This window comes from Papilio machaon, chromosome 26 (genome assembly GCF_912999745.1).
Source record: "Papilio machaon chromosome 26, ilPapMach1.1, whole genome shotgun sequence".
Classification (NCBI taxonomy): domain Eukaryota; kingdom Metazoa; phylum Arthropoda; class Insecta; order Lepidoptera; family Papilionidae; genus Papilio; species Papilio machaon.
The window spans coordinates 3,241,444-3,818,159 of record NC_060011.1 but is presented as its reverse complement, the minus strand read 5'-3'; the positions used below and the strand labels follow the sequence as shown (position 1 = coordinate 3,818,159).

Below are 576,716 nucleotides of genomic sequence, written 5' to 3'. Positions count from 1 at the left end.
CAGTGACAAATTTTTTGGCAATGAACAAAAAGTTTGTGCTTCTTTCAACCAAGACTTTAACCATTTTTATACGTTACAATATTTATTTAATATATTAGAGAATTTCTTCTGCAGAGCACATGACGGAGATCAAAAGAAATTAATAAATTATATCGTTAGAGCGGGCAGTTCGTTCCACAACCGCGGCGGCTACCAGGCGAGGATAAATAAGGTGATGTAACATTCTGATGAGAGATAGATAATTAAATTATATTTTTGTACGAGTATTCCAGCAGTGAAAACTCTAATTAGACACATATGACAAGTAATGACAATATTGAAGAAGTATTACTGAAAAAAAAAATTTCACAAAAATTCAAAAGTAGAATTTAACTAATATTTTTTGTCAGGCGTTTTAGTTGTGAAGTAATATTTAACTTATACATTTTTATAAGGCGTTCTTCCCATCCAACTACGTGCCGGGCAATGCTGACTTCGACTTTTCTCTAGCGCGTTTGGACCGACCGATGCCTATCGGGAGGAATATCGCGGTCCTCAATCTTCCCTCCAGAGACTACCAGATCAAAACTGATGACATCCTTATTGTTACCGGCTGGGGAAGTACTGATGTAAGTATTTTGTAATTTAAATATTTAAAATCCTTCAAGTGAACATCCTTCCACTATTGCAAATAAGCATGTTAGTCTTTGAATTTATTCTATACCGTTGCACAAACTTTTTGTATGAGTACTGATCTCTTCGGGTAAAGTGCAGGGAGAATTAAACGTTTTAACTAATAAAGTAAAAATCTTGTTCGTGGGACACCAACTACATCATTATCGCTAGCAATTCTTGCCGCTCAACTGCTATTTCTATCAACAATGTACTCGAAATCGAATGTTATAAAAACAGAAGTTTAGTGTAAAAGGGTCTTAGTTTTATTTACGGATTGCAGCAATCAGGTTATGGCAACATCCCAGATAGGCTTCGGTTCGTCCCTGTGCCGGTGATGGCTGCTGACGAGTGCCAGCATGCCTACCGGTTCTATATCACACCACGGATGGTCTGCGCAGGGTACGCCACTGGGGGCAAGGATGCTTGTAATGTAAGACATATAATAACATAGCTTTTACTCAATGGGACATATTTGTCTCGACGGCGGTTAACGTGAACGTTATGAAGAGTTGGTACGTGTTTTAGACGGAAAATAATAAAGCAAATATTCTTAAAATTAATGGGAGAGGATGCCAAGCTGGGTTGGTTAGAGTGAACCATATCCTATCTTGGAAAATGCTCGCTAATTGCGGAGTTGCAGAAACAATAGCCCCCTACTAATACTAGTAAATATCACGATGAAGGGAAACTTGTCTGTGTCAATATAAGACAGTAAATCAATAAATCTTACTAATATTATAAATACGAATGTGTGGATTGATGGATGGATGGCTGCATGGATCTCGCTGTTTGGCATATATGTGGAAAGTAGCCTGGAAGAACACATAGACTAATTTTTTTTTTTTTAAATTCCGCCCGGACGGAGTAGCAGCTAGTATAATAACCAAACGTTCTCTATTCCAGCACGATTCCGGTGGCCCAGCAGTACGTGACGGTATATTACTAGGCATTGTCTCCTTCGGTGGTAGGAAATGCGGTGACCCTCAATCTCCGGGCGTGTACAGTCGCGTCTCCGAGATAACATCATGGGTGGAGTCAACAATCACCGCGAACGAAGCTAGCACCGTGCCCGAACTCGTGCCAAAGATATTGAAAGCAAGGCAGCGGGAGAAAGAACTACAGAAGTAAGTTCCCTTTGATCATTTTCAATATAAGACTTTTGAAAAGTAACACGTCGTGTAACCATTTTAAATAACGTCTACGCTTATGCCAGGATATGGTTCACGACAATATTTGAATGGAGGGATTCGAAGTCATGACCGTTTGAGCGTATTTTCACATCTGCATCCTTAGGGTTCCGTCATATTGACCGGAGCGGAAATCAGAGCAGATTTTTATCGCAAAATAAGCTTTAAGCATTGAGCTTTATACGATTTTTAAAGACTTTTTTTTACACTTGCTCTGGATAAAAAAGACGTGCGAATTAAAATTACTTTCAATCGTATAGTTATTTAATTAAAAACTGCTCTGCTTTCCCTGCTCTGTGTGAACAGACCCTTAGCCGTTAGACTATTAGGTTCAAACTTAAATTTAAAAATGCAGATTTTAATAAATACAGATTTCATTTCTAACAGGTTCAAAGCTCAAGTTGAAGACAAAAAGAATAAAATTAAGAACTGGTTACGCGAGACTCTCAGCTCTCCCACTTTTCTGGAGTTAGCTAAGAGAAAGCTAAAAGAAGCTGGTTTCAATCTTAGAAGACGGTACAGAAGAAATTATAACGATGACATAAATGACGATAGTTTTTTGGATGACAGTTTAATGGACGATATTAACTTAACCAATCAAATCAACGAAAGAATACTAGGAGATGGTGAGGAAAATGAGGCAGAAGCATTGCTTAGAATGATGGCTCTGCAAGAAATTATGGATGAAAACAAAGACAATGATTTTGGGTATAGAAATTCAACCAGGAAAACTCGTGCGAGGGATCTTGTAGCATATGTCACTTGAATATGTTTCAAATGTAATAAAACGTATAGTTACTTAAAAGATTAAATTAGTTTTTTAAACACACATAACAATATTTTATTGATGATGTTACGCGGGTTGTACAATAAATTTTAGACTAAGTAATAGAAAATAAAAAAAACATATTTTATTTTCCTCGTTTTTGTCCTCGGCGCACCATGATTTTGTCCTCCAAAGTGATCTCCAGTCATAAAATAAAAATTATTTAATGTTAATAATTTTTATTGACAATTAAAAGACACAATTAAATTAAAAAAAAATTAAAGAACACAAAAACGTTTTAATCCCTTTTTTCTATTTTTTGTTGACAGCGACATCTATTGTGATAAAGCGAAAGCTGCGAGTGATTTGTTTTGCTACTTACCGCTAGGTGTCGCCGCAGGTCAATATTAACTAAAAAATCTTAAAATTCATATTACTGTTATACATTATCATAAATTATATGTATCCGTAGAATAAACAAATTTGTATAAAATTCTAAAAGCTTAAAAATAAATTAGCTATGTACATCAAAATGCAGAAGAAGGAAAGTGAAATTTTTGTAACATTATTTAAATTTATTCAATTACGACATCTGTGTTAAAGGTTTTTTATTTATGTAGTAAAACATATCAACGCATAGCATTGTGATTAGTGCATTTTATTATAGAATAGCTGACGTCTGCGACTCCGTCCGCACGGAATTAAAAAACGTAATAAGTAGCCTATGTGTTCTTCCAGACTATGTTCTACATCTGTAAAAAATTCCATCAAGATCCGTTGAGCTGTTCCGGACATACCTTCAAACAAACATCCATCCATCCATCCATCCAACATTAGTAAGATAAATCAGTGCCACAAAAGACATTATCTTTTTCTCATTTACTCCTTCACTATCAAGTCCTAAACTTTAATAACTAAGTAGTTCGCGTTATTTATAACGTCTTAATACATAAATTAACAAAATATAGGAGAAAACCTTTTTGGTCAAAACAAATATAATAAATAAATAATATTATGGACAAAGTCGCGCCTTGTTTAGTTTCCTCGGCACCACACATAGATGTCGCTGCTCACCATAAAATCTGATCTCCGATTAAAATCTTTTGAGCAAATATTTAATCACATTTTTATCTCATCAACGTTTGCAATGCAAATAATGCTTATCAATGCACGTCCAGGAAAAAATAAACGAAGAGATCATCGCACGATAGCAAACTGCAACGACTGATAAAAATGCATATAACGAGGTCAACAGACTGCATTTTTAATAAAATGAAACTGAATACTAGAGAATAAAGTTGTAAAGTTCTCAGCACTCCTACTGTTATAAATTGGCAATTTTTTTTAAGTGGTCAAAATATTTCAACAAATAAAGGGAACTAGATTTTTTTTTTCTAAGACTAAAAGTATTGTTTGCCTTTATATAGAAATTGAATTTAAAATGTTATATATATACACTAGTTGTCGCTCACGACTACGTCCGAGCGGATTTAAAAAAAAAATAATAAGTAGCCCATGTGCTCTTTCAGACTATGTTCTATCTGTGCCAAATTTCATCAAGATCCGTTGAGCCGTTCCGGAGATACCTTCAAACATCTATCCATTCATCTTAACTTTCGCATTTATAATATTAGTAAGATGTAAACTTTTTAAGTGGTTAGAGATAGCAGCAATTTAGATTATAAGGAGTAACTATTCTATTGTAATGGTCAAACACAGACCGAGCTGAAAGAAATTGCTCGACCAATCCAAGGGCCACAAAGGCACTAAATCTAAGGAAGAAGATAATTTTGCATTTCAATCGATTTATAATTACTGTCTATATTATAATTAATAAAATTGATGTGTCTGTTTGCAACTTAAAAAAAACATAGTCCGCGAATATGACCTATCATCGTTGCTATAAAGTTTTTTTTAAATTTTTGTCTGTCTGTGTCCGCAAGTTTGCGTATGATCATTTGCCCTCTTCTCAAAAAAAACATAAATAATCAGACTTAAATGTCTAGCAATACCTTTTAGTCATACATGTAAAAAATTATCAGTCATACGGTCCTAGACCTCGTAGTGTTGACACACCTGGGGTGTTCCCTAAGAGGCCACTGGTTTCCATATCGTACAACGACTATCAACTATCTGTTTTATTTTTATAATTCTGCGTAAATTACTTTGTTCATTCATGATATAATATCTCATGATGTACTTGAAATGGAAGAAGAAAATTAAAATTGGTCCTTCGAGTCATGATATTTTCACTTTTAATTTTTTTTTTTTTTTGTATTTGAATGCTTTTATATCTATAGGATATTTTAAAGGCAATTTCTTGAGTGAGTTTAGATGGATGGATAGATGTTTGTTTGAAGGTATCTCTGGAACTGCTAAACGGATCTTGATGAAATTTGGCACAGATGTAGAACATAGTCTGGAAGAAAACATAGGCTATTTACTACTTATAACTTTTTTTTTATGCCGCGCGGATGGAGTCGTAGGCGACAACTAGTGTCTACACTAATTCAAAACCAAATTAATTGGGTCGCGATGACATAAAATAGTCGGGAAGTAGATAGAGGTGGTTCGATTCTTCTCATTTTGCACGGCTTGCGTAAACCGGTGGTCAGGTCTTGCGCTAATAGATACAGGATGTTGCGATTAGCATAAATCTTATTTAACATTTAACAGCTAGCTAAGTGTAATTATTCGGAGATGTGCAAAAAGTGAACATTTATAATACATAATGTACAATATATAAATTTAAGAATATTGCATGTTAAAGTGATTCAAGTAATAAGTACTCTCAATTTTAAACTCTGGATTCTATAATGAATTGAAAAAAGTACATGTAACACCTGAAAAAGTTATAAATGTACAACATTCCATAATATAAATAAAGGATAAAGAATAATTTCATTTAAAACTATAATTCGTTTAGAGTCGGATATAATTAATTCGGAACATCCTGTATAATCAACGTTCCGGTCCAGTTGTCCAAGTTGCCTGACAATTGTGGTCACTTATGTAACACCCTGTAGCAACTATTTCTATTCAGTCACCATCGCTTACCTACTGTATTACGTGTCGCTTTCGTTCGACCGAACTCATTGTACGAGATTCGATTTCTTTGTCACGGTCATTTATAATTAATACTAAATTATTATTTTGAAATGAAATGAAATGGAAATTATTTCAGACATCTATAAATATAAAAGAAAATCGTGTTAGTTACACTATTTATAACTCAAGATCGGTCGAACTGATTTAGCTGAAAATTGATGGAGAGGTAGCTTAGAACTAGGAGACGGACATAGGAACTTTTTTATCTTGTGGGCATTTTTTTATTCCGCGCGGACGGAGTCGCGGGTAAAAGCTAGTTTAAAATAAAAGAAATTTTCTTAATAGTATAAGTTTTTTTTTTTAATATTACAGACTTTTATGACTAGATGTTTGTTAATTGACTATATTTTATTTGGTTAAATTAAGTAATTGCTCTACCAATCCAATAATAAAAAAATGTAAGTAATTTTTACAAATAAAATTCATCACTCCCTATTGACAATGTGAGGTAGGCGCACCAGTTTTCGTCATCCATATCGATGTATGGTCCATCAATTCAGTCACACATTTCTTGATCATGTCACCTTTAACAAAATCCATCTATCCCTTCTGAGTCTTACCCGTGTACCCCGACATTCATATTGAAAGTATAACAACTAAAGTTATCAAATAATTCATCTTATTTATACATCTCTCTAATACAGAGTGTAATTTTCAAAACGGATTTAAAATAGATTAAACAGAATTTGTTGTCGACGAAAACCTTATTTTAGCCAACTTCAAAAAGAAGGCGGTTATCAATTCGACTGTTTTTCTATGTGTGTTACTGCGAATCTCCGCCCCTGGTGGTCCGATTTTGATAAAAATTATTTGAATCGAAAGGAAGTGCTTGCAGATGGGTCCCATTTTTTTTAAATAACTAGAAGACTGGTAGATTTTGAATTTATTATACATAAAAATGAGTTATAAAATCTTAGAATTGAACATACGACCCATGTAGAGTTGCAGAATAAGCAAAATACCTCAACAGGCCACAATGACCAATGCTAACTTCACAGAACGATTGTCTTGCGAAATAATACAATCGACTTTTATATTTTGTTTCTTTGTAAATTAGTCACTTGACCACCCATGAGTACCTTTTTTAATTACTAATAATCAGGTGTTCTTTAGTTCTGTGACAATCTATATATATAAAAGAAAGTCGTGTTAGTCACACTATTTATAACTCAAGATCGGTCGAACTTTAGCTGAAAATTGATGGGGAGGTAGCTGAGAACTAGGAGACGGACATAGGAACTTTTTTATCTTGTGTGCATTTTTTTTATTCCGCGCGGACGTAGTCGTAAGTAAAAGCTAGTTTAATTAAAAAAATGGTAGACTTATTATTTTAATTCCAATCGTAGTTAAATACCAGTGAGAAGCTAACATAATATACTTTTCGGTTTTCATTCTTTCATAGCCATTTTCCCCAACCATACCTTACATTTAAGGGTAATCATCATTTAAGGGTTCCCTAGTAAGAATTTCATTTCACTTCATTTTAGGTTTCATCGAAGTTCGCAATCTTACTTGGGATTTAAAGAGACTCTTAACCAAAGAGAATATTTTTAAGTCTGGTTGGTGAAAACGGGCATCAAATATTTTAACTTATATTCAAAGGTCAATTAACATTTTACATTGAAAAACATATTTATATTTTCATTTATAAACGTTTCCTGTGTAAATAAATCTAGTCTGACATTAATATTCTAGAATATGTATGTACTTTGCGCCAGCGCGGCGTTAGAGCGAGTTTCCCGCGCAAAGGGAACGCGGTGGGAAAGGAGGGGGAAGGGAGGCTGTGCGGGGGACGCGGAGGCTGCGCAGGCGTCGGTCGCCGACCCGCCGTCCTTGCACGTGCGTCTGTACAGTCGGACGAAATGTTGACACTTGCATTTATTTTCAATTGACCATATCGTGAATTAATAATTTGACTTTTATTTCAAAAATGCTCTAAGAATATACGAATGCTTTCGCTACTTCGTTGATGTACAATACGACACAAAGCTTAGGAATTAAATTATTTATGTAATTAACTCATATCAAGTATTTTTGCTAACGTTCTCGTCGTATCGTATGTATTATTCTCACTTCTCATAAATGAAGAGGAGCACTATAACATCATTTATTGGAATATATTATCAAATTTATTTACTTATTAAAATTATGCACTGATATACATAATTTCTTGCGCCTGTACGCTCTCGTACGTCGACCTATAGTTGACACTCGCCTATGCAGTTTTCGGTAATCAGATGCCACCAAACCGACAACTTAGTCGGCATTATTCCGTTCTATTTACATTAAATAAAACGAATTACATAACGGCCTTGAGTTTTCTATTTTAAGCACAATTGTGACTAACGACAAAATAATCTTATTTGTTGACAGCTCTATTTGCAAATGTAAGTATTTTACAAAATAAGTAACATCAGACAGAGTTTTTTCAAATAGTAGGGCTGCCAATTTAAATATTAAGTCAACTTCCTATGTAAACAATACTACAATTTTTCATTTCCACAGTATCAAATGTTGAAATTATATACATATTAATAAAATAATAAAAAATAGAATCTTATTATCTCATTAATATTATAAATGCGAATGTTAGATGGACGGATGGATGGATGGATGAATAGATGGATGTTTGTTTGAAAGTATCTCTGGAACGGCTCAACGGATCTTGATAAAATTTGGCAAAGATGTAGAACATAGTCTGGCAGAATACATAGGCTATTTATAATTTTTTTTTTTATTAATGCCGCGCGAACAGAGTCGCTGTTGACAGCTAGTTAAATATTAATAAACAATTGAAGTGAATTCTTCATAAAGGACAACATAAAACATCATTACTTAGGAACTAAAATGTCAATTGTATGACTAATACAGTTCGATAATGTTTAAGTTAAATGTGAAGCAAACTAGTTAACAACATTATTGTTAGCTTAAACATCCTGTTTTATAACAAAGCTATTACGATAAGCTACAACTAAAACTTGTAGGTATACTTAAGTACAATCTTACTTAGAAATGCGAATTTTTAGATGGATGGACGGATGAAAGGAAATAAAAGGGATGACAATTACCATTTTTGTATGAATCCGTGAAACCCACAGCAAGACCTACATTTTTCAATAAGGTTGCCATAAAAATAGAAAACGAAACTTCATAATTGTAGCAAATGTCGTACCTAACTTACATCTAGTAATAATATGAAAAATTCTAATAATGCAGCATTGCCTTGCCTAGAAAAAAGTAAATAATATCTACCCTTACACCTAAACAGTTGCAAGCCTATCCCAAACGTTTGAAGACATTTTTTCCGTATGTCGCACAAGTCGGACATCGTAAAATGTCGCTTTCTTGTACCTCCGTATAAAAAATCTACAAGCCAAGGAAGGCTTGTACTGATAGTTCCCAAATGCATTCGAGATTCCGACGGGACGTGGCCCCAAAATCTTATCGTGCCCGAAAGTTCACTGCACGATGCGTCCGTCCTGTTTTATTTTCCCAAAAGAAATGGCCTAAAGGCATTGCACTCCCCCCCTAGGAAAGGAGGGGGAGGGATGCGCAAGCGCTGGAGAATTCCACTGTCGCTTTCCGAGCTTTCTTCCGCATCTAGCAGCCTTGGAGATTCGGGACAGGAGATGCATGGAGTTGACTTTGTTGAAATTTATTGGTATATTAAAAAAAAGGTTAGTTTTTATTATGCCTTGTGTCAAGATATTATTGAAGAGTAGTTAAAAGAGATTTTGTGACTTGAAGAAATGACTAGATTGTATTAGTTAATTCATGAATTTACTGATATTGAAAGAAGTGAAGAGTTCACCATAAGAAAGAGAGAGCTATATAAAAACAGCACTGGATAACAGTAGTGTAGTAGTGTAGGTTACAGTAGTGAAATCACAAAGATGACAGAACTAATTTCTTGAAATATTTTAATTTCTTTGTTTGTTTTAAAATAATATTTAACATCGCTGTTACTTTTTCTTACTCGTTTTTTCCTTAAAATTTTGTAGTCTACAAATCCTCTCTATGCCTGTCTATGTTCGTGATAGGAGTGAACGAACGAAATGGGCGAGATGGTTTTTGACTAATACTTTCACCGGGGTGAAGGGCCTGTGCTCAGGCCCTTGGCCCTGCCCAGGCCGATGCACTTATCTGCAGCCGTGCTGACACCTGGTGTCAAAGACCGGCCCAACATGAGTTTTGTGTATCGTAGGATAAAGGAAAACCGGGTAAGTACAATACAGGTTTAGTCATACTACTCTTTCGTTATTTTAGTGAAGTTAATTTAAAATAGACTACTTGTATATCTATATATATATATAAAAGAAAGTTGTGTTAGTTACACCATTTATAACTCAAGAATAGCTGAATCGATTTGACTGAAAATTGGTGAGCAGGTAGCTTAGATCCAGGAAACGGACATAGGATAATTTTTACCCCGTTTTCTATTTTTTTTTATTCCGCGCGGACGGAGTCGCAGGTAAAAGCTAGTAACTTAATATTCTAAGAATTTAACAATTATAAATATCGATTTAGTACTCAGAGTTTAAAATCGAATAAGAAATTAGTTTTCTGGGTAAACTGGACGGGGATCCCGAAAAGTGGAGATTTTATTGGAGGCGTAAGACACACTTTGTGTCCCTGCATCACTCTAGTTTAACTTAACTTTTACAGTTTTTTTCCCACCAAAGAAACCTACTCGTAATATAAAATGTAAACTGTATACAATCTTTTTTAGATAGATAATTTCTGCCTTCCACTTCTGAAACTACACAAACTCGATGTCAGTTTTTCAAAGAGAGCAAGGGATGCCAATATTTTTTCACAATTATTTGACAAAAACAATACAATGATATAAAGATTAAGTTAGAGGGCAATACAAGGTCATAAGTCAAGGGCAATAAGCGGGTCACTTTGGCAAAGAAACGCTTAATAAAGCACGTACGATTTAGCAAAATATCGTTCACTTCGACATACATCAAGGCTTCCAAGAAGGTTAATAAACTTTAATTAGTATACACTAATATTATAAAAAGGTAATGTTTGTAATTTTATTAATTGTGTATCGTGTATTTTGTGCATAAATACAATAACTACTGGACCAATTTCATGAATTCTTACACCTTTCAAATTCTATATTATCTTTGAATAATATAGGCTGTATTCGTCATTTTTTCCGACTTACAAATTGGATATTTAAACTAACGGTATAAGTGTAGACTTATAAATGACTGTACTTTAATTATGATTTATCTATTACTAGCTTTTACCCGCGACTCCGTCCGCGCGGAATAAAAAAAAATGCATACGAGATAAAAAAGTTCCTATGTACGTCTCCTAGTTCTAAGCCCATCAATTTTCAGCTAAATCAGTTCGACCTATCTTGAGTTATAAATAGTGTAACTAACACGACTTTCTTTTATATATATAGATTTTTAAACTGTAACTCTATCATGTTAATAAAGAAATAAGTAAATCTTACTAATATTATAGACCTGCTGGAGCTACTCGATGGACTGGCTGGAGAAGGCACAGGACAGGCGAATCTGGCGATCTCTTGTATCGGAAGCCAAGACCCACTTTGGGTCTTTGCGCCAGCGGAGTAAGTAAGTAGTTACTAATATTATAAAAAAAACGAATTTCAAACAAAATGTACTCAAAAGTAACCTAATAAAACCAATTTCAAACAAAATGCACTCAAAAGTAACATAAAAAAACAATTTTAAACAAAATGCATTCAAAAGTACCATAAAAAACAATCTCAAACAAAATGCACTAAAAAGAAACAAAATAATGACATGAAAACTTCTTTCTTTCTTTCTTCTCTCTTTCAAAAACCCTCTAAACTCTAAAGAAAGTTCTCTTCTTTCTTGTAACATGTCTATATTGTATAATTATTGTTATTTCGCAGTCGGTGTCGGCCGAAGTAAATAGGTGACATTTTATATTTGAGATGTATGAGACATACTTACGTTTATGTCCCTACTTAGGCCGAAACCGACTCCAAAATAACAATAATTATACAATATAGACATGTTACAAGAAAGAAGAGAACTTTCTTTAGAGTTTAGAGGGTTTTTGAAAGAGAGAAGAAAGAAAGAAAGAAGTTTTCATGTCATTATTTTGTTTCTTTTTAGTGCATTTTGTTTGAGATTGTTTTTTATGGTACTTTTGAATGCATTTTGTTTAAAATTGTTTTTTTATGTTACTTTTGAGTGCATTTTGTTTGAAATTGGTTTTATTAGGTTACTTTTGAGTACATTTTGTTTGAAATTCGTTTTTTTAGGTTACTTTTGAGTGCATTTTGTTTGAGATTGTTTTTTTTTTGAAGTCGGCTATTTTTTTTTCTTAAAATTTTTGTTTTATTTCAAAATTTTTAGTGAATTTAAAGTTCAATTACAAATTTCGTTAATACGTATAAAGACATAAATAAGACAAATCAAGAAAAGGACTTTCCTATTTGATATGTTTGTAATTCAATTCAAAAACTAATTTAGATTGCAGCAGATAACCACTTATCCTTTAAACAATGAAATAATTATCAAAATCGGTATACAAATTGAAAATTAACGAACTAATACATCGTAGCGTGCCTATAATTTTGTCCAGCCGCGCGCCGCAGTAGCATTTTTCGAATGCGCGTAGTTTTTAATTACTTAATATCTCCCAAACTATTGATCAGAATTACATAGTTTAAAGGCTAATGTAATCTGCATTTAATACTCTAGCCATCAAACATATTAATTTGGATAAGGATTCATATCGAATATAATATAATAGCGCCGTAAGCTTACGACGCTGTTTTTCGTGTGCATTTTAATCGAAGTTTGTTCACAATAACATGGTTTTTGTGAGACATCCATAGATGATAGATATATGCCACCGAAGACTGTTATTTAGCAAATTTAAGGATCTATAATTACTCCATACATCATTTTTATGTAAGTCATATAGTTTGACCTACGTAAGCCCAGAAAGCAAAATTGTGCTTTTCGTGTAGCATTTTTCGTTTCCGCGTAATTTTATTCTTACGATATCTCCTAAACTATTAGACAGAATGATATAGTTTCAATTGCAAATATAATCTACATTAAATTCTCTTGATAATGAACATGTTTATTTACATAAGGGTTAATACTGAACTCGAATAATAGCGTCGGAAATAGGGCATGAATTTAATTGATGTTTCTGAAGAAAAAAAATGGTTATTGTGAGAAAACTATAAAAGATAGATATATGCTATCGCTGACTTTTATTTAGCACATTTAAAGAGCTACAATTCGCCATACATCATTTTTATGTAGGTCCTATAGTTTAGCCTACGTAAGCGCTGAAAGAAAAAATGTCCCTAATTTTCGCAACAAATTTTGAAGCTATATTCAAAATCTACTAGTCTTCTAGTTATTTAAAAAAAAAAACAAAAAAATGGGACCCACCTGCAAGCACTTCCTTTCGATTAAAATATTTTTCATCAAAATCGGACCACCAGGGGCGGAGTTTCGCGGTAACACACATAAAAAAAAAAAAAAATACAGTCGAATTGATAACCTCCTTCTTTTTGAAGTCGGCTAAAAAGCGAAAGTATGGATGGATAGATAGATGGATGGATGTTTGTTAGAAGGTATCTCATTAACGACTCAACGGAACTTGTTGAAATTTGGCACAGATGCAGAACAACTGAAAAAAACATAGCCTACTTGATAAGTTTTTAATTTCTAATACATAAACAAATAGGTATATAGAACTTCGAAAAGTACATATATGTATTTACGTCCGAAGCCGGGACGAACCGTTAGTTAGGTACCGAGTCACAAAGTTTATTTAAAGTCCTCTGTCTGTCTGTCTATCCTTAGGGAAATAATGAAATGGTATCAAAATGGATCTGGGAAGTCTATGCTAACGACCGATCGGAATACATTTAAATACATTAGCATATGTATACGACCTCTTATTTGATACCTAAAAGATGATTTGAGCAACAACACAATATTACAGGTTTTTTTATGTTAAAAGTAATTCTTTGGGTGCCTTATAGATGAAATCAATATTCGATCCTTGAGATTTGAGGACGTCGCCAGCCGATGATCTACGCTAGGTCTAGGGAGAGGTTAGTAGTTTTTTTTTTGCTTTGCTTCATCAAGATATTGTCCAATTTTTTTAAATGAAAAACTGACAAGTAGTTTTTGAGTTATCTATGTGGATAGGGATTATTTCATTTTAGTATTTAGAAGTGGTTTACATATCTATTTACCATTTCTATTCTTTAAGAGGACGGTAGCTACCCTAGCTTTTCTTGGCGACGCCTATGTTGATATTGATCCGAAAAATGTTGAAATTATTTTGTATGAAATATCAAATGTTATATAAAAACTAGCTGTCGCCCGCGACTCCGTCCGCGCGCAGTTAAAAAATGGGGGGGGGGGTTATGAAAAATAGATGTTGGCCGATTCTCAGACCTACTGAATATGCTCACAAAATTTAATGAGAATCGGTCAAGCCGTTTCGGAGGAGTACGGGAACGAAAACTGTGACACGAGAATTTTATATATTAGATTATTTATCTACTTACCTATATACTATATCTTTTATGAGATCTCAATAGCTATTATTGCAAGTAATCTTTAGACGATCACACGATCCTAGGGTGACATAGGCTATATTAATAGATTTTTTCTTAATTCCGCACGGCCGAAGTTGCAGGGAACTGCTAATCTTTAATTAATTTCGTTTTAATTTAAAAGGGATTCAATGGAATAATCCATGTCATGGCATTTACAATACAAAAGGTTTAGAAAGGATGTAAACTACCCACCAAATATGACGTACGTTGATACTTTGGTATACATCGGGTCATCAAAACGCCCAAATCCGCGTTTACATTCTATGCTGCTAGTGCGCAGGTTTACCCCTCCCCCGCGCCGCTGAGGCGAAGCAACGCTCATACTTTCACTTTTCATTGTAGGGCAAACTGTTAACTGTAACACTGTCACTATTTATCACTTATATACACTAGAAATAAAGCTTTATAGTTTTAAGGATAAGGTACAGTTTAGGTTGTTTCTTTTGTAATGTATAGAACCTTGTCACAGTAACCGTTTGTTGTTCGAAATGTAGTAACTCAGAATTTAGAGTTTATTTAATTTACGATTTGTGTCCAAAGAAATAAGGTTGTGTTTCCTTTGTTTGTTGTTTGTAGTTAGTTTATTGTGGTATATGTTGGGAGGCTTTGGCTGTTCCGCTAAAAGAGATTCGGAGCCTTACGGACTCACGTTCGTAGGAGTTATGAAATCGAATTGACACGAACCTTTGTACGGCGATTGTTTTTATTTTTAAACTAGTGAACGCACGCTGCTTCGTTTCATAAACCTACTTTCGTTTATATTTTATGTAATATAGGCTTTTGTTATGCACGAACGACTTTTATGACATTTGAATAAGTTCTATTTAAAAAGATGCAAAAAAAATAAACTGTTTATGACAAAACGAGCTGTCGCCCGCGACTCCGTCCGCGGAGAATTAAATTAAAACGTAATAACATAGCCTATGTGTTCGTACAGACTATGTTCTATATCTGCGCCATAAAATCCGTTGCGCCGTTCCGGAGATACCTTCAAACAAACATCCATCTATCCATCCATCCATCCTTACATCCGTCCATTTAAACATTCGTATTTATAATATACGAAATGTCGTCCACGACTCTTCCGCGTGGAATCAAATAAATACGTAATAACGTAGCCTATGTGTTCTTACAAACTATGTTCTACATGGGTGCCAAATTTCATCAAGATCCGATGAGCCGTTCTGGAGATACTTTCAAACAAACATCCATCCATTTATCCACCCATCTAAACCTTCGCATTTATGATATTAGTAAGAAGTAAGATCCATGTTAATATGGTTTTCGCGCTGCGTTTGATTTAATGTACTTTTGACAATAGACTGATAAAGTTATCCGACTCCGTGGGCATGAAATAAAACTATAATCAAACAAGGATATCTAGTCCAATGTAAGAGGCGCTGCTATCGCGATTAGTTTTCACGCAAAATATATAAAACCTAAACGGGCATAGGCAAAATGTCGTAAAAGATAAAAAATATGATGTGACAACTACAGTACGAAAAGGACCTACTGACACGTTTTCGATATTGTCAGCTCACTAGGAGCTATAATAATTTAGTATAACTTATGCCCATCTAGTCAGATATCCTTGTCAGTCCATATATAAATTATGATAGCACACTAGCGCCCCTCTGTCAATATCGAAAAGTGTCACAAGATCCTTGTCGTACTTTATATGTCATATCATTTCGTAATCATGTCATGTTTTTCTAGATAGATTTTCAACAATATTTTTCACCTTTTGACATTGAAATAAATCTCTTTAAAAACATAAATATAAAATAAAAAAAAATTACTTGCAGTTTAAACCCACAGTAATAGGATACAGTTAGCAAACCTTATTAGTTTTTTTTCTTAATTTTACTATTGTATTTATTGCGTAGTATTTTGCAATAGAGACATAGTTTCGCGAGATGAGTCGTATATTTGAGAGTGAAAATGGTGTCGCGTCTTAATTTGGTGGTTTCAATAAAAATACACAAGTTCCACTTATAGACTGAGTCAGAAGAAAACCGTTAGTGGCCGTCTGTCACACCGATGTCGGAGTATTTGATACAATACAAAGAAATAATATTAGAATTTTTAAAGAGTAATGTAAGATATTTATGAATTCATAAACAGATTTTTATGTTCAGACAGAAGTACTAAAAAGAAATTCCTTCGGTTACCCATATGGTCCAAATCTGACAAATTAAAAAAAAGAATATGAAAAAATACGATATGATTCGGTTTAGTATTCTATTATATACATAATACAAATACTTACATTAATATAACTTTATAAGAAACAATTGAAATTAAGTTCCAAATATAATTATTCGTACATTTACAAACAATTAAACAAGTATTGTTACTAATAAAATTATTTTCCGTTACGTTACGGTGTGAGTAGCAGCATTTAGTTATTCGCGGACATCGCCGATACCGGATTCAGGATACGTCCTCCCTTTTGCTTTTGCTTTCGTTTGCTCACTTTCTTACAAACAAATATTATTCGTAATACAAGCCTTTTTTTAAAACAAGGAAACGGTCACGTAAACATCAACATATAAAATTTAAAATTTGTTTGTTTTTACAATTTCACGTCTATAATGTAACTATTCTAATTATCATAAAATAATATTGTATTTTATGTGGTAAAAAAGGTCACCAAAACGGGAGCGATTCCGCGGAAAATTAGTTGCCCATGTTTGGTGTCCAATAATACAATAAATTTCGGAAGTTCCAAATTTAATAGTTACTTGTGTTTCCCAGTAAAAGAAAAAAAAAGTCGAACAGATCTATTACGTGTAAATATGATACAATGAGACCTTTAAAAAGCATAATCGAAAATTAATTCGGCATACAATTAATCTAAGTTACGTATAGCCTCCAAGTATAAAAACAAACGCTTAAGATCTGCAAATCGGCAAGATGCAAAAACTGTCGGAACTATAGTCAGACGAATTTATCCGGCCAGTCGAAAGAGATTCTATATAAAGATACATTTGACAAGAATCTTGCGACAATTTTTTGATATTAAAAGGGGGATGTTTATGAGCTATAGACCAAAAAACTTATTTAATCTGTGGGCATAAGTGACACTAAATTACAATAGCTTGCATACGTCCTCATTAATGTCAATTTGTTTTAAAATGTTTGTTTTTCCCATTGGGCCGAGTGATCGTTGGGCCGATCGGCCCATCATTCACATAGATTTTTTTATCCTTTAGGCTGATTGATCCTTGGAACCACCCCATAATCCTTGTTGGTCTGTAGCTGTTTTGTCACGTCTTTTCATCAGTGTAATTTTTAGGCCTAAATAAGGTCTGATAGAACTAAACGACACAGCAGCGTCTCTCTCACCGGGCCAGATATGTTTGTCGAACTATTCGTCGGTGTAAAGTTAGCGAACATTCTCTAGTGCCCTAACATAAAAACCCAAAAATGGGGGTTGCCAGACAATTGTGTTGTGTAAGACCACGCCAAATGTCGGTCAGCGGGTTGCATAAGAGAGAAAGGTTGCATAAGATAGAGCCAGCTTAGAGCGAGACGAGATGACTCCGTTGCGACATAACATAGATTAAATGAATTATGGACACGACAAACAACTACGATAATAAAAGTAAAATATTTTTGTCTTTAAATTAAGACTTGATTAAGAATAACAATAGGGAAGGAAAACATCAGTATGTAAACTCCAACTTGAATAATTTTGAAAGATGTGTTTAAGTCAACCAAGCCACACTGGGCCAGCGTGATTAGTCACCCAACTGAAGGTAGGCTCCGAGCCCTTCGATGGGGATATACGAGATGATCTTAATTATTTCACAATTTCGTAAAATTTCCATCACACATCCCATCAACTTTATCATATTTTATATTTAATATTTTTTTAAATTCAATAACATTTAATTTCTATATTAAATTTAATATAAAATGCGTGAGAGTCAAATACACGTGAGCGATAGAAGTTTTACTTGGACGTGCGTTATCTACAGCTACGCAATACGTTATGGATCTGAAGAAATTATTTAAAGTAAAAGTGATACGCCATGAAAGTTATGAAAGTATTTCTTAAGGAAATTATAGGACTTGCTCAGAGCCTTTAAGTGTTCAATAATTCCCTTAGTACAGTTGAAGTGACTGTCTCAAGTGACCGCCAACTTACTCTTGAAACTAAACTACTTGAAAAAAGACAGATAAGACCAACGGTTCCATTATTTTACAATACTGTCACTGGATTGCAAAATTTTGGAAAATAACTCCTCAATATTTATTAAGTACCTACTGCCTTGTCTACTTTATATAATCTTTGGTACCGTAAGAGGGGAGGAATGTAGGTTATAGTCTTTGTCCCTCCCCCCACTTTTGCCGTCATTTCCCACCACCAATATTGAACTTGTTTATACCAGATATTGTAAGCGATTCTACAGCGAATATACTATGCACAGCGACTTTAAATTGACACTAAGGGCCAAACTTAGCGTCGATTTAGTTTGAGAAATGAATACTAAGAATTGCTTGTGATGAGTTGCTTAAAAATTTGAAACCTAGATGGCAAGCATAGCTTAAAGTAGCTGGAAGATTCTTTACTAAATGCTTTCGGCGACATGATATTCAGAAAAAAATGAAAGTTACCATAATCCTTTACGAGCTATATGGAAGTAGATAGGAATCGCTTTTTTGGAAAACTCGATTATAAAAACTTGGTAATAAGAAAAATACAATTACTTAAAACAAAAAACTGACAGAAGTCGAAAGGAGTGAAAAAATTCGGATTGAATAACACCTCACTCGTCAAAAACGGTTCATTTTAGGTTCAAGTTAATCTCAAAGTTACAAAAGAACTTACAAAACCTTTCAATTAAAAGTTTTCGTGTAGAATTGATTCGAAGTTCGAACTTAAATGTAAAGTTACTTAAACTTATTTAACTTACCTACAAACTCGTTATCTAATAGGGAAATGCAAAATTAATAGATTAATTTATACATAAATATGACAAATCGTAGTTGATAATTTTGCATTGTTGATAATTTTGATGGCATCGCCCGATTGTAACGGGATCAATGTGTTAGACTGAACCACTGTCGTGTGTTAATGGCCTTAAAATTGTTCACCGCAGGAATTAATAAACTCTTAGATAACTACCATAACTACTATAACTTAAGTTTTGAATTGAAATTAAAAAAATCAATGGATATTTTCATTAAAAAGTAGTGATTTATCTTTAAACGATTTCAAAACTACACATCTTCAAATAAGCGTGCTATGGATATTACGAAATGAAAATTGTTTTTCCTTGATAGGGCGCAATTGCATTAGTCCATAATTTGGTCGAAATACAGCATACGGGGAGTTCCCTATACGGGCTAACGACTAGTAAAAATGATAGGTCGATGTAAATCAGGAGTCGTGCGGGGACTCAGTTGACGATAACGCGCGGTGAGGACTATCGCCCAACGCATTCGGGTCCTAAGCACTATTGAAAACGGTTGCAATGGCGTTGATGAACAAGAAATCTCTTGTACCATGCATGTTATATAGGTATAATGACCGAGTTATCGACTAATTAAACTGCGCCCTAAAGCTTATTTGCAAACGTTACTACAAAATATTAAGAAAATTCTACATAATAAATTTTGCCCAAGAAAAAAAAACTCCTCGCTTCGTGGTCGACTTTTTTTTATAATACCAGACTTAATACAATACTAGGACTGCATAGCGGGCACGGCAGTACGGACGGTGGACACTTGGCCGCGGTGAAATTCGTCGCAGCACCGGGCGTCCTTCGCGCCACCGCTTTCCACAGCACCGCCTAACGTTTATGCTCGCCTGGTACCCTGTTAGGTAATGCATACCGTGAATAATTTTTGCGTTTATTCTAGTTTAGTTAATTTAACTTGTTGGTTTGATAGCTCACATTTCATCTTTTCCATTATAAAGTAATTTCAGCAAGATTTCCAAGATTCCTTGAAATCTTGGTATTCTTTTTAAGAGGCCAATTCTATATAATGTGTGGCCATTATGCTAGGCAGGACAACAGTATAAGCAATAGAAGTGACGATGCTCTTTTAAAGTTTTTTTAGCCTTTTACTCTGCTTTGATTTTTAAGGATTCACCAAAGACTAAGGAAGGAATACCTCTATTTTATATTTTATTGACTTTTAAAAAAATATCGTTCCTGTACTTTCTGTATCGCTTGGGAGATAAAAACATATCGCTCTGTATTAATAATATCAGAAGAATCATATTCCGACTTTGGCTTTTTATTTAAAAATAAAAACAGTGGGATAAAATAGCCAGTACTTTTAACAACCTGTCACAAGGAAGTTACGTCAAGTTTTTTGACAATGAAAAGGCAATTTTCCCGCCGCGCGGTGACCTGAGGTGCAAGGGGGGAGTCCGGGTGAACGCTCCCAGCGCGATAGCATCCCAGCGATGCGCCGGCGCCGGGCATTTATTGCTGTGCTAAGGGCCTTAGTATTTTTTTTAATTTTGTCACATGTGGCCAGTTAAACAATCCGACTGTTTAAATAGGAAGCGATGAACAATCACATTAATTTATTTTTATGATATTAATTTGAGTCACATTTTTTTTTTTTAATGAAACTGTTTGTTTTTTATATTTAATGATTTAAAATCTCAGTGTAATTATTTGGCTTGATATTTGTTTTCGACTTTATTTTTACATCATTAAACACTTTTCTTTTTTACACCACAAACTGATTAGAAATAAATGCTACTTATTTTGAGTTGTTTATTTTTTTTTCGGCCTGTCATTTTTATGATCGTGTTTACAAAGAACGTCTTAAAATGGTATTATTTTATGCAATTCTTGTTACGCGTGACTGAAGTTAATTGCTATTGAAATTAGTGTGGCTTTGCAACCTTTCGGTATTTGGTAAAATTTCGTAAAGGTTTGAAAGTATAATTTTGCAGAATACAATAATAATTTTCAGTTAATTTCAAAGTGTTACAACACGGATTTTTTTATTTATTTAAGTAAGATCTAAGTGTAAGAAAAGGTTAAATTACTTATTAGATGTTTTTTATAAAAAAAATATATTCCTAGGATTTCTATGCTAGATCTGTACAGCAATAAAGGGCCGGCCCTCCAACACGTGTCCCTCCTATCTCTGTGACCCACTTACACACACGAAGCCAACAAATGCACTAGTATGCGTAGCCTGTCGTTACACCTTTCATGTTGCATTCACATACATCAGTAATCTGTATGTGTGCGTCATTTTTGGAGTAAATAACGTCAATGTGTGCTTGTGATGAATAATAGACGATCTATAAGGATGTGGTCGTAATTGTGTGTGTTTTGTTAGTTTCCTTATGTTTTGATGTGTGTGTGCTTGACGTGTATGAATAGTTTGTAGGGCTTGTGTGAGTTGTGTGTGACTTTTTTATGACACTCAGTCGTGGGCGCGACAGTTTAAAAAAGTTTATTTGCGTGTTTACGTTTTTTTTGTTCATAGTTTTTCTTTCGTGGACATTTTTCTATAGACTGAGCATTCTTCTTTGCTTTTAAGCTGTCTGCAAATCGTGTTCTAATTGTGGATATTGTTAAAAGCGACCAGCGAATTGTTAAATTTTTGATGTTATTTTATTTTCACTTATAACTCCAGTGGCCTCTAAATAATGTCATCACTTTTATGCTATTTTAAGTTGATGTAGCGATATATTACTAGTACTTATCGATATTGTCAGCGGAGAATTAAAAAAAGTTACCTATAATATTCCTGCGCATATTAGCTACCTTCACGTCAAATTGGCTCAGTCGTTTCAGAGTTCACTCGGAACAAACGCGAACTTTCAGACAGATAGACAGACAGACAGACAAACGTTTTTCGTTATAATAAGTAAAGCACATAAATCATGTTCAATTTTTTTTTTTCAATATTACATACACACTTATTATCGGATGAAAAATTAATATACTTGGGAAAAGAAAAAAAAAAAACAAATAAAAAACAAAATCACATAACCAATAGCCATAAAAATATATTGAATAATTTCAATACATGCGAACTGGCAGTAAACAAAACCAGCGCGAGGCAGCAAACTGGCAGTAAACAAAATCAACGATAATATGATTTATGATAAATTTTTATCGGTGACATTTGAATTAGGAATCAATTATTTGCCATAGAAGCTGAATCTCACTGGAATAAACTTTAGAGAAGGTATATGAAGCCCTTGTATTCCTAATTAACTAACTTCAAAAAAATCTTTTTAAATTAAATAAAGATAATAAGTTGAAATTTGTAATTTCTTTTCTGTAGACCGTGAAACATATTCATCAATTATTACTACTACCTTTAATTGACAGTTTTCTGATACATACACATAGAGTATCTACAATTAGAAAGGAAGGAAGATCCAAGGAAATATAGGACATGCCTACGGAAGTGAATTCAAATATGATGACTGATAGAAGTACGAGTATATAGAAGAGTTTGAATTAATAGAGTAACATGGAATATAAACAAGCGACAACCCGATTTCGCTAAAATAGCCAAGCGACCGTTGCCTACCTTAAATAGATATATTGCGTACAGAAAAATCCCCGCCCCCTTCCTCGTCAAGTCCTTTAGCATACTTTCTTAATAAGAGGCACACTCTGGTACACTCATCAGATAAAACCCACTGGACAATTTGTCTTCTTTGTGGTCGGGGTATTGCACCGGTAGAGCAGGTTATTCGTGGAGCAAATAATGCTGATTGGGCTCTACCCCTGTTAGAGTAAGGAAAAGGGTAAAGTGATAACAAATCACGATTTAGAAGGTTTTTTTTTTTCATAAAAACAAAATGTAGGTAGGGTTAAATGTTTGGCATAAGCGATGCAGTATCTCTGGCAGGAATGCCGACGGTTATTTTTAACTGGCTCAGTTAAATGGGACGACGCGCGGTTAGCGGGAAATGGTCGAATTAAATAACTGAAGTATTAAACTTAATAGTTGATGAAAATATACCCCGATATTGTTACAATTGTAGAATAATGTACAGAATGATTACAGAAGTATCTATTTTCCTGGACTCTTCTCTGTACTGATATTTTCCCCTATTGTCTTTTCTACCTTTAAACATCTATATAATTAGCTACTCCACAATTTCATAAAATCGTTGGTTTCTGATACAAAAACCTCTGTACAAAACTTATCGTCGTCCCTGTCATTATCTTTGACAAAAGAGACATAACAATATGTTTTAAACGGGTATTTTGGTATGAGAAACTTAGAGTAAGTCTTTTACAACTCAACTCCGATGATTAACTCTCAAATTGAAAGGAATATATCGGAATTTGTTTTAAAGTTTTTATAATTAAAATCTGATATTCAACAGCCATTAAACTTGATAAAAAAAATTAAAACGTAATAAGATGCTATCATACGAAATATATAAAATTGTTAAAAAGAAATCATACACATTTCACATAACTTTATTACTTAAATGTACAGATACTTATGCACTAACATTTCTTTAACCAATTGTAACCAACCATTCACACGTCTAAATATTGGTAAAAAAAACTTGAGAGGTGTCAAGGGACACCCGGATGGAACGAAGTTCCTTTCGATTAATTAGTGAAGGAACCAATGTTTATTCTATCAATAAAAAACTTAAGTCTTCACAAGAAGTACATTTTATTTCTATGAATTTTCGTTATATATTGTCACGTCGTTGCCATGGTGAAGTAGCGCTCATTCGTCGTTAACATACTTACTATAGCAAAAAGTGTCGTGACAACTTTTCGTAAGATTTTTTTCCGTCTAGTCCCCTTTCACAACGCGCGATAAGCAACTTCGTTCCAAAAGAATTCCAATCATTTGGATTAACTCCTAGGACCTTGACAGTAAAATAATAGGTTCGATATCCTAAAAATACCAAGAAATCAGAACTTATATGATCTAAGATTGATCCAACAGAGAAAACCCGTACGATCTAAGCAAAGGAATCGATAAAATTAAAATTAAACTAGCCATAACTGTGCGTTACGTACGGCCGGCCCGGTTACTACGTCCGCATGAAATAGGGCTGGCGCAAGGAGAAATTATGAAAATAAAATTCAAACGCACTTTCAATGTTTGGACTAAATGTGAGAAGCCCTAAGTAAGTTGTCTGATTATAACGACTTCTGAACACATAGAGAAGACAAAAGTGTTTTTAATAAAAAATCAACAGGACTTTAATCGAAAAAATACATATCTAGCTTTGTTTTAAAAGGAATAGGCAAGGTTTGATTGCGTAATGGAGACATAATAAGTAGATTATAGAGTGTCATAGATTATTGAACAAGTGCATAATTATATGAGCTACGGATTATTGAAAGGGTAAACAGGATTGATAAAGTCTAATCCTTACTAATCCTTACTAATATTATAAATGCGAAAGTAACTCTGTCTGTCTGTCTGTCTCGCTTTCACGCCAAAACTACTGAACCGATTTAAATGAAATTTGGTACACAGATAGTCTAGAGCCCGAGGAAGGACATAGGACTATATTTTAACGAGAAAAAGGGGTTGTAAGGGATTGAAAGTGGGGTGAAAGTTTATATGGAATTATCGTCGTTTTTGCAGTTAGAAGCTTGAAACTTATTTTTAAGGTAGCTAATTTGATATAAATAAATATTAAATAATTATTTGTAAAAATTTTACCCCCAAGGGTGCTAAATAACAATAGGGGATGAAATTTTGTTTGGGAAAATTTGAGACATTTGGCGCCGTCCTGGCCCACCTCTCTCTATGTTCTTCTACATCCATACATTAAATCATAGCACGTCGGTTAAGTAAAATAATTAGCCTAAAAAAAAGTCTATGCGAAGACAGAATTTCACGCGGACGAAGTCGCGGGCACAGCTAGTAGTACATAAATTAATTTTTATTCATCTAAGAGTACGTATCATCTCTCTTCCTATGAAAAAGATCGTTTATAAATTGGCCTTTACTTAGTTGCAATATTTTTTACTGCATCTATTACTTTGGTTACTTTTATGAAACAGCTTTGGTATGGAATCATTTTAAATTTAATAAACACGTCTCTCCCCGAATTCCTCGAACGAACGTATTAATCAGCGTTACCTTATTTTTAAACATAACATTTTATTCATTGCTGCATCGCATCCCTGTTCGGCTTTGCAAGTGCACTGTTTATTTATATCGGCCTAATTTCTAAAGTGGGATGCATTTGTGGGGCAGCCCTGCGCGTCCCTCGCGCGATGTACTTCTTACAACTTATGTATTCCTGGTAAAATTATGCAATACAAGTTTATACTTAACACGTGTTGTTTTGGTTAATTTTTACTATATTGCATAATTACCTAACAATAAATAATTAATTAATATTTCACTAGGCGGTTTCTGAGATGAAAATCCCCGTCAAAGATGACAAGTATGACGGTACGTTTTACACAGAGTTTTGGTCTCTGTAACCAACGGTTATAGTAATGCTAGTTTGGATCAACGTTTTGTTACTACATATCTCTAGAACGGTTGAACGAATCTGGATGTATGTTTGGAACACAAAGAGATTACAGTCCGGAATAAGGAATAGGCTATTTTTAGTTTTTTTTTTTATACTACGCAACCGAAAGCAACAGCTAGCGATAAATAACACTCGAAAAATGTAGAGGTCCTTACTGTCTTGATGCTTGTCATGCACTATTTTTTTCAACGTTTGACATCGTCAACAAACTACTGAATTAATATCGGTAGCCTTCTAATACAATTTATATTCAAAAATAGAAATATGCTATAATTGAATAATTTAATAAAACATTTTTATTGTTTGAAATCTTTCCTCGTTCAATCACGCACTTTTGTTTATTTCTTGCACATATTTCTTCTAGTATAATACTAGAATCCTTAACTACGACAGATAGTTTTTAGTCTTAGTCGACCTTACATAAGTGGGATGTAGGGAGATGATATCATAATTTTATTAAAATATTGTATTAATAAATATACTATAATTCATTTCTGAATCAGCATAGAATTAACAAGACGACTTTGAGCGTTGCGTGTCGATTGAAAGGGAAAAAAACTTGCAATATTCCATTGTTTCTATCTTCTAAATAATTATCAATGGCAAGGCTGATGTCTGCTTCCTGAATTATCGCTTCCCGATACATTTAAACTGTTTATAATTTTCTTATCCTAATAATATAACAGTTTATAGAAGGGTTCGTATGTCGACTATTATTTTATATTAATCTGTGATTGTGTAATCTGTGTTCTTAAGTAAGAACTGTCAAAACCGGACATAGATTAAAACTACTTGTACCGAGCGGTCATACGGCCGCGAGAGCAACGGATAGGTCGGTTTGCTATAAGTTCGTTTTTTTCCAGAGTAACGCTTGTTACAAAGTGTTGAAAAGTTTAAAAAACTTACTTAATAAATATATTTGGAATTATTAGAATTTGAATTAATAAAATATCGCGCCAATCCGTAGGAAACAGATTGTTCTTAAAGTAAATAATAGTGACAAAAATTGAAATTAACCAAAGATTGAATCATTATAGAGCGGACATTAGCAACATTTCCTTACAAATACTTTAGTCAAAGCAAGCAGTGGCAAACACCACTTCACATACCTCCCGCATCAAACTAGTCCTGTTACCTAGTGGTAATAAGTCGTGTAGTAAAATTTGGTTGTCCCGTAAATTGTTACCTACAATTTGGAAGTATAAATGTTTTTCATTAACTCCATACTAAAAAAAAAAATTTGCATAATTTTTCACATAGGTGTATATAAGCATTATATAAAATGTAACACGAGCCATGTATCACAAAGTATGTATCCGCATGTCCTACATAGATTAAAAAAAAATTTCATTGTTTATCTTCACCTTGTTTTTTATGTAAATTAATTCTGCGGAGACGTATTTTTATGAAAATCATCAATAATTACTGCTCTATTACAAGGTTTTATAGCAAATTATACGTAGAATAGCTATGAATCTTCTAGTGATGGAAATATTTTATAAGTGTGATAAAATTAATTAAAGGAACGAGTAGACAGAATAATTTTTGTCTTTGACGCGTGCAGCAAATGCGTCTTATTGAGATTCTTTAAGAATTGTCTGCAATGACAATTGAATTTTCCTTCATTTTTACACGACAATATACGAATATTTCATATGTCGTGTCTAATGTTTTCATACTCTTTGAAATTTGATTTTTGATTTGTAAACGATTTTTGTAAAAATAAACGCAACAAAATTTTACATGCTAACATGACAAAATTCCATCAAAATCAACTGCGGATTTGCTGACAGCCAGACAGACAACAATTTAAAAAAAAATGGTTTTACGTTATCAATAATGTCATTATGTGTATTAAATATGTTTTTTTTGTCCATAATACACATAAAAACATTAATGATATTAATACTAGTTGTCGCACAAAACTTTCCCGCGCGGCATTAAAAAAAATCTTTATAAGTAGCCTATGTGTTCTTTCAGACTATGTTCTACAACCGTATCTAATTTCATTGTGATTCTTCAAACAAACATCTAAACATTCGCATTTATAATATTAGTAAGATGTATTAATAAGACCCGTCTGCCAATGTTGGTTGATTGGTTTTTGTTGGATCAAATATTTGTAAAGATATAATATAGAGTAAGAATAAGATGAGTAAAAGGTATATTCAAAAATATATTGTCTTCACCCTCTTTAAAAAAATAAACCAATACTTTTTCATACTTATTTCGATAGCCCGAAAGAGATTCTACGGATTGATTTGTTAAACCTATTTACATATTAATATTTGGCCATTTTTGGACTCTTTTTAGTAAATACCACTATTATTTTGTTCATATGAACAATATTTTATTAAATAAATTACCTTTAGTATCACCTGGTGCTCGTATAGATCGTATGTCTAGACCTGTAACATTTAAAACACCTATAAAATAATTGAATTTATTGGTGTGGTTATGTTTTTCGTATCTAGAAATAGCAACTGAATAGAAAATGTTAGGACTAATAATCTTCTGTTTGTAATTTAACTAGTTATTCAAGAATGTTTATCTTTTTAAGGTAACATATCCTTATGTTTAGAGCATCGATGGGTTAAAGCGTTAAGCATTTGATTTGCAATCAGCAGGTTCTGGATTCGAATCCGCCATGTACCAATGTAATTTTCGATTAACATACGACGATTTTACAGTGAAGTAAAACATCGTGATGCAACCTGCACATATCTGTGAAGTTGTCAATGTATCACAAGCTTGTTTTCATCCAAGAAAAACACATTGATACATGGTGGGTTCGAACCCAGGACCAGAACATTACAAGTCAAGTGCTTAACCCTGAGCCACCGACGTTCTCATTAACTATGTAAGTTTTCTTGTTTTTTAGTTTTTATAAGATACTAGCTTTTTCCCGCGACTCCGTCCGCGCGGAATAAAAAATAGAAAACGGGGTAAAAATTATCCTATGTCCTTTTCCTGGTTCTAAGCTACCTGCCCACCAATTTTCAGTAAAATCGATTCAGCCGTTCTTGAGTTATAAATGGTGTAACTAACAACTTTCTTTTATATATATAAGATAGATTTATCGTCATAGATATTAAAATTACACTAAGGGAGAAAAGCAACAGTTGTTTGCGTTCCTTTAAATTGAAAGTCCTTTTTAAAATTGTAATGTGAAGGCAAACTCTCGATCAGCATATAGCACGTTCAAGCGACTAATCGTATACCTACAGAAGATTTTCGCTGTACGCGTTTGTAACTTGCACAGTTTTAACTGATCAGTTTTATCTAATGAGATTTTCATTACATCATCAGTTCTGTTCTGTTCTCAAGTTTGCCTAAACATGTCAATTTTAACTGATCACTTCAATTGTTCATACAATACTTTCAGTTAAAATTGAACGTATGTAGCCGGCTTTATACGTACACGTGTACATTACATATGACAGGTGCGCGATGGCATAATGTTTAATAATTAACATAAAATAATTATTAGATTTTAAGCAAGAAATCGTGGTGTTATTCGCCTAATTATTAATATATGTATTAGGTAACAAAACATATGTATTTCGGGAGCTATTAGAAAACTATGACATGTAACTTTATTATCATCAGCTGTTGTACTAAAAATGTAATGCAATAAAAAAAAAGATTATGAGTGTCGTATTCAGAATATATTATAATTTGTTCCGGCGTTTTCAATAGAAAATATTACTAATAAATGCGAATGTTTAGATGAATGGATGGATGTTTGTTTGAAGGCATCTCTGAAACGGCTCAACGGATCTTGATGAAATTAGGCACAGATGTAGAACATAGCCTGGAAGAACACATAGGCTACTTAGTAAGTTTTTTTTTAATTCCGCGCGGACGGAGTCGCGGGTGATAGCTAGTAGTAATATAAATCTACTTATATTGAGTTAGTATTTAATAATTATATTTTATGCTCGATAATTGAATAATAGTAACGATTATATCCTACATTTTAAAAATTAATATTATATATTAAAAATTCTGAATCAAATGATTTTATATCGGAAATAAATGAACAGGGAAACTGAAATTGGAGTCTTCCGAAGATTTTGATACTGTATAACTTGACTACATGTCTACTTGAAGTAAATTCCTTTCTACGTAGTAAAAAAAACTTAATACTTATAATGATTCAAAAAGCCTGTACAGCCTCACAATGTTATTGAAATCTGGATCCGCAAACAATTTCAAATTACTTGTCTCTGCGTACAGAGATTCCGAGAATATCTTTTCATTTTAAACAAGAAATAGTTTTGTAGTTTGATTTTTTATTTCAACTCAATCAAGAATAGAAAATGCCTATAAACTAATGGGGGGATGAGGAAATTAATGGAGATACATTAAAAAAAAGCATGAAATATAGTTCATAGACAAGTGGAGAGGAACTGCGGACTGTCGTCGCTGCAGGTATATATGTGTATGTACATAGCAGCACCGGTGAAGAAATTTAATTATAGTGAAATGATAGGAAGAGGACTCTAGTACCGGAGAAAGACTAGGGGGCCAAGCACGAATATTTGTGAGAACGTTGTCGTAACTAATCGAGAAACTTTGTATTAGAATTTACCCAGTTTTTACCGGGCGTAAAATACACCAACAGATCTCATACAAATTTATAATATATATTGTAATGGGAAAACTATAAATTATGTTATGTGTTTTTATTTAACAAACGAGAGATGTAGTGTATGTTACTATGGTGACAGCACTGTTATCTGTAAAGCCAATTCAATCCGAGCCACCGACGGAAGTAGACGTCAACAGCATACAGAGAGATAATGATATATTTTATACAGGTATTTTGGTCTCAGAAACCACAGATTAATAAGGTTACACTGGGCAACTTAAATATTCGTAATCTGACGACTTTGTCTCTTAGCGGCTTACGCAATACAATGTTATAGTGGTTCGCGTCGCCAACGTTTTGTTCTTCAGTCGCTAAAGTAAGTCGGTCGCGACTTGTCAAGTTCATCGCACAAAATGTCTCTGCGATTTTCAAGATGGCGGTGCAAATCTATGACGTTAACATGCAGTCGGTATGTACTTACCGAATAGACGACTTTCGTATACCGTTCAATGTATTGTGCACAGAGCCCGCACTACGCGATAATCGCGACAAGTATACATTAGTTTGGAAGATTTATACATTGCCTTGTGTACAAAGGGGTTAAGGATAGAAGTTAGATAGACTAGCTTTTGTTTTTCTTTAAAGATTGTTGCAGACAAAGGTTGAGCAGTTGGTGGTATGACTCAGTTTAGACTTGGCAACACTGATCAACTGTGCAGGTCGAGAATCTCGCCCCCGTGCACTAAATATTCGAGGGCAGACATTGTAATTACAATCTATAAACACTTTCTAGCACAGCTGTTACATTCAAATAATCTAGTAAAAATCGATTAAAGTTGCAGGAGGGTCCTGTTTTTTTCCGGGTATGTAATGTGATTATTAGGCCTTAACTTGGTGGCTTAACCTAATTTTAAAAGTTAGGTACCATTATCAATAGAGGGAAAAGTAGAGGATGACCGAATGGACTATGGATGGAATGTATGGAACAGGATATTTGTAAGAAGAGAGTGAATGCAGATATGATGGCTGATAGAGATATATTGATGACGATGATTAACTTGTGTTTTTGGAACGAAGTTCCTTATCGCGCGTTGTGAAAGGGGGCTAGACGGAAAAAATTCTTACGAAAAGTTGTCACGACACTTTTTGCTATAGTAAGTATGTTAACGACGAATGAGCGCTACTTCACCATGGCAACGACGTGACAATATACAACGAAAATTCATAGAAATAAAATGTACTTCTTGTGAAGATTTAAGTTTTTTATTCATAGAATAAACATTGGTTCCTTCACTAATTAATCGAAAGGAACTTCGTTCCATCCGGGTGTCCCTTGACGCCTCTCAAGTTCTTTTCTCACTATCTCAGGGTTTTTCAACTGAGTTTTTTTCTTATATTGCTAGAATTTAGCTCTTTTTAAACGTTGATACCAAAAGTTACTTAATAAATAAATGGACAGGCGTAAAAACAAAGAACAATTTTCTATATTAAATAGGTATTTATTAAATTTAATTGCACCTACAAACATTAATTGATTAGCGCTTTTCCGTAGACATTCTCAATTATTTTCAGTATATTAGGCCTCTTTAAGTTCCAAAGAAGTAGACATTTAAGCAAAAATATACATACAAAAAAAACATAATTTTTCAAACATTATTAGGGTTTTATTAGACACGTCTTTGGCTCGGGACAAAACAAAATAACAGAAATAAGCATTTCTAGCACCATCTGGACAAAAAAAGAAACAAACATAAATATTATATTAATTAAACAAAAAATATAACAATAATAAAATAACCTCCTTCTTTTTGAAGTCGGCTAAAAATGCTATGAAATAAGGAAAATAGTGAAACTTTGTTTCTTAATGGCCCTTTACACTAGCGTTACGAAAATCGCAGCGATTTTGTAATATCGGTACAACTCGTGCAAAATAACATGAGGCCCTGCAAGAACATAACTGATTGCTCACATCTCTTTTTCTCTCGTTTCTTCACGTTCGTAGACACGTGGGTAGAACAGTGAAGTACATTGTTTGAACACAACTTGGCAAGCGACTAAATAGTACTGTGGGCCTAGCACTACTGCACTTTCAATAGCAGTACTGCACTTTCAGCTGTTCTATACTGTATACGCGAACGAAGTGTGCCGTGACGTCATGAAGCTTAGGTCTCATGTTAACTTGCACAAACAGCAATAAGAGAAATGTATATTTAAGTAGTAAAAAACATTGTAAAAGTGATATCTTATTAAAATAACTTTTTTTTACATATAAAAGCATGTAAACGGGACGGAGTTGAGCGTTTAAAATAGTTTTAAGGATTTCTACATACCAATAAATTTGACTTTATTACCATCAAGAAACATTTTGCAGTAGAGTGTACTTGCATGAAACTGTTATATGGATCTACTTTCCCAAGATAAAGCCAAATATTTATACAAAAAAATATAACCATCCCTTGCATTCTCTTCGAAAAAAACATAGATAACAATATCTATTCATAGATTTTTGGAACGAAGTTCCTTATCGCGCGTTGTGAAAGGGGGCTAGACGGAAAAAATTCTTACGAAAATTTGTCACGACACTTTTTGCTATAGTAAGTATGTTAACGACGAATGAGCGCTACTTCACCATGGCAACGACGTGACAATATATAACGAAAATTCATAGAAATAAAATGTACTTCTTGTGAAGACTTAAGTTTTTTATTCATAGAATAAACATTGGTTCCTTCACTAATTAATCGAAAGGAACTTCGTTCCATCCGGGTGTCCCTTGACACCTTTAAAGTTTTTTTTATTGGTATGTAGAAATCACTATATAGGATTTATATGGTAACTATATGTTTCGGAACCCGTTTTCTTATGGTTATTGTAAACCTTTAAACATTAAACATACTCTTATGTTATTTCTATTAATAGGAAAAAAAAAACTGCTATTGATATGACTTTGTTAATTTCTTAATAACCTCTTTCCGGACTGAATGATAAGTGTCAAAATAAAAAAATTCTTTTTGACTTATTTGTCACACATTAAAAAAAATAACACCATATTGTCTATTAGTTACCAATTTCGTTCCCAATTTATCCCATCAATTTATATCAAGCTGCTGTAGTAATTGTCATATAAATCTTATTTAAAATGTTCAAAAAAAAATACATTTTTTCTTTTTTTTTAGCAATTGTACTTCCGTATAGTAGAGCACAAAAAACCTGATTATATCTTAGACATTTATTAACTTACATAAATATTGTTAATTATACAAAAAAAGAAAAATCTAACAAGAATCATAAAGGTACATTTAAGGAATAAACATTTTAGAATTCAACAAAAAAAAATAATCATTATTATTTCATAATAATATCCCATAGCTGTTACTAATCGCTTAGCGTAAAACCCTTAATATATACACACATTTTTAAATTACAGGAAAAAAAAGAAACAAAAAAAAATTAAAAACAGAAAAGGTACGCAAAAAATATTTTCAATAAACCCATTTTCCAATCTTCTATAAACAAAATAATAACAACCTTTCGTAAATATAAAAAAAATGTAATTCAAAATATTTTTCCTTTACTTTTTCTGATTAAAATTTTTTTTAGAAAATTAAAAAAAAAGAAAGATTAAGTAGAAAATGAAAGCCAATTTATAAACTTATAATTAAACGAACCAAAATTATATACAACCAATTTACATCATATTACATTAAAAAAAACTTACATCTATTATATATTATACAATACAACAATACCTTAGTCGTTTTAAGAAGTATTAAAAATATTTTTATTTAATTTTCATCGAATATTGTTAAAAAATTTAACATTTTTATTGTCTCAGTAAATGTCAGTCAAAATATTGTTATATACTCTGTATGTAATTTTTCCTCAAAAAATGAGCATCAATGTAATTTTTAAAGCACTCTCGAACATTTTGTATACGCACCATGCTTTTAGACTAAAAAAATCAGTCAAACATTTTTGTAATATGGACTTACAAATAAAAAAAAATGTAGTTGGCTGGCAGTGATAAAATTAGGTGAAAATAAAAACTAATTCAGTTCTTTACGCCATGTTTTTTTTTTAGTAAACTGTTGCATTTGATTAAGAACTTTTCTAAGGAATAAACTGTGGACATAAGTAAGTCAATACGTATGTATATTTTATTATTCAAATATCTCTTGAACAATAAATTCGGCCACCACTTTTGAGATCACATCATTGTGGCATAAATTCATGTTCAAGATTGACATCTATCGAAAAAATATAACCTAAAAATATCCATGTATATTTGTATAAAAGTAAACGGTATAAATCACAAAGTAATTTCGCTAACTAGGCTTATTTAAAGGCGTCAATTAATTAAGTCTAATGCACGATATCACACGGAGTTCATTCACCAATAACTTGTTTTCTCGATCTGTAACAAAAGAAAAAAAAACATTAAAAATTGAATCGTATATATTGAACATGTAATTATCATTTTTTAACTTTAATAATGGTTTTAACGCGGTTTTCAAAGACTAAATCTCTGTTTAAGACATCGTTGTTTTGTCATGGATAATGACAGGGATGACGATATGTTTTTACAGAGATTTCGGTCTCAGAAACCCACGATTACAAAGATAGAAGACATCAAAAAAATTACGCTATACGTTTATTACGACATCATGCACATTTTATAAATAATTAATATGTGTGTATTCTCAGATTAGAATTTTAAATAGCCTCAAGACGACCTTTTTTCCAAACTATCACGTGATTGAAACATCGATTGGCATCGATTTTCGAATCGATGTTCGAATATAATCAACATCGATGTATCGACATTCTCCGATCTATTACATGAGTGCGTTACATCAGAATCAGAGAAACGAGGTTTCCATGTTTCGTATGTTTGGTCAAGGCCGCATCATAACTGTTAATTTATAACTGTTCTACTTCTGTTTACGTTCCATTCTACGTGTTAGATAACAAATAGAATAGATGATCATCTAATGTGAAGAATTAATTACAAAAAATGTGTGTCTCCTCGTGTGATAATGGATTCAATTTGACATTTTCGAGGAGAATAGTAACTATAGGTATAAGGTGCTGAAACACTATAAAAAATTGAAAAACAATGTTTTTATGCAAGAGTTTAACTGCAAAAAGCTACGTAACTTAAAGTTTTAAGTTAAGACTTAAACGAAAAAAGACGTTATCTAATATGTAAAATTCTCGTGTCACAGTTTTCGTCACCGTACTCCTCCGAAACTGCTTGACCGATTCTCATGAAATTTTGTAAGCATATTCAGTAGGTCTGAGAATCGGTGAACATCTATTTTTAATTTTTTTTTCTTTTTTTTTTAACTGCGCGCGGACGGAGTCGCGGGCGACAGCTAGTATTTTATAGAATTAACATTATAGTTAGTTTTCTTAAGCTGAATTTTTTTTTACGTAGGCTCCATCAATGGCTCCATTTCCGGTTGCACAAAAATTTATAGTCAACTGAGTGCAAGCCCGCATAAAGTTGCCAGTATTAAACCTGAAGACAGGTGGTGTTATTATTTAAATACCGCAATTTCAATAGCTCCCAACGAGGCAAAAATGTCGGTCCGAGGAACTATGTCAGTACACTTAAGACAAGTTACGTCAGACCCGCGGAAGCCCGACGACCGACTTTCACAGACCAACATTACATAACACCGAATTCGTGTTACATAACAGTTCCACAGACCTAATGTCCCACTGAGGGTGTTACGTCACATTATTTTTTTTATAATAATTTTTGGCGGGTAAAATTGAATGTTGGTAGAAAGTGGAACGTGTGAAATGGCAACATTGGAGTTAATCGGGCCGCGTTCGCACGCCGCCTTCGATTGCGTTTTTTTAATTATGTTGCAATAATCTGGGATTTTTATTTCGGAGACAGGATGTGTTTTGAACGGATGTACAAATCCGGTTAAGTTTAAAAGGAAAGTGATTCAATCGTCATTACTTATGCAATGGTAATAAACGGTAGGATATGGTAGGATTAAGATTCGATCATAAAAGCTCACATTTAGAAGTACACATTTGATAGCAATAAGTTTTTATAATTGATAATTAAGATTACTGGCCAATGACACATTGTCATATGTTTTAATTAAAAAAAAAACTTAAAAAAACCGTAGGATTTCGTAGTTCGCCTCTATAGAGCTGTTATTACACAGTTAACCGAACTTTTAACCAACTTTGAACTTGCAAAAAGTTATTAAAGGTTAAAGAATCGCAATTTTTAAACAAACCTTCCAAGTAGGTACAAATTAAAAGATAAAGTACCTCATTGAATTGTTACATTAAGATTTGTAACTTTGTTAAATAACTCGGCATTGTTAACTTTTTTCTACCCTTGATTAACGAACGATGATTTCGTAATATTAGGTACTCATATCAAGGTCTATCCTTTTTTTAGGCGTCTTTGGATTGGTTTTGGCTAATTGATCTTTAATTATACCTGGATTGGAAGCTTTTCATCATCAACGCCCTGGACAATCGCAACAACATGTGTAACAGAAGTGTTTAACTAGTTGTGACTAGCTTAAAAAGTCGTACGTTTCTTTCTAAAAGGACCCTAACTTATGTCGGGTTGGAAACATGTTCCATAATGTTACAAAAAATATAAAAAAACCAGCGTAATTACATAGTGAATATAAAATAAAACGTTCAAAACAAACTTGCATTCATCGAAAACAATCAGATAACAAACATGAAGAGTTACAATTAACTTTAATAGACGCTACACACACATACAAACATACCCACACATAAACATCACAAGTCAAACGGGTGTAGTCATAAAAAAATCACAGAGTAAGGGTCAATGCACCCTGGAGCACCCGAAACGCATGGCAATGCACTCAGCCATAGCTTAGAAGTACGCCGGGAAATGGTTTGATAACGACACTACTTTGGTACAATCCACTCTCTATGATCCGCATTACACCATCTAATAAAATAATTACAATATAAAATTGTTTTTTTTTTTACTATTGACTTAACTATGAATATGATGAATTGGTAAGGCAATAACGACAGATTTACAGCTAAATTTAAACTAGATTAGAACAGTTTTTTTTAAATACAGGGTGAGTAAAGTAAGATGTTTTACATTAGTTAATTATAATAGGGAAGTTTAAAATATAGGTAGGCACGCTTGAAAATTGAAAATGAATTGTTTAAACAAAATAAAATTAAACATACTTGCATAACCATTAAAACTTATACATAATAAAAATGTTTCATCTAAAAAATAAAAAATAAATAAAAAGAAAACCTAACCTAAAAATTACAATTTCATCTTTCAAAAACAAATGCATTGCATAGATAAAAAAAAAATTTTCATCGTGTCATTCCGTGATGCTACCAATGCAAGTGCGGTGACGTAACAGAGTCCTAAATTTGGGCCAGATTAAAAAAAATAGCCACACCCACATACGACGCACACACGCGAACAGTGAAAGTGCGCCGGCGAACGCAGCTAGCGTTGTTTGTCATTCAACATCCGCTCAGCGTGACGTGCGGACGTGTCTTTACTCATGTATGATATGAATTACACATGCTTACACGTTTTTTCATCACAAAAGTCAATCAAATTGAAATCAAAGTACGCGTGGTGGAATTCAACTTATCTATAGGGAATTACTGAAAGTATAAAAATGTTCACTCATTTCCAACTTTATTTTGAAAACGAAGGAACACTGCAATCAAAGCTTTTTGCAATGACGTTTACCGGATCAAAAAGCGAACTTATTAAAAAATAAAAAAAACAGCCTGTACGTTTTTATCGTCAATTGTTAGATTGAAAAAATATTTCTACAAATTATGGCCAATTAGATGAAAGACTAAAAAAATCAAAAACTTGGGAATAGATCGAGAGTTACTGTCTGCATCTGAATTCGCCAATTGGTCTCTAAGGGAAGCCCTTAGTGTATATTTTTTAGATGACCAATTACCGACTGAGTGCAGCAGTTAGTTGACTAACGAGTACGTGAGATTAAAATATACATATATAGATAAATTATATTGAAGTGTCTGTATATATTTTTAATTTTTTTTTATATTTCCTATTAATTATGTTTACTTACTTGACTTAATGACTTGATACCCCTTAGTCGTTCATTAGCAATAAAACCAATTTCCTACCCGCAAGTACGCGTTTGTTCGGGATAATCTCCGAAACTTGTGGACCGATTTTGACGGCACTTTTAACGAAAAGTAGTTTATGGAAGCGGGAGTAACATAGGCATTTTTTTTAATTTCATGCGGGCGAAGTTGAGATTAACAGGTAGTTATAGAATAAAAATTTACTCATGATATGTGTGGTTGTTCCAGCGTTGGTAGAATATTATAATTATTCTAACTAAATTATATTTAATATAATTATTGTACTTAATACAAAGTCTAATACTTGTTTTTTACATTTTATTTGTTGCGTGTAATGAAAACAAGATAAACGGAAAAATGTCGCACTTATAGATAAAAAAACATACAGAAGATAAAAATTATGAATCACGTTTCAGTGGGATTTTCACTGTATCTCGTATCATCCATTAAAAAAAATATTGCATTCAGCATCTCAGAGACAATGTTTAGATGGAAATATAAATGTTTGTACAAGTGGAAACGCAAGCTTACTTCAAAAAAATACATAATTAAAACACAATTGTTAATTTAATTTAATACAAATTTTTAATTCGAAAATAAAATAATTATACTAATAATTTTGTATGGATGTTTGTTACTACATATCTGCAAAACGGCTTAACGAATATCCATGAAATTTGACTCAGATGTAGAAAATGGAAGAATTCTTAGGCTACTTAGGTACTAAGGTTTTTTAATACCGCGTGGACAAAGTCACGGGCAAAAATTAAGAATAATCCAAAATATGTAGTGATTTCAACGCTTTATAGGCAAGAACTCGGCTTGAACACCCCGAATGGAAGACTATCGTCTGAACACTGGTCTATAGCTTAAACTATAAATAAAACCTTAATCTAGGATTGTAATACAAGTATCACCTACACGTGGGTTGTCAAAATTATCATTTAACTCGGCTTAATCACCTTATAAATATTTATACATGTGACTCATAAATCTTAATAATATTTGAATAGTTAATACTATTAATAGTGCAACATTCAAGTGAGCATTGCACTATTAATAACGTTTAGACTCCGACCTAACAATATTTCGATTTACACAGGCACAGTGGGAAAAAAAAATCATTGAGTCAATTGATGTGTAGGTCGATCAGCCCAATGGGAAACACCCGAAAACGTATGCACTCACGTCCGTAACCACGCGTGATATACAGAGATCAAAAACATTTGGCGCGTGATACATTTCATGTCTTCTTAGAGTAACTTGTCATATAAATATATGTCACAGTACTCGGATACAATCGTCTCAATATCCATCGCGTATCAGATACGTTTGTTTGTTTGTCCGTCCGATAAGGAAGTGTGTCAGCGGTGTCAATGTATGACCTAAAAATACTATGGCTGTGATAATGGATAGGGAGACAACTGTGACATTTTTATAGTTGTTATGTTGTCGATATTCTATAGAAGTAGTCTACTCTAGCTAGCTAATCTTGGATCCATTAATATCTTACTAATTTTATAAATACGAATGTTTAGATGGATGGCTGGATGTTTGTTGGAAGGTATCTCCAAAAAGGCTCAACGGATCTCGTTTAAATTTGGCATTGATGTTGAACATATTCGGGAAGAACACATAGGCTACTAGTTAAGATTTTGATCTCGCGCGGACGGAGTCAACGGCGACAGCTAGTGTCGAAATAAAATCATATTTCGTATACATGATGTATTTGACACAGTCTGTCCGCAAATTTGCGTTTGTTCCGGGTAGTGTCAACTGCAGGGCCAATTTCGACGGGACTTTGAAGAGTAGGTAGCTGCTGCAAGCAAGCATTTTATAGGCTAAGGCTAAGATACCCGACTGACTTAATTCCAAATCATGTAATAACATTTCGGTAAACAAAATAGAAAGACACACATTTCTAAATTTGTCAAGACTTGCAGTCTACATATAAACCCATCCGCGAAATTACACTAAAAATCACACACAAATAATAATTAAATCTTTCTTTATATTCTTTAATATGTAATTGTTTATGGTGAAGGGTTTGAATTGGAGGACTTAATTAATTGAATAGTGTCTTTGGTGTAACCTTTCCCTAAAATAATACAATAAGGGCAGCCGCACATGTACAATCTCAAGCATTCAGTAGTAGTTGCAGAATCATCAAACGGGCAATATCAGTTAACATCACTGTAAATAGACTGCAGTTTGCACGTCGACTAGCTGACAGCGGACAGCTGTTTGAAGCTATCTGTGTACAGCAATCCTAAAGTATATAGAAGCTTGCTTTATAAACAGTATGCTGACATCTATGTCCACGTGCCTACACCCTGTCTCACGAAACGTGCCCCTAAAACTCAGTTCAAACTACAAACTTCGCAAACTTTAACAACGCTTGTACAAAGTTTAAGAAGCAATCATTCGAAAAGAATCTCTAGGAACGTGAATTTATTTCCACGCTTTTGTTATTTCGAAATGGCGGCGGATTTTTTCCCCTGCGTTAAACCCCTTTTTAATACGTACAATATTATAGATATACAAATAACGTTGGTTAAGACTTGACTAGCCAATTTTGGTTTCTCTTATACGTCAAATAAAATCATAAATTTTTTTTCCGAGATAAAAACCAAGTGCAACCTTTAGATACGAAAGAGATATGGATTTTAGTTTTTATACCGAATCCACTATTTTATTATAAGAAAAGGCTTGGAAAGGAAAATATCCTTTTTTCTTAAGATGAGGGAATAAACATGCTGCGGGTACTAAGAGGTGATCATGGACATCTGTGAAAATTAGCGTTGTCCCCTCCTCTGTCCATTAAAGATAGAGAACGCATCTGCAAATATAACTATAACATCTAGAACTTATTGCAGATCACTTCGCTATTTTGGCGAAATCATTTGGCCATCTGCTCTTTTTCTCCTTTTATTATTAAAAAAAAACTTGTGACTTTTAAGTTAGTTAAAAAAGGTCTTCAGTTTCTATTATTAATATTAATATACCTCGGTCCGATATTATTTTTTTAAACTAAGCTGATTGTGTGTCATATTTAATATTATTAAAAGAAATTATGTAATACAAACGAAGTCATGAGTAATTGCGTACAGTGAAAAAATTTGACCTTTAACGTAAAACATTAACCAATAGAAACTTCTAGAGAAATGTGAGGGAAAAGCTTAAAAACTTAGCAAGAAGTCACGTTGTACAGGGCGCGGGATGTCACGTGGACCATGACGGGGTCTCATAACGCAATCTGTTTACTTTATAGGGTGATTAGAATAATGATCTAATTAGACAAATTCGCATTCACCCTGTATCAAATACGGTCTTTTATCTATTTCTAATTGAAAATAAAGCGAACAAATTTTTGATATATTGCGCGCGGGATAAAAAAAAACTTAATGCCTATGTGTTCTTCCAAACTATATACTACATCTATGCCAAATTTCAGCAAAAGTTTAAATGGATGGATGAATCAAGGTTACTCCAGAACCGGCTCAACGGATCTCGCTGAAATTTGGCACAAATGTAGAAAATAGTCTGGAAGAACACATAGGTTACTTTTAAAGTTTTTTATAAACCCGCGCGGACCGAGTCGCGAGCGACAGCTAATTTCAAATAAGTATGTGCCATTCTAAGTTTGCAAGAGTTTTAACAAAAAAGTATTTACTCAAATGTCATTTATTTATTCTATTAACATTAACAAAATATCTACTTAACTAAATAGTAACATAAAATATTTTTGCTTTGATATGTATGACGTCACAGTACATCGCAGAGTGCACATAATTATTCGAAACGTATTGTACGCTTTGACACGGATTATGATACGAATAAATGTATTATATACCAAAGTTCAAATCTACCCACTAGTATCTAGTATTCCACTTGAACGTGGGCGTGAGATTTGTTACAACTCCCTCTTTCTATATAATACTAATTTATAATCAGTTAAAAGATAAAGTCATAACTTGGAAGTGTATTTATTTATTATATTATATATTCTAAATTATTTTATGTGAACTTTGTGTTAAATTAAAGCTTCTTAATTCGCTGCTAGATTAAAATTGTGACTCAATTCTAAGAGTCACGTAGAGGCATTTTCGTTACCCGAAAGAGACGAACGATTAGCATTGCTGTTTCGAAACAGAGACGCTCGATATAAAATGGTTTTATTTATATGTTTCTCTCATTAACTATATTGTTAACCTTAAATAATAGATATTTTATCTGTAATTTCGTACTGCAATTGTTTACAATTTTGTGGTACTTTTTCTTTGCCAGTATTATTTGTAAGACAACTAATGCACTCTTCTACACGCACATTTATTAAGTAAATTAACTTACAATTTATTTTTATAATCTGTAATTAATAACACTTAATAATACCTTTTTCACCTCTAATACAAATTAAGTCTTTATTACGACGTAACAAAGACTATTAATATAAATAAATAATTACAACTAACTACTAGAAACATTTTATATCAGTCTTCCTGTAATTTTATCGCCCAACTGCCGTTATTTATTAGCACACAATTTAATTTAAAATCACTATCAAATAAACTCATTTGGGTTGAAGCTTGTTAGGGGATTGAGAGCATCAAATCAGGTGTCAAGTAATAATAATTAATTTCTTAAAGTTTATGAATTTATGTTATAAAGAGATATGAAAATTTAAATTAAAGATTAAACAGTACGTACATTTTGCTGCGTGTGATACCGAGGTCTTATAGACTAGTGATGGGCGTTGATTCAACGAAGTAGTTGAATAAACCGTTGATAACCTTTCCATGTTTCAACCTTTGACCGTTTGTCATTAAACTAGTTGAAGTCGTATTTTCTCCGCCAGTCTTCGGGTTTTGAATATAGAAAGTATAATTAACTAGTTGTTTGTCAAATAGTTTTTCGACTTGTTAAGAAAAGCAATATAAACGTTACGTTTCGTTGACGCAGAAACGGACAACCCATCCCTGTTATAGACACAATTACTTAGAACGATAGTCTGCAACGTTATTAGTATAGTAAATTTCAGTTATGTTGGCGGCTTTTAATTTCGCGAATCACAGCGCATAACACAAATTTAGACGTAACGAAATGCGGGACTAGGGGACTGCGCAGTGCACCGAAGTCCTTGGGCCGCCAAGATTTTTAAATAGAACTATACACTAGTTTAATTTAAGTTAATATTACAAAAGGATTTTTTTATGTTTTTTATTCAAAGCATAACGTAAAGTTTGAGACCATTTCGAACTGTTACATCTAAATTGCGGTACCCTTGATTCATTGAATGTCACAATCAGAAACTTTAATTGCTCACTAAGGAAGACCCCTCAATAAGAAGTCTTACTAAGGGTCTCAGTGAATACTCAACAACTCTGAATGAAATAATTAGGGTCTTTTTGAGTTATGTCAAATAATTTCGTTAATAATGTAAGCTAAACGTCTTTTAATTTTCAAGTTATTGATTTTAGGTGAAACAGTGGAGGTCCCGTATGTGAGCTATAAGGAGGTTAAAAAGGTCTCGCAGCCTACCTTAATATGATGTTACACAAGACCCGGCACCGATTTCCCCGGACGTTACAAAAACTTTCCAACACGGCCGCTTGCTCCTGCGCCTTTGGGGACCGCGTTATACAATTATACGCTATTAATTTATAATAATAATTTATATTCATTTTTTATTTAATAATTTTCATAATTATTATTTAGCAGTATTATAATGGTAATCAACTAAGGATAATGTAATGAGACATTTGGTATTGTTTCCGCAACTCATTAAAAAAAAACAGTCTGATTAATACTAGTTCTACTGATAATTAAGTACATGTTTAAATTAATTAATATTATTATTAATTATTAACTAACATAGCGATGACACGATATTAAATCTAATGACATACTTATGTGATTCATTATTAAATACGACTAAAAATCATTCTTAATAAATATTTCATCAAAGTATACTACCATTGCATTTAACTATAAATTTCAATAATTGCTTTTCCTTTACCGTGATCAATTTCATGGAAAATAATATTTAAACACAATTTGGAATTTAATTTATGAATTTAAAATTAAGAAGGACAATTTTAACAACGATTCGTACACTACTTGACAATGTTATTTGTACCACACAAGTGAACGACAGTCGATTGTCACAGACATGTCGATTTGTTGACACACATAGTGATTGCGACACGCCACTCGGCAGCGCTTACAACTTGCCAGATGAGTTTCTTGTGCACGTAATAGACGCAGTTATTTACTTATTAGTTTGGTTAATAATGATCACATACAATATATGTAGTCTGAATGAAATGGCTTGATTTTAATCGAATATCATAAATAAATTAAAAAAAAGTATTACCACCTTAACAAGTATAAAAGCTTTTTATGGATTTATTTTGTGCAATTGAATGCGAAATATATTAATATTGTTAGACTGTTCAATATAGTAAGTCCGTAAAGTTCCAACAAATTTTACTGTTACTATATTCGGCAAGGTTGCCAGCATCCCGCATAATGCCGTCCAAAAACACAAAAGGCATATTAACGAAAAAAAGTGAAAGTGTGTTGGTGGCTCGCTCACACACACGTGCGTATACGCATGGGCCACGCACACATCCGGACAACGATTTGGTCTGATTCATCGACTTGCGGATTTTGTGTCCCTAATACATAATCTTTATGTTTAGATTTATTTGACTGCCAAACTCCTAGGACTATACTCTTACTTATATTATAAATGCGAAAGTTGGGATGTGTATTACCACAAAACGGATCTGGATGACGGAACAGCGTGTAAGTTACTAATGTTTCTACTTCATGCAGACGAAGTTCTGGGGGACAGCTAGTTACAAAGGTTCAAAACCATACCTATTAAGTAAAAAGAAATAAAAAAGGTAACTTTTTACTGATAAATTGTCAACCTTTTAACAGCTATAATATAGCTTATGACTAAATTAGGCCCCTTTTCCTATTTAAATGCCTGTCTTGTTTTATGTGTAGCTCTTAAACTAACGCGTAGTATAAGAGCTAAGCCTTGTCATCTGTAAACTGAGACAATGTAAGTTTTTTTGTTTTAAATTCAAATACAGAGACGAAACTATTTTCTTATTTATGTTACACTTTCCGAAGCGTTATTCCTTAAAACTTTCTCTTCAAACATTTTATCTTAGGAGACGATGCTTTCAAGGTTGACTATTACGTAGATAAAAAACTTTAAAGCATTTTAAAAAGTTTACTTTAACAAGATGTCATTTTGTATCGTTAAAAATGTAACCTTTGAATGAAGGCTTGGTAGTCGATAATTTATTTTTAAAAGCTTCAATGTCATTAACCCTTTTAGTGGCAGTATGAATTTTAGACACATGTTTAGAAATACTAAAAGTACCTTTAACAGATGCTATGAGATTATGCATTAGTGTTAGCTAAGACTATTGAATTTTATATTTTTATTAATGACTTTTAGTGAATTGATTTTGCTTCTTCAGTATTTTTTTAAATCCGTAAGATATTTTTTTTTCTATTTAATTATCTTTAATAACAATGTTATTAAATTAATATTACAAATAAGGATTTCGTTTAAAAATAAATAATAATAAAATTATTTAAACATTTCTACGATTTTGTAATTATGACGAAATAAAAAATTTCACCATTGTTCTATAAACACGTCAAAGGTAAAATAGTTAAAATCAACAAGTTGGACTCTCGGAAACCGGTAACTAGGGCAAGCGAGGCGAAAATTTTAACATCGATACGCAAATTTAGAACTAATTCAGCAAAATTTAAAGGTGATTTTAGCATAGCAATTTTATCATCCGAAAATGAAAGTTATATAGCAACATTTTGCACAAACGAATTTGAATACCGAATTCTCGATTCTTTTTTTTTTGCATATAACCTACAATATTCATACTTATCTGATAGCCCTTTAAATTTTTAATCTTACTAAAATTATAAATGTGATTGTTGTGGATGTATGGATAGATGGATGTTTGTTAGAAGGTATCTCCACAACTGTTCAACACATACCGATGAAATCTGTTACAGATTTAGAACATAGTCTGAAAGAAAATATAGGCTTAATAAATGTTAATACGCCGCGGAAGGAGTCGAGGGTCACAGCTAGCACATTGAATATATTTTAAATGAGATTTATACATAATACATAATATTATGGGTACCTTATCTTACGGTACCTTTTTTCAAAGGGGAAAGCTTTGGCATACTCAGGCCCCGGGGGAACGCGGTAGTGATGTGGGATTCTCTCTGTGATGCCTACTAAACTCTTCTATTCCTCCAACGTATGGTGGCGAGGATGCGGGTATGTTTGCGCTTCCGTAAGCGAATATTAATTAGTAACCCATTTAATATTATTCACACAAGACTCTCTTACCACTATTATACAAACATTATAGTACTATATTTATTAATAATTATTATATTAAATAATGTATTTGTACATAAAATGTAGTGTAATTAAATCAGCGTCGAACCGCAAGGTCGTATGTATTGAACAATTTCATTCATAAAATTCTATAAATGGCGCCTGAATTTATGTACTTCAAATGATAAGCGTTTGTATGTAACAATATTATCATGTACATATATATAATGTACATTATCAACAGACGGTCAAGGGTACAGCGCATCCTAACATATATACCATAGTTCATTATATATAATAAGTTTTCAATTGTATTTATATACTTATTTGTGACCACACTTAAATTGTTAATATTGTAACTAAGCAGTGAAACTTTCTCTCACTAAAACTACACTCATTTTTTATTATTTACTAGCTTTTACCCGCGACTCCGTCCGCGCGGAAAAAAAAGAAAACGGGGTAAAAATTATCCTATATCCTTTTCCTGGTTCTAAGCTACCTGCCCACCAATTTTCAGTCAAATCGATTCAGCCGTTCTTGAGTTATAAATAGTGTAACTAACACGACTTTCTTTTATATATATAGATAGATTAACAATTGCCTGTGACTTTGTCCGCGTCTTTAGTAATAACTACAGCTTATGCCTTCCAGAGATAGTGTTGCGTCAGTGAAAAAATTCTACAAATCGGTTCACTAGTTTCATAGCCTATTTAATGCAAATTAATAAACGATCAAACATCCTTTCCTTTTATAATACCGACATAGGATAAAGGATGTTCTTTGAGTGAGAAAAATTAATCTTGGGATATTTTCAGCAGTGGTAACATTATTATATTTTGAGAAAGGTCTACGTCTAGCAATGGAGCTGATAAAATGAAGGACTGCTAGAATAAAAAAATAGGAATTTAATAATGTTAATATTTCTACCTACAAGTGCACGACAGGGTGCGACTTGTACGTATTCCAAATAACTAGAATTGAGGTAGAATATTTTTCCTTCCAGAAGTCTGAGAATAAGAATACTAAAGACCAAATTAATTGCTTTTAATTTTTTTTTAAGTTTTAAAAAGTCATATTAAACCTTTCTCCAAGTTAGTATAAATGTGTGGCCTAATATTTATTGCGTCGCTTTCACTGTTCATTTAATAGTTCACCTCTAAGACAACGGGTTAAAGTTCACATTAACTTCATTAAAATAAGGTCACATATAAAAGACAACGTGACTCCAAGCGCATCAACACTATTATTGATTTGGTGCTTATTCTAACGTGATAAAGACTAAAATGGATTGAATTGAATATATTTCAGCAACATGGATATGTGGATAATTTTATTGATGACCTTTCCTAAGTTTACTTTTCTTTAATTTTCACTAAGAGTGCATATTTAAACGCCCTACGGTCGCGAAATATCAAACATATGCTTCAATATGCCAGCCAGTGTTCACATAGCAATCGCCCGTGCGGTTTAAGGCTTTTCATACACGTAAATCTTCAAAACTAATATTGTATAGTTACATCGCGACATCGCTGAGATGCGCGCGCTTCGAGCACACAACTCTGAATTACCGAAGCGAGTCGTCTATTGGGTCAGTAGTGGCATAGTGACTACGAAAATTGCTCCGCGACTATTAAAATCGCTGCTAAGTTTCTCACGACGCGACGATCTTTACAAATAAGTTGCAATCGACTGGCTTAAGCGATGGTAGAAATGTCGACGACGGTGTGTACGAACCACTATGACATTGTATTGCGTAAGTCGGTTAGTTACTAAAATCGCCAAAGATTTACGTTGATTGTGTATTTAGGACCTAAGTAGCTCGCCTGCGGCCGCGCGGCCGCTGGTTATGAAAGGATATTAACTTAGGCTACATTTTTCATCACCGATACCTACCTATAAATCTAGTTTATAAAATATAATCCTTTAGAAAACATCAATAGAAAAAATATGATTACTGGGTATAAAAATCCTGATTTGTATAAAAAACACATTAAAATAGAAAGCCGGACGCATATATCGGTTTTTAGCGTTCTTAATGAATTCTAGTTCATTTTTTATTAAAAATACGAACAAATTTACATTAAATATTTAATTAAGATGTAATAAATCTATAATTTTTTCTCCGAAAAACATAACAATATATCTTAATCCAAAGTTTTGAAGGCTAATTTGAATTTCATGGTTAATTTAAAAAACTTTTCAAATAAGAAGGATATATAAAGTTAATCTTAAAGGAAATGTCGATTATGTATTACGTAATTGCTTTTGATCAGGTAAACTGATTTTATCTTGAATACGTAACTATTGGAAAAGTTTATACTTGTATGCACGTGGTTTAAACAATATAGTTAATATATGTTTAAAATAAATTCAACTTAATAACAACCTACAACATTGCCTCCTACGCAAATAGTCGTAACACAAAAAAAAAAATGCGATTTATTTTAAAGTAACGTAAATGACATAAAACTTCCAATATGTGTCTAATAAAAAAACCACGCTTAATCCAGATATTGAAATATTGATTTTACGAATATAAAGATCTTGTTTGATAAAGTTCAAAAAGCTGAAAAAAATGAGTTACGGTCTTATGCGCAGGAGCCGTTTCTAAAAACAAATGTAACACGTGATTTTCATCCACGTGAGCTGAAGAAAAATATTTATTATATGCACTACGTAACTTCACGCATGTTTATATTTTATAGGGTAGATTGTTAGTCGATTAGATTTACGTAATATATCAAGAAATAAAGACGCTTTATCCAATTTTATAATACCTTAAATGTTATCAGTTAACATTTGGTGCAGTAAAATAATGTTTTGTTAAATACAAAACAGTGACAGATACTGACCCAGATCATTTTAGCTGATGTTTTATTTTTAGACATAAAATTAATAACCTAGTATTTATTTGTATGTAATGTATTTAAAACTCAACTTTTAAAAATATACATAATTTGTGTATATTACATACTATTAAATGAAATAGTTAATACAAAAGCGTATTTGGGATATAAAGCGTAGATATATTTCATAGGATACATAAGTTATCAAAGTATTTTCTTATTTAATGATTTATATATAATATATAATAAATATTTGTTTACTTGAATGAATTGAGCTTTATTATATAACATCACAGGTTTACTGTAATGTATATAATAAATGTTTATATATTAAAGTTATTATAGTTAAAAATAGATTAAAAATTTCACTGTCACAAACAAGTTGCTTTTGCGTTGATTCGTTGTAATTTTTCAATATTAATAATTTTAGTATTTTAAATATTAAGTTTTTAAAGTTTAGTTAGTTTAGTTTAGTACAATTTTATTAATTTTATTTTTTATGTTCAGAAAATGGATTTTACTTTTTATATTGCCTTCACTTTAAATGAAAAAAATATATATTAATAATTTGTTTCATGGTATTTTTAGAAGCAGTTTAATAGTAAAACTGAAAAATTACCCGGCAAAGTTTTAGAACTTGAAAATCGACTTGCGTTCAAACAAACGTAGCCAGAGCACGACGATCAAGTAATAAACAAATTGCATAATATGTCATAAAAACAAAAACCTTTGAGCACACGTTATTTACGACTTTCCATAACACACGCACACATGCACACCGCACGCACACACAGACAATGCAACGCACACACTCACCTATGGTCAGAGCGAGTGATCCGGCCCGTGAGGAGCTCCCAGCTGCAGCATGGACCGGCACAGCTCCGTAATCTCCGGGTGGTTCAGATTGATTAGGTGCACATACATCTGCTTGTGGAGGCTCAGCTCTCCGGACACCGCCTCGAGCCTCTTTAGCAAAGCCTCTTTTTCCCTCAATAAAGTTTTTACCTTTTCCTCCACTTCCCTCGAACGTACTTTGGCTTTTTCGCGGGACTTCCTCACTGCTATATTATTGCGCTCCCTCCTTCTCCTGTACTCATCTGTGCCTTTGTCGATAACTTTCCCTGATGATCGTCGAGGTGGTGCTGGTTTGTGCTTCAACAGGGGAGGTAGCAGAGGCGCTCCCAGAGGAGGTAACGGCGTGAAACCACCCCCGTAAGGCCCACTCACGCCGACCGGCGGCTGAGGGTTATACTGTCCCGTGTACTGTGCACAGGTCACTGATCTTCTGAAGTCGTGAGGCTCTGGGGGTTCCTCTTTGATCGGTGGTGCCTGTTCGTGCGAGTTGGACTGCACCGGCGCCGCGTATGATGCACCGGAATGTACCGGCTGCGGCATGTATGCGAGTGTGGTCCTGGCGAAGGGTCTCTGCTGGGGCGAGCGCCCTCCAGGAAGTATCTCCTGGAAGAGCGCCATTGTCTCCTCACCGCGGAACTGGTCCTCGATGAGGTGCTGCAGGTCGAGGCTGATCTCCTGGCCATTGAGCTCGTCGAGGTCCGGGGGCGGGAAGGGTGTTCTCTTATCTTCTGCAGCCTTCTTAAGGTCCGGCTGGGGCGGCGGAGGCGGTGCCGCCGCCGCGTCGTACATCTGCGGGGACTCCATACCGCCCGGGCCGATCGCAGGCCCTGCGGCGCCGGCCCGGTTCTCCACTGCGCACTGGTAGGACGTCACAATGCACATGCACGACACTCGCGTGGCGCGTGCGAACGCGTCGGAGTTTGAACGCAGACTGATGTTGCGCTCGCGTCGAGCAAGGTTGCCGGAAGGAAGCGCTGAAGTCGCGCTGAAAGTTCGCGGTAAAAGTTTTTTTTTTATTATAAAGGCCCGCACACACCGACGGACGCGGCGTGGCCGGTCCTAATGGAGCCGATACGATAACCTATTAGCGTATTGCTACATTCATTAGACGTTTATGAGAAGTTAATTTGTTGATTCTCATTTGTATAATAAATTTAAATTTCTTTGAACTTTGAATAATTTTATTTCTATGAATGCTTTCGTGAATTTATGTTATAAGTAGAAATTAAGTTGTATATTAAATTTTTTTTAAGACGTTGTTACTTTAAAATTATATTGTAAAAAAAATTATGAAATTATAATATTTAAGAATACATTTTCTTCTTCTTCTTCTTGAGGTGCGTCTCCGAATTTGTTATAGAAATGTTATTTTTTTGTTTCGTAAAAATTTATAACATTTATCGTATTTTTTATTTACAATATGTAAATTATTTAATTGTGTATAGAACAGAGACACGAATATAAGTTTTGAAAAACGTTATTGTCTTTTCAGAAACATGACCTTGTTTAGTTGTCACACAGTTTTATCCCGTTTTGTATATAAGTCGTAAGGTCATGGTCATTGAAACTAGTTTTTCTCATAAATTTCATGCATATTTTATGAATTTATATTTAACTTTAAACTGCTATTGTTTTGTAAACACAATTTAAGATTATCGGCGATTGGTAGTTATGTAATCAGTTTTTTTTATAGTTGAAGGTGACAAACGACACCTAAATTCACTAAATATGATCAAAAGTTACTCAGAAAATTTGTACAAATTACAACTTACTGTTATTTACCTAAATCAATACCTTACTAACAACATCTTACAAAACGAGTGTAGGAAAGTTCTTGTTCTTCACCGAAGTGTTATATTCAAGCTTTTTGGTTTTTAAATTAATTAATTAATTGTCCATTTAAATTAACACTTTTAAAACAGAGTCAATAAAGTAAAAGAATCGATAAAAATCGATTTCTCAAAACATAAACACTAAACACGATAAGAAGATATCTAGACACCGAGAGAACATTATCGTCACGGACTATTCGTAATCGTTATCCGCTGCGTTACAAATAATCGATATCTCGCTGATAGGCGAGTCGATTACGAGCATACGTGTCGTTGATGACAGTACGTGGACAATCACCTTAGTGATGAAAGGATCATGGGGCAATCACACGATTAGAAGGAGATAGAACATAAAACATTACACGTAACTGTGACGTAGTTACTAACATAAAGATGCATACAACTTTGTTTACTAAATGATAGACTAGCTCTAGTTGTGTACTTTGTTAAATTATAATCTCATTGACCAAAGCCGTCAGATTGTAAACTAAACAAATCAATGGCAAATTTATTTCTTTACAACGTTATCAGTTAATTCCAATAACAAAATACTTATATTAAAACGCATTATAATCTATGTTTTTTTTTCAAAGAAAATATGAGTGATCACCTTTTTTAAATAAAATCTTGCGACAGTGAAAACCCTAATTAATGGAAACATATACACAGTTCTTTTGTCATAGTTCAAAAGATAAAAAAAGTAAAATCATGGAAGTCGCCGGAGTGGGGGGTCTGCGCAAAAACATCAAATAAAGCATATAAACTAAGTACTTCGAAATACTAAAATCGTCGCAAGTCCTATATCCACATAGATAACTTAAAACGTACTTGTCAGTTATCTATTTCCTAGCTTATAAGCATTACGTTTGTAATAAATAAAAAATAATTTCCTACCTCCCCCACCCCCTACATACATCATAAAACATTTAAATATCTTTCTTAAATATTCCTTTTTACAACAAGTATTGTTAAATCTTTTGATAATACTGCTACTGATAATCGTCATAATTAATAGTAAAATTTAACCTACGATGCATAATTTTGAAGTCTCAGCGCTAATGCAATGCGGTCAACAAAACCTGCTAAGTAAATGTAATTCAACATATCGTATATCACAAAACAAACGAACACTGTTCAACGGTGCGTGATAATTGCTAAGTCGCTTCAAACTTGCACCACGTGCTCAAAACATAAATGCTAATAAGTGGCCACCTTATTTGTTTTAAATAGTGACCGCTGCCTATAGAAATCTGCAACAGGTGGAAAGGTTATATGAACAAAGAAGAGGACGTAGCGAAAAAAACATGATTTTCCTTCCTATTCTCTCCTCTGTGTATTGTAGCCTTGTCACCCCTAATTTAAAATACACTCGAGCCCGTCGGTTGGTTATACCGATAACATGTTTTAGTCAAATCTTAGGACTAGCTTCTTCGAGATATGATTAATACGTCATGTGGAATAGTGGATCTATCGCGTATCAAACTTAACAAGACAAACATTTCAAAGAAATTTTAGATTTTTGTCTTAAACTAAACATAAGTTGAATTTCAGTAGGGACTTTTCTTTTTAAGCTGTCGCCAGCGAATCCGCCCACGCGGAATTATAAAAAAAATAACAAGTAGCCTATGTTTTTTTCGGACTAAGCTCTACCTCTATACCGAATTTGATCGAGATCCGTGCAGCCGATCTGGAGATACCTTCAAACATCCATTCATTCATTCATCGAAACATTCGCATTTATAATATTAGTAAGAGTAAGATTATTAGTTTATTTATGTAGTAGACAATAATATGTATTAATACAAGTATGTATTTCAGCCGTGGAAACTTGCAGTAAGACAAGTAGTATCAAACAATGTTCATCTGTATATCCTAGGCGTGGAACCCTAGCGCCTTACAGTGTAGAGTGGGGAGTCGGGCGGTGAGCGGCTAGGTTCTGACGCAACGACGCCACCAATATACTACTACTGTACAATATTGGCTGTTGAAATAAAAATTGTCAAGATTTATGTGCATTGTGTGTAAACGAAGTTTATTTAATTTATAATGTTTTTGTTTATATTTAAACAAAGAGTGCCGTAGACAATTTTTTAATTAATTTTAATTATAATTTATTACGACTAGATCTTCGTAATCTCAACAGCCAATAATAGTCGAGTCATTGTCTCAGTGAGTTGGTAAGTAGGGTAGCGACAGCAGAAAGTGGTTGCGGCCGGTGACGCAACCGCGCCGGTAACCCACTCAGCGACAGCGACGGTAAGCGATGGTCACTCGCACTCGCATTATGGTAACCTCTCAACATCGAGTGGTGTTGCTTATTACTTACCTCGTAGTATTGGTGGTTACCATCATAGTAGTGACAAAATGTGACTTAGTCTAAATAAACTCTAGTTTAGGACTAAAATCAACTAACTAAAATACTCAGTAATTAGTAGTAGATGACATGTACTAAATATAAGCGACTATTTATCTAAGTTACTATTATATGACTTTGAAATAAAGTATACATTAAATTGTTTCGTTAAATTTTGGCATAAATCTTTGCATCTCATAAACAGAATTTTAACTCATCTCCGCTGTATTTTAATTTATTAAAATTATGACATAGTTATTAAAGTAATATTTTAAACATAAAAGTGGTTTTAAGCGTAACAAAAAAGAAAATTGACTTGAGGTTAACGTGCATTCATCCACACCTCGTTCACCGTGCATCGACACCGTCCAGCTGCTGTGCCGCCGCGCCGGTTAGGCGAGGAATTGTCGAGTCTGCGTGAACCTTTAATGTTCGCATAATATATGTTGTATGCAATCTAAACGTACGTATACTTGACCGAGTTAGACAAATGAGGTGTCATTTGATGATACATAATGATCTAAAGGGGAGACATTATGCAATAAAAAATGCAATATTATATATTCTAATATTTTTTGCCATTTAGCTTAGGCGCTTAACTAAGCTCAAAGGCTCATATATTTTGGCTCAAGGCAAGCAATGGATCATCTTCAGCGAGCTCTTTTCCCCACAGAAGGTTGGTAAAGTACTATTTATATATATCTCTATTATCTTTCATATCTGAATAAATTTTTCCCTTACGGATATCCTCCATCATACAATACGTTTATACTTTCTTCGGTCTTCTATCTATCTATCCGTTGCTATCCACATTCAATACTTTCTTGTTTATGTTAATAAGAAGTGAAGATTAGTGTAAAATTGTCAAAAATTTTCATTAATCCATACTAATATAATGAAGCGTAAACACACACTTCTTTATAACTCAGGATCGTAGCAATCGCGGGTATATTTTAGAATAATTCCTTTTGTAACAAAAAGCCTTACATTTTCCCGCCATAAACTTAGGGAGTGAGTGAATTGAAAAAAAAAGTAACAATAATTCCCAGCCAATGGTGAAGGTCTTCGAGGTAATTTGAGTATTTTGAATTTAAAAATTTGCAGTTGAAAGTTTTACGCAATTTAAAAAATTAAACAAAGTTATTCTGTGTAACAAAAATGAATAGCTACATGCGGATGAAGCCGCACTTCACCTTTTGTTCTAAACACAAAAAGTTATACTCAATGCTGGACGGAATAGAAGAAGAATAAATTAAAGACAAAATAAAAACTAGGAGGAATGGCAACGTGTCAAAAGGTACGGGCGTATCGTCCGTCGGTACCAGGGCGTCAGCGCCACAGGCGGTTACGCAATCGAGCGCGGCCCGCGAGCGAGCCCACTCTCACTTTCGCGAGCGGGAGGCCGCAGCGAGCTTTGTATTGATAAATATCATCCGTAACATTATGAGCGCCTGGTACTGGGATATCAGGATAACAGGAACACAAAAAAACGTTTTTAAAGCTAAAAACTTGGACTCTTGATGTTTTATGCCTAAGTTTTTAATTAAGAAAAATCTTTATAAAATAATACAGTAAACTCTCATTACTCGCGGTTCCGGTTACACTTCTCGGGAATAAAAATTGCGTCCAATTCTCTCATCCACGGCAAAATATTTGACTATTCGCGGTATAGGAATAATCTTACTGTAATAAAAAATAAGCTATCCTTGTTTAATAGATTTTACCTTAGTGCTAGGACTACTAAACTACATAAAGTACTCAACTCAGAAACCTATGGTTAAATGATAAAATGCCATATTGACTTATACAAAAGAAGCATTTTCGGAAAAAATAAAAAAATAAAACGTTTTGCCTATAAATCTTACTTTATGTACGATGCAGGAATTAAAGATATATCATAGAAATAGTTTACAAGAATGTGTATTCAAATGGGTACAATCACACACAAATTTTATATCGTATGCAATCGAAATAGTGTTACCAGAAATATAAAAATCATGAGACATTTTTTTTAACAAACAGTTGCTACAAAAATTCTATGCAAAACGTAATCTCTTACGTTTATGTGGTATTTGATTGGTTGTATTACTTTGGATGTAAGTTTGAAAATTTCATGAATTTATTTATCTAAAGGGCTTTTTATCTAAAGGGCCAATTATCCCTATAAAATGTTGACTTTTTATTTTATTTTTTGATATCGGCGGAAAGACAGGAGATGTGAGACTTGTGTGAGACTTGACTCACTAAAACCCGCTCAGTGGTCATCTTCTAGTGTAACTGGTGAGAGTCTTGGGATCTCAAAAGGAACGCAGCGGGGCGTAATACGATTTCATATTGAATGATAGAAAATCTTACTAATATCATAAATGCGAAAGTTAGAGTTAAAAGGTATCTTCAGAACGACTCTAAGGATCTTGATGAAGGATCTTGATTGCTAGCAGCCTATGTGCCAAAGCACATGGGCTGCTAGCAATCGGACGTAGCCGCGGGCGATAGATAGTCTTTTATAATTGTAAATTTCTGGCTAACCTAAGCGGTCGACTGTAGCGAAAGTGTGTCAGGCCCACGCGGTGCCGAGGTAGGGATGAGGTATTTCCAACGTGAAATGGTATGGAAATATCAGCCGCTAACTAGCCGCCTTTATTCGTATATTTTGTTACAATTTAATCGTGAAATTTTTATGTATTTTCCCGCGATTTTTATTATATAAAGATCATGCGATAAACAAAACTAGTAAATAAATTCCATTGCAGTGATATATGTAATTACACATTTTTTGTACCTTGTTTTTTCAAATAGAATGTGGGGGATAAAAATATCTGTTAATGTAAGAGTAACACACACATCAAGCAAGAATATCTAGCCCGATGAGAAACGCGGCTTTGATTGTGGTGAACACTTTTTAGCATCTGTCTCATAGAAATTCTACTTCATATGTGGGCGTGTCAAACAAGAATTGTTACCTAGTGGTAACAAGTCATTTAGTTTCTGTTGTTTACTGATATTATGAGAAAATTTATACATCATACATCATAAATTTATACGATATATAATAAAAATTGCGCCTTGTGCTTATAAGATGGACAATGTAGTCTAGATTGCGGAATATTACTAGACCTAGGGGACCCAATAGGAGTCACATAATATTGTTGAATTTAAACCTATACATTGTTATATTAGTTTCTTCAAAGAATGAAATAAATGAAAGCATGTTTTTGTACAAGTTTTTCAATGTAAACTAATTAAAACTTGCATTGACCATGAAATTAATATTACATTACGAAGTATGTCGTTCTTTGGCTGACGATTTCTATTAGTTAACCTAAATGTTGTGGAAAAGTCTAAAATCGTAATAGATCAGTGGTCAGACAGTATAATTTGCATACAATAAACGCAACCTGTTAGATTAGTTGGCCAACAGGCATACTGACCCCCGGCCTGTATTGTGAACGTCCTTGGTACGAATAGGCACAACGACCCCCTAACACTGTTGTAGAAATGAACTGGAAGTATTAGTCATTGTTGTTTATAGTCAATTGAAACCTTATATATTAGAATGTTCAATTTCATACACAGACATTAAGCTATAATTTAAATTGAAGCAAGAATTGAAGAAAAATTTAAATTTTTTGACTGCTTCAACAAGGCAAAAAGGAAACCCTTTCTATTAACAATGATATAAAGGTTAAAAACTATTAAATTGTTTAAAATTTCGTGAGACATAATTATTAATTAATTAAGAAACGGCTTAACTCACCTGTGATCGTCCAGTGATGGCACCAGACGTCACCGGACGATCACACGTGAGTTAAGCCGTTTCTTAATTAATTAGTTAAAAACTATATCTATAATACAGTAGTTAAGTCACCTTACGCACAAATAGATAATAGAAAAATCTGGATTATTTTGTTATCTATTTTAATAGAATTATCAAACGCGCACCTCCGCACACTAGCGCACTGTGACCTAAAATTGTAACTAAAAAGATGCAAACAATCTTTTTTAAGTTTTGATACCAGGGCCGGAATATAACAACGCTCCAATTACGAATTATGTAACTATAAAAGTGTTTTTGTTTTTGTTCAAAATGTTCACTTTTATTTTAATATATAAACAACGTTCATACGTAACCGATTACAGGACAGTATCTTTATTACTAAATGTTGTAATGAAACTTCAGGCACATTTCTTTATAAATAAAGAAAAAGTCGTATTATTTTCGAAAAATCACTTGCCGGCGACATTTAAATTCTGCAGAGTAAGTTACTCAAAAGTCCGTTAGAATTAAAACAATTGCCTTTTAGATCATCATAAGTTCTCCTTCAATCTTACTAATATTATAAATGCGAATGTTTGGATGGATGGATGGATAATTGTTTGAAGATACATATCTACAGAACGGCTCTACGTATCTCGATGAAATTTTGCATAGATGTAGATCATAGTCTGAAAGAACACATAGGCTACTTATGCTTTTTTCGTTTAATTCCGACAGCTACTTAACTATAATTATAATCGTCACGTCAAGTTATTCCAAATAATAATAAGACATCTCTTTCACACAATTTCGTACGGACTCAACTATAAAATCGTTGCTTATTTGCTAGTTGTTAAAAAAAATCAATACATTTTACTTTCTTCTTTATCGATATTAATTCGTTTGTTAAGGCGGCCCTGTTTTTTTCTATTAGTAGCTGGGCTCGTCCTATTTTAGGGATTGCAACATAGGGCTCCACACAAACAGTATACACACATGCACACCCGCGGTCCGTCTGTGTGCGTAGATAATGGGCAGACGATGCACACGATTTTGTGTGTTATATCATTATTTGTTGATTCAAGTTTTTTATAGGATAAACGGCATGCTAATAACAAATTAAATAATAGCATACTCACAAGCTAAAAGCTCTTATCATCTTTCAACCAAATCAACACTTAAGATCAGGTAGGGTCGTGGTTCAGCGCTAGTTTATTCCTTGTAAGTTTTTTTTATTATTTCAACAAAATGTCTAGTTATTCAGGGATACATACTATCATAACTTTATAGATAGACATACTAACATAACTTTGCATGTAATAAAGTTCATACAAAGATTTTACTTGACCACCGAAAATTAACTATTTAAAAATCTACTCTGTGGTTTGGCGAATGATTGACATAGTCCGACACTGTCGGACATCTGACCAAAATTTAGTAACTGCTGCACTTTGGAACTCAGATTACCTGTAACTTATATTAATACGTTCTTATCTTAATAAGTTAAGCGAAAACTTCGTGCCCCTTATTAAGGAAATTGCGCGAACGCTAAATATAAAATACACAGTTAAAATTAATGTGAAGAAAACTGTGATTTTTTTTATTTTCATAAGGTGGCAAATGAGCAAGCAGCCACTTGAATACGCCGAAATAGCAATTGGATATGGGTTGCCTAGCATTAAACGACGGAGGACATACAGAAAATCCTGTCTCCGTCAAATGCACTTCCTCTTCTCATCCTTTCCCTATAAGGAAAGGGTAGGAAGGAAAAGGGACTACTCATAGATGTGGAACAGAGTCTGGAAGAACACATAGCCTACTTATAAAGCTACTTTTTTTTTTAATTCCGCGCGGACGGAGTCACCGGCGACGGCTAGTATATATATAAACGTGTGTGGTCGTTTAATAAATAATTAATAATAACCGTGTGAAAATAAGGTTAAATATCATTGTTGTTTCTTTATATGTCTACATTTAATTAATCCGCTATAAATATCAAATGGCATGAATAATTTAAAAGTTTATTTTTTTTCTTGTTATAGTTTGTTTTGTTACATTACTAGCGTGTTTTAGCTCTAGCGTGCTAAGATTTCTTCCAGACTCTGTCCCACATTTGTGGCAAATATCATCAAGTTCTTTTAAGCCAGTGTTTCCCAACCTTTTTGGATCCATGTCCCATTTTTCAGGATGAACATGACTATTGCCCCCTTATAAATTTTGTTTAGAAATAACTTTCTCTCGAGGCCTAAATTTAAAATGTTAGAGAAATAATTAATAAATACTACTTTTGGCTGACTAAATCAATTTCATATAAAATTTTTAAACACGAAAACTCATATAAAGCACTGTGATGTAGCCTTAAGTTTTTAAATCTCCGAATTGACCCCCTCTAAATCCAAATGTCCCCCAGGTGGGGCGTACGCCCCTCCTTGGGAAACACTGCCTTAAGCTGTTCCGGAGATACCCTATAACAAACATCCATCCATTCATCTGAACTTTCACAATTTCCTATAATTTAGTAAGATGTACTCATCCATATATTTCTATCAGCGGTCATATCTAAATTCACTCCGTTCATACAACACACACACACACACACACACACACACACACAACTCTAGCAGGTACTTTTAATATAAAAATCTGCAATACTTAAAAAGTAACTGGGAGCAATTCACCATCGTTTTCTAAGACCAAAAATCTGGGGATTTAGGTCTTAGAAACCCTAGTCATTCTAAATCTACACTAAGTAGCTGCCTTAGTTGTTACTTAATGTCTCTGAGTGCGATAATTATAGCTGTTGATCTGCTAATTTCTATTCCCATTAATTTATATAATATATAAATTACACAGGTCGCCCGCACGGCTGCATTACTTGAATATCTTGCATTTTATACTGCCCTGGTACATGTTACGTAACTATTACGGATGACGTGTCGTTTTTAATTTGTGATGGACATTCATGGTCCTTGAAAATCATGTTCTTTATAACACTGACAAGCTTATCCTAGAATTCCACTGTACTGACGGCCCTGACGGATGACCTTAAGCGAGAAACTCAGAGAGAAACCTCTATAAACAAGTCGCAATATGGCTGTCCCTTCGACTCTCGCTTATCCAGGTTTGACTGTACACATCTTTCACTCGCTTTTATAAAACAAAGACTACGTAATATAGTGCGTCTAAGGATGATGAGTTTAACCTTTTGATAGTTTATGAATCATTTAGATTTTTGATATTTGTTCTCATGGAATTTGGTTTTATATTCGTAATTTATCCTTAAAAACTACATAAATAAATAATAATAATAATAACTGCTTTATTGTAACACTCACATACACAATTATGTGGAAGCCTTGGTTCCTGAACTAGGGCAAAGCCCTGTGTTTCAGGAGCCAATAAAAAAAATAAATAAAACACTAAACCATAAATTGATGTATTGACAAACAAAAATAAACTTATTTCATGTTTTGTTTAGGTAATTGTGCGATACATAGCAAAATAAATGTAATAAATTCAAAAAATAATGAAATATCTAAATTTAAGTACTTATTTAATTAATTTTATTACAAGACCGATGCTTGATAGTTCGTAGTTGTTCTTTACGCACGTAACTATGACAAACATCCATTAATTACAACATTAATCCTCATTCAAAATTATTTCGTTACTTCATAGGCGTCAGTTGTCAAACTCTCAAACTCATCCTTAAATAGACACACTATAGTAAAAAATTATAATTTTACACAATAAATAAATTTTAATAAACAAATTTTACTTTTATTACTTCCAGCGCCATCTACTGGGTAGTAGGTGAATCACTCTTCAGTTATGATTTTTAAATAACTAAAATTTTTGACACATTATTTTGTGATGAACGAAAAGGGATGAAAAGTTATTTATTTATATCTTGTAAAATAAAAACTTAAATTAGTTTTTATTTTACAAGATACAAATAAATTTGCAAAGCTGAAAACTATTAATCCAAATTTTATGGAAACATAATTGAACAGCGTCATCTAGTAGTAAAAAGCTTCTCTGGAATTTTAGTTTCCTGAAAATGCCGCTAGATGTCAGTTTCAAGGTCATCCGTAAAAAGTAAATTGAAAAAAACAAGTAAATCGAAAAAATCTTTATTTAAGCTTAACAGATGAGAGATTCTTCAAAAATAAGTGCAAAAGAAATGTTTCCGCCCGGGATCGAACCGGGGACCTTCTGCGTGTTAGGCAGATGTGATAACCGCTACACCACGGAAACCGCTTGAAAACGAATCCAATTAATATAATAAAAACTTACTGAACATTGATTTATCAAACATATTTCTCAAAATTCACGTTAGCTTAAATTGAAGAAGTACTATCACATAAGTAGCGATACAAGAAAAAAAGCTTAGAGGCAGTGTTGCGTCCAGTGCGAACGCGCCTCTCTCTCGCGCCATGCATGCGGCGTTGCCCGCGCGTAACACAGTTTTGATCAACAGACATTTACCTGTGATACAGATATACATACATTATTTAAATACGTTGTCCTTTTCTTTCATTATTATTCAAGTTTTATTCGTTTTAAAAAACTTTCGTTTCCCATGTTCAAACATATTAATATTAAAGTCTGCTGTGATGATGATGTAATCCCGGCCGATATCGGCCACGGCGACTGTCTTCAGCTCCGGTTTTGACGTTGGTGTGCTCGCATGTGGCTTATGTAGCCAATTTTTTTTGCGAAAATCCTCGCACATTGCGGACATGAGAGCACACCGTTCACGTAATTATAGCTGATAGCCTGCTGTACACAACATCTTTAGACAGTAGGTAGCTTCAAGCGTTAGAACAAGTTGCCAGCGTCAGTTTTTCCGTCCACGTGCGACTTCACGAGTAAAATAAATAGGCACTAAACTAGCGTATGGCAGCCCTTACATAATTTGTATTGACATACTAACCTGGGCGTTCGGCAAACGAGTCCGGCATAAGAAATATAACTTGAGTATTTTTCAATGTCGTAAAAAACTTTTCAGTTTTAAAGCTAATTATAAATATCAGCAAGAAATGTTTGAACGTCCATATTAATCCGATGAGAACGTTAGACCAAAAATTGTTTGGATACTGTAAACAATTAGTGTAAAACCATAAAAAAAAAACTTAGCGTATGTCAACCCTTTTATCGCACTCTGACCATAGACAGTATCAGAAATCATAATTATTGAAATATAAATTTCCGTAGGAGTATCGGTGGCTTAAGCACTTGACTTGTAATTTGCAGGTCCTTGGTTCGAATCCCGCCATGTACCAATGTGTTTTTCGATTTTCGATTTCTCATTTCAAAACATACTCTTTTATAACCACGTCGAGTTCTTTATAAATCTGAGCATTATCATACTTATTACATCTTATTTATACTAAAAAAAAATCCCGTAGGAATTTTATCGATGAAATTCAACTTAATGGTACTTGTGTAGTTTTAATTAATATTTACCATTAATAAAACTTCAACGTGCAATAAAATGTTGAAAAGATCTGCACTCATATAAAAGATAGTCTGAAAAGAATAAAGATAAAAGACAGTTTAGATTTTTTTGTCCTTTTACAGTTAATAAATTTTGTCCGCTAGACGTGGGCGGAAGACGAACGGGCATTGTGGTAATCGATGCGGGAGGCCTACTTACATATTTATTTAAAACATTAAAAAAATATTTTAATATATTCCTCCCAAGTAGAGTTGGCGATAGGCAGGCGGCCGGACATAAAAAATTTAGCCAAAACTTTAAGGTTTGTAAAACCTAGTGCGGTGAAACCACGTGAGTGGGATAATGCCAGGGAGATGATGATGCGGGAAGCGTACTTTCAGAAATCGACGAATCTAGAATGATGATAAAAATATAGAATAGATAAAAATTGTAATTTACTATGTAAGTGCTTGGGAGAAAGATGCGTCAGTGATACAGAAATTCAGAAGCAGGTTAGCGTAGTACCTATAGACATATGCGGAGAGATAATGAAATTGAATGGCTACAAAGGTTCAGAAAAAACAAAGGAAGTAATGATGGATTGAATTAAAAAGGATACGTGCACGGCAGTGAATTCAGAGACGACTACGAAATGTATGGAAGAGCACTACATACTGTGCCAATGCCAAAGAAAAGTAAATGCTATAGTCATCCTTACCGGAATTTTAGCCATTTCTTCATACAAACGTGCAGCATTCGTTATATCTAAGTAAGTCTTGCCCAACGTGTTCCAATGTGGTCTCAAATGCAATGTAGCTGTGCTGACTCTATCATTAGTTATTTCGTCTACATGTTTTAACTCAGACATCCAGGTCAGTGTAACGTCAGTCAATAATTGAATAACACGAATCAAATAAATTATGTTAGAGTCACAAAGAATAAGAGCTATATAATATAAACAGAGTATTATAGTTAGGTTATTTTCGTACAAATGTGTTACAATCATGAAAATATAAGAAAAATTAAGTACAATCACATAAATCCAGTTGCCGATGAAAAATGACTTAAAATCTATCTTTACGAATTTAAAGGAATTCTGTATCTTTTGTATTGTTAAAATGAAATTAACATTTATATCACTTTGAATAGAATTAACTATGAAATTAATAATGAACGAACCAATGGAAATCATATAAATAATTATAAATAAATATAATAATACACCCTCATAGTATCTTAAATCATTATGAAAAACAAGACAAATAATGAATATTAAAATGTAACAAAATGCACAACAAGATGAGAGACATTTTGTTTTCCGATTGTTAGGAGTTATAAAATTTTCACTTAAACAATATTTTGGTGAATAAGCAATGAAATGCGTCAAATTTAAAGGATATAGAAACTTCTGGAAATCAGTTACAATGAAATTATTTAGAAGATATTCATTCATTTCGAGAATATTGAGAAGATTTCTTTTTTTGAATTAAGTTTGAATGATTGTTTTTAACTTTGTCAAATTTCACGTTCAAGCGTTCGTGTAATTTCCTTAAAAATGTAGTACAAAGTTTACGCTTCACGTATTAATATACAATGATGAAGAACATGCAATTTCATGCACTTACGTTGATGTTATTCCTCATAGGTATTAATTTTAGAAAATAATATTCAAACATTAAAATTGTCCAAATTTTGATTAACATCCGTTTCTTCTGCTATATTATTAAATGCAATTTCCGATGATAAATCTAAAACATCGTTACATTTTATACAGTGAACATAATTAGGTTGTTTAATTTAGTATTTTATATCTTGATTTAGCTTGTAATTACAGTTATAATTTTAATTATATATTTCTAACATTACCTCGTGTGTTGTAATTTAGTTAAAAGCATTTGTCCGCGACTATTTCAACGTTGAAATACAAAAAAAGAAAACAAGTTTTTATTTCGTGATGGAAAATTAAGAAACAAAAGGTCAGTGTGGTATGGACGTATGGAGAAAAGATTATCATATAAATAAGAAAGCAATAAGATTGAATGGCTACAAAGATAGAGGAAGACGGTAGACAATATGCGTAAGAAGGCAGTCAATACAGATATTGCAGCAGATACAGATGTATCGAAGTGTAGAACTGTACCGACCCTTTGTAGGGAAAAAGGATGTTGTGACATGTTATCGATCATATTTTTTTATTATTTCATCAAGGTTTTTATACAGAAAGTAATTTACTAAAGTAATTAAATTGAAAACTATCCAATACTCATTATTTATTTTTTATTGTACCAGCTAGAGGTTTTTTTTTATTACATTGTCTTGTGTCATGGCTACCACTTCGGACGTTCTCTTATTTCCATCGAATTCTCAAAATCAGTTTTCGAGGACATTTATTTTAGACAATTGCCTTGATGATGATTTACAAAAGTTTCTTTATCCGTTGAATTTAATTGAAAATGCTCTTTTCTTGTCAAAATATTCAATTCGTGATAATTTTATAACGTCGAATAACTCGTACGCTAGATGTTATTCTTATTTTAGCACTATTTTTATTATTTTCATTTATATTCTTATTATTTGTTTAGATAAAGGCATAAGAACACATACTCCCGATGTACTGGCTTTAGAAATCAGCAATTATGTTGTTATAATTATTGGAAGATTTGTATATAATTTTACCAACAATGGCTTTAGCGATTCTCATGTCAATTTGATTATTTCCATTCAAAGAATACAAAGAACTTTGAAAATAAAATACAAGAATTTAACATTATACAATTGGGTATATTTCTTTGTTATTTTTTCATTTTATATTATTTTTTTTATTACACAAACGTATGCAAAACGAGGTACACCTTATATATTTTTTTATTATGTAATTTTGTTAATTGAGGATTTCAATGCTTTATATTTGATTCGTACAAATAAATTATTGCTCGAGTACACAATTTTATTTGAATCCAAACTAAAAACCGTCAAGAATTTTGACATGAATCCAATAAGTAATGGCAGGTTAAGAGAAGAATCTCTAGATACTTTGTTCAAAGTATTCCTAGAGATGTCCAAAGCAACGGGCACCCACAAACATCTTTCTGAAATTCCGGTAAGAGTTGCCAACGGTGTAGGCTGATGTAAACCTAAGGCTAGTGGTTTAAACCAATGTAAGGTTTACGGCCAGCGGTGTAAACTGATAACTTGATAAAATTTTAAAAGACAAAAATACTTATTTTTAAAATTCTAAAACAATAACTGTGTGATGTATTTATTTGTTATTGACTATCACTATACGTGTTTAATTTTTGTTTCAGACATTTTATAGGTCGATACACACGGCAATATATACTTTGACATGTGTGGAATTGATAATCAGGGTAAGTAATAACAGATAAACATGCATTCGTTAATTTGATATGAATAATCAGTTAATAAATAATGATTTTATTTTAATTAGTTTTATAGCACACCGAATAACATGTTTTGGTTTCTATTACCTTTTTGGATACTAAGGAATGTCTGTCAAGTCGGAACGACATGTTACACCTCGGAATACCTGAAACTGATGATAAAAAACATACAAGCTACCATCCTTGATAATATAACGACCGAAGACAATTCAGGTGAGTAAAGTACTCAACGGTAAGATTTTTCTTTGTAGAAAACGAAGTAAAGGAGCAAGCAGTCAACAAGTTAGGAGTCGTAGACTCCTGTAACAATCCGTTGCACGAATGGGCTTGCTCGATCGGTTTGATACCAAGATCACACAGAATACAGGTGTCAAGTGCAAGTAATACCGCGTTTCGTTCGATGATTGTGTGTGTTGGAGGCCTAGTTTTATTTCCTTTCCTTTTTCATCCTTTTCGTTTAAAGAAATAATGGGAAGGGGAAGTGGATTTGATGAGTAAGGTAAAACGCACCTATTAGAAATGCGGATGTTGATGGATAGGGCCACTTCGCTATTTGGGTGAATTTAGGTGGTAACTTGCTCGTTTGCCACCTTATACTATTAAAAAAGCAACACCTGCAACTGTCAAAAGTTACGTCAGATGTCTACATATTTTTTAATCTGTCATCGCGGTAGAACACTTTTGTACATTAATAGTGGGCGCCCACGTTCATAGGTACTTGATTGAGATTGAGCAAGTTAATCGACCATTTCCATATAGTCTTTCATCACTAAGGGGTTAAACTTTAGATTACGTACCGTCAAGTTGGCAGTTGCAACTTTTATAGCGAATAGAGTTATATCTAAGGACTTACTAGCCAAAGTTAAAAGTTTATTTAAGTAGCGTACAGTGCATACACGACTTAAGGCTGTATAAAAGAAAGCCTTTGATCACTTATTAAAAAAAAACTGTCAAAGGTACGTCAAAATTAGTGGAAAATGAAACCTAAAATAAGAATTTTATTTATTCAATAACTAAAAATCTGCGAGGTTCCGCAACTTTTAACTTTGGCTAGTAAGTCCTTAGATATAAGGCTTTTGGCCATAGAAGTTGCAACCACCAACTCGACTCTACGTAATCTAAAGTTTAGCCTACTAAGGTACAGTTTAAGTTATTAACCAAACGACTTGGTTGTGGCATAGTTAGCAAAACAAAATAAATTATAACAAAAAAATTTAAACCAACAACAATTACAATAACAATGTAAATAGAATAGATATACTCTTATTACGGAGTGATTTAATGTTAAACATTCCCTCAGTGTAGATTTCTATACTAAATCTTCATCAAGCTCTCCTCTATTCCTTTACGACCATTAAACAACGCTAAGTGTGGCAAGAAGTGTTCTTACTAATAATGTTTGTATTTCTTCACAGATATTTATTCGAAGTATGAAAGTCTACTAAAAGAGTGCTCATTCACTTACGAGAAGATGACGACCAGTCTTGTACTGTCAGTGGATGCTAAGTTACCTCTCACATTGCTCTCTGTCTGTGTGACATACACTGTGGTTCTGCTGCAATTCGCGTTTCAATAGTCTATCGTCATATCTGTTTATTCAAAGATAACCTCTTTTTTCTATATTTTCACCCGACTAACTCAGTTGGGTAATGTTTTTCGCGCGTGATTTTTTTTTGTATGTGGTGTTTTACGAATTAAAGTTCCATTTCGACGATTGCCTGTACTTTATATAGTTGATCTAATTTTAACGAGTGAGGTGTCAATCGATTCGTCTTCTTCCCTGGAGTGTCATAGTGCAGTCGGTTTGGATTTTGGCACTTGAAATTCATATTGTTAATATTTGAACACATAATTTATTAAATTCATGATTTGAAAAAGCTTATTATTTTACACCCGCAATTCAAGTCAAGTTATCTTAGTTATTTATCTTTCCAACTAGGCTATACTTGTGCTATTGTATGGTTTAAGACAATAACAGACCAGGGTAGAAGCTATTAAAAATAATAAAAAAGTGAAAAAAAATAATAGTAGAATGAAACCCATTAGAAAAGGAGAGGGATATTATAAACATTAAAGGAAAAATAATTTACGGGCGATCTGAGGTCGGGAAGGGGTTGGGGGTAGCTTTCAAGGGTAAAAAACGGTTTATCTCGATTTCCGGCAAAACTAAAAGTCCTATGGAAAGAAGTCAAATGGCAATGTTGTAGCTAATAAAAATATCTAAAACTTTTGTATTTTGACGTTTTTCACATAACTTCAAAATTTATGTGAAAAATTAGAAAAACCAAGTTTTTGGTTTTTTATTTTTATCTTTTACAAATAAAATTTTTTTTACGAAATTTGGTGAAAAATTACCTTTTTTTGTCCCGAATACGCTGTAATTTATTTGATTCGAAATATTTATTTTTTCACCTTATATTGAATTTATATCGAAAAAGCACCCTAATTTTGAATCGAAAATTCACCCGTCAAAATATCAGCTTTTTTCAAAAAGTTGGTATGCTTTCTGTTCGTTGAAATCTCTACTTTTCGATGGTGAAAAAAAAAATATATATATATATTATACCATAGTAAATCTTCACGGAAAATGCAAAAAATCGAAAATACTCTAATTCAATTTTTTTTTTAATTATTATATACAATTTTGAGCTGTTTATAAAAAACATTGAAAAAAAAATTGCAAATCAAAATATACTACTATAATCAACAAATAAATAAGTTAATGCGATTCTGGCGCTGCGGATGTCCATGGGCGACGGATCAAATAACTTTAGGCGGTCCGTTGCTCGTATGCCCCCTTCTCCTATAAAAAAAAAAATAATAAAATTAACATTTAATAAGATATCTACAATATTTGGAGAAAGTTGTTGAATTTTCTTTAAATTATATGCGTAGATGCCTATTTATAACTATTTTAAGATAACATATACCTTCCTACGACCTACCTACACCGGACCTAGTGACCTACGAAAAAGTTTAGCCCATCACAAGGTATTTCATAGAGAAATGTGGAAGGGGCTAGGCGGGTCTGGGTCTTACTACATACATACCTACTATTTCGTTGCAGCGGTAACAACCGTTAGCCTAGCCAGTATTCGAAATACAGTATAGTATACAACATCGTTTATAAAAATACACGTGCACGCTGAGTTTCTTTAAGACAATTGTGACAAGTTTACAGATTTTTTTTTTTAATAACTAACTTTTGGCCGATTTTCATAAATATTTTATACATTTCAAATATATTTTTATAAACGATATTGTATACTGTACTGTATTTCGAATACGAACGGGGTGCAATTGTGAGCACACTCCCTCGACGTGGTAGCGGAACGTGCGATTACTTAGGAAGTCTCGTATTATGCATACGAGACGGTCGGGTACTCCGTACTCATATATGTAGCTCGTATATAAGCCCGTTGTGCCATTCTTTATCGAACGCTTTCGCTACGTCGAGGAAGATAGCTCCGGTGCTAAGGCCACTTTGGCGTCTGATAAGTATGTGCTCCGTGATGCGGTGCACTTGATTGGTGTATGAATGTTTGGCGCGAAAGCCAAACTGTTCTGCAATAAGCATGCCTTTTGTGTCCATAAAGGTGCGAAGGCGTGCTAATATTATTAATCTTTAATAAATCTTCCCAAAGGTTTTGAGAAGGCTTATGTTAGGCTAGGCTATATGTAGTCTGGTTAAGCAAGGAGGATGTGTGCCTACTACGTGTAGCCCTAGTGTGTCCGAGAGTTTCTGTATAAGTTATAATAGCAATAAGAGTTAATAAATAATAAAGCTACCCGTGGGCTCTAAAGGGCCAAGCGTGGACCAACTTTGACTAGGGCAATACCCATGGCCAATGATGGAGGTCCCTTCCGAATTACGCGGTTCCCTGAAGGGGAAACGCAGGCGAACGGGGCCTGACTAGCTTCGTTATCACCGTTAGGTATCCGCTAGCCTTTTTCAAAATTGCGGTGTTAAGATATTGCTCCGCGCAGTGAAAACTGCACTTCACAATTTCTTTCACGCAGTTCCCGTAGTCGGAAACAGTGACGTCGCTATCCCAAGAAACCAGATGGCAGAGCAAAAAATAGTTCCCGAACGGAACAATAAACCTTACGACGTTTTACCTCGAAACTAGGATTAGCGCTTACCAGAAGGCGGGCGCAATTAAAATTGCGCCGATACAATCGGCTCGCGAGCAAAGGACGGCGGCACCTTTTGTGGCGCGCGCAGGTGCGGATTGCTCAACGAAAATTCGGGCGGAGCGACAGATGTGCGGCGAGCAGACACGTCCGTTCACCTCAGCAGCAGTCTGTAGCGGAGTGTAGCAAAGTCCAATTACCGACTATAAATTTCAGGCTAAGCGATTGACGGGATTTGAACCCATCATCACGAGATCGGATGTTCAACATAATTCAACAGCGTTATCTAGCGGTAAAAAGCTTCTGTGTAATTTTGATTTTCTGAAAATGCCGCAAGATGTCAGTTTTAAGAGCATCCGTAAAAAAGTAAACTTAAAAAAAAACAAGTAAATCGAAAAATCTTTATTTAAGCTTAACAGATGAGATATTCTTCAAAATTAAGTGCAAAAGAAATGTTTCCGCCCGGGATCGAACCGGGGACCTTCTGCGTGTTAGGCAGATGTGATAACCGCTACACCACGGAAACCGCTTGAAAACGAACCCAATTAATATAATAAAAACTTACTATACATTGATTTATTAAACATATTACTCAAAATTCACGTTAGCTTAAATTGAAGGAGTACTATCACATAAGTAGCGATACAAGAAAAAAAGCTTAGAGGCAGTGTTGCGTCCAGTGCGAACGCGCCTCTCTCTCGCGCCATGCATGCGGCGTTGCCCGCGCGTAACACAGTTTTGATCAACAGACATTTACCTGTGATACAAATATACATACATTATTTACATTATTTAAATACGTTGTCCTTTTCTTTCATTATTATTCGTTTTAAAAAACATTCGTCTCCCATGTTCCAACATATTAATATTAAAGTCTGCTGTACACAATATCTTTAGACAGTAGGTAGCTTCAAGCGTTGGAACAAGTTGCCAGCGTCAGTTTTTCCGTCAATGTACGACTTTTCGAGTAAAATAAATAGGCACTAAACTAGCGTATGGCAGCCCTTACATAATTTGTATTGACATACTAACCTGGGCGTTCGGCAAACGAGTCCGGCATAAGAAATATAACTTGAGTATTTTTCAATGTCGTAAAAAACTTTTCAGTTTTAAAGCTAATTATAAATATCAGCAAGAAATGTTTGAACGTCCATATTAATCCGATGAGAACGTTAGACCAAAAATCTTTTGGATACTGTAAACAATTAGTGTATAGTCAAAAAAAAAAAAACTTAGTGTATGTCAACCCTTTAATCGCATTCTGACAACAGACAGTATCAGAAATCATGATTATTGAAATGTGAATTTTCGTAGGCTTCTGAATTTCCGTAGGAGTGTCGGTAGCTTAAGGGTTAATGACTTGACTTGTAATTTGCAGGTCCTGGGCTCGAATCCCGCCATGTACTGTAATGTTATGTATAACGACACTCTTTTATAACCACATTGACGTCCATAATACCAATCACCAACGGTTAAAGGGTTAAAATAATTATACTACAAAAAAGTAGGAATTTTGACTATGAAATTCAACTTAACGGTACTTATTAAACTTTAATTAATATTTACCATTAATATAATTTCAACGTGCGATAAAATGTTGAAAAGAACTGCACTCACATAAAAGATAACCTGAAAAGAAATGAGATAATAGCTTGAGTTGACTTAGTCCTGTTACAGTTTATAGATGCTGCCCGCTGGATGAGGGCGCTGAACATGACTGGGCATTACATGGCAAACGATGCGGGAGGCCTACTTAAATATTCATTTTTTAAATTTATTTAAAACATAAACTTTAATTTAATACGAGTATATTCCTCCCAAGTAGAGGTGGCGATAAGCAGGCGGCCGACCGTAAAAATTTAAGCCAAAATTTTAAGGTTTATAAAATCTAGTGCACAGAACACGTAAAAAGACACGTGAGTGGGATAAGGGCAGGATGATGATGCGGGAGGCTTACATTCAGCAGTTGTTGTTGTGTTAGCGACTTTAGACTCATGATGTCGATAAAAAACAGATAAAAAATATATTTTATTATTTTAGTGCTTGGGCGAAAGATGCGCTAATGATAGTGAAATTCAGAAGCAAAATCCTAGCGTAATATAGACATATGCGGAGAGATAATGATATTGGATGGCTACAAAGGTCGAGAAAAACTGAAGTAATGATGGATTGAATGAAAAAGGATATACGCAAGGAAGTAAATTCCGATACGACGACTGACAGAGATGTATGGAAGAGCATTACATACTGTGCCAACCCTGCGAAGCGGATAGGGCAGGAAGAAGATACGAGATCAAATTGTTATTACAAAAAAGTAAATGCTATAGTCATCCTTACCGGAATTTTAGCCATTGCTTCATACAAACGTGCAGCATTCGTTATATCTAAGTAAGTCTTGCCCAACGTGTTCCAATGTGGTCTCAAGTGCAATGTAGCTGTGCTGACTCTATCATTAGTTATTTCGTCAACATGTTTTAACTCAGACATCCAGGTCAGTGTAATGTCAGTCAATAATTGAATCATACGAATCAAATAAATGATGTTAGCGTCACAAAGAATAAGAGCTATATAATATAAACAGAGTGTAATAGTTAGATTATTTTCATACAAATGTGTTACAATCATGAAAATATAAGAAAAATTAAGTGCAATCACATAAATCCAGTTGCCGATGAAAAATGATTTAAAATCTATCTTTACGAATTTAAAGGAATTCTGTATCTTTTGTATTGTTAAAATGAAATTAACATTCATGTCACTTTGAATAGAATTAACTATGAAATTAATAATGAACGAACCAATGGAAATCACATTAATAATTATCAATAAATATAATAATAACCCCTCTTTGTTTCTTAAATCACTATTAAAAACAAGACAAATAATGAATATTAAAATGTAACAAAATGCACAACAAAATGAGAGACATTTTGTTTTCCGATTGTTAGGAGTTATAAAATTTTCACTTAAACAATATTTAGGTGAATAAGCAATGAAATGCGTCAAGTTTAAAGGATATAGAAACTTCCGGAAATCAGATACAATGAAATTATTTAGAAGATATTCATTCATTTCTAGAATATTGAGAAGATTTCTTTTTTTTTTTGAATTAAGTTTGAATGATTGTTTTGAACTTTGTCAAAATTTCACGTTCAAGCGTTCGTGTAATTTCCTTAAAAATGTAGTACAAAGTTTACGCTTTACGTATTAATATACAATGATGAAGAACATGCAATTTCATGCACTTACGTTGATGTTATTCCTCATAGGTATTAATTTTAGAAAATAATATTCAAACAGTAAAATTGTCCAAATTTTGATTAACATCCGTTTCTTCTGCTATATTATTAAATGCAATTTCAGATGATAAATCTAAAACATCGTTACATTTTATACTGTGAACATATTAGGTTGTTTTACTTAGTACTAGCTTTTACCCGCGACTCCGTCCGCGCGGAATAAAAAATAGAAAACGGGGTAAAAATTATCCTATGTCCGTTTCCTGGTTCTAAGCTACCTGCCCACCAATTTTCAGTCAAATTGATTCAGTCTTTCTTCAGTTATAAATAGTGTAACTAACACGACTTTCTTTTATATATATAGACTAGCTTTTACCCACGACTTCGTCCGCGCGGAATTAAAAAAAAATGCACACAAGATAAAACACTTCCTATGTCCGTCTCCTAGTTCTAAGCTACCTCCCCATCAATTTTCAGCTAAATCAGTTCGACCAATCTTGAGTTATAAATGGTGTAACTAACACAACTTTCTTTTATATATATAGATTTTATATCTTGATTTAGCTTGTAATTACAGGTATAATTTTAATTATATATTTCTAACATTACCTCGTGTGTTGTAATTTAGTTAAAAGCATTTGTCCGCGACTATTTCAACGTTGAAATACAAAAAAAGAAAACAAGTTTTTATTTCGTGATGGAAAATTAAGAAACAAAAGGTTAGCATGGTATGGACGTATGGAGAAATGATTATCATATAAACAAGAAAGTAATAATATTGAATGGCTACAAAGATAGAGTAACACGGTAGACAATATGCGTAAGAAGGCAGTCAATACAGATATTGCAGCAGATAGAGATGTATCGAAGTGTAGAACTCTACCGACCCTTTGTAGGGAAAAAGGATGTTGTGACATGTTATCGATCATATTTTTTTATTGTTTCATCAAGGTTTTTTATAGAAAAAGTAATTCACTAAAGTAATTAAATTGAAAACTATCCAATACTCATTATTTATTTTATTGTATCAGTCAGAGGTTTTTTTTTTATTACATTGTCTTGTGTCATGGCTACCACTTCGGACGTTCTCTTATTTCCATCGAATTCTCAAAATCAGTTTTCGAGGACATTTATTTTAGACAATTGCCTTGATGATGATTTACAAAAGTTTCTTTATCCGTTGAATTTAATTGAAAATGCTCTTTTCTTGTCAAAATATTCAATTCGTGATAATTTTATAACGTCGAATAACTCGTACGCTAGATGTTATTCTTATTTTAGCACTATTTTTATTATTTTCATTTATATTCTTATTATTTGTTTAGATAAAGGCATAAGAACACATACTCCCGATGTACTGGCTTTAGAAATCAGCAATTATGTTGTTATAATTATTGGAAGATTTGTATATAATTTTACCAACAATGGCTTTAGCGATTCTCATGTCAATTTGATTATTTCCATTCAAAGAATACAAAGAACTTTGAAAATAAAATACAAGAATTTAACTTTATACAATTGGGTATATTTCTTTGTTATTTTTTCATTTTATATTATTTTTTTTATTACACAAACGTATGCAAAACGAGGTACACCTTATATATTTTTTTATTATGTAATTTTATTAATTGATGATTTCAATGCTTTATATTTGATTCGTACAAATAAATTATTGCTCGAGTACACAATTTTATTTGAATCCAAACTAAAAACCGTCAAGAATTTTGACATGAATCCAATAAGTAATGGCAGGTTAAGAGAAGAATCTCTAGATACTATGTTCAAAGTATTCCTAGAGATGTCCAAAGCAACGGGCACCCACAAACATCTTTCTGAAATTCCGGTAAGAATTGCCAACGGTTTAGGTTGATGTAAACCTAAGGCCAGTGGTTTAAACCAATGTAAGGTTTACGGCCAGCGGTGTAAACTGATAACTTGATAAAAATTTAAAAGACAAAAATACTTATTTTTAAAATTCTAAAACAACAACTGTGTAATGTATTTATTTGTTATTGACTTTCACTATACGCTATTTAAAATTTTTTTAGACATTTTATAGGTCGATACACACGGCAATATATACTTTGACATGTGTGGAATTCATAATCAGCGTAAGTAATAACAGATAAACATACATTCGTTAATTTGATATGAATAATTAGTTAATAAATAATGATTTTATTTTAATTAGTTTTATAGCACACCGAAGAACATGTTTTGGTTTATATTTACTTTTTGGATACTAAAGAATGTCTGTCAAGTCGGAACGACATGTTACACCTCGGAATACCTGAAACTGATGATAAAAAACATACAAGCTACCGTCCTTGATAATATAACGACCGAAGACAATTCAGGTGAGTAAAGTACTCAACGGTAAGATTTTTCTTTGTAGAAAACGAAGTAAAGGAGCAAGCAGTCAACAAGTTAAGAGTCGTAGACTCCAGTAACAATCCGTTGCACGAATGGGCTTGCTCGATCGGTTTGATACCAAGATCAAACAGAATACAGGTGTCAAGTGCAAGTAATACCGCGTTTCGTTCGATGATTGTGTGTGTCGGAGGCCTAGTTTTAGTCCCTTTTCTTTTTCATCCTTTTCGTTTAAGGAAATAATGGGAAGGGGAAGTGGATTTGATGAGTAAGGTAAAATGCACCTGGAAATGCGGATGTTGATGGGTAGGGCCACTTCGCTATTTGGGTGAATTTAGGTGGTATCTTGCTCGTTTGCCACCTTATACTATTAAAAAAACAACACCTGCAACTGTCAAAAGTTACGTCAGATGTCTACATATTTTTTAATCTGTCGTCGCGGTTGAACACTTTTGTACATTAATAGTGGGAGCCCACGTTCATAGATACTTGATTGAGATTGAGCAAGTTAATCGACCATTTCCATATAGTCTTTAATTGATCACTAAGGGGTTAAACTTTAGATTACGTACCGTCAAGTTGGCAGTTGCAACTTTTATGGCGAATAGAGTTATATCTAAGGACTTACTAGCCAAAGTTTAAAGTTGCGGAATCTCGCAGATTTTTAGTTATTGAATAAATAAAATTCTTATTTTAGGTTACATTTTCCACTACTTTTGACGTAACTTTGTCAGTTTTATTTAATAAAAAATTGGAAAGGCTTTATCTCATACAGTCTCACGTCATGTATTTTACTGAAGAAAATTGAAAAAATACTCTATTTAATTCGATTTTACATTTAAGTTATAAAGATTTAATTTTAAGATTTAAACACTCTAGGGGTAGGGCAGAAAGTACCACTTGGAGTCGGGGTTGACTGATTCGGATCTGTGACTCAAATCCAACCTTACAATCCAAATTTACAAAGAACTTAATTTACAGAAAGCATCTGAAAAACTGTTGATGGATAATGCCAAACAGTATGTCACTATATCACTAGTATACTACTTCGTAGTTTTTCGTTCCGTGTCTTCAAAATTATGAAATAATTAAACAATATACATGGCAGATTAATATTATTTTTAATTGATTTAAGATAACATTTCGCAATAAACACTAAAACAAATAATATATTTGGTTTAAATAACTTTATTCGAATTAAATATAGTATTTTTTTTTAAATTAAGTAGCATACAGTGCATACACGACTTAAGGCTGTATAAAATAAAGCCTTTGACCACTTATTGAAAAAAATTGTCAAAGGTTCGTCAAAATTAGTGAAAAATGTAACCTAAAACAAGAAATTTATTTATTTTATTCAATAACTAAAAATCTGCGAGGTTCCGCAACTTTTAACTTTGGCCGGTGAGTCCTTAGATATAAGTCTATTGGCCATAGAAGTTGCAACCACCAACTCGACTCTACGTAATCTAAAGTTTAGCCCACTAAGGTACAGTTTAAGTAAATAACCAAACGACTTATTTGTGGCATAGTTGGCAAAACAAAATACATTATAACAAAAAAATTTAAACCATCAATGATTACAATAACAATGTAAATAGAATAGATATACTCTTATTACGGAGTGATTTAATGTTTACTCAAACTTTCCCTCAGTGTAGATTTCTATACTAAATATTCATCAAGCTCTCCTCTATTCCTTAACGACCATTAAACAACGCTAAGTGTGGCAAGAAGTGTTCTTACTAATGATGTTTGTATTTCTTCACAGATATTTATTCGAAGTATGAAAGTCTACTAAAAGAGTGCTCATTCACTTACGAGAAGATGACGACCAGTCTTGTACTGTCAGTGGATGCTAAGTTACCTCTCACATTGCTCTCTGTCTGTGTGACATACACTGTGGTTCTGCTGCAATTCGCGTTTCAATAGTCTATCGTCATATCTGTTTATTCAAAGATAACCTCTTTTTTATTTTCATCCGACTAACTCAGTTGGGTAATGTTTTTCGCACGTGATTTTTTGCATGTGGTGTTTAACAATTAAAGTTCCATTGAGACGATTGCCTGCACCTTATACAGCTGATCCAATTTTAACGAGTGAGGTGTCAATCGATTCGTCTTCTTCCCTGGAGTGTCATAGTGCAGTCGGTTTGGATTTTGGCAGTTGAAATTCATATTGTTAATATTTGAACACATAATTTATTAAATTCATGATTTGAAAAAGTTTATTATTTTACACCCGCAATTCAATTCAAGTTATCTTAGTTCTTTATCTTTCCAACTAGGCTATACTTGTGCTATTGTATGGTTTACGACAATAAGCGATTGTCGGGATTCGAAACCATCACCACGTGATCGGATGTTCACTCCCTTAACCATTAGGCTAATGCATGATACAGCACCATAAAGCACATATAGAAAAATCCGAAGCCCTGTATGGGTTCCTACTGACTAAAGTACTTACATAAAAACTAGCTGTAGCCCGTGGCTTCGTCCTTGTAATAAGTAGCCTATGTGATCTTTCAGACTACATTCTAAATTTCAGCGAGATCCATGCAGCCGTTCTAGAGATACACACTTTCTAATAAGCATCCATCCTTCTATGTATACATAAAAACATTCGTATTTATTATATTAGAATGATATACGAGGGTGGATTGAAAAGTACTCGGCCTAACCAAGAAAATAAACACATACTAAATCAGTTATATTTTTATTTTTCTACATAATCACCATCAAGTTCAATACACTTTTGCCACCTCCCCTACCAAGCATTTAGACCGTTGAAAAAAAATGATTCTTCCTTAGAGTCAAAATATGCGTCTACAGCTGCTTTGACCTCGTCGTTTGTCGAAAATCTTTGACCTCCCAAGTGGTTTTTTAGGTTAGGGAACAGAAAGAAGTCTGATGGTGTCAGATCAGGTGAATACGGCGGATGCGGTAACAGTTCAAAGCCACAGTTGTGAATTTCAGCCATTGACTGTACTGACGTGTGAACACGGGCGTTATCTTGATGAAACAGGACTTTTCTTCTGAGCATTCCTCGACGTTTTTCTTTTATTTCCTTTCGTAAACGACGTAGTAAGGTGCAGTAGTAATCAGAGTTTATAGTCTGACCCCTTTCAAGATAATCAATCATAATCACACCTTTCGAGTCCCAGAATACTGAAGCCATCACCTTATTTGCCGACAAAATCGACTTAGCCTTTTTAGGGGGTGGTGAACCAGGTCTTCTCCACTGTTTTGTTTCCGATGTACAGTAATGAACCCATGTTTCGTCCATAGTAACAAAACGATTCAAAAAATCATCTGCATCGGCTTCAAATAACTCTAAACAGTCGCGTGAAATAGTAAATCGCGTCCTTTTTTGTTCAACTGAAAGCAGTCGCGGAACCCACCTCGCAGACACGTTGTGGATACCCAACTCGTTGACAATGATGTTTTGAGTTCGTTCATAAGAGATGCCTATAATCTCGGCTATCTCTCTAATTTTTTATCTGCGGTCTCCCATTATTAAATCAAGTACTTTTTTAATATTTCGTCAGTAGTTGACGTCGAAGGCCTTCCAGAGCGGGGTTCATCTTTCACACTCTCTCTACCACGCTTAAATTCTGCTATCCATTTTTTGATGGATGAATATGACAGAGCACAATCGCCTAATGTACTGACCATGTCATAATGGATGGCTTTTGATGATAGCCCCTTCTTATGGAGGTACTTAATGACGGCACGCTGCTCGATTTGCTCCATTCGCGGAAATTATGTCCGATTACTTTGTTAATAAATTTATAAAATCACAACTAATTATCGCACACGTTTCAAACTTCACACAATGAACTAGTCTGAACTGAACTAAATAATGTGGGTAGATTTGATTTTTAGAATTGAATGGATCTGTGATAGGCCGAGTATTTTTCAATCCACCCTCTTAAGTAAGATATGAATGAAAAAAAACAAAGACGAACGTGTCTCAAAACATGTGTCGAGGCAGTGTAATTTCACGGTTACAATTATTTTCAATGTTGGCGATGTAATTATTCTAATGGAACCATTAATATTTATTCCTACATACATACTTATTACTCGTTATCAATTGTCTAATAGATGAATAATTACTACCTAATAACGTCACGTGCGTTTTAAGAAATACAACTGATTAAATCTATCTTATATATATAAAAGAAAGTTGTGTTAGTTACACCATTTATAACTCAAGAACGGCTGAATCGATTTGACTGAAAATTGGTGGGCAGTTAGCTTAGAACCAGGAAACGGACATAGGATAATTTTTACCCCGTTTTCTATTTTTTATTCCGCGCGGACGGAGTCGCGGGTAAAAGCTAGTTTATAATAAAAAAACTTCATCTTAATCGTACTAAAGTCTTTAAAGGGAAAAAGGATGTTGTGACATGTTATCGATCATATTTTTTATTATTTCATCAAGGTTTTTTACACAAAAAGTAATTTACTAAAGTAATTAAATTGAAAACAATCCAATACTCATTATTTATTTTATTGTATCAGTCAGAGGTTTTTTTTTTATTATATTGTCTTGTGTCATGGCTACCACTTCGGACGTTCTCTTATTTCCATCGAATTCTCAAAATCAGTTTTCGAGGACATTTATTTTAGACAATTGCCTTGATGATGATTTACAAAAGTTTCTTTATCCGTTGAATTTAGTTGAAAATGTTCTTTTCTTGTCAAAATATTCAATTCGTGATAATTTTATAACTTCGAATAACTGTTACGCTAGATTTTATTCTTATTTTAGCACTATTTTTATTATTTTCATTTATATTCTTGTTATTTGTTTGGATAAAGGAACAGGAACACTTCCCCCCGATGTATTGGCTTTGGGAATCAGCAATAGTGTTGTTATAATTATTGGAAGATTTGTATATAATTTTACCAACAGTGGCTTTAGCGATTCTCATGTCAATTTGATTATTTCCATTCAAAGAATACAAAGAACTTTGAAAATAAAATACAAGAATTTAACTTTATACAATTGGGTATATTTCTTTGTTATTTTTTCATTTTATATTATTTTGTTTATTATAAAAATGTATGCGGAACGAGGTACACCTTACATATTTTTTTATTATGTAATTTTGCTAATTGAGGATTTCAATGCGTTATATTTGATTCGTACAAATAAATTATTGCTCGAGTACACAATTTTATTTAAATCCAAACTAAAAACCGTCAAGAATTTCGACATGAATCCAATAAGTAATGGCAGGTTAAGAGAAGAATCTCTAGATACTATGTTCAAAGTATTCCTAGAGATGTCCAAAGCAACGAGCACCTACAAACATCTTTCTGAAATTCCGGTAAGAATTGCCAACGGTGTAGGCTGATGTAAACCTGTGGCCAGTGGTGTAAACCAATGTAAGGTTTACGGCCAGCGGTGTAAACTGATAACCAGAGCTGGGCATTAACTCGTTAATACGTTAATCGTTAATTAACAAAGTTAACATTTTGCTTAACGGATTAACTTTTAAGTTAACTTCAAAAAGTGTTAACGCTTTTGTAAACTTCCGTTAAACTCAACTTCCGTTAATAAAAGTCCGTTAATCATTAAATTAGAAATTTAGAGACGTGCTGTCATTTTGTTTAAATTACGTGCCACGCCACGCTCGTAAGTTCAGCTATGTCGGGCGACTGTCAGCGACTCGAATGGTGAACGAACGAGTTGATAATTGATATATGTGAAGTTCGCGTGCAAGTGTGATGCATCAACTGTATTAAAACACTTTTTAGTCGTGCTTTTTCTTTAGCTTTTCCAAACTCGTCCGTTCTCTTTCCCAACTGTCAAAATAATGTCTATTAAAAAGAAAAAACTAACCACAAAGTTTTTACAAAAAAAAAATCATTGAAGTTTCTATGATTCATGCAAATATTTCTAAAATGAAGCTCCTAATTTGTTACAATATCAGATTTAATGATTTGATTCAATGAATTAGGTTAGGTTTCATTTTATTTAATCTCATGAAATTTAATTTTCATTTCATATTAATAAAAATAATCTACTGAAGACTTGGCCGTTTGGGCATAGTTCCCTTTGCCTTCCCAGAATGGGTGAAGAAAACAAAAAAATCTCTGTTTGTATTCTTTTACGGTTGGCGCCATTTTTCCAACATTTTAGTTAGTTGAGTTTATTGTGTTTTTATTATTCTATTAAATTGTTTCATTTTTCGCAACTATATCAAAAATAGTTGTCTAGTACACTTGCGGAACTGTCATTACAACTTGTTCCAACTGTGAACCCTCACCTTCGGCTGCGCCTCGGCTCGGGTAGACATTTGTCGGAACTCTTTGCAATGACAGGCTTTCTGCACTCGTAATGAAATATACTATAATGCATTCATACTTGTCTCTAATACTAATGTGTTAAGCCGCATTCACATTTGTCTGACGTGTTGTGTCGTGATGCGTCAGAAAGGTATCGGTCTCATACAATTAATATGGTTGCGTGCACACTTCTCTGACGCAGTGTGTTGTGATGGCTTGTGTCGTGTCGCGTCAGTAGCGATCCCGGTCCGCGTCAGTTGGGTGAGGTGCGGGGGACGGCGCAGCGACACGACACAGCGGGTCGGACTAGTGTGCACGCGCACGTGTTGTGTTGTGACGCGTCAGAAGTTAGACATTCTAAAATACTGATGAAATTTTTCAGCATCACTCTCAAGCTCTTTAACGAGACAATGAAACTCGCCTTTAGTCTCTCTTTTTGTATTTACTGGATGTATCCAATATCTTCTTCTCTTTCTTTGTTTTATTAGAAGTGTTGCCAGTGCCAATAACTGCATATCTTCTTCATAATCTGAATCTGAATCGTATGATTCATGAAAAAACATTGCGAATGTGTAAACTCTCTGAGAGCTATAACGGAACTGATTAAAAATGCGTCATAACGCGTCACATAGATGTGAACAGTAGCCATCACGACAGAAAGCATCACGACACAACACGTCAGACAAATGTGAACGCGGCTTTATAGAATGTATAGTCAAATTACTATTTTAAACAAGTGTCGCCACAATAAGTGTGAAATTAGTATGTACAATTTTGGTAAGGTTAACTGTTAACGATTAACTTTAACTTGCGTTAAATTTTCGAGAATTTAACGATTAACGAAGTTAATTTTTTAATTAACGAATTAACGATTAACGAAGTTAACTTTTCGATTAACTGTGCCCACCTATGCTGATAACCTGATAAAATTTTAAAAGACAAAAACAAAAATACTTATTTTTAAAATTCTAAAACAATAACTGTGTAATGTATTTATTTGTTATTGACTTTCACTATACGCTATTTAATTTTTGTTTCAGACATTTTATAGGTCGATACACACGGCAATATATACTTTGACATATGTGGAATTGATTATTAGCGTAAGTAATAACAGATAAACATACATTAGTTAATTTGATATGAAAAATCATTTGATAAACAATTTTTTTATTTTAATTAGTTTCGTAGCACACCGAATAACATGTTTTGGCTTTTATTTATTTTTTGGATAATAAAGAATGTCTGTCAAGTCGGAACGACATGTTACACCTCGGAATACCTGAAACTGATGATAAAAAACATACAAGCTACCGTCCTTGATAATATAACGACCGAAGACAATTCAGGTGAGTAAAGTACTCAACGGTAAGATTTTTTCAAGTACCTACAACGTACGTCCAGTAACAATAACATCTGTTGCACAAATGGGCTGGCTCGACTGGTTTGATACCAAGATCACACACGATACAGGTGTCAAGTGGAAGAAATACCGTCTTTCTTTCGATGATTGTGTTTGCCGGAGGCCTAGTTTTAGTCCCTCTCATTTTTCAAGGAAATTTTTTTAAGGAAATAATGGGTTAAACTTTAGATTACGTACCGTCAAGTCGACGGTTGCAACTTTAATGGCGAACAAAGTTATATCTAAGGACTTACTAGCCAAAGTTAAAAGTTGCGGTCACTCGTTGATTTTTAGTTATTAAATAAATAAAATCGTATTTTAGGTTAGATTTTCCACTACTTTTAACGTAAATTTGACAGTTTTATTAAAAAAATGGGCAAAGGCTTCATCTCATATAGTCTCACGTCATGTATTTTGAAACAACCATATGAAATGGGCAGAATTTGGTTCCCTAACAAGAGAAATTTGCAACGTCTCCGGCGCTACGGGATGAGCACTCCCTCCGCCTTAGCGTACCAAGGCGCCTGCTCACCCTCCGCGCCTCCGGCTTTCCATAAACACTCTAGGGGTAGGGTAGAAAGTATCACGTGGAGTCGGGGTTGACTGATTCGGTCCTGTGATCTGTGTTTTGTGTTTCGTTTCTTCCAAATTATTTAAAAATTAAACAATATAAATGCAACATGTTTGTTATTTGAAATTTATTTAAGATAACATTTTGTAATGAACACTAAAATAAGTAGTATGTTTGGTTTAAAAAAGTATAATCGAATTAAATAGAGTATTTATTACATTTACTGAAGTAAAATACATGACGTGAGACTAAGATAAAGCCTTTGGCCATTTAAAAAAAAACTGTCAAAGTTACATCAAAAGTAGTAGAAAATCTAACCTAAAATACGATTTCATTTATTCAATATCTAAAAATCTTCGAGTTTCCGCAACTTTTAACTTTGGCTAGCAAGTCCTTAGATATAACTCTGTTCTGATATAACGGTTTGGCCAAATAATGGAAAGGAGAAGTGAATTTGATAAGTAAGGTAAAACACACCTGGAAATGCGAATGTTGATTGGGTAGGGCCACTTCGCTATTTGGGTGAATTTAGGTGGTAACTTGCTCGTTTACCACCGTATTCTATTAAAAAAGCAAAACCTGCAACTGTCAACAGTTACGTCTGATGTCTACATATTTTTTAATCTGTCGTCGCGGTAGAACACTTTTGTACATTAATAGTGGGCGCCCACGTTCATAGTTACTTGATTGAGATTTAAAGCAAGTTAATCGACCATTTCCATATAGTCTTTAATTGATCACTAAAGTACAGTTTAAGTAAATTTCAAACGACTTGGTTGTGGCATAGTTGGCAAAAATGAATGATAACAAAAAAATTTGAACCAACAATAATTACAATAACAATGTAAATATACTCTTATTACGGAGTGATTTAATGTTTACTCAAACTTTCCCTCAGTGTAGATTTCTATACTAAATCTTCATCAAGCTCTCCTCTATTCCTTAAAGACCATTTAACAACGCTAAGTGTGGCAAGAAGTGTTCTTAATAATGATGTTTGTATTTCTTCACAGATATTTATTCGAAGTATGAAAGTCTACTAAAAGAGTGCTCATTCACTTACGAGAAGATGACGACCAGTCTTGTACTGTCAGTGGATGCTAAGTTACCTCTCACATTGCTCTCTGTCTGTGTGACATACACTGTGGTTCTGCTGCAATTCGCGTTTCATTAGTCTATATTCACCTCTATTTATTGAAAGATAAAAGGGTTGATAATTACCTCTTTTTTCTATATTTTCACCCGACTAACTCAGTTGGGTAATGTTTTTCGCGTGTGATTTTTTGCATGTGTTGTTTTACGAATTAAAGTTCCTTTTCGACGATTGCCTGTACTTTATATAGTTGATCCAATTTTAACGAGTGAGGTGTCAATCGATTCGTCTACTTCCCTGGAGTGTCATAGTGCAGTCGGTTTGGATTTTGGCAGTTGAAATTAATATCGTTAATATTTCAACACATAATTTATTAAATTCATGATTTGAAAAAGCTTATTATTTAACACCCGCAATTCAATTCAAGTTATCTTAGTTATTTATCTTTCCAACTAGGCTATACTTGTGCTATTGTATGGTTTACGACAATAAGCGATTGTCGGGATTCGAAACCATCACCACGTGATCGGATGTTCACTCCCTTAACCATTAGGCTAATGCATGATACAGCACCATAAAGCACATATAGAAAAATCCGAAGCCCTGTATGGGTTCCTACTGACTAAAGTACTTACATAAAAACTAGCTGTAGCCAGTGGCTTCGTCCCTGTAATAAGTAGCCTATGTGATGCCTATGTGATGCCAGCCGTTATAGAGATACACACTTTCTAAGAAGCATCTATCCTTCTATGTATACATAATAGTATTCGCATTTATTATATTAGAATGATATAAGTAAGATATGATCCCCTTCATTCTCGTTGAAAAAAACAAAGACGAACGTGTCTCAAAACATGTGTCGAGGCAGTGTAATTTCACGGTTGCAATTAATTTCAATGTTGGCCATGTAATTATTCTAATGGAACCAATAATATTTATTCCTACATACCTACTTATTATTCCTTATCAATTGTCTAATAGATGAATAATTACTACCTAACAACGTCACGTGCGTTTTAAGAAATAAAACTGATTAAATTTTATAATAAAAAAATGTATCAGAATATGAAAATATTCAGGTTTCAAAAAAGCTAGTTAAATATAATTTTCCTCAAAAGTAATTCAAATACTAGTTATAGAGCTGACATAGGAGCAGTTTTCCTTTAAATATATTAAGAACAATCGTACTTAAGTCTTTACTTGAAACGGATAAGAGGGAATTATAACATCTGAAAACATATTTCATTGCAGACAAGAATGTGTTTGGCATATTATGTATTTTTATATTTATACAGATGTATTTACTAAAGTCTGTGTTTGAATATAGTAAAATATTACCAGCTGGCGCATTCGACTTCCAATTTCAATTTTTAAGTAACTGTGTGCTGAAGGTAAACCAATTCTCCACACAAACACTCTCCAATTTAGACCTTTAGGTTATAAATTTGATGAAATCCTTTCTTAGTTCTTGGCAATGAAATATGTATGTGCAAAATTTCGAAACCCCTGAGTCCTGCCCAATTGTGGGATTCGGCCAAGTAAAGTGGGCTGTATGTAGAAGAATAGCTCTATTCTTCCAGACTATGAGAACATATAATTATTATGGCTAATTATTGTTTTTTTAATTCCGAGCGGGCGGAGTACCGGGCGACAGCTAGTAATATTATAAATGTGAAAGTTTAGATGGATGGATGGATTGATGTTTGTTTGAAGGTATCTCCGGAACGGCTCAGCGGATCTTGATGAAATTTGGCACAGATGTATAACATAGTCTGGAAGAACACATAGGCTATTTTTTAATAATTTTTTAGTTCCGAGCGGACAGAGTCGCGGCCGACAGCTAGGATTTTCTTCTACGATTCTTTACTTAGACACTTCATTACAATGGCTTCTTAAAATGAAAGATGGATATAGTTATTCTACTTATAATAAGGAACTGTATACATGATTTGTTCAATCAGAAGTCTCGTATGTCTAAGTACATATTTTCCTGAGTGGAAGAATTGATCTTCGACATTAACTTAAATTAATTAATACCACGCGTCGCCTTCCGAAAATGTATTTTTCATTAAAATTGTAGATATTAAATTATTAGTAAATTGTTTTAAATACGATGTCCTTTTCTTTCATTATTATTCAAGTTTTATTCGTTTTTATTCCGGACTATCAAAAAATTTGTCGAATTGTTTCGTCCGTTTAAAAATAGTCGTACCGTTCTGTATGAATGCAATTGCGTCAGGAATTCCGCGTCGTCTTCCGTAGATTAATCGACGACAAATTATCTTCAATTGAAAGTCAGAACCGGCATAACTGACCATTGGATTTTATATTATGCAAATAAAAGTCGTATTCATTCTGTCGCTTTTTGAAATAGTAAAAAAATCTAGAATAAAAGACCAAACTCGTGTAGTGCGGTGCGTTAGTGGAAACAGGGGCTAGTTGTCATATTTTACGAGTTACTGCATTTTATAATCACGTGTACTAAAACGTGACAATGACGTCGTAGTTAGCATAGACATCCAATTAGTTGTGCCCATAAATAAAATAATTGAAAAAAAAAAACAAATAGGTACTTACTAATTCTTAGAAGGTTTTAACTTGGATTAGGTTAAAAAACCGTAGTATTAAGGATATAAAACCGTGCTTTTATGAATGTAAAAGAGGCTAGAGAGATGTCAAAGGACCGTGCCAAATAGACGACTGTAATCTCTACCTACCCTGGTCTTGTTCATGAGTTATGTTGTATCTGTGACAAGCTATGGAAACAAAAGCGACAATCGTTGCATACTCGAAGACTTTAATAGTATATAATTAATTATGACTTTGAACTGTAACCTTAAAGATATCCTAGCGTAGAGGGTCGGCGGTCACTAAAGTGGGACAATTGCTGTCAGCGGAACGAATGGTCATAAATTATGTGTCTGATCTTTGTAGACCTACTAGACAAAGGAAATTCGATGGCTGACCAATGTTCTTCTATAGAATAAAATTTATTTTATACAATTATCATAAAAAAATTGAAAATAATTTGCATATTTTCGTGTGTTTTAATTAAAAGCGCTCAGGAAAATACTAAGTACAGTCAAAATCTGTTATAACGACATCGAAGGGACTACTCATATTGAGTCGTAAAAACCGATAGTTGTAACAACCGGTGACAGGTATTAATAGGAAAGATATGTATATAACATTCAGCCAGGACCTTTGATTTTGGTCAATTTAACCGGTATGTTGTTCTAAACGATGTCGCCATAAACGGTTTTGACTGTACTCGAAATAAGAAGTTTTTAATACTTCAGAATCTAAGTAAATGAGATACTAATAATAATGTATCCTATAATTCTGTTATATTTTTAAATATAAATAAAAAGAAACAATAAGTAGCCTATGTGTTCTTCCAGACTATGTTCTATATCCGTGCCAAATTTCATCCAGATCCGATGAGCCGTTCTGGAGATATCTTGTAACAAACATTAGTAAGAAGACAAGCTTTAGTACGAGTAACTACGAAAAACTTTACTAGTTTTTAGCCAACTTCAAAAAGAAGGAGGATATCAATTCGACTGTTTATTTTTATTTTTTTAGTTATAATTTTATAGTTATAATGCTTTATATAATATATTAAGGTTAAATACGTTTGTTAACCCTTTATATTAATTTCTTATTCCAAGGTACTCGATGTCGCGTAGTAAAAGGTTGTTGTCAGTCTTTAATGGTATTTGCATACATTAATTCAGTCTGAATGTCGCAGTGGTAGTTGTTGGAGCAACTGTCGACCACATTTCGCAATTAATCTGATCACAGTTCGGACTCCGTAGAGACGCGATTTATTTTTTATTTCATTTAATAAATGCCAAATTATTTTAGGCCAGTGAATTTTATTTTAAAGAAATGCCAAATTATTTTCAACCAGTGAATTGTATTTAATTGTGTTTTAAATAATTCTAAAACTATTTTCAACCAGTGATAAAACTCATTAAAAATAGATGTACTACGGAAATGTTAGATTTGTATCAATTTAAACATATTGTAAATTGTTCGAGAAACACAACATGACATCTTGGACTAAAGAACTGGATGAAGCAGCTGTATTGGCAACAAGCAAAGGAACTTGGCATATTTTTCTGTTTTACCTTCTTTGTAGTTTGGCAGCTATACCAACTTCATTTTTAGTCTTCTCTCAGGTATGTTATAAAAATAATGCTCATATATTCGAAAAGGTATATTTATACAAACTTTATAGTCTGTTTTCCTGAAATTACTTTGTTTTATTATGTACTTAATGACCCTTATTTAGACGTTTAGATATTTTTGTGCGCATATAGAAAAAAATTAAGAAAGACAACAGAAAATTAAGGATAAGATAGGACTTGTATAAGAACATATTGTTAGTTATTTCTGGTTTTTTTCTTCATAAATCTATACTAATGATGTCAAAATATTTTTGTACTGACTGACGTTTCTGTTAAAAATGGACAGAAATAATTTCGTCGAACAAAATTATTAAATAAAATGAAATAGCAAATAACTATGGACGCTTAAAGTTACAGATTGATTTGCATATTTATCTCACTTCAAATAGGTCGAGTAGTCTATTTACGTCCGAGGACTTCGTGATTTATTATAAGTAAAAACAGCATAACGTTATTCAAATTGTATTCCTTTTATAAACAACACTACAATGTTGGTGACATGTGTTATTTATGAATGATATGTGCTATATTTATCAATAACTAGCTGTCGCCCGCGACTCCGTCCGCGCGCAGTTAAAAAAAAATGAAAAATAGATGTTGGCCGATTCTCAGACCTACTGAATATGCTCACAAAATTTCATGAGAATCGGTCAATCCATTTCGGAGGAGTACGGGAACGAAAACTGTGACACGAGAATTGTATATATTAGATAATTGTAGATTTTAAATGCCATATGATCGAAAAATTGCAGAGCAATGGTTTAACCTTATTAAAACTTTTGTGGCATAACACTAAAGAGTTAAGAATTCAAAAAAGTGATTAGCAATTTTTTATAAATTCTTTATTGCAGTTACAATTTTTAAAGTAAATTTAAAACACTTTGTTCTAACGCAAATATAATTATCAACATTAACAATATATTGGGAAGTATAGGAATTGAACTATACTAAATAAAGGTCAGCATTTATTAGACCGCTACTGCAAAATAACAAACAATTACATGCACACATTCATAAGTTAATTAATACATCCATTCGTAAAATAATCTCTTCTCCCATAGTCATTAAATGAATTTTATTTTGAATAAGAATTTCGTTATGAAATGTTTATATTACAGGTGTTTACCAATGCCACACCGGAACATTGGTGTGCTCCACCCCCAGTGCTCGAAGGTCTGTCGCTACCTGATACATTGCTTAGAGACCTGACAGTACCTAAAGATAATGGGGTCTTTGAATCATGTTCAAGCTACACATTAGACACGAAAACTTTGCTCGAAGCATTAAATGATTACGTCGATGAAAGGTAAGTCATTGACATAAACAAGAAATGGGGATAAGCTTGGTTTTATTTGATCAGAATATTGGATAATAAAGAAAATAAATCTTGTTGGCGTTAATATACATTTGTATATCTAAGCATCTTTATAGCATTTCTTAGGAAAAAATTATAAACCAAATTGATTAAAACTAAAAATATCAAAATAACACTACTGGAATACTGGAATTGTAAAAATCTTAGTAACATTATTAATGCGAAAATTTAGATGGATGGATGGACTATGGATGTTTGTTAGAAAGTATCTCCGCAACGGGTCAACGGATCTTGATCAAATTTGGCACAGATGAGGAACATAGTCTGGAAGAACACATCGGCTACTTATTAAGTTTATTTTTAATATTCTACGCGGACGATATTGCGGGCGACAACTAGTAACATTGTGTATTAGAGTCTGGACAAAACTTAACACATTGTTTTTTTGAATGTTTTCAGAACGGGTATACTACAAAAGGATGGTGTCCTTCAGACGATAAAAACTCATCATCTAATACCTGCGACTGGAATCGAGGAACGTGAGAAACAAGTAAGATTATAAATTATTAAAATCAAAAGAAAACTATAGTTACATACCTAAATAAATTTAAATTACAGATCGCAAGAGTGACAGAAGCAGTAACATTTATAAGAAACAAGACGACTAAATGCAATACTGGATGGCGATTCAGTACCGATCAATATCCGAGGACTCTTGTTACGGAGGTCGGTTAATAAACTTACTGGTTCCATAATGTATTTAGTTACGGTTAAGACTCACGTAAATAAATTAACTTAGATATGATTTGACATGGAGAAAATTGGATTTGTAGATTAAAACTCGAGATCATTTTCAGAAGAGTTTCATTCAGTTTGCTCTTTGTTTAGACTTCGATTACAATTATAGTCTTATAAACGATTTTAATAATATGCTTCTTTGCCTACTTACAGTATTCTTTGGTGTGTGAAAAAGAATGGCTAGCGCGAATTAGTTATACACTTTTTTGGGTCGGATCAATATTCGGTAATCTTCTCTTCGGCTGGATGTCTGACAGGTGTTTGAAAATATTAATTCCTTTTCTGTCAAGTCACGTATCATCACCGAAAAAATTAAAAACTTAAGTAAAAACCTATGTTATGTTTTCAGATATGGGAGGCGGACGACAATTTTGCTGATGATCTGTCTTGAAGTGCCGTTAGCAATAGCAACAGCGTTCCCTGATTCGTACACAACTTACATATTCCTCCGCATTATCGGTGGTCTATTTTTCCCGGCGTTATATCAACAACCCTTTATATTGGCTTTAGAATTGATGCCACCTACTCGAAGACCAAATGTAGGTATGTACAGTTTACATAGGTAAGTACGTAGCATGACAATTACGAAAGAGCACTGACTGAAAGTAACAACATCATCATCATCATCTCCTTGACCTTGTCCCACGTACCTAGGGTCGGTGCACCAGGTTTCCGTCCTGCAAAAGAATCTGTCTTCCTGTTTGTTGATCCTCTCTTATAAATTTGAAACTCTTTCCAGGAATCGTTGTGGGAATGCTCTTCGCTGGAGGAATCAGTTTATTGGCGGTTATCGCTTACGTGGTCCGAGATTGGTTTCACCTAACCTTAGCAACAAGTGTACCCTTCGTTCTGTGTTTTGGGTAAGACAAAAAAAAAACCTTTGCAATTGAAAATAATCCTATAAATAGTTACTAAGAATTTGCAGGAGCCAATGTATTTGCGGCTTTCATTATTTATCCTATACTGACAAAATAAAAGAGACAATTAGAAACCAAAACATTCTGATGTCAATAGTTACTACTGGTTGATACCAGAGTCGCCGCGATGGCTTGTCGGTAAAGGTCGCATTATCGAAGCCGAAGAAGTACTCAGAACGCTAGCTAGGAAAAACGGAATCAATTTGTCTGAAGGATTTCTTTTCAATATACATGTAAGTAATATAGTATAGTATATATAGTATGGTTACAGGGGTGTAATGGTTCAAACTTGAATAGAATTAATCACCATTTAATTAATTTGCATAAGATTTTTTTTTATTTTAGAGGAAGCTTGTAAACGAAGATATCCGAGAAGAAAGCACCAAAACCATTGCTATCAATAAAAATAAGGTTGAAATACCAGAAATTGTTGAAAATGAAAATGTTAATTGTAAAATAAATAACATGCTAATTTTTAATCCTGATGTTACAATAGTATCTAAAAATAAGATGATAAACTACAGAAATGCAGTAACAAAAGACTCAAAAGAAATTAATATAGCTGAAGAAAGTACAGATCTTTTAGAAGAACTGCAATCTCTAAATTTGCAACCAAAAACGAAAACGGAAACTACAACCCAAAATACAACAAGAATATTTATCAATAATGGAATCGATGAGGCCGACAATAAAATTATGAATGATCCCTCAAACGAGAATTACGAGGCATCTCTCTTAGACATATTCAGATATCCAAATATAAGAAAGAAATTTCTACTTTCAACATTTGATTGGTTGTCGTTAGGAGTAATTTACAATAGTTTAAGTTATAACACATCCAACTTAGGAGTCAATGACCATTTGGCATTCTTTATTGGTTAGTCATTTCAATACACAAGCAGAGGTTATAAAGCCTACCATATCGTCCCTTAACTATAAAAAACTTGAGAGGTGTCAAGGGACACCCGGATGGAACGAAGTTCCTTTCAATTAATTAGTGAAGGAACCAATGTTTATTCTATGCATAAAAAACTTAAGTCTTCACAAGAAGTACATTTTAGTTCTATGAATTTTCGTTATATATTGTCACGTCGTTGCCATGGTGATATAGCAAAAAGTGTCGTGACAACTTTTCGTAAGAATTTTTTCCGTCTAGCCCCCTTTCACAACGCGCGATAAGGAACTTCGTTCCAATTATTTTACGCCTATTGAAATGGTAATCTTTTTTGTCATTATAATTGTGATTTTAGGTGGAGTAGTGGAGATCCCTTCTTACATAGTGGGTTGGCACTGCATGGAACGTTATGGTCGTCGATGGGTGCTCTGCATATTTATGTTTATAGGTGGACTGGCTTGCTTAAGTTGTGCGCTAGTTCCTGATGGTAAGTAATTTGAAGAAATTTTTAAAATTTTAATATAATGCTTTAGTATAATTTAATTGAAAATCGTGTAAAATACGAGCTTTGGATAATTTCCATAACTGAAACCAGTCTTCGAATTTTTAAAACTATAGTGTAACTGTATACTTGTGATTAAGAAGAGAGTGACCGATTAAAATGATCCGGTGGCCAAAAACTTAATTTGCCCACACCACAGAGTAGGATAAGGACAGAGAAATCGTGATGATTTATTTCTATGTATATTTTTAAGTATGGTCTTATTTTAGATATGCCATGGGTCACTGTTGCCCTGGCATTGTCAGGAAGATTATTCGTAGCGGCAGCTTTTGCGGTATTCTATGTTATGATAGGAGAATTACTACCAACGGTGCTAAGAGCTCAAGCTATTGGATTGGCATCATTTATTACCGGCTTAGGTCTTTTAGCCTGCCCTTACATTGTACATTTGGTAAGTTACTGCTTAAAAATGTGTATTTTACATAATATAAACATTCTACCACGAATCATCAGAATATTTTTTTTATTAAGAATTACACCATCTAGTGGCTTTGTATTGACATATTTTCTGACAGAACTAAACGCGACAGCAGCGCCTCTCTCATCGACTCAAATATCGTTTAAAAAATATCTAATCTACGATTGCAACGTACTGTATGCTAAACAGCATGACGGATTTTAAAGAGTTTAGTGTAATTCGATTTGTATCTTGCATATGCATTATTTTATTCACATCATGATATTTTCATTACAGGCTGTTTATGGTCGTAAGCTACCGCTGTTTTTGATGGGCTTGCTAAGTATTTCAGCTGGAGTGATACCACTGTTCCTGCCTGAAACGCTCAATCAACCGCTACCACAAACATTAAAAGATGGAGAAGTGTTTGGTAGAAATACTAAAATATTCAGTTGTGCAGCTTCTAGATATTGACTTTGATCTAGATAATGAAAATAGTTTTTTGTACATCTTTATTTTTTAATAAACACACAACAAAATGAGCCTATTTGAACTATTTTTATTTCATATCATTTTCTCACCTTGTTAGATAACTTTATCGTGTAAATAAAACAAACAACTTATCCTTAATAACTGAAAACTACGAGTTACAATTAAAAAACATGTTAGATGTAATTCAGGATTTTCCCGAGAACTTTAATGTAAGGTTGGTTACTGATAATGGAAAACATTAAAAAATTGGAGTATCAGATTTTTTTGTGCAAACTATGGCATTCTCGGAACATCCCATAAAATTTTCATGGCAATCTGTTCAGTGACAAACATAAAATCATATTTTATTTATAGAGACTCATGAGTACTTCCGTATGGCCTTGCAAGAGCCGGCTTTACGACTGTATCTCTTATCAATATCTGAAATGCATAATATCGTGCTGTCAACGACCGATATTATTTTACGCCTTCGGATCAAGGTCCACGATCTTTATACTTAAACCCTTCGTACACAAGGAAACGTAAATTTTCGAAACTAATCCTTACTAATATTACAAATGCGAAAGTAACTCTGTGTTGAAAATACTCCTTGGTTAGTTTCTGGTATTTTTTTTTTGTAATCAAATATTCTGGCAAAAATGTTCTTTTGTTAATTCATATATAGTAATTCAAAATATAAAGTCTACAAATTAGAACAATATTTTTATTTCACCGAAATCTAATATTTTACAATACTCTGTCTGTCTATCTGTCTCGCTTTCACGCCAAAACTATGGAACCGATTTAAATGAAATTTGGTACACAGATAGTCTAGAGCTTTAGCCTATTAATTTGATATAAATAAATATGACATTCAAAGTTTGTAAAAGTTTTACTCTCAAAGGTGCAAAATAACAGTATTGAAACAGAATAACAGTAAAAGTTTATATGGCAATATAGTTTAATATGTTTTGTTGTAATATTTGATAATTTTAAGTCATTTGACTTAGCCTAAATCATTAAAAATGCTAATTAGCCTAAGTCATTAAAAATGCTATCCGAAGATAGTATTTCACGCGGACGAAGTCGCGGATTTAGCTAGTATTATAATATACTTTCATCCCAATTATCGCGTAGCCAGCGTTCCGTACACACAACAATGGAATCGTCGACGCCAGACGTCAAATCGGTCAGAATTGCCATAACCTAACCGTAATCAGTAAACCCGACTAACTGAGTCTCTAATTATATAAACAATAAATAGATGAAATAGCGCTATCCATAGTCTGCGTTTAAAAAAAAATTAAACTAAACAAACCCTAATGTTTGATGTAACACTTTCTTATCTTAGGATACACTCGGCAAGTCGAAAAATAGATTAAGAAACGAAAAAAAAAGTTATTGCATCACCATTTCAACACAACGTTATCTACGTTTTTTGAAGTAATTTTTTTTTTTAGGGGTATTGGAGAATAATAGAAAATTTGTAAAACAACTAAACGCGCACACAGAGTCAGAATTTTCATGATAATGATTATCGCAGAATAATTACAAATAAATTATTTATAATATTTTTTTTTTACATTAAAATTATCACATTAGTTTTGTGCAATTGTTTGTAAATATGAGATTCAATAATATTAATCACAATTGGCTTTTGTTACAAATAAAGACACAGTAGCTGTTTATCGCAACTTCGTCTGCGTAGAATTTATAAATTGACAAACTTTAGAACAAACCAACCAACTTTCACTCTTTAAGAAATGAATTTAGTAAAATTCTTTCTTAGCAGCAGTAGTAGTAACAGAAATCTCTGTGCAAAATTTCAAGTCTAGGCCCATTAGCTTGGCTATTCGTTAAGATATCAGTCACTCAGTCACTCAGCACACACTTTAATAGATATAGAAGATATGCACATAGATTTCCTTTCTTATAAAATAAAATAAAATAATTTTAAGTTGTTAATTTTTACGATAGTTAATAATAATAATTAATTGCTACCTTACAAAGTTTATCACGTAATTCACGAAATGTTAATATACTAATTGATATAATCACATTAATAATAATAAAAACTTTTTTCAAATAATAACGAAAGAAAACCCAAACCATGAAATACATACATGAACAAAATTATTTACAGAATAGGACAAAGAGATGGGTAAACTTATCTTACTCTGTTAATACTACCTTATGCAGACACAAGTGCCACTAAATTACAACAGCTCACTAGAACCCACAAACCCCCCCCCCCTTAAAAATGTTTATTGAGTTTGATTCGTAATATCTCTCTTCAGAGTGTCACAGGAGCGCAGTTAGTCGAGTTTTTTTTTTAAAGCCTGATCAAAATTATAAAAACCCTACATCCTGAGGGCGCCACAATCTCTATTAATATTGCAACACTTTACATCAACATCAATACATCAAACGAACTAATGTAATTTAAAATCCGCTATTTTCAACAAATCCTACGATAATTTCCTAAAACGTAATTATCGGCGGGCACAAACATTTATTTTTCAGCACTGTTATCATACCATCATAAATTACACCACGATTACAACAAAATAAATTGACAAAGTAATGTCTTATTGATTATTGTTGCCATTACAAGAAATAAGTTCCGTAGGTTTTCCGCAAAATGGTAAACTACTAAAGTTATGACCAAGGATTCCAATTTTCATGACTGTTTTTCTTTCTACGTATACCTGATACTTGCAAATACTACAACTATATATTTTTAAATGATATATCAGTGACAATGCTATTAAATAGTAAATAATAGTATAGTTAAGTCGTGAGTTATAAAAAAAAACAACTGTAAAGTACAATCTTCAATCAATGTTTATATCAATGTTGTTGTTTGATATTAATGTTTTCACTGCCTAGATTTCCTTAAAGCATCTTTAGGTATTGCTATGCTCTTTCATTAATAAAAAAATAGTATAATGTTTTTGTACATTATGTCATTTAGCAGTGAAAACCGATACTAAAAGGGGAACTAAGTAAATTATTACAACGCTGAACATAACATCGGTGATTCCAAAGGAGATGGGACACAAGTCAGTACCATCAAAATTCATAATAGACAGTTAAAACAGTAATTTCGATGGAGGAAACTGCGCTTTGAACGCAGACGTTTTTTATACTTCTGCGTTTCGTTGGCTTAGCTGCTTAAATTTAAATTAGTTCTTTTTTTTAATTAATTTAAATTGCAGTAAGGTAAATCGAAACATTCTCAACGTATTAAATGTTATTTAAACAAACGAAGGAGTTGAAGCAAAATATTGAGCATAAATAAAACATTTTTTATTTAACATTTTCCAGACACTAAAGTTACATTACTCTGTTCCAGAAAAACCTGAACATTGTAAATACACATTTTTATGCAAAACTGGAAATTAAAAGAAAATAATAAACTGTCAAAATCTATTTTATTATATTAAGTTAAACAAAATTACGAGTATGAAAATTGTCGCAATTGAAAATTGAATATTTCATATAAGAGAAAAAATAATTGTATAATTCAATACTTAGCATTAAGAAAATAATACACATTGAAACATATAATTTTCATTACATTTTTATAATAATCTAGAGTCAACTTTCTGTAGTGCGTCAACAATTTTGTTGTATGAAAAACATGAAAAATTAAAACAATAAGCCTACTCTTTGGTTTGGAATAATATAAGGAAAATTGTAGTATTTAGTTCAAAGGCAATTTATCTTCTGAATCTTCCTATATCCTAAAGAAGAGTATTAAATTTTCTAGGTATTTTTACTATACTTGACGAAGGTTCCTATCAACTAAAAAATAAATGTTGAATAAAATATACGTAACACTTATAAGTATAATTTAAATTGAATTTATAATAAAATTAGCAACGGTTTACATTTACTCTATAAAAATTTAAATTGATGTTTTTTTCTACTATCAACTTAAGATTCAGACCAACTATAGCGATGTGTTTGATTCAATTAACGTAAAATTCGACTGAAGTGGAATTTGTATAAATGCAATGTATTTATAGTCTTTACATTTGTCAAACATGATGAAAGTGAAGAAAATATACACAATACTTTAGAAAAAAATTAAACAGAAAGTTTCTTTTAACTCCAGTGTGTCTAAGCCTTATAAAGAGATAAATATACATTCAAAGTAAAGGCACAATTTTTATCATAAGTTACCACGTTCCGTTACACACAAGTACCCTATATCGTAGTTATATATTATTATTCCGTTTTTAATTTTTGTAAAATTGTGAACTAAATTGAAATGAAAAATAAATTCGTTTTCAATGAGGGCAATCAAATCAATCAGATAATATGCGCTATTTTTAGTAAGTATTTTTTAAATTTATTTGCCATTAATAAATAATTAGAACCAATTAAAAATATGATGAGTGACATAAATTGCTTGATCGATTTTGGCAAGTATTCTAGAGGTTTACTAAAGGGTACTACACCCCTTTTGTAAACCTCTAGAACACAGGTGGAATTATTGTTTTTTTATACGACTGACAATATATTTTTGGCGGGTTGGTATGTATGGTAATTTGTGACCTCATGTAGCCTAAAAAACTGAAGTGATTTTGATGAATCAGTTGTCGTTTGATTCGTGTTACTTGTTTGTCGTAGTTGCTATAGACCAGGGATTCCCAAAGGGGTCGATATCGAACTTAAAGCATTGATAATTATCAATCTGTCTTCTTCTATTGACCTAAGTCAGAATTAAATATAATAATAATAACAATAATTGATCTTAAAAGTAGATAATTTGGCCATGGGGTCTGTGGAAACTGTTCATTTTTGAAAAGGGGGTCACTTGTTCAAAATAGTTTGGGGATCCCTGCTATAGACTATAGAAGAACAGTTGGGCTAACGTTTTCTTTTAATTAACTGTTTGTTATGCCGATAGTCAACATTCCGGCGATTTCATACGGCACTACCATTGGTTGGATGTCGCCAAATACGCTACTGTTACAATCAAAGGATTCGCCCACTGAAGTTCCTCTCACAGATATTGAGGTAACTATTATTTTACTACATAAATTGAATGTTCCCAAACTGAAAAGATCTGTCTATTTACGTTTAATAATGAGAGAGATGGGGTATTGTTGTACAGCTGTTGCGACAGTTGAAGGCCGTTAGCTGAATTTGTAACTCACATATTAAATTTAAATTTAAATGCCGCTTAATATATTTAAAGTAAAATGATTAGATAGAACACATATATTTACAATTTAAATTAATGTCTTAATTAAAATGTATATTTGTTAATTGTTTCACTCGTATTTATACAATGTATAAATTAAAATTAATAAATTAAGTATACATATCGTTAACAAATTAACATTGATAAACGGTAAATGTATGTAGCAGCTAGAAGTTCATCAATCCCATTTAAAACAATGAGTGTAAATAAAATAATTAATAACATATTTTGTAATAAATTTATATCATAATATTTAATAGCCGATCGTAAATAATATGACATAAAAAAGAACACAAGTGCACAATAAATTGTAACATTTATTCAAATCAACAATAACTGGTGCGTTTTGAGAGGGCTTTGGGTCGTTAGACTGAAACTTTGCATAGAGATTCCTGTTACTTCGAAGGCGTCCACTAAGAAAGGTTTTGCGAAATTCGTTTCCCAAGGGTCCAAAAGGGGGGCCCAAAGTTTGTATGGAGTAACGTTATTCCTTCGGCTGAATTTCATGAAAATTTAGATAAATATTTTTCTGCACAAATAATTAACTACATCGGCTTTTTCTTTTTTTTTCTTTTAAGGTCTAAAAATGGGGTTTGTAAGTTCATATTACAAATATTTTTCATAGCGTAGATACGGAGTGTAGAAACTTGATAATTTGCATATGGGTTTACATCACTCCGTAGTTGAGCGGTATAAAAGATCTTTCTTTTTAAATTGACCTCTAAAGGTCAACAAAGGGGAGGTAAAAATTTTTAAACGCGCGAAAACGTGGACGAAGTCGCCAGTCACAATTACTTCAAAGTTGAGATGAACGCATTTCAGCACAAATAAATAAACAAGTCTCGCAGGTTTTATCTCAGTTTTGACCAGTAAAGGTCCCAAAATGGGGGTATAACTTCTTAATCTACAAATATTTTTAATAGCACATATAGAAAGCCTAGAGACATGAAATTTTGCATATGGTTTTCTATTCCGTTAATAAATCTGAGACATATGTCCGTTTGTTTCTGGTAGGTGATGATGGCAGTCATGAATTTTTAAAACACTTCCTACTATCACTTGTATCAATAGTTTGATTACTTGTATAGAAATGAAATTTGTTCGAACTTTGTATTTTGCCATCAGCAAACATGCGTTAACAAAGAGTTATTCTCTGCGCAATGTTATAACATTAACGAAGAGTTATAAATAAATATTTGATCTGTGTAAACTGTGAATGTAGAATTATATAACTGGTAAAAATTTTAGTTTTCAGGCTTTTATTCGTATTTTTTTTATTTAATAATTTAATAATTACGATGAGGTTAAATCTATATATATAAAAGAAAGTTGTGTTAGTTACACTATTTATAACTCAAGAACGGCTGAATCGATTTGACTGAAAATTGGTGAGCAGGTAGCTTAGAACCAGGAATAGGACATAGGATAATTTCTACCCCGTTTTCTTTTCTTTTTCTTTTTTTTTTTATTCCGCGCGGACGGAGTCGCGGGTAAAAGCTAGTTTATTATAATTATGGTGCCAACTAATGAATTATGTTACCTGTCGCCCGCGACTCCGTCCGCGCGAAATAGAAAAAAATGTGTTCTTCCAGACTACGATCTACATCTAAGCCAAATCTCATCGAGATCCGTTGAGCCGTTTTGGAGATACCTTCATACCTCCATCCATAAATACATTCGCATTTATAATATTAGTACGATTACTAAGCACAGAATGTTAAGAGATATGAGTTAATGCGACGGTTTGTATCTTTGTTTTACGTATCTCTTAGAGATCTGTGAAATTTGGCATAGATGTAGAATTTAGTCTGGAAGAATGCATAGACTAGGTTGTTTTTTTTTTAATTCCGCGAGGACGTAGTTGCAGCAAATATGACAATAGAACATAACAATTTAATATTTTCAACTGCCAAGATAACAGTTATACCAATGTTTTCTAATTCAATATTTTAAATTGCTCATTTGAAAAGCGGCATTGTCTTCCGCGGATACCTATGCGGGTATACAGAGTTTAAAATCCTTATAACACCACTTCATGTTACTTCGAACTCCTTAATTCGGCGATCAATTGGCGAGCAAAACCGATGGTCCGCCAACGAAGTCGTGAGCCAACAGTCTTTTGCTAGTTCTAAGCTACCTCCCCATCAATTTTCAGCTAAATCAGTTAACACGACTTTCTTTTATATATATAGACTAGCTTTTACCCGTGACTCCGTCCGCGCGGAATAAAAAAAAAAAAAAGAAAACGGGGTAAAAATTATCCTATGTCCTATTCCTGGTTCTAAGCTACCTGCCCACCAATTTTCAGTCAAATCGATTCAGCCGTTCTTGAGTTATAAATGGTGTAACTAACACAACTTTCTTTTATATAATAGAAGAAGATATAGAATAGATAGATTAAGCAGTAATTATTGGTACATTTTATTTTCTTGTATCTGGAAACTACAAAGTACATCGTTTTTGTTTGCAGTTTTGTTGTTTTATCTAGCATATGTTTTCTATAACACGAGTACATAGCGGATATTCTAAACTATGTTTGTTTTCTTTTTTTATTACTGTTTGAAAGAAGTAAACTTTTATCATTTTCAGATATCATGGATGGCGTCTCTTCCTTATTTATTATGTGTCCCAGCAAACTATTTGGTGGCGTACATCGGCGATAGATATGGAAGAAAATTATCCATCATTTTTATGTCTACGATGTGCGCGGTAAGTTAAATTAACTTATTTACTTGTAACCGTAAATTTCGACTTCCCTAGAACATGTATAAGAAAACTATTGTTATCTCTGTTTTTTTTTCAAAGAAAATGAACGAGATAGCAATATTTTAGTTAGCAGAAAGCAAGTTTTGAACATTTCCTTAATAGAGTTAACAAGTAGAACTCAGTGGTAGAATTCTACAAACTAAACCATCATCCTACCTTCCTGTTATCATCCTACGCATGTGGGGTCAGTACACCAGGGTTTTTTCCAGATCGATCTGTTCCGTCATTTCTAAATCATATTACCTTTCATGCATTTCCCTAAGCCTTTCCTCCATCGGTGTACTGTCTAGAAACAGGCGAAATATAAATGTTTAATAAACGTGGAAATATTTCATGTTTCTAAATTTAGTGCGGATTTTAGCGTTGCGTTGCTGTCTGCATTATCTATTGAATGAAGTGCCTGACAATAGTATATCTTGTTACTTTTAATATCTAAGAAACAATATAGGCAAAATAAAAGTCCTTGAAAAGAAAATTATCACTGACAACGCATAAGATGACTGAATTCCGTATAATATTATCCTTATATTTCGATAGGCATAAAAGCGATTGTGAATTTGAATATTACAGTATAAATCTATTAGGTTTTAGTTGTGTGATAATTTCGAATTCTGATTAATTTTTCATCGACTAAAAATATCAACAACCAAGAGGTTCGTTTTTAAATAAAGAGAAAAACGAAGTGGCTGCTCCTTTAAATCTCCAGAGCACACCAAAAACAGAAGCACTCATAAACCGGCGCGAAATTATCTATTAGAGTCTAGTATGTCTCTTGTTTTGAGTATCGTCTTTGTGCGTGTTTTCTTTTTTTTTGTACACCTATATCCTATCAAATACAATATTTATATGTATGTAAATATGGTTAGTAATAACAGAAGGAATAACATTTGCCTTACATAATTACCAAATAGAGGTGTATGGAAAGTAATACATGAATTTACAACACAACCCTCCGTAGGGACAAAGGCAGGTTTATACATATTGCATAATATTTGCCTTAAGGGGAATATACACTAGAGCATTTTCTCAAGCATTTCTATTTAATGTAACGTTTTAACGAATGATATGATGCAGGTAAAAGCATAGCTTTCGAAGCACGTCTGGTTCGTGAACACAACAACATATAATAGAGCGGCTCGTTGTTTTGTTACAAGTAAATGCTCTAATCTATACCCACCTTTAAGTAAATGTAAATTGATTTACAGGCGTGTTGGATTCTCAAACTCTCCTCATACAACATCTGGGCGTTCCTAGTAGCTCGATGTTTTGCGGGTATCGCAATGGCCGCTAGTTGCGTCAACTGTCCAGTTTACACGAAGGAAGTTTGTGATAGTAACATCAGAGGCGCTCTGGGATGCATGGTGAAGTTATTTTTAAAATAATTACTATGTCACTGCCCGATCGTGAATACCGTCTTTTTGTAATTTTCGAAGGAAAACCTAAACTGTAAACTTTCAGTAAATTACATATCGTATTCCTTAACAAAGTGGCGTGTTCTAGAAAGCTAATAACGAACATTTTATAAGATGTACTTTATTCCGTTTTTCTGTAAGTTTTAGAAATATAACGTAATTTTTTTCTGATTAACCAGAGCTCAATGCAGTTATATATATTGTAATAGAAATGTTGTCAAAATTATAATAATCACTAATTAATACTTAGATGGTAAATAACTTACCAATATCATTGTTTTCGTTACTCCGCTGGCGCAGCGATCCAAAGTAAAGCTTGGCGACACAAGAAATCTCCATAGGTGCCTGTCTTGTATCATAGTCTGCCAATCGTCTTGAACATCTTGCACGTCTAAATCCACAACGTCTCTTCAGCGTTATCCAAGATACCCTCTCCTGAACATTTTCTTTTTATTTTTCTTTTTAGTTGGCGTTATTCTTCACGACAGGTAGTCTGTTTGCGTACATCATCGGAGATATTTTCAGCTACCGCACAGTTCTCTGGATATGTTTGTCTTTGCCTCTGTTCCATTTGATCACATTCACATTGATGCCCGAATCACCATCGTATTTGGTGAAAATTGGTAAAGAAGAGGTACGTATTGTTGAACGAGTTTAATATTGTTATAGCTTGATACTTAATTATAAGTAAAAGTTAACACATTGATTACTTCAAACATTAACTTAACTGTACCGATCCTTCATAGGGATAAAGGAAGGTTGCAATGATGATGAAATTATATTTGTTAAAAAAATTAAACTTTCTTATAGGAGGCAGCCAAAGCATTATCTTGGTTAAGACGAAGAGGCAAAAATCACTACACAATTCAAAACGAACTTGAATCTATAAAGAAAGAACAGAAGAACGACATCGACGGAGACAAATTCCTATTAAAAGCAATTCGTAAGTTTATTTCAGTTTTTACAAATCGCTATAATAAAATACAGTCGAACTTGGACAGAGAGTTCTAGTTACCGTATTATTTTTCGTGCTGATGATTTCTCCCTAACCAAAGTTTCTCGCTTTTGGAGAAACCGTACAATGATTCTCGCTTGTACTTGTTTAATCAGTTCTCGTTTATCCTGGTTCGACTTTACTAATCTAAAAAACTTTTAATTTTAAACTTCAATATTACAAAAATCACAATGTTTTTTTCCACTTTTAGTAAGTAGGTACAAAAATAAAAAATCCTTGGGTTATCCTTGGTGTTATATTTAAAAGCGTGCAACTTTTCTTGCTATTCTTTTCAAAGTGTGTGACAAAAATGATACAAACACTTACCAATTTATTGACTTCTCTAATTATGTTGACTCTAAACCTTTGGATTTCAATTACACCAACACTTTACAATCACTAACACTAATCAACCACTATGTTACACTTTATTTTCAACATTACACCTTTAACAAGAGAATTTGTATACTATTTTAAACTAAAACACACGTATTTTACAAATACTAACGCAGTTTAACACTAAATTACGCTTTTTAATAACTTTAAAACTATTTTAACAAAAGTTAAGTATTCCATTTTAATTGCAACTGTCAAACTTTATTTTTTTTTTTATTTTAAGAGTTGATGTCATTCTCGCCTGCCAGTCCATCATTCTGCCAGTAGCATTAAATATAATTAACACAATAATTAAAACAATAAAAAATATAGTATCTAAATTATGAATTTATATAATAATAATAAATTTAATTATTTTTCAGTGAAGGATAAGATCTTATTCAAGGCGTTTCAAATAGCGTTAATGGCAGCATTGGCTAGAGAAGTATGTGGCGCTGTCCCCGTTTTGAACTTTGCTGGTGGGATATTCTCTATGGCATCAGAGGGCACTGGCTTGATACTGTCGCCTAATCAACAGGCGATGATGCTGGGCGTCGTTCAGTTGACGGGTTCGTTACTTGCTTCAAGTGTCGTCGAAAAAGTTGGACGGAAGGTAATAAAAAATGAATTTTTAGGTGACAATTTACAGTCTTGTGGAAAATGCTATACAGTCAAAAAACCTTTAGAATCTCCCATTTAGGAGTCAAATGGTACAAAAATTAATATACAATGTTTAACTTCTTTCAGGTCTTAATGGCTGGCACTTGCCTGATCTCTGGTCTGAGTATGTTCGGCTTGGCGTCCTGGTTCCTAGCCAGAGACTATTCCTACTTCGCACCCGCCTGGATCCCGGTCTTCACTCTGTGCTTGTGCATATTATGTGATGCATCCGGGCTTCAACCTATTTCCGTAGTCATTACTGGAGAGATATTTTCATTCAAGGTGAAATCATCACTAAGTTGTTTAACTTATTCGTCGATAGATTCGGATTTTCCCAAACAAATGATCACAGGTGGGCACAGTTAATCGAAAAGTTAACTTCGTTAAACGTTAATTCGTTAATTAAAAAATTAACTTCGTTAATCGTTAAAGCGTTAAATTTTCGAAAATTTAACGCAAGTTAAAGTTAATCGTTAACAGTTAACCATACCAAAATTATACATACTAATTTCACACTTTTTGAAGCGACACTTCTTTAAAATAGTAATTTCACTATACATTCTATAACATTTATTCGATCTTTTCACACTTGATTATTTTGATTGCAATTGAACCTATAGTCAGTTAGTGGTATTTTTATCTCGAGTATTAGACAAACGTATGAATGCAGTATAATATTGGTAAAGGTAAGTTAAAGAAAAAGCACGAGTAAAAAAGTGTTTTTATTATAGTTGCTCAAAAAGTGGTGTCACGTAGAGCGTTTGGGATGTAGGCTATAACATACTTGTGCTTTTTCTCTACCTTTTCGGAAATGGTGCGTTCTCTTTCCCAATTGTCAAAATCTATATATATATATATATATATATATATATATATATATATATATAAAAGAAAGTCGTGTTAGTTACACTATTTATAACTCAAGATCGGTCGAACTGATTTAGCTGAAAATTGATGGGGAGGTAGCCTAGACCTAGGAGACGGACATAGGAACTTTTTCATTTTGTGTGCATTTTTTTTATCCCGCGCGGACGGAGTAACGGGTAAAAGCTACTAATGTCTATTAAAAAGAAAAAAACAACCACGAAGTTTTTACAAAAAAAATCATAGAATCTCATTAAATTTCATTTTCATTTCATATCAATAAAAAAAATCTACTGAATACTTGGCGGTATGGCCATAGTTCCCTTTGCCTACGGCGCCATTTAAAAAAAAATTGTTAGTTGAGGTTATTGTGTTTTTATTATTCTATTAAATTGCTTAATTTTTTCGCAACTGTAAAAAAATAGTTGTTCAGTACACGTGCGGAAAGCCTGTAATTGCAACTTGTTCCTACTGACAACCCTCACCTCCGGCTGCGCCTCGGCTCGGTTAGACAATTGTTGGAACTCTTTGCAATGACAGGCTTTCCGCACTCGTAATGAAATTACTATTTCGAACCTCCTTTTGATTTTGTTCCGTTGTTCACGTCTTTCCCGGACGCTCTGATGCATCACACTTCCACGCGAACTTGACATATATCAATTATCAACTCGTTTGTTCATCATTCGAGTCGCCGACAGTCGCCCAACATAGCTGAACTTACGAGGGTAGCGTGGCGCGTAATTAAAACAAAATAACAGCACGTCTCCAAGTTTCTAATTTAACGATTAACGGACTAAATTAACGGAAGTTGAGTTTAACGGAAGTTAACAAAAGCGTTAACACTTTTTGAAGTTAACTTAAAAGTTAATCCGTTAAGCAAAATGTTAACTTCGTTAATTAACGATTAACGGATTAACGAGTTAATGCCCAGCTTTGCAAATGATTATTTATTTAATAATAAGTATATTTCAATATTATGTTACGTCTAAATCGGAGTTAACCGAAAAACTTCGACACTGTTATTATGCAGTTGACACTGTGTAATCTGTCAAAATTAAACTTGTAAGATTATTAGACGTAACATCGTAAGAGTAGGGCGGAACGTGGATAAGAATTGCGCAGAACCAGATATAAGTGTTATGATAAAGGCATGCATTTCAAGCAGTATTGAATGTTGATACAATAAAGATTAAGAAAACTAATTATTTCCTTTATTTTTCAGTATCGAGGATCAGTCTTAGCTACAACAATGGCAATAGCATCTTTAGCAGACTTCCTTCAGTTATTATACTTCAAACCAATGGCAAGCTCTATTGGTGTACACTATGCATTTTATTTCTTCAGTTTTATGTGCATCAGTAGTGCATTGTACACCATCATCGTCGTACCAGAAACTAAGGGACGAGATCTTGAAGCTATCTACGACGACTTGAGGGGGAAGAAGAGAAAAGAGAAGAATAAAGACATTGCTACAATAAGTAATGGAGTTTGAACTCAGAATAATTATTTATATAGCGATATTTAAGTAAAAATAAAAGAATCTGTCATCACAATAATCACATTTCTTACATTTAGTAGTTATTAGCCACACGTAGAAGTTTTGTCAATGGCTCCCACTCCTAACACCGCCTTCGTCTGCTCAGTACCGTCAGTTAACGCGTGACATCATGAGGCCATCGACTAAGCTCCTGTTTACTAGTATAGCAAAGTAATTGTAGAAAACATTTGCTCAAAGAGTTTAATATTTTTCAGGGTTAAATGTCAATAGTATGTAAGCAACATGTCACTTTCAAAATTTGTATTAATCTAATATATAAAATTCTCGTGTCACAGTTTTCGTCACCGTACTCCTCCGAAACGGCTTGACCGATTCTCATGAAATTTTGTGAGCATATTCAGTAGGTCTGAGAATCGGACAACATCTATTTTTATTTTATTTTTTTAACTGCGCGCGGACGGAGTCGCTGGCGACAGCTAGTATAATATACATATTGCAGTCTCTATTTTGTCAAAGAAAATTAAAAGGATAACATTATGAAACATATGCGTCACTGCTGTTCAGTTTAATTTCTGTCTCGCTTTTAACTCAGTAGATGTAAATTTAATTGTAAGCTACTATAAATAATTTCCATTTTACTTATCTAATCGAAATATCTGAAAAAAAATGCTATGTGATAATAAAAAACCTTCAAAGTACATAAATTTAGCTTTATTTATTGTGCACTGTTGCAAATATCATTAAGTGGATATATTTTAAACAAATTGATGGCAAATTTAAAAGTGATTGTTAATTGTTCACTTACTCTAAGTGCTTCTACCATCACTACATATTCTCGATTTAAACTCACGGAACCTTTTTTCTAACCGTTTAAAAACTGCTAACTGCATCTAACTGCAACTGCTACTTGATATCTCGATAGAAACTCACTAGAAATAGTCGCAACGAAATTGATTATAGTAAGGGTCAAATTGAATAAGTCTATAATAGGGGTCTATAAAGAATGTTGTGCCATTTTACGCTATATCAATGTAAGAACTATGTTGGACAAAGAGTTCGTGTCTATTTTTGCGCTGATGCATTTTATCAGTACATGTCTCTTTATTCGAAAGTATAATTTGTATAAAAATCAAGTAACGTCCAGTTCTAAGCGAGGAATATTATTTGCTGTGATTGGGATTATAATTGTTTTTTCCTTATTAATTTTAACATTAAACAATTTACCGATTGTTTTCAATGCAACAACTTATTATACGTATATATTTATTTATGTGCAATACGCTGTCGGTTGTAGTGTGATTATTTTATTAAATTTGTACCATAGTATTTCGCATACAAAATTATTAATAACATTGCAAAAGATAGAACGATATTTACCAGATCGACGTGCTATCAAAAGAATCAAAATAATTGTTTGGATTTCATGTTTCTCAGTTATTTTGTCGCATGGAATTTTTATAACCTTAGAATCGATATTGGATCCAATCCAAACGAAGGAGAAATGTTGTTTTACTATTTTAACACTTATTTTAGACTTCGAATTGTTTTATTCAACAATTGTGGTACATTTAATGGCGTGTAAGATGAAACAATGGACTCAACTTATAAATAAAAATAACAAACAATCATCGAACAGAAATAGAATTTCGGAACATAATTTGAAAATGATGTACAAGACATACAAATATTTATTACATGCTTTAACTCTTGTAAAGAAGTCAACACAATGGACGGTAACTATCAGCGTTTTCTCTGATGAGTGTTTGTGCAGAAGGTGATTTTAGTCCCCTTTCCCTTTCAACTCTTTTCTTTTGAAAAAAAAATGAGAAAGGAAAGTGGATTTGACCTAAGAGGGCTCCCATAGGGGGGGACATATTATCTTCTATCTGTGCGTTCTTTCGCTGTTTCAAAGTAGGCAAAGAATCTGCAATTGCGGATTTCTATGGCCAGCGATCGCTCCGCTATTTCGGCTCATTCAATTGGCCAATTGCTCGGTTGATACCTTATGATATAAAAAAAACAAATGTATCGCCTAAGAAAGACATCTGTTCAATCAAAATACAGTTGATTCGCGGAACATAGATAACGATTCCTCATTTTACTTAGAAACAGATGTAAAATACATTTTAATTATAGAAAAGGTATATAAATGATTTATTTATTTAATTACAGATTTTATTACATTTTGTGACATCGTTTACGCAGTCAATGGCTTTCGTTGGAGTGTTGATGCTATGTACTGGGAACGAAGTTGTAAGTGTCTATTAACGGTGGTTTCCACTGCGGTGAAACATACGGAAACATACGAAAGAAAGGGCAATATGATTCCGAATAAGTCGACCAGTGAAAACCTACCGGGATTGTTCAATTATTATAATATATAAGCTGCTTCAAGTAGAACTTGATAATACTTCAGTACTTAGTTTCTACTGAAAATTACATTATTAAAATAAAAGTTATTTATTGCCATAAAGAATAAAGACATTACACATGGACAATAAATATACCTACTTAGTACAAAAGTTTGGCAAAATGTAGCCAAGTCAGAGTCAGACTAAGGCAATTCTAAGCTGGTTTTCAGGCGACTCCTTTTAATATCAAAATCCAATATTTATTTAAAGTTTGGACACAACATAAAATGTTACAAATAATTTTACAATTGAAATGCGGTGAAGTACTGATTATTTTAACTCTAAAAGAGTTCTCTTACAGCTGAGCATATAGAGAGAAGATGTTCACCGTAAAATATGCTTTTAAAGACGTAATTTATTAAAAAAAATTACTTCCAGATGAATGCCATGCCTATAACTAACCGTATATTGGGTATTGCCACGTTCGTGATGAAGTCATTAACAATGGAAACTATTTATTGTATGGTATGCGAGAACTTTTACCGCCAGACAAATTCAGCTAAAGTGGCCGTTATACTATTTGGAAGTCAACAAGAATATAGTAGGTACCCGTCATCAAAGTTGTCTAGTAGGACCGTTTTAATCTAGACCGTTGGGTCAGCCAATGGACGTATTACTTTTAAACACCTCATTCACAAATTAGCCCAATATGGTTAAAACTGTCCTATGGACTAGATCAATTTTTGGCTACAATATTATTTAGAAAGGTACGCACAGGCATCCGGTCTTTGGGGCCAACCAATGAAAGTAATAATTTAGGAGGCGCCAGACTCATATTGGAGACCAGCCCAATATGGCGGTGGTAAAAACAGCCCGGAAGTATTCTATCTATAGTAATTCGAGTTAGTCTGAAATCCCTTAAATTCCTGTTCTCACTCTTCATTTTTTACCATACAATGTTATCTAACTGCTAACATTAAAATTATTTTTATAGCCAGTGCTAAAAGGTTCGCGAAAAGCGTACAAAGATTAAACAGCTTGCAATACCAGAAGTTGACAGGTTGCGGTGTGTTCGTGGTCGATGCGAAGTTGCCGTTACACTTGAGTGCTTTGATATTAAACCATACTGTGGTTTTGCTGCAGTTTGCTCTCAGCAAGATGCGCGAAACTGAAAATGACTGAAGTACTTAAATAAGACATTAAATGATGTTTTCATAGATACAAATTTTCTCAATACAATACATTATAAACTATCGCACTCAGAGTTAATAAATCCTAAGAAATCCTAGTATTGTAGAAAGTCTTTTACCAAAACTAAAGGTGACCGCTTAACGCATCTGAGTTGAGCATTAAGTACTGAAAATGAATTGGCACACGACTTCGTGACAATTAAAATAACGAATGATATGATGGGGATGGAATGGGAATGATATGATAATGATAGGGATAGGTGGATAATAATAATTAAAATGTATACGGATATTGATTAATTATGTAATCTTCAAAATCCTGTAAATAAAGAATTTAAAAAAAGAACAATATATTCACCAAAATTGATATATTAGTACTTGTAATAATAGTAGAAAGAAAGGTATCAAAGTACACCGGCAGTAAGGCTTCCGCGGTAAGGATACTGCAAATCACCAGCGCAGCATACCTACCTCGTCAAGTCTACGACGAGGTAGGTATGCTAACCGGTTGAATGCTGTAAAAAATATAACATGCTGCAGATAATTGAACAGCTTCTTTTTTTGTTGTGTTTATTATTGTCAGACAGTTCGAACTATACGTACGATTCCAGCTGTTGCGAGGCACAAGACAATTTTTCTGTAACTGGGATACCACGAACGGAGGCGAATGTATATACTCATGTGTGCGCGTAATTTATTTTCATACTTCTAACTTACCAAGTAAAATATTTCTAACAGTAACCTGAATGTGGCAAATAAATACCACTGGTTATGAATTTCTTAATATTTTCTAATCTCTATGTTTTTACGAAAGGAACAAAACTAAGTAGGCAATGAATAAATTGCTTGAGAAGTTCTGTTATATATAGGTTCATCAAGTAGATGATACGACCAATAAAAAACTAGAAAGGCTTAACGCTGAACCAATACAAAGACAGTCACAGATTTATTACTTTTTATTTGATTTCATAAACGAATTCATTTGAATACAATTTTGATTCTTTTGACAAAATAAATGATATTAAAAAAATTAAAACAATCTTCCGCAACCACATCCAAGTCCGTTATAACCTAAACCTGAGTTGTAAACATTTGCGTATGTGATACCATCAGCAAATCCTAGTCCAGTGGTACCGACTACATCTTCGTTGAGAATGCGGACGTCACCAGACCCACAACCGTATGCCACTGCACCTGCACCTGCTGACGGTACCGCGCCTTCCAAGTACGTAGTACCCAAGAACGGCAGCTCACCAATCACAGCAAGAATACCTGCATACTCATTCTCCGAAACCACAGAAACCCCATTTGGTGGTACCGCAGAATAGCTTCTAATAGCAAAACCGCCGCCATCAGCAGCTGACACGATAGCCTCGTAGTCACTACCTAATACCCCGCAAGGTCTGGACACGGGTAGTGGATATTCATTGTAAGTTAGGCCATTACCGCAGCTGCCGATGTTATAAGAGTTACGGAGGTGGCAAGCACCAAACACATTCTGAAATTACAAACTAAATCGTTAATTGTAACATCATAAAAGACACTCCGCTGAAGAATAAAATCGTATGAACAATGACACAAATGAACACATACAAATCTCCATAATCACATACATACCGGTAAAATTCTTGGAAAATATTAGAATACAGAAAGAAATAAGAACTACTAATTAAGAATACTTAAAATACCTGAATTGTTACTGCAAGTGTGCATGACAGAAGAACGAAGTAAGCGGCCATTTTGGTATATTGTTTTCGAGATGTGATCCCGGAATGGCAATAACAATTTTCTAATAAGCTTTTATAGTCAAACAAATTACAAAATAATATCGCATTTTGCTAATATTTCGTCAAAATAAACGTGTTGATAACAATTTTAGTATTAACTGTTATAATAGCAATAATTTATCGTAACACCTTTTGTTGTTCCTTTATAATGTAACAACTATTCCTTTGAAACATCAAATACGATCATATTTTTAAATAATTTTTAAACGTAGGTTTTCAATGGCATAATAACTACAGTTATAATTAAAAATATCCACGAGAATTGAAATTAAAAAGATGATGTCTTACGTAATGGGGTGAGAAACGCCTTGATTGTGGTCAATTTTATACTTTAAATTTTAACCACCAAAAATATTGCTTCTTTCTCTGCAATCGTTAATTGTAAAATTTTAACGTAGGTACTAATTTTTTTCTTTTCCTTTGCAATAAAACTCTTACAAAATCATAAGTCGTCGCAAACATGAAAGATTTTGCAATATTTTGCATACGATAGTAAACTCTGTAGGTATATAAGCGAATGCAAATCAAGAAATGACATTGACATTCGAATCTATTGAAAACAAACATGTCTTCACTTACCTTCTTCCTCGTGATCGTGGGCTTCCACGCAGTGGTACAGGTAGAGATTTTTTTTTAATTTTACTGAAGCAGTACGAATTCTTCTTAAATCCATATTGCCTCGGAATAGACACTACTTTTTTTTTATTTGTATTGCATTTTTCAGACCACATTCGGACAATGTCTCGGTAGTTATCCATTGAATGGATTTGTTAATTACGAGAGTGGTTGTGGTCGTCATGGCTTCGGATCTACCCTCGGCTATGGTTTGCCTGGTGGGGAAGCCATCGGAGCGTATGGTGGAGAAGGTATTGGTGATTTGGATGTTGCCGGTGAGCTAGCGGTAGCGGGTACTACGGCTGTTGCTGGGCAAGTGCCGATACTAGGCGCCGTGCAATTCGGAGGTAAAGTACCAGCCGCAGGCACGGTTACCATTGCCGGTAGGTGTGGTTGTGATTGCAATGGTACTCCAATGTTTTAAAAAATTTCATAATAAACATTTGAACTCATAATTACCTAGTTTTATTTTAAGTGTCGAATTGTGTTATTATGCCCTTCCCAGGATGGAACGTAGAAAGTACAAAATTGATAAGGGCGACTTCGCAGACTAGTTTAGAAATCGTTATCAAAATATATGCATTAGAAATTCAGTTAGAAATAATTCTGCCCGCAATTTTTTTCGTAACTAATCGCGATTTGAGATAGTCACGTATTTTTAAATACAGTTGTTAAACAAGTGCAAATTAATAATTTCATAATGTTGCCGTGAATATTTCAAAATGGTAGTAAACGGCTTTGAGTTGTCAGAGATCAATAAGCAAATTAAATAATTAAGCTTTCTAACAGTTTTTATCTACAAAAAATCCTATGCACTTAAAGTAGATCAGATATTCTGCTCATTTACTTTTACATTCTCATAAATAAATAAATAACATTCCTACATTTATGAAGAGAAATTAATGTACTCTGTGAATGTAGGATTTTGACTGTCAAATGTCAATGTCAAGTTGATAAATTTTAGAGTTGTCAGTCATTTCAATTCGGTGATGGTGGGCAGTAAATTCATGTTATTTGAATGCAGTGTTTAATTTCTGTATTTTACCAATATCTAGACAATTTTACTACCCGTTTTTTAAAAAAAAATACGGTATACTAATTTATAAACATGTTAAAAGCTGTGATATTAATTGGGGGACCGCAAAAAGGTATTTGTTTAACTTGCCAACGTCACCGGCTTTTGTTATCGTACCTTGTGTAAAACATTAAAATTATCATATTTCATTATGAATTTAACCAGTAAAATTCGCCAAGTATTTTGACATATTAAACATTTACAAAGATTAATCTAAAACATGAATATAAGTTATAAAAGTCGCCAATTGACTTTGTAAATTCCCGCGTAATCCTGGGTCAAGCGGAAGAAATCAAAATTGTCGTGTTTTGAAATTTAAAAGACGAATTAATGCTTAGAAATACAACCTCGTGTCATAAATTTTTTTAAAAACAACAAGTCACACAAACAAACTTATTTGCCTTAAACATGGACAGTTAAAATCAAGCGTTATTTTAAAACCTTGAATCCCTTACTGGAAGTCTAAAGACCACAGTAACTGGAAGTTGTAACTTTAGGTTTCCTCTGCCAAAACATTCATACAAAAACAAAACAGGTCTCTATAGTTCTCTACAAAAATGAGATAATAATTTGTCACTAATTTTATTTTACATTTAGGTACACGTTTCCGCCCCCTATCCTTGGATACACCTAAACCGCTATTTCCTATAGCTGGTCTTCCGTTAATACAACATCATATAGCAGCATGTGTTAAGCTAGAAGAATGCAAGGAGATATTGATCATTGGTTCCTACACTGCAACACTTATGACACAATTTGTGACTGATATGCAGAAAGAATATCATGTAATTATTAGGTAAGATGGATTGTTATTTATAATTTTAATGAAATGTTGCAAATAATGGAACTGTAATGCTAGTTAAGTGCCACTCACCATGCTAGGGTAGGTATGAATTATGTGGTCATACATAACCCTTTTAACCCTTACCCCAGAGAGCTTTAGAAATCTCACAATGGGCGCTGGTAGATCTAAAACTGGTTTTGTTAACTGCCAAATTTCTATTACAATCAAAGATTTATTTTCAATTTAAGGAAATCATCTATTTTTATATCCACTTATTATTTATTACATTATTATTTAATACTAGCTGTCGCCCGCGACTCCGTCCGCGCGCAGTTAAAAAATGGGGGGGGGGGTTATGAAAAATAGATGTTGGCCGATTCTCAAACCTACTCAATATGCTCACAAAATTTCATGAGAATCGGTCAAGCCGTTTCGGAGGAGTACGGGAACGAAAACTGTGACACGAGAATTTTATATATTAGATACATACTGATTATATATTTTGCAGGTATTTACAAGAATTCACTGCATTAGGTACTGGTGGTGGTCTTTATCACTTCAGAGACCAAGTGAGGGCAGGTAATCCGAGTGCCTTTTTCTTGCTCAATGGTGATGTTTGTGCTGATTTTCCTTTGAAGGAATTATGGACCTTCCATGAAGAGAGACCTAATGCTTTGGTAAGTACCAAACATATTAGGAGTTTCGTTATTCAAATATTACTATTTGCTGTTGTCATATTTATTAAACTAAATGAGTCAATGTAAAAATACTAGTTTAATATATCCAATACATCGGTATTTGCTCCATACATTTTCAAAGCTGGTTAGTATATACTATAAACAATTTTATTTTTATCAGTTGCCCATAATTTGAGCTGTGTGGAATTAAAAAAAATCTAGTAATAAATATAGCCAATATCACCCAGGCATAGTGTAAGCTTCCATACAGTGAAAGAATTTTTCTAATCGAATCAGTAGTTCTTAGCGTAAACAATGTAAAAAATCATTACTTTAGATATTAATTTGTAAATCAGTAATAACTTTATTATCAAGGCAGACATATCCAGGTCTTTTAACAATTTCTTATCTAACCTACCTAAATGTTTTTGTCTAGGAAATAGATAATATTTGTTAATTCTGGTAAAGAAATCCATATTCATAAATTAATATTTCAGGTAACAATAATGGGTACGGAAGCAACTCGTCAACAATCCATTCACTATGGATGTATGGTGAGCGAGGCATCTACAAAAGCTGTTACACATTATGTAGAGAAACCTAATACATATGTATCAACATTGATAAACTGTGGTGTGTATGTTTGTTCATTGCAAGTCTTCCATACAATGGCAGAAGCATTCCAGAAGAAACAAGATGGATATTACAGGTAATATTTGTTTGCAAATTTACTTTTGAATTTGAACCTCGTCAAACTAAATTATCTAAATGGTATGGTTGTAATCTATATATATAAAAGAAAGTCGTGTTAGTTACACCATTTATAACTCAAGATCAGTCGAACTGATTTAGCTGAAAATTGATGGGGAGGTAGCTTAGAACTAGGAGACGGACATAGGAACTTTTATTTTTACTTATCTTTTTATCTAGGGTGCATTTTTTTATTCCGCGCGGTCGGAGTCGCGGGTAAAAGCTAGTTCATTATAAATGTGAAAATTAAACACTGTTTAATATAAAAAAAATAATGATTTTAAAATCGATTATTAAATTTATTAATTCTACTAAGAATTGTTTTTAATTATTATGCATATATCTTATCTTACTTCTTACTAATATTATAAATACGAATGTTCGGATGGATGGATAGATGTTTGTTTGATGGTATCTCTGGAACGGCTCAATGGATCTTAATGATATTTAGCATAGATATAGAGCATAGTCTGGAAGAACACATAGGCTACTAATAAAGTTTTTTTTAATTTTGCCCTAACGGAGTCGCGTGCGACAACTAGTGAGTAATGAATTTCACTAATTATATTGCATTTGCCATAGTGCGTGTGGACAAAATGGTTCTCATCCTGGTTATATGTCATGGGAGCAAGATGTCTTGGCACCACTCGCGGGAACAAACAAACTATTTGCTATGCAGGTATGTGAAAATTATATTATTTTTGTTACGAAATTAACTAAAGTTGGTCTAATAAGTTAGCCATTTCATAATAACTAACAGTAACTTAATTTAAAAAATACTTAATTTTTAGACTATGTATTCTTCCAGACTATATTTTATGACAAATTTCGTCTAGATCTGTTGAGCCTTTACAGAGATACCTTTTAACAATCCATCCATTCATTCTTTTAAAAATATCTGGTTTTTGTTACTTAATGTTTGTGTTGTACATATATCACACCCGTATAGATACTGTAATCTTTCATAATAATGTTGTTAGTACTTCGATATGTAATATTGTTACTTGATTCATACAAATTATATATTTTTTTTATTACAAAAAACAACATCTACAGACACTTGGTCTGTACACTTTTTTTGCACATATTCTTTAGATAACACCAAGCTCATTATACTTCCCCACTGAGGGGCTCCGAGTCTACCCCAAGTTAGGGATGGCTGGCCAAGTGCAGGTTGACTTTACACATATCATTGAATTTTCTTCTCAGATATGTGCAGATTGCATAATGATGTTTTCCTTGATCGTAAGAACGTCGGATAAATGTACATATGTAAATCGAAAATCGAAAAACACATTGGTATATGGGGGGATTCGAACCCAGAACCTGCAGATTGCAAGTCAAGTGCTTAACTTCTGAGCCACCGACGCTCTTATTCTTTATGCTAAAAGTTAATAGTGATTTTTACATGTAATATTACTTATTTGCAATTTGTTTTCATTTTTTCTCATTTTTTTATTTTTTATTTTTATTTTCAAAAACCTGCGATCATGGAGGTAGAAGCCTCCTATGAATAAATTTATACCTATCTTTGTGATTTAGCAAACATAACACCTTCAATGCCAATTTGCCTGACAAATTATAGCAACAAATCATAGTAGCATTTAATGTGTTAACTATAAATTCCAGGTAAACAACTGGTGGTCACAAGTGAAGACAGCAGGTTCAACAATATACGCGAACAGACATTATCTAGAATTGAACAGATACAAGCAGACGGAGCCACCCTGTCAGATAGTACCGGATGTCTTCCTACATCCTACTGCTGTTGTGGATAGCACCGCTGTGGTGAGTGGGGTCTGATATATGAGGGGCTTAACAAATAAGGGGCTTTTACCGCAACTTTGTAATGTTCTATTATTTTCAAAATACTAATATTTGTTTCTGTTAAATTAGTTGTGTTGTTAGTCTAGCTACTAAAATATTATTTTTCACATATGTAGTTTAAAAACTTCTCTTCTTGTTTTTTATGTTTTTTTTTTTTTGTTTACGATTTTTGTGTCTTTTTTTATCATAATTGTAACGATTTGTGTATTATTTAATACTAACTTTTGCCTACGATTCCGTCTCCGCGGAATTAAAAAGAAACTTTATATGTAGCCTATGTGTTCTTCCAGACTATACCTTCAAACAAACATCCATCCATACGAACATTGACATTTATAATATTAGTAAAATGGCCAATTTAGTTTATTTTTTTAATTTCCAGATCGGACCAAATGTATCAATAGGTGCGGGTGTGACTGTGAAGGCTGGAGTTAGAATAAAGGAGTCTATAATTCTGAACAACGCTACTATAAAGGAACATGCACTAGTTATGTATTCTATTGGTAAGTGTTACTTAAACTGGTTAAAATTAACTCCCACTAACCCTTAAATAGGGTTACCAGGTCTATAAATCTAATAGCCGGACAGACCAGTCAGTTTGGTCGGACATTTATATAGAAAGGCTGGACACCCTACATTATTAAGGATTTTAAATCAGTATTAATAGGTACCTGAATACCGTTTATTTTGACCGAACACAACCAAAAATTCTACCTATGTCTGGCTTTTTCTGGAATCTTGGCAACGCTACCCTTGAAGTATAGAGTAAGAAGGGTAGGGTAGAAGAGTAAGAGTAAGAAGACTCATTAGGTCGATCAACTAATTAATCGGAATTCTTAGGATCAATCGGAAAGAAAAAAAAAATCCGTTAAGTCTATTATTCATTTCATTAAATCGTTAATTTTGATGAAAATACTTAATACAAAACATAATGGTGTCATATTGTTTTATGTATAACTAGTTGTTGCACGCGACTCTGTCCGCGTGGAACAAAAAACATAATAAGTAGTCTAATGTGTTATTTATGATTATGTTCTACAACTGTGCCAAATATATTATAATATTTGTCCTCTTTTCCTTCCCATGCTTTTCTTTGTAGGAAAGAATAGGAAGGGGAAGTGGATTTGGCCGAAGAGGGGACGCATAGAAAGGAGAAATATCCTCTTTCTGTGCGTCTCCTTCTCTGTTAATTAAAGGTAGGCAACGCATCTGCATTTGCGGATGTCTGTGGGCAACGGTCGCCTTGCTATTGCGGCGAATCCAGGTAGCCGTTTGCTCGTTTGCCACCTTATGATATAAAAAAAAAAATTCATCAAGATCCGTTGAGCCGGAGATACCTTGAAACAAACAACATCCATCCATCCATACATTCCCATTTATATCAGTAATTACTTATTATCAGTTGGTCAAGATGCGTCAGTGGGTGAATGGTCTCGTGTTGAAGGCACACCTTCAGACCCGGACCCAAACAAGCCCTTTGCTAAAATGGACAACCGGCCTTTATTCAATACAGACGGACGTCTCAACCCATCAATTACTATATTAGGTAAGTCTTTATAAATACTAACACCTATCTACATTTAACACTGAAAAAAAAAAAACTAGTCGATTAAAAAAAAATCAAAATTGATCTAATATTTTAAGATAAAGATTATTACAAAGAAATATTTATTTAATTTCTGGTTTAATAAGTAGAAATTTGTAAATTACTGAAACTAATAAAAACTATTGAATAATCTATTCATATTAATAAAAATGGAATGTATGTATGTATGTAATATCCAAAATAATAGATAAACAAAAATTATAACAGAAGAGGGCAAACGAGCAAAGTTTGAAATATCTCATAATATCCGGATTTAAAAATATCTTTTTAAGTGATATTTGCATTATGTTAAGTAGAAACGATCCAACCAACATTATACTACTTTTGAATAAATCTATATATATATAAAAGAAAGTCGTGTTAGTTACACTATTTATAACTCAAGAACGGCTGAATCGATTTGACTGAAAATTGGTGGGCAGGTAGCTTAGAACTAGGAGACGGACATGGGAACTTTTTTTATCTTGTGTGCATTTTTTTTTATTCCGCGCGGACGGAGTCGCGGGTAAAAGCTAGTGTTTAAAATTTAAAAGTGATTTAGTAGAGTGTCGTAGAGTTTTTGCTGTATGTTATGAGACCTGCTTAGATCTTTTGTGCATATATAAAATTCGATAAGTATATAATTACTATATAATATTAGCTTTTACCCGCGACTCCGTCCGCGCGGAATAAAAAATAGAAAACGGGGTAAAAAATATCCTATGTCCGTTTCCTGGTTCTAAGCTTCCTGCCCACCAATTTTCAGTCAAATCGATTCAGCCGTTATAAAGTTGTTGAGTTATAAATAGTATAACTAACACGACTTTCTTTTATATATATAGATAGATATAATTCGATTTTCGATAAAATGTTGATTGGGTCCTTTTTATTTAATAGGGTCCATTTGGATATATGATAAATATTTTTAATTATATTTCCAAAGGTGCGGGTGTTGTTGTTCCCGGTGAGACTATACTTCTTAACTCTATAGTCCTTCCGCACAAACTTCTCACCAGAAGCTTCAAGCATGAAATTATTTTATAATCATTTTTTTATAGTACAACATAGCAAATGATTTACCTAAAATCTCTAAAATAGACGTGATTGCTGCCTATAAATGAATTTAACAGGCAAATCCGTAGCACTGACTATGTTAAGTGACTTAAGGGAAGAAGGTTTTCTTATCCCTCTCTATAATGTCTATCTTCTTTAGAGATGTTTTACTTCTTTTTCTAATTATGGGAAAGGAAACGAAATAGTGGGTGTTAGTACTGTAAAATATTTATATTTAATTTTGTAAGCATAATTTTTTTTAAACATTATATTAATCGGAAAGATTTTTTTAATTGTGAATTTAATAAGGTTTTTTTTTGTGAAGTATAAAATTAAATCGTGTAATTTCTTTATACTAATATCAGTAGGGTTAATATGAATGTTTACGATAATCAGCCTCGTATCGTTGTCGACATAATTTGTGCTCTGAATTACACCAAAAGTGTCATACTAATTTTGACATAGTTAACTTTAAATTTAACTATACCAGTGATTGTCAAACTTATTTCTTTCACCGCCCCCTTTGAAAATCAATTATATTTCAGAGCGCTCCTAATTTTTATTCAGTCCTAAAACTTAAAAACCACAATTTCATTGCTTTAATTAATTTCAATGCCCCCCATTTTTTGGACCCCTTATCGCCCCCTCCTAGGTTTCAAACGCCTCCAAGGGGGCGTTATCGCCCACTTTGGGAAACACTGATCTATATCAACATAATATTCACCATCGATCTTTAATTTAAAATAACTAAAATATTACCTAGACGTAACTTTTTTTTTAATTAGAGATATAAAAAGTCCCTAATAAATTGAACATTCAGGCACTTTTAAAAGAAACTGAGTAACCATTGTGTTTGTAGGTTATATTTTCAAAATAACTTAAAAAAAAAACAATATTTTCTAGTATATGATAAATTAAAACTGGTTGTGACGTAGGTTAAGTATATTGTAAATATGAACACAATTATGTACATAAATAGAATTTAAAACTTAGAATTATGTAAAAATAAAGTAAATATAATTTTTTTATTGTACCAAAGTTTGCACAAAATTTTTTTGCCTTTTTTATTTTATATGACAAATGTAATTAAATAAAGTATATATATGTATAATAATAATAATTATTATTTTTTACTCTGATAGAAATGACCCGTCCCTTTTTCCCTAATGTCATCAAAGTGATAACTTCAAAAGATTTCTATATAAGAAAAAAAAAAAACAGAATAATCGACAACTTCTTTTGAAAGTTGGTTCGTAAAAAATTAGGATTATGAATATAAATAAAAGTGGGATTATATAATATAATACTTTTATTGTCCTTTAGACATAACTTAAATCTAATAATACCATTTAATTAATTAGTAATAATTCGTCGTAATTATCACATGGACCTGTCGAATCAGACAAGTAAAATTTGACATCTAAATAAAGTCACACTAGAACTTTTTTATAATTTAATTTTATTTATTTAATTAACTAAATCAATAAAGTATTAATATTAAATCGTTTGAGTGCATGTCAATTTGTCCCTTTATAAATTTCTCGGACTATTTGTGCTTGCAATGAAGTACATAATGTCTTAATTAATTCAAAATTATCACAGTATGTCAAATAATTCGGGTAATTTAAAAAAATATTTTACTAGTGAGGTATCGTAATTCTCTAAAAACGATAAAATTATTTTTTATTTAATACTGTAAATATAAATTAAAATACATTAATAAAATCTATAATTTATTAAGTATCTTCGTGTTAAGGCACAGTCAATCTAAATTTAAAAAAAAGTCAATTAATTTAAAGTCTGCTAGTTTGCTTTCCTGCTTCCGGGTCTTTCCTCTTCTTCTTCTTTCTTTCTAGAATAGCGTAGATCTCCTCTATGGTTCTATCTTTTGTCTCTGGTACATAGAGAACTGTGTAGAATGTACCAAGGAAGCAGACCATAGAAAACATGATGAACACCCAATGGATGCCGAGCAATTTTAGAAGAGGGTCATACGCCTTGGTTTGTAGGAAGTCACTAAGAGCATCCACACTACTAACGAATGACGTCACCATTCCACGGTGCTGGAAACGAAAGAAAAGCAATTTAAAATTAATAAACTTAGTTTTTTTCAAGATATACAAAAAACACATTATGTACTCTGTGAACTGTAGTTATAGCAACGACTTCCGTCAAATTTCAACACACAAAATTCAAAACTAAGTATTTTTTTTTTCACTTCTGGATGCATTTGGGCTCCGGAGCTCTTTTTTTAATCCCGACACAGTCAATAAGGAATACATTCTTTATTTATATTAAAAAATTGCGAGAATGACGTATACTATAAATAAAAAGTTTGACAGATGTCAGGAGAATTGACGCTGGCGCCACCTACTTAAAGCTTTCGTCTTTCGTAACAGAACTTATTAATCAATACATAGGTGATTTGAGTACAACAAAAATATAGAAATTCTGTCTGTAAAAATCCATCAAGCCAAGATTTTCCTCTATCCTTACTCAAATAATAATTGTTACCTGGAAAGAGAACAGCTCAGATGTGATGACGTATGGCACTGGCTGGTAGCCGGCCGCGTCCGCGAAGATGCAGAGACACATCGCTAGCACCGGCAACCAGCCCGGCAGCCACACCGACAATGACGTCACGTAGAACCAAGCGCCAAGCGCCAGCATTGACAGACCAGTCATGAATGATGTACTTGCTAGCAGCCACTGGAAAAGTTCGTGATCTTATGCCTTGTTTATAACATACCAGTACAGTAGACTGGCATGGCCTGTATGGGCTCACTGGCACCAATTAGTGTTTACATTATGCCATGTATGCCAGTGCAGATTTGAAGCGCTACTGTCCTACTGGAATAATCGAAAGCTGAGGACAGTTTGGAGACAGAGCGAAATAGCTATAGCGCTCTCTTATATCGGAGGCCAATACTCACTTTGGATCACTCTGCCAGAGGATTAAATGAGGCCTAGACCAAAAACAGACAGAACTATGTCTGGTTACATTGTAAAACTATCTAAAAACTATACATAAAATCTATGATGTAGTAAGATTAGAATTTTATTGGGTAACATTGAATCTTTCTGTTTTACGAAACAAATGTCATCCGACTCGAAGGATCAATAGAAAGGATACATACCTTCCTTCCAGTTTTCTCCACAATACAGCTAGCTACGATCGATCCCAGTAGCTGTATAACGCCTACTACGATAGTCTGTTTGTTGGGGCTAAGTTTTAAACTGATAGATTCCGAAGCCTGTTCAAAAATGGACCCCGCGTACATTAACACTACTAGGTACCCGCACGTCTCTTGCGACAGCATCACGTTGAGTGAGATCCGGAATGCTTTGAATGTCGTCTTATTTTGCACTGGAAAAAAACATACACTACTCATTATTGGAATTGAGAAGGGCATACTACTTTTAAAATGTTATATTGGCTAGAAATTTAAATAACCCCATGAATTAATTAGGAATAGTAATGAACGAAAGTTATCAGGAAATTAAACTGTTTCGAGAGAGAGGCGATAGCACAGGATGTGTTTCTGATGTTCTTGAATAGTCTATACTTACTAAATTATACATTAAACACACCTTTTAGCTTGAATATCATAACACTTAAAAAATAATTATGCATTCTGTAGAAAGATATAAATATTTTCAGATATTTTCGCGGCTCTTAACTTTTTGTGAGTCGCGAAAATACGATGCGCACAACACGATGTAAAGTATATCCGGGAGGTGGGCCTTGAGCCGCCAAGATATTTGAAAATACATTCGTAAAATATCTCTCAAAAGACCACTGCAGTGGTTATTAATAAATATTATCGTCCCTTACATTATCTATTAAAAAACAAAGATAAAAATATGTACCAAAATCCACAGTTACTTACTCTGAGTTGATTTAAAGTTATGCCTACAGTCTCATTTATCTCTGAGTGTCAGTTAATAGTATCTCGGTCGTTTGAGCCTTGCTTTGCATTAAACCGATTATTAGCGGTCTGTTCTCATGAGAACTGCAGTTAGTTACAATGTTGCAATGGCCAATTGAATTAATTATCAAGGACAAACAAATATTAATGTGACGTATAAATAAATAAACTAAGGCAAGAATTTAAACAATTCAATCTATGTATCTCATATGTTCTCCTCATTGTACTTTTATAATTTGATTTATTTTCAACTAGCTGTCGCTAGCACGCGATTCCGTCCGAACGTAATTAATAAAAAATCTTAATAAGTAGGCTCTGTGTTTTTCCAGACTATGTTATGTGTGACAAATTTCATCAAGATCCGTTCAGCCGTTCTAGAGATACCTTCTTATAAACATTCATCCATCCATACATACATCTAAACATTCACATTTATATGTAATATTAGTAAGATTGAAATGAGACAGTCGTGCTTTTCTAGTTTAGCAGTTTTTAGCATTTTTCATGTGTACCACAATTTCCGTCATACGTCACTCAGTAAAAAATAACCATTAGATTCATTAGAAAACAAACTATTGATCAGATTTTAAAAATTCTTTTGTCATTAGACAGGTACATTATCTATACTGAATGACGTAAATTATATTTATTAATATTTTTTTTACTGCGGAACGAATTCACTGGCATAAGTCAATAATTCATAATTGAATCTTCAGAATCAATTTATTGTTACTTAAGCAGATTTAACTTATTAATTCTTCGCTAAGTGGTTCCCTTGAACCAATCGACTTGGGTGTATATTACATATCTTCAAACAGTAGAGTAGGTTTTGGTATAATTGATGATAATACGAAGGCGCTTTTCGCGAATTTTCGTGCTAAGCCCACAGAGCTATGCCATAATAAAAATAAATTACCTAAACTCTTCCAACTGGCTTTCTTCATAGATTTAGCAACCTCTTCTTCTCTCTCCAACTGTTGTACTGCTTCTTCTAAATTCTTATCTTCTACGCTCGTATTTCTTAACCATGCTAAAGCGGCTCTTGCTTCCTATAGAAATAATTACAGTTATCACCAAGTAAACAAGGGCATGTCTCTAAACTTTAAATAAATAAGCTAAACTAAAAATACTGATGTAAGCTATTACTAAATATATATTATTATATATACCTTTCAGTATAGTATTTGGATCGTTAGAATTTAAATAATTGTTAACTTTTGGAATAAACTCGAATGTATCAACTTTCTCTCGAAAATAAATCTAGATATAAACCAAGTCAGTTCACATTATGTTAGCCAATATTTGTTACCTGGTAGTATTAAGTAATAAGAAATGAGGGGGAAAAACCGTATACGATTTTACAATCAAAATCGTGTTCAATGAAATTGCTTCAAGGAATATGGTTATTATATCTTCAAGGATACAAAAAGACTCGCGGACTTTGCCTCATGTTATTTTTTATTCTCACAAACATTCTTATAACATACTGGAGGTTTTTTTTTTTTAATAAATCAAATTCCTATTTGAATTTAAATTATTATTTTTTATTATTTGACAGTTACATTCTTAGGGACGGTAATATGCCATTTAAAACGTTAAATGCCATCAACTCGATCTCCAAGTTAAAGTACGAAAATTGTACATAAAAATCTTAATGGTATGTGAACACGTCACATCACACTTCAGCGACTTTAAAAACAAAACAAAAACTGTACTTAAAGGGTAATAAATTGCTGAGAGCGAAAGTTACTAAACTCACCTTAAATTTTCCCTGTTTAACAAGGAACACCGGCGTTTCTGGCATAGCGAAGAAAGCTATCATATGGATCACCGGCACTGCTGTACAGAGCCACATAACTGCAGTGAAGGACAGCACATCCCCCGCCACGTAGACCACAAGGTAGCCCAGGTTCTGTGACAGGATGAAGAGAGACCCCAACGCACCTCGCACGTTGTCTGACGCTATCTGCATAAATTACACCTACGGTTACTATCCAAAAGAAACGATATATTGTAGAGTACACACTAAGCTTATCCTCTAAAGAGAAGGAAGATGATGACTTATATTTCAGAAGAGTCTCTTAACACTTTCCATAGGGATTTTTATCGCGTGAAAATGAACTCGCCAAGTAGTTACATTTAATGTATTAATACCACTCATACTACTAGTTACATAAATGAAGGTAAAAGCTAACTTTACTGACCAAATGAAAGTGAGAGTGAATCACATTTTATTGGACTTGAAAAGCTTGGAAAAGAAATGTGCTTTTTGTGGCATGATGTTCTATTCGTACTTACCTCTTTCAAATATAGCGGTGTGACGACGTAACAGCCGGCACACGCCAGTCCCGCGACAGCGCGCGACGCTATCAGAGCCCACGGCCGCAGTGAGATTAAGGTTATAACCCAACTAATCTAACGGAAACAAATATTTATAAGAATAATTATGGAAGAATAACTTATTAGAATTAACTACCTTTTATTATAATATAGACAGGTCAAGTTAGGCCCTTCTTACAAAAAAATAACGTAAATCTTCGAAACTCGGTGAGTATAGTCGATAAGCGACTACACAATTTAACGTCATAGAGGTTTGTACAAAGCGCGCGTTGCCGAAATTTCTATCTGTTATCGCCAAAGACAGTCGCTCGGAACCTGTTTGTTAATATCGTCGTGATAGTTGTTGCAATTTTCAAGATGGCGAAGTTAATCTATACAATTGACATGTAGTTGCCAAATAGACGACGCGCGTCGACGATTCAACGTTGTGTATACTGAGTGCGCGTAACACGATTCACGCGACGCAACCCTACAATATTAGTCTACTATTTACGTTGCCTTATGTATGAAGGGCTTTACACTTACAGCCAAAAAGATTTGAACTAAACACCACAATCGGGATCTGGATCTTTCAAATACACTCATATACACATACAGTTTAACATTAATGATCTAACATTTCCAAATACAAATTAAATTCGTTTTAAAAACACTCCGTGTCTTTAAGTGGCCATTCAGCCAGCCCCCTTAGTGTAGTATTGTATGAAAAATCTGCAAAAGACTACTTATGAACTTATTTTATTAAATAGTACTATAAGCGGTACACTTATCGTGGCAGTTATAGACCAAAGGTATGTCATCCGGTGGGCATAAATCAAACTAAATTATGACAGCTCACAAACTAAATAACGACAAAAAAGAAACACAAGATTTCTGTGCGTAATTAGTTTTCATATATTGGACAGAACTAACCGCTATAGCAACGCCTCTTACCAGCCAAGGTAACTTTGTCGTACTAAAGTATATTAATAGTAATTTTAATAACTGGAATAATTTATTTATCACAAATGAACGTAACCGCAAGGTTAACGTCCTTATGTAAACCAGTCTCAAATCGAATATAACCGGACGATAGGTGCACGTTCTTAGAAGTTGGGGGACTTTTTATAACACACCAGGTGTGATGGCATTGCAAATAAAAAAAATCTTTTGATTGTTTGATTTTCTAAGAAGGTTTAAGATGATAAAAACTTGAACTAGACCCAAGTTTATTTACGAGTATCTTAGTGAATAAATAAAGAAAAATGTTCAGTTGGTAAATAAATAATTTTAAAGTTATTCCCGCACCAAGAGAGGTAGTTAGCTAAGAAAAAAAAGTTCTATTTATAAGGTTTGAAATTACTCCAACGCTGATTTTCAACACATCGTTTGACATTACAATGGTATTATTCAATGAAATACAATCACTTAAAATGTTACAATCATTTGTAATCTTAACCTTAACCCCTTGTGTTAAGAATCAAATTCCTTTTATGCAAGTTTGTATATAACAACATAGTAAACTTTATATAGTCCGACATACTTATCTGGCCTGGCAGGCAAAATTGCAACTTGAATACACAATCGTCCTCAACTTCAAAACAGTGCAACAAGATCCTTGTAAGACTGTAACTTGTCTTGTGCGTAATTTTCTGTCTCAAAAAGTTTTTCGTTTTTAGAATCGCGATAACATCTCTCACAGAGCCAGATTAGTTTGTCTGACTATAGTTGATAATTATCAGCCGTTAGAATTACTAGTAACGGTTGGTTACAACCGCAAATGATTTGTATCAAGTTTAATTATTACAAATGGTCGTTACAAGCGAATTGAAATCTAAACTCTTATGGAATTGAGTGTAATTTACATTAATAACTTTTGTATAAATAATATTGATTGCTCTCATTTATACAAGTACCTGAAATTCAAACGTGATACTATCAAAGCTTCTCTGTATTACTAAGCCGTGAAATGAGTGGTATTTCACGGCTTTGTAAGATTTGTACTGACACAAGTTTTTTTTAAAAATGAAGGAAAGAGATGCATTGATAGTAAAAACCCAACAGTAACGATGAATATATAGAGGAAAGATTTGATTCTTTATTTGCATTGAATAGGCTACAAAACTATTGAACTGATTTGAATAATTCTTTCACCTCGAAGCTACACTATTCCCGGGTATACGGACATGGGCTATATTTATTACTAGATTTGTTTTTTAAATACGCGAGACCGGAGTTGCGGGCAACTGCTAGTGTATAATAAAAAGGTGAGAAGGCAAATATTAATTTGTGGGTTATATAAGTATTGTTTGTTGATGTAAATAAACCAATTTCTTAACAAAAAGCTCTCAACACACTTTCAGTATAAACTGTTTTAACTGAAGTTTGTAGCGAGCTTAACTTTAAAAAAAGCTGATTTAAGAGTTATCCATAACCGATATCTATACATAGTATTAATTAACTAATTGACTTGATTAATTAAATAATTAATTAAATGATTATTTAATAAGATTGAATAAAACTTACCACAAGCATAAGTGAGGTCAGCAATGTCGTCAACTTTCTACCCCATCTATCAGCGAGATCCCCCACTAGAAAGCCACAAAAGATCGGCGGGAAGAATGTAATAGAAGCCATCCAGGATATAGTTTCATCTGTAATGGGCTCCGGTGCGGGGCCGCCAGGGTCCTGAAGGATTGGTGTCATTGGAGACTGCCATCCCATCAGCATGCCGAAGTTTAACACCGGTATAGTCACTAGAACAAAATAAAATCTTACTAATATTATAAATGCGAATGTTTAAATGGATGGGTGGATGTTTGTTTGAAGCTATCTTCGGAACGGATTCATGGATCTTGATGAAGTTTGGCATTGATGTAGAACATAGTCTGGAAGAACACATAGGCTACTTTTTAAAGTTTTCAATCAACTAGTACATAATAAATACCGGAAGCCTAATTTTAGTCCTCTTTCCCTTCCCGCCCTTTTCTTATTAGGAAACGATGGGAAGGGGAAGTGGATTTGGCGGAAGAGGGGACGCGAAGGAGAAATATCCTCTTTTTGTGCGTCCCCTTCTCCGTTGATTAAAGGTAGGCAACGCGTCTGCATTTGCGGATGTCTATGGGCAACGGTCGCCTCGCTACTGTGGCGAATCCAGGTGGCTGTTTGCTTGTTTGCCACCTTATGATATAAAAAATAATTCAACAGACAATTACTAAGATACTCAATATATAACGTTGCTACAAAGGTAATTTTGTTAAAGTCACAATTTTAATTACCAGACGGTCTTCCTTGTATACCTCATCCTGTATTAATTATACTATCCGGAGTATGACATTCAATAAAGAAAATATTGACAGAGTTTTAAGATAAAATATTATATGAACCTTTTCAATGCAATGAATGTTACATAATTATAAATATTTATTATAATAGAACTTGACGTGTCACGTGTATAATGACCAAGTTCCTGGTCACATAAAAAAATAATTGTCCTCAAATGTCCATAATTTAATAAATGTCTTGTTGGAATATAAGAAATATGATAGTTATTTTCCGTTAAATTCTAATTAATCTTTCATGTTATGCTAAATATGATAATGTGTCATTTATGTTGAATCTTGGAACTATTTAACATTACTTGTGGTTTTACCTATACATATTAATAAAATTGGAGTGTCTGTATCGAAAAGAAAATCTGTTATTATTTTTTGTCTGTCTGTATGTCTTTTCGCATAGCTGCGTTTACTCTGGATAATCTCCGTAACGGCTGCACTGATTTTGACGGGAATTGAACGAGAAGGTAGTTTATGCACACGGACATATTATGCACTTTGTTTTTAAATTCCGTGCTGACGAGGTCGCGGGCGACTGCTAGTCATAAATAAATGCATTTTTGCGCGGGGAAAAAAACTATAAAATTTGTAATGTAATAATCTCTTAATGTAAAAGGTTTTTTTTATTTGATAAACCACTGTTATTAATTTTGATTGACTTTAAATCATCACCGTAGATTCATCACTGAACACTTCTACTGAAAAAATAATATTAAAAATGTTAATGTCACTCATCTTACTGATCATTCGGCCAAATAGGAATATTTTTTTATATGGATTTAATCAGCCCAATGGGAAAAATTCTCTTTAAGCCGGTCAGTAGGTGGAAACAATCTTTTATTATTTGTAACTAGCTTTTACCCGCGACTCCGTCCGCGCGGAATAAAAAATAGAATACGGGGTAAAAATTATCCTATGTCCTTTTCCTGGTTCTAAGCTACTTGCCCACCAATTTTCAGTCAAATCGATTCAGCCGTTCTTGAGTTATAAATAGTGTAACTAACACGACTTTCTTTTATATATTTAGATTAAATCAATACCGAATCAACATTACAATTACTGACACTGACATTTCGACAGACGTGTCAAGTTGATGAGACGTGACATTTCTATCAGAAACTGTGGAGTTAAAATTCTATGTCATTTAAAGTAAATGTATGTCAGTTAAACCTTGTCTATACCAGACATAACCGGTAATTGTCACAAAGATACAAGATATTAAAGTTCAGTCGTAATTATCGTATCAGGAAACTGTTTTTTTTTTTACTATTATTATACATATTTTATACTATATTATCTCTGTTTGATAATGAGTTTTAGCTAATTATAACTAAGAGTCATTTCGTGGATTTGAATAAATAGGTCGAGTCACTATAATGTTACAAAACTAACATTTTTAGCATATTATTTGTTAGCCGACTTCAAAAAGAAGGAGGTTATCAATTCGACTGTATTTTTTTTATGTGTGTTACTGCGAATCTCCGCCCCTGGTGGTCCGATTTTGATAAAAATTATTTTAATCGAAAGGAAGTGCTTGCAGATGAGTCCCATTTTTTTTTTTAATAACTAGAAGACTAGTAGACTTTTATATAATCTACTCGACTATATTTTTTGTTGTTCAGACATGTTTACTTACTAAATTACTTGGTACTCCACGAAATTTTTCTTTATTCTATATGTATTTAATAATAATACGACGTTAACAGTATAGCATTTGTAAAACTTTCCAGTAAGTACATCGACAAACTTGTTTACACTGGACCCTTTTCACTTTGCCCAGAATAACTGCAAAGGGGAAACCCGTTTCGAGAAACATCTCAACGTGTGAGTCACCAACTTGTTTTATATTTTCATTAGGGTCAAGACTCTAATGAGATAGGGATGTAATTTATGTATATATTAGATTTTGCCCGCGACTTCGTCTGCGCGGAACCTAAAAAAAGCTTTTAAATATCCTATATGTTCTTCCAGACTCTGTTCTACATCTATACCAATTTTCAGCGGATCCGTGCAGCCTTTCTGGAGATATCTTCTAACAAACATCCATCCATATATATACATTCGTCCAAACATTTGCATTTATATATAGAAGGCATTAATTATTTGTGGTTTTGCGAGAACACTACAAAGTTTCCTTAAAAGTTTTGTCCACGCATAAACAAGTGTGTCATAGCTAATTTAAAAAACAAACAAAGCAAGAAATCCGACTTTGTGTGTAAAATATTACTTCTGATCATTTTATCTTACTTTATCTTTACTGTAAAAAATGCGAAAATTTAGATGGTTGGATGGATGTTTGCTACTAGTTATATCCAGAACGGATAAACGGATCTCAATGAAAATTGGTACAGATATAGTACAGACATAGTCTGGAGAACACATACCTTATCTCGAAAAAAAATATATATATATGTATATATATGTATATGTAAAAGAAACCAATAAGCTCGTAACAATATGACACTTCGGGAATTGGGATTAGCCATAAGACAAACCCAAATCATAATTTAATGAATATATAGGTATATATATACTTGACTTTATTATTTCAAGGACTATTGGACGATGACACAAACAGTCAAAAATACATCTAAAATTTATTATTCCAGTCTGCCTTCGATTTAAAAAAGTAAAATCAGCTGGTATAAAACTTGTTCGTAAAGGAATAAACAAGTGACAATAGCCGTACTCGACACATGTTTAAAAACATTTGAAATCGGAACGCGACAGAAAACAATGGAATCATTTGAATTTTTTTACGACTCCGTGAAACGAAACGTAAAGAATGTATTTCGATTTAAAGAAGAGAAAATATGAGATTGTGTTGTAAACAACACGAAGGTTACTTAAAAGAAACGCCCTATGGCCTAAGATACTCCTGCAAAGAAGACGAAACGAATAAAACCTCACTCTTTAAAATGTATTTTTGTTAGTGCGAAAATCGAGACTTTCTTATCATTTGAGCGAAAAAAAAACATAACTAACCCATTAAAGCCATGAAGAACTGGTTCGCGAGTCCGCCATGTTTGATTCTGTCGAGCCATCGCAAAGGCAAGACGGCGAGCATCGCTGCCGACTCCGTCTCAGCCTGTATGACCACCTCTATTACTGGCTGGATCAGCGGCGCATCGTATCCACTGTGTGTTGTACCTGAGGACACAGAATATAGATTAAAAATAAACTATTACTTCTATTTCACACTCGGCTCTAAGAGCCGTTCGCTTTTGTAGGGTGGTACAAATAAACTCTGGTTAAGAAAGTTGAAGCAGTTTATTGTACCGTATGCACTATTCCGCCTGATTGTATGGTCATGGATACGATAGTTTTTACTACATGCGTTCCCAATACGTGCGTTTGTAAACGCCTAATGTGTACTATGGGTAATGTCTAACGACCGTAATACATCGATTTGCTCGGGTCTAGCTGTCTATTGCGAGATAGATAGAACACCGGACCAGGTGACAAAAGATTTTGAAGTGTTGTAACAATAAACTAAAAATCTAAAAAAAAAACTTATGTTAAACTAGCTTAAATAATTAGAAACTTATGGAACTGATTAATATTTGTAATATTTAAATTGCACTAAAATGTTACGGCCATATAATATCTCCAAAATTAGAAAATGACACAGTAAGTATTCAACGTTTGGTCCCAGTGCATTCCTCTGGAGATCCCGAAACTCAGCTGCACTTGAGAATGACACTGAATGAATTGAAGTGAGTCAAGTTTATGCAATATTAAAACAACACATATTAAGTTCCTCTAGTATGGCAACTGTTCATGAGTAGAACCACTCAACGTTATGAGATATACTAGAATTATTCTGCAAAAGTGATTCACAAGGTGAAGATAAATTATAGCAAAATGTGAAATGTGAACATCGAAACTAGAAACATATTGAAAGACTACGAGGAAGTAACATTGAGAATTTCTGTTGTAGAATAATGCTCGTTTTATTTTTTATTTATTTTTTTCATTTGCAAAACGTGATGTCCATTAATATCACGATTATCTACTGATTGTGACGCAAAATACCAAAAACTGGTTCCTTGACTTTTGGCATATCCGTGTAATAAATATATGAAACCAATCAAACAGTGGGCCTAGCACGAATATTTGTGACAATCACCTTCTCATCGACAACGTTGATTATTTCAAAATTAGTATGTGATTTTGGTAGAATTTATATCCCTTAGAGGCCTTAATACTTTCGTCGGTGACGATACTATGGCGATTGCAAGTGGTGCCAGGCCCACAGAACCATGTGTTTAAGACATCTATTAATTTTTGACAACTCTTTTCCAAGCTTTTAAAGTACTATTCTCTATGTTTGTCTTTTTGCTTTTTTATTTGCTTATAAACTTTATTTATATCAAACCTGGTTCCGTATACTTAAGGTGAATAACAGCCTGCGATGTAGTATATATTAGTACTTGGTATAGATTTCTTTACCATTAGGTTTGATTATTTATGTCATATGCTGACTGACAAGTCTTGAATAGAAAGTAGAAGCAAAAGTTGAACACAGCCGTTTCTTGACGAATAATGATGACCTTTGTAATTGACTGACAGACTATGGAATTCGAAAACTGGTCTTTTGGTGAGCAAACCTTTCGATGTTTTGAATTTAATAAATAGTACATATTACTGCCTATTTCTGTTCAAAAACTTGTCTTACTATAAAAGTGCGAAGGTCTAAATTCGTACTAATTTATTTAGAACTAGCAGTTGTCCGCTACTTCGTCCGCCCGATAATTTTATCCTCAACAGTAAAATAATTTTTCAAATCGGTTCAGTAGCTTCAGAGCCTATGCAAACAAACAGTAGTATTATAGTATAGATATATCAAACGTTAAAGAGGTCACTTGTTGTTCTCGTTTTAAAATTGTTATGACTACATGAGAGTCCACACCAAAAACACGTGTTCAAAAATATAAGACATTTACATGTTAAATCGTAAGGGTTACGTTTGGGTCAATTATATTCAGATCTGCTTAGTACAGATACGTAATGGAATACGAGATTACGTACCATCAGACGAAAAGTAATACGATGATCATACAGATATAACCTCTTTATCGGATGAATCTATTTGTGTAGTTTGGAGGACATTATGCAACATTTGAATGCTTTTTTTAGACGACTTCAAAAAGAAGGAGGTTATCAATTCGACTGAATTTTTTTTTTATTATGTACTAAGTTGTAGTACTTACTACAGTACTTGATCAATCTTCCTCATACCTAACTACTTGGCATTATCGTTTACATTTTACCTTGAAGCTTTCAACATTTAAGTTACTCGATGATTCTTTGTTGCTGCTCTTTTTTTGCTTCAATTAAGTATTTTACGAATAATATGTTGTAAGTATTGCTTTTGATAAGATTACGTCATGAAAACGGTAAACGAAAGAACATCCGTGGAACATATTCAGAAAGGCTTAAATCTAGCAGTTGAATTATATTAAACCAAGTATTGCTATAAGGATGAGTGTAAGGAGATCTGCAGGAGCTCTTAGCCTTGGATTGGACCGAGTCATCGCGGTACCGCAAAAGGTCTCAGAGACTTATTATCGGAAGCCCACTTTGGATCGATATGCCACTAGTTAATTCTAGTTGATAGTGACTAATGTTACAAGGTACAAATTTTATAGCGACCAGTGGTTATCTGCAATCGCTCCCCTCCATCTTTCTACGTCCCTCTCTGTCTCAAAGTTAAACGCCATTAAGTTTTTTCCGTCGAATTCATTGGGAAATAGAAATTAACATCTAAACAATTTTTACCTTTACAAGGCTGTAATCACAGACTTATTAAAAACAGACATGTATCGACAATTTAAACACTTTCGATAGACCATCACTTGACCACTTTCCATCGAATTTGATTCGTACTCATCAACTCGCTACACTTATCCCACTCACGTGGGGTTGCTGTACAAGGTTTTATGAACCTTGTATTTTTGGCTTAATTTTTACGGTCGGTTGCCTGCCAGTTAACATTTATATAGTACCTACTATACATTTATAATCTTACTAATAATAATATTATAAATGCGAATGTTTGGATGAATGTATGTTTGAAGGTATCTCCAGACTGACTCAACGGATCTCGATGAAATTTGGCATAGATGTAGATCATAGTCTGGAAGAACACATAGGCTTATTTATGTTTTTTCCTTTTAATTCCGCGCGAACGGAGTCGCGGGCGACAGCTGGTGATGATATAATATAGCAAATGGGTATGATTGTCAGTTCATCATTCGTGCTTCAGCTTCCTCGTGACAGATCGGAGTGATAATCATGAGACAAATAAATGTCTCCATATAACAATAGGCATATAAAATCGTTTAAACTTCATTACAATCGACGTATAAACACGATAACTAGTAGTATTTGATGACGTAATCGCTTGCAAAATGTACACTCATTGACTAAAGTTTTTTTTGGAACGAAGTTCCTTATCGCGTGTTGTGAAAGGGGGCTAGACGGAAAAAATTCTTACGAAAAGTTGTCACGACACTTTTTGCTAGTAACCATGGCAACGACGTGACAATATATAACGAAAATTCATAGGAACATCGTTCCATCCGGCTGTCCCTTGACACCTCTCAAGTTTTTTTATTAATATTCTTATCAAATTTTCTTGTATACATAACAATCCTGCTTGGAATATAATTAATCAAAGGTATTCTTCTATGCTATATATCAATAAATAATGACACATCTGTACCAACATTATAAAGAGGAAAGATTTAATTGTTTGTGACATAGACTATATTTATTAGAATTTAATTCCGCGGACGAAGTCACGGGTAACTGCTGTATCGAATATAGATACATATTTATATATGTAAACCGATTCATATTAAAACAGATCATGTCATGAATTATTTATGTCGGTTGTGAACGTCATTATGTAACATTAATGCGTATAATAGGTAACTAATTAATCAAACACCATTCGTATATAATTTTGCTATGACGTAAGTTCACTGATTAAACTATTAAACCTACTTTTTAATTTACCACTGGTTCTCATTTTCATAGTTCTAATATACGTATTCGTTTTGTAACCTTATCTATTACTAGCTTTTACCCGCGACTCCGTCCACGAATAAAAAATAGAAAACGGGGTAAAAATTATCCTATGTCCGTTTCCTGGTTCTAAGCTACCTGCCCACTAGTGATGCAACGGAAGTGTCTTAGCGGAACCAGAAACGGAAACAGATGTCAAAAATAAATTTTAGCAGAAACGGAAACAGAAGCGGATGCGGAAACAGAAGTGTAAATAATATGAAAAAAGAAACATATTTACAATTTTTAAAAGTTGCGGAAACAGAAGCAGAAACGGATGTTGAAAAGCGCGCGGAACTTCCGCACTTGCGGAAACGGAACAGACATCCGTTGCATCACTACTGCCCACCAATTTTCAGTTAAATCGATTCAGCCGTTCTTGAGTTATAAATAGTGTAACTAACACGACTTTCTTTTATATATATAGAAGATTTCTATTGTCATAGATCAGACAATTACAAGTACATTTTTGCTTAGCATGACTTATTAATATAGGTAATAATCGCCAATAAAATGCTCTTTCATTTAGTCATAATATATACATTTTCTTAAATGTTAATTTATTTTTCATATATCGAGTGTTTCATATTTTAAGAGTGCCTTCAAGATTTCTCAATAATTTAATCATTTGTCCTATAAAACAATGAAATTGCATTTATCATATTCTGACCTATGGCCACAGATTCTGTAGTCTGCAAAGATTACTAATTTGTTAAGGTAGTGACACACCTCTGTCGTTTCACATTATTCTGTTTTTATGGTCTTAAACGAGTTAATTTCTTTCTTCCATCAAATCCTTTTTCCAAGAAGATTACTACTTCACCTGTGTCTTACAAGATTGTATTGAAGAAATCGCGAAATCCTCTTGTTCACATTTAGGGTTTTTTGTTTAGTTATGGTCACTTGATTGTACCTTGATGTGAACAATAGTGATTATCTATCTGTCTATCTATCTATCTCTCTATCTGTATCTATCTATCTGTTTTGTTGCCTACATCACACGCTCGGCAGTTTACGCAAATATGTTAGTTGGTCAGGAAGTGTATTTTAAAACCAATAATAATTTAAGATTCTTAGCAACATACTATTTATAAAATTATATTCTTTGTCGTACTGTAACACAATCCGGGAAGTGTTGTTAATCTATTTCAGGGACGACAGACATTTTTACATTTACGTGCCAACAAAAAAAAAACACTTTTTCATGTAGAATTAACAAGCCTATTAAAATAACTATAGGTACTCGATTTTCAAAGCCAGACTAACCCATAATTGTAAAAAAATAACGTAACGACCGAAACAATTATGTCAATAATGTATTTATAATCTCCGATTATTTATTTGCACCTAGTAACGTGTAAAGATTGCTTATATTGCCTTGAACTCCCCTGCAGTGTAACTTGTATGAATATATGTTGCCATCCCTTTCATTCTTTTACAAATAAACAGAGACGACAAGAAATTTTCGTCTCTGTTTATTAGTAAAAATGCCAGTGCAACAGCGAAACACACAGTTACGACATTTATGTTGTTCCTATTCTACGTCACAAACATGTTTCGTAACGTCAGATGTTCAGAAGTTAACTTCATTCAGTCACGAACTGTCCAAGGTAATTGTACACTATCTCGTTTTAAAATAGTTTCATATCGAATAAATACATTTAAAAATAAAACATGAATAAACATCATAATAAAAAGTAATTTAGAATTCAAAAAATACAAAATCTATACTAAAAAGTGTTATTATAACTTTTAAAATGTACCTTTTTTAGCAAACATTTCTTTGTTGAGTAAGTATGCACTTATTATTCACGCTTCTCTCCGCTTAATAAATACTAAACGTTATGTTCTATAAAATAACGTTATTTGAATTAAAACGCAGATGTGTTGCTTAAAACTTTTAATCACAAAGTTTACACGTAACCTACAATCGGGCGACACTATTCGGGGCACGTGTGCGGAATGAACGATGAATGACTGAGTCATCGGTCATCCAAAATGGCGGCGAACAATGACGCTCTACCATACGGTCAAGGAAACTTACCAAGTATTGCCGAAATTTTACGTCACTAATAACATTGACAACATGCGTGATATTGTATTTATAAAACTATACGAATGTTTTTATTTTGTTAAACATTTTTAAAAAACAATATTAATTTTACACAACATGTTTTTTGTACTCTGTGTAAGTCTGGTTAGTTATTTTTTTATTATAATATTATTATGTAAAACATATTAAAATTAATTTATTTTATCTGTATACTTTTATAGATAAATTATATCAATAATATTGACACTGACTTTTTGTCCACCTTTTATACTTGTTATATTAAGATATTATAGAAATTATTACCCAATTTCGTAGTACGCCACCCATTTCCTCGTATTACTGTATGCATATTGCATACGATCATCCAAGATACACGAAAACAAAACCCCACTATACCACAAACCACAACACTCAGAAAATTAGTCAAATACGGTCAAATTTAGTATTTGTGTTTTTTCACTATAAAATATCGAGTTATCGTTCTTAAATAAAAATTACGAAATATTTATTTAAGTATTTCGAATTTTTATTTGGTCTTGTTATAATGTTATTGTTATTTAATATTATTTCAAATAACTTCCCGTATTATATGTTCCAAATAATAAAAATAATTTGTATTTTATTTTAGTTAAAATTGAAAAATACAGGAATATTTTGCCGAACGAGTATTCCGCGCCGCAAAACTTTGTACATTTTGTTTAGATAAAATTTATGTCAAACTTTCACTCGTTCGCCCAAACTTGTTTTATTCTAGTGTCAACGACCTTGCAGATAACGGTTGCATTTTTTCTCCCAATATTGACAGACTTGGGTTTAATTCCAACCATTTTTGATATAGAGAAGTTATACATGTTACGTTCATTGAATTTTTATATCCTCGACGTTTCGAACTATAAAAAGATGTTCAATTATTAACTGACATTATAATATTACATAACTAGCTGTCGCCCGCAACTCCTTCCACGCCGAATTAAAAAATAACTTAATTAGTAGCCTATGCGTCCTTTCAGACTTTGTTCTACATCCATGCCAAATTTCATCCAGGTCCGTTGAGAACAAACAAACATCCATCCATCCATCCATCCATCTAAACTTTCGCATTTGTAATATTAGTAACATTGCTTTTGTTTTGATTTTAGCAGTGGAGAGATCTGCTCGGATTAAAACTTCCATTTAAGAAGAAATATAGAAATATATACAAAGCTTTGTAAATAGTTAAATTCGTTTTATAAAAGTACCTATGTTTCTTCTTAAATGGAAGTTTTAATCCGAGCAGATCTCTCCACTGCTAAAATCAAAACAAAAGCAATCTTACTAAAAAACAAACAAAATTAGAGTAGGCATCTTTTTTTTAAACTGGTTTAACAAAGACATACCAAATATAAACTACCAGAACTTGAATAAGACCGGTATCATATCTATAGTATTATTGGAAAGAGGAAAGATTTAACTATTTGCATTGAATAGGCTCCGAATCTACTGAACTGAATCTATGAAAAACTGTTTCACTATTTGGAAGTTGCACTATCCCTTGATGACATAGGCTATATGTATTACAAGATATTTATTTAATTCCACGCAGACAACGTCGTGGACAACTGTTAGTTAATATTTAAAATAATAATATGTCAAACCCAATCACTATACGACAAACTACAAGGTTACGGTTACTATAGATAAAAAATATCTCAAGCTATCGTAACACAGATCGTTTATAATGGTACCGAGAAAATCTAAAGGAATTTATAATATTAACCCTGATAACATGTCGCTCCATAAACGAGATAAACTTGGCAGCCGCTACCGCATAGCGTTGTAAAGGAGGGCTTCCACAGACGGACGTGATCAACAAATACAGCATCGCATCGCTAACAAAAATAATAATTTAAAGTTATAATACCATACTTACTATGACGGCTTGCAATTTTAACCATCGACGAAAAGAGTAATATCTATTATGAGATTAGACCCATAGGACGATGAGAGTTACATCTTAATATGTAACTGTTTTCGTAGGCGTCGGTGTAGAACATAATTTTAGGTAACGTTGGGACACATTCATCCACACGCAGTGAACCCGTCTGGATTAAAGTTTAATAAAAAAAAACTACGTTATATTCGTATTGATTTTCAATAACAGGTCATGCAACTTTTTACGTACCGTCACGAATTTAATTTATAGTTATCGTTATCGACCGCGACTCTGTCCGCGTGGCATTAAAAAAAACTTTATAAGTAGCCTATGTGTTCTTCCAGACTATGTTCTAAAATCGTGCTATATTTCATCAAGATCCGTTATGTCGTTCTGGATCAACATCCATTTAAACATTCGCATTTATAATATTAGTAAGATTAATATATTTCATTACGAGTGCGGAAATCCTGTCATTGCAAAGAGTTCCGACAAATGTGTGGGTTGACAGTCGGAACAAGTTGCAATGACGGTTCCGCACGTGTACTGAACAACTATTTATAATACTGTTGCGAAAAAAGAATATAAGCATTTTTTTTTGTTTTCTTCACCCATTCTGGGTAGGCAAAGGGAACTATGCCCATACAGCCAAGTCTTCAGTGGAATTTTGTTATTGATATGAAATAAAAATTAAATTTAATGAAATGAAATTAAACCTAACCTAACTCATTGAATCAAATCATTAAATCTGATATTGAAACAAATTAGTAGCTTCTTTTTAAAAATATTTGCATGAATCATAAAAACTTCTATGATTTTTTTTGTAAAAACTTCGTGGTTGATTTTTTTTTTCTTTTTAATAGACATTATTTTGACAGTTGGGAAAGAGAACGCATGTGTTCGGAAAAGGTAAAGAAAAAGCACGAGTATGTAATAGCCCACTTCCCGAACGCTATACGTCCCTGCAATACGCCACTTTTTGAGCAACTGTATTAAAAATATCATTTACAAGGTTACAAACGCTTGTCTACATTTTACTACGTGATTTATTTAGCTAATGCTGTCTTTCTCTGTATTTATGCACATCTCGGAATTCTTCTCTTTGATTTGTATATCAACACTAGCTGTCGCCCGCGGCTTCGTGCGCACGGAATTAAAAAAAATACCTTAATAAGTAGCCTATGTGCTCTTCCAGACTATGTTCTACATCTGTGTCAAATTTCATCAAGATCCATTGAGCCGTTCCGGAGATACCTTCAAACAAACATCCATCCATCCATCTAAACATTCGTATTTATAATATTAGTAAGATTAGTAAGATATTAGTAAGATAAGAACATATAAAAGCTAACTCCTACATAAACACTCTGGTGACAGTGTGTCTGTCTGTCACTAAGATACACATTCAAACATGTCAGTGATCTACTCTTTACAAAAATAAATATTAGTACACACTATAATAATAAAAAACAAATAACGCTTACACTTTGCATACGATAAACAAAGAAGAATGAAGACGTTTATACTGTTTTTATTGTACCGTAGATTTTCACTGATAAAACAATTGTACAAAACATATTACCATCTCTTTCTTTTTGTCAGAAAACAACAGAGATGTTAAGTTGTGTTTTGCAAATGTCTGGACAGTGTAATCCCACGTTTAGATAAAGAAAGTCACGGTAGTTCAGTATATGATCTTTTATAAATATGTCAATGCGAACTATTTAAGTTCGACGCCCACTGCCAACGTTTGATAATTCATATTTACTAAGCCCGCCTTCACACGGGCACTTTTTTACGCCATGTAAAACGCTATGTTGGCGGCTCTCAAGCGTCGCATTTTAAAAGCGGTATGCACAGATACATTGGAAATATCTTTGTTCAATTGGAATGTGTCGTAAAAAAAGCGCCAGTGTGAATGACCATAAACCATGTAGTGGCGTGAAGTGGTAGAGGATACGTGCCCCCGTGTATCCCAAAGAGGTTTTAAAGTTTTTGGGGCGGATGCTGAGACTTCAAGTCTCTCTAAAACTGTTAACTAATTTTGTGTGTTAACTAGAGGGATTCTCTCATATAGTCTTGTGTGCCCTTGTTCAAAACATTCTGGTTTTGCTAGTGGTGCTTATGTCGACGGTACTAAACTCAGTGATCTATACATACATATTAATAAAATTTTAGTGTTTATTTGTAATAATAAAACAAACGTATTTCGTACACATGATGTCATGATGCATACGCAATGGCGTCTGTCTGCCTGTCTGAATGTCCTTGGCCCTTGGTCCTTCGGCCTTGCCTGTCCGCAAGGCCGAATTTGTTCCGTTTAATCTCCGGATCGGTTCAACCGAGTTTGACAGGAGTCGGACTGGAAGGTAGCTGATGCACGCAGGCATATTATATACGATACTTTTTCGCGTCAAGTCGCGGGCGACCGCTAGTATTTGAGTACAATCATACATGTTAATTATAATATAGAAAATAGTTATCTCTGATCATCTCGTTGAATCGAGAAACGTTATCAAAGCATTTCTTATTGCATATAAAATAATTATTATCACATCTTTAAGGTATCAAGGTTTAACGCAACATTCACTGAATAATGAAATCAGTCAAATTGTTACTAAACGTTGTAACTCAATTGGAAAACACTTTATCGCAGTTTTACAAGTAGTCGGGTTATAAATTTTCAATCGATAAGAACCGTAGTTTATACATGACTAGCTTTTACCCGCGACTCCGTCCGCGCGGAATAAAAAAAATGAAAACGGGGTAAAAATTATCCTATGTCCGTTTCCTGGTTCTAAGCTACCTGCCCACCAATTTTCAGTCAAATCGATTCAGCCGTTCTTGAGTTATAAATAGTGTAACTAACATGACTTTCTTTTATATATATACTAGCTTTTACCCGCGACTCCGTCCGCGCAGAATAAAAAATAGAAAACGGGGTAAAAATTATCCTATGTCCGTCTCCTAGTTCTAAGCTACCTCCCCATCAATTTTCAGCTAAATCAGTTCGACCGATCTTGAGTTATAAATAGTGTAACTAACACCACCTTCTTTTATATATATAGATAATATATAGATTTTTATTAATTTATACCATTATTTTAATGTACAATGTCAAAGGAAATACCCGTTGATTTCCACTGCCGAGAAAGATTCAAATAAAATTCAATCATTTTCAGAGAGATAATATTATGATATGTTAAGAATTTTTTAGAATTAATCTTTGTTTAGTTCTGTATCAGCTCATGACAGAAGCTCATGAATACATGACAAAAGCTCAAGTACTCATGACAGACGGCGTTACATGACCTATCTCTTTACGTTCGTCTTTCTCATATGAACAGATCACAACTGCAATAATTTAAAGAGATTAAAATTAACTACAATATAGTAATAAAAAAGAAATAGTACTGCATTAGGAAAAGTTTAGTGACTCTGATAGATTGCAAGCATATACTTACACTTACAAAACACTAAGATAAGTACATTAAGGTGCTATGAAATAATGAACATTGGTAATTTATTAAAAATCTCCACATCAATAAATATAAAATTAGGACCTCGTATAATATTTTATATACATCTATATGATTTCAAATTAAATTATGCATTTTTGTATAGCTTACGTATTTTGATTTCTAACATTAAAACAATAATTTATTCAGAATGGTCAGAATAACAAATGAAGTAACGGAAAAAAACACCTTGTTAAAAAAAAATTGAATTGTTGTGCAATCGATACTCGGATATATTATTTGAATAAATAAAAATTTCCAGAAGTAAAAATTAAAACCCAAGTTTAAGGTAATCAATTTATTATTTCCATTTTTTTTTTTGGGTAAAATATCGCAAATCCCCTTTAAAACCAGGGCGTAAAAATATACATTTAAAAATATACTTACAGCAATAAAATATGAACCTGGATTTATTTTCCAAATAACTTTGAATAATTTAAAAATTAATAAATATAATTATTTTATTACTTTTCTTAATTAAATAAAAACACGGAACAATTTCACAATGTCACTGGCCACTAAGAGTACTTATGTACAAAAAGAAATTTAACGAAAAGTACTCACAGATTAATTATATGAAACAGGAATGTCACCCCGAGTTTCACAGAATGTAATAAAATGAACAACACTGGCTGCAAATAGTATCTAACTTTAAAAAATTTCAAATCGTTTTACCAAAAAGGTTTTATTTCACTAAGATAAACGACGTTTGTTCGAAATTCAAATTTTAAGATAGGAACAAGATGTGCGCGCGCTTCGGTTCGTATCCGTCCATTCACTAAAGCATTAAGCTGTCTCAGACAGGCGTGGTGACAATTAAAGTGGTGTCATATACTTAAACAGATGTAGGAATAACATTGATACGTAATTCAAAATATTAATTGAAGTGCATTTTGTGTGGTTAAACACGAAGTCCCAAAGTTTTGAAGTTCTCTGACAATTTTTTTTGAAGGTAAGTTTTTTTTTATTTACGTAGTGAACATATATAAGAGAGAATATTGGCGTAAATATGAGAATCATTATTGGTAATATTTTTAACCCAATAAAACAAATATGAAGCTAAAATAAAAAAGAGAGTTTAGTTATTTTAAATCTAAGGTTGATGTCTCAGTAAAGAAAGCAGGTGTTACGAACATAAATACAGGAAGGACCCTTTTACAGGTAGCAAATACTTTTGTACAAAAAACTTACATACCTATGTTAAGTCAAATTATATTTTACTTACCTCTTGTATAAGTTTAGTATTATTTTAACAGTAACGTTTTAATCCAACAATAATGATAGTCAGACTCGATTTTATGGTCTACAATTTCCTTTGAGCATTAACGCGATAGTCCTAAGGTAAATCGATGGACACTTTGCTACCAGTAAAACGTCTAAGTGTTTCCTGTTGGGCCGATTGATCGAATTAATCTACGTATTTGACTTTTTTTACAGAAATTTTAAGATTGTCTTTATTTTGTTTTAATTAATTTATTACACCGTGTTTACATCAGGACAGTAGCGCTGGCATAGACTATATGTGCTCGCTGGCGCCAGTTAGTGTTTACATAATGCCAGTTGTATATCAGCGCTGATTTCTACTGCTGAGCGCTACTGTACTAGCATTCGCGTAATGTAAACCAGGAATTAAGTCAAAGTTTCTGTTTTTGACATGTTTTTCTTTTTAATGTTGTTTTAACATACAGAGAAATGAAATAAAAAAAATAAATAAATCCTAAAATAGGTCGTTTAAATATTGAAGAGGTCTATTTACTGATGATTCAAGGTTGTTTCGTCTTTTAACCGTCGGAACTTTTTAGATAGATAAAGTTAAGCTAAAGAACAAAAAAGATAAGATAAAAAGGATTTAATGTCAATCAAATATTCGTTATAACATGTCATTTTAAACATCGTCAGTTTGTAATGCGACACTAAGGATTTTAGACTGAGATAATTTAAATACGTGTTTCGTAAATTTTCTATGATATATGCTCTAGTTCTAACGAAATTGTAGTTCGCTGGTATCAGATAAATAAAACAATAAATCATCAGCTCACTATACATCCCCACTGAGGGGCTCGAAGCCTACCCCAAGTTAGGGATGACTAGGCCATAGTCAACGCTGGCCAAGTGCGGTTTGGTTGACTTCACAAATATCATTGAATTTCTTCTCAGATATGTGCAGCATCATGATGTTTTCCTTCACCGTAAGAACGTCGGATAAATGTACATATGTAAATCGATAATCGAAAAACACATTGGTACATGGCAGGATTCGAACCCGGGACCTGCAGATTGCAAGTCAAGTGCTTAACCCCTGAGCCACCGACGCTCTTATAAAACAATAAAACAATAAATAAAGTTCAATTAATAATTTATTATGTAATTATATTTACATTTAATTTAATAAATCAAAAGTTAAAAACATTTTTGTATATCATTAAAGAAAATGTACAAGTATGAAATGTTTGAATTATTTTCTTTCTTGGAAAAATTTCCAAAAGTATCCTTAAAATTGATAAAATACAATTTCCTTTGTAAACATACAGACTAATAAACATAGACTAAGAAATGAAAGAGGGGACGGAATGAATAACGCCTTCTGAGAGGCGCTTAAAACCTAAGTCACTTGTGTGTTATTTTTTAAGCAATGTATTTTTTAATAACTTATTGAGTTGTTCTCAAAATTCTAAAGACATTAAATTGTAAGAAATCTTTATCATAGAATAGAAATTTGTTATTAAAATTATCATAACGTATGTAACATATGTCAACGAAAATAACCATTTAGTATAGATCATTACTCGAAAAAAATTACACACAAGTCACTTTATCTTATACTAAAATTAATCAAATATCTTATTTATCTAATACAATATTGAATACAAAATATGACATACATTAAAATTAATTCAAACATTCATTTAATCCATTTATTTGTATAAAATTCTATCTTTATTTCTTAGCCTAAGTTATTAAGCAACTTGACTTATACAAGTTTTGTTCCGCTTTATAGTGAGTTTCCACAGCCGGTAACACATATATCAAAATATTCTTATTTTTTACACAATATATCTGTTACACGGATAAAATGTTTTTATAATTATTTTAACTATCTGTGCAGTTCATTTAAAGTTTCTCAGAGTTCGAAGTAAGGGACGGGATGCAACCTCAAAATAAATCGGTGCCGACACATTGAATGTGGACCGTTTGTATTTAAAAATGTTTTTGTACATGTTCTACGGCAGTGCAAACTCAAGGTGACATTTATTCATGCTTAGCTTACTCAAATATCTTTCAATAATAAACAAGCTATTAAAAATTGTATATTCCATTCAATTCCAAATTCAAAATTAATTTACCATAGACAAAATTTTGATCACAAAATCTCGGAGAATTAAAAAGAAAATCCGGTAAACCTTTTTGCTCAAATTACTATTATTAGCTATATTTATTTTACTGCATCACTTAATTTTATCTGTTTTCACAAAATAACTGAAAGTGCGTAATTAAATATATTTTATAATCCTATAATGAATTCTAAATAGTTATCTATACAGGAGTACTAATATTATTCAAAAACAACTCTACAATATTTATTTAAATATGACACTTGAGAACTCTCATATTATACACTTTATTACTCGTATATTGTAAAGTCAACAAAGTTAAAATAATTATTTTACAATTTATTTCTACTGCTGAAATATCTAACGTTATCGTTAATACACGTTAATTTTGACTCGCATAGTGAATAAAATATTGTTTAAACCTTAACAATTATGACTATATTTAAAATATACATTACAAAACTGAAAAGCCTCCTAGTACGAAAAGTACATTAAAATCAACCTTTTAAATGCATTTTAAAGTGCTTCATAACAAATGCTTTTCAAATCGACATAATCTCATTTAACTATGTACTAAAATTATACAAACTAGGGACCTGATTTAGAAGCATCGTCTTCGTTCTCCTTCTTTTTCCTTCTGGATAGCTTCGCGTATATTTCATCAACAGTCTTGTTTCTCGTTTCGGGGAAGAATATAACAGTGTAGAAGGAAGCAGCGAAGCAAACTATAGCAAAAAATAATAGTGTCCAATGAATACCGATCAATTCGCTGAGATTCTTGAACCATTTCATTTGTACGAAGTTGCTTAGTTTAGCGCATATGTTGGCGAATGAAGACACCGTTCCTCGTAACTGGAAAATTAATAAATTTCTTTAGATATTCTTTTGTAAATTGGTAAATACTAGACTAATTTACTAAGTACTCTTATTTAAAATACGAGACCATGAACATGTTTTTCTCAGAGCTCCTACTGAAATTAAATAGCAAACATTTTTATTCGATCAAGCCACTAGATTGCCAATATTATTTAAAAATAAATGAATTAAAAGCTATTTGGTTGCAATAAAATAAAGAGATTTATTCACCTGGAATGTAAAGAGATCGGTGATGATAATGTAGGATATCGGCTGGAAGCCGGCTGCATCAGCGAAGATGCAGACGCACATGGCGAGCACTGGCAGCCAGCCTGGTAGCCAGGTGCCCTCCGCGGTGACGTAGAACCACGCGGACAGGGTCAGCATTCCCACTCCCATAGCTAGTGATGTTGTAATCAGGAGTAACTGAAAAAAAAAAAACATTTATACAACTCGATTTTATCATGTTTATTTTTTAACACCGACTCCGAGTGCGTTACACAACTCAATAATGTTTAAATTGTTTGGATTTGACAGTTCTATAGCTATATAGTCGAACAAGGATATCTGGCCCGGTGAGAGATGCGCTGCTATCGCGGGTAGAAACAATAACCTTCTTCTTTTCGAAGTCGGCTAAAAACAGGGTTCTGATAGAATATAAATATGTATGTATATACATAAATATGTATGGGTCTACAAAGTAGCATAAAAAAAGAAACATAACATGACAGCTCCAGCAAGAAAATGATGAATCTTGTGACATTTCTTTGACATTGCCAGAAGAGCTCTAGTGAGCTGTCATAATTTAGTTAGTCTTACACACAGCGGCTCAGATGTCCTTTTTACTCTATAGTTATAGATGCATAATTATTAGCAACGTGAAACAATTTCGTACCTTCCTCCCAGTCTTCTCCACAATACAAGTGGCCACTATAGATCCCAGTAGCTGCACAACACCTATCATAATAATCTGCTTGTTGGGGCTGAGCTTTAGGCTGATGTAGTCAGCCGCGCGCTCAAACACAAAGCCCGCGTAGATGAGCACGATCAAGTAGCCGTCAAATTGCTGCGTTATCTTGATCACCAAAGTTATTATGAACGCTTTGAATGTCGGTTTGTCCTTCACTGGAATTTACAAATGTTTTTTTATATTTGATACTGACTGTTTGTGATAAAGAGGTTGTGTCAGTGAAAAATGACACGTTTCGTTACATGAAAAAGAAGATACTTATAAAATAATTGTAGTAAGAGAGAGCGGCTCTGCATATGCTAACGTTTTCTGTGCTATTTAACATTGTTTTTAAAGATATGTCCTTATTTTTAATAAACTCTTTAATACACGATTTAATACACCAAGTATTAAATCGTCCTCTATCATTAAGGATTTTGTCAATTTTATTTTGTACTGCAAAAACTAACACGTCATTTAAAATTACTTTGATTGTTAATAATCTTGAAGATTTTAATATACTTACGTATAATTCCCCATACAGATTTGGTATCAGACTGCGTCCGTTTTTCAGCTTTCACTATACTTTCTACTTCTTCCTCCACTTTACGATCTAACGTGGATACACCTCGAAGCCAAGCCAACACGGTTTTGGCTTCCTGAAAAAAAAATCTAAATTAATTGCATCGACCAGTTGCTCGAGTTCTCTCTTCTATGAAAAATACTGGGTAGTTAATATTTACGGTCAAACGGATAATAGTTATGTTTTCGTCAAATTATCTGCCATTTAGTGTTATTACCATAATCGCAATATTACTAGCAATTTCGAAAAATTATTATAATTATAGAAAGATTAAATCAAATTATTTTAAGTGAGAAATTATAATTTAACCGATTACATCACAAGTACTACTGCAGCTTGAAATGTTTGATTTCCTGTGTCAATTACACGTTTATTACTTATTTATTTAATGGTAGACTTATTCATATATCAATAGAATCAGCAATTAAAAAACAAGGATGATTGTCAAGCAAACTGTTTCATTTAATGTTCTTTAGCAATAATCAAAAGATTCTTATTATCTTAGCAAAACTTCTAAGATAAAACATTGCCGCGATTAATGTAACAGGTACAACAGAGATTAATTAACTTTGACATAACAGTTTTAAATCAAAATCTAAATGTATTTGTGTTTATTGCCAATATAAAATTGACTAAATTTTCAACTGTTATACACACATGTTATTATCAAGGAAGCAGTTCTCACATCGACTTTTCCCTGTTTGACGAGGAATTCCGGTGTCTCCGGCATGAGCAGGAATATGAAGAACACGACGGTAGGAACTAGGAGACCCATCCAGAGTAACGTGGTCGGCTCCAGTAAGTCAGCGGCGATATAGCTCACCAAGTAGCCAATGTTTCTGAAAAAAATGATGTCAAAATTTTAGATTCATGGTATTTTCACTAGATGGCGTTATTCTCAATTTAACATAATTTTATCCTGAGTATCTGTTAAAATGTTAAATCAATCATCAATCAAATCAATCAATCAAATCTGACTCCGAGACAACGTTTATTGAAGACCTTATTAGGAATTGCTAGACTTATCTAATAAATTCCTAGTATTGCATTGATACATCACTAGAGACGTTAATTGTAAATCATACCACGTAATGTTGTCAAGACTGTTCATTGACTCTCTGTCATCGTTATGGTATCCATAAAAAATGCCGGACAATAATTATATAATATATTAATTTTATTCCTATCTAATGCGATTTTATCCGTATAAAAATGTTATATTTGTCTTTTTTAATTGCAGTAATTGTTATTAGTACCCTATGTAACCGAAATTTGAAAAAAGGTAAGCAATTGTGCAGTTCTAAATAAAAAAAATAAATAATATTTTACGCCCGCCGTTAAAAAGTTACGCTGTTGGTGTCGCTATTTTTGTAAAAATAGCCCACAATTCCTGAATTGCTTGGACACCTTACTAATCACAACAATTTAGTTCAAGGACATGAAATGGCAAAAATTCTCAAACGTCAAAAGACCTGTATCGAAACATATTGTCGTACACTTCATTTGCGTTGTAGAAAATGAAGCTCAAACAAAAACGTGTTTAACCCTGATCTTCCAAAAACAAGTTTACTTATTTAAAATTTAATTATTGCTAATTAAAACAATTTGCAGATAAAAAAGGTTATGCTAATCTTTTATTACTCGTTTAATTATAATGCGTCATATATATATTAATTTGATCATTGCCTCGTTACAATGTGATGTTGTAAATCGATGGCTCCTACGAATAAGGGCGAATGTGCAAACTGACAACTTTTCTCTCAAAGTTATAGGAAAAAATGCCATATAGGTCCTTTTACATTAGCAAAAAAAGACCTTTACACCTGTAAATGTGTATTTGTGTTTAGTGTGTGTTGTTAACTAGACTAAGACGTAGCTTTTAATATAAAAAAGTAAAAAAAAAATACTTTGGTCCTTAAATACAGCCGAATTGATAACATCCTTTTTTAAGTCGGCTAAAAACTAGGTAGGATGTTACGCAAAAATGACAATGTCAAGGACATTGAAGACCGGAAGGCATTCGGGAAGGTTTAAGTTCAGTACTGGACTGACACAAGCTCAATAGACACGAGAAGACTAGACAAACCTAATCTACAACCACTTGGTAACAAGTCTAGTTTGAAACACCTTCATGTGAAGTGACGTATGTTTAGTACTGACGTTTTTGAGGAAAATATTTGCTTCACTCTATAACCGACTGATTTAAATATTTTTGTAATATGTATTCGTGGTGTAAGTTGCCAAATTAATCGGTCACGGTTTAGTCGCATCATGTCGCGTCGCAAAGCGTCGCTTGTTTAGGACAATGACTATAGTATTTCCCAGGTCGAGCCGTCCTTTTTACACATTTCGTAATAATAAGAAAAATATCTTCTAGAATTCCATGGAACATGTTCACCTTTTTCTGTTGTTTTCGAAAAATACTACGTTTTTATTGTTATGGTTTTTGTAGCATTAAAACAAATTGACTAACCTTTGGGATTTCCCGGATTTCGTATAAAATCTGGGTTTTGCCGAAAGCAATGCGTTTTGTATCTTTTTCTTAACTTAACGGTAAAGAACCGGTCCAAAGCGGGCCATACGAATCAATATTGCATTAAGTTGTCATTAATTTAATTTTGACACTAGATATAATTTTAGCACATATAGTCAAACAAGAATATCTGAACCGGTGAGAGAGGCGCTGCTATCGCGGTTGGTTCTGTCAGAATATATATAAAACCTACATAGACACAAAAAATGACATAAAAGAAAAAAATACCTGACAGCAACAGTACAAAGAGGATCTTGTACATTTTTTGATGTTGACAGTGGGGCGCTATTGAGCTGTCATAATTTAGTTTAACTTATGCCCACCAGTACAGATAGCCTTGTCTTTCATTATTTTTTTAGAATACTTCCAGTTGTATTTCAAACTAAAAAAAAAAACCGAGGACTTTTCAAGAAAAGAGAGTCTACATTTCGATAGAAAAAATATTCAGACAGAAAAATAAATGTTTAAACGATTTCTCATACATTGTGTTATCTTCTTGTACTTTCCTATTCTATGTTGGGATCTGGTTTTCAATCTCCAAATCAATCATTCGTCAACTCCCTTCTTATAAAATCATGTCACTTTTCACGTAATCCATTCATCTTTTTTTAAACCTTTCATATTTATATACGTGCATATGAATATAACAAGATTATTGTTGTTTTATTCTAACATTGTTGATGTATTTACTTCCGCAGCATCTTTATGAGAGAATTACGAATACAAATTGCATTACCTTGAATATTTTATTACAGTCCTAATAATGTTAATAACATCTTTATGTTATTAACATTATTATAAACAACGGTTGTTTCCAACAATAGAGATGTTTCGAATCGAGTCATATTTTTAGTCATGATACGATGTTAAAGAAAGATTGACTTATCGTTCTTTTATTTTTAAATATACGAGTTAATATGTGGTTTGTATTTAATTGAGGTAGCAATCAACGAATCAGTAATTAACATCGAATTCTTACAATAATAACCGTGGGTTTCTGTGACCTAAATATCTGTATAAAACATATCGTCATCGCTGTCATTATCTTTGACAAAATAGTGATAACAAAATGTTTTAAACGAGAATTTGGTCTTAGAAACCCACGGTTAGCGCTGTTAATCTGTATTGAAAATGCAAACCTTGATTTTGGTTGAACCAACCAATCAAACGTAGTAAAAAAACTTTCAACCAATCACCAATTTTAGCGATCTCAGCGGCCGCTTGCTTGTTTGCCTTCTACTATGATAAGTAAAAAATAACCATACCTGTTTAAAATGAGCAGTGAACCGAGAGCTCCTCTTAGATCTATATCGCTGATCTCCTTTAAGTAGATAGGCAGGACTATATAGCAGGCTGAGCACGGTATACCGGCTATACCACGGGCCAGTATCACTGCCCATGGCTCCAGGCTCAGCAGCTTTATTTGCCAATACGCCTGTTGAAAAAAAAACATTATCTTAATCATCCTAATATTATAAATGCGAATGTATGGATGGATGGATGTATGTTAGAAGCTATCTGCATAACACAAAACAAGCAAAAAACAAAGTGGCCGCGGGACATCCCCACCCCTGTCCAATCTACCTACACTTCTGAATCAAACCTTATTAAAAAGGGTGGGAAGTTTAATCAAAATAAAAAATAAGAAACAAGGAATTCACGAAGAATTTCTTAGAACGTCATGGAAATTCCGGGCTAATAAAAAATAGTCCGGATATAAATGCCATCAGTTACGATAGGCATTTAAGCTAAAGCGTCGAAACAGATAAAAAAGACTGTAAAAACAATAACAATGGCCGCAAATAATAAGTGACGGAATTTGTTTATTTTTTAGTACGACACTGACATTCTTTATTTAAATAATTGATCGATTTATAAGATTTGTTTTTTTAACGTTCATTCATGCCAGTTGTAGGAAATTGTGGTTTCCTTTTTGACAAGTGAATACACTATCCGTCTTTTTTATCTGCATTAAAAAGGTTAATAGTCCAATGACTTGTGTTTAGAATCAAATGCTATTTACTGTGTAATTTATGATTCTAAAACTAATGTCTTGTATTTATGTCTTAGGCAGTAACCTTTATATAATTTAAGATAAAAGAAAGTTCTAACATACTCGTAATATGTGCCAAATCGCTTTTCATACCTTAGTTAGTAGGTTGCAGATAAATTAAATATCTTGCTTGAGGACATATAATTATAATTGCCAAAAATACACAAAATTTGATTCACAATAGCATGTTTCACTAGATGCATTTAAAAGTTTAGTTTTTTTTTTTTATCTGGCGTGGAATATACCATATATGAATTAATTATTTTCCGTAATATGACGTGTTAACTTAATCGGCATTAACCAAGGTCTAGAGCTAGTGTTAAAGTAGATTGAAGCGTTTATTTGTATACAAATGTATGTTTAAGTGGTTCTAATTATTTCTATTTCTGTATTATTTATATATTTAATAACTGATTTAAAGTTTTATTGCAAAAAAAAATATATCGTCAAATATATCGAGAGACAAATCTTGATGCATGTGTGACGTCGTTTTATCGAAAAGCTATAAAATAACAGATTTTGCAATATTTATTTACTTCCGTTTACATATTTGCATAATTTTTGTAACAAATAAGTTTTTGAATGCCAAAACCTTGATGACTAACTTCCTTGTTTAAAAAATGTTTTTTTTAAATCTCATTTGAGAATACTATACTACACTATACCTTATAGTTAATAAAAAGTTTTGTTTAATCAATTCGATTTTTTTATACCAAACTGTGGCAAAGGAGCAAACTGTGTACCTGAATTCGCTAAAATAGCGAGGCGACTGTTGCCTATAGACATCCGCAAATACAGATGCGTTGTCTACCTTCAATCAATGTAGAAGGGGACGCACAGAAGTAGGATAATTCCTCTCTTTCACCAAATTCACTTCCCCTTACCATCCTTTCCTAATAAGAAAAGGGTGTGAAGGGGAAAAGGACTAAAATTAGGCCTCCTAAATATTCAATTGTAAATGTTTTATGAATGAAATACATGTTACCAATGAACCTTGATTACTGCAAGTTCATTATCCACGCCAATTATATAGCCCGGTTGTACGCATAATGAAACGGTCAACTCATCGTAAAACCGCTACCTTTGCTGCTATTTATAGTTTCTAAGTTACTTAAAGATATGCTAAACATACTATTTATGGAACTATAAAGCTATAAAATACTGCATTCGATTACATCTTACGTTACTTATCGTTTAGATGGTGGGATGGATGGATATTTGTTACAAGGTATCTCTATGAAATTTGGTATAGATGTAGAACACAGTCTGGAAGAACACATAGCTAATTAAGTTGTTTTTTTTTTCATTTTGACAGCTACTGCTAAATAAATGTCACATTCACCCCATAAGTAATCACACTGAAAAGTTTCATATTTTAACGCGTTAATCTCAGAAATTACTTATCGAATCTTTATAATCCTTTTTGTATGAAACAGTAGAATTTTTAAAGAATGTTATTGGCTATTTAACATCAAGTTAAGCCCCTTTGGAGCTTTCTAAAATGATGAAAACAATCTTTGAATGATAAATATATAATAGTTATGAGATATATTTACGAAGAACACGAAATCAAAATAGGTAACCTAAATATGACTGAATTCACTGAAGTAAATGCGACAAATCCGTGAGGTATTTATCTATACTCATAATAATAACTATAAAGAAGTGTTGATTGAATAGGCTCTAAAACTACTGAACTGATTCGAAAAAATGCTTCACTTTTGGGAAGCAGATATAGGCTATATTTATTCCTTGATATTTTTAATAACGCGTAGAGAGATCGCGGGTAACAGCTAGTATTAAAACTAGTAACTAGTAGTAAAAACACGTATATTGAGTGTATTCGTAGTGCGTCTGCGCATTACACTTGTGTTACAATCTTTTTCTCTTTATTATCAAGTAATACCGGTTACCTAAGATAAACATGTAAAAACAAGCTGTACTTTGACTTCTACTTATTTGTTTATCATTTATTATTACTATATACTATGTTATTTACTTTTTTTTTCGAGAGGGAAATCTTCAAAAGACAAGCCTTCTGGGGAAAAGGCTGGGTTATGTGAGGCTTGACTCACTAAAACCTCCTCGGTGGCCATCTTCAAGTGCTAGTTAGAGCCCCGGGATCTCCAAAGGAACGCACCGTGACTAAAAAATGTGGAACGCTTCACAATTTTGTGTGTCATCCTTGCGCAGGGGCCATGCTAATCTTCTCTGTATCGTTCCAATTTTAGTATATGTACTGCCGAAGCAAGTACTTTAGGAGATAGCCTTTTTACAGAAATAGGCAAACAAAGGCTGATTGATGGTGATGATTATGATGATTATGATGATGAATAACTTATTACTAAACACAAAAACATACTTACAATAAGTGACAACGTAGTGATGAGTGTCATGATTTTCCGACCGTACCGATCTGTCAGATAGCCCATAGGCGCACCGAATATGATAGCAGTAATATACGTGACTGACGTCACCCAGGATATATCAGAGCTGCTGAACGGCTCCGGAGACGGACCCTCGGGCGACTGCAGCACGGATATCATTGGTGATAACCAGCCCTGCACCATACCGAAGCTCAGCAGTGGTATTGTTACTGGAAAGAAACAAACATGTGCTTAGCTTGTGTTTAATTTAAATTACCAATCATGAAATCCGACTTTTGACTTTCACGTAATAAGAGTCGAATGACGTCACATTTCATCAGGCGGTCACAATGGAACAGAATAACTATAGGTACGGTACAGTCAGAGCCTTTCGCAGTGTTAACTTACAGAAAAATTGCCTTGTTCTTTGCAACGAGACAAACTTCGCCCCCTTATTAAAAATGACCAATTAGGTAACATTGACTCGCGTAAATTACCGAATCTTACTAATATTACAAATGCGAATGTTTAGATGGATGGATGGATGTTTGTTTGAAGGTATCTCCGGAATGACTCAACGGATCTTGATGAAATTTGACACAGATGTAGAACATAGTCTGGAAGAACAGAGAGTCTACTTATTACTATTTTTATTTTCAATTCCGCGTGGACGGAGTCGCGGGCAACAGCTAGTAATTGTATAAGACAATAAGAAGTGTACCACTGACAGACTGTACAGAGACATTTAAGTGTTGTGTTATTCAAGCGACTGTCGTTTTTAAAGTGAAATACCGCCATATTCCCCGGTAGTACCTGATAAATGTAACCTGTAATTGGTTACAGTAGCATCCTTAAAACTAGTTATAATCTGTTTATACTTTATTATTGAAGATTTCTCACACAACATAAAGGTTGACAATCGTTAAAACAAACGAAAATATAATAAAATCGTTGAAACTCTTTTTCTAACCTAAAATTTTTAAATCAGACATCACATGATGCTTAAAATAGTTTCACAATGCGGTTTTAAAATTAACTTTACGTGAATCATAATATAGATATGACTCGGTTAATGTATTTAATAATAAATTTTATTAACTTTATTGTACTTAATGAGAAAAACAATAAAATGTTTTTCGTCGACGATAACTTTGAGGTATTTTTAACATTTCAATAGAATAAAACTACTCTCACGGACTTTGTCAGTTTTAAATCAAGGAAGAAGCCTAATGGCTAATTGATTTACGTATAATAAGATTCAAAATTAACGGGTGCATGACAGCGCAGTGTTATGTGGACCTTTTTTTAAAAAAAAAAGTTAAGCCATTACGGAAATACTTTCAAACAAACATCCATCCATTCCAAAATTCGCATATATAATATTAGTAAGGATACGAAAATAAGATGGATGTACGTGAAAAAAGTTTAAGTTATAAGTTTAAGAAATATTTACATGATTGTAATTGTTATGGAATTTGATTCCAGTAAAGGAAAACATGATGCAAACTGCACATGTATGAAAAGAAATTTAAAGATATATATGAAGTCAACCAACCCGCACTTGGCTAGCGTGGTTGACTATCGCCTAGTCACCTAACTGAGAGTAGGCTCCGAGCCCCTCAGTGGGAACGTATAGCGAGTTGATGATGATCAGTAGTCTTCCTACATGTCTTGTCAGCTTCGGTGGGGCGGACATGTGACGCGTATGACGGAGGAAAGAACAGCTAAGCGCATCTTTTACTCAGAACTTGAGGAAGGCAAGCGGAAGCATGGCGGACAACTCCTCAGGTACAAAGATGTGCTGAAGCGACACATGAAGCAGTGCGACATCAATCCTTCGCTGTGGGAGCAGCAGGCTGCCAGACGGCCGGAGTGGAGAGCGCTAGTTAAACATAGCGTCAAACAATTTGAAAACCGGCGGCTCCTTGAGCTAGATGCCAGACGCGACGAGCTGAAAGCCCGACCACCTGCGGCTATCAGCTATAATTACGTGAACGGTGTGCTCTCATGTCCGCAATGTGCGAGGATTTTCGCAAACAAAATTGGCTACATAAGCCACATGCGAGCACACCAACGTCAAAACCGGAGCTGAAGACAGTCGCCGTGGCCGATATCGGCCGGGATTACATCATCATCATCATCATCATCATCATCACATGTCTTGTTTACCTGAGTACTGAACATAAACAACCTTGACCAATCAATACATGGGAATTAAAAAACAGATTGTTTTTTTATAGCACAGTTATTGAATCATACTCGAACCGGTACACAATTTGCATTAAAAAATAAACAAACATAACCTTTCATAGCATCGCTATTAATACTCTAGTATTGAAGTTGTACGTTGTTTATAATTAAACTAGCTGTCGTCCGAGACACCGTCCGCGCGGATTTAAAAAAAAAACGTAATAAGTAGCCTGTGTATTCTTCCAGACTATGTTCTACATCTGTGCCAAATTTCATCAAGGTCCATCTAAATTTTCGCATTATTATATTAGTAAAATTTGCTTCAAATTAAATCGATTTAGTAATAGCGATGTCAAAGAAAGATGATCTAAAATTTAGAGAGCTGTTTGTTTCATTTTTGCACTCCCTATAATTTTTTAAAAAAAAATGTTCCCATCGACTTTGAGGGTAGATTATTGAGTTCGTTTAGAAAAATGTCTATTCCATAGTTTTATTGTCCTAAAGTTGCTAAAACATTTATGTGCCTTTATTTTATCTTTAAATGTCATATAAGATGGCCTTCAGAACACGTAAATAAACAAATTAACTATGTTTTGTTTATTTTTTTAATAAAAAATAACTTTTAAGAATCTGAGGCAAACGAACCCATTACTGGCAACACGCAAGTGACTATTAGGACTTATGCAGACTATAAACAGAATTTCAGAACAGTTTTAGCAATAACGTGTGAATACTAATCTATTAAACACGAATAGAATTATTCAACACGGACTTGTGTGAAGAAGAAAGCGTCTTAATGATACGAAGAAATCATTGTTTGCCTATGGTAAAAATTATATATACAACTTACTAGCTGTCGCACACGACTCTAAAAGATTAACTAGTAGCCCATTTGTTCTTCCAGACTATGTTCTATATTTTTATTTTTATTTTTTATATGAGAAGGGGGCAAACGAGCGGCGCGAACACCGAAGTGATCATCGACGCCCATGGACATCCGCAACACTAGGAGAATTGCAGATGCGTTGCCGGCCTTTAAGAAAGATATATGCTCGCTTCTTGAAGGACCCTAAGTCGTAGTGGTTTGGAAATACCGCCGAGGACAGACCATTCCACAACGCGGCCGTGCGTGGCAAGAAATTTCGCGAGAACCGCACTGTTGTAGAATGCCAGCCATCCAGATGGTATGGATGGTACCTGGCGGTCTTTCGATGTATATCTGTGACATTCATCGAAATCCGTTAAGTCGTTCTGGAGATAACTTATGACAGCCATCTAAATGTTTTCATTTATAATTTTAGTAACACAGACACTAGAAAATTTCGTATTCCTTTCAAATCTGGTTTACCGGTAAAAAATTGAAATGTTTTAAAATTATTATTAGTGTAACTACGCCTTAATGTGTACCAAATATTTAATATAAATCACTCTCCATATGATACATGTGTTTACGGTTTTTTTTATCATAAGTAAGACAAAGAAAGTTATGAGAACCCGTTTTCGATTCTTTAACAAATTATCTAGAGACGCAAATCCTAAATACGACTTTCACCTAAATAGTTATGCCAACAGCATGTAAATATTGTTGAATGGCGAAAGAGGCGCCATTCCACCTCTTACCAATCTAAATTTATTCGCCTATCAAATACTGTTACAGTTGTAGCCGGTTAAAATGCGATTTTTATGTGTATTATAGACTAAAAACGTCGAATTTAAAACGTCCTTGAGAATTTTTTTGGCATATTAATTAAATTTTAGAAACAAACATGTTAGTCAATCATAATATGAGATGTGTTTAAAGGATGACGGAATTTTGTTACAATTTATTTACCGCGGGTTTCTAAGACGAAAATCTCCGTTTAAAAGATATTGTTATAACTGTTATTTCAAAGATAATGACAGGGATGACTGTTGAGTGAAGAATGATGTATCCCATCTCTTTGGTAGACAAGGAGTTTGCGTTCTGCCAAAGAGGTGGCATACTGGCAACCAAGACCTTTGCCTTTTTATATTAGAAAAAGATAGGTAAAAAAAATATTAAAAAAATGGCGCGGGAAGTTACCAACGTTATGTAGTAATTACTAGAGTTTTATTTTATCTTAATGTAAAAATGTATATGGTGTTAGTATAAGTATTTCACAGCGAATAAAAGACATTATTGGCTGACGTACTGATGTTTTCAATTTATACAATGACAATATGTTTTAGTCACTCAATTTTTCAGTATACAGAGATATCACGAACATACAAGTAGTTAACAGAATAGTTTTGTTGTTGTTAATATTATGTCAAATTTAACTAACCTAATCTTAATAGTGCAGGGAAAATGTATACTAAACTAGCTTTTGCTCGCAACTTCAAAAGAAAGACACAGGGGTAGACAGCAATCTTCCCCTGCGTTAAATTTCTCTCTGATCCGTTTAGCCGTTTTGGAGTAACCTGCTAACATAAATCCATCTGTACATCCAAACTTTCGCATTTATAATACTAGTAAGAAGTAGTATTAGTAGGATTATACCAAAGCATTAGTTACCATGGTTAAGACATGGTCAAAAATACAAAACTTAATTTTACAAAATTTCCAATACCTTTACATATTTGTAACCTATCTTTTTTCATATTTAAGATTTACGCATGCATGTGAGAATATCTTCAATAATCGACGTGAGAATTTGATGTAGGGTTAACGCACCAGTTTTCGTTCACCAGATCGCTCTATCTTTCGTAATTTCAGTCATCACTACCTTAATAATGTTACCTTTCTCGCAGTCCTAGCTTTCCTAGGCATAGGATAAGTGTATTACCCTACTTATAAAGGTGCATTTATATTGAGATAAATAAAGAACATTAAAATTACAATCCTTAACCATATTAAAATATGTACAAAGATTTATAAGATATAAATGCATTGTTATTTTAATTTGTACATGAAAATAAATGATAAGAATATACGTGTGTCGTGACAGGAAAATATCATTTTAACGATTTCAAATGATTGTGTACGTTTCAATAATTACATTATAATAATATTTATAATTTATTTGTGATTGTGGGAAATTGATTTCGCGGTTCTTCATTATTTATAGTCCATTATGGTTCTATAACAATAAAATAAATAAACATGTGTAGTTTTTAGTTTTTACTGTGATAAAAGGTGGCAAACGAGCAAACGGTCAACTAGATTCGCCGAAATAGCTAGGCGACCGTTGCCCATAGTAATCCGCAAATGCAGATGCATTGCCTACCTTTAATCAACGAATAAGGGGATGCATCAAAAGAGGATATTTTCCCTTTCTATGCGTCCCCTCTTCTGCCAAATCCACTTCCCTTTCCCATCCTTTCCTAATAAGAAAAGAGTGGGACAGGGAAAAGGACTAAAATTAGGCTTCCGGCACCACACTCATCAGACGAAACGCAGAATTACTTCCACTTCACGCCTGTCTTCTGTGTGGTTGTGGTATTTCACCGGTCGACCCGGCCTTACAACGTCCTTAAAACGAACTGACTTCGAATCATTTAAAATAAAATAAAAAAAATAAAATAAAATAAAATAACTTTTATTTCGGACCAGTTACATCCATAAAGTGTTAGTAGAAAATAAAAATAAAAACAACAGATCCTACAACTATGTTAGTAAAATAAAACAGTTCATATTTAAATTATTTTGTTACTAGGTTATTGTTCGAAAATTTTTAAAATTTAACCGTTGAAAAAATATGCGTCATCACTTTCACTATGAACAAAAAAGCCTCTGTTTTTATCTCTGTTATTTCGGCAATAGAATCCTGTATAAATAACCCAAACTCTAGCTCTAACTGTATTATTTTGGGTAAGCTATTTTTAAAACAAAAACTGTATTACTACAAAAATTTGATATTATTGACGTCAACGTTCACCATAAATATGTATTCACACAATACTTTCGGTTTAAACACTTCATTATTTATTGGTTAAGATCGAATTTCGCAAACCTGCGCATAATCCCCGCCGGGCGCTAGTGTCGCGATATAAAAGGATTGACGTATGTTTAATCTAAAATGTATTTGAGTCTAAGTCAGGGATCCCCAAACTATTTTTGAGAAACGACCACTTTTATTATTATTATTTTTTTTCATTCTGACTTAGGTCAATAGAAGAAGACAGAGTGAGAATTAGCAATGCTTTAAGTACCACTTTGGGAAACCCTGGTCTAAGTTTTTTATGGTAAGGCCCAAAAGTTTTAGCATTTTGATGCATACAAGACATTTAATCGATTTACACTTAAGTAGTGTAATATCTTCTGCAAATGCCACTCCAACCAAGTCTAAGTACTGTTGTTTACGGCGAAGGTATTAACTTTAGGGTAGCGTAACTATTTAATTGACGCGCAATAACAATTATTTAAGAGTCCTCGAAATGCGCATAAAATAATTTTAATAATATGCACCACACAACTTATAGAAGGTTTTTGAGAAAAAATCCCTGTTTAAAACACATCGTCAACTCATCATCTTTGACAAAACAGAGATAACAATTTGTTTTATATAAGTATTTTGGTTTCAGAAACCAACGATTAGTTACGTGTTAATGGTAAATACCAGCTTTTCTTTATAAGGTAAAGACACGTACCTTGAAAAGTTTTTAAATTTGGTATTTTTTTATTATTATTCTCAGGGTCATAATCGACATTTTTAATCATAGTTAATAATTATAATTTCTTTGTCGTATATTAAATGTTACATATTTTAAAAAAAAATTAAAAATGACGAATGTGTTCATTATTTAGGATTAATGTCAGTAGAGATTAGAAAATGGATTGCAGTAACCTTTCTCCGTATCTATAAAAAGTAATAACAATCTTTTAACAATACGTTACGAGAGTTCAATGAATAAGTTGCAGTATATGCTAATGCACAAACCGTGCCAAAGCCAAAAATAAAGAAGAAGAAGTTGCAGTATATAAAAACCTTATTATCCGTGTTTATGTACGTATATGTAATCGCCATAGGAAATATTTTAATATGTTTGAATTTTGAACTTTGATATTTAAAAAAAATGAAACAAAAATTATTACGTACGCTAATATTTATTCGTAGGCAAAAAATTATACAAACGCATCGTAATATCATGCATATTAATAATGAAATAGACTAACTGCTTTTTTAATATAATTAACCTCGAAATTAATTAGTACATTTTTACATAAATTTGATTGTAAACAACAATTTTTGTCGCAATTTTTTTTTGCAATTAATTTTAAAGCTATAAGCTAAGCTCTTAAATGTTTATATTCAATTCAATTATTTATAAATATTAAAATAAAAAGAAAACATTACTACGTATTTCATCATTATTTTAATTGTAAACAATTTTAATTTTTTTTTTTCCTATTTAAGTGTAGGTAGTCAAAAAAAGTTCACGAAATGGTTATAACAATGTGTAATGTAATGTAATGTAATCTTTGCATTTATTTTATTTCTTCCATTAATATTATGTATTATTTTATTAAATTTTTATTGTAATAAACATAAAAAATTGATAAATCGATATAAAAACTTACTTATCGTCGCAAATAAATATTGATTAATTCTCGTTCCATTTTGCCACATTAGTTTTGATAATATAAAATTCATTTCACTATTTTTACAACTTTGTATCACTGTTGTAACTCTATTCATCCGGACACTTTGGTGTCTTCAATCGGACTGGTCGTCGCAATGAACGGAACGGTCGCATCTTAAAATCATACGCTCGTTAAATGTGCGTTCAATTTTTTTTTTGTACTAAATCACTATTGTTCTCAAACGTGGAAGTAAACGCACAAAAAATCTTTATTGTATAGTCACTACTAAGTTATTTTAAAGTTTAAATTAAATGTTAATATTTACTTTGTAATCGAGATGTAACTTTTTATTATTTATTTATCAGCTGTTAACGTGACGTGTAGCATTTTAAATCGTTACAAAGGAAATGGGGACTAGAGTAACTAGCTTTTACCCGCGACTCCGTCCGCGCGGAATAAAAAAATAGAAAACGGGGTAAAAATTATCATATGTCCTTTTCCTGGTTCTAAGCTACCTGCCCACCAATTTTCAGTGAAATCGATTCAGCCGTTCTTGAGTTATAAATAGCGTAACTAACACGACTTTCTTTTATATATATAGATTTTCTCCTATATTCTTATCTCAATTCATACGTCGCATTTGCTAGAATATTTAACATTATAAGCGTGGAGAATCACTCAGTAATTAGGATCGGTCACATGATTTTTTGAATGCTTTGTTTCGATCATTTTCCATGGAAATTAGTTTCAGAATATTAAGATGATTAAATAAGATAATTTTATAGTTGAATAAATTGTAACTTTAGTACTTGAAGACTAAGAAGTGTTAGATTTTCTTCAAAAAAAAATTTGAATGAAAAATTTTATATTATGGAAAATAAAACGGAATATATCTTTATAAATTTAAAAAATACAGAATATCGAACCATTTGAAGTTTCCTTACTTATTTAATAACTATCGAATATTTATTCCGATTTAAAAGATAATTGTTTTATCTCAGTTATTAATCTTTATATATTTTTTTTTAAATTACAGAATTATTAAATGATACACGATTTTCTAAAGTATTTTACGTTCCTATCAAATCTCGAGCGCGTTGATAGGTAATATAATTTCACTAGTATAGTATGCACTGTCACAATCGCTTCGCTTTTTACAAGCTTGTTTAATATCGCACTTGTTTTGAGCGTGCGGTTTGTAATAGGTCAAGTGCATTAATTAGCATAATAGTTTTGTATTTATAAACGTTGTATGTGATCAAGCCTTTGACTATAGAGAAACGGACTAAGCAAAGAACCGCCGTTGTTCTAAATAAATTCTTACTCTTTTTGCGGGACGATGTGGTAAAGATGGCAATCATACATGTGCTTATTATGCTGACACGTACGATTGTACTTACGAACGCAAACTGATTAAGAAATTTACACACATAAAATGAGCAAGTTTAGAACTTTGTTTTTATTTGACAGTTGCGAGATTGACAGATCCTTTCATTTAAAAGTTAACAGCGGCCAGTTTAGCGAACACCTCGAGCTTTGAATACCTGATCAGATGTAGGTAAGTGGAGTTAAGGAGTTTATGATAATGCAAAAATTTTAAGAATTTAATATTAAAAAATTGTTTGATCAATATTTTATATACTTTAATTAATATTTTTATTTATTTAAGTAAGTTATATTCTGTTATGAAAAATTTTTTATTAAATAATACTTATTATTGAAAATATTGAAAATTATATTTAGTAAATAGCTAATACATGTATACCACCGTGCAAGAAATTGTATGGAGTAACATGGTAAAGCTTCTTTAGTTTCTAAGGCAGTTGGAAACTAGCCACGCCGCCCCACTGTCGCTCGTCCATAGCTAGTTTCGTGTCCGCAGCCTTGATTATAAGTGCAAAGTAAAATGACTACGTGTAAACTGGATGACGAGTAATTTGTTTAACTTTAAACATTTCATCTATAAAGTTTTCATTAATAATTTGCACTTTTTTGTTTGTCATCGTCCATTTTGGTGAAATGTATATTTATTTGTATGATTAGTAACTTCCTAATTCATCCTTGTTGTTAAAGTGAAACGTCATATATGTACTGTTTCATGTTTGTACATATAATTATATATTCGATACGTAATAAAACGATTTTAGACTCTTCCTGACGCCCGCGACTTCATCCACGAAGATTTAAAAAGAGTCAGAGTCATGAATTATTGTACAGTAAGATTGTCTAATAACTCAACTGTTCTGGTACTTGGTAAAACAAAAATTACTTAGATAATATTATTACCTAGCCAGAGTATTCTATAAGACCACACGCAACCATTAACAAGTAATAAGTATTCAATCTTACTAATGTTATAAATGCGAATGTTTAGATGGATGGATGTTTGTTTGAAGTTATCTCCGGAAGGGCTCAACGAATCTTGATGAAATTTGGCACAAATATAGAACATAGTCTGGAAGAACACATAGGCTATAAAGTTTTTTTTTAATGCCGCGCCGACGGAGTCGCAACAGCTAGTATTTCATATATTAAATATAATGTCAAAAACAATTAACGATATGATTGCGTCTACAGATGACGAATATTTCCATTGTGATAGGTAGAATTTATTACATATTCTATAGGTACTCATAAAACGAAGTAGTTAGAATGATCAGTTGAACATTCCGGCCGATTCGTGAGCATAATTTAACAAAAAAAAAAAGAAAAACTTTTGAATGGGTTACAGCCTTCAAAGATTTTCACTCAATGCAAACGGCATTTGTTTTTGTGATTTCATGATTGCCAGTTATATGATTGAATGAACAGATTTAATACTAGCTGTAGTTTATGTTGAAATATATTTTATTTTATTGCAACACAAGTTTTGCTCTTGACTTCGTTTGTGTAAAATTTGAATTGTTGATGAATATATTATTAACTCTGAGAAGCGTTTGATCGTTAGATAACTCCCTTAGTGAACACTTAATGACACTGAATGCATTGACATTGCGTTTTAAGTCCGTGACGTATAAGGAGGACATGTGCCACTCTGTTTGTCTCATTCTGTCGTCTGGATGTTATATCTTCTTTCTCTTTCGTGTAACGTAATGCCCCAAAATGTGACGCGTCCTTGAATTTTACTCAGACAGACTATAAATTCCTTTTATATTTCACATTGCATATGATTTATTTTAGAAGTGCACGTGTTTTTTTTATTGGATTGCAAATAAAATGTCTACATAACTTGTACAGTAAACATTTGAAATGTCCACATTTATATTTTTATTCGTTATTACGTTTGTCAATTTAAGTATTGAGGCTGACAAAGATGACGACTATCCTATAGGCGCAACGATCGGTAAGTTTTGTTACCAAAGATACATCAACAAATTAATTAATAAGTTCCCGTGACTCGAAGTTGTTAAGTCGTTACTAAAGGAAGCATTTTAGACTACACTTTTTATGACAAATCTACCGACTAGACTGTTTAAGTAAAGATCATACGATTTTATACCATGTTACGATGACAACAAGATTAAAATTAAAAAATCTATATTAAAAAAACACTACAAGCATTAACTTTACGTTATTGTAATCAACTAATTCTACAACTAATTAATTATCATACTAAAGGAACCATAGCAGCCGAAAGAGATATAGAAAGAAGAAGAAATCATCTAAGACCGCTCAGGGGTCAGGGTAAGAAGGCTCTCAGGATCCGGAATGAATTCATGATAAAGAACCGAGAGGCGTTACGGATCAAGGGCGGCAATGCAACGGATACAAAGAACTATCCATACATGGCGGCCATCATCATTAATGGCAGACTGTGGTGTGCAGGCACTATTGTTGATGTTAACTGGGTAGTGACAGCTGCACATTGTCTTAATTAGTGAGTACAACTGAATAATTTGTAGTACATTGTAATCCGAAAACAGTACGACGAAAATAAACCACGCAACTCAAGCTTTTCCTCCGCTTGTTATAGTCCTGTTCCTCTTATAAGATATTTAGAAATCTATATATATAAAAGAAAGTTGTGTTAGTTACACCATTTATAACTCAAGAACGGCTGAATCGATTTGACTGAAAATTGATGGGCATGTAGCTTAGAACCAGGAATAGGACATAGGATAAGTTTTACCCCGTTTTCTATTTTTTTTTTATTCCGCGCGGACGGAGTCGCGGGTAAAAGCTAGTTGTCTATAAAAAACTATCAAATTTTATAGAATTATAGCTATCTATAAGATTTAATACTACCCTATGGATGTACACATAAAGGAAGAAGTGGGTTCCAAGATATTGAATGTAATTTTCTTTTTTCGTCGTCCGCTAAGGATCAAAGGTGGAGATCAATTCTTTTTAGCATGCACAAAGACGAAGGTTGACAAATGTCATTGTTTGACGTTCCAGTGTTTCGTTACCAGTTTTCGGTACGTTTATTGTAAGTTGATAACCCCTAGTGTCCTGCACGTGGCTCCGCTGAAGGCGCTAGGCGAGTTTGTAAAGGTGCGCGTGGGCAGCGCGATGGCACACGAGGGTGGTGTGCTGGTCGACGTCATAGGCGCCGTCAGACATCCCAAGTTCGAGGAGGAACCCGTACCACACGCGGATGTCGCACTTCTCAAATTATCTGAGAACCTTGGTATGTATGGTCCATTTAGAAGACTTTAAGGTCTTTTATATAGCATCGGGGTGCCATCTTCAAAAGATATCCTGTCTGTTATTTTTAGGTCAAAGTATAGTTGAAACTATTTAAATCTTTTTACACTTTTGACTAAGCAGTCTCTAAACGACCATTTAATGATTGATTGCGGCAGTTAAAGGAGACTTGGAAGTATAACTTATTTTAAATCTCCAGAATTCGACGAATTCGTCAACCTGATCAAGATATACGACGGCATGCAGGAGCCATACGCACAAAGTTTCGTCGCCGTTTCTGGATGGGGTGCCACCAACGTAAGTTTTTTTTTTATTAATAATCAAGGTTTTTACCACAGTCCAAACTGATGTTATGCGGTGATATGATAGACTATAGTCGTTCATTTGATATTATTGTCACAAATTTGTCTGTGGTTAAAATTCTATGGGTTTGTATTGGATTGGAACAAAGTATTTGTCCGTGCAGGGTGGGGACACAGCATTCAGGGACCAGACGCCGGACCTGCTGACTGCGAGACTCAAAGTGCGAACCAAAAACTACTGCATCGATGCCTATCAGCTCGTAAACGGCTTCCAGTTCACTGCTGACTTCTTCTGTGCATCGCTCAGGAATGGCAGCAGGGACGCTTGTCTTGTGAGTATAACAAACATAGAAGAACTTTTTTATAAACTATTTGTTCTGTTCCGAACGCTCCTCAGTTTTTTTATAAAAAAATCTTAAAATTTGTTGACGACAGTTTGACGCCGGAGCCCCCGCGGTGCAGAGAAACCAGCTGATGGGCATCATGAGCTTTGGCCCCGAGAAGTGCGGACACCCGCACCAGCCTTCCGTCTTCGTCAAAGCTTTCTACTTCAAGTGAGTCGCATTTGTTTAAAAAACGCCTACTGAAAAGGAAACACATCAATTTGTCACGTTGAAACTTTGCAGATAATAATTTGTTAGGAGTGCAGAAAAAATTCAATAATATCTTGTTTCAAATGAAAATTATAGGTTCACGAAAATTAAAAAAAACAAGATTCATAATTTTGTTAAGTTGTTTAAGTTGCATTGCAGGGACTTCGTATCAACAACAATAGCGTCGTACAAGACAACTCACGACCTCGTGGAGGCTATAAAAGAGATCGAGCCTGAAATAGCGGGGCCAATCGCAAGACCTGTGCCCGAGCCAGAGGGAGAGACCGCCGACAGACACTACAGCGAGGAGGCCACGCCTGCTATTTAGAATTTCACCCCGTTTCCACTAGCGCGAATAGCAGAACGAACGTGTATGACTGTTTCTATCGGCGATATTATTTCCACTGGCGTAATCATAATTGTTATGAAAAATAATCGCATGATTACTTTCGCGAGTATTTACTTATAGGAAAAAGGTTCTAAGAAAATCGCGCAACATTAATTTTAAGAACTAACAAGTAAACATAGAGTAATAAAACAACAGAGTGAACTTATTATTTATTTTAATATAACTACAAAGGGCCACCGTACATGACGGTGACAATCATTGCCATTTTGGCGAGCTTAATTTTTTGGTAGACTTAACACAAAATAGAATTAAATTTACCGCGCTACGGTATTTTTTATGGACATCGGAGTGAAACGCAAACAAGCAAAAAAAAAAGACTTTATACGTTTTTTGCAACATTTTGTGTAACAAATTACACGATTAGACAAATTTCGTTCGTAACACTAATATTTTTCTTGTAATTCTCAGAATCTCCGATATCCATAGACAATTACAGAGTTATATATAAATTAAATTTCGTACACAGAAAATCTAACTAACATATATAGTTCACAAATGAAGCTTAACAATTCTGCACAATAAGAGGTACACAAACTTACCTAATTACTGAAGAAAAAAAACAAAAAAAAATACATAATATAAACGTCAAAATATTATAATTAAATAGAAACGAAAATAATATTAAGCTTATTATACAGACTGTCCTCTCTAACTATTAGTTACTCTGTACCACGATTTATTCCAAAGCTCTTTCAAAGGCCCCATTCATACCTATGTTTAAAAAAAAACAGAACTGATTACAAAGTTTGAAACATTCAAAAGTTTTACATTATTGGACTCAAAATTAAAAACTAAAACTCGAAAATCCCATATAGAAATATAAGAAAATGATTTATATTAAATCCTTCCACTTTGGGAACAATTTACATATAAATTTTTGGTCTTAACATAACTTAAAAATTACTAAATCAATGCTGAAATAGGTCAGAGGTCGTCAATATTTCAAATTCAAGATCTATCCTATACTATCAATAAAAAAAAGTAGATCCAAAATACAACAATTGAATCATCAGTAATATAAAAAAAAAAGATTTGCAGGCCATAGTTTTAGAACCTCTGACTTAAATACAACTAAAGACCATTTTAACTATAAACACGTTGATTTAGAAGTTCCACCGCCGAAAAAAATGTTTTAAAATATATTTTTGTCTCTATTATTTCAATGAAAATCAGCGAGAAGACTATATGTTTCAATACAAGTATTTCAACAGTGAAAATTCAATCTTAAGACATCAATAACTAAACCGATAACTATAATAAAAGGAACATAATTATCGACCATTAATACTTTATAAAATAACTTAGACCATCAAAGTTAAAATTTAAAACTTGACACATTAAAATTGTCTTTAAAGTCCTATACATAAGTGACGTCTAACTTATGTATATTTCGTAGAAAACTTTATATACAAATGTGTATTTAATCGCAGATAAATTGGATTTAAATGTTTACTAATATAATTACAGTCAAAACCGTTTATAGCGACATCGTTTAGAACAACATACCGGTTAAATTAACCAAAATCAAAGGTCCTGGCTGAATGTTATATACATATCTTTCCTATTAATACCTGTCACCAGTTGTTACAACTATCGGTTTTTACGACTCAATATGAGTAGTCCCTTCGATGTCCTTATAACAGATTTTGACTGTAAAAATGAAACATAAAATGTTTGAATTTGCTAACATAATGAATATGGATCTGAAAATTTTATTTATTACTTAAAAATAAATTTTATAATTTATTTTGTGACTGTAAATGTTTGAATCTTTATTGAAAACTAAGCTTTTACCCGCGACTTCGTCCGCGCGGGATAAAAAAATGCACACAAGATTAAAAAAGTTCCTATGTCCGTCTCCTAGTTCTAAGCTACCTTCCCATCAATTTTCAGCTTAATCAGTTCGACCGATCTTGAGTTATAAATAGTGTAACTAACACGACTTTCTTTTATATATATAAGATGTTATATGGAGTGAAATTATTAGACGCTGACAATCAATTTATATATAAATTATCATTTATTTTAAATGGATAACTAAAAATGATTGATAAATTTACAATCATAAGCCATATATACAAGTTTCTATTTAATTTATAAATGTAATTTTATATTTTTTATCAAGTAACCTTGACTATCTTGTCAGAGTAAACAAGCTGACTTTTTCTAGGACAATGTGTGTATTCTAATAATTTTTTAAGTTGTGGTAAAGAATCCGTCAGTCTTAAAGATATTGAGACGGATGTAATTTTTTGTACACTAGTGTCCATCATCAAACTTACATGCCATGTAACTGTACACAAAATGTATTTTCAAGAAAGATTCGTCAAAGAGTTTTGATAACAATATTAGTGGTTACTTTGAATGAGTTGTAATCTTATAATAGTACTAGCTGTCGCCCGCGACACCGTCCGCGCGCCGTTGAAAAAAAAAAATGTTGACCGATTCTCAGACCTACTGAATATGCTCACAAAATTTCATGAGAATCGGTCAAGACGTTTCGGAGGAGTACGGGAACGAAGATTGTGACACGAGAATTTTATATATTAGATTTCTTAAAGTTGCAGATGAAAAATTTCATCTTTTGTAAAATCTTAATTTCACAGCATTTGTTATAATTAAATTTTGTAGCAACAATAGACAAGTATCAATCTGTATTTACAAGGTATGGATCATATATTCATCCCTTTTATTCTGTTTGGAGAGACAGAAATAATAATGTTCTGTACAGGTCTTTTGGGTGTGGAAAGTTACAATAAATAGTTGCAACCCTGTTTAATTCCACTATATTTTTTTTAATTATGACTCGTTATTAAAACGCCTATGAAATATTAGAAGATGGGCTTTTATCAATTTTTTTTTAGTTTTAAACGGCAATATATTTATAGGATTCGCGATATTAAATATATTTAAATATTTAAAGTTGTATGACTTTTTGAATATATGACAAGCATGTTAGAAACATTTTCAGGTAATTTTATGATTTTTAGTTCCACACGATGATATTTTTTTGTTTTACATTATCTGTAAAATTCAAAAGTAATAAAAAAAAAGTGATAAACAAAATTATAAGAAGAAAAAAGTTTTAGGAATGATCTGGGAACTAGAAAGATAGAGGGATTTATCATCTTTCAAGACGTTTTAGCCCTTAAGAGACAGAAACAAGGAAGAATTGGGATAGATTCAGGTTTTTATGAACTAAACTACGAAATAAAACACGCGAATCTTCACAAAATATATTACCGTTAACAGACATAAGTGTAATAAAAATCTACGTCACGTCACTACCAGGTTAGAGTATTGTGATAGGTGATACGAATTCTATCTATGGAAAAAAAAACATGATTAAAGTCAAAATTTTTGCACCAATTTACCATAATCTTCATTATAACATAGAGCAAAATTTAATACTACAGTGAAATTCCCAATTGTTTGTTCCGCAACATAACTAAAATTATGGGACAAATCTTTCTTCCATTCATTTATTTTCACAAATTGAAATAACGAAATTTTGACTAATTTTAATTAAATGTGAAACTTCAAAACGTCATCTGCACTATGCTATATTGAAAAGTGTAAAATGTAAAACAAAATGACTAATTACCACTGTAATATTGTAACAACTAACACATACTCTACCTGGAGACGTGCACCGAGAGATCACTGTGTACACACGACGTTAAACCGTATCACACTGCGTTATATGCCGTTACACTGCATCACATCGAGTCACACTGCGTCATACGACGTCACACCGAGTCACACGATATCACACCGAGTCCTACTGCATCACATCACACCACGTTACACTACGAGGGGAGGTCCAAAAGTTCGCGGAATGGAGGGGATGGAGTGGGGATAGGGTAGCTCGCTTAGTGTCATACTAATTGGGCACTCATAATTAGTATATATATAACATTTCAACCCTATAGTGCCATTCGTTTACGAGTACTCGCCTGCTGAACAAGTCAATCCGGAAGCAAACTGCAACTATGGAGAAAATTGAACATCGCGCAGTGATAAAATTCCTTACCAAGCAAGGAAAAAACGTTCAAACCATTTTAAATGAAATGGAAGCCGTTTATGGAGATCAGTGCCCTGGTAAAACAATGGTTTATAAGTGGCATGGTCTTTTTAAACATGGTCGAGATTCAATTGAAGACGACTCTCGCTCTGGGCGGCCAGCTGACGCCACCACATCAGACATCGTCGAAAAAGTCGAAAAACTTGTACTCGAAGACACACGTTTGAAGAAGAAACAATTATCTGCATTTGTTGGAGTATCAGATACAACTATTTTGCGTATCCTGCACGACCACCTGGGCATGACAAAAGTCAGTGCAAGATGGGTGCCGAGAATGCTCACGCCGCTTCAAAAACAGCAGCGCGTCGACGCGTCTAAGCACTTTTTGGAGTTGTGTGGAGACGAGCCCGTGCAGATTTTGGAGCGGATTGTTACTGGAGATGAAACATGGGTTCATCACTTTGAACCTGAGTCCAAACAGGAGTCCATGCAATGGCACAAAAAGGGTACACCACCTCCCAAAAAATTCAAGGTGTCAGAATCGGCGGGAAAGTTGATGGCCACTGTTTTTTGGGATTGTAAGGGAATATTACTCATTGATTATAAAGAAAAAGGTACCACTATAACCGGAGAATACTACGCACTCATATTAGAAAAGTTAAAGGAGTCAATTAAAGAAAAACGTCGAGGAAAATTGGCCAAGGGTGTGTTGCTTTTGCAAGACAACGCGCCGGTTCACAAGAGCCGAGTTGCCATGGCTGCTCTGCACACACATGGGTTCGAACCACTTGTTCACCCACCCTACAGTCCAGACCTGGCTCCTAGCGATTTTTATTTATTTCCAAATTTAAAAAAAGAGCTAAGGGGAAGGAAATTTTCCGACGATAATGAAGTGAAGGAGGCAATTTCGGCCCATTTTGAGGCCAAAGACAAAAAATATTTTTTCGATGGTTTAGAAAAATTAATTCATAGATCGAATAAATGTATTAGACTTAAGGGTGATTATATTAAAAAGGAAAAATAAATTTATTGTTATATTTCATTGACAACCCTTTCATTCCGCGAACTTTTGGACCTCCCCTCGTATGTCACGTTGCGTATCACACTGTTTATATGATGGAGGGCGCTCAGTCGCTGAGAGCGCGCTTTGGCTGCGGCTCGTCAAGATCGGTCTCCGGAGGGTGCTCCAGCCCCGGCAGCATTATCTGAGTGTCCGATGCCTCTGATGGCTGCAAGAAGAAAAATAATTATTACATTTATTTACACAAACACAACAAACATACATAATGTCTATGTATATAGTTGTCACATGTCTATATGCTAGTCTATGTTATTAAAGAACAGAGCATCCTGACACAAGTATGTACTAAAAAGGATGCCTCAACCTAAAATATATCTATATATATAAAAGAAAGTCGTGTTAGTTACACTATTTATAACTCAAGAACGGCTGAATCAATTTGACTGAAAATTGGTGGACAGGTAGCTTAGAACCAGGAAATGGACATAGGATAATTTTTACCCCGTTTTCTATTTTTTATTCCGCGCGGACAGAGTCGCGGGTAAAAGCTAATAATTGTTTTGAAATAAAAAAAATATTGTCATTATACTTATATAACTAAATCTGTCAGCTGAGAGTAAGTGTAGTAGTGTAGTAGACAGAGGTGTGAATGTTACCTCGACATCGTTGGTGTTCTCTCGGTCAGGTACACCTCGGTTGCGCTTCTTGGGAGCGCGGTCCACCTGCTGCACCACCTTCTTAGCCTGGAACTAGAACAATACACAATATTATAGGTAAATATTGTGAAAATGGCTATGCTGAAACTTACCAGAATATATAATTTTTTTTTCTACACATATCAAGTTACAGATGCAGAGAAAATGGACTTATATAAAAAAAATTGTAAATATATGGGCCCTCATTGTTGTATACATAATTCACGGACACTGTATTTACCCCAGAGCGTCAGTGGCTCAGGGGTCAAGCACTTGACTTGCAATCTGCAGGTCCTGGGTTCAAATCCCATCATGTACCAATGTATTTTTCGATTTTCGATTTACATATGTACATTTATCTGACGTTCTTACGATGTAGGAAAACATCGTGATGCTGCACATATCTGAGAAGAAATTCAATGTAATGTGTGAAGTCAACCCGCACTTGGCTGTGGTTGACTATGTCCTAGTCACCCCTAACTTAGGGTAGGCTCCGAGCCCCTCAGTGGGGACGTACAGTGAGCTGATGATATATTTACCTGTAGTTCTGGAGGCAGGAATACACGCGTATTAACAAAGAAGTCCGGCTGCGGGCTGAAGTACATAGTGGGTATACGAGCGTCGGTAGGAAATTCACGCATCTCATAGTTTGTGGAGCGAGACCAGATCACCGACATCGCCAGGTCGCACACCGCCCACAGTTTCTGTAATAGTCACAATGAAAAATTACAACAAACCAAAAAAAAAAAAATACCTCGCATTATACACTAAAACACTATTATCTTTATAAATTGAACGACATCTTACTACTCTTATACGTAAAAATAAAAAATACGTAAATCCCAATACAAATGAACATTTAATATCAAATCATATATTTTGTAACATTTCTTTTTTTATATCAAAAGGTGACAAACGAGCAAACGGCCACCTGAATTCGCCGAAATAGCGAGGCGACCGTCGCCTACAGACATCCGCAAATGCAGATGCATTGCCTACCTTTAATCAACGGAGAAGGTGACGCATAGAGAGAGGATATTTCCCCGTTCTACACGTCCCCTTCTCCGCCAAATCCACATCCCCTTCACATCCTTTCCTAATAAGAAAAGGGTGGGAAGGGAAATAGGACTAAAATTAGGCCTTCGGTACCACACTCATCAGACTGTACTTGGAATTACTTCCACTTGAAGCCTGTCTTCTGTGAGATCGTGGTATTTCACTGAGCGAGCCGGTCCATTAGTGCACCCAACAAATATTGTTGCGGGATTTACCACTGTTAATTTCTTTATAACATTAGGTAAATAACAAAAAAAAAAAATTCCGATTACAAATAAATATGACTGTCAGCTAAAATTAGTGACAATATTTAAAATTTAAAGGTAAGCTGTAAAAATTAATTAAATAAAATATTAATGTACTAACAAAGTTGAAGGAGTCATCGTTCTCGTGTATGGCGTCCTTGTGGTTCTTCATACGTTCTACAAGGTTCTTGTAGAAACCATAGCAGTAGAAGTCATTGCGAGTTATCAGCGGCTCCAGGATGAACCACAGGCACTGCTTTATCACCTGAAATACACAGATTAAAACATATAATTATTTGAAATAAATATGTGAACGTTAGTGACTATCATTTGTAAAAAATGGCATTTTTTTATAAACTTTTTATGTCGTTTTGCGAGCCATGACGAAACAATATAGCAATGTACAGTCGCGGAAATACGCGGTGTTCCTCCTCTCACAAATAACCAATAAGGTAGTAGTGATTTGTGCAAACATTTAGATAATAATAAAAAAATAATTGGTCGTTTACCACTGAACAACCTTTTATTCTACAGACACATGTCTGCTGCGTCCTAATAGTTATTGTTTCACGTCGCTCTCTCAATTTGTACAAAACATTCAAACAACTAAATCTTAAAGTGGAACACCGCCAAATTCCCCGATTGTACCATTCTTATATCAACCATACTTTTAAGAAAGTAATTGTTGACAGAATAAGTCAAACAATGACTAACATTATTGACTCTTCAGAACATTTCACAATATTTCAGATATTTTACAATATAACGAGTTATATTAATAAGTTAGTGTTACCTTGAGCTGTGCGATATTGTCGTATGCGGTGAAGTTGGGGTCATGTGCCAACACCGGCACCGCGAACACAAGCATGTAGTCCGGCAGAATGTGTGGCAGTTGGCTCACAGCTCGCTCCACTGCATACATATAACAAAACCCATTCACTTATACATGTATACATACATTATTATCTTACTAGATGTTGACAGTTGGTTTTGTTTACCAATGTATATTTTATTATAGTAATAATATAATGAGGAAAGATTTGTTTTTGTATGTAACAGATAAACTTAAAACTATTAGACCGATTTCAAAGATTATTTTGTCATTAGAAATCTACATTTTAAGTTTTAAGTAGTTTTTTTTTTAATGCCGCGCTCAGGGAAACTAATTTTTATAACGAATACGCCAACGCTTGATAGTATCAGTAAGTTTTTTATCACTGTTCAAGATATATTTCCAACCAAACTATGAAGGCAATTTAATACTAAACGCTGCATACATTATGCATGGACAATCTGATGAGAACACACTCGTCTCGATCCACGAGAAATCCTACGAAGTACTAACTGCGGATTTTTTTTTTGCAAAATACACAAGTTATAAGTCTGTAAGAAAGGAAAGTTTGTGTATGTGTGTGTGTATGTGTACAACATACATTTAGTGCCAACAGTGATATTGCGCACATAGTCGCGGCGTCGCACGACGTCTGCCAGCATGTACTGACGCACGAGGCTGCGCACGCGGCGCTCCGGCTCGCGCCCCGCCAGCGCGTACATACCCATGAAGTCCAGCGGCAGACATTTGTTGGGAATACCCTGGAATGTTACAATTTCACTGTTATTACCAGTTCTTTTAAGAATAAATAAAAATTGTCACAATAACGTAAGTAAATCAATTTGTTCTTGCTTAAATTATAAGTCTAAATCAGTGATTGTCAAACTTATTTCTTTCACCGCCCCCTTTGAAAATCAATTATATTTCAGAGCCCCCTAATTTTTATTCAGCCCTAAAACTTAAAAACCACAATTTCATTGCTTTAATTAATTTCAATACCCCCCATTTTTTGGGCCCCTTATCGCCCCCTCCTAGGTTTCAAACGCCCCCTAGGGGGCGTTATCGCCCACTTTGGGAAACACTGGTCTAGATCATTAGATTTAGGCAAACTGATAAAATTTTTGTATTTCTGATTTTATATTTAAAAATCTTTGATGACATTTTTAACATCGGAGAGATAATCAAAGTTCAAGTTACAATGAAAAGAACAAAGAGAATTACTATATAACTTTATGAAACAAATTACGACATTACCTTTGAAAGTCCTTTGTGAAGCTTCGCCGCGAATAATTCTCGAACTTGTGGCACTTCATCCTGTTGTACAATTAAATAAAAGTATTATGAATTCAGATATTATATTAAACCTTTTCTCCATCATTTCAAAAATACTAAATTATCGCAAATGTTAGACATACCAAAAAAAAAAGAAACACTCAAGAATTTTAAATGATTTCCTGAGTCCTCACAAACATACTGTCCATAATTATCTATATATATATAAAAGAAAGTCGTGTTAGTTACACTATTTATAACTCAAGAACGGCTGAATCGATTTGACTGAAAATTGGTAGGCAGGTAGCTTAGAACCAGGAATAGGACATAGGATCAATTTTACCCCGTTTTCTATTTTTTATTACGCGCGGACGGAGTCGCGGGTAAAAGCTTGTTTTAAAATTGTTCACCTAAAATTTAATAATATGGGTTTAATTTGTATAAAAATACATACAATCATAAGATGTGAGAGATTGTAGAACTGCTCCGCGGTGTACTGATCACCGACACCTTTCTGCTCGCAGATCTTCAACATGGCCGCGCCAGCCGCCAGCCGCAAGTGAGCCATCTCCGCTTTTGATAATTGATTTTGCTGGAAATATATATAACAAACAATTATTACAAAATAATAAAGAGTATCAAACAATTTAACTGTAAATTAAATAAAAAAAACTTGTGAGCCGTCATGGGACGCCTGTCAGATGTGAAACATCCTGTGTGTACAAGTAATATGCATAAAATATTAAATATTATAATTAAATAAATAATAATAATGATAATGATAATAATGTATACCTCAGTATAGCGTGGCGACCCGTCGCCACACCGTACACTCTACTCACATAAAATATATATATATGTATACCTTAGTATAGCGTGGCTACCCGTCGCCACGGCAAGCGTCGCCACGCCAACAATTCGGTTTACAAGTGATCCTACAGATGTTTCACATCAAAAATGAATAATAAAAACTGCGTGATGTTGAACTTTGAGTTCCATCACCTTCATATGGCATCTTGATGAATGTCTGCTTCAACATAGAAGTGTAGTACCTATATCATAAATACGCTTAGATGAATGTGGGAATGAAATAGGTGTGCCAAGACTACGCCAAATGGAAGACTGTAATTTTTATAGCGCTTGACTTTTTTTTACATTGCTAGCTGTCGCCCGCGACTCCGTCCGCGCGCAGTTAAAAAATGGGGGGGGGGGTTATGAAAAATAGATGTTGGCCGATTCTCAGACCTACTGAATATGCTCACAAAATTTCATGAGAATCGGTCAAGACGTTTCGGAGGAGTACGGTGACGAAAACTGTGACACGAGAATTTTATATATTAGATAAGGTAGCAAATGAGCAAGTGGTTACCTTGATTTTAATCAACGAAGGAGGGGACGCATGTGTCCCATCCTTCGTCAAATCCACTTCCCCTTCCTAGCCTTTCCTTATAAGAAAAGGTTGGGTAGGGAAAAAACAACTCATCAGACTGTAAGCGGAATGTCTTTCACTTGTGACATGTCTTCTGTGTGGTGGTGGTATTGCTGATGTTGCTGGTGTCAAATGGTGATGGTGGTAGACATGTGTACCTGCAGCAGATCACCCTTGTGTACGATGAAGGCGTTGAGCATCCGGAAGGTCTTCTGTGCGGAGAGCTCATCCCGCTTGAGGCCCAGCAGCCAGCGCGCCATGCACTTGAGCCCCTCCAGCTTGCAGCGCGTCTCCTCCGGCAGCTCCTCCTCCTCGCACCACTCACCCTGAGGAGCGCTCGCACCACCGCCACCCTCGCGCACCAGCAGCTCCTTCACTATCTATACATACAAACAAACAATATATATCTTACTAATATTATAAATGCCAATGTTTAGATGGATGGATGGATGTTTGTGTGAAGGTATCTCCAAAACGGCTCAATTGTTCTTGATATAATTTGGCATAGATGTAGAACATAGTCTGGAAGAACACATAGGCTACTTATTACATTTTTTTCTTAATTCCGCGCAAATTGAGTCGCGTGCGACAAGTAGTTTTCCATATATATATATATATAGACACCGACCGTTTACATATATACACCATCTTTCTATCCACTATATCACTTTATTTAATCAGCCGAATGCTGTCTTTGGTCCTCACCTTCCTGGAGACGATATTCTTGATGTGTACCGGGAAGGCGTCAGGCAGATTGTGTGCGAGGTGTCCCAGAGTCACGATGGCGGTGCGGTAGTGCTCCGAGTGCGGGCTGAGTGTGCCTCGCAGCGTCTCCAGCATCTCTGTGAAGATCTGACCGCGCTGCTCCGGCACATTCACGTACAGACATCTGCAATAACACTATTTGTTAACTGAAAACCAAAAAAAAAGACAGACCACTGATACTAAGTTGAATTAATCTAAATCACCTCACTCTATGTCTCTCTCTCTTCAAAATAGGTATACGCGTTTAAACTGCAATGGGATTCTACACTTATTTTGTAAAAAACCAAAAATCCCGACTGACAGAGGTTCTAATAGATGAAACAGCGCCATCTATTGACCATCTTATAAAACTAAGATTTTAATTAATAAAATTTTAAACTAAATAAACTGTCATGTTATATGTAAAAATGTCTTATTTAATAATATTGTCGAAACCATCGAAAAAAAGAAAATAGTGAGTGAGATTTGAACTCATTTTATTCAAGCCATTCAAGACACCCTATGACTCAAAGGGTGTCTTCCATCAGGCTATGACACTCCAGGGGAGAGGACTTATGGAATGACACCTCACTCGTCAAAATCACTTCAGTCGTTTAGGCTATAGGCTGTTACAATGCAATTTACATATATACAAACCCACATACATAAAAAACAAACATACATACTAAAAACCATTACCCTCATCAGTCAGGTAAACTTCAAAAACTACAAAAAATCCACCGTAGCCAATGTTTAATAATACATACCTGACAGCATTCTTGGCTTGTTTGGGTGTTCCAACTTCAGCGTAAGCTTTGCACAGATCTATCAGTTTTGGGAACAATGAGGGACACGCCTCAACTGGAACATAACATTACAACAAATATTTAAACTTTATACTGTAACACTACATCTATTTAAATTCTCTATTTATCTGGTCAGGCTATAATGAGCATAAACGATGGCTACAAGTTAGAGGAGAAGCTAAAATGTATGGAATATGTTAAAGAGAAATATGTAAGTAGTAAGTAAATTCAAACAACACCTGATAGATTTTTTTTTTTAAGGTAGCAAACGAGCGGTCACTTAATTTCGCCAAAATAGCGAAACGACGCTGCCCTTTAATCGACGGTGGAGGGGTTACAAATAAAGAGAATATTTCCCCTTCCCATAAGTCTTCTGTCAAATCTACTTCGCCTTCAAATACTTTTCTTACAAGAATATTGTTGGAAGGGAAAAAGGAATAAAATTATGTAAATAAAATTAATTAAAAATGGAAGAGTAGTCATATGTATATGTAAATGATTAAGGATCACCATGATGATGATCACATCATCAACCCGTTCCTAATGATCTTAATAATGTTACATAAGTACTCACTCAAAGGTCTGTATTTCCCTAGGAAGGTGAGTGCGGCCAGTATGTGTGGGGCGACAATCTCGTCATCCATCTCCAGCATGGAGGTGAGGCGGCCCAGGATGTCCTCGTGCAGGAAGTGTGCGGGGAACACGAATGACAACATCACTAGTAGCTTCAGACCACGCTCTGCTGCTTTCTTCAGTTCTATACCTGGATGTTTCATATAAATTATTAATTAAACTAGTTTTTGCTCGTGGTTTTGTCAACGTGGAATTAAAAAAAAATAGCTTATGTTACTCCCGCATGTATAAGCTACCTTCCTGTTAAATCTGGTCAAAATCGGTTCAACCGTTTCGGAGATTACCCGGAACAAACGCGGACTTGCGGAAAGCCAGATAGAAAGAGACGAAAATTTAAGAATTTTTAAGAAATATGACTCTTTTATACATTTACAGGGACTCCAATTTTATTAATTGTATAGATAAAATTGTATACAATAATGAAATTTAAATGACAACTAAAATTTTAAGATTTATTTTAGAGTGGTTTAGCTACATGATAGACGTATACCAAAATTATTTTTTATCTATATTTCATTGATTTTTTATTAGGTAGATACATATTTGTATACAAAGTCAATGTAAAATGTGACTTATAACGACGCAATAGAGTCGAAAATCAATTGTTAGTTTTGCACTTAACAAATTTGGTCCATTTTTATTAAATGTAAAAACTACCAGGGAAACATAACGTTTGAAATATATTCAATGTGAAATCCACCTTAAGCCATGGAAATAAAGCATAAATTCCTAAACAATTAAACATGAATTAAGCCGTTTTGAGTATTCAATTCAACTCTTTTAAATAAGGCATTACTGATATTGTTATAGTTTCGTTATCGCTAAGACAGTGTAGCAAGTATGAAAAGAATAAATGCGTAAAAGACGTCCGTATCCTCGGACAGTCAAATTGCGACTGACAACAAAAAAAGTCGAATTTCGATCTGCCTTCTTTTGAAGGTTCCATTTTAAATGAATGATATAGATTTCAAATAAATAACTTACCACATTCCTCTGCGATAGATGTATCAGTGCCTTTAACTGCTCCCTCCACGTACTCAACCAGTATGAGGAGAGAGTCGTGGTCAATCATCACCGAGCTGACGCGTTCCAACAACATCTTCACCGTGTTGTAGTACAAGTTGGTCATCACCGGCTGACCTAGCTTCTTTAGCACACTTGACTGAAATCATATTTATTTATTTACTAGCAGTAGCCCGCGACCGCGACTCCTTTCGCAAAGAAGTACAAAAAAAAACTTAATTAGTAGCCTATGTGTTCTTCCAGACTATATTCTCTGGAGATACATTTCAACAAACATCCATCCATCCATACATCCAAATGTTTTATAATTTTAGTAACATATACTTTACAGCACATATACCTTTATTGTTCTGAAGAGAATTCATTACCACTCAAACAATCAAGAGAAAAAAATAAAGACTTAAAAAGGCCCAACCTTGTTTATATCAAAGTCTAAATCAACACATTAATCTTGAAAACATATACAGTCAAACCTGGATAAGCGAGTGGCGAACTCAATAATATGAACTAGCGGCAGTCAAAGGGTTAAAACATGTGTTTAAAACAGTGTCTAATAGTATTTTTTGGAATAATAAGTAAGAGTCTAAGTTTGCAAAATACATAAACGACTCACCGTAGTCTTGACACAAACTTCACAGCTGACATTAGGATTCAATATTGTCTCCATACCCTGAAGTAATTCCGGAGCCTTCTTCATATGTTGAGAGAATTTGTTTAGAAATTCTTGAGCTTTCACCGATTCCGGTAGGAATTTAGTACTGATGTGGAGTACTTTAGCTATCATTTCCTTCTGAATGGTAGGAGTTGGCGGTTTCCTATGCAAATCTACCCATTCAGCAACAGTTCTACGAACAGCTAACTGATGCTTTTGTAATTCAATGAACGCTTTCGTTGCATTATCATCCACATTAGACATAAGATAGTATAATTTTTTCATCCGTACCGGAGGTGGCAATGTATAAGGTACTAGAGATGTATTCAGTAATCTTTCAACCAACAATCTATCTTCTAAAGCAGTCATATAATAACCGTGAAGTATTTTATCTTTTATCCATTGAACTGCTTTCTCTGTAGCGGGAGGTACACTGCTCTCTGTTAGGAATTTCTTATAAATCATAGCCAATCCGGACATAGCTTCCTTTCTTATCTTGAATTTCTTATCCAACGTACGTTCTCTAACGAAATGTAAAAGATCCTCAGATTCAGCGACCGCTTGGAAATCTTTTTGCGCTGTCGCGATTATCGCCATAACTACTTCGTAACGAACTTGTTCATGTGCGTCATGTTGTCTCATTTTTAAGGTATCAGTTATATCTTTTCTTAAATCCGGATGATGTACTAAGAAATGCATACAGTATTGAACGCATTTGATTCTTACAGGAACTGCTATATCGTTAAAACGGCCTAAAAATGCCCGCCATAATGCGGGATATTGTTTCGCGAGTTCTGATCCCGGTTCAGAGAACATACGAGCGAGTAATGCGACCGCACTGAGCCTCTCTTGGAACTGAGCGGATTTGAGTTTGCACTCCAATTGTGGCAACACTGAGAGCAGTAGAGAAGGGCAACACTGGTACAGTTCATATATTAGCTCAAATACTTTTGAAAACATAAGTAAATTTTTGTCTTCCTTCCCCAGTATTAGGACATGATTAAAGAACTGAAAGTAAAATTACAATTAGAATCTTATATAAAAATTGTTGGAAAGTCGAACCTAAAAAAGCCAGGAACCTTTATTAGCGAGAACTTAGCAGTTCCTTCAACTCTCGCTAATCCAGGTTCAACTATATTCGCATGATCGATAGTCTTTGAAATTAATATTGTTTTAAGGCTTTGTGATATTCAACGGAAGCCTATAGTTTTAGTCACTACTAAAACCTTAGACTTCAGCTAATATATCTGATACACATTACATCATTCAAATCTTAAAAACCAACGTATAAAAGAGGCGGAACTCACCGTCTGTATAAAAGGTTCGAGGGTCTCACTGGTCTTGACGATGAGATCCTTGGCCAGAGAGTACGCGTGCTTGTGCTCTCTCTTATTGGGCTCGACGAGGTTCATCAAGATCACATTGAGCAGTTCATTGGAGACCACATCTGACTCCGTAATGAGAGGGCAGAGCACATCCAACATGAAGGATTTCACTTTCGTTGAATGTTCCGTACTGTAAGAGAAATTGTAAATCAGAGATAATATGACAAAAATTGATAGCATAATTAAATTTTAATTTAGTTTATTTGTAAACTATAACATTTTTTATAGGTTTAACTGTCACAAAACCTGCTAAACAAACACATAAAACCTTTTTCAAATACGAATAATTACAAAGAAAACACAGAGACATCCAACGAAACGAGCTATCAGACATGTGACTCTTTTCGTTGGATTTCTCGATTTGTACATTTCCACTCACTTGACAATCTTGAACATGAGAGAGAAGAGTGCGCAGAAGATTTCCTGACAATCTTCAAGTTCAAAGCACATGTTGAAAGATTTGACATATGCGAGGTTTTCTAGTAAATAGAAGTAGCGCTTGAACGCGGGGTCCTTTGGATCCCTTAGTCCTTGCAGCTGGTTTATCAGGAACAGGAATATTGTTTTCACCTGAGAAAAAAAAATATTTTCAACTTTTTTGCAGTTTATAAGCATCAGTCACTTCACTATTTTACTGAAATCAGGGCTTGCTTGCCAACCTTTTGGTTTAATTTGGAACAACGTACCAATGGCAAGTATGACAACGGGGCTTCTGCCAGAATAATTCGCGAAGTCGGCAGTAAGAAAGAAGACATTGGAGAAGATATGTGGTCAGCTGTGGAACAAGCTGATAATGTATAGTACCCACCTGTTCTTGATCTTTATACGGTGCTTCTGGAGCATACACTCGAAGCACATCTGCAATACAGCAGGCTATCAGCAGCTGGACGTCACGCGAGGGGTGCGTAAGGAAGAACTCATCCGCCAGGTGTATTGCCAGCGGTATGTACTGCTGGTACATGCCCTCATCTTGACCTAAACCTTGCAGAGTGTGAGCCAATGCCTGTAATAAATTGTACTATGTTAATACACATACAATTTCACTATGATTTACTTGACTTGAGTCCGTGACAGTGAAAGTGTTCAATGACCGAGCAATTCTAATAAAAATGCTGAATTAGGTCAATAATAGTACATTCTAATCTTTTTTTCATCAATTCAAAATCAATCATTCAAAAAGAAGGAGGTTATCAATTCGACTGTATTTTTATGTGTGTTACCGCGAAGCTCTCGGTGCTCCGATTTTGATTAAAAAATATTTTAATCGATAGGTAGTGCTTGCACATGAGTCCCATTTTTTGATTATTTTTTTAAATAACTAGAAGACTAGTAGATTTTGAGTTTAGCTTCAAAATGCGTGGCGAAAATTAGGGACTTTTTTGCTGTCATCGCTTACGTAGGCTAAACTATAGGACCGACATTAAAATGATGTATGAAAGAATTGTAGCTCTTTATAAATCTATATTAATAAAAGAAAGTCGTGTTAGTTACACTATTTATAACTCTAGATTGGTCGAACTGATTTAGCTGAAAATTGATGGGGAGGTAGCTTAGAACTAGGAGACGGACATAGGAACGTTTTTATCTTGTGTGCATTTTTTTATTCCGCGCGGACGAAGTCGCGGGTAAAAGCTAGTATTTTAATGAAAAACACAATAATTTAGAAAATGTATAATCTGTTCACATTTCAGGTGACGAATACGGATCGAATGATAGTTTTTTCTACAGTATCAAACGGTTTAGGTTTCAAGTAAGACTGTCCAAGCTCCGGGATTGCATAGTGTGCTGTTTTTATATCTATTTTACCACGAGTTATTTTAAGTTGCCAGCCTTTACAACACGTGCTAATACCAAAAAGTATATATATAAAAATTTAGCACAACCTTAATTCGTAATATTAATAACGAATAAAATGTGTAGAGACAAGTTAAACAGATTAACAGTACATTCGTATTTTCAATAAAGTGGAGGTCGTCAAAAATAGGTCACGTGAATATTCCGGCTTTTTCATTGCTCACGTATCAAAGTGTAACGTAAAAGATTGGACTAAAGAGTCACTCATTTGATTATTTTTCAAGTACAAACCGGTTACAACAACATCAATACTATTTAGTCGCAATATGTCATTTTAACCGGTTTTCAACTGCTAGAAGATTCCGATTGCTTTCTTTTATAGATTAGCGATTTTAGGTATACTTTGTTTATTTAAGTATACAATTGAAATGCAATGAATTACTTATTATGTATCTATGTCGATGTATCGGTAAAAAAGGGCATACAAGTTTGGCAACTGAATGAACAATACCACCATCTTTGTTCTCAATGTTCCTTCATTAATAACAAACAATAAAAGTATCCGATTAGTTAAAAATCTGTAAGCTATTACAAATATTTATTACCTTTCCTAATCACTTTAAAAGCCTAATAAACTAAACAAACGTAGCTTGCTAAAAAAAAAAACGACCATTGCACTATTTCGATGGCTTATACGAAAAAGGACCTATATGCAAATTGACAACTTTACAGGAGAGGCTCTCAAAGTTTCTAAGCCCTTTTACTTCAGAAAAAATTAAGATTTACATCTGTAAATGTGTATGTTGTTAACTAAACTAAGAGGTAGCTTTTAACAAAAAAAAAAAAAGTAAAAATCATCAATTTGTTACTTTGGCCTATATATATATACATAGGACCCATCGATTTTATATTTCATGTTAAAGTTGTGATATACCGAGATGTTATTACATAAACTTATATAGCTAACGGTATAGTGTAAATAAGCAATTTGTTATGTTTTACACATAAGAAAACATGATATACCGTTTGCAGATCAACGAACCGGAGAGTAAATTATCGATAAACATGTGGCTTGGTAACACGCTATTTATAACAGTTTAGCAGTTATTGATGAAACGTTAATAATAACGTAAACTTGTTGATTTTAGTACTAATTCAAGGCCCGTTAACATTAACATATTGAAATTCAAATAAAATTAGTTCAGAAAAAAAGTATCATCAATTTTTTTTCTGATATAATTTAAATATTGCGTTTGTTTTTTTTTTATACAGTGACTCGGTTGTAAAAATCCGGTACGACATAAAACAATATGTTTTGTATTTTTAGCCGACTTCAAAAAGAAGGAGGTTATCAATTCGACTGTATTTTTTTTTTTTTTTATGTGTGTTACCGCGAAACTCCGCCCCTGGTGGTCCGATTTTGATGAAAAATATTTTAATCGAAAGGAAGTGCTTGCAGGTGGGTCCCATTTTTTTGTTTTTTTTTTTAAATAACTAGAAGACTAGTAGATTTTGAATATAGCTTCAAAATTTGTTGCGAAAATTAGGGACATTTTTGCTTTCAGCGCTTACGTAGGCTAAACTATAGGACCTACATAAAAATGATGTATGGCGAATTGTAGCTCTTTAAATGTGCTAAATAAAAGTCCGCGATAGCATATATCTATCTTTTATAGTTTTCTCACAATAACCATTTTTTTCTTCAGAAACATCAATTAAATTCATGCCCTATTTCCGACGCTATTATTCGAGTTCAGTATTAACCCTTATGTAAATAAGCATGTTCATTATCAAGAGAATTTAATGTAGATTATATTTGCAATTGAAACTATATCATTCTGTCTAATAGTTTAGGAGATATCGTAAGAATAAAATTACGCGGAAACGAAAAATGCTACACGAAAAGCACAATTTTGCTTTCTGGGCTTACGTAGGTCAAACTATATGACTTACATAAAAATGATGTATGGAGTAATTATAGATCCTTAAATTTGCTAAATAAAAGTCTTCGGTGTCATATATCTATCATCTATGGATGTCTCACAAAAACCATGTTATTGTGAACAAACTTCGATTAAAATGCACACGAAAAACAGCGTCGTAAGCTTACGGCGCTATTATATTATATTCGATATGAATCCTTATCCAAATAAATATGTTTGATGGCTAGAGTATTAAATGCAGATTACATTAGCCTTTAAACTATGTAATTCTGATCAATAGTTTGGGAGATATTAAATAATTAAAAACTACGCGCATTCGAAAAATGCTAGTGCGGCGCGCGGCTGGACAAAATTAAAGGCACGCTACGATGTATTAGTTCGGTAATTTTCAATTTGTATACCGATTTTGATAATTATTTCATTGTTTAAAGGATAAGTGGTTATCTGCTGCATTCTAAATTAGTTTTTGAATTGAAGTACACACATATCAAATAGGAAAGTCCTTTTCTTTATTTGTCTTATTTATGTCTTTATATGTATTAAGGAAATTTGTAATTGAACTTCAAATTCACTAAAAATTGTGAAATAAAACAAAAATTTTAAGAAAAAAAAATAGCCGACTTCAAAAAAAAAACAATCTCAAACAAAATGCACTCAAAAGTAACCTAAAAAAACCAATTTCAAACAAAATGCACTCAAAAGTAACATAAAAAAAATTTCAAACAAAATGCACTAAAAAGAAACAAAATAATGTCATGAAAACTCTCTAAACTCTAGTAGTAGGGGCTCAGTTTTCCGCAACTCCACGACAAGCGCGTATTTTGCGTGTCTCTAAACTCTAAAGAAAGTTCTCTTCTTTCTTGTAACATGTCTATATTGTATAATTATTGTTATTTTGGAGTCGGTTTCGGCCTAAGTAGGGACATAAACGTAAGTATGTCTAATACATCTCAAATATAAAATGTCACCTATTTACTTCGGCCGACACCGACTGCGAAATAACAATAATTATACAATATAGACATGTTACAAGAAAGAAGAGAACTTTCTTTAGAGTTTAGAGACACGCAAAATACGCGCTTGTCGTGGAGTTGCGGAAAACTGAGCCCCTACTACTAGAGTTTAGAGAGTTTTCATGACATTATTTTGTTTCTTTTTAGTGCATTTTGTTTGAAATTTTTTTTATGTTACTTTTGAGTGCATTTTGTTTGAAATTGGTTTTTTTAGGTTACTTTTGAGTGCGTTTTGTTTGAATTTTTTTATGTTACTTTTGAGTGCATTTTGTTTGAAATTGGTTTTTTTAGGTTACTTTTGAGTGCATTTTGTTTGAGATTGTTTTTTTTTTGAAGTCGGCTATTTTTTTTAGTTTTTTATTGATGAAATCAACACTAATATTTATATGAATTAAATGACCCGCGCCTTAATTTCGGTCAGTATCAATGTCACCAGATAATTAATAAAATTTTATGGTATTTTTATTTAATTACTATTAACGAAACAATTTTTTCTACAAATGTTCTACAAAATTTTAAAGCAATCTTCCAATTGTTTAGTTTAAAACGGTGTAACTTTTTTTTTTATTTATCTATTCATTAATTTTAATATTGAAGTATAAAACATATTTATTTGACCTTTCATTGAATTCTTTTTAGTCTATTTATTCGTACTGAGCTGGAAATCGATAGAGACGTCTAGGGTACTAGGGGTCGTGTACGGGTGGGGCTGTTCAGCCGGTCTAGGAGGGCGTCGGATCTTTGCGGTTTGTGGTTTCAAGAAAAAAGAGATGGCAATGGGTTCTGAGTTTCCTACTTTAAGAGGATATGTAAAAAGAACTATTTCTTGATACATTACACATCTTTGTTACTGAATTCAAAAATAGTCACAATTTTAACATGTTTTAAAATGGCCTAATTGTCTTTAGTTCCTAACTAAAAAAAAATATTTCACTCATCAGACTGTTTTAAAAATTTTACCTAGATTTAGCCTTTAAAGCTAGATTCTATCTTACAATATTTATCTCGTAGACAATTATATTATAATAATTAGCTGTCGCCAGCGATTCCGTCCGCGCGCAGTTAAAAAAAAAACTAAATGGGGGGGGGGTTATGAAAAATAGATGTTGGCCGATTCTCAGACTTACTGAATATGCTCACAAAATTTCATGAGAATCGGTCAAGCCGTTTCGGAGGAGTTCAAGTTCGAACCCCGTGACACGAGAATTTTATATATAAGATTAATTGCATTTTACTTGTGTCCTTAACTAGCTATCGCCCGTGACTCCGTCCGCGCGGTATTAAAAAAAACTTAACAAGTAGCCTATGTATTCTTCCAGACTATGCTACAGCTATTACGGAGATACTGTCAAAAAAACATCCATCCATCCATCCATCGATACATTCGCATTTATAATCTTAGTAAGAAGTAAGATCGTAAGATTAGTCTCAAGTTATTTGACTCTAAATAACATAAATAACTAACACATAAAAATTATCTAACTGTATGTTACAATTCATCTGATCGGTGTACATGACTGACATTGTCAATTCCTGGAATGTTTATCAAAACAATGCTTACGTTTGTCGATACTATAAACAATACGTACACAATAATGCCTTTAATTCACTACAGAATGTTGGCTAAAGTACTGTAAAATTAATGACAAATTACACAAGAATTAGTGCCAAAAATACGTTATTGAACATGTGACTGACATGTTTTAAAAATAGATAGATGTGGGTGGAATGATCTATATAAGTTTGGATTTTTAAATATCATGAGATGACAAACGAACAAGCGGTCACCTAAATTCGCAGATATAGAAGCGCCCTCTACTCATAGACATCTGCATATGAAGATGCATTGCCCACTTTTAATCGAAGGAGGAGGAGACGCAAAGAAAGAGAATATTTCCCCTTCTTATGCCTCCACTCCTCTGCCAGATTCACTACCCCTTCCCTACATTTCCTTATAAGAAAAGGGATGGAAGGGATCGTAGACTAAATTAATCGAAACGCGGAATTGTACCACTTCACATCTGTCTTCTGTGTGGTCGTGGTACACAGGTCGAGCCGGGCAAATGATTTAATCATCATCATCAGCTCACTATACGTCCCCACTGATGAGCTCGGAGCCTACCCTAACTTAAAGGTGACTAGGCCATTATCAACCACGCTGGCCAAGTGCGGGTTGACTTCACACATATCAATAAATTTTCTTCTCAGATATGTGCAGCAGTTTGCACATCCTTCACCGTAAGAATGTCGTATAAATGTACATATCGTACAAATGATTTACCCAACAAATATTATTGTTGCGGGCTCTACCACTGTTAAAGTAAAACGAATTAAGACTGGTTTAACTATATGTTCCCGTTCACAAAAATCATGTGTAGTAAAAATTGTTATCGCAATTTATTCAATAAAGTTGAGGAAGAAGGAAATAATTTTATACATGGGTTTAACATTGAAAACCCACAGTTATACAAATCCCACATTTGAACGATTTAAAACTTAAGATAAGTATAACATAATTTTGTTTGATTGTGTAGCAAGTAAGTTTTTCATCTACTTAGACGTATTTCAACAAAATAAACACATCAAAGGAGTATATAAAAATAGAACTTTGATATGATTAAATATTCAATATTCCTGCCTACCCCAATAGGTCACGTGCATTATTAATATGAGGATCCACTGTCCGCGGACCTGGGCGCTTTACCTTGACACAAACGTTTCGCAACACGCACACTGCAGAAATCAATACCAACTAGATAACGGCAAAGTGAAATATTACTTTGTTATCTATACTTCTATATATATAAAAGAAAGTCGTATTAGTTACACTATTTATAACTCAAGATCAGTCGAACTGATTTAGCTGAAAATTGATGGGGAAGTAGCTTAGAACTAGGAGACGGACATAGGAACTTTTTTGTGTGCATTTTTTTTATTCCTCGCGGACGGAGTCGCGGGTAAAAGCTAGTTATATTATAAAGAGCAAAGATTTTATTGTTTGCATTGGAATAGGCTCCGGAACTACTGAACCGATTTGAAACAACTGGATGAATCTTACTAATATTATAAATGCGAATGTTTAAATGTATGTTTGTTTGAAGGTATCTCCAGTACGGCTGAACGGATCTGGATGAAATTTGGCATGAATATAGAACATAATCAGGAAGAATACATTGGCGGAGTCGCTGGCAACATTTTATGGTGTACATATCTTTATCCATATACTGTAATGTGTGACAATTATTTGAAAATTGGACACTATAAAGTACGGATACGATACCACGGCCTAATGTTCTATAGTACGTTTCTACTAACCATTACGCTATAGGTAACTTTGTTAATTTCCTGATTTAATCTTCTTCGATGGAAAGCTCTCTCTGGTGTAATATATTTTAATTAAAACTTGATTTTCTATGAAAGCATATAGATAAGACTGCATGTATAAATTTCTATAGACAATGCATTTACGAGCAGTCAACCGCAAACATAATAATTTATCAATTGACCGCATGTACAGATACGTGGTACGTGCTACCCTGCAGATTATAAACATCGTCAGTTTATAATCTGACATTTTACGCTAACTCCATTTAAAACATAATCTTACTAATATTATAAACTAGCTTTTACCTGCGACTTCGTCCGCGCGTTATAAAAAAAATGCACACAAGATAAAAAAGTTGCTATGTCCGTCTGCTAGTTCTAAGCTACCTCCCCATCAATTTTCAAATAAATCAGTTCGACAGATCATGAGTTATAAATAGTGCAACTAACAGGACTTTCTTTTATATATATAGAGATGCGAATGTTTAGATGGATGGATGGATGAATGTTTGTTTGAAGGTATCTCTGAAATGGCAACCTATAGAGGAAGATTTTTTTAATGTTTCTTGTTTGTATATATTAACTGTTCAATACTTTAACGATTTAATCAGATGAAAACTAATGTAATGACATTCAATTTTACATGATTAAATTGAAGTCTTATTAATTGATGATATGATGATAGGTCAGGGATTCTCAGGGGAACTTAAAGCATTGCTAATTCTCACTCTATCTTCTTCTATTGACCTAAATCAGAATGAAAAAAAAAATAATTGATCTTAAAAGTAGGTAATTTTGCCATGGGGGTCTGAGGTAACAATTCATTTTGGGAAAGGGGTCACATGTCCAAAATAGTTTTGAGGATCCCTGGTCTAGATGGACCCTTTCGAATCCACGGAAGAGATGTAATTGGAAAATAAAGTTGAGAGTTCACAAAAAGTTCATTTAACATATCAACAGAGTTCATTGAATATTTTAAAAGAAAAATTAAAAATCTGCTCTAAAAATCACAGGTATTATATTTTTTTTTTTTACAAATAATACAAACATACTGTGTATTTCCACTATCAAAATACTTGTATAAAAAAAATAATATGTTATCTCATTATCTACTAAAAAGTAGAAACAACAACAAAATTTCTGAAAGACTTTTGGAAATGTAATTTTAAAGATTGACCGTGGGTTTCTGAAACTAAAATCCCCCTTTAAAACATATTGTTATCTCTGATTTACTAAAGATATTAATAGGGTTGATATTATGTTTAATACAGAACTTTGGGCTCAGAAATCCATGGATAGGCAGGTTTTATTGCTTGCTTTATGACGAACTAGATGTCATCTAAAACAGTTCATGTGGAATACAAAAAAAGTAATTCCAGATAAGATAGATTCCACTCATGCATTATTCCAGATAGTTCTACAATATCAAATTTCACCCTAATCCATACAGCAGTTCTTAAGATACCTTCTAACAATCATCCATCCATTCAAACTTTGTATTTTTTATAATCCTTACTCCTTACTAATATTATAAATGCGAAAGTAACTGTCTGTCTGTCTCGCTTTCACGGCAAAGCTACTGAACCGATTTAAATGGCATTTGGCACATAAATAGTCTAAACCCCGAGAAAGGACATAGGCTACTTTTAACGTGAATAAATGCTACCCGAAGACAGTATTTCAGGCGGACGAAGTCGCGGGCACAGCTAGTATTAGTATAAAAATATAAAAAAAATGGGACCCATATGCAAGCACTTCCTTTCGATTAAAATAATTTTTATCAAAATCGGACCACCAGGGGCGGAGTTTCGCGGTAACACACATAAAAAAAAATACAGTCGAATTGATAACCTCCTTCTTTTTGAAGTCGGCTAAAAAGTAAGAAGTAAGTTTAACCAAGATATATAGAAGATATAAAAAAGACATATAATAACATTTAATCTAATTGAGCTGAGTGTTTACATTATGTGTTATACTTCAAAAGGCTTCTTCGCTGACTATAATTATAAAAACACTATCTGTCGCCCGCGACTCGAATTAAAAAAAAAAACTTTATTAATAGCCTATGTGTTCTTCCAGACTATGCTCTACATCTATGCCAAATTTCATCAAGATTCGTTGAGCCCTTCCGAAGATACCTTCTAATAAACATGCATCCATCCAAACATTCGCATTTACAATATTAGTAACAAGTAAGATTGTCAATTTCATTGTTTAGTTGTTTACATTGTAGAAACATTGTACAAAAACATATTCTGTTAACTTTCATTCTCATTGGAAAAAATAACCGAGAAAATAACAAGTTTTCAATAATGTTAAAACATTAAAGTTAAATATAACTGTCCTAGACATATAAGTTGTGATTAAAAGACTTTTTCTTGAACCTAAAAACTAGATTACAGATGTACAGTTGAACCTGGATAAGTGAGAGTTCAAAGGACAGGTATATTTTTCTCACTTACAAAAGTTTCTCTCTAACCCGAGTTCCTAGCTCATGGAAGTAATCCGTTTAGCCCGAACAAAGACTCTCGCTTACAGAGGTTCGAATGTGTATAAAAATATCAATTATGTCTCAAGCTATAAATGGAAAAATTTAAATGCAGAACAGCTCAACTGATTTGAATGAAATTTGATACATGTATAGATAACAGAATCAAATAGGAAATCTTACTAATATTATAAATGCGAATGTTTAGATGGATGGATGTTTGTTTGAAGGTATCTCCGGAACGGCTCAATGGATCTTGATGTAATTTGGCACAGATGTAGAACAGTCTGGAATAACATATAATCTATTTATTAGTTTTTTGTTTAAACTTCGCGCGAACGGAGTCGTTGGCGACAGTTAGTAAGCTATAAATTCACTCAGAAGAAGTCATTGTCAATGGCTAGTATAAAAAACACTTCAAATTTAATTATCATACATGTGGAGTACATGTATTGACCAATAACTTTTTCTTACAACACATTTTGCTCATTGTCTTAATTTGCATTAGCATTTTTAAGTATGCAACATGTATTACGAAATTACATTTGCAATTTATTCTAAACTTATGTACAGATATTGATTTATTTATTATCTTACTAATATTATAAATGCAAATGTTTAGATGTATGGATGGATGTTTGTTGGAAGATATCTCCGGAACAGCTCTTCGATCTTGATGAAATTTGGCTCAGATGTATAATATAGTTTGGAAGACAGAGGCTACTTATAACGTTTTTTTAATTCTGCGCGGACAGTCACGGCGACAGCTAGTACTTATATACTTTTCATCTGGCAAGATAACAACGCAAACTAAATTGTAGGCAACAGTAAGTTGAAAATTTACTTTCTTACTGTGTGACATATAGTCATCCCTTACTTGCTTTTTGAATAAAAAAGAGACAGCAATGTGTCAATACAAGTGTAACCACAATTAACAGCTATAACCACCACAGTCTTTTGATGCTTACTGAAGCAGTTGCTTAGTATAGTCTTCTCATACTAAATCTAAACTATGAGTACTGCGGAGTCATTAAACTATGGAAATCCCCGAGGTGTTTCTTGGTAACAAATAACTCTTTGTTTAGCAGTTATAGCAAATGTTGAAAGTTAAAGTATTTCCTTTAATAGATTTATACTGTTATTTCTATAAAACTAACCTTTAGCCTTCGAACCAGTTCATCGGGTCCTAGGTCATCGGTGATGGGGCGGCAGCCTTGCGGGTACACTATTTCCGCCATGCTGCCAATCTGTATGTTAAAAAGATATTAATTTAACTATATTTTCTACTTAATAACAATAAGGTATATAGCTATTGACCTGAGGTAGATTTTCTCTTATATGTTAACAATTGGCATTATGTACTAACTAAAGAGGTAGACAGATTGTGCAGTACCAAAAAAGGCATTAGTTATTTTATATTCACCAAAGCTTTATATTTCTACTATGAAATAAGAAAATAACAACCTAGGTTCCATCTTAACCATAGTTATTTTTAAAATTAAAATATCCTATATTTACTAATTAACAAAAGGATTTATATCTACTGATCCAACAAAGAATTAATTCACTTCCAAATTCTCTATACGAGATGTAAGTCTTTTCATTGAACAGGTTGGTTGGTATTTCTCTTCCATCTATTTAAGTAAAGTAATGCATTTTTCTAAAGTCTAGACTTCAAAAATGTCTATGGGCAGCGGTCATTTTGCTATAGCTAGTTAACTAGTTTACCACCTTGTGTTGTGAATAATTTTTTTAATAATACAGAAATATGAAATCCTAAACAAAGAAGAAAAGAACTTAAAACTTATTGTTTTCTTTATGATATTTGATATTTCTTATTGACACAAGCTGGCTTGAAATATTTTTTTTCTATCTACTTAGACATGTTTTCATTATTATGTTGAATATATATTTTTATTTATAAAGTAATCATAAAATTCAGGAAATTTATTTTTGTTGAAGTTGTTGATTTTTTAGCTGTTAAATAAAATAAAAAAATGAATGTAATTAATAGTGTTAAGTATAATAAAGGGAAATAAAATCAACATATCTGAAGTATATAAGCAAGTAATCCTGAATAGTCAAATTTGTTTAAATCCTTATATATATTTATGTATATTTATAACCTTACATTTTTAACACAAAAGGCATATTTTCATCAAAAAGAAAATAATTAAGATGGAAGACAAGCAACTTAAAAAATAGTCAAATTGCAAAGACTCTGTCAAGCAATAGACAATTCAGAATTTGACCTAAATATCTTAATAAATATTTTTGTCTAACTTTAACAAACTAGCAAAATAATTTAATTTTTGGGATCTAGAAAATACATTCCAATTGTATTTGTTTTTATTTCAAATCATCCATCATTTAACAATAAGACATTCCAAGAAGAAAACTTTCATACTGGCACCATATTAAAAATGTACTAAAACATGGCAATAAAAATGGGTCAGATATCAACAATGCTACCAAATATATATCATATTTGTAGCACAAAAAAGGATGCATTATGCAAAAAAATCACGTTTCTATACAAACTATACACAACAATTTATGAAAAAAAAAACGCAACGCCACAACATCCTGTAAAGATGTTACCAACGTCGTCACCTGCTACAGTATCTTATGCTAACACAAAAACATCACATATTATGAGACTACAGCCATATTATACATCACTTTAACGGAAAACATAAGCCAAAAGATAAATCTGCCCCACACATCACATTGTTTTGATAATCAAATATGTGATTGTGATTCTTTCCACCATCATTCAACCACAACTCCGTAACTGTCGTATAAATTCACCATCACACAAACATACCTTAAGTTTCGATATTCCAGAGTCTATATTCTCTAAAATGTTATCAAAATACACAGTAACAATACACCAATGACACAATTAAGAAGATGTTACCGATAATAGCCAAAATACGTACAAGAACTCATAGACGTGGGCCTGTGTTCCCGATGTTTACAAAATTACAACAACCGTTGTTCAACAACTTTACAATCACATCAACGACATGTCCAACTCATTAATATTTCACACAGAATTAAATCATAAGGATAAATTAATGTCCTTTTGATCTAAATACATAGAAAACGATGTTAAAATTTTTTATCAATCGGTGGACGCCAAACTGCGGGAAAAACTACAGCGAAGTTAGCCGATTTTGACGTTGAAAATCAAGGTTAGTCTTTGGTCTATGGTTTTCGTTCAGAAAGTGTTAATATTATTTATTTTAAAATCCATTTAAAGTGTTACATTACAAATATTAATTTAATTTTTAATTCAAGTTTTCCTCTGTTTTTAGTAAATCATTTTACATTAATTATAAGAAATTAACAACATTGGCACTTGGTGAGCCTAAAGTAAATTTGGGCAAAACTATTTTTTTCTGTAACGTTCTATTTTTTTAATGTTATCAGCGGAAGGTGCTTCGTCAACGTCGTCATCCAAGCATAGTCAAACAACGCTCCTACCGCGGTTAATTTTATAAGAAAATTTTTATACCTACATAGCTACAAAGGTGTAAAAAACTTCAAAATAAAAAAATATGATAAAACAGCCACAGTACGACAAGGATCCTATGACACTATAGTGATATTGACTGGGAGGCGCTAGTGGACTGTCGTAATTTAATTTGACTCATGCCCGCCAGGTCTTACGGCTATAACTCTGTCGGTCCTTACTTAACCTCGGCCTACTTCATTGAATGAAATTAAATAAATATTAATGCCCTGTTTACCATTAGACAGTATTCCCGGCATCTTCACCAAATGATTAGTCTATCTTTGGGCTCTTACCCCGCGTCGATCTGATAAGCATGATCAAGGTACGACTATTCTAACAGCTAACAAATTATGGAGCAATTGATTAAGCTACATTTCCCATACGTAAAACATCAAATGCGTTTGAACGCAATAAGCAACAAGACTGCGATTAAATGTGTCGATCACCCCAGAATCAAGTCAATTTACTATTATTACTAGCATTGGATTACTTTCTTACTTCAGAAACAAGAAATAAAACAGAACAAACAGTGCGTCATAGATTGATGGGGGAAAAATTGCATATTGCAATAAAAACAAGAAAACCTAATTACTAAATGTTTATTATTTAAAACAGAAATTGTCGGCGCTTTTACCATAAGTAGCAAAGATCTTATAAAATAAAAGAATCAATACCATAGATACAAAATAAGCAGCAGTCAGGTTGTCAAGTCGGCAAATTGATAAATGCCTAACATTATTCTAAGTAAAATTATTATAAAACCACTGTCAGCGGACAATGAAGATTTTAACCAGATTTAATGGTAACGTGACTCCACCGACGGCTGCCTTTAGCTAACTAGTAACTAAATAGTGAAAACCGTGGATATCTTTCTTAAAATGAAAATATTTAACCATAACCATGCAGAATTGGAACGATGTTTTGCAATTGATCCGTAATAACAGACTGGAAAAAGACAAATCTAATCTTAAAAAATCCGACATTTATCGTTATAGCAAGCTAATAACTCCGACCTAAATATATTATTGCTATATTTTGCCAGATGTCATTTTTAAGCGTTTCCAAAAATATAAAATGGCTGAATATAGTCAAACAAGGATATCTGAACCGGCGAAACAGGCGTTGCTATCTCGGTTTGTTCTCTCAGAATATATATAAAACCTGCTTGGACTTAGAAAATTACATAAAAAGAAAAAAATACATGACAGTTACAGTCTAAAGAGGATCTTATAACATTTTTTGATATTGACAGGGGAGCGCTAGTGAGCTGTCATAATAGTTTGACGTAACTCGCCGATTCAGAAATCCTTGGCGGTCTCTAATAAAAAAAAATTGAGATCTATAAGTAAAATTAAGGAATGTTTCGTACAATATAAATCACTTTTATACAAATTAAGCAATTCTGGATTTTTGAATTTTAGACTTTTTTCTAGGTACATAAATATTTATGATTTTTTCGTTAAAAAATTAAATCTATTATATTTTTTATTTTAGGGGCTTATAACTAACCAGTATTTCTAGAATATTCTATAGTTTTACAAATGTATCAAATCTGTATTTTTTTTTCATTAAAAAAACAAAACTTAGAACATATAAAAAATCACATCTGCTCTGTTATGTGTTACAAATTTTTCATAACACCCTTACAAATAAAAAAAAACATATTTTAATCAAGTTCCAATTTCCGGAACGATCCAGCGGTCGAATGTATGTCTTGGGTCAGATCATTCTTCTCCAAAGCGTACAAATCGACGCACATTTCGTCCAAAGCAAGCAATTCTTCTCTACGCTTAAGGAGATTCTTCTTGAGTTCTTCTACCATGTCTCTCAAAGGCACGGTACCGCCGTATTCTTTGGGCAAGATTGATGGATCCACGTGTTTTGTTAAATCTTCTGATGTACGATGGAACTGGAAAATTTAAAAAATTACATTATAAATACATATGAAGGTAAACATATACAAATATTCATTGATCAATTTCATATATAGGCATTTCGTCACGATTACAAACAACTAGCTGTCATCCGCGTCTCCGTCCGCGCGGATTAAAAAAAAAACTTAATATGTAGCATGTGTGTTTTCCAGACTATGTTCTACATCTGTGCCAAATTTCATCAAGATCCGTTGAGAAGTTCCGGAGATACTTTCAAACATCCATCCATCTAAACTTTCGCATTTATAATATTAGTAAGAAGATAGATTAATTTAATTTAATGAAAAAAAAACACGCTTTATATTTCGATTACGTAGTACGACTATATTGTTGGGTATCTTTATATAGCTGGATATCATAATACGATTTATATAATATATTACCATAACACGATCCTTCAATTTGTCACTCAGCAAGGACACAGCGAATTCGAAAAATCTTACTCCGTAATGTGGGATGTTCACAAAATGTGTGCATTTGTGACGCATTGGAGTAGAATTCTGTAAAAAAAGTCAATATTAATTTTCTCCATCTTCTTATCATGTCAAGAAAAACATATTTAGAGTCAGACAATTATAATACAATCAAATAAATAATATACAACTTAACCACAAAATATACAAGTAAAGCAACAAATATACATTTACAGCCACATACTTGTATACAATTGAGCATGATGCGGACGTCAGTTAGCGACCAGAGGCTGACGTGCGGCATCTGCATGCCGGCCTCGTCGTTTACATGCATGTAGCCGAGCAACTGCGAGCGCGGCTCGTCCAGGAGTAGTTCCACGATCATTGAATGCACGCGTGCCATCACACAGCTGTCGTACAAGTGCGGGTCGAAACGACCTGCATACAAAAACGTACGTAAGTATAAAAGATCTTCTAAGTAACATTTCAAGAGCTAGACCAAAAGAATTATTAAAATGTATCTTCAAAAATAAAAAAGAAGATACTTGCGCCCAATTTCGGTAAAGTCAATCAATAGCCTCAACCAATTCATTAACTTTAAGTTAAATGTTGTTCAATAAAATTTAGTTTAATAGAACGTCTATTATACGAGTAAATAGAAATAAAACAAACTTATATGATCCGGCGATCAAGTTGGCAGGTGTGATGTTCGAAAAAAGTTTGACAAGTTTGACATGCGCGTTATTATCTACGCCTTTAACTTACCCATACATGACAGTACGACTCTTCTTCCCTCAGCGTCTCTTTTAGGCAGAGGTACCAAGTACCCTGCGTCAATAACTGCTGCAACCTTAGGGTCCAAGGGGTCGAGCTTTTGGAACCAATTTGGATACATTTGACGGATCGTTAGATACCGCTCCAGCATAGAACAAGCTTGTGGTATTGAATACTTCTTTGTTCGTAAGAATCGCAGAAGGAAAGGTGCATCTGAAACGTTTAATATATTATTGTAAAAGTATTGAGAATTCTTTTGTATAATTTTCTAACTACGGCTTTTTGGTAGGTCTTGAGCACATTTGAAGAACTTTCTTCAAACGTTTTGAAATTAACTTTGTAACACTGTCCAGGTTTAACATCACCTTCATGTCCTCTTCCCTACGGAGATTCGGCACAGTTCCAGTTTTTCCAATAAGTAATGAATGATTTTTTAACTAACCAGTTCGGCATTTCCTGATAGCTGGATGTTTATCAATGAAGTGTCTCATTTGCGCCAACGCATGTTCTCGAAGCGCTGGTTCCTCCCGCAGCTCGATCCTGGCTTTTTCCCTCAATTCTGGTGGAAGTTCCCCAGTCTCCCTCTCCTTGCTTTCCAGGATATATATGCGTTCATCTTCTGTCAGCCTTGGGGAATCGATGTCAGGTTTGGGCTCGTGCTCACGACGACAATCTTCAGGCTGAAGGACGGATGTTGCCATTGCTGTTTCTGTAAATTATTTTACGGTTAATAAAATGAAAACAAATTTGTATGGAACTGTATAATTTCGAGTTTGAAAGCTGCCATTTGATAAAGACGAAGTAATGTGGTTACTGAACAGAGGCTAGCCGGGACCGCGTCAAAAGTTTATCTGTTATATCTGTTTACCCCATCTGAGCTATGGGCGCGGGCATTGTTAATTTTTTTGTAAAAGAAAATATGACCCAAAATGAAATAATGAAGAAATAAAAACCAAATCGTTTTATTTTTGTTTTTTTGACTAATTACAGAATCAAACTTTGATAATAGTTTATCACTATATCCTGTTCGTTACGTTTTCTGTACTTCACGTCTACAACATAAGGAAAATGTTCAATAAAATATCGTACAAAAGCATTACGGGGCAAACAACCGTAGCTAATACCCGGCTACCTGATGGAGGCAGGAAAATTATGGCGGAACTGTCAAACATTATACAATACATAAATAACACACATAAGAAGCCACAAGATCTAAGCAGCCTGAAACTTGCTAAACTTAAGATGCTATGAGCACATTGATAATGGAATATAAGGTTTTGGGAGATTCTAGAATAACTACGTAGATAAGCCCACTAACCCTCAGTGAACCTTAGATATGTTATTTGTAAAAAGACGATCTCAAATAGGATTAGAGCGCACGGGGCGGGGCATCGTGGAGATCTAAAGGGACCTACGTCCACCAGTGTCCAAATTTACGTTAGGCCGATGATGACGATGATCATAGAATTTATGTGAAAGAATAATGGAATGATTCCGAGTGGCTAGAGTCTCTAAACGTGTACCAATGGTGTGGTTCTAGGGTTCAATGGCTGAGTTTTATGACGATTAATTCGGTAACAATAAGTTTCATAATTACCATTGTTGAATATATGTCAAGTTGATCTAAAATAATTTTCCTTGTATTTATATTTCGTTCGTTAAACCTAGACCCAGAAAACTACTGGTATCGTTGCTACATTCGACTATTCGGTTTACGTAAGCGATTTAAATCGATGCTGTAGTCTTGCATAAATAAACATCGGTTCAACGGTTACGTTACAAAGGTGTTGCTAAATTTTAATATTTTACGACTTAATATTATGTAACTATTTTATTGGTGACAAAATTTGACCGTTAAATATAGGTTTACATTTCCTTTGACGAAAATTACATTATGGCCATCTCTGTTTTTTTTTGGCACTAGTGGTGTAATGAACACTCAAAATAAAGTTATACCTTGATAACTACCTAAAGGGGATTAGACAAAAACTTATCGTACCTTAATCGCATTTCTAAACGTATCTTAGTATAATTCACTTTTCGTACACGTTTGCAACAATGTACCACTTGACCTTCAAACTTGTCCGTGCGCCAAAACTTTCACCATGCCTTTCACGTCACAGTAAAAGTGATGGACGACTTTGACAATGAAATATCTTCTATCTTGTAATAAATCACTACTGTACTAGTGTTGTATAAAAGGTAATTAAAATTGTTTGGCCAATTTAAAACTGTCTGAACGTGACCTACGTTATATACGTTGGATATTAAGTTCTTATGGGGTTTCACGGAATTCACGCTCGGTGAAATTTGGTAAAAACTAAATTCCACCATTATAATAATAAATCTATACGTTAATTGTTGCATAAACTATCTTTTGAATAATCTGAAGTTTATTTTTTCGTAATTTGAACGACTAATTTTTCGGTGAATAGTCTAATGGATTGCCCAGTCCATAAAATTTTATTTGACGCAAATCATATTCGATATGGTAACTAAAATTACCGGCATGACGAATGTTAATACTTCATTTATAAACGATACAATAAAATTACATCATTAACAAAACAATTAAATTCGGACAATAAATCATAAACAAAAGCGTTTTAAACTGTCAATGTGACAGTTCACTGAATTGGATTAAGAAGTCGTTAACTTTTGAATCCATTCACCAACTGTTTAATCTTTTATATGCTCTTTTGTTTAACCCTTAAAATTTTAAGAGACAGGACCTGTCAATCGCGCGCATTCCCGTCTCTGAAAGAAAAAAGAGAAAAAAAAGAACAATAAGTTGAAGACGCATCAATGCGCTCGGCCACCTCAAGCTCAGTAAAGCTGTAAATACCTCTTCAATTCTAACAGTGACTACTCAATTTTACGCGTGTGTCTGTGTTTTATGCACATATGTTATTTTCATCTTTAACTCATCTTCGAAAAGTAGTAGAATTTGTTTAGTACAACGGCGACTTCTTTCCGAGTCTGTTTTTTATTTCAAATATCTAATCATAGAGCATAGAACAAACGCGGCGACAAAGCCCTGCTTACGATTCATACAATTCAATAGCGTCCATTATCGTTTATCAATAAATCCATTTACAGTCAGTAAGCGTGTTGTGTTGTCAACTAAATATTAAAGAAATCTTTTCGATACCATACAGGTTAAAACCAACCTTAACTTCAAAGCGATAGACAATACTTTCGTATAACTTTTAATTTATAAAAGGTCGACTGTGTTGCCTGTTGTATGAAAATATATTGTACAGTTATGAAAAGATTATTTTAACCTTATTTGCAATAGGATAGAGTTTAATTTGGTATAATTTGTTTTATAGTAACTTTTACTTATGAATACAATGAAATTAAAGGACCAATGTAGTTTATATTTGTATTAACGGTACAAATTGTTTGATCAAAGATTTACAATAAAGGAGCTACAGGTAGCTGTTGTTTATTGTCTAGAGTCTAGTCTATTGTTATAGTATTGTATTCTAAGAATCTAGGACTTTCAGTGACAGGATCCATTTCCTTATAGATTATAGAGTACCTTAGTTTAAATTAAATACGAATTGGCCAATTGTCATTTTTTAAAGTGTGGTCGTTAGAAAAATTTTTAACCTACGATTACTATCAATCGCATTATACAGTTTAACTGTGTTAAGTACAAGTACGTAAGTACGAAAAAATTTCATACCCACAATTTCAGGTTAAACGAAAATTGTAACAAAAAATAAAAAAAATTGGTAGATTAATAAAGATTTTAACCTCTTTAAACTTTTACGTAGTGTTTATTTATAATTTTAATTTTAAGCAGAGTGAAAGGAAGGTTATCACAAGTTCAGAATTTACCCTGAACTTTTTACCTTACCTTGGCACATTTTTATAGATGTTGGAAAAAGAACAAGTGGCTAAACATTCGGACTGCAAAAGATAGGCATTTGCAACAACCTAGTATTTTTTTTAGGTGTTGTAAATCTAGAAACAAAGGAAAGGAATAACAGAAAAAGGAAAATTTTATTTTTTTATCAAATTAAAGGGCGAAGGAAGAAAGTTAAAGGTCAGCAATAAATTGTTTCCTTAATATAGATGTATCAACCATGATCATTTTCTATAACTACCTCTACTTACATCCATCCAGTGCTGATCACATGGTCACAAAATTCGGGATGCACTTCTTACACGTCCACAATAAACGATGGCCAGGTTGGACTGGCCGCGCGGTCATCGCTCCCGCACCGGTACCTTCCCGAAATATTGCGACATGGCCACCGATTTACTGGGTAAGACCCACTTATACAAGTACTTGTTATGTAGGGTAATGCCCTTTGTATGGCCATACGTTATTTATTTATAAAGCCTACGGGATACCAAACTATGGACTTAGGTATACTGGACAATTACATCATTACCGACAAAGTATCCTACTAATTAACTTACTTCTTACTTAATGCGAAAGTTTAGATGGATGGATGGATGTTTGTTTGTCAGAAGGTATCTCCGGAACAGCAGAACAGGATCTTGATGAAATTTGGCGTAGATGTAGAACATAGTCTGGAAAAACTTAAAGGAGTCGCGGGCGACATATAGTTTGAAATTTATTTAAAGGCACGTTACTTAATCTGTAAATACAAAAGTAAAGATTAAAGAAGCTTACATCATGTGTTTTTATTGCTTTGTACACAAACAAACCCGCGTGGAAGCTCGGGAGAGTTCGACGAACCTTGCACGTTAGTACCGAAACCCTGATATCTGGATGTTCCCGAATGCTGCTCTATAGTTGCATAGGGTTCCATAATAATAAAACCATATTAAAAATAGTTACGTAAAATGGCGAACCAGTAAGAATCAATGAGTAAGGATATCCAAACTAAATACTAGCAAAAACCGCAACTCTGTTTGCGCGGAGATAAAAAGAAATTTATAGTTTAGTCGCCTATATTTTCTTTCAGACTATGCTCCAGATCTTTGTCAATTTTCAGCGAGATCCGTTTAGATTAGATGTTCAAGTGATACGTATTAACAAACATCCATCCATCCAAACTTTTGGATTGATAATTTTTATTAAGATATGTTTCCTTATACAGAACCCAAATTAAAATGTAAGAAACTAAACATAAAGTTAATCTGATATTTCAGTAAGCATCAGCAGTCCGTCTCTTTCGTCGTACACGTTGCACGTTGGCTTGCATTTTAATGTTTGAAATGAACAGAAATATTTTATTAACTTTATCACAGATAAATCATGCCACATGGTGAATGTTTAAATAAAATATAGATTAGAATAGAGATTTTCTTTCTAAAAGGCGAAGTTGTTGAAACTTACTTATGATTTCATCAGGAAATTTTTTGATTTCATTCAGTACAAATATCTGTGACACTTAACTTTTAAACATCGTCGTTTTATTAATTAAACGTTAGTAATTTCTTGTCTTTTTAATTGTTAATATACAACACAATTATTTTGTGTAGGTCCCAAAACAAGGCTAAGAAAAAATTACAATAAGCTAATCTCCGAAGATGTATGTATCAAAGCCATAATTTTTTTAATTATAATAACAATATATTCAAACTGTTTTGTATGACTGTCATTGAGTTTAATTACCCATTAGTAACATATATGGTGTAATTATATTACACACAATGGTACTAGGAAAACAGAACTACAAAGAGGATTTATTAGTAAGACGCAATTGGTATAACATTCGTCACGTTTGTTGTATGTATTTGAAGTTAGCAATGAAATGCTGCGAAGTAGTTCAAAACTGATATAGGAAGAGGAGAAACATGTACATCTCTCTCGTACTTCTAGATCTTAAGGACGATTATCTCGCTTACTCAATTTAAATGCGAACAGTCTTTTGAAACCTAACTTCAGAGACTTCAGACGCACAAAGATAACTGGCGAAAGCAATGGGCATTATAATGCACTCAGATTGTGTGTCCGACAAAATTGTATATTTCGTTAAGATAGGATTTCCATTATACTGAGTTTTGTTATCTATCTGGTGCATTAGGAGCGGTAGCGGAATATCTATGCTACTTTGATAACAGTTGTTTTGTATGGAGTGATTTTGACAGTATTTACGAGTTTATTTTACAACAAAACTAAGGGCGTCCCAACAGAGCTCCATAAATTTTAAGATTATTGTAAACCGTTCTGTTCCTTAAAATTAGGGAGCGTCTACATTAGTCAATGACACAGTAGTAAAAATTTGAAGTTAATTCTACAGTTCTCCTTTATCTAAAGGTGGGTATACATACGGATTAACGGGGTGATAATCTCGATGCAACGATGCAATCAGAGAGAGATTACAGTTAGAGCTGAGTCAGCTCGCAGCGCCGAGCGGCCCCATTCTGCTCCGCCGGACAAGACTTTCACTGCATGCCGGTACAAGACGGGCTATCGAGATTCATTGGCACTAGTATTTGTTCGTTTTACAATACCTATTTAAGTATAATGATACTGAAGTATACTGTATACGAGCTATGGTTGAAGAGATTGGTGACGTTTTTATGCTACAAATTTAACTAGTGGTTCTCTACTCTATTTATAACTAACATAGTAACACGCTTTAGTACGTACATGAAAATCGTAGTAGCATGTAATGTAATGTTGATGTGCGTTTAATTATCTCGAGAAGTACTTGAATGTAATCAATTATTACTTTTCATGCAATTAAGGGATATCCGTAGCGTGACCACAGAGTAAAAAAATTTTCGTATTCGTGCAAATATACGATAAGTTATTCGTATAAATGGCTTCGTAATTGCATTGTTTAATACATGTATGAATTCAGAGGTTTTATTTTAACTTTTAAGCCCACACATCTTCAGTTTTAATTATACAGTTGGATTGTTCAGTTAAAACGTCAGTATGTTGGCAACATTGTAACGGTCAGACTGAACAGCTCTCAATTTTTGTTTGGTGTTGTTCTCAGTTGGTTAATAATTAGTAAAGTTGATTATTAATTAGCAAAGTATGTCAATTATGTCTAAGTTATTTCTAATTACAAAATGATTATTATCTTTCTCTTTGCAACTACTAGCGGTTAGGTTGTTATTTTTGACTGTCCACGGCCCAAAAAGCACACAACTTTCGGTGAAATTTCACAAAAAAAAAGTTGTGAGATTCTACTTAGTCTACTTAGAACAAAAATTTGTTATGAACAAGTGTACCGAATTTCATGGTATTTCACCTAATTTTTTAACAATTTGACTTGGCCTAGTTCACACGTTTACATAGTAATGAATGGTCTTTGGTGAATTCTCTATGGCACCGTATAATCTAGACTTAAAATTGCAATGTTCACGTGTCGTTTTTATCACTCTATAGTGTTTAACGAGACTTTTATAAAGAGGAAAGATTTATATGTTTATAAAGAACAAACTTAAATACTATTAGATCAATTTCAAAAATTCTTTCGCCAATAGAATACTTCAATCTCTAACCGTGGATCACTGAGACCAAAATCTCCATCTATATGTACAAAAGAAAGTCGTGTTAGTTACACTATTTATAACTCAAGATCGGTCGAACTGATTTAGCTGAAAATTGATGGGGAGGTAGCTTAGAACTAGGAAACGAACATTGCATTTTTTTTTCCGCGCGGACGAAGTCGCGGGTAAAAGCTAGTTTAAAATATGTTTTTGGGTGACAATATGTTTTTAAAGAAATTTTGGTCTCAAAAACCCATGGTAAACATTATAAACTATATTCAATACTTTTAGAAATATAGTATGTTTAAAATACTTATAAAATTATGTTTGGATTTTTGATATTACGTCTTACATGGTGTATTATTTTGTAATTACTTTAGTACAAATAATCTACAAGTTACTAGGTCAGATCCGGCTCGAAGGATCAATTTACACTACGTTTAAGAATATTTAACTTGTAGGTATAAGCCGGTCATGGCCAAATATTATGTATTATGTAAATTATAAAACACTTTAAATCTCTATTCGACTTTTAAACTGTGAGTATTTTTACTGTTGCTGTTATAATGAGGGCCGTGGGTTCAGTTCCTAATAAAGTTTTATAAATGTTACCTCTGATATTATTATTTTATCTTAATTCAATTCTATACATAAACCAGTATTGTTTTAAAGGTAAATTGCGTATTTTTAAATAATAACTTTATCTGTCGTAGAAAATCGCTGTAGCACGATTCACATATTTTATTCATTCAATTGTCTTGATGCTAAATTTCGATGACAGCATTAAATAAATCGTTTGTCGAATAAAGCCTGGATACAGCATGTTAACGTGGATATCCACTGTTTAAATACTCTATACAAAAACATATCGTTGTCTCCGTTCATTCAAAGATAATGATAGAGATGACAATATTTGTCAGTAGAAGAATTACGATAGTGGAAGCCCATTATGTTAATTTATCAATAATTTTATTTATTGAAAATAAATTGGCACAGCACGAACATTGTCTGCAAAATGTTTGTCTGATAATTTTGTACATATTTGAAAAAAAATGTAAATCTTTTTAACCATATCCCTTTTTATGAATCTTAGAACTATCTATTTACGTTCTGGCTACTATCAAACAAATTATAGCGTGGCTGCCTGGTAGTTATTCTAAGAAAAACTTTAAACATTTGTCGAATATTTTTAATTAAGATTGTAGAGCTTTCTGATTATTAACATAACAAATCACGTTGTCAACATTCAGTACAAGTTGCATCACGACATTTTCCTTCGCCGTAAAAACCTCGAATAAATGTACATATGTAAATCGAATCATTGGTACATAGCGGGATTCGAACCCAGGAACTGCACATTTCAAGTCAAGTGCTTAACCCCTGAGCCACCGACGCTCCTCAAATTTATTAACCCATAGTCTAGATTTGTAACACAAAAAAACAAATGACTAGTTGAACATGCTCCGTAAAAAGACTATGGAAAACTAGGTCACCGGATATTGCACAAATATAACATCAACGCATACTATGATGTAACTTCAACCCACATAATCATAAGCATGAAATTGTCACAGATTATATTAGACCTTCAAAAATGCACGTGCCAATTTCACTTATAATTATAACCAACGTTAACCCTAACTAATGCCCTGTTTACATCATTCCAGTATAAAGATCGAATAATATATTTTTTTTCAATTTACTCACCCCCAAAGTTTAATGGCGTGAAAATATATAGCCTAAAGCGTGTCGTGAGTATAGGGCTTTTTATTACAAAAATAATTATTCAATAAAATGCCATGATTGCTACGATACTGCGTTATAAAGAACTGTGTGCTTACGCTTTATTATAGTTGTATAGACATTCGGAATGGAATTACCAAGCGAGAGACGAGGTCCGCATAAGCAAGTGGATTGAAGAATGTGGGTTTGTAGTGCGGGATTTTCGTAACGTTGCTAGGGTTGTCATATAACTAATATTATTTCACTTCTCTCTTTCCTCATTGGCGTCCGACGACCGATTTTGATAATGTTAATTTAATAGACATGAATTCATTTTCAACGAAGACAATATTAAGAAAATTGACAGAAATAACGAACATAACATAGATTTATGAGATCATAATAAAATAATCCACTTTCTTACTGGTGTGAATTTAAATACTTATTGCATTTTAGTCTAACTTTCTAATTATGATAAAATTATTAAAATCCATTCAGTTCATTATGATAAAACAACTCCCCACTTTTTTGTATTTTATTAATGCCAACCCTAGATATCGAGTGGTCGGTTGAATCGTAATTAACACGGAGAGACGAAGTTTCCGGATGATTTCACTTCTCTTTTATAAATATTCAATTAAATTACTATTTCAATATTAATATTATAAATAATTTTTTTGTTACAAAGAAGTGCATTTGTTTTTTTGCATCTTGCTTCCTTCATTTTTTGCATCAGCTCACTGTACAGTCGGGGAAATTCCCGGTGTTCCACCTCTAGGGCTACAGTTGTTTAAACGTTACGTACGCATTGAGACTACGACGCGGAAACAATAACCAATAGAGTGCAAGCTTTAAACTTTAATGTTTGAACACAGTCTGTGAATAGTCAGCGTTGTAACAATAGACTCAATAAAAATATTGTTATCTTTGTTGTTGTTCGAAACAAAAGCAGGGAGCATTAATTTCATTTAAAAATTATTCTGTTTTAAAATAAACAACGTAAATCATCGGAAGTAAATTTTTTTCTACTGATATTTTACGTAGTCCTATATTATGGGTGACTTCCTTACATCCTGACTGGGTGACTAGATCATAGTCAACCACGCTGGCTCAGTGCGGGTTGACTTGACACATCTTGGAATTTCTTCTCAGATATGTGCAGGTTGCATCACGATGTTTTTCTTCATCGAAAGAACATCGGATAAATGTACATATGTAAATCGAAAGTCGAAAAACACATTAATACATTGCGAGATTCGAACCCAGGACCTGTAAATTACATATTAAGTGCTTAACCTTTGCCCCACCGACGCTCTATCTTCAATCGAATTCTGTATACATATGTATTAGGATAACAAAGCCATTGTAAAAAATCTAGACACAAATAAATATTGTAATATATCTTTAATGAAGATGAGCTAATCTTCAAATACCTTTAAACATTTTCTATTTAGCTAAGATCCAAATATTGTATTTTAATTTGGAATGTATTCGTCGTTTCTGTATTTGTTCAATAACCTGTTTATATTGTTGATACAACACTGACGATGGTTAGCAAACTACTAATTGTCAGAGACAATAATCGCAAATGTGTTCCGACTGCATTGACACATGTTTTAAAACATATTGTGGTCTCACTTTTGTCGAAGAAAATTAAAGGGATGGCAATATGAATACAAGTATCATTACGTTGTGTCGTTCTGGAGATAGCTTCAAACAAACATCCATCCATCTAAAAATTAGTATGATTAGTATGATAAGGTAGCAAACAAGCAAGCGGCCACCTGAATTATATACCTCTACCTTTAATTGACGGTAGAAGAGATGCTCGGAAAGATAATATTCCCTTTCTTATGCGTCCCCTCCTCCATCAAACCCACTTCCCCTTCAATCCAAAAATTAATAAAAAATTCCATACTTTCCTTAAAAGATAATGGAACTGATCTAAACAAAGTTTTGTCGTAACCATACATTTCCATACTTCAACATACAAAAGTGAGAGTTTTGATTTCACTTTCGTTATGTCGAATTCAGTTAGACCCAATTTATTGCGACCGCGAACGACTAGGTGAAATTTTAACGGACAATGAAAAATGTTGAGTTTAGGTACTGAAGTATTCGAAAGTCTGTGACGATTTATTGCCTACAATTAACTATTTTTTATCTAGCCAAAAATCTAGAGTACTTTTTATCTATGGTAAGTGTCACAGAGTTTTAGAGTTATAAGAATTTTTTGCTACATTTCAACTTTCTTTTAAAAGAAAAATGTAGATAATATCATAAACGTTATTTATTTATTTTTTGTAATTTTTTATGATAAAGCTATTGTAGAATTTGTATAAAAGTACAGAATATGTTCCGTGTCATAAATAATCTTACTAATATTATAAATGCGAATGTTTAGATGAATGAATGTTTGTTTGAAGGTATTTCCGGATTTAATTAAGTTTGGCACAGATTTGGAACATAATCTGGAAGAACACATAGGAACAAATTACGATTATTTTTAATTGCGCGCGGATGGAGTCGCGGGCGACAGCTAATAATCAATAAACTTGACCTTATGACATGTACAAAAGCTAGAAATTATAAACTATAATTATGAATTTATGGTTCAGCATCATTAAAAAGTAATGGCTTTGTTAAATACAACTTAGTAATTAATAACATGAAAGAGTACAATGTTATATTGTATATAAGCTACATTAAGAAGTTTTTGTGGATTAAAATAAAAAAAAATTACATTTTTTTCGTTATTGGCATAAAACATACAAAGGAATTGTGAACCTCCTCCATTTTAAAGTCGATTAAAAATTTTACTAACATTATAAATGATAAAATGTAAATGGATAGGATGAATGGATATTTGTTATTACGTTTATCCAGAACAGCTAATATAGATGTATAACATAATCTGGAAGAACATACAAGCTACTAATTAAGTTTTTTTTTATGCCGTACGTACGCAGTCTCTGGCGACGGATAGTATGAAATTATTTGCAAGCCTTTCTAGCAATGTTTATGGCAAAGGGCATTTAACCATTGAGCAATTCACCAAAGGTCAAAAGGCGAGACACAGATTATGCTTGCAGAATCAAGCAATGTAAAGACATTTTGTCCGCAGATGATAAGTAATTGTTTCTGAGGGTCCCTGTAACCTAAATGGCTTGAATGACATTTTGACTCTTTATAATAAGTACCAATCCACGGAATGTCTGAGAGAAATCGAACTTATTTTTTTTATAAATTTTAGAGTTAATTAACTTTTCCAATTTCGAAAAGCATCAAAGACAAATCGTTTTCTTGTTATTAAAGTTCAGAGGTAACCTCTTTAAACGACATTTCCCTGACAAATCTGCTATAGAAGAATGGAAAATTAACTTTAAGACCTTGGCATTTTACGGAAAGGGCATAAAAACATTGTGTAAACTTTATTGGCAGTAAAGTTAACATACAATTAACATATGTATGTATAAAACACAATAACCAGTATTTTAAAGTTGTCAAAGTTAAAAAAAAGTAAAAGTAAGCGACCTTTGTTTTTTAAGTTGTTACTACTTAATTATATAGTAGTTATTTGAATACATTGTGGTATAATTGTAAATAACACTTATTGAGTATAATTAGAGTACGTCTGCTTATTAAAATTAGAGTGAAATGGTCACTATGGGTTATACTATTCAGTGTAGGTTTAGATAAAGAAACCTCCTCCGAGGGACAAATAAGTTGCAAATTATTGTTCTAAATTCAAATAGATATGATCAATAGATTATTTTTTAAGGTCGTATTCGGACGGCTTTTATTCAAATCGGTGTTTACCAAAATAATATAAATGTAGGTAGACACAACTTCTATGCCTTTAACTAATATAATATTGTACGACGCGACGTTTGTTAAATGTACCTAATGTTTTGTAACAATATTTGATAGATTCGAATGGGACACAGTGTGAAATTTTACTTCGAAGACAGACCAAGAAGCTTTCACAGTATCACAATGATCTAGAAAAAACTGTGGACTATGTGTGTACTCATAAAAACTAATTGTGAAATTTGTTAACCTACCTAGCCGAGTTAATTTTTTGTAGACTTTTTCTACGATAAATTTAACTAAAACTTAACAGAACAACATAATTCATAAATATAGTTAAAAATAAGAAAAAATAAATTCTTACCAACGATATAAAATCCAGTTAAACGAGGAAAGTAGAAGAAAATGTTTCTTCACTTTTGTATTAAATTTTCAGTAAAAAATTAATAGAGCACAGATGATGTACAAAAACCGACGCGATTATTTTTTCTTAATTATTTTTTAATAGTCGTTCTGAGCGATGGTACACACCGCTCTGAGTGTCGACCGAACACTGGCTAACACTGGCTGGTTGACGCTGTAAAAGCGGTAAGTCTTGAACCTCCTTGGACGAATTATCCATTGCCATGATTGGGTATGACTCTACGAAAAATTAAAAACAAAACAAACCAACAACCATAATCCTTTGTTCTCAACGTTATGATTTAAATTTTGAATTATTAGCCTACTCCCGCACTGAAAGTCATTTAATGGTCACTGAGGGAGATCCTTAGTGCAAACTTAGTATAGGAAATCAATATACCACTAATTAACTGAGTGCAGCAGTTTGAAATTTTAATTAAATGATCGAATTTTATAATTTCTAATTTTTGGTGCTTTCTTATTTTAAAATAATTTCTTGTTCTATTTAATTTTATTCAATTTATTTCGCTAGCGCATTGCTATATCTAATTTTGATCGTGTTTCGATCGATATTTATGAAGCCTCATAATTGAATAGTTGCTACTAAAGAGTTAAAAAATTAATTTGTGAGGTTAAAATCTTTCCCGCCATATTGGTAGTTCGAGTCAGTGTTTCTCAGCGGCAGTCGCACCAACCGGTCCACTTTAGTCATCTCATCGAGTCCGTTTTTCTAACTTTCTTTGACCCCGATAATGCTCGAGGTTTATTTTTTGTGATTGCATTTAATAATGTAATCCTGTTTTGATTATATATTTACGATGATGTATTTATGCTAATGTTTCGAACTCTTTAGATCTATTTTTAAATACTTATATGTAATCACATAAATGTGTTTTTCTCCTAACCACTCTAACCCAGTGTTCAAAATCGTAGTCTTAGACTATCAGGCAATCTAACGTCTTTAGAATTGTGCGAAGTATAATATTTAAGTGTTTTCACACATTTGAAAATGTGCCTATTTTTGCTTCAAGTGACAAGGGGAAAATATTCAACGTGATATTTTACTAATATGATAAAAACGAAAGTTTCGATGGATGTTTGTTTGAAGGTATCTCCGGAACAGCTGAGCGGGTCTTAATGAAATTTGGTTCAAATGTATAACACAGTCTGGAAGGACACATAGGCTACTTTTTTTTTTTAATTCAGCGCGGAAGGCGTCGCGGGCAATACCTAGTGTTTTCATAAACACAAACCACGCCAGTAACTAGGGATAGGCACAGATTACGGATTCCTATTTAATCCGGTACAGGCATTGTTAATAAGCGTTGAAGTAATATAACGTGTTATAATTATGTGATACGTAAAACGTATTTCCTGACATTAAACATTCAAATGATAACTGAACAACAACAATATACGTGATTCGACAGCCTTGTAACGAATACATGAGAAAAGCTTTATGTTTCAAGGAATTTATCAATCATCTCTACCTTGCATCTGTACTTTACCTTGTCCAATATAAGTAAAATCAAAACTAATGTAAAGAAATTGTATGAAATCTTATTAATTTCATGAACAGTAATCAATTTCCGCATTTATAACTTTACCAGAAAAATGGAAACCCTCGTCATGTTGCGGAAAAACTACGGAACTAATTTCTTATAATAGCAAAGGCAAATTGATTTAAAAAATTACAGAAAAATATATACTCGTTGCCATGGCATTATCATGGTTGATTGTCATCTAGTTGTCAAAATACTTTATTGTAATTGGGGTTTAATTTTTGTATTCGTAATAATTTAATGTGTCAAATGCTAAAACATAGCCACAGGGAAAAAAATGTATAAAAATAGGACAAGTCTAAAAACTGTATTTAATTTTAACATTAGATCATTAGAAATGTTGATATCTATAAAAAGTGTTGATATATCAGTACAGATTGTGGCGCAGGTAGCAACATCTTAATAGTGAAAAGTCAAATTTCACATTTGTAATTTCAAGACAGGCTAAAGGACACCGGTATCCAATGCCTTAATAAATTAAATAAAAAGAAGTCAAATTCAGCTGTCATCTATCAAAAAGACAATTCGTATTTTGTATTCCGTCAAACTAAATATCAAAATCAAAAAAACTCTGATAAACAATTAAACAACAAATATGTCGAATATTCCACTAGGAATAACAACTCATGTTCAAAAAATATGTAGTCTCTACAAAAGGACCTTGCGGAATTTAGAATCGTTTTATGATAGACGGTAAGATGTCAAAATTGTTACCAATTTCATCTGAACTCCCAAAACATTACGTAATTATGATTTTCTGTTTTATTTTTAACAAATTTCAGTATTTTATAATAATTATTTACTTTCTCAGATGCATGGATAATTACTGCTAAGGTTATTATAAGTTATGACACTATCAAAGTATTTAGTTTACATTATAACCTCTTACCACATCAAAAAGTAGTAGAAAAATATGTTGATTTATTAAATGTAACTCATTAGAAGTAGTAAATTTAATATATTTCTTCAAAGTAAATCTGAAGTATATTGTAAACCTTGTTAAATCGCAAAAATTAGAAATGACATACCTAAAAAATATCTTTCGTTCTAGCCATGTTTACCGCTACCAGGCTGTGCTATGTCGTGAGAAATTCGAGAAGATGATAAACGAAAAGGATGCACGTAAGGCTGCGGAAATGTTGAAACAGGGAGAGGAAGAACTGTTTCTAACACAACATCCCATACCCAAGAAATGTAAGCATCTTAAAAATAAATACACATAATTTAAAAGAAATGTATAATCAATAGCTGTATAGGGATCTTTATTATTGCATGTAAAGCTACATCCTTATTATTTATTCACCTACCTACTTGTAGCAAGCAATATAAATTTAAAATCAATGGTTCAACCTTTCAATGATTAATGAAAAGGCAGTGCTAACACTTAATATTTTTGGTAACAATAACAACCTGTTATTTACACTCGATAGCATGACTAAGTATTGATGTAATAAATTCACTGTCCCCTTTGAGTTAACAGTACTATATGAAAATCATAAACAGTCAACCCCAGTCATGAAAAACTGTGCTTAACACTTTGTTGACCGGTCACAAGTTAACTAGTGATGCACTTTTTTTTCGCCTCGCTGTGGTTTTCTCTGTTGGCGACCATACTGTACAATTGTTAGTCAGTATAACACAAGCTGTTTCTCTCGCTTACAAGACCCGCCTTTTGTTGTAAAAAATATTTTATAATTAAAAAAATATTAAAAAAACGATGACGGAACGTTTTGAAGAATCTTTCAATAAATTATATGCGGATTCTTTGTCTGATTGACATATGTCTGATAATAATAAATTTCCAAATTGGAATTGATTATAATCTATTTATTTTTTATAGTTGCCAAAAGTCCAGGCGGAGTAGCATATGAGCGTGTAGTCACACCTCCTGATTGGGTACTTGATTACTGGCATCCGTTGGAAAAGGCCCAGTATCCTGAATACTTTAAGAAACGTGAGCAAAGGAAGAAGGAATTCATTGCAATGTGGGAGAAGGAATACGGAAAACCTGACCCCAAGGATACACACCATTAGAAACTGTAAAAATGTACATTAGTAAAGTTATTGGTATTTATATTTCTTGTTTTATTATCTATAAAATATCTCTGAATATAACTTTTTAATACATATGACAAAAGGAATTAATTAGAATCATTGTTTTGTATGTATACTCAAAAAGTATGGAAGTTACGGTAAAAAAAAATTTATTTCAGTAATGCTATTTTTTTATCTGTTCTGTTAATAGTCTGAAGAATGCTTGGACTTTGCAATTTAACATATAATATAGGATTTAAAAAAACACAAAACCTTGATCATTTATAAAGCTCTACAGCAGTAAGGAAATCATTTTTTATTATTTTCAAGAAAATTAAAATCTCTGTTTTTAATAGAATTTTATTTCCGTCAATATAGTTTTGTAGAAATGCAAATCAAACTGAACCGTATGTACATCTATTTTACAAAGTGAAAAAGTCACATTCCTAAATTAAAAAAAAAATATGTAAATAAAATTTGAAGAAAAAATAAAAAAACATTTTGCTCTTATGCTTCTTTCGTAACATGCAATAAAGATAAATATACATTAACAAAATCCCTTCAATCCTGTATATAGAATGGATTTCTTTATATATTTTTTGAAGCATTTTTATAACACTAAAATCTTTATCATCTCGTAAAGAGTGGAGCAAAGTTTTTACTTACTACAATAAAAAATAAATGCCTATGCATATCTTTTTGGTTACAATATTATTTAAGTAAAAAACATTTCAAAGGACTCTCTTTCAATGCAATATTAATATGAGATGGTGAATAAAATCAAAGAAAAAATTATATTTGAAATTCAACCTGCTTACCTAATTTTTTTCGTTTGAATTTCTTCACGAGCCCCTCGGTTGGGATGTTTCTGAGCCGGTTACTAATTGAGATAGTAACTGTTATAACTAACATACTCTTTGCCATTAGTATCGTGTTAAAGAAAATATAATTTTAGTATTTCATGTCTGTACTCATTTAATCTGTATAAAAAATTATAACAAAACAAAAGTGACTGTCCATTTTCAAATGACACAAAGATAAAGTTTTATCTTTTGACGTAAATTATTTACAAAATTAAATAAACAGTCGACTCATCGCAACATTTATTATGTTAAAATTATGTTACAGCGAGATTCCACTGAAAAATTACATTGTTATCTCTTATTATGAATGAGATGAAAATACGTTTTTGCATGTTTTGTGGCAGCGGAACCTCATAGTTAGAATAAAACCATATTCAATTTACTCAAAAATTACCCAAGACCTGCACATTTGAAAGACCATCTTAATATAGGATTACTTCACAATTTTATAAGTTAATTTTATGCCAATTTATAAAATTTATTTTGATAAAAAAAAACTCACAGATAAAGAAAACATTTTGAAGCTATCATTAACAATGTATCTTAGATATATTTTATTTCCAAAGATTTTAAAAATAATATAGTTCATTACCAACATTGTAAGAAGATGAATCAAAACATACACAATCCAATTAAAATAGTCATATGCACTTTCACTAAAATAAAATTTTGTACTCAATCAGTTCCCTCCTAACGTTTGACCTCTGCCCCAGTTATGACGTCCGAATACTGTGCCACCAGCCGGGCGCTCCGCCACCCTAGCCTGAGGCGCGGTACCGAAGCCGCCGACATATCGCGTATCAGGGAATATTTGTTTCCTGTAAAATAATTTCAAAGATACACCTATCAGTTTCTTTACCTCAGCCATTAAGTGGTCTATGTTAATATTGATTTAGAATGAGAAGTTTACACTAATTAATTCGTCATTGAACAATTAACAATTCTGAGTGTAGCAGTAGTTCCATTTAAAATCTTGTTTACATTATTTATCTACTAATAATTAAAATGTTCTTATGGTGAAGGAAAACATTTGTTATATTGAGGACATATCTGTGAAGAAATTCAAAAATATATGTGAAGTCAATAAACCCACACTGGGCAAGTTGACTAAGGCCTAGTCACCCCTAAGTGAAGCCTCTCTGTATTAAATTGGTATAAATGCGGATAAACATCTGAAGTCATCTAGTTATAACACATGTTAACAAGCAGCCATGTAAAATGTAAATAAATAAAAAAACACTCACAGGAAAGCAGGAGGTGTTAGTAAGGCTGGCCCACCAAACTCCTGCGGGTATTTGAAGAGAAGGAAGAATGCCACATGACCAATCAGGATACCCAGTAGTTCCATCATTCCACTGTAAAAATAACCATATTATGTAGATACAATTAATATTAAAATTCATGCATAGTTAGCTATGGAACGAATGTAAGGGGCACTTGAATTGTAAATGCTGTCGGTGCTGTTGAAGACCATGGTAAGATAAAAATACAGTCAGAACTGGATAAGCGGGAGTCCAAAGGACTGAAGGAAGAAGTTTCTCTGTAACCTGAATTTCTTACTTATGGAGGTTGTCTTTGGGACCGGACATTAACTTTCGCTTATAGAGATTTCTTGCTTATCTAGTTCTCGCTTATCCAGATTTGACTATAATATTGAAAACAGTCATCACATTTCACTCCCCTTCTTTTAAACTTAGCATCAGCTTTTCTTGAACAAAAAATATAGATCAAACAATCATACTTACCCTCCACTTAAAACAAGGTTAAATGCAAGCAGAACCCAAGGTAAATACATTGCCTTGAAGCGTGTTCCAAACCAGAAGGACACAATAACATCCTTGTTAAGTTGACACCAAACATAAAGCACTGATAACACCATTGGATCCATCAATATCTGTAAAATTAAACAATAATAAAAATGAGATATGAACATTTTTAAAATATTGACAAAAGTGTCCTAGATTTTGGATTTCTGAAATATTAGCATAAAGATTAATTTGATAGCATAAAAAATTGGTTTACAGTATTTCAATTAACACTAGATTTCAATGCAATATTGTAACTTACTGGCAAATTTACTAAAATTCCAATAACAACACAACAAGCCCAGTTAAATAGGAGCATGTAGAAATAATCAGCTGGCTTTCCTGCAAATATTCCCGTTTCCAATCTCTGAGAATAATTGTAGAGGAAGTAACAATTTATCAGGAAATGGAAACCAGTGCCTGGTCCAATCGGATAGAAGAATAATGCTGTTAGTGGCCTCCATATCTGGAAAAAAAAAGTTTGTCAATTGAATTCGAAAATTGTTTAATTATACTTACATAGCAACAACATGACATTTTGTGCATCTTCCTGGAGGGAAATTGAAAGCGCGATTTGTTTTTATGATGATTAAAATATAAATGTAATATATATGCTTACCTGAAACTGATTGATGAAAGGATAAAAGTCCAACACCAAGTAGCCATAATTAATTATTCCAAATCGACCTATTAAACTTAAAATTATCGTAAAAGATAGCCAGTATCTTGTGAAGAAGGGTACACTATAATACCAGTCTTTAAATTCAGACATTGTGAACACCGGAGCACAAAATTGTAACTATAAAACCGATTCACTAGTTATGGATTGCTATGACAATCATATGATAATAAATAAACGTCCTGTGATGAAACTCGATGTAATTTCAAGCAAGTACACGTGTCCTAAAAGAATTTGTTATCCAAAATTTGCAGTCGCAGCGACAACAAAGAGTAAAAATAGCAAATATACTTTTAATTTTTACCTATCAACAATGATGTTTCGTTTTTTAAAAGTGAAAAAAGTAGAAGCATGGCACTTTTCCATCTGATTTTTAAAAAACTTCAATCTTCCTAGATTTTTTTACAACTTTTCATTTTTAAATATAAAAATATGTATGAAATAAGAATAAGATTAAACCAGTTAATCAACGTAAGTTTGTAATTGGTAAAAATCTAACTTACAAATCCACAAAGACAATTCACTGTCACTCTATGCTATTCTGGGTTCTGGGTCTGTCATTGTCAGCTATGTTATTGTCACTGTCATATATGTTGTGATCGCTTTGTTATTTTTTTTAATTACATTATGACGATAGAAAATTACAGAATATTAAATCAAATTACCCCTTTCTTCTATTCCAACTAAATTATTATGAAGGACAAAATGTATAGATTGATGTTACTTAGACGTAGATATTGTAAGCGAGGGATTTGCGCGATCCTCGTGTTTGTAGCGTGTTTTTATGTTTACATCTTATTATTTGGTAACTTAAAGTCCCCTCAAATAATTAATCTCACTGATTTACACCGCTGTCCCGCTTGCTACGGTGTATCAATATGCCCTGAATTGTATTCCAATCAGATAAGTCTTCAAACTGACGGTCACTGGTCACTTGTATTTAATGCTAAAAATATTTATTACGGTTCCACAAGATCCAATAGGAAAGTTATTTTGAAGAAACTGGCCCATAATTGGGAATTAAATGAGTTTGATTCTAATTTATGCAAGAAATGGAACATGGAGGAAAATTGTAAACCAATTCAACTTATAAATACAACCAATATTGATGACAAAATCATTAGTATTGTAGAGTACAATTTCACTTGGCCCGATTCTGAACCACGTAAAGGGCTTGTGCTGTGTCCATATGCATATAGCATACATGATCTTATAAAACCTCTCATTGATAGTAAGAAATTAAATAATAAATCTGAAAAGTTGAATATATGGACAATGCTCAGTATTAATCCAGAACCTATTATTTTACAGGTATAAAACTGAAACACTCATAAATCACTTGAATAGAATAACCTTAAAATCAACCCAAAGATTTACATACTTATGTAAAAGGTCTAAGAAATTAATTAATTAACTTTGACATAAGCTGCCATAAATAATAGTCATTATTCATGTAAGCTTGATGGTATAGATGTATGTTAATACTAATAAGTGTATTAAATTCATTCAGTTACTCCCGAAGGCTCACAGTTGGCCTGTACCGGCTTATGCTGGTGTGTGTGGAAGACTAGAGGTGGTTGCATATGAAGGAGTACCCATTTCATCTTTAACACATATTGAATGGCGTAGAAAACTGAAGATTGCTAAAAAGATTCTGGATGCAGCAATGGATTTTACATTTAAACATGATAGGTAAAGATTCCTTTAAATCTACATTAAAAAGGGGAAATATTTGATTTTTTTGCATTGAGTAGGCTCTAAAACTACTGAACCAATTTGATAATTTACTGTTGGGAAGATACATTAACATCGGGTGACATGCTATATATTTTTTTAATTCTCTTGGACAAAGACATGGGCAACTGCTACTTATTTATATTTATATAGTTATTTATTACTTATTTATATTTATAGTTATATCACAAAATAACTTTTTATAACATTTATTCTGCACTTATGCATATCATAAGATAGTATAAGCAAGCTAATAAGCTAGTATAAATAAAACTTTACTATTACATTTTCAGGTTCCGCTTTTATCTAATGGATTGGTCACTAGATAACATAGTTGCAAATGAAAAGGATGAGATTTCGTTTGTTGATTTAGAAGATGTTATTGTACTTGATAAGCATATATCACCGAGAAAAGACTTACCAGATTGGTACCAACGTTATAACAGAGAACTTATTGGACCTGGGTTCACATTTTCAATTGAAAACATGTGCAAACATCATTTGAGTGATCATAATTTGTGGGCAGCTTGTTATATAATCGGAGGAGAGGATAATCCGTTGCTCTATCCTATACCAAAAAGTATCAATGCCACACGACCACATTTAGACAAGTTGTTAATTGAATGTCTAAATAGTGATGATAGATTTAAAACTCTAGCTAAGATTCAACATTATATTAATGATATGTTGACGGATGAAAAATTATTTGGATCTGCTTCAGTTAGGTGATAATACACTTTTAAATTAAATGACAAATGCATTGCTCTAATAGGTATTTGCCTAACTCCAAAAAGTGTAATGAAAATGAGGGATGGGAGTTTCTTATGATCGCTTATCTTAAAATATTTAGATATCTTCTGGATGTGTATGGGAATGAACTAGTTTTGTAAGGATCATTGCACCTACTATGTCGTTAAGTATAATTTGGTAAATATAGTCACATTAAGAAAAAATCGAATGTAAATATTTTACTTTATAATAAATATAGATGAAAAGAATGTATTTTATTACAATACCCTACAACCATGTATAATGTGCGAGGGAGACTACACCACAGCCAATAATGTATTTAAAAAATCCACTGTATTGTTTTTTTTCTCCATTGAATTTTTAGTCACGCTAGGTAACATACTCTTTGTCAACTCGTATAGTTTGCTCTTTGAAAGCTTGATAACTGACAGAGTAAATGTCAAAAGAAAGAGCCAACTTAGGTTATGTTTATATTTTGTTGCAAAATGTTCAATTTATTTTGAAATCGTTATCCAATTAATCAATAAATTTGAGCTTAAATAGAAATAATGAGCGATTCAGATACAGACGAAGAAAATGTAATTCGTTATGGAACACCGCTTGAGCCATATGAAGAAGGTACGATGTCGCCGATTACTGATTACGCGTGAACATAACTTTTTATTCTGTTTCTGCATATATTGCAAATCTAAGACATAAAAATTAACTTTAAAATATTTGTATTTAAAGATGAAGTGCCAGCAAAAAGAAAGTTTCAAGAGCCAGCGGACCAGTACGCGGTGGATGCTCATGGACGTAGAAGGTTCCATGGTGCATTTACTGGAGGTTTCTCTGCTGGCTATGGGAACACAGTCGGTACCCCAGAAGGATGGGCACCGGCCACTTTCAAAAGTTCACGTTCAGATAAAGCCACAATCTCTGTAAGTATATTTTTTTATTACAGATCAACTATCACCCTCAAGATTTTTTTTTATGATTGATAATTAATGTATCGCTTGACGGAAGTTCCTATTAACCCTACTCTTGAAGAAGCCTAGATTATACTTCATGGAAACTGTGTCACTGGCAACAATGATTTGAATTATTAATTTGAAACTATGAATTGATTGTAGTACATAATCATGTTATAATCAATAAAGAGGATGGGAAATTAGTTCATGTCATCAAGGGCAGATGTATCACTTAAAGAGTTCAGTTGTTAATTAAAAAAAATACATATTTTTAATTCACAAGTAATGAATATTTCAGAGTCAAAGACCAGAAGACTTTATGGATGATGAGGATCGTGATGAATTTGGTATAGCACCGCGCCAGTTGGAAACTCATAGAGAGTTCTCAGGTCAGAAGAGGCAACGGCGTCAGTTTTTTGATGGACCAATCCCAGGTATTTTTGTTAATAAAATATATACTGTTTATCCCATATTGTCTTTTATCTGTTTATATTTATTAAATGCAATGGACCTATTTGTTTAGTTTTTATGCAGATACCTATTTTAAGTACTAGTTACTTAATATTTGGTTAACCATTTTTGGGTTTGTTATCTATTCAATTAAATAAAATTGAAGTGTCTGTGTGTATTATCAAGTAAGAAATAATTTTTCGCGAACCTGATGTATTTGAGTTGCTTATAAAAAATTTGTCCGTATGTCTGTCTGTGTGCAAGTCCGCATTTGTTTTGGATGATCTCCGAAGTTGATGTTGGACCGATTTTGATGGGAACAAAGCTGATGCATTATTTTTTGAATTCCATGCTGACAAAGTCCCAATCAGCTAGTCTTGTTATAATATAAAATTAGTGAAATTCATTACTATTTTACTTTTAAATATGGTTAGTTATTATTCCACAATAAATAATCATTGAGAATTTTATGGATGGATGTTTGTTTTAAGGTATCTCCAGAATGGCTGAATGGATCTCGCTGAAATTTGGCATAGTTATAGTCTAGAAAAACACATAGGCTACTAATTATGATGTTTTTTTTTAACATAACAACTTTATATATATTTTTTTTTATAATTTTGTAAAGGTTTTATATACAATATAAATTATCACAGGCCATTATATCGAGAAATTACCAACTTGCCTTTTAAATTTCCAGGAGAACCAGTATTGGAACAATTGGTCCGTGCAGTACATGACACAGCAGCTGTCAGGATGTTGCGAGCAATGGGCTGGCGTGAAGGTCAGGGTACCGGAGAGAGGCTAGCTAAGGCAGAGAAGAAGCGAGCTAAAGAACAGCATAAGGTGTATGGGTGTTATGTGCCACCGGAAATGAGAAATGTAAGAATCAGACTTGTGATTATAATCTACTAGCTGTTGTCTAAAAAAACGTAATAAGCAGCCTATGTATTCTTCCAGACTATGTTCTAAATCTGTGCCAAATTTCATCAAGGTCTTTTGAGCTGTTCTGGAGATACCTTCAAACAAACATCTATCCATCCATCTAAACTTTCTCATTTCGCGTAATTTTAGTCCACATTCCCTTCTCACCCTTTTCTTATAAGGAAAGGATGGGAAGGTGGAGTAGATTTGACAGAGGAGGGGACGCATAGGAAGAGGATATATCGTCTTTCTGTGCGTCCCCTCCTCTGTCGATTAAAGGTAGGCAATGCATCTGCATTTGCGGATGTTTATAGCGGTCGCTTCGCTGTTTAGGCGGACTCAGTTGACCTCTTGATCGTTTGCCACCTTATGATATAAGTAAGTTAGTACTTAGTAAGATAATTATATTATAAGATAGATATATAATTACAAAAAAATGGATTATTTTCTTGGTCCTTCTTGTGAAGAAAAGTAAGCACTATATTGTTCAAGATTCAAGACTATGATCAATTGGGTTTCAACTATCCATATAATAGCACATTGTATTTTTTAGTAACAAGAATTGGTAAAAAGCCATGGACAACTTTAAAAATTATGATTTCTTAGTATTTTTACTGAATGCACTTTGTACAAAAAAAGAAACTAGTTATGTAGTTGTAAAATAGCTTTCTAATATTTATGTTATTACTAATTACTAACTATTTTAGGAGAATCCCCATCAAGAAGACGAAGATAGTTCGGATTCAGAAATAGATTACGATACACTGTTCGCTCCGGACGATTATGAACCTTATATACTTCAGCGTAAGAACGATCGCTTTGGACTTGGCTATAGTGGATTGAGCAGACATTCAGTTCTTGGTAACTTAGTGGGAGAATATGGAGATGCTGGCACATCTAAAAGTCATCTTACAATGAAAGAAAAAGGAAAGAAGGTTTGTTAGCCGACTTCAAAACGAAGGAGGTTATCTATTTGCCTTTATTTTTTTGGAACGAAGTTCCTTATCGCGCGTTGTGAAAGGGGGTTAGACGGAAAAAATTCTTACGAAAAGTTGTCACGACACTTTTTGCTATAGTATGTACGAATGAGCGCTACTTCACCATGGCAACGACGTGACAATATATAACGAAAATTCATAGAAATAAAATGTACTTCTTGTGAAGACTTAAGTTTTTTATTCATAGAATAAACATTGGTTCCTTCACTAATTAATCGAAAGGAACTTCGTTCCATCCGGGTGTCCCTTGACACCTCTCAAGTTTTTTTTTAATCACGCTCGTAACTTATTAGGCCGATTTACAATTTTTATTTATTAAGAGTACTTTCCTGAGTGTCTACGAACTATCTACCGAACTTTTTATGTAAAATTATTAGCTTTGTACCTTATATCCAAAACCATCCATACAAATCGTAATTTGTTTTTGGATGAACGATATGTTTTTTTTTTTTCACAAAAGTATCGCCTGTCTACAACCGTAAAAGTTACAAACTTATAATATTAACTAATTTTTTTTTAAGTTAAAAAATTTAATACGTGTTTTTTTATACAGGTATCGATACGTGGTCAGGCGTTTGGTGTTGGCGCCTTCGAAGCTGATGACGACGATATCTACGCGACTGAGGACATGTCACACTACGACTTCACATTAGGAGGTCCGGCTAAAGATAAACCTAAGAAAGTCAATGCTAAGACTAATAATGTGAGTAAAACTAAAAAAAAAAAATACAAAAATATATAAACTCGGTTAAATTTTATGTAAGAATAACCGAATGACATCTGGCGTTTGAACAGTTTAGAGTACTTGAGATTAAAAAGAACGGTTAAGTAACAATTTTAGCTCTACTTGTGCTCTAAGTGAAATTTTCACAGCACCCTCTTTTTACCATACCTTTAGGTACCTTTAGGATTAACAAAGTTATGTTTGACTTCATAGTCTCACAGAGAGACATTCGCAGACTGATGACGCCCATTTTAGTCCGCGCCCAGGGCGGTCGCCCAACCGTGTCTTATCCTAACGCCGGCCCTGCACTTATGCGTAGATACTAGTTGAAAATATTTTTTTATATATATTACTAGCTTTTACCCGCGACTACGTCCGCGCGGAATAAAAAATAGAAAACGGGGTACAAATTATCCTATGTCCGTTTCCTGGTTCTAAGCTACCTGCCCACCAATTTTCAGTCAAATCGATTCAGCCGTTCTTGAGTTATAAATAGTGTAACTAACACGACTTTCTTTTATATTTATAGATGATGCTTAAATTGACAAATAAAATTATGTATTTTTTTTATGTTTCAAAAGGTGTTAGATGGATTCGTAAAATCGAGTGTCCCCCTTCCTTCCGTGCCGTCGTACCCTCCCCCTGCGCTGCCGCGGGACTACACGCCCGCCCCCGCCGGCAGTCGCAGGTCCAGGTTCGAACCCATCAAAGAAACTCCCAGAGATCAAGGTATAATGGTTTTCTATTATCGTTTATTTAAGTTAAAAAACAAAAATTATTATCTTATCTAACTAGTGTGAAGTGTCCTGAAATGTATGTTGCGTTTTTGCTTTTTTGTAAATTGCAATTTTTTGCATTCTTTCTATATCTTTTAGGACTAGGTCGTCATGAACTGACAGCGGAAGCAAGGGGTGCTTTATTGGGGGAAACTCCCGTACCAAAGACAACAATCGTACCAGAGACAATACCAGTACAGAGTGATCCGATCGCAAAAATAGTTGGTAGAAATGTCAATTTCGTTTCTAACACGGAAAAGAAAACCGAATTAGATTTTATACCGATTAAAGATTCCGGTAAAGAAATACAAAAGGTTTTTAAACCATTTGTCGGTGATCCGTTGAAACAGGCGAGGTATGAAAGATATTTGAAGAATAAAGATGCTATGGTAGAAAGTGATAGCAATATTGATAGACTATGTGAATGGGAAAGAGACAGAGAGCTGGCCGAGTTCGAACAAGCTGCCAAATTGTACAAACCTTTGACAGGGATTATGGAAGAAAGGTATAATGGCTTTTATTTTGCAAATATAACAAACAAATCTAAAGAATTTTACCTTTATAAGGCTTTAATAATAGACTAATTAATAACTAATATGTTTGTATCATGAATTTAAAAGCAAAAACTCTAGATAAATCCATAGTCAATAAATGACATTATCAGCCAGTGATATGACTGAAGAGCGTCGGTGGCTCAGGGGTTAAGCACTTGACTTGCAATCTGCAGGTCCTGGGTTCGAATCCCGCCATGCACCAATGTGTTTTTCGATTTTCGATTTACATATGTACATTTATCCGACGTTCTTACAATGAAGGAAAACATCGTGATGCTGCACATATCTGAGAAGAAATTCAATGATATGTGTGAAGTCAACCCGCACTTGGCTCTGGTTGACTATGGCCTAGTCACCCCTAACTTAGGGTAGGCTCCGAGCCCCTCAGTGGGGACGTATAGTGAGCTGATGATGATATGACTGAATAAAATTTCTCATTTCTATTGAATTAACTAATATTAATATAATATTTGTTAGATTCACACACGCCGCTGAACCTGACGACGCAGTAAATCCCCTTTGCGCTGTAGCTAAAAGTACAAATAACTATGGTCTGGCAACACCGGAACAAATAGAAGCCGCTAGAATTGGTGCATTCGGTACTATGACACGGAAAGAAACCTCTTGGAGACCGGAATCATTGGTCTGCAAACGGTTTAACGTACCCGAACCTGGTACAACAAGGTAAGAATAAACTACACGAATTACCTTACTATACTAATATAATAAATGCGAATTTTTAGATGGATGGATGGATGTTTGCTAGAAGGTATCTCCAGAACGGCTGAATGGATCTCGATGAAATTTGGCATAGACATAGGATACTAGTTTTTTTTTAATTCGGCTGCGACGAAGTCGCGGGCAGCTAGTAGCAAGCCCTTAACTGTACTGCAGTTTTCCTTCCATAATTAGTTAATTGATCTTCTTTATAGAATTCATATTATTGTCTATTGTTACAGAGACGAGCCCAAAAAAGATGATAAACCAAAAGTATCGTATTCAATATTCTCCTATTTAGAATCCTCTGTACACGACAAAGAAAGCTTTACAAAAGAGCAAACAAAATTCAGCGGCTCGAAATCTCTCAGCATTGATACAGTTACAAAATCAAAACAAGCAATAACAGAGAAAAAAAAAGATAGTATAGAAGAAACTACATCACAAACATCTGTTAATACTGGTTTTAGTAAAAGAATGACAGTTGCAGAATTATTCTTAAAGGAATCAGAAAAAGATCTTAAGAATAATGAACAAAATGTAGTTACAGAAACGATAAATAAATTCGATAAAATGGATTTATACAAATCGATATTCCTAAGTGACAGTGAGAACGAAGATGAAACATTAAAAGAAACAAATACAAAAGATATTAATGACTTCATAGAAAAACCTAAAAACGTCGAAAGAAACACCTCACCGCCTCGTGGTATTTTCGCTAATATAGATTTCGATGAACTTAACTCATGGAAGAGGAACGCAGATGATAAAATAACAGAGACAAAAACTGTCAATGTAACGACACCTACAAACAAAACCATAGATAATGATAAATGTAAAGAACATACTCCAGAAACAAATGAAGATGGCAATGTCTATGGTCCGAAAATACCCGATAATTTGAAAAAACGACTTGAAGATAACAACACAATTGTAAATGATTTTAAGCCTATATATAGAAATAAAGAAGAGAGAAATATAGACTCATCGTCCGAATCGGACTCGTGGGTCGAAGCGAAAGAATTGAAATCAAAGAAGGATAAGAAAAAGAAAAGCAAGAAACACAAGTCAAAGCATAAAAAGTCTAAACACAAGAAAAAGGACAGATAGATGTTAAATTATGTATATTGAGATAATTTATCTTACTAATATTATAAAAGCGAAAGTTGAGATGGATGGATGGATGGAAGTTTGTTAGAAGGTATCTCCGAAACAACTCAACAGATATAGAACAGTCTGGAAGAACACATATGCTACTTAAGATTTTTTGTAAACCGCGCGGACGGAGTCGCGGGCGACAGCTAGTACTTTATGAATCAATAAGACTTAGAGTACTTCAACTGATTAGCCCTGGGAAGTGTAAAACTACGACAGTTTATTATAATATTTCTTTTTAAACACAATATTTATGTTATGGTTACTAAACTATAAAATGCAACACTTTCCTATGTTTCCTTCATCATTAATGGATGTTTATGGCAATGGTTATTAAACATTAAGCCGAAAATTCGCTAGACCTTTTACCGTCAATATATGGAATAAAAAATATACACTAACAAAAACATTTTATTTCGATTTCATACAAAATTAAAACGCTGATATTAGTTTAGTTTTTTTTGACGAATTTTAGTCACATTTAATTAGAAGCAGAGCCTATTATAGTAACTAGATTTTTTACACAAAAATTGCTCTATAACAGTGAAATCAGATGAAATATAAATTAAAATAACGAACGATAACTGGGTCATCCAGAGTTTAATCAAAACAATACGTTTCATAACGTGCTTGTTATTATGCTTGCGCTAAACTCTACGCATGATTTTAAATATGATCGCATAAACAGCTCTTACACAATAGTTACGTTATATGTCGAAAGTGTGGGCGTTGAGATCGTACGAAGGTTAAATTAAAATTAATGGCGGGAAACGTACCGATATATCAGCAACAGCGTCATTGAAAATATACAATAAAGTTTATGTACCTATCTTCATTATATTTAATTACTGTAGAAAGTATAATTCTTGTTGGACTGTAATACAATAATCCTTTGTTTTATAAAGTAGACCAGCAGTCTGACAGAGATTCATGATTCAGATGGAACAAAACAAAAACACAATCAGTCATTGTGTTTGTAAACATTGCAAAAATTAATTGTTATACATTGCTTTTTTTACTTCGCTTCTTACATTTATATCCGTTCAATACATGCAATGAACCTATAAATTATAAATACGAACGGCAATGAAAATATCTCAAAGTTGTCTACTCTATTCTACTAGATAAGGACACAAATATACATTAAATGTATGAGAAAGAAAGATGTCGAAATTACAAATGAAAGAGAAAACAGATCTATAATTAGGGTGAGTGAAAGAGAGAGGGAACAAAACAGTTCACACAACATTAAAATTTATCTTCATTTTGGTACGCATGCGTCATTACGCTATTACAGGGCTGTATTAAGCGAATTGAAACAAAAACAAGAAAATTACAACTGTATTTCAGACAAAACTTATTACATGGAATAGCAAGTTTTTTTATGTAATAATAGTGTCACAACTTATTAATAATTTTTTTGGATTCTAAATTTGATTCAATTGGTTATCCAAACCTTGATTATTATTTGTTACACTAATATGAAGAAAAAATAGAGAACAAACGATACCTATTTAAAGAGTAACTTTGGACAACTTAGAAAAGGTTTTGCAAATACTTATTAGTTCTATAATTTGTCGTAAAATTCAACCTTGAATACTACCCTGATAAAATACAATCAGCTGTTTGTAATGACAGTTCCTCTGACAAATACAAAATGGTTGAAAACTAAAGTTGGCAAACAAAGAAAGGCAGCGTAATAACGCATTTAAACGTTAAAATTAAGTTTTCTGAAGTGAAAGTTAGTTAGTTTAGTGCTTATTAAGTGTTTTGTGTACGATGTTGGATTTAGAAATCGTTCCGGAGCGATCCCTGGGTTGCGATACCTGGGAATTCGTACTTGGTGAGTTCTCTTATGTTTATTACATTACGTCAATTATTTGCGTTGTATTTTCAAAGGGAAGCATCTTACGCAATGTTCATATATTAGGGTAAATTGTAGTAGTATTTATATCATCAAATATCTTTCTCAAACAATGTTTTAGCAACATTGATTTTTTTTCGCAAAGTGTCATGAGTCTTTGTTTCGTCTGTGCCTTGAATGTTTATTTTTTTTATTGCTACACTTGACCGTGAAATCGCTAAGGTTGCCTTGTTTTTACGTTTTTCCACAACATTTTGTAGTTTAGCCTGTTTTGAACTCTTTCCTGTCCTTATTTCACATTATTTCATTACTTAAACAATATAAATTAATATTTCCTTGAAAATTGATTGATATTTTAATGTAATTAATTATAAAAAATTTATAAGATAATTTTAGTGAAATCATTAATTTAAATAAGTTGTTAATAATCTATTATGAGTAATAAATACACACATCAAAAAAGTCTAAGCAACACATACTATTTCAAGTTATTAATCAATTATTTTATCATTTTTTACCAAGTAGGTAATACTTATGTAAACTTTTTTGATCTATAGGACATACTGGCTGGTTGTGAAAAAAAAAATCCAGTATCATTTGTTTTTTTTTTCACAAATTCAAAAGCGAATGCATTTGTTCGAATTTTACAGCGTTTTCTTTGTTTGTTAAAATTTAGTATTCGGTATCAATTTTTAAGATTCAAACAATAATTAAAAAAGATTTGAACAAATTTGAATTTTGAGACATTTTTTACGTTATGGAGCGACGTCATTTGAACGCAGATGAAATGCAGAGAGCTGTAGGGATGTTGCAAGCAGGAAGAACTCAATCTCAGGTATCTCGGTATTTTGGTATCAACAGAAGCGTTATTTGCCGTGTTCATCAGCGTTAAACTAACACGGGAGATCCTGCTGAGCAGCACCCAGGTCGAGGAAGGTGTACAACAACACGGCAAGATCGATACATACAACTGACTGAAAGACGCCAGCCGATGTTAACCGCCCGGGAGATAGGTTTAAGGCTACAAAATTCAAGTAGTGTTGTTGTTAGCTGCCAAACTGTGTGAAATCGATTGCATGATTGCATGGCCTACAAGCACGACGGCCAATTAGGTGCCTACCGATACGTCACGGGAATCGCGCTCGTCGAAATGGATGGTTTAGGGAACACATTATATGGACCCGGAAACAATGGGATAAAATTTTATTTTGCGATGAGTCTCGATTTGGGTTCTAGTCTGATACTAGAAGGGTAAGAGTGTACCGTTGTCCTGGAAATACTGAAAGACTGAGGTGGCTTCAGGAAGTGGATCCATACAACGACTTAACAGTTACGGTATGGGCGGGTATTATGAAGAACCGACGAACAGAGCTCGTTTTTGTAAATGGTAACATGAACGCTGTAAATTACGTTGAGGATGTTCTAAGACCTTATGTCCGTCCATTCGCACAAGCGCTTGGCTTCGATTTCACCTTGATGCATGACAATGCGCGTTCGCATACAGCTTTGCACACACGGGAGTACTTGGCAAGGGAAAACTTCCTGGTATTGCCTTGGCCTGCACAATCGCCAGACCTCAACCCCATCGAGCATGCACGGGACATGCTCCAGAGACGTGTTTTAAATGACTTGGATGGAGTGACAACAACCCAACAACTGATGGACTTACTAAAATTTCATTGGGAGCAATTACCGTAGGATCACATTAACAGTCTCATCGATTCTATGAATAATCAGTGCCAGCAAGTTCTCCATAACAGAGAATACCACACTTTGTATTAATTTATGCAATTTTTGTACAACCATTAAATTTTACTTTAAGTTTAGTTGATTAGGGCACCTTACTTTGTACTACGTACAAACATTCCTAACTCGTATTTATTGGTAATTAAGATTATTAAAAGTAAATAAAAAAAAACAATTGTTGTTTAATATCAAAAAAGCATTAATAAATAATAAAAGTACGAAAATACTAAGGATTTAATCCGAAAACACATTGTAAAATTGAAATTTATATGTGTTGCTTAGACTTTTTTGATGTGTATATTTAAGATTTATGTAGTTGTTTTTCTCAATCTCATGAATTTTAAAGCTCAGGTCATTGATCTGTTATCACAGATTGAGGTCATTTAGAGAACAAATTTTTATTTTAAACTCTTTGTATGAAACTATTTTGATCTTATTAAGAAATATCTGTTTTTTGTTATTAATCTGATGCAATAGTCTTATTATATTATAAATGTGAATGTTGAGATGGATGGATGTTGAGTTGCAATGGATCTTGATGATCCTGATGTAGAAAATAGTCAGTAAGAGTACATAGACTACTCATTAAGTTTTTTTTTTAATTTTGCATTTTGCACAGAGTTATGGGTGACAGTTAGTTATAAAGTTACATTAATATATATTATTTTTAACAAAATATGTACTTAACAAAAGTTTCTAACTATGAGTTTTTACTGCTTGAATTTCAATGCATATTTAAAAAATCAAGATAACAATTTTATTTTATCACCTTCTAAAAGGCAGGTCATGCATCTGCAGTACCTCTGGTATTGTGCATGTCCAGGGGTGTTGATGATCACCTCCTTGTTCCCGCTGCTCATTTGTCCCCTTCTAAATATAAAATTGTTTTTCTGACAGTAGAAATATGTGGTAAATGGTTATCAATATACATAACATTCGTTTAAAAAAAAAACAAGTACCCATTGCATCATATGAGATAACATATTTATCTTTTGAATTTATTTCAATTACAATGTTTTTATCAATTGTTATCAGTCATTAGAATTCATAAAGATAGAGTAGGAAGCATTAGATTTAATAATTATTTAATATTATTAATATAATTAATGGGAATGTTTGGATGGATGGATGTTTGTTAGAAGGTATCATCTCAAGAACGACTACATGGATCTGGCTGAAATTTGGCATAGATGTAGAACATAGTTTGGAGTAACATGTAGGATACTAATAAACTTTATTCTGCGTGGAATTGCGGGCGACAGCTAGTTAACAATAAACATCGACCCATATAATGAAAAGAGTTACATCTTTTACAAAATGTATTTAGAAATATAACCTATTTCATTGCATGGAATTATAAAGGAAAATTAAATATAGAAATTTTTTTTGTATGCAGATTTAAATCACCCATCAATGTTTTAATTAAAACAATTAAGTTGGTTTATTTTTAACATTGCATTGTTTTGTTTTAATGTAGGAAAGACTTTATTTTTTAAATGAAACAAAGACTATGTGGTCATTAAACCGGTGTATTGTTTATATTCAGTACACAGATATAATGTACAGATAAAATGACAGCAGTTGGTTCACTGTGAATCCTGAATGTAAACTGCAGTTAAAGTATTAAATTTAGTTCAGACTAGTGATTGAATATTGAACAGAAAAAGTTGTAGTGTTTATTACCAATGGGATTTTTTTTCCATTGGGCCGATCAAGTCCGTAGAGTTAAAATGTGTGTATAATTCCCCATAATATAATATCATATATAATCCCCATAAATATAATCACGGCAGGGAAATTTCAATGAAAATTAAAATTAGAGAAACAACTTTCCCTTTCCTTTAAAATACTGTCAAATTTTTTATTTCGCTTTCTCAAGGCCTATTCAACTTTTTTTTATTAAAGATAGCTGATGCAATTTGTGAGATTTTTTTTTTAAATATTAAGTAAATATGTTTATTAATTTTAATACTGTTTAAAAATATATTCATACTACCTGTCGGCCGCGACTCCGTCCGCGCGGAATTAAAAAAAAAACTTAATAAGTAGCCTATGTGTTCTACCAGACTATATTCTACATCTGTGTCAAATTTCATCAACATCTGGAGATATCTTCAAACAAACATCCATCCATCTAAACATTCGCATTTATAATATTAGTAAGATTTATAAATTTAACGTTTTAGTTTGTTTACAACAACGTAACAAACGATAGTGCGTGTTATATCGTAAATGGCGTAACGCCTAAACTTTATCAGCTCAAAACAAGCTATAAAATAAAAATATTATTTACAATGATATCGGTGACTAGCGCGTGACATTGAAGTGTTGTTTTGCAAACCATACAACGTACGTTTTTGTCTTTTTCGGTGGATGCGATTTAATCTTACTAATATTATAAATGCTAATTTTTAGATGGATGGATGTTTGTTATTCCAAAACTGCTAAACGGATCTCACAGAAATTTGGCATAGATGTAGAATATAGTGTGAAAAAACACATAGGTTACTTAGTAAGTTTAACTAGGAATATTATAAATGCGTATGTTTAGGTGGATGGATGGATGTTTGTTTTGAGATAACTTCAGAACGGCGAAACGGATCTTAATGATATTTTGTGCAGATGTAGAACACAGTCTGGAACAGCATATAGGCTACCTATGATCTCGAAATATTTATACGGTTCCCGTGAGGTACTTTTATCATGATAACGTTTTTGAATTGCAATTTTTTATGCTGACTTCAAAAACACAAAAGGGTAATGTTTTCCGCGTGCATATTATACAGTTAAAGTTATTTTTTATCGCAAATAGCCTGACCGTTTTTAATATTCGTATCCAGGAATAAATCGCTTTCATTGTTTATTTTTTAATTGGTAATTAATTTAAATAAATGAATTAACTGTTACTCTGTTAAAATATAAATGTTGAAAAATATTATTAACACTCCAGTGTGAACTCACCTTTATTGTCTCGTTCACCTTTCGTTAGTCTATAAAGCAGAATCAGAAATAGCTAGTGTTATTTCTGTTGATGAACTTTAATAAATTCACTGCAAAAAGATGACTGCACGAAGCCTTTGTATTTTAAGTTTGTAGGTACTGATATTTTCGTATTCCAATAAAGTCAATTTTAAAAGACTAAAGTTGTATTGTGACTCAAATGGATGTTTCAAGTTGGGCCGTATCTATAGAATCGATCAGCGCAATGGGAAAAAAATTCCCATAGGGCTTTTGATCGGTGGGTCGATCGGCCCAACGGGAAAACTTTAAGAAAGCTTGCTTACTATGTTTGATATGTCTGTCGAGAATATCTTATTGTGTAATCTTTTCAACAAACATATCAGAACTTACACTTCGGGAACACGCTCCTATCCTTTGGCTTTTGTTTACGGGAACACAACCGTTCGTTCTATAGACTATTAGGAGGCACTATTATTTATTAGTTTTCCTATACCTATAGTAAGATCATTGTAATTTCAGCTGATTGCGTTTTGCCTGACGCTTTTCGATTAGTTTGGAATTCTCATATTTCACAAAATTACCCATCGTGAAAGGTCTTGGCTCGAAGCCATCGCTTAGACATGTCGAAAAGAAACTAAAAGTTAATTAAAAATGTAAGTCGCTGATTCGAATAGTGGTGAATGAAATATTAAACTGCAATTCGTTGCGTTCGTCGAAAATACAGTTAAAATGTATAGATATCTTACTAATACATATTATAAATGCGAATGTTTAGATGGATGGATGTAGGGTTGCCAGGTCGCCAAACCTACTAGCCGGACAGACCAGCCAGTTTGGCCGGACATTTGGGTAGAAAGGTCGGACACTTTATATTATTTAGGATTTTGTCTGAGTATTAATAGATACACTCTCGTTTGGGAAATATAAAAAGCCTAACAAAAGCTGGAAAACCGTTTTTTTGGCTGGACACGCAATCAATAACCTATGTTCGGCTTTATCCGGACGCCTGGCAACGCTAGATGGATGGATGTTTGTTTGAACCTATCTCCTGAACGGTTGCATGGATGTCAATGAAATCTGACATAGAGGTAGAGCAAAGTTTTGAAGAACAGATAGGCTACTTATTAAGTGTTTTCAATTCCGCGTGGACGGAGACGCAGGCGACAGCTAGTTTATACTATATTCTAATGGTTTGAGATAAATGCACAATATGTAGTTTTAAAAAAAAATTCGGCTTAAGCCGCAAAGAAGTTATTTTTGTGATGACAAATAATAGAAGTGGTCTAATATTGCTGCATTAACGGTATATTTATATTGGAATGCAGCCAGCATAGTGTCGTGGCTTAATTAATTTTTCGTGTAACCGAGCAAGGTAATTGGCCCTGAGAGGGATATTTCGACTGTAGTCACGCCCTGTTCATCAGGCTAATGGGGTAAAAAAACATGCTAACATTTGCCAATTTATAAACTAAATTGACAATCGGTTAACAGGGTAAGTAACCGTGGGTTTCCACTGATAAAGCGACTTTAGGAAAATCCAATGTTATCTCTATTTTTTAGCCGACTTCAAAAAGAAGGAGGTTATCAATTCGACTGAATTTTTTTTTTTTATGTGTGTTACCGCGAATCTTTAACAGAATGAAAAGGATCTAAATTTTTTAATACTTGTGTTTTTATTTGTGGATACCCAGTGAAAATTTGTAGTTTGAGATTGTGGCATTGGTTGGCGCCAGTCGATGATTTTTAATAAATATTGATGTGTGATTGTATGGATGACGTTTTTAATATTCCGTTTGCGCGCGTAACCTTTTTTACAGCTCTATGCTAAGTATCAATGGTAAGTGAACAAAACTTTGTATGGAGATCACGTATTACAGTGTATCTTTGTTACTATGGAACTACATATAGTCTTCAATAAAGATCGTTTTCATAGATTTTTTTCGTAACATGCACGTATTCTTTTAACATTGTATTTAACATGAGTATTTTTTGTTCTCTTCTTCTTCTTCTTGTGCCTCTTCACTATTGGAGGTTGGCCGTCAGCTTAGCGAAATTCTTCCTATCTTGCGCCAAGCGAAACAGGTCTTCAACGCTGGCAATGTTGGTCCACTCCCTGATGTTCCTCAGCCACGACTTCTTCCTACGTCCAACGCGTCTCTTTCCTGCGATTTTGCCCATCATAATGAGTTGGAGAAGATGGTATTTCTCGTGTCGTAAAACGTGACCGAGGTAGGCGACCTTTCTCTGTTTGATGGTTTGCAACAGTTCGCGATTCTTGCCGACACACTGGAGTACCCGCACGTTGGAAACTTTCTGTATTCAGCTAATACGTAACATTCTACGTACGTAACATTCTATTTTTTGTTACAGGGATGCATTTCTCTCAATCGGTTGCCATCATACAGAGTCAAGTGGGTACAATAAGAGGCGTGCAAGTTTTATATAGTGACCAGGTAAATATGTTACTTCATCATCATCAGCTCACTATACGTCCCCACCGAGGGGCTCGGAGCCTACCCCAATTTAGAGGTGACTAGACCATAGGACTAGGCCAAGTGCGGATTGGTTGACGTCACACATATCATTGAATTTCTTCTCAGATATGTGCAGGTTGAATTACGTTGTTTTTCCTTCATCGTAAGAACGTCGGATAAGTGTACATATGTAAATCTAAAATCGAAAAACTCATTGGTATATGGCGGTATTCGAACCTACAGAGTGCATGTCAAGTGCTTAACCCTTGAGCCACCGACGCTCTAATATAATATTTTACTTACTAATATTTAAAATCCGAAATGTATGTATGTATACTGAAAGAATCTGGATGAAATTCGAACAGGGACAGATTACAGTCTGGAGTAGCTCATAGTAATTTTTTATTTTAATTTCACACAGACCAAGTCAATCGTTTCCATTGTCGCGTAGTTTAATTCTACACGTGTATAAATAAAAATCACGTATTCGCATGATGGCGCGCTTTTGTTATGGTGCATTCCATTTGACAGCTGTTTTTAAACGGTAAGTTTCCACTGAAACACCAGGACGACATATTACCAACTCTGTTTTGTGATGGTGATATGTTTTTGTACGGGTGTACACACAATGGAAACTTACAGTAATACCATATAGTGTACAAATGTCAACGACGCAACGCAGGTGTATTTGTAATTTGTCTTACACTTAACATGTGGTATGTACAAGGTCTCGTGAAACGAATACGTGCAGATTAGAATTATTTTTTTATTGACTTAGAAGTATTGAAGGATATTAAGGAATATTGTACATGAGTTCTTCAGACTATGTTTTTTTATGTTTAGGGAGTAGACGTATGCCAAAAATGTAAAAGTATTATCACAGTTGAATATAATTTACTTAAAATTCGGTAATGCTTTGCCATATAAATAATTTGCGTCGTTATTTTAGCTATCGAACGAACGGACGAAAAGAGTTATATTTCTTCAGATCTCATAAGAAATGTAACTCTATTCCTACGTTAAAAGAATTACACTTGATAAGGAGTACTTTAAGTATGTAGAAGGATAAACCGGTAGGGGTAGGCCTAGCATGATATGGATGGATTGGAAAGGTGACATGATCAAGAAGGGAGTGACGACTGAGATGACGGAAGATAGTTTATTGATTAATTTAAAAAAATATTGTAATTGTTTTCCTTTTGTTTCAGAATCCATTATCAGTAGACTTAGTAATAAATATGCCGCAGGACGGTATCCGGTTAATATTCGACCCGGTCGCTCAGCGCCTCAAGATTATAGAAATATACAATATGAAATTAGTTAAGCTTAGGTATAGGTAAGTACTTAATAATAATATATTATTTTTCTAATTGAAATAAAATAATTGTATACTTTTTTCGCCAGTAGCCATAGCAGTTTATTCATTTTAATAATAAGTTAAAATTCTACCAATCCGATAATAATAATGAAGTAACAGCCCGAGCCGAGGCTCCTGAGGGAGCCCTCGAGCCTAGTTACTCTTAAACGAGGTTTAGGCTAAGCGCCATCTGCGCCCGGCCACCTCAAGCCCGGTGAAACTATAAATGCCTCCTCAAGGCAAACAGTGACTTCTCAGTCGCAAAAAAAATAAAATTTTGTCTAATATCAAACAATACAAAGACATATCATGTCAGTCAATTGTAATAATATTGCATTGTTATTTTGCCACAATACAGTGCAAGGTATATCAATAATGCTTCGACCTAATGACATTATAATGTTCGCGCGTTTATTTCCCGCGCGCGCCAATCTCTCAGGGACAAGGCAAATTACTAGGGTATATTTAGCACATTAACTGTTGTTGGAAAATGATAATTTATTATTAGAGCATGTTTTATTGAGCGATAGATTATGATTTTACGATTGGGTACAACTATATTTGTTTTTGTAATATCCATTCTAGTTGTACGGTTAATTCATTTTTTAAATTACTGAACTTATAGATAATGTCTGCAAACTTTACATTTTATAGCTATAACCTCTTTAAATTGAAATTAAGCTTTATTGAATATGAAAATAAAATTGTATTTTCAGTGGCATGTGCTTCAATTCTCCGGAGATCACGCCGTCTATAGAGCAGGTGGAGCACTGCTTTGGCGCTACTCACCCCGGTCTCTACGATTCGCAGCGGCATCTCTTCGCACTCAACTTTAGAGGACTTTCATTCTATTTCCCTGTTGATAGTAAATTTGAGGTATGTAGGCTCATTTGGTTGACAGTGACATGTATTGCCGTCTCTGTCATTCTCTTTGACAAAACCGAGACAATATGTGTACGTTTTACGAGTATCATCCGATGAAAGACTAGGATCTCATAAAATAGAGTAGAAGTATTTAAATTGTATAACTTGAATAAATCTTTGAGGTAAAGAATGCTGTAGCTGAAGTCGCAATTTGCAGCTGAATAGCTGAAATTGTAATTTAAACTGTTGTAAACTATGTATTAATTAAAATATGTTATTTACTATTTCAGCCCGGTTACGCGCACGGCTTGGGCTCCCTACAATTCCCTAACGGCGGCTCTCCTGTCGTCTCGCGGACTACGATCTACTATGGATCACAACATCAGGTAAAGAATAGTATTTTTATAGATATAATTTTTGTTGAAATAATGGGTTCTTTTAGTATTCTCCATTGTCATATTAATTTTTTTTTTACAGTTGAGCAGTAGTAATAGCAGTGGGCGGTGCGCGGCGCCGTTGCCCGAGTTGCCGCTGTCGTGTTACAGGCAGCAGCTGCACCTGCGCCGCTGCGACGTACTGCGCTCGCCCACCGCCACACTCGCGCTCCGACTACACATGTACACTGAAGGTAAACAATACTACTGAACAAGTTATGTACGCCTGGTACTTTAAACTAAGTCACAGTTGTTGGATACGCCCATTTATCTATTTACTACTAATAATGCGTTCTAGTGGAATTTATGACCGCCTGGTACTTTGACATTCAAAACTAACGATGATGATGGACTTGATCATCATCACGCTTGGTCTTAGGAGGTGACCTGGCATTAGTTAGTTACACAAGACTTAATGAAAGCACTGAAGTGTTATGAAATAAGGTTGTGTTACCATTAACACATACAGAATACATAGTTACTACATAACGCGTGTACTACATAATTGTTTTTATGTGTAATCTTTTATAATAAACTAGCTGTCCGCGCGGAATAAAAAAAACTTAATAAGTAGTCTATGTGTTCTTCCAGACCTTCAAACAAACATCCATCCATATAAACTTTATCATCTATTTATCTATATATATATAAAAGAAAGTCGTGTTAGTTACTCTATTTATAACTCAAGAACGGCTGAATCGATTTGACTGAAAATTTGTGGGCAGGTAGCTTAGAACCAGGAAACGGACATAGGATAATTTTTACCCCGTTTTCAATGTTTTATTCCGCGCGGACGGAGTCGCGGGTAAAAGCTAGTTTATAATATTAGTAAGCTTGACTTTTACTATTTAGTAGCGTGCTTGTTGTATCCAGGTTGTTCGCGGTCAGGTGAGGGCACGCAGTCAATCCGGCGCGTGGTGCGTTTCGGTGACAGTTGCCAGGCGGTGTCTCGTGCACTGGCGGCGCCCGCACGTCTCTACTACAAGGCGGACGATAAGATGCGCATACACCGGCCCACCGCACGTCGCCGCCCACCTCCAGCTTCTGATTACTTCTTTAACTATTTCACCTTGGGATTGGTCAGTTAAATCACTTACTGTAACTTTCTCGTACGTTTAAAGCATATTGTTATCTCAGTTTTGTCACTTATTTTAAGTTTTATGTAAATACTAGCTGTCGCCCGCGACCTTGTCCGCGCGGCATTATAAAAAAAAATTATAAGTAGCCAAAGTGTTCTTCCCGATTATGATCTACATCTATGTCAAATTTCATCGATATACTTTGAGCCGTTCTGGAGATACCTTCAAATAAACATTCATCCATCTAAACATTCGCAAATAATATTATTGTGATTAGCTGTCTCCCGTGACCTCTTCTGTGATAAAAAATTTAGCACTCTGCGATACTATTGAATTAAAACAAATAAAATAAGGTTTAGGTTAAATTTGAGTTATTACAAAACGCTTCGTAGCTCCACATCAGGTTAATTATGTTTTCAGGACGTATTGTTCGATGCGCGTACGCACCGCGTCAAGAAGTTTGTGTTGCACACCAACTACCCGGGACATTACAACTTCAACATGTACCACCGCTGCGAGTTTGAGCTCACCGTACAACCGGACAAGTTTGTATTCATTCTGTATCAATTGACCTAAGAAATTAAGTTTTTTTATTGTTAAACTGTGATAAATAAGAAAGATATGCCAAGACTTCGCGAAATAAAAGTTCTTAAACTTGTGTCTCGCGTGCCGGAGGAATAATTTTAGTGCCGTTTCCCTTGCCCTTTCTCACCTTTTTCATATCAAAAAAGGATGGAAAGGACAAATGATTTGATAGAGGGGGGGGGGGGCATATGCAAAATATCTTACTGTGCTTCCCTTCCTCTGCCGATTAAAAGTAGGCAACGCATGCTGTCTATGGGCAGCGGTCGCTTCGCTATTTTGCCGAATTTAGGTCTCGCTTTTGCCATCTCATGACATAAAAATTAATTTTAAAAGGAATTATAAATAGTTTTCATAAGTATAGGCGGCTCTTAACTTAACGTGAGTCGCTGCGTAGAACACAATGTTAGAAGTAGCGGGATGCGGGGGGGGGGCACTGCGCAGCGCGCACATTACCTTGAGCCTCAAAGATAATAAAAAAATATTATAGTATTAATGAAAAATACTTTTTACTAGAAATATTATTATTTTTGTGTAGAAGTGAGTCGAACACGTTGGTGGAAAGCCGTGGCGCGGTTACAATCACGGCGTACAGCAAGTGGGAGACGGTGTCTCGCGCGCTGCGCGTCTGCGAACGCCCCGTCGTGCTCAACCGAGCCTCCTCTACCAACACCACGAACCCATTCGGTTCTACATTCTGTTACGGATACCAGGATATCATATTCGAGGTGAGTTAGCATTCAAATTTCCCAACGTCTCTTTCAGTTTCCCCGTATGCTTAAGCAGTTGCTAGCAAGACTTCTTAAAAATATCAAATCCACTGACTCCTTCGGATTCACTGTTCCTTCTTCGGCTTCACTGTTCCTTCTTCGGCTACCAGGACATCATATTCGAGGCGATGCTGCCAACAGAATACTATTTTACTTCAACTCAATATCACGCCTCTACGAGTCCACCTTCTGCTTTTATTACCAGGATATCATAATATTCAAGATGTTATTGTTTTAAAAAAAGCAGTAAAAAGTATTTTTGAGCCAAATTTCAATAAGATGTCTTGAACAAGTCAATATGTGCATCAACACATCCCACAGGAATCAGGATCCAAGATGCAACCAATATGGAGATATCTTCTAACAAACATCCATCCATCCAAATTTTCGGATTTATAATATTAGTAAGATAATAAAACTTTGTATTTATTTGCAGGTGATGTCAAACAACTACATCGCGTCGATAACTCTGTACCAGCCGGAGGGCACTCGGCCTCACTATGCGGTCAACTCTATCGCGTGACATAGCCAGGTATATTAAACATTTTTATATTCGTGTTTATTTGCAAAAAAAAATAGAGTAATTGGAACTGTTAAGCCTAAATTTTCACAGATAATAAATAGTGTGGTGTCATTTGAGTCATGATATTAGTTAGAAGTTTTATGATAATTTCTAAATATAAGCCAACTGATCTTAGGTAGAGTAAGGTAGGTTGATCTGTAGTTTGTTTGCAAAATTTTTGTTCATAGATTGGTGTGAGCTATAATTTTTTTTTGTTTATCAGGCTTCGCCAAGCAAAGGGAAGTACACGTCTTGAATGCTGTGTTGTCAGTACCAACAAAAACCTCCACTAGTGTGTCAACACCGGTTCGGCAATATGTCACTCGAAATTATTTTTTTTATTCTGGCAATATGACTCTTACATATCTTACAAAGCACCTAAGAGGAAGCAGTATTTAAATAAAAAAAAATGTGATAAAAACTGTGCAAAAAAACTCTGAAAAATCTTACATAAGTGAATGACAGATCTCAAGATGGTGTGTTAAATAGGTTATATTTAACTTCTTAGCAATATACGGTTAAAAAATAATTTAATAATCCTATACTAAGTTGAAATATTTTTTTTTTAGTAACATGACGAGTGGGTATGATCTTTTTAGTGATATATAGTCAAATGTGTTCTTTTTAAGTCTTACATTTGTAATATGACGAAAAAAAATGTTTTAAAATTTATAAGATTAATCATGGTAACTAGAAATAGACTGCGCTGTAAATATATTTGAAAATTTAAAGACGAAAAAAAAAAATGTAATCAAAAAATTGATGTATTTTTTCTAAAATCATTTTCGAATTGAAAGAACACTGTGTGATTATTGTGATTTAAATATATGTGCAAAAATATTTTTGTCTAATAGAGTAGCACCACAATAAAGCCATGAATGTTTTAATCTTTTAAGTGTAGTTTATTCTGTTATATTAAAGACTTCATAGACAAAAAAAATCTTTTACAATTTTACCTTTTTTATCTGTACTTAAAATTTAATCATTACTGGCAATATTTTATCATTGTACCGAAATTAAAAAAAAAATTGTGAAATTTTCATAAATGTCAACTGTTTATGCTCAAATTTTTATCTATGCATTCTACATATCATTTGTCTATGGCGCCTTTAATTAGCAGACTTTGTGACGTTATTATTTATTTAAACGTCTTCGTATTTTTTTTAAGATATTGTGATTTTCATACTCTTCGATTTTACAACGTTTTTTTTTTATAAAATCGAAAAGCTAGCTCGATTGTATGGTACCTTTAGGTTTCGAAAAAAATCTACTACTTATTTATTTTACGAATTCCTATAAAAAAAAACTGCGTTCGTTTTTTAAATACGTAGATAAAATAAGATAAATAGTATGAAAAATGCTTTCAGAATGTTTGGAAGAATATAATGAGATATGCGTTGGTTATGTTTGTTTTTATGAAATGCGTAAAATATTATAATTTCAAATGTTAAATATAATAGATAATTGTCACAAATATTCACTGCGGGCCGTCAGCATTTTATTTTTCTTTCGTAAATTAAAAATATAACAGTCAAAGTACTTCTAATTAAATTTATACCAATTTTCCAAATTCAAATTTAATATTACCAAATTCTACTATTTGGTAAAAAAAAACTGTCACTTTTTGAAACATCGTTACTAAACATTCTTACAGGTAAATGTTAATAGTCATTTTGGTTCTTTATTACTCGTTTTTTTCCTAATTTTTTCGGGACATTTGGAAGCGATTTTTAAACTATATAGATGATTTTTTAAATATTTTGTTACATTTAATGCTGTAGTGCACATTTGAAATAAGTTAATCATATTAAAAGTCATATGTAATTTTAATTTTTTTTAAATCATGAATTTGCTTAGATTTAGTGCCAATGTTTATAATTGAAATTGAACCCTAATTATCAAGTTTTAAAATCTAAATTCCAATAACAAATGAGCTTAAAAATGTAGGCAGAAGTGAGGTGGTTGTGATGTTAAGGTAAACAATCGTTTTGCTCTCATTATTCTAATAAAATTTTCTTTTGGTAGTAAGCTAATGTTATATGTAAGGTGTTTAAACTTTGTTAGAGGCAAAGACAGATTATATAATAAGATGGCAAACGAGCAAGCGGGAACCTACTTTTAATCGACGGAGGAGGAGATGCACTGAAAGAGAACATTTCCCCTTCCTATGCCTCTATTAAATCCACTTTCTCTTCCTATCCTTGTAAGAAAAGGGTAGGAAGAAAAAGAGGACTAAAGCTAGGCCTCCAGCAGGCACATTTATCAAGCGATATGCAGAATGACTTCCTCTTCATGCCTATCTTCTGTGTGGTCATTGTATTTCATCGGGCGAGCCCATTCTTGTAACAGATGTTGCTAGCGTCTAATATTGTTACTACATTTGACAAATAAATAAAAACTTTGGAAATAAAACTCTAAGTTGAAAATAAATATCGCTTCCTATCATGTCTCTAAAGTAGTTTTGACTTACATATAATATTTATTTATTTTTGCACAATAACTCACGAGTGTGATTGTCATTATGTACGATGGCTGTGGTGCCATACTACAAAAAAAAAATTAAAAAATGACAAATAATACTATAAAAAAAAGTATTAATTAAGGTAGCGTATGCTGCAATATCGTTGTTGATATGTAAATATTTTTTACGAAACATAGAGCTTAATATTTCTTTTAAATTTCCTTAAAAAATTATAGTTTTTCAAAAAAATTATATTGGAAAAAATACCACTTTGAAATACCATAGCAAAAATTAAAAAAAAAATATTTGCGTAAACAACAACGATTTATTTTTTTATATAAAGGTAATTCGCTTACATTTGTCTCGCTGTGTACTTATGGTCACAGCTTTGTCACTTAATTCATAATGTTGTTTGTATTTTATAATTATGTCAGCCTTTAAACAACTTTCGGATACACGATTTGCAAAACAAGAAAATCTCGTATTATTCCGAAAATAAAAAAAGAAATCTTAAGTATAACGATGATTTTCAAATGATTAACTTTCGTAATACAATTGGCTGACATAAAGTCGTATAATATAACTGTAGATTGTATGTCATACGTGTTGTAGCGTTATATTATGCATTTAGATACATAACAACCTTTATGATTAATGAATAAAGGAGACCCACTTTAAATGGTACTTTGATATTTTAGGAATCTAGCAACAATTTTCTGGAAGCATAATATGACGTGTATATAATTTTTTATTTAGAAAATATGAACCAACTTTAAATGTCGTGTTTCTTTTTGAACAGTGTTGCCACATAATATCTGAATACTACCAATGTGTTTTTTTATTTTTTTTGTAATAGCCAATGTTTTTTTTTTATTTATTACTATATTGTTGTAAAAATTGTTGAATGTCCGATTGTTGTTATTTGTGAGCGAATCATAGTTAATAGTTATGTTTCATGTGATATACAAATTGCTAGAGAAAATGATTTTTTTTAATAAATCAATATTCTTTCCATACTACGTCATCTCTTATAGTTACTTCCTGTGTTATAGAAAAATGCAAGTTTTTTTTTTTATTTAAATTAGTATATGTGCAGAAAAAGACCATAGATTATTATAATTTTTTAGACATTTTAGCAATAATTTTATATTTAACTTGTTACAAAATTTATATTTATTTATTACAAAAAATGGTGAGCGATTTCATTTGCATAGTACAAAATAAAAAATTTAAATAAAAAAATAAGTGCATGTGATTTATAATAAAAAAAATATTTCAAAATCGTGTATTGTAATAATTTTTTTATCGGCTACAAAATATATTTGTTAATTATTTTATTTTATTGTCTTGAACTCGTAAAAAAGACACGTGTTCGTTATCTTTTGAAATGCTCACGTTTTATACAATTAATAACTATCAGAGTATTTTAAGTCGTATTTTATGAGGTTTTTTTATATCTATTTTTGATTTTATGTGTAATAAAATTTTTGATTGCTAAATAATTTCAAAAAATTTGAATTTTATACATTTTTTTTGGGCAAAATGTTATTATAATTTCTATAAGTACAAATTTCTACATTTAATAACGCTAAAGAACTAGATAGATCCATTTTAACAAAAGTCAATTGTATAGTTTGGACTTATTTTGACCAAGAATGTTGATACAATTCCTTAGATTTTCCTTGACAATGAGTGTTATATTTTATAATTCATGCCACTTTCAGATGCTATAAGTATACGAAATAAAATGAACTAAACGTAACTATGATTTGCTTATAGTGTAGATAGATTAAATAGTCAACAAATTGAAAGATGCGCGCTTCAGCGTGTAGTTAAATGTGTGAAGCTATTACTGTGTGAAAAAATTGCCTACGTAATGGTAAATATAAGGGTGGTATCACATTGGAGTTTTGTCAAATGCTTGGTAAGCGCTGTAGTGATAATTTTTTGTTAATTTAAAGAAATTTTAGACGTCACATTTATATGTTACAATTACTATAGCATTTTTGTTGATTAGATTTCAAAACTTATAAAGTTATTTTCCTGGATATTGTGTTAAATTAAAGTCCAAATTTTATTAATGCAATTCGAAAAGAATATCTGTCGTATTGTAGAAAAAATATAAGTAAACGAGAAGAGACAATGTGGTAGGCAATTGAATAAATATTTGACAGACAATTTGACATACCATCCTTTATTGCCGAAATGTTTTTCGATGCCAAAATTTGTCAAATTAAATTTGTATTTTCAAAATTTGCTCCTTTTTATGCCAACGCACATATAAATAACTAAAGTATTTTTTATTCACACAATTTCTTGTAGGTAAATATTATTTGGGCATTATCCACCATTAAGTGAATGCTATATTATAAAGCTGCGTACACATTAACCAAATATTTGTGATTAATATTATTATGATTGAAAACTTTTGTTTTTTTACGAAAAAGTACATGTCATTTTTAAAAAAAGACGCAAGTGTGTACGTAGCTTAATACTTTGACAAGTTATGTTGTATTAATTGTGTTTATATATACATTGTTCCAAATTGTGATCATTGTAAATTTCTCTTTTATATTCCAGTCAAGTGGGTACAAAGAAAACAAAAAATGTCTCAAAAAATACCAAAAAAGTTAAATAAAGGATTTCATACCGAATATTTTTTTTTATTTCACCTTAAAAAAAGTTTAGTTGGTAATGATTTTCCGGTACTTAATTCAACATTGAGTGTTATAATTGAGGTGAGAGATAAATATGCAGACAGATGACTGCAAAGTGCTTGTAACACTTACGTATTCACTACATGTGAGCCGGAAAATTGACGGCTCTTACGAAAACGCACACAAACAGAGATTGTCAACCCAGGGGCAATTAGACACACAGTGACTAATAGAAAGATATTATGATTACTTGATCAGCTGTTGACTGTAGGTTGGATTTTAGAAGTATATAGTTTATTTTGAGCATATTTTTAATTGCATTCTTATAATGATCCACAGATAAATAACCGCAAGCGGTATTGCGATTTTTTATTAATACTAAAAATGCAAGCTATACAAAAATAAAATATGTATAGTTAATGAATAAGTTTTATAGCGAAAAGGTTTACAACACCTGTTCTATACGGAAACGCACATCAAATAGACGTCAAGGTAATAGGCAATGGATGACCAAATTAGCGGAACCAGACGTAGCGTTGATTGCATTGTTTATAATAATAATATACTATTGCTATAGTCTATTTATCACATTATATATTGTTTTACATATGTATTTATTTTATACTAGCTGACGGCCGCGACTCCGTACGCGAGGAATTAAAAAAAAAAACGTAATAAGTAGCCTGTATTCTTCCAGACTATTTTCTTTATCTGTGTCAAATTTCATCAAGATCCCACGTTTGATCGTCCGGTGACGGCACCGACTAAACATCCTCGGATTAAACACTCGCCCTGAAGATGGACCCCCGATGGGTCCGAAACTAGTCGGTGCCGTCACCGGACGATCAAACGTGAGTTAAGCCGTTTCTTAATTAATTAATTATGATGTCTCACGAAAGTTTAAACAATTTAATTCAATTAATTCATCAAGATCCGTCGAGCAGTTCCAGAGATACCTTCAAACAAACATCCATCCATCTAAACATTCGCATTTATAATATTAGTAAATTTTTTTTAGCCAGCTAGACGGAGATAAAAACTTAACAACTAGATAAAAACAACTTCCAGTAATAATATACTGCTTTGATAATAATAGTCAAACTTCATTGTCGTGAATTCTATATAACGACAATGCCATCGCCGTCCCTCTCATTCTTCTTGAAAAACCAGAGGAAGCAATAGTGTTCGTATACAAGTATCACGTCATTTGTAATTCAAGATTCAGAGTGAACAGACAACAAGATAAAAGTTTAATTTATGTGAATTAGCACATTTGTGTCACGTAATATCGTGATGTTTAAAATTTGACAACGATGACATTATTAATTATTGTTATTTTATTAATACAACATAATCAAAAAAGTAATGAGATTGAATGTGGATGACTATAAAGATAGGGGAAGACCAAAGAAAGTATGGATGGATTGTGTGAAAGAGGATATGTGTAAGAAGGGGGTAAATTCAGATATGACGGCTGATAGAGATGTATGGAGGAGTAGTACATACTGTGCCGACCCTCCATAGGGATAAGGGCGGGTTGATGATTATGTTACTTTATTAATAACAATAAAATGAATATTCTTAGGAACATATTTAGCAAACCGTAATAACTTAATTTTAGTAAATAGAACAAACAAAAAATATAAAACGTAAGTATGACCGAATGTGTTCACAATCAAAAATATTATCTTTGTTTAATATAAGTCAGATTAGGGTTGCCAGGTCGCCAAATCTACTAGCCGGACAGACCAGCGAGTTTGGCCGGACATTTGGATAGAAAGGTCGGACACCCTATATTATTTAGGATTTTGTCTCAATATTAATAGGTACACTCTCGTTTGGAAAATGTAAAAAGCCTAAAAAAAGCCAGAAAACCGTTTATTTTGGCCGGACACGCAATCAAAAAGCCTACCTAACTATGTCCGGCTTTATCCGGACGCCTGGCAACGCTAAGTGAGATGACAATTTTCTTACGGCGGCATTGGAAATCCAAGGTTAATAAAATATCGCTGAACACTGACAGTGAACTTTAGGCGTGGCGACAGCTGTGACGTCACCACTCCACATTCGGCGCGACCTTCAACCTTGTCTGTTAACCTGCTCTATTATTGTAATTAATTTGTTCCCACGGGATCTCTTTGTCACGTCTGCTAGTTATATTCAGTATATTGTGTATAATTTGTCATCATCCCTACTAAATATTATTTATAAAAAAATCTAAACTCATAAAACAAATGTTAGTTTTAAAGGTTAAATAAAATTCCCTTTTACCAAAAAAAATAAAACTTTTTTGATTCCTATATTATTCTATCATCGGATATAAAAAATATAGGTTTTTTATTTCCATGATAAGGTTTATTTCCTTACACTTTTCTATCCTATCTCTCAATATAGGATACCGTTTTAACATGTTGTTAAACTGACGGATGTAATTTAAATGTAGTTTATAAGTAAGCTTACTAATTTCCACTGCACAATTGAATTTTAAAAATATTTTTTTCCCTTTTAAATGTCATGTGTGAACTTGAATTTAACAAACACGTTAAAAGCTTTTAATTTCGTTTTAAAACCCCGCTTGTTATCATTTAAAAAATCTGAGCTCCAAAATGATTTTTTTTATATCAACCGTTTATTATATTATTGTATTATGATATTATGATAAATAATGATCATGTTTGCATACATGACTATCATTTTTCACGGAATTGTTATATATAGATTGAAAATAGATAATATTCATGTGTTACTTATCTTTTTTAAACGTTCATTGGCATTTCCTTTTCGTGGAACAGTTAAAAACGATAGTGTATTTGAATTTGATAAAGAAAACATGTAAAGAGGCCAACACACCCATAATAAACTAGAAGAGTAAGTAAAAGAGACGGATTTTTGTACTTATTATTCAATCTATTATTCCTTTTATTCTGCTTTAGACACATTGTGCGATACTTATGTACATGTCCACTGTCGTAAATATATGAAAACATGTTGACACCCCTCTTTGTAATAGAGGTCTCTGTTAATTCTATAATCGTGAATAATATTATGTGGATATCTCTTTTCAAATTTCCTAACGGCTGAAGGTCGTCGACGCGTTGCGTAATGCCCTCCCCCCGCATCTTGTTATGCCCCGCTGCACCTAAAATTGTGTTCCGCAGCGACTCGCGCGAATTTAAGGGCCGTCAAGATATCTGAAAACAAATATGAATATGCGAGTTGAAAAGATAATTTTTTTTTATCATCATATTTTCCATATATCATTCAGAGCACTCAAACAAGCTTTGTGTCAAGTGCTAAAGTGATATTAAAATACAATCAACTTCAATAATATCTTACGCTATTTTCTTGTCATTTAGGTTAAGTGGCAACATCTAAAGTGTATATTTATAGCCGTAACAAAATATATATTGATACTAAGTAATATTAAACTGGTATATCTTTCAACCTTTTCTTATAAAGTAAGGATAGTAAGGGGAGGTAGACTAGTTGTGGGAAAGGGCGTACTTAGACGTCTAGGATGTCGAAAGTCTAACAAAAGGTTATTATTAATTTATAAATATTTTAGTATAGCACTAAACTATTGCATCTCAAACCATTCCAGAAAAGTTTCACATTCTGTCCAGTAATGTAGAGACAGTGATCCAGTGGAGTAGGTACAGTATAAATATTAATCCTGTGACATTTGATTTCCCGTATGTTGTTACTGATATTCCGATCTTTCCTCTACCAATCTTGATCATCATCTTCTTGTTCTTATACCGTTCTATGCGGGATCGCCACAGGTTTCAGTTTGTTTTTCATATATAAGAATATCAAAGAACCTTGTCTTTTTTATTTAGCTTTTTAATATAAGATAGGACGGCGCCTACGCATTATCATGTCCTTTGTTTCTGTCACCTACAAACATATTTACCTGTTTACCATCTCGCTCGCAAATCTGACCAAGTAGACGAAGATATTTACGCGTGTTCGAACTGGTCACTTGAACGCAGAGACGTATTATGTTAATTGTAATAAGACCACTTGTTGATCCGGAGCAACAGGTTACACGACTTTTGTGTTTGAAATAATTATTAAAACGATATAGATCGATTATTAATTGAATAATATTATCGTTGAGAAGGTACTTACTATGAAAAAGAACTTATGAATAAATAATAGTATTATGAAATGAACTGAACTCGAAATGACCACAATTGTATGGACTCCAGCTACTCCTGTAGCCAAAACAGATCGAATTATATTCACGGTGTCCTCCGTTTCGTATTTCCTTCGAGACTAACACAACGGAAAACAGACTTCTTTGTCGAAGTAACATATATGTATTTGACTTTAATTCATTTTGGACGATATATTGTTTCATATTTTTATTTAAATTTTGGTTGGATCATGATAATATTTAAGATAAGGAATCTGTTATAGTATATATACGTAGTGTAGTATACTATATTACGTTGTACTTGTTTACAGACAATTTTGCAATAGAAATAAAAATGGATATAACAAAATAAATAAAATTAATATTCTTTAAGGTTTAATTTTGTTACATTTATAATAATAATAATTTCGTACGTTTATCATATACAAGGTGTCGTCCGCGACTCCGTGCTCGCGGAATTTAAAAAAAAAACGTAATAAGTAGCCTATGTGTTCTTCCAGACTATGATCTACATATTTGCCAAATTTCATTCAGATTCGTTATACAGATATCTTCAAACAAACATACATCCATCCAAATATTCGCATTTATAATATTAGTAAGATTTATACTTCCACCTAAGAATTCACTCCACAAGAGAATTACACGTGATAATGTTTTTTTTCAATAACAAGATAAAATCACGTCTGCGAATCTCGAACACGAGCAAACAAAACCGAACGCCGAAGGTCTCACGGCGATAGAATAATAAAGTATGAACTGTGTGTCTGTCACTATCTTATTGTAAATATTTGTAATTAGGAACGCGTAGGAATTGAAAATCCGTGAACTCCGTCGATAAAAGGTAGGCCACGCATTTGCAATTGCGAATGTCTATGGGCAGTGGGCAATACGCTATTACGACGAAATCAGGAGGCGGCTGGCTTGTTAACCACCTTATAATATAAAAAAAATTATAAGATTTATTACCAAGCATGATTATTAAATAACATTATAACTTATTCCCGTAACCCAGAGCGGTGGCCAGAGATATCTGTCTTCTATTTTTCGCGGTCCTAGCACACCTCTCTCGAATCTTCCACGTCCATGCAAGTGTATATTAACGTGAAATGTGGGGAAGGAAACGGATAATCGATTTTTTGACGTTCGGATCTTTATGGATTATCATTGAACTTTATTTATATCCATACAAGTAGAACTTTATCAATTTCAATGTAACACTATCAAATATAAATCAGTGTTTTATCGGCAAATGTTATGAAATGTAAATTAAGTTGAACAATGATTACCGTGATAATATGATGCCTACTGACAATTTGTGTTTATCATTTTTTATTTTTTTATTTATTGGACGCATTTATTTACAATGGGATTTATTTACATTCAATCATCATAGATCATAAAAGTCATAATCACACGTTTTGTTGGAACGAAGTTCCTTATCGCGCGTTGTGAAAGGGGGCTAGACGGAAAAAATTCTTACGAAAAGTTGTCACGACACTTTTTGCTATAGTAAGTATGTTAACGACGAATGAGCGCTACTTCACCATGGCAACGACGTGACAATATATAACGAAAATTCATAGAAATAAAATGTACTTCTTGTCAAGACTGAAGTTTTTTATTCATAGAATAAACATTGATTCCTTCACTAATTAATCGAAAGGAACTTCGTTCCATCCGGGTGTCCCTTGACAACTCTCAAGTTTTTTTTTTAATTTTATAAAAAACTATTTAGATGATCAATAGTGTTAGTGTTGCCAGAAAAAACACATTTGGATCACACTTCAATCACCTCACTTTAATTGGGTTATGAATGTGAAATAAAAAATGATTAATCATGATTTTTCTTGTTACATCCAGTTTTGAATCATACTAATATTACAAATGCGAAAGATAAGATGGATGGATAAATGTTTGTACGAAGGTATCTCCGAAACGGCTCAACAGCTCTTGAAGAAATTTAGCACAGATGTTGAACATAGTCTGGAAAAACACATATACTACTTTAATAAGAACAATAAAATATTTAATAAAAGATAATGCTTTTTTTTTATTCCGCTCGGACAGTATTTGCTTCAATTTGAACTATGGAACACCTAATTATTATAAATCGTGAAAATTAAAAAGTCTTAAAGTTAATTTCTTTATTATTACGTCCAACATTTATTTGCATACAGTTTACTTGGAAAGGCTAAATTTAACCTTTGCGGAGAGCAAAGTGGCCTTGAAAAAGTGAATGATTTTGTCTTCCCATATTGAAATCATTTATTTATAGGCGTAATAAACGGTCCGTTTTTTGCCCGAGTAACAGATGCGTAATTTAGACATGTGCTCCATAACTGCTTAACCGATTTCGAAGACTAATTTCTTCCCCAGAGTATAGAGGTAAAGGGATTTTTTTGTGAGCTCCTTTGTTTTATTATTTAATGCGAAGTCGATATTCTGATTACTAAAGTAACTATTCTAGGGCTTTTGATTTCTTCGAATTAGATTAGACGTAAACGTGCGGTGAATTACCTATAGCTCGAAGATATCACGATAATCTGTATTATTCATCTACGTATTTTTATAACGTAATATCATATTCCTGTGTTGTCATGAAAGACGTTCTACATTCTATAGTAACAGTTTAAGCTTACTAGATACAGTCTCAAAAGTAAACCAGGATCAAAGAGGAAAAATGCATCTCGTAGGTATGGATTTGATTTATTTCAACGAAGCGTTTAGCAGACTCATTAATCACTGTCAATTAATAAGATTCATTTTCTGTAGAGTTTTAGCCTCCAACAATAACTGTTCAGTCCGCATTTCGCAGTATTGGCCCTACGGTGTTAGTGCAGTGAAATGAGGAAAAGCGCGATGTTTTATCGCAAATAATTACGATCAACTATTTGGATCCACCGATCGGTTTTTTATACAAGCTGATCCGATTCAATACAAGTCATTAACCACAATACTGGGTAATCTATAATCAGTATTTATTTACATAACCCTTGCATATTAAAACTGTGATAAGTCTCATATTCAGTTAAAAGGACCCCCAAATTTCGCTTACATCTTAAATATAAAATTCTCATGTCACAATGTTAGTTACCATACTCCTCAGAAACGGCTTGACCGATTTTTATGAAATTTTATATTCATATTCAATAGGTCTGAGAATCGGCTACTATCTATTTTTCATACCAATATTAAGTTTTTTTTAACTGCGCGCGGACGTAGTCGCGGGCGTCAGCTAGTAATATTAAAATTATTTAGAAATTATTGATTTTTGCCGATTAATGTTCTGTATACACAAATCTGATGTTCCAATCATTATCAGTTAGGACGTTGTCGTGCTATAATGGTTCTTGATAAATTTCAATTTACAAATATACAATAATGAAGAAACCATGTGATTTAGCAACAATATCAGAATAGAGATGGGATTACGTACGTTGATAAATTAGTTGCGTACATCCAATTTCCTGTAAAGAAACTTTTAAAATTGTAAAATACAAATGAGAAATTGTAATCTGATCGATTATAAACGTACAGTTTTCCAGACAGTTAGATATCGTACTTTATAATCTCTTTCTCTTTATAATCTGACTTCAAAATCAATCTTGTGATTGTTTACGTCATTGTTACAAAGTAAACGAACTTTACTTATGGCAGAATACAAAAATTTTAATCGTGAAATTACAACTACTTAGTCCCAGTCATTCGGTGATCGACAAACGCGCTAGGCGATGCCAAACTAATAAACTTGGCTCATCGGAAAATTTCAAATAAAATCCCATATTCCAAAAAAGCTAATATGTTGTAAAGTACCATTAAAACTTTATGGCGGCTCGCAATTAGGACAATGACGAGACGCTGCGCAACACACAATTTTTAGGTCTCGGCGAAGCGTAAGGGGGCGGAGCACACCCCCGACCACGCTTCCTATCCGCTGTGAGCCTGATTGCTTAGCTAACTATGAGCCGCCATAAAGTTAGAATCTTGTAATAACTAGTCCCGTGTCCCTATTTCTATGATAAGGCCTTTCAGATTACAATTTAACATTGAAAATACGAGCAAGGTAATGCTTTTTCCGTTAGATTAGATCGTTATTGATAATAACTTATATATTCAAGGGTGTCGCCAGGCGATGTAGGATAAATCTAGGTAGGACAAAATATTTTCTTTATTTCTAAAGAAATGCTTATTAGCTAGGGTATTGGAGAACTTACAAGTCGTTTTTGAATTATATACGTAGCTCTAAGCTCTATAGAAATTGTAAATAGCTTAGCGTATTTTGAAATACTTAGTTTAGGTATCTATTTTATATTTTTACGATTTTCTAGGGACTTCTTATTGCCACTTCCCCCTGGCGATGACTTTGACCCTGACGATTTCTTTCGACTGCAGTGACACTTGTTTAAATAACGTGGAATCTGTTTTGTATAAAAGAGAATATAATGCCCGGTTTATATTATGCCAATACAGTACCTCTGGGCTGGCATGACTCACTGGCTTCAGTTAGAATTTACATTACGCCAGCGCTACTGTTTTACTGTATTAGAATAGTGTAAACCAGGCATAACAATAGGTATTAACATGAAGAGTTAGTGGAGTCCTGTGGTAAGGTGGTACTACCTCCATTGAACCGTCATCTATCTAGAAGCCTAGCTGTACTGTAGAGTATTCGCAAAAGGTAATTAGTAAAACACAAACAAAGAATCTTATAATCTTTATTCCGGATACTTTTTTATCATCGAATCTGTATAAAGAACAATAAACAAGAAAGTGTTTCAATTTTATATATATCTAGTATTTTGCCAAGCCTTGTTCAAGCGAAACACCTCAGACAATCGAGATGTTTTCGGTCTAGTTCGAACTACGTATGTAGATAACATTGATAAAATATTTTCAAGAAAATATATTACGTGAACACTCCAAGAAGTTGACTAATGTTTACTAAATTATATCTCGTTTTAATATTATATTGATATTTTTCGCAGAAATTTAATGTAGAATAATAAGAGTACAAATACTCTTTATTATAACTATTTAAATTTATGACGTACAAATTTTCATTTAGATTGTATATCTGTCTTTCAAATCTTCCGTCATTTTAATAACTGCTTAAGCAAAGTACTAAAAAAATATAATACGAATAGGTATATTGTAACAGGTTTCAAAACATTATTTAATATAAAGCAAATATTCTACCATACGATAATTTTTTGTACAACACATATTGGTTAGGGAACGACGAGATGTAGACATCAAATATAATAAACAATAATTGGGATTTACAACTGTTCACGTTACACTTTAGTCTATTCTCATTTGTAAATTTTATCTCATAATCTACTTACGTAATCGATTTTAGTGAGCTGATAAAAACCGCTGCCAAATAGAAACGTCACGAAAAGGCTCTATTGTACCGCCGAGGTCAGCATTCAACCAGTCCGCATATTTATCACTATCACAATGTAATTTTACCAAACATCAGTGCTTTACAAAAACAATTACCAATTTATATTAAATTTAACACACGTTTCTTATTATTGTACTTTAATTTTTTTTTAATTAACAAAAATAAAATGGCTTCACATTTTGCACCAACTAAAAAAACATGGCAGCTTAGCACATATACATCTCATACTTAAATTAAATTTTTAAGTATTAACATCCAAATCAATCACAGAATCGCATTAAAATTAATTAATAATAGAAATTATGTCTTAAAAATTTACTTTACAATTGAATTAAAACATTTTAAATAAATTGGATATTCATATTGATAATGACGTCTAAACTAAAAAATTATACATAAAATGGCGCGTAACCGTGCAACAATGATAAATCAATTACATTTTGTTGTTTCAATTAAAACAAAAGAAAAGCTACGAAGTTTCCATATTTTCATCTCTCTCATTATCTTTAAAAAAACTGATGTAACAATAAATTTTTATAATGCTGTTTTTCGTTTGGTTAATTTTATTTTATACAAATTAAATCAACACTTTGACTAATACGAACAAAATAAATGGTCGTTTTTTTTTAATTTTGAAAAAGCACACGTTCATTGTTTTATAAGTCCAGAATTAATTACTGTATGTATTATACTTATTTAGAAGTTGAAAATGTTGTATTTTTGAATACTATATAAATGTGCACTTGATTCAAACATTTGGAAAGGTGTCTATCAACCTTTTTTGCAAATGGCACTGGCTTAAATATTGGCGAGCGCATTAATTGGAGCAAATAGACTATCACACTTCACATTTGGTGCTTGGCCTGTTTTAAATAATATAGGTCAAGTGAGAGAATGTTGAATAGAGCACTTTGGATTAACAAAAATTTTAACACATGATAATTCTAATAAATTAATTGCAAATCAATCTCATGACTCAGTTAAGGTACTCTGAATGTTAAAAAAAAAACTAAAAATATTCTCTAGTTGACAAGGTTATGAAGAACTTTTATACAAAATGTTTTCAAAGACTTTATTTACCACCAGCAGTTCCTAAATGTAAATTTGGCCATCAAAAATTCTATAAAAATTAGAGACAAAGACTTTTTGAATAGGCGATTTGTCATAGCTTTGGACCGAACCAACATTTCTTGTTTAAAAAACCTTGTAACAGTTTTTTTAAACATGAACTTTCAGTTACAAAAAAAAAATCAATAGTTCATAATGTGAACTTCAATATATTTCCAAGAGGGAGAAAACTTTTCAGCATCTGACATGAGAAATAATTAAAAGGCAATTAAAGATTTTAAAACAACATATTAACTATCGAAACGCCCCAACCTATGGATAGAGTAATAGTTTTTTTTTCAATAAAACTTATACTTTCGTCAAATTGTTTTAGTTTAGATAATTATACGACTAACAGGAGGGTAATGTTTTTAATGAATAATGGTGTCCGTGCTATTGTGACCTGTAGCCTAAACAGTTTGACCGTGATGTCATTCGATTCGTATTATTCCCTGGTGTGTCATTAGTTGAGAATATGTATTGATTTTTAAATATTGATTAATACACCAACCCGCAATTGATTTTTGTCTATTGGCCGTATTAAAATTCGTTAAATGTAATAAGAATTCGTAAATTTTGTATTGAAGTGTTGTATGGTGTTTACATCTGGTGATTTTGATAACGTTAGAAAAAAATATGATGTATCCGGTACTTAACAGCCGTCTTAGTTCGTAATCTAATACCTTGTTCACACCAGGCCAGTCGCGCTGGCCTTTCATGGACGGCGTTGTCCACATTTCGCCAGTCCAGTCTGAGGCTTGGCTTAGTAATGACTACAGGGACAATGTCGTCGAAATAAAAAAATGGAATACGCTACATAAGCAAGCCTTCAATTTAGTACTTCAGGAAATTGTAAAAGAAATTAACTATGTTGAGTTAAATAAAAAAAAACCTTGGGTTAGAAAGTGGATTAGTGAACGAGATAAGGGGGGTCGGCTTTACTATTAAAGCAGCTCAAGGCGGAAGATCCGGGGGAGCATAAATTAGCAACAAAAATATATTTTATAACTTCAAAAAGCAATTTTAGTTACCATTCTATCAATAGGTACAGCTTTATTTCCATCCGTAGTACATCCGTATTGCATTAACCGTAATGCAACTACGGATGGAAAAAATAGAGTTCGAAAGCCGTAGCTCTATTTTTTATATTTAATTCCGTCCAAGTCTTAATACATTTTTATTCACAAAAGCAAAAATGACAAATAATAGCACTTTCAGATTAAACAGACTAGATAAAATAACAACGTGTGGTACCTATACGACTGTTTAGTCAGAACTGGACTGGCCTGTCCCAGACTGTGCCTGTTGCGGCGGAATGGCCAAACTGGCCTGGAAAGTATAACGCCATCCCAGTTATCAGTCAGACTGGCTTATTGGCTTCCATGGGTCCACATTAGGCCAGTTGTATGTCAGCGCTGATTTCGAGAGGGACTAGCCTACTGAGCTGGCCTAGTGTGAACGGGGTATAATAGTAATAAAAGGGTTCTGATTGCCATGGTGACTGTGTCAGTTTGAGTATCTATCAAACTTTATTTGTTGGCCAATGAGTCACAAGTCAGTGCATCATTAAGCTATGCAGAAATGTCGTGCCAACAAAATTGTAGTCATAGAAAAATTATGTCAGGAATTAGTTCAACCTATTTGTACCAATGCTTACCACTTGCGAAATTTAAAAAAAAAATACATTCAACGCGTAACATGTGTTTATACAACCGTTTGAGTCGGAATCGCGCGCTTTTTTTAACCATAACTTTTTAATTTACCAATAAAAGTCATAAATTGTTTATAGATTGATTATTATGTCATATGTCAAAATAGACAGTTTATTTTTCAAAAACTTAACGTGAATTTAATATTAATTTGAAATCGAATTCAAGACTGGATAAATAACGGCTTACACTGAACAGCCGAATTCGAACGTGTCTAATGTACTTTTTAAAAATTGATACAGAACGAAATGTAATTACCAAACGTTCTACTTCCAGAAACAATACCGAGCCTATCAGTATAACCTTGACCCTGCTCAACGGTAAATAGTAACCACTAGATTGATTTTACGTTATTTTCGTGGATCAATAAATTTTTGTTCAACAAAGAAATGGGCAATCGACGGCATAACGAGTTACCTTAGTGTACTCGTACATTGTTTTTTCCGCCAACAAGCTTGCAAAACCGGATCGTTTCGACGTCATCTTATTATCTTACAACAGTACAGTCTGTATTTGATGCGTAATGTTTTAAGTGAATAAAAAGGTACAGTTGGGCTTGCTGGTTGTATTCCACGTACAACACGATAATGTAAAAAGTTTATTCAGGTCAAAATTAGTAATTGATCTGAAATTTGTAAGCTATTGTTATGAAAATATGATTTAATGTGGAAAATGCTTCTAATTTGTTTATTTCCTTATATTTAAAAAGTTCGGTTTATAGAATGAGGCATTTTTTTGTAACTGGAATACCGTGAACGAAGTCAACTGTACAGTGGAGAGTTATATTTGCACCGCCTTTCAGGATATTAACACTTATCCTTTAAATTTGATTATACGGATGTCTCCGAGAATGCAAAGTGCACAGGAATACATTCAAATTGATTTTTATTTTTTAGCATACTATACTGATAGTTTAACGCAAAATCTAATATATAAAATTCTCGTGTCACAGTTTTCGTCACCGTACTCCTCCGAAACGTCTTGACCGATTCTCATGAAATTTTGTGAGCATATTCAGTAGGTCTGAGAATCGGCCAACATCTATTTTTCATTTTTTTTTAACCGCGCGGACGGAGTCGCGGGCGACAGCTAGTATAATATATATATATATATATATATATATATATATATATATATATATTATATGTAAAAAACAAAAGTAACTGTGTTGGTTGATTAAAAAGTAATGTAAACATGATACCCTGGTTTACATTATGCCAGTACAGTATGACAGTAGTGTTGATCTGGCATGGACTGTATGAGCTAACTGGCATCAGTTAGTGTTTAAATTATAACATTTGTATTCTAGCACTGATATTAAGCGCTATTGTTCTACTGTACTAGCATAGTACAAAACAAGAATAATTTCCTTCGCAGAAACACCCCCACAAAAACATTGTTAAATCAGTTTTTTGAAGCAGAATAAGAGAAGTTATATGTTTTATACAGGATGTTTATAAATACTATTCACCTTAAAGCATGTGTTCAAATACTAAAAGCTGAGAATTACATATAGAATAATAAAATAATTAAGATATCCTAATATATATAATTAAAAATATAACATAAACACTTAAATGGATATAAAGAAAATAAAATTGTTTGGTGATTTAGTGAAACAACAGACCCTAAAACAATTTTATTATATATACAGAAAATGACTCTCAGTCATTATCCAGTACCGACAGTCACCCTATATATGCAAGAAACTCAGATTAAAGAGCAACCTCTATAGGGGAGGAAAATATTGCCGTCATACTCAAGTTTATCTAGGTTCGACTATATATATTTCATTAAAATTAATAAATTAACCACATGATGTCTTCGAAATAAAATTTCTACATGCAATTGTATAATCATTTACTCCTATTTATTCTATGAAATAAATGAGGCAATAAAATAAGGTGATGTTTATATTCCCAAATTGAAAACAAAACAATGTTGATTTTTATTGAACAATTTAAAAATAATTAATTTAGACGTCATTATCATACGAATCAGGGCTAGAGTGGTATATTAACTCTAGCAATAGGTGTAGTATATAACATAGTATATAAAGTGAATAGCCCTAGAAACAATAGACACATAATAGATACCATGACATTGACTTGTGAGTCTGTGTTACTTGGATAATGTGTGCATTGTTACAAATAAAGTAATGTATATAATTTTAAGCAGACTTAACTAAACACAACAGCATTGAGTATTTTTATAATGTTCCTGGTCTATATGTAACCATTACACAAAAGTAATATAGATAAAGTGCTTGATGAGTTACAATATAACCCATCCAATGTAAAGAGTTACATCTCATATCAGGGCAAGCAATAAAATATTTTGGGCCCATCACTGATCACAAAATTAATCATGCACTAAGAAGATTGTGAAATTTTTAATACAGGCGCAAATACAAGTGATCTATGGTACGAAATTAAAAAAAAAAAAAACTTTTAGGCGGCACATTTATGACCAACATATAAATATGGCATATTGATACATAAAGATTAGCCCCTGTCCTATGGGATTTCTATAACATGTGACTCTTTCCGTTGGATGGCTCGGGTAATGTATAAATTTATTAGCAGGGTGCTTTTGTACCTTTGGACATACCTATACCCCCAGTCTTGTCTCTCAACACTCTTTGGTTAAAATATAAAGTAAGGTTTTTTTTTTACATTGTCTTTTAGTTTTAAATTTTTACAAAATGAAACACAAACCTCATTTTTGGTCCCAACTCAGGCCATTGTCTTTAATTTTCCTATACCTTTCATAGTCCAAAGGTACATGGTGTTTAATATGGATTAGTAAATTATTATGAACTGTTCACAACCAATATTCATATAGAAAAAAAACATACAAACAGAACAGACTTAAATTCAGATAATTCTCAAGATAAATTAATTTTAATTATTGATATTATAGAAAATAACACCCTGTATATTTTAAAAATAGTACTAACAAGAATTTTTGGAATCTTTTGTACAGCTTGATAATGAAAAATGGTCAAATATATTTTGAAAACCCATATAAGTTGACAAAAGATAGTTCAAATACTGTGTGAATATTTCACTTTTTTTAAATTATTGAGTGGTACGAACTGTTCCTAACTTCATTATGTTTAACGAAGAATGTAAACTAGATTTAACATACCTAATATATAAATGAATATGTAAGAATTGGTTCCAGCCCAATTATGAAAGATAACTTGTTTGTTACAAAATAAGTACTATTATTACATAGCAGGACTTGATATTGTGTATTTTAATGAATGTTTCTTTATGTTTGATCTTAAATAAATAAGACTAGAAGAAATTCAATGTTGGATAAAGTTTTATTTTTCAGAGAAAAAAGTAATAACTAAAAAAAATAAAAAGTTTTTTCATGTGTATGAATGGAAATAAGTAATTGAACTTTAAACCCTATTATTGATTATGAGTAGTACGAATGAATCACATCTTTTGATAGAATTGTGTGTCAACACTGAAGGACTATTATGTCTCAAACAGTGGCCACTGCGGAAACAATATTATTATGGCAAATCACAAATGGTAAAATTAAACAATTACCACAGGTATGGATACAACAGCCTGTGTCATTAAATCTATAAACATTCAAAACTTTCTAAAACAAGAATAACAAGTACCCACCGTTTCTTTTAAAATTATAAATAGCAGTTAAAATAAAACCTTATGCTAATATTATAAACACTCATTCATATACGGCAGCGAGGAATATCAACCTTGCGACCTGCATGCTGGCAGTACAAAATGTAACCGAAACATTCACCAAATTAAAGCTTTTGTAAAGCGAGGGTCTCGTTCAGAACTTGAGCTTAGGCTTGAGTTCGTGCGCGCGACCACCCCAGTCTAACCGATAGCAGCGAGTCCGCCACGAGATCTCGGGGTTTAGCAGGGCAGCCGCGAGGACGAACGGCGCACAGCACTCGCTCCACACCCACCCGAGGAGGAACTGCACTTTAGTGAACGGCGGCGACCCATTCTGCACCGAACGGAGTATCAACCAGTCCGATAGAAACCACGCTAGCACATGCACCAGGAAAAATGGCAAAGGTTCCGCCCCGAACAACTGACCGGCAGCCCACGCTGCGCCGGCGCCGAGGGGCATGCACTCGCTAAGGGGCTCCAGCAGCGCCGTAGTTGGCACCATGGCGATGCGGAGGCGAGCCCAGCGCGTTAACCGCGCCTGTAGTGCCCCCACCGACCGCGTACCGGAGTTTTGCAGCGCCGGCAGGGAGGCCACCCGCATCCGCCATCCTCGAGACACCACAGCTTTTGCCATGAAGTAATCTTCCGCCAAGTATTCACCAAAAGCTGCCAATCCTCCGCTCTCTTCTAAAGCGCACCTTCGCATTAAAGAAGACATGCCGACGTGACAATTTATGCCCAGAAAGTCTGCACCAAGATACATACGAGCCTGGGCCGTACCGAAGTAGACTTTCTCGTAAACTGCTGCAAACCCTTCAGCGTCACACACGAACGGCATTTGGTGAACGATCGCGACGTCTTCTCGCATATGTTGTACCATATCGAGGAGAGTGTCCTCCCGCATCCGAATTCCGGCATCGCTTATTAGAATCATAGGATATTTTGCCGCCAAATACGCCGGTTGCATGTTGTTGATTTTAGGATTGACACCGACGCACATTCCGCCGATGAAAAGCCGCGCTTCAATGTGTGGATACTTGTGTAAAAGGCTGTTCACCAACATTACTGCAGGATCATGTTCACTTTCTACACAAAATAACACTTCGTATGTCGGGTAATCCAGGGTGAAAAATGTTTCTAAGTTAGAAAATAAATTGGGATCCACACCCGTCAAGGGTTTTAGTATTGAAACTCCTGGATATGGTTGTTCTGGTGGCGACCGGTCTACTGTCCTGTGTAATTTCCATTTAGAATACGATAAAGCCATTATGTGAATTAACCACAGACACACCCAAGCGACTATAAAAAATATGGCAAAACCATATACTGTATACACCATGGGGATCATAATTGAAAAGCTTTTATGTCGCTTTGGCTTTCGGGCCACATAATATCGACTGGTTTAAGGAGGCCGAACCGTGCGCTATGATCATATCATAACACTTAACTAATGCTGAACAAGATAGCCGAAGTATAATAACTGAATGTAATGATTCACTGGATATTATCGCGTCATTTTTATCACCAGAACACTTTGCGATCGTATTTAACACGATTTCACGACTGTTTTACGATAAACTGTTCATTTCATACAGCACAACACAAGGACAACCGATCCTCGACAATTTGCCGTCTATCCAAAGAGCATATACTAAAAAAGTCAATCCAACGAACCTAAATGTTGCCTAGTTAAAAGTAGAAAATGTTACTAGAATCTACTAGAATCCCTAGAAGTGCACCAAGCATTTGAAAATGATTTAATCCTCGGAAAGTTTCCTTTGTTATAATGTTAATATGTTACAGAAAGACAAAATTCGAAGACAATTAAGCTTCATAGAAGAAATATTGAGAATTTAATAATAAATAGGAATAAGGGTTACCAGAATCAATTTTTAAAATTGATCTGTTAATCTTTTACTGAAAAGACAACTTATTTGTATTTTTTAGAAATCAAAATTACTCTTAAAATGCAACTTATTCGTTATCCTAAATACGTTTTCAGTTACAAACTACTAGCATTAAGTATTTTATTATGGCAATGTTAGCATAGTAAGGTCTGTATTATTTTCCCATTATCATTGGTCTTCCATGATCTTTTATTATCTATAATCGCGTCGTCGTGATATTCCCGCTTTTCACAAAAAATTTAAATTCAATTAATTTTTTTCAATTCATTTAATTGAACATGGATGTGATTGAGCATTTAAAAACAGTGTGTAATTTAAATCAATATATGCAAGTATCTCAATATGTTGTATCTAATTTTGCAAGTTCTAAAATAGAATTAAACATGTCCACAATACAAGCTTTAAACAAAATAAAATCATTTGAAATTGAGGTAAAAATTTAATGTACGATTAAAAATACTGTTATACATGTCAAAATTAAGAAAATAGTTTCCATTCAAATTTTGTCTGTTTTAGTATTTCAGTAAATACGAGGAGAACGGTGCTGGTATTAAAATATTTGATCTTCTGTTACTTAATCCGCCGTCAAAAACATGGGATTTGCTTGGAAAGGAACTAATTTTACTACTACAGTACTGGTTAAATGCTTTGCGCAAACATCTGATTATCCATAATAATAATTGGTGGCCGTTCTTGCAATCAATACTGAAGTTTGTAAAGGTATTTTTTTTAAATGTTACGTAACCTCAAAAATATAACATTAAAATCCCTACTCATCTCAAGAACTCCATAAAGCCTTGGTTAAGCTTCTTATCTAAGATGTCATAGTCAAGGGTTTCAATTCGTTAATTTAATCTTTCCGCGCCAAAGATGAAAAATGCGTTGAGACAGTCTTTTTTTTTTTGGGTGGACTCCATTTTGGCACGTCTTTATTATTTCTTACTCCCCGAGGTCAGTCCTGATCTTTGTAATATGTCAAGTTTTTTTTCATTATAACCTTAAAGTAATAAAACATTGCAGGAATTAGGATTAAAAGAGTGTAAGCTTAATGATGTAATAGTAAAGGAGACAGCGGAGTGTCTACTTGACCTGGCTACTCATACAAGGCCCGATATCAACCAGCGATACAAGATCCTTTGCGCTTTGAACGCTTGCAGTGTCGCTTGCAGTAGGGAAATACGTGTTGCATTGAGAAGTCATTTTGAAGTTTACTTGTAAGTTTTTAGTGTAAAAATACTATTTTTCACTGTGAGTTTCCACTGTCGAAACATCTACTAAAACAATTTTTTGTCTTTTTTTATATTGTAAGGTGGCCAACGAGCAAGCCGTCACTGAAATTCGCCGAAATGGCGAAGCGACCGCTGTTCATAGACATCTGTAATTGCAGATGCGTTGCCTACCTTTAATCGTCGGAGGAGGAGACGCACAAAAAGAGAATATTTCCCCTTCCTATCCATCTCCTCCTCCATAAAACCCACTTCCCTACCCTACCTTTCTGAATTTGTTTTATTCAAAGAATGAGAGTATATGTTTTCGTACAAATGTTTCGGCAGTGTTAACTCACGGAAAGACTTATTGCGATGATTTACTTCCAACGAATGTACAACATTCGTTTAACTTCAATGGTGTTTTGAAGTATTTTTTTTCAATTTATTTTAAAGCATAAAACTGGCAACATTGTTATCATCATGTGGTGATGCGGCGGTCCAGTACAGCATTATGGAGACCCTGCTCCGTTGGTTATTGCCTCGATATGTACAAGAAGTAAGACGAGATGCTGCTTTAAAATGGTTTCCCAACAACTTGTATGACAAAGAGACTGTTACTATGTTTGTTGAAAGACCTTGGAAGGATTTTTTCCAGGTATTACCAGAGTCAAACTTTACGTCTATTTGTAGTTAGGCAATTTGGCAATTTTTTAAATTTGCATTTGTCATTATGCGTAATAAATAATAAAAAAACAGAATCATCATCATTTGACGAACTAATAACAAGGATTTCTTTAATTTTAAGGATACCAGAGACTTCCTAAACGCACACAACGCTCGTAGTGATCTCATAACTTCAGTTATTTGTAAGAAATTAATTATAGGACAAATTGTTGTCATTACAGTGAGTTCTTTCATTATTTTTCACATATTTCATAACTAGCTGTCTCCCGCGGCTCCGTCCGCGCGGAATTAAAATGGATAATAAGTAGTCTATGTGTTCTTCCAGACTATGTTCTACATCTGTGCCAAATTTCATTAAGATCCGTTGAGCCGTTCCAGAGATACCTTCAAACATCCATCCATCTAAACATTCGCATTTAACATATTAGTAAGATAGTAAGATTTACATTACACCTCTTTATTTTTAGCGGTAGAGTTTTAGAGTTATAAAGCAGTATCTCTAATAATGGTTGTGTAGAAATATAAAATAGAATACGTTACATAGTCTTAAAAATACTATTTTTATACGTTTTGTGGCAGGTACAGTCAGGGCCATTCGCGGTGTTCCACTTAAAGAAAAATTGCCTTGTTCCTTGAGACAAAGTCCACTCCTTCTTTCAAAATAACGAATAAGGCAGCAGAGTTTAAAAAACAATTAGTCGTTAACCACTGACCGACCTTATTTCGTACAGACAGATATAAAAGCTGCGTCCTATTGGTTATTGTCCGCGTCATCATCTCAATGCGTATAGATTTTTTAAACTGCAAGCCTTTAAGATGGAATACCGTCAGAAACCCTGATAGTACAATGTAGTTGTCAATATCTTGTTTTAATTTTTCTTTTTTTTTAAACAAATACAATTATTATTATTATAATAAAACATGGGAAAAAAATAAAGCAATTGCTTAAGTTTTTTTTAATCTCTATGTTAAATCTCTTATTTGAATTATCAACGGTTACCAGGGCTCAGAGAAATGTTACAATTGGCTAGACATAAACACAAGTACTAAATGTCTAACTGTGATGTTGGAGCCTAGGCTGCTGCGTACTTTAGGTTGTGGATTACACGCAGAGGCTTGTGAGGCTCTCGTTATAAACGAAGTTAATACTGACGCAGCGAAATTACGAAAGTAAACTTTGTTAATCTTATATATATTAGACTTTAATATTTAACAATGGTAGACATCAGCAACATCTGTTGCATGAATGGACCTCATCATCAGCAATACCACCACCACACAGAAGACATGTCACAAGTGGAAGAAATTCCGCGTACAGTCTGATGAATGTGCAAGTCAAAGGACTAATTTGAGATATCTTCCTCTTCCCCACTAATTTTTATAAGCTAAAGATGAGAAAGAAATGTGGATTTGGCAGGGGAGAAGACGTAAGGGAAAAATCTTCCCATTCTTTAATCCATCTGCTATCTCTTATGTTGTCTTTGAGCAGCGTTGACTTCAATATTTTAGCGAAATTGCCACTTATCTTTAACTATTAAAATGTAATTACAGAATAGCTCAGGAAGTGACAATATTTGTAAAGACATTGGAGCCAGCACATTTAATACCGTCTACAATCAGCCTGAGTAATGAAAACTGTAAAGAAATTAAGATTGTGGTCAGTACTAAATGTGATATGGGCAAGGTTGATTCAGCGTTAAGAAGAATTTTCGCTCATAAATATCAGGTATATAAAGCTTCCATGTATATAATACTGCATGTACAATCATAAAATGTTATTTAATTTTTTTTTCTCCAATTTTAGGTACTTTTTGACATTGAAAATGGTATCCCCATATCTCCTCAAAAGAACAACACTCGTCAAGATACATCTGTAAGTATGAAAAACAAAAAAAAAATATTTATAAAAAAAATAAAGAATGTATTTATTACCTTTTATATAATGACTGTAAACAAGACTGAAATTAAAATAAAAAAAATTATATAAGTACTATAATTTAATTTTTTTCAATTTGTGATGGCAACATTGATAAATATATCAAATAACAAGGCTAAAGGACACCGATATCCAATGCCTTAATAAATAAATAAAAAAAAAACAAATAATAGGTATGTTGTGACAGTTATGGAGGGTAGTTGAAAATATTTTCTTACATTATAATTGTTTGTGTTTTACTTTAGGAGGAAGATACGACATTTTCTATTCCATCTGTACGTCCAAAAAGAAGAACAGGTAAGGAAACTGTGAACAGTTGTACGTAATTTTATCAATAACAATTTCTTATCTTCATCTTCTATATATATAAAAGAAAGTCGTGTTAGTTACACTGTTTATAACTCAACATCGGTCGAACTGATTTAGTTGAAAATTGATGGGGAGGTAGCTTAGAACTAGGAGACGGACATAGGAACTGTTTTTATCTTGTGTGCATTTCTTTTATTCCGCGCGGACGAAGTCGCGGGTAAAAGCTAGTTTGAAATAATCTTTACTTACAACAAAGTTATATCAATATTTATTATTTCTTTAATTCGTATTTAATGTTTCTTGTGATATTTTATCTTTGTTAATTTGATAACATTAGTATAATACGAGTTGGCACGTCGGAGTGAAAAGTACTCTTGTTCTTCATGTGCCAAATCAAATCCCGCTTACACAAGTTAATATTCTTACAGAAATGTCATACCTTTGATTGTTATTTCTTAGTAATAAATATACACATCAAAAAAGTCTAAGCAACACATATAAATTTCAATTTTACAATGTGTTTTCGCATTAAATCCTTAGTATTTTCGTACTTTTATTATTTATTAATGCTTTTTTAATATTAAACAACAATTGTTTTTTTTTATTTACTTTTTAATAATCTTAATAACCAATAATTACGAGTAAGGAATGTTTGTACGTAGTACAAAGTAAGGTGCCTAATCAACTAAACTTAAAGTAAAATTAAATGGTTGTACAAAAATTGCATAAATTAATACAAAGTGTGGTCTCCTCTGTTATGGAGAACTTGCTGGCACCGATTATTCATAGAATCGATGAGACTGTTAATGTGATCCTACGGCAATTGCTCCCAATGAAATTTTAGTAAGTCCATCAGTTGTTGGGTTGTTGTCACTCCATCCAAGTCATTTAAAACACGTCTCTGGAGCATGTCCCGCGCATGCTCGATGGGGTTGAGGTCTGGCGATTGTGCAGGCCAAGGCAATACCAGGAAGTTTTCCCTTGCCAAGTACTCCCGTGTGTGCAAAGCTGTATGCGAACGCGCATTGTCATGCATCAAGGTGAAATCGAAGCCAAGCGCTTGTGCGAATGGATGGACATAAGGTCTTAGAACATCTTCAACGTAATTTACAGCGTTCATGTTACCATTTACAAAAACGAGCTCAGTTCGTCTGTTCTTCATAATACCCACCCATACCATAACTGTTAAGTCGTTGTGTGGATGCACTTCCTGAAGCCACCTCAGTCTTTCAGTATTTCCAGGACAACGGTACACTCTTACCCTTCTAGTATCAGGCTAGAACCCAAATCGAGACTCATCGCAAAATAAAATTTTATCCCATTGTTTCGGGGTCCATATAATGTGTTGCCTAAACCATTCATTTCGACGAGCGCGATTCCCGTGACGTATCGGTGGGCACCTAATTGGCCGTCGTGCTCGTAGGCCATACTCATGCAATCGATTTCACACAGTTTGGAAGCTAACAACAAGACTACTTGAATTTTGTAGCCTCAAACCTATCTCTCGGGCGGTTAACATCGGCTGGCGTCTTTCAGTCAGTTGTATGTATCGATCTTGCCGTGTTGTTGTACACCTTCCTCGACCTGGGTGCTGCTCAGCAGGATCTCCCGTGTTAGTTTAACGCTGATGAACACGGCAAATAACGCTTCTATTGATACCAAAATACCGAGATACCTGAGATTGAGTTCTTCCCGCTTGCAACATCCCTACAGCTCTCTGCATTTCATCTGCGTTCAAATGACGTCGCTCCATAACGTAAAAAATGTCTCAAAATTCAAATTTGTTCAAAACTTTTTTAATTATTGTTTGAATCTTAAAATTGATACCGAATACTAAATTTTAACAAGCAAAGAAAACGCTGTAAAATTCGAACAAATGCATTCGCTTTTGAATATGTGAAAAAAAAAAACAAATGATACTCGATTTTTTTTCACAACCAGCCAGTATGTCCTATAGATCAAAAAAGTTTACATAAGTATTACCTACTTGGTAAAAAATGATTAAATAATTGATTAATAACTTGAAACAGTATGTGTTGCTTAGACTTTTTTGATGTGTGTAGCTAAAATGGTGATTATTTAGATTTTTTTAGACTAAAATGAATGGTAACTTTATAGTACAGGGCTTAGTAACTTCGGCCCGGGGGTCACCTGTAATGCTTTTTAATAATATATTTCGACTGTAGACCATATGTTTTTAATAAAAAAGTAAATAGTTTTTCAAATAGATTTTTTTTTATAAACTTAGTATAGTCCGACAAATTAATCTGACCCGGTGAGAGGCGCTGCTGTAACATATGTTAGAAAATACATAAAATCTACTTGGGCACAGAAAATAGCACTTAACAATAGACACTTTTTGACATTGACAGGAGGCGCTAAAGTTCTGTCGTAATTTAGTTTCACTAATGTTCTCCGGTTCATATAAGTTTGTTAGCCTATACTTTATTATTTTATTTTAGGATACGTTGTAAAATCTAGGACTGTTGCTTCGGAGATTCTAGCATCCTCGGCGTCGACGACGTCATTGGCACAGGTAAACCATTATTATTAAAATATGTATAATTCAATTCAAATATCTTGGCGGGTAAGGTAATCCCTTCCACTGATACAACTAAAATTGTGTTCTACGCAGCGACTCGCTCGAAGTTCAGAACCGCCAAGATATCTGTAAACTACTATACTGTGTAATTTGCGAAGAGAACTTCATAAAGATATGATCACAGACCTCTATAGTACCTGTAGGATTTCTATTCTATTATTAATTCAAATTTCCAACAACCCCCACATTTAATATCAAAATGGCGGAAAACAATAGACACAAAATACCACTTATAACCTGTCCATATATAGTGGGTAGGATAAACAAAACAAAAAATATATTTTACTTGGAGTTTCAACTGTAGACACATCTGTAATGAAGAGAATTAATTCATCTAGATTAAAGTATCAACATTTTTTCTCTTCACAATGTAAATATTTATTTTTGTTATTTATTTTCAATATTTTTATACTAGGTAATACTAATCATAAAATAAAATAATAATATGATTGTATTAATAATTACAGCTTCACGAAAAGTTAGAGGAATTACCGTATTATGAGATTAAACACGATCGTATGAAAATTCCTTATCCCGGTTTATCTAGAATCACTGAAGCGTCAGAATCAGATGCAGGCAGAAGCTGTGGAAGTAGCGCATTCAAATTGAAATCTTTTGGTATATGTCAAAAGAGCACTTTTACACAAGCAGAAAAATCTAAAACTAAAGAAGTCAAAAAAACAAAACTCATATCGCCAGCTATAACCGATGAAGAAAATAGCGTTAGTTGTCTATTTGTTGCTACTATAGGATCCGCTGACGAATCAGTTATCAATGATACTTTAGAACGATTACCTAAAAATAGAAATCCAGAAAATATAATAGATGTTCTAGTACAAGAAGCCTTTAACGCAAACAATGTTAGTTGCGATAAAAATAAAGACAATTCAGATGTTCCCAAAGAAGCTCTTAATAAACCTATTTTAAAAGAAATTACTAATGAAAATAGAGCAAATAAAAGAAAAAGCTGCACAGTAATTAGTAATTCAACTTCCGAAGAGATTGTTGAAGGTACTCAATTTAGTAATACACTTTTCGAGAAGAGAAACATTAAAGAGTTCATCATGAAAGAGTCTGAAATATTTCCAGTTAAAGTATCGAATGATAAAGTGGAAGAATTTTTTTCACAACATTTTTCTAATAATCCTGTTACTGAAGTTATCAGTCCTTCGATAGCGAGAAAACATAATGAAACAGAATCTGAACCTAGTGAAGAAGATACTCGTCGGAAAGAGGATTTGAAAATAAATGACTCTGATATAGACTTGGACGTTCAGTTGTGTTTGAAATATATTATAGATACGATATGTAATGAATTTGATAGATGTGAAGATTTGCATGAAACATCTATAGTAGATAAACATCCTAATATTCAAGATTCACAAGAAGAAATACACGAAGAAAACACAACTAAAGATACAGACGATTTCAAAAGTCCTACAGTTAAAGAAGCTAAATCAATTAAAAAGATAACATTAAAATTTAAAAATCCCAAAAAGCCCAATGGTAAAACACAAAAAAAATCAAAAGTAAAATCTAATGAAAATTCTGTGATGTCAAAGAATGTAGAAACTGCAAAGAATACGAAAAATATCAGTTCTGTCTCTGATACTTCGAATAATATGGACGAAAGTATTCCAAAAAATAAACGTACTTTACGAAACAAGCGTAAATTGTACTCACCTAAAGATGATAAGTTTAATGATAAATGCGACGAAACTGAAAACATAAGTAAAGTTGCACTTAACACAAAGACGTACAATAAAACAAGAACTCCTATAACGTCTTACAAAGAAATAGAAAAAGAACGTAATGAATACAGAAAGAAATTAAGAAATAAGCAATCCAAAGAAAATAAACAAATATTTATATCTCCAAAAACTAAAAAGATGAATGATATATTTGATACACTTAAAAGCAATATTGATACAAATCAAGAAGTAACACTAGTCAATAAAACTAACACATTTGGGAATGTTGATGTTTACAATTTCTCTAGCGACAGTGAAGACAATTTTAAAACATCTGCAGTGAAACATTTGTCCCCTAAAAGAAGTACATTGGAAAAGAAATCTAAACAGGATAAGAAGAAAAAGACGTATTCGAGAAAAAATGCTAAATCTAAACCAAAACTTAATATTAAGATAGAAAGGCCACTTATAGATGAAAGAATGAGAGAAGCACCTCCAGAAACACTGGATACATCATTCGAACTTAGAAGATCACCAAGAAATATAGGTAAAGAACCGATACCAAATATTGAGACAGAACATGAAATGGAAGTTTTACAAGATGTTAAAACCAAACACAAAGCAAATAACAAAAGAGTTAATACTAAATTAGAGAAAAAGAAAAAATCTCCTTTGAAAAATAAAAAGAAAAATTTAAATAAAATTACAAATTATATAAAATGTAATGAAACTTTTGATACCACAGTAAGTCCTTTGCCGGGATTGACCGTGGAAACAATTCCTAATAAGAATGTAGCTAATGTTTCAGCTTCACCTAAAAGATTGGAAAAAATTAGAGAAATGTACGCAGAGAGTCCTGAGAAATTCGAAAATTTTAATACAACACAAAATTTACTCATGGATTTGGATCAAACTAGTGAATGTGGTGTTCAAGAGATCGAACATTTTGCTGAAATTCATCAAAATTCTCAGGACAATTCACAATCATCTAGAATATTGCGTTCTCAGAAAAAACAAACGCCAACTAAAAAGGTTGTCGTCAGTAAAAAAAATGATTTGATAAAATCCATTAAGAAAAATAAAAATAAGAATAAAAGAAGAAATGAGATTGAACCTACAAGATATGTCATAGATATATCAGCGGATTCTAACTCAGAAATATCAATCAATACAGTTGGCATATGTCCTATAACCGCACACGGAGATTTCGAACTGTGCTACAAAGATTTACCACCGAATCAGGACATTTTAAATAAAACCATCGAACCGAGAAATCTCGAAATCGAGGAACAAAACGAATCTATAAAAGAGCTTTATTTGCAACTTCAAAACGAAAGACTAGAAGATCAAATAAACCAAACATCGAATAGAAGTTTTCGAAATAACATCGAAAGTGTTAGTACTAAGAAAAGTACTCCGATAAACATTACGAAAATATCTTCCGATGATTATATTAAATATCTGCCATCTCTTCGTGATTCTGATACAAGTTCGAATCATAGTGTCGATGAATTAGATAAACCTAGAAGTTACAACTCAAATAAGTCTGTTTCTAGATCTAAAATAAATACTAGAATATCGGATAATTTAAATAGAAATATAACTCTGAAATCACAAATATCTCCAATAATATTATTTCATGATGAACAACCGAATCAAAATCAATCACAAAGCAACCGTTCTATAGATTCGGATAATATTAAACAAGTTAGAAATCTGTTTTATAAAACAAAACTATCAAATAAATCTAGTACAATGAAGACACGTAATTCAGATATAAATTCATCAAAGCGAGAATCTTTAAGAGATTCAGTGAATAAATTAGTTAAAAGAAAATCTTCTGAATTACCAGAAATGAATAAAAAAAGGAAAATAGAAAGTGTATTATCTAATACCCCAATACACAGCTCAGAGAATATCTCCTCTTCTTTTGTAAATAATTGGTTTGATCAATGTATAACCAGCACTAGTAGAGGTAAGTTTTCTATTATTTTAGACACATACGTGTATAAGTCATTTCAAATATCTTGTCGGCTCAAGGTCATGAACGATTCGCAAGAAGTTAAGAGCCTCTAAGATGTCTGAAAACATTTGTACATTGTCAAAAAATCGAGGCAAAAATGTGGGGTTCTAAACATTTTTATTAATGGAAAATTGCAAATAAATTTCTTAAACTGTTGAAATCAAACTTTCACATAGAAACCAAGAAAATAATTTCTTACGCCTACTCTTTATGATGACAAAAAAAAAATATAACCACCACAAGACCATTTGAATTTATATATAAAAGGTAGTTGACTTATTTTTTTTTTGAGTTTATTTTTTATTTTTTGCTTTTTAAATGACCCCAGATGGAAGACATAACTACGATGAGAATGTTCGATGTATTTTGGAGAAATTGGATACAACACTCGTAGAAATACATCATAACACTGATAGAAGGTAATAATGTATTGATGTTTGTCTATTTGTAAAAAAAGGGGGGGTGGGAAATAGGTCAGGGGTAGTAAAATTTTCTTGGAAGTGGTATAAGTGACATAATATAGATTTTTTTCGTCCGAAAATAAATAATTTTTGAATTTAAAATTGTAAAGGGGTAGCAAAATGTGAAGGGTAGTAAATTGTGCAACTAAATTTGCAAATAGTCTTTAAATATTTTTTTTTTAGATTTATCAAGACATTTGTGGAGACACAGAAGAGGTTCAGTGAGCTGAAGAGGGTACACCACGAGGTGTACGAGGAGACGCTGAGGGACCTCAATTACAAATTCAAAAGGTATAGTCAGAGAATTTAATTACCTTCCCAATTAGTATGAAATCTCTTACAAAAATGTCATAAGAGCTATAATACTGCAATTATTTATATTAATTTGACATATTTTCTACCTAATTGCTTTGTGAAAATTAAATGACATTTTCACAAAGTCTAGAAACTAATTATTTGGATGAATGGGTTTTATAATTTGATTTTTTTTCAATATGAAACTAAAAATTTTTTAAATTGTACTTCTAACGACAATGCATTATTATGCAATTAAAAAATCATTTTAATTTGTCGACATTTTTTTTTTAAATTTATTTAACCAGTAATGATATTGTAGATTACAAGAAATGTCTGATGAAATATTTGAAGAGATGAAATCTAGAATGAGAGATGTTATCACACAAGATAGAAAGCAAAAGATAGCGATGGTTAAAATCCTAAAAGAGGATGTACAGGCTGTGGTCGATTTTAACGCGAGGAAAGCCAAACAAAACAAGTAAAACAATGCTGTCGGTTTACATTGTTGAAAAAATTGTTTAAATGTGATACATATTTCCGCAGTGGAATTGTACTTTTATTATATGTTTTAGTTGATTTAAATATTATTTATATAAGAGACAGGTTTCTCTTTACATATATCTAATATATTAAAGTTTAATTTTTTACTTTGTAAGTTATTGTTATATAAAAAGTTATGTTCCAGATACATTTATACTGATAAAAATAATAATATATTAAAATTGTTATAATATTTATAGTCGAAAACTGATAAGTGAGAATCCAATGAACCGCGATTTTGCGTGATTTTTCCCGCTTTTAGAGGTTTCTCTCTATTCAGAATTTCTCGCTTTTAGAGGTTTCTCTCTATCCAGAACTTCTCGCTTTTAGAGGTTGTTCTCAATCCAGAATTTCTCGCTTTTAGAGGTTTCTCTCTATCCAGAGTTTCTCGCCTTTAGGGGTTTCTCTATACCCAGAGTTTCTCGCTCTTAAAGGTTTCTCTCAATCCTGTGTTTCTAGCTTATAGAGTTTTCTCTCTATCCAGAGTTTCTCGCTTTCGGAAGTAGTCCTTCGAATCCGGATAATAACTCTCGCTTATCCAGGTTCGACTTATAAGCATATATGAAATATTTTCTATTCTTTCTTTATTTATAACACTCTACTTATGTGAGAGTTAATTTCAATTATTTAAATGTATTAATTATAAAAAGTAATTCCGCAAAATATTACCACAAATAAGAATACAAGGTATTTAAGTTGTGATTATATGAAAAAAAAAGAAAAATAGGAATGATAAAATTTTAATTTCAAATGGTTTTTTTTCATTGCATGGGTTTATAACAAATGTACTTTTTAAACCAGCTACAAACGTACAGTTTTAATTTAAGATGTGTAGCGGACTTACAATACTGTGGTTAAAGTTTCCAAAAATTTTTATAAAGTCCACATACTAATAATTTTAAACACTTATAGTTGGTTTCTAAGACCGAAATCCCTATTTAAACATATCGTTATCCCTCTCAATTACCTTTAATAAAAAAAAATAACAATATGTTTTATACAGGGATTTTGGTCTTAGAAACCAATGAACAAGTAGTTCTTTATTGACCATTCTAAATTTGGCAGTATTTATTTTTATTTTGCCCAATTTATTGATGTACTATATAAGTACTGTTTGTGTTAATGTTGTGGCAATTTCCTTATTAATTCTTCTACATTACTGTGGTTTTGGTCAGTTTATAGTTCTTTTCAAATATTTTGGCGGCTCAAGGTTATGTGCGCGCTTCGAAATCCGCTGCGCTCCATTACACTTAACATTGTGTTCTACGCGACTTACGCGATGTTAAGAGCTGCCATGATATCTGAAAACTATTATACATTTGTATGGACACATGTTATCTCTTACATTCTCTTAGAAGAAAACAGAGATGTCTTTACAAATGTCTATGTTTTGTTTGTTGTTAATTTTTATTAATTCTTTGCTTGATTTCTAAATAAAACTTGTTTTTATTATATAATTTAGATGTAATTTAAATAAAAGTTTAAGGAAAATAAATATTTCTATAATAACATTGGACTTTTTATTTTTTATCGTAAATTAAAAAAAATGATTAAAAATAAAACATCATGTATAATTTTCAATATTTATTAACGTCACCACACTTAATTATGACACATACTGTAATGTGATAATTACAATGATTACATTAAGAACAGTTTTGTGGAAAGAGCGGGCGAGTTAAATGGATATTAGCAAATACAGTCAAACCAGGATAAGCGAGAGTCCAAGGGAATGCGATTTTTTTCTCGCGTATAGAGGTTTCACTAGTTTCTCGCTCATGGAAGTAGTCCGTCGGAATAGTAGACAGATTCTCGCTTATCCAAGTACGACTATATATTAAAAAGTACGTATTTTATCATTAAGTGTAATAATCTAAAAACATATTTACATAGCTTACAATAAGAAATCGCACTCGACCTCTAAGTTGTCATGAACTTGACTTGATTTACAAGTCTTACATATATATAAAAAAAAAACTTTCAAAGTAAATAGTAATTCATGATTTAATTTTGTCAAAAAGAAGTGATTTACATTTTTTAAAGATAAAACTCAGCTACTTTTTTAATTAGTTACGTATTGTTACCAAAAAAAACGGCTCAAAGTAAACTTATTTCATCCTAATAACTTTTTTTACAATCAAAATGTATTGAAAAGTGAACCTTAACATAAGTGCAGGTAAATTCAAAATGGCTTAACAAAAATTGTTCGATACATTAAAGGAAAATTCGGATTTTTTGTACAACTATGTCTATACAAAAGATTTAAAAAAAACACCGCACAGAACCAAACTAGAGCATCACAACCAGGCTATATTAATCACAGGTTGTACCAATGTACTTTATAATCTACCAAAAACCCCACCTATCCAATGTATCACACTGTGCCCAAACAACCTAGATATAGTCTGACCGGGAATATAAAAAAAAACTTGAGAGGTGTGTTGGGACACCCGGATGGAACGAAGTTCCTTTCAATTAATTAGTGAAGGAACCAATGTTTATTCTATGAATAAAAAACTTAAGTCTTCACAAGAAGTACATTTTATTTCTATGAATTTTCGTTATATATTGTCACGTCGTTGCCATGGTTACTATAGCAGTGTCGTGACAACTTTTCGTAAGATTTTTTTCCGTCTAGCCCCTCTTTCACAACGCGCGATAAGGAACTTCGTTCCAAAATCTTTTACATTGCAACACTTTATACGGTACTAATTGCAGTGGCATTTATATTTAATACAAAGTTTTTTTGTATTTAATACAAGTTTTTTATATTCCTGGTCATACTGAAAAAGTAATTACTAATTACATGTGAATAAAAAAAATAAATTAAAAACAAACCTTAAACATAATTGTTACAAAATATCATACTTGGTCTAAAATTAAAAAAAAAAAAAATTCACTCGTATTAATAAATACTAGATTTTATTTTAAGTATGAGCTTAGAGACATTTAAAGACATATAAAGTTAATGTTTTTTTTTTTTAGTAGCCATTTAATTTTCTCTAGAAACGAAATAATTTCAACCATTTTGTTATGTAATTCAAAATGTCATCACTTGTAATGTAATTTTACAAATAACTGGAATGGATTTTTTTTCATCTATATATATAAAAGAAAGTCGTGTTAGTTACACTATTTATAACTCAAGAACGGCTGAATCGATTTGACTGAAAATAGGTGGGCAGGTAGCTTAAAACCAGGAAACGGACATAGGATAATTTTTACCCCGTTTTCTATTTTTTATTCCGCGCGGACGGAGTCGCGGGTAAAAGCTAGTTAGATATAATTAGATATTATTCTGTAATATTTATCTGGCTTTAAAACATTAATCGTGGGTTTCTGAGACCTAAAAACCTTATATAAAAAAATTGTTATCTCAGTTTTATCAAAGACTAGCTTTTACCCGCGACTTCGTCCGCGCGGAATAAAAAAAATGCACACAAGATAAAAAAGTTCCTATGTCCGTCTCCTAGTTCTAAGCTACCTCCCCATCAATTTTCAGCTAAATCAGTTTAACCGATCTTGAGTTATAAATAGTGTAACTAACACGACTTTCTTTTATATATATAAGATAATGAGAGGGATGACGATATGATTTATAAAGAGATTTTGATCTCAGAAACCAACAATTAGCATTATTTATATATTTACGTATAGATTTATTGAAAATACAAGACATAACTTTTGTACTCTATACAAAGTATGACATTATTTTAGATAGAAGTAAATATTAAGAGAGGTAGATATATACAATATTCTTGTACCCAGAGCGTTTTCATTGTTGAAACACATGTCTAGAAACATATTCCATCACTCACGTCCATTTAAAAATAAAGTTTTTTTTACATGTATTTTTGCTATGGAAACGCACAAAACAATTTTTAGTATTTTTTTTCCTATTTATTATACGAATTTATTCTTTAACGTAATATTTAAGAAGACCATGTTTCTTTATATAAATCGATGGCTCCTATGTAAAAGGATAAAAGTAACAAATAGATGATTTTTTTACTTGTTTATGTTAAAAGCTACCTATTAGTTTAGATAACAACGTACACTTAACACAAATACACATTTACAGGTGTAATTGTTATTCTGTGCTGAAGTAAAAAGTCTTATGTGATCTATCTAATATATAAAATTAGCTGTCGCCCGCGACTCCGTCCGCGCGCAGTTAATAAATGGGGGGGGGGGGGGTTATGAAAAATAGACGAAAACTGTGACACGACAATCTAATATATAAAATTCTCGTGTCACAGTTTTCGTCACCGTACTCCTCCGAAACGGCTTGACCGATTCTCATGAAATTTTGTGAGCATATTCAGTAGGTCTGAGAATCTGACAACATCTATTTTTCATAACCCCCCCCCCTCATTTTTTAACTGCGCGCGGACGAAGTCGCGGGCGACAGCTAGTTTTTCTATATGGTTGAAACTTTTAAAGCTTCCCCTGAAAAGTTATCAATAGCCCTTATTTGTAGGAGCCATCGATATATCCAAAAAAAGCTTATACATATAGCATATGCTCGTGTAAGTTGAAAGAATCAAAATTGATTTATTATAACACTTACTGTGGGTTTCTGAGACCAAAAAATCTCCATTTAAAATATATCTCTGTTTAATTAATTAAGAAACGGCTTAACTCACGTGTGATCGTCCGGTGACGGCACCGACTAGTTTCAGACCCGTCGGGGGTCCATCTTCAGGGCGAGTGTTTCTTCTGAGGACTTCGCGGTCGCGTCGCGTCTCGCATTGAGACCTCGGAAGTCCTCAGAAGAAACACTCGCCCTGAAAATGGACCCCCGACGGGTCCGAAACTAGTCGGTGCCGTCACCGGACGATCAAAACGTGAGTTAAGCCGTTTCTTAATTAATTATGATGTCTCACGAAAGTTTAAACAACTTAATATCTCTGTTTTGTCAAATATAATGTCAGGGATGATATGTTTTATAAAGATTTTGGTCTCGGAAACCCACGGTAAGTTTTTTTGTAGTTAGGCCCTAATTTTTACATATTAAGTTATCTACAAGCTTTATTTTATGAAGATACATTATGTGAATTTATTACGTAATTAATTTGATCTTTATGAGAAATATTTTTTTGTATGACTATTTCATTATTTATGGCAACATAGTCTATACAAATCGTATTTAAATAAAAAAAAATAGATTATTCATAAACAATTCATCATCTTGTCTGTAGACTGGATGAAATCCGCGCCTGGAATTTAATAAAAACAGTATTAATAAGAGCATAATAATGTTATTTTCAAAGGTGGGCATTAACTCGTTAATCCGTTAATCGTTAATTAACGAAGTTAACATTTTCCTTAACGGATTAACTTTTAAGTTAAATTCAAAAAGTGTTAACGCTCTTGTTAACTTCCGTTAAATTATACTTCCGTTAATTTAGTCCGTTAATTGTTACAATAGACACTTATTGACATGTTGTCATTTTATTTAAATTATGCAACAGGCTACATTCGTAAGTTCGGCTATGTTCGGCGACCGTCGGCGAGTCGAATGGTGAACGAGAACGAGAGAGAACGAGAACGAGCGAGTGTGATGCATGTTATACAAATACAATACACCGAGCGGCCGGGATAGACGTGATCAAAAGAGTACCACAGAATCCTTGTTAGAAAATAGTGACGATTTAAACAAACTTACCTCTATCAAATATTGCGAAGTTTAGGCGCTAGACACCTTCAAAGTTTAATAATTATTTCACATTTACACAAATATCTCGAAAAGTCTTTATTACATTTTATTCACATTAAAACTGGTTTTCATTTATTTAACATCACTTTTTTTAGAACAAGACTTTGTTATAAAATCAACATAAGGTTCGAAAACACTTTACTCTTAATACAATAATTGTTATACGTGAGACGCCAAGTCTATTAAAAAAGATAAACTCTGCGTTGAATAGCAATCAAAATAATCGAGTGTGCATTACTCTTCAACGTCGTACCTAAAATACAACTAAACTTTGTTGCAGACAAAAATATTTACTTTAATGTTGGAGTTTAAAGACAACGAAAAATATAAAAAAAAAATAGTTTATGGTTCATTTGAAAAAGTGTACAAATAGGATTTTTTTGTCATTGCGTAGATAAGAAACAAACAATGAAAAATAAATTTAAAAATTCGAAAGACGAAATGTGCACGCAATAAACGTTCCTTAAAAACAAAAGGGATTTAGGTGTTTATTACCGTCGTTTGTTTTTTTGGGGCTTCTTCATAGTCAACGAAAAATAATTTGAACAACAACAAAAATATGAACAAAGGATCAAATGGACAGCCGCACAGAGAATGCGATAACGAACTCGATGGATTTATGGCCCCAACCCTTCTAATGGTCGGGGATGCACGTGCGCTGCGCAAAGACAATAGCGAAGATAATTTGTTTGTTTACAAAAAAAAAGTATACGACAAAACGAGAAAGAATGAGGAAAAAGATAAAATAATTATGTTAGTGAAATAATGTTAAACTGTGTTATACTAAATTTAATATATGAAATGTCGCCACAAGTGACCTTTACAAAAAGACATCGATTTTTTTACGTATATCGAAAGTTTATTTTAAAATTAATCGAATGTCGTTGAAAATAATTCAAAAAATATTCTTACTAATTAACTATAACGATTTTATAGGTGATAAGAAAGAGAGAAGACATCACCCGCGATCGGTTATTTTCGTTATGTCGTGTAACTTATGCTCTATACACTGAGAGTAATTTAACTTGATTTAACATATAACAATAGATCGGACGATAGATCATTAGATGATAGAAGTTATCGAAGGCATCTCAGTTGTATAGTTTGATGCGTTGAGATGTATCACTGGATTGGTTATATAGTTTATTTATCAATGTTATAATAAGTTTCCTCTGATGTTAGAAGTTTTATTAATAAATCTATATTAATAAACAAAAAGTACGTAAAAAATGATGTCTGTTCGTGGGCCCTTAGCTAAAATAAAATAAAAAAATATTACCAAATTATACATAAAATTAAATGTCCAGTTGTTGGAGTATGAGCAAATGAATATCCGGGTGCAAATAGTAACAGATAAATGTAAATACTGCACAAAAGTTTTGATTGTTTTCTTTTGAATATTATCACATGTCTTCTTACTGTTTAATAGAAAATTTATGTTGTCTAAATTTAGTTAGCTCTCTAATTCCGTGACGTCGGATTGTCGATAAAAAATTGACTGAAAAAGTCAATTGTCCATCATTGTCAGTGTAGTATATAAGTATGTGTAACTAGTGCATGCTATGTCATTATTATGGTACAGGCATTAGTACATCGCTCCTATTGTCTAAATTATATTTTAGTATACTATATAACTAAACTATAGATAGGATTAGCGATCGCCCTAGATTTCGTAAGCGCAGTAAAAAATAGCCTAAGTTCTATTGAAATTCTCGACAAAATCGGTCCATACGATTCGGAGATTATTCGTATGGCCATTTCCCGCTTGCGCCTTATACTTGTAATATAAACAAAAATTAACTTTAACTGTTAACTTTAACTTGCGTTAAATTTTCGTAAATTGAACGCTTTAACGATTAACGAAGTTAAATTTTTATTTAACGAATTAACGATTAACGAAGTTAACTTTTTGATTAACTGTGCCCACCTATGGTTATTTTTATACTAACATTCTTACTAATAATATAGATGCGAATGTTTGGATGTATGGATGAATGTTTGAAGGTATCTCCGGAACGGCTCAATGGATTTTGATAAAATTTTGCACAGATATAAAACAGTTAGGAAGAAAACATAGACTACTTTTTAAGTTTTTGGAACGAAGTTCCTTATCGCGCGTTGTGAAAGGGGGCTAGACGGAAAAAATTCTTACGAAAAGTTGTCACGACACTTTTTGCTATAGTAAATATGTTAACGACGAATGAGCGCTACTTCACCATGGCAACGACGTGACAATATATAACGAAAATTCATAGAAATAAAATGTACTTCTTGTGAAGACTTAAGTTTTTTATTCATAGAATAAACATTGGTTCCTTCACTAATTAATAGAAAGGAACTTCGTTCCATCCGGGTGTCCCTTGACACCTCTCAAGTTTTTTTTTAAGCGTCTCGGGCCACAGCTAGTAATTTATGAACAGAAAATTGCTTTTAAAATAAATAAGCTGTACCAATTCCTTATATTATATTCTGCGCAGCGATTCATTTGAAATTTCGAGCCGGCAAGATATTTGAAAATCACTATACCTATAGGGAAAATCAAATATGTTGCCGGTTCTGAACAATGTACAAATCGCTGCGTATAACACAAAGTTATAGTACAGTAATGAAGGGTGAGGACACTACACACATAACCTAGAGCCTTCAAGATATTTAAAATAAGCTATACTTACATATACATATTGTTGTGTTGGTGTTGTTCAGCGCTTAGTGTGGAACTCTGAGATGCAGAGTGCGCAGGACCAGGAGCCCTCAGGCGGTGTGTCAAGTGGTGGTGCGAGACAGTACATGTGGTAGCCGCGGTCACAGTCGTCACAGAACAACAACTGGTCCTGTTATCATAACATATTATTGATAAAATTATTCTCTACTAATCTGTTATTGAAGAATTAGAAGAAGTTTATGGATAGATGTTTGTTTGAAGGTATCTCCAAAATCACAGATGTATAACAGTCTGGAAGAACACTAAGTTCTTCAATTCCGCGCGGACGGAATCGCGGGCGAAAGTTAGTTAAACATATAAAAAGAAAACTACATCTTGCACTAATAAATAACTTACAACATGAAACAGTAAACAACAAAGTAGTTTTAATATAAAGTTGAATACACCTGACTTCCTTAGCATCCAGGGGTACTCAACATTTACACAAAATAATAGTGTATAGTAATTTTATATATAAAATTCTTTTGCCACAATGTTAGTTACCAAACTCCTCCGAAACGATTTGTCCGATTTTAATGAAAATTTATATTTTATTTTAATTTAATTCAATAAGTCTGAGAATCGGCTACTATTTTTCATACCCCTAATTTATTGTTTTGTAACTCCGGACATAATCGCAAGCGATAGCTAGTAATATAAAAAAAAAGTACAATATTTACATCATTATCACTGGTGCCGCAGACGGAGCAGCACTTGCACTCGATGCACTGCCACCGGTACTTGCGCACTGACACTATCATATTCACTGTGAACTGCAGACACGTCGGATGACCTACACAAATATAATACATATACATTCATATATATTTACAATATAAATAATTAATATTTCATAATAAAGATGGTATTAATTGAAAATATATAAACAAAATTAACATAAAAAAATGTACATCACATATTTTAAATTATAAAATTTAATTCTATTCAATATATTATCTTAATATATATAAATCTCGTGTCACAATGTTTGTCCTCAATGGAATCCTAAACCACTTAACCGATTATAATAAAATTCGCACACCATGTGCAGTTCGATCCAACTTGAGAGATAGGATAGTTTAAATCTCAAATTATAGTCGCAATTTTAATTTATAGCTAATTATTTGTCTGTTATTATTTGACAGTCACAATTATCTGTTAACTCCAAATGATTCTAACAGATGTCGATACCTTTCGACTGGGTTGAGTAAGTAATCAATAGATGGCGCTGCTATGGTAAATCTACGAACGTGTCATATAAACTTCTTATTAACTGCGCGCGGACGGAGTCGCGGGCGACAGCTGGTATATATATATAATTACCTAAATATATAATTAGTTAGAATATTGTAAATATATATTTTCAATTATCACCATCTTAATAGTTCACATATTGTAAGGCACATCTTACCTTTGTTCAAATATCCGATGCAACACAAAAACTACATCACAAAATCATTATATCACACCAATAAAGGGATCATGTGCCGAACAATAGTGAAAAATAAATAAAAACAATTAAAAAAAAAACATTCACAAGTTAATAATTAATTAAAGTATCAATATTAAGTAAGGAAGTGCACTATTTCACTATTCTTCAGCACATCACAATGAAACGCCAAAGTAATCAACTTTTATATTTATATAGAGAAGGAAAAAAAAATATTTCACCGTTTACAAAACAAGTCATAAACAATCTTATTCTACTAGTACAGTCTGCAAAAACATCTATCTTTTAATATTTTTTTTAAATTTCAACTGACAAAAAAAATTACATCATCAAAGTGATAATTTCTGTATGTTTCATATTTAAAAAGATATTTTTCCAGACTATATTTTCATTCGCAAACAAAATCATCAATAACATATCTTTGGATTTTTTTTTCTACAATGCACTTCCGTACTAAATCTTGATACTTTGGAATATATTTTTTAATCTATAATACGAAAACATATAGTATATATTTCAACCTACATTTCTATATATCTAAATTTAATATATAACCATTATTAAGTAAATAATTTACATGCCATAATAAAAGATTAATTAGTTTTTAACATAAAAATAATTTTGAAACTTTAAAAAATATATGGAAAAATATAAAAATTTTAATAAATAAAATAATCTAGATTTTAACATTTCTATCTTACTTTATATATTGGTTAAAAATATATAGACCGACAAAGATATTTGACCCGGTGGGCATAAATCAAACTAAATTAAATAGTTCACTAGCGCCCCTCTGCCAATGTCAAAGTGGCACAAAGTCCATTAGTATTGTAGCTGTTTTTTAATCCTTATAATGGTTTTTAATCTTATTTTTTGATCAAATTGCGATGTCATCATGTCACATGTTCAGATATTCATGTTTGACTACAATTATATTTTTTTTTATATATATAACTTTCTATTCCCAAGTAATCTTTTTTGATAGAAAAAACGCGATAGCAGCGCCTCTCTTACCGGTAGAGATATCCTTGTCGGACTATATAAGTGTTTATGACAATTCTGTCATTAAAAAAACTGGATAAACTTTTAATTAAACAATATATCTTCAATATGACATTAAAATATATCTATTTATATTATATATCTTAACACCAAAGTATATATTGGTAACTAATACTAGTATATAACTATAATATATATTTCAAATTGTCATACTCGTATAAACAAAGTTTAAACATAACACAATTAAACTTAAGCATATATTAAACTTAAAATAAAAAAAATATATATTTTTAATTTTAAAAACAAACAATACATGTTATTAAAGGAATGGTTGATTTCAATAAAACTTAAGTCTTTTCTTCTAACTTAAAATTTATCTTCAAAGTATTTAATTTAATTTAACAACAGTATTTGGTAGACTTTTCTTGTGTGTTTCCATTGTTGAGACACATTTACAAAAACATGGACATAATGACTCTCATAAAAGGGAATCTTTTGAAAATTAAATAAAATTAAAAAAAACTCCGAAACAACTTTCTAGACTCTTTCGGCTTGAAATTAAATCTAGAACATAATAGTTTTGAATAATTATTATATAAAAAGTCTATCAAATATAATATTAAAAATCGAGACCTAATTTTATCTTTGGGTTATGTTTTTTTTTTCCAAAACAACAATCACGGTACACTCATACACAAAACGTAAAGGCACTTCACAAGCTCTACTATATATATATTTTTATAAAATTTTCATATTGCTTTAAAAAGTTCGATATGTGCATTAGATATTTTCGAAATTACACAATATTTCGTTTAAAAATATTCAAATAAAACATGTTAACGACTGTACATTTGCTACATCAACAAAAAAACGGAGGAACATAAAATTGAAAAAAAAAACTATTATCAATAGTTACCAAACCAAAAACCGTACCACGAATTTGGCGTATATTGACTAGAGTAAAAAACTAGGATTTGATGTACAATTTCGGATGCCTTCATTGTCGGTATTCAATTTACAATAATCCTTTAAATATACAATGTTTATTTTAATTGTACGAAAATTCTGTAATTTTAACAGATTGATTCTGGTATGTGTAGCGTTACTTATTTCGATTGATGAAAGATTTTTATAAAATCATAATTTTATCCCTTTTATTCCCTTTGAATAAACGGAGTCCACAATATGAGTCACATAAATAGATTTTCAATGTTATTTAAAACATTATATTCCTTCTAATTCAGTGTTTCCCAAAGTGGGCGATAACGCCCCATTGGAGGTGTTTGAAACCTAAGAGGGGGCGATAAGAGGCCCAAAAAATGGGGGGCATTGAAATTAATTAAAGTAATGAAATTGTGGTTTTTAAGTTTTAGGGCTGAATAAAAATTAGGGGCGCTCTGAAATATAATTGATTTTCAAAGGGGGCGGTGAAAGAAATAAGTTTGACAATCACTGTTCTAATTGGTGATTAGTTGAATTGGCCCAAGTTATGTTCGTTAAAAGGTATAAAGCAGTGATTCTGTAATTTGTATACCGCGAGTGAAGGTGACTGTACAAAGAACATACACCATTAACACGTCAGAACTATTAAAAGGTAACAATATTTTAAATGATAAATTATAATTAAATACATGTAAAATACGTGTAATCGAATGTTAATTATGTAAATAAAATTGCGACATTAAAAAACCTATTTAGATGTTAAATTCTTACAATTTAGATAAAATAATATTTTTTTTTACTAAATTGGAATAATTTAAGGAAATTAAAAATTTATAATATTATTTTTAGATTTGATCAAAATTCACAAACCTTTTAAAAAATATACGGAATTAAGAATTAAATAATATGTTAAAAATCGAAGGCACATTTTCACAATTGGGAAGACGCAAAAATCCCAATACAAATAAAAAATTATAAAACACGATATTTTTTTTAATCATTTGGCAACTCATTAAATCATTATTTCTTAAAAATTCCCAACATTTTATTAAATTTTTACTAATGAATTATTAATTACTTTTTACGTTTTTTAAAAATTTGGTCTAAACATTTAAGTTTTTGGCAATCAATAGGATTTTTTTTTTAATTTTAAAGTGTAAAGAACAAGAATTAAATTTAAATATATGCCACATAGTCAAATAACAACAGTAAATATATATATGAAAAAGTCTGTAACAAACTCGATACATTCACACGAAAAAAAAAATTATATACATAATATGTTATGTATATTTTGTCATTAAAAAATTCTTATATATCTAGAATATGAAATACGGAATGTTTAAATCTGTCTCACCTCTTAAGCCGCTAGAGAAATTATGGAAAGTGTTATATTTTTCCTAATTTATAAATAACCAAAATTTTTTTCTAATAAAGGATTTCTTTCGCCTATTAATTTGTTAAAAACTTTTAACGTTTATTTTTTTAATTTTTTGCAACTAAAAGGAAAACAGCTAAATAAATATAAAAAAAATCGTTGAATTTACACAAAAAATACAAACAATTTTTTTAATTTTTTATAATTAACTATGTATTTTTAGGTGATATTATTTTTCATTAGAGATCATACAGAGAAGACCACACACATCTTTGGTAAAAAGCATTATTTAATTAAGACAGAAATTGCATTTTGTGACCAGTGGAAGTCAAGCTTAAATAATATTATTTACTTGGTCTACCATACAGGCGGATTGCTGATAGATCTATGTACTATTAAAAAAAAATATATGCAGAAAAAAGAAAGGAAAAGCTAGTATAGAAAAAATGAAAAAAATGTTTACTATTACAGATAAATAATTTCTAATTTATGTAAATGTCATGAGAGCTTATATTTTACATAAAATCTAAAATATTATATTTATATTGTATATATAAATTAACGTAAGAATATATTAAATATTCGAGTGGAAACACAAAAAAAATAGATACCATAAATTGCAAAAATAATCTGCCAATAATGTCAACAAAGTAAAACCAAAAAATTCAATATTTTTTGAACCACAAAAAAAAAAAACATCAAATACAAAACATTTTTTTCAGACAAATATTACCAATTAAAAAAAAATCCGCCTGTTTGGTAATTTTAATTACCGGTACCATTAACATAGACTTCACCTAAACTATCTGATACAGGACTTTGTCTGGACGAAGGAGGTGAAACAGGATATTCTCCGTACTCATGATTCTCAAGTAATTTGGTTTGATTAGCAAAAGTATCGAAATCATCAGCTAAATAAGACATAGATGTAACTATATCAACGACACCATTCAGTTTTATGTTATTTAATTGTCTATGCCGTTCACAGACACGGTTGATGAGGTGGTAGCAAGGCGTTGTCTTTGGTATACCGTTCCGTGGTGGTCTGCCGCGTCTCTTACCTGACCGTCCGCAATCAGAGCAACTGACTAACTTCTCCGGTGTCCCAGTCTTCTTGTTCTCTCGATCGTCGCCCAAACAAAAGTCGCAGTACGGTGATGGTGATGCCTAGAATATGGTTTTTTCTCATAAATACAGTCAGCACATAACATGAAAATTTTATGTTATTTTACTAATATTATAGATGCGAATGTTTGAATGGATGAATGGATGGATGTTTGCTTGAAGGTATATCCTGAACAGCTCAATGTATCTTGACGAAATTTGGCAAAGATGTAGATCAGTGATTGTCAAACTTATTTCTTTCACCGCCCCCTTTGAAAATCAATTATATTTCAGAGCCCCCTAATTTTTATTCAGCCCTAAAAATTAAAAACCACAATTTCATTACTTTAATTAATTTCAATGCCCCCCATTTTTGGGCCCCTTAACGCCCCCTCCTAGGTTTCAAATATCTTTGTGCTTGTGTATATTCCTTCATTCATCTATTAAATGTGTTATTTTAAAAGTCTCCACATACCTTAGTCTCAGGTTCCTTGAGAAGGGGCAGTGGTGTGGGGGGTGCGGCAGGAGTGGTGGGGGCGGCAGTGGAGGAGCCGGGCGAGGGCGAGGGCGCGGGGGCGGGCACGGGCGCAGGTGTAGGGGCGGAGGCCGAGGCGGCGGTGCCGGGCGCCACGAGCGGCGCGTGCGCAGAGTCCGAGGACGAAGTGTCAGCAGACATAGGCCGCGGTGGGGGCGACGGCTTGCGCAAGGGGGGCGTCGCTGTGCCGGATGCTGAAAGAAAAGACGAATTTGTTACTATTTGCTTTATTCTTCGAAGAAAAGTTAACGATCCCAGCAGGTCTTTTTTGTAGAACTTGTAAGGTTTTCGTACTTTAAAACTTTAACCGGCTCATTCATACAACACTGCTGATAAATGATAACCATTGTCCGTAATTAATGGAGTAGAGATTCGTTTAATGGATTTTAAAACTAGTAACTCTAACCTTTGACCTCTAAAACATGATTAAAAGCGGACCATAAGTCATAGTGCCGAACTCAGGCTATATAAATGATCATTTTGGAATAACTTAATAAAGACTTCTCATACTCAATAAGACGATATAACACTTACAAGTGCCAACAGCGGGATTATTCAGGAATGTGACATAGCTGTCCTGGTACTCAGTGGCGGGCTGCGCGGGCGCGGGCGGGGTGTGCGCGCCGGGCCGACTGTCGCGGGAGTCGCCGTCGCTGCAGGGCGCGGTGGAGGCCGACGTACCAGTACCGGGGTCCTTGTGCGTGTGCGTGAAGTGGTACGTAAGACCGGGACGCGTCTTGTATTTAGCCCCGCACACTGAAAGTTATTATTTAATACATTATACCTAATTTTTTTTTATAGTATAGACCAACAAACTTACATGAACCGATAAGTGAAACGAAATAACAATAGGTCTTTTTGTCTGTCATTTCCTATAAGTTTGTCGCATTATAAACTTATAATAAATATATTTAAGAAATTGTAGCCATACTACTATAAACCATAGATAATAAAAGAGATATAAATAGACACGGTCATAATAGAAAAAAGAAAAATTATGTTTTTTTAAATCGATAAAATAATATTTTTACTCACCGTACGTGGTGCCTCCGTCTGCTATCATTTTGCTCACTTGTTAACGCGATAAAAAAAAATATTCGAACCGATAGTTAAATATAATGAAGACGGTTAATAAAATTGGGGTAAACGAGAGGTGTGCGTCATCAGAACAGAGCATAGAGGAGGCACCACGACGCCATCAGATGTATGGATTTGGACGCAGTTTTCCATAATTATCCGTCATCAATCAATAACTTACTTTATTTGAAATGAAAAAATCGATTAAAATTATAAAACGTCATCTTACAAATGTCACTTTGACAGCTGTCAATTAATAGATATTTTTGTAGAGAGTTTTCAAAAAGTAGTATATATGTAATTGTTACTTTTAATAACTTTTTTGTGGCATATAAATGGCAGTGAGAGAATAGATACGTCTATTAAAAAAAAGCAATTTGAAAGTCTACATATTCAAGATAAATTTTTGATATAAATTTGTAAGAGATAACGTTTTATAAACTGACGGCTCGTCGTGTAAATTCTATGTTCAGTTCTAAGGACGCAGCCTCCCGGGGGATAAGTTTGATTGATGACTTCAAATCAATGGATCCGTGCACCGCTACAAACACACAAACATAAATACAAAAAAAAATATATAGAAATTTACCATTGAGAAGAAAAAACGAGATCCAAACTTGAAAGTCCAATCAATATATCTCAAAGGTTGAAAAAAAAAATCAAATTGCACTATATTTTATCCTCAAAGTAGCTAAAATCTGATTTTTTTTTTCAACCAATGAGTTGATAATACAAAAGAACATTTTACCTTTGATATTTTTTATTTCTTATTCAACATAAATATTTTTTTTTTCTTGTATAAATTTATAACAATCTTTGGGTGCTAATAATAGTTTGGATCTAAGAACGAGAACATATTCCTAATACTTACACACCTCAACTATATTTATTACAATAAATTATCCATATTACTTTTAGACAAAACTTATCAACATAAATGCAATGACTAAAAATTTTTCCTTAAAAAATTGTGCACAAAAAATATCAAAATTGATAAAAAAAAGCAGCATTCTCTTGGTCCTCTTTAACTTGTCCTAAAATACCACAAATAAATTTAGTATTGATTTAAAATGTACAGTATTTGATGTTTCTTGTGAATACTTCAATCAAAACAAATTACCATCTCTTTTCTACCCTTTCAAATCAGAGTAACTAAAAAAAAAAAAAACCATCCTTTGAGAGTGTGCCAGAACCTATAAAATATAACTTTAAAGATATTGCTACTTTTGTTTCAATTTCAAACAATTTCATACAATCCATCATAATTTACATATATCCATGTTTTTTCAAATGGAAGACAAACATTTCCAATTTCATTCCAAATACAAAAAAAAAACTAAAAAAAATTTCACAAACACTTTTAAAAAAGGAAAACTTTAGTCATTGCAAGATATTAACATCTAGATCTTAAAAAGAGACAAAAAAAATGAAATAAATAAACTATCACAGACGCATGAGTCAAACATACAAAGAAAAAGAACCAATCAGTGCAATAATAAAATTGTGATTATTTCAAAACACCACATTTATAATTAGGATAGGATCCGCGAGTGAGCATAATTGCACAATAATTTTAACTAAATTACATACTAAACTACACATAAAAAGCTTGCAATATAAAAAAAAAACAATAAAAAAATCCTATTTCTTGATTTTTTTAACTTAAGTAATTTGTTACAAAATCGGAATTTAAAATAGCAGAAAAATTACTTTAGACGTAAAGAAATTCTTACAATTCTCGGTCTAGATACGTGATCTATAAAACTAGATTTTTTTTAAAGAATGTTCAGTATTTTTTAAATCCGCTCCGCTTAGAGAAGTACTAACATTCAACTGCAGTAATATCGTTAAAAAAACACATTGCATGCGAATATATTCAATTCACTAGGAGATTTTTTGCTAAACTCTAAATCCAAAGCTGCCTCTTTTTTTTTTCTTTTTTTTTAAATACACAAAAAATTTTCATTACAAAATTTCAATTCTACACATACACACAAAAGTATATACGTATGCAATATGTTTGTTTTAAAACTTTTTTTCTTAAATCCATAATATATTGCATGTAATTTTTTTTACATATTTAAGGCGCATATTTTGGTCAGTCGTAGATCCTAATTACTTACTTGGCTGTATTGAATCATTTAATAGATTTTTATTAAAAAAAAATACCATATCTAAAAAATTACATCTTGAATCATAACGACACTTTCATAATAATTACATTAAAAATAATTTTAAAAATACTAGCTATTATCCGAGACTCCGTCCGCGCGGAATAAAAAAAATGCACACAAGATAAAAAAGTTCCTATGTCCGTCTCCTAGTTCTAAGCTACCTGCCCATCAATTTTCAGCTAAATCAGTTCGACCTATCTTGAGTTATAAATAGTGTAACTAACACGACTTTCTTTTATATGTATAGATTTTATGAAACAATACACAAATGTACAGTGACCTATACTCGCGGTATTCCAATTATAAATGGTATACCGCGAACGAAGGTGACTGTACTTATTTTATGAATTATTTTCCAAGATGTCGGTTTTTAAAAATGTAGTGATATAAAGAAACGAAGTTATCTAACCCGGTAAGTTATGTCATAAAAAATTTAAAACCTACTCAGCCATATAAAATGACAAAAAAATTACAAAGCTACAATACAACAAAGATGTTGTGACATTTAAACATTGACAGGGTGGTGACAGCTAGTGAGCTGTCATACTTTAATTTTGACTTATGGTCACCGAGTCAGATATAAATCTATTAAACGATGTCAATACAGCATTTCTTAAATACATTAACCTATAAAAATTATACGTAAATTAATTAAATATTAATTATACTACGATTCATATCAATTGGTACATTGTGGCAGTGATATTAGTTTAATATTTATTCAATAGTAATAAATTATTTTTGCAAAAATTCCATTTGATATCTCATTTTTTAAAAAATTTCATTCTAGCTAAAAAATATACTTTACAATGCAATTTAGATTTTTTTTTCTTAATTGACAGATTTTATTTTCATACAAAACTGTATTTTGTTATTCTAATATTCAACGAGAAAGTGGGAGATATTGAAGAGATAGAGTTAATGGGAAATTAATCTTTTTAAAATATTTTTAACTGAATCAAAGACAAATTAATTAGATCTAAAATAAAATTTGCATTTAGGAATTATAGATTATAAATTATATTCCCAAAAATTTCCCATTCACTAAAAGTATTAATTTACGTAATTTAAAAGTACAAATCCCATATTAATTATTTTCAATTAATATACTAAAAGAAGGTAATTATTTGACATTACCTACATTTAAAATTAAAACTTAGGATAGAATGGGATACGCTCACATAACAAAGAAGGGTGGGCAAAAATAGATTAACATTTCACTCAAACCTGTCATACAATCTTACACTTTTACATCCAAACATACATACATTCAAGTTGTTTACGGCTACTGTATCGAGATTTTTCCATACAAAAACTCATAAAAAACAGTTATTCACAATTAAAAAAAAAACAGAAAATTATATTTTGTACAGTTTGTTTCTTTGCAACATTTTTGTGTTTTTAACTACTGTTTTTTATTTTATTTTTTATTAATGATCAACAATATAGATTTTTAGTTTCATACTAGCCTCTTATAAACTACATTCAATTAATTCAGGTCCTGTTTTAAAAATGAAATTTTATAATCTATTGAGCAAATTGCAAATTGAAACTTGAAAAAAAAAATAGTGGATTATTCTAGAAATTACTTTTTCAAAGGAAAGGAAAATCTAGTAAAAACTAATGTTTGGATCTTTTACGAGTAGTTGCAAAAATTTTAAGTAAGATAGAGTTTTTTTAAATTTCATTTTGCAGTTTAAATAAGTTAAGGGTTGTACAAAAAGGTAGAATACATTTTAAGTATATTTTTCTAAATTTTGACACCCATTAGGAAACAGCCTTAGCAACTAGTATAGTACACACAGTACTACTCATATTTGATAATTTTAAAAACATAAAAAAAATTTAAAAACATTGAAATTGACCTCTTCATATTTTGAAGTCGATCATTACCACTCAGTAGACCAGAGATAGATAGGGTAATTTGCAAAAAAAAAAAATTCGAAAATGAAAAAACTTTTAAAAGAATTACTAAACAAAAAAAATTATACAGCAAAAAGAAATCATTCTTTATATCGACGCTGGAAAGCGTAAACGCTGTAACCCCGAAAGTATGAACTTTACAGGAGAGCCAAAAAATCATAACTCGTGAGCTGATACGTCTACAAGCATGCGGTATTTAGCAATGTTGTGGAGTTTGTGCTAAACTATAATAAAATCATTATCGTTTGATAATTGAAATTATTAACGTGTGAAAAACATATTCGCGATTTCAAGGGTTACAGCGTTTATGCTTTTCAGCTTCGATATTTCAATCATTTAAATCCACAAAAAATTTAAGGCACTAGAAATTTTTTCAAAGAATCTAGATATTAACATATATCCAAATAGGAATACTGCGTGTACTATATGTGACAAAATATTGCACAAAAGGCAAGATTTTATATAAACTATCGGAACTTTAAGCTCTTGATATGGTCACTAAATGCCACACACAGTTGTTTGAAGTTAACACATCCAATGCCACCAACATTTTCACTAATTAAAGTGACGCTGGACGATCCGACACTGAATGTGTTAGGCAGACACTATCGCACTCATAGTTGTTAATTGATCACTAAAACGGCCCGTAATGTAATGTACATTTTCATTTTTTTTATTATAAGTTGAAAAAGCAGCCACCTAAATTCGCCTAAACAGCGAAAGTAGCGCTACCCATAGACTGCAGGGGAGAGGAGAGGACACAAAGAAATAGAATACTTTTCCCTGTGTCTCTTCCTCTGCGAAATCAACTTTTACTTTTAAGAGAAGAAAAGAAAAATGGCAAAAAATAAACCTTCAATTAATTCTCATACAAAATTTCCAATGAGATCATTTAACAACTCCGAGTAAAACAGTATTGATTACTATCACTAAATCTCCGCTAAGGAATGCCCTTAGTCATTATTAAATGTTAGTGTGACAATATTTATTACAAACATGAGGTCAGTCTCTATGCAAGTATTTGGTATTACAAATGTGACTGTCTTGTGCTTTTTTTATATATTTAATTTTTCTTATTTCTTCAACATTTATTAGCTAAATGCCCAAATATTTTTAACAAACTTTTTCTATATTACCAATCAAATTTCATTTTATCTTAAAATTTATATGTCTTACTAGCTGTGGCCCGCGACTCCGTCCGCGCGCAGTTAAAAAAAACTAAATGGGGGGGGGGGGGTTATGAAAAATAGATGTCCGATTCTCAGACCTACTGAATATGCTCACAAAATTTCATGAGAATCGGTCAAGCTGTTTCGGAGGAGTTAAAGTTCAAACCCCGTGACACGAGAAGATATAACCCCACCCCATTTAGTTTTTTTTTAGCAGCGCGCGGACGGAGTCGCGGGCGACAGTTAGTTTCTTATAAAAATGTAATATATGACCATTTTCTATAGTTATTATATTTAGACATTTAGCTTAAATTGTTATAAACAGCACTGGCCCTAGTAAGAGAAATTAACTTTCCAAAACTTTTAATTTTATAAACAAGATGGCGCTTCAATTTCACATAGAGAAGTTCTCGCAGTAACATAACTTCTCACTCTCATTTCACATCTTTCTGTAAAGTTGTCTATATCTCTCGCTCAAGTTACTTTAGAGCGAAAGGTATAGTCGTTGTTCTCGCTCTAACTTAGGGCCAATACATATAAAGACCTGATTTCAAGCTAATGTTTCCTTCTTGTTGACTTACGTTCACATCCATATGGTTTCTCAGCATCACCGGGCACCTCGTATGGTAGTGTACCTTGACCAGCTCTCTTACGACCGCGACCCTAAAATGCAAATAAAAATTAAGACTAGAGACGGAAAATAAAATAAAAAAAAAAACCTATCTATTTAGATCAACAAAAAAAAATTTTTTTTACTTTTTTTTACCAGAAAATTGTATCATTCTATTTTATTCACTACAAATTAAAATTCGATCATTTTTACGTAACGTTACATATAAATGGGGGAAGGTTTAAATTTATCAAAAAACATCTAGACCAGAGATTGCCAAGGGGACGATATCGAAATTAAAGCATAAAGGAACATAGACCACATATGCAATTTTACTTCAGCAAAAAACAACAATTACACCTGTAAATGTGTTTTTGCCACATGTTGTAACTAAACTATGAGGTACTTTTTAACACAAAAAAGTAAAAATCATCAAATTGCTTTGGCCCATATATATAGAACACATTGTATCATAATTTTTTGTTGGATGGATGTATGTTTTAAAGTATCTCCATAATGGTTCAACGGATCTCGCTGAAATTTGGCATAGATGTAGAATATAGTCTGCAAGAATACATAGGCTACTTATTAAGTTTTTTTAATTCACGACGGTGACAGATAGTTATATATAGTGTCAACTCACAGCACGTCCACGTTTGGAAGGTGTGTCATCAGGCTGCTTGTTGCCACGCCGGCCGCCGCGTGATCCGGGCCCTGTGGGAGCAATGCCACGCCGCTTGCGCCGGTTCGCGTACGTATCGTCATAGTAATCTTCATCAGATTCCGGATCCGGCTCCTCACCAGTCTCCATCTCTTCTATCGCCAAGTCATCATAGAACCATTCCTGATGACATTCATCATCATAACTATAACTATACATCCCCATTGAAGGGCTCAGAGCCTACCCCAAGTTAGGGGTGACTAGGCCATAGTCAACCACGCTGGCCCAGTGCGGGTTAACTTCACACATATCATTGAATTTCTTATTAGATATGTGCAGCATCAAAATGTTTTCCTTCGCCATTAAATGTCAGATAAATGTACATATGTAAATGAAATATCGAAAAACATTGATACATGGCGGGATTCAAACCCAGAACCTGCAGATTGCAAGTCAAGTGCGCAACCCTTGAGCCACTGATGCTCTTATGCCATTAACACTTTAAATATGAGTTAAAAAACAAGAGCATTTTTTTCTTGTATTCCTAGAACGGAGGAATATTTGATTCAATTTAACATCACCTGTGTTTCATTACTTTTCTAATATCAGCATTTAGAGTTATTTAATAATTAAATGTTATTGTTTTCCACACTAAATATAAACTTAAGAACTCCTTTAGTGCTCATTTAACAACTGAGTGCAGTAATATCCATAATAAAAATCTTATATATATAAAAGAAAGTCGTGTTAGTTACACTATTTATAACTCAAGAACGGCTGAATCGATTTGACTGAAAATTGGTGGGCAGGTAGCTTAGAACCAGGAAACGGACATAGGATAATTTTTACCCCGTTTTCTATTTTTTATTCCGCGCGGACGGAGACACGGGTAAAAGCTAGTTATAAATATAAACAATTACTTTAGGATCATCTTTGGCAGCTGTCTGTGAGCCGTCACGGCTATCATCACCAGCAAGTGCATCGCCCGGGATTCCCGAACTGTTCTCACCATCTCCTGCATTCTCTGCAGCATCCAGTGCACTCCATCCCCAACGTGTAGATGACATTGTTAAATACTGACGTCGAGCTTTGCGCCATCTATTGATGTAAGAATATTATTTCTCTGCTCAATTTCTATGTTAGTTGACACAACAGTAAGGCAATAAATGATTTCTATTATTTGGATACTTTCTGTTAGGAAATTCTAGAAATTTAGTGCAAATAATGAATTGTTAAAATCTTGCTATTGAATGTCCAGCTGTCTTCCTATAATCTATATATATAAAAGAAAGTCGTGTTAGTTACACTATTTATAACTCAAGAACGGCTGAATCGATTTGACTGAAAATTGGTGAGCAGGTAGCTTAGAACCAGGAAACGGACATAGGATAATTTTTACCCAGTTTTCTATTTTTTTTATTCCGCGTGGACGGAGTCGCGGGTAAAAGCTAGTTTTCTAATAAAAGAGAACCGGAAACACTAATATTGGACAATTTGATTAATGGGTCACTTAATATACTTGAATTTTTTAAAGTATATTCATTAATTTCATATAATCCAACCATTTTTTAACCCATTAGATAACATATAATATAAAAAAAAATATTGTTACCTTTGTGATGGATATGTGTACACTTGTCCTTCTCTAGCACCTGGCATGCGCTGCTTCCTTGTCATGAACAAGTTACAATGACTTTGTGCAACACCTTAAAATGGATTAAATAATTAATAATTTGTTCCAATCAAAGGCTACACTTTTCTGTATTTCTGACTAAATCTTTTACTATATTTTTTCTGCTGTATAGTATGTGACATGAATGAGTGCAGAGCATCAGATGAAGATGTTGAGTATAGAGCGAAATGGAAGAAACTGATTAGGAAAACTGACCCACCACTATGTGGGATACGAGCTAGGCAGAGAGAGAAAGAGAGTATACTTTAAACCAATTTGACTTGACCAGTTGCATAATTGTTTACCAACTTGCCATTACATATCCATTCAACAAACATCAAATCTATGATAGAAACGCCCCTTTTTAAGATACATATTATAAGGCTTAATAATTGATTTTTAGTGTTTTACCAATGTAATTTTACAAATTAAGGGATAATGAACACACAAAATTTATAACACAGACCAAAATATGATAAAATTTATTGAAAGATATAGGCCCTTGACCAACATTTTCTTACCTGTTTGAGTGTCAATAAATGGCATACGCATCCTTCTTTCTGCACATAGTCGCGAGTTAAATGTTGACGAATTTTCAATAATCTCTTTGTAACTTGGATCATTTAGAAAACTGAAAAAAAATATGCAACATAAACAAAACATGGAACCTTCACTAAGAATTAAGTACCGAACATAGTAGTCAATAGTTTCATTTAAATGAAAACAGTATAAAAGTTTCTAACTTTCGTATGAAAATTTGACATCAAACCTTTCTATTTTTGCTAAATTTGATGGATTTACAACTTGGATCTCTGCGGCCGCCATTTTATAAAGCAGACATGAAGACGACAACGCTAAGTTGATGACGTCATGAAGCCATGAAGAATGAGAATTGACATTTTATATTTTTCTTTTTCCAATGGTGTTTCTATTTAGAAAACAAATTATATGGGGGATAAATACAAACCAGTTCTCCAAAGTCTTAATAAAGAAAAAAACACACAACAAAACAACATTATAAATGTGACACAGCTATTTTGCTTCTTCTACATTTATACATAAACGCACAGTACGTTAGTTAAGTAAAATAATTAACCTAAATAATTCAAATGCTATCCAAAGACAGTATTTCACGCGGACGAAGTCGCGGGTACAGCTAGTTGTTCATTACTGTAAGATTAATTCACTTTCGTAAAGGTTAAATTTATTAATTTTAAAGCTAATTCATACCAGTAAAAGAAATCGTGTCGCTGATCAATGTTTTATTAATTTGTATTTAACCTCTGTTACAAATGGTAATAACATTGGACTTGGTTTAAGTTGTAGCAACACTGGATTTACGTCAAGCCTGTGACTGGTCATCGGCGGACGAATCGTGGAACTGGCGCATTTTCAGTTATTGGTGATTGGAGATCTTCAAATATTACACTGATTATTGGTTACTCTGTTCTAATAAGTTTAACCGCGGATGAGTTCTTAACTTGGTGGTGCAAAATATAACTTTGTAAATAAAAAGTTAATCAAGAGAAAGAATTTCGTTTGCAAGGTGAAGTCGTAGCAATTCAAGATGTCCGTATGCTTCTTTGTGCCTGCGTAAGTTCACTCTTTATCTTTTAACATTTAGTTTTAATATCTTTATTTCTTTAAATTAAAAATTGAGCGAAAAATTAATTACATACAAAATTAATTGTATGTCTATCTGCAATAAAGTATGTATTATTGCATGTTGTAATTATATCTAACATTTTGACTTTTGACGTAGTAGATTACAAGTACTTAATAAATACGTTCCGTTTATTTAGAAACAACTTTTGAGAGAAGTTCTTAACTGTACTCAAATTAAACACTACCACTACTAACTTATCTTAATAAATTAATTCGTATTTAAAAGCTTTTTTTAAAGATAAATTACGAGTTGGTGTTAGCCGGGCCGGAATGAAGTTAGTCGCTTTAGGTTTATGCGCATGTACAGTAAGACAACATCTTATATATAGCGAAATAATAATTTAATAGATTTTGCGATATGATAAAAAAATAATTATTCAGGCGTTAAGTGCTTATCACGTCATGTCATATAAGTATTTCCAAAACATTACGAAAACATTTTTTGTATCTATCGTTCACTTTTGAAAAATCGCTTTGAAAAATTGATGACCTTGAGACGCTAAGATATTTGTAAAGACATACTCTGCCACATACCAGTCCATAAATAATTATATAAATCATCCCTTACCCTTAATGTAGATTTAGTATAAAAACAAAACTAAGGAACTGCTTAAGTAAACATAAAATGTCTCTGAGTATGTCTGGAGTGAGGTGCAATATTGTACAGCGACCAAGCTGGTACTTCAGCGGTATCAGAAGAGGGCGACACGGAAGCGGCAGGGGAGGAGGGCTCCTCCCCGGAAAGCATCCAGCACAGCCTGCAGGTCTTCTGGGCTAAAGTCACTGAAGATATCAAAAAAGTCACCGCAGTATGTATTTAAGTCTACATTTAATATATGTTGCATGTGACAAAAACTTTAAATATAAATGGCCTCGGAAGTGATGAATGGATTGCGTGAAAGGTGACATGGTTAATGAGAGAGTGACTGAAACGCCCAGATTATAGAATAACTCGGAAGACGAAAACCTGGTGTGAACCCACATATAGTTTGATAAGGACAAGCAGATAAGGCCAAAATCAATATGACCTATAGCCACTGACCTCTATAAAAGGACTGGCTATAAAAGGTATTGTTTTGTACTTATTTGATTTTCGCCATTTTGTAGCGGTGGCGGTGGTGTGGATTCGAACTAAAAATACATATAGACTTAACTGTCATGTACCATCAACAGGCGCGTTTAAAATCGAACGAAGCAAAAGCTACTAAGAAATCGCAATGAATGAAATGAAACTATGAAAAATGATCTTTCTATTCGTAACACCGAGAACTGTCAATTGTCACCTATTACTTTATAAGGTGTGAAACTCTCTTTAGGACGATTTCAAAACACAAGCGCTTCCATTGGCGAGGATCAAAAAGATAATGAAATTGGATGAGGAAGTTAAGATGATATCTGCGGAGGCGCCCGTGCTGTTCGCTAAAGCGGCGGAGATCTTCATACACGAGCTGACTCTCCGCGCCTGGTCTCATACTGAAGATAATAAGAGACGGACTCTACAGGTTTGTACTTCGTTCACAAAGATACGTACAATGGAAATGAGAAATTATATTACCTATCTAAATAATTTTACCTTTGTATGTATGGAATCATAGACTTATAGGACATAGTCCAAAATAAATCCATAGACAACATTGTCGGCCAGTGATATGTTAAAATATAATTTCATTTCTATTTAATTCGACTTAAATTTTTAATAGTTTAATCTTCAACGAAATATACAATTTTTACTTAATTTCCTGAATTTAGTTTCACATTTAATACCTATTAAGTAAATTTAATTTAAAAAAAGATGTTTTCAAGTGTAATCGTAAGTCTATAACCACTTTAGACATTAGTAATAACATATTCCAGCGTAATGATATAGCGATGGCGATATCGAAGTCAGACCAGCTGGACTTTCTGATAGACATAGTGCCGCGGCATGAGGTGAAGCCCAGCAAGCCGCGTGATGACCCGCCGCGCACCACCAACAACACTGAACAGGTGAGTATTGTGTACTAGTTGCTGCTCGTGACTTCGTTCTCGTGGAATTAAAAAAAACTGAGACTCTGCACTATTATTTAATGTATATTTTGTGTGTGATAATAGTAAAACATAGGACACATGTTCGTCCGATCTGTTATCCCTCTTTTACCATTTTACCATTATTTCCCTTTGAACTGAAAGTGAAGTACTCCTTTCTCCTGCATTTTAAGAAGATAATTTGAGTATACATACAGTACTATTTCACCCTATCTTACCCTAGACTAGTAACATTCCTTTTGATCGTTATATCCCATATAAAAATAATTAAAGTGAAACACCAATTTGCTTTTCATTGCTATTGGAACATTCTAATTTACCCCACCTTACCCTAACGTTGCTATTCTGTCCCTCGCTTCGTGCATATTGATACTTATTAATTAGGGAAGGGGCAATTGTTCCCCCCCTTCCGAGATGATTGAAGTGTAAAGTATTATATATTTTGACACCATATTAATGATAGCTGCCACCCAACACCTTTATATATCATCGTCTGGCGACGTCAATGTCTATGGGTACAATTCCATTTAACCCTAATCTACTCTACCCTAAAAGAACAAACTAGTACTTTTCTCTTTGTTTATAACACTAGTGTACCTCCATTTACTCCACCCTAACCTAGAGGAGCACAATCCTGGTCCTAGCACATGTTAGCCGCCCAATACGCGTGTACGCCGAGTTGTTGACGGGCATTAACCTGTACAGTACTACCTTCAGCTGGCGCAGCAACATCAGGCGGCGCTGCAGGGAACACAGCCGCAGTACGTGCTGCAGCCGTGCGCTCAGGTCGTGCAGGTGTGACCTCATACATACATACATACACATTAAACTTTTGAAATAATTAGTGTGGGTTTCCGAGACCTCTATATAAATTATCATCTTTGACAAAACAAAGATAAATATATGTTTTAAACTGGGATTTTGTTCTTAGAAACCCGCGATCACCGAGTTTTGCTACCAAATATATACAGGGTAATTAACTGGTCACTATAAAGTCTTAGATTTACTTTGAAAAATCTCCACTAAACCACTTAATTTGTAAGCGACAGTTAATCTTTTTAATTTTATCAGATTGTAACCGTGTAAAATGTGATTTTATTTTCCTGGCGAATACACTTAGTTGCCTAATATATTTCTGGAATTTCTCACATCAGAATAACTTAAGACACAAACCCCATTAATATCAGACCAATATGACTACAAAGAGTATGCGTGTTATTTTCCAGCAGTCAGGTAACACGGCCACGACTTCTGGTGGTGGACAGCAGCCCCTCACCCTGATGCAGCAGGTGGTCACCTCCTCGGGAGAGTTGCAGCAAGTGCCGGCAAGTGTCTACAATGTTCCTTTTTACTCTATCTAGAAGATTTTTGTATGCTTCTTTCAGTGCTAACGATAATTTAATGTGTAAAAACATCATAGTGGCATTGAAAGTGTTAAAACGGTTGATCGAATTTGAACAATGAGATATTCGTTTTTTACGACCTATGAAAAAACTAACCTAGATAAAAATCAAACTTTTCTTTACAAAGTCTGATAAGACATAGTTTTTTTTTAATTATGTTGTATTTAAATTATAACATCTTCCACACAATTACGAATTCGAAAAACAAATCAGTGACACTGAAAATTAAAAATAAAATATACAGACTTCACCTAGTCTTGTTTCTAGATTTTTTATAAGTTTTTTTAAAAACTAAATTAATTAAAACTAGAGCTACACTATCGAATACTTCCTACCTATGTGGAAGCGAGATAAGTATTGAAATTAACAACTAACAGGATTCTTTAAGAAGTTTATTTTCTAATTCCTAAAACTATAGAAAACCAACTAACAATCTACTTCTAAAAACTATGACTTAGCATTTTTAGGTGCAGAGTTCTAAAGCTGAGAGGTGAACTTCATACGAACCTTTTTTATTCCAGATCCAGCTTTCACAGGCTCAGTTGAACATAGTGCGGCCACAGCTGCAGAATAATCCAGGACAACTGATAGTGATACAGGCGCAGCCGCAACAGACGCCTCAGATTATACAGGTTACAAGTTAACACATACAATGCTGATGATCCGTTTATACTATCAGGGCATTTGACGCTATCTCACTTTAAAAGTCAAATGTGTTGAGACGACAAAGTAGAAATAATATACAATAGGATGCAATTTTTAAATGTGTGTACGAAAAAAGGCGTTTTAGTGATAAAAAACTAATTGCTTTTTACAATCATCCCGTCTTTTGCATGACTAACTCCTATCTAATTAGGTTATTTTGTACAAAGGGGCAATTTTGAACAAGGCAATTTTTCTGCAAGTGAAATACCGCTAATGGTTCTGACTGTACTAAAAAAGATAGATCCGTTAGGATCTGAACTAAACACTGAATACGAAAAAAATACCTATTTAACAACTCGGACCCGAAGACTTTGATATCAAAGCATTAAGCAAAAGTCTAAAGAGGTATCACTTCATAAGACTTCACTGAACAAGATATTTGTTTAAGGGTATTTATTTGTGACCATTTGTACCTTAAACCGGTTGTCATTTTTTGATATGTCATTAGATTTGTTTTTTTCTCCTGAGTGTCATAGGGTTACAATTATTTGGTTTTATTAAGTAAATCTATATCTATATATATAAAAGAAAGTCGTGTTAGTTACACTATTTATAACTCAAGAACGGCTAAATCGATTTGACTGAAAATTGGTGGGCAGGTAGCTTAGAACCAGGAAACGGACATAGGATAATTTTTACCCCGTTTTCTATTTTTTATTCCGCGCAGACGGAGTCGCGTGTAAAAGCTAGTAATGTATAAAATGAACGTTGTCTATGTGCAGGTATCTTCACACGCCGGTCAGAATCAACCGCAGCAAGTGTTCCTAGCGCAAGTCTCCACCACGCAGGAGGAATCTTAGCGACGTAAAACTAAACAGTGATTTAATAAATATTTGGACTCGAATCTGTGAATTTGTGTGAAATCTTTGAATTTATGATAACATTGTAAATATATTTACTAAGCAAAAATAAATAAATGTGATAAATTATATGGCTTTTTTTTCTACTACCAACACACTTAGATGAGGGTGATTTTACTAATATTATTAATGCTTATATTTGGAGGTATATATGCTTATATATACCTAACTTGGGGTAGGCTCCGAGCCCCTCGGTGGGGACGTATGAGTGAGGTGAGCTGATGATGATATTTGGATGGATGGATGTTTTTTTACTAAGCATCTCAAAGACGGCTCAACGGATCTCGATAAAATTTTCCATAGATGTAGAATATAGTCTGAAAGAATACATTGATTATTAAGTTTTTTGTTTAATTCCGAACAATCGAAGTTGCAGGCAAAAGTTAGTTTGAAATGAAAACAACATTTTAATCTACTTTTTTATTTAAAACAATTTTCTATTTTGTATAATACGATGCTAAATTACAACACGCTATCAGAACTTTATAAACTACATTGCACAATTTCTATTTGACTACACTACAAAAACTATAAGCTTATAAGTGTATTCGCCATTTTGTTTTTTGTGTCTGAATCACTGATATATTTCCATCTCTGTTCATTCTATTTGAATAAACAGAGACAGCTAGATGTTCTTTAGCCTTACTGTTAGGTTATATACGTCACATGCTAGAATGAGATGAACTTACATTAGAGAGAGATATATAAAAAGCTTTGCAGACACAAAAATTCAAGGCGATTTATTAAAAGAGACCTAACAAATATAATTATATATCGATTGAAATAACAAATACATAAACAATGATATCAATAAAAAAATTCGCTGTAAATAAATAAAAAAAGATTTGATAGAAAAATAACAAAAATATAAATCTAATTCAAATAATGCATTTTTACATTTTTCATCAAATAAAATATATACCATTACATAAATTAAAAAGATCGTCAAATAATTTTTTTTGTTTTATTATAAAAAATATTATTCAGATTGTCTATGATTACCTTAAGTGGTAACATTTTAAATAAAGACGTCATAATTCTTTAAATAAAGAAAACGATTATTATTTTATTCTATAGCACACTTTCTTAACATATAGGGTCATGGATAACGCTGGACATGGTATGCATGGCAGCAGAAAATATTGTGATAAAATAATCTAACTTCAAAGTCCACAAAAAACAGTGTGTTTCCACAAACGAAACTTTTACAAAAACTTAGTGTCGTATGTCATATTTTCTTTAAAAACAAAAAAAGAACACTATGTTTTTTATATACGTGTTTCGTTTACGGACATTCACAGTTAAAATAACCTATATTTATTTACTATCACTGACCATAGTAACTTACACGATATATTTTATTGCTTGAAATTCAACGATTTAAACTAAATATTAAATCTAAATAAAGTAACATTAATATTATCACAAATTTTGTGACATTCCTAAATAAATAAATGTTTATATTACAAAATTGGAAGACATTCAGATTTTGTTGTTTCTCTATTATATTTATATCAGATTTATTATTTAAATATTATGCCAATATAAACTATAACAAATAAAATTAACGTATTATTATAATATTTTTCCCCTGTAGAAGCTATAGGGCATCTAATAGTTGCCAATTTGTAGGCTAAATTAATAATTTAAATAACAAAAAATATCTTTCAAACAACAGCTTTTTAAAATAATTTTTATAAATAAAATAAAAATATTTTTTGCATCTGGCAATAAACTTAAAATTAATATCTATGACATATTTAATCTATTTTCTGCTGGATATTTATCCCGGCAAGAATTTTAAACTTAAGTATATTTAAGTATATAAATTAAGTATTTTTCTAAATGAAAATGTAAGTTTCATACAATAATTGAGCACTTTCAGGCTTATACGTGATTTATACAAAGTTGATTTTTTCGAAGGCCGAGACAACTTTTCCAATATGGCGCGGTAAATTGAAAAAACACATTTCTGTTAATTTATAAGTCTTCTTTACCGTATTTTTGTAGCTATCGTGTAATTTAATTTTTATAATTCTGTAGAAGATAAAGAGAGATTAAAGAAAGTTTATGAAATGTAAAACCGTTAAGTTTATAAACTTACCGCATTGGAAATAGTTAAGAATTCTTTCTTATATATTTGCTTACTTTTAAATTATGGCGATATTATTTTCTGGCTGTAATATTTCTTCTTCTATTAAACTAATTGAGCGAAATCTTAGTCTAAACTAAGCTTAACTTATAAATCAAAAACATATTTGGTTTTTTTTCCTCTAAAAAAAATAATTAACAAACAGCACCTTCGTATCACTGTGTACATTCGTTGTCAATTTTATAGAGTAGCGAGAAAAAAAATATTTTATTTATTTTTTTGTCATAAATTATTATATAAATAATTGTGAAAATTCTATTGGAAGGAACTTTATAAAATAGTTTAATGGCGCCTTCTTTTAAATACGACATCTTAAGTTCATTTATAACACAAAATATGAACATTCGCACAAAACTTGTAAGAAAGAAGAAAGCTTATCATCTATGAAACTTGCAGCTTTTGGATACACGTAGTCATAGTGAAAAAAATGATAAAAAATAGACAAATAAATCCGATTTTTTGCAATAGAAATACTTAACGAAATAGTAGTGGTAATTGACTAAGCCTTTTTTATTTATTTAAATGAAAAATTTAATTAAATAGAAATGAACTTGAGATGTGGCATTAATTCTTTTTAAGACCATATCAATATTTATAAACAAACTCTTCTTTGGAGAGGTTAAAAACAATATTTTAAGTCACCGTAAAATTATAAACATGGTCAATTTTTTATCTCTGTACATTTAAACTGTGATGAAATTGTAAACCGAGGCATAGACAATTTAATTTATACTATCGCTAGTATATATGTTAGTTATATATGTATATATATATGTAGTTATATATATATGTATAGTTATATATGTTAGTATACGTTTATACTATCGCTAGTAAGATTGTAAAAACGTTGTTTGGAATACTACGGCGACAAATACACTACATAAAATAGAAATTTTCATCCTCTTTGGACCCATCATAATATAAAAATAACTTATAATATGTAGATCATATCATTATTTAAATGTAAAATTAATATCTGAAAGATCAACAAATAAGAAAATATTTTACATACAACAACACAAACGAACAACTATAGTTATTTCTTCTTGATATAATATGTTAACATTTATACTGAATTAAATAATATAATTTTTAATCTGTAATTAATATCACTAAATTGTTTGAGCCATTTAATTACGCTAGTATATTGTAGAAGGCAAGCGATTTTTTCACCTTTATCTGTATCTTTAAGATACAGATTAAAAAAATCCTCATAACATATCCTATAAAAAAACTTTTAGTTCTCGCTTTTACTTATTACTTTAAGATTTTCAAATTCATAGAGTGATTTTAACAATTCCATTAGACCATTAGCCCAATATCAGGCAGTCAATGCTGTAAAAAATCTGTCATTTTATTAAACTAAAAGCGCAGAACTACTTTTATTTTTTTAATTATTTTTAATCTGGTCGGACTACATTTGCATTTATTAAATTCCGACTTACATTAGTATTTTTACTGTAATATTTTTAACAAAGGATCGCATGCCTCTACAAGTCGTTAAGTTGAGCGTGTCAGTTGACCATGAAGACGGGCCATTCGTGGCAGGCGGGCGGCGGCAGCGGCAGCGGGGACCCTCCCCCGACTGACACCACCTCCGGCATCTGTCGCCAATTGGTCACAAACAATGTTAAAATAACACTACTTATCTCACAATTATAGATGAGGATGTCTAAGTCGTTTAGCCACACTCAAAAAAGTGACTGATGGAGTTTCTTAGTGTCGGTGTAATATCAAAAATTAAGCATTAATATCACATATTTACACTAAGCGTCAGTTTAAGAATCAATTTAAGGAGATCTAATTTGACATTCTTATATTCTTACCATAGTTTGGGGATGATGGGGCGGATGATAATAATGCGCGGGCGAGACGGGCGGCGTTGGGTAGCCCCAGTACACCAGGGGAGGGAGAGTTGGCCCCATCGCCGGGTAGTAGTACGTCAGTGGACCTACAGACAAAATTATAAATAAAATTTATCCACAAAAACATTTCAAAAAGCTTAAAAAAAATTAAACATTAAAAATTAAATTTTATGGCTTAACCAAAGAGTATATAACAGTACGTATGGTCCAATTGTTAATCTGTTTTTCGATTATATTTGACAGATCATTGAAATTGTTTTTTTTTCTCATGCAAGTTGTTAGTCACTACATTCATATTTCTGCATACACTTTCAATTAGAATAATATGTACTAGTCTATAGACACCAAATAGATTTATTAGTTTGAATTAATATTAACACATTATTTTTTGTGCGCGACATACATTTAATTGTTAAACCAATTGACGCGTAATGACTCGGCAATGGATGATTATATTCCACTTCAATAACCAAACTTTACCTTGTACCCTTGTATTCTAAATATCCCTTTTTAACCTACATAAAAAGTTGCGAACATGTTTTGATGAATCCTTGTGAAAAAAAATATAAATGTCATTTGAAAATTATGTCGCCAAAATTTTTGACAGATTCGTCAAAACATTTTCCCGGTTTTTTTTTGCAATACAAAAGAAGACGTACACAGATAATGTAAGATATATAAATGTATGTAATTAAAATCATGATAAACACTCACCAGGGTTTCAGAACGCATTAACAGTCCACCAAAGCAGTGCGCTTACACCAATACTCTGTATTTGTTTGTTACACACTTCGCCGTTGCCGCCAACCACCAAGCTAGTCTGCGGACTTTACCAAACTTACGCTCGCCTAGTGCCCTACCACTGCACCAGTTATTGCGATCTCAACTTTATATGTATGGATTTTAATCTTTTTGTCATGTTTGCAATTCTACAAAAGCTTTTGATCATTTATTAATATTAGTTATTGCACACTTTGACACAATAATAGTGTGTAATAAAAAAAGTTAAAATATTTATCATTAAAAGAAAGAATCTTGTTGCAATTCAACGCCTTGAGATTTAACTATAGACATAAACGCCATATTACGCCAAAACTCAGTAAATTCCAAATAATTTCTGGCAAAATGCTTTTCCTTACGTCGTAAAAAAAAAACAAATTTAAATAGCATAATGGCCGCCAAGTGTGGAATTCGATTTGACGTTCATCTGTTTACATCATTTAAACGTTTAATTTAAACGAGATAACACCCGAATTTAATTTTTTTTGCCTTACAAATGCAATTAAATTGATATTATAACCACTTTATTTACCAAGTTGAAATCGCAATAAATATAAAGAATAAGAAGTTTCACGTGATCCCACAAGAAATGATAGGTAAATACTTACCAGCTCCTTGTTACATGATGAATTGGTAACACCAGACATTCAACCAGCCACTAACAAGGGCGTTTATACCTTTCACCCATGAAGTCTTATTAACTATAAACTAAAGCACAAAAACATTTCGTCTACAACACATTTAAGCGGCCGATATCTTATCCCATTGTACAAGATCTCTTTGTAACACTGTCACCTCTGTATCCATGCATTTTGAAGCAGAATTTAATGTAATTTGAGATCGGGCAGAGCGTTATGTCTTAAAGGTATTTTATAACGATTTAACTTTTTAAAATGTTTAAGATAGTTATGGCGTTTGCATTTGAGTATTCAAACGCCGGTTACTATACTGATTTTTATCACTTTAATTTTTATTCTCTGACGATAAAATTATTGACAACATTTACTTTTGTTTTTAACCCCTGTCAATATTACTTATGTTATTGATAAATGTGTATAAAAATTTAAATCAACAAAATATCTTTTCAATTTGTTTGGACTTGGTTGGTTATAACAATGTTACTTTTTTAATCATAGAGGCACAAGTCAATTTTAAATTATGCTAAATATCCAAATAAAATAATTGAAATTACGACTTTAAAAAAATAATTATCTTTTATTGATAAAGTGTTTCTATGTATAATCGAATTCAATGAAAATTACAACAAACCTATTTAAACCTTTGCAACTCTGTAATCAAAGACTTATTAAAACATACTGTTCGTATCAATAATAATTCAAACACATTAACATTAGAAAATAAGACCATAGACAATAAATAACATTGCCAGCCAGTGATATTTGTACATATAATTTCTCATTTCCATTGAAATCGATTTTGGCTCTGCCCTTTCCCGCGTTATTATAATGGATCCAAATGAAGCTATAACAGTGCTTTCAGTGAAATTACCTTACCAATATATCTCGTGTTTACCCCATACTTATATACCCTCTGCTTCGTTACCATATCTTTGACGTGATAGTATGTACTAAATGTAGGTATACATTAGTTGAAGCCAGGTTAGGAGGCGGGAAAGGAGACATGATTGTGCTATTACTTTATCTATGTTAATATTGCCTTGTGAAGGAAAGTTTGATAAAGGCTAACATACACGGACAGATATTAGATGTAATTCAACATTAACAAAATTGCATTATATGTTGTGATGTTTATTGGCAGTTGTCATTATGCTATTTTAATAATTAAATGGCCGCAAACTCGTTTGTCACCTTATACTGTAAAAAAAATGAGAGTTGAAAACTTTTAAATAATCGTTGTATCTGGCAAGTTTCTCGTAAGTATTTACAAAATGGTTGGACTTCGTAAAGTGAAAACTCAAGTACAGGGCTAAATGTGTAATAGTGATAAGTGTTATGTTAGTAGAACATTGACAGACGATACTATACCATAGACAAGCAATACGTATTAGCCCTCCTTCACAAGTATACCATAAACAAATTAACTTTTTATACGTCAATTAAAAAAAGAATAGCACAACCAACCACAAACCAAAGAAACTCGCAATAATCATGTTCTAACACGGAACTTATCGATTTTTATTTACGCAATATTCTAAACTATAATTAGGCAACTAAAATAACTATAATAAAAAACTCATAAAGAACCAGTTACAAGATACCAAATAAGTCTACCTGATATTTCTAAATTCTGTTGTTTTAATTGTTTTTAATAGTGATTAATTTACCTCACAAATGTTCGAAAAATGTTGAATCTTATAATTTTGTGCTTGGCAATACCAAAAATATAACCAATACATGCAACAAAAATCATGTAGCAAAATAGTCGTACATTTTTGAATTCATTAATTAAAATTAGACATTATTGGTTATAATTTTTAGCTATTACCATAGATAATATTTTTTAAATACAACTACGCGATATCCTCACACCACCACCCCCAGTCACTACACATTTGAGACATTTTAATTTTAGTGCATAACCTCTTATTTTTTATAACCATAGATAAGCATGCGCTAAAAATTAAGACATCCCTTTAAAAAAGTGATGATTAAAAATAAGAATTAAGCAAAAAAGAAGGCTTAAACAGCAGAAAAAGAAGAAGCTGTGAAAAAAAGAAAAAAATGTGTTAATGACTGGAGGGCATTTTATATCGACGGTATCCTGAAGCCGGGTAAAAGACAATTATCATGAAGCAGTAGGGGGAATTTAACTTTTTTAGTTCATAAATATACGGTTGGTAAGGGCAAATGAAAAATTCTTCTGCCAGTCAACAAAATTCTACTTTTTAGCTAAAAAAAATAAATAGGATATTAGTAAACAAGTTAACTTACACTCACCTCATACATACTTATTCCTGTCAGTTCATTGAGTAGTTAGTTAACAAATTGACAAAGTTTGCAATTGAACAATTATGCCTTCGGACAATTGCAAATTAGTTACAGCAAAAAATCATTGCAGACTTCGACTTTCAAACATGCATTCCTTAAGAATCAAAACATTTACCGAACAAAATATACCTTATATACTTTCATAAACGAATCTCAATTTGATTTGAAAATTCTATTAAATATCCTTCTTTTTATATATCGATATCCGAAAATTTACTAACACACCATAACTCGATTCATGCCACTAAGACTCGCCAAGTGAGTCTGAACGTGTTAATACTATTTTTTTAATGGAAAAAAGTTAGTTTGTAGTCAGAAGAATTTTCACATTATGCCTAACAAAACCAGAGTACCAAAAGTATAAAGCTTTTCACCGTTTACAGTTTGTATAACACAAAAGTAATAGCTATGCCGCGCCTATCCGCTCGCGCTGTGCTTAGGAAAACTTGCACTCTGACAACCGAACTGAAACCATGCATACTCCGATATATTTAAGCGACATGCTATACCCATTTGTAAATAGATTGTCTAATTTAAAATTAAAAAATTGCAACACTTACCAAACCGGCCGGTGTTACCACATTCATGCACATTTTCCATAAACACAACCCGTTCGGATAAACCATATTACACTTTATTGTATATTAATAAAACACAATATTGCATTGACAGCTAGACTAGAATGTAATTGTAACTTTGACATTTTCAGTCAGATTTTTGTCATAGTTACAATTTCGATTAATTAAAAATTATTAAAGAAATGACAGAACAAAAGATTAGCCATTACACCATGTAATTGTGACTAAAGCCCCCAATACCTATACTTGTGAATATCGAAACAATGGCAACACCATACACGATGACATTAACCTTTTGTTTATCTATAAACAGCCATAAATACAGATCACATATTTTCAACGCATGAATAAATTCCATTTTTGAAAAAAGGTGGTAAAAGCCATAAAATTTTATGAATGATAATCACAGATAATTTATTAAATGCGTTAAAAATTGTGAGTTTATTAATTTAATACCGGCAAGACTACAATATATGGTGTGAGGTAACGCAGACAATGGAATAGATGGTTGCATATAGTTTGTTAGAAGTGAATATAAACGACACATTTCATTTTGACATTGGATGTGGAGAGGAACATGGAAGACTTCGGAAAGGTTATGAAAAAAAAAATTCCGCAAACATTTGATTTCATCAAACGCGTTAATAAAAAAACACTAAAATTAGAGCTGCAAAAATAGCGGCAAAACGTACACGTGGCAAAAAACTTACTAAATATTTAAAAATAAACATAATTACAACAGACTACATTAAAAAACCTATCTAAAAAAAACAAAAAAGTGTATAATAGTAAACGCAAAAAAGTGCATTGTACTCAAAAATTGATTTAAGTACCGAAAGCGCGTCTTAAACGACAAACGCCTAAAATATGTCTCAGACTTTGTTGCCTTGAAACGTACGGCAAAAGATTCGTCTTTTTCAATTGGAATGTATTAAATCACAACTGAAAACTTATCTACATAACCAACAACACTCGTCAAAACATTAACAACCTTCGAATCACACAAATTCAACTTTTAAAATATGATTACGTTACGTTTAACAAATGTTAAAGTCAAAGGAAATTCAACAATAGTTCTAAGACTTACCCTATTTACTACTAGCTGCAATATTTAACTGCCGATTTCATAACTATATTAGTAAATTCATTTTTATTGTAAATATTAATATCAAAAACCTTTGAAAAGGCTTTAAAATTGATTTTTGAGCTCATTGTCATTTTTATTACCCTGTTAAAACGAAGTTAATCGTAAGTTTATTATTTAGGTATATTAAGAAAACCATAACTTTTTTTACACCGTGACGCCAAAAAGGCAAAAAAAATTTAAGAACTTCTGCCAACGCGATTACTTTTGTAACGTTGAATAATTTCATAAGGTACGTTGGAACTATTTATAAATTGTAAATTTTTACTGTATAGTTAATAAGGGAAGATATTTAACGTTTAGATTAATCACATGAAAATAACTCGCCGATATGTGACTACATTGAAAACGTCGAACGAGATTTAGTAACTCGATGTGCTACATGCGTATGTATATAAGAAATGGTATTAAACCCCGGGATAGTAGGGGTAAGTGGGGAACATTGACAGCGTGGCGGGGAACGGTGACGTCATAGTGGGGGGAAGAGCGGCCGAAAGTGGCGTACTGTAGCCCGCGGGGAGAGCAGTCGGTATTGCAGTCGGGAGGGCGTTCGCGTATGACAACATGGGGCTTGTGTTCGCGTACGAAAATATAGGAGTCGAACTGCCGTAAGAGAATACGGGTAAAGAGAGGGGAGCGATTTGCGGCGCGGAGTACGGGCGCTTCGCGGGGGGAGCTTCGGCTTGCGTGAACGCACGCTCGTACGTCCGTTTGGTGGGAAGGATCTGTTGCTGCGCGGGGAGAAGGGGGAGCTGGTAGGTGGGGGCGGTTTGCCTGTAGGGGAGGATGGGCAGGAGGGGGGGGCGCAGCGAGGCGAGCAGGAGGTTCTCGTGCTGGCGCGCGAGGAGGGTCTGGTGAGCGATGTGGTGCGCGAGCAGACGCGGCGCGGGCGCGGGAGGGGGCAGCAACGTACCGGGCGACAGCACCTTGGGCGAGGTGGAGGGGGTCACGCCGCCCGTCAGCACGAGGTTCATGTCGTCGCCGGAGCACTGGAACACCTGGATGACACAACCCTATAGGATCAAGGTATTGATACTGTATCGCGTCTGTCTGCTGGAGGTAACCGATGAGTGACGTACCTCTATGTACCGCTGCTTCTTCCCGAAGGTCATGTAGCGATGGTGCTTGTGCTGGGCGCAGAGGTAGGCGCTGGTCTCGCTGTCCATCTGTATGAACGCCTCGCCGCTAGGGTGACCCTGCCAGTGAGCCAGAAAACATTATGAACATTGTTTTCAAGAAATTTCAACATTCTTTTTAAGTAAAGTAAGATTTTATATAAAAAAAAAAATCAATATATCTTGCTCACCTGTGCATTATAAACCATGTGGACGCCCTGTACAACGATGTTCTTGGCGAACTCGTCCAAAAATGTCAAAATGTGCTCCACCTGTAGATATGGTATTTAATCAGTAATATTCAAAATCACAGTAAAGTGCAACAGTTTGTTAAAACGATGTTTTTAGTCTATACAATTAAAGGTGTTAACTCAGAGCTACCTACCTGCGCTTCATACGGCAGTCCCCTGAGCCTGACACAGTCTTTAGCGGTGCCCGAGGTGATGACGTGCTGCGGCACCAGCGTCACAGGCAGGAGACCTTCAGCCGGCGCGCTGGCAGTAGACGGCGTGCTAGCGGTGCTCGTGCGCGTCTCCAGAGAACGGTTTAATACCTGGTCACAAGTCATAACTTGGAAATTTCTTGTGAATAAATGTAAAGGACTGAATACCTAACCATACTTTACCTACTGTGACGTTACTATGTTAAAATTTGCAACGCTGTATTATATGATATATTATCTCTAGCATTTTCAAAGTAAATACTGAGACGTCAATAGTTTTTCGTTGTACAAGTTTTTTTACAGTGGAAACTGACGGTGATACGGTATAGTGACGTCACACAATAATCATCTCCCTGGCCTTTTCTCACTTACGTGGGGTCGGTACACGAGGTTTTATAAACCTTCAAGTTTTGGCTTAATTTGTTACGGCTACGGCCGGCCGCCTGACTGTCGCCAACCATACTTTTGAGGAATATCTTAAAATTAAATATAATACAAACTAAATAATTATAGCTAAATAATGATACATGAATATTTAATTTTAGTACAAAGCTTCTGTTTAAAATCTAAATATTTCCTCTTATAAGCTATGGTTTTATGTTTAAAAATTTGGTACCAAAACTAATGAACATGCATTACCATCCACTCACCATTACCTCACAAGGGCAAGCTGCGGACATAGATTTCTTTGATTCATTCTAAATTACCATCAAAGTAAAAGCATTTTTTTCATTGTCTGTACATCAATATGCCATTATTTTTCATAGCGATTCTGATAATTTTTTAATCAAAAAATATGATGATGACATAAATTTAGTTTTCTATAAAATATATTGCAGCAGTGAAAACTCATCGTTACGTTTTCTAAACTTGAATCAAAGCAAGGTTAAGATATCTATATATATAAAAGAAAGTCGTGTTAGTTACACTATTTATAACTCAAGAACGACTGAATCGATTTGACTGAAAATTGGTGGGCAGGTAGCTTAGGACCAGGAAAAGGACATAGGATAATTTTTACCCCGTTTTCTATTTTTTATTCCGCGCGGACAGAGTCGCGGGTAAAAGCTAGTATAATATAGAACGAATGCAGTAAAATATACTATTTTATAGCTGTAGATAACATTGTTTTCCGACCACGAGCGTTGACAATAAAAAAGAATTGTGATTTAAAAAATATTAAAAAGAATATCCATTTTTTACAAAATTTGATTTACTCTTCATTTAAAAAATATCGGAATATGAAATAAATAAACTTGTTTAGTTTGGCATAAACACATCCATAAAGGTAGTTACATACCTGTTGCACTTCAGCAGTGGTCGATCGGAACAGTTCGATGTACCTCGCGCCGATGAGTTTACGATGTCTGGAGAGGGCTTTAGGCGCGTCCTCTTCTTTAGGAAACAGCACGAACGCATCCCCCGTGGCTCTACCGTCCGGCCGCCGCACGAACAGTACGCCTTCCAAACCATCTAGCACTTGGACAGGATCGTCGCCCGTTGAGAAAAAGTCCAGCTATAAAATATACATGTAAGTACATCTTAATAGTAGTAATAGTAATCTCAAAAGTAGGTTTCAGAAATGGTAGCAGCTCTTGACTTCGCGTAAAATCTTTGTGACTGACTGACTGACTCTAAATGACTCTTTTAATCAGTTTGTTTGAAATCGACATGATATTAAATGTACATTTCAGCTACGTTTTGGATAAAAAAAAGAAGGAAACTAACCACTTGTTGCGGCGTGGCATCGTATGGCAGTCCGCGCATGCGCACTATGACCTGAGCGCCGCGCGACAGGAATGCGGCCGCCTCGCACGTGGCACCTCCCGCCACCGACAAGAAGTCCTCTCCGCTTGCACGGTACACCTGTAATATGCAATACAAAGATAATATTATATTATAGGGTAAGAATGTTTGACCCGGTTATTTTAGTGTCCATTTTCACTTAACTGCTAGCCGTGCGACTCTATAGTTGCCTAGTTATCATTATGGAAATTAGTTCTTCAGATGAGTGAACGGTAAGATTACAGAAATCAACTCTTGCAACTAAAGGGTAACCTTTTGTATTTAAAGGGTTTAACAGTTGTTACCTCGATGTACCGCGGGCCGATGTGGTGTTTATGACGTTTGAGCGCCATGTCTCTGTGCTCCTGCGACACGAAGCGCACCAGGGCCTCACCGTTGCGTCTACCCTGTGGTGATAGGCACAGCGCTACGCCACCCCTGATCACAGAAAGTATATGTCACCAATATAGTCATATATTCACATGGAGTTAATGCACAATGCAACTATAGTTAATATAATTATAGTTAATCTCGTTGTCTCTGTCTTTTCAGACAGACTGAAAGAGATATCAGTAAATTTGAATTCCTCCCGGAATTTTGTATTAGTTCTGCGGAACGCATAATTTCTGATCTTCCGAATTTCATTCTCAGTTACCTTTTCAGTGATATTGAATTATAGCGTTCATAGGATACATTTTCGTATACACTTACTTGGCAACATTTAGCCCTCTAAAGAATTTAGCTATGTCTTGGTCTGACGACTGCCAGGGCAGTCCACGAGCGCGAACTATGCAGTTGCCGTCTATTTCATCGTCTTTTGAGCTGCAACAAGAGATAATATATGTAGATCAATTAAACAATAGATCCAGGATATCATAGAGTTAATATGTATATTTTGGATAGACTGATCAGTGTAATTTCTCGTGGGTTTAATGTTGATTCAGTTGTGAGCTCCTCTAACTTAAGGGGCTTGACTAATTTTAAAGAGTACGATGACATTTGATTTGCGCTTCTTTATATTTAAACTAGTGTCGCCTGCGACTTCGTCAGCGCAAAATGAAAATAAAAAAGTAGCCTATAATTCTTCTGCGTGCATGAATACCTTCCTGTCAAAATCACGTCAAAATCGGTCCAGTCGTTTCGGAGATTAACCGGAACAAATGCTTTGCGGACAAACAGATAGACAAACATTTAAAAAAATCCGTTTCGAATATACCATGTCCGAGAAATATTTTTTTTCGATATTACATACAGACACTTCAATTTTATTATATGTATAGATTAGTGACTAGTTTAACGTGTAATATTTGAATTGCCAGAGTAAAATCGGACATAAACAACTAGTTGTTCATTTAGTTATCGATCATTAAAGAGAACGCTTTCGTAAATTGTTATAATCTACTTAGATATATTGTGTTTAGATAACCTAATTTGTGTATTACTAACATTAATTAGGGTAAATACGCATGTTTACTTTGATTGTGTATAATTTTTACGAAAAACAATATTATTATTGCATCAAAATTAACATAACTCCCATATGGAACTCTGTTTGTGTTTGGGTTAATTCCATTCTAGAATACTTGAACATTTTTTTAAGTTTTTCCTTTGAAATATATTGTAGCTTTGAAAGGGACAATATCTAACATTTTTTCTAATCAATTATTTATCTATCAACTTTTATTTAGTCTTTTACTAGTTAATAAAATGTCAGGTGCATGTTTTTTTTTAATCTTACTTCTTACTTCATACTAATCAATTAATATTATAAATGCGAATGTTTAGATGGATGGCTGTTTGTTTGAAGGTATCTCCGAAACGGCTCAACTGATCTCGATAAAATTTGGCACACATGTAGAACATGGTCTGGAAGAACACGTTACTTAATAAGTTTTTTTCAATTCCGTGCGGACGGAGTCGCGGGCGACAGCTAGTTATATAATAAATATGAAATTTAATATGTATGGATGCTTGTCAAAAGATATGTAGATAATGGCTTGACGGATCTCAAATAAGTTTGGTGTTGAAAATAGTCTGGAAGAACACATAGGCTATGGAACGGAATCGCGGGCGACAGCTAGTAAATTAATATAGTTTCGTACGCAGGTCCGTAGGTTTATCGTTTCGGCCGGTCTTGTGGTCCCAGTAAACCATAAAGCGTAGTTATAGCCTATTGTTAGCTCACAATCGGTACAATTCCAAGATAACGGTAAACCGATAATTGTTTTTTATCGTTATTAGTATAATATCTGCATTTACCTTTGATATATTATTATCTCGGCCTTGTTTAATTCATTTAATTAATATGTTTTAACATTTATCAGCATTCAATGTGTCAGTTGAACAATTTTATGACAAAATACTAATAAAAGTAGCAGAATCCAATTTTATATAATCAGTAGTTAAGAACAGTGATATTAAAACAATATTTTGCGGTGCTTATAAGGCCTTCATCATCAACCTGCCCTTATCCCTATGGAGGGTCGGCTATGTACTACTCCTCCATACATCTCTATCAGCCGTCATATCTGAATTTCACATACTGTAATAATGTTTTCACTGGCTGGTCGCCTTCCTGACACCAAACCCTCCTCGGGACTACTTATATACTACTACTTACACTTATGTGCTTATAAGGCCTTCGTACACAAGAAAATGTAAAACTTCAAAACTAATGTATGCTTGTGTAGCGCGCTCCGTACACACAACGTTGAATCAGCGCGAGTCGACTTGTCTAGGGAACTAGGGCTAACAAAATTGTAGCGACTAAAATGGCTGAGTTGCGTTGCCTTGTGTACGATAGACCTTACCATTTGTTTATAATAACAGATATATAGTTAACAAATAATGTCATGTTGGACAGATCGTACACATTTAACGTGACGATGACAAATATTAAATAGTAAATAGGTTACTTTATTTGACGTGGCTTTCATCCGTCATAACTGTGTAAAAATATTGACATCTCTTTTATTTCCTTTTAAAAAAAAAGAAGATAATATGTTTTTGTTCAACCAGCAGAAATTGACTAACAGAAACGTGCATTAAACATGTAGAGTAGGCAAATTTAACATAGCACTATTAAAATAACTTGACCAATGATGACATTGCGATAGGACATTCCTTATTATTGTCACATCACGAACATATAAATTGTCATCATAAAATATATACTTGTAACATATAAAAATATATTTAAAATAATCGTGTGTTCGTCGTAAAATGACACTAGAATCATGGAAAATATATTAATTGCTGAATGTAACAATTACACACAACAGTACAATTGTTGGCAAGTGAATTGGTTACCTTTGAATTCGACTGCAATCACACTTAAAATAAGTGACTTAATACATATTGTTGTCTCTATTTTATGATAATGAAAGAGATGTCAACATATATACAAGTGTGACGTCACGAGTTATACGGTTAACGTAAATAACAGTTGTTTTAGCTAAGCTATTGAAATACAGATTTGAATAATATAATGAATCAGTATGGAATCATTCACGTTTCACATATCGTAAAGTTTTTCATTCGTATAAATAAGATTACGTACTCTTAGATGAATAGATTTTGTAAAGAGTTGACGGTAATTTAAAGTACATTTACAGCATACGATTAAACGACGTGGCTTCTTAAAATGGTCACTTGAACGATACTGTTTTAAGTATGGTGAAAAAAGGCATTCATCTTATGTATATTTAATATGAAAAATCTGCACTAAGCCATTCTTGAGTAAATTAATTAAGAACGGCTTAACTCACATATGATCACCCGGTGACTGCACCGACTAGTTTCGGACCCGTCGGGGGTCCATCTTGAGGACGAGTGTTTATTTTGAGAACTTCGCGGTCGCGTCGCATCACGCACTAAAGTGCCGTCACCCAAAAGATTATACGTGAGTTAAGCCGTTCTTGATTAATTTATTAAATTGTCTCACGTAAGTTTAAAGAGAGTTAAAGTTTAAGTTTAAAGTTGATAGTTGAGTAATTAATTTCGGCAGTTGAACGGTTATAAATGATTACCTTATAAAAAAAAAAAATTATAATTAAGTTAAATTATATGTATTTATAAGTAAGCAGGAACAAACAATGTAGCACAGGGATATTAATAAAAAAAAAAAAAAGATAACTAAAACCTGTGCAGGAAAGAGTACGGACCAAGCGTCTGTAGATGTAAAAATATTAATAAAAAAAAAAAAATGATTACCTATTATTTGTTTTGTAACACAATCAAATAACGTTCAGTTTGGAGTCACAGTATGACGAACTGTGACGAAGTTCAGATAATCTTGACTGATGCGTCAGAAGCACGCATTGGTTGACACATTGACTTAATCACTGTCTGAACAAGTATTAAACTGGGGTATTGTAACAAGGGTGTGTCATTATTACACGTTAACAAAGCCCCTTACGTGGTCTGTTCGATAACTGTAAACTAGGAAAATAATTATGGGATTTTGTATGGTTTTCTCAGTAAAATATCTTACTAATATCGAATGTTTGGATGGATGGATGGATAGATGGATGTTTGTTTGAAGGTGTCTCCGGAACGGTTAACGAATCTTGATGAAATTTGGCATAGATGTAGAGCATAGTCTGGAAGAACACATAGGCTGGTAGTAGTAAAGACGATGAATGCAGAAATTATTCATTACGGATTTTATTGTATATTACATTAGTGTTTGATGTGAGGTTGATTAAAGATTATATAAGAAGAAAATTACAGTGGAATTGACAACCTCATTAAAAAAAAGCCAGCATTAATTTGTTGCAATGTTTAATTTATTTAGGACGCATCATCCAATATGGTGAGGCTGTAAGGAACTATTTCCACTTAGCGACTAGCCACGTGACTATGGTAGCTCGCGGCTGTTTTTTCATAGCAGTCGTTGCCGCGGCAATGGAAATTGGTTCTAACATGAAGTTATCTAAGTTCAATGTCAAAAGAACACAATGTTAACGTCTAGCGGAACTGAAAGTTTCTCAGTCTTCTAAAAGTTCCATAGAGGTCAACTAATTGACGTTTGTGATAACACAATCAGTGTTAATGTTTGACATTGAATTAATAAATTGCCACTTCCAATCGCAATTTATTAGAGTTAAATGTAAATTGTTGATTATGGATAAATGCGAGTTACAGTATTAATCATGTTGTCATTTTAATTTTCCCAAAGAAGGAGGTTGACTTTCAATAGAGGCAAGAATTTTCCAAATCGCGTCTCTACTTTTTGTGTTTATCCGGAACAAACATTTCATTTTTTCTACGTTTTAATATCTTAATTTATGATTTCTTTCATCATAAAATGTACATAAAAATAACGGACACAATGCTAACAAATCTATCAAAAAATTAGAGTACCAAGATGTATAATTCTGTTGGAATAAAAATTACAAAATCTTATAATGCATTATGAAAGCCTTGTACCGTGCACATGCATAGAATAGTTCAGCGTACGCCTTATCGCGTACACACATAAATGAATTCTGAAGTGTGGAAAACTATACAATTTGTACACACTTCAGAATTCATTTGCCAATAAAGACGTTTCTCTACACTTATATTGGACAAATATAGTTCACATGCAATACTTAAATTAAAAATCGATAAGCCGAAATGTACTCTAAAGCCCTTAGTACACAAGGCAACATAAATCTTCGAAACAGCGATTTTAGACTATCGCAATATAGTGTTACAGATTCCTACACAGGCACAGTCAAAACCATTCGCTCGCAACCCGTTTGTGAAAATAGTCGTAAGAAAAGTCAAGATATTGTGTTAAAGTTATGAGCAAATCTACACAGTTGGCATGTAGTCGTTACGCCTATACTATCTGAATAGACGACTTACGTCGCCGATTCATTGTTGTGTGTATGGAGCGGGCGATACGCAATACTCTCGACACGCGATACGAATCGAATGAAAACACTCATTTCAAAATCCGTTGTATTGTAGTTGGTAATTTTTTTATAGTAAACTAGCTGTCAACCGCGAACCCGTCCGCTCGGAAAAAAAAGTAATAAGTAACCTATGTGTTATTCCAGACTATGTTCTACAATTGTGCCATATTACACCAAGATCCATAGAGCCGTTCTGGAGATAGCTTCAAACAAACATCCATCCATCCATCCGTCTAAACATTCACATTTAAACTATTAGTATGATTGGCAAACTAGAGGGCAGCCACTATATTGCTAAAATGACGAAGTGCTGCTCGGTAGAGAACGCTGTAAGTATCGGTGATACTTTTATTTTTGGCAGAAGAGAAGATGCACAGAAGAATAGTACTCCTTATTATCTATGTTCTCCTCCGTCAAATCCACTTCCCTTCCGATTATTTCCTTTTCAGAAAAGGGTGGGATAATTAAGATAACTAGAGTACAGAAATCGTGTATATTTGCAACAAATATTATTTTTAAATTCATCTTAGGTTCACGGAGGTCAATACCAAATATGTTGATAAAGTTATTTTACTTTTAAATTATATGTGTCATGAAGTATAAAGACCTACATATATATAGCATAATAAATGTGTATTCTTGTATTCCAATGTATATTGAAATATTTTATACTACCGATCTGAAGGAGCATGTTTTCACGCGATTTATGTCTCTATGTCTGTTCCAATGTAACTCCTTGTTTCCTAAACAGTAAAAGGTAATTTTATTAGAGATTAGCTGTCGTAGCATAATAAGTACCTGTCTGCCAAATTTCATGAAAATCTATTAAACCGTTTCGGAGATTCCTTCTAACAAACATCTATCCATCTGTCTAAACTTACGCACCTATAATATTAGTAAGGTGACGACAAAACATGCACATATCTGCGAAAATTCGAGAATAAAGTGTTATAAATTCGTGTGTGAACGTGATTGACTAAGTCCTAGCCTAGTCACTCATAATTTAGGATAGCTGACTAGTATCAAAGATTCGTGTTTCGTTGTAATGATTATCTAAAAAATATAATTACCACACTGTACTATGATAACATATCTAAAATATTATTAATGTTTGATTATATCTGTACAAGGCTACTGTGAAATGTATTTTCGATATAATTTATCTATTATCTTGTCTTTATATCGGTTGAGATTTGTATTACTTAGATGGGATTATAACTATTTTTTACGCATTAGCATTTCAACTCCCAAATATCTACTCTACGTGAGAAGCATTATTTTGATATGGAATTTGTCAAGTTTAGAAAAGAGAAAAGAAAGTTCTCGATAAAAATCTTGTCAGAAAACTATCTTTTAATTAGGATAGGTTTAACGAAAATAGTATTATTTATTCATTTTGGCAAGAACTTTCTATTGGCTTTCCTCTAAACTTGATAAGTTCCATATCAGACCTAATGCTTCTCACGTCGAGAATTAATTGTGAGGCCTATCACTTTAAGATACTACTTTAAGATTGGTGCCGGAGGCCTAGTTTTATTCTTTCCCTTTTCTTACAAGGAAAGGGCGGAACGAGGATGAGGATTTGATGGAGGAGGATTCAGGAAGCCGCATGCTCGTTTGCCACCTTTTATTTAAAAAAAAAACATAAAAGAAGTAACTGCTATAACGACGATAACAAACGATATGAAACACCAAAGCATTATTGACCTACTCCATATAAATTAAAGAAATCACGATGATTATTATTATAAACGATTGTCATAATTATTTGACTATTTTACATACAGTCATAATTAATCATGATTTCATAGAAATAACTAAAAAATAGAGATTACAAAAAGTGTAATATAATGATGACTTCCAATTTAAAATGATTCATAGTGGAATAGAAGAGGTTCTGATTAATTTTTACTCTCTATAATTATTCCATGATTTGTTTTAACCATAGACAATGCAAATGGCGACGGGTACGAATCAAAACAGGGGTTAAAACAATGCAGTATTACGTCGTACGGTTCCCATCAATGCAAGTTCCCGCTCTTTATTATCCAAATAAGCTTTATGAATGTAAAAACTTAACGATGAATATTGCATTAAAACAATCGGCCCGGTTAGAACGTTAGATTACAAAGGACGGTGGAGCCAAAACATATTGAAAGAATCACATCTCTATTGTCGTCAATTGATTTAGTTATCACGAAAGACTATTACAAGAAATTTATTCAGCTTTAATACGATATTATTTTCGCCAATCGCGTTCATCTGTTATCTTTTCTCTTGATTTAATCTTATTTTCCTAAACTTTATAATATTAAATGGGAAAATTTAGACGGTAATGTTACCACTTCGGAATGGCTAAATGGATCTGAATGGAAACAAAGCCGTATTAAATAGCGCATTTATTACTCAAATTTTCTTTTAATTTCACGCCTATAAGTTTAAGGAGACGGCTAGTTAATAGATATTTATACAAAATGTATGTTATTGCTTTGGTTTAATATTATTCCAACACCTTCCGTTTAGATTTACTTTACAACGTAATTGTTTTTTCTACATTCGTGTCTTATGAGTAATAATATTTTTTTTGTGACCGACATGACACCGTTTGTTATACACAAAGCGTAACAAGTGTATTGAGGACATAAGCAAAGAAAAACTTAGATTAACTTAGGATTTTGTCGGGATTCTCACCATCTTAATAGAGTAAGTAGCAACTAATTTGATAACTTAATGCAAGCGATAACTTATAGTATGTAAATAGTAGAACCATGTAGACTAAGTTCTTCAAATGTTTGCTTGTAATCAACTTTTACGTGTGTCAAATATTAAATAGTATGCAGTGTTGTTTGGCACATTTATGCAAACTTAAAACGTGTGTAAGAATACCTTAACAAATAAGACAAAACTATTTGATTTGATAAACTAAATCTAAATGTGATTTTCCAACGCCAAGGTTTCCATTTAACAGTTGTAGACTCCAGCAACAACATCTGTTGCACGAAATGGTCGGCTCGTCCGGTGTAATACCACGACCATACAGAAGACAGGCATGAAGAGGAAGTAATTCCGCGTTTTACCTGATGATTGCGCGTTGCGAACGCTTAACTTTAGTCCTCTTTCCTTTCCCATCTTTAAGGGAAAGATCGGAAGGGGAAGTGGATTTGATGGATGGATGTTTGTTAGAAGGTATCTGCAGAACCGCTCAGAACAGATGGTATCTCCATGAAATTTGGCACATAATATGTAGAACATAGTCTACTAGTACTAATTACAGTTTTTTTTTTTAATTCCTCGGGAACGGAGTCGCATGCGACAGCTAGTGTTATATAATCAAAACAAAAGTTCAAATGCGTGAATTCCTAAATTGTATATCGTACGTGCCATTCGTTTGATTCGAGTTTTACTTCAGAGCTCCAATGCTCTCTTTTGTATTGACACATATTGTCATCCTTTACATTCTTCTTTCATAAAACAGAGACAACAATATATGTCAATACAAGTCACTGCAGTCAAACGAATTTAACGAGTATCGCACATGTGCCAGCGTACAGTCAGCAGTCAAACGAAGCGAAGCCCGTGTTTGTTGAATGTTACGATTCCGTTGGAAGTTTTGTTTGAGCTGTCGGTACATTGTAACAGGAGCTACGTAGATGTCGTCCAATTACAATACAAGGTATTACTTTTAATGATGATTTTGCGATTGCGAAAGCGTTGAATACGCAAAATCAGCATATCACTTCATTGGAAACGTGTAATGTAATACAATACTGCACTGCACACTTATTATTCAAAGATTTACGTTTAAAAACAGCTCTGTAATTATGTTTAATAAATTCTTGGATCACAAATGTATACTAAAGAAAAAAATAAGAGATTTCAAGTTATAAATGACATTTATGATAGGAAATTTTCTAAATCAGTAGTTGGAAGTAGAATGTTATTGGCGGGCAGTCATTATCGGTCGTAAGGCGAACTAATTATCTAAAGCTATCAGAATAACTCACCTTCTTATCTTAAGTTGCCGTCGAGCACCGATAAAAGCGCCAGTCCCGAAAGCGTACAGTATCACAGAACAAACACTTCGCAAGTCTTGGGAGTACACAATCGATTTATAGCAATTTTTTTATTAGCAGAACGAGCAAGTTGCGTTTCAAAACATAAAACGTGTGATAAGCGTTTTGCTGTTGATATGTTTACAAGTATGCGGTATACATAAGACGTCCGAACACCGCGGTGGACGACTTCAGAATGCGATTGTGCGACTGCGCGCGTGACTCCTTCATGTTGAGTTGCGCTTGAGTCGAATCGCCTTTACCATGGAACTATTTTTCATTATTTAACATGATTAATTAAAAATTATTTATTAAATGATTTATTTTCATAATTTCGAACACTTTTAATTTTATTTTCTAGTTGTATGTCTATTGCAGACTATACATGTAATCGAAGAGACACTTCTTAGAAATAATGATAAATTTAGTAGAGACATTTTTTTATAACTTTACTAAAAATGTCCTATTTATAAATATCACGTGTCCCTTTAAATGTTCTTATGTCTACGCTGAGAAATTTCACTTTAAAAGATTTCTAGTAAAATTTAAAACACAACATTATTCAATTTTTTTAAAATGTACTTTATTCTTAGTTGTAATAAATTGAGGTGATAATATTAATAGACTAATTAGTGGTATCATCAAAACCCGAGTACTAATTTGTTTGAACGATAAAGTAAATGATTGGGAAACAATAAAACATAGATTAACTAAGTCTACACAGATTCATAAGTTATTGTAAATAAATTATATATTAATTAATAGCTTTAGCCCACGGCTTCTTCCGCACGGAATTAAACAATTAGGATATAGTCTGCGTTTTTCCAGACTATGTTCTACGTCAGTGCGAACTTTAAAAAAAAATCCGAACCATTTTAGTGAGACATAATATCAAACAGTCATCCCTCCATCCATACAAACTTTTGCATTTATAATATTGGAATTAGTAGTTAGTATTACTATACGAGTGTTAGGATTAGGACTAGTATTAGTAAGAATAATGAATCAAAACATAGTAAGTTAGTTATATTTTAAGAAAGTGTAAAAATGTTCAGGCAAATTAATATTTTTTTTTCAAAAAAAATACTAGTAGTGAATTTTTATTTTCTTCTAATCAGTAATAATTTAAATAAATGCAGTCTGTTTTTAGCCGAATGTTGGTTTCGCGACGGGGTATTGTGGTAGGGGCCACATTCGGTCAGGTCAAGTCGAAGGCATCAAGTGGCATGGGGTTGTATTACATGACCGTTTTTGTTGATGTCACATAAAAAAAATTCGCCCGAAACCGGGGCATGGGACAAAAAGGTCGTTTCCTTAATTTAAATGTTCGTTAACGCTTCTTTTGTATTGTAAATCTTATTTATACGTAAATGATCCACACGAGTAAGAATATTTGTTGTGATTAACTTTTAGCATTATGAAATAATTATAGAAACTCATCATGAATAAGTAATACCAAGCTGTAAACGTTTTCACTTATCTATGAATTTAATTACATATATTAAATGCGACCTTATACTTGCTTTGTCACAAATTTGTACAAAATAAATTTTGCTACTATGATTTCTGCAGGCGCTTTATTCATATAACTTTTTACTCTGTGATTTTTCTGATTTTGCGAAATCATTTTATTATAAGCATGCTGATATAGTAAAAAATATTAATAAACTTACCAAATTCCAGTTTCTAAAATTAAGTCGATTGTTTCAGGGAGTTCCAACCTAAAACCTGAAAACAAAACAGACGAAAACATTAAAGAATTTTATTTTATAAAATATTCCGCGTGACTATTAAATGCTAAGGAACTTATTTACCATGTATATTATAAATGGCGTAGAGATAATTTTACGTTAATACAAATGTTGCAGAAGCACGTGAAATAAAACTTACCATCAGAGATTATCCTTTGTATTATGCTGGCCATGTCCTTTGCTTCTCCGGCGTAGAAATTGTCTCCGCTGTAAGGAGTTATACCTAAATCTATGAGCTAGGTTTAGGAATATAATTGTTTACATTTAAAATAAATGCTAAGTACTTAAGTGCTATTGTCCGTTTCTTTAATTAGAATTATAAGCTTCAAGCTTAATGGCAACTAGTGGTTACTATCGTGATCTTGGCGTGTCAGTGCCAGAGATGAGGGAGGAGTGAACATTAGGAAAGCGCGCGTGATGTTGTACTCCGCTCCAGAATCTAATTACTTCTTCATGAAACCTAAAACTTTGTGTTTTTGTTCTATTCAGTGTTAGGCGAAATTCGGAACCGCCATAAAGTTTGCATGATCACATGAGATCTCATAAGACATAAACTACTTATGTCAGACTAGCTTTCGCTCACGACTCCGTCCGCGCGGCATTAAAAAAACCATAATAAGTAGCCTATGTATTCTTCCAGACCACGTACTACATCTGTGCCAAATTTCATCAAGATCTGTTGAGTCGTTCCGGAGATACCTTCAAACAAACATCCATCCATCTAAACATTCGCATTTATAATATTAGTACGATTGGTTGAAAAATCAAAGGATACATTCGAGCATGTCATGCAGTGTCGTGGGGTGGTCGGGTGGTGGCGGGGGTGGTGGTGCTTGCGTGCGTGGCGCCACCGCCCGCAGCGTGTACGCCCGGACGTACTCCTTGCGTAAGTCATGGAAGCGCGCGTAGTAAGTCGGCAGATTGATCTCTTTACTGCATGCTTCAGGGTGCAGGCATTGTCTGGAAAATAATACATTTTATAAATTTAATATCGCACCCAGAGTCGTTAAGGAATCACTAAGGGAACGTAAAATAGACATTATGTTACTTTCACTAGACTTCAGAACAGTTAGGTAGAAAATAAAACAGAACAGTACTGTTTGAACGCACACATTCAGTTGTTAAAACTCAAGGTTGAATGCACGATTTAGAAATATATTTTTCGAGGTAAAAAAAATTTGTAATAAAGTATATTTCAATAAAATAAAGCTACAGGGGTTAAATATTATTTCAGGGTTCAGTAAAATGTCAAATTTAAATTGAATGGTCGTCGAGGATAAATATATTGCAGGTAATGCATATTGTAATGAAAAAAAAATGCAGTCGAATTCATAACATCCTTCTTTTTGGAGTCGGCTAATAAAGTTGATTCGTTATTCAGCTATCGTTACACGAACGGTGTGTTTTTTATTTCGGTTGTTTATGTTATGGAACACATCACTAAGATACATTTGTTTTTTTTTTCATCTGTATATTGAATAAGATCGTTTTTTACTGATATGACCTTCGTAATTTGTGAAGATAATTTTCGAAGCTTGCACTTTTTGTTGTCCAAGATTTATAACAACATAACATAAAAAAATATAATTGAGCAATAAATAATTCCTCCTTTAATATACGATACAAGTAAAGCTAATTGTGAATTTAGACTGTCGCACAACATGTATAAGGACATTATTGTTATCCCGGTTTTTTTAAGAATGAGATGGAGACAGTGTAAAAACAGTCTCGGTCAGTGTAAATAGTTCAATGCTTTTTAACTAGATGGCGCTAATTTTAATATTAAATTGAAACTTTTATTTCAAACCTATTTCATCTTCGGCTAAACTTTCAGAAATGAAAAATTTATTGCCTTAGTAATATTACATATAATGTTCAAATTGTTATTAAGTTTTTATTTGAAAAGCACTTTAGTTCTTGGATTGACCTTTACCCTAGGGAAGTTACTTTTCCCCATATCGTGTACGTGTAGTAATAAATACTATGCACCTGTATATATGTATATATCTTACAATCTCTAAAAATACAGAAAATAACCCGAGCTAACCTTGATTGTTAAACATTATTCTGTGTACGTTAAACTGTATGGTGTAGAGTGACTATGTTTTTAAATTTCAGGGATATTCCCAAGAAAAATAAAATTAAAATAATCAAAATTAAAAGTATATATAAGGAACGAATCAAAAATAAGATAATAATCACTTATATAATACAAATTAAATTCATATTTAATAATTAAAATAATCGTCTGTCAGAAATACAATTTAAAACCAGTCACTTGTATATGAATCGTTCGAACGAAATACATAGCTAATTAATTTCCGTCTTTAAATCGATATTTTTAATTAAAATTCCGGTCGATAAACTACTATAAAGTAAAAAAAAGAATACTTTAATAAACATTAAATACGATTATGTTGTAAATAGAGTTGAATAAGGTATGCTTACGTTGAGGATGAATGAAAAGAAATTAACAGAAATTTATGTGCGAATGAGAGCGGCAGTGTCGGACGGGTCCTAGGTGGACTTTTACCGACCAGATTGATGAAATACTCAAGAAGGGTGTAATTAAGAGGTCCCGAAATCGACGTGCATGTATGCGTAGATGTAAGAATGTAGAACTGAAAGAGGTGTCTGGATAGAGCCAAATGGAGGTCCGTGATCTCTGCCTACGCCTCTGGGTTACGGGTTTGAGTTTAATTAATCCTGATGATCATCGACAGTACAATGTCACCCTAACCTGCATTGACCTTTGTAACGCTACACTGCTGCCTGGGAAATAACTGAGCTTTTAATATTCAGCGGATATCGACGGCACTTCAATAGAGTTTCCGCTGTCTTACGACACGTATTAACAAAAAGTTAATGATACCAGAGGACGAGACGCATTTAAATTGCCTAGTTGATTTCCTATAAAATTTATATTTTTGTAATGGATTCAAAAAACGACAGTTGTGTTAAAGATCATGTCCACCACTACCTCCAATCTCTTCCTTATAAGAAAAGGGTAGGAAAAGAGGACTAAAATTAGGCCTCCGGTACGCACACTCGTCAGACGAACCACTTCTACTTCACGCATGTCTTCTGTGTGTTTCTTACTAACAAAAAATTGTAGGGTTGTTTAATATTTAAAGGTGTGATTAAACTTATCCTATTTTGAAGATAAAATTATCCGTGTTCATGTTGATAAAGAAAGTCACGATTTACGCCATATTAAATATTTCAATATGATATTAAATAATGACTCGCGTCTAGAATGTTCTAATGTGATTGTCAAGTCACGATCTGATAAATGTTTGTTACTGGACGTCTCAATTTTTATCCACTTACGTTGTGTTGGCTATTTTTTTTGAAAAGACGACTAACTTTAATTTCTTTTTTTATAGAAAAGTAAAAAGGTAGCAGATGCTTTGTCTACATTTAATGAGCAGAGGAGGGCACAGAGAAAGGAAAATATATCTGCTTCCCCTTTGACTAAACGAAAACATTAGGACAGGGACAGGGACAGGACTAGAATATGGCCTCCAAACACTCATCAGACGAAATGGGGAATTACTTAGACTGTCTCATGTATGTACCGGAGGGCGGGTCAATTCGTGCAGCAACGGCATTGTTGCTTACTTTAACACTGTAACAATTCATTTTGATGTGATGTAAGAGAATGGATGGACTTTTGTAGAAGTTATGAAATTAAATTCATTTTATAAGATTTTTGACAGAGGACACCGTCATTAAACACCTAATGACTTAAATTTTATTGTACATCTATACTTATTATAATAAAGCGTAAACACACACTTCCGTATCGTAGCATGCGTAGATGAATGGATGGATGGACGGATGGATGGATGTTTGTTTGAAGGTATCTCCGGAACTTCTTAAGGGATCGTGATGAAATTTGTTCTACGGAATATAGTCTGGAAGGACACATAGACTACTTTTAACGTTTATTTTAATTCTGTAAAGCCTTACGACACGCTTTAGGGTATATATTTTTACGCCATTTAACTTAGAGGTGAGTATATTAAAAAAATTGTTGTGCAAGAAAGACACAAAAATTGCAAGCCAGTAGCAGCAAATACGGTTATTATGGCAACCATATATATTATAAACTAGCTGTCGCCCGCGACTCCGTCCGCGCGCATTTAATAAGCTTATATGACACGTTCGTAGATTTACCATAGCAGCGCCATCTATTGATTACTTACTCAACCCAGTCGAAAGATATCGACATCTGTTAGAATCATTTGGAGTTAACAGATAATTGTGACTGTCAAATAATAACAGACAAATAATTAGCAATAAATTAAAATTGCGACTATAATTTGAGATTTAAACTATCCTATCTCTCAAGTTGGATCGAACTGCACATGGTGTGCGAATTTTATTATAATCGGTTAAGTGGTTTAGGAGTCCATTGAGGACAAACATTGTGACACGAGATTTATATTATATATATATATATATATATATATATATATATATATATAATATATAATATATTATATATATATATATATTATATATATATATATATATATATATATATATATATATATGGTTGCCATAATAACCGTGATTGTCAACCAATGGCGAAGGCCTTCATTGTCATTTGAGCATTTGAATTTTGACATTTCAATGGCTTCTACGAATAAAGGCCAATGTGCAAATTGACAACTTTACAGTAGAGGCTCGCAAAGTTTCAACCATGTAGAAAAAGATGCCGCATAGACCCTTTTATTCTAGCAAAAAAACACGTTTACACATCATGTAAATATGTATTTGTGTTTAGTGCATGTTGTTAAGACTAAGACGTAGCTTTTAACATAAAAAAAAAATTGATGATTTTTTTAAAAAAATTGATGATTTTTTTAATAATAGAAAGATTTACGCACTGTAAAAAAAAATCCATACAATACAAAAAAGATAACACCACAGGGGAAAAGCTAGTTACAGAATAAATTTATAAATATATATTTTTAGCAGTATGAACTTGCATCCGTAGATGTCTTGTTAACAATTGTTAAACCGTCTTGGATGCAATGACTGAAGACGCAAGCTCTTGTCATGTAAATCACTTCGGATTATACAGTATCTATTCAAAGTATGCTGAATAGAAAAATTTGTATAAAAAAAGACTTATTTTCAAACTACTAGATAGTACAAAGATGCCGGATGTCTATACATATGTATAACTCCGTTAGCCTAACACACAACTTATTTTAGGTTAGAACAAAATAGGTCAAAAATGACAATAAGATTGTTTAAACATATTATCCGAAGAAAAAATAAACTTTTTTTCGTCACTTCTAAGTTATGCCTGATTTAAATTATGTCAATACAGTAGAACTGTAGCAGACGCCAGTGAGTTCATAAAGTTCATATCAGGCCAGCGCTACTGTCCTACTGTACTGGCATAATGTAAGCCAGGCTTTAGGTGTGATTAGGCCTCAAACAAGCTGGTTCATTGCGGGTTGGTTAGCTAAACACATCTTTGAATCTCCTCGCTGATATGTGCAGTTTGCATCAAAGTGTTTTCCTTCACCGTGAAAACTCAAAAGTCAGTAGACACAATAATATATTGCGGGGGTCGAATAATATGTAAATAAAATTTTTAGTTAAAAATAACCACAAATTAATTATTACAGAAAACGTTGAAAAATTTTAAAAGTTGGCAACCCTGTCCTTAATTGTCAATTGTTTTAAAATATGATAACCTTCCTCAACTGTAATGAAAATAAGAATTATGTAAATTATAATTTAACTAGCGACATGAAAATACTGTTAGAATAATATTTCACTTAATAATCTATGAAGAGATGTAATAAATATGTCATTTATAATGATTGTAATAAATATAATGGCATATGACGTTAATTTCGTTATATAAAATCGTCCAAACATCAACTATAGTCACTGGTAAATGTCGAAATAGATTGTAATCTTTTTTCATCTAGGAGCTATAAATTATTTAAAAAATATGGAGTTTCGTAAAAAAATGTAAACTAACCGAAATGAGCCTAGGTGGCGCAGTTGTTAAGCATTTGACAGGACCGGACCGTAATTTATACGTCCAAGTTCGATCCCGCCATAAACCAATACGTTTTTCGGATAACGCTCGGAAAACTTGTCTCTACCTCCATCTTTAATATGTTTTGATTACTTATATTGTTTTATATGTTACGTCATTGATTAGATTAAGGTATGGAATTTATTGTTACAGCGGGCAGCAATGTTTATACACCGTTTAGTTGACATGCCGATCTCTAGTGTGCTACTTGTGAGGATAGCATACGTAACGTTACAACACCCGTTATGGTAGGCGTGCGTTCACTTTTGTATGGCCTGGCACAGAACGCGTGCTTTCCTTTTGTCATAATAAAATACGTAATAACATACAATTGTTTTGTCAATAACTAGAGGAACGAATAGGTAGACCACATTAAGAGATCGTTACCTGTTTCATTTTTATTGGATATACGAGAGAAACTGAAAAAGGATTTTTCTGTGACTGGTCATTGTCTTGAAGAGACATTTAAAGTTTCAGCAAAGCTTTAGGTAGACGGGAGCTAAAGGCTTGAACCTCGTGAACTAGAAAATATTATTAAATTTTTTTATTTATCTTCTCCCCTGTTGATGTCTCTTACCCTTCATAATCTTTACTTAATACTTCACAAATTGTTACTCACCTGAGAGGCGGCTGTCCGTCCGTAACTAGCCTGAACAGAGGCGAGTGTGGATCAACTTGTAATGAACGAATGAATTCATCGAACTGAAAAAAAAACAAACAAACATTATTAATACACATTAATATTGACTATCATTGTAACTTAATGTGAAAAAAGTTTATATTTAGTTAGACAACTAGCGATCGCCCGCGATTTCGTCAGCGCAGAAAATAATGTAGCCTAATATTCCTGCGTGCATCAGCTACTTTCCTGATTAAGTCCGGTTAAATCAATTAATAAATTGAAGAAAGTTTGTAAATTATTAAATAAAAAAAAGAAAGTTTGTAAATATTGTTAAAGGTTACGAAGTTTAGCCTTAAACTTAAAGGTTGTTTAGGTTTAAATTTGGAACAGTGTCTAAATTATCATGACTGTAATGTGCGAAAGATAAAACATATAAAAAATGAACCAATGTTATTTGTGTCAAAGATGAGGCAATGTTATGACAGGCGTAATGCACTGATCTCTAAAAATGGATATTTCGTTGCTTGGAAATGACAGTTTTGCTTCGTTCCGATTCAAACGCGCCTGTTGATATTACTGACAGTTAATTCTATCTCTGTTATTAGTTCGAATCCTCACCACCGCTACCAGCCTAAACCTTCAACGCCAAAATGGTGAAAAAATCAAATAGGCACAAAATACAACCGTTTACAGCCTGTCCATGTATAAAGGTCAGTGGCATAATGTAACAAAATTACCTGAAACCAAGGGCAAAAATAACAACCGTTTCCGACCTTTCAACAAAAACAAAGTTATTTATTGCGATGTAAAATATTTGATATCCTTATTTTAAATAATCACAATGACCTTATGCATTGCACTATGGTATTATAGGTAACAGAATTCGGTGTCCGAAGTTAGCCCTTGAATCGTTAGTAAGCGAAACAAACATATACTATAAGCAAGAAGTGCGAGGGAGAAAGAAACATGTGACCCCCTTCTTCATTGCGTCGCTATTCATTGCCAATTTCAGATACGAGAAGTGCATTTACCAAGCATAAAATTTATGTGTCAGTAATTTATTGATCTTTTTTTATGACAGATTTTATTAGATTTATTACTGACACATACGTGATAAATCAATTTGAAGCTTAAGATGTTATTAGTCGGTCTATTACGTGCTTTTTTGGGATATTGAATGCAAGCAGATTTTTTGCTATGAGCAAAATAGTTTTAAGGGACCCTGTACCTGGTACAAGCTTCGCTCTTTTGTTTTGTGAGATGGTTTTTTTGTTTTTGGATATTTTGTAACGTCATTACATTCCTAGAAAGTTCTTTAAAGTTTGTTCAATAAACCTAGCAGAATAGATTGTACCCGGATTGTCGCAGCCGAAGTAAACAAACCCACAATGGGCCAGCGTGGTTGACTATGGCCTAGTCAGTCCTGACTTAGGCTCCGAACTCCTCAGTGCCCCACTGTACTGATATGTATACTGAGCTGATGATGAAAATGTATTTTGCTATAACTAGTTTAAGATCCAATTTAATTGCGAGCTTTAATAACATTTCACTGAAATGGGCAGGAAATAAATGTCCTTGTCTGTAACATGCACTTACAACTAGCAATGCGCATATCAACTAATGTCACATTAATATTCTTTCTCAATGTTCTCTCTTAGTGTTAGTGTAATTTGTTACTGTCTCTTTCAATCACGAAACTCTGATAAAAACAGCATTGTATACAAATTAATTTTGACATTACAAATTACTTTACCTCGTTTTATTACTTTTTCGGCGAATTGTGTGTTTGCTTAATGCATGTACGAGAAATTAGATTGTTTTTTTTTTACCGCGATCTACATTTTAAAAGATAAAATCAGAGTAATTGTATGGAAACTAATTTGTTGAATCTGTACGTTGCACAAATCATTTGACCGTAACCTTTTTGATCTTTACTGTAAGTACAACTACGAAGTACAACTATATTTTGTATGGTATTCAAATTATTCTGTTAGTAAAGTTTCTGTCCTTTAAAGTTTTACTGTCACAATTTAAGGCTTCGATTTGACAGCTCACTGTAGAAAGTATGAATTTTTAATCTATGACGTTTAAAAGACAGGATCTGTCTAGCTCGCGTAATCGCCTTTGATAATGATATCCATAGTGCGAATGTCAACTTTATCTAATTTTCTGTTTAAATGGCAGTTATACGCCTAGTCCGTTTCTCTATATAGTCAAATATTTTAACTACCAACTAATAACTGATCAAAATTAAATATGCTATAGTTTTATACAGATAACTATAGTCAAGCTCCACAATACATCTGTGTCTAATAAGGCGAAATACGATTAAATGTTAAAAAAGATAACTGGCTGTATACTCCCGTTGTCTTTACTTTTCCGGCAAACAAAAAAAATCCGAGCGCCATTTCTCCCTGGCATTCGCTTCACAGTCGGACGTCGAACCCGTCGTCGTACAGTCGGTTACGCAAGCAACAGCATCCGGGATACAGTTAAGAACAGGTTCCCGGTTCCGGCACAGGGCACACCGTTCACTCGACTTTGCTTGTTGAGACATTCTTAGATGTCTTAAAGCACCTGTGTTATATGAACTGCCGTATTTCATGATTTGTAGCTGCATTATGTTAGGTGTACCTTAGTTATATTTTAGTCAGATTGCGTGGATGTTCTAAAACACCTGAACAGATCTGGATGAAATTTTGATGAGGGACCGATTATACTCTAAAATAGCGCATAGGCTAACTAAATTTTTACAATACAATTTAATACAATTGAAATTAATACTGATTTACCCGTTATGGATCAATAAAAAATATTATTTTATAATGCACGTTGCCGTATACCGTAGAGTGTAATAAATATATTTTTTGTACTATAAGTTATGAATAACTTTTTAAGAAAAATATTAGCAATTGTTAAAAAAACGAATAAAACAGAATCTTCAACTGGTTACGATATAAATGCCGAGTAAACTTTTCGCAAAAACTCGGGTTATGTTGCAAAAACATAACACTCGAGTGGCGTGTCGATTTTATGTTATTATACGAAGCGTCGATCCACTTCGAGCTAGATGATTTCAATTTAAAATAGATGTAATATGTACTTTAAAATCGGCCTGCAAACCCAAAAAACCACCCTTGTGTAATCGATCCATACTATTCCATCAATAACTCTGAATAGTTTAATCGCAACCCTTAAATATTTCACCATAGCAACCCCTTTTGAAAGTAATATGTTTTAACAGGTTCTTAATGACTGACGTTCAAACATGTTTGACAAATTAGTTATTAATCGAAAATTTGTAATTTGACAAAAGCATCAAATATTGGCGTATACTATCAAGGATTTGACGAACGAATTTTTATAAAAATTTAATTTACATTGGAAAAAAGTGTTAATATTATTATTTTTATACTTTGAATTACTAATATTGTATGTAATTAATTATTTGCCGTGCACTATATCAAAATTATACGTGAAAGTGTTTTGCTGTTTGTGGTTAAAAATCTTCTTGAATAATACACAATAAAAATATAACTAAAAACGTAAACTTTCGATTTTCTATACCAATGATGGATTAATGAAGATAACAAAAAATAGCTTCTTGTTATATTATATGTTTTGCAAGTTATGTGTTTAGATTTATTTCTAACTAATGTGAGTAATAAGTGACTAGACAAAGTCAAAAAGACTTGGCGTACTCATACTTGGTTTCTGATACCTTATTTGCCTGAGAACCCTGCATAAAACATATCGTCATCCCATTTATTATCTTTGTACGAGATAACATTTTATTTTAAACAGGGACTTTGGTCTCAGAAACCAACGATTAGTTACGTTCCGCGGTAATACAGTTACGTTCTATCATTTTTCGTCGTTTAAAAAAAAAAAAAGTGAACCCAAATTGTCTTAAGTATTTTTGTATTCCTACCTAAAGTGTCTTATAGTCGTTTAGGCTACAGTTCTATAAATTGTCACATTTTCAACAAAGGAATCTATGGTTCAAGTCCAAGATATCTATGGTTTGAGAAACGGGCAATGGTTTTCGTCATTCAGGCAAAAACTCTATGAGTAGAGCATACTTCGTTATGACCTTACGTACACCTTTGATGAATTAAACTTAAATATATTATAATGAAATATTAATTATGAATGTCATAATTTAACTAAGCCAAGGATGTGCACACACTAAGTACTGTGTAATGTGAATAATAATGATTTTTTTATTCGACGCTAACAAGGGTAAAGTTTGTATGTTAATGTGATTTTTGTGAAAATTTATGTACACAAGGTTTTCCTTACTTGTGCTTTAAAAATGAATATTTAATAAGACATCGAAATTATAGGCGAAACCATCTTTAAAAGAGGTAACTCAATCTAAAGATAATTTAACAAAAATCTTAACTAAACCCGGCAAGTGTTGCAATGTTAACTTCAAAATAATGTTAACGCGTAAGAAGGGGAAATATTGTGGAATCTGTCTTGAATAGGCAACGCAACTTCGACGAATTCTGGTGGCTGCTTGTTCTTTTATCACCTTACGAAAAATTTTTTTTATTTTTTTAGGTACAAACCTACTCCGCTTCCTAAGAATTCTCTACCAATCGATCCTGTGATTTGGAAAAGGCAGAGGAATTTAAATATAGCAACATTTTTATTGTTATTGAAAGATTCCATCGTTATGTCATAAGAGACGTATGTCAAGTTTAATATTTACATACTAATGTATGTCTAATTAATTTTAAACAAAAGAATTACTTTGAGTATTTTCTTTCTCTGTTCATAAATTATTTCTGCAAAAAAAGCGCATATTTATTGTAAACTAGCCGTCGCCTGCGACACCGTCCGCGCGGAATAGAAAAAAAAAATAATAATAAGTAGCCTATGTGTTCTTCTAGAATTCTAGACTATGTTCTACATCTGTGCCAAATTACATCAAGGTCCGTTGAGCTGTTCCGGAGATACCTTCAAACAAACATCCATCCATCTAAACATTCGCATTTATAATATTAGTAAGATATTAATTCGAGACGTTGATCGTAAGTACGAGTATAGGATAATTATTTGTTAAGAACTTAAGTAACTTAATTCTTATTAACTTATCTCTTATTAACTTAAATAACTTAACCCCGTTGTTTTATAAATTATACATAATAGATGGATATAACAAACATAAAGCTTTCTCACAGTCGTTTTGTAAAGTGAAGAGTTAGAAGATGTAAATCTTGGTATTTAGATTGGATTAAAGTTTATAGTTTGTTCTAATTAAAAACGGGAAGACCTAAAACATATCAACAATGTAAATTACACATCAATGTATACCAAATAAATATTCAAAGAGAACAAACAAATCCGATTTAAAATATGAAAATATATTCAAGTTAACCGAAATGCTCCCAGTGTCAGTGAGCCCGTTACTGACGTGTACAGTTATAAACCTGTACGTCTGACTATATTAAGGGCAGAGTGAAAACGACGAAAAAGTGGATCGAGAGCTGTATATTTGCATTTCGGTCGAAAAATCTTATTAAACGATATCCCGATTTCTGTACAATATATAGTTTTGTGTTTACGAACTCGCATTTGACTTAGGCCTAGTTACCCCTGACTTGAGTAGGATAAGAAGTCTCTCAAGGAAAATACTGACCACACGAACCTTTGATGATAATTACAATCTTAAAAAATAAAATGAATACTAAAGTAATATGTATTTTAGTATTTAATTTCTTACTCAGCCTATCCCTTTGGGTTTCATACGTAAATTTTATTGCAACTGTAAAATAAAAATTATACGATAATGTGACAACCCTACGTCTATTTAAAAAGCTATTGACACGGATAGTACGCGTGAAGTACTAGATTAAAGTGTACATTACCTTACAAGTACCTCAGGTAAATTAACACACTCCGAGGTCGCCAGTTAAAACTTGAACCCGCGACCTGCGCCTCGACATTCCAGTTTTAAAATTATATACCTCATTGTAATACGTCAGCAGTGAGCCTAGCTTGCATGTTAATAGACCTGTATTTAATTTAGCTGCTCTATTATTAGCTATCTTTGTTGTTAACTAAATTACAGTGCGACAATCTTGCGTTAAAAAAATAGTAGAACCCACAACAGTAGGTGCTGCACGAATAGCTCGACTGGTGAAATACACTACGACTTCACAATATGAGTACCACGACACGTATCAAAGGAAAGTATTTGCGCATTTCGTCTAATCAGTGTGTGCCGAAGGACAAATTTTAGTCTTCCCTTCCCATCCTTATTTAATAATAGAAGGACCATTCCAAGTCTGGGTTCCCAAGGAGGTGGAATTGGCAAAAGTGATACTAAAATAGCTGTCCTGTCATGTATGGCTGGGCCTGTGGTACGTGTTTTTTAGAAGCAACCGCGGGGTCACATTCATCAGCCCAAATAAGATTGTGGGACTAATTTAAAAAAAAATATTAAGGTGTTATTTAATTAAAGTTACTAATACAGTTATGTTCCTTATTCCAGTTAAATTAACATAATTTCATTTGAGGTAGATGGCACTAAATTTTCAGATTATAAGTTAATACAGGGTTAGGTTAATAAAGTAAAAAATTCGCTTTCCGTGAAAATATTAATGCTTCAAGTATTCAAGTAGTAATGACTTTGAATTGATATTAAAAGATACACAGTGACAACCCTACTGATACACGGGAAGGTGTTCAAAGGTCAGGGTTGTCATGCGAAGTTGTGACACGTGATTGTACAAACAGTTTATACTTACGTAAGAGGGAAAAGTAATCTATAAGTATAGTATAGTTTGATTTGATGTCAAATCAAGGTTGAGATGAAGGAATGCATTTTATAGAATCACGGACTTTAATAGTATTCCTCACTATTTACTAAAAATTACACCCTTAAAATAAACTATAATGTAATCTCGCAATTTTTTGTTTGGTTACAAAGTTTTGATTTTGGAATAAGGGAGAAAGTACCCACCTGTTGTACAACTATTTCTAAAGGCTGTCCCGTTTGCAGCTCCGCCGACGGTCGTCTTGTCGGACGTACCGCATATTCACGTTGTCCTATCACCTGTAAACAAACATATATTTTAAAACTTAAGGCATTTCTCGTATCAATATCAGTTTATCTTATGTTTTTTTTTACTTTTTCTAAACTTCTTAAAAACTGAAATTAAAAACACTGAACTTCTTTGCTTTTCAAATCCTATGTACTCGTAATTACATAAGACATCAGAATCAGACATAACATCGAAGATAAATAAGCAAATATCTTATTAATGCGTAGCGATACTGTGGTCTATCCAAAGTATTCCTTTTAAGAAGGTTTCATTAAAACTCAAATGCTATGCAACACACAGTAGGTATAATAATTTATGTTCCAGAAACATAAATCATTGTTATTTGAACCGTCGTCGAATCCCAACAAGCAAATGTTTCAATTGGATTATAAGCAATCAGAACTCGACACCAACTCAATGAGCCAAGCCAATCAGCTGACGGCCATTTTGTAAACAACTAAAATGGCGGTTTACAAGTCTAAAAATTACGATGTGCTGCTTTTGAACCTTTATTAATATTTAGCATCCTAGTTAAGTTACAAATTAAATATGATATTTACATTAAATTCACATAATAGCTATTTAATTACAAATCGATTAAAATAACAACAAAAAAAAACAACAAACATATACGGTCACAAATATAATTATACGACTAGTTTTTTCCATTTGTCGTCTTGGCGGGCGTTATTTTTCCACATTGTATGTAAACTAAGAGTCGGTAGGTGGTTGGGAACGTAATAGGTCGCGACTTCCATTGCGCATGCGCCGGTCAAATGTCACCTGTGACAATGGCGGGAAAACGACTACGGTTGCGAAGTTAATTTGACGTATGTTCATTTGGAGGTTTCTTATTTGACAATGTTTAAGTATGATGAGATTTTAATTTTTGTTTTTTACAAATCCATGAATATTGTTCGAAAGTGAAAATTATGAAAGGTTTACTTAAGTGTACCAAATAACTATAATTTATAACTACGTCCTTAACTTACGTAACTTTTACTCGCGACTACGTCCATGCGAATAAAAAAAGGAAACGAAATAAAAAGTCCTATATTCGTCTCCTGGTGCTAAGCTACGGTAGCTGCGGCAGCCTTCAAATTGTCAGCTAAATCGGTTCAGCCATTCATGAGTTATAAATAGAGTAACTAACACAACTTTCTTTGTATATATACATATGTATAGATAACTTGGTCCAGTGACGGTTGCGCTGTTAGCTTAGTTCTATCAGAAAATCTGTCTAGGCGTAGAAGAAAACACACCCAAGATATTATAAACGGCTGCTTTAGCTTCATTTATGCCATCGGGGCCACATAAGTTCTTCGCACCACAAACATTTTATCTGTATATCCGATGTGCTATAACAACCTATTTTGACTAAACAGTGACTTGATAAAAGGAAACGACAATTCAGTTTGAAACGGCATAATTAAACGCGTATTTGACAAATTTGCAAATCATTGTTTTAATATATATACCACTACTAGTTATTGCAGGCGACTCCGTCCGCGCGGAATTAAAAAATGTCTGTAAGTAGCCTATGTGTTCTTCCAGACTATGTCCTACATCTGTGCCAAATTTCATCAAGATCCATTCAACACTTTTAGAGATAAATACCTTTAAACAAGCATCTAGCGAAACATTCGCATTTATAATATTAGTAAGATGTGTTCCTGAATCATTGAACATTTGATAAAATTTTACGAATTTAACTTCGTTTTGCGAATCGTGAAAAAAATAGGAAATATAGAAGACTGTTAAAAGCGCCACCTACCGTTAATACACAGTACACAAAATAAATTCTATCTTTCAGGTCATACAAATCAAACAAATATTAATTGAAATTGTTTTTGTTGTTTTAAAGCTTAGCACTAGCAAAGATTATAGAACGATAAAAAAAGGATAATTTAGCGCGCGTTACGTATGCTTCCATTTATAAATAAATACAAATAAAGCTTTTTTTATTACACATATGTATTCATCAAGTATTTTACCATATTTAGATGTTCTTACAACTACGTAGAAATTACATGGCCGGACAAGCTTCCAAATTAAGATATAGATTTAGTGTAATTTCCCGTTGAGTTTATTCCAACATAAAACAGTAGAATACTGATACCTCCAATGTCAAGGGAAATGCAAAAAAAATCGACTATTGAGCCTTCGACTTAAGAAGTTCAGGATATGAAGTATTTAACGTGGAATTCCTAGTAAGACGTGAATATTTGAAAAACGACTTATAGAGTATTAAAATGAACTAAAATAACTATTTATTATCTATTAACTACTAATTTTTTTCGAGTTACAAAGTCTAAATAATTCGAGATATAGAGTATTTAGGATTCAGCGGAAGGGAACGGATTTTTTTATTTGTAGTCTTACGTTTTACAAGGTTCGAGTTATAGACATTCTACTGTACATACCTAAACATTTCAAGCATGGAGTATATGTATATCTCATTATTAAAAGGCAAAACGTTGTAAATTTTAAAATAGTCACGAAAATTACAACAACATACAATGAAATTACAAAATAAATTTCTTTTAAAAGCACTTATGTAAAGTGTCAACAAACACAGTTTTAAGTACATTTTAATATATTTATATTTGTCAGCTCGTATACGTCACCACCGAGGAGCTCTGAGCCTACCCTAATTTCGGTGTGACTAAGCCTTAATCAACTATACTAGCCTAATGAGGATTAGTTGAATTAACAAATACGTATCTTTGAATCTCTTAGTCTGTGCAGGATGCATCACGATGATCACCTTCATCATAAGTCAGATTAAGTACATTATGAAATTCGAAAACCGTAACATTAGTATATAGCGGGGTTTGAACCCGGACCTTTAAATTACGATCCAGTCCTTAACAACTGTACCATCGTCTCTCTAAACTTAATTATTATTCTTGCACGAACAAGGTAATAACTGATTGTTCAGTTTTTATAATCTCATTAACTTATTGGTTTACACAATAACGTTTAGTACCTGTGAAAATCAATAGATCCAGTTTACGTCAGCTGTCAGGCTTATAGCCTTTATTATCCTTTATTTATGCAATCAAATCGTTTAAACGACATTACTATGCATATAGCGTGGTGCTCGCAATTAAATTGAATAAACAGATTGACACATGATGAACAATAGTAAGCGAATAATAAAAATGAGATAAAATAGTAATTAAATTAATTGCATATTTAATAAAAACAACGAAGTTAATCATGTAAATAGTTTTTTTTATCGCTTCTTAATATGCCCAAGCTATGTTTTTCCAGACTGGTATCTCTTGTCCGTACTAATATTATAAAGGGGAAGGATTTGTATTTTTGTATTTAACGAATAAACTCAAAAACTACTGAACCAATTTCAAAAACTTTTTTCCCATTAAAAGGCTACATTATCACTGAGTAACATAGGCTATATTTAATACTAGATTTATTTAGACTAGAATAAGTTGCGGGCATCGGCTAGTAAAAGGTAAGCATCAGGCAGTTAAATAATCTAAGAGCCTAACTCCTCCTGAGTCATTCAGACTAATTTCAATTGTGATTCCTAGTTTTTGACGGATTACATTCACAAGTTCACAACATTGGGTAGGACATTCCTAGAAAGAATAAAATTCCGCAAAAATTAGCTACAAGTGGTCACAATAGATTGAACATAGGTATATATATACGACAAAATTTGCAGCCCTATCAGTCGGCAAAGAACAGTGTTGTAAGGAAAAATCGCTTTAACTTTTTATTATTACAAAATACATAACAGCCTGTGTTTGTCCACTGCTGAACGTAGGCCTACCTCATCGATTATTACTGTATTTTATTATTATTATTATAGTTTTACCGTAGCCAGAGACACGCATACATATAAATGTAACTGACAGGTGCACGATGGACGTCTAGACCGACATACTTCACTTCAATTTACATTCCTTTACCTGCAATCTTCCTCCTTTAGCCACATAATGTTTCCCAGTAAGCATTTAATAAACGGAAATGCGTAATAGTGCGGAAAATATACCAGAATGATTTTGATATTTTATATTACGGCAAAAATTGAGTTTTGTTTACTTAAAGTATGGGTTTGAAACAGTCTACAAGCCTAGGTTAGCGATCATGTTTTGTTCACTTATTTTTGATCTAGATCAGTGTTTCCCAAAGCGGGCGATAACGCCCCCTTGGGGGCGTTTGAAACCTAGGAGGGGGCGATAAGGGGTCCAAAAAATGGGGGGCATTGAAATTAATTAAAGTAAAGAAATTGTGGTTTTTAAGTTTTAGGGCTAAATAAAAATTAGAGGGCTCTGGAATATAATTGATTTTCAAAGGGGGCGTTGAAAGAAATAAGTTTGACAGTCACTGAATTAGATATTCATTTTAAACACGGAAGAAAAGCGTCAACAGCTGTGTTATCAAATAATTTGACAAAATAACATTTGATAAAAATAATTGCACTTCTACAGACGCGTTAGTGATTTGAAATACAAAACATATTACAAAGTTCTACAACTCAGTCTTGTTAATATCAATTCTAAAGAGGCGCTTACGGAATTTTTAATCTGCTTAAAAAAAAGATAATAATCTAACAAAGATGTCTAAACAGACAGATTATACATAAGCATGAAGCAGATAAAAAATGCATCATCATAAAAACAGCCAATTACTCAATAATCAAGTTTAAAATGTCTATGCGACCTTTATGTATGTAACAAATTACAGTCAATTTCCATTGACGTAACAAACTCTGCTTTTTCAAAGAAAATGAGCAATGATGGCAATATATTATGGATATTTTTAATATATTTTCTTAGAATAGTATAATACATATGTGGCCTAATTTATAGGCAATTAACGCAGGACAAGTCTAAACAATGACCTGGTGAACGTTGCGGGAGTGCACTGGATGCGAGCCATAGAACCGGGCAATGTGGCAATCGATGGGGGAGGCCCACACAGAAGTGGACAAACTCAGACTAATAGTGACGGTGAAGTCTAAAATACTAATTTCATTTTTAAATGTCATTAGTTCGTCTGAAGTATTGACATAGATGTAGAACGTTGCAATATCAAAGGCGATTCTATATTTCTGGTCAGATTAAATACATATATTTGAAAAGGTTGCGTTCGAGAGAATTCTAGAACCTTTTAACTTTAGTTACATTTAAAACTAACTGCTACGCTGCCTCGATTGTCATTTAACGAGTTCCTTAACACAAAAGCTTCACTAAGGGACGCTTTTTGTTGCAATTAATATAAGTGGATGTAAATGACTTAGGTATCTTATTAAAAAACATGCAATTATATTCAGCAATAATTATACACGTGTACAGTTTAAATTACACAATAAACTATTATTTTATTACGAGATCATTTGTGATAGGTCATAGCTTTAAGTTTTAGAGCCCATCTCATTAAGATTCTATAGATGAAGATTAGTAATTATACATTTGAGGGTTTTTAATTGATTTTATGCTAACCGCTAACCATTGGTTTCTGAGACTAAAATCTCTGTAATAAAACAGAGATAACAATATGTTTTAAAAGGATTTAGTTTCAGAAACCCACGATAAGATCCTTTAAGATTTCAGATATAATCAAATTAAATTCGAACTAATGCCAAAGATATAGTCAACATTATACACTGATTTAATTTAAAAGTGGATTTGGAATTAATATAACCGATTTTAGAAGGACATTTCCGTTCACCTATAATTAGGTAAACAGAATAAAGATAATCTTCAAACTCTTTCATAACTAATTCTTAATGTAGACTTAGTTAAATACTTATTGTATTTATATTCTGATGGGTTATAATAAGTCGCCCTATAATGTGCATAACATATAACCACATTCCTAACATGTTAACTCGTCTACTGTACTAGATATATTTCCGAGAATTGGACATATAATATGTTGTTAAATGAACAATGTATGCATGCATTGTAGTGCCAAATAAACTATGACTTATGTACAACCGAGTTATTATTTACTTAGTCGTTTATTTCCTAAACATTTCCCTTTGTACACATGATAACGTAAAACTTCTAAAACCGGCTAATTTAGTTGCTAGGCGACTTAAGCAATACAATGTAATAGGGCTTTGTACACATGCTCACATCATCATCATCATCAGCTCACTGTACGTCCCCACCGAGGGGCTCGGAGCCTTCCCCAAGTAAGGAGTGACTAGGCCATAGTCAACCACGCTGGCCAAGTGCGGGTTGGTTGACTTCACACATATCATTGAATTTCTTCTCTGATATGTGCAGGTTGCATCACGATGTTTTTCCTAAACCGTAAGAACGTCGGATAAATGTACATATGTAAATCGAAAATCGAAAAACACATTGGTACATGGCGGGATTCGAACCCAGGACCTGCAGATTGCAAGTCAAGTGCTTAACTCCTGAGCCACCGACGCTCTTTCGTACCATGCTCACGGAGCTGACATTTTATTCTTTCGTCTTCAACGCCAGTCGCTCGCAATCTGTTTGTAAAGATTGTCGCAAATCTAAATAGATGTATATCTCTATGTATTGACTTAATAGATAAATCGCGTTAAGGACTCAATGTTGTGTGAGCGTACGCAACGCGATACTCTTGACGTAAGGATACAATATTATTCGAAGATTTACATATTACGATGCGTTGTGTACAAAAGCCCTTATATTGGATCCAAAGAGGGTAACTATTTTAATTATTTAACTGTTAAACCCTTTATATCTTAAGCTTTACCTTTTTTGTACAATTTTTGTACAAAAAAATAATAGTAACCTACTTTTTTTAAAGTAACAATTAGACAAAGGATTAATACATACTTAACTACATCAGGCCTCAAATAAACAATAAAAAAACAATTGTTGTTTTTTAATTACTACTTAATTTATATTTTTATTGTTGTTTAAGCATCAGAAACAAAGTTATACATACCTATAATTATAACAAAAACTACAACAAAAGCGATAATGCCTACACAATTTAAGACAATTCTCAAGAAGTGCACACAAAAAGTAACATTAAATCCAAGGTGAAGTAATTTTGACGGTAGGATTTACAAAATTAATTATTAAAGGAAACAAGAAATATGACGTCAAAGACGACTTTTTTTTTAATCTATACATTTAATAAAATTGGATTTCTTAAATCGAAAAAAAAATCATATTATTCATGATGTATTTTTGCGTATTAACAAAAAATATATTTTTTTATTTTCTGTCCGTCTGTCTGTCTGTCCGCGTTTGTACCTAGTAATCTCCGATTTGACTGGAAGGTATCTGATGTATGTGGATAGTTAGAAGTTCCGAAGAAGTCGCGGGCGACTGCCAGTATCAAACATTTTTTTACCTTACATCATGGAATTGTTGACAACTAATTTATTAATAAGGTGGCAAACGAGCAAGCTGCCATCTGATTACTCCGAAATAGAGACCGCTGCCTAAAGACATCCGCAATTTCAGATAGGTTGCCTACCTTTAATCGACGTAGGAAGGGACGGACGTATACAAAATTTTTATATCCTCTTCGTATGGACCCTCCGTCAAATCCACTTCCACATACCATTCTTACCTTATAACAAAATGGTGGGAAGAGAAAGGGAACTAAAATTAGGCCTCCGGCACGCAATAGTTATAACTAGCTACATATTTTCAGTTTTAACTGGAACAGTCTGACTTTACAGTTAAAACTTACGTGTGTATCCAATACTGAGAATCGTACAATTTAACTGACACACGTGCATTTAAATTGATTTAAGTAAGGTTAGGATTCAGACGTTACGTCAAGGAGACACTCTGTATAAAAATCAATCTGAACATTATATTTTATACTAAATACTATTATTACTGTTGAATCATCCTTTGTATTATTAAATTATACAGGATGTTAAATAACTGGCAGTGGAAAATATGACCAATATCGGAGCTAGTTACGGTTAATATGAATTTATTATAGTGTAGTTACAATTTGCGGTTACCTTAACGATATGCGTAATAATGCTTTATAGCTGTTATTGTTTATGGCAGGCAATCTACAACTTGTTCCTTAATTGTAAGCATCTATGAGCGCAATCACTAATTTGTACTATACTGTATAAAGCATAGTATATATTGTAAGGTGTTATTTGATTCTTAGGACCTTACTAAGAAGAAAAAAACTTGAGAGGTATCAATGGACACCCGGATGGAACGAAGTTCTTCAATTAATTAGTGAAGGAACCAATGTTTATTCTATGCATAAAAAACTTAAGTCTTCACAAGAAGTACATTTTATTTCTATGAATTTTCGTTATATATTGTCACGTCGTTGCCATGGTGATATAGCAAAAAGTGTCGTGACAACTTTTCGTAAGAATTTTTTCCATCTAGCCCCCTTTCACAACGCGCGATAAGGAACTTCGTTCCAAAAAAAGTTATTCTGGACAAGTATTTTGTTTGTGTAGGAGTTTGGTTACAGGTACTATGTTAAACTTTTCACACATCAGTAGAAACTTTCCACTACGATAAAGTCGTTTATATTATTTGGAATGTTTAAACTTTTCATTTTGTCATCGCAACACTTACTAAAGCTAGTCTCATATAAAAGATTACAACGCGTTTAAGCATTTCACTTTTTGAGGTATTATTTTTATATATCTCTACTTTCGTTATAAGATATATCTTTTTGTAAACTACAGACCACTTACAATGTTACAAACACATACATAAAATTACATACAATATTTATTGACGTAAAGCTCATAGATGGCTTAGTAAATACTCGATATGAGGCCAAGTGTCAAATGGCTTGGCGCAAACAACACAGCTAAGTACATCTTTAAACGTATGACGAACTAAACGCGATTTATACTACGACTGCTGGATACATTTGCCCGATAGTTTTTTACTTAAGACAATATGTAACTTTATATCAGCCTCCATTTAAGGTAACGCATCGACAACATGTTGAAGAAGTCTATGCGCAGCGGTCGATTCGTTTTTTAGCGAAATCAGCTGGCGGCTTGCTCTTTTGCCACTTTATACTACTATTAAAAAACCTAAATAATTTGAACATACAAAAACTGTTAACGGTTGTCGTTAATAACGATTTTTTACAAAATATTAAAACGTAAGTTTATGACTTTTTATAATGTTTTAAGGTATATTCAAAGATATATTTGAAGTCAACCAACCCGCACTGGGCCAGTGTGGTTGACTATGGCCTAGTCACCTCTGACTTAGGCTCCAAGCTCCTCAGTCATGATTAAGGTGGCAATAGACATCTTCAACAAGCTAAAAGGTTCCAGATGTACCGCCTTAAATGGGCAGAGGAGGGAGGGGGGAAGTAGAGATAAAGTTCACCTTCCTATAAGTACCCTCCTTGGCACAGTCTGGCTGTACTAATTACTCTCTTGTGGAATTTAATGGCATATAGAGAGTTAGAACAAGCTTCTGTTCCGGTTCACATTCACAACAATGTGCCACAAACACAAGTCAAACTATATCACGATGCATCAGTAATACAGATGTTACGCAAAGCTAAAGGTAATCTATTCAATATGTAACATGTGTTTTATTCATGTTTTATATAAATAAAACTGGTGATTCATATTATATTATAAATTTTATCAATGATGAAACATTTCATTGGATTATGTTGATTTCTGATCGTTAGTCGATTTATCGCAAACTCAATTAACTAGTAGTACTAAAATCTTAATATATATTAATCTCGTGTCACAATGTTTGTCCTCAATGGACTCTTAAACCACTTAACCGATTATAATAAAATTCGCACACCATGTGCAGTTCGATCCAACTTGAGAGATACGATAGTTTAAATCTCAAATTATAGTCGCAATTTTAATTTATTGCTAATTATTTGTCTGTTATTATTTGACAGTCACAATTATCTGTTAACTCCAAATGATTCTAACAGATGTCGATACCTTTCCACTGGGTTGAGTAAGTAATCAATAGATGGCGCTGCTATGGTAAATCTACGAACGTGTCATATAAGCTACATTTATTTTTATCTATTTTTCATACCCCAATTAAGTTTTTTTTAACTGCGCGCGGACGGAGTCGCGGGCGACAGCTAGTAGATTTATATCTTATAATCAATGTTACATATCGTCCTTTAGCTTACAACATCGCTCAAGTCGAAAATTAGCGGTTTTTACATTTTAATACCATTAGATGGAGCTGCTCATTCCGCGTCTAAACTTTGGTCACATGATAATGGAAACGTAAAGAAATAGAGTAAAATAGCGTAAATCGACAAAAAGTGAAGAAATAATTATTTCTTAACCACTAAATAGATTATTTATTAAGAAATTACTAAAAAAAATCCACCGATTTTTTTAAATAGACAGTTTTTTTTGTCTCCTGTAAATTTGTTAAAAATGACTTATGCGGTGTTGTTAGGTAAGGGACGGTATGGTATTCACCTGTCCCGATGTTTGTCATCAAATCTTGCAAATTAAATTTGATCCACTTCCCGGTTACTGATTGAGATGAAAACTGTGCATAAATGTGTAAACCACGTGAAAATATCGAATTGACTTATGATGACATGGCGCTGATCTGATGATGGAGCTGGGAGATAACCTTATGAACATCGCAATGAAACTGCACAACCTCATCAAGTTTAGGCTCATTTGTATCGTTTTGAATAGTTTGCTTTTTTATTTTTAATAGTTTTCAACAAAAAGAACATAATAAAATTTTGTTTTTAAACAGTTTGTTTTTCTTTGTAAAACGGCAGCAAAAAAACTGCGCAGTCAAAGGACATTGTATACTCTATGATAGACTAGAGTCCCGCCAATTTGCAAGAGTATTACCATCATTAACCTGTACTTACCATAGTGCATTTATGACAACTCGGCGCCGAGATTTATAACTAAAAGTCATGCAGCCTTGACACTAAAGTACTAAGTCTGAGAAAAACAGATTTAATTGGCTTTCCGGTTTATAGAATTGGCGAGGCAATAACGAATAAAGCTTTTTATATATGTCATGTGAAATTATCCCGTTCATCTAATTCTACGATATAACTCATGCCCAAAATCCAGAGGGTATGCAGAAATTGCGGTACATTGGGCGTGATCCTGGCACACGACTAGCCTCTCTTTCATTAACACATTCTTGTTGGATCAGCTACCTTTTTTAGTACGTACTTTTAGTTGTTACTAATAAATTTAGAAACTGGTCATAGCAACTTACATACGTATTATATTAATTTCTTGTGATAATAATTTGATCCTGTAATATTTGATTTCAGTTCTTCACATAGTTTATCAATGTTCGATTCCATTAAAATATTTGTCGTAACCGTTGAAGTGTTAAAACAATAGATAGAATATGCGGATAAAGACAAATACAGGAAGGTGTATTATACCTATATACCTATTAATGTTAAGATTTAAATAAACATCTGGTGATGTAATAGATTACGTCACAGCTGTGTTTTATTCAAAGGTGTCAAACGATCAAGCGGTCAATTGGCTAAAGTAGCGAAGTGACCGCTACCGCTCCCTATATCTATGAGTTAATCTTATCTATACTTTAGTAGGGTTGGCAACATGAGGTGACCGGCCGTAAAAAATGAAGCCAAAATTTTAAGCTCGTCAACCAACCGCACGTGAGTGGGATAAGGCCAGGATAATGAGTTTTAATCCAATACACCCACTATGGACAAATAAACTCGCAAATATTTCTGGTGAAATAAGTTTTAACATATCTACATAATACGAGCTTTTACTATTTCACAATATTACTTAATTTTATCTCCTAATTTACACCAAATAACATAAAAAAAATGACATGACATGATTGATAAGTTGACGTTCCCCTGTTTACTTTATTTGAGATAAGCTATTGATTTTTATCTGGAACAAACTAAACAGTTGCAAATGATTTGCCTATTTAATTGTTAGAAGAGTTTCATTTCCTTTTAAATGTAAATAAATGAAACACATAGCATATATTACTAATATTATAAATGCGAATGTTTGGATGGATGTATGTTTGAAGCTCCATAACGGCTCAAGGGATCTCGATGAAAATTGACACAGATGTAGAACATAGTCTGAAAGAACACGTAGGCTACTTATAACTTTTTTAATGCCGCGCGTACGGAGTCGCGTTCGACGGCTAGTATGTTATGTATGTTGATGGTATATAACTATACATTTAACAAAGTGCAATTGATATTAAAATCAATAAGCATTATTGACTGACACATGACTGTTTGCTTCTATTATACTTATGTAAACAGTCGTTAGTACATAGTAAACATACGACATATTATTTTCTTGTATCAACTTCCTTAAAAGCTGTTACTTCACAACGTATCTAAAGTTAGTTCAGTTATAAAAAAAAATAACAAACACGACTCAATATTTGCCAAGGATAGTATAAAATTAATTTTATAAAAGAAATGTTTTGCATTTGTTAAAAAATTTTGTCAATTACACGTTAGTTCTGCATCAATTGCTATCCGTTTATGTCTCGTGGTTTTATAAGATCCTTCGTACACAAGGCAACGTAAAACTTCGAAATCCGGCGAAAACATTTTCGAATAAGAAAAGGAAGGGAAGAGGAAGTGTATTTGATGAAGCACGCATAGGAAGGGGAAATTTTCTCTATCTCTGCGTCTCTTACCCCGTCGATTAAAGTTAGGCAACGTATCTGAAATTGCGTATGTTTATGGGCTGCAAGCACTTGGCTTTTTCGGTGAACTCAGGTGGCTCGTTCGTTTGCCAACTTATGATATAAAAAAAGATACATTGGTTTGTGTACGAAAGCATTAATTGACAAAGTTTATAATCGATCGGTGATCTATAACAAATGATCAAGACGAATACAAGTATAAATAAAAACAAATGCATTCGTAATAACATTTCCAAACATGCTTGCCTTCAAGTTATTACTGTGTACTAAACTATATAAATACTAAAACTAGTTGCTCCTGTATAATTAATAGCTATTACTTCCCTTTCGAAACAGTTTTTACACCTTCATTAAACATAATAATATAGTATGAAACAAAATGATTACAAATCAATTTTAAAGTTTTTTAGTACTACAAAACAACTGCTAGTTACATTGCTTACGTACATCTAGATTCTAGACAGGAAAGGTCGTTAAAACCTTGACTTTGTGAAGTAGCCAACCTAACATTCTAATTCCTATCATAGAATTAAGCTTAAAGTTTAAATTAATTGATTATTATAATTGATCTATAATCTACTTGTAAATATTGCTTGATTTAAACTGAGTAACTAAATGTGAAGGCCTTCAAGAGTAAAGTTTTTTTTTTATATGAGAAGGGGGCAAACGAGCGGCGCGAACACCGAAGTGATCATCGACGCCCATGGACATCCGCAACACTAGGAGAATTGCAGATACGTTGCCGGCCTTTAAGAAAGATATATGCTCGCTTCTTGAAGGACCCTAAGTCGTAGTGGTAAGTTACGCTTACCAAGACCACATCAATACAAAACATCAAGCAGGATCGTGTCACCTATTTCAGTAGTACCTAATAATCTCTGGAACGGCTGGACTGATTTTGACGAGACTGTGATGGGCAGTTAGATGGTGCACGCGGGCATATTCTAGGCTACTTCTTTTTTTTTATTCTGCGCTAAAGAATTCGAACGCTACCACTAGTGAGTCATAAAAAAATGCTTCCGTTAAACCTTTGGAATAAACCTTCGGAAAATTTCAACACATATAATCTTGATATTAAACTGGTTTCGTCATTGGGGTATTCCAATATTCCTAGTAACGTAAACAGTTTATAGATAGTCGAAACATAGTTGTCCCACTTTGTTTTCTTATTACTACCTACTTCAGAAAAGCATGTGTTTATATTTCATCCCACCTTCGTCAAATCCACTTCTCAATCCAATCCAGAAAAAGGTGGGAAGGGAACTTGCTCTAAAACTAGGCCTCCGCATCGAACACACACCAGACGAACCACGAAATTGCTTCCACTTCACGCCTGTTTTCTCAATGGTCATGGTATTGCACCGGTCAACCCGGACCATTCATGCAACCAACAAATATTGTTGTTGCGGGATCTACTATATCTACGGTCCGGACTGGTCAGGAACTTAACTGCACCACCGACGTGATGTTAACGTAATATAGGATGACAACGCACTTTACTCTTTAAACCAGTTACGCTGTTGAGGTCGAAAATATGTCGCCATCAACTCACATATGTTCCCAGTTTCGGTAATGGAAACACATAGTAAAACATTCATAAAAACATATCCGAAAAACTTTACTCTCCTACAAGTCGAACAAAACAGCTTGTTAAAATTAATCTTCACGTAAACCATATGAATGTGTTAAAAAAAATTGCCTAATATGCATAATCTCAACTGCTTACGAAAACTGTAATCTCGTTTAATCTCAAAGTCATTTGTAATAAACATCATCCCTTTTAATTGTAGAATTACAGCTACGGATTTAGTTACATTCAAAGAATCTGGTCAGGTGAGAGGCGCTGCAGTCGCGGTTAATTCTGTCAGAAAATATGTAAAAAATTTGTTCTGCAGCTGGTTACTAAAATAGTTAATTTTTAGATATTGAAAGGGGCGCTAGTGAGCTATGATAATTTACTTTGACTGGACAGGGGCATACCCTTGGGTCCGATAATGTTATCGGTCTGTACCTATGCAGAGACTCTTGTATTGACATGTATTTTTTTGGGATTGAGTAGTCTCTGTTTGCCTTGAAGAGGCATTTACAGTTTCACCGGGCTTGAGGTGGCAGGGCGCAGATGGCGCTTAGCCTAAACCTCGTTTAAGAGTAACTAGGCTCGAGGGCTCCCTCGGGAGCCTCGGCTCGGGCTGTTACTTCGTTATTATTACAGGATTGGTTTTTGACATGTATTGTTTTTTTTTTGTTATTTATTAAGGCATTGGATATCGGTGTCCTTTAGCCTACATGTATTGTTGTCTTTGTTTTGTCAAAGATTATGAAAAAGGTAACAATGTTTATTCACAGAAGTGGAGTTATTAATGTAAATGTACAAGCTCCTTTTTAGCCGACTTCAAAAAGAAGGAGGTTATCAATTCGACTGTATTTTTTTTTTTTTTTTTTTTTATGTGTGTTACCGCGAAACTCCGCCCCTGGTGGTCCGATTTTTATGAAAAATATTTTAATCGAAAGGAAGTGCTTGCAGGTGGGTCCCATTTTTTTGTTTTTTTTTTTAAATAACTAGAAGACTAGTAGATTTTGAATATAGCTTCAAAATTTGTTGCGACAATTAGGGACATTTTTGCTTTCAGCGCTTACGTAGGCTAAACTATAGGACCTACATAAAAATGATGTATGGCGAATTGTAGCTCTTTAAATGTGCTAAATAAAAGTCAGCGATAGCATATATCTATCTTTTATAGTTTTCTCACAATAACCATTTTTTTCTTCAGAAACATCAATTAAATTCATGCCCTATTTCCGACACTATTATTCGAGTTCAGTATTAACCCTTATGTAAATAAACATGTTCATTATCAAGAGAATTTAATGTAGATTATATTTGCAATTGAAACTATATCATTCTGTCTAATAGTTTAGGAGATATCGTAAGAATAAAATTACGCGGAAACGAAAAATACTACACGAAAAGCACAATTTTGCTTTCTGGGCTTACGTAGGTCAAACTATATGACTTACATAAAAATGATGTATGGAGTAATTATAGATCCTTAAATTTGCTAAATAAAAGTCTTCGGTGGCATATATCTATCATCTATGGATGTCTCACAAAAAACATGTTATTGTGAACAAACTTCGATTAAAATGCACACGAAAAACAGCGTCGTAAGCTTACGGCGCTATTATATTATATTCGATATGAATCCTTATCCAAATAAATATGTTTGATGGTTAGAGTATTAAATGCAGATTACATTAGCCTTTAAACTATGCAATTCTGATCAATAGTTTGGGAGATATTAAATAATTAAAAACTACGCGCATTCGAAAAATGCTAGTGCGGCGCGCGGCTGGACTAAATTAAAGGCACGCTACGATGTATTAGTTCGGTAATTTTCAATTTGTATACCGATTTTGATAATTATTTCATTGTTTAAAGGATAAGTGGTTATCTGCTGCATTCTAAATTAGTTTTTGAATTGAAGTACACACATCAAATAGGAAAGTCCTTTTCTTTATTTGTCTTATTTATGTCTTTATATGTATTAAGGAAATTTGTAATTGAACTTCAAATTCACTAAAAATTGTGAAATAAAACAAAAATTTTAAGAAAAAAAAATAGCCGACTTCAAAAAAAAAAACAATCTCAAACAAAATGCAGTCATAAGTAACCTAAAAAAACCAATTTCAAACAAAATGCACTCAAAAGTAACATAAAAAAATTCAAACAAAATGCACTAAAAAGAAACAAAATAATGTCATGAAAACTCTCTAAACTCTAGTAGTTAGTAGTAGGGGCTCAGTTTTCCGCAACTCCACGACAAGCGCGTATTTTGCGTGTCTCTAAACTCTAAAGAAAGTTCTCTTCTTTCTTGTAACATGTCTATATTGTATAATTATTGTTATTTTGGAGTCGGTTTCGGCCTAAGTAGGGACATAAACGTAAGTATGTCTAATACATCTCAAATATAAAATGTCACCTATTTACTTCGGCCGACACCGACTGCGAAATAACAATAATTATACAATATAGACATGTTACAAGAAAGAAGAGAACTTTCTTTAGAGTTTAGAGACACGCAAAATACGCGCTTGTCGTGGAGTTGCGGAAAACTGAGCCCCTACTACTAACTACTAGAGTTTAGAGAGTTTTCATGACATTATTTTGTTTCTTTTTAGTGCATTTTGTTTGAATTTTTTTATGTTACTTTTGAGTGCATTTTTAATAGATTGTTACATAAGCAAGATTTTTAGTATTTGCTATCGATTTTCAATTGTAATTAAACCCCAATTAGGAAAAAAGTGACAGTTATGTTGTTACTTTCACTATTACGTAAATTCATTAAACAAATGACGAATTGTTTACAAACGGCAGGAGTAAGCACGCAACAGTCTAATCTTCTAATGACTTTAGCGTGGATTTCCACTCGTACAAACTTTCACAAAACGGAGACTAACAATATCGTTAGTAGTTCGGCAGTGGAAACCCAAGTCCTAATTGTTGTTCATTTAAACTTTTCGAAAGGTGTATTAAAACTGTGTTATTATTAAAAAATAAATATTAAATTAGAGAGTCAGTTAGAGTTAATAATGATTACATATAAAAGAAATATTTTCTGGAAAATTAGGTACAAGAATCTAGACTCTTTACACAGCAGTCACATCAATGGTACTCATTAACGTTTATCACATCCGAAGAGGCAAAATTTATTTCAAGCCATTTTGAGCTACAATCACAAGTTGCATGATATATTTTAATTCGCAAATCGCGTGCAAGGTGAATTTAATGATACAAGGAAATCGTCGTTGTTTCCGTTTCTGTTTACACCGGCTTTATTACAAGCCTTGAAGTAACCTTCAAAACGCTGTTGCTAAATAAAACCGCAAAACTGCGAAGCTATAATGGCGTAAACAGAGTTAAGGACCACTGTTGTAACACCTATTAATATGTGTATTTTTTTTTAATAAGAGTGACTGGGATGACTATATTTTTGTGCAGGGTTTTGCCAGTGTAAACTGACGGTTAATTTTACAATTTTACTTATATTATAAATGTGAATGTTAGGTGGATGGATGTTTGTTAAAAGCTATCTCCGGAATGGCTCAATAAATCTCGTTGAAATTTGGCATTAATATAGAACATAGTCTGGAAGAACACATAGGTTACTTATTAAGTATTTTTTAAAATCCGCGTAGACGGAGTTGCGAGAAACAGCTAGTATATAATATATGTCTACTGTACCTTCCGAACTCACAGATAACGGCAAATAATTATTTTGTGCGCCTGTGCATGATTCACAAAATATTTTTAAAAACCCACGAAAAACACTTTCGTATTGCGATCGAATCCGATAATCGATCTCGAACCATTTTAGCTTATCTATGGCATAATTTATCAGATCACTAGCTGTCGCCCGCGACTCCGTCCGCGCGAAATTAGAAAAAAACTTAATTAGTAGCTTATATGTTTTTCCAGACTACGTTCTATATCCATGCCAAATTTCATCCAGATCTGTTGGGTTATTTTGGAATCGAGTATGAAACAATTGCAATTGACATTGACCTTGAAAAAGAAATAACTAACTGAACTATTTAACACGTATTACATCAGCATAAGTTGGTAAAAGCGGCCATTTTTGTAAACGTCAATCCTCTGTATGGAACTGTACGAATAAACTGAGTACATTAGCACTAATTATCATACAACAAAACTTCATTGATACAATGTTAAGAGGCAACGCATAGTTCCACTCATTGAACGGTTGTGATTAGACGGGTTGGTGACCGCATCATAGGAATATTCTAACAATTTATATACCGAACTACAAAAACATAATTTCATCTCTTTTATTCTGTTCGTCAATAATAGATACAACAATAATTATTGATAAAGTGACGGAATAACAGTAAAAAAAAACAAGAAAACCTTATGAGATACCACACGAGTGTAGCTTCGTTGCGATAATTTTGGCTCATCGTCTTTAACTTTATTCCACTTACTAGCTTTTGACCGTGACTTCGTCTGCTCAGATATAAAAAAAATGTATCTCATATGTTACTCGAGACTAATTTCTATATCTGTGCTAAATTTCAATAAGATATGTTGAACCGTTGCGGAGATATAAAATGAATATGTGAACCAAACTGTATACTACCAGGGGAACAGTATACTTTTCCAGGATCATACTCGTAGGTATGTCTCTATATCTATAGCAAATTTATTGAATTCTATGCAACAGTTCTGAATATACCTTCTTACATCCATCCATCCCATCCAAACACTTATAGTAAGAAGTAGGATTTGGAAAAACATAATTCATTTAATTGTGTATTTAAAACAAGTTACACGTAAAACATAAACAAACTGCTTTAGTGATTATCAATTCACTTGTGCACATAAACAACGAACAGCTGACGGCTGTTACATTTTGTCAACGATTTAACGGCTTCGAAAACGTGTATAGGACGCGAATAAAATAATCAATTCAATAGTTTTACGTGAATTCAATTTTTAATTAGCTCAACATAACATCGACAAGTAAGTAATTCGTGATACGAAGTAACTCACAGTAGTTTAACATAGGTACAGACAAAGATTTAAATTCCTATCCCACTTAGAATCGAATAGCATACACTTTTATATGTCATTTATCACTTCCTTTTTTTTCTTTTTTTATAGTATATAGTGGCAGCAAGCAAGCGGCCACGTGATTTCTTTGCAAAGAGAAACGACCACTGCCCATAGAGTTCTTCAAGAAGTTGTTGAATTGAAGCGTAAACAGAACAGAGGTGGGGTTTAAGGTGCAGAAAGAGAGTATATCCCTTTTCTATACGTTGCGTTCTTATGGGAAAGGGAAAATATTAAATTTATCACATTACAATGTAGGAATTGCATTGTTGCGCATTAAATGACATTATCGAAATGGGTAGGAAATAAACGTCCCTGACTGTACGTAATAACAGGTTGCAGCTGACAAAATAACAGAAAGTACAATGTAACCTTTTCTTGTAATTAAATCCATGCATCTGATTGTCATATCGTAAACAACTTAACAAGTATATTTTGTAATATATTATCTGTTGTCTTATCTATTTGTCGAGCGATTGAGATTAATCTTTGTTATCGACACCTTGTGTGAGTCTTTGCATGATAAGGATTTAGTTCAGCAATAAACATATGATCGCAGACACGTGTCTTTTGGCAATTTGACTGCGGGCACTAACTGACACACTCACTGTTGACAGCGCCAACAAATGTCCACTAAAGGAATCTTAGTGATGTGTTTTAGTATACGTATCTTCACTAAGGAGCTGCTTAATTAACAATTAAATTGCGCTGAGTACGGCATTCTGGCCATGAAATAAATGAGTGTGGTAGGAAGAAATTTATCTCCAAATTTATACACATGTGTTGGGTCGGTTTACGGTGTGTCGAGAATTTTATTTGATACTAACGGTTGCACTCGACTTCGTCAGCGAAGAAATAATTACAAAAGTAGTCTAAAATACTTTCCCGTCACCATCACATGGAACAAACGCGGCTTTATGGACCGACATGCAGACAGACGAAACATTTAAAAATTGATTTTTCGTAATATATGGCATTCAGACAGTGCATATTTTTAATATTGTATGTATAAAATTGTTAGAAGCTTATCTGGGCCGGTAAGAGAGGCTCTGCTATCGCGGTTAATTCTGTTACAAAATATATAAAACCTACATAGACAATTATAGTACGACACGGATCTTGTGACACTGTTTTGACCTTGACAGGAGGGTGCTAGTGCGCTATCATAATTTATTATGACTTATTACCTGGTCAGATAACTTTGTCGAACTTTAATTAAAAATGACGATCGGTCAAGTAATTTTCGAGTCTAAATAAGGTTTTCCATTGACGTACAATGTCGACCAGAAAAAAAATCTACTGTGCCAAGTGAGGGCCCAGATAAACCAGTTTCGTATAGTGAAATAAAAACAATAGGGTAACCATGAATTTGTCAGGTATCTTTTAAATGTTTTACAAAAGAAATATACAAGAAAAAAGGTAATTATAGATAAAAAAATAATAATTGAGACCACACAGTCATATTTTTATCCTCGTCATCTTATTGGGAATAGATATCCAATCAGAATTTGATTGAATTTTCAGCTTTTGAAATTATCGGTAAGCGTGGTTGTTCTAGTGATAATGTAACCAAACTGTGTATTTAAAGATGTAAAATACCCGTACGTTTATTAAAACTTTCGCTGTTAAAATAACCAACTAGATGCAGAGAGATGAACGTCTGTGGCTCAGGGGTTAAGTACTTGACTTGTAATCTGCAGGTAATGGGTTTGAATCCCGCCACGTACCAATGTATTTTTCGATTTTCGATTTACATATGTACATTTATCGGACGTTCTTACGGTGAAGGATAACAACGTGATGCAACCCGAAAAGCGAAAAAGATATTTCAAAGATATGTGTAAGTTCCCGGGACAAAATGACGGCGATGCCGCTCGCCACCCGTCACGTTCCGTTTCCCGAAATGGCGAAAAGTGAATTGCGGAGGTTCATTTGGTCACACCAAATGGAGGTCCGTGATCTCTATCTACCTCTCTGGCTCACAGAGAGATTGTCAACATAAACAAAAATTGTCACAATAACAAAAATGAGTCCTTGACATTTAATACGGAAAACCCTCGCATATGAACAATATTCTGTTATTTACAATCTGATATCAGAAAATTAATTAAAGCTTAAATTGAACTGTAATTTTAACTAAACGCACAAATAATAATAAAATTTATTTTATTACAATTAACGTGTAATCGTGAATAGTATTGTTTGGTAACGTATAATCGCAAAGTCAACAAACTTTTTGATATATTCCACCAAAACGAGTTGCAGACATGTAAATTGGAACAGGTATGTCGCAAACGTAATGTTGTTGACATCTTGTCTCAAAGAGCAAGCATTTTATTGTATTTTTTAATTTGCAATATCCAATTTATAGGACAGTATATATTTTTTAATAAATAAAAAAGGAAACACACCAGAATTAGTTCTATAAAATAATATGTGCGCATTTTACTGAGGTAGTGTTTACCTTAATTTAAAAATTAATTTTGTAATCCTTACAAGAATTCTGTATGTTATGTTCGAATGGAAAAATTTAGACTACAACACCTATCAAAAATAATCTTTAAAATATTTTCTTGACCTCCATCACTCCGTACATAATCGTTGGTTTCTGAGGACAAAATTCTGTTTAAAACAAATTGTTATCTCTGTGTTGTCAAAGTTAATGACAGGATATGTGTTATACAGAAATTTTTGTCTCAGAAACCAACGGTTAGAAAAGTCCCGTAACTCATAAAAACCGTTTTACACTACAGGAGCGAACGCGTGACTCAAGTCTCACGCAACTATTTCTCTCTCTCTGTCTTAATAAATAAGATACAGAAAAAGAGAAAGCGAATTGAGTGGTGGTTTCAATTTTCCCTATTAGTCTCTTCTACTTCGCTCTGTCCTCGATATCTCCGTCTATGATTACTGCGGTTCTATTCTCGGTACCATTTGGGGTTCTGCCTCAACTGCAACTAGAATAAACACTCGCTCTGCTATTTGTTTAATAGTGTTAACTTCCAAAATATAACTAACACGTTTTGAATGTTTATGAGGTGATAAGAAATCAGACGATCAGTTTTTTTATTTAAAAATAACCATTAAATCTTATAGCGTGTAAATATTCACATTGTGATGAAAACAATCGTCAAACAATAAGTACATTTTGAGCAATCAATCATTAATGGCAATCTCGACCTTGTCTTATATAATTATAAGGTGGAATATTGCAAAAAATTATATTTTATAGACATTAAGCACGCCATCTGACGACTATTGATTTATTTAATTACTAAATAATGTACTTTATAATAATTTAATTTTAATAATTATTTTTAAATTGATTAAGATATTTATTATTAACTGTATTATTATGAATTTTCTCATGAATCATGTACGATCTTGATAAGACATAATTAACCTAAAAATACGATGGTATTATTTTTAACAATTATACAGTTGAGGTTGTTTATTTCGTACCCATTTTGACAATAAGTCTTTTGACGTTAACAAAGAAATTAGATCAAAATGTCATAGCACCAAACATATATATGCTAAATTATAACTCTTATGTGACAGTTTGTTTTTACGATATTTGATCTACCAGTGGTAGAGCCCGCAATAATATCTTTTGCACGAATGGATCGACTCAACTGGTGAAATACCTACGACACAGGAGATAGGTGTCAAGTGGAAGTAATTTCCGCGTTTATTCAGATGATTGTGCGTGATGGAGGCCTAACTTTAGTACCTCTTCCCTTCCCATCCTATTCTTAAAAGGAAGGGATGGGGAAAGGCGGTGGTAGCAAAGGAGACGCATAGGAAATATTCTTTTTCTGAGCGCTGAGCGTCCCCTCTTCTATCTGCAAATGTCTATGGGCAACTGTCATTTGGCTATTTTGGCGAAATCAAGTGGCCGCATGATCGTTTGCCACCTTTTGGTATAAAAAAAATATCTTTAGTGGGAAGCTAATTTAATTCTTTGTCTGTACATAATGTGTGAGGGTAATATATGTGTGCGTTTGTTTTTATGTTCGTTGTATTATGACCGCCTGTATCCTAAACGGATTTGGCAATTACGAATTATAATAGTTGTTACGATTCGAATTGTTTACCGGAATGTTATAGGAATAAAATCACTACAGGTACTATACGTTATCATTTTCTATATAAAACACTTAAATCTTTTTCAAGGTAAACATTCACAAAGTAAACAAAGCTGCTCGACTTTTAAGACAATATATTTAAACTATATAAACCATATAATCCGGTTTTTCTTGTTAAAGCGGATAATCCCGGTATGTATCAAGCATACAATGTATTTAATTCACCTTGGGGAAGCATTTTGCATTGTAGATTATAAATTAAGATGATAGAAATGTTCATAATTCGCTTGTTCGACTTACTAATCTTACTAATATTATAAATGTGAATGTTTAGATGGACGGATGGATGTTTGTTTGAAGGTATCTCCAAAAACGTATCAACGGATCTCGACGAAATTTAGCATAGATGTAGAACATAGTCTGGAAGAACACATAGACTACTAAGGGTGTGTTCCGATATGCACTGCGACCACTGTACAGTGTGACGTCAATTCAGTATACTGTGAAGCCGTTCCTTTATAGCCAGTTATACTGGTTACGATTTAAAACGGAACGCAATCTCGTATACTGTCAGCCGCATTTTTTGACGCAACATTCAAATGAGTGTATTCAAGTTTTCTAGTACATAAAAAGACTGTTTTGGAGTACTGTCAAATTAAAAATATTTTAATTAATATTAATTATAAATTGTATTTATAATGTAATAAAAATAAGTACTTTTTCATAAAAAAGAATATGTTTTTCATTATCAACACAGTCTAATAAGGTTAATTTTTGCAATTCTTCCATTGTTTTATTTATTAATCCAAACTAATTACAGAATTTTAACATTTTCTGATTAAACTGTAGCTTTGTTTATAAGATGTCAGGCACTCGGGTGGTTTTGACTGATCACGTGATCAAAGTACTGCGAGTACCTTACCTCGAAAACGCCAGTGCTCACAGTAGAATATGGCGGCGATTTATGACGTCATATATTTCCCTAGGGTACTGCGGCAGTATACTGGCAGTCCATAACGGAACGAATATTTCTACAGTGATAGCACTGTGCAGTGCTCGCAGTGTATATCGGAACATACCTTAAGTAAGTTTTTTTAAACCGCGGGTACGAAGTCGTTAACAGCTAGTACTCCATACAGAATGAAAGAACCAAATGTTGTCCAATTAAATTTTTAATATTTCTGAGGGTGTAGGAAATTACAGACGGCGACTGTAAGTATTAAGAAATTGAAAATGAATTGTATAATACTGTTATAAATAATATTATGTGGTAAAAGTTGTATCATCAGAAATATTTTGGAGTACAATGTGCGTATACATTGTTACAATATTAAGCAATTAATTTGGAACAACGGTTAATGCAAATCTCTTAAAAAAATATCTTTATAGATAAACTAATAACACATACAAATCTTAGTCTTATTTTTATTGAAACATACTTTATCGTGACTCCAATGGCCTCGAGAGACATACATATGTTGAATAAAATATATAACTGAAGTAAATATACATTTCGCAACAATGCGCGTTGCAGATAAAAAATACGATAAGAAAATCCATCACAGAATACATAATATGCAACTATATCATGATACTTAATAAAATATTTTAAAATTAGAGATAATCGAAGATAATTCGAAATATGGACTTTAAACTTCGATCGATGATTAAGTTGGCTACGTAATTTCAGTTTAAAGTGTAAAATCAGACTGATTAGTTAAATCTGAAAGTATGCCAAACAATTTATTAATTTACTAGCTATCGCCCGCGTATACGTCCCCGCGAAATAAAAAAAAAAACGTAATAATTAGCCTATGTGTTCTTCCAGATTATGTTCCAGCGATACCTTCAAACAAACATCCGATCATCTAAATATCCGTATTTATAATATTAGTAAGATTAACTTTGAATTTAGTTGAATCATTGTATTTGATTCAATCAAATCTAAAGCTAAGCGTATGATTTATAGTTTCTATAATAAATATTAAATCGAAGATAAGCCAAAAGTATTACAGTATCAAAACATAAACTATATAAATAAACAAACCACTTTAGAAAGTGGCCTTAATACTATTTAATATTTATAATGGAAATATAAATTTATAGAATGTTTTTACATAAATCAAAAATGTATAATTAACAGATATATATATATTTTGAATTTTATCAAAAAGTTGAAAATCAATATGCGATCCTTCGATATAGCCATAGTTATAAATATAAAGGCGTGAATACACATGCCTGTAAAATGGAGCAGTAGCTGGCATGCTTATTGGTTCGTGCCTGTCACTTAACCTATATGAAAACATTACTTGCATGCCACTTAACTCCAACACGTATACATATGAAAACACTGGCTGTCACCCGCGACTGCAGATTATGCTTTACATCTGTGCCAAATTTCATCAAGATCCGTTGGGTCGTTTTATAGATACTTTCTAACAAACATCAATCTAACCATCCATTCAAACCTCCATACATCTAAACATTCCCATTTATAATATTAGTAAGATAAGATTTGATGTTTATTTTCGTAGCCCCCTCTTGTCCCCACCCTACACTTGCATGCCGAATACATAAGCTTGCATACAAGCTTATGTATTCGGCTTAACACATATTTTTAAGCTAGTATAGACTTAAGATGTCGAATAATGACGAAACATTTTTACATATTCTAAAGGTTGATCACAAAAGCAGGATCAGGATGTTGTGATCAACCTTTAGATTTTTTATTTTTTGATTAACGTCAAAATTGAACATCATTTTTAAATGTCTTTCACACTTACGTATTCGGTGAAACTCGAAGTTCCCTGATTGAAGTTCAGATATTAAAACCTCTAACACACAGATTCGAAAGCGAACCATGAGCGAAGCGATATAAACTTGTTGTAAACTGGAATACAGCACCATATGACTTTGAAATTCTCCAACACTTAAAACCAATTCAGAAGCATAAAATTATGTTCATATCAGTTTCACATCTTCGCTTCGCTTTCGTAGTTGTGTGTTACAGGTTTTAAATTGGTCAATTGACAACTGTTTGGGATGACGTCCGTGAGCATTGGATTGCATCATTTATAAAACCATAGATCTTCGATGGATAACGTCATGGCTAACGTGGACATTAACCAGAAATGTGGAAATTTAAAGTTAAATTAATCAAATGTTACTAACATGTCCAATCATATTAATTAATTAACTAAAATTACTTAAAATTCAATAATTATTAATTAATTGTTTAATTATGAAAAAGATAATTCGAATGATAATTTAAAAATTCAGACATGTAACAATAAAGTGTTGAAAATCTTAAAAGATTATTAATAATTAATAACATACTAATGAGAAATGAATACATTAAGAAAGCCACTTCGTCATTAACACTTTTATCATTAAGTTACTTTTATTTTTATGTAAAAAGTTAACAAATCGATATATAACTTGAAATAAATGAAAAAAAGTAACTTGAATATTTTTCTATATTTTCTCTCAACAATTTACACCAAAGTTTTATGTATTCAGGTACACCTTTCCATGTTCAAATGTAAGAAACCTAATCCATGTACCAATATAATACATAATGAGGGAAAACCCAAGGAATCAGTCTCTAGTGTGTGACTTAAAACTTACGTCATAGACAGCCTGACTGTCATAAATTGTCGTTTTATGAACGCAACAATAAGCTGACCAAAGGTCTAATTATCACTGTCATGCGTTTAGAATTATTAATTTAATATCGGTTATATGTACATGTATATATATGAAATAGATTTTCAAATAACGTTTCTAAAAAAGACAAATTTTAATAACCTAATAATTGTTTGAAGTATTTTGTAATAGAACTTTCTTTGAGGTACTTTATTAAGCCTAAAAGTTTATTACTTACTATAACTAAGCGAAATATTCGTTGAAAGTTGTCACAGATAAGTTTTATGTTAAATAAGAAATGTAAATCGAAAGTTATGACAGAATCGAATGAGACATATCATAGCGAATGCGTGTGAGTGAGAAAACTATATACTGTTCATTTACGACTTCAAAGTATTGCGCATGCACATCATTTCGTTTGTTTCAGATGTTTATTATTATTTTAATCAAAGCTAGTCGATGCATTTCACTCATTTGATTCTTATTTTCCTCTTACTGAAGACTTAATTTCGCGTGTAAGTGTAACAACTGGAATATTTTGGTTTAAAATATCAAAAAGTCATTCTAGAAACAACCTTATACCTACCTTATTCTGTATGATATTTTAAATCAATCTTTTGACATAAAAATTATAATAATAAAGCAGCATTGAATAATCAAACGGAATAAATTTAAGGTATGGCTTTTACGTGACTTGTATTTTATTAAAAGTATATTTGAATTTGGTGAAAGTTTCTTCATATGTATTGCGCATGCGCAACTTTCAGTCAAATAAGTGTCTTTTTAAATTTAAACTTCATAATAAAAAATACACTCGCTTGACTTCGCTTGATCACTGATTGATACATTCAATTATTTTCAATTATCTTCATTATTTTATTGGGGATATTAAAAACCAACAATTGATTTTACATATTTTATTGCGAATTTAAAATGTGACTTTAAATAAATAAAATAATATATCTATTTATCTATGATTCTCATATTTGCTATGAATGAACAATTAATATGTAAATTATTAAACAATAACGGAATAGCTTAATATTAATTTACCTAGCATTTAAATTTTACAGACAAAAAGAATTAAACGCGTCCAATCTCGAAAACCCTGACTTAATCATTGAGTGAAATCAAAAAAAAATTGTATATTGTTTATTGTTTCATAATATCAAGGTATTAATTTCAAGTTTGTATTTAACCCTCTAAAGACCTTCTATATTATTATTAATTAAATTATCATATCTATATATCTGGTAGCAATTACCGCCATCTTGGATTATTAATATTCAAATTCGTCATTATTTTTTTATCTGTACCTTTTCGACATTACAAAAAAAAATAAGATTTCTGTTATATCGTTCTAGACGATTGGAAGGCGATGTTTTTTCACTGGCAAATGTACACCGCCGATGGTAATTTGACTAGGCAAATCAAATCATAATGATTTGGCAAATTACGTATCGGAATTATTTATTCACAAATTGACGTGTTATATTTAGACATTTTGTAAATGTGATTTCATTAATCTAAGATGTATTATTATTTAGTTTTTGTGCATTCGATATGCAATTTCGAGGTAAATGAGAAACTGACGAAGTACACGATTTGCTTGTAACATATATATTATATACGTATACGAAGAACATTACACATAAAAACCTATATAAGCGAGAGTACAAGAGACCGCGATATTTTTCTCACATGTAGAGGTTTCTCTCTAACCTGAGATTCTTGCTTATGGAGGTCCTCCGTTTGGACTGAACAATGACTCTCGCTTATAGGGGTTTCTCTATTACCCAGTTCTCGCTTATCCACCGTATGTAAATAAACACGCGATCATATTAAGGAAAATAGCTCGTTGTGAAAATAAAAATGCATTATCATTATGACCGTAGCGAAACGTGATTTTGTGAACATTAACTAGTTTTATTGACGTTCACATTGTCGACTTATGACGTTGTAAGTACAGCCTTCTATTTAACTGCAGATTTCTACTAATTAAATACCCTAAAACTAACTTTAGTATTTAAAAAACCAATAAACCCGTCAGATAGGTTCTAATGGATGAAATAGCGCCATCTTCGGACTACATTTTAAAACAAAAAATATATTTTTTTAATCTTACTAATATTGTGTCTATGAATTAGATGGATGGATGGATGGATGTTTGTTTGAAGGTATCTCCGAAACGGTTCAACGGATCTTAATGAAATTTGGTACAGAGGTAGAACATAGTCTGGAAGAACAGATAGGCTACTTATTAAGTTTTTTTTAATTTCGCGCGGACTGAGTCGCGGGCGACAGCTAGTTTAAAATAAATAAACTGCAATGTAATGTGTGTAAAAATATAACACCTTCTTATTTTAGAATTCGAAAACATAAAAAACTTATGTCGAATGAGATTTGAACTCGTTTTCACTTAATTAGAATTTTATTTCTTAATATCACTGCATGTGTTTTGTACCGATGGAATATGACACTCCGGGGAAGAGTATGAATCGAAAGACATCTAACTAGTCATAAACGGTTCAATCATTTAGCCTCTAGGCTCTCACAATGGAATTTATTTACATACATACAAACCCACAAACGCGCGAAAAACATTACATTCTTGTCAGCCGGGTAAAAAAACATATCTTGATCTCTATTTAATTCAAGAAGAATGAGCGAGATGACAAATATCTGTGCGATTAAACTTAAGGCATCGGAGGTCGTGTTACGTAAGACTCGAAAGAAAACTTAATCAAAAGTCATAATTAAGCTATCAACATAAACAGAAACATAAAAAAAATTATCAAAATCAAAATCGGACCCACCAGGGGCGGAATTTCGCAGTAACACACATAAAAAAATACAGTCGAATTGATAACCTCCTTCTTTTTGAAGTCGGCTAAATTACGAACGAATAACAAGACCCAGTCCCAGACCCAGTGGGCATAAAAGACTTTAAATGAAAAGATCTCAATAGCTTAGGTGAAACAATGTCAATAAAGTGTCACCAGATACTAGTCGTACCTGCTATATCTGTTTTGTTATTTATTTTTCTGTTTATATAATTTTCATATTTTCTACCAGACCTGACTAAAATACCAATCATCGGGTCAGATAAAGTTGTCACGATTAGTATTTAAGTAACAATTATTCCTTATTAAATATACAAGAATGCTTTTGGTTATGTATGACCATTTTATTCTGACCGTAAATAAATACGTAATTTGTACAAGTTAATTTACGACATTATTTTAAGGTAAAACACGTTCTAGATTGATGTATAATTTGTTTAATCGATTAAAATAAATGTATGGTGAAAGGATTTGTGATATGTCACCTATAGTATATGAATTCAGTCAATCTATATATATAAAAGAAAGTCGTGTTAGTTACACTATTTATAACTCAAGAACGGCTCAATCGATTTGACTGAAAATTGGTGGGCAGGTAGCTTAGAACCAGGAAATGGACATAGGATAATTTTTATCCCGTTTTCTATTTTTTATTCCGCGCGGACGGAGTCACGGGTAAAAGCTAGTAGATAATATTATACGATTTGACATAGTGCACTTCAATGAATTGCGAAGTGGTATGTTTTCGACTTGGTAGTCGGAAAAAATGTAGATAATAAATATTTAAGGAAAAAGTCTCTTCTTGAAGGGCATAAACATGACTTGTCGCTCTCACTGTCGGTTTCTGAGACCAAAATCTATATACCTACAAAACATATTGTCATCCCTGTCATTATCTTTGACAGACTTAGCGTATTCCTTTCATTAATGATTGGTTATATTTTACTCATAATCATTAATGAAAGTACAAGAAATCATTTCTGATGTAATTATTAGAAAATCAATTTTTGTTAATCACTGAATGACGCAGACATTAATGATCACATATCTTTTACCAATTTAAAAATTATTAGACATCATTTTCTTTCAAATTCAAATTAAATAGATATACGCAAATAATAAACTCACGCCTAGTTTACATTATTCCAGTCAAAGTATCTAATCCAGTGCCGGATTACAACTAGATTTTACAGCTGGACTGGAATAATGTAAACTGAGCATTATATACTTGTTACTTGCTCTATATCACAAATGTAAAAGGGACCTACCTAATGCCCAATTCGGAAACCCGCGTAGATATTATGTTCTTTGTAGCACAAAGTCTGAAATCGCTATTTGTTTGGAATTCAGTACATGCGACAGGTTTTTATCCTATCGTTTAACGAATCTAATAAGCTTATTGTTGTAAGCTCTGACAATACTGAACCGATTTGAGAAATTCTTTCACTGTTGCGAAGCTACTGGAAAACGTAGGCTATATTTATTACTAGATTTTTTTAAATTCAGCGCGGACGATGCCGCAGACAATGGCTAGTATTAAATACCTACTTATTACAGAAAACACATCTAGTTACGATTCGACCACAAGTAATTTAATATTACTTACAACTATCTTAATATTACCCAAATCATAGAGTTAATTACTTTAAATTAAGGAGACTTGTTGAGAAGTTAAGACTAAATCACATGGACCGCTTGTCTGATTCTTAGGTCCTAAGATATTCAAACTGTTAACAAGCGATAGCATGATAACAAGATTTCCTTCATCCTTACCTGGTTGGTGAGAACATCAATAACAACGTAGGCTAAATAGACGATCTCCTCTTCATCTGAGCCCAAAGCGGCGCCGGCAAGGCCCGCCGTCCGCACGTGCAGGGCGCACACCCAGCCCCCGCTGATCATCGCGCCATACACTGAGACGCCACAGAGTAACACAACCCACCTTCCCCCTTCACTAGTCCATCCAGTACGCGCAAACTCAGTCGCAGAGTTGACTTCACCTATGCATACTAATACACGCTAACGGTATTGCCGACTCTAAGCGTTCTATGTTCCCTGTTTCGACAAAAATCACTTGAAAACCCGACGTTTTAACTTAACCGACGCAATAAGTCGCGTGCGGCGCGAACCGACAATTTACCGCTACTTCGTCTACGTAAGCCGTTTCCGACTGCAAGTGAAAATCTTAAGGAATTAAAACGTATCACAACAGGTACACGACTAAATTCATTGCCGAAAGTCAACTCTTGCCTGATAGGTGTCAATGGACCGAGCGATTCTTATTTTCACATCCAAGAAAAACTTTGAAAAGTTTTCATTTTCTCAACACTGTTACTATGTAACTGTACGATTATTTATAACTTCAATGTTTGTAATATGTTGAATTAAATATATAAAATTTTAAAGACACGAAAAGACATGCGTGTCGTTTCGGTACGATGGATTGAATCAACTGAATGCCGCGCCGCCGCGTCTTTCCCCTCTGTTGTCACTGCGCAGGTAAACCAGGTGAGCGGGCGCGGCGTTGCCACACCGTGCATTATCATCGATGATGAGATAGCCTACCATTGAATTTTACGCATCGCTGCCAACACAATAAAAATACCGAAAAATTAACTTCTTCCTTAACCATTCGAAATTATTTTTAAAACTTCAATGAACATCACAGATTGTAAATTGTTATTATGTACACATTTTTTTTAATTTACCATTATTACTGCCAATTAGTTACAAAGAGACAGATAATTTTACTTTCAAGTGCAGCCGTTGCCGAACGAACGAAATTCACGTATCTACACATATTTATAAACTGACTACCTGTCGCCCGCAACTTCGTCTGCGCGGAATCATTATCCATCCATTCATCCATCTAAATTTTTTAAATCTTTCCTGTCATAAGAACCTTCTTCTGACAATACAACAAAAAAAAAGTGAAATCGGTCTGTTTTTAGGGTTTTCCCGGAAATTATTCGATTTTTTCTCGCCTTTTAAACCTTCCCTAGACCTCTACGAACATTTCAAGACTAAGATAAGATAAATCCGTTCAGCCGTTCTCGAGTTTTAGTGAGACTAACGAACAGCAATTCATTTTTATATATATATATATAGATGTTTACATTTTAAACCAATGGAAAACTACGTATGATTTAAAAAGTAATTTCGACAAAAATAAAAGACCGTTACGAAATACTTAAATCGCCGACTATAATACTTAATTTTGCACGAATTGGCCGGGTCGACCGGTGAAATACCACGACCACACAGAAGACAGGCGTGAAGTGGAAGTAATTCCGCGTTTCGCCTGATGAGTGTGGTACCGGAGGCCTAATTTTAGTCCTCTTTTCCCTTCCCACCCTTTTCTTTTTAGGAAGGGGAAGTGGATTTGGCGGAAGAGGGGACGCATAGGAAGGAGAAATATCCTCTTTCTGTGCGTCCCCTTCTCCGTTGATTGTAGGTAGGCAACGCATCTTGCATTTGCGGATGTCTATTGGCAACGGTCGGCTCGCTATTGCGGCGAACGCAGAATTTCCTCCACTTGACGGCTATCTTCTGTGTGGCCGTGGTATTTCACCGGGCGAGCTATCCTATTCGTGCAACAGATATTGTGCAGGTATCTTCTACCACTGTCATATTGTACGGTTGGGTCGCGAAAATCGCATTGCGCGCACTTCATTAAAACAAAGTTGAATCGCCGACGCGAATCGTTTATTGGGTCATTAGAGGCATAGAGGCTACATGTAAACTGTAAAGATTTGCTCCGCCATCTTGAAAATTACAGCGACTTTTCTCACTGCGATCGTGAAAAATAAGTTTGCGAGCGTGTCTGTACTGAAATTTTTTTGCAACCTGTCCTTGACGTATGATATGACAGATAAAAATGTCAGCGACGCGCGCTGGTTACAAACCTCTATGACATTGTATTCCGTAAGTCGCCTAGCCACTAAAATCGTCAGTTTTTGGAGAATTACGTTGGCTTGTGTAAGAAAGGGCCTTATAGTTGTTAAGTGTGTAAAAACAAGTGCAGAAACTACGTTATAATTCATTTTAGGTCTCCTTTTATTTACTGAAAACGATTTTACCGAAAATATGCTTGAAATGTTAAGAATTTTTGCGACAAACAAGTATAATTAAGGTAACTAAAAACGGTAAATTAAAAAGCATGTTACAATTACGACTGAATATAAGGCGGTTGTTGAGAATGTGGTTACTTTCAAAAACGTAAACTCCAATCTGATTTGGAATTATTTTGCAACTTAGCTTGGGTTTCTATATTGTTCTGTACAGATGAAAGCGTACGGTTGAACTAGTTGTCAACCGTGGGTCCGTCCGCGCGGATTTAAAAAAAACCTTAATTAGTAGCCTATGTTCTATTCCCGACTATGTTATACATCTAGTATGCTAAATTTCAGCGAGATTCATTAGACGTTCTGGAGTTACCTTTTAACAAACAAACATCCATCCATCCATCCAAACATTCTCAATTGAATTGTGACAAAATATTTAAAATTTCTAATAAGTATGGAAACTGTTGAACATAATATTCCTTTGCAATGAATTTTAAAAGTAAATTAGTTTTTTTTTTTAATTAATATAACCTTGTCTGTGGCATAAGTGACGTCTCTGCCACGGTCCATGACCAGCTAACAGTTGGCAACCCATTATTTAAATAACCTTTGTATAATTTTATTATAAATTTATTATAATTATAAAATGCATATTATATTTTTAATTTATTCGTGGATTGGCAAAGAATCTTAGTAAGATCTCAAGATCTAGGTACTATTTCCTTATTCTGAGTATTTTAGCAGTGAAATAACAAAAAAAACTAACGCTATTCTCTGGTGTTATCCAGGTTTTTGAAATAAAGAATGGTAATAAAAAACAATAATAACAGTAATTGTGGCAATCGATGGGGGTGGCCTAAGTCCAGCAGTGGACAAACTCAGGTTGTCGATGTTAAATAAAAAACATCGACAACCTGATGTGATGTTGAATAAAAAACAAAACAAAATATCAGTTTATGTGTAGAAAAAATAATGAAGCCTTAGGAAGTACTACTGAAGGCAAAAGTTTATCGAACACTCAACAAATTGTGAAAGATTCACCGTTAATCCGACCAATATTGTAACTGTAACGTAAGTTGTTATTTAGACATTATAACATTGGAAAATACAATGCAAGAAGAAACAATATTAAATCCTCAAAGGAGACCAAAGGTAAGGTCTCCAATATATTAGATATTTGGGGTTAATGAACTAGACGCTTTGGCGCGAATTCTATTTGTTACTATGTGGGTAAAAGCTCGCTCATTTACATATTATGTTAATAAAAAACATATTCCAGTCCGAGGTCTGTCCAATTCGATAACTTTAAACGTATTTAATGGATTTTGATTTAGTTTTTTTCCAAATAAATATTCCTAAACATTTAGAAACGTAACTACAATTATTTCTTAAAAAAACCGATGAAAGGTTCAAAGTTGACCACCAGATGTCATAGTAACTCCTCACAGCCAAGCGGTTAGATCACCTACCTAATTGATATCGCAGAGCGTGTATTCTACCATCCCTAAATATATAAAAAAAATGAAATTTAATTTAAATACTTAAGTGTTTCACCATTACAAAAGTGTTCCATACAAAGGGATCATTTACTACACTTATTTCAGTTTATAACTGTACTACAAAAACGTCTTTTCTTTTACAATCCGCCCTCTATAAGCAAACATTTTCTATTATTGTAATTTAAAATTGGAACGAATCCAGGAACTCGCGCCGCCTTCACGATTGAAACTCTCTCATTGGCCGGTTGCAATTTAAAATCCAAGATGGACGCCCACAACTCGGATTACGTACGTTCACATGTGACAATAACAATCCCGGCGACGAATGACTGACCCATTTATATTACCTACGATATCGGCACGCGGTCGTTTAGCTGATTGTGTAATTTATTATGACTCGCTCAGTACTTTCGTTTAATAACACTGGTCTGCGAAAAAAACTAAGACGTATACTACAAAAAATAGAAATAGAATACGTATAAAACAGAAATAGATTCAGAACAATAAAATCTCCATATTTATGAAGAAAAAGGAGGATTTTGTTACAGGCCATTGTATTTTTATCGATATGATAATTTCAACATTTCGCTCCTAAATACTGGTCACTTCTTTGCTCTTTATTTTATTATGGCAACGGCAATGCAAACATTCGGCCAGCATATTATTAATTTTTGTAATCTACAAGCGCTTGCCTCCGACTTTAACATCGCAGAATTAAAAAAGCCAAAGTTACTCCAGCATGTATCTGTTACCTTTCAGATAAGTCTCATCAAAACTCAAAACTGCTCCAAGATTACCAGGATCAAAAACGGACTTGCGGATAGACGAAAATTTTAATAATTGCTTTTTTCATTATGAGTACAGAAAATACATCACGTTCAAGAAATATTTAAAAAATACATATTACGTAAAGAAACTCCAATTTTATTAATTGTATAGATTTAAATGGTTAAATTATAGTCTTTAAATTAATTACTTGTACCTATTCCGTTGTCCATACGCAGAACTGACGTAAAACAAAGTTCAAGAAGGTCTTAACTAGGAATTAGCATTGTTTACTTAATTGAACTAGTTTTAAATAGTTGAATGACTCCTTCCGTGCGTAATTTAAAAAAAATCTTAATAAGTAGCTTATGTGTTCTTCCAGACTATGGCCTACATATATGCGAAGTTTGGCAAGATCAAGATCCCTGGAACTGTTGCGGAGAAACCTTCTGATAGGTATCCATCTTCCATCATCCATCTAAACTTTCGCATTATTATATTAGTAAGATAGACCGCAAAAAATCTGATAATTCTGAAATGGTCGCCATGATTGTTATATGTTTATGCGCAATTCAGGTACGAATTAAATTAATTATAAATATAAAATTAAAAAAAAATCTACTTATTAAAGAAATTTAAAAATGACCTTAATTTAAAATAAATGCTACCATTTACTAATTCGTCCAATGTAATCTAATAATTAAAAGTAAAATTTAAAATTAATTTATTGTATTCCATAGTATCGTATCATATTATAAAAAAATTACAGCTTAATTTCTGCCTCCTTGCACGTTACTATCTAGTTTCTTTGTACCCGCAATAAAGTGTGCAAAGTCTAATAGTGCGTTATAAAATGTACATTTCGGCCATGCATGACCCAACCGGTCGTTCCCTACACGACACGCCTCAGCTACTTGCGTCTAGTTTTTGTCGATTGTTGCAATAACACTGGCAACTACGATATGCACAACAATAATCCTTTTTTATTTATCAACAGTAATATAATATCTCTAGTTTCCTGTACGTACATTTTGCACAGATACAAACACAACAGAGGGAACATAAAAGAACTTTCAAGTGTGAAAAGGTTGAGGTTAGAAAGAAAGAGTGAACGTAATAAATTCTATCTATTTTTACTTCACAGGAATTATCATTATTCTTTTGTCCTTTGCTTTTATTTTTCAGGAAGCGAATGCCTAGCCGTTAATAACCCGATTTGCTAAACTTGAAAGATAAGAATATAAATTATTCAAACTTTCTTGAAACATTATCATTTATTAACAACTAATTATAGGAACGGCTAAGACACTCACGTACGTTAGAATATAGAATTGGTATTATATACCTACTATAATAGGGATAATATGGGAACTAAGATTAACCTAATTACCTACAACGCTTTACGTTTTGTGTTATTATTAATACTAAATCAAATTTATTATTTACTCTTAATAAATGGCAAAATATTAATGTCTTTTAACTCCTATGAATTAGTACGGCAACATTATTCTTTAATAATCTTGCTAATATTATAAATATCAATGTTTAGTTGGACGTATGGATGGATGTTTGTTAGAAGGTATCTCAAAAACGACTCAACGGATCTTGTCTGGAAGAACACATAGGTTACTTGTTAAGTTTTTTTTTAATACCGTGCGGACGGAGTCGCGGGCTATGACTAGTATTAAATATTTTTTTAAATTTTCTCTGACTGTTCATTAATCTGTAATCTAGTAGTAGTAAATTGCTATTATAATGCGCCTGAAAAAATATTCTTATAAATAACTCTACAATTAATTTATTGAACCTTTCAAAACATTCCAAGTTACATAGATACGATACCATTCACCAACACAGAAACGTATGAAATTTAGTTTAATTAATCTCAGTTCAAACCTTAAGAAAAGACAGTTGAATTGCTTTTTTAAGGTTTACGTATCGTAAAGGTCTTGTTCTCATGTACGAACAGCTTGTATTTGCATCGTCAAGGCGCTTATAAAAACCTTTATATTAAATTATTTTTTAATCTAATTATGCATCAAATATATTAATTATATACTTGCACAATTGGAGGCAGGAGGCAGTTTTAAAACAAGACACCAAGATATAACTGTCAAACCGAGCCAAAAGCAAAAACGCGTGGAGTAATGAAAGATATGCTGGACATATTTCCTTTGTTTTCCTTTCTCCAAATTTCTCAAAATTCTCTTCCAAATTGAATTTCTTTTCCTGAACTATGTTCTGAAAAAAGAGTAGTTTTTAATTCATTGCGTAACATGTCGATTTTAACAAGCAATAAGCAACAAAAATTTATTTTAATAGTGGCAACATTGGTAGTGACAGATGTTTACGCGCCAAACAATTGAGAACAATGGTTGCCTGATAGAGCCGTTTAAAAGTTTTGTATTGGTATTTTTAATTGAATAAGCTTATTTTCATTTGATTTGCTCAATAAAACTGTTTAATAACAGAGTTGCCACGTGTTTTACAAGATGTATTCGATATTATCTTTAATACAGAATGGAAATTTTCGAAACTAAGTGATGGAGGCGCCAACTCCGTGACTTAAAGCTCGTGTGCGAAATTTAGTGAGTTAATAAACATTGCGTATTGCAAAAAGATTCAGTGATATGGCTGCAATAACACCTCGTCGTTCTTTGCGGATTCCTCATATGCATACACCGAAAATGACCGAGAGGAAAAAGGGGTTATTCCAAGGCGAGGCACCTCCACAACCGGAGTCTTTGACGAAGCATCGCCGACTCCCCGTGCTGGACAGTGAGAGTGACAGTGATGACTGCGATCTCGGAATCATCAGCACTATCGATTCAAGCTCTGGAGAGGAAACTGATCAGAACACGCCTAAAACGCCCGAGAGGTCACTATGGCGTGAGTTGTTCGAAAGTTCTTTTAATTAATATCCGATTTTGTCTTACCTTGTCCTCTCCTTCAGAAACCCAGCCAATATTTGAGCAACATGGTTAAAAGTTTAAAAACTTTGTCATACTGTTAGGAGTCAATGAACTTATCACATTGCTTTCAAGATATATTTAGGCTGGTGCAAATTGACCTAAAGGGTTTATAAACCAATTAATATACATCTTACATCTTAAGCCTTTCCAAATTCTTGGAGCAATTTCTTTGAGGAACTTACCACCTATCCTTATTTCAGGTTGTTTTTCTTTTTGGTATGAGCAGGTTTTTATATCTTTGTCTTATAAACATATATAATTAAATGTAAAATCCTTTAAATGTAGGTAACATTTAATTACAACAGAAGATATTAAAATCTGATTTATTGTTTTTTTATTCGCCAAATTCAAAAAATGTTAGCTCTGCTATCTTTTAAATTGTTATCTGTTATTTATCTTAGTTAAAATACTAAACAAATAATCCCCCAAACTAATCTAGATTTTTACTCCAATATGTATTTTATTATGTTCACAGACGAAACTCAAAGCCAATCGCGGAAAGTAAAAGAAACACATTACTTGAAGAATTTCATGAAGTCACCCTTCACACTTAAAAAATATCAGACACAGTATTCATGTCCTGAAACAAAATGTGGTTCATCATCCACACCAGCTACCCCCCACCTCCGTAACCATCCAGTTACACCTTCATCCACACACTCATGCACTAGCATACATACAACTTCATCAACATCAAGTAAAGCTCGTAAAAGTCTCGCCAGTTTGATAGCTGACACAGAAAGTTGCAGCAGCTCTTTAAAAGATTTAAACTTCGATTCAGATTCTGCTACAGACTCGAAAGAGAACACACCAACTAAACCTCTACGACGATCATCACGTAAACATAAAAATTCACCCAAATTACAAAGCTTTAAAGGTGTGCTACTTGAACAGAAGAAAAATGTTTCACCCATAAAATATCCTGTTGTATGTCTAACAAAAATGGATTTCACCAATCTTATATCTCCCACACAAATGTTAAAAACACCACACAATACAACCGAAGCTAAAGACTCTCCACCTAAATTAAATCACAACAGACGGTCCATACTCGAAATAGAAGAAAGTCCTCAATCAGTTTGCGATAGTGAAAAGAGTCACAAAAGACTACACTATGATGGTATGTCTGATAACGGACCAAACTGTAAATTACCAAAATTAGACCCAAGTTTAGCACCTAAAGCTCGTCTCTCTTTATTCAATAGTGATAAACTCAAAGAGATATTGTCAGCAAAGTCATTCTATGGAAAAAATAATCCAGACTTAAACACTAGTATAACAACAAAAATATCAAATGCTATAGAATCAACTGCAACTCATCCACGTCGTTCATTCGGTCATTCCAACCGACGTAAACGAAAGCCAGGGGAAATTAATATGGGGGTAAAACACAAGATTCGTAAACCGAAATATAACAAGCCCAATATATCCAGTATCAAAGGAAATACAAAAACATCCGGAGAAATCGTACCTGACACATTAAATAAAAGCATCATATCTCAAAATTCTACGAATGATGTTGAATTAATTTCACAGGAATTAGTGACAGGTAAGGTGTTTTAAAGTCCTTATTTTCATGTTTTCTTATTAGTTACTTCTTTTCATTTAAATTTTTTTAGTGTTGAACTGAAAAATTTCATTTAGGAGTTATTACTTTTTTTCTAAAATTGGCAAAAGTAATTTGATAAACACTTCATAAAATTTATTCAAAGTAATAAATAATAGCGACAAAGGCTCAGGGGTTAAGCACTTAACTTGTAATCTTCAGGCCCTAGGTTTATTAACATATGTTCATTTATCTGAGTTTCTTACGGCGAAGGAATACATCATGATAAAACCTTCATAAATCTGCAAAGAAATTCAAAGATATATTTGAAGTCAACCGACCCTCACTGGGTCAGCATAGTTGACGATTGCCTAGTCACTCCTGATTTAGGGTTGGCTCCGAGACCCTCAGCGGAAAGTTAAGTGAACTGACATCTAACAAATAATATCTTTAATTTTTTAGACAAAGTTAATCCATTTGTACAAGAGCAACAAACAATAGAAGCATTATTGAGTCAATGGACAGAAGAGGAAGTCCCAGAAACGGAATTAAGTTACCGAAAAGCTGAAGTTCCATGCTTTAATAATTCAATAATAGAGGAGACGAGTTCCATCTTCCAACCAGTAACTGCCACTCCGGTGGAAAGCTTACCTCTTCCGGAAGATTCCGACACCATTATCATTGAACTGGGTGCATCAAACAATGGCCAAGGGAATGCAGGTCAAGAAGATATTGTTATGGCAGATTCTAATATGACAGATAAAGAATCAAAAACTGAGTTTCTGCCTGTAGATGGAGGTTTTATTGTTGTTGAAGATAATGAAATTAAAGGTAAGATTTTTTTTTAAAAGAACTTTCTACTGGTTAAATATTTTTTTAATCACTTCAATAGTTTTTGAGTTACACACAAAAAAAAAACAGTTCTTTTAAAACTTTGGACAAAAGATTTAATAATGAATCAATGAAATAGCACAAAAGTAGTTTTAGTTACTAATAACATATTTTTTTTCTAATTTGAAACTATCATATATTTTCTAGAACCAGAAGAATTAACAGATCTGGACGCTATAGAGCGTGAATTAAAGATGTTAGACGAACAGATCCTGCACATGGCCCAGTCTAACAACATCAACGCTGAAGCAGTCCTCGCCTCCACTGAAAAAGATATACCAAGAGTCAGTCCTGGTGAGTTATCACATTTTCTATATAAACAAAGATTCTGCCTAAGTCACAGTTTAAATGGTGATTTTTTTTTCTTTTAAATATACGCCAAAAAAAAATACGATTTTTTTTTATTTAAGGGTCTAAAAATAATATGCGTAAAACCTATTTACGATATAATTTTCAATATGCTAAGTAATTCTGAATCTTCTACAATACAATCGCGCGAAGTCAAACATTTTTTTAGCGAAAGTAATCTATTCTAATCTTAATATATATATTTCTTGTGTGCGTGTGTATGTGACTGAACTCCTCCTAAACGACTGGACCAATTTTGATGAAATTTTTTGTGTGTGTTCGTGGAGATTCGAGAATGGTTTAGATTTACAGTTTTTTTTTTTTTTTTTTTTTTTTTTTTTTTTTTTTAATTCCTCGCGAACGGAGTCGCGACCGACAGCTAGTTTAATTATAATATTATTTTATTACAGAATTAATCTCGGACGAAGAAAACAATACATCAAAAACAAAACCTATGAAATTATTTTCTATTTTCAATAAACCAAACCCTGGGGTTACCAGTCTACCAAAAGGTAAGATTTTAGTAGCTTTCTACCATAACCAGAATTCATTAGTGACACTAATTGGCCACTATTTACACTAAGAGACCCCATTTTTTATATTATAACGTAGCAAACGAGACAAAAGCCCCCTAAATTCGCCAAAATAGCGAAGAGACCGCTGCTCATAGACCCACAGAAAGATAAATATTTCTCCTTCCTATGCATTTACTCCGCTAAATCTAATTTCCCTTCCCATTTCCTTATAAGAAAAGGATGGGAAGAGGACTAGAAACAGACCTCTAGCACACACTCATCAGACTGTACACGGAATTGCTTCCACTTCAAGCCTGTCTTCTGTAGTTGTGACATTACTATAAGAAATGTTGTTCTGTCTTTCTGTGTGTCTCTGTTGAATAAATATATGCAGATGTCTATGGGCAACGGTCACTCTTTTTTGACAAAATGAAGTGGCTCTTGCTCGTTTGCCATCTTTTGTTACAAAAAAAAAGAAAAAATTGACTATTAAATGACTAACCATGGATTTCTGAGACCAAAAACTATGTATAAAACATATTGTTATCCCTGTCATTATCTTTGACAAAACATATAACAATATGTTTTGAAACGGAGATTTTAGTCTCAGAAACCTATGGTAAGTGACAGTTAGTAGTATTCAAATATATTTCTTTAATATTTAGGTACAGATAAAAGCAGAAGGTCGATATTAAAGTCAATAAAAGACCAGTACGTAATAGACGCTGGTCAGAAAAAATTCGGCGTCACTCAGTGCAATGAGTGCGGAGTTATTTATCAGGTAAACTATCAACATATTTAATTCCTACTATTTTAATATTAAATTTTATTGTATAACAAGCTGTCGCTTGCGATTCTGTCTGCTCGGACAAAAAAAAAACTTAGTAAGTAGCCTATTTGTTCTTCCAGACTATGTTCTACATCTTTGCCAAATTTCAGCGAGATTTGTAAGGCTGTTTTGGAGATAACTTTAAACATCCATCCATTCATCTAAACATTAGCATTTATAATATTATTAAGTAAGATATTGTTGATTTTGATATGTATTTCAAGACTGGAAATCCATATTTAAAAAGTCAAGTTGTGTTATACGTTTTTTAAATTCTTTTATAATCTTATTACAGTCTATATTTTTTTTTTTCAGATCGGTGACCCTCAGGATGAGCATGATCATTTAGTTCATCACAATGCCACAGATGTTCTTAAGTTTAATGTAAGTTTTATACATTCTTACCTAATAATATAATAATTTTTTTTTCCTAAATAGTTTTGGTAGATTTGGACTTATTTTTTAGTATTTTTTATCACTAGAACACCTGGAAATGTTGATTTTTGTCTGCTAAAGTTGTTATATATTCTATATGTATTTGAGAATCACTGACTGAGCCTTCAACAATAGTCAGGAGTCAATTGATTAATTTTCTTTACTTGTGAGTTATAAAAATACAGCCCGATACTTTTTTTTTATCTGCAATCATTATGTCTCTGACTATTACCATGTATAGGTAAATAAATAAATCAAAACTTATACCCAAAAAAGAATTAGTGTGAAAATCTTTACCGGACTATATCTTAAAAAATAAAATAAAGAACAGCCAAACCTGAATGAGCGAGAACGGTACTGACGAAAGATTTCCATAAGCGAGATACTCAAGTTGGATAAAAACTCTTGGACTCTCACTTATACAGGTTTGACTGTATCTGTTATATTTCCAGGGTTGGAAGGAGGAGTGTGTGGTACATCGTACAGAGAGTGGTCGTGTGCTGCGCGTGCGAGGTGGTTGCGGAGGCTGGAGACGTGTGGCGGCGTTGTTGGCGCGTCTCGTTCACGTACAACTCGGATATGAAGCTGCACTGCCCAATGAACAACATCACTATACTGTAAGTTTACTGATCATAACTATTTTATGGATAATTCATGATTTTTTTAAATGTAGGCAACGCATCTGTATTTGCGGATTTAGGTGACCGTTTGTTAGTTTGCCATCTTTTCATATAACAAAAAATTTTTAGATGATTTTTTCAACCTCTTGTACACAAAAAAAAATTTTCTACTTAATGACAACTTATTCGAAGTTTCTTAGTTTGTTAAGTGATTCCGAATTTTCCATTTTTTGGAGTCCAATCAAATTATTTATGAATGTGAAAGTTTAGATAGTTGTTACTATGTATCTTCAAAATGGCTTAACAGATTCCAATTAAAGGCACAGATGTAGTACATAGTGTGGTACAAAGAGTATTAACAAAGCTTTTTTTAAATCCTGCCCGGACAAAGTCACAGGCAAGTCCAGTTTAATCATATTTTACAAAATTTATTATTACTATAGAAATTTAAAATTTTTGACACAATAAAGAACGTCAGTGGCTCAGAAGTTAAGTATTTGACTTACAATCTGCAGGTCCTGGGTTTGAATCCCACCATATACCAATGTGTTTTTCGATTTACATATGTATATTTATCCGATGTTCTTATGATGAAGGAAAACATTGTGATGCTGCACATATCTGAGATGAAATTCAATGATATGTGTGAAGTCAACCCGCACTTGGTCTAAGTTGACTGTCCTAGTCATCCTTAACTTAGGGTAGTCTCCGAGCTCCTCAGTGGGGATGTATAGAGAGCTGATGATGTAAAAATAGTTTAGAATTTTAATTAACTTTCATATCTATTATTTCTTATTACAGGCTTACTTGTATGTGGAGAAGAAGCAGATAGTGGGCTGCTTGATAGTGGAACCTAAAGTTAAGGCTTACAAGTTGATACCTGGAGATCCAGACTGCTGTAGTGTTGAGGACTACCCAGTCAAGTAAGTACATATTCATTATTTTACCCGACTGAAAGGAGGGCAATGTCAATTCATATAAGGCTGTTTTCATCATTTATACTTATACTAGCTTTTACCCGCGACTCCGTCCGCGCGGAATAAAAAATAGAAAACGGGGTAAAAATGATCCTATGTCCGTTTCCTGGTTCTAAGCTACCTGTCCGCCAATTTTCAGTCAAATCGATTCAGTCGTTCTTGAGTTATAAATAGTGTAACTAACACGACTTTCTTTTATATATATATAGATTGTAACTACATTGGGTTTGTGTGATTTTACTGTGTCATTTATGATTTATATGTTTATATTCATCTCAGTATTATACTCAGAATTGTTAAAGACAATTTCAGTATCCTCCTTAGTGTAGTATTATTGATAATTATAAAGTTATCTGTAGATTTCGTATGAGAAATCTTCCCTAAGAAATTGTTTTAGACACTGTATGTCTTAAATCTTGCATATTATATAATCTCATTAAATCTAGATGTGGAGTGTCTCGTGTCTGGACACACGCGAGTCACAGACGCAAGCGCATCGCGTCCCAGCTGGTGGACTGCGCGCGCGCAACATTCCTGCACGGAGATGTGGTGCGCGTCAACGAGCTCGCCTTCAGCGCCCCCACTGCTGCTGGGAAAGCCTTCGCAGCTAACTACACCGGACATGATAACTTCTTTGTATATATTGATTAAATATTATATATACTTTATGTGCATCTCCTTCAATTGAGGGTAGACAACACATTTGTAATTACGAATTTAAATGGGCAGCGGTCGCTTCGCCATTTCGGCGAATTCATATGACCGCTTGCTCGTTTGTCAATTTGTAATATAAAAAAAAATAGTAATTATTCACTATTTTTTACAACATAATTGAAAGTTCTAGAACTGATCCGAGTAAGCCCTAGGCTTGTATTTGTATGTTCACTAGTCCAGTGTTTTTCAAAGGCGATAACGCCCCCTTGGGGACGTTTAAAACCTAGAGGGGGGCGTTAAGGAGCCCAAAAAGTGGGGGGGCGTTGAAATTAATTAAAGTAATGAAATTGTGGTTTTTAAGTTTTAAGGTTAAATAAAAAATAGGGAGCGATGAAAAATAATTGATTTTCAAAGGAGGCGGTGAAAGAAATAAGTTTGATAATTACTGCACTAGTTGAATTACGGGATTCGAACCTACGTTGAATGTCTTAACCATTGGGTTATTGGCACTTTGTAGTTCTCTTTGGAATGTAAATTTTTTTGTATAGAGTTTGGAAACAATGTAAACCCACGCTAAGTGTTTGAATTACGAAATGTCATGATATGTCAAAATATGTGAATTTAAATATATTCAACAGAAAATGTAATACATTGTCCAATTAAAATGGATGGATTAAAATGTAAGGTAAATGTAAGGATTGCCATTTGTGCCATAAGCAAGTAAAAAAAAAAATATAGTTAAATTATCTTAAAATTCTAGTTCTAGATAAGAAATAGAATGTTCTTTTTGTAATTTCTCATACTTACCTTATTTCTTGCTTTAATTTTTTTATAGGTGGTAATAGTTTTAAATTTTTTTTTAACACTATTTCTTATTAATATTAGGATTGAACGAACGAATTTAAGTCAATGAGCCTTAGATATTTGAAAAGACATTTTGTAAATATTATTTTTTTTGACATAATTTACTTGATTTTTTTTTGCTAATGTAATTTTTTTTAATTTTTTAAATTGAAGGGACCAAGTTGTTGTTTGAAATACTCTTTATATTAAGTGACAAAGTTATTGATATTTCTAGTTGTAAAAAAAATTGTAAGATTTTTAGATTTTTTTTTTTCAAATGCATGCACATCATGGATGGTAAAAAAAAGTTTTAAGTTTAATTTTTTCTATTGCTATCGATTTATATTTTAAATTCTAATTCTGATGTCTCAATGGATTTAAAAAAATAAATTAACTTAAGAAAAATATGAAAAAAAAATTTAGCAGCTTTTATATGGAATTAAAAATCTCTATTTTTGAATTTCAGATTTCTTTTAATTCTCTCCATTTTTTTTGTTTTATAATTTCGTATTTTAAGTTTTTTAGTTATTTTAGAATGTTGCCAGTTTTAATTTATAAAATACCTCAATATTACCCAAATATTTCTCTTCTGTATATTTTTATGTTCTTATTACGCTTATATTTAAGTTCTTTTAAGTGATGGTTAAGTTAAATATGTACTTATACATTTTAAATGGCTGCCAAAATTCACAAAGTAATGTGAATAGTTAAATAGTTTATTAGTTTTTTTCTATAAAAGATTTTGATTTTTCTTTTTTTGATTGTTTTTTTTTTTAATTTTGTGCATAGTTTAAACTTTATTACATTATGACTTATGACAATTTAAAATAAAGATGGCTTTGTTTTTTTTTCATACAATTTAGTGCATGTACTTTTTTATGACGTCATATTTCTCAAATTAAGCATTAACTAAACGTTAAGTTTTTTTTTGTGCAGTTTTTTTTAATTTATGTTTATTTATCTTGTAAAGTGCATTATATTGTGAATTTCGTCTGTTTTTAATTGTTTTAGACATATTTTAAACTGATAGTGAACTTTGGACTGAACAAATTCATAATTTGTTGTACGTCAAATACAAAATTCAGTTAATTTAGTTTTTTTTTCGAATAGTGAATTAGTTTTTTTTTTAATTGTCGAAATTTACAAACGATTGGTAACATTTTTATTTGTATTGTACATTTATAGTCACAAGTCTTAAAGCCTGAATCTCTTATAAGCTTAGTTTTAGTTTAATTACTTTTTTATTTCAAGATATTTTGACATTAAATGTAAGCTTTTTTGTAATTTGCTTTTGACTGCTAGAAAGCCTAAATTTTTAGCCTAATTTCTTCTATAAATCTAGATTTATAGTCATTCTAGTTTTCTATGCAAATAAGATTTTTTTACGAGTTAATTATATTTTATTTAGGAAGTATTTTTGTTGTTAGTGTGTATATTTTGTTTCGCTTTTTTAATGCATGACTTTTAAGTCAATAAGTCAAAATTATATAAAAAAAATTGTTCTGAAACCTTATTTACATTACTGACGCATTTCCTGCCACTTAGGAATCAAGTAAAGGCTATTGTTTTTTTTTTTATTTTCATTAATAGAAGTTTTAACTTTTTGTTTACGCAATTAAATATACTCTGGATAGTATATGAAGAAAAATTTCTAAAGTCCAAAGACGTTTTTTTTTACCTTTCATTTTGCCATAGACTTGATATATTTTTTGTTACAAGTTGGATAAGTTTCTAAGGTAAATATAATGGCGGATTTCCACTGCTGAAACATATGTATAAGAATTTTATCTTCTGTCGTATTCATTGAAGAAAAAAATATGATAAAACTGTGTTTTCTGACAGTGAAAACTGACATAATATTTATTAATTTCAAGACGAAATTTTCTGTACTGTTGTGATTGTGATTTTGTGATGTACCAATTAATTGAAATAAAAGTTGACTTTTTTCTAAAAAAAATCATTTCATTTTATTAAATCCAAGATCGTGGTATAAAAAAAATAAAAAAGCACAATTTTTTTTTAAAACAACATTTATTTTTACATACATTTAAGTCGGATTCAAAATGCCTGAAACATACTGATATTTGTGTACACATCAGTTTTACAGATTATATGAAAATTTCAGTGGACAGTAAACAATATTTTGCAATGAAATCAAGTAGAGAAATAAAAAAAAAATTATAAAGCGCCTGTTTTTTTTTTTTTTTTTTCACAATCGCCTCGCAGTAAAATACTATACACCGTAAATATTAAAAAATTTATTTTATCTTTAGGAATTTAATTAGAAGGTATATATTAAAAATTAAAATTTGTTAAAAATATAGATTTTTTTCAGTATATATTAAAAACGTAGGTATTTAATGGTAAATAGAGATAAGTGGACCGCGGTCCGAGCGAGCGTTTACTTCGGACGCGTTCCCTCGTGTCCTTACACAACTCAACTACAGGACAATCGAGAGAAAAATATCTTTTGTGCCTCTACAGAAAATAAACGAAGGACGCCTCCTAATTAAATGCCATCATTGTAATATCTCCAAAGTATAAGGGGAAGAGTACAGATAAAATATTACCAAAAAATATTCGCAGTCCGCAGCTGCATTTTGTACGAACCGAAAGGTCGGGCATTGAAGCGCCCTCACATAAGTTTTGTGCGCAAGTGTACATACCATTTAACCACTATGAAGATATATATTTAAAAAGGAAAAGTTCAATACTATACGGTTATTGGCAACGGATCACATTACCCACTACAAGGACCGGACCGCAAACTAACTCGACACTACGCTATCCGATTTTCGCTCAGTAAGATGATGATAGAAATTAATACATTCGGACTTACATCGCGTATAGAGGTAACTACATATATAATTTACAATTACTCTTTTTTTTTTTAATTATTTCACGTCGACACTGGCAGTATTTTATCTAAATATCGAAAAACATAGAAAATATTCTATATTCTACTTTATACATGACTCACTTGTTATTGCGATCTCTTACATAGAGGACATCGGCCGCCGGAACCCGACCTGCCTCTTGTCCGAACACTATTATATTTATAATATAGACTTTATAATCTATAGACTGACCACATAAAAATATCTTAACAATCTTGCTACAAAATCTTTAATACAATGAATATTAAATTGCTTTTTTATTTACCAAAGGCAAGATTGTATAGATCAAATTTTTAAGTTTATAGTCTATATATTAGTCTAGTAAATAGCGTATGACGTCATATATTACAAGAGAAATAATACATAATATAGTACATAGTGTAAAAAGATGCATCGTGCGTCTGCAAATAAGTATCCAATGCAACGGAATTATTTTAAACAAGGCTTGTATACTGTGAAAAGAGATATTCAAAGTCCATACTTTATACTTCTCACGAATCTTTTCTGCACAAAACTTCAAACTGCACCTAACTTTAGAACGGCTGAAAAGATTCGCGCGAACTATACTCGCTTACGTATTGAATTCGTAGACAGTATGTTCCCGTGATAATGCGGATTGTTTGACAACTTAAATCAATGTAACTTAAATCTGTAAATAATAAAAAAAAATCACAAAAAAGAGCAACTTAACGAGAAAAAAAATTACGAATTACGTTAAGATGGATCGTAAAAGTGCAGTTATGTAGCCAAAAATATTTTAAAGCGACTTAGTCTAGAAATAAGAATAGCCCGTCACCCGCGGATTGAACATTGAAATAATTTTTCAAAAAGTTCAGTATCGGAGTCTATTCAATGCAAACAAACAAACAAATCTCTTTATAATATAAATATAGAAAAAAGTTTAATTTATAAATATTTGATTCAACAATAGTTTTCAATTAAATTGTTTAAACTTTCGTGAGACATCATAATTAATCAATTAAGAAACGGCTTAACTCACGTTTGATCGTCCGGTGACTAGTCGGTGCCGTCACCGGACGATCAAACGTGAGTTAAGCCGTTTCTTAATTAATTAATAGTTTTCAATTACAAGTTAAAATTTTTATCAAACAATCCGCATCAATCATACATAATTTGTATCCGACTGGAAAATAGAAATGTAAAAGAGAAAAATATCCTTAAAAAACTCCAGCAGTCTACTTAAATATATTTTATTTTGCATTCTTCGATACCACTTTATACTAGAACTTAGTTAAATAGCTACCAAATAGTTTTTTTTTTACTTTTTAAGTTACATGTACAATAAGTATTTAAGATGCCGTGTTTACAATATGACGGGTCGAGCGACGTGAGATCGTCGACTACAAGCGAATATAGCTGCCTTTTGTGAAGCAAAACACTAACTAAACTAGAACAAGTTTTCATTATAAATTATTCAACAAACGAAATAAAACATAAAATTGATAAAAATACGAGTGTATGAAAGGGTAATGTTGCATTTTTAATAATTTTTTTTTTAGTTTAAAACCATCATCCAAAGGAATAAAATAAAAATTTTAAACAAGCTACAAAACAAGTTCATTCACTCATATCTTCAACTGTTACTCGAATATTCCAGAAGCAGTTCCTGTGACAGTAATGTTGCCAGTTGTAACAAAAAAAAAATATATAAATTACATTGAACTTTGGCATCTTTAATTTTGTCCTCGAAAGAGGTTAACTTTTCAAAAAAAAATATTCAATAAAACCTGTTTAATCTCTAAGATTAATAAATCTAAATAAAATGAATATCGAGACATTTAAAAACACCCTATATTATTTGTAAAGGGTGACCTCTATTGGCACCATATAATATATGTATTATATTCCGCTTACAATAAAATTAAACATAACATATAAAATAGAAAAAAATATTTCAATAGACATATATATGTTAAAAAAATAACGTGTTATGTAAATAACCTAAAATGGCGATTGCACACTTCGTAGAGATTTTCTAGCTTGCTCCAGGTGACAGATAAAAGATCATTTTCTTATGGTAACATTATTTGTATGGTGTTTCCGTCGGCAACACTTCATTATGGCACAAAACTATAAAACAATCTTATATTAAGGACCATAAACGGTTATAAAATATTCAAAATCACTACGAAAAATGAAAAAACCAAAATTTTATAAAAAAAAAGACATCTGAATTCATTTTTGGTACCGAAAAATTCCTAAAAAAATGTCAATAAAGATATTAAAAAAATACTAAGAATAAGTTAAATAAACGTAATATTACGTTCCATTCAAAACTCGTTGTAAACAATGTTAATGACTTACTTGTGCATTTATTAAAAACAACAAGAAATTCATCATACAAACATTACAAAAAAAAAAGAAAAAAAATCCATTTGACATTTGTCAAAAAAAAACAACGTCTCCATTGAATGACAGTTGCACTTTTCGTGACATAAATATCAAGTGAATAAAACAGTCCAATATAGACTGTTTTACCGACATATTAAATGTTGCAATGACGTCATAGATAAAAAAACGACACAAAAATCAGATTCCAAAACTAAATAACATAAATAAAATAGATCTCTTTAGATTTATAAGCAAAACTATGCAATCGTAAGTACATAAACCTTCCTTAATATTAAAAAAAAAATGTTAAAACAATGGTTAGTGACATTTGAACTTAAAATTAAAATAAAAAAACGTATCAATTTAAATAAAAATCATCAAAATATATATATTTTTTAAATTAAATACTGCTAAAATGCCATCTAAGACCCGCATTGAATACGGATATATGAATCTTTGGACCTTATATTTATTCTAAAAGCTCTTTACTATATTAAACTAAACAAGCAAAGCACGTTAAAGTTTAAAATTTGCGCTACATAAAGCGGCTGAAACTTTAAAAAAAAAAGTGTTAATATTAAAAAAAAATCTACATTTGGAAGACAATCCATAGAAACTAAACTTAAAAACTATTAATAAAAACGGAAAAAAAATATAGTAAAACAATAGGAAACATTATAATCACATTAAATAGCGTAATTCTCGAGAAAGATAATTTAAAAAATATATATCTGCGTAATAAAAATTACATATCAATTTTATATCAACATATACAGCAAAAAAATCCATATATAAAAAGCTACAGACCAGTATATTTGTGCGAATTAATTATTAAAGTAAAATTAAATGTCTTGAGCGAGTAAAATTTGCAATAACATTGATATGTTTTAAGAAATTATACAATAAAATTAATTATCCAAATGTTAATATGAAGCAAAATCATGTTTTACATAGATAAAGTATAAATGAAAAAACTAGCCTCAAAATAATCAGGCAAATGATCCTTAATATAAACAATGATTTTATAATATATATAAAGGCTTGCATTTTTAATAAATATCTAGTTTTTTTTCTTAATTTGGATTTTAACAAATGTCATTCATAGACAAAAATATTTTTTTAAATTTCGAATTTCCGTAAGAATAAAACAAATTATGAAGAAAATTTTATTCAATGTCAATAGAACATTGAAATGAAATTTTAAGATCGTTTTTTTTTCATAAAAAAATATTATAACAAGTCATTAAAAAATAAAGAAATATTTAGTTTCTATAGCGATTATATACCGATCTTCAGGTCGCGATAACACGAACTCACATCCATAGACAATATTTCATAGACACGGCAATAAAAAAATACAAAATTACGAATAGAAAATACCATTTTATAAAGTGCAATATCTGACTTGCCTGCAAATAACTAAAACAGCGATGAAATAGATTCAAATATATATTTTTTTTTATACATTTTATGACCTTACTTGAACTATTAGCCAACATATTCAAAATAATCAGAATCCATAAACAATTTTAATAAGACAAATAAGAAAAAAAACTCCGTGTCTGTCTATGGTTGCGAATGACCGTTCGGAAACACCATGCGAACGACACAAGAGTGTCATAGAGCTAGCGCAAGAGATTGCATATATCGATCAAATTATCTGCAAATGGCGGCGCCACTGTCGCTAGTAAATTTAGTTCCAATTTCCGCCACTTGACAGATAAATTGTTGAAATTAAACACTACATAAAGTAGCGACGTTTACAATAATAATATAGAGTGTAAATATTGTTGTGCCACATTGGTGTCATCCGGTGGAGAGGCAGCCGGGCCAAGAGCCGGCAGTACATGCCTTTGCATTGCTCTTTACGTTCTCTGAAAAAAATTATAAAAAAAAATACAATAATCTCCGCCATGTTATCACAGAGTATTAAAAAGGTAGAGCGTCTGCTTTTTTTCTCTTCGTATGTAATTAGAGTTATCCACAAATAGAGTTGTCATGCATACATTAATGTCTATATTTTTAAGTTACAAATAAAAATTACAATAACGGGCAAAGAGATGTCCATAGTTTGTAATAAGCGCTGAAAGCAAAATTGTCCCTAATTTTCGCAACAAATTTTGAAGCTAAATTCAAAATCTACTAGTCTTCATTTTTTTTTCATTTAAAAAAAAAAATGGGACCCATCTGCAAGCACTTCCGTTTGATTAAAATATTTTTTATCAAAATCGGACCACCAGGGGCGGAATTTCGCGGTAACACACATAAAAAAAATACAGTCGAATTGATAACCTCCTTCTTTTTGAAGTCGGCTAAAAAACACATAGACAACTTAATAAAGTTTTATTTAAAGTCTGTTAACAAAAAAAAAACACATCCTAATTAAAAATAAATCTAATAAAAGAAAATATATAAATTACCGTTGTTTAAGGGCGAGGGCGTTGCATTGTTAGAGCAGCTCGTACTGACGCAGATGCATACGCTGTATGATGTCGCGACAGTCGTTGAATACACGCTTTATGTTCTCCGTGTCTACAGCGCACGTGAAGTGAGGGTAGCAGTAGTGCTTTCCCTCACCACTAGCTGTACTGATGCGCTATAAAACAGTATAAAAAAAATACATGAAACTCCTAGTTTACGAAAGAATTAATTTATATATGTAGCAGTCATCGATTATATTTGGTTCGCCTATTTACCACGTGCTACCGGTCCAACGGTCTGACACCGACTGACCCCTAAATCCCGGCTTACACTTGTGACGTATACGCTCGAGTCAAACGACACTCTATTTACATACATTACAATATAAAAAGATTGTTTTTTGTTCTGGTAGAAGCTCACGCATAGTCTGTATCTTGTATTCAAAAGTACGAGGAGTACTATAACTTACAAGAAAAATAACCTGTTTTTGTTAATTTATGTTAAATAATCATCATTAAGCTTAATATATATTTCCCATTGGAGGGTTCAGGAGCCTACCCTAAGTCAGGGGTGACTAGGCCATAGTCAACTTTGGCCCAGTGCAGTTTGACTTCACAAATAATCTTCACATCACTATGTCATTCATATCGTAAAACATTAATATAGTGTTTCACAAAAAATATGCACAATACATCTATATATCGACGGCAGAAAGCGGAAATGTCGTATCTCGAAAATTGGTCCAAATAAGTTAACATCAATTGCTGAAACTAGTAAAAATAATCAATGAAGTAATAACTTTAGGACATTCCAACGTTTAGATTGATAAAAATATGTTCCAAAGTTCAACTTCCTATCTTAATTAATTTAGGGGTTATGTTTTTTTGAAATGGTTTTTTGGCTCTGGTGTAAAACTAGATATTTTGAGATACGACAAATTCGCTTTCTTCCGTCGATATATATAAAAGAAAGTCGTGTTAGTTACACTATTTATAACTCAAGAACGGCTGAATCGATTTGACTGAAAATTGGTGGGCAGGTAGCTTAGAACCAGGAAACGGACATAGGATAATTTTTACCCCGTTTTCTATTTTTTATTCCGCGCGGACGGAGTCGCGGGTAAAAGCCTAGTTAAATTTAAAGATGAGTTCCCACTGCAGAAACATGTACAAAAACATCTCTATTTAAAAAAACCAACAGAGAAGTTGCATGTTTCGTCAATGAAAACTGGCAACATTGCTAACGTGATAAAAAGTACTAGGAGCGCATAACTAACAAGGAACTCGTCGCGTATGAAGTACTTGGCGCGCGCAACCTCCGGATGGTCGCGGGCATCGGGAGTGGCATCTGGTGGTGTCTGATAGCGCGCAAACTCAGCAAAGTAATCCTCCAGCCGAGACTTGCCCGCCAGCACCTTCTCCGCCAGGAGATCCTGCTTGTTCAGGAACAGGATCACTGATATCGTGCGCAGCCATCTGTTCAAAAAAATATTTAAATTCAGCAATTCCGCGTACAATCTGTGAATTTGATAGAGGAGAGGATGCAGAGAAGGGGAAATATTATTTCTGTGCGTCTTCTCCTACATCGATTAATGTGAGTGCATATGAAAGTACGGATGTCTATGGGCAGTGATGAATGATTGAATGAATGTATGAATGAATGGTTATTATGTCAGATTTGGTTAAAGTACGAATGCGAAGGTAGTAGAATATGACCTGTTATTCCATATGCTTTTGAATAGATCGAGGGATTCCCGCAGCCGATTCTGTGTGGGATCCTCACGCAGCACCATGTTGTAGGAGGAGCAGGCCGTCACGAAGATAATGGCTGTCACATCATTGAAGCACTGGATCCATTTACGGCGCTCGTCCCGCTGCCCGCCCACGTCGAACATACTGTAACACAAATTTCATCTTATACAAACTTTTGTCCACGACTTCGTCCGCTCAAGAATAAAAAAAATTTTAAACATGCCTATGTCACTTAGTAATAATGTAGTTTTCTAATTGTAAAAGATTTTTTGAAATCGTCCCAGTAGTTTTTATGTTTATGTGTTACATACAAAAATACAATTTATTCCTCCTTATATTATTAAGTATAGATTATAAATTGGAAAGTTTAATCGGAGGTTATCATCAGAACCGCTTAATAAATATGGGTAATTTCATTAACAGAGATAGACGGATCACAGCCTGGAATAGAGCATGGGTTACTAAGGTTTCTTCAATGACAGCTTGTGTCATAAATTTCTACATAGTTTTATACATCTATCAGCTACACTCAGTCATTATGGGTCACTCTTAGATTTCTTACTAAAAGCTGTAATGTACCACTTTACTACTATGAGTACAACAAGACATTATCATGGAAAATGATCATCAGCTCACTATACGTCCCCACTGAGGGGCTCAAAGCCTACCTCAAGTTAGTGGTGACTAGGACATAGTCAACTCTGGCCAAGTGCGGGTTGACTTCACACATATCATTGAATTTCTTCTCAGATATGTGCAGCATCACGATATTTTCCTTCATCGTTAGAACGTCGAATAAATGTACATAAGTAAATCAACAAAACACATGGCGGGATTCGAACCCAGGACCTGCAGATTGCAAGTCGAGTGCTTAACTGAGCCACCGACGCTCTCATGGAAAACATTGAGTTAATAATAGTTTGTTATAAAAGATTTCAGCGTATTTTAACACAATGAATAGAGTACTAACTGAAAGTTGACTTTATCGACCACGAATTGAGTCTCAAATATGCCCGATGTGAGCACGCGACAGCGCAGGATGTCCTGCTCCGTAGGCGTGTAGTCCGGCTGCTTTATTATATGCACCTGGTCTAGGAAACTAGAAAAACAAACAATACAATAAGCTTGTTAAAAACATCCTATACTTATGACACTGAAGATGAAAAATCGAACATTTCGCTTATCAAAATTATTCAAGACTTTACAGATTATGTTGAAGGTGATATGCCACACGAGCAAATGCAGTAACGCACATCTTTGTAACTCTGCAGCATTAATATTTGAATGACAATAATAATGTTATAAAGTGAAATTGGCAAATCTTTTCTTAAAAAGTGTACTGTGTCACTGTATAGGATATCATACTAATATTATAAATGCGAATGTTTAGATGTATGGATGTTTGTGTGAAGGTATCTCCGGAACGTCAGAACGAATCTTGATGAAATTTGACACAGATGTAGAAGTTTTTTTATTCCGTGCAGATGGAGTAGCGGGCGAAAGCTAGTACTCCATATTTATAAAGTAAAAATGATTAATTATGAAAAATGCTGCGCGTAGCAAGATTCGGGACATATGTCACTACAAAATCATACAGTTTACTATATATTAAACACTCAGCAGTTACTGTGGCATTCATCTCCCACTCTTCCTTATTATTAAAATTCTTTAACTTACATTATTTTCTGTGACAGTCAAAATTACATACTTATGTTACGTCGCCGTAACGTAGACGCAACAACAATGTAGAACTGCTCTAACTACATAAGTCCGTTGCGTTAACGCAACGTATACGCATAGTTCGTGTGGCATATTTCTAAAGATACGTACTACTTAGCGCAGTCTATAAGCTGGTACTCATTGCTGCGCTCGTATGTACGCTGCACGCCCTGGTCCTTCCACAACTGCTCCGTGTGCTCGTAGAACTCCGCCGGGTAGTCAAAGTCGGGTTGCGAAGCCACGTCCTGCAATATAACGGCTATGGTGAACAAAATTGCAATGTTTCGGACAGTGGAAACACACTGTAATACAAGTTTACCTGAATGTAGTCGACGCGCGCCTTATTCTCCGGCTTCTCGAGAGGTATGGGCGGCGTCAATGTGCTCATTGCACCCGTAATTGTCTGAAACACGAGTAACAATACCAATCTAAAGTTATGGTAGTGCACTTTTTTATATTAAACTAGCTTTTACACGCGACTCCGTCCGCGCGGAATAAAAAAAAAAAGAAAACTGGGTAAAAATTATCCTATGTCCGTTTCCTGGTTCTAAGCTACCTGCCCACCAACTTTCAGTGAAATCGATTCAGCCGTTCTTGAGTTATAAATGGTGTAACTAACACGACTTTCTTTTATATATATAGATTAGCAAACGAGCAAACGGTCGCCTGACATTGCTAAAATAGGGCAAAGACCGCAGCCCACATCTGCAATTACACACTTTGAGGATGACAAAAGATCGTTGCTTTATTTTCCTAATACCCTCATTGGAGTCATCCATATCTATAATAAAGGTATATCTTACAAGGATAGCATCTCGTATATTCTTCTTGATGTCCTCAATCTTCTCGCGGCGCTCCTTGTCGGAGAAGCCGTTGACGTGCAGGATGCGCATCTGCTTCACGATGGTAGACTTGCCCGACTCGCCAGCGCCCAACAACAGCAAACGATGTGTCGCCCGGTACAGCTGGAATACAACGAGTGGTATGTGCAGCGTCTCACATTACGTGCCATTATTCTACTTGGGACTGTACTAATATCATAATACCATTTATCTAAAGCTAGCAAGTAATTCATTAGTTCATTGTTACCTGTTTATCCTTCTGAAGCTGTCGGGTGATGGCATCGCTGCGCCGCTTCTGAGACTTGAGGTCATCGCCCTCGCTGCTCTTGCCGCCCGGAGAGCCGAAACACCCCATCGCCGACCACGCCGCCCACCTACACAAACACACACCTTTGTACAAAAAAGCTAGATTTTTTACTCTTTAACACGCAACATTTAGAAATTTTGAATATTTTGTAACTCATAACTGAATGAGTCAATAAAAAAACCCTTCAATACCTTTAAAATACGAACCAAAACATATCAGATGGGTTTCATTAGCCAGCGTTGTAAATACATAACTTAATACCTTAAGTGACCATCAAACAGACATTAACTTTGAGATATTACGTGTAACAACCAGATCCATCTCTACAGACAATTACTAACAATAAATAAAATAAATAAGATATATATCTATTGCTGTCAGATTTGGACATGGTTAACTCAAGTAAAATTTATGACCTGCAGCTCAGCACACAGCTCACATATGACAAACAGATCAGTGAACCGGATCGCAGCTCAGCTCATTTTGTATCTGCATTGAATTATGACTTGCGTTTTCGAACTGTTAACTACTAGTCACCAGGCAGCTCTCGACTCACATAGTTATACCATCACGATGAACTGTGAGCTGTCAAATGAATGTGAGTTGAACTTTTGAACCGGTTCAAAACTGATTTAAACATGGCTAGTCATACTAATATCATGCGTCATATCGGTCTAATAGCTTGACTTAATAGCCAGGCTAGCCATACCGAGGCGTGAGGAGATCGGATGCCGCGAATACGACCTAACTGGCGTTACAGAGACCGGCGCCGCCTTGACTATAGTCACCATAAATCAAAGCTATAACTGAGTTTAGGACTTTTGAAGGGATATCTCCTACATCCTACATTGTGATAGGCAAAATGTTTCACACACAACTAACACTATTTTATCATAAATTTTGTAATTTTTAAACATTTTAATAAAGAATTAAATATATACCCAAAAATATGTTAGGGGGAACGAGAGGGCGGCAATAATGTAAGAGATGAAAATATATGTCGCTCTTTTTCTACGAAAAACTAAAAAAAAAATACAAATTTCACTAAAGCTCGACACACATATTTTCAATTTTCAAGCTCGTTTACAATATAAAATCGTAATTTCAATTCATTATACCGGATCCATACTTTGAATCAGTAAATCTTACTAATACTATAAATGTGAATGTTTAAATGGATGGATGGATGAAGTTTGTTTGAAGGTATATCTGTAACGGCTCAACAGATCTTGATGGAATTTGATACAGATGTAGAATATAGTCTGGAAGAACACATATTCTACTTAGTACCTTTTTTTTTCCGCGCGGACGGAGTCGCAGGCAACAGCTAGTCAGTGTATAAAGTAGAAAAGTACATAACATATTTATCCAGCTAACAAAAAATCCTAAATTTTCCCAAAAGTGTGGCTATCGGTATAGGGCAATTCTATCCGCAATTGTCCCCGAGCGGTAATACAGCGAATATGCTAATGTGCCATTATACGATGCCGCGTCGTCACGGACGTACGCGAAGTGATTTTAGTAGCTAATTCGATCTGCCAACTAACAAGATTGAAAAATTGTCATATTTCAAAACGAAAAAGTTGACTGGAAAATATTGAAATGACTACATCTTGATTTATTCTAGAAATTAACAAATGACTGTATCAAAAGGTTTTTTCAAAAAAGATGGCAAACGAGAAACCGAGCACCTAAATTCACCAAAATAGCGAAGCAACCGTTGCCCATGATATCTACAATTGCAAACGCGTTGCCTACCTTTAATCAACAAAGAAGGGGATGCACAGAAAAGAGTATATTTACCCTTTCAATGCGTAAAACATATCTTAGGACGCATTTGAGTTAACCATTAAGTAATTAGTTGCCAATAACATTTAACCGCACACATAGTTGTTGATTTGAAAGGTAACAAGATCACATACCTACGTGTAGGGTTGCCAGGTCGCCAAACCTACTAGCCGGTCAGACCAGCCAGTTTGGCCGGGCATTTGGGTAGAAAGGTCGGACACCATATATTATTTAGGATTTTGACTCAATATTAATAGGTACACTCTCGTTTGGGAAATGTAAAAAGCCTAACAAAAGCCGGAAAACCGTTTATTTTGGCCGGACACGCAATCAAAAAGCCTACCTATGCTCGGCTTTATCCGGACGCCTGGTAACGCTACCTACGTATTCGTATTGAACTAATACGGGTCGTAAAATACTTAGTTTTCATTAGAAACGGGCATTACTATATTGGATTACATTTTGATTTTAGTACCGGAAACATCATGACTTTGGGGTCTACCAAAAAATGAATATGCATAGACTAATACTTAACAAGAGTTTTCACTGTCAAAATACATGTATAAAAACAATAATATGACTCTCGGTACCATTGAAAACAAGTAAGCAATACGTTTTTATAGATGTGTGTATTCTCCCTTCAATTCTTTGTTACTACCATTCAATCAACAATAACAACAACTGTTATTGTTGATCTAAGTGTACAACTGTTAAGTACATAACCGAATAACAATCGAAAAATATTCGATACATAATAAGACAATAAACTGCGATAACTTATCGTAAATCCATTGACAATCAATCTAAAGGATTCACGTAATATCATGTAATTTGAAGTCGATTTCTTATCTAAAATTATCATTCCTTAGATACGAATACAATAATCATTACTTGAATAAATATTAAAAAACATCGTGGACATTCAAGTCATAATACCACCTGGTACTGATAAATTATGTCTTTGAACGTGAGTGAAATTTTTTAAATAAAATAAAGACGAACCTGGATATACGAGACCTCAAGGGACCGCAATATTTTCCTCGCTTCTAGAGGTTTCACTTTTATGGTAAAACTAGCTGTTACCCGAAACTCAATTAGCGCGAAATAAAAAAAACTTATTAAGTAGCTTATGTGTTCTTCTAAACTATGTTCAACATCTGTGAAAAATTTCATCAAGATCCATTGAACCGTTCTGGAAATACGTTCAAACAAACATCCATCCATTTATCTAAACTTTCGCATTTATAATATTAGAAAGATAAAAAAAAATTGACATCTTCAAATAGTAAAGTCACAAACTTCTCGATCGAACCAGAAGTCATAAGCTTTTATATCTTTATCGATCGCGAACATACAGTAGTAGCTATTTCATATTCCAGATTACAATTCGAGAATAGAACCTGAGTACAACAATCGGTAAGGCCACATTACTGTCAAAGTATCAACTATCATACGTCAATCACGCGTCACGGTCATAGAAAAAGCGGTCTGTAGTCACGTTACGTAAGCGTAACATAACTGTCGGTATTCATCGTTAAAACACATATAAAACATATTATCATCCCTCTCACTCTATTAGAATAGAAAGAGACAATAGTATGTTCGAATACAAGTGATACGACAGAATTTCACTGTAACAAAATGCCCATAGCGACTTGTGGATTCATGCCGCGTATCCACACAATACCAACTTAATATGTAATATGGACTGAATTGCTTAGTAACGTAGGAAAGTACGCTCTCACTTGAGTATTGTCTTTTTCCTATTAATTATTACTAAAAAAAATTATTACCACACACAAATTAAGTAATTTCACAAATATTATTCATAGATATGTGTGACCAACCAACCAAACCGCACTGGTTGGCTTAGCCTTAGTCACCCCTAACTTGAGCAGGCTTAGAGCTCCTCGGTGGGAACATACACCAGCTGACGATGACATACTAGAGCAAGAGCCCGTGAACCCCAGACCTTCGTTATTTTATAAAAGCTGAAAGTTTGTCAGCGCATGCTCCCAACACAGGTAAGAACGATGGACTATTATGAAGTTTGGGTTACCGTGGCTTTGGCAGGTAAACGGTACTAAAGGTGTGTAAAATACCGATCTAAATTCGTCAAATTATAAAGTGTGATTTTTTGGTATTACCTTCAGAATATTATTAAAAATCACGTTATTGATTGCCAGACACTTAACATCGTGGCAACCCCTTGCCAGACACCCCTAATGTCCATGAAATTATAATTCTACTTATGTTATAGTATAAAAGCTGATTTTTATATATAATACTTAGGTAATAATTAGATGATGTTTCCTCATCAGCCAGACATTTTTGATAGTTCCAACCCCTTGCCAGACAATGATGTAGGGTCGCTGTAGGAGCGAGCGCGAGACAGTATATGTATGGTGGGTGCGAGTGAGATGGCGAGATAGGTCTATCGCGATCCCTCAATAACAGATTATAAAAAAAAACCAAATAAATAATACTCAAAAATTTAATTAAAAATATATTAATAAAATTACAAGTTATTATAGAGCAAGAGCCCGTGAACCCCAGACCTTCATTATTAGTAGTAGTAAAAGTAGTATCCATTTCAATGGAATTCTCTGCATATATTCTCTCCAATGAATCAGTATATAATTCATGTAAATGGAATTATATACTGATGACAGCGGCCATTGTTGATAATATCTTCTTCTATGATGCTACAAATTTCATTGAAAGATTCTTGGTGGTACTCTCGATAATGATGCCAATCACTTTTAACAGATATTTTCGCCAATGAAGATATTTTATTATTAAACTGAATCCTACAGTCAGTGTGATAGTATATTTTCGGATTTGCAATACTTTCCAATCTACTTAACAACTCATTATACTCTTTTTGATTTTCAATGCTAGACATTATACGAGACTGAAATTGGTTTTTATCACCTTCATGGAGTGGAAGCATTTTTGATCTCACTTGTCTCTTTTTTTTATTGCAAAATAAACATTTTTTTTTACTTATATCAACACTGGTATCACTTGAATCGAACTATTTACTTCTGTGGTTGCATTAGCATTTTCACTCACTTCTTCAAGTCCGCGAATGTCCACAGCTGCCTGGGAAGGTTGAAGTTCTGTTGATTGAGAAGCTGAAGGTGGGTGTGATACAGTTAACTCAGACAAATGCGATGAACCTGGTATTGAATCGTCTGTTGATATATTTACGTCTTTAGATGGCTCTTTTTCTTGCTCTGTTTCAACAGTCTTTTTAGAATTTTTAGGTTCTGGGGTAAAATATTTTTTCATCAGTCATAAGTCATTAGTCATTTTAATCAGTATAAGTAAAAAAAAATTGTTTATTTTGTAATAAAAAAAAGAGACAAGTGAGATCAAAAATGCTTCCACTCCATGAAGGTGATAAAAACCAATTTCAGTCTCGTATAATGTCTAGCATTGAAAATCAAAAAGAGTATAATGAGTTGTTAAGTAGATTGGAAAGTATTGCAAATCCGAAAATATACTATCACACTGACTGTAGGATTCAGTTTAATAATAAAATATCTTCATTGGCGAAAATATCTGTTAAAAGTGATTGGCATCATTATCGAGAGTACCACCAAGAATCTTTCAATGAAATTTGTAGCATCATAGAAGAAGATATTATCAACAATGGCCGCTGTCATCAGTATATAATTCCATTTACATGAATTATATACTGATTCATTGGAGAGAATATATGCAGAGAATTCCATTGAAATGGATACTACTTTTACTACTACTAATAATGAAGGTCTGGGGTTCACGGGCTCTTGCTCTATAATAACTTGTAATTTTATTAATATATTTTTAATTAAATTTTTGAGTATTATTTATTTGGTTTTTTTTTATAATCTGTTATTGAGGGATCGCGATAGACCTATCTCGCCATCTCACTCGCACCCACCATACATATACTGTCTCGCGCTCGCTCCTACAGCGACCCTACATCATTGTCTGGCAAGGGGTTGGAACTATCAAAAATGTCTGGCTGATGAGGAAACATCATCTAATTATTACCTAAGTATTATATATAAAAATCAGCTTTTATACTATAACATAAGTAGAATTATAATTTCATGGACATTAGGGGTGTCTGGCAAGGGGTTGCCACGATGTTAAGTGTCTGGCAATCAATAACGTGATTTTTAATAATATTCTGAAGGTAATACCAAAAAATCACACTTTATAATTTGACGAATTTAGATCGGTATTTTACACACCTTTAGTACCGTTTACCTGCCAAAGCCACGGTAACCCAAACTTCATAATAGTCCATCGTTCTTACCTGTGTTGGGAGCATGCGCTGACAAACTTTCAGCTTTTATAAAATAACGAAGGTCTGGGGTTCACGGGCTCTTAGACTATACTATATGGGGAACCAAAATTGAATTAAATATAAATTCATAGAACTTAAAAGTGTTTGAAAGCAATTTGTTATTTTAAATACAAATCACCGAGTTCAAAAAAATCACGTTCTATATCTTTTTTTCTTCCTTGTACCTAATTTTCTAAGGATATTTCAGATAGGTTTACTTTACTTTCTAATGTAAAACTTTATCATAAAGAATAAATAGACCGAGCAACGTTTAAAAACAAATTTAGCTGTTTATGAACACGATTTCAATGTAAACAATGACTTCAATTCAAATTTTAATAACTAGTTTAACATTAACCAAGTGATTGTAAATCTTAAATCCAATCACTTTATTTATCACATTATGCTTTAACGAGTTTATAAGTAAAAGAAATAAATAACTGTTAATTATAAAACAAATAAAATCCGACTGACTATACCTCACATGGCGAAAGAGTACCTACCTACGTATCGAATGACATCTCCCTCGTCAAAATCAGTAGAGTCGTTTAAGCAACAGGCGGTCACAATCGAATTTATTTTCATAAAAGCGACGTGTACAACCTAAAACATTACCAGAGTCAATCAGGTAGAAATTATTGAATAAGCATTAATAAAATCTATTAAGTTATTACTAACTAGCTTTAGACAGGGCGGCATAACGTCACCTCGGCTATTTAATCTTTATGTAAATCAGTTGATTTTAAAACTCAATGATGCCGGCGTTGGCTGTCACGTCGACGGAGTCTGTTTTAATACAATTAGTTATGCGGATGACATGGTCCTATTGTGCCCTACGATTGGAGGGCTCAGAAAATTGATTTCTATTTGCGAGAGGTATGCTGAGAAGAATGATCTGAGATATAATGCCAAGAAGAGTGAGGTAATGGTTTTTACAGTTGGTTCGAAATGCCTCGGCAATATACCGCCGGTGTTTCTGGATGGTTCTCCTCTTAAGTTGGTTGATAAATTTAAATACCTCGGGCACTGGGTTACTTTCAATCTGAATGATGACTTAGATATCGAACGGGAGCGCAGGGCCCTGTCTGTTCGATGCAACATGTTGGCGCGCAGGTTTGCACGATGTACGCGAGAAGTAAAGACAACGCTATTTCGAGCTTTCTGCCAGTCCTTCTACACATGCAGCCTGTGGGCCTCCTTCACGCAGAGAGCATATAGTGCGCTGCGTGTCCAGTATAATAACGGTCTCAGAGCAATGTTGGGGTTACCACGGTTTTGTAGTGCTTCAGCTATGTTTGCTGAAGCCAAAGTCAATGATTTTTATGCGATAATGCGGTATAGAAGCGCTTCTCTAATAAGTCGCATTCAAGCGAGCAACAACTCTCTCCTGATTGTTTTGGCATCGAGATGGGACAGTGCAGTTGTACGGAATTTCAACTACCTGCACTGCAACTCCCATCTCTGATAAATAATTGTAGATAATATAACTGTTACCATAATTTTATTTTATTTTATTTACTAACATTAGGAAATAAGACTACTAACAATGATATGAGATTTTCTTGAACTAAATAAATATTATTATTATTATTATTATTATTATTTTACCCGCGACTCCGTCCGCGCGGAATAAAAAAAATGCACACAAGATAAAAAAGTTCTTATATCCGTCTCCTAGTTCTAAGCTAAATCAGTTCGACCCATCTTGAGTTGTAAATAGTGTAACTAATACGACTTTCTTTTCTTTTCTTAGATGGTGTATACATGTCAACGGTATAAAATCCTAAGAAAGCAATAACTGACCCATCATCTGACGGCAACTGTGCCAAAATATCGGGAGCTCGAACCCCTTATGCGTAGTATGAATCCCATCTCTTATGACATACATGAGTCGTGAAACATAGATTCCTTTTTGTTTTTCAAATTGATCTAAAAAGATATGATTTTGTTCAAGAAATCCACGGTTATATAGGTATAAAGTAACTTTTGCATTTAATTTCACACACCTGTAATATCCAGTTTTATAATCATTTAAACGAAAAATTCACTGTATGAGTAATGTAGAAGAATATATTGGATAAATCAAAGATTTCAAGAAGGTGGAGGTTAGCATGTTATGAACATATGCGGAGAATTGATGAGATAAATAAGAAAGTAATTACATTGAAAATGGATGACTGTAAATGTAGAGGAAAACCGAAGAAAGTATTGATGGATTGTGTGAAAAAGGATATAAAAATGAAAGGAGTTAATTTAGATGTAAAGGCTGTTAGAGACGTATGGAAGAATTTGAGAGAAAAGTACATACTGTGCCAAAGAAACAAAGACAATATTTTTGTTTTGTATAGATGGAAGTCCACAGCTAGATCGAACCGTTATAAAAGTTTGTACTGCCAAAAGAATGAATGAAAATTAATAACACTCTTATTTTCTGACTATCTCAAATTGCAGACTTTTCTGTTCTATTTATTAATTTATAGAAAAAAGAACATTCCCAGTATACTACAACAATAAAATCGTTTTGTATGTATCCAGCATACACTCGCGTAACGTTTTATACGGTCCTTTATAATTCTATAAGCTGCGACGTTTTCTATTGGTAGAAAATCCCTAAGACATTTCCCGCGCGGCGCCATATTGGATATTTTGAATCCAATTACGTTTATGTTAGTGTATTTTGATTTATTCTTTGTGTAATAAAGTTTATTTCCTTATGTATTTTAAAGTATTACATTAGATAAAAAGATTTTTTCCAAAATCAAACGTAACGTATGCGAATATTACTTTTAGATATTAAACAACTAGCTTTTACACGCGACTCCATCCGCGCGGAATAAAAAAAATGCACACAAGATAAAAAAGTTCCTATGTCCGTCTCCTAGTTCTAAGCTACCTCCCCATCAATTTTCAGCTAAATCAGTTAGACCGATCTTGAGTTATAAATAGTGTAACTAACACGACTTTCTTTTATATATATAAAATTTTTTTTTTCATACAAAAGTCAAACAGAATCAGTACAAACAAAACTTGTCGAACTTAATTACGACTCTTGGTCGCAATGTCTCCGAAATAGTAAAATCTAAATTTAGACAGAACGCGAGCTACTTGTCGAAGTATTGCAAACGAAAATACTCCTCCAACCCCACTCGGGGGTAACTTTTTTATAAATAACTCGGTTGACGCAAATAGGTCAGCTCTTCAACCTGATTAAAGCGTTAATTTTATGTCTTCTGTTATACCGCGCAGTCGTAATAGTATAGTTGTTGAAGTATATAAAAACCCTGTCGCATTTACATGACAAAATCCTTGACTTATCGGGACTTCCCATTCCGATTTCTAGATTGTTTACAATTGTGCGTTTCTTTTATTTAATGACACTTCTTTTTTCACAAAGCAACGAAATTAACGATGCAAAACCCGAGGGCCGAGTAAAGACAAACGGACGAACTGTTCACCACAAAAACGGCAACTTTTTGTTTGACGTTCAATCGGAGCGAAACAACTCTTCGTATGTTTAATCCTCAGTTGGGTTTCGGGGTTTTCGGGTTTTGTAGGATTTACCGGGACTAAAATTTTGTTTTGTTTTATTAATTCGGAAACGGATTCGCAACCCGCTTAGGTAAAGTTGAGTTTTAATTCAAAATTAACTATTTCATGGATTTTAAAGCGGTTTCAATATAAGATAATATATTTAAAATATTTTAAACATTAATGGATTTTTATGGAATGATTTACGAGTTAAAAAGTAACTAATTTTAATTTATTAAAACTTCATGAACTTACTTTTTAATTTATAAACTAGCAGTAAATTCTTAACAGTGGTAAAGTCTCGTAATAACATCTCTTGCACGAATGTCCCGCTGGACGTAATAATTCTGCGTTTTGTCTGATCAGTGTACTTGTCAAAGGCCTATTTTTAGTCCTCTTCCCTTATCTACCCTTTTATTGTTAGGAAGGGATTGGAAGGAGAGATGGACTTGGCAGAGTACGGGACGCTATTTTAGCGAATTCAAGTGCCTTCCTGGTATGCCATCATTTACTACAAAAAAAAAATTAAAAACTACATACTAATACAAAACTTGAAGATAGCGTAAACGTTCTTCAACACGTAGGTACTTTTTTTTGTTTTAAACATAATATTAGCGAAATCGTATGTAAGGAATGTGTCCGTACTGAAGAGCCATTAAATATAATTGGCCACTAGAGAGGTACTTCTATCGAATGTGAACAAACGTATCTCAAGTACTACATATTCGATTGTCAGAGGTCCTCTTCTATTGCAGTAAAAATATGATTTTACCTACTTATTATATATGTAGTTGCATAATAGAGTTCTAAGGATAAATAATAAAACTGTCCGATTATAAACATGGTTAGTTTATAATCTCACTAGCAACATGCAATGGTTTGCTGTCTTACAAGACAAATTCATTTTTTTTATTTAAATTTATAAGAAATGACACGTTAATTTATAAATATCTTTTTAGGCCACAAATTAATTTGAGTTTTATTATAATAGATCGGTAACATAAATATATTAAACATAAATCAAGGATCTTCCTGTATGGTAATTAGAGATGGTCACCCTATAACTACCAGAGTTCGGATTGTCAAATTGTATTGTGTGAACGCAAGCCGCGCAAAAACATTGTAACCATGAGAGATGACATCCTGACGGAAGTCTAAATATAGATTCGGCGCGTTCTTGCCGAATTTTGTACAAGTTTACGAGCTGTAGCTCATATGACTCCAATTTGTTGTACGATTACTTATGGGTATATCTTGGCATAATAATAAGATTACGAGTTATCGAAAAATATGTGCGTATTTTAACAACGAATACGAACAAAATATATGTGCAATAATTTAACCAAGAGGAGAGAGATTGAGATTAAGATTTGCCCTTACCAGAAGAAAAATGAGACTTTCACACATATTTGCTATATTGCCTATTTTACAAAAAAAAACATTACAAGGTTTACTTATATACGTACATATTTTTATTAAAATTTCTTAGTGTTTGAGGTCGAAATAGGACAATATTGTACAAGTATCAAAATTCCTAAATTCAATAAAACAGTTGCAAAGGATAGAATAGTTAGCAGGCGTTTCGGCCTCCGAAACATCTAGAGACGTGTAACCAGCGACCCTATTCGCTGAATAAATGAATAACATTTTGAATGGATCTGGTACGGTGTAACTTTCTAGTATCGCATCTTAAATAAGGCTTAGAACTTCATACGTACAATTCATATCTGTAAATATTCATAAAATTGAAGTGTCCGTATATAATCGAGAAAAAAAACATAATCCAACTTTTTAAATTTCTGTCTCTTGTCTGTTTGTCCGCAAGGCCGCATTTGTTACGGGTAACCTCCGGAACAGCTGGACTGATTTTGATGGGAAGGTATTAATATACACGGCAATATTATAAGATACTTTTTTATTTTAATTCTGAGCTGACGAAGTTGCGGAAAACAACTTCACCGAACGATTGTGAACTACGCCATTTCCTAATAAGTACAGTTATACTTTAAACTGTTGATAAATTCAACATCAACATATAACATATGACAGCGCCCGTTGATTTATAGTACAAAAAAATTGATGCCGCATTACATTTCCTTGACCTACGCAATAAAAAAGCAAGTGCCTCGTTTATACCTACTATAAAACTGAGTCAATGTTTACACAAATTCCCGAAGAATCACAACCGCTCATGAAGCAACTGACTGAATACACTCCGCGAGAAAAACACATAGATCTTAATGTGACCACGCAACAACATAATGTAGGATCGCTCTTTTACTTGTGAGATAAATATAATAGTCGAAAATCTATTCTTTATCTTATATCTATATATATAAAAGAAAGTCGTGTTAGTTACACCATTTATAACTCAAGAACGGCTGAATCGATTTGACTGAAAATTGGTGGGCAGGTAGCTTAGGACCAGGAAAAGGACATAGGATAATTTTTACCCCGTTTTCTATTTTTTATGCCGCGCGGACAGAGTCGCGGGTAAAAGCTAGTATCTATATATATAAAAGAAAGTTGTGTTAGTTACACCATTTATAACTCAAGAACGGCTGAATCGATTTGACCGAAAATTGGTGGGCAGGTAGCTTAGAACCAGGAAAAGGACATAGGATAATTTTTACCCCGTTTTCTATTTTTTATTCCGCGCGGACGGAGTCGCGGGTAAAAGCTAGTTTTTATTAAAAGTGCATAATCTTTTATAATCAATTTTAATTAAAAAACAATACAAAATAGAACAAATGACGAATGTAACAGTGAATTTTCACTGCTTCATAATCCACTACTTGATACAAGGTATAGGCACAAACATCATTTGTTATTCGTTAAAGCTAACATGGTTTACTAAGTAATCGATATCCATATGACCTTAGATCAGAAAATAAGTCTTTAGTGCCAAAGTTTAAAGTATATTTCTGTTCTACATACTTAAAATTATGTCACATCACATGAATTTTTTAAAAAAGTAAGCTTACTTTTGTAGCTTTAATATAGACGAAGTTTAAATGTATAATATTAATTCGAGGATTACAATGGTCACCCTACAAATCTTGAAGTGAAATACTGATGAATCATTTCGTTCTGCGTATATTCCAGATGTCAGTTATCTCCGGTAGATTATGTACCATTATGTGTCTTCCGATCAAAGAACAGAAACCATTATTGTCAAAAGTTAACACTTTCAGTGCTACTACGATTTTTTTCGTACGAAAGTGAACTCGACAAGCGAGGCAGTAGCACGAAAAGTAATTAAAGAATGGGTAATTATGCAATTCCAATGTATAAAATAAATCCAATGGCCAAATCTAGTTGTAAGTTTTTAGCTTACTATTGATGTTTTTTTTTATATCATATAATTTTTTTAAGAAGGGAAAGAGGACAAAAATTAGGCCTCCGGTACCACGAAACGAACGAACGCGAAACGCGGAATTGCTTCCACTTGACGCCTGTCTTCTGTGTGGTCGTGGTATTGCGCCGGTCGACACGGCCAATTCGTGCACCCAACAAATATTGTTGTTGCGGGATCTACCACTGTTAAATACCAATTAAATACCATCTATTTGCAACGCTAACTTCGGCATCCAATATATCTCCAAAATAGACTTCTAATCATCGACTACTAGAACATTTTTTACAATCGACGAATTAAAATAACAATTTTGATAACATAATTATAGATCGGAATCCAAACAACATCTTTAAAGATAACATAAAAAGGCTATCAAACTACTAATCATGATTAATTTACACGATGTTATTTTATCTGTTTTATAATTAACAATGCACTACAAAACCAATTAATACAATGATAATGGAGTATGTGTTGCAAAATACGCGGGGCACAGACAAGCCGCCGTCGTAGATAAATAAATAAAATTGATTGATTGATCAAGTTCAAGTTCATTGTTATATTTTATTAACATTTATTATACAAATAAAATTATTTTTATTTTGCTTAGAATTTGGTATCATTAATAAATAATATTAGGGAGTCGTGTGTAATGAAGAAATGATTGAAAGAAAGGGTCATCTAATTTTTTTTTAAATTATCGTATTTTCTCAGATTAACCAAACTGCAAAAATTTAATTTACGTAATAGACATACAACCTGCTAAATTAAGAAGACTCAAGAACAAAGTTATATAATCTGTCTTAATTTTGACAATTTAAAACTTAGTAGGGTAGGCTACTGATTTTTTGACCCGTCACAATCGCTAGTTTTTTTTTTATATATCATAAGGTGGCAAACGAGCAAACGACCACCTGGATTCGCCGCAATAGCAAGGCGACCGTTGCCCATAGACATCCGCAAATGCAGATGCGTTGCCTACCTTAAATTAACGGAGATGGGGACGCACAGAAAGAGGATCTAATGAGAGATCAGAGTTAATCTATTGAACGACGTAATTCACAATAATTCAGTGAGATATACAAGATACAGTGATATCTCATATATGCCACAAATCGAGTCGTAAGACTTCCGTTGTCTACACAGGATATATTAGTGTAGAAATAACAAATTCAGTTTAAAACGATAAGATCGACACAAATGTGACGACAGCTTTGGAGTGGAAATAGAATAGTAATCAGTTAGGTTGGATTATAAATAGATTTTAGACTATATATATTTTATACATATATCTTACTAATATTACAAATGCGAATGTTTAGATGGATCGATGGATAGATGTTTATTACAAGGTATCTACAGAATGGTTGCATGAATCTAGAACATAGTCTGGTAGACCACATAGGCTACTAAGTTTCTTTTTTTAATTCCGTTGTGGACAACAGATAGTATTATAACATTAAAAAGAAAATTTAAAGATAAGATTTTTTAATATTGTAAGAAAGTAGAAGCTCAAGTAATAATTCCGATTGACTTGACTAGTCCGGAATGTCTTGTACCTTAAGATAATAAGAAAGTGTACACAGTACATTATTACCCTTTTCCTATGATGTATTAACAAGAAATTATTAGTTTCCCAAAAAAAGAAGTAGGCCTAGGAAGAGATGGATGGTTTGCCTGAAAGATGACATAATCAAGAAGGGGGTGACAATGGAGATGACAGCACACAAATTGATTTGGAGGACGGAAACCTGGTGTACCGACCCTACGTAGGTGGGACAAGGTCAAGGAGATGATGATGATTAAAAAGTAAAAAGAATTATATATCTCGCTTTTACAAATCTTAGTGACAATAATTGAGCAATCCTATCATCTCCCTGGATTTATCCTACTAACATGGGGTTGGCGCACAAGTTTTTATAAACCTCTATGTTTTGGTTTAATTTTACAGCCGGCACCCCACTTGTTGCTAATCCCACTTGGGATAAATCCTTACTAATATTATAAATGAACTCTGTATGTCTGTATGTCTCACTTTCACACCATAACTAGTGAACCAATTTAAATAAAATTTGGTACACTGATAGTCGAGAGCCTGGGAAAGGACATAGGCTACTTTTTACTGTGAAGAAAGTGTTTAAACTTTCGTGAGACATCATAATTAATTAATTAAGAAACGGCTTAACTCACGTTTTGATCGTCCGGTGGCGGCACCGACTAGTTTCGGACCCATCGGGGGTCCATCTTCAGGGCGAGTGTTTAATTCGAGGACTTCGCGGTCGCGTCGCGTCTCGCACTAGTCGGTGCCGCCACCGGACGATCGAAACGTGAGTTAAGCCGTTTCTTAATTAATTAATTGTGAAGAAAGTGTTGTAATGGAAGTATCTTTACAGCTAGAAGATTGAAACTTATTTTTTAGGCTGTTAATTTCATATAAATATATATGACATTCAAAATTTGTAAAAGTTTTACCCTCAATGGTGTAAAACAATAGGGATTAGGGGATGAAACTTTATATGGGAATATGTAAGGTATATATGAATGTTTCGTAAGTTTAATGTGTTTTGTTGTAATCTTACTAATATTATAAATGCGAAAATTTAGATGGATGTATGTTTATTTGAAGGTATCTCTGAAACAGGTGAACGGATCTTGATGAAATTTGGCACTGATGTAGGATATAGTCTAGAAGAACACATAGGCTTATTATATTTTTGTAATTACGCGCGGACGGAGTCGCGGGCGACAGCTAGTGATTTATAAATTTAAGGAAAACAATTGGCCTAAATAATTAACAATGGAAGCAGAAGACATCATTTCACAAACTTCTATGTGAAATGCTGTCTGCGACTTCTCGCAGGCACAGCTAATCATTTATAAACTAAATGAATTCAGCAAACCTATGTATAGAACATTAAACATTGAGGTAAAAATAACCACAACATTCATTTAAATACATAATTGGCGCTTCTGATGTATAAACAGAGATAGCAAACAAGGCCACAAACTTTTAGATACACATTTTAATGATACAAATTATCTATCTTGATTAATATTTTGAATACAGATTCATATATGTAGCATATAAATGTAGTTTTTTTTTTATTATTAACAGATTTTTTTTGTGTACTTTCATTACTATAAGTGAGGATATACAATCCTTACTAATATTACAAACTAGCTTTTACCCGCGACTTCATCCGCGCGGAATAAAAAAAAAATCACACAAGATAAAAAGGTTCCTATGTCCGTCTCCTAGTTCTAAGCTACCTCCCATCAATTTTCAGCTAAATCAGTACAACCAATCTTGAGTTACAAATAGTGTAACTAACACGACTTTCTTTTATCTATACAGTCAAAACCGTTTATAGCGACATCGTTTAGAACAACATACCGGTTAAATTGACCAAAATCAAAGGTCCTGGCTGAATGTTATTACATATCTTTCCTATTAATACCTGTCACCGGTTGTTACAACTATCGGTTTTTACGACTCAATATGAGTAGTCCCTTCGATGTCGTTATAACAGATTTTGACTGTATATATATATATATATATATATATATATATATATATATATATATATATCTATCTAAAGCTGTCTGTCCATCTGTATCACTTTCACATCAAAACTACTCAAACCAATTTAAAAAAAAATTGTAAATTGTAGAGGTTGGAAAGTGGGGGTGGAAGTTTGTATGAAAGCATTGTCACTTTTACAATTAGAAGCTTGAAACTTATTTTTTAGGATGTTAATTTGATATCAATATATATGATATTCAAAGTTAGTAAAAGCGTGCAAAATCAGTCCAGCTGTTTTAAAATTGTTTTTTTTTTCGATAGTCATACACACTCCAGTTTTATTAATATGTATAGAGTACAGATGTGTAGTGCCCTTAATTTAGGTTAGGCTTAGAGCCCTTTGGAGGAAAGATAGTGACCCGATGATGATGATGGTGATGATGATAGATACATATAGATAAAACATAAGAATAGTTTTTAAAAGTTTATGTTATTTAAATTATTTGAATATAAGTACTATTTTACACAAGAATTTGTATTTAGAAACACAATGCTTTAGGTTTGGAATGCACCCTCTTATCCAACTGTAATTACTTTTAACATTATCAGAGAATTAGAAATCTGAATACACCAATGACTCAAGGGTTAGACAATTCTTGATATGAGTATTTGACATGTATTTCAATAGTCATAAAGGTTATTTTTCTTTAATATTTCTCTAAATCAATAAAATGTTATAGAGGGATCTTTGAATATCAGATGGTAATAGCATATTTTGAAGTCTATGAGTATGGTATATTCTAGCTAAAGTGTACCTAGCAGTAAAACAATACTAGATGATGGTAATGAAACTAACTTGAATGTGCATGACTACATAGACCCCAGGAGAGAAATGTTTAAATTTGTAGTCACCTGAAATTTGTATACCTTTAGTTTCAAAAATATCACTTAGTTGTATAATTTCTGAAACTGTGTAAAAATCTACATATTTCTGCAGCTTGTACATAATTTGATAATAGTAATATAAATAAATAAGAGTTTTACCAGCAGGTGGGTGTGGCGTTGTCCACGGTGTCTTGGTTGGCCTGCGAAGGAGACTCGGCTCCCCGCGCGCCACCCGCCACTGAGGAAGCCGTGGTGCCGCGCTGCTTCCTCACTGACCCCGCATCCTCCCTCACTGTTCGCACAATCGCAACCGCACTGATATTATCTCCAACTTAACGACACCACAATTTGCATCTCTACCTGAAACCACCACTACACTTTAACGCACTGCCGATTCTCTTACCACTTTTTGCAATGTACGAAGTATTCGATATCACTGACACTCGTCACTCGGCAAACGAGAATCTCTAGCGTGCCATGTAAAAATCACCTCCGAGTGGTGCGATCACGCCCAAAATCATCACACACGGATATATTCAGCATAAAAATGGCAACCTTCAAAAATAATGACCCGACTAATCTCACAAGTCCACCATGGAATATTGTAATATTTATAAACTTTCACAGGTTAATTATAGACCAGACGTTACTTTTAACATTTGAACATAAGTAAAAGTTAAGAAAATAATATTTATAAATAACTTGAGATTATTTTGATACAAATCTATATCGGTCAAACATCACTTCATACACACCCTCGATTTGGGTGGAGCAGATCCTCTTCTTTCTCTTTATTAAACGTTTAACATACGAAAATTAGCACGTATTAGTTAGTAAGACTACAATTAAATGACCTACACCCTGATAACTACAAAGACATTTTTGTAGCAATGACAGCGATCCGTATCGGCTTCACAGAACCTACAGAAAAAAATCAACATGTCGCCTGCTGTGATATTACAGAAAGGTGTTTTATAGTGGCAAGTTCAGTAAATCGAGATAAAGGGGCGTGGTCAACTGAAATCGAGATTGTTTTAACCTGATGTAATCATTGCCGTCCGAATATTAATGAAAGATAAGTAATTCTTTAATTAAGACGAGAAAACATCTTTAAGTTTTCAAAACACAAGTGTTTCTCCAACTTCCTGAAACGCTAGTTAAATTCTTACGTAAAGATTTTGTTGTGTATCAAGTTGATATTTCTACTATGATTAAGAAAATCAATTTAAATAGCGTTTTTATTTATCCTTAAAATTCAGTTCTTGTTTAAGTTAATCAAACTAATTGAACTTTAAATTAAATCAGCGAAAAATAATGATTTAGCTTTTTGGCTACTTTTATTCTTATGTTATCTGCTTGAAATGCAAAGTCTGGCATTGTCAGTTGACAATGGATGTCAAGTTGTCAATGTCAAATTGATTTGGCAAGAACATTTATGGCGCGGATTTTTGTTGTGTATAAACTTAGTAAATTAATTATCTTAAATTGATGAAAAACTAACAGTTTAAAACAATGACTACATACAATAAAACGTTTCGATTGTTGGCATCAAAGCTAAGTCTTCAAGACGAAGAAAATGTTTTAAGGTGACATATTTTTTAAAATAATTTAAACCAAATTTACTGTTTACTGTTTGATTTTTTTACTGTTGATTTGATTACTGTTTCTACGATATTCACTAGGAAACATTATAATTACAGAAAAGCGGCGGAATTGGAGCGTCTTCTACAAACCAAGACGATTGCGGGTAGTAATATAACTGACAACAGTAAAATTGTAATATGTTTAGATTTGGCCGCAAATATGTATGGTGTAGATTTAGATTTGGTTAGTATGATTAATTTTAAATAAGATGCTTTGTAAAATAATGTAATAACTACATATATTTTGTATACAGTAGCCTCATAATTTAACTTAAAAATATTTTTGTCTTTGCTGTTCAATTGAGAGTTGACAAATCTCTGTAATATTATTTATTTTTACTCTTTATATTATGTTTCAGAAAACAGCAGTCAAATACTCCGGTCTCAAACAACCAACATATTTAAATTCAAGAAAAATATTAGAAAATCTTTTAGAACTAAATGATGATAAAATGTCAATTTCATGTTTATGTATATCACTTCAATCCACTGAAGTGCAAGCATTAGCTGAAGATATCCTTGAAGAGTATAAGAAAAAATCTAAAATGGTGAAAACTATAAATTTTAAACATTACTTTTTCATATCGAAATATACATTCTTATTATGGCTTCCATTAACAAAACATCTATACAATGGACAATCTATACAACTATGTAGTCTAATCATTATCTCCCTGTACTTATTACACTCACATAGGGTCAGCGCAACAGTTTTTCTACATCCGTATCAAACTTTTTTTTTTTTCATCTTAGTTATCACGCTGTTCTTGATCATGTCACCTTTCACGCAGTCCAACCATCTCTTAGGACTACAACAACTAATGTACTCCACATTCATAATTACCTGTCTTCCATCTAATATATAAAATTCTTGTGTCACAGTTTTCGTTCCCGTACTCCTCCGAAACGGCTTGACTTGCTTGAGAATCGGCCAACATCTATTTTTTTTTTTTCAACTGCGCGCGTACGGAGTCTCGGGCGACAGTTAGTTCTTCAAAAGTTCTTCTAATCTTTAAAAATAGACATAACTGTGTTTTTTACACAATAAACAAGCTCATCTTATAAAATATGTGATATTCATTATGATTTTTTTCAGGATATTGACTTAAATCTACCTCAATATGTTTGTATGGCTGTATACCATGCTTGCAGGTAAAGGATGTAACATTTTTTAACTAAACTATCTGCTTTCCCCCAGTTCTTTTTCCCTTATAAAAAAAAAAAACAATTAAAACTAGCATTTTTGTTTCATTACATTTTCCGTTTAATTCTAATTCAATTAATTCTCGTTAATACATAGATAAAAAATTAATTCAAGTAGCGACATTTTTGAGAAATAATTATAACTTATTGGGTTACAGAATAAATAAGGTTAAAATTACAAAAAGTAAAGTAATCGAGAAGTCCCGTTTGAAGCCATCACAGTGGAGTAAATTAGATGCAGAATGGAGTAAATTTGTTAATGATAATTTTGCTTCTGTTAAGAAGACAAAAGGTCGACCTCGTAAAGAAGTTATAGAAGGTATGTATTGTATAAACTTTTAAAATATAACTTATGGAAAAGATATCCACGATTAAATTATATTAAAAAACTATCTATTGCCCGCGACATCGTCCACATAGAATTACCAAAAACTTCATTAGTAGCCTATGTGTTCTTCCAGACTATGATCTACATCTGTGCCAAATTTCATCAAGATTCATTGAGCCATTCTGTTAGATAGATATAGTTTTTCTCCAGAGTAGCTCTAACAAACTTGAATTTATAATGTTAATAGCTTTCGTCCGCACAGAATTAATAAAAAAAACCTTATTTAGTAGCCTATGGGTTTTTCCAGGATATGTTTTATATCTATGCTAAATTTCATTGAGATCCATTTAGCTGTTCTAGAGATACCTTCTAACAGACATCAATCCATCTATCTATCCATCCATCCATCCAAACATTAGCATTTTTTTTAGTAAGATTAAGATAAAGCTTTATCAGTACTAAGATTGTTCTTTTTAATTTAGTAACCACATAAAAGTTGTTTATATTAATTTTAGATGCTAATAATGGAATAGAAAATAATACATCAATCAAAGAAGAACCAACGGATCAGATAGAACCTTACGATGTCTGGAAGAAACGTATACTCGAAGAGGCTTATAAAGAACTAATGGCAATGGAAGAAGTAGAAAAAGTACAAAATGTTATGCCTATAAGACGGTCTCCAAGAAAAACCCCACAAAAAACTTCTCCATACAAAACGCCTATTAAAGGAAAAGGGATTAGGTTATTGTTTCCTAGGAATTAAAATATCTTTTATTTTAAAAGTGATCTTTTTGTAATTTTCTAGTTAAACTCGTCATAATTTAAAAAGTCTAAAAATTTTAAATAACTTTCTTTTTTTTTTATTACGTCACAAAAACCCGCTTTATAATCTTTCGAAGTTTCTTCAACATCTGTCTTAAGGTTTTGAAACAGATAGATAACAACAATTTAATGTTTTTTTTTTCATATAGATAGAGGAGTCACAGTAAAAAAAAGTAATAGACAACACCAATTTGTTTTAAAACACCAAAATTATATCTACTAGGCCATGCTCTAGTTATTATCAACAAAATGTTGGTTGTGCTAAAATTTATAACAATTTCGCTATATTTTTCATCTGTACAATGTTTAAATGGAACAAATGAGACAATTTTACGAGGAAAATTGAATAACAGTGATATTATTTTCGAAGACCCGACTCGTCCAAGCCTTTCTTATCCTACTTCTTTGTCTTTCCTTTTTATCTTCACGACTTTGCTTGTAGGTGTTGTAGTAAGAGCGGTGATGCTTTGGACAATTACAGTACTTCCTTATAGAGTTATCATGTTCTCTTTAGGTGGCATCGCTGGTTTCTGTGCTAATAGATACCCATCTTTCAAACCTTACGTAGAAATCTGTTACACTGACATAGATGTTATTTTGTTAGTTTTTCTCCCAGTGCTGGTGTTCAGCACTTCCTATGCAGTCGATTCCCATTCTTTCTGGAAGAGTTTCCCTCAGATTCTATTAGTTGGTACTCTTGGTACCTTATTAACTTCCTTAATGTTGGCTTTCATGGCTTATTACTTGATTGAATCTTCTTGGAATTTCTCCACTGCTGTACTTTTCGGTGTGGTCTGTGCACCGATCTATCCTACAGAAGTTGTTAAAAGATTAAAAGAAATGTCACGAGGTAAATACATAAGTGTACTGTTGCTGGGGGAAGGTTTGATTGGAGATGCAACAGCTATGATAGAGTTTACAGCTGTATTTGGTTATTTAGCAATGGCTATAAGTGAAGCATCTCAGATTGCTCTTTTACTACTTAGATATGCTGGTGGGGGGATTCTTTTGGGCGTAGTTACGGGCAGGATTATAGCAGCTTTGCTTTCTATGACGTATAACGATCTGTTGTGTGCAGTAACCGTTACTTTAGCTGGAGCATATCTGACATACTATGTTGGAGAGAAGTTCTTCTACGTGTCTGGTCTACTGGGGACTGTGATAGCTGGTGTGATTGTTAGTAGAAGAAAGTCGACTGTGGCTGGGGATGTTGAGCAAGTTGTGGCACATTTCTGGAACATTCTATCGCATGCTGCGAATACGTTGGTCTTCACAATGGTTGGAGTAGTTATCTTTGAGAAGGTTAGCTACGTGATGAGTGTCCGACAAGTTTCTTTGATTTTCGTCACGTATTCCACTGTTTACTGTTCGAGACTTATGGTATATTCTGCAATGACGCCTATTTTAAGGCATATTGGATATGGAATATCATGGCAACACTCTATGGCTTGCGTGTGGGGAGGGTTAAGAGGACCTCTCTCTTTATGTTTGGCATTGATTGTGCTGCAAACTCCCGGAGTAGCGGATGCTGGTGAGGTTAGTGTATTTTTCTAATATTTATGCATTTTATACAGATTAATAAGAAATTAATATTTAATGAAGGTGATTTTTATATCATAAGGTGGCAAACGAGCAAGCGGCCACCTGAATACGCCGAAAAAAACGAGCTGCCCATAGACATGCGCAGTTGCAGATGCGTTGCCTTTAATCGGCGAAGGAGGAGGCGCACAGAAACAGGATAAATTTTCTTGGGATACTGTCACCTTCTTCGCCAAACCCAATTTTCCTCCGGCACGCTGCCTTTCTTTGAATTTGAGCTATCGCTTATTTTTTTAGATATTTATCATACAAACAGCTGGACTTGTACTACTCTCTTTACTTATTAACGCTATCACCATGGGTAAAGTACTCAAGATCTTGGGATTGGCAGAGATATCCCTTGCGAAGAAAGCTAACATGACTAATTGTGTGAAGCGAATTATGTTGACGAGAGATCGTTGTATTTCCATGCTGAAGATGGATAAGTTTCTGGCCGATGCTAATTGGGATCTCGTACAAGCAGGTATAATATCTTTTAACGTTAACATAAAGTTTTATGATAAAGGGGTAAATGAATTGGGTCGTTTCATGTAACAGGGAAACTGCAAGTGGGTTTTCAATTTTAAAGACATTTCTTTCAGAAGTCTTGTGTAAGAATAGTCGTAATAGTTAGGAGATAGCTCACAAATAAAATCAGCGTTTGTTTTAAAGGTACAACGATAAAACATCCATATCAGATACAAATGTCTAAACGTGATGATGATTATGAAGATGATACTTACATGGGCTATCATTATACAACATGTCCGGATTGCGAAAGGGAAATACCTAACGAACCTACTAAGAAAGAGTTCGCAGAGATGATGAGGTAAAACAAAAATTGATAATGCACGGTAGGTCTTCTATTGGTACTTAGAGGCTATGCACACGGCTTCAAGACATTAACACCATTTGCCTATTAACAAACAGTTCCGCGTTTGTTTTTTATCGCCTTTTTAATTCCCTAATTTTTTTTATGGCACAATATTCTAAAATGGACTTTGCGGCCCGAATATACCAAACTTAGTTTTAGTAAATAAGGAACAATGAATAGTTTTTTGTAACATTGTAGGGAAGCAAATCAGCGTGTACTTAAAGCTATGAAAATATCTTACTGGCGACAGTATGAACATGGGAAAATAAGTAAAGACGGAGTGCGCACACTAGTGCAAGCTGTAGAAGTTGCCGCGGACTGTGATGATGGCAGAGTTAATCTGGACTTGCTGGGCACACTGTGGAAACCTAAAGTAACAACGTTGAGTTACTACCACACTTAGGAAGACATTTAATGTAGCTTTAACCTCTCTAAGTGCGAATTCTTAGAAACAGTCACTATGTATATACGTTGTTTGTTATAATATTTTTCTTACAAAGCGAAACTACTGCGGAGCCGTACCTTCCTTGTGGCATCTCTTTTACTTAATAACATTTTAAGGCGCATGCGGTATGGCTACGTCGTAAGTTAGTCAAGATGATGACACCAGAGGCCGCTACTGTGCAGATGCCACACAACCGCTGGCGTCAGCTCGCATACCGTATGGTCTCCAGTGTATGGTTCGACGGTTTCATCTACGTCATGATATTGTGTAACACGCCCGTTATACTGTGCGAAGTGGCGCTGCGATCACCCTCAAGAAGTGTCGTTTATGTTATCAAATCCTTAAATTTGTGAGTTCGTTTAATAGAAATTGATTTTGTAGAACAATAGCCGATGGTTTTTTAGATCAAAATCTATGTAAAAAAACACATCGTCATAATTATCTTTGACAAAATAGAGATATCATAACGAATAGACATAACAAACAGAATCAGTAGTAGGTAAATATGGTGCCGACACTTTGCACAAAGACAATGCAAGTTTCATTACTTACTAGCTTTTGCCTGTCTAATATAATTTTGGGTCTTTGATCTATGCAGTATATCGCAAAAAAGTAAAGGTAATACTCCTCGCATCTCTGGGCTGGAGCGCCCCAGTACCACCTTCTTCCATTTGACCGCATACAACGGAGAGCGATTCGAATCGTCAATGACAGAGTTCTTACTGATCGGCTCGACACTCTGGCGTTGCGGAGACATTTTTACCGCATCTACCACGGGGAGTTCTCCGAAGAATTGTTGGGGACAATTCCTGCCGCCGAGTTTCGTCATCGGACAACACGTCAGACCGCCAGGGTCCATCCACACCATCTCGATGTCTGGCAACCTACAACCGTGCGGTTTTCGCGTAGCTTTCTGCCGCGTTGTGGAATGGTCTGTCCTCGGCGGTATTTCCAAACCGCTACGACTTAGGGTCCTTCAAGATGCGAGCGTATGACCATCTCAAAGGCCGGCAACGCATCTGCAATTCCTCTGGTATTGCAGATGTCCATGGGCTTCGATAAACACCTTGGTGTTCCAGCTATAAAGAAAGAAGCTATAAAGACAGATCATTACAAAAAAAACTAATGCGGTTTTCTAGGTTTTTCTACATAATATACGTAATGGAGATGATAATAAAAATGATGGCGTTGGGCGTACGCGGCTACTTCAAGTCACATTGGAATAAGTTGGACTTTCTAATTATTGTTATGGCTACGGGGGGTAAAGTATTATTCACATACAAGTAGAAAGAATTGACAGTATCATAATACATCTCTACCATATATCATTTCTTTGTACGTCTTATAGTTTAGTTTACGTTCTATGTTTTACGCATTATGTAGGATAATTCAAAATACACGTGTTAGATTTTGTTTAAAAAATGAGATACTATTATAAGCACTTGCTTTTGAATAAAAAAAAATCAATCAATTCACTAGGAGCGAAGTTCTGAGGTAAAAAACGTAGTCTCCTTTTTGAAGTCGCATTACGTTTAAAAATGCAATATTACGTATTCTAATCAAAACGTTTGTCATTTATTTTAGATCTAGTCCTCGATATATTGGACACATTGACTTCTTGGAATAAATGGTCTAACCTCAACTCTAGTGTACTTACTGCTACTAAATTACTGAGGACATTACGCTTTTTGAGACTTTGCAAATTGGCTAGGTGAATTTATTTTTTGTATTAAAATTTACTGATTCAAATTCCATATCATGATAAGCATATGTCAGTCCACTTCTGGTAATATGTCTTCTCCAATTCCATCTATATCCTCCACCCACCGCATCCAGCGACTTCTTGCCGTCTGCATTTATCTTTTTATCGACAACTCCCTTGTTTTTACTCTCCAGGGTTTCAGTGCCTAAGATAATGGCTTATATCGATAGGATGATCGATATACAACTTGCATTTGGATATGATGTTGGTAAGGTAAGTGTTACTTCTATTAAAAAACAGCTAATTTTATATTTAAATACAGTGTAAACTCTTTATAACCTAACTCAAGGGACTGAGCATTTTTGTCGTTATAGAGAGTTATCGTTATATGGAGTGAACAAAAAAAAACAAATTAACAAGATAACATAACAAACAATAATACCGATAATAAATATTTACTGTCTACAAATATGAACACATTTCTTCGTAATAGAGAATGGCGTATCGCTATAAAGAGTTTTTCAATATGTGGGTTTTAACACAAACCAACCAAGTTGGGCTCACTTCAACGTTACAGGGAGTTATTTGTTATAAAGTATAACGTTGTAAAGAGTTTACACTGTACTAAGAAGACCATATTTTGCAATAAGACTAGTTATTTAGTTAGTAGTAGGGGCTCAGATTTCCACAACTCCACGACAAGCGCGTATTTCGCGTGAAGGCAGGCTGTAGGTTACTCCAGCCAACCCAGCTTGCCAAAGAACCCCAGCAGTCCCTTAATGTTGCTGGTGATCTCTGGCGGCGACCTCGGCGGACCGAGGTATTTGACCCTGTTAAGACTAGGCATTAGGGTGTTTCAATAAAAAAAAAATTTTTTTTTTTTTAATGGTGTCGAAAAGTTGAAAGTACACATAAAAACAAAAATTTTAGCTCCTAGTAGAGCCCTTAATATTAATATTAAGGTTTGCCTCTATTCATTCGTAATTTTTCTATTTAAATAACACGGGAAAACCTTTTTTTTATTTTAAAATTTTAATTACTTTGGATTGGCTTGTTTGCGCTACATCTCAAAGCAAGGGTCTATAGGAAATTTCACGCTCTACAAAAAACGTCTGATGGTCAAAGTTCCTCAGATCAACCGTTTCAAAGATATCTGCGATCAAAAATAACACTAATCAAAAATTTCAAATATTTTCCAATAAAACTGCAAAAAAATATCATACCCTATATTTATCTTATTTTTTTCTGTAAAATCACTTGAATTTTGTTTGCTTGAGACGGTTAATTTTTTTTTTGCTTATTTACTCAATACGTAACTCACAAAAAGCACAAATACATATAAATATAAAGGTTAAAAATATCAAATAAATGATTTTTGGGTTTATTTTATAGCAAATTTATTTTATGTGTCATAAACTTCATAAATTTTTGTAAGAAGAAAATGTAAAGTTTAAAAATTTATGTAAATATTTTAAATCAATTGAATCAACTATAAAATTTGATCAATTTTTCCATTCAAAAAATTCGACAGAGCTTTATTTAACTCTGTCGACAAAAGTAGTATAATCGTTTGATCTGAGTAGTGTAGCTAATAAGCTCTGTGTTGGTAAGACTGGCCGTTCGGTACCAACTTCACTTTGTTGCTCTGCTTTTAACGCTTTATTATATCTTCTCGTCATTGTCTTTCTTCATTGATACTGATTGTTTTTTAAATCCGTTATATTATTAATTTAATTTGCGTAAATATATTAGATATAAATTTTATTACTTGTTGTTGAATATTGTTTTTTGTTATAAAAAATTGATTGTTCAATAAAATTCATTAGTATTCGGTGGAAAATTAAATAAATTTGTCATAAAATAAACCCAAAAATTATTTATTTGATATTTTTAACCTTTATATTTATATGTATTTGTGCTTTTTGTGAGTTACGTATTGAGTAAATAAGCAAAAAAAAAAAATTAACCGTCTCAAGCAAACAAAATTCAAGTGATTTTACAGAAAAAAATAAGATAAATATAGGGTATGATATTTTTTTGCAGTTTTATTGGAAAATATTTGAAATTTTTGATTAGTGTTATTTTTGATCGCAGATATCTTTGAAACGGTTGATCTGAGGAACTTTGACCATCAGACGTTTTTTGTAGAGCGTGAAATTTCCTATAGACCCTTGCTTTGAGATGTAGCGCAAACAAGCCAATCCAAAGTAATTAAAATTTTAAAATAAAAAAAAGGTTTTCCCGTGTTATTTAAATAGAAAAATTACGAATGAATAGAGGCAAACCTTAATATTAATATTAAGGGCTCTACTAGGAGCTAAAATGTTTGTTTTTATGTGTACTTTCAACTTTTCGACACCATTAAAAAAAAAAAAAAAAGTTTTTTTATTGAAACACCCTACTAGGCATACTTGTAATTCATAGCAAACAGACATAGATTAATGAAAAAGAAGAAATAAATTAAAGTAAGAAATCCTATTTTTAGGGATTTGTAACTGCCGAACAAGAAGTTTGTTCGTTGCTTCCTCAATTAGTGGACAATTTGCAAATACAAGAAAAACTCGACAGTAGATTGGAAGCAGACAGGTGCATATTTTATTTTGTATAAACAGATTTTTTAAAATAGTACTTTCATAAAGATTTTACAAGTTTTCACAACGCACAGCTATTGTAGGAACTCGTCCCAACTTAGCTTGGATAGAATCTTACTCTTACTAATATTATAAACTAGCTTTTACCCGCGACTCCGTCCGCGCGGAATAAAAAATAGAAAACGGGGTAAAAATTATCCTATGTCCGTTTCCTGGTTCTAAGCTACCTGCCCACCAATTTTCAGCCAAATCGATTCAGCCGTTCTTGAGTTATAAATAGTGTAACTAACACGACTTTCTTTTATATAAGTATATAGATAGATGGGAATGTTTGGATGGATGGATGGATGGATGTTTGTTAGAAGGTATCTCCAGAACCGATGCATGGATCTTGTTAAAATTTGGTGCGGATGTAGAATATAGTCTGGAAGAACACATATGATCTATGATCCCGGAAATGGGACAGAACTGTAGTAACGTAATAAAAGCCTCGGAAAACCCCAATTAATACAAAATTTGAAACAGATTAACAGTGACTCGTCAGTTGGGTCTACTGCAGCGGGATAGACCTTGGACCGCCATCACCGTGAAGACCAGACAGGCCACTACTTCCACATTGAATATTATGATTCTAGATACTATGCAGTTGAAAGAAGAAGGTTGGAACAGTATCTATTATTTTACCTAATGTGAACTTCCCCAATCGACATGAAAAAACAGCAGAAACCTACCAGCGGCCAATACAATCGAAACAAAGCAAATTCGGTTATTACGACTGCGATGCTGGTCTTTTTGACGTCGCATCGTTATAACCGCTTTGTACTGTACATTGTAGTCGCGGGTGTATAGGAGAAACTTTATAATATTTTAGGTTTTCTCGATGAAATGGAATATCGTTTATTGTTGAACGCTATACAAGAGAAAGTACAGATGTGTCGACACAAGGGAAGTTTAGTTGCCCCTTCTACTCCAGAAGTAAGTTATAAAAATTATATGATTTTTTAAGTTTATGGAATACTAAGAACTTTAAATTTTATATTGATAACTGTAATTTTTATATTATGGAGATTTGTGGCATAAATTTTGTATTGCCTTTGGCTTTTCAGACTCAATTACGAGCAGTATCATGGCTGCAGGGTAATGAAAGAGTTGCGGACTTTTTTCTAGAAAATTCTGAAATTTTAAATTACAATTATAACGACGTGCTTGTGTCTCGAGGTAAATTTAAAATTATTTTAACTTAGTTATTTTTTTAAATAATGATATAATGTCTGCCTGTCCTAACACAGTTGTATTTTCAGCCTCTTTTTAAAGTCTATTTTTCTCTTATATAGTGCAAATAATTACAATACCATAATGTTATATTTAAGGTGACGAGCCCAAAGGGTTGTATATCTTGGTGTCAGGTCTTTTAGAAGCAACGTACGAACCACCAGAAGAAGACCTCGATGAAGCGATACCGAACTATGAATTTATTACAGACCTAAAGTTCAACGAGCCTAGTCAAGATTATATTGTTTCTGGCAACGCAATTGGTGTCTTAGGGGTTTGTATTATTGTTTTTTTTATAAATATTTTGCAGAATTTTATGAATCCAAAATGTCTAAAAAGTTCGTAGTTATAAAGAAGCATTTACCTTGTTCTTAAACCATTGCGATTTCTGTGGCACAATAATCCAAAGACTTATGACAAAACATTTTGCAATGTTTTTGGATATTGTTTTGATTTTTAGATGTTCTCTAACTGTGTCATTGCAACACATGTCACGTTTATTAGTTGGCTTGTCGGACAGAAGAGTGCTCTTGTTTTCGACGTGCCAAGTTATATACTGAGTACTTGGTATCTTCCCCAGGCACTAACAAATCGCCCCTATAGCTACACAGTACGTTGCGATACAGCTGTACAGGCGTACTTTATCAAGATGCCCATTGTCAAAGAAGCCTTCAATCTCGCCCCGCATCCTATTATGGGGTAAATACTAACACGCTCAGTGCCACTATGGTGACGGATGAAAGTGATCATGTTACAGTGCCACTGATTTCTAATACATTGAATATATTGATTGTAAATGACATAGAGTCGTCGAATAGGCCAGCGCGGCTGGTCTAATGAATGGAAGTATAATACTTTAGCTTCTTGCATATGAATAGAGGTCACTTATCAGATGATTTCTTCCAAGGTTAACACATTCAGTGCCATCTCCCCTTCCGGCGAGTTTACTTTTTCTAAACCGTAGTATCAGCATTGAACGTGTTAACATGATATTCATTTGTCAGTCTGGAAGCGGCGATGTGGCGTGAGATTGGTATAAAACTGTCAATGATGGTGCTGCCCGGTGTGCCGGCGTATCACGGCTGGTCAATAGAGCGGCTCAGCATGCGTCTCGAGCACGCCTTCGTGCCTTGCTTAAGAGCATTTAAGGTTTTACAATTTGCACTTCAATATTAAACGAAATCAGTGTTGTTATTAAGTCGGTATCAAGGGAGTCCCATGATGAAGAATACATAAAGAAGAGAAACATACTGACAGAAGAATTAAATGTGTTCGTGTCATTGAGATCTACTTAATCGTCTTGACTGGCTTTAAATAGTGAGATATGCTTAGATTCGTAATCTTCTTCGGGCATGTAAATGACTAGAACCCTGCCTCATACTGCTTCAATTTTTTTTTTTTGCCTCGAACAATTGTTTGTAACGTTCGTATTGTATTATATTTTTTCAACTTTTCACAAGACTGTTGTGTTCTCATGTTATTTATACTTTTCCAGATATTCGTTGTGAACGAACTCATGGAGGATATAGTGTTAATAGATGGAGTTTGTCAAGACATGGCCACTAGAGAAGTGTTTCAACCACCTTGTTATATACCAAGGTATCTATTAATTTACATTCTCATCCTAAAACGGTTGCCCGCAGTTCCCTCTTTAAAGAATAAAAGTAAAAGGACCGGAGGAAATGTGGCTTATTCATGACTAGCTATCGCTCGCGACTCCGTTCACGTGGAATTGAAAAAAACCATAATAAGTAGTCTATGTGTTCTTCCAGACAATGTTGTAAATCTGTGCCAAATTTCATCAAGATCCGTTAAGCCGTTCCGGAGATACCTTCTAATAAACATCCATCCATTCATCCATCCATCTAAACAGTCGCATTTATAATATTAGTAAGACTAAGAGCTTTTTTCATATACAACTTTTATTTCCATTCCTTATTCAAAAAGAAAACAATTGAATATTGCTAAGTTTTTGAGGAAAGACTTACAGGAGACTAGCGGTCGCCTGCGACTTCGTCAGCGCGAAAAAAGTAGCCTATAACGTGCCCTCGTGCGTCTGCCACCTTCCCGTAAAAATCCCGTTAAAATCGGTCCAGCCGTTCTGGAGACTATCCGTAACAAACACGGCCTTGCGGACAGACATACAAGAATTTAAAAAAAATGTTTTTCGTTAAAAGTTAAGCATCATTAATGCATCAATGTGATATTTTTTTCGACTCCAATTTTATTAACATGTACAGAGTCATAAGACTTCGATATCTACATAGAGTCTTGCTTTGATCTAGGACAGCGCATAGACTAGTGTTTCCCAAATCATCGCAGTTATTGGTATCCAATACATGTCCGGAAACGAAGCTCCTTATAGTTCCAGCTAAAGATACTGATGAACTGGATATTATGGAGGATGAAATAGATGATACGCAGTGTGAATTGGTAGGTGTACAAGTGTGGGTAGATTAAAAATTTTGTAGTAAGGTGTAACAACTTGTGTTCATTAGACTACACAAATCTCAGGAAAGAAATTACATCTTTTAAAGGGTCTTATGAGCCGACATTAATAATATTGTAATAACACGAATGGTAGAAAAACATGTTGAAAGACAAGACGAGTTAAAGGTTGAAAAGAAGACTGAGTTTGAGACACGTCTATATTGTACTGATTCTGTTATATCGTACTACTTCTTTATAGCTGAAGAACAGGAGATTTTCCTTCTATAAGCAAATAGCATACTAGAAGAGCTAGTAAGATTAACATATACCATACAATTTGTATTGATAAGCAGTTGTATGTAGGTATCAAATGCATCATCTCGCTGCTTATATCACAAAGTTTCACGTCGTGTGTCAAGCGAGTCTCGCGCGGCGTCTGTGCGTCGCGGCCGTAGCAAGCGGCGTCGGGTACCGCGTCGTGTTAACTACAGAGAGTCCGTCTGGGGCAAGCAAATATGTTAGTAACAACCACACTCAAGTACTCTAAGCTCAATTATCACACAAATAACACTAAAATGCACTTGAAAATATCTTGAACTAGCTTTTACCCGCGACTCCGTCCGCGTGGATATAAAAATAGAAAACGGGGTAAAAATTATCCTATGTCCGTTTCCTGGTTCTAAGCTACCTGCCCACCAATTTTCAGTCAAATCGATTCAGCCGTTCTTGAGTTATAAATAGTGTAACTAACACGACTTTCTTTTATATATATAGATAGATGAACTAATTGACTTACAGTTTCCTTTATACATGAGATAAAAGTAATTTTTTGATGCATCCAAACCAGAAGTCCAATCTCCTTCCAAAGCCAATCACACATTCTAAGTACGTACACACTTCACTCGTTCAATATATAAGTTGTGGGTACCACGTAATATTCCGAAAGGAAATTTAAGGTTTGCATATTTCCTAATTTAGCGACTGGAGTTATGCCGGGAGTGACGAGTGAAAAGGAGCTCAACTCCAAATACTATAAGCCAAGCTTCGAAGATTTGGTAAGGCAACTTCATTATACCTTTACTTCCAATGTTTTGAAAAAATTGAATCACTTATCATGGGTTTTTGAGATCAAAATCGTAGTTTAAAATATTTGTAATCTCTGTTTTTTTAAAGATAATGACAGGGATGACGATATGTTTTATACAGAGACTAGCTGTCGCCCGCGACTGCGTCCGCGCGCAGTTAAAAAATGGGGGGAGGGGGGTTATGGAAAATAGATGTTGGCCGATTCTCAGACCTACTGAATATGCTCACAAAATTTCATGAGAATCGGTCAAGCCGTTTCGGAGGAGTTCAAGTTCGAACCCTGTGACAAGAGAATTTTATATATAAGATATTGGTTTCAGAAACAGTAAAGTACAACAAAATGTAACTGTGTGATTTCGTGTGTTACTATATTCTTTGATATGTGTATGTATATTTGGTATTATTATATTATATTTATATGTTTTTGTAGCTCTCTTGTGTATAAATGATAGGTTAATAGTTATTTGTGTTTAAAAATTTGTACCGTAGTTGCCAGTGCCTGTACTATAAAATATTGCCATTTCGATCATTTTCTTTGAGGAACTAGAGATAGCATTATCTTATGATCGCAGTGGACTTTTATTTATATGTTTCCTCGTTCCACAGCCTGAAAAGTTGGAAACAAATAAAGATGGTAAGTAATGTTCAATATTACATATGTTTTGAAACTTATAAAACGAAAAATATAAATTCTAATCTGCACTATTTCGTAAGTTAGCTTAAAAATACGTAAAAAAAGCCATTAATTTTTAGAGGTTGTAAGACATGGACAGACTGGGGTATCGTTAGCGTACTCTCCCACGTCGTCAGTTCACACGCAGGCGGATCAAGAGGTATTTTTGTTACTATTTACATTACAGTTGATTACACGATGTCGAAGTTACGAACAAAAAAGTGTCTATTACGAATATTTGCGATGTACCTTTTCAAAACGTCATTGACAAAAATGTTAAAATCTTATACAAATTTAATCGATTACTCTACGAATACTATCTCGCAAATTTTCGTGCTAGGCCTTCGGTAAATAATTGCAGGCGAACTGTAACTTTCATTCGTCCTAAAGTAACTGTCGTAGACATTAGGTAAAAAGTATCAGGCGTCGTTTGTGTTTCAGATATATTCGACGTCGTTGAAACGACAAAGAAGATTATCTGATGGGAAGAAAAAATAATTTGTCGTGAAGTTCTGACCTTTTAATTGATTTTATAAGAATATTAAATTCATTATTTCATTGTTTTTTTATTTAATAAAAATCATAAAAATGAATTTGTATTTAACCCATGTCACGTAGAATAGGATAGTTATTTAGGGGGTGAGTAGTAAACTCTAATAAAGGAACAAAATAATACACAAATTGTTTTTAAAGTTTATTTTAAATGAAAATAGTATTATAAAAAAAAATACAAACTTATGGTCCCAAATCAACGCAAATAATAGACCAAAAAGGTTTTTTAAGCATAATAACGAAAAAATGGTTAGGAATGTAAATAAAATGCATACAGAAATACAAGCACCAGATTATTGTTACATAGATAACTTTTAATGGAGATAAGTACACAAATAATGTTCAGCAGATAAATAACTTAAGGTTCACATAGAAATTAAATTTATTTGCAAGTGACACTTTATCTTAGAACAATACTTAATATATTATTTTAAACTATTAATATTCAAATATAAATTGCCATTTATAGGCATTAATAATGCTGGTATTTCTAAATATTTAATATATATTTTTTTATAATTTCCAGTCAGTCATTGTAGAAAACTGGTTTCGATTGATAGTTTTTTTTTTAATTTATCATAAGATTGTTGAAGCAAAAGTAAAATTGATATTTTTTTTAATTTTTAACAATAAACAATAACAGGGTTTGTTTTTATACAACCTTACTTGTTACAACAATCTTATCACTGGGCATAACACTGGATATCAAATTAGGAAAATTTTAAAAACACAAATTTGACCTCTTAGAAAACTCGCCAAAAAAGTTAGTAGCAAGTAGATTCAATTATAAAATTGGTGCTAGTCAATATTTCATATTACGGTATCGAGCACAGCATTTTCTTACACTGCCTTTCTATAATCAATGACCGTTTACTAGATTACATTTCTGTACTTGGAAATATAATATTTACACAGCTGTTTTGTAACACAATATTGATTTGTCTTTTGAATGCTACATTATCAAAAAAGGTTTTTTATTTCATTAAAATTTTCCTATATTTTCAAACACTATTACGCCCATAGTTCATTATTAGGACAGTCTACTTCCTTGGCTGCTGAATATGAGGATTGGGCTTGATATTAATATGTGTGGGAGGTTTAGGACTATGAGCTATTTGAGCAGCTTCTGGAGTAAAGTCTGCATTGCCCCTGTTAGGAGCACCTGATATGGACACTGGGTTGGTAGGCACAGGCGATGGACCGGATAATCCTGTCAGGTCTTCATTGGCGGATTCCTTAGAGTCTTTAGAATGGGGTGTCTTGTGTTGAGTTATCCTCATACCACCAGCTTTTACTGTAAAATATTTTCTTGTTGAGAAAATATTGGCCAAAAATGTTGAAAAACCTTACACAATGGTCTCGGAAACAAAATTATATAAGACAATATTCGTGGAAAGTAAAAGATAAGGCTAAAAATTATTTATTCAATATAAAAGAAAACAAATGTACATAGCAATTCTAGAAAGAGGTACAATGTTGTAAAGACTAAATATTGCTCATAGCTAAAAGTAGGAGTGTTTATTTGATGATATCTTATAAAGCCTTATATTCTTTTATAAAGCCTTAAATTTCAGTATTAAACTTTTAAAAAATATTTCATTTAATTTTGTAACAGTATCAAAATTATAATGACGTATCCAATATAATAGGCACAAAGCTAGTAAAGAAAGTTGATTAGAAATCAATTCAGATTAACCAGTTAATTTATTCATAAGCATTGAAATGATTTTTTAAACAACAAATTCATTTTAACATTCCAATTACCCTTGGAAAAAATTTGCCTTTAAGGTCATTTTTAACATACATTTGAGGCAAAACAAGGTAAATATATATTATATTGTCTATGACTACAATTGTTATAAAACAACAATCCTAAAATATCTTATGGTTGAAAAATAAATTGTGGTTAATGGTGTTCATTGCTTAACCGGTTACCTTATGACCTTGAAAGCGTATTCTTTGTTTGACAACATTCATTTAAAACGTACAGGAAAGGTACATAACAAAATATTAATGATGTCACGTTCAAGAAAACTAATAATACACTCAAGTTATAGCGGTAATTTAAAGATAATAGTAATAATTACATACCTATCATTATCTTTTGCAGTATTTCCATAAATAAATACTATATCTGCATAAAGTGCAAAGTAAACAAAAAAAACAGACCTGCCGGCGGATGCCCTGCTTTTAGTTGAGATGTTTCTTCAGTAGACGACATTTTTCTATAAAATTGGAAATATAAAACGAATGTCTAATACAATTCTGATAAGATTCTAGCGTAAATAAAGTGATATGCAACGTGTAAGCAAACACGATGACAATGACACGGTGCACAAAATACAGATAAAAAAATAATATTTTTACTTGTGCTGAATTGACATTTTATTGAACGTTCAGAAACTCACTTAAAATCTTATTATATTAAAGAATTTGTAATGCTTTCTAAAACAGTTTTAATTTTTGTGATTTATAATTCATGTATGATTAAATAATAAATGCAAAATATCAATAAATATTTATAGTCTTCCTGGGAGATAATTCAAACGGTGCGGTGTGGATATTTTGGAACTAATAACCCCACAGGTCTTCGGCCTTAGGTTATTTTAGGAATTTTGTCTGTTATTTTATTTTTAACTCTCTTTGAATAATTGAATAATAATAAAATTAAAAAATCTTCCTAATTCCTCTAACATTTTCCTTTCTTGACTTTTTTTAGCATTCATGTTGTACAAAGAACGTTTAGTATTGCTTTTTCATTTTATTTATGTCATATAGATTATTTTAAGCGTTAATTTATATAAATGCGAGTATATTTACAAGTCATTTTAATACTTAATAATTATAAACAAGGTCGGAAAATTGATAAAATCAGAACTATTTAGCTCTCTAATATAGGTTGTAAATAAATACGGCTATTAAACAAAGAGCATACTGATATTATGAAAGCGGAAGTTTGGATGTTTTTCGAAGGAACTTATGATGTTTTTTCTTTTTAATCCTTGCGGAATGAGTCGTGGGAGACAGCTAGTAATTATATAAATATACACTACACGCAACAGAATAATTATTATTTGGTGCTGTAAAGTGTGTATTTTTATTATCATTATATTTACTACAAAATTGCACACGAAGCATCAAATCAGACTTTGCCTTCAAGATTTTTTTTTTCTGATTTCGGTAATGATTTTGCATTATCGCTAAGATGAACTTGTAACAAAATTAAAATATAATAGAATAAAAATCGCTATTTTATTTCCAGGCCTTTATTTTTAATCTTCTAGATGGAAAGATAACGTCTTTTTCATCGCAGCCAGGTCTAAGCATATCTTTCTGTATTTCCACAATCATTCTCAACATAAAGTTCACAATTTGACTGCATGTTCCTTCTCTCAGTTTGGAGAATTCTCTTCCAGAAGGCAGATATGTGTCCCCGATGCATATTGTTTGTTGTGCCAAGGATGAAATTAATCTTTTTATAATGTCCACCTTTTTGTTTGCTGCCAACGGACGTAGTCTTATTATAAAGCGTAATAGATATTCTATTAATATGATATCATCCTGAAAAAAAAACCAAACCGTTTTAATTATTTTGTTTTCTCATTTATTTAATCATTTCTTTTTTTCGGACAGCTAGGAGAAATGTACAATCGATGACTAAAACATACGAAAAACGGAAAAGATTTGATTGTGTACGGAAAAACTCAAAAACTACTAACTAACAAATAAACTGATTTTAAAAATGCTTTGATCTATAAAAAGGTTTCTATCAGCATAAGACTTTTGCTGTATTTTCTTCAAAAAGATTGAGGTTATCAATTCGACTGTATTTTTTATGTGTGTTACCGCGATGCTCTGCCTCTGGTGGTCTGATTTTGATAAAAAGTATTTTAATCGAAAGAAAGTGCTTGCAGATGGGTCCCATTTTTATATAAATATTTACGCAAACGAAGTTGGTCGAGCTATTAAATAAATAAAATGTATAATTGACTATGAAGTATTATATCTCACCATGTCCAATGCCTGTATACACCAGACTGTGTTATGCACACGGCCAACAATCAGGGAGAGATCTTCGCGGTCCAACACTGGGTCCTTAAGACCTTCCAGCCATTCGAACAATAGCCCCGATAAGATTACAGGATCCTCCTGATAAGAAAGCATTCGAAAAGTTACTCTTTTCGTTCTTTTCCCACTGTGATCTCTTATGATCTCCTAGTATCTAAACAGCTTGACTGATTATGACGCAGTTGTCACTCAATTGATATCTTTTATTGTCTTTGGTTAATTAGGCTCATCATCATCAGCTCAATATACGTCCCCACTGAGGGGCTCAGAGCCTACCCCAAGTTAGGGGTAACTAGGACATAGTCAACCACGCTGGCCAATTGCGCGTTGACTTCACACATATCATTGAATTTCTTCTCAGATATGTGCAGCATCACGATGTTTTCCTTCACCGTAAGAACGTCGGATAAATGTACATATGTAAATCGAAAATCGAAAAACACATTGGTACATGGCGGGATTCGAACCCAGGACCTGCAGATTGCAAGTCAAGTGCTTAACTCCTGAGCCACCGACGCTCTTTAATTAGGCTCACCTCGTCATAAATCATATCCATAGCTTCTCGTCTCTGATTGATGTCATTGCGTAGCTGCTTTAGACGTTTCTGTTTATCTTCTGGAAGACATTGGTGATCTGAGATGAAGGCCTGGAAAATGAATAAGAGTAAAGTTTCATTGATGTAGGAAAAATAAGTTAGTTGTGGTTTCCTCACTGGGTTTTCGGCGTAAGTCGTCTGCTTCTATATATAGCTTTAATTGCGTATTGTTCCGCATCGCGATGTTTTGTTTGTAATTCAAAAATCGAAAAACACATTTGTACATAGCGGGGATCGATTGCGGACCTTTAGAGGTTAACCAATTTGCCAGCGACGCTCATTAACATTTTGTGTAAATAAGATTATCTGGAACTAATTGTTTGATACCTCATGCACTTGTACCGCTGGTATAGTACCATTAGTGGTTGTGGATGTGATCCTACTGACTGACTCCAAGCTCCTCTCCAAGTCTTCTTCTACAGGATCGCGCCATTCCACCATCGGTAGCGGTAGAGACCCTGCTTGTTCTGGAACTATTGAAGAATTACTGTGAAATTTCACCACCGAAAAACTTCCATTCATACATATTGTTGTCTCAGTTCCTTTGCTGTGAAAGAGTGAGATAATTAATATTCTTATGCAAGTGTTTAGATAATGCAAAAATACAATGTAGGAGAACGTAGACAAAAAATATGGCAACACTGCGATTATTATAATTAACTTACATAACTAGAAAATATATGTATAATACCATTTAATAGTCATCATCAACTAATTACATTAATTGTTATAAGTCATTAGTTACACTGATAACATAAGACCTACATAGTATTGAGTGATCTTCATAGTATCATAGGTAATATAGACGTAAAGGTACGGTGTACCATTTTTCTTTACAGATTTTTGGTGTTCCTTTAATAAATTACAGAAGAACAGGAGATATATGCTTTGAAATTAATAATTTCTAGACTCCTTTACTCATTCTTCTTAGCGTTCTTTTACTTTTGCTTCTAAGGTTTGATGTATTAGCTTCATATTGAATTTTATAAAAAACCAGGCAAACATAAAGAATTTTAGTGATCCATTTGGTTGCTTTTGAATCAAGCGCGATCAAATACAGTCTTCGAGCTTATAAATATTATAGGTTTAAGTAGATCAACAAGATATTACCTGTAGGCATCTCTTCAGGTGTTGTCGGGTCTGTAGGTTTATTCTTTTTAAGTCTGTACGACAGGAACTTCTTATAAAAAGGACGGATCTTTATTTCATAGTCCTGTCCACCACTTTCATGACAGCCGCACAACTTGAGAAGTCTCTCGCAGATACAGTAGACTATCTGGAATTATAAACACATTATGCCTTGCAAGAAAAAAGTAAAAAGCATTGTTCAAGGTTTCAAATAAACGGTAAAAGCTGTTGCACTTGTCTTCTCTAATGTACTATTAGATGGTGAAAATAATTTCCATGCCTGCGTAATGCATTTATTCAGATAAAATAATCATTGAGTTTTTCAATTCAAGATACATACAAAGAGCTATTTGCTTGTTATTTATTATTAGATGCCGAACATAACCTTCATGTGATCATAATTATAATGAGTTAAACTGTTCTAAACAGATTACAAAGTAGTCGATGCTAACGAGGTATAACTAATGTTTTTCCGTTAATTAGAAATTATTTATACGTCTGTGGGTATGTATGAGAGATGCCACATGGGATGTGAAGCGCCGAACGTATGCAGTTGCAATTTAGTGTGCGAATGTACCTTGGGAATTTCTCGAAAGACACGCTCTTCTATTCCGTGAAGCGTAGCTTGCTGCCGATATAGGTACTGCCTTAGATTGAATTCAGCACATTTTCGACCCTTTGCCAACAATAAAGGTTCCCTGTATATTCATTTAAAAATTAGTATTTTTGAAAATAAAATGTATTTTTAAAGCTTAATAAACATCCTCTGAAATGTAATTTATTTTTTTGTTTTGTTTGTTTGTACAATGTTTTTCAAATACCTTGGCGGCTCGGAACATCGCACAAGTCGCTGCTCAGAACACAATGTTTGGTGTTTGGGCGTAAAGGGATGGGGGTGAGGGACTGCGCAGCGCTCAGCTGCCAAGATATTTGAAAAGACAAGTACCAACTTAGTACTGAAAACAACAGTCTGCGGTAGTATGTAATGCTCGAACTGCTGCACGCACAGGATCTGTCCAGATGTCTGCACAGCACGAGGTCGTTTCTTTCTCACGAGGCGTATCGCGTCATTAGCACGGATTCTCAGGGCATACACCAAGTAGCAAGATATCAGGACTCCGGTTCTTCCTAGACCTGGTTGTAAATAGAGTATTTTTACACCACAGTCGTAATACTAACAATACCATTATTAATGAAAAAAACAATTCTTGCAATAGACTATCAAGAAAACGGTTTTAATGATTTGGATGAATTTTTAAAGCACCATCTTTTTCATCTTCATGTACATATTTTAATAATGACGGGCCCAAAACCCTTCTCGTATATAAAGAAGGCGAAAGACCTCACCCTTTCTTTATCCACTACTAGCTTTTACCCGCGACTCCGTCCGCGCGGAATAAAAAAAAATAGAAAACGGGGTAAAAATTATCCTATGTCCGTTTCCTGGTTCTAAGCTACCTGCCCACCAATTTTCAGTCAAATCGATTCAGCCGTTCTTGAGTTATAAATAGTGTAACTAACACGACTTTCTTTTATATATATAGATTTTCTCTCTGTCTCTTTATCCATATAATTTATTTAAACGATGACATTGGTTAGCGATGTTCATTTAACTTTAATGTATGACATTTTCACGCTTTTTCTAATATAAGTTGCATAACTAACCAACGAGTCTAGACAAAGTAATCGCTAGTTGAATCGACAAAATGTGTGAAAATGTATAGGAAGAATACGTGACATTCACGTGACATTAAAAGTTATTGTCATTTCCATACATTTTATACTTTTCGACTTCGCATAACGAATATTTCTTTGTCCCATGATCTGATACTGGTTATCTATTTTAATTAAAAAAAAAAGCAATCTAACTGATTTTTTAAATTAAAATAAATTACCGAAAACGGAAACTCAAACTACAAAGTATACTTATTCAATAAAATAAATAATTAATCTAGTGTAATCGAAATGAAATTTTACTTGTAATTCTGTTTTGGTCACTTAAAATACACATGAAACCGGATATGTACAGAAATAAATACATTTAAATTTTAAATAAACAGCCATAGGTCATTACTGCGAGTCTTGACTTCCATAATCACATACAATTTTAAGTTGATTATTTTGTAACAAAGAGGACTAGTAATAAAAAAACTGATTAAAATGTTTAACGTTTATTAATATAATATAATTACTTTTTATCAGTAAGTAAAACACATTTATTCCAAAACTGTTCAACATACTCTTCATCATCACAAAGTTTTCGATACTTGTATTGCTTGCAATCTTTAAAATATCGACCAGTAACATCTACCAGTTCTGGGGAAACACAAACATGTATACTGGTCTGAGCACCTTGCAGAGAATCCTTGAACATTAAAGATGTCAAAAAAAGTATAAACTTTTTAATATAATAAGGAAAACGTTCATAAAGTCCGGTATTTACAAATCCAGGATGCACAGCATTTACTGTAACCCCACTTGGTAATCTCTTTGCCAAGGCTTTCATCCAAAGAACGTTACATAATTTGCTATTCGGATATTTAAAAAGACTTATTCTATTATTTACTTCTCCAAGATCATTTATGTTTAAAAATCCCCAATTATGCACGTATGATGATAAGATCACTATACGACTTGGCTTTGATTTAACTATCTTTTCCAATAAGAGATTAGTAAGAAGAAATGGTCCGAAATGGTTCGTTTGGAGCACAACATCTAAACTATCTTCAGAAATACGAGACGAAAAGTCTATTAATCCAGCATTATTGACCAAGAAATCTAAACGGTCTTCAGTTTTATTGAAATCATCAGCAAATTCTCTGACACTACTAAACTTGCAAAGATTCAGATGTCTATACTCAACATTGTTATTCCCAGTTGTGGCGATTATATCTGCGACAGCTTTCTTTGATTTCTCTTCGTTTCTGCAAGCGATAATGACTCTTGCGCCTCTCCGTGCCAGATCTCTAGCTGTTTCCAATCCTATACCGGAATTTCCACCTGTCACTAGAGCTGTTTTGCCGTGCAGTTTCGTATTGCATCTACACACGCCCGCTTTTGGTTCCAACCATAGTCTCGCAATTATTATGGTTACAATTAGAATTGAAATAAAAGCAACAAACAAATTATAAACATACACTACTAACACCATTAACAACGTTTCTAAAGACATCTTGTTGACTTCTTACTTAAACATCTTTGAAAAGCCAGTTAAATAGAATTAAAACCTACTAAACTGGTTTGTTTTTTTTAAACATTTGTTCGCATGGTTGCTCACGCTTGCTCGTGCTACACTCAACGTGGGTTTCTGAGATCAAAATCCCCGTTTATAACACATTATATGTTTTTTCAAAGATAATTATATAAAATTTAAGTACAAGGATGATGATTTGTTTTATACAAAGATTTTGGTCTAAGAAAAGTAAGAAGTAAGTCTAAGAATTGATATATTCCTACCTCCTAGACTTTTTTTACTAAAATTTTTATAATTAAGTTACAAACTTATCGACATTTTTTATTCTAGACTTTTATGATCCAGGTTCAATATTGTGTAGAAATGATAGAAGTTGTTTATAGGGGTTAAGGGAAAATAGGGTAGGTCTAATTGTGTTTTAGGATGTAGGATAGGATGTTTTAGGATCAACAATAGTCAATGATCAAATTGTGACGGATTACTTTTTAGCAGTAAGTGATACACACTTTTCCCAAAACTTATCAACAAACACATCGTCTTTACACAGCTTGTGGTACGAATGTATTTTACAGTCCTTAAAATATTCACCACTGATCTCACTAAGTTCTGGACAAACACATAGATGTATACTTGTCTGAGCTCCTTCTTTAGAATCCTTGAACATCAAAGTCGTTATAAAACGTATAAACTTTTGTACAAAAGGATGTAGTCTTTTAAATATATCCGTCCTTACAAATCCTGGATGCAAAGCGTTAACAGTTACCTCATTCGGTAGTCTTTTCGCGAGCGCTTTCGTCCAAAGGAGGTTACATAATTTGCTATTCGAATATTTGTTAAAATATCTTCCTTTCATGTTCACCTCACCTAGATCGTTAATGTCCAATCGTCCAAAATTATGCAAAAACGATGAAACAATAACGATGCGACTTGGCTTTGATGCTATTAATTTGTCCATTAATAAATTAGTTAGAAGAAATGGTCCAAAGTGATTCGTTTGCAATACTAAGTCAAAACCATCGTCGGAAATTTTCAATGGAAGACCGGCGCAACCCGCATTATTAACCAAGAAATCCAAACGGTCCTCAGTCTTATTGAAATCATCAGCAAATTCTCTGACACTACTAAACTTGCAAAGATTCAGATGTCTGTACTCGACATTATTATTCCCAGTTGTGGCGATTATATCTGCTACGGCTTGTTTTGATTTCTCTTCGTTCCTGCAAGCGATAATCACTCTTGCACCTCTTCCAGCTAAGTCTCTTGCTGTTTCCAATCCTATACCGGAATTGCCGCCGGTCACTAGAGCTGTTTTGCCGTGCAGTTTCGTCTTACATCTACACACTCCCGCTTTCGGTTCCAACCAGAGTTTTAACGTTACAATTAAAAACACGGTTAAAGTAAACAAGTAAGCAATGAATTTAAAAAAAATTATCAATGCGTGAATGGAAATCATGTTGACTGGCGGAGCGCTACTTTAGTTATGTCTGAGTAAACTTCAACCATTTAAGTATTATAAATAAGGCATGGTCATCGTTTATGTTACTGTAAAAGCTCGAACTACGGTGAATCCTAAGATTTACCAGTATATGAATTATTTCGACCAATTCACCTGGTGTATTTTATGACTTTCAAATACACGAGACATGTCGATAAACAGTCCAATGAAGGTGACTCGACGAGGCGGTGTCGGATCGACAAGGAGTGGACGAATGTGCGTTAACCAAAGGATGGAATCTACATACTTTTATTCTCAACCGAACTGAACTTAATACTTCATCTTGTAATAGAGATTTTTTGTTTATTACTGTCCAATCTTACTTCTTCCTATTTTACTAATATTATAAAAGTTAATGTATGGATGTATGGATAATTGATAGAAAGTATGTATCGCCAACGAATGCATGGATTACGATGAATGTAGAACATGTGGGCTACTTATGTTCGCGGAAATGTGTACGGTTCCCATGGGATACGTTTTATTTACATATTTCCTCGATAACTCCGCAACGGTTCACCATATCTTATTTTAATTTGGCACACATATAGAACATAGACTGGAATAACAGATGATATACTTTTCTTCTTCTTTAAATTTTGCGCAGACGAAGTCGCGGGTAAAAGTTAGTATATTTGATAATTACCAAGAGTTCACGCGATATCAAAACCAACTATTGTATCAATGTTTGTATGTTTAATATTAATGATTTACGCAGAAAAAGTTAATTCGTTATTCATAAGAGGCCGTAGAAGGTTTGTGCTTTGTAGAGATTTGATTTGAAGACATTTGAATTTGGAATTGAAACGTTTGAAAGACTCAGCTAGTCTTACTAATATTATAAATGCGAATGTTTGGATGGATGGATGTTTGTTTGAAGGTATCTCCGGAACGGCTTAACGGATCTTGATAAAATTTGGTACAGATGTAGAACATAGTCTGGAAGAACATATAGGCTACTTATTAAGTTTGTTTTTAATTCCGTGTGAACGGAGTCGCGGCCGACATCTAGTAATTAATAAAACCAGTTCTTCAGAAACTTGCTTTTTTCATTTTACTAAAACAATCTTTGCGTGTTAAATTTAATTAACATTTCTGTATTCTTTAACCTATTTAGTGAGTAAAATTCATAAAAAAATAATCATCTGCATTGTTATGGACAATATTCATACAGTATTGTTCTACTCTTCCACGTCTCTTTGTCATTGCATTGAATTTATACGAATGAGACAAGATTTTATTATACTTTGCACGTCTTATCATATCAAAGCAAGCGTTAACACAACGTGCAAAGTAAAATTAAACCTTACTTCAATTGGATAAGGCTTAATTTTATTTGCGATAATCGCCTACTTTCTTCTCCGCTCCTGTCTGTGTGAGCAGACTCTTACACGTAATATCACCTTCAAATAATCCATCATAATATTATAGATGTGTCTATGTTCATTGTCCTTGGTTTTACCCTCTTCATCACTTCGCATAATTTTGGCTAGTAAATCTGTTGTCTCGTCACATACACGTCTTTTTCGAACATTCTGTGCAATTTTCATTCTTCTATTTCTATCCATCCACTTTTTACTGTATTCAGACGTGAACTAATTAGACAAATAAAAAGATCTATGTACATAATAAGCAACAACAACGCCACTGTAACTAATTTTTATAATTTGACCTCATTACGAACTATAAAAACCTTGCAAAACGCACGCATAAGAGAAATCGAAACGTACGTTTCGTATCATTTTTGCTATTTAAATCGTAAGGTTCAAAGTTAGACTAGAAAGAGGCGTTTTAAAACACAATTTTTTTAAAACTGTATATAAATAACAAATTGTTACGCCATCTACATCCGCCTGTTGAGCCTGCACGTAGCAGAGCGGAGCTACAACGCCATCTACATCCGCCTACTCGCCAGCAAAACGGAAGTCGTCGCTGATCAATCTTTAACGTCAACGATGTCGTCACATCCCGTGAATCTACCCTATATAAGCCGTTGCACTGACACCGCAAGTTCAGTTTTTATTCTGTCGTCGGAAGGTCAACATAACTTCAACTTCAGTTTACTTAACTTATGAACTCGGAACCAACCACGCTGCCGGTTGCCTGCTTGTTAGATAAGTACTGATTACCGAGTCATTCCTGCCTTTTTGTCATTTTGTATTCGTGGTGATAGAATTACAAATCAGTTTAAACTCTAGCCGTTGGTAATGATGTGTTGAATTTTGCGTTGAGTTATTGATTTTGTGATAAAATGTAAAATCGCGTTGTGATAGACATCTTTCATCTTGGACTTTTAATAATTCGCTTTAATAAAATCATTCAAATTGTTTGACATTTAAAACAAGGACAAGAGGATGAAAAAGTTCTTACATCTGTGCAAAATGTTATCAAAATCCATTGAGCCGTTCTGTAGATACCTTCAAACAAACTTTCATCCATCCATTATTCATCCACATTAGCATTTATAATATTAGTATGATTTACCTGCATGGCAGTGTATGGCAACTCTACCCTCTTGCAATGCGAAGGACAATACTTTCGTCATATTGAGCAGGCAACTCAAGCTAGCTTCTCCGTAGTCCAGCCACGCGAAATTGTAATAATAAACTGTAAAAAAACTAAAATATGAATTAAAATATTTTTGTATTTTATTAAAAGATAATTTATTTGTTAACATAGTAAAATTATTTTTCTTAAATTGACGTAAAAAGTGTACTTATTTAGCTGTGCGGAATTAAGTCTAGCGTAATACTACGCCATCTTTACCCTATAAAGCGGATTGACCGTTGACTTTCGGAGAAAAAAAATTCTGTATAAAACATATCGTCATTCCTATCGTTATCTTTGATAAATCAGAGACAACAATATATTTACAACGGAAATTTTAATGTCAGAAACCCATGATGAATGAGTGAGTGAGTGAATTGATGATCGAATAAAGGAATGAAAGAACAGGCGAATGAATGACTCAAGTGTTGACTTACTGTTATTGGCCATAAATATTGTGGGATCATATGTGAATCCGGAGCTCGTGAGCGGCGGTCCGCAGCTCGCGTGTTCTCCTGACGTTTGCAGATTGACCACCGTACGAATTCCCCAACTATAACATTGAAAAAAATATCTTCATCTAGACGACTAAATACCTTGTGATGAGTCAGGAATTGTTTCAATCATTAGAGTATGAGAATTGTCATTAACTTTGTTTTTCAGCCAAGGGGTTTCCTTTCTTATAAATTTTCCGTCAAGGTATGAAAATGTCGTTTTGTTACCAACACCATCATCGTTTTCCTGTCCTTATACCACTTTACGTGAGGTCGGCGCACTAGGATTTTGTCCTATAGAATAATCGACCGTCATTCAGTCTTCAATCCCTTCTGAATCATGTCAATCTATCTCGTCATAGGTTTATCCCTACCTATTACTTAACTTGCAAATAATAGTCATAGGTAACTCAACTAATATTAATGACCTGCAGATCAGTTGTGCGAAGTACCGTTCACACACGTGAAGACTGGTGACTCGGCTCGCAAATTTGTACATATATAGAGTTGTGATTTGCGTTTCGAGCTGTGAACTGCCATTCACCAGGCAGCTAGCGGCTTGTCGGCTCATATAGTACATCGCGATGAGTCATGAGCTGCCGATTTAATTATTGACCAGCAGCTCAACGGTTCAAGACAATGTGAGTTGAACTTTTGAACCGGTACAGAACTGATTTACACACGACTAGTAAATAAGAAACTTAGTAAGATCGTACCTATGGAACTGTTGTATAATGTTCCTGGCTGCGATGCTCGCGGTGCTGGGTCGTGCCATCGCCAGAATGTCTTCGGTGACCCTGCCACATGTAGCGTGGTTACATTAATACGAAAGTCATGAACATTTTTTTAACCAATACTTGCAATTTTTGTTATACTTTAAAAATTACATTTTATTAAATTATGGTGCATTCATTATACTGTTAAATGTAATAAAAAGTAATTAAATGTAACTTAATATATCATGAATAAATCTTCATGTCATCGATCTTCAATCAACATATTCGTGACCTTTAATTATACATTTATTTTATTTTAATAGTGAACCAAAAACATATCGTTAACTTTATAATTTAACATACAATTGAATTAACTTTAAAATAATTTAAAAAACATTGAAACGTTAAGTGTTATTGTCTGTGCCAGTCACGTGACTAGCTTTTACAAGACGGATTTATCGACACTTAATCAATTAATCGGGAATAATGATAAGAGAGGTCGTTACTCTGCGCCGTACCGGAGTCAAGGAAGGACGCGGTTGTGCGACCAGACTGCTCGCTACAAGTCCGTGAATGACACAGTCTCACGTTACCCTGTTAAACACCCACATATTTGGTAAAGCCAAGCCGTAGAAATATCTACTAGGGCGGTAGCGTTGAAAACGGTACTAACCCTAAATTTTTGAAAGTATATTTGAAAAATATACACTGGACTCCCAGTACCGGTTTTAGTACTAGTGTCCAGACCGATTTCTTGTTTTACCATGCCTTTGGGGATGGTTAACAGGGTTATGTGAGATTGTGTAATTCGCAGACCTGAGGTGCCCATTTCTACTCAACGCCCCGAGAGCCCTAACCCCACCCTAACGCTCATACTTGCACTTCAATAATATTGCATAATGCTATCCACCTCGCAAAAAACTGGACATAGTTGTATTTTTACTTTCATCCTTGTTCTAATGCAAATCAAGTAATAAGAAATGTGTTAAATAATTTTATGATTCCACAATAACTTTTTAAATTGAAACACCCAGCATTTCGTTAGAATTGGGTCGTGAAAACAGTAATATTACAATTTTATTATAACACGGAACCAGAGCTTGACGGAAGTCACGCAAGTGTGGTCGTAGCTTTATAAAAAATATTTAATTATTACAAAATATACGATGACGTGCTTGTATTTTTTAATACATCACGCTACATTTAGTTATGTATAATCTACTTGTAAATTTAGTAAATACCCCATTTATTATATGGAAATGGAACTGACAAACATAAGCCCCTAGATTTAGGAAAGTAGTAGTAAGTTAATATACATACAGGGTGTTCAGAAATAACATAAATACAGTAGTAGACCACAAATCTCTTGGTTGTAAAAACTTAAGAAGCGAAAAGATGGAAAATTCGGAAAAAAATCACTTCCTGTAGGTTTCAAACTTGAATTACACACTTGCTATCTCTGTTTCTTCAAAGAATATGCAAGGGATGACAATATATGTCAATAAATGTATCAGAAATATCCATACACTTACCAGTCCGAGTACAATCCTTGTATAGCATTATCTCGTCTCTGCGGCAGTTCGTACTGGCAGCTAGCGCCGCCACAGAACAACGCGCATTGGAGAGCGGCCGGCGTGCTGATGCGCACGCGCTCGCTCAGTGCACTGTATTGCGCTGATGGTGGACGGTTGATACGTCGACGTGATTCCCGACTCCTGGAGAAACCTAATTTTGTTGTATCATATCATCACCATGATCTTCCTACTTTTTTCCCTAAGGAAGAGCGGAACAGTATGTCCTAGCCATTATCATTTCAAATTAACTACCGTAGTAACATTTAGTTAAGACTATAGGTTATGGCGAACAAATACATTTCAGCTGATAATGAACGGAACCCTTATAGGATCACTTTTTTGTCTGTATTTCTGTCTGTCAAGACCCTTTTTTCAGGAACGCGTAGAGTTATCAAGCTAGAATTTATATCAAATACTTAGGTCTACTGTCCCTTGAAGCTGTGAATAAAATTCAAACTTCTAAGTCAAAGCAATCAAAATGCCATTTATGACGCAAATTTTCGACATTCGCGAGGGAATCAAAACCTACAGAGAAATTAAGGACGAAGCAACGTCTTATAGCACAGATAAAAAAAAAATTGCTATTGAAAGTTTTACTTATACACCTACAGGTTTATACGGAACACTCGTTGCCGACTCGCACTTGGCCGGATTTTTTTTCAAGCCCTATGCGGATTAAGTCGCATTTAGTAAACGATACTACCATATTAGTTATTGATAGTGAATAAAAATTAACAAAAATTCTTACCTATGCAAAAAATGAAACCGACGAAAGTTTTCAAGATTTATACTTGATCTACGATGATCTGTGCTGTAGATTTTCATCATGGCGTGAAAAGTGACAAATATTAAAAAAAAAAAACCGTTGATAAAGACAAAGGTTTTCATATAAAGCGTTCTACTGACTGCCCCACATCGGTTATATGAAAAAATGAAATATGAACACCAGTAAAAATAGGTTATTCCTTTGTTTATGTTGCGTCAGCAAATTAAATTTTATAGTCTGTTATGTTCACTGTTCTAGGACAGAAAAATTTATCGAATTTTGTATAAGAAAAACACTTACCATTTTGCTGAAAATCGCCTTCACCTTTGACTTTGAATAATATTTTTTCCATACTTCTTCTAGACCTTCTTCTAGACATTGTTTATAATTATGTTTTGAACAATTTCACTGAATTTCAGCTTGTTGGGACTTTATGTAACTTCGAATGTCTAAATTGACCGGACTATATGGATTTATTTTGTATACTTATAATAGTGTTTATAATTGATGATACAAGCATAAAAAGTGAATTTTTTAGTAAGTCTGTGATGATAACAATTTTAAGATACGTTTGTTAAAATTTCTCATTTGTATTGAAATCGACTATACAATTTATGATTCTATCTAGGTATCTATGTTCGTGATAATATTTTAATATAATTTCTATTTATATATTGTTTTGTTTGGGCCGTTTTTGATGTTAGTACATTAAATACTGGCGACATCAATTTCGTGTTAGAACCACTGAATCAATAATTATAATGACAACATTCGTGCCGGCTTCGGTGTTGATTTTAGGCCCTAATTGTAATTATCATAAAAAGTAATGTAACACGATCTAAAAGAATAAAAAATGCTGGTACTATATAATAGTTCTGCTTATCTAATTATCTTACTTCATACTAATATTCTAAATGCGAATGTTTAGATGTATGTATGGATGTTTGTTTAAAGATATATCCACAACGGAACTATCTATCTTGATGAAATTAGTCTGGAAGAACACAACATAGTCTACTTATTACGTTTTTTTAATTCCACACGGACGGAGTCGCGGGCGACAGGTACGTAGTTAGTTAATAATTCTATTAATTTTCCCGCCTATTTTCTTACAGAGGGTCGGCACTGTATAAGTCCTTCGTATACAAGGCAACGTTAATTATCAAATCTAATATTGTATGGTTGCGTTTCCGTACAGGCATAGCAAGTACATGGCAACTGTATAAATTATCTCCGCCATCTTGAAAATTGTAGCGACTTTCTTCACGATGATCTTGCGATGCCAGATAGAATTTCAGTAACGAGCTGTGTACAAACTTCTATGACATTGTATTACGTAGACTAAACACTAAAATAGCCAGTTTTCAAAAATGTACCTTTCAGTTGTACGTAGGACCTTACACTTCCTTAGATCTTTGTCAGCAGACTTTATATTACATCCATACTTCTACGGTCTTTCAATACGCTTGTAGCCTTTAACATTCGATCTCATAACGTGAGTAGAATCAAAAATATATTTTAATTAATACTTCAACAATAAAAAACTTCATTATTATGCAAAGTTTTTTATTGTTCAATTACTACAATCTACAATTAAGTTTGAATTACGTCGTTGTCGGCGTTATAAGCTCGTGCATGAATTACGATTATAAATCACTATTTAAATGTCATGCTTTTTCACTATTAAATATTTCTGTTAATGCAAAGTTTTAATTATTCGTCTTCTAAATCATGTGACCAAAAAAAAAATCAATGTTTGTATCTTTGTTTCTCGTGCCTAAACTATTGGACGAGTTCTGAGTACACCAGAGAAGATTTGTGTTCCAAAATATTTAAAAATAAAACGAATTTGTCAGCTTTCCGCCACTATAAGTATATAATAACTTATTTTATTTTGTTTATTTAAACTATATAATATTTTGAATAATAATTTTATTTAAATTATACTTTATTTTGTTATATTTTATTTTTAATTTTTAACGTCATTTTGACTCTAGAACAGCATGCTATGTTCAGCTAGTAGTAAGTTCAGATAATCACCGAAGCCGAAGCCATTGGCATTTCGACGCCATCAATGATTCAAGTTATTACGCGACGGCGAACGAAACATGTTGATTGTGAATTAATAGCGTCGGTGATATTATAGAACACGTAAACCCGAACGTGCTATTACACACGCTGTACACAATCACACATACACTGAAACACGTCATTTAAACATTCTAAAATTACCGAAGGGTAACCATTCATAGTAAGGAGAGAGGAGAAATCTCCTAGACGTTATGAGTGAAGATGTATTCCTGTATTTCGTCTGATGTGTGAGGTTATACAATCTTTATTTTCCTTTAGTGAAATACGAATAAAATTTGGCGGGAGAGACGTTGAATGGCAAAGGAAATATGCTTTATGTCTTTGAAAAATTAAGCCTTTTATAACTCGTGCGCAGAAGCTTTGCCGATGGCCGAATGACGTCACCCGTTTAATGACGGTAGTGAAAAGACGAGAGCGATGTTAGTAACTATTGTACAAAAACAAAAATAAAACCTAACGTGAATACCTTTTCGTTTGGACGTAAGTATTTGATATTTAATAAGTGTGTTTAATTTTTATTGCATTCAATTAAATTTCGTTCCCAAATACGACACGTACTTTTCCGTGTTATAACTTTGACCTATTCCAGTAACTTTGCCTATTCACACGCACCCTGTTGCGTGACCGCTCAACACTTGCGTTCGATATCTTATCGTCGTATACTTTCAAGAAATAAAAATTATAAATAAACAAGTAAGGAATTTAGGTTTGAATTGATGCACCTGACTTGATTGTACTGTGCCTGACAAAATATGAACCGCAAAATATTAGTTTTGAACATTTGTACTATGTAGTTTAAAAGGCGCTATTAGGAAAGTGCCTCTTCATCTCTCAACTTCGTATGGACCACATCACTCATTAGCATTAGCATTAGCTTAAGTGAGACAACTCACTGAAATGAAAATTACGGTTCAATCCACCCGTATTCGTTGATATTGATACCAATCAAAATGAAATACCAGGATCTGTGCAGTGTGATTAAAATTCGGTGCTCTTCATTACAGTCAAGTTTACGTAAAGACATAGAAGACTATATCTAGCTGATTTATTTCATTATTTCACCGATAGTGAAATCTATTAGTGAATCACTTTGTCTGTATTTTTTATTATTCTATGTTCAAGCAGTCCTATGTTACCTACCTAGGACTTGATTTGCTGGTCCGTTCAGGAGCCACCTTCCTCCGGAGTAAGCGTCGGTACAGTCTCGTACAAACGCTGAATCTTGGGCAGTGTAAACTATCCCAGAGACCCTGACGGTCTTCGGTGTTATTAACATTTCCATTTATGTTTATTTCACTCATTTTAGATGTTTCAATTGTTCTGAGATTTAAAATTACATTTCAAATTGTATTATTATTTATTTGCAAAGTAATTTTAATAAGTATTACATTTCCCATACTTTTTAAACATTTTTTCTTTTGTCTGTACTTACATACATTCACATACAACTTTTATTTGTGAAATTATGATTTAAAATCAATTTAGAGTTAACTTATTACCAAAAAACACTCATGGTCATGCTGATAAAAATTACCATAACCACAACACACATTACTATTGAAACGTTGATCAGTTAAATGTTCACTTGTTACATTTTAATGCAATGTTTTTGTTTTACAAATTTGCTATTATACTTTTAATTTCTATTTTTAAAAGGCTATAAGAGCTAAACTTATTGAAGATTTATTCTCCTCCATTCTTAAAATAATGTTCATAAAAATATAAGAAAAACGCGATGTAAGCAAAATATTTTTTAAGAAAGTCGCTCGCTCCGGCAAAGGGCAAGGAGTTACTGTAATGTACAAGGAGTATCGACTATACAGTGTGGTACTTCGTTGACGACCGTTAGGGTGGTGACACACTGATGTCTAAACCTTGTGGTGTACAAAATATTTATAGATTTTTCATTTGTATCGTTAATTCAAAAATTGTTTTATTCTTTAATTGAAAACGATGGACTAATTACCAAATTTTTCTATTACAACAAAATATTTTTCTTTTGCTAGTGTAACTGCTAATTTGCCCATAGTGAATTTATAAACTGACAAAGTTTACAATTGTCATGTATTGGTGACATAACTTTAAATAAATAAATTCAAAATCATTTTTTTATGTCTAGAAGACTAGTAGTCTTCTAGACATAAAAAAATGGAACCCATCTGCAAGCAACTCCTTTCGATTAAAATAATTTTTATCAAAATCGAAGCACCAGGGGCGGAACATCGCGGTAACACACTTAAAAAAAAATACAGTCGAATTGATAACCTCCTTCTTTTTGAAGTCGGCTAAAGCTGTAACTCCTGGTACTACAAGGTACAAAGGAAAAAAGATCTCCAAAATCTTATAGTTCTACTTACTGTAAAGAATTTCAAACGAGCAAGAATAACTTAAACTGTATGTAACAGGTGATATTTAAGATTGATGTAGCTGTTTATTTACAGCAATGAACTAAGTTATTTCTGGTTGTATTTTTATGTTTCACATTTTAACGAAGCAACTTACACCAACGAAAGGTGAATAAATTATATCATCAAGAATACATCCTTAGTTGCAAATGTTATTAATAGTCTTTATAAAATTAAAATCCGTGAGGTACGAGTGTTTTAATAGTGAAATTCCACGATAAAATTATGAATACAATAATGTTATAATAAGCCGGTATATACGCAACGAATTCGAATGATGTCTGTACTAAGGTGCTAACACAAGGCCCTTTAAAGTTCGGAACACGGGGGCCCTTTAGAACATAAGTTTAGAACGTAAGGGCCCATTAGAATTGTATTATTAGGCCCGTACACACTTCATCCTCTTTGTAGCAGGGTCCATTTTGCAGACTTCAAAAGCGCTACATTTGACGTTATTGCAGTAGACTCCAGGACCTCCAGCTGTAAACAATAAATAGTAATACGTTAGTCATATCAGGCATGTCTCCGCGAAGAATTCTATTCAAATTAGTTAAACTTTGGACTAAAACTTCTTTAAATAATGTATAATAAAAAGCATGCAAGGCACACACAAACAGTATGTTGTGTAAGTTTTTTTGTGTTAAAACAAGTTACATCTATCTACTAGTTTTTTTTTTCGTATCATTAGTTAGTCTTACTCGATAATGAACAATTTGCTTGATGTATCGTCGTATTATACCTTTTTTTTTCTTAAACAAACCAGTCATTCGACTATAATCAAATCACAAATTCTACATCCCTGTCACACTCTTTGAAAAAACTGAGTTTAGAATATATATCTTTATAAATGCTTCGCCATTGGATATTATAGTTTTCAGATATCTTAATTTCGCGCAAGTCGCTGCGCAAAACACAATTTTAGGTTTTAATTGGCGAAGCGGGAAGCGGGGGGAAGGCACCGCGCAGCATGCCGATGACCCAATACATAATTACCAATGTTGACTTTAGTATACTTAGTACTTACACTGAGTACGCTTGTCGTTGTTACCCGAACTACCAAATGCTGCGGCGTCAATGCATGATTTAGCATTGCAACCGTTGGGACAGCAAATCTTGCCGTGACTGCAGTCGTAATTCTGTTGACACTTGGGGCTGCAGCTGTAGATTTTTGAAGCTAAAGGACAGCTGCCAGCTGTTGATTTGATTAATTATATTTTTAAGTTAGGTTGACATTTTGACACATTCATTACTTCCTCAGTTACATCTTAATAGACATATAATAGAGATGGATCTATTTCGTACAAGATACTTATTGTATCATTCGTATCAAGCAAACAAATTGTTTAAGTACAAATAAATTGAATCACGTATTAAGTCCGTTATCGATAATTTTATCATTAAAGTAAATGTTGAGTTTGAATTTTTGGAAAAAAAATTAGTAAGTAAAATCATTTATAACTTTTAGTAATAAATAAAAACGTCACTAACCAGCGGAAACGCTGTCGATGATCATAAAAGCAGCAAAGATGCACAGAATGGTCGTAAACGAACCTGGAATATAACCATAATAAAAAATCATAAGAAAATCAACTTTACATTTTGTCTTGATTTCCTCATTTATTTGAAACTTGTCTTAACACAATAGCAGTTCTATCTAGATTCTTAACTACCAAGTTATAATCATTAATTAATTCTCATATCAAAATAATAGGCAGATTTCATTTGGATTAGCATGACCCTGGCAACACAACCATTTTTATCTCGAGAGGGCCCTTCTTCACAATTATAATATCTGCATGCTTTACTTAGTTTATTCCTTATATCGCCGCTGTTTGGTATTTATCATTAATCTGATCAATAAAATTCGGCTGTGACGTCCATATATTCCCTTTGAAAAAAAGAGAAATATAAATATGTTTTGTACGGATTCAGCAGTGGAAACCAAACTTCATTTAATACGATAATATTGTTCCTTATAGCGTTAGTGAGTCAATTATTCTTTAAGTAGGTAATAACTGTAATTCTGTAATCATTGCTTTAACAAACCCATCCGGACATTCACTTCAGTTCACAAGGATTTCTATAATGTCCTAACAACCAAAACAACTTCGGCTTGTCTTAAAAAAAAAACTGTCGATGGTTTCAAAATCAATTCACGCACTTGATAAGATTAATTTCCCTATACGAAAAAAAGAGATAGCAAGTATAATAAAAAGAGAAAGCTTCATCTTTATTCAATGATTTTATTTACATGCAACTTTATGTGCAATAAATTTTATTTTAAAAATTTAAATAAATATATTTTCCAACTATTGAATAAATTGTAACACACTCCTGAAGATTTATTTGTAAAATAAATATTCAATTACGTACCCATGTTGATAATATTTTTTGCGAAGAAAAAAATAGAATACACACTAGCACACAGTTCAAAAGATGTGGTAAGACTGGACAATCGTGTATAAACAACTCTATATAATGCATACATTGCTAATATAAATGGTCTTGTACCATATAGACCTTCCAACGAACATCTTTTAGTACCTAAAATATGAATGCCTCTGGGAGTTTACAATACAGAGTTTACAGAACTTTAAATGGTGGTACTAATGTTACGAAATGGACAGCTAAAAAGTAAAACACGAAAGAATTATAGGTATAGGTTAACCAACAATATAAAAATCCTGGTCAGTTTGATCTTCAATCGCCTTCCATATTAAATCACTTTTGCAATATGGCGAAATTTTACATATTCTCGGTCAGGTTGTATAAAAATAAATTGTATACAAGTTCAATGGCACGAGAATTTGAGTATTTATAACTTAATACAGATGTAAGAAAAATGTTTATGATTTTTTTTTAATAAAATGACCTTTATCCATACTAATTGGTGAAGATATTACTATAGGGAATGGGGTAAGTGTCACTCGATAACTAGTTTTTAACGCAATGCAAATATACACGTTCCAGTTAGACATACAATCTAATTCGTTGCCCTAAAAACTGCTCCTTAATGTGACTGACGATATCTAATTGATTTTACGTATATTGATTTAAAAAATTAATTTTTATATTCACTCACTACATTGTAAGGAGGTATTGTTTAACACGTTAACTGCGAGGCCATTTTGGCGGAACTTTCAGCCAATGCGTTTGAGGCCTGTTCGTGGCAAAGTTGAACTTTTTTCCAGTGCTATTGAGGCCTCTCCTGCCTCACAAAATTATGTTTTCGAAAAACATTTTTAAAAAATCCAAATTAGACGATATTTGCTTGAAACTTCACTCTTATGAACTTAAATATGTGCATAATATGAATCTAGCTTCGCCTGGAGTTAGGACGTTTCGTTAATGAATAAAGTAAAATTAAAAATTTGTCATCGGTTCTGCCTCAAATCGCACTGAAAGGAAGGTCAATTAATGCCTCGACTAGTGATGGGATTAAAAGAGAGTTGTAGTTACGATAAATGTTTATTGCGTATTAATCACAGAAAATGTTTTTCATTAAAACATGGTAAACAAAAAGATTTGTCACACTGGACACAAAAAGTCACAAATTTTTTAGTTTTCTTAGCAGCTTGCGTGCCATTCAATGTCAATCTTAATTTTTCGTAGCAACCTACGCAGCGCTTTCTTTGACCACCTCTTTGGAACAAATGATCAGCACATCTGCCGATAGGAAATTTTGGTATAAAATATATATTTTAGATCATCAGCAAAAACATTCAACGTTCTCTGTACATAAACGATGATCAGCACACAATGGTAAAAATTGCCACTATGGACTAAACTTCGAATGGAACTGTGACTTGCTTAAAATAACAGTGAAGAATAATCCACAACTGAGCACACATTTTAAGGCAACACCCATGTGCAAAACAAAATAATGATGATATTTGAGTATTGTTAGTGGTGAATGTGCGTGCGTGCGAATATTATATTAAGTATAAGACGTACTAATCGTGCTATTTAAGTAGAATTAGTTAATAGTAGCTTGGCTTTTAGTGTTGTGTTTCTGGCTCGTAAATACATTCTGTGTCCGATTTATGCACTTTTGGTTCATCATAGACACAGGCCACCCCCTTAAAATTCAAAGTTGCAGTAATTTAGGTTTTGTATGGTATAAGTAAAATTTTTACCGAGGTCAATATAGTTTCTCATAACTCCAATAAACATTTTCAAATAAGTCAGATGAAGTACCATTATTGGTTTAAAACGTTAAGGATTTTAAAATAAAGTTCTACGCTTAATCTTTAATAAATCCTGCCAAAACGTCCTCGAAACTAGAAACGTTATCGAAACTTTCCACAACACTAAGCTAGGATGCGCGGCGCCCGCGCCGCCCGCGCTTCGTGCAGTGCGGCCATGAGGCCTACAAATTTTGAGATAGATTTGACCTCAATCCGCACTAGGCGTAATTTATTTCTTTTTAGTGCGTTTGGGGCCTGTGGGACCTCATTTTTATCTAATTACACTATTGGGCTAGATATCGCAAGAGAAACATTTCTATATATTTGTCTCTGTCGTACTCATAGAAATACTGATCTAGTAGCCTCCCGCACAGAGCGAAACAACCCGATTTTGACTGCCGCACCAGCGAGAAGTCACGCTTTGGGCCTATCCTGCCTCAATCCGCAGTTAACGTGTTAAGAAAATATTCTACTAAAACATCACGATGATCGCTTGTGTTTTGGAGTGGGGTTAAATAATAATTTCCGTCCAAAGTAAAAACTTACTTTTAATTTAATTTCTAATATCAAAATATAAGGACGTCTGTATAATTCATTTAATAGTGCATCATCTTTGTTTCTCTTGCACATAATTAATTCTATCAAGTGAGATAATAACTAATAGGTACAAACACTATTTTTGTTGTTAACTACAACAAAGACCCGGTTTATTCCCTGTGTCTAAGGTCTTGTATGAGTCATTTATATGTAGTCAGAATAAATATTATAAGGAAAATGGAATAACTTGCATCAGTGCACTTAATTAATTTTGTTTCTTTACTTGGCGTTTATTTACATTATTTTTAAAATCTGAAATGTTGTGCAAATTACATAAACCAAATAAAGGGTAAGGATATGTATCAATCCTTACGAAGAAGAGCATATTAAACATCCTACTTATTCTCTTCTCATATGAGAAGTAGAGGTGGGATCCTTCTTCTGTTTATCCTGTCTTCTGTCCTATTAAGACAGTATAACGCAATAAATATGTTGTTGAAAATGTTTGTGGTTTATCATTGTGGTTGCGGTACCGGTATCCAAGGAGTAAAGTAAATATATTTTAGTATATCCGTAGCCCACATCATCTGTCGCCTTCTTGTATAGTAAAAGAACAGCGACATGAAAAATATATTCATTTATTTTAACGCCATCTGTTAGAATAGGTTGTTATTTATATTAAAACACCAAAGGTATTGCTGTCAATGTTTCAATAACTAAACATAAGCTAAAAGAATTTAACATAATAACAATTAAGTTAAATTAATAAATATTAATGTATCTTATGCGCGTTATATAAAAAAAAGATTTTTTTTATTAAAGATGTGGCGGAAATGGGCGGAATGAAATCACTCTGGTTACCACAGACAAAACATATACAGCGTCCTCTGTAGGGAAGCAGACAGCAACAATTTGAAAATTTCGGTTTTGTTGTGAATGTCAAATTGTAACCGTTGCAAAGGTTGAAAAGTGATGTAAACAATTAATAAGAAAATATTTCTCTTACTACAAATATTTTATTGTTTTAAGAAAGCATAGGCAAAAGTAATGATAACACTCTTAATTTCGAAGTGATTTTAGTTATTTAATTGTGAAAATATGGATCCATTCACCCAGGTAAGTTGGACTAATGTCGATAAAATAACGGTTGAAAATTCGTGTGAGTTTGTATAATTTACAATTTAAATATTCATTTTTAGCGTATGTTAGAAAGAGCGCGTGCTAGACAAGAGAAAATCGATCAGAAATTAGCAAACTCCGGACAAACTCCGAAAAGAAAACCTCTTGCCGAAAACGTCGGTGTTGTAAAACCTCAATCTCCTGTTAAATCACCTATTAAAGCAACAAAGGACCCAGTTTTTTCGCCAAAGAAACCTTCTAGAGAGTCTCTAAAATCTGAAACCCAGAGGAAAAGCGCACAGAAATCTGATTTGATAATCGCTTCTCCACAAAAACGAAATGATGTTATAGTAACGAAAAAGGAGTTCAAAAGTCCCAAAAAAGGCAGCTTGAATAGACGAAACTCGGATGTTTCTGTTGAGATCAACATTTCACATAGAAATGATATTCAAATTGAAGTCCAAGTTGAAGAGAGAGATGTTCCTATAAGTATTTTGTATGATCCCAATTTGGAAAGAGGCAGCAATGTAGTCATTAAGGAAATTCAAGGTAAAAATATCCATTATTTATTTTCAACATAAGCTTTTATAATTTAAAGAAAATATAAGAGAATGAATCACCAACTTGAGAGACGTTAGTTTGTTGGTACTTAATTATATTTCATCCGCGCAGAATTAAAGAAAACGTAATAAGTAGCCTATGTGTTCTTCCAGACTATGTTCTACATCTGTGCCAAATTTCATCGAAATCTGTTGAGTCTTTCCAGATCTACCTTCAAACAAACATCCGTCCATCTAAACATTCGCTTTTAAAACATTAGTAAGGTGGATTGTAATAGTTTGGTTCTCATTTGACTGCTTCATATCTTAATGTTTTTTTAATCAACTGATCAAGAAAGAGGGTAAAGTTTGTTTTCATCTTTTATGTTATTAATGTGTACTGTATTTAAAGTTTAAGTAAACAATGTATTTAATTTTACAAATAGATTTTTTAATAACATCATAAAATTTACAACTTCCTAAAATTATCTGAATAGGTCATTAACATCTTGGCTTAGTAATGATTATAAATTGAATATATTGTATTGTTTTCCTGCAAACAAAACTCTTATTGTATTACTCATCAATTCTGGATGTATTCCAAAGAAACATTAGTAAATAATGTTTACATATATTTTGTAAACATAAAGGTTTTGTGGTTGATTTGACGTCTTGAATTTTAATATATTCCAGTATAATTTGAGTGTTTGTGATTACTACACCTATTTTGTAATTTTTTTTTAACTTTTCGATGATTCTGTACGTCATGGTTATTAAGACAGGTAAATTTTGAAGAAAAATTGAGTATTATTTTGGACTATGTACAAGTTTTTTCTTTTTTTAAATAACTGTTTGTTTAAATTATGATTTAAATAGTTTACCAATGAAATTAATCGTTAACTGTAAATTAAGTTATTATTTAATTGACTGATTTATAATTTCTAGACGAAGCTTCTAAACCAATATTGGATAAGGAAGCAAGTGACATTGGAGATGCTAAGAATGATCGTCCGGCACTACGACACAATATAAAATCCCGTTTGGACCGACTGGGAAATCTGTATTCTGGTAAGTCAACATCATCATCATATTCTTGGCCATTTCTCACTTACGTGGGGTTGGCACATAAGGTTTTTACAAACATTAAAGTTTTGGCTTAAGTTTTTACGGCCGGCTGCCTACCTGTCAATCTTTCTTGGTAGGATTATCTTAAAATTTAATATAATATAAACTAAATATTAGTAATAAAACATTGTTAATATAACACAACTTCAATTTCAAGTTATGGTAATTTGACAAACAGTATTTAATTAGATTACCATCTTTATACTTTTTGAAAATTTGAGGCTAAATAAAGTAGTGATTCATATCAATGTTTGTTTGAAAATCAAGCAAATGTTATGAACATTTTACATTTGATACTCTCCAGTTTCTATCATTTCGTTTCCATTATCAAATATTTGTATAAAACTAAATTACATGTTCTTAAATAGAATGAGATTGACTCATGCGACAGAAAGAGTTATCAGATCTCTTGAGATGCTATTTTCATTAAATGTCACAAGATATATTGTTATACATTTTTGGCCGGTGGAAACTTAGCTTAAAGTTTTTGTAGTCTTTTAAATTGTTTATTTAAATATTTGACAGTTATGTGATGACTCATTCTTATCAAACAGGGTGTGGTTTGATAAAAATATTACTTCCTTTGTGATTCATGAGTTGACGGAATGTTCGAAATCGGTAACCGCAAATAAAAAAAAGTGCGTCGGTGGCACAAGAGAGCGTCAGCGGTTCAGGGGTTAAGCACTTGACTTACAGTCTGCAGGTCCTGGGTCCGAATCCCGCCATGTATCAATGTGTTTTTCGATTTTCGGTTTACATATAATATGTACATTTATCCGACGTTCTTACGGTGAATGAAAACATCGTGATGCTGCACATATCTGAGAAGAAATTCAATGATATGTGTGAAGTCAACCCGCACTGGGCCAGCCTGGTTGACTATGGCCTAGTCACCCCTAACTTAGGGTATGTTCCGAACTCTTCGGTGGGGACGTGTAGTGAGCTGAAGAAAAAAAATCGTTTAATTTCTTAAAAGTAATTCACAAACATGTGCAATTAATTAAAAACAAAAACTATCTTGAAAAACAAATTCTCGTATCAATTTTGGACCTGTCTGAGGTCCAATCACTACTTTTAACGATACGAATTTAAGTTTGACTTCATTTAACATTTACATTAATTTATTATTTTACAATTAACTTTCAGACACACCAAACCTATCATCGCCGATAAATCGCACAGAATCTAATTTCAACTCGGCCTCCCCGCCACCTGTGTCTCAGCCTAAGGAAAGACCTGCGCAGGAGGGGAAGAAGAAATTTGGCAGACTGGCCGCTCTCGCTGACCAGATCAATAACTGGGAGGATGACCTCTCACATCATAATCACGTAAGTGTAACAATATAATTCAAGTACTTGTTTATGTCACTCACTTTGAAGATTGGGCTATTTTCTAATGTTTTAAACATTACTCCTACTAATCAAATTAGTTTAACATTTGCATATTGTGTTTGTACTTTTTTAACTTTTAGAAAAAGAGGAACATAAATTAATTAATTAAATACACCTAAGTCTGTTTTTACACGGTAGATTGGTTCCAGAAGAAGCCGTGTAAAAAAAGACATTGATCTTATACAAAAATGGGTGATTTGTTCCTAATCTCTAAAACCTATTAAAATTAGTGAAAAAAAAGAATTCATGTTTATTTTATTAAATCAAATATAAATACAAAATATTTTTTGGCTTACCTTTTATCTTAATGCGTTAAAATTAAATTTAATGGAAAATCAAATTTGCCTGCAAAAAATTTCTTTACCAAACACGTCTTATTGCATTGACAGTTCACAAAATATTAACACGTTTCAATTGCTCTGACCAGTAAATTTTATTGTACGCGCTAAAGGGGAATTCACTTAGATCTTTAAGCTAGTGTTCGCAAACTATCGATACTATCGATGGTTTCAGACTTTTTTCTTTCATAAATACTTTTTTGTGATATGAACATACTTCGCAAAAATTAAATTTGACAAAAAAAATTTAAGTACATAAAATTTCAAATCGTGCTAAATGGAATAAAATCGTGTAAAAAAATTAAAAATATTCAATTATCAAACCGTGTTATATCAAAACCGTGTACAAAAAGACCGTGTAAAAACAGACTTAGGTGTATATTAATTAAAAACAGGTTACATAAACAAAATCTTTGGAACAAATATTTTTTAAAAATATTTACCAATAAATAGTTCTTTTATGAATGTCAAAGAATAAATCCTTTTATTCTTTTATCTTTATTACACGAGTAGATCAAGTAACTATTAAATAATCTTTTTTTTTTTAATTTCCAGCATCCAGAAATAAAGAAAAATCAGCCACAGCAGAGAAGGAATGCGGATGATAAACTGGAATCTTCAACATTGGATGTGTCTATACATTCCATTAAAGATATAAATAAAATATTACAGACTAGTAGTAAACAGGTAAATATATAATTAATTAAATTGATATGTTTGTATGTGATATCGAAAAAAAATCATATTTCGCCAACATGATGAGCTTATAACGAAAAGCCATTTTTTTTAAATATCTGTCTGTCTGTCTATGTTCCTATTAATCTTCAAAACGACTGGACCGTTTTTGATGGGATTTTATTTGAAAGTAACATTATTTTCAAATTAAGAGTTTGTTTGCTTACGTAAATAAATTAAAAATAATACCTAGAGCCTAAACTTACTTCTTACAAATATATATATTTTTTTATATATATAACTTTTTTTCTCATTCCAGACAACAAAACCATTCAATTCGCGCACCTTCACGAAGTCAGTGAACGAATGTCAGCGTCTTGAAAGTCAAATTGTTGCTGATCTGGTGAGTTTTAGATATGTAAGATGCTAATACATACTAATTAACAGGATATTTGTGTATATGTAATATTGAAAAAAAAGAACAAAAACCCAGCAGATTAATATTACAAACTCTGTATTAGATTTTTTTGAAAATTTTTGAAAAAAAAATGTGGAACAATTTTTGTTTTGACATAATTTTTTTAAGGGTAAGTAAAAGATTTGTCATTTAGAAATTTGATATTGAGATTTAGTTTTTTTTAAAATTAAATATTTAATGTTAATATAGGTAGTTTTAAATGCTTAAAAAAAGAAATGAACATTTTTTAAAGTGTTCTAATTTCTATTATCTGTTACTGTGACTAACTCGACTTCCTATGATTGGTATAATGGTGTTGGGAATAATTTTTTTTTTTTTTGAGACGGAGCGGTTTTATATTGTGGCGAAGTTGCATTTAATAGTAATGTTCAATTTTTAACAAAAAAAAAAACGTTAAGTATGCAAATTGTAATGCATTTAAAATGAATTAAAAAAATCCCTTCTCTTATTGACTTTAAATTGATGCTAAATTTTTTTATCAATTTGACATTTCAAGATTCTTATTTAAAAAGGAGCTTTATCAGTCCAGTCCTGGTGAATGTAAGCCTGTTTTTACAACCAGGTCGCATTGACCTGGTTAAAGACGATATTTGGTTTTTATTTTTTAGTCATTTTGTAGTGAGAAAAAGCAGACGTTTCGATGTAATTTTACCTAAAAATATAATATTAATTACCAATATATTAAGTTACTTGTTTTTCGTTAAACACATTAAAAAAAAATTAAATATTTTCAAAATTTTCCGGTATAGATGGCGTTATTATTTATTATCACATTTACTTACCATTATGATCTGCTTAAACATATTGACTGACGTAAAATATTAATGTCACTTAATTAGTATTTTTCTAAAGTGTGACATAGACACAATTGTCAGATACAGTCAAACTTTTTTTAGAGAAAAAAAAATCCCAACATGTAGACTTTAAAATTGCTTATAGACATGACCCAAATTCTAAGTTTGACACACTAGTTATATTTGGCAATGCAAATTCTAGACGAAGTAGGCGCCTCCTAATAACTCATACCATATTGGCAGCAATACCTTAATTGTGAAGCGTACAAAATAAACTACGTTCATCAGTTTGGCACAGAGTAACAACAGAGAGGATTATATTTTTTAAATTGTCTTAATAATCTATAATTTTCTAATAGAAATACTTGTAAAAATTAAAGCTAACATATTTAATAAGCAATGTTTTCTAATATTAATAAATTGGAAACCGATATATGGCATTAGATAAATATAATTAAGTAACATTATAAGAGATGTCATCATAATAATTACGAAAATTGTCTGCAATTAGACAATTAATGTTCGACAAATCGATGTGGATAGAATAGAATAAAAATGAACAATCGACTCCATTGTTTTCACTGTTCCTTAATCATGCGTAGGCGCACGCGTGACAAGTGGTGATCCGTGCTTTGAATGCGTAAAGATATTTACTACGGATAGTCTTAGCGTAATCGATTTAAAGACAATGTTTGTGTATCTTGATGTCATAATTACTGATAGGACATTCGGAATTATAGTCGGACAAACATGTTTGGCCCGATGAGTTCTGGTAGAAAATATGTAAAACCAACATAGGCATATAAAATGATGTAAAATAAAAAACTAAATAAGACAGCTACAGTACGATAAGGATTTTGTGACCGACATTGACAGGGGGCGCTATAACTTACTATAATTTAGTGTCACTTATGCCCCCGGTGGGCAGTTCAGGTAATTTTGTCGGTCTATAAAGATCTTGCCACACGTGATGTATGGTAATGGTAAATACACTTCTTGTTATATTATCTGATGGATAAATATTCAAAATATCGGGTCAGTGTTTGTAGGAATATATACCTAATGTCCACTCTAATAATTGATTTATTTGAATGTCTTGAACGTCGAGTACGTCCTTATCCTAAACCTTTGACTCACTTTCGACAGTATACTGGTTTTTCGTATTTTATTTAAATTTCTCTTAAAATCCAGACTTGGGTTTCCCCAAGTATATTGAAATGGTTACCTAGTAACGAAACCCGTTTTAGACAGACTTCTTGCAGAACTCGTTTTCAATGGAGTCAATGTCGCGAACAGTGAACGTAAGTACACTGAATGGTACATATGTGCAAAATTTGATCCAACAAGATATTTTTTCATCTATATTCATCATCTTGTGAAGTCATTCATCATAATGTGGGATCACAACACCATGTTTTGGTCTCCCAAAGCGTTGTAAAAAAAATTGTTTTTAAAACTAAAAAAAAAAACCAAAGCCTTTTTTCCACTTTGTACTCAATAAAATGTGTGACTTCTAGCTGGTTTAGATTTTAATATCGTTGCTCGTAGTTTTTACATGAGTTTCAAGAGCTGACAAACTGGATTAAAAGATGTCTAGAGTTCATTGACAGTAGACAAAGAACAGATTTGCGAAACGCGTCACGAATACAATTTGAAAGTATAACAATGTCTTTGATCTTTAAAGTACTGCTTGTATTTTTTTTTTTTCAGGAAAAAAAATAACACTATTTACAAATTAATGTTCGCCAAACCACTCACGTGGTTTGTAGGCGTCGCACCTTAACAAAGAAGCTTTCCAAACACATAAATGTAAACTTAATTAAATACAATTTTAAATTAACGATATCAATTTATTACTTATTTATTTATTTACATATTGTTGTCTCTTTTTTGCTTAAGAGTATGAAAGTGATGGCAATATATAATAATACAATGTGTCAGGGTAATGAAGAAGGGCAGGAAAATTATCTTTAAATCGTTACTTAATCAGTTCCTCAGTTTAGATTTCTCAAAATCTTCGAAAAATTGATGAAAATTGAAGATATTTTCAAGCTTTACATATATTAAGGCATTTGAAGCCATGTATAATGTTAATAATGTAATATTATAAATGCAAATGTTTGGATGGATGGATGGATGTATGTTTGAAGGTATCTCCGGAACGGATCTTAATGAAATTTGGCACAGATGTAGAACATAGTCTGGAAGAACACGTATGCTACTAATTAAGTTTGTTTAAACCGCGCGGACGGAGTCGCGAGAGACAGCTAGTGTTAAAATAAGTTTAAGGCGGTTCGAGTAAAAGTAGTGAAAAGGTTAATCCTCTTAGACGGGCGCAACTCTTGCCTCTTGCCCCCCAAGTTGTAAGGATTAGTGTCACCTACGAATAGGAAATGTCAATAGCTCCAACGAAACTATTGCGTTGAATGTACACATAGCATGTAGGTTTTAATTCTATTTTTTACGTTAAGTAGACAATCATCAGAATAACTTACAAATTTAGATCTATAAAATTTAGATAGACGTCAAATCTTTTTATTCTTTCATACTGCTACAGCGACCTAAATGTTATAGGCTTTTTAGTAGGATAAGACATAGTTTAGTTTAAAACCTAACGTTTCTTTTTTAATATTTTAAAGAAATAAAATTGTTGAGATCTACAGAGTTTTCAAGGAAAACATAAACTTCGCTTCATTCGTTGAGCTCAGTATTTTAAAGCCGTTTACGACTTACTCGACGAACTTTACGGCGTCATTTTAAACCCTATTTAGTTACTGGACGTTTTGGGTGGCCGGGACAATGGTTATGTTGAGTCGTGGGTTCCCGATACAAGGCACCTCTGTCGTTAAATTGTCGTTCCGGCTATACGTTTGGTTCTCTCCATTTGCCTTTCATCCCATTGTTTCCGGGTTATGACGACCAGCTTTTGTTGATTTCGACCATGGTTTATGTATCGCTTTTGTATTTTAGGATTGCGAAAATATTTTTGTATTTTTTGTTTACAAGCACGCAGAAAGCAGTACATTTTCAAATATGTTTTATAAATTATTTTTAGCGTTCCAATATTCTGAATCTTATATATATATAAAAGAAAGTCTTGTTAGTTACACTATTTATAACTCAAGATCGGTCGAACTGGTAGCTGAAAATTCATGGGGAGGTAGCTTAGAACTAGGAGACGGACATAGGAACTTTTTTATCTTGTGTGCATTTTTTTTATTCCGCACGGACGGAGTCGCGAGTAAAAGTAATAAATGTTAAATAACTGACGAGCAGGTCGACTCAAATACGACCTACGATTTTAAATAAATTTTCAATATCGATTTCTGGCGTCATAAAATACAAAAACAAGGTCAATTTTTTTTTTCTCGTAATTAATATTTTAACACAACTCACGCCTGTAACCCCGAGAGGTAGGCAGTGATCACGGACCTCCATTTAGCGTGGCCAAACGAACCTCCGCAAATACACTTTTCGCCATTTCGGGAGATGGAACGTGACGGATGGCGATCCGCGTCGCCATCTTTTTCTCCCGGGAATTCACACAGATCTTCCGAATTTCTTTTTGCTGATATGAGCGGGTACATCACGATGTTTTCCTTCACCGTAAGAACGTCGGATAAATGTATATATGTAAATAGAAAATCACATTGTACATGGCAGGATTCGAACCCAGGGTCCGCAGATTACAATTCAAGTGCTTAATACCTAAGCCATCGACGCGCTATATTTTAAATAGTAAGTAATATCCTAACAGTTATTATAGAAAGGGTTTCGACTATTGTTACCATTTTATCAGCTAAGATCAGTCATCAAAGTCAGTTTGATCAAAGTGTGTCATTTGAATGTATGGTGTCATTGATAACACTGATGTATGGTCGTGAATGGATTGTCCCATAAAGTGAGATTTTATTGTGGACGTGAGCGTAGCACTCGTAGATCGAACATTTGTTACTTAGATAACTTAAGTGTTACTTGACTTTATTTTAATAGATATTTAAATTTAACTTGCGTTTGTTTTTTTAATGCTCTGGTTTATAGCCAACAAAAAAATCCTCAACATTATTGACGATATCGAGTAGTTTTTGAGTAAAAAATGTGTAATTACTTATTAAATTTCTTTCCAACAAACGGTTAAAGGCAAATGTAGTCATTGAACGTTTGTTTAGAGTCTTTGTTTGAAAACAACAGACAAAGGCATTAACGATTTTAAAATAAACATTATTCTTACACGCTATAGGCAAAGAACAGGCCGTAAAGCCACCATACACAGGTAGCTTCAAACAGAAGCTACCGGTAGAATTTTCTAGTGATGAAAATGCTGCTAACAGAACGCCCCAGCCGCTGGAAACTATCTGTGCATAGCTGCCCTTATTCTGTTTATAGAAACGTTCCATTTCACAAATAGGGAAGTTAGTTCGCGATGATGCAAAGCGGTAACTACGTGCTTCGTCTGACGCAGATTTTGCTTACGTAACATTTAGTTCTATCAATACAAGTATATAAGATTGGCTTACATGCAGCTAATTTTATAATAAATATTTATATATTGTGTTCAAAATGGGACAAAATGCAGTAAATAGGTGATGCCGGATTAAAAACCATATTCGTTAACTCAGGTACCCACAGTAGGGCTCAAACCCTTAGTCAAACACTCTGACCCAGTGCGGATTAGTTTACCACAAATCTTTAAATTTTGTACAGATATGTGTAGATTACTATGAGAAATAAAATATGAACTATTAAATACCACAGTGTAACCCATCCTTAAATAAAACCATCAATATCACAGCATCACTTTCGAGAATCCAATCAAGTTGAACGTCCGTCTCACTGTAACCGTCGTCGTAACAACGCAATGCATTTTAAACGTAGCGGTATTATAGTTAGTTGAACTAAACTTTTTGCGCGTAAGCAGGTACGCGATCTCTAGTCGATCTTTTTTTTTGTCGTAGAAAAATTAGGCTTAGTGACTGCTGCGGTCTAACAGATCTTATCTTTAACTTTGAGATGTTGGTATGCATAAAGGATATTAAACCATTTTGTTAAGTTATATTATAAAAAAGTATTTTTAGTCCTTTGGCTAGCTGTTAACCTAAAGTCATCTCAGCCGGTGAAAGAAGCATCTAGAACCATCAATTTCTAGCATCCTCGAAACATCCTACCAAAGTTTCATCAAAATCTGTGCAATAATAGTTTAGGAGACAAACATAAAAAAATTACTAATATAGAAAAATTTAACAGAAGAAGTTTAAGAAAGCAACTATTGTTTCAAAGTCAATGACATTTAGATGGGGGAATGTCTATCACAATTTCCGAGCCCCCAAATTTAAGTGGTCACAATTATGTTAATGGAAGTATATCATGTTGGTGGCAATAATCCTTGTCACTTTGTCTTCAATAACTTTCAAATGTAACTTAGAGCTCCTTTTTAATGATATTTTAAAACTATATGGTATTTTCAATAAATTTACTAGTTTTCAGAGTACGAACAAATAATTCCATCTTTATTCGACGAGACGAGTTAATAGTTCGCATGAAATTTCTACCTTGTAACTGAATTTGTTAATAATATAGATATTATCCAGTGATATTGTAGCATTCTAATGGTGTCATTTTTTTTTTGTAAATAGTTCAGTAATTTTTCAGTATAAATGTTACAAACATCGAAATGATGTATTGGTGTAAATTACCTTTGTGATCTTTCTTAAATTTCAACTAATTTTTGCCTGTTTATTATTCTAATGTTGAGACAACCTAGTGCCTGAAATGGTTTGAACCCGGATCTTAGATCGGCGAATCTTCGTCGTTTTTAAAATGATCAGTTTTGTTTTACTTGATTCTTTGAGGATTGAATTTATCCTTTATTTCGTACAATTATTAAGTGTACAATTTTTACTAACGATTATGATATTTTCACGATTGTATTTATGAAAGATGTTACCTTTCCGTTTTGTACTTGTCACCGACTGATGTACATATGTCGTCAATTTAAAATCGCACTAACCGTGTTAAAAACGAGTTGTCGGTTTTTGCATATTTACTTGGCATGCATACCTAACATTGCAGACTTCCTCGTTGTAATACCCGTTGTTCACGAAAAGAAAAGCCGTCGTCTGCACCCGCGTGTAATTACGTACGTACAAGCGAGCCGGTTCCTGCACGTGTGATGTGGCTCAGCGCTCAGCCTGCACGCCGCACCACACGCCAGTTATTTGTAAGACGCCACCCGCGCACCACGTATCAAACGCTCTGTACAAAACAACCATCATTTAACTGCCCATCGGCTCATTACCGCAAACTCATCCGTTTCCTTGTTACAAAATTTATCATACAACAGCGTTCTGTTCGCTTTACGCAACCAGACCAAAACAATGATGCAACTTCGCCACGATCCCTTTTAGCCGCCGGCTAACCCACTTTTCTGACGCCGCGATCGAATACGAACGTCGAATCGTGGAACCGCTCCGTGTCGTGTCGATACACGAAATGTAAAACACGTGCTCACCCCGCGCCGTCCGACGCTGCATCCAATCGTAGGAGGGCGAGGGGTATCGGCGAGTCTCCGCGACCCAATCGCGGCTAGTGTACGATTTTACAACGCCGGAAATCGCCGATCGCGGCCGACAGGAGCCGAAGCGTGCACAGACAACCCCCAGTGTCGCTGCAGCCCCCGACATGGCGACAATGGTCGCCGGCTCGCCGCCACCCAACCCCGCCAACCCCACAACCGTCACCAAAAAACCATCAATTAAAAAATATCGCGCTCCCACACCCCCGCGCAAGATACCCGTCGACGAAAACAGTGACAGTGATAAAGACAAGGAGAATAATGTGCTTCCCCAGGAAGAAAACGAGAATGACGTACCGGACTGTTGTGTACAAACAAAAACAGATTCTGACAAGCCGGCTCCCGAGAAGGGATCGCCCTTGGTGAAGAAATTTGCGACTAGACTGAATGGGAACGTAGACAGAAGCTCCGTGCTATCCAAGGCTGCGATGTTCGAAGCGGGCAGCCCCAAGGCCAAGGAAAAAGACCCTGCCGAGATGTCATTGAGGGAACGAAAAGCGCTATTCGAAAAGAATAAGGGCTCGGCGATCATTCCCAAGGCGCCCTTCGGTCTCGCACCCTCCGTGAAAACACTGCAAGGGGAGAATAAAGGTAAGGCTATTTTTATTTATACTCGTAGTTTAGTGCCAATGGTTTATAACATTCAACACACGTATCGTTATGTTTCCCTTCATATGTTACAAACGCTTACACCAAAATATTCATCGCGTATAAGTTTTATTTTAGGTTTTAATTTGCATCTTATTTGCAACTTAATTCGTTGCTGACCGATTTCAGAAATTATTTCGTTTTACCTTGTACATATAATAGATTAATTTATTCTCATTAATAATCAATTACAACTATGACCCTAATTCCTTACGATACTTGTAAAGTACCCACACTTTTATTATGATATCAAATTTAATAGATTCTACTGGTATGTAGCCAAATATTATTATATTTATAGCAACCGTTTTAAAAACGATCAACATATAAAATTTAAAAGACCCTGCTTCTTTGCTTTTTATGACCAACAAAAATATTCTTTAAAAAAATTGACAACGTATTTTAACGTATCTTTATCGTTTAAATAAATCGACAACGGTCGAAAAAAAGGTCGACAAAAAGCATATGTTAATACTGTTCCATGTCTATCAACGAACAAGCCAGACTATTCGACTTTCAACCTTACGATTAATCAAATACTTATGTTCGAAAACGATAATCGTTTCAATGCAGTCAAAACGAGTTCAAAAACCGTTCGTTTTTTTTGCACGACACATTAATTATGTATAAGGACCTAACGGAGATTCGGTCTTAATGCAAATCGCAACGACTGAACTTTACTTAGTAAAAACTCTTCCAGAATAAATAACATAATGTACAATTTTTTCTTTTAAATGGAGTAATTCCGCGTTTCGTCTGAAGAGGGTGGTGCCGGAAAAGATGGGAAGGGGATAGGGATTTGACAAAGGAAGTGACGCATGAAAGGTGAAATATTCTCTTTCTGTGCATCTCCTCCTCCGTCGAATAAAGGTAGGCAAGATTATACAATTGCGGATGTCAATGGGAAGTGCTCTTTCGCTATTTCGGTGCATTCAGGTGGTCGCTTGCTCGTTTATCACCTTTTAATATATAAAAAAAAATATCATATTATAATAGACATCAATATAATATTAATTTATCTAGTTGCTATGCTTTTCTTTTTTAGTTCATCTCTTTCAAATTCAAACCCTTTTTATACGTATTAATATTAATAAGTAGCTTGTGATTTGAACCTTACTTCATGGTGTAAAGTTTCCAAAAAGTCTTATTAAGTATTAGTCACTTGACCCTGAGTGGTTATCTTACGACCACACAATTTGTTATCACTGCTTAGTAATATTAGGCTTAGTTACATGGTATGAATATATGTACATGTACTAAGTCATTGCAAACTCTTACAAAACTCCGACATGTTGCTATCCCTCTCATTTTAATTAAATAAATTGAGATAGCAATATATTTGCAGGGGTGTTGGACAATAGACACCGCTAAATGTATGATTTTATTCGAAGACGGATCCATCCACGTGTATCACGTATAATTTTTACTAAAGTAAGTCAAGGCAGAGCTAATTACAGGTCGTATTGAATATTATCCTGTCTCCAGAGGTCACAAACCTTTAAAAAGAAAATTTATTATATGACGCCAAAAGATACTACCAGGCAATATTTAGTTAAACATGTTTTTTAACCCTTTGACCGCCGTTGATTGATATTATTGACGTCAACGTTATATGTTTCACCATAAATATGTATCACAATGCTTTCGGTATAAGTACTTCAGTATTTATTGGTAAAGATCACATTTCGCAAGCCTACGTATAATATTTTTTTCAATAACTATGATTTGTCAAAAATACGCGCCAGGCACTAAAGTCGCGGTATATAAGGGTTAACTGACTAATGTTTCACCTAAAATGTATTAAAAAACTATCTAAGCTTTTTATGGTAAGGCCCTTAGTGTTTAATTCTTCATAATTGATGCTTTTACTTATTATTTCATCTCAACTTATAGGTCGTATAAGTTTATATGTTGAAGGTATTATTATATCATCTATGTATCTCATATACTGATATTAGAAGGGCCCAGTTATACCAGCCACGTGTATAATAACCACACGATAATACAGATCATAATATATACACTTGTATCAGTTTACCTTATAAATACTGAATGAAACTTGAGACTAAAGCATTGATTACACTTACATGAAGTACAACTTAGTTAATTCGCAAAAGATTTTTAAGTCCGTATATAGATGTGTAGAGAACTTTGGCTGTTTATTTGTTTAAAGTTAGCAATCGAAACCTTTGATGAAATGAGAAATCGATAAAGGATTTTTATTTAATTTTTTTTTGATACCAACATACAGTACTCGTCGCTTTTATTGGCATATTTTCCAAAAAGAGCAATTGTTTCTAACTTGACAAATTAAATGCTGTGAACTAAAATTTAACCACAATATGTTATTCAAACTTCTGGTAAGAAATCGGTTAGCAATAGCGAGTAATAGGTATGTCATAAATATTATTCGATCTGTTCCACGAACTTGTACATAACAAATAACGTTATATTAAATCCACGTTAACAAGTATAAATGCACATTCAGCTTTAAGTATAAACGAACGTCGTCTGTTTAAGGTTTATTGTTTATTGCAATTGTTTTGCGTTCGCGGAAAATGTATTCAAAATTGCACGATCAGTTTCTTTGTTTTTCCTTTGTTGGAATATCCAAAGGTCGGTGGGAAAGCTCCAATAGTCTGATGGTTAGAAGTATGAACTGCCGACCATGCCTTCGTGGTTTCATATTCGATTCGGTGTACTTTTTGTTGACAATGTTCAGCCTTTATTTTTGAATAAGTTATGGATGCAAATAACCAAAGTGAAACGAAAAGATCAAGTCATTGTCGGCACCTTTGTTTATTTTGTTAGCGTTAATATTAGTCACCTTTAATTTTAAATTATTACATCTTTATAAGCATTTACCTTTGTTTTGAGATGTAATACGAAACATCAAAGGTATTGTAAATAATAAAAAAAAGATTTTTCAACAGTTTAGAGACCTTCCCATCAGCCAGTGTTTTGTCACAAAGCTACGACCGCGATGATATCAATTTAATAACCATCAGCCGTATTCATAACGCGAACAAAGATAAGAATAGCCTGCACGGTTGTTAAATACATTACATTTTTATACAACGACTTCACTCGCATTATTTTTTTTTTAAATTAAATATGGTTGTTTTCATATTATTCAGAGATATTTGGAGTTTAGTAATCAAAATGGGATTGCTTTTTTTAATCCATCCCTTGACAAATTATTTGTAACAAACCATACGTAATATGTTTAAACTTCATAGAAAAAAAAATTACCATTTCGGCTTACTATGAATTTTTGTATAAATGAATATTAAAAAAAAACTTTAATTATAGCGACTAAGTTTTCAAGTTTGCGATCGGTACGTGTTTTACGATAAAAATCTAAGTTTAAGTATATTTTTTTAACGTAATCTTAATATGACTCACTTTTTGGCGGGAATTAATTAACCTTCAAATATTTAGCAGCTCCTTGTTTACAACGAAACTTTATTTGCTTGTGCACTTTGCGTGAAAAGGTTTTATTTACGTTTACCGTTTTCATGATTATTAAAAAAAAAACTTTTTACATCCAATTTAATTTGTAGGCAATCTTACTAATATTATAAATATGCGAAAGTTTAGATGGATGGATGTTTTATTTGAAGATATCTCCAGAACGTCTCAACGGATCTGAATGAAATTTGGCATGGCTATAGAACATAGACTGGAAGAACACATAGGCTACTAATTATGTTTTTTTTTTTAATTCGGGGTGGACGGAGTCGCGGTCAACAGCTAGTATATAATTTACACAGAGTAATAATATATCAGTAGTGAAAATTCTAAATATTTTATACATCATTTTCCTTTTGCCTTTGCGCGTACAATTGTGTTTGTATTTGAACTTTTCCTTAAGTAATAAATAGTATTTGTTTGGTATTGAACCAGCAAAGACATTAACGACCGTTTAAAAAAAGATTAAGGTCACTTTACGAAGCTTTACCTTTATTTGTTAGATATTATCAACTTCTAGTATTATTTTCCATGTATTTTCCATAAGTATTAACAGAAGTTTTCGTTACACAAACGGATGAACGTAAACTTACGCTATTTTTAACATGTAAACTTACGCTATTTTTAACATGTAAACTTACGCTATTTTTAACATGTAAACTTACGCTATTTTTAACATGTAAACTTACGCTATTTTTAACATGTAAACTTACGCTATTTTTAACATGTAAACTTACGCTATTTTTAACATGTAAACTTACGCTATTTTTAACATGTAAACTTACGCTATTTTTAACATGTAAACTTACGCTATTTTTAACATGTAAACTTACGCTATTTTTAACATGTAAACTTACGCTATTTTTAACATGTAAACTTACGCTATTTTTAACATGTAAACTTACGCTATTTTTAACATGTAAACTTACGCTATTTTTAACATGTAAACTTACGCTATTTTTAACATGTAAACTTACGCTATTTTTAACATGTAAATTTACGTTATTTTTAACATGTAAACTTACGCTATTTTTAATACGTTGTATAATTCTTTAATTGTGAATTACGGTTGAATATCGAACGTTGGCCGACAATTTCAAAGTTTAAAGTTTCCGACTCATAACATATTGACCTACTTTAAAATTATTGTATACTTAAGGTTTCCTTCATTAACCACGAAACCTTGGAAACTTTACAAAGGGCCCATTGTACCTCAATTACTCTGAGCTTATGAAACCTATGTAGTGCGGTACACAATATTGTGTCCTTCATTAAAGAAGAATATTCTATCATTTTTATAATGAACGAATTATTTATTTTTAGGAAATAAATTTTAATTATAATATTAAGCTAATATTATAATTAAAACAACATACATATCGTGAGTTTTTATTTGAATTATGTTAAATTCTCATTCTTTCCATCAAAAATAGATTTTGAATATCAAAAGAACCTAGTTCTAAACAAAACAAATTCTATCTGTAGTTAGGGACCAAAATCTTTGTTTAAAACATATTGTTATCTCTGTTTTGTCAAAAGATAAAGAAAGGGATGACGGTAAGTTTTATATATAGACAGGCTGTCGCCCGCGAATCCGTCCGCGCGCAGTTAAAAAAAAAAACTAAATGGGGCGTTATGAAAAATAGATGTTGGCCGATTCTCAGACCTACTGAATATGCTCACAAAATTTCATGAGAATCGGTCGGAAATCGGAATTCGGAGGAGTTCAAGTTCGAACCCCGTGACACGAGAATTTTATATATAAGATTTTGATCTCAGAAACCCACGGTATGTAAGTTGTGGAATATATAAAACTGTAAACCATAAAGTATAACTCAAAATTTCCATTTATTTACGTGACTAATTCACACATCCTTATTTGCTTAATGTTTCCAGGGCTGCCATCTATACAGTAGTAATTTCTTTTTTATTAACTTACTACTAGAGTTCAATTTTAATTAACCTAAGCAATCAGGGAGATACAATCGTATTGAAATATATTCCATTTTAAAATCTATTTAAAATTTTAAAATTTTAGGATCTTATACTTGTTGTATAATATCCACATTAATTTTAAGTATATAACGAGCTTTCTACAACATCCATCTTTATATTTAAAAGGATGAACATATTTACCAACGTCTTTTTAGTTTTCATCGAGTATTAATATTATCTTAACACTTTTCCAAATGTATAAAACGAATAGACCCAATTTGATAAACTTATAAATGGGTAGTTTAATTTATATAAAATAATTTTGTGACAACCCTAATATTTCCGCTTTCAATATCCGACAGTTTAAAAACTATTTCATACAATTGAATTGTTTTGTTCACTAAACTGTGTCACCGTGTTTTCCTTTATGTCTACAGTGAGTTATTTGTCTTAATATATGTTCTAACCGTACTTTAAAGAATTACCTGTTTTGTATCTGAATACCAACAACCTATCACATTTGTTTAAGGCTTTACAATATGAGATTGAACGTAAGGTCGTAAGATTGAATCCATCACCGACTATTGTCGTAGACAATATTTTCACAAAGGTTTATCACTAGTTGCACCGGTTGAAAATAATTTTAGTATAGTTTGCATACTGTAACAACACATCTCACGACTGCAACTTAAATGGGTAGGCAGAGATAACGGATTCTATACTAATATGATAAAACGTAAACACACACTTCTCTATAACGCTGGATCGTAGTAATCACGGCATATTTTTCAATAATTATTTTTCTGATACAAAGCTATACTTACTATTTAGACTATATATTTTCACGCCATTAAACTTGGGGGGTGAGTAAATTGAAAAAAATATTATGCGAGAAAGGGACAAATTGCAAGCCAGTAGCACTATAAATGAGTAGTTGCCATGGTAAATGTCTTCGAATACATTTGAGCATTTGAATTTTGACATTTGCAATTGAAAATTTTACGCAATGTAAATAATAAAACAAAGTTTTGCAATGTTACAAAAAACGAATGGAATTTCATACGGAAGAAGCTGCAACAAAACAGCTAGTTTTCCTAAAAAAAAAAAAAACAGGAGATTAACTAGTTTTTTTTTTATACTTTTTACAAAAAAAAAAAAAAACAATAGCGCATCATATTTGCTATGTGTCAATACCTACAATAACCCTATCATCAGTATTTTAGATCTTGCATAATGCATTTTCGAAACCTTATAGCAATACAATTCTGAAACTAGGTCTGAATAACGGAACGAATCTCTTCGAACTGTCGACATGAGAAAGTTGAGGGATGTCTTAAGGAAGTCACTTGTTTCATATCTAACGGCTCTAAATGAATACATGTCGAATTCAATATGTTAATTTGTAAAACTAATCAAATTCGCAACTGTTTGTGATTTCCCATTTTGGGGGAAAGTCCACTTACCGGAATCGACAATTTGATAACAAATGTCTTTCAAAATTAATAAATATACTAGCTGTCGCCCGCGACTCCGTCCGCGCGCAGTTAAAAAAAACTAAATGTGGGGGGGGTTATGAAAAATAGATGTTTGCCCATTCTCAGACCTACTGAATATGCTCACAAAATTTCATGAGAATCGGTCAAGCCGTTTCGGAGGAGTTCAAGTTCGAACCCCGTGACACGAGAATTTTATATATAAGATTAGTAGAGTAAATGTTCATGAACTGTTTTAAATATCTACAAATTGCAAGACTGTTAATATTAAGTTTAGAAATACGAGTAAAACGGAACATTTAATTTTAAAAGAAAAGTAAGTTAAGACTAACTGTAAAGTTATTGAATTTTATCAAACCTTTATTTATAGCAAACTATTGCATGATTGAATAATCCAGGCTTTTTTCTGTCTATTTATGCACGAATCTTGAGCTAGTTGCTAGTTTATTTCTTTAGTGAAACTTCAGAACGGTGACTAAACTAAAAGTAAAGAAAAGACGGTCGGGATTTGCGAGTTGGAATTCCGCAAACCGGTTACTTGAAAGTTTCTGTGCGAGCTCCTATTATCATTGAGTCACTGAACGCCCTCTTCTTTGTCCTCTAATATTATACATTACTATGTTCTTTAAACTACGTTTAATCGTTTAAATTACATGGTATTTTATCAATTGTTTATTAGGCAAATTGAGGCAAGCGGATAATTAGTATAAAAGGAACAAGAGTGTGCCAGAATTGCACCGTGATTACATCCGATTACAAAGCGTGAGAAAATAATATAGAGTTTATCAAGCCGTTTTAGAAATTGAAATATTCCAAAAATTTTAGTGGTCATTGAACTTTTTACCTTTAAAAATATAACTACGAAGTCATCACAGAATATTTTATCATTCAACTGCTTTATTTAAGTAAAATGATGTCATTAAATTGTTAGTAATCGAGGTTATGGAACTTGTCAACCTTGCTCGATTGCTGCCATACTATGTACACATCATTTATGTACTATGAAGCTGAGTACTTATAAAAAGTTTATTTACTTGTCTACTTCTCGTGTAGTTACCACGTAACTTTGCTAAGAGTAGAGTAAAGCTTCATGTAGTCAGTGAACGGCATAAACTGGACTTTAATTTAAAACTACTTATTTGTCTGTAGATTCTTATTGTTTCTCAAAATGTTTTATGTCTGTTTTCATTGATGTGTTGGCATTTCATAGTATATTCAGCAACAGATGATGAATCTACTAATATAGTAATAAAACAAACCCTGGCCAAAAAAATAATAATATGATGATTAACCGTGGGTTTCTAATACCATCTTTTCAAAACATAGATAACAATATGTTTTAAACTGAGATTTTAGTTTCGGAAATCCACGGTTAGACAAAGAAGTTGACAACATATCGTGCAATATTCTATTAATGAACTAAATCGTAGTTAATTCTATGACAATTGAATTAACAAACAATAGTACAACTGCATGACTGTTTCCCATCGTGACTGACACTAGCGATGTCTATTGTGAAAGAAATAATTTATGACAATGTTTGCAAAAATTATCATAAGTTTTTTTTAATGTTTTTAACTAGATAATGTCTTGACGTATAGCATTAACATTTTTATAGTAACACTAAATGTAGCATGCGACTCTGTCCACGCGGAATTAAGTAAAAAAAACTTAATTAGTAACTTATGTGTTCTTCTAGAATATATTCTATATCTATGCCGAATTTCATCAAGATCCGTTGAGCCGTTGTGAAGATACCTTGTACAAACAACAATCCTTCCAAAATTCGCATTTATAATTTAATTTTAGCGTATATTATTATACAGGGTTCATTTAATTTTTTTCATTTAAATTTGTTCATTATTAAAATGGATATGTCTTTTGGCTAACTAGGCAATACTCATCCGAAAGGAATTATTTAAATTGTAAGTTTCACTTTACTCGATACTTTCAACACACCTTAATCCATTGAACCATAAACTCAAATAAAACATCAATAAATCTATAGCTGTATGAAGATAATACTGCAATAGTTGTTCGGAAACTGGCAGCTGCAGCATAAAAAGCATAAAAGCGTCTCCGTTGATGCGTATCGAAATGTTTGGCGACATCAATCGCGGTCGTGGGATTCGGTAGCCAGTCTACTGGTCGAGTGGAGGTGGACTTATCGGATGGCCATCCGCAAGGCGCCATTCCGCTGCGAGCTCACTCGCGAGACTGATCATTCATCTTCGACTTGTAATATTGTCTTTTTTTAATTTGCATAGAGAAGGTTTTTTTTTATTAAAGGTTATGGTGTATTGTGCAATTTAAAATTGGATTATTTTGGCTGGATATTATTTGATGTGTTTGATTCGAATTTCGGGACTGCGTGGAAATCGAGGATCTTTTAAGGATTGCATAAGGTATTAAAATTTGTTTAGTAAATTACGTTCGGTAATCTACAACTTAAATCTTAATATTGTACCAATCAGTTTTATTCAAACGTAACTTAACCGCAATAATTTATGCTGTAACTTACATGCTGTGCGATAAAGTTAAACATTGCCAACTATTAGCACATGTACAAAATAAATTATTTCTAAAATAAAATGACAACAAATATACCAGCGTTATTCACAAATAATTAAACAACAATAACTCGTTTATAACCAACTATTTGCTTTCAAGTCTTACATTTAATGCAAGTACTTGATAAAACACAACATAATATTGTAATTATTCTTAAACTGTATGTCCGCATTTTCCTCACGTAGAACAATCTAAATGCGTACAAAACGTTTTCCTTAATCATAAAAAACAGCACAACAAATGTATTAATATTTACATACACAAATCTAACTGTGGATTTCCACTGCATAAACAATACATATTTGTTATCTCTGTTTTTCAATATGAATGAAAAGGATGACTATATTTTGTCGTTCTGGTGTGTTGTTAGTGGAAATTAAATGTTCTATAAATAAACAAACGAAGGTGTTAAGAGATGATGCACTTTCCTCTACTACGATGTTTTTCATTTTCTTGCTTCATCTACGCATATGCTCGTCGATACCAGTACTTCGAGAAAACATCATCGTGACAATAACGTAAAAAGTTGTCTTTCCTTATACAGAGCGGCAGTCCATCCGCATTCATGAGCGCTGTGCTATGTTACAAAGAAACTGATCAAATATTAAATATATAAAATTGAACTTTAAACACGACATTTATACCGATATTGTATACCGTAACCTTTATTATATAAGTGAGTTATTATTATTTAAAAGTCTTATGTATTTGAATTGCATAATATAATTCAACTATCTTTGCGAATAAGTATTGTTTATAATAGCTATTTATTCTGCTAGTGCATCTACTGAAGAAAGAAAACTAGGTCCATCAGATTTCAATCAACGTTTTATTTGAAGTAAAACACCATTGGCACTAAACATTGAATGATTACGCCTATTCACACCAAACTTACAGTGTGAATAGGCCTTAATATAAAGACAGCAGCACACAACAGCATAATATTAATTTGTTATTCATTTTCAGCAGACAAAGCGCGTCCTGCGCCGAATACAAAACAGGATAAATCGGACACAATCTCAGTGCATTCAACAAGTTCCAAAACGAACCTCTCCAATAATTCTAGAACAAACTCTAAAGACAGTGTGAATGAAGATACGGTCAGTCAGAGTTCCCTAGGAGGAGGTATAAAAGGAAAACTGGCGGCGCTATTTAATAAGGAGCAGACAATAAGCGAGACAACAATAGCTAATAAATTTAAACAAGAAAGAGAGAAAGAGATGGAGATGTTGCAGAATAGATTCCATTATAAGGTATGTAACATTAAGCAATCTCGTAATCTAATCTATATCTATATCTATATATATGTATATAAAAATGAATTGCTGTTCGTTAGTCTCACTAAAACTCGAGAACGGCTGAACGGATTTATCTTATCTTAGTCTTGAAATTTTCGTGGAGGTCTTGGGAAGGTTTAAAAGGCGAGAAAAAATTCATACCGCTATTAAGTTTTTTTTTCCTGCGCGCGGACGGAGTCGCGGGCGACAGCTAGTCTATTATAATAATGAACAGTAGAAACGAAATGTCTTTCTGTTTAAATAACGAATTATTGTCATTTATACGAGAAAATATTTATAAAGTAAGTCATATTAAATAGGCTAACTTACAGTTGGTAAACCACGAAAACTCAACGCCTTGATTCCGTATCAACAGCATAGTCGAAGACCGCATTACCGATACTTTAGCTCGATATTTCAAAGATCTCGAATATCAACTGATATATTACTGTACTTAGTAAACATATTCTTATCTTACTAATATTATAAATACGAATTTATGTATGTATGTTTGTCAGAAGGTATATGCAGAACGGCTCAATGGGTTTTTGAAACATCGCATTGATAGTCTGGAAGAACAGGCTACTAATAAGTTTTTGTTTTACTCCGCGCGGACAGTTTCGCGAGCGACAGCTAGTTTTATTTATAGTAATGTTCGATACATCGGCTTTTTTTTCGACATTTTGAGATGACTTGCGAAATAATTTAATTAAGATCATCTAACAACTAAACAAGATTAATGCCGTGTTTCTTATCTTAAAATAGCATCACAACTACTGATTACATTTCTGATGTTACGATTTTTTTTATACCTCGTTATTCGCTCTTCAAAGATGATTACATATATACTTCTTAATATAGGTGACTTTTTGCGATATTCGTTTAGTGACTCATTCAATGTAATTTAGTATGTCTTATATGTAATATATTTATGTGATATGTTGATAATATGTTTATGATACTAGCTGCCGCCCGCGACTCCGTCCGCGTGGAATTAAAAAAAAAACTTAATTAGTAGCCTATGTGTGTTTTCAGAATATGTACAACATGTCTGCCAAATTTGATCGAGATCCGTTCAACTTGTACTTTTGGGACCACATTTAACATGTTTTTGTAGCTTACTGCTTTTGCGTGATATTTAACGACGTATTTGCCACTATAAATAGAAATCGCTTCTCAACTGTGTATTTGCGTCTTAAGGTTTCAATATTTTTATTTACATTCAGTATCCTATTTTTAACGTTTACAAGGTGAAGTTGTATTATCCTTACCGTGGATTTCCACTGCCGAAACAAATATATTGTCATCCCGCTCGTTCGTTTTAAAAAGAATAAGATAACTATATAGAAACTCACGGATTTCTTGAACTTGTAAAGATACATTCGAATAGTATTGTATTCATAAATGCCGTATAAAAGTGAAAACAAAAATCTTACGGTATGTTATCCAATACTAGCTAACTATGATAAATATGGGTACAATATGTGATAATTTTTTTAACAGCTACGCAAGCTTCTAACCTCATTTCTAAACATCAACTGACCTTTAACCCCGACGCGCTCGGATTTCGTCTACTGTATTACAATAACACCATTAGTTCTTTTTCAACAATCTAATTATATCAAACTAGCTTTTACCCGCGACTCCGTCCGCGCGGAATAAAAAAAATAGAAAACGGGGTAAAAATTATCCTATGTCCGTTTCCTGGTTCTAAGCTACCTGCCCATCAATTTTCAGTCAAATCGATTCAGCCGTTCTTGAGTTATAAATAGTGTAACTAACACGACTTTCTTTTATATATATAGATTCCTTTTTTAAGCCATATGACTAGGATATATTTTAAAGTCTACAAACTGTAAGCCCCCATTCACACGGGCGCTTTTTCAACGCACGCTAAAGAAACAAATAGACCAAATGTATTTCGATGTATTGTTCATCGTTCGTACGGCAGCGATTTTAAAACGCGATGCTTTTTTATCCTGCATTATTGCATTTTGAGCACTGGACGAAAGAAACAAGAGTGATTTTTAAGCGCTCAATAGCAGCCAACGTGAATTTGGACGCGGCGTTAAAAAAGCGCCCGTGCGAATGCGCTCTAGAAATATCTAAATGTAATATGCTAGACTAGGTTATGTAGCTTTCGCGATTACTACGTTGGCAAAATTTTGTTTTAATAAAAATTTGACGGTTTTATGTTTACTTAATTTCGGTGTCGGATCGAAACTAAATTTACATAAAATGTGAATATACGTATAAGATAGTGTTACCTTGAGTTTCTGAGACCAAGGGATGAAGATATGTTTTAAACAGAGATTTTTGTCTCAGAAATCAACGGTTAGTCATTCATCCAACGTAATTATAACTCAACATTAATCCTTATATTTCAGCCTAAACAAGAGAATGCAGAACAGCACAATGATTCGGATGACGATCATAGTGAGAATGATCCGTCAGAAAAGGCGCCTCTTATGGGCAGCACGATGAGTCTCTCGCAAGCCAAAAAGCCGGAGATAGTGTCCAATCTTCCTAAAGTCACCTTCGATGACAAGGAAGAGCCTACTGATAAAGACGACAAGGTTGTAGCTTCACAACCCGTTAAAAGACGAAGTGAGTACTTTTGTAGTTAATATTTGCACTATTTGATGTTCTAGTTCTGTATAAGATTGTGAATATGCTTCTTAGACGCTTATTTTCGAATCCAAATAAAAAAAATTGTCTTAAATTTTATTGTTTTAATTTTTTTTCCAGGTTCCCAAGACTCCCAAGTGGTACTCTCAGTACTGGAAGACGTTAAAAGGATCAAAGTAAACAATGCAAAAGAGACTAACGGAGCTCTCCCGCAGCCGAGCATCTACCCACATCTGTCCGATATTGAAACAGATCAGTCTAATTCACAAGAGGAATACTCCGACTGTGGTGGATCAAGGTGTGGACACTATGCCTTAGAATGCGTCTTTTTCTTCCTTTGTATTTGATCACCAACATTTATACAAACATTTGTCAAATAAATGTTGGCGTTAGTTATGTTTACGCTTGCCGATGTTTGATCAAACGTATGGTATAAGTTTTGATAGTATCAAGAATGGACTGCCATCTGTGAAATAATATTGTTTTTTTTATAAGCTGGTTTACTTGTTCTTTTTTAGATTTAAAGTAGAACAAAGTCAAGACTTTATAATTATTATAATTTTAATAACGCACAGATGGCATAACTAGCCATATATTATTTATTTAGTTTATTTAAAAATAGGTTGAAACTACTTTTAGGGTTAATAGTACTTATATACGCATATCAAACTTAATTGCAAATATTTGCAATTAATTAATGAAATATTTGACGAGAAATTAATGCGTTTATAATTTTTAAACTGTTCGGTTAAGCTTTTGCCTATATTCATGGCATGTTATTTATTACGATTTCAAAAAAATTGTCCCAGTTCTAAATTTAAAAAATGCAGTTAATCCACAATAAATTTATTTAATAATGTTTTCAGATTAACGAATTTTTAGCCAGTTGGTTACTTAAACTACTAGTTGACATTGACATAGTATGAATTTGTTACATTTATATGCGGGTCTTTAAAATTACATGAGAATTATCCTAAATATAATAGTAGGTACTCATATCAAATCCACAGACAAATTTTACATTACACTATGAATCTTAAATTCCATAATATTTATGGTAAAAAAACTTTTTCTCAAAAATCATGTGACAAAGTGCACTTATTTTACAAAATCTCCTTCATTTCTTTTCGCAACAAAAAAAAAACTAAATCGTAGAACATCGTTATGGCCGCCATGAAAGAAATCTGACGTTTCTTTGTTTACTTTATTTTGTTAGATCGAAACGAGTTATATAATATAACTGACAATAATTTAAGATTGTCCGCATCCTATTTAATAGACAAAAAAAATCAATGTGGTATATATAATTAAACAAGACTTTAAGGAATCGTAATAGAGTCTAGTTTAACTTGTTATTTTATTATAACAAAGGCTGAACATTTAGACTGCTAACGTAGTGCCTATTCATCACGACTGAACTTTTGTACGTGTTTATATACATTGTTGCTTAGTACCTTATCTGGAATGTTCTTTGAACAAATATGGACGACGATCTTGGAACTGGTTCTAAAACCAATATCAATACTAACGGATAGGATTTACTCAAGTTGTAAAGAAATATTTGAGTTAAAGCCATCTAAAAATAAAATATTAGATAATGATCTATTTTCTGATGTCAATAAAATAAAGGTAACTTCGTAAAAGACTTGTATTCGCTGGAAATTTTATTAAAAAAAAACAAGTATGACGACAGAGTTCCTTCCAGGCCTTCAAGATTTTCTTTTTAAATCACACTAAAGAACTTCCTTAGTGTGATTTAAAGGACTGAACGTGTAAGTTAAACAGTTAAAAATTGCAAGTCATTAAAAACTTCCATGACAAATTAACTAATGAAACTTAACCAGTTATAATGTTGAAACTGCAAACAGACAGTTACTGCGCTGTATTGCGAAATTTCACAATAATTTGTAACTTTACACTTAGTCATTTAAAAACAAATGTTGCAGGATCACGTTACAATATACGCCCAGCTTTATTTTAACGTAAACCATACCATCCCATGATTACGTATACCTCACCTAGGGTAAATAAAAAAAGATATTAATTTTTACATCTTCTCGTATGAGTATTTTTCACTCGCTTGGACTTACGACGCGACAGTATTAAATGTGTTGTAAAAACTATTAAATTTTTAATTTAATAAGAAATCTAATGCAAACCATTATATTCAGTTCTTTGCCCTTTTTGAAAAAAAAAATAGTTGGAACAAAAACAAATCAGTTTGCGAAATCTAAAATGATGCGACGCGTTCGCAAAATAACATGCAAATAGCCTTTGGCCCGAATACATGTTGAATTCTTAATCGTTTACCCGTATTCGGTTTACTATAGCGTATAATATAACTATTGTTGTATTTATTTGTCGGTTATTTTTTAATGAATTTCAATAATTTATACGAGGATATGCGGTTGGTAGTTTATTTTGCTTTTTTTATAATAACGTATCACCATCTCAAAGGCCGGCAACACATCTGCGATTCCTCTGGTTTTGTAGATGTCCATAGGTTTCGATGAACACCTTGGTGTTCCCGTTGCTCGTTTGCCCCCTTCTCTTATAAAAAAAGTTCATCAAAATCTGTACAACAGTTGAGTTAAGCATAGGACTTAGTTATAAACATATATTTTCATTTATAAAAGGTAATAGACACTATGTAATTTAAAAATATAATGAAAGCAATTATAATAAGAACAATTTTAAAATACTATTAGTAGTAAATATATCATTAAATACTTATATAAGACTGTAATGTTGCCTATCGAATAGATGTAGTGTTTACGTTGTAAATTACATAGAATTAGAACTAACAACCTATAATCAGGTTGTATTTTCCTCGTTTGCTTAGTAAATAATCAAGTACTAAATACATTTAGGTCTTATAAAAATTATATTCACTACAAATACATAAATAGATCTCTTTAAACGATATTACTCTACAAATTTTATAAATACAATACCCGTAGAGTTACTATAAAAAGCTTTCCTAATGTAAGAAACTTAACCTTCCTACTTATTCCTTCTCTAACTAGTACTTATTAAAAAATAAAAAAGAATCGATAGAGACGTTCAATTCATATATTCAATAGAAATAAAACTAATTTAGACAGGTTAAAACATAATTTATTAAAAAAATTTAAATGTACAGTCAAGTCTGATGGACATTAATAACTTTGTATAATTAAATTATCTGAAAAGAAAAATTATAACAAAACGATCTAATTAATTTTACTTTAGTAAGGTTTTTCTAATCACTTCACAGACATATTTGCATCATCAATTGGCCTCAATTGATGACTTATTGCCTAATAAAACTTTATAGAACAAATCTATATAAATTGTCAGCCAGTGAAATGTGTTTATATAATTTCTTAATTTCTCATTTTACATTAAATTGGACCGGATACATACTTAATTTGAGCAACGGCAATTTCTTTTTATTAGCAGTAACAGTTTTTTTATTAAGGCGGCATGTACAATATCCTATTAATTTTTAGCATAACATAGTACATTTTTTTAAGTAAATAAACAAGTACAATTTAAACATGTTCACAGCAATGGTATATAAGGTTAGGTATACATATTAACAAAGTCTAAAATTAAAATATAATCCAGTAAGACATTTAAAAAAATGTGAGCCGTCATGGGATGCCTGGCAGATGTGAAACATCGAGTGTGTACAAGTAATATGCATAAAAGATAATATTATTAAAATAAAATACATATATATATGTATACCTCAGTATAGCGTGGCGACCCGTCGCCACGGCAAGCGTCGCCACGCCAACAATTCGGTTTACAAGTGAGCCTATAGATGTTTCACATCAAAAATAATGAACATGTTTTAAATTTTTATTCAAATTGATTTAATATGTCCAGTGTGAACATAGCCTTAATTTTAAATTTATTAGGTTTTTGCCTTTTACTTAAGCATTAATATCTTATAACCGTCGATTGCATTTATGGTGTATACAGCTATGCACTTAAAATCTTGTAACATACAGGATGTCCTAAAGTTGGACACAAAGATGTAATAAATACAACTTAATAAAATAACATAGCTATTACACCAATAATGTAGTTAACTGTACACATTTGGTCAGACAAAATTTGAACCGGTTTAATATTTTTAAATGTTGGTAGCATAATAATGAAATTTCTCTTTCAGGTTGCCTTTAACCGTATGTTTTCATAACCAAAACACCTGAACAAAAACATATTCTCGTCACTTTCATACCCTTTGAAAAATAGGAGATTGGAATCTTTTTGTACAGGTGTTTTAGTGAAAATCCACGGTATTAAATTTTAAGTTAATTCGTCTGTGATAATAGAAACTTTTTCTATCAGATTTTTTTGTAAAAATAAAATGTTGAATGCAATCAAACGACTTTAATTTCCTTTAATTTGTTTGTGACATTTTCAGGACTTCTCAGTGTGTGATATAATTAAAATTTTAAGTTAACGAGGTATCCTAATACTTTTGGTTATCACCTTGGTTATTACAAAAAACAAATATAACGTGTTGTTTATTTTATTTAAACTCCTTGTTATTTAACTGAGCAAGAAAAACACAAGAGTAGGTTTAATTTTTGGCACACATTTTAGTAAGTTTGTCATCCCTGATCAGGTACTGAACATAGGTATTATGTCCTGTCCTTACTCCTTACTAATATAAATACGAATGTAACTCTGTCTGTCTCGCTTTCACGCCAAAACTACTGAACCGATTTAAATGAAATTTGGTACACAGGTAGTCTTGAGTCTGAAAAAGGACACAGGTTATTTTTAATGTGAAAAAGGGTTGAAAGGGGATGAATAGTTGTATGGAAGTATCGTAATTTTTACAGTTAAAAGATTGATACTTATTTTTTTAGGCTAATTTTTTTTATAAAACAACTATAGTCTGTGAATTTTTGAATATTTCAGAATAGGGGATGAAAGTTTGTATGGGAATATGTAAGATTTATGTGAATGTTTTATAAGTTTAAGTAAAATAATTAGCCTAAATAATTAAAATGCTACCAGAAGACGGTATTGCACACAGAAGTCGGGAGCATGGCCATTGCTATTATAATAGCTAAATAAACTATAATATTATAAACGTTTTGACGACTTTTGAAGAGTGAATTGTTGTTATGAATCATAGCTTATATGAATTATAATAAATAAGGAAAAGAGAAAGAAATATCAGCAATAAGAGTAGTCACAGGGTAGATGTAAGAGAGGGAACTAGCAGTACAGGAACGTAGCAATAACTAAGCTAGATCACAATATACTCGTAAAGATAAACATTGCAGGAGAAACTAGTACCGATTAGGGTCAGCATACACGGACTACTTGAATTAGTATCTCTTGACTACTAGCGGTCTATTATTCAAGCGGTCGGCGTACGGCTTAATTTTACCAGAAACTGGTAAACTGTAATCCGTATGTAGCGAAACGCAATAGCTGATGGCCAAATGCCTTGGGGCTGTCAATGCCGATTGCTTAAGTCAGTGTATGGCAGCTCTAATTATAATACACTAGCAGTTGCCCGTGACTTAGTCCACTCTGAACTAAAAACCATCTAGTAATAAATATAGCATATGTCGTCCGTCGATTTTGTGGCTTCCTAGCAGTAAAATAACTTTTCAACTTGGTTCAGTATTGTCAGAGCCTATTCAATACAAACAAACAAATCTTTGCTCTTTATAATATTAGTATCGATTGAATTATTACTAGGGTTACTTAACGGATGCACGGGTATATAGTGGGGGTTAAAATATAAGTTATTAATGAAATAAGCTCTAGGATTCTCAAACTTTTTTGTTCAACTTGTGTTCTTTAAATTTTATTTCCTGTCATCGTACACCGCTCCTATATCAATTAGGGAATCACTGTTCTTCCGAACTGCCATCTTCAAACGGAACTATGGAGTTAATGTTTATTGAATGGTGCTAAAGTATTTAAGAATTTGGTCGCCTCTCAATGATTAACATTGACAAAGTAACATCGTGTACTGTTTGCATGGCGTTTAATCTAAGCACTATATTTAGCCTATAAAATAAAAGACGGAACGGTCACATTTCTTGCACAATGTCTTCCATTCATACAATGTACTCCAATTCTCTCATCCTTTTAGCTTAGTCTAAAAAGACTGACAACACAACTACGTAACTTGGAATGCTTGTTAGAAGGTATCTTCAAAACGGCTTAACGGATTTCGATGAAATTTGACACAGACTAAGAACATAGTCTGGATGAACACATAGGCTACTTACAAAGTTTTTTTTAAATTCCGCGCGCAGGCCAAAGCTAGTCTTTCATCTGCTCACTATTCCCCACCGAGGGGCTCGGAGCCTCCTCTAATTTAGGGTTGACTAGGCTATAATCAACCACGCTGGCCCAGTGCGGGTTGATTCATTTCACACATATCTTTGAAGCTAGTCTTATTTTGCATCACCTTTTCGTACACAACAAATAAATAATACCACAAATCACACCCTGAGAAGTCTTATGTAACAAGTCACTGCAAATTTGAAGGAAATATAAGTCAATGATAATAGACGATTATATTATTAAATATGTTTTTCATTTCAGTGCGGACACGTGCCGAGACAATTTAAACAAATCGGACAACTGGGCTGAAACGTCCTTTGGAAGGGAAGTTATGAATGTGAGTATTAGGCAATAAATAAAAAAATGGCAAATAGGCAACGCATTTGCCATTTTTTATTTATTACAAATATCTATTGGCAGCGGTCATTGCTATTTCAGCAATTGCAAGTGGCTATTTGCTCGAAACTAAGGAGTCTCTAAGATTGACTGTCTTAGTGACGTGTAATAAATTACAGGTTGTGAAGAAAAATAACAATAGTTACAAGAAGGCGGTGCGTGATGATGATTCTGATAGTTCTCACAGCCCGTACGACAGTGAACTGGATGAAATGCTGGATGAAGCACTGGAAGACAGTGAGGGACCGACACCGCCTAAAATAAATAAAGTAAGAAATTTACAAAGTATCAATGTTAGTTAATCTACTCCTAATAAGTAGTAATTATTGGAACGAAGTTCCTTATCGCGCGTTGTGAAAGGGGGCTAGACGGAAAAAATTCTTACGAAAAGTTGTCACGACACTTTTTGCTATAGTAAGCTATTGTAAGCTGTGCGGCGTCGCATGTTTCTCTGTCTGTCTCTCTCTCTCTCTTATAGAAAGCAAGCCTGATATTTTCATTTCTATTTCGCATTGAACAGTGTGGTGTCGCGACTTAAAAAAAAAAAAAAAAGATTTATTACAATTCCTTCACTAATTAATCGAAAGGAACTTTGTTCCATCCGGGTGTCCCTTGACACCTCTCAAGTTTTTTTTTTAGTAAAGGTTTAAAGTTGTGCTTATAATTTTTTATAACATTTTCTAAGTTACTTAGACAATAAAAGGGATAATATGTTTTTCTAAGAGTTTTGTTGCAGTTGACTCGGCAGTTAGAAATCTGTCTGTTGCCAGTTTCATTTCATCAAAATGGAATATAATTTTATAATTACAATTAAATGAATTTCACATGAATTTTAATTAATTATTCATAAGCTTCTTTGAACTTCGTCTTTTTTTTTATGGTACCGAAAAATGGTGTTTCAATATCTCACGTGCATCGCATTTCCTCTTACCATTACACACCCACGCCTTTTATACTTTGATTTACAATTTACATGTTACATTATAAAAAATATAACGATTGCCAGGATGACTTCGTCTTATTCTTTACGAATTATTTTTTCTAAATTAAGAGTTTCCTATTTAACTTACAGCAACAGGGTCTATCGTCAAATAGTTTCGTATACGAAGAGAAGGCTAAGTTTAAATCGCCAGTGAAAGTGCCGCCAACGACACCCGCCAGACACGACCGTGGTGCGGAGCTAGTGCATAGCGTCAGCTTCTATAGAAGAATGCAGAATGCTGTGAGTATTACAATATAAACAAAAAAACAAAAATTTAGATTCATGAATGGATGGATGAATGTTTGTTAGAAGGTATCTCCAGAATGGTAGAACGAATATGTAGAACATAATCTGGAAGAAGACACATCCTACTTATTAATTTTTTTTTATTTCCGCACTGGCGGATTCCTGGTCAAAAGCTTGTTACTAATATTGAGTACATTAATAGAAGATCAGATATCTTTCAAACCTCGAAGGCGTTATCTAGACCACGCCACCACATTGAAAAACTAATCGGAGTGGTCGAACAATGTAGGAGCATCTACGACTGCATTTATAGTTTTATTGAAGAACTAGCTGTTGCCTGCGACTCCGTCCGCGCGGAATAAAAAAAAACGTAATAAGCCTATGTGTTCTTCCAGACTATATTCTTTGTCTGTGCCAAATTTCATCAAAATCTGTTTAGCCGTTACGGAGATTACTTCAAACAAATATCCATCCATCTAAACATTCGCATTTATAATATTAATAAGATGGCTTTAAACAATGCCATAATTCAGATTTAAGGCTATTTTATACACTAAAAAATATTGTGGACGGAATATAAGCGACATTGTGTTTGTAGTCATCAACGCCTTCAACTCCGCTGCGTGTTGTGAGACACGAGTCTCCGGAGCGCGAGGTGTCCGCTCCAGACGAGCCAGTGATCAGTGTGACAACGGTGCGCGAACGCATCAAAGAGCTGCAGAATGAGATCAACAAACAACAGACTATTATATCACAGGTATTTTGCATTTATTTGAATTTGTTTGAACACAGGAACCGTGGGTTCTCATCGTCGAAACTTTCGTACTATAAATTCAAATACTAGTCTTCTAGTTATTTAAAAATTAACAAAAAAATGGGACCCATCTGTAAGCACTTTCTTTCAATTAAAATAATTTTTATCAAAATCGGACCACCAGGGGCGGAGTTTCGCGGTAACACACATAAAAAATACAGTCGAATTGATAACCTTCTTTTTGAAGTCGGTTAAAAATGTCTTAGTAATGCTAGTCTAGATGAGAGTTTAACACAAAATAAGCTGTGATTTTGTAAACTATCTAAATGAATTGTGGACTGAAATTTGTACTTAATTGATATTGTTTCAGGCTAGTCAGGCGCTAAATCTGTGCGCGTCTACCATAGAATTCAGCGGCTCTACAGAACAAGCGGAGGGTGAAAGATTACTGCTTCTAGCTAGTAAGTTTTTTAATGATAAATTTTTCTACAACCACTTCTAATAATAAAAATTGTACCCGTAGTTGTTGAAGCAGGAATAAATGATTGTCAGTTTGTCTGTGAGTTTGTGCTCGCTTATCTTAAAAACCTCTTAACCAATAACAAAACAGTTTTAATCAATAAATTATGGTAACCTTAATTTATTATATAATGTTTGTTTTAATTCAAGTATTGCCTTAAAAATTGCGAGATTCTTTACTTCCAAAATTAGTTGACCTTAGATTTTGTCGATGAAACATATAAAATAAGGTTCAGTTTAGCCTGGACTAGTCCAGTATCGTAGTTATTTAAGAAAGGTATATAATTTCAGCACACAGACGTCAGGCGTGTGTACACGAGGTGCAGCGGCTGCAGGTGGAGGGCGCGGGTCCAGCTCGCTGCAAGGGAATGGCCTCGCTACATCTCCGCGACATCAATGTACCACTGCGTAGAGACTACATCAGGCATCTTAATGCAGGTACACTATGAGTCACGACAGCTTATGTTGAGATTTATGTGATGCTTTTTTAGGAATTGAGTGTGTTAAATGTCTACGAACATTCTAAAATTATTAATTTGTACAGATTATATGGTACTAAGGCTAAAGATAATGTAGACGTCAGCAACAACATCAGTTGCACGAATTGTCCTCGCTCAGTGAAATACCACGACCACACAGAAGACAGACGTCAAGTGGAAGTAATTCCAAGTACATTCTGATGAGTGTGGTGCCGGAGGACTTATTTTAGTCTTCTTTCCCTTCCCAACCCTTTTCTTATAAGGAAAGGATGTGAAGGGGAGGTGGATTTGATGGAAGACATGCATAGGAAGGTTAAATATTTCTCTTTTTGTGCGTCTCCTCCGTCGATTGGGGGTAGGCAACGCATCTGCGATTACGAATGTCTATGGACAGCGGTCGCTTCGCCATTTCGGCGAATTCATGTGGCCGCTTACTCGTTTGCCACCTTGTTATATAAAAAAAGAACTCTGTCCTTTTTGCAGTTATAGCGTGTAGTTCTGTCAGAATATATAAGATAGCTGAACTGAATAGTTCTGAACTGTATTTAGCTAGATTTTAACTAGTTTTGTGTCATGTACACAGATGGAGCTGTGGGTCACCACGCGGTGTGCCTGCTGAAGTGCCGGGACCGTGTGGTGGCGAGCAGTATGCAGCTTACTTCACCCAGCACCAGTCTGCTGCACTTCCCCGATGAGATACGTATGGAGGGACTCGCCAGCGACTTCAAGGTATAACAAACACGAACACATTGAGTCAGTAAATGTCTCAATTTAACTCTGAGACTCCCTTAGTTTGTACAACTAAATATAGTCGCATCTGTATAAGTGAGAGTTTAAGGGAATGGGATATTTTCTCGCTTAGGAAGGTAGTTCATTGAGACCGGATAGTGACAATCGCTTAAAGAAGTTTCTTTTATATAAAAGTTCTACTGTATATTAGTTTTCTTTATGTACCTTTATGTCTATAAACTTAACTGTATGAGTTGTTTTGAGAAAATTAATAGTAATTACCAGCAGGTAATTCAAACCTGTTTTTTTTAGATTGGTGAAAATAACTAATAACAGTTAAATTTTAACATTTATTCAATTTTATTTATATTTAATATTCAAGTAATGTAACTAGTAAATTATTCAACAAGAAATGTAATGAGTAAATTATTTTAAATCTATATATATAAAAGAAAGTCGTGTTAGTTACACTATTTATAAATCAAGAACGGCTGAATCGATTTGACTGAAAATTGATGGGCAGGTAGCTTAGAACCAGAAAAAGGACATAGGATAATTTTACCCCGTTTTCTATTTTTTATTCCGCGCGGACGGAGTCGCGGGTAAAAGCTAGTAACTCAATAAAATTTGTTTCCAGGTCACAGTTGAGATCTATCTGTTGCAAGCCACGAAAGAAATTCTTCCTCACGATGTTAAATATCACATATCTAACAAAAAGGTAATTAAATCATTTTATTTATCTCATTTAATAAACTTATAACGTTCAAGACGTAATTTTTACTGCATTTTTTTTTGTTGATACAAATTTGATTTTGTGGCAGTTTTTTTTTATTTACTAATTAAACCCACCTTGTATATGACCGATCTCTGGACAAACCCACGATGGGTTTATAGACGTTTTTATTTTGTACCCTGTTTAATATAAATAAATAAAAATAAAATAATAAACAATTTATTTCAGGGTAACTCTAAGTTGTTGACACCGAAGTCAAAGGTGTCAGAGTTGAAGGCAGTGCGGGTCCAGAGTCCTGCAGGTCCACACGCGGTCCGCTCCCCGCAGTTCACGCTGCACGGATACTGCATATTCGCACTGCAGCAAGCCTCCAGGAAGACATTCACATTGAATAAGGTATATAACAGGGACCCCCAAACTATTTTGGATAAGTGACCAAGGGGGTTCCAAAATGAACTGTTACCTCAGACCCCAATGGCCAAATTACCTACTTTTAAGATCAATTATTTTTTTGGAACGAAGTTCCTTATCGCGCGTTGTGAAAGGTGGCTAGACGGAAAAAATTCTTACGAAAAGTTGTCACGACACTTTTTGCTATAGTAAGTATGTTAACGACGAATGAGCGCTACTTCACCATGGCAACGACGTGACAATATATAACGAAAATTCATAGAAATAAAATGTACTTCTTGTGAAGACTTAAGTTTTTTATTCATAGAATAAACATTGGTTCCTTCACTAATTAATTGAAAGGAACTTCGTTCCATCCGGGTGTCCCTTGACACTTTTCAAGTTTTTTTTTTATTATTCATTCTGATTGAGGTCAATGGAAGAAGACAGAGTGAGAATTAAGAATGCTTTAAGTTTAATATCGACCCCTTTGGGAATCCCCAGTACATAATAATCACATAACAAATTAACCCTTACAGGACCATAAAATTTCCGAGACTAAATATGTCAATACAACACAATATTTTAGCTACAATAGCTTAGCATAGTTTTTTTTATTCGTTCAGAAACACACATTTACTGCTTTGGACAAACGTTTTATTTTGACATTCAGTAAAAAAAATCGATTAAATAATAATTGAACAATCGGTGAAATGTTCTCTTTTTGTGCGTCTCCTTCTTCGTCGTTTGAGGGTAGACAACGCATCTACAAGTACGAATGTCTATGGGCAGCGGTCACTTCGCCATTTCGGCGAATTGTAAATAAAAAAAAAGTGTCTGCTTGCATTATAATATCTATTAATAATGTTTATTCTATCAGGTGCCTTGTGGTAGTCCGCTGGAGGGGAGCCTGAATGTAGAGATCCGCGCCAAGCTGCGTGTGTCTGCGCCCGCGCCGCACTCCGCCTTCCTCACAGCTTTTGATGACGTGTCCGGTCTCGGGGCCTGGCATCGCCGCTGGTTTAAACTCACCTCTCCACGTCTGCAGTACTGGAAGTATCCTGATGATGCCAATCGCAAGGTAAATATAACACATTCAGTGACACCATGAATGTAGTCAGCTAATCTAGGCTAGGTCTATATGAGGGCAACTGCTCCTCCTCCTTCAACACTCATGAGCGACCCTGACTCGCCTTACGAGTGCACTTTAAGCAGTAGTGACATAACGTTTTTATTTTTGAAGTTATTAGTTTTTTTTTTTGTTAAAAGGAATCTTTATACCTTTTCTGATCTCAGTATTGATTTAATATAGCGATAAAAATAGTGATAAGTATCTTATGACAGTCGGAAAATATGTGAACTAACGATTACATCTTGACAGGTCATATTTTAACCAATAAGGAAGCGACAGTTGCACAGTTCAGTGTTGCCATTTTCGTTATTTTTTTTATATTCCATAAAAATATCATACATAATGTTATGACATGAAGGTCAATTTGCTAATGTCTTTAGAGGTATCAATTGAAATAGTGAGGAATTACTACGAGAACTTCATAAGTAGCAAATCAATTGCTTGGAGTTGCAACATGGACGACTTTCAGAAGTTGAGAAAGTTTTGTTCACTGGTAACACTAAAAACTTAGCGACCCCCTCCCCTGCGTCAAAGTGAAAAAGCTGCCATAAGATCCTTATTGGATTATAATTCAGTAATGTCATAATAATTATTCCTTAATATATTTATTTTGTTATCCAGATGCCAATCGGTGACATAGATCTAGCAACGGTGGTATCAGACAGGGTCATCCGAGCGCCGAGAGATTTGTGCGCGAGACCGAACACGCTACTGCTAGAGACATCAGTCCCCGTGGGTCTCGCGTGTCCGGAGTCCGGCTCACTGATCTACTTCCGGCGTCCGGACGGACAAATCGTCCGGCGACATCTGCTAGCTGCTGACACTCCCAAAGATAGAGATGATTGGCTCGACTGTCTTAATAAAGCGCTGGAATACGTCAGATGTTGTGCTACCGATGATGATTGAGTTAACAAGTTGGAGTTAAATTTGTAAAGAAATTGTATTCTTAGTGTCTATTTCCACTAGTACTAGCACGCGACCACTGACACGACTAGCTGCTAATTGGAAATGGAGACTAAATCTATATATATAAAAGAAAGTCGTGTTAGTTACACTATTTATAACTCAAGATCGGTCGAACTGATTTAGCTGAAAATTGATGGGGAGGTAGCTTAGAACTAGGACACGGACATAGGAACTTTTTTATCTTGTGTCCATTTTTTTTTTATTCCGCGCGGACGGAGTCGCGGGTAAAAGCTAGTATTTAATATAAATAAGGTCATATGATCGGAATGACTAAAGCAGGGATTCCCAAGGGGTCTATATCGAACTTAAAGCATTGCTAATTCTCACTCTGTCTTCTTCTATTGACCTAAGTCAGAATTAATAATAATAATTGACCTTAAAAGTAGGTAATTTTGCCATGGGGGGTTTGTGGTAACAGTTCATTTTGGAAAAGGGGGTCAATTGTCCAAAATAGTTTGGGGGTCCCTGATCTAAAGTGTGGCAAGTAAAAATAAGTCATCGGACATCATCTTAAGCTATTTCATCCGCCATTTATAACAGCTCCTGACGTAAGTGTGACATTACAAGAGACAAAACTACATTAAAGTATAGAAAGTGGGGATAAAAAGTAATTTGAAATATTTTTTTTAAATGCATTTAACGTCATATAATTCATGCATATACTTTATATGGTTTTTGCTTTAATTTTTAATTAATATTCGATAAGTTAGACATATTAAAATGCAACCTAATTATAGATATAAATAGGATATTTTTATAGTAACGTATTTAACAACTAGGTTAGACTTTTCACGGATAAGGTTGAAAAAAATATTTTATTTTACTAGGAACAGAAAACCTTTTCATTGATAAAATTTTTTAAAATCGCTTTATTATGTTTATTATTTATCCGAAGTAAACTTCTTAAAAATATATTACAAGTCAAAATTCATAAGATAATAATTTTAATAATGTAGACTAACAAAACAATAGACAGGATGTATTTTAAATTTTAATTTTTACATAGATATTATAAATAAAATGTTACTTTTTAATTTTATTATGATTAATACAATAATATGTTGAATATTTTGGATAATATTTTTGTAACAATTTGATCCAAATTAATCAAAATGCAAATTACAAAAATTCAAACACTTCACAGTTAAATTTAGATTTTTTTTTAAGAAAAAGTTATTAGCAAGGTTTTATTACAATAAATAAATATTATTATGTCAGCGTTATTAATTATTAACAAGAATTGTTTTTAAACATTTCTTATAAATTAATTTTATGTTTAATTTTAATTGAAAATAATCCGCGGTAACTTTACATTTATATTTTAGTAATAACTTTTTAGATGAATAATGTCAGTATTATTAATGTTATTGGTTATTCTATAATATTATATACTTCTATGGTATATTTTACGAAAATCAATGAGTTTTGTGTTATTTTATCATTTTGACATTAAAGTTTCTGCTGACGAAATGTTTTTGTAAATAAAAAATATTAACATCCCGCTTTCCTTTTTAAAACATTATGTATAACATATATATATATATATATATATATATATATATATATATATATATATATATATATATATATATATATATATAATTCCACTGTTACATTTTATGTAACAGTGGAATTTCAGGTTAAATTATCGTAATTATTGAATTCAATAGAAATAAGAAGTTATAATAAATCTCGATGGTTCCTACGAATAAGAGTCAATGTACAAATTGACAACTTTACAGAAAAGGCTTTCAAAGTTACAATCATATAGGAAAATAGGCCGCATTTTACTTCAGCAAAAAAATGACATTTACATTTGTAAATGTGTATTTTGTTTAGTGCTTGTTGTTAATTAACTAAGAGGTAGATTTTAACACAAAAAAGTAATTTATCAATTTGTTACTTTGGTCCTTTTACATAGGAGCCATCGATCTGAACAATTTTATCTTTATAACTGCATTCACAGATTTATAAGAAAAGACATTTCAATTTTCATTTTAAACACATCCGTAGACCGTTGACAATAAATGACAATGTCATTGTCAGTCAGTGAAATGTGTGAATATAATTTCATTTGACAATACATTTTTTAAAACTTCCAAACAATGTTACCGCGGATTTATTAAAATTTTTAATTATCATTTTTATTACTTTGCAATAATTTTTAATTATATTGATATATGTAAATATAATCAAATGAGTACAATAAAATTTTGTAATAAACTTGACAATTTGTGGTTTTTGTTTTATTAATATTTAGCAACTGAAACCTTAACAATCAAACCCCAATCTAGAATTTAAAAACCAAAGTTTAGGACGGAAAAAATCTTTACTATTTACCTTAATTTTCAGACCAAATTAAAGTGAAATTATACTAAAAAAATGTAACTCGCGAAGCATTTAAAACTGCATTCATCTATACAATGCTTTATATAAGATTGTTATATATTTTACATATAATTTCATATAAATTTTCACTTGTCATCGTCTTCATAGTCCCAGGAGAGGTCATCTCGTTCTGTCTTACGATGCTTACCAAACTTCTTCCTGCCAAGGGACTGTTTTAAGTCGTGCTGTAAAAGAGTATCATGTTGAGGTAAGAAAAAAGAACAACAATTTGATAATTATCTTTACATAGAATGTGGTGCCATCTACTGGAAAAGTTGTGGCACTTGAAAGTGCCAATGAATTATAAGTTTTTTCGTGACTGTTTTTTTTTTTAAATAAGACATTGGTCATTAAAAGCTACAGATTTCTTGAGTTGGCACAGAATATAAATTTAAACCTTGCTGTATTAGAAATCTATCTTAAAAACCTTAATGGTTGGATTATTTTTTTTATAATTTGATTGGTTTACAATAAACTGCCGGCAAATATGTGCGAACTGGTTGCAGTCGAAGCGAGACTCGGTGGGATGCGGCGAACGTTTGCCGGCGCTCCAGTCGCGACTGAATGTGAGCTGAGCGGACACTAGCGCCGCCACCAACGCGCACAGCAACACCACTCGAACACCTCTACACACACACGCAGACAGATTAATTTAACCGAAATAAAAACCGTTATTTATTAATCATACAAGGGGCAGAAAATTTCTTCTTCACGATTATCTACTGTTTTGTTTTATATCACCGGTTGAACCAAACCATGGGCTCCTAAAGTTAATTTAATTAAAATTAAACTAAAATAGACCTTAAATTAAATATTTTGGTAAGTTATTTCAAAAAAATTCTTGCCTGCACGGAAACATCATATTGGAAGAAGTTTTCAAACAATTTAAATGAAAAAAATTAAACTGCATATAATTTCTTAAACAAAATAACAAAATATTTCATCGTTCTTTTAGAATATAGCACTAACACTAAATTTCAAACAACCCGCTTGAGTTCCAGAATATATTTGCAGGAAAATCGCAAACATACCTTTTTATATAGAGGTATTTTGTATCTGTCCTGCGCATTTCAAACGTTCGAGGAAAGTAGGCGTGGATTTATGAACCGGACTTATGAATAGAAATCGAAAGAATAGAGAGATTATAAATAAGTACTTGGACTTTAAATATATCAATAGAATATCAACACATCTGTTTGTTTGTAAATTTACACTTCGAATTGGGCAAATTAAATTTACCAACATTACGGCTATTCTATAAACGAATAATTAGTAGTGATGCAACGGAAGTGTCTTACCGGAACCAGAAACGGAAACAGATGTCAAATTTTTTTTTTAGCAGAAACGGAAACGGAAACGGATGCGGAAACAGAAGTGTAAATAATAATAAAAAACATATTTACAAAAATATTTTTTTCGGTAAAAACAGTTTGTATTCGTTTTTAATTTTTATGGCATTGGATATGGGTGTCCTTTAGCCTTCAATGTATGTATTTTTACTGCGCTGCAATAAGTTAAAATACGCGTTTTTTTAAATTTATTTTCAGGAAACAAAATTACACTATTTACAAATTAAAGTTCGCCAAACCACTCGTGTTGACAAACGACAAATATATTTCTAACTATATAATGATGATGATATATTACATGGTTATCACTTATTCAAAAGTACATTTAATAACTCGTAAGTATGAAATAGTCACATTTTGCCAGTTGTCAATTTTTTTATGGACAACAACTAGACAGTTTACTCCAGCAAGAGAAACTGATTGTTTCAAACAGCAGCAGAAAATATTACGCGCTTAAATTCACAAAATAGTACGTAAACAAACAAATGCGACAAGTGCCGAAAGGCCGCGCACGGACTGCGCGTCTCGCGCCGCGCATTTGGATCTCTCAGCCGTCGTAAAGTTCCGTTTTATCTCCGTTATAAAAGTTGCGGAAACAGAAACAGAAACGGATGTTGAAAAGCACGCGGAACTTCCGCACTTGCGGAAACGGAAACAGACATCCGTTGCATCACTAATAATTAGCCTTAAATACAAAATAACAAATGTCCATGTGTTTTAGTCCTCTTTCCCTTCCCACCCTTTTCTTATTAGGAAAGGACGGGAAGGAGATGTATGGGAAGGTTAAATATTCTCTTTTTGTGCGTCTCCTCCTTCGTCGATTGAGGGTAGGCAACGCATCTGCAATTGCGAATGTCTATGGGCAGCGGTCGCTTCGCCATTTCGGCGAATTCATGTAACCGCTTGCTCATTTGCCACCTTGTAATATAAAAAAAATGATTGAGGCCCTGCTGACATGGCAGGTATAAGACCTCTGTTCACACTGCTTATATAAAAAATGTGATTTAAATTATCTCAGGGACAGAGCTCAGTATGTTTTTATGTGAATCACGAATATAGTCCCGAATTAAACAAGAACTTAATGGCCCCACTACAATATTATGTTTTCAAACGTATAAATAAAAATTCCTTTGATCGGATAGCCCTTTGCCAGCGTGCAGTCTCCACACAATAGTCGTGCGAGCGAACAGATGGCGCTACCTGTCCTTTGTCCCCGCACCATTGTGTGCGGTTATTTATGTATTTACAAGCTCTCAAAGAGTTTCTTAACCTTTATCTATATTTTAAAAATAGATTCAAATTCAAAAGTCTTTGAGAATTTGATGAATAATAATTGGTAATCATTTTCAAACGCCTGTGAAAAATAAATAGTAAAGTAAACATTACAAATAACTGCTATTTCGACTTATGACGACATGCCTTCAGAGTCCAGAGACATCCACTGTTTTGCTAAAGGAACACTTAATATACTTGAACACACACACACATCTTTGAATTATTCCACATCAATCAATTGCTTTCTATGTCCAACATATTGTTACTTGTTGTTATTTGAGACATCACGATGTTATATTGCACAATATATCACCTATTGCAGTTGTCATGCGTTTTATAAGATAATAGTCCGTGATGAAGATTGATTACCGTCTTCATTCAGATAACTAAACCTTCCATACTTAAGAATAGATCTACATAATATTTTTACGTCTGCATATTCGATTTCTAATACACTTAATTATTAAGTAGAAAATGCCATCTTTGTCTACCCAGTTTAATTAAAAGACGAAAAACTTCTTTTTACACATTACACATGTCTGTTCACTCATCAATAGAAATGAGTTACACAATGTCAACGTAATCTTGGCTACCCTCGGCTCTTTAACATTCCATTTTATAAATAGACTAACTAACAATGAAGTTGTTACATATATGTCACTAAACATTAATGAACGTCAGTTTAAGTAACAGCGAGAGTAATAAACTGACGTCAATTTATGATGAATTCTTAACAATTTGTTAGCAAGCAAAGGCGGAATTCACGATTTGACAGTGACATGTTAAAAGTAAGCAGTAGTATTTGCAATAAATCTCTTTAATAAATGAATCAATGTATATTGCATTAACTTTATAATGGATAAAGGAAATTACAAATATCTAATCTTTCATTTCACAAATCTATCTGCCTCGATAAGATTCTGATAGTAAAAACTAAAATCAAAGTAAATAAAAATGTTCTAGAAATATAATTTTTATTATATATTTTATATTTGTTACTAACTGCTCTACTCAAATACTAATCCAGAAATTAGACATGAAATATATAAAAAACAAAAGTAATATAAATATATTTTCTAAATCGTCATACAGATTTTGATGAAACTTTAGTTCGACTCATTACAATAATGAGTTGAAGTACTTGCATAAAATACATTAGCCCTCTCTTTGTCTATGAAAATGCAGAGACAAAACATTCTATACAGTGTTACAGGAATTTCATGGTTATAAATACAGAATAACAGATTTAGTGATTGAATAATTTCAAATCAAAGTACAATTTTACTATCACTTTGTTTTTGTAACAACATCTTTATACATTTACTTTGTAAATACCTACGTCATTTCATTTAATTACATTTTAATATTAAGTGTTTATTTTAAACGTTTGTAACGACGCATAAAAACATTTGCAACATATTTAATTTTGTGGTTGCTTCACTAAGTTATTAAGGACATTTAGATATACACCAATAATTAATTGTCTTATGTATTTCTATGTATTTCTAATTGCTGCGGCATTGTTATGATTTAATCAATATTATCGTACCTTCCTAATAATACGAAACTTGAAAGATTATTAATTCGAGCGTCCAGTTTTGTACCAAGTAAAATGAAAATGATCCAAATAAAAGCACATTGTCTTACATATTGCATTTTAAATGTGTCGATCTCTCGTATTTATCTGCCTACACCTCTGGGTTAAGGGTGTGAGCGATAAGTTATGCTTATATATGATTGAAACCTTTTGAATGTTTGTCGTAGACTCTCTGTTGCAATTCGTTCCGCATTCAGTAACATGCACCGCTATTTATAACTCGTTTATTCCGTAATGCAAAAAACAAAAGGGATCGATTTATTGATGATTTGACAATGAAATCTTGACCTTCGCATCAACCTTATTATTTCGATAGCTTGGAGATAGCACATGACAGATTTTTTTCGACCATCTCGAATGGAAAATAACAAGTCAGTGTGCAATCGACATTTACGTCCGCACCACGTCTCCGTTGGCGCGTATTATCTTTGCGCGGGAAACTATCCAGGGGACTTTACAAGTCGTGAACACCAGCCGAGTTGACTGGCCGATTGACAGACGCGGTAAGTTTTTTTTTTATAACAATTATGGCTTGATGCAGAAATTGTAACATGCCAGTTTATTGATTAATTTATAATACGCGTTGCATTGAAAGAAATGTAAAATAAGTAGAGCGTTATCATTTCAATTCTTTACCCACTTTTAAATCCCGTTTACTAAAGTGCCACTATAACCATAGAGTAAATAATGTTTACAAACAACTATTATCTATGATTATATCTTAATTAATATTGACAGTTTAATTGTTTACTGGTTGTAGCACATTGATCTATATTCGACCAAAGTAATTACTAAACGAAGATTCTTTTAATTACAACATTATAGCTTTATCAAATACGTTCATCAGTTCCCTCAAGTTCTCTAAAAAGGAGTAGAAAGTTTTCTTTCACGTATTATTATAATGAAATTGAAGTTTAATATCAAAACTGCATTATTCATTGTTATTAAAACATTTAACTTGAACCAGAACATTACACTTCAAAAACATTTATCCAACCTTTTTTCAATATTTATCCTTGAAGCTGTCTTTCCGAAGTGTAATACCACTGAACGTCATAATTATATCAACATTCAACGAGCAATTAGTAAATAATTACATTTCATTACGTTTAACAGTTAATTTAAATTGTCAGATTATTTAACGAAAGCAATATTCGAATTCGAAATATTTTTACTTATGCACGGTATTTCTTATTGGTTTGGTTCAAATTTAACCGATCTTAAGATAACAATTGCAATCGAAACATTGTATATTATTTTGATCGATCAAATAGATCAAAGTTCCTTTCATATTAGTACGGAAATAAATTTCGGATCGATCTCAGGGATTCAATATTGATTTAGACAGTAACTATATACGATACGTGAGCTTACTATAAACGATGGATCAAGGATAGAAAGAAGCCTTTGGTAAGGCTTATAAATGCAGACGATTGGATTACAATATCATATATTGTGAAATAAAAACACAGTAATACCGACTGATAACCATTCTAATCTGAAACTAAAAACAGAGAAATACGCTTTTAATCCTAAATAGTCGACGTTTCGAATTGGAGTCACAAGTCTCTTTATCGTAAATGTCCTTTTCGAGAATACTCCCCTGGTTGCTTCAGCCAGTTTCTTTATTCTCGGCGTTGACATATCGAGTCACTTTCGCTATACCCAAGTTCGGCCCTGGAATACTGCTCGCATCTCTGGGGTAGAGCACCATTACCGGCTTCATCTATTAGACCGCATACAACGGAGAGCGACTCAAATCATTAACGACCAAACTCTTACCGGTCGGCTTGCGGACTGACATCAGTTCCCTCTTCCCTCTTCATTTCTTTACGGGACGTATTGCGAAGAATTGTTTAGAATGATCCTATCGCCAAGTTCCGTTATCGGACGACATAGACCGGCAGAGACCATCAAAGCCACCTGGATGGCTGGCATTCCTCAAGAACAGCTCGGGGAAGAATACTTATCGAATGAATTCAATATTGGTCAAACGCTACAAGAGGTCACAATGGCCATACCTCCCTTGTTAAATATTACCATCTTGCCAGTCTGACAAAAGAATTAAATAAAATTGTGGTTTATATCTACATTACATTACTCCCCTAGAAAAAAAAGTGACAGTAATCTTATAAAAAACTATTTGTTTCATCAGAACTTAGATAAGCACTAGAATACTAGCTAATAAACCAGCCGAGTGATTTGGTCTGGTTTTTACTATCTTAGTCGTTTGTCAGGCTGGCTTACATCTGATTGTTTCAATATTAAATTGAACAAGTTGTTTGTGCACTACAATAATCTTTTGACTGTTCAAAATATGATGTAGCAAACCGTTAAAGTATCACTAAAGTACACTGGAATTCATCGCTTTATTAAATAACTAGCTGTCGCACGCGACTCCGTCCGCGCGCAGTTAAAAAAAATGGGGGGGGGGTTATGAAAAATAGATGTTGGCCGATTCTCAGACCTACTGAACTCCGTCCGCGCGCAGTTAAAAAAAATGAAAAATAGATGTTGGGCGATTCTCAGACCTACTGAATATGCTCACAAAATTTCATGAGAATCGGTCAAGCCGTTTCGGAGGAGTACGGGAACGAAAACTGTGACACGAGAATTTTATATATTAGATAATGACACATCTGGTCATTATTATTTATTACCGTATTTAATTTAATTTGTGAATATTGAATGAATAAAATTAAATGATATTTTATAATCAGGATAACTTATAATTATATTTATAAGAGAAAAAGTGTTTTCCCGAAAATTCTGAAAATATGCTAGTTTGTCTATGGTGAAAATATCTCTGTTTTGAATTGCAACTAAATATAATTTATCCAATTTAAAAGAATAAAATTTTTTGCATGTTTATAGACTGCAATATTGCTGTTTATCACAGTGTAGTTTGTACTGGAAATATTATGAAGGTCATCTCTTATGAAGAAAATCAAAACAAACTTATTTACTAAAACACTCGAACTAAATCAGACTGTTGTTTATCGCGTTACGATGATATGAGATACACGTGACCGTTATAGTCTTTAGAAGAGTGATGTAATATACCAACAAGACCTGATAGTGAAGACCTTCAGATAAGGTGCTCTCTTACGACCCCCGCGGAGTTGTTGCGATCTAGATTATTGTGGCGTATACAAAGGGAAAATTAAACCTAATACTTCAACTATGTGTCTAGGCTGTAGGTAGGGACAGAGTCGTACATATTACGGATTGAAGTAAACCTCACCCAAATTAATTTACAATTGAAGAAGTTATTATGAATGCATTTTAAATAATTTAATAATGTGAGAATTATGCGTGAAATAATTTATGCAAAAGCTAGCTGTCGTCAGCGACTCTGTCCGCGAGTCCAAGTGTCCTATATGTTCTTCCAGACTATTTTAACCTTTCCAAACCTTTGAGACAAATTTCAGATCAAAGATCCGTTCAGCCGTTCTGAAAATACCTTCAAACAAACATCCATATAAACATTCGTATTTATAACATTAGTACGATTAATAAGATAAGGGAAAACTTAAACCTTGGTACATTGAAGTGTCACATTATTGAGGTTTCAGTGACGGATCGGTCATTTATCTTGCGCACGATTTCTTTAATAATAAATATTAAATAAGAATAGAGAACGCAATAAATGACGTACGACAATATCCGCATTGACGTCAATGCATTGCAGATGATTTGTCGTGTCGTGTGTCCTTGGTTTATTATGAAAGAAAGTCACGTTTTCTTACACAAGACAGGATAAGGCAGGGTAAAGATCTTTGAATCCTTTGTTCCTTAGCTAAACCTAGCTAATGACATTGGCAAATTATGTACTCCGCCAGTTTGTTATTTGTCTCGGCAAAGTGACTTGTATAAGATTTTATTTTGACACTTTGAAAAAGTGTTCTGATCGATGCATGATTGTTTGAGATGAAGTAAAAGGAAAAGTAAACAAGATATTGTAAAACTATATGAAGCGTAAAGACAACTTTGAAAGTAACTGACCTAAAACAACATTTCATAATTTTAATTTGAAAGTGAGCAAAGATACAGTTTTATCATAAACTATCTTTTACCCGCGACTACGTCCGCGCGAAAAAAAAAGAAAACGGGGTAAAAATTATCCTATGTCCGTTTCCTGGTTCTAAGCAATTTTCAGTAAAATCGATTCGGCCGTTCTTGAGTTATAAATAGTGTAACTAACACGACTTTCTTTTATATATATAGATATGGTAAACGTTATATTTGGCGAAAAATAATCATTTTTGCAATAAAGGTTTTACAAAAATTTGACTACTTATTTTTAATTTAAAAAAAAAAATTTTACAAAGATTCCTAATAGTGCGGACATTTTAGAACCTACATATTCTTTTCGTTTTTTGATACAGTTTTTTTATTTTTTTTAATAGCCATGTTTACATTTCTTATGTTTTTAATATTATAAGAAAGAGCATTATCACAGAAAAATTGTTTTTAATATTCTTTAGCAAGTCATTATTTACTTATTTACCTAATATCTTAAAAGTTACTCGAAAAGTTAGCGAAGTGTTTGATATTTTATTTTATCTTATCATTTTGTTTTAAGATTGTATTTTCAATTTATTTTTATCACGTTCAAGCGACAAGACCTTGATTTATATAAAAACGCAAATGTAACAGATGTAACAAATTACTAATTTACATTCGGATGCATTGAAAAAACATTTTTTTTTATAAATACCAAGTAACAAGTCAAGTAGGAAGTTTGGTTAGTGGTTGGTCAATGAGTGCAATTATTAGTGCTGTATGAAATGTCTTACCGTGGGCTTACACCGCGAAAACATGTTGTCATCCCTCTATATATCTTTATATAACAGAGATTAGTTTTTATACACTTTCTCCGGCCATGGAAACTTAAGTTTATATCACTATGTTACCAGCAAAACGTGAAGTAAGTAAGTTTGTAAGTCGCCTAAGCAAATTATTCATCGGGTTATTTTAAATTATTTTTTAATGATTAAAAATACTTATTTGCTTTTGTTTCAGAAATTAAAACAATAGAGGAGACACGACTGTAAAAATGGTGCTCATATTAACGAGGTTAACAAAAAAGTAAGTTATACGATTTTTTTTCTTTAATTCTTTTGTCTTTTATAGAAGAGTGTCCAAAAGCATTCTAAGGGCGCAATTTCATTAGTCGGTAACTAGGTTATTATACAACATGCGGGGATTCCCCGCATACGGGCTAACAACTAATGGAAATGCGCGGTGAGAAAAAGTAAGGACTGTCGCCCAATGTATGCGGGTGGTAACGAAAACAAATTAAAACGGTTTTATACGAGCGCTATGGCATGCGTGAACAGGAAATCTCTCGCACCATTCATGCGGACGCCATCTGCTAATGAAACTGCGCTCTTATAGGCGCTTTTATGTAATTATGCAAAGTTCAGTGCCTTCCCATTTTGATTTCCGGCAGTTTTCTCTTATTTATGACCAATTTTAATATGTACCTACTCATCTTACTGATGCGAATGTTTAGATGGATGGATATTTGTTACACGGTATCTACAGAATGATTCCAGAGTTCTGGATGAAATATGGCATAGATGTAGAACAGTGTGGAAGAAGCCATAGGCTACTATTCAAGTATTTTTTTCCTCGGATTTGCGGAAGATAGTTTAACCTTATATTGAAGTTTCTGGGAGAATTATTTCACCGTCAAAAGTCAGATCTTGGGTTGCCCACTTACATATTTCCCTGGTATAAATTATTATCAACTAAAATTTGAATATTAGGGCAAATTGTTGCAACATCGTCTTTTTAGTAGGAGAACTGTTTAAACATTTATTACACAGAACAAACAAATATAAAATATACCACTATTATGTTGGAAAGACTTAATACGCTAGTTTTATTCAATCTCAATTAATAAAATTTATAAACGAGTTCCATATCTATAAATAACAAGCTAAATGTCGTTGTTAATGTTGGCATTTCATATTGGCAGAGTACGTTGAAATACGTGTCATCATGACGTAGACTTTGAATTTTCACTAAACGAACGAAAGTTCGCGGGAGTATTTTGTAAAAACGAATGCAAATTCGTAATAAATAATAACTTATTATTGATATGGTGTATAGATACACACAGATATACGATGTTAATTCTACTCTACTTTGACATTTTACGGAGATTAAAAAAACTAAACCATAATCTTAAAAACCTAAACCCTTACAACCTACCTATATATAACCTATATGGTGGACATCTTTTTTTGTGATTAGATAATTATTTATCTTGAAAATGTTCATTAGTATATTTTTATTAAAAATTGAGAATAACGCTAGCTACTTAAAAAAACAACTGATATGTATATGTATTTATATTCATAACCTATTCGCGTAGTGAAACCGTACTTTAAATGGTATCAGCCGGTTGCAAAGTTCGCGCGGAGGCCCGGCCTCCACGCCCCTATTTCATCAGCATCAGCACGCAATCGGCAACTATGCGCATATCTCTATATTTATTACAATTATTATTGCCAACCTTTGACATTATTAACTCTTACACTGACTTGTTATTTGTTTTCTTTTTTTTTTGTTAATATAACCTCTATGGTATTTATAATTTGAAAAATTAAACAATCGAAAAGTACGATAATATTTGTTTAATTGCTATCGTATAGCAAATAATATCACCAGCTCTAATAAAATCACAAGAAGTTATTTAAATCCTTTCTAAAATTCTTATAATTCCAGTTATATAGATTAAAAATAAAAAAGGAAAACAATAAATAATTGGTTTATGGAACATAAAATGACTGGAATGAATGAACGATATAATGACTGGCATAACTTCGTGAATCTACCAATATTTACATTACGTCTGACCTGGTCAATGTGATCTTGGAAATTGCCCAATTATATTAGATAAGTGTAATTAAACAATAACTATAAACAAAATTAAACGGTTCTTTTTATTAACAGATCTGTCTAAATTAATAGATTTACTCGTTTGTTTTTGAACTTTATTAGTTAGTAACCTCACCACCGCTACCGACCGCGACCGTCAGCGCCAAAATGGCAAAAATCAAATAGCCACAAAATACCACTGTTTACATTACTCTGCCACTGATACAAATATTGTTTTTTTTTTAAAAAAAGAATGAGAGGTAAGATGATATATCAATACTGGTGTCACTGCATTCGAAACCCATAGTTATAATTATAATGATAATATAGGGTTTAGGGATTACGACATAAATTCTTAATGTTTGAAATATTGCATTCATTTCATTCATATGACTTTAGATAATTCCTTGGTCATCGGACTTTGTAATAAAATGTCCGAACAAGATGGCGTCTCGGCGGGAAAATAACGAAACCGTACAAGTTGTTTATCAATTTATAATTGAAGTAGATGTCTACATTGGGTCGCGAACCCGGCATATTTATAATTGCCTTGTCAATCGCGGAATTATTTTATAGTCCTTGGCCATTTTGTAGGTTTTTTTTTCTAATACTTCCTACATATCGTCCAAATAAACGGGCCAATCTAAACAACAGTCAAATTCCAAAGGAAAAGAGTAAAGTGAAATAACTTTCCGAATGTCCATTATGTACAAAGTTATGTATTAAAAATAAATATAAACTAAATTGCACAAAAAACTATTTAAATACAATCTATTGGCTACACCTACCTCATAAGGAAGAGTGTTACAGATAATTGATTTTTAATTATAAAAAAAAAAATAAGTGATAGTTTATGATCGTAAAGGTGAATGTATATTTGAAATATCTTCCTGGTTTAATCACGAGGAATTAAACCCGTTCACTCAACTACGAAACTCGTTTTAAGCTTATGCTACATTGTTAAGCGGAAGCGGGTATAGAGAAAATAAAATTTTAAAACTGGTCTTGTGATATTTAGTTACCATCACTATGATACTGAGGAAATGTTTAAGTAAAAATGTCCTGTATCGGCGACGCGAAAAGAGTAGGCAGAAACGAAAAACTTATAGCTTCGATGTATAAAAATCGATTGCATACACGTCGTCGAGTCTTACTCACTCGCATTTAATTGTTGTACTACATGAAATGCCTAGTTTATACACATCATTATAAATTACTAGCTGTCTCTCGCGACTGTCCGCGCGGTATTAAACAAAATAACGTGTAGCGTATGTAATCTTTCAGGCTATGTTATACATCTGTGCCCAATTACAACTAGATCCGTTGACCCTTTCAAACAAACAAACATCCATCTAAATATTCGCATTTATAATATTAATAAGATTTAACCAGTTTCCGCACCCGCTTTGTTATGTGGGTATACCTTTACCGACACACTCGTAACCTTCGTATTATGCCAGGTGTGGCGGTAACAAAGAAATAAGAACGATAATAAACGTACCAGCTAATACTACTGTAATATTTACTAAACATCGACTTAATAGTGACAGATTACTAACTGAAATAGTATTCGTCTGTACTGGTCTCTGCGGGGCACTGCCGCGCCCCCGGATTATTTTACATACAAAACAAATTGAGCTTACTTACCATGGTTTTCTGAGTTCAAAATCCCTTTTTAAATCATGTGGTTATCTATGTTTTGTACAAGATCACAAATTACAAGGATGGGGATATGTTTTATACAGAGATCTCAGATAGGTCTCAGAAACCCATGTTTAGCATGTAATTGGGTAGTACTTCACCACACTGTGACAACATCGCTATTTTGCGTGTGGGCAGTTGAATAGATTCCAGACAACGTAGCTCTACAAAGAACACGCACTATCAATTTTAACCTACACAAAAAGAATGATCCAGTAACGGTTATAAAAACAAAAAAATCATAAATTAATGACGCAATAAATATCATAATAAAGTTAATTTAACCCTCACCTTGTCGTTATCGGTGATGAAAATGACAAGTGTTTTGCTTTTATTCAATTTATCAAATGAAATTCACTAGATAATTGATATTGATTAATGGCAATTGCTAATAAACATACATGATAATAACTTTGGATTAAAATATCTAAAGGGTCTAACTTTATTATATCTTAAAGAATAATTTTCTTAGCTAAACATATAAAAAATGTATAAATATTACAGCTTTAGCTTCTAGATGTAATAAACCGTCTTTTCTTTTCTTTTGTCTATGGATAATTTAAAAACTTTTAAAAACAAGATGGCTGACATGTTTGGTGCCTAATCGGTGAACCAGGATGTTAGAATGTTTATACATAATGTATATTTATTTTTATCAAAACGTATTATGTAACATGCGTAAATGTCACGGTAATAAAATATCAAAATAATTCTTAAAACTTGTACCTATACAATATTTTATAACACGAACACAATTCTTTTTCAATACTTGACAAAATAAAACGGTACATTTGTAAAAATAATAACAAAGGCTATCATAAAGCAGAAGTGTTATAATTCTATACTTATTAAAAGAGACCCTTAGTAGTGAGTAGTGACCATTAGTGCGATAAATACTAAAGGACTGTTTTTTAAAAAAAACTAAACTTCTGAATGTAGCATTAAACGTTGTTTTCTGAGACCAAAACTGTATAAAACATATAGTCATTCCTGTTATTATCCTTGACATAACAGAAATATTTTTAAAATGAGATTTTCGAGAACCCACGGTAAGACGTATTTGTAGCCCTTCTAAAACCAGGATGATGCAATCGCTCCTTGAGCTTTGGATAGTAATAGTAACTGATGAAATATACCAATAAAATTTCACCTTGATTTGAACATGTCATTCTCCGCTAATAATACAAGTTGAAACAACAAGCCTCTCCATTATGTGACGTATCTTTGTTTTGACACGTAGATGACCCGCCTTTATTTCCGACCAATCAGCGACCGCCATTTGACCGGTCCTCACATATATTACGCGCGCTTTGCTAATGTTGCCATAACGTTTGAAAACGCATTTCGTAACGTAGTTATTAAATGGGTGTTAGATTTACTGTTTTAAAATATTATAGATGGCTTTTAATTCTATTTAGCTTTAGTAATATTGATAAAATTTAGAATACTCTATTTTCTTAATATTTATTAATTAAATTAGATTTCAATAGTAATAAAGTAACATTTAAATTATTTTAATTAATGTTTGTATTAAAAATGTTGCACTTAAACACTGTTCCTGAAAACTACGTCAAGAAAGTCGCGGAGTGAGTATATTTTTAATTTAAATATTTATTAAGAACTTAATATTATCATTACTATTTTATTTATAATTTTAACCAAATATCCTATTATTTCTTATTTTTACATAATATTTCTTGTTATGTATTAGTAACAATTTTATGAAATTAAATATTTTTTTTATTAATTGCAATAAAAAAAATACAAAAATGTTTTACTACAGTTATCGAAGATGTAAGAAAACATTAAAATAATGATTAAAAATTCTGTGAAAGAACTTTTCAATGCAAAGAACAAAGAAAATTCTTTGTGTGAAATTAAATTCGTTTCTTTATTTTCTATTTCATTATTTATATTTAATTTTGGAAATTTGATTTGACTTAAATTTGCAAAAAAAACATTTTTCCTTTAAAGCACTAGTAGTTCCAAACACATACTCCTCGCTTATTCTATACTAGCTGTGCTCGCGACTTTTTTGCGTGAAATACTCGCGTCTTCTGGTAGCATTTTTAATTATTTAGCCTAATTATTTTACTTAAACTTATAAAACATTACAACAAAACATATTCTACTTGCAAAACATTCACACAAACATTGTTGTTCTACACGCTTGAGGCTGAAAACTTTTACAAATTTCAAATGTTATATATCAAATTAACTGCCTAAAAATAATTTTTAATCATCTAGTTGTAAAAATGACGATACTTCCATACAACTTTTCATCCCCCCTTTCAACACTTAACAACCATTTTTTCGCATTAAAAAGTAGCCTATGTCCTTTCTCAGACTCAAGACTATCTGTGTACTGAATTTCATTTAAATAGGTACATTAGTTTGGTGTGAAAGCGCGACAGACAAACAGACAAAATTACTTTCGTATTTATTATATTAGTAAGGATTATCGTTAATTTTTAAAACAGCAATTCCTATTAAATGTTTCCAATTATACGTACAAGATACACAAGTCGGTATAAGACGAACCCACGATAAAAGGCAAATGACGACCCCCCAAAAAGGGTTAAAAAGAAAATTATAGAAACAAGTTGATTTATAACTCTTGGTATCAACAGATGCGCACAAGTGGCACTGGGATGCAGCCGGGCCGCTCATCAGACAGCGCTCCGAGGAACTATCAAGCCGAGCCCTCAGTTAGCCGCCCTCACACCAAAGGTAAGCATTTCAACACATTCAATGAAACTACGATTTTCGAATCTTCTTAAACAATAGTTTTACGATTCCGCAAACTTATAGTCAGACGTATTCTATCTATACATCTACTGTCTTGTTTTACCCGATTAACAAGTGACCTTATATCTCTAGTCCAGTTATTGTCCCCTTTAAGATAATAAGTACTCTATATTTATCATCAATAAATCCGGGGCAAAGTATAGTCGCGTTCGATGCCACGGCCGTGAATTAATCATATTGGCTCATTCGTTTCATTACATATGTTTAATTAGGTTATAAGTAAAATTTTAATTTAGTTAAGTACCTTTATAATAACCACTGCTAATTATTCTATGATATTATATTTGTTAAAAACATAAAGATAAACATACAAACACTTTTAGATTCTAGACTGCGCGTCCATAATTTTCCAACAACCGGTACTTTTTATATAGTAAAGACAAAGAAAACTTATGATGCAATAGTAAACAACGAACTAAAGAAGGAGATATTAAGATTTTTCTTAGTAAATACTAGTTATGTTGAAAAATATTCCATACTATCATTTGAGTTGTTGAAAGGTTGTGTTGGGAACAAAGAGATTCAAATATAATACTAAATATTTGTACATGTGTATGTAAATTTCGATGGCTCCTATGAATAAGGGTCAATGTGCAAATTGATAACTTTACAGGAGAGGCTCTCAAACTTTCAACCATTTGGCAAAAGATGCTGTATAGGCCCTTTTACTTTAGCAAAAAAACACATTTATACCAGTAAATGTGTATTTGTGTTTAGTGTATGTTGTTAACTAAACTAAGAGGTAGCTTTTAACATAAAAAAGTAAAAATCATCAATTTGTTACTTTAGCCCTTATACATAGGACCCATCGATGTAGTTCGTTGAGAATACAGTCGAAACTAGATAAAGAAACCTCTATAAGACAGTCATTTTTCGGTACCGACGGACGACTTCCATAAGCGAGAAATTCGAGTTAAAAAGAAACCTTTGTAAGAGAGCAATTATCGTGGTCACTTGAACTTTTGCTCATCCAGGTTCAAATGTATATGTACTCGATGGCTCTAATACTAACCCGCTGTGACATAGGTCCGTGCGTTCGTGGAGCGCAGCGCGTCACTTTGCGAGCCCGAACATGTGCACGTATGCGATGGCTCCCCAGCGGAGGCGGCCGCGCTGCTGCAGCTGATGCAGCAACAAGGCACGCTGCGACCGTTGCACAAGTATCAAAATTGGTGAGTCGCGATATACTGCCTCAATATTTTGCTGAGCGTTAGGCACAAATATTACTATATTATGTCAGCCAGTCCTAAAACGTGTAAATTTTATTTTTATTACGTGTAATTTTTATTTATTCGTGGTCCCAATAATTATAGGCTAAAGAGATAAAACTGGCTAGCTGACATGTATCCTACATTTTGGTTGGTGAAAGGTTGAAAATTATTTCTGATCTACACTAAGAAACCTTCTTAGTAGCCAGGCAGTATAAGTTACAATATAAATTTTATCCTCCGTCTTCCTCAATTTTTTTTTTAAATAAAACTTTCTGACAGTTGGTTAGCCCGCACCGACCCCGCGGATGTGGCCCGTGTCGAGTCCAGGACCTTCATTTGCTCAGACAAGGAGCGGGATGTGGTGCCCGCCGCCAGAGCCGGACAAAAGTCCGCCCTAGGCAATTATATCACACCGGGAGATTATGAAAAGGCCATCTCAGAGAGATTCCCGGGATGTATGCGAGGTTAGAAATGTTTCTTAATTTCTAGTCTTTAACCTAGTCAGTGCACAAATTCTTAATAATTAAATATTGCCACTGTAGTGAGTATTAGACCAATATTTTTCTGGTTACGACCATTTAAGCTTAAAAGAACTTAGTCTTAATTTACAATTAATATACTAAAGATTTAAGAATGTGCAGATTATAGTTTCATCATTATATTCTGCAGCAAAACTTACTTGAACATAATTCGATTTATTTTTTAACTGTACTATCTAATAGTTTGTCATTTTTCTATAATTTATGTCTGTCCAAGGACGCACAATGTACGTGATCCCATTCTCTATGGGTCCGGTGGGTTCTCCACTATCAAAGATTGGTGTAGAAGTGACGGACTCCCCTTACGTCGTGTACTCGATGCGCGTCATGACTAGGATGGGTAAGACTACAAATTTAAAAAACTAATAGTTGTCCTCAACTTTGTCCACGCGGAATTGAAAATCTACTAATAAATATAACCTTAGTCCCATGGGGATAATGTAAGATTTCCACCTCCCAGCAATGAAATAATTTTTCAAATCGGTTCAGTGGTTTGAGAACTTATTTAATACAAACTTTACTCTTAATATTTAGACAAGCAATTCAGAATAAAGTTTTTCTTGTGTTAGTACTTCGTGACAATATTCGAATGTAGGGATTCTATTTTCCAACCTCGAATGTATTGACATAATGTACTATTGGCGCTTCATTATTTCTTTAGAGAGTTTTGTATGGCTCTACCACGTAGTAAATCTATACTCAGGTGCCCCAGTATTGGACTTGCTGCGTAAAGACGAGCAGTTCGTGCGATGCCTACACGCGGTGGGCAAGGCGGGTACGCCGGGCTGGCCCTGCGACCCTTCACGCACTATAATACTGCACAAACCCACTGAAAATGAGATTGTTAGCTATGGTAAGATTTATATCTACTTATTCTATTCGAAAAAAAAACGTTGTAGTATTACTTTTCAGTTCATGGTAACGGTTATTTGAGGGAAGGTTCTACGCGGAATCTTTGTCTATTTCTTTGTGATCTCATGTAGCCTATACGGCTAACGAAGTGACATTCGAATGGAATTTTATAATGATTTTTTTATATTTGAATCAAACTTTTTTATATATAAACTAGCTGTCGCCCGCGACTGCGTCCGCGTGAAATTAACAATATATGTTCTACATCTGTGCCAAATTTCATTAAGATCTGTTGAGCCGTTCTAGAGATAATTTCCAACAAACATCTATCTATCTAAACTTTCGTATTTATCTTACTAATCTTAGTAATATTATAAATGCGAATGTTTAGATGTAAGGATGGATGTTTGTTTGAAAGGTATCTCCGTAACTGCTCAACGGATCTTGATAAAATTTGGCACAAATGTAGAACATAGGCACATATTAAGTTTTGTTTTAATTTTGCGCGGACGAAATCGCGGGCGACAATTAGAAATATTATAAGTAAAATTGCTATTTTATTATAAAGAAAGTTATTGTTTCGCCGTGAGATTAAGATTCGCAGAATTCGCAGATTTAAAATGTCATGTTTGTGTAACTTAAGAAACAAGATAGGAATAATTAGTAATTTAACTTACGTATGAACAGGTAGCGGTTACGGCGGTAACAGTCTCCTTGGTAAGAAATGCTTCGCGCTTCGATTGGGGTCCGTGTTAGCGCGACGAGAGGGCTGGCTTGCTGAACACATGCTGGTAATTACACGTCACATAAATACATCACTCAGTTAATAACGTCTAATAGCTAGTAACTTCTTAACTATTAAAAGTTGTTGATATGCATAGAGTATAAAATAAATAGAGGGTACATCGAAATTGTATGAAATCATAGAGTATTCAGTTCATCTAATGAGTTTTATACCTACAGTATTGACCGTCATCTTTGTCTTTATGTCATTCGTTCATCCTGTTCAGTAATCATTCGTTCACCACAACTGAATCTTTCAGATCGTTGGTATAACAGACCCTAAAGGTCGTAAGCGGTACATCGCCGCAGCGTTCCCTTCAGCATGTGGCAAGACCAACTTAGCTATGATGACACCCTCCCTACCGGGGTACAAAGTGGAATGTGTTGGTGATGACATCGCATGGATGAAGTTCGATAGTAACGGAGTACTGAGAGCTATTAATCCTGAGAATGGATTCTTTGGTGTCGCACCTGGTGAGTTAAAATATATTTTGCCTTTATTGCCTCAATTTTGTCCATTGAAAAACAGAATATTATAACTGATAAAATAACTTCACTGTTTATTAACTTAATAAAAAGATATATTCCAAGAAGTCTGAATAAACAAAAAACAAAAGAATATTTTTTTTTATCTTTTTCTATCAAGAAATCTATGGTCTTTTTTGTTGCCATCGAGAGAATGAAATTTGGTGATTTATTTAAGTAGTTCTTTAGTATTGTATTTAATTATAAATATTATGAAGAATTATATCTGAATTTTTTACATTAGAAATAACAATACAAAATTATTTGTGTAACTTTATCAACGTACTATCGAGTACTTGACGGAAACCTTCACAGGAAGATCACTGTCTCGACATAGTTGAGAGGTTCTTTGACACACTTTAAAAAACTGGTGCATAGATAATAGTTTTCATTGAATATTATATTGATAATCGTTACTAGTTGTTTACCACGTCAATGTCTGCGAAGAAAAATTACAATAAAAATGTCGATGCCAATTAATTATGTCGAATAAAAACTACATATCGGTTATCGGGATCAAAACTTTAAACCATCGTTGAACTGGCTTTATAAAATTATATTTTATTACAATTGAAGTCATTTCTATTTCTTTATCGAATTTGATTACGTATGCATTAGCTGTCCCTCTAGACGTTTTATTTTTATTAAGTTAAATATAATGTGTATTAAATCACTATTACACATCTCTGAGTACCGCAATCCACACTAAGAAATAATAACACAGCTAACACCGATATTAACTAAGTTGATTTGTTTAATAGGTACTTCAACAGCAACAAACCCGATAGCAATGGCGTCCATCTTCCAAGACACGGTGTTCACTAACGTAGCTGAGACGAGCGACGGCGGCGTGTGGTGGGAGGGCATGGGCAAAGCCCCGGAGAGTCTGATCGATTGGAAGGGCCAGCCCTGGGATCCTAGTAAGAAGACATTAGCCGCACATCCTAACTCACGGTATGTCTGAAAACGTACAAAGCAAACATCTTTAGAAACATTTAAGTACACATATTAGTGGTTTTCTTATCAGTGGAATTCAGATATTTTTTATTTTCAGGTTTTGCACTCCAGCTGAACAATGTCCCATAATAGACGGACAGTGGGAAAGCTCCGAGGGTGTGCCAATATCTGCCATCTTGCTAGGCGGGCGGCGACCAACCGGTGTGCCTCTCGTGGTGGAAGCTCGTGACTGGCAGCACGGTGTCTTCATGGGGGCCACCATGAGGTCTGAGGCCACCGCCGCAGCTGAACACAGCGTAAGTAGACCAGCTAGCTATTTATTAAGAAATAGTTGGGAGAGCTATCTAGAAAACCCCGCTTGACTATTATTATAAATATTTAATCTAAAGTATTCCTTTGGTAAAATGGCAGAATTTAAATGCAGTTTTTGAATAAAATATGCTATCTTTACAGGGCAAAGTGGTGATGCACGATCCGTTCGCAATGCGTCCATTCTTTGGCTACAACTTCGGGGAGTACCTGCAGCATTGGCTCTCTATGCCGCAGCCCGGACGCAACATGCCTAAGATCTTCCACGTTAATTGGTTCCGAAAAGACGCCCAGGTAAATGCATACTGAATTGAAAAGACATCATGTTAACAGCGGATTATGAATAAATATTAACTTTTTTTGCACCCTACTTGATTTTTTAGCACATTTATTAAGCAATAATTGATTTCAGGGCAAATTCCTTTGGCCCGGTTTCGGTGATAATTCTCGCGTGCTTGACTGGGTGCTTCGTCGCTGTGACGAGGAGCCCTGCCACGTCGAGACTCCGCTGGGATACGTGCCCAAACCTGGAGCCCTGAATACTGATAACCTTGAAGATATTAACATGAAGGAATTGTTCAGCATCCCTAAAGACTTCTGGAAGCAAGAGGTATATTCTTTTATTTACATTTTTTATGATTTATTGAAAAACAAAAAAACGATAATTATATCACATTCTTAACTTTCTTAATCTATGAAATTATACACATTTTACCGTTTTTTTCTATAATTTATGGTTTTATGGCAGATATAATTTTAGCGCAATTAAATACATTATAGTATGTATTTTTATTTTTGCAGGCCGATGCAGTAGAAAAATACTTTAAGGAAGAAGTAGGTGATGATCTGCCAAACGAAATGTGGGACGAACTGAAGAAATTGAGAACAAACATTGAGAAATCATAGACTAATATCGAAACCAAAGACAACTGAACGAAACTATCAAACTATAATCGTTAAATAAAATTTGTACATAAATATAATTTATAAGAACATTCCAATTTAGTAAATAAGTATTAGGATTAAGTAGTTAGTAATATATGCAAATTATATTCTAAATTTATCCTTAAAAAGCAATAAATGATCGTCAGAAAATATTTTTAAAAAAATAGTTGACATTTCAATAACGTATTAAAAATGCAATGGCTGTGTTAATTACGAACTATATGAATTTTACTATTATAAGTGAATTTAGTAAAAATAAATTCATATTACACTGAATTGTTCGCGTTTTTTTTTTCAAGTTTGTTACTATTTTGACCATAAAAAATATATAATTTTCTTTAAAAGACATAAAAGGGATAAGAAGAAATAAAGTTTCAACTGATTTTTATTTCAAGTCTGTAAATCATCCCAAAAAAACCATAGTTTCCAACCTTCCATAGAGATGGTGTGCTAGTGTTGTTCTAGTCAGATTTTATACTAGACAAAGTACTAAAAAAGGAAAGGAAAAATGAAAAGTAGATTAGAAAATAAAATAATTCTTATGATTTAAACAACAATCAACGTAATAGACTAGTATAATAGTATATTAGTCCTCTTTTCACTTCATATGCTTAGCAGAAAACACTCTAACGCCATCTTGTGTTGACGCGCGCGCATATTTTGTTAACAATGCGTTCACATTTAATTTCTCTGTTGCATACGATCTAAAAAAAATAAAACGATTTTAATCAACCATTTTACAAATAACATAAAAGCGAATGTTTAGATGGATGGATGGATGTTTGAAGGTATCTCCAGAACAGCTCAACGGATATTGATGAAATTTGGCACAGATGTAGAACATAGTCTGGAAAAACACATAGGTTACTTAAAAATATTTTTTAAAGCCAGGCGGACAGAGCCGCGGGCCACAGCTAGTATTTATATAAATAAAGCGATAGTAGTATTTGCTCTGATAAAATCTTACTCAATATACGGCGATATTTCATCCACAGTCCATTTCGCCTTCGTACGGAACAATGTCTTAAATCTTTCATTTATATCATCTGGAAGATCGTTCTCAGAAAATCCCCATACTACTTGTGGCGTAGTATTTTTGTCCACTATAGCTATTCCAGATAAAAGACATTCCTGAAATAAAAAAGAAATAATTAAGCTATTTACACAGGAAAGATTTTTGCTTGATTTGTGAATAGCACCAAGAGATATCATTAACATACTATTTTACATATAAAAAGCTTTTTTTTCTTACATCTGTTATCATTCCTTCAGGAACGGAATCCCGCCACGCTTGTAGAAACTCTGCAAAATTAAATTTACCCGCACTCTTTAATAAAACCCTCGCCAAAAAACGACATACTTTATCTTGTTTGTACTGATAGTACTGTGTGTCATGTTCTTTAGAAGTTTCTACAGTATAAAACCTAAACAAAGCCTCTAAAACGGACTCTGGAACTAGATCTTTCAGACTTTCAAAAGTAATTTCCTTCGATATTCTATTCAAAGGCCATGAATTCTCTTCAATTAAATCTAACATATACGACAGAACTCTAAATTCGTAGTCGAATTCGAGTAATCGATAGAATCCATCGATCTTCACTGCTTGTATTTTATTAAGTTCTACATCTAATTCTGCTCTAGATGCCTGCACTTGTTCAAAAATATTGTCATAATTAAGTAACTTTGCTTTATCTACTGCATATTCGAGCTCAGGTCCTTGATATAGTGTTGGTTCTAAAATCTTTCGTAGTTTAGACAAACGAGGCTTACAAGGTTTCAATTCGTAATACGTGAAGAAAGTGTTAATAACGTCTTTGAATTCAATTTTTCTAGGTTCTCTTGTTCCATCATCTGACTCGTTGGATTTATTTAAACTACTATTCGATTTATCAAAAGAGTTATCGGAATCACATTCCATTGAATCATTTACGATTTGGTCTCCTGTTGATTCCGCGTACAACAAATTGGGTACAAGTAAAAGACTATTAGACGTCTCTGCTTCTTTTACATCGTATGTTTTGTCCACTGTGCATAAAACAACATTTTCGTCAAGATCTCCTGTGAAAAACAATTTAAAGATTAATTTAGTCACCCACATGTTTTGTTTAGAATACAAAACTTATCTATGAAAATCCTAATAAGTACATATAATTTATTTACCTTTAAATACCAAACTATTTCCAGATTCAATTTCTTTAAGCAATTTATCATCCAACTGCATTAGCCTCAAGTTGTCGTTCCTATCGCTAGCGTCCGGAAACATAAATACTTGTGTGATATCAGTCAGCTCGGATTCGTGTAACTTTGCAATTTTTATTACTTTTCTGACATCCTCCGGGGTTCTTTGGTCGCTGTAATGAGAAATTATAAATCTTATATATATAAAAAGAAAGTCGTGTTTGTTACACTATTTATAACTTAAGAACGGCTGAATCGATTTGACTGAAAATTGGTGGGCAGATAGCTTAGAACCAGGAAACGGACATAGGATAATTTTTACCCCGTTTTCTATTTTTAATTCCGCGCGGACGGAGTCGCGGGTAAAAGCTAGTTTCTAATAATACAGTCGTTAGGTTTAAACAAATAGTGAATCGTAATGACAGAAATCACGATTTGTTAAATAATCGATTTTAATTCAGTATCGACCTAAATTAGTAATGGCAACACATTATAATGTTGACTTTGACAGTTTCTTTTTCAGTGACATTTAATTCGATTTTTCGATCCTCACAAATTTCTTCTAGAATTCATTCACTTTAGTTTTTGTTAACCCTAAGCAGAATAAGTAAAATAAACACGAAATGTCAATTTTCAGTGATATATTACCGATCAATAAAAATGAAGAGAAGACTCAAGCTGGGGGCAACCTGTCCCCTTATTTGAACTTCGATCCTCATTATATACCAAAAATGCAGCCAGAATTTATCTATCCCGATGATAGTCATATGGCTTCTACAGCAAGAAGATCTAATGTGGCTCTCCCTATCATTGGAATGTCTTTCATGACCGGATCAGGTACATAATGTGTGATATAACCTCAAAAGTTATTGATTTTACATAATATATGAATTACCTTGACCCTATAACTTAAAAGCGTAAAAATTACTTTACCAGAAGTTTCTATTCACGATAGTAAAATTACAGAAATAAAAAATAAATTTGCATTTTGACCTCCAAAACATGTAAATATATGTATCTTAGTATATCATTCCAAAAAGACCAGAAAGATCAACCAAAAGAGTATTCAAAGATTGCAGAAACCTGTTGACATCAATAATATTAAAATTTATGAAATTGAAATCTAATAACACTAAAAAATCAATGAAATTTTGTTATCATATAAGAATTTTTCAGCCATGTCCATGATATTTAATTTATACCCAAAATATGATAAAGATAAATAGAATTTATAGTGAATCAATTCCATTTATAAACTCATGTGAATATGCATTGGATCTTATAAGTATATTTTAGTTAAGCTGGTGCCCGCAACTCTTTCTGCACGGAATTGAAAAAAAAGTAATAAGTAGCCCATGTGTTCTTCCAGACTATGTTCTTTATCTGTGCCAAATTTCATCAAGATCCATTGAGCAGTTCTAAAGATACCTACGAACAAACACTTATCCATACAACTACTCTTTCGCATTTATAATATTAGTAAGATTTGAGATTATTAAAATATTTTCAAATATATTTAGCAGATTTTTCTACATTATATTTAAATGGAATCTGTAACAGACCTTTTATTATCAGACTTTAGATTTTATCACAAAAACAGAATTTATAATTTTTTCCATACAAGTAATATTTTCAACAGCACAAGTTTATTAAGTTAAGTTTAAGTTTCCAATATTAAATTGTAATTTAAAATTTACAGGTCTTGGTGGAATGGCTGGATTATACAAAGGTCTGAGAGCAACAACACTGGCTGGGCAAACAGGCAAAGTTAGAAGAACACAAGTTGTCAACTACATCATGAAACAAGGTTCATTATTTATAAATTTTATCTAACCTAACCTAACCTAACCTAAAAAAAATAAATTGTCAAGTTTAGTAGTGCTTTAAAGAAAGTCTTTATATTTAAATTCTAGATATAAAAATAATGTTACAAGCATGAGGTACGGGATAGAGTTAAAATACTATTACAGATGTAGTTAGATACATTGCTACAACATAGCAAAGACAATATGCATAGTCATGAAATGGCTTACTTTGATAACTGAGCAACTTAATCAATGGTCATTTAAACTCCAGATGTAGTAATAGTGTTTATTTACACACTATTAGTTACTTAAGTAATTCACATAGAGAGATATCAAATCACAAACAATTTTTATGAAATATTTATATTTTTCTAACTATTTTTCTTCAGGTACCACAACAGGCTGTACATTGGGTATAATTGCGTCCTTCTACTCCTGTATTGCTCTTGGAGTAACTTGGTTAAGAGATAAAGAGGACACCGCAAACACATTCATTGCAGCCGCAACAACAGGTGTCATATACAAAAGCACGGCCGGCCTACGATCAATTGGTTTAGGAGCTGCTGTAGGGTTAACACTTGCTGGAGTTTACACATTAGTAACAGACAACGACAACATATGGAGTAAAGCGAGATACAATAGATTGTGATTCACTTCTTTTAGGGATAGCACAGATAAGCAATGCCACACTATAGTTTGCAAAATAAATGTTTATGTACATCTATAATCAAGATTACATAAATATTTTTAAAGTTGAATTTAATGGAAATTAGAAATTCCATAATCACAGAATTATTTAAAAAAAACATGTTTGTATCAATTTAAACACTGAAATGTTCTAAAACAAATCCATAGACAATAAATGACATGGACAGCCAATGATATGTGCAAATATTTTTTATAATTGCCATTAAATTCAACCATAAGTGCTATATTAATGTGGCATAGCTTCTTCAGCTGTTATCTATTGAATTTGTATATATAGACTGTTATTTTTTAGTTGTTACTGCAATTGGCACCAAAGGATCTCTAAGTGTAACGGACTTACTTATGCCATGTCTGAAACACTTGTCTTTATAATGTGCCTAACCTGGATTGTTCTGTTGTTAGATCATATTGTTCCTGGATCAACACAGGAGAAGCACAATTAACCGTAAGCCTTTAAAAATAAAACGATTGATTTGAAAAAAATATTTTTTTATTTTTTTCCCACTTCCATAATATACATTTTAAGATTATCATTGATTTTACAAGACATCAATATCAATTGTAAGCTAAGTACAGCTCAGTTTTTTTTATAATGAACACTGACTTATAATAACACATACATAATGTAAACTTGTTTTATTTTTTTATTATCTCATGCTTTGTAATTAATAATCCTCACAAAAAAATAATGTTTTACTGAATTATAAATACAAGTAAGTATTATTTTTCAGTGTCCATTTTAAACCAAATTAGATTGAGCATTACATAGCATTCAGTTAGCAGGGTTAAAACTAATCTTAATTTTATGAGTAATAGCAATTGATATATTGTTTCGAAATAACTTTCATTTTACATAACAAACAAAATTAATAATTAAAACTAAATTAATTCAAAACTTATTTCTTCTTTCTATTGATCATTAATACTATCTGATGTATTTTTTTATTAGACGATAAAATTTTTTGCAAAATATTTGGCACAAAATATATTGACCATTTTTCTCTCTAACCAATGTATTAGTCTACAATAATATAATGTTGTTCACAAAACTATATTATAAAATAGAAGATATAGTTGGAACAACAAAGATAAAAGCTTTTCAATGGAAATCTTTACAGTACATATAGATAACATGTTTGATACATTATGTAACATTACACAAAGATAATTCATATATTTAGTTGGATGGAGTTCTGCACACTTGAAAGATAATTTTAGCAACAAGATCTTAAACACAATTTAGAAACTTTAAAATTATTGTGAAGCATAATATTTATATGTCCACAGAGAGTACATTTAGTATTCTCACTGGCACTGGAAGTGTTAAGAAGCAGGTTTATTAAAATAACCTGTGAATCATTTGAGCAAAAAATGGACAAAAAAAATGTGTTTTTTTTTATTTTAAAATAATTGACAATCACTATTTATTACTTTTTTTCTATCATAAGGTGGCAAACGAGCAAACGGCCACCTGGATTCGCCGCAATAGCGAGGCGACCGTTGCCCATAGACATCCGCAAATGCAGATGCGTTGCCTACCTTTAATTAACGGAGAAGGGGACGCACAGAAAGAGGACAATTCTCCCTCTCATGCGTCCCCTCTTCCGCCAAATCCACTTCCCCTTCCCATCCTTTTCTAAAAAGAAACGGGTGGGAAGGGAAAGAGGACTAAAATTAACTAAACTAATCACTCACAAACACAAGAAAGGAATATGATCTTTTATTCAATACTTTCCGAGTCCAAAAACGTTAAGAACTATCAATACATTTACCACACTTACATAAGTAATTTAATTTGTATAATCTTTATATATTAGCTTGAAGACAAACATATGCTCATCCGAAGCTATTTAAACATTTATATAACTATCAGGTGCTCTTTATGTATCATAGAGTTCAAATTATATTGACACACATTTCTTATAAACACCCACATATTATTAGTTAAAAACGAATATATCAACATTTTTAATTCCTATTAATGCAGCTCTGGAAGCAATTTTTTGATCAGTTACAATCAAGCACATGATCCAAAACAAGACAGACATGTTTAAAACTTCTTGTGTAGTAAATAATAAAACCTAAAACCAAATATTGGACTGGAAAGTGGTTCAAAAATTATTGGTTTAACAAATAGTCTATCTACTATGACTTATTCATAAATTTAAAACAAAACAATTATTTTGGTCTAATTTTTTTTTTTTAGTAACAACCACCAACCAATTTATTGTAAGATTATTCTGTTAAAAGTTATTTATTATGGCTTTAATTGTACATTAGCTTAGGAAACATTCAAGACAATTTAGTAAACTTGTGGTTACTTACAATAATTTTTATTAAAAACTAGTTTTAGTAGGTATCTAAGTGATTATATTTACAAGTGCCGGAGTTATTTTGAGATAGAACTTATACAGTTATTTTCACAGCTTTATCTGCTATTTAAAGTTACAAAGATTTATGATTATACGGAATTAGTACTCAAGCAAATTTTTATAAAAAAACAAAAGAATAAAACGGATATTTTAACAGCTAATAAAATGTGCAAAATATTGAAGTTCTATTTTTTATTAATTATCTGTTGTGTCCAATATAAGATCTAAAAAATATTTCAACTGTTCATTTAAAAATAATATCTTTTATAACATGCATCTTAAATTCGAATTTAAGAAAGTAATTGCACCATGTTTTGGTCCAATGTGTTCACATGCATATTATAGACTTGTCAAATCTTGATTGGTTCCTGCAGTCCTCGCTGCAACCTCTTAACTCTGAGGCGCAGCATTTTAAATGTCACGAGGCTGCATTCAATATAGACTTCATATCTTCTGGCAGCACACAGTTCAGATCATCAAGACGTCTTGCAAGTAGTGTACGAGTATTATCAGCCACGGGAGGATCACTCTTCAAAACTTCTCTCAACTTCAACACCATGTCAACAATCTCCACTTCTTTTTTACCAACTGACCATTTCTTAAGATCACTTTCAGCCAAAGCCTCTAATTGCAATGCATGAAGTTTGTTTGTCAAATTATTATGCCTTTGATGGAACCAGGCACTGAAGTTTGGTGTCCTAAAGAAATTTCTATATAACCCAATCCAATCACCTTTGATACCTGTTGTTAAATGAGGACCTGCTTGTTGGAGAGTTGCGAAAAAGTCTTCTGGATTAAATGGATTAGGTACAGGTGGGGCTCGGAATGGAGATATATTCTTTTGTAAAGGCATTAATGAGGCCATATAACGCTCCAAAGGAATCATAAAGCTCTGCGTCAACTCTAATAAATGTCTTTTAACCATTGCTGTTTGCACCTCAGATGGACGGTCAGTTCTCATTCCATTGTGTAGCTTCTTGATAATTGTTTTATCTTTTTCTAAAAATGTTTTGTAATGAGTGAATACACCCGGTGCTGCATCTAATAACTTAATGTTGCCAACTTTTCTTAATTTTGTTTTTACTGAGTTTGAATCTCCTAGCTTTATTGTATGTGGCCAATGTTGCAATGTCTTTGTAAAAAATGGATTTGTCACACCCAATATTACGCAAGGAGGGTTGAATTGTTTTCTTGTAAATTCTTTGAATTCGCTGTCATGTATGGTGAAGTATGGACGATACTCTGCTGCATATGGAAGAGGCTGTATTAAGTATGTGAGTGCTTGAACTAATGATGAACACTCAGTCGGTGAACTAGCAATAACTACAATAGGTTGAGCGGTCAACACAAGCTCCCATAATAAATGTAAATGGGATATTAAACTTGAAAGAGCATCAAAGACATTAACATCTTGTATAGAGACCAGTATATGAGGAACACCTGTTGAATGTATTTGCTTAGCAATATCTGACCTTGAAACTTTTCCCGTCTGATAATTAGGTATGTATGACTGAAAAACTGCACCTAAGAGAGGTAATAGAACATTTTTCCCGGCTTCTAATGACGGCCATCTGTTAATGTCATGCGAAGCTGCCTCTAGGCTTCGCTCGCCATCTTCAAAATGCCTTGGAGCGACAAGCTTAATTACTTTGTAAAATAGATTAATGAAGGGTAATCTAGTTAGTAATATTATGCTTTTCTGAAAGTATCCTCGGGGCAAAGTGGGATCCTTGACCTGTCGAAAGTATACGAAGCCCCAGTAATGTGTGGAATCTGCGCGCAAAGTTGGTACACTTTCTTCATTATAATTCAACTGTTGTTGCGAAAGAGGCGTACGTGATCGTAACCGCACATGAAACTGCGTGTCTCCCATACAACCAGAATTCGAGTCCGGAAACGCTAAGTAACAAATGTTACATTTCTCTTGATCCGTCAAATTAACTCCGGGCGGGTAAACACATTCCATAGCTTGACCCAACTCTAAATCGAAAGTGACCACACAAATACAGTGCAACCATTCTGAAAATCTACTCCATTTCGTTCGAAACTCCCTTTCTTCAGTTAAAATGTTAATATCTTCGTATATTTGGTGTCCGCTAGCCATTTTTTAATATTATATTCTTAACACATATCCATGAAGTTTATTATTTCACTATATTTTATGTCGTAAATGCTTCGTTTAAACATTGTTTATACTTAAACACACTCATTTTTTTTAATCACGATAAAAACAACGAAGAGCACGCAACAACAGCACGACTCATAACAGCTGTTCCTACAACATGGCTGCGCGCGCCAAAAGCAAAAGCTAATCGTCTAAAAACTTTAAAAAAGACCTTGTTATTTTTACAAATGCAGAAACCTTTTCATTACAACTTACCAATTAGCCATTTTCCCTTCAATGTAATTTACAACGCTTTTGTTAATATATCCTTTATTAATTAAACTTTAAATACAAATTAAAAATACTTAGGAATTGTACCCGTTCTCACAACAGTATATCATAAAACATACGTTCCGTTTCTTGCACAACTTCGACAATTGTTTGTCATTCTAATTATTTTTAAACTTTTAGGTATATCATAAAATATTTTTTCGTCGACTAGTATACGCCTCGTTTAATTACGTTGTATATAAAATCACTATTACACCAGAATATATTTAAAAATGTAAGGTTTATACAACATTTATTTATTCATATACACACAATATTTATTCATATTGTTTGTTACTCTTGGAATTAGAACAAGTTCCACAAAACTATATAAATAACTAGCTATGACCCGCGACTCTGTCCGCGCGGAATTTAAAAAATAATAAGTAGATTATGTGTTTTTCCAGTCCAGACTATGCTCTACATCTGTAACAAATTTCATCAAGATCTGTAGAGCCGTTCTGGGGATACCTACAAAGGATCCATCCATCTAATCCATTTTTTTATAATAATAAGATAAGATTGGACTGCAGGATCGAAAAAGAATTCAAAATTACTTCGAACTCATAAACTTTTTGAAAGCCTAGAGAATACAAGTCGACGGCGACGTGTATAGGACGGGTGATCGGTGAATGAGCAAGAGTTCGTTAATAATACAATGTAGGAGTTTTGAAGAAATAACAAATTTATGTTATAGTATAAGATGTGATTTTTTTTTTATTATCGTTCTCACTCACTTTTAGGATTAAAATCTTACCCGGATTACCACTTCTGCATTGTTTCACTGACGACTGCAGTTTGTGTCATAAAAATAAGATGTTGGAAACTTTTTTTCATTCAACAAGATTAATAGACATCAACGGTTAAATCAAAATCAAATATTACTATGGGCAAAATGTTTATTTATAAACGAAAATACAGGACTGAATTGCAGGCTAGGGTCGAGCCAGTATAACTGACCACACCCATTATTAAGTGCAATTATTTTACATTGTTATTCGCTAATTATTCAATAACATTTGTAGATTAACTTAATACATCAAACGTGAAATAACCATGATGATAAATTATAAATCTAAATACACTACCGGCTACAAATCAGTCGCATCGTATTATGTAATACTATTTTCACATCTAATTTATAAATGAAGACATACTGTACGAACTTGAAAAACATGGTTCCCGCTAAATTTTAACGTAACATTTCAATGAAATGGAAATTAAACATTCAAAGTTTTTTTTATAAATTCATATTACGTAATTTTGAATTATAGAGCGATTTTTTTTTAAAAAAACGAACAAGGTTATTTATCATTATGCCAATCACAACATGATCTTATTCTGGCTTTTTCCTACAAAAAAAATTTACTGAAAGTTCTTGTTGACTTAAGAATTGTATTTTTTTTATAAGTCGTTATTGAATTTATTTTCTGTGACAAAACAATTATGATTATGACAATTTATGTTAAAATTTTCTCTAATGCACGTTTAAGGCACTATCGAAAACTAATATGTATCTGGTTTTTACAGAGAACAATTAAATTTTTGTATTAAAGTTTTGGTTCGCAATTAGTTTGAAGTTAACTTTTTTTTACTTGTGGTTCTGGGATGTAACAATGATTCAAATTACATAGGATTGCGAATAAAATTGACATAAAATTATTAATGATTTTATTCCGCACATCTTATATAAAACAATGTGTTAAGAATTCAGTCTTTTACGACCAAAATGAAAGCCAAACATAAAAAGCTAATATAAGAAATAAAAAAGAAATTAGATAAAATATATTTCTGATGATTTTTTTTAATTATTTATTTCATAGATATATAATTTAGCAATATATTTTCATCGCTAATTAAATGTAAATAATTATGTATTGTTTAAAATCTAAGTTGAATTAAAGTTATTTCTATAAATATCGATATAAGCAAAGAGTGAAAAAAAAAATTGCACCAAGAATATAAAGGCACCCATAAACTAACAAACATCAAATTAAGTTTTAAAATACTGCAAAGGATAAATATAATAATAAAAATAAATGTCTCTATTCAATCAAGCAATATATCAAACATATCTACACATTAACAAATATTCACGTAGCTCTAGTATAAAAAAATTAAGTGCAATATAATAACTATGACGTGTAAAAAATGATAAAAAAATAAACTGCATATACAAGCAGTATATGCTTTTTTAATTAAAAAATAAAACACTACCTAACATTGTGCCGATGACACAATTTATGGAAAAATCTAGATTGTTTATGGTTTTTATTTTTTTTTAATTTATTCTTTTGTGTCAAACGCACTAACCATACTGATTACTATTATTGTCAATGGAATAACTATAGAAATAAAAGATAAATATTGTTTTTACTAAACAAAAGTGAGCACAATCTAAGTTTTATTTGATAAATGAATAATTTGTGATAAAGGTGATGTTACAAGAGAAAACGCGGAAATAATATTTTAATTATTGATGTCGCATCTGGCAACATTTATTGCCATGACGTATTACTGGCAACATTTGTGTTCGGTTGTCCAAATGCAGTAGGAAAACTTTGCCCTAGGTTTAAGCTACCAAATTGCTGAGTTAACTGTTGAGGTTGTTGGATAGGTTGGTTACTGAAGAATTGGTTATTTTGTGGGAAAGGGGGATTTGTTTGCATCTGAGGTGGTATTTGGGAATTAAATTGTTGGAATTGGTTGTTAATTGGTTGAAATTGATTGAATTGTTGCATACCATTTTGCATAGGCATGCTGTTATACATCGGGGTTTGGTAAGTTGGTGCAAATGGGAAGGCCTGAGGTTGTCCGGGAGGGACGGAACTGAATTGATTCACTAAATTAGTGTTAGGTGTTTGACTATATAGGGCCAGTATACTATCTTTAGTCAGTTTAGATTTTTCTTTCTCTGTTGGAGCGGCCTGTTTGAAGAAATTCTCCTCTTCCGCTTTCAAATCGGATTTCGTCTCCGGTTTTGGAACTTCGGCTGGTTTCTCTTGTGGTGCTGAGAAGAAACTGGAGAATATATCGTCGTTTGTAGATGTTTTAGTTTCTATTTTCCCTGTGTCCAAGCCGAGCAGATCAGCTGAGCCGTTAGAACTTTTACTGGTATCCGTCTGGCTACTGGTTGGCGTACTTCTACCTAATTTGGGACTTACTGATGATTTCGGCTTTGGTAAGCTCGGTATAACATCCGATTTCTGTAAAAAAAAAAAACAATCTATTGATATATGAAGGACTAGCTGATGTAGTCGACTCCGTTCGCGCGAAAAGAAAAAAAAAATATTTGTAGCCTATGTGTTTTTCCAGACTATGTTCTACATAAGTGACATGTATACCAAATTTAATCGAGATCCGTTGAGCAGTTCTGGAGATACCTTCAAACAAACACACATCCATCCATCCATTTTATTTTACATTCGCATTTATAATATTAGTATGATTAAAAAAGTAAGGGTAGGTAAGGGATTTGTAGTGTAACTAACTCACGTTGTATTTCTTGTCGCCGACTGTAGGCGCTGGGAGTGGTCCCAGTGTCGATGTGGTCGACTTTTTTTTTCTTTTTTGCCGTTCCAATTCCTCATCTATCTCTTTATCCCTGCAAATGAATATGAAATTGTTTAGTAGACTTATTTTTGTGCTACCTATAACAGATTTTTTTCTAACAACGTCTTCAGAGGCACGTATTATGGCTAAATGTGTGTAAATCAGCTCTGAACCGGTTCAAAAGTTCGGATCACATACACTTGAACGGTTGAGCTGTGGCTCAACAACTATATAGGCAGCACCATGCTCATCGCGATGTACTAGATCTATGTAAGCCGAGGAGCCGCGAGCTGCCTGATGACTCGCTCTTCGCAGTTCGATGCGCTAATCATAACTCTACAGGTCCAAATTGAGTCGAGCTGCTCTTATGAATTTTAGTTGAGTTATCCGTGGCCGATAAGGGCTAGTCGACCCTAGGAGCGGCCGATATTAATGCGGAGTGTGATAGTTAACGAGTTCAATGCGATCTACTTGCATAGCGAGATCAGTTTTATTCGAAAAATTATGGCAAGGAATGTGAAGTGATAAAGAAGTGCCAATATAGCTCAAAAAATTCCAAATCTATTGGACATGATTATAAAAAAAAGTTACAGCAGCCTTTGTTTAAAGTGTACTTACCAGTTGACTTTAGGCAATGTGGGAGGCACCCATTCCTTGGCGATGTACTTCTTCTGTTCGTACTTGGCTCGTATGAAGCCCTCGAGCGAGGAGTCACTCTGCGGCCGGCGGAACGAGTCTGGAAGATTGGCTTCATATACCGCACGGGCGCGGGAGTTACCCATCTGTTGTAAAGATACCTGGAAAGGGTGAAAGAAAGATGGTTAATATTATATGCCTTAATGAGGTTTTTCTTCATACCTTGTGCAATTTAGTCGATCAAGCTACAGTAGTAAATATGTTAATAAAATTAGTATTCTTACCACTTGCTCTGGTGTCCAGGAGTCCAGATTAACACTCTTCACTTTGGAGATGTGAACACCGAGGTTGCGATGTATACCGGCGCAGCGGATGCATAGGAAAATACCGAGGTTCCATGATGCCCATCGTGGACCTGAATGTATAAATTAGTCAAAACTTTGAGTGCTGGCTACGTAAAAATACATTTTGGCGTTGAACGAGTTAAGTGGTTTACTTTATGGAGTAAATCATTTTACTACCGAGCTTTTGTTTAAAACACATAGATGTCAAGTGAAATTATAAGAAAAAAGTAGTATTTCTATATTTAATACTAGTCTACAATCAACTATTGTATTTCGCTATAATTAATTGTGTTTATTTGGGTTTTACCGGAAGAATGACTCCTGTCTGTATCGTGCAAGATGAGAGGAAATGTTTTCCGTATTTTATGTATAGATTTTCAATCGTATATGTAATTTAGACACGACAGTCTTAGTTTAACTAGTTAATGATAATTACATTGTCTATTAACCTTGCAACACTATTATACTACATTGTACAGCTGAAAAATTAAAATGAACAGTTTCCTGCATATAATCTAGTTCAGGGATTCCCAAACTTCCCTTTTCCAAAACGAACTGTTACCTCACACCGCCATGGCCAAAATACCTACTTTTAAGATCAATTGTTATTATTCAATCTGACTTAGGTCAATGGAAGAAGACAGTGAGCATTAGGAATGCATTAAGTTCGACATTGACGCCTTTGGGATCCTCTGATCTAGTTTATACTAACAACCAGCGTTGGCTTCGCTTAGGCGGAAAGGTGAAAAAGAGAACTAAAAGATAAGCGAAAAGAAAACTTTTTAATAAGCGAAAAAAATATCTTGTTTAATATAATAAAACTCATATTAATAAATATAAACTGGACCATTCTAATCAGATAATTTCAAATATATTGCATTCGAATTTATTTTTATTCTAGCTGTGTCCCGCGACAAGGACCGCGCGGAATTAAAAAAAACTTAATAAGTAGCCTATCTGTTCTTCCAGACTATATTCTACATCTGTACCAAATTTCATCAAGATCCGTTCAGCCGTTCCGGAGATACCTTCAAACAAACATCCATCCATCTAAACATTCGCATTTATAATATTTGTAAGATTAAGAGATCAACGTTTACGCGGAAATCTGAAAAATTGCGAGGCAACTCCTATGCGAACTTTTTTTAAACAATTATAAATAATATTAAATAAGATATGGAATGACATGCCTATTTTATTATTTTATCTTTAATATTATCTTATATTAAATTGTTGTCCAGATAAAGAAAAGCTTTTAGTTGATATCATTACACTGAACATTTCTGTTCTTAAATGTATGTGTACTTAGCATACAAAATTTAAAATTAAATTAAAGTGTGTAATACGTGTTTAGGAGCAAAACAATATCATAGTTATGTATTAAAAATGAATGTTTCAAAATACTAAAGAAAAATTTTAGATACATTGTTATCTCTTCTCGCTTTAAATAAAACAAGGGATTTATATTTATGTACAATAAACTATTAAGTTACATTTAACTTAAAAACCAATATACCTTATATGATAGACTGAATGAATACGAAGGGATAGATACGTCACTCATAAAAATTGGTAAAGCCTAAGCCTACCTTCATTTAGATCCATAATCGGATATAACTAGACAAAGGAACATCAAATTCCATACACAAATGATGCATGGATTGTATTGTATGATGATATTTATAAAGTTACTAGTTGTTGCTTGCGTCTCCATCCGCGTAAAAAAACGAAGTAAGTAGCTCATGTGTTCTTCTAGATTATGTTCAACATCTGTGCCAAATTTCATCAAGATCCATTCAGCTTTTCCAGAGATACCTTCAAACATACATCCATTCATCCATCTAAACATTCGCCTTTATAAATTTAGTATGTTTTTGTGAATATTGTGAGATACATAATAATTTAAGACAAAAAGTGTCACAAGAAACATATTGAAATTTTTAAGTTTTAGCATAAAATTTAATTTCTCTATGGTTACAATTTTGGATCAGAAGAAGTTATGCAATAGGTAACAATCTAACAATATTAACACTGTAATAATTTGTTTAAATGACTTGTTGCTGGTATGTATTGATAATATTTATACATTTGTAATGTTCTGCATTTTGAATAAAGACATTCTGTTCATCAACAATAGGTCAACAAACAAAAACCATGACCTAATGATGAGTAAGATAAATGGAATTCAACAACTAAATTTACATATGCTCTGATTTTTGTCTGTGTGTCATCAGCATTATATTTCTTCCTGGTAACTTTGCAGAGGCTAGACCTACTTTGGGATAGGCTTTTTTTATAGATATACTAGCTTTTACCTGCGACTCCGTCCGCGTGTAATAAAAAATAGAAAACGGGGTAAAAATTATCTTATGTCCGTTTCCTGGTTCTAAACTACCTGCCCACCAATTTTCAGTCAAATTGATTCAGCCGTTCTTGATTCTTGAGTTATAAATAGTGTAACTAACACGACTTTCTTTTATATATATAGATTAGAACCAAAAAAATAGAAGAAGTTGCAGGCAACAGCAAGTATGTAACAATTAATATGACATGCATAAATATAGGTTTCAATAAATACATGGGGCATGAACTGTTGAAATATAGAAAAACATAATGTCATCCCTTTCATTTACCTTGAAAAATTAAGAATGCAATAAGTTTTTGTATTTTGAAAGCAGAAGCCAACTTATTTTTAAAAACTATTCTTAGGAGAAACTTAGTTACCTTGACCTAGCAAGTCACAATAATCAGTGAATAAACATTCATAATTATAATGCAATTATCTACTATGTTTAGTTTGCTTTATAATTTGGATTATTTGGACAAAAGAAATATATAACAACTACATGAGTTCATATCAAGTTTAACCAGTATCAGGTATAAACTAAAATTCTATATATTGTACATTCTGTTTATATATTGTACATTTTGTATTGTATGTATACTATATATAATATAACAAGTTTCAATGTAACTTTACTTTTAATTCTCCATAGAAAAAAAGGACAAGATGACTTGTGACTGATTAAATTAAAATCAAATATGTAATATTAAAATTTGTGATAAAGTATGGATAGAGACCTTTTCAACTTAAAAATGGTATGTCCGTGAATACAAGGTAAGCATAAGTTAAGCTCTCTACGATAATAAGATTCAAATTTTCGGTATGAATGAGTCAATGTTGCAGTTTTAAGAATCGGTTACGAGTTCAATAAACTATATTTATTTTCATCGACTCTTGAGTCATACAACTACATCTCAAAACAATTTAACATTTAAACTTTCTTTTTTAAAATAGTTTAAATAAAACATTATATAAAAAAAGAAAATTCAACTCACCCTTGGCGTCACAATCAACACAGTATTTGTTATCTTCATCCTTTAGCATTTGTATCAATATATTCTGACATCGATCTTGGATTTGTTTAGCTCGATCTTTTTCACTTTTAGAAGTCATTTTAGTTATTTATTTATCGATAATAAGAAAATATGGGTGGATATAGTGAGCCAACTTATTTTAGACTTGAAGACAAAACTACACTACATATTTCTATCCATAAAGCGGGAAGTGACAGCAAATTTAATTTTTAGTGATGTGATGAAATTTTAGTTTTTTAGTCTATGGTAAGTTCATTTTTTAATAACGTTCAAAAACTAGACTGTTAACATGACAAAAATAGAAAAGAAATGTCATTTGCAAACAATGGTACTTTCCAATATAAATTAATAAAAAATCAATTAAATATTATTGAAACAGTAAATTTAGAAATTGGTTCATAACACTGATATAAAATCCTGCTAACGTACATCACTAAAAGCCAATGAATGTTTAAATTGTTATGACACTATGCTGTCATAAAGTTGAGAATTTGCGCTTTGTCAAACGTCAAACAAGTGCAAATTGCAAGTGCAATTGCGATTTCATTGTTTTGCAACAGTTTCTTGCCAATTCCTTTATTGTGCAGTAATTATAACTAATAGCTATAGACCGTAGTTCGTTTATAACTTAGTATGTGTATTTATTGAAGTAATTACATTTAAAGTCGTACTGTTTACAGTGTTTTTGTTTAGTTGGACAATGGGAAATCAGCTGGTGGGTGTAGCTCCTTCTCAGATATTCCCTGTAGAACATTATCTTAGCGATCATGCTGACCTATCATTTGATCAGAGGTAAGTCTATTTACATTGTATTACTTAAGAAGGTCACACAATTAAGATGTGTTTATCATCATCATCAGCTCACTATAAGTCCCCGCTGAAGCTGAGGGTCTCGGAGCCTACCCTAAGTTAGGGGTGACTTGGTCATAGTCAACCAAGCTCAGTGTGGGTGCTTAACCCCTGAGCCACCCACACAGTTATAGTTTGTACATTCTCAAATTTATTTCCTAAGGTTGAATATTGTTTTACACAATAAATACAATGTTTGCAAGATGTACAAAATTAGTAACATTTTATAATAACCCTGTGTAAGAAAATATACTAAAATGTTATATATTTTTTTACTTTCTATAAATTTTACCTAGCAAAGGGCATAAAAAAACTATTGTATTTGGCATTGTATGTTTTGTTATTACACTATAAAGAATAATTATATGATCATAATTATTCCCTTCCACTCAGTTAAATTTAACCATCTGAATTTATTAACTTTATATTATTTTTTCTAGTCTGGGCTCAACAAGATTCCTGAAAGTAGCAAGAGCTAGATCAAGAGAGGGTTTGATAGTGGTCAAAGTGTTTGCAGTCCATGATCCATCACTGCCCCTTGCTGAACATAAAGAGAGAATATTGAAGATTAAAGAACAGCTGGTTTCTGCCTTCAATTGTTTACCATTCCAGAGAGTTATTGTAAGTCTAAGATATAAAGAGAATACAGTCTAACCTAGATAAGCGAGTGTCCAAGGCACCACAATGTTTTTCTAGCTTATACAGATTGCCCTCTTACCCATGGTTGTCCATTAATACTAGCTTATACAGTTCCTAACTTTATAAGGTTTCCAACAAAATATAGTATATATAATATATCTAATAACAATAATGTAATCACACCCATTATCCAGAGGGATAGGCAGAGACCATAGTCTTCCATTTGGCAAATATATTTATCTGTCATCTATATATATAAAAGAAAGTTGTGTTAGTTACACTATTTATAACTCAAGATCAGTCGAACTGATTTAGATGAAAATTGATGGGGTGGTAGCTTAGAACTAAGAGACGGACATAGGAACTTTTTTATGTGTGCATTTTTTTTATTCTGTGAGGAAGAAGTCGCGGGTAAAAGCTAGTAATAAATAGTTTGTACTATTTTAATTTTTACACTATGTCAGTTAACTTTTTATGAAAATTACAAATCCTTTTTTAATATCTAAGGCTAGAAAGTTATCTTTTTTATATGTAATTAACAAACCAGGAGGTATTTCACATTCTTTGCTGATTAATATCAAATAAGACAGAAAAAAAAATTTCTTGCTCCAGTTAACAGATAAAGCGGGTCTTTTAATGAGAGAATACTGCAAATGTAGTGTCTACGATCGTATGTCTACACGTCCATTCCTCACCGTGTTGGAGAAGAAATGGATAACATTCCAAGTTCTATATGCGTTGCATAGGATGCACAAACTTGGCATCTGTCATGGTGATATTAAGGTTGGTATAATTAATTTTTTATAGCAGAACATTTGTATAGTTTATCCAAAGTAATTAACATTCACTTCAAACTATAAGCGATCTAATTGCAATAGTAATCAAAATGCCTGTTATTTAGAGCAGGTGTGAGCAACCTTTTTAATTATCAGCCGATTTAAATTCAATTTATTTTTGGCAGGCTACATAAAGATTAACTCTTATTAATAATATACTCTTTTTAGCATTGCACATCTACTAAACCAAGGTACTTCAGTATTAAAAACCACTAAAAATGTTTTGGTTTAATATGTACTACCATTTTATTTTAATTAAAGATGACGACAGTCAATAAAATAAATTCAATTTTAGTAATGCTTGGTGGACCGCATAAACATGTTTAACGGGTCTCATGTTGCTCATTCTTTGTTTAGAGCATGATTGAATCATGTACCTTTATGTATTACCTCCAACATATAGTAAATAATGTTTGAATTGATCTAAGAAGTCGATTATTGAGTTTGGACAATCATGTCATTTTGAGTGATTGACCTTGTGAGTTGTGAGTGCTTGTTACCTGAAATTTAGACATAAATTATACACAATATATTGTAGAATAAGAATTATTGGTCTTTCTCAGCTAGAAAACATAATGGTGACGTCATGGTTGTGGGTACTATTGACGGATATTGCATCGTTCAAGCCAACTTTCTTGCCAGACGACAACCCGGCTGACTTCAGCTATTTCTTCGATACTTCACGTCGCAGGCTTTGTTACGTTGCTCCGGAGAGATTCGTCAAAGCGCCTGATCCTAGTTATCGACCGTCTGTTAGTATTAATAATTTTATACACGTCTTTTTAATACTTGAAATCCATTTATTAATTTATAATAGCTTCGGTAGCTCAGCGAGCGTCGGTGGCTCAGGGGTTAAGCACTTGACTTGCAATCTTCAGGTCCTGGGTTCGAATCCCGCCATGTACCAATGTGTTTTTCGATTTTCGATTTACATATGTACATTTATCCGACGTTCTTACGGCGAAGGAAAACATCGTGATGCAACCTGCACATATCTGAGAAGAAATTCAATGATATGTATGAAGTCAACCCGCACTGGGCCAGCGTGGTTGACTATGGCCTAGTCACCCCTAACTTGGGGTAGGCTCCGAGCTCTTTGGTGGGGACGTATAGTGAGTTGATGATAACTCTATCGTTTTCATGTGAAACTCCGTTTCTAGATTTTCTGAAGTTGTATTTACAATTTTTTTTACATTACTTTGCAACTTTAGCTATTAATTAAATAAAAAGTTAGAACATACAATCATTATAGTTCTCCTCAAATAGTATATTTTGAATTAAATACAAGAAATATATTATTATATAGGGTGATGACAGAACTGGAGGATTGCTACTTAGCGAGTCACCTTGTAAAGTAGGTGAACTATTACCAAGTATGGACATATTCTCAGCTGGGTAAGCGAAATTGTAAATAGCTTCTGCATTATTCCAATATATATTCTACATCTGTATCAAATTTCATCGAGAACTGTTAAGCTGTTTTGGGAGATATGTAGTAACAAACATCCATCCATCCATTTAAAGTTTCACATTTATCTAATATATAAAATTCTCGTGTCACAGTTTTCGTTCCCGTACTCCTCCGAAACGGCTTGACCGATTCTCATGAAATTTTGTGAGCATATTCAGTAGGTCTGAGAATCGGCCAACAGTTATTTTTCATAACCCCCCCCCCACGAGAGGTAAATAAGCGAGAACTGGTATGCAAGAGAACATAGATATAAAAAGACTCTGATCATCATGTCAGAGGAACGTAGCGACACCAAAAAAAAAACCCCCCCCCCCATTTAGTTTTTTTTTTAACTGCGCGCGGCCGGAGTCGCGGGCGACAGCTAGTAATTTAGTATGATTATGTTCCCCAGGCGTGGTGCCACTACTCTTAGTGCTGCAACTTTTACTTCAATGTTTACAGATGCTATATCTAAACTAAGCTGCATTAGTAATCATTAAAGTACTTTGAGTCCAGTAATAATTAATATATTCGTTAAGTGGAAACGGAGTCTTATCTCTGTTTACAGATATTATATAATACTGTTTTTTTACAGATGTGCCCTTTTAGAACTATGGAACGAGGGTACACCAGCTTTGGATTTACCAGGGTTATTGGCATATCGTAATGGTGAAGATAGACCTTCAACGATGACATTACCTGAAGGATCAGAACCAGGATTGAGAGAATTATTACATTCAATGACTGAACGAAACCCTAAAGATAGAAAGAGCGCTGAAATTTATCTGGATGAAGCAAGGGGCAAGTATGTTTTAAATTTGTGTGAATTTACACTATTTTATACTAATTTTTATGAAATAGTTTTTTTTTATCTTGCTCTATGTCTATGGTTTGAAAACCTATCATAAATTGATTTCTTATTTATGCTTTCTATGTTATGTCTTCCCAGCTTATTTTATTTAACAGACATAAATGTAAAATTATTTTTCAAAATATCTTTTTTACATTGTATGAAACCTTTTTGAATTATTATATACAACATTTCAGATTATTCCCAGAATATTTCTATTCATTTCTGCAATCGTATATGTTGATATTTTCCGCACAACCAATATTACCAGCTGATGAGAAAATATTAAGAATACATCAAGATATAAAAAATATTATAAAAATATTTACACAACCCTCCGATGCAAAGAATTATAAAGACTTAGTCGAAGAAACCACAGACAATAATAACACAGATAATATTGAAACATTAATGAAAGAAGGTTTTAAGGTTATGAATATTAATGTGACTGATTTTGAAGAGGAAAATGATAGTAAAGCTCCGGAGAAAAGAGATATGGGTCCGGATAGTGAAGGGTTGATTTTGATCACTTCGTTGGTGACATCTTGTATACGAGGTCTTCATCATTGTACATCAAAATTGTATTGTCTCGAAATACTGCAATTGCTATGCGAGAATTCCAGTTCAGAAATAATTTTGGATAGAATTTTACCATACATTGTAAGTATATAAAAGTGTAAATTAAAAAAAAGTTATACACGAATTACTAATCGAATGAACACTGATTGACTTAATCGTTTTCATCATTTAGACTACAGGGTGTCAAATGGAATGAAATTCTTGTCAGCCAGAAAAAAATAAAAAAGTCAAATCACATTTTCTACAACTTTTGTATTATAAATGCGAATGTTTAGATGGATGGATGGATGTTTGAAGGTATCTCTGGAATAGTTCAACGGATCTTGATGAAATTTCTCACAGATGTTGAACATAGTCTGGAAGAATACATAGGCTACTTATTACGTTTTTTTTCCGCGCGTACGGAGTCGCGGGGACTGGTATTAATATTGTAAGTGCGAATGTTCATATGGATGAATGGATGGATGGATGGATGACACATGTACTACTAATTAAGTTTTTTTTTAAAAAATCCCTTTTTAGTCGCAGTCGACAGTTATATAATATATATCGTTATGTAAAACTTATAGATCCATCTATCTCATGACGTGAGAGCGCGTGTGCGCTCCGCAGCAATGTGGGGTGTGACACGCTGCCTGGCACACGTGGTGGCTCCTCCACCAGCCGGCTGCAATGTCTTCCCGGAGTACATACTGCCGGAGCTGGCACCACGAGCTGCTGACTCCGCGCTACCTGTACGCATCGCATATGCTAACAATATCGGTAATTTTTTTTTTTTTGTAAGATAGAGCTCCTGGAACACCAGAAGAACTGTAGGTGGCAAACGAGCAAACGGCTACATGAATTCGCCGAAATGGCGAAGCGACAGCTGCCCATAGACATTCTCAATTGCAGATGCATTGCCTACCCTTAATCGACGAAGGAGACACACAAAAACGGAATATTTAACCTTCCTATGCATCTCCTCCATAGAATCCACCTCCCCATCCCATCATTTCCTTATAAGAAAAGGGTGGGAAGGGAAAAAGGACTAAAGTTAGGTCTTTAAACAGATGGTATATTCGCTTCTTGAAAGTCTCTAAGTCGTATTGGTTTGGAAATACCACATAAGACAGACCGTACCACAACGCGACTGTTTGCTGATGTCGTTTTATTAAATACTAGCTTTTACCCGCGACTCCGTCCGCGCGGAATAAAAAAATAGAAAACGGGGTAAAAATTATCCTATGTCCGTTTCCTGGTTCTAAGCTACCTGCCCACCAATTTTCAGTCAAATCGATTCAGCCGTTCTTGAGTTATAAATAGTGGAACTAACACGACTTTCTTTTATATATATATATAGACTAGCTCTTACCCGCGACTCCGTCCGCGCGGAATAAAAAATAAAAAACGGGGTAAAAATTATCCTATGTCCGTTTCCTGGTTCTAAGCTACCTGCCCACCAATTTTCAGTCAAATCGATTCAGCCGTTCTTGAGTTATAAATAGTGGAACTAACACGACTTTCTTTTATATATATATAGACTAGCTCTTACCCGCGACTCCGTCCGCGCGGAATAAAAAATAAAAAACGGGGTAAAAATTATCCTATGTCCGTTTCCTGGTTCTAAGCTACCTGCCCACCAATTTTCAGTCAAATCGATTCAGCCGTTCTTGAGTTATAAATAGTGGAACTAACACGACTTTCTTTTATATATATAGATAATAGATAACCGTTAGCTTTAAATGCCAACCAATCTGTTCCATAAATATGCCAATTCCTTGGTGATATACAAGTACCATATTGAACACGCGTTTAGTGAAAGCTGGAGGACTAGCCCCTTTTCCCTTCCCACCTTTTATCTTCCAGAGGTAGTGGATTAGATGGAGGAGGGGATAGAAAAAGGACATTTCCATTTCTATGCGTCCTCTCCTCCATCGATTAAAGATAGATAACGTTACAATGTTTATAGGCAACGGTTTATTTCGGCTAATTCAGGTGGTCACTTATCTATTGATTTATTTAATTGTTTGAAATTTCATGAGCCATTATAATAAACTAGTTTCATCCATCCATACATCCAAACTTTCTCATTTATAATGTTTTAACAGCGAAGTTGGCGGAAACCGCTGTGAGATTTCTAGACCAGACCCAAAACATTGCGGACAAGGAGACGGCGAATATTAACTACGAAACTGAATTGTCAGCTCTACACGAAATGGTAATATAACAGTTTATTCCTTTGTATTAATTCTTAATTAACTTTTTTTTACATCTATAATTTAACTAGCTGTCGCCTGCAACTTCGTTCGCGAGTTATTAAAAAATAAGTAATAGTAACCTATGTGTTCTTCCAGATTATGTTCTACATCTGTGCCAAATTTCAACAAGATCCGTAGAGCCGTTCCGGAGATACCTTCAAACAAAAATTGATCCATCCATTCATTTATCCATCCATCTAAACATTCGCATTTATAATATTAGTAAAATTTGATACAGTAGTTTTCAAATATCTTAGCGGACAAACTTCTCGAGTCTGCGTACATTGTTAAGTGTAGCGGGATGAGGACAGAGCGCAAGCGCACATGACCTTGAGCCGTTACGTTATTTGAAGAGAACTATAACTTAAAATTCGTAGTGTCATTGAACGTATTTTTTTTCTAGGTTCGATCAACTGTGTCTTATCTCCTAACAGACTCACAGGCGGTGGTCAAACGAGCTTTAGTTGAGAATGGTATCACGAAGCTCTGCGTGTTCTTTGGTAAACAGAAAGGTGAGTTTTTTTACAAATTAACATCTAGCTGAAGTTGTGATAATTTAAAAAAAATTGCTAGTAATGTCTGATTTATAATTAAAATTATATTTATCTTACTAATATTATAAATATGAATGTTTAGTTGGATGGATGGATGTTAGATCTTAGTGAAATTTGTCTCGGACGACAGCTAGCTAGTATATATATATATATATATATATATATACAATAATAATAGCTGTCGCCCGCTATTCCATCTGCGCAATTAAAAAAATTTAATTAGTAGCCTATGTTTTATCTGTGCCAAATTTCATCAAAATCCGTTGAGCAGTTCTGAAGATACCTACAAACAAACATCCATCCATGTAAACTTATACATATAAATGTTGGTGTTAGCAAACGATGTGATCCTGTCACACATGGTGACATTCCTCAACGACAAGGAGGAGGCGGCGTTACGCGGCTGCTTCTTCGAGCGTGTTGTAGGTGTGGCCGCGTACGTCGGCCAGCACTCCGCACCAATACTGCTGCCACTCCTGCAACAGGTACACATTGTATAGAAACATGTTGCTTCACATACTTTTAGCTCAATCACTGAACAGAAACACTCAAAAAGAAGGAGATTATCAATTCGACTGTATTTTTCTTATGTGTGATTCGGCCTAAGTAGGGACATAAACGTAAGTATGTCCAATACATCTCAAATATAAAATGTCACCTATTTACTTCGGCCGACACCGACTGCGAAATAACAATAATTATACAATATAGACATGTTACAAGAAAGAAGAGAACTTTCTTTAGAGTTTAGAGAGGTTTCATGACATTATTTTTTTACTTTTCAGTGCATTTTGTTTGAGATTGTTTTTTATGGTACTTTTGAATGCATTTTGTTTGAAATTGTTTTTTATGTTACTTTTGAGTGCATTTTGTTTGAGATTGTTTTTTTTTTTTTTTTGAAGTCGGCTATTTTTTTTATATTCGGTTCACATTATTCTAGTACAGCGGTGATTCAACGCTGTATTACCCACAATAAAATCAACATAGTTCGTTCTCAAATTATGATCCAGCAGTGTATTTGATCACTGGATTGGAATAAACTTAAGACGCTACAAAGACATGCGTCAAATGAAAGCAATTCCGCGTACAGTCTGATGAATGTGCGTACCGAGGACCTAATTTTAGTCCTCTTTCCCTTTCCTTTTCTAGAACGGTTGGGAAGGGGAAATGGATTTGATGATGGAAGGCACAAATAGGAAAGGGAATTATTCTCTATCTCTGCATCTCTTCCTCTGTCGATTAAAGCTAGGCAAAGCATCTGCGGATGTCTATGGGCAGCGTTCGCTTCACCATTCCAGCGAGTTCTGGTGTCTTTTTGTTAGTTTGCCACCTATAATATAAAGAAATAAAATATTTAGTATTTTGATGTGAAACATGTATAGGCTCACTTGTAAACCGAATTGTTGGCGTGGCGACGCTTGCCGTGGCGACGGGTCGCCACGCTATACGAGGTATTCACATATATATATATATTTTAATAATATTATCTTTTATGCATATTACTTGTACACACACGATGTTTCACATCTGCCAGGTGTCCCATGACGGCTCACATATTTTTTTATATCTTCGTAGGGTTTAACAGATCAATCTGAATGGATAATAGCGAAGGCTCTGCGCGCAACGAGCAGCCTCGCGGAGTTAGGTCTATTACCCAAACAGGCACTGTGCGACTTGCTGGCCGAGAGTGCTGTCTACCTCGCACACCCTAACCTTTGGGTAAGTGTGACAAGGATAGCATGATTGAGACATTCATTAAATCTCGTTCTTACCTTCTTTAACTTTGCTTTGTCTTTTTGTTGCTCTTTTTGTTCGGAATTGTCTCAAATCTGTTTGTTAATGTTTTATTATTGTTTTTAGATACGTCATGAAGTATGTGGCCTGGTGTCGTGTGTTGCCAGTCTATTGAATCCAATTGATGTCAATTGTAAAATACTTCCCTTGGTGTGGCCACATCTTAAACATAAATTGATTCAGGTATCTATTATATTTTTCGGTGTTTATTTTAAAATATTCCAGATTATATATTCTATACTTTAATCTTATTAAAGTAAGTTTTTTTTTTATCAATTTTTGCATTCGTTAAATGTATTACTAAATTGTTACCCCCTATTCATCATCAGCTCACTATAAGTCCCCACTGAGGGACTCGAAGCCTACCCTAAGTTAGGGGTGACTAGACCATAGTCAACCACAGTCAAGTGCGGGTTGACTTCACACATATCATTGAATGTCTTCTCAGATATGTGCAGCATCACGATGTTTTCCTTCATCATAAGAACGTCGGATAAATGTACATATGTAAATCGAAAAACACATTGATACATGGCGGGATTCGAACCCAGGACCTGCAGATTGCAAATCAAGTTTTTAGCTGAACCACCGAGGCTCTTACCCTACACATCCTCTATATCTATGTTTAAAGATATGTTTTTGTAAAATGGTAACGCATAGCTAGAATCTATTTTTATATATTTAAAAGGTGGAGAGAGCTGAACTGCTACTAGAGAGTCTCGCAGATCCTATACCGCGGAAAGTCCTGGATGCGGTGCTGCGACATGGAGACGTGGACCGCCTCGTACATACCCTCAGGGAGAGGAGGAACACCAGGCTGAGGGTGAGTTCTACTGAAATATCTATCTTTATATCATATGTTACAGTGGTATAGTAGTTTTCAAATATCTTGCCGGCTTGAAATAAAATACAATATATCTATCTATCTATATATATAAAAGAAAGTCGTGTTAGTTACACTATTTATAACTCAAGATAGGTCGAACTGATTTAGCTGAAAATTGATGGGGAGGTAACTTAGAACTAGGAGACGGACATAGGAACTTTTTTATCTTGTGTGCATTTTTTTTTATTCCGCGCGGACAAAGTCGCGGGTAAAAGCTAGTAAATTATTTATAATATTGTCAGGTGAAGCAAGGTACGATGCCTCAGTACTGCGAGATGGGACAGCAATTGAAGAATCTGTTTAGAAGACTGGCTTCTGATGGTAATCTTTAACAGTTTTTTTTTCAACCTTAATTTTTTATATATATCAAGGTGGAAAACTAGCAAACAGTCACCTGAATCCGCCTAAATAGCGAAGCGACCCATAGACAACCACAATTGCAGATGCGTTGCCTACCTTTAATCGACAGAGAGGACGCGCAGAAAGAGGATATATCCTATTCCTATGCGTCTCCTCCTCCGTCAAATCCACTTCCCCTTCCCAACTTTCCTTATAAGAAAACGGGGTCTAAATTTAGATACAATTCTGCACATTAATGTGATTTAAAAAAAAACTTAGTAACTAAACTTTTTCCTGTAGAAAATTCACACATTTATACAAATTTTCGCTTTTTTCCAACAGGATGTTGTATAGAATTTTTGAAAAAGCTTTGTTTTTTTTTAAATTTATTTTCAGGTATGACGGAACATGTTGAAAATCAACTGTTGGCGATGAGTGCTCATCTTATCAAAATACAAAGCTCTACCACACAAGTAAGTATTTAAATTAAATATATTTATCTTACTAATTTGGATGAATGGATGGATGTTTGAAGGTATTGGAGAACGGGTCAACGGACCTTGACGAAATTTGGCACAGATGTTGAAGATAATCTGTAAGAACACTATTTTTTTTTAATTTCACGCGGACAAAGTCGCGGACAACAGCTCCTTTGTTATATTTCATCAAAAGTACTAGCAGGGAATTTTTTAATTTCGCTTCTTTTTCACATTTCGCGTTGATTTCGCTTCGGTAAACTAGGTCTGTAGGTACCATATGTATATGTAGCACATAACGGAGGCGCCAGGACGTCTGGTGCTGTCCAGCAGCAGCGGTATATCGAGATGTGTGCAGCTGGAGCCGGCTGCTGTGGAGCCACATACAGACAAACTGTACAACACACAGCCCAGGTTACACATCCTATAAGATAATATAATATAGAAATTAACACATCAAAGATCATTTAAAATACAGAGCTAATAAAGTTACGGTATTTAAATAAAAAGCTTATTTATCTCTGTTTTCAATTAATCTTTTCTGGAATTAGATTTACCTACGAAATATTCAGAAATAAGTTAAATGTTTGCCGTTAGACCTATCAGTTTCCTATCAATTGACTCAATAGGATTTTTTTCCTATTGAGCCGATCGAATTTAAAGAAATAGTGAGTTCAATAGGTAAAAAAATCGCATTAAATTAGATTCAACAAGAAACAGCTATTTATTTTGTGAAAGACCACAAATATCCTCAGTAATTTTGTCTTCCATTCCTGAATTGAACCAGACGTAGTCAGAAGACGTCGTTATCTCAAGAGGCACACATGAACACGGAATGGCAGCACATGTTCGGACATTCGCACGAACAATCCACCACAAAGTGTAAGTATTTGCTATTTGTCTATAGTTTTGTGTGTTTTATTGTCTATGGTATGCGGTTTTGAAATAAATGTTCGTTTTTTATAATTATCGGTTCTTGTATTCGTTCGGAAAATTTGTATTAGTATTTTAAATCATAATTACCAATATTTTTTTAATTTTAAATTATTTTTCTGAACTTTTTTTTGCTGTCAATGTCATTTGTGAATGTGGCGGGATTGTATGTCACTGTCAAGTTGGATAAAACAGACGAAAAATAATCAACGTTATTTGACTCTGTGGGCATAAATAAAACTATATTAATATAGCTCACTAGCGCCCTCCTGTTAATGCCAAAAATGTATCACAAGTTTATGTACTGTAGTTGTTATGTTTTTACTTTTACTTAATATCAATGATAAATCCCGCAACAACAATATTTATTGGGTGTACGAATTGGCCTCGTTCAGTGAAATACCACGACCACACAGAAGACAGACGTCAAGTGGAAGTAATTCCAAGTACAGTCTGATGAGTGTGGTGCCGGAGGACTCATTTTAATCCTCTTTCCCTTCCCACCTTTTTCTTATTAGGAAAGGATGGGAAGAGGTAGTGGATTTGACGGAAGAGGGGACGCATAGGAAGGGGAAATATCCTCTTTCTGTGCGTTTCCTTCTCCGTTGATTAAAGGTAGGCAACGCATCTGCATTTGCGGATGTCTATGGGCAACGGTCGGCTCGCTATTTCGGCGAATTCAGGTGGCCGTTTGCTCGGTTGTCACCTTTCAAACATATCTGGCCGACTGTGACACCGATGTAGTTCTATAAAGAACATAATAATATTGGTATTACAGCGTCAGAGCAGCTGGCGCAGTGTAGCGGTGTGAGTGGTGTGAGCGGTGCGCCGGCCGCCGCGCAGCCCGCACACTCACAGATGGGTCACAGCGCCAGCTATGTGCAATGTGTGTGTCCCAAATGCTTATATAATACACATTTAATGCATCAATTGCCTAATGGTTAAGGGTTCTGACTTCCGATCTTGCAGCCGTAGGTTTAAATCTCGCCATTCGACTATTGTCGTTAATTCATAGGATGTATATTTTAACACATGTTGCGAGCTTATTTGGGATTTGTTAAAAACATGTTTTATTTAAACATTTTTACACCTAATTCACACACACTTTGCAGTGTTTCTCCACTGCTGAAACACTTGAACAAAAAGTTATCATACATCCTCATACATCGGTGGAAACTTGCTATTAAATGGGTCTAAATACAAAATACGCCATTTGTCTGTTAGCTTTGCTTTGCTATGATAAAAGTTTGAGAAAACATCAGATCCGTTAAATATATGTTGTCATCAAGTAAATTTCAACTTTATGCGTTGTTGGTAAAGTTGTTTATCGATTGCGTTTTTTCGTAGACAGCATGGCCCCCTGCCGGATAGAGTTACGCAATTTGACGGCGCGAATGCAACAGAAATATCAAAAGTCTTTAAGGTATGGAATTTATTATACAAAACAATAAATCTGATTGTCATAGCTGTCATTCAGATCGGATTACCTACATACAAATCCATACACATTAAAACTATCTTTTAAATGGTATCGAATTTAATTTCTTTGTACAGGAGTCATGAAGATAACGGAGAAGGTGGAGAAGATTTATTGCCCCCTCCATCATGGCGGCCGGGTAACCAGTTACTGGCCTACCTACATGAACACAAGTCAGTAATAAATAGTTCAGTTTTACTCTAATTTTAATTGTATTTGTCAATTAAATTGGTTGTCAATCTTATATAGACAATTAAGATTCATGAAATCACTGGTTAGTGTTGATTTAACTTAAGAATTTTTAATCAAAAATATCTTTATAATTTGAAAGGTATCAAGTAATCGATCAAGGTATTAATCTGGTTAATATAGTTGGTAAGATGTTTTAGTGGTCAACAATGGTTCGTTTACCCCAGGTAAAGCGATAGGGTAAAAGCAATAGTTATTGTCAGGGCTCGTGTGAACCAGTTGGCGCGTGTGCCGAGTGTGCGAGGACTGTTCGCCTCCTGCTCAGATGACGGCACTGTGCGACTGTGGGATGCTAACAGATTACAAGGACATGCATATGTTAACAAGTAAGTATTTAACATTAAATGTAGATCTAAACATTTCTATCAAACTCTAAATAGCTACTACGCCTCGTTATTCATATTTCTACTTCCCATGCTATTCTCTCGTTTCACCAATCTTCTTATTAATTTAAAAAGGCAAAAGTTGTCAGTGGCCAGTATGCCACCTCTTTGGCAGATTTTTATCTATGTCCACCAAAGAGTTCGGATATGTAGTTCTGTGTAATTTAATATTACTAATTTTTTTTCCTGCTGATTTTTTAATTCGTTTTTTTCCAGGTCGAAGTCTATGTACAACCGCAGCGCAGGTCCTGTCATCTCGCTGGCGTCGTGCGAAGGAGGACAGTCTCTAGTCGCCGCTACACAAGAAGGATCTATATTTGTACTGAGGTAACTTACATCTATTTTCTTATTTCTGTCAGAGAAAGAATATTGATAAATATTTAAGCGAGTCCCTTAGTATAGTTTAAGTATAAGTTACTTCGTACTAAATTTATTTTGAATGTGTTTTATTAGCTTATGGTTGTAGTCTTGATCCTTCGAGTTGGATTTATGACAAACTTTTATAGAATCTATAGAGACATTATTATTAACTTATATAGAAACGGCTAAAACACTCACGTATATATATCCGGTGTCGGCACCGACTAGTTTCGAGCCCTTCGGGGGCCCTTCATCAGGGTGAGTGGGATTGGTATCATTTCGCGAACGCGGCACGTCGCTGACTAGTCGACTGAAACTAGTCGGTGCCGACACCGGATATATATACGTGAGTGTTTTAGCCGTTTCTATATAAGTTAATGAATATAAAGATTCACATAAATCCGACTCGAAGGACCAAAGATTCTAAGCAAATTATGTTTGTATAGAATGGACAGCGGGTCGTCTCGCATGACGCTGTCGCAATGCCGGCAGGTGTCTGCGGGGAGTGCGGGGGCTGCGGAGGGGTGTGTGGCATGCGCGTGCGCAGGCGGCGTGCACGCCGGTGTCATCTCATATGCCACACTCAATGCCACCGTTGTCGGTTGGGATCTCAGGGCACCCGGTATATAACATTAATACAGTTACATAACTAGAAATTACTATTCAATTACAATATATCTTGATCTGAGTTATTTTAATGTTTTAAAGGTAACCCTTTATAATAGATGATGTTTTTTCTTTCTTGCTATCTTTAGAAATGTTTTATTTTAAATGCATTAAAATACGGCAAAAAAGCAAAACCTAATAGAAGTAACAAATGTATTTAATATTCAATTTAACTAAATGCGAATTGAAAAAGCTCTTTATGATAAATTATAAAATCTTTTTTTATACTACAAGGTGGCAAACGAGCAAGCGGCCACATGAATTCGCCGTTATGGCGAATCGAACGCTGCCCATAGACATTCGCAATTGTAGATGCGTTGCATACCCTCAATCTCCTCCTTCCCATCCTTTCCTTATAAGAAAAGAGTGAGAAGGGAAAGAGGACTAAAATTAGTACTGCACCCCACACTCATCAGACTGTACTCGGAATTACTTCCACTTGACGCCTGTCTTCTGTGAGGTCGTGGTATTTCACTGAGCGAGGACAATTCCTGCAACTGATGTTGCTGACGTCTACCATTGTTAATTGTATTAAATCGTATATTTAATTGTACAGGTAACGCTTGGAAGCTGCAAGGTGACTTGAAACAAGGCGTGTACACGTGTTTGTACGCGAACAGTGCGGGATATGTTGCTGTGGGGACATCCAGTGGTGCGATCTGCGTCTGGGACCTCAGGTTCCAGTTGCCCATCACCACTGTCAGACATCCTAACTGTGAGTACACTAGCAATCTAGACTCAACAATACGTCCTGGTAACTCCGCCTTTTTTTTTGTTTCGGTAGGAAATCTTCAAAAGATACCTTGCCTTTTAGGAAAAGATGGGTTTAGGTGAAACTTGACTCATTAAAAACCTTTCGGTGACCATACTTTAGTGCAGTGTTTTCCAAAGTGGGCGATAACGCCCCCTTGGGGGCGTTTGAAACCTAAGAGGGGACGATAAGAGGCCCAAAAATGGGGGGCATTGAAATTAAGTAAAGTAATGAAATTGTGGTTTTTAAGTTTTAGGGCTGAATAAAAAGAAAATAAGTTTGACAATCACTGCTTTAGTGCAATTAGTGAGTCTTCGGATATACAAAAAAACACATGTTGAATTCTTAGCCCCGTCTTAAATCTGTATTTGTAACTCCGCCTACTTTTGTGGGAGGAAAATTGTAACTGGAATTTGATTGCAATCATTTCTAGCAATTAATAAATATTGTCGTTTCAGTTTTGATAAGTTAATGAATGTTGTAGTTCTGGGTTAAGATTTTACTCGTTAAGTTGACATATTATGTAATATTTTATTCTTATCCTTCTTCAGTAATCTTCAAAATTCTCTTCAAAATAATCATCTTCTTGGCCTTTTCCCACTCATGTGGCATTGGCACACAAGGTCTTAAAACATTAAAGTTTTGGCTTAAGTTACGACCTTGTTACTACTTACTGCCTACTTATAAGGATTATCTTTTCAATAATATGTGATAATAATATAAGTATATATAATAGCGGAGAGGGTGCGTCGTATAGTGGGTTGGGGAGGATTGTCATCTCGCGTATGGTCTGTGGGTGGACGGGATGCTGCGGCCTGGTGTCTGGAGGCGGCGCAGCGAACACACGCGCTCTGGCCCTGCACCAACACCTCACATCCACTCAACTATTCAACACCGGTAATCTTACTAATATTATAAATGTGAATGTTTAAATGTATGGATGGATGGATGTTTGAAGGTATCTCTAGAACATAGTCTGGAAGTACACATAGACTACTTATAAAGTTTTTTTTTAACTCCACGCGAACGGAGTCGTAGCGACAGCTTGTATATACATATAAACAGAAGAACATACAGACAAAGTGAATGCCAAGGAATTGACAGAATTTGATCTTTTGATTGAAATGCAATGTTTCTATGCATTCCCTCCTCCGTCAATTAGAGGTAGACAACGCATCTTCAGTTTTAGATATCTATGGACAGCGTTCACTTCGCTATTTTGGCGAATTTAGATAGCTTGTTTACCACCTTCAACTTCAGTTGAACAAACAAATGGTCTAGTCTAGACATTAGCGCTTTTTGTCAGGCGTGTCAGTACCTGAGCGCGGCGTACTGCGGGTGGCGCGGGGCGGAGGGCGGCCGCTTCCTGGTGACAGGCGGCAGCGACCAGCGTCTGCGCTACTGGGACCTGCAGCAGCCTGAGGACTCTTACGTACTGCTGCACGCGCCCGCAGACCAGCTCAGACCAGCCGGTGCTATTAAATATAGGTAAGAATAGATACAAATTTTTTTATCATACAGAGAACTCAATAATTGAAATTTTTACTTATCCTTTGAATTTTGAATAGGTTTTTTTTTTTTAATATTTGGAAATAACCAAACTAAAGCGTTGGAAATCTAAAAACATGAATTTTATCAAATTAAAATAATTTTCGGAGTAATCTCGAAATCAAATAGCTGCATAACTGCTAGTTTTTATTGCTTTAGATACCAATATATTTAACATACGCAAAAATAATACTATATCATCATCCTCTCATTGACCTTATCCCACCTACGTAGGGTAGGTGCACCAGGTTTCCGTCACCCCCTTCTTGATCATGTCATGTTTCAGGCAAACCATCCATCTCTTCCTAGGCCTACCTTTACCTGTGTACCTCCACATTCATACTTAACGTTCTCTTTGCCACATGCGATTCTTCCCTCCTCGTAAAATGCCCATACCACGCTAACCTTTTAATTCTCAATTTTTCTACCACCGGTGCTACTTTCAGACTTCCTCTAATATATCCATTTTGTATCCTATCCACGCTTGTAACACCACAAATCCATCTTCACATTCGCATTTCCGCCACATGTACTCTCTTTTCATCCGTCTCTTTAACAGCCCAACATTCGGATCCATACATCATGACAGGTCTTACGATGGTTTTGTAAATTTTCCCCTTTATCTTGAGAGAAAATAATACCATATCAAGTCTTTTAATTTTATAACTTAATAAAGTTAAATGTTTTAATTCACAGAAGTAGAATAATAGATGGCACAACAGTGATACAGGAATGTTCCAAACTGAACCCCAGCGCCCCCGCGCCCGCTGCGGCTTACGAGGACAACGTGTACCGCAGCGTAGAGTCCCGCTCCTTCCATCACACCGCACCCATCACAGACATCACAATGGTTGAAGGGAACAAATGTTACCTCGTCAGTTCCTCCGCTGACGGTGTCATTAATGTCTGGAAATAAATTTATTTATAGTACTTTGAAGTACAGATGTTATTGTTTATTTTAATTGATATATTTATTTATTAAACGTTAGTCAGTTCACTTAATAATCACAAATAAAGACAAATAGTATGTTCTGTATTAAAAAAATTAGAAACTTTAAAAAAAAAAACAATTACTACAGTTTAATTGCATTGTAAACATTTGCAATATTTAATAATAATATTGTATTTTTGAATATAACCTTTTAATTTCTAGTACTTTTTACATAGACCAAAAAATTTTTTCTTTGTGTTGGAAGTAGAATTCTATGGTTAATTTTGTATATTATATACTACTTAAGTATTATATATATGTATTGTAAATAAATTAATTATAAAGACTGTTAATAATTTGTTTTATTTACCTCAAAATTTATTATTTTAAAAATACGACCTCAAATAGACAAATAAAATATTTATTTATTACACCAAAATACAAAAACAATATGAGAAAAAAAATTGTAAAAACAATAAATACAACATTGATTTGCTTATAAAAATTATATTAT

General features: G+C 33.3%; 39 protein-coding genes and 3 non-coding genes across 53 annotated transcripts in view; 20 read left to right on the top strand and 22 right to left on the bottom strand.

Annotated features, from left to right (window-relative positions):
• The window catches only part of LOC106714843 (transmembrane protease serine 13), a 4,409-nt gene extending 1,749 nt beyond the window's left edge, over nucleotides 1-2,660 (top strand). Inside the window, exons 4-8 of the mRNA XM_045684374.1 lie at nucleotides 115-211; nucleotides 435-608; nucleotides 935-1,084; nucleotides 1,558-1,778; nucleotides 2,229-2,660. Coding sequence (XP_045540330.1) covers nucleotides 115-211; nucleotides 435-608; nucleotides 935-1,084; nucleotides 1,558-1,778; nucleotides 2,229-2,607 — 1,021 coding nt within the window. The 3' untranslated portion in view covers nucleotides 2,608-2,660. The remainder of the gene's footprint in view (nucleotides 1-114; nucleotides 212-434; nucleotides 609-934; nucleotides 1,085-1,557; nucleotides 1,779-2,228) is intronic.
• A 31,911-nt stretch (nucleotides 2,661-34,571) lies between these two features.
• LOC106715029 (CCAAT/enhancer-binding protein) lies at nucleotides 34,572-51,561 on the bottom strand. Its single transcript, XM_014508220.2, has 2 exons — nucleotides 50,578-51,561; nucleotides 34,572-34,810 (listed from the first exon to the last, which is right to left on the bottom strand). The coding sequence occupies exon 1, from the start codon at nucleotides 51,496-51,498 to the stop codon at nucleotides 50,584-50,586; it is 915 nt and encodes a 304-aa protein (XP_014363706.1). The 5' UTR covers nucleotides 51,499-51,561; the 3' UTR covers nucleotides 34,572-34,810; nucleotides 50,578-50,583.
• An 11,181-nt stretch (nucleotides 51,562-62,742) lies between these two features.
• Nucleotides 62,743-62,815, bottom strand: Trnav-aac. Its single transcript has one exon. It is a non-coding gene; the product is annotated as a tRNA-Val (tRNA).
• Nucleotides 62,816-71,986: 9,171 nt separating this feature from the next.
• Nucleotides 71,987-72,059, bottom strand: Trnav-aac. Its single transcript has one exon. It is a non-coding gene; the product is annotated as a tRNA-Val (tRNA).
• Nucleotides 72,060-90,449: 18,390 nt separating this feature from the next.
• LOC106715003 lies at nucleotides 90,450-96,058 on the top strand. The gene is made up of 12 exons (XM_014508184.2): nucleotides 90,450-90,691; nucleotides 91,819-92,006; nucleotides 92,475-92,565; nucleotides 92,634-92,741; nucleotides 92,967-93,070; nucleotides 93,163-93,356; nucleotides 93,553-93,673; nucleotides 93,828-93,963; nucleotides 94,076-94,607; nucleotides 94,981-95,112; nucleotides 95,397-95,578; nucleotides 95,882-96,058. The coding sequence occupies exons 1-12, from the start codon at nucleotides 90,560-90,562 to the stop codon at nucleotides 96,056-96,058; spliced, it is 2,097 nt and encodes a 698-aa protein (XP_014363670.2). The 5' UTR covers nucleotides 90,450-90,559.
• Nucleotides 96,059-100,252: 4,194 nt separating this feature from the next.
• Nucleotides 100,253-110,132, top strand: LOC106714833 (facilitated trehalose transporter Tret1). Of its 2 annotated transcripts, XM_045684560.1 has the most exons (9): nucleotides 100,253-100,395; nucleotides 100,974-101,083; nucleotides 103,860-103,979; nucleotides 105,242-105,397; nucleotides 105,915-106,082; nucleotides 106,259-106,391; nucleotides 107,201-107,430; nucleotides 107,565-107,759; nucleotides 109,564-110,132. In XM_045684560.1, the coding sequence occupies exons 1-9, from the start codon at nucleotides 100,332-100,334 to the stop codon at nucleotides 109,831-109,833; spliced, it is 1,446 nt and encodes a 481-aa protein (XP_045540516.1). In that variant the 5' UTR covers nucleotides 100,253-100,331; the 3' UTR covers nucleotides 109,834-110,132. The 2 variants fall into 2 exon arrangements, with proteins under 2 accessions (XP_045540516.1, XP_045540517.1); XM_045684561.1 differs by lacking the exon at nucleotides 105,242-105,397.
• Nucleotides 110,133-114,321: 4,189 nt separating this feature from the next.
• On the bottom strand, nucleotides 114,322-115,197 carry LOC106715272 (chorion class B protein PC10). The gene is made up of 2 exons (XM_014508524.2): nucleotides 115,069-115,197; nucleotides 114,322-114,878 (listed from the first exon to the last, which is right to left on the bottom strand). The coding sequence occupies exons 1-2, from the start codon at nucleotides 115,117-115,119 to the stop codon at nucleotides 114,411-114,413; spliced, it is 519 nt and encodes a 172-aa protein (XP_014364010.2). The 5' UTR covers nucleotides 115,120-115,197; the 3' UTR covers nucleotides 114,322-114,410.
• Nucleotides 115,198-115,726: 529 nt separating this feature from the next.
• Nucleotides 115,727-116,206, top strand: LOC106714822 (chorion class A protein PC292-like). The gene is made up of 2 exons (XM_045684372.1): nucleotides 115,727-115,786; nucleotides 115,892-116,206. The coding sequence occupies exons 1-2, from the start codon at nucleotides 115,733-115,735 to the stop codon at nucleotides 116,204-116,206; spliced, it is 369 nt and encodes a 122-aa protein (XP_045540328.1). The 5' UTR covers nucleotides 115,727-115,732.
• Nucleotides 116,207-116,890: 684 nt separating this feature from the next.
• LOC106714812 (mannose-1-phosphate guanyltransferase alpha-A) lies at nucleotides 116,891-123,637 on the top strand. The gene is made up of 9 exons (XM_045684371.1): nucleotides 116,891-116,930; nucleotides 117,455-117,653; nucleotides 118,150-118,318; nucleotides 118,816-119,027; nucleotides 119,651-119,747; nucleotides 120,698-120,856; nucleotides 121,278-121,398; nucleotides 122,298-122,441; nucleotides 123,424-123,637. The coding sequence occupies exons 1-9, from the start codon at nucleotides 116,891-116,893 to the stop codon at nucleotides 123,522-123,524; spliced, it is 1,242 nt and encodes a 413-aa protein (XP_045540327.1). The 3' UTR covers nucleotides 123,525-123,637.
• A 1,657-nt stretch (nucleotides 123,638-125,294) lies between these two features.
• LOC106714803 (solute carrier family 2, facilitated glucose transporter member 8) lies at nucleotides 125,295-142,257 on the bottom strand. Its single transcript, XM_045684488.1, has 9 exons — nucleotides 141,951-142,257; nucleotides 136,102-136,266; nucleotides 132,308-132,537; nucleotides 129,761-129,877; nucleotides 129,222-129,428; nucleotides 128,379-128,511; nucleotides 126,671-126,900; nucleotides 126,048-126,242; nucleotides 125,295-125,596 (listed from the first exon to the last, which is right to left on the bottom strand). Exons 1-9 carry the CDS (start codon nucleotides 141,964-141,966, stop codon nucleotides 125,327-125,329), a joined length of 1,563 nt encoding a protein of 520 aa, XP_045540444.1. The 5' UTR covers nucleotides 141,967-142,257; the 3' UTR covers nucleotides 125,295-125,326.
• A 9,220-nt stretch (nucleotides 142,258-151,477) lies between these two features.
• On the bottom strand, nucleotides 151,478-168,199 carry LOC106715223 (facilitated trehalose transporter Tret1). Its single transcript, XM_014508461.2, has 8 exons — nucleotides 168,071-168,199; nucleotides 160,342-160,571; nucleotides 157,188-157,357; nucleotides 154,075-154,228; nucleotides 153,333-153,465; nucleotides 152,753-152,982; nucleotides 152,089-152,283; nucleotides 151,478-151,854 (listed from the first exon to the last, which is right to left on the bottom strand). The coding sequence occupies exons 1-8, from the start codon at nucleotides 168,186-168,188 to the stop codon at nucleotides 151,591-151,593; spliced, it is 1,494 nt and encodes a 497-aa protein (XP_014363947.2). The 5' UTR covers nucleotides 168,189-168,199; the 3' UTR covers nucleotides 151,478-151,590.
• LOC123722527 lies at nucleotides 160,124-160,230 on the bottom strand. Its single transcript, XR_006756508.1, has one exon. It is a non-coding gene; the product is annotated as a U6 spliceosomal RNA (small nuclear RNA).
• Nucleotides 168,200-169,588: 1,389 nt separating the features above from the next.
• On the top strand, nucleotides 169,589-174,097 carry LOC106714794 (trypsin). The gene is made up of 7 exons (XM_045684586.1): nucleotides 169,589-169,631; nucleotides 171,692-171,950; nucleotides 172,522-172,703; nucleotides 172,920-173,017; nucleotides 173,187-173,354; nucleotides 173,458-173,576; nucleotides 173,775-174,097. The coding sequence occupies exons 2-7, from the start codon at nucleotides 171,790-171,792 to the stop codon at nucleotides 173,941-173,943; spliced, it is 897 nt and encodes a 298-aa protein (XP_045540542.1). The 5' UTR covers nucleotides 169,589-169,631; nucleotides 171,692-171,789; the 3' UTR covers nucleotides 173,944-174,097.
• A 3,471-nt stretch (nucleotides 174,098-177,568) lies between these two features.
• On the bottom strand, nucleotides 177,569-203,566 carry LOC106714786 (sister chromatid cohesion protein PDS5 homolog B). The gene is made up of 20 exons (XM_045684610.1): nucleotides 203,346-203,566; nucleotides 201,561-201,650; nucleotides 190,650-190,844; nucleotides 190,221-190,411; nucleotides 189,764-189,971; nucleotides 188,418-189,464; nucleotides 187,766-187,943; nucleotides 186,723-186,911; nucleotides 186,110-186,203; nucleotides 185,304-185,487; nucleotides 184,757-184,978; nucleotides 183,624-183,761; nucleotides 183,152-183,211; nucleotides 182,499-182,658; nucleotides 181,859-181,977; nucleotides 181,187-181,330; nucleotides 180,304-180,468; nucleotides 179,726-179,818; nucleotides 179,135-179,277; nucleotides 177,569-177,836 (listed from the first exon to the last, which is right to left on the bottom strand). The coding sequence occupies exons 2-19, from the start codon at nucleotides 201,639-201,641 to the stop codon at nucleotides 179,176-179,178; spliced, it is 3,570 nt and encodes a 1,189-aa protein (XP_045540566.1). The 5' UTR covers nucleotides 201,642-201,650; nucleotides 203,346-203,566; the 3' UTR covers nucleotides 177,569-177,836; nucleotides 179,135-179,175.
• Nucleotides 203,567-205,435: 1,869 nt separating this feature from the next.
• Nucleotides 205,436-220,580, bottom strand: LOC106715009 (retinaldehyde-binding protein 1). 3 transcript variants are annotated; one of them, XM_045684531.1, is made up of 6 exons: nucleotides 211,160-211,214; nucleotides 207,487-207,753; nucleotides 207,036-207,257; nucleotides 206,515-206,708; nucleotides 206,241-206,357; nucleotides 205,436-205,832 (listed from the first exon to the last, which is right to left on the bottom strand). In XM_045684531.1, exons 1-6 carry the CDS (start codon nucleotides 211,173-211,175, stop codon nucleotides 205,590-205,592), a joined length of 1,059 nt encoding a protein of 352 aa, XP_045540487.1. In that variant the 5' UTR covers nucleotides 211,176-211,214; the 3' UTR covers nucleotides 205,436-205,589. The 3 variants fall into 3 exon arrangements, with proteins under 3 accessions (XP_045540487.1, XP_045540489.1, XP_045540488.1); XM_045684533.1 differs by having other exon boundaries at nucleotides 205,437-205,832; nucleotides 211,170-211,244; XM_045684532.1 differs by lacking the exon at nucleotides 211,160-211,214 and adding an exon at nucleotides 220,375-220,580 and having other exon boundaries at nucleotides 205,438-205,832.
• A 1,934-nt stretch (nucleotides 220,581-222,514) lies between these two features.
• LOC106715118 (NADH dehydrogenase [ubiquinone] 1 beta subcomplex subunit 9) lies at nucleotides 222,515-224,035 on the top strand. The gene is made up of 3 exons (XM_014508344.2): nucleotides 222,515-222,667; nucleotides 223,026-223,168; nucleotides 223,815-224,035. Exons 1-3 carry the CDS (start codon nucleotides 222,570-222,572, stop codon nucleotides 224,006-224,008), a joined length of 435 nt encoding a protein of 144 aa, XP_014363830.1. The 5' UTR covers nucleotides 222,515-222,569; the 3' UTR covers nucleotides 224,009-224,035.
• Nucleotides 224,036-225,456: 1,421 nt separating this feature from the next.
• On the bottom strand, nucleotides 225,457-227,618 carry LOC106714774 (derlin-1). Its single transcript, XM_045684542.1, has 5 exons — nucleotides 227,296-227,618; nucleotides 226,939-227,142; nucleotides 226,617-226,765; nucleotides 226,116-226,226; nucleotides 225,457-225,689 (listed from the first exon to the last, which is right to left on the bottom strand). Exons 1-5 carry the CDS (start codon nucleotides 227,446-227,448, stop codon nucleotides 225,551-225,553), a joined length of 756 nt encoding a protein of 251 aa, XP_045540498.1. The 5' UTR covers nucleotides 227,449-227,618; the 3' UTR covers nucleotides 225,457-225,550.
• Nucleotides 227,619-227,901: 283 nt separating this feature from the next.
• LOC106715020 (divergent protein kinase domain 2A) lies at nucleotides 227,902-230,025 on the top strand. The gene is made up of 3 exons (XM_014508208.2): nucleotides 227,902-228,666; nucleotides 228,866-229,047; nucleotides 229,383-230,025. The coding sequence occupies exons 1-3, from the start codon at nucleotides 228,049-228,051 to the stop codon at nucleotides 229,816-229,818; spliced, it is 1,236 nt and encodes a 411-aa protein (XP_014363694.2). The 5' UTR covers nucleotides 227,902-228,048; the 3' UTR covers nucleotides 229,819-230,025.
• A 239-nt stretch (nucleotides 230,026-230,264) lies between these two features.
• On the top strand, nucleotides 230,265-237,110 carry LOC106715240 (G patch domain-containing protein 1 homolog). The gene is made up of 10 exons (XM_014508481.2): nucleotides 230,265-230,457; nucleotides 230,569-230,759; nucleotides 231,088-231,223; nucleotides 231,940-232,121; nucleotides 232,871-233,098; nucleotides 233,715-233,864; nucleotides 234,467-234,614; nucleotides 234,761-235,166; nucleotides 235,693-235,899; nucleotides 236,175-237,110. The coding sequence occupies exons 1-10, from the start codon at nucleotides 230,388-230,390 to the stop codon at nucleotides 237,040-237,042; spliced, it is 2,586 nt and encodes an 861-aa protein (XP_014363967.2). The 5' UTR covers nucleotides 230,265-230,387; the 3' UTR covers nucleotides 237,043-237,110.
• A 1,637-nt stretch (nucleotides 237,111-238,747) lies between these two features.
• Nucleotides 238,748-252,282, top strand: LOC106714763 (PHAF1 protein CG7083). The gene is made up of 11 exons (XM_045684473.1): nucleotides 238,748-238,930; nucleotides 246,029-246,111; nucleotides 247,341-247,468; nucleotides 248,206-248,365; nucleotides 248,644-248,739; nucleotides 248,831-248,981; nucleotides 249,661-249,866; nucleotides 250,287-250,411; nucleotides 250,987-251,176; nucleotides 251,655-251,750; nucleotides 252,004-252,282. Exons 1-10 carry the CDS (start codon nucleotides 238,867-238,869, stop codon nucleotides 251,739-251,741), a joined length of 1,290 nt encoding a protein of 429 aa, XP_045540429.1. The 5' UTR covers nucleotides 238,748-238,866; the 3' UTR covers nucleotides 251,742-251,750; nucleotides 252,004-252,282.
• Nucleotides 252,283-272,606: 20,324 nt separating this feature from the next.
• LOC106714974 (ceramide glucosyltransferase) lies at nucleotides 272,607-274,605 on the bottom strand. The gene has a single exon (XM_014508137.2). The coding sequence runs from the start codon at nucleotides 274,294-274,296 to the stop codon at nucleotides 273,103-273,105; it is 1,194 nt and encodes a 397-aa protein (XP_014363623.2). The 5' UTR covers nucleotides 274,297-274,605; the 3' UTR covers nucleotides 272,607-273,102.
• A 528-nt stretch (nucleotides 274,606-275,133) lies between these two features.
• LOC106714752 lies at nucleotides 275,134-286,548 on the top strand. Its single transcript, XM_045684370.1, has 14 exons — nucleotides 275,134-275,286; nucleotides 275,372-275,575; nucleotides 275,876-276,069; nucleotides 276,517-276,718; nucleotides 276,869-276,967; nucleotides 277,751-277,917; nucleotides 278,299-278,473; nucleotides 278,552-278,620; nucleotides 278,929-278,980; nucleotides 281,455-281,528; nucleotides 282,062-285,260; nucleotides 285,637-285,727; nucleotides 285,953-286,060; nucleotides 286,386-286,548. The coding sequence occupies exons 1-14, from the start codon at nucleotides 275,134-275,136 to the stop codon at nucleotides 286,546-286,548; spliced, it is 4,950 nt and encodes a 1,649-aa protein (XP_045540326.1).
• An 8,427-nt stretch (nucleotides 286,549-294,975) lies between these two features.
• Nucleotides 294,976-311,589, bottom strand: LOC106714730 (zinc finger protein ubi-d4). 2 transcript variants are annotated; one of them, XM_045684460.1, is made up of 11 exons: nucleotides 311,493-311,589; nucleotides 311,245-311,354; nucleotides 310,664-310,757; nucleotides 309,972-310,149; nucleotides 309,034-309,234; nucleotides 308,362-308,443; nucleotides 301,972-302,193; nucleotides 301,378-301,631; nucleotides 300,860-300,965; nucleotides 295,707-295,819; nucleotides 294,976-295,156 (listed from the first exon to the last, which is right to left on the bottom strand). In XM_045684460.1, exons 1-11 carry the CDS (start codon nucleotides 311,546-311,548, stop codon nucleotides 295,025-295,027), a joined length of 1,548 nt encoding a protein of 515 aa, XP_045540416.1. In that variant the 5' UTR covers nucleotides 311,549-311,589; the 3' UTR covers nucleotides 294,976-295,024. The 2 variants fall into 2 exon arrangements, with proteins under 2 accessions (XP_045540416.1, XP_045540415.1); XM_045684459.1 differs by lacking the exons at nucleotides 294,976-295,156; nucleotides 295,707-295,819 and having other exon boundaries at nucleotides 300,534-300,965.
• A 495-nt stretch (nucleotides 311,590-312,084) lies between these two features.
• LOC106714988 (nuclear transcription factor Y subunit gamma) lies at nucleotides 312,085-317,423 on the top strand. Of its 2 annotated transcripts, none has more exons than XM_045684504.1 (8): nucleotides 312,085-312,316; nucleotides 313,056-313,197; nucleotides 313,705-313,890; nucleotides 314,243-314,374; nucleotides 315,131-315,208; nucleotides 315,643-315,738; nucleotides 316,338-316,448; nucleotides 317,244-317,423. In XM_045684504.1, the coding sequence occupies exons 1-8, from the start codon at nucleotides 312,291-312,293 to the stop codon at nucleotides 317,319-317,321; spliced, it is 849 nt and encodes a 282-aa protein (XP_045540460.1). In that variant the 5' UTR covers nucleotides 312,085-312,290; the 3' UTR covers nucleotides 317,322-317,423. The 2 variants fall into 2 exon arrangements, with proteins under 2 accessions (XP_045540460.1, XP_045540459.1); XM_045684503.1 differs by having other exon boundaries at nucleotides 315,640-315,738.
• A 3,530-nt stretch (nucleotides 317,424-320,953) lies between these two features.
• LOC106715178 (RNA-binding protein fusilli) lies at nucleotides 320,954-387,982 on the bottom strand. Of its 3 annotated transcripts, XM_014508422.2 has the most exons (16): nucleotides 387,289-387,982; nucleotides 355,583-355,675; nucleotides 348,607-348,689; nucleotides 342,693-342,877; nucleotides 342,057-342,146; nucleotides 341,840-341,894; nucleotides 330,923-331,033; nucleotides 330,517-330,649; nucleotides 330,155-330,292; nucleotides 329,727-329,942; nucleotides 328,370-328,537; nucleotides 328,176-328,256; nucleotides 327,949-328,065; nucleotides 327,783-327,882; nucleotides 321,360-321,484; nucleotides 320,954-321,137 (listed from the first exon to the last, which is right to left on the bottom strand). In XM_014508422.2, exons 1-16 carry the CDS (start codon nucleotides 387,415-387,417, stop codon nucleotides 321,048-321,050), a joined length of 1,914 nt encoding a protein of 637 aa, XP_014363908.2. In that variant the 5' UTR covers nucleotides 387,418-387,982; the 3' UTR covers nucleotides 320,954-321,047. The 3 variants fall into 3 exon arrangements, with proteins under 3 accessions (XP_014363908.2, XP_014363893.2, XP_014363900.2); XM_014508407.2 differs by lacking the exons at nucleotides 320,954-321,137; nucleotides 321,360-321,484 and having other exon boundaries at nucleotides 326,924-327,882; XM_014508414.2 differs by lacking the exons at nucleotides 320,954-321,137; nucleotides 321,360-321,484 and having other exon boundaries at nucleotides 326,925-327,867.
• Nucleotides 387,983-394,278: 6,296 nt separating this feature from the next.
• LOC106714720 (N-acetyltransferase ESCO1) lies at nucleotides 394,279-401,641 on the top strand. Its single transcript, XM_045684538.1, has 10 exons — nucleotides 394,279-394,732; nucleotides 395,291-396,364; nucleotides 396,824-397,192; nucleotides 397,400-397,546; nucleotides 398,011-398,112; nucleotides 398,781-398,896; nucleotides 399,260-399,328; nucleotides 399,832-399,996; nucleotides 400,801-400,922; nucleotides 401,423-401,641. The coding sequence occupies exons 1-10, from the start codon at nucleotides 394,474-394,476 to the stop codon at nucleotides 401,625-401,627; spliced, it is 2,628 nt and encodes an 875-aa protein (XP_045540494.1). The 5' UTR covers nucleotides 394,279-394,473; the 3' UTR covers nucleotides 401,628-401,641.
• Nucleotides 401,642-409,118: 7,477 nt separating this feature from the next.
• Nucleotides 409,119-433,298, bottom strand: LOC106714942 (guanine nucleotide-binding protein G(s) subunit alpha). The gene is made up of 10 exons (XM_045684415.1): nucleotides 432,346-433,298; nucleotides 414,703-414,829; nucleotides 414,417-414,578; nucleotides 413,933-414,016; nucleotides 413,725-413,858; nucleotides 412,865-412,993; nucleotides 411,859-412,038; nucleotides 411,420-411,618; nucleotides 410,143-410,318; nucleotides 409,119-409,596 (listed from the first exon to the last, which is right to left on the bottom strand). The coding sequence occupies exons 2-9, from the start codon at nucleotides 414,808-414,810 to the stop codon at nucleotides 410,172-410,174; spliced, it is 1,143 nt and encodes a 380-aa protein (XP_045540371.1). The 5' UTR covers nucleotides 414,811-414,829; nucleotides 432,346-433,298; the 3' UTR covers nucleotides 409,119-409,596; nucleotides 410,143-410,171.
• LOC123722494 lies at nucleotides 421,710-422,357 on the top strand. Its single transcript, XM_045684369.1, has one exon. It carries the CDS (start codon nucleotides 421,710-421,712, stop codon nucleotides 422,355-422,357), a length of 648 nt encoding a protein of 215 aa, XP_045540325.1.
• A 284-nt stretch (nucleotides 433,299-433,582) lies between the features above and the next one.
• On the top strand, nucleotides 433,583-436,126 carry LOC106715129 (origin recognition complex subunit 6). Its single transcript, XM_014508356.2, has 6 exons — nucleotides 433,583-433,772; nucleotides 433,887-434,013; nucleotides 434,189-434,377; nucleotides 434,926-434,981; nucleotides 435,191-435,351; nucleotides 435,876-436,126. Exons 1-6 carry the CDS (start codon nucleotides 433,699-433,701, stop codon nucleotides 436,124-436,126), a joined length of 858 nt encoding a protein of 285 aa, XP_014363842.2. The 5' UTR covers nucleotides 433,583-433,698.
• A 270-nt stretch (nucleotides 436,127-436,396) lies between these two features.
• Nucleotides 436,397-449,334, top strand: LOC106714710 (sodium/hydrogen exchanger 10-like). The gene is made up of 22 exons (XM_045684368.1): nucleotides 436,397-437,721; nucleotides 438,022-438,247; nucleotides 438,436-438,592; nucleotides 438,836-439,010; nucleotides 439,199-439,431; nucleotides 440,222-440,343; nucleotides 440,667-440,793; nucleotides 440,979-441,057; nucleotides 443,270-443,370; nucleotides 443,901-444,034; nucleotides 444,247-444,350; nucleotides 444,482-444,593; nucleotides 444,746-444,921; nucleotides 445,228-445,346; nucleotides 445,652-445,796; nucleotides 446,143-446,246; nucleotides 446,933-447,080; nucleotides 447,441-447,594; nucleotides 448,056-448,132; nucleotides 448,770-448,797; nucleotides 448,917-448,996; nucleotides 449,278-449,334. The coding sequence occupies exons 1-22, from the start codon at nucleotides 436,435-436,437 to the stop codon at nucleotides 449,332-449,334; spliced, it is 3,945 nt and encodes a 1,314-aa protein (XP_045540324.1). The 5' UTR covers nucleotides 436,397-436,434.
• Nucleotides 449,335-449,999: 665 nt separating this feature from the next.
• Nucleotides 450,000-451,745, bottom strand: LOC106715099 (death-associated protein 1). The gene is made up of 2 exons (XM_014508321.2): nucleotides 451,558-451,745; nucleotides 450,000-450,682 (listed from the first exon to the last, which is right to left on the bottom strand). The coding sequence occupies exons 1-2, from the start codon at nucleotides 451,607-451,609 to the stop codon at nucleotides 450,429-450,431; spliced, it is 306 nt and encodes a 101-aa protein (XP_014363807.1). The 5' UTR covers nucleotides 451,610-451,745; the 3' UTR covers nucleotides 450,000-450,428.
• Nucleotides 451,746-453,378: 1,633 nt separating this feature from the next.
• On the bottom strand, nucleotides 453,379-466,343 carry LOC106714700 (protein tyrosine phosphatase domain-containing protein 1). Its single transcript, XM_045684367.1, has 11 exons — nucleotides 466,265-466,343; nucleotides 465,157-465,349; nucleotides 463,625-463,705; nucleotides 462,852-462,967; nucleotides 462,352-462,474; nucleotides 456,130-456,313; nucleotides 455,757-455,877; nucleotides 455,162-455,327; nucleotides 454,379-454,518; nucleotides 453,992-454,102; nucleotides 453,379-453,537 (listed from the first exon to the last, which is right to left on the bottom strand). The coding sequence occupies exons 1-11, from the start codon at nucleotides 466,341-466,343 to the stop codon at nucleotides 453,379-453,381; spliced, it is 1,473 nt and encodes a 490-aa protein (XP_045540323.1).
• On the bottom strand, nucleotides 458,719-459,924 carry LOC106715258 (retinol dehydrogenase 11-like). Its single transcript, XM_014508504.2, has one exon. It carries the CDS (start codon nucleotides 459,823-459,825, stop codon nucleotides 458,851-458,853), a length of 975 nt encoding a protein of 324 aa, XP_014363990.2. The 5' UTR covers nucleotides 459,826-459,924; the 3' UTR covers nucleotides 458,719-458,850.
• A 4,304-nt stretch (nucleotides 466,344-470,647) lies between the features above and the next one.
• Nucleotides 470,648-472,927, bottom strand: LOC106715046 (WAP, Kazal, immunoglobulin, Kunitz and NTR domain-containing protein). The gene is made up of 4 exons (XM_014508244.2): nucleotides 472,834-472,927; nucleotides 471,949-472,011; nucleotides 471,485-471,652; nucleotides 470,648-470,940 (listed from the first exon to the last, which is right to left on the bottom strand). Exons 1-4 carry the CDS (start codon nucleotides 472,835-472,837, stop codon nucleotides 470,840-470,842), a joined length of 336 nt encoding a protein of 111 aa, XP_014363730.1. The 5' UTR covers nucleotides 472,838-472,927; the 3' UTR covers nucleotides 470,648-470,839.
• A 3,203-nt stretch (nucleotides 472,928-476,130) lies between these two features.
• LOC106715202 (anillin) lies at nucleotides 476,131-515,872 on the top strand. Of its 4 annotated transcripts, none has more exons than XM_045684468.1 (21): nucleotides 476,131-476,300; nucleotides 476,384-476,852; nucleotides 477,788-477,910; nucleotides 479,114-479,295; nucleotides 480,252-480,383; nucleotides 480,691-480,774; nucleotides 488,490-488,805; nucleotides 499,299-499,585; nucleotides 501,997-502,216; nucleotides 502,358-502,535; nucleotides 508,811-508,886; nucleotides 509,065-509,214; nucleotides 510,018-510,167; nucleotides 510,772-510,930; nucleotides 511,298-511,388; nucleotides 511,738-511,884; nucleotides 512,509-512,654; nucleotides 513,292-513,372; nucleotides 513,616-513,783; nucleotides 514,658-514,858; nucleotides 515,531-515,872. In XM_045684468.1, the coding sequence occupies exons 1-21, from the start codon at nucleotides 476,283-476,285 to the stop codon at nucleotides 515,813-515,815; spliced, it is 3,663 nt and encodes a 1,220-aa protein (XP_045540424.1). In that variant the 5' UTR covers nucleotides 476,131-476,282; the 3' UTR covers nucleotides 515,816-515,872. The 4 variants fall into 4 exon arrangements, with proteins under 4 accessions (XP_045540424.1, XP_045540423.1, XP_045540422.1 ...); XM_045684467.1 differs by having other exon boundaries at nucleotides 488,274-488,805; XM_045684466.1 differs by having other exon boundaries at nucleotides 488,184-488,805; nucleotides 499,302-499,585.
• Nucleotides 515,873-518,322: 2,450 nt separating this feature from the next.
• On the bottom strand, nucleotides 518,323-519,021 carry LOC106715156. Its single transcript, XM_045684366.1, has 3 exons — nucleotides 519,005-519,021; nucleotides 518,733-518,889; nucleotides 518,323-518,448 (listed from the first exon to the last, which is right to left on the bottom strand). The coding sequence occupies exons 1-3, from the start codon at nucleotides 519,019-519,021 to the stop codon at nucleotides 518,350-518,352; spliced, it is 273 nt and encodes a 90-aa protein (XP_045540322.1). The 3' UTR covers nucleotides 518,323-518,349.
• A 3,673-nt stretch (nucleotides 519,022-522,694) lies between these two features.
• On the top strand, nucleotides 522,695-540,148 carry LOC106715167 (phosphoenolpyruvate carboxykinase [GTP]-like). 2 transcript variants are annotated; one of them, XM_045684579.1, is made up of 14 exons: nucleotides 522,695-522,987; nucleotides 527,510-527,575; nucleotides 533,707-533,806; nucleotides 534,911-535,056; nucleotides 535,375-535,559; nucleotides 535,852-535,974; nucleotides 536,338-536,487; nucleotides 537,174-537,277; nucleotides 537,530-537,743; nucleotides 538,556-538,748; nucleotides 538,849-539,047; nucleotides 539,205-539,354; nucleotides 539,473-539,670; nucleotides 539,862-540,148. In XM_045684579.1, exons 2-14 carry the CDS (start codon nucleotides 527,544-527,546, stop codon nucleotides 539,964-539,966), a joined length of 1,899 nt encoding a protein of 632 aa, XP_045540535.1. In that variant the 5' UTR covers nucleotides 522,695-522,987; nucleotides 527,510-527,543; the 3' UTR covers nucleotides 539,967-540,148. The 2 variants fall into 2 exon arrangements, with proteins under 2 accessions (XP_045540535.1, XP_045540534.1); XM_045684578.1 differs by lacking the exons at nucleotides 522,695-522,987; nucleotides 527,510-527,575 and adding an exon at nucleotides 532,553-532,662.
• A 452-nt stretch (nucleotides 540,149-540,600) lies between these two features.
• Nucleotides 540,601-549,540, bottom strand: LOC106714684 (sister chromatid cohesion protein DCC1). The gene is made up of 5 exons (XM_045684475.1): nucleotides 549,449-549,540; nucleotides 542,166-542,356; nucleotides 541,258-542,063; nucleotides 540,973-541,136; nucleotides 540,601-540,709 (listed from the first exon to the last, which is right to left on the bottom strand). The coding sequence occupies exons 1-5, from the start codon at nucleotides 549,457-549,459 to the stop codon at nucleotides 540,604-540,606; spliced, it is 1,278 nt and encodes a 425-aa protein (XP_045540431.1). The 5' UTR covers nucleotides 549,460-549,540; the 3' UTR covers nucleotides 540,601-540,603.
• Nucleotides 542,701-544,738, top strand: LOC106707594 (mitochondrial import inner membrane translocase subunit Tim23). Its single transcript, XM_014508302.2, has 3 exons — nucleotides 542,701-543,020; nucleotides 543,883-543,990; nucleotides 544,378-544,738. The coding sequence occupies exons 1-3, from the start codon at nucleotides 542,807-542,809 to the stop codon at nucleotides 544,635-544,637; spliced, it is 582 nt and encodes a 193-aa protein (XP_014363788.1). The 5' UTR covers nucleotides 542,701-542,806; the 3' UTR covers nucleotides 544,638-544,738.
• On the bottom strand, nucleotides 547,278-549,381 carry LOC106714935 (protein DENND6A). Its single transcript, XM_014508064.2, has one exon. It carries the CDS (start codon nucleotides 549,170-549,172, stop codon nucleotides 547,487-547,489), a length of 1,686 nt encoding a protein of 561 aa, XP_014363550.1. The 5' UTR covers nucleotides 549,173-549,381; the 3' UTR covers nucleotides 547,278-547,486.
• Nucleotides 549,541-551,897: 2,357 nt separating the features above from the next.
• LOC106714983 (stromal membrane-associated protein 1) lies at nucleotides 551,898-557,590 on the bottom strand. The gene is made up of 5 exons (XM_014508151.2): nucleotides 557,374-557,590; nucleotides 553,975-554,105; nucleotides 553,673-553,851; nucleotides 552,998-553,106; nucleotides 551,898-552,708 (listed from the first exon to the last, which is right to left on the bottom strand). The coding sequence occupies exons 1-5, from the start codon at nucleotides 557,489-557,491 to the stop codon at nucleotides 552,001-552,003; spliced, it is 1,245 nt and encodes a 414-aa protein (XP_014363637.2). The 5' UTR covers nucleotides 557,492-557,590; the 3' UTR covers nucleotides 551,898-552,000.
• Nucleotides 557,591-557,937: 347 nt separating this feature from the next.
• LOC106714673 (phosphoinositide 3-kinase regulatory subunit 4) lies at nucleotides 557,938-576,284 on the top strand. The gene is made up of 28 exons (XM_045684620.1): nucleotides 557,938-558,204; nucleotides 558,702-558,882; nucleotides 559,513-559,683; nucleotides 560,300-560,488; nucleotides 561,043-561,131; nucleotides 561,782-561,991; nucleotides 562,234-562,696; nucleotides 563,185-563,377; nucleotides 564,706-564,815; nucleotides 565,259-565,367; nucleotides 565,746-565,894; nucleotides 566,985-567,128; nucleotides 567,270-567,386; nucleotides 567,892-568,026; nucleotides 568,332-568,410; nucleotides 568,825-568,901; nucleotides 569,197-569,318; nucleotides 569,692-569,786; nucleotides 570,616-570,723; nucleotides 571,185-571,260; nucleotides 571,392-571,487; nucleotides 571,767-571,889; nucleotides 572,163-572,273; nucleotides 572,753-572,928; nucleotides 573,529-573,687; nucleotides 574,460-574,620; nucleotides 575,030-575,211; nucleotides 575,968-576,284. The coding sequence occupies exons 1-28, from the start codon at nucleotides 558,113-558,115 to the stop codon at nucleotides 576,185-576,187; spliced, it is 4,137 nt and encodes a 1,378-aa protein (XP_045540576.1). The 5' UTR covers nucleotides 557,938-558,112; the 3' UTR covers nucleotides 576,188-576,284.
• Nucleotides 576,285-576,716: the final 432 nt, after the last annotated feature.

Excerpts from the sequence above, each read along its gene's own strand:
- LOC106715029 (XM_014508220.2), bottom strand. The coding sequence starts at position 51,498 with ATGTGCATTGTGACGTCCTACCAGTGCGCAGTGGAGAACCGGGCCGGC.
- LOC106715003 (XM_014508184.2), top strand. The coding sequence starts at position 90,560 with ATGACATCTTGGACTAAAGAACTGGATGAAGCAGCTGTATTGGCAACA. Across the intron at positions 90,692-91,818 it reads CATTTTTAGTCTTCTCTCAG|GTGTTTACCAATGCCACACC; the intron begins GTATGTTATAAA and ends TTTATATTACAG. Across the intron at positions 95,579-95,881 it reads GCCCTTACATTGTACATTTG|GCTGTTTATGGTCGTAAGCT; the intron begins GTAAGTTACTGC and ends TTTTCATTACAG.
- LOC106714833 (XM_045684560.1), top strand. The coding sequence starts at position 100,332 with ATGAAAAATAAATTCGTTTTCAATGAGGGCAATCAAATCAATCAGATA. Across the intron at positions 106,083-106,258 it reads TGAAAATTGGTAAAGAAGAG|GAGGCAGCCAAAGCATTATC; the intron begins GTACGTATTGTT and ends ACTTTCTTATAG. Across the intron at positions 106,392-107,200 it reads ATTCCTATTAAAAGCAATTC|TGAAGGATAAGATCTTATTC; the intron begins GTAAGTTTATTT and ends ATTATTTTTCAG.
- LOC106715272 (XM_014508524.2), bottom strand. The coding sequence starts at position 115,119 with ATGGCCGCTTACTTCGTTCTTCTGTCATGCACACTTGCAGTAACAATT. Across the intron at positions 114,879-115,068 it reads CACTTGCAGTAACAATTCAG|AATGTGTTTGGTGCTTGCCA; the intron begins GTATTTTAAGTA and ends TTGTAATTTCAG.
- LOC106714822 (XM_045684372.1), top strand. The coding sequence starts at position 115,733 with ATGTCTTCACTTACCTTCTTCCTCGTGATCGTGGGCTTCCACGCAGTG. Across the intron at positions 115,787-115,891 it reads GCTTCCACGCAGTGGTACAG|ACCACATTCGGACAATGTCT; the intron begins GTAGAGATTTTT and ends TGCATTTTTCAG.
- LOC106714812 (XM_045684371.1), top strand. The coding sequence starts at position 116,891 with ATGTTAAAAGCTGTGATATTAATTGGGGGACCGCAAAAAG. Across the intron at positions 119,028-119,650 it reads AAACAAGATGGATATTACAG|TGCGTGTGGACAAAATGGTT; the intron begins GTAATATTTGTT and ends CATTTGCCATAG. Across the intron at positions 120,857-121,277 it reads TTGTGGATAGCACCGCTGTG|ATCGGACCAAATGTATCAAT; the intron begins GTGAGTGGGGTC and ends TTTAATTTCCAG.
- LOC106714803 (XM_045684488.1), bottom strand. Across the intron at positions 128,512-129,221 it reads TTAAACAGGGAAAATTTAAG|GAAGCAAGAGCCGCTTTAGC; the intron begins GTGAGTTTAGTA and ends TTATTTCTATAG. Across the intron at positions 126,901-128,378 it reads AGCCAGTTGGAAGAGTTTAG|TGCAAAATAAGACGACATTC; the intron begins GTAATTTATTTT and ends GTTTTTTTCCAG.
- LOC106715223 (XM_014508461.2), bottom strand. The coding sequence starts at position 168,188 with ATGAATAGAGTTACAACAGTGATACAAAGTTGTAAAAATAGTGAAATG. Across the intron at positions 160,572-168,070 it reads ATATTTATTTGCGACGATAA|TAACAATACCACTGCTGAGC; the intron begins GTAAGTTTTTAT and ends GTTTCTTTCCAG. Across the intron at positions 153,466-154,074 it reads TCAAACAGGGAAAAGTCGAT|GAAGCCAAAACCGTGTTGGC; the intron begins GTGAGAACTGCT and ends TTTTTTTTTCAG.
- LOC106714794 (XM_045684586.1), top strand. The coding sequence starts at position 171,790 with ATGATAAAGAACCGAGAGGCGTTACGGATCAAGGGCGGCAATGCAACG. Across the intron at positions 171,951-172,521 it reads GCTGCACATTGTCTTAATTA|TGTCCTGCACGTGGCTCCGC; the intron begins GTGAGTACAACT and ends GATAACCCCTAG. Across the intron at positions 172,704-172,919 it reads CAAATTATCTGAGAACCTTG|AATTCGACGAATTCGTCAAC; the intron begins GTATGTATGGTC and ends TTAAATCTCCAG.
- LOC106714786 (XM_045684610.1), bottom strand. The coding sequence starts at position 201,641 with ATGGCGGAAATAGTGTACCCGCAAGGCTGCCGCCCCATCACCGATGAC. Across the intron at positions 190,412-190,649 it reads CGTATAAAGATCAAGAACAG|GTGAAAACAATATTCCTGTT; the intron begins GTGGGTACTATA and ends TTTTTTTCTCAG. Across the intron at positions 182,659-183,151 it reads TTCACAAAGGACTTTCAAAG|GGTATTCCCAACAAATGTCT; the intron begins GTAATGTCGTAA and ends GTAACATTCCAG.
- LOC106715009 (XM_045684531.1), bottom strand. Across the intron at positions 206,709-207,035 it reads AGTCGTACTGTCATGTATGG|GTCGTTTCGACCCGCACTTG; the intron begins GTAAGTTAAAGG and ends TTTTGTATGCAG. Across the intron at positions 205,833-206,240 it reads AATTGAAGGATCGTGTTATG|TTCCATCGTACATCAGAAGA; the intron begins GTAATATATTAT and ends TAAATTTTCCAG.
- LOC106715118 (XM_014508344.2), top strand. The coding sequence starts at position 222,570 with ATGTCGAATATTCCACTAGGAATAACAACTCATGTTCAAAAAATATGT. Across the intron at positions 222,668-223,025 it reads GAATCGTTTTATGATAGACG|CCATGTTTACCGCTACCAGG; the intron begins GTAAGATGTCAA and ends CTTTCGTTCTAG. Across the intron at positions 223,169-223,814 it reads ACATCCCATACCCAAGAAAT|TTGCCAAAAGTCCAGGCGGA; the intron begins GTAAGCATCTTA and ends TATTTTTTATAG.
- LOC106714774 (XM_045684542.1), bottom strand. The coding sequence starts at position 227,448 with ATGTCTGAATTTAAAGACTGGTATTATAGTGTACCCTTCTTCACAAGA. Across the intron at positions 226,766-226,938 it reads GAATTTTAGTAAATTTGCCA|ATATTGATGGATCCAATGGT; the intron begins GTAAGTTACAAT and ends TTAATTTTACAG. Across the intron at positions 226,227-226,616 it reads AACCTTGTTTTAAGTGGAGG|TGGAATGATGGAACTACTGG; the intron begins GTAAGTATGATT and ends TTATTTTTACAG.
- LOC106715020 (XM_014508208.2), top strand. The coding sequence starts at position 228,049 with ATGAAGGACAAAATGTATAGATTGATGTTACTTAGACGTAGATATTGT. Across the intron at positions 228,667-228,865 it reads CAGAACCTATTATTTTACAG|TTACTCCCGAAGGCTCACAG; the intron begins GTATAAAACTGA and ends AAATTCATTCAG. Across the intron at positions 229,048-229,382 it reads TTTACATTTAAACATGATAG|GTTCCGCTTTTATCTAATGG; the intron begins GTAAAGATTCCT and ends TTACATTTTCAG.
- LOC106715240 (XM_014508481.2), top strand. The coding sequence starts at position 230,388 with ATGAGCGATTCAGATACAGACGAAGAAAATGTAATTCGTTATGGAACA. Across the intron at positions 230,760-231,087 it reads CAGATAAAGCCACAATCTCT|AGTCAAAGACCAGAAGACTT; the intron begins GTAAGTATATTT and ends TGAATATTTCAG. Across the intron at positions 235,167-235,692 it reads ACAGGGATTATGGAAGAAAG|ATTCACACACGCCGCTGAAC; the intron begins GTATAATGGCTT and ends AATATTTGTTAG.
- LOC106714763 (XM_045684473.1), top strand. The coding sequence starts at position 238,867 with ATGTTGGATTTAGAAATCGTTCCGGAGCGATCCCTGGGTTGCGATACC. Across the intron at positions 238,931-246,028 it reads TACCTGGGAATTCGTACTTG|GGATGCATTTCTCTCAATCG; the intron begins GTGAGTTCTCTT and ends TTTTTGTTACAG. Across the intron at positions 248,740-248,830 it reads ACTATGGATCACAACATCAG|TTGAGCAGTAGTAATAGCAG; the intron begins GTAAAGAATAGT and ends TTTTTTTTACAG.
- LOC106714974 (XM_014508137.2), bottom strand. The coding sequence starts at position 274,296 with ATGATCCCCATGGTGTATACAGTATATGGTTTTGCCATATTTTTTATA.
- LOC106714752 (XM_045684370.1), top strand. The coding sequence starts at position 275,134 with ATGGATGTGATTGAGCATTTAAAAACAGTGTGTAATTTAAATCAATAT. Across the intron at positions 276,719-276,868 it reads CTTGGAAGGATTTTTTCCAG|GATACCAGAGACTTCCTAAA; the intron begins GTATTACCAGAG and ends TTTAATTTTAAG. Across the intron at positions 286,061-286,385 it reads CTCAATTACAAATTCAAAAG|ATTACAAGAAATGTCTGATG; the intron begins GTATAGTCAGAG and ends ATGATATTGTAG.
- LOC106714730 (XM_045684459.1), bottom strand. The coding sequence starts at position 311,548 with ATGGCGGCCGCAGAGATCCAAGTTGTAAATCCATCAAATTTAGCAAAA. Across the intron at positions 311,355-311,492 it reads AATTTAGCAAAAATAGAAAG|TTTTCTAAATGATCCAAGTT; the intron begins GTTTGATGTCAA and ends ATTTTTTTTCAG. Across the intron at positions 302,194-308,361 it reads GAAACCATATGGATGTGAAC|TGTGCGGGGCTAAATACAAG; the intron begins GTAAGTCAACAA and ends AATAACTTTCAG.
- LOC106714988 (XM_045684503.1), top strand. The coding sequence starts at position 312,291 with ATGTCCGTATGCTTCTTTGTGCCTGC. Across the intron at positions 313,891-314,242 it reads ATAAGAGACGGACTCTACAG|CGTAATGATATAGCGATGGC; the intron begins GTTTGTACTTCG and ends AACATATTCCAG. Across the intron at positions 314,375-315,130 it reads CCACCAACAACACTGAACAG|CTGGCGCAGCAACATCAGGC; the intron begins GTGAGTATTGTG and ends TACTACCTTCAG.
- LOC106715178 (XM_014508407.2), bottom strand. The coding sequence starts at position 387,417 with ATGATCAGCGGGGGCTGGGTGTGCGCCCTGCACGTGCGGACGGCGGGC. Across the intron at positions 342,147-342,692 it reads ACTGCATGACATGCTCGAAT|ATTTAGGTATAACTCCTTAC; the intron begins GTATCCTTTGAT and ends CCTAGCTCATAG. Across the intron at positions 331,034-341,839 it reads ATTTTAGAAACTGGAATTTG|CTCAAAAGACGATGAAATAG; the intron begins GTAAGTTTATTA and ends CTCTTGTTGCAG.
- LOC106714720 (XM_045684538.1), top strand. The coding sequence starts at position 394,474 with ATGGCTGCAATAACACCTCGTCGTTCTTTGCGGATTCCTCATATGCAT. Across the intron at positions 396,365-396,823 it reads TTCACAGGAATTAGTGACAG|ACAAAGTTAATCCATTTGTA; the intron begins GTAAGGTGTTTT and ends TTAATTTTTTAG. Across the intron at positions 400,923-401,422 it reads GTTGAGGACTACCCAGTCAA|ATGTGGAGTGTCTCGTGTCT; the intron begins GTAAGTACATAT and ends CATTAAATCTAG.
- LOC106714942 (XM_045684415.1), bottom strand. The coding sequence starts at position 414,810 with ATGGGGTGTTTCGGCTCTCCGGGCGGCAAGAGCAGCGAGGGCGATGAC. Across the intron at positions 414,017-414,416 it reads ATATACGAGATGCTATCCTT|ACAATTACGGGTGCAATGAG; the intron begins GTAAGATATACC and ends CTCGTGTTTCAG. Across the intron at positions 410,319-411,419 it reads TCATACGCGACGAGTTCCTT|CGCATCAGTACAGCTAGTGG; the intron begins GTTAGTTATGCG and ends ACTGTTTTATAG.
- LOC123722494 (XM_045684369.1), top strand. The coding sequence starts at position 421,710 with ATGGTCCTATTGTGCCCTACGATTGGAGGGCTCAGAAAATTGATTTCT.
- LOC106715129 (XM_014508356.2), top strand. The coding sequence starts at position 433,699 with ATGACTACATACAATAAAACGTTTCGATTGTTGGCATCAAAGCTAAGT. Across the intron at positions 433,773-433,886 it reads GACGAAGAAAATGTTTTAAG|AAAAGCGGCGGAATTGGAGC; the intron begins GTGACATATTTT and ends TTATAATTACAG. Across the intron at positions 434,378-434,925 it reads ATAAGAAAAAATCTAAAATG|GATATTGACTTAAATCTACC; the intron begins GTGAAAACTATA and ends GATTTTTTTCAG.
- LOC106714710 (XM_045684368.1), top strand. The coding sequence starts at position 436,435 with ATGTTGGTTGTGCTAAAATTTATAACAATTTCGCTATATTTTTCATCT. Across the intron at positions 444,035-444,246 it reads TATGCAGTTGAAAGAAGAAG|GTTTTCTCGATGAAATGGAA; the intron begins GTTGGAACAGTA and ends ATAATATTTTAG. Across the intron at positions 448,133-448,769 it reads AGCCAAGCTTCGAAGATTTG|CCTGAAAAGTTGGAAACAAA; the intron begins GTAAGGCAACTT and ends CTCGTTCCACAG.
- LOC106715099 (XM_014508321.2), bottom strand. The coding sequence starts at position 451,609 with ATGTCGTCTACTGAAGAAACATCTCAACTAAAAGCAGGGCATCCGCCG. Across the intron at positions 450,683-451,557 it reads AGCAGGGCATCCGCCGGCAG|TAAAAGCTGGTGGTATGAGG; the intron begins GTCTGTTTTTTT and ends AATATTTTACAG.
- LOC106715258 (XM_014508504.2), bottom strand. The coding sequence starts at position 459,825 with ATGATTTCCATTCACGCATTGATAATTTTTTTTAAATTCATTGCTTAC.
- LOC106714700 (XM_045684367.1), bottom strand. The coding sequence starts at position 466,343 with ATGTCTAGAAGAAGGTCTAGAAGAAGTATGGAAAAAATATTATTCAAA. Across the intron at positions 455,878-456,129 it reads ACTGTTGTTTTCAGTACTAA|GGAACCTTTATTGTTGGCAA; the intron begins GTTGGTACTTGT and ends ATGAATATACAG. Across the intron at positions 455,328-455,756 it reads TCTTTCGAGAAATTCCCAAG|ATAGTCTACTGTATCTGCGA; the intron begins GTACATTCGCAC and ends TTATAATTCCAG.
- LOC106715046 (XM_014508244.2), bottom strand. Across the intron at positions 471,653-471,948 it reads CATCGACAGCGTTTCCGCTG|CTGGCAGCTGTCCTTTAGCT; the intron begins GTTAGTGACGTT and ends TCAAATCAACAG. Across the intron at positions 470,941-471,484 it reads CAACGACAAGCGTACTCAGT|CTGGAGGTCCTGGAGTCTAC; the intron begins GTAAGTACTAAG and ends TATTGTTTACAG.
- LOC106715202 (XM_045684465.1), top strand. Across the intron at positions 502,536-508,810 it reads TCCGACTGTGGTGGATCAAG|TGCGGACACGTGCCGAGACA; the intron begins GTGTGGACACTA and ends TTTTCATTTCAG. Across the intron at positions 511,885-512,508 it reads CATCAGGCATCTTAATGCAG|ATGGAGCTGTGGGTCACCAC; the intron begins GTACACTATGAG and ends TCATGTACACAG.
- LOC106715156 (XM_045684366.1), bottom strand. Across the intron at positions 518,449-518,732 it reads ATATTTGCCGGCAGTTTATT|CACGACTTAAAACAGTCCCT; the intron begins GTAAACCAATCA and ends ACTCTTTTACAG.
- LOC106715167 (XM_045684578.1), top strand. The coding sequence starts at position 532,598 with ATGTTTGTATTAAAAATGTTGCACTTAAACACTGTTCCTGAAAACTAC. Across the intron at positions 536,488-537,173 it reads AAATGAGATTGTTAGCTATG|GTAGCGGTTACGGCGGTAAC; the intron begins GTAAGATTTATA and ends ACGTATGAACAG. Across the intron at positions 537,744-538,555 it reads ATTCTTTGGTGTCGCACCTG|GTACTTCAACAGCAACAAAC; the intron begins GTGAGTTAAAAT and ends TTTGTTTAATAG.
- LOC106707594 (XM_014508302.2), top strand. The coding sequence starts at position 542,807 with ATGTCAATTTTCAGTGATATATTACCGATCAATAAAAATGAAGAGAAG. Across the intron at positions 543,021-543,882 it reads GTCTTTCATGACCGGATCAG|GTCTTGGTGGAATGGCTGGA; the intron begins GTACATAATGTG and ends TAAAATTTACAG. Across the intron at positions 543,991-544,377 it reads CAACTACATCATGAAACAAG|GTACCACAACAGGCTGTACA; the intron begins GTTCATTATTTA and ends ATTTTTCTTCAG.
- LOC106714935 (XM_014508064.2), bottom strand. The coding sequence starts at position 549,172 with ATGGCTAGCGGACACCAAATATACGAAGATATTAACATTTTAACTGAA.
- LOC106714684 (XM_045684475.1), bottom strand. Across the intron at positions 541,137-541,257 it reads CTGAAGGAATGATAACAGAT|GAATGTCTTTTATCTGGAAT; the intron begins GTAAGAAAAAAA and ends TTTTTATTTCAG. Across the intron at positions 540,710-540,972 it reads GAAATATCGCCGTATATTGA|ATCGTATGCAACAGAGAAAT; the intron begins GTAAGATTTTAT and ends TATTTTTTTTAG.
- LOC106714983 (XM_014508151.2), bottom strand. The coding sequence starts at position 557,491 with ATGACTTCTAAAAGTGAAAAAGATCGAGCTAAACAAATCCAAGATCGA. Across the intron at positions 553,852-553,974 it reads CCTGGACACCAGAGCAAGTG|GTATCTTTACAACAGATGGG; the intron begins GTAAGAATACTA and ends CACCCTTTCCAG. Across the intron at positions 552,709-552,997 it reads TCGGCGACAAGAAATACAAC|AAATCGGATGTTATACCGAG; the intron begins GTGAGTTAGTTA and ends TTTTTTTTACAG.
- LOC106714673 (XM_045684620.1), top strand. The coding sequence starts at position 558,113 with ATGGGAAATCAGCTGGTGGGTGTAGCTCCTTCTCAGATATTCCCTGTA. Across the intron at positions 571,261-571,391 it reads AAATATCAAAAGTCTTTAAG|GAGTCATGAAGATAACGGAG; the intron begins GTATGGAATTTA and ends TTCTTTGTACAG. Across the intron at positions 575,212-575,967 it reads GCCGGTGCTATTAAATATAG|AAGTAGAATAATAGATGGCA; the intron begins GTAAGAATAGAT and ends TTTAATTCACAG.